The sequence below is a fragment of the Hemicordylus capensis genome, chromosome 5 (genome assembly GCF_027244095.1).
Source record: "Hemicordylus capensis ecotype Gifberg chromosome 5, rHemCap1.1.pri, whole genome shotgun sequence".
Lineage (NCBI taxonomy): Eukaryota > Metazoa > Chordata > Lepidosauria > Squamata > Cordylidae > Hemicordylus > Hemicordylus capensis.
This window is the reverse complement of record NC_069661.1, coordinates 98565447-99032696: the sequence shown is the minus strand read 5'-3', so window position 1 is coordinate 99032696 and position 467250 is coordinate 98565447. Positions and strand designations below refer to the sequence as shown.

The following is a 467250-nucleotide window of genomic DNA, read 5'->3' as shown; positions in this document are numbered from 1 at the left end:
TTGCAGGAGGGGGGACAGGTGCTACACTTGGATGTTCGGCCCCTTCATCTGATGGCCTGGAAGGTCCTGCCAACTCCCCACTGAGACTCAAGGGAGTTTTGGTCGCAGCCAGGAAGCAGTCCACGCGGAAGTCCTATGATCATAAGTGGACCCATTTCTGTTAATTTGCTTCTCATGAGTTTGATGCATTTCCTCCTGTACAAAATATATGTACGTATTTGTTGGCTCTTAAGGGGTCTGGTTTAAAGCTTTCATCCCTTAAAGTACATTTGGCTGCCATTGTGGCACATTCCTTGATGACCCAGCCTTCATGGTTTAAGGACCCAGTGGTCAAGCGTTTCCTGAAGTGGTTGTCCCATGTTTTTCTGGATGATCAGGTCATGTCACCAGCTTGGGATCTGTTAGTGGTTCTGGCAGATCTCCTTCAACCTCCCTTTGAGCCTTTGGCTTCAATTGAACTTCGTCTCCTGACCTGGAAGGTTGCTTTTCTGGTGGCCGTTATCTCCGCTAGGAGGGTGAGTGAGTTGAGGGCCCTGAGGGCTGACTAACCATACCTTGAGTTCCATAAGGACAAGGTTGTACTCAGGCCAGATGTCCAATTCCTACCCAAAGTGGTTTCTATGTTTCACCGGTTGTCTCCGCTCACTTTATCTGTGTTTTTCCAGAACCCATCCTCGGATGTGGAACGCAGGCTGCATCGTTTGGATGTTAGGAAGGCATTATCCTTCTATGTCCAGAGGTCTGCTGAGTGGAGGAAAACACCTTCCCTGTTCGTTCTTTATGATGGGTCACATAAAGGTCTCCAATTTTCAGCCCAATCCTTGTCTAGATGGGTGGTTTCCACTATTGAACTTTGTTATCAATTGGCACATAAGCAGTTGCCTGCGACCGTTAGGGTACACTCAGTTAGGTATGTAGTGGCCTCTGTCGCCTTTGATTGAGTGGTCCTGTTGGACGCGATCTGCCAGGCAGCTACCTGGGCTTCATCCCACTTGTTTATCTGTCGTTATGCTATTGATGCCAGGGCAAGGAATGATGCTGTATTTGGCAGGAGTGTCCTGCAGTCAATTTTCAGTTGATGTGCCTGTTTTTGAAATAAATACTTCTGGCCGATTATTCATTGGGTGTAGCTGTTATGTGCCCATTTGTGTAAAAGACAGAGACCACATCGAAGAACTGTAGGTTACTCACCTGTAATTTTGGTTCTTCTAGTGGTCATCTGTACTTCTACATGCCCTCCCATCCTCCCTGCGGATTCACTGAAGCTGGACTCCATGGCTAAGGGGATGAGGAGTTGTGTAGCCGCATATTTGGGGTTCCCGCCCAAAGCAGGAAAATTGAGCTTGTTAGTTTCTGACTAGGTCTCTGCGTAGGCACATAATCCATTTGTGTAAAAGGACAGATGACCACTAGAAGAACCAATGTTACAGGTGAGTAACCTGTAGACACCTCAATGGCATAGCTTGTGATGATGTCATCCACCCAGATTCAAGATGGCAGATGTGTAAACTTTTGAGGCACAAGTGGGCTAACTTATGAACCACTTAACCAATTTGAACCAAATTTGCTACAGCTGTAGGGACACATGGGGAAACCTCAATGCCGTTGTTTGTGATTATGTCAACCACCCTAATTCAAGACGGTGGATGTGTGAATTTTTGAGGTGCAAATGCACTAACTTGAGGACTAACTGAATTGGACCAAATTTGGTACAGTTGTAGTGAGTGACACACAGGGACACCTCAATGGTGTAGTTTGTAATGATGTCATCCACCCCGATCCAAGATAGCAGACACGTAAACATTTGAGGTGCAAGAGATCTAGCTTGTGGACTTCAGTTTGAACCAAATTTAATCCAGTTGTAGAAACAGAGAAAGGAAAGTAGGCTGATTAGTTCTTATTAGAACAACTTGTTTTATATGCTGTTCCTATTCTGTGTGTTCCTTTTCTTTGATAGAATACCCAGAGAAAGCTACACTATCCCCACTAAGAGCTGTACCACTATATCTTCCTTCCTACTATGAAGCGGGGCAGGGGGGAGAGACCCTGGACTGGGTCTACAGGCACCCAGATGGTTCCTACTGGAATGCCGGATATTTAATATAAAAGCTGCTAGAAACAAAGTCCATTATCATGTCATCATCCAGTTGTTTTTAGGTCACCATCCAAGCCCGCAGTAGAAGTTTGATTTGGGAACTTTAATGTAGGCTACTGGGGGTGGAGACATTTTTAAAATAAAAAAGTATTATTGCCTTTTTGAAGATGAGACCTGAGAAAGCTGCAACTGATACCAATAAATTACTAAATATTGAGATCCTGTTTAGTGTTCTGATTTTATATGCTTCCAAAATGCCAAGGGTAGAAGTTTGTTATTTTAAAAACATATATCTCTTTACAGGAGACAAAGAGTGTTTCTTCCTTTAACTATATTCCTGAAATACCCTGTCCACAGCAGTTTAAAGACTTCTAAAATAATTTAAACAAAGACTATGAGGTCTCTGGGGAAAACACTGAGCTGATACTGAAGGCCTTTTGGAGTTCATAGAGATGTTGGTCTTCACATATTAGTCCTTTCAGCCTATATCCAGCTACCCAATAAAAGTAATGGAACAACTAATTCAAATCCTCTTGCTTTTGGTGGGCCTTAGGTTCAACTAACTTAGCTGGCTTGGGCCTTTATACTTCAGTCTTAAAGCCTTGCTGTAGCCAAATAAAGAAAAGAATCGCACAACCAACAACCTCACGAGAGTTCCAGTTACTTCAGTAATACAAATGTTCCAATTACAGGGGTATTCCTGCTCACATGGTTTCTTGCTATGCAAAGGTTCACTCCATCAGTTGAACACTGCTGCAAGTATGTGATCCAAATTATCCTCATGATTGAGGGAGGCGGAAGCTGCAGGTACTCTCAATTATTTATTGGAGAATTAAGTGCACTGCACATTTCAGTTCTCCAGTTGCAGGATGGCTAGTACCAAAGAGAAGAAAGTAACTATTAACCCCAAATGGGTTTGCAATCACATTCCCATTGTCAATTCATTTTTATGTTCTGCAGATAACACAATGTTCACAAAATACTCCATTTATAACTTTAGTTTGTCATTTTGATACTGTTTTGAAATAGTGGTGATTAAATCTATGTTCCTAAATCAATTCTAAACAGAGTCTCAGATAGTTTTAAAGTTATAGTTGTTCTGATGTTTGGCTGCAATGTGGATGCTAAAAGGTGTTTGTTTTATGTGATTTCTCTGTCTGATGGAAATAAAGCAAAATGAGGGTGAGCACCATGGAAAGAAGGAAAACCACTATAGGAATTTCCCCAAAAAAATTCTAGTATAACTAGTATAAACTATCTGAGTTCCATGATCAGTTTTTTCAAAACCAATTAAAGTGGTAAACTTGATAATGCTATTAAATTGCAAGAGAGAGATCATATGTTAGCTCCCCTATATATGAAACAAAAGTTTAAGATTTTGTTTAATGCAATCAAAGATCTAAATCAGCTGACTGTTTTTAACACTTGTCCAGGCATCAATACACCAATCAGTACAAAGAAGAGGTGCATGAGATGAGGCACAACAGGCACAATCCAGTTAAGTGATAACTTTCACAGGGATTGCTGTGTTAGTCTCTTGTGGCAGGAGCAAGAAAGAGTCGTGGCACCTGAACGACTAACAAACATACAAAAGCTTGTGCTAAACTGCATGTTACTCTTTAAGGTACCATAAGTCTTTGTTGTTTTCAGTCACCAACATGATATGCAGTGGTATGGAGCCTCCGTGCACCACATGTGGGCTGCTGCGGACCTAGAAGCAGGGATGTGCACAGAACCAGGTGGCGGTGGTTCGAAGGCAGGTGTGTGTGTTGGACTTTAAGGGCGGGGAAGGGTGCTTTTACCCCTCCCTCTGTCTGTCCCCCGCCCACCACTGATGCTTGTTTTTTGTAAAGTCTTTTGGGGTGGCAGTGTACCTCTCTGCTGCCCCCTCCCCTCTTTGGCCAGAAGTGGTTGAAAGTACCTGACGCACGTGCACACGCTGGGCACATGTGCGTGCATGTTGCGCTCGCACACGAGCCTGCCCTTGAAGTCCAACACACACCCGCCTTTGAACCTCCTAGTGTTCGGAGGCCTGTAAAATGGCCTCCGAACAGGTTCGTGCACATACCTACCTAGAAGGCAGCCCTGATGCTGCTCTGGATGGGTGGTTGTGCAAGTAGCACTGCTGCAGTTTCTCCCATTCACAACAATGGAAGAAATTGCAGCTGCCTGTCTTGCATAACCACCTGTTCAGAACAGGGTCAGGGCTGCCTTATGGTCCACAGCAGCTGCAGGGCAGGTGTGACAGAGAATGTTATGCTGTGCACTATGTTGGCCACTACGTAACTGATACTTATAATTGACCCTTTGAAAACAATGGAACATGACTGAGTAGTGATGGAGGACTAAACTACAGTGCATATTATATTCCAATACTAGTTTGCACTTGCATTTTCCTTTTTTCCTTTTAAATTGCAATTGAGAGGCAATCAGGATTTGAACCATGGTATAGGGGATGGGCTTAACACCTTTCCCCCTGCACTACAGCCTTAACAGTCACCAACCCCCCCAGCACCTTTGCCACAATGGCAGTTTCCCTCCTGGGACAAATTAGCAGCTCTGTGATACGGGGGGGGGAGGGGCGTGCAGCGGCAGGGGGAAGAGATTTTTGTAGAGACTGCAGCATGCAAGGAAAGTTTAAAACAAAACAAAACACACAAACCAAACTCTCCCACACTGTGATTCCAACTCTGATCACCTTCTGGACTGCTCTTTAAAAAGAAGAAAAGGAAAAACTTGTTTAATGTTTCATGTAGTCTAGTCCTATTTATGTACCATTCATTTCAGGGAGGACTTGATCAATTCACATGGCTGGTGCCAGTTTGGAGTACGGTGCATATCTCCAGGATTAGTGTACACAGAACAATCTCTTGTGAATCAAACCACACACCACAACTTTTGGTAATGAGTGTAGCCTATTGTGGTAATAGCATTCCCCCTCCCCTGCCCCACCTCAAGAGTGTTTGTGATTATGAAAAATGGCTGCAGTCTCATGTGCAGTGATCACAGGTGTGTGGAGCTGATTCACTCCTAGACTGCCTCTGTATGCTGAACACGCAGCTAGGAAATGCAATACCCATTGTACACATAACTGCCAGCAAAACAGGCATTACTGGATTGTTCTCAAAGATCCTTAACTTATTCCCTTGCTAAAATGAAAATCTGATACTTTTACCACTTCACATTTTCCAAGAAATAGCAGTGTCAGAGGTTTTTGTCATGAAATATGAAGTGCGAAGGGACTTCAGCCTTTCCATTTTAATCATTTCACTGAGAATATTTTTCAACAGCAGACAAATAGTCCATCTGAAGCCATATTTCCAAGCAGCAGATCCCCTCAGAATCTGTTTTTCCTGTCTCTGGAACAATACATAAATTGTACAAACTACCCAACTTCCCCCTGCAAATTTATCACTTAAATAAATTGTGATATTACTAAGTAGCTGCTTAAAGGGGATCAGCAAAACATGATTTGATCATTGTGGTCGAGTTATTTCCATCTTTGATGTCACTGTTCAGCTGAACACTAAGTGCTGATTCCTACTTGCCCAGAGTCTAAAGAGCTGATCACATTTAAGCAGGCCCAGCCTGCAAGCTGGGCAGTCACTCAGGGCACCTACAGAAAGGAGTGGTAAGCAGTCTTTAGTGGCTTACAGTTTGTGGAGTGTATTATCTGCATGGAAGTTGCAGGAGACCTGTGAGACTTCAGTGGGATCCCAGAATTGGAGCAAGAGGACACCGGCAGCAGGTTACTGAGCAGTAGAGCTTGTAGTACTGCTAGGTTTTGCAATCCTGCACAAGCAACATAATTTGGCAAGACTGATAAATTGACCAGGGGGCGGGCGGGCAATGAAGGCACTGCATGCCCATGGCACTATTTATCCTAATGCACTGCTAGCCTTGCATTTAAGGCCACCGGTTCAAGCAAGCAATCTGAACATTGTCTGGGTATGAACATGCCTGGAGAAATGAATACGTAGTTAATAACAATTCCCATGATCACAATAGTGCTGGTCAAACAAATTATGTTTTGTGAATAATTCCTAGTTACACAGAGCATTAACTCAGATATTTTATTTAACTGTTGCCCTCAAGTTCATTCCCTCTTTTCCCATACACACTGCCCAATAGCCAATCAGTGCTCTCAAGGCCTCACTCAGAATCCTATCCAAGGTGACAGGCAATAGGGTGGGAGAGCTAAGACCGTTTTTGTTCACAGAATTTATTTTGAAAAAATAAATATGTGCATTTTCCCCCTCTTCATATGAGTTGAAATAAAAACAAACTAGCTTGTTAACACAACATGGATTACATATACTGCTTCGCTTGTGGCAGTCAAACAATGTTAAGAGTATGAATCCCGTCAAATGTGCTCTAATACAACTGTTGGATACATTTGATTGTCTGTCTACGACTTCACACAGGGAGATTATTACTGCATCAGAAGGGCGACATCTGGTTTTTTGAAACCCAAATACAGTACTTGAATGAGCAGACATGGCGGGGCGAGGGGGAAGCAGTATAAAACTACATGTACAAAATTATAGAAATGACTTTTTTCTACATGGAATGTTGTGGAGGAAATTACCGGGAAAAATATACTACTGTTTACTGAAGCAATGTGAGAGAAAACTCAATACACAGTTTCCTACAAAAAGAGGACGTGAAGCTAATCAAACAAGGGGCCCAGAAGATGGGGGGGGGAGGGGGAACCTCCCACAGGGTTGAGGGACCGGATGTGTGTACTGTTGTGGCAGGACTGGATTTCAACTGAACTAAACAGCAACTGCAGCTTTATTTTAATTAAAAAGATGAGTGCATGGCATAACCGATTAAAATGGTTTATATTATGAAAATCCTTTTGAATTTTTTAACCCAGTGGAGTGCACAATGACACCTTGTTAACCCCCCCACCCACCCCGGCAAAGAGCCATCTATGGGGAAAAGAGAAAAACCCGCAAAGGCTGTAATGACTGGGCAGAGATCTCTAAAATTTGGCACACAGGTAGTAGAGGATGGCAGCATTCTGTGCATTTAATTTCAAGCAAATCAGTCCATCCATTGATTTTTAATGGTTGTTTTTTTTTAAAGTGATTCTCAGATGTGAAGTTATTTTTGCTGCAGTTCTTGGATATTAGTGTGATTTCAGCTTATTTTTTTTAAAAAAATCATTACAAATTACCAAAATACTTTGGGGATTTACTTTTCAATTCATGCAACTGAGGTTTTCCCCTGTATAGAACTACTGTTATAGCAATAGTACTAGAGTCAATGTATTCATGACAGACTGATTTAGCCACTAGGAGCACAACTAGCCAGTATGCCCATGATAAGCTGTATTGAGTTTCTCATACTGGAAGCTTGCATGCTGGTATTATTTGCTCTTGATGGTTTGGTGCACATGACTGATGTACTATGCACATATTCAATCCATGCAATGAAGAAAAATGAGCTAACTCCCCTCTGCACAGTTTAAATAAGAGTACAATTAACCTGTTCACATTATCACAAACACAGGTACTTGACTATAGCCCTATTCACGTGTTATGTTCAACTCACATAAAATCTATGCGTAGTGGCTGACATCCAGACTAGCACTGCACTGACACACCAGTGTTTTCTGTCATACAATGGGAGTAGGGTGATTTTTGACAATCTCCCTTCTCTTTGAAGTGCTCTATGCCTCCCAAAAATATGTCCCTGAGGGTCAGTGAGCCTCAGAGGGAAGAGGAGTTGAAAAATCTCCTTCTCCCATTGCACAAGGGAAAATGCTGGCACTTTGATGCAGCATTAGTCTGAATGTCAGCCAGAGTACACATGTATAGATCTGTATGCATATACAGTTATGCACACATTACGTTCAGTGCGCATGCAGTACTCTGTAGCACGTAGGACTATCTGTGCCATGAGGGAGCTGTATCCCGGTCCTCTACAAGTGAACACATGTAGAGCCAGTCACACAAAAACATCCATGTGTACAGACACCTTTAGGCATGTACACCAAAATGTCTGAATAGGGCTTGTGTGAAGAAATGTTAGTAAGGAACAGGCTGTACATACAGGGCAGTCTTTTCAGGGATCACAGCTGCATTTTTTTTTAACAGCTGCTATCATGAAGATGAGAGCTATGCAGAGTCTGGTTTACATGATCTATCTCCATTGCACTAGTTGTACCCACACACAGAGTCTCATTGAAGAATTTGTCAGAGTGAATTGGGCCTTTGGTCTTAAGTGGTTTGTGGTTCAGACCATTATCTATTCAGGATAATGAAGAACGTAAACTACTGTGTTCTGTTGAAATCCAATACTCTGAATTCCTGGGGAGAAGTTTACTCTGGGGTGTTTGTTTTTTTGTCTCCCAGTCTCACAGGATGAACACAAAACATGTAAAGTCATAGGGGTTTCTTCGTCATTGAGAAAGTGAGATACAATGGCAAATGAAATATAACTTTTCAATCCACATAAATAGTAACATTTAGCAATACAGTGGTGGACCGTGTTTGTTACACACTACAAGTGCATCAAAAGAGAAGAACAGAGGTTACCAGTTCTAGTCTATCAACAGTCTGGACTATGTGTCAGTCCAGCAGGCCTGAGCTTGCTATAAAATTTGACACCACCCCCCGCTCCCATTGCCATGGTTTAAAAAACATCTTTCTGACTTCTTTATATAGTCTTAGAGCAGCATCTGCTGTGCACTGTTCCAGTGTACGGCCTCTGTGGTTCTTCAAGAGAGAATTGCAAACAGCCCAATTCTCTTGTTATTGTTTCAGGGGCCACTCCACAAGATGTGGCAAAATAAAGCCGTGCAGCCCTATGAGGGTGGGACAAACTGCATTGACAAAATCAGTGATGGTTCCACGATGGCCTCCCAAGTCAAGAACAGCTTATGCCAGAGTGCAGCCTCAGCTGAGGCAAGGGCTTCTGTTCAGTGATGCCTCACAAAGGAAGGATGCCCAAGTGGCTGCCCTCTATACCTCTTCCCAAGAAGCTGCTGCCCCTTGTAGAGTCGACTTTAACCTCTGGTGAAGGGAAAGCCCCAGAGACCTTATAGGCTTCCTTAATGAATGCCATTTTTCCCTACAGATGCTGTCAAAGCTTTTTTGCCTATATTTAGCCCATGACAGTTAACAATAAGTGTTTGTTCCAAAAGGACATAGCCTGAAGCTGAAAAACTGAAGTGCTCTCCTAATGTCTAATATAGGCCTGAACAACTTGGGCCCTCCAACTGCTTTTGGAGTACAACTCCCATCATTCCCAGCCACAGTGGCCAATAGTCAGGGATGATAGGAGTTGAAGTCCAACATCTGCAGGAGGGCAAAGCTCTCATCTGCAGCCCTGGTCTAGTGTGTGCTCTGCTTTCCCCTACCCCTTGTGGATGCTGTGGGTTAGGATAAAATGACGGCAAGACCATCTAGATCCTTAGAATGATGAAACAGAAATCACCTTGTGCTTAGAGCTGATGGTTTGGTTACAGCACAGTCTCATCATTAGGAACTATGCAAATCTGGGTTGGAGACATAAAGTGAAGTCCCCAGTTTGGATACCCATGGCAATGAGAAAAGCTACCTTAGTATAAAGGATATACAATGATACTAAGTAAAATGATTTAGCTGGAGCTTTTAGGACCAAATACAGATTCCACAAGGAAACCTATGAGCCATGGGATGGAAAGGGGAGCATTTGCCCTTAAGAAGCATGGCACACTGGGTATATGGAGATTCCCTGGGTTCAGTGACAGAAGGCACTTGCCAGTGTAGTCACCTGCCTCTAGAAAGTGTTTGGTTTAAGACGTCTCATGGCTATCTTGCAGCAAATTAATAAATAAATCCAGCATATGACAAATCTTCACTTTGACTGAACATAATTTAAGGTCCATGCACTACTATCCTATAAAAATTCTCCATGGTGTATTGAAAATCCTATTGGTGAATTATCTACAGAATGCCATAAGAATCTACTTGTAAGAACACTCTAAAGACTCATATGCCCTTTACTCAAGCGCCATGCAATCAACTTCAGCATACAAGGACTGAGAGGGGAAAGTGCCTCTGAACTAGAAATTGTAGGTATGTCTCAAGTTTTAAAAGTGATTTCATTTCATATCTTGGACGTTTGGAAACTAGGGTCTGTGATGCAGTGAAGCACCACCAATATTATCCGTGCTTCTGCCTGGGTCTTTTTGAATACCCTTCCAAGAACCGACAGAAGAAGGAAAACACAAAGGAGGCCACTTTTGAGGTAAGTAATCTACTGCAGTCCAGTACCCTGTGCCTGCTGAAAAAATTCTCCACTATTCTTACTGTGTGTGGAGACAAATAAATTTTAGTTCTAGTCCCCAAGGTCAAAGGAGTTCTTTGTTAGTTTAAGGCTTCACTCCCTGGAGGAATATTACAAATGGAAGGATCTGTGGGTTGTGTCTTACTAATCAGTCATCACTCACAAGATGGTCTTGGTATGCTGCACTGATTCTCTGGATCACGTCCAAGGCACAGTGGCAAGAACAGTGTGTGATACACAAGAAAGAAAAAGCATCTACAGGATGGCCTTGTGGTGCCTCCTCCCTGACAAAAGACCAAGCGGGCACTGGCTCAGGGCTTGCCCTTCAGAATGCTTCTTATGTGAACTACATACATCTTCTCTTTCTAGCTGGAAATTTGTTGCTAAGCCTTGAAACCTGCTGAGAGAAATAACAGTGTCTGCTAAGATAAAGGTCATTTGAAGGCAGCAGGAAGACGCAAGATGGCAGCCTCCAATCAATTTTTGTTGCTTGATCTGCCTCATGGCCAAAAAGGAATAAAATCCATTTGGGGAAGTGGCACCTGGGACAATTGGGAGAAAGTATATTTCACCATAGGTTACATGTGGGCCGTGCCAAGAAGGTAGAAGATCTTCTGCATTACCTCCTAGAATATTCCCTTTGAAACCCTTTTAGAGATAAACCCGTCATACATTTTAGGCAAGACTGTTTCCTAATGGAGAACAAGACTTATTATCCATTAGAGGTCAAAGATCTAATCATAGCTTATAGAGTGTCATTTGTCTTAACATTTTATATCTAAAATTACTTTATTCAAATATGTTATATTGGTGATTCATACTTTAAAAATCTGTTGTTCCTTTAAATGGTAATCCTTATTTTAAAATTGCTGGGCTACTGTTGCCATGGTAATCAGCCTGCTTTTTCTGTATTGTTTTGTTTTCTGTTATTGTTTTGTTTATAATTTGTTAGATGTGTTTGTGTGTGTGAGTGAAATGGCTTAAACAATAAATCTGTTCCCAATGATACTCATTGTTTGATAACAGCTAAAGCAGTTAAATCTGTTCTCAAACTTGTTGACACTGTGACCCCCTAAGATAATATCTAAAGTTACACAACCACATTATTTAAGCTATTGATTTCATTAGGTAAAGATAAATAAAGTGCATTTATCTCTTCAATGAAAAGGATGAGCTTGCTTGCTCCTGTTTAGTTTTTCAAACCCTGGCTTTATGTATGAGATTGCCAGTTTAATTTGATGTACCAACTTTATTTTAACTGGCATTTGCACTTTATAGCAACTGGGAGTCAGTATTTCCATAGCTTTCTCACTTAAATCTTTGTATACAGCTTCCACACAAATCCAAAATTCAGGGGCTGACATCCAGACTAATGAAGTGCCTGTGTGCAGCACACACACACTGTGTAGGAGAAGTGATTTGTGTGGATCTCCTCTTTCTTCTGCAGCCAATTGTCTCTCCAAAAAATATGTCCCTGAGAGTTGTCTCTCTCACAGGCATATATTTTCAGGAGCCACAGTCCGCTACAGAGGGAAGGGGAAATTGATTAAAATCACCCCTCCCCTGTGCATTTGTTGCACATGTGCTTTGTTTGTCAGGATGTCAGTCAGGAAGAGGCATCAATCATTGAGAACTTAAAGCAGTCCTGAAGCTCTCCTCTAATATCTCCAAGGTGAGGGGGTGGACAGGAAGACAGGAGGAGACACCACTCAGATCCTCCACTGCTCACAGTGTCAAGGGCTGGCATAGCTGGAGAACTGACAAGGGCTTGTCTCCTGAGAGGGAACCTTCTTCTGGCCTGGCAGCCAAAGAAGTGCCACTGTGGTGCCTGCCCTTAGCATTGTGAGCAGCAGAAGAGCCAGGTGGTTGTCTGCTCCTGTCTCCCTGTCCACCTCCCATGGCCGCTGACTGTCCCTGCATCTTGGAGATGTCAGATGGGATTCCTGCCTCTGGACAGCGGGGGGCCCAATCCACCATTTGAGAATCCCTGTCTCAAAACAATTATCATGAATGAAAATCTAGTCCAGCATATGAAAAGCAGGTTGCAGCTGGGGGGAGGTGGGGCTGAAGCTAGAAACTGATGTACTCATAACTTCTGCAAATATATAGACCCTTAGTTGCAAGAGATGGAGCCTGAAATTGTCTGCTTAGCAGTAGATACATTTCTTCTCTTGACATTTTAGAAAGCTAGTACCTCTACAGAACCCTTAATTTGAAGGGCCTGAAAGACACTGTATTACATTAGCAAAAGGTTGATTCTTCCTTAATACATTTTGGGGTGTGTGTGTGTGTGTGTGTGTGTGTGTGTGTGTGTGTGTGTGAAAGGTAATACAGCATTGCTAAAGAAAAAAGTCAGAAAGAGTTACAAAAATATTTGATCACTATTCAGAAGCACCTTTGGCGCCAGAAGACTTACAAATTCCTTTACGCTGTTCCATCACCTGTCATCAGCAACCCATAGAATTTATAATACACCAGATTTCTTTAGTTTGATATCTTCGTCATTCTGGTGCTCTTGGGCTTGCCTTTTGCCAGTCAGCACAGCATTTCTATTCAGAAGAATCAGTGGAGCAGAAATGTATGGATGTAGATTTGCCTTTCAATCCATTCAATAAAATGGGACACATTACTATACACTCCAGGTCCCAAAACTTTGGAAAAGCAGACAGAGCCCCAAGAGGTTAGGCCAAACAACGTCCAGCGTCCAGCAGGATGCTCACACACCAGAGGTCCACCACTGTCACCCTGCAATGACATCAAGATTATTCATTTTATGTAGCTACTCCTGCTAAAGCAGCAAGTCAGCTAAGGCTGATCCCAGAAGGTAATGAGATAATTATGGCTGTTAAATAATCCTGTGAGCAGGAATAACTGGGGATGTATGATAGAAATCAGGCCTGGCTTGATCACTCAGCTGGACAAGGTATATTTCATACAACCCCTGCAGTTAAAAGCAATGTGGCTGTGGAGATTTTTATCAACTCTGTCTGATGCCACAACTGCAATCTTTTCTTTCAGATGTGGACCCCAAAACTGTAATTGAAATCTAACTTCCAGTCCTGATTGTGGTTTACAAGTGGCTACTTCGTAAGAGACAGGATAGTGCAGCCTGTCTCTTTATGAGGAACAGTCCCTGGAAGCACATTACACACTGGTGCTCCAGCATACTCTGCAGTGGCTTTTTATTAACCTTCAGGAACAATTCAGTGTTCTAGTTTTAGCTTCTAGAATAGCTAAATGGCTTTTTCATACCTAAGAGGCTACTTCCTTACCTACATTCTTTCTCAACACCGAGGATCAGCCAAGAGTAGCCTCTTGATGGTGCCCTCTATTTATTAGACTAATATGCTGCATTTCTGCCCATGAAAGACCCACATGGAAGTTCACATAAAAAGTACAAGCTCTTCACATAAAGTACAAAGACCTTTACACAGTTAAAGAACTCTTCTCTTGGAGGAAGGGAACAGAGAGCATGTTACCCAGAGAAATGCCATTCCATATCGGCCAATGGAACCTCCCCACCATATCCAGCCTCTCACCCCACTCTGTATGCTTATAATGGAAGGGGAAGCCAAACACCTTCTGCCCATTTCCTGTTCCACTCTCTGTCCCTTCCCATTCCATTTGCATGCAAAGGAAAGGGGAAGGCAGTTGCACTGGGGGCTGGCTCTTTTGATGCACAGGGCCCTCGGTCTTGTACCCACCAGCAACAGAGCTACTAGGCTCAGTGGAGGAGATGGTGGGTGGCCCTTGTGCCCCGCAGCAACCCAGGTTCAAATTGGCTTGAAAACTGGAAGAGGGTGTTGGATTTCTTCAGAGATTATGAAAAGGTTTAATTATCCAATGCGGGGAGGCTGTGGGCCTGAGCCATGGCCTGTAGGAAGTTTTATGTACCTAACTATGCCCATGATTCAAGTTCATCAGAAGTTAGGGAAAGGGTGGTAATATGCCCCCCCCTGCAAAAGTTAGGTTAAACATTACTGTCTTTATATCAAAATTTCTCACAGAAACCAATGGTAATTGCTAATGATAAGTAATAATAGTAGTAGTTGTTGTTGTTTATCTGAAGTCTAAGGATTTTTGCTACGTCCCAGCCAAAGAACCCATTGCTGCTAGGAGCTTATCTCCCCTCCAGGAAGGATTGCATCAGTGAATGGTGAGACATATTCAGCCAGAGGACTGCCCACAGCTAGTGGGAGCCTATTCCCCAGGGCTTCCATTGGGCAAGTGCGGGGTGTGTGTGTGTGTGCTTAGACCTGGTCCCACAGGGTTTGAGAGGCCCCAAGCATGGGCGTAGGGTCCACTGGACAAGGGTGCCCTACAGCTGGGCGTGCACGCTCTTTCCAAGCGTGATCGGAAGAGATGAAGCGCACTGGAGCTGGACTTCCTTTCTCCTCCCTCCCTCGAGCTTCCTCCTCCCAGGCAGCGGATCACCCCTTACTGCCCTCAACACTCCTGGCTGCCACAGCCATGCTGCCCAGCCCCAATCCGTGGAGGACGGCGACCTCCCACAGCCCCGCGCCCAGCCCAGCTCCACGCCACCAAGACAGCACTACTGCTGGCCACCCTCTCACTCTGCACAGAAGGTGAGCCAGCAGAGGGGAAGGCTTGTCGGCGGGGGGGGGGAGTTAGGTTGCCCCGCTCCTTGCATCTCGCACAGGAGTGTAACTATAATTGAGCAGATGGGTTTAAAGAACCTGGGGCCCCCAGCTCCTGAGGGTCCCCAGCTCCACCCCTCCCTATTTTCTTCATTCTCTCCCTCACTCTGAGGGACCGCCCAGGAGAGGGGAGAACACAGGCCCCCTCTCCCCTAGCTAAGCCCCTGGTCTGATGTCAGATGCAGGGGGCGTGGCTTGGGCACTGGAGTGCGTGCATGCAAAGACAGAGGCCGCATGGCTCCGATTTGTCCCCTGGCCACCGGGAACCTCACTACACCCCTGCTATTCCCCCATGCTCCAGGAAGGAACTCTATCAGTAACAGTTGTGGTTGATCTGCAGCACAAGGTTTTTTTATAGAATAACTTGAGGGAAACACTTGTTCCTTTGTTTCTTTTTTTCTGTTCCTTTTCTAATTGCAAATACTTATGTAAGCCACCCAAAGTCTTAGGGAAAGGACAAAAAAGAAACCTAAGCCAACAAAACCCTGTGTTGGAGAGCAAGGGTCTCCATGAGGGACATTTGAAAGATTCAAGTACTGGACAGATGCAGCAGGTTGTATCTGTATCCTTTTTTCACTTTGGGAAACTAACAGTAGAAGATTAGCCTCGCAATCACCCTGTGATGCACATAGGTTGAGAAAGAGATGCTCCCTAGGTCACTTAATGATATTCAGAGTGAGCAAGGATTTGAACTGGGGTTGCCATGGCCACAGCCCAAGTCTAATTGCCCCCCACCGGTGTTCCCTCTAAGGTGTGTGCATGTGCAGGCGCACACACATTTTTTTATGCCCACTCAGTTAAATTTAGATCCCACTCAGGTTGAATCGGGAAGGCCCCATTCTGAATGCAGATGCTGCCTTGATATGGCTGCCTTCCGCCGTATCCTTCCTTCCGCTCACAGATGGAAAATTTTAGAGGGAGTGCTGCCCCTCACTAACTTCACTATAATCAATCTACACTCATCATCTGAACTTGCTGGTTATTTGCTCCATGAAACTGACCCCCATTGGACTAATTTGTGCAGAGCAGTGAAAAGCCAAGACTATAATATTCTTATATCTATTTTTCTTTTTTAAAAAATGTGCTCCAGAACTGACTTACCATACAAGAGTCCACAGTGCCAGACTCATAGCCTGCACATAACATCCTGGTGGTGATAGTCTTCATGTCAAAGTATGACTGGCATTGTTCTAAGGAAATAATACGAACTTCTCCTTCCTGAAGTTTGAAAGGCACTAAAGAGGTGGGGGGAGGACACAATTTCTGTCAAACTACATTCAGCTATGGAGAAATACTGTCACAGCCATTTTTGTTCTGTTATGTAAGGCTATGTATAACTTGATACCTAAAAATCTTTGCTTAATGAACATTGATAGTCAATTGATGTGCCTGTAACTTGGAATGCAGGCCATCCCCTCCTACAAAGGTGGAGTCTGAGACCAGAGTTCTGCTAGGGATTGAGAGTGCAAAGAGAGGAGGGATGGGGAAATGGCTTTTTGAACTTGCCCAGAGAAAGAGGGAGACAGTTTTTGGAGCAGGCTAGCAAGAAGCAATCGTGTGGGGCTGCAAGTTTGTGCTGTGGCTTGTGGTGGACTGGTGCTGCTTTGGCATTATTAATACTACTTACCTGCTCAAAGTGTGTGTGTGTGTGTGTGTGTGTGTGTGTGTGTGTGTGTGTGTGTGTGTGTGTATTTAAAAAGACATTACAAAAAACACGGGAAGTCTCCAGTCCCTGGAACTTCCTATTGTTTAGTAGCGGCAGATGAGTGCCGCTCCAGGGGAGGGGGTGGTGAGGGTGGAGGAATACACCTTTAAATGGCAGCGAACTTACCTGCCACCCATATCCATTTTGTAGCCATATCAGTTGACCCAGCATCCCACAGGGAGGCTCCTCCGCCCCCGCTGGTCAGCTGGGCTCTGCACACACATGGAGGCCATTTGAGAGGTTAGCATGGCAAGTTTGTTAACCCCTCAAGTGGCTTCTGTGCATGTGTACAGGCTAACTGAGCAGCGGGGGTAGGGCAGCCTCCCTGTGGGATGCTGGGTCATCTGACACAGCCATGAAGAGCATGCTGGGTACTGGCGGTGGGTAAGTTTGCCACCATTTAAAATTGTGTCCCATCACCCCTTCCGAGCGGCCCTCACTGGCTGCTACTACTATTGTTCAAGGGAGTCGAGAGCATGAAATATTGCTTTCTGCAAATCTGGAAACAGAGTTTTTTCTATCATAAAGCCCAAAACATTTCCTATAGTTATATTTTCCTGAAGTTATATTCAACAGGTGGATTTTGGAAAGAGGATGGAGAATTTGCCACATATTTTAGGTATAGTTTCTTTTTTCAAGGCAAAGATTATGAGCTAAATCAAGGATTCCCAATCTGTGATCCTCCAGATGTTGCTGAACTACAACTCCCATCATTCCCAACCACCATTTATTGTAGCTAGAGATGATGGGAGTTGTAGCTCAGCAACACTGCTGCCCATCTTGGGGGTGACCTGTTGGACTGTGGCTGTTCTGTGGGGAGTATGTGCAGGACCGGGGCCCAGGGTGAGTCATCAGTTCCTGAGTACCAACTACCCAGACTAGCCAACTCTGAGACTATATAGGAACACCGCCTGTAGCGGTGGGCTGGCCACTGCAGGGCGACACCAAAGGGGGTTCCCCTTCAGGGATAGTGAGGATCAGTCCCCCTGACCCTAGAATTTACATGAGTGTATGTTCTGGTTGTGTGGTAGTCGTGGGTGGGTATTTTATATTTTATTTTATGACATGAAGCTGAAGTTGCTGTTTAGAAAGCTTCTGCTTCAGTCTTGAGTGAGATTGGTTTATAATGTGTTTGGGCTTGTCAGGAGGTGGGGAAACAGGGAGCACATCCATTGATTATGGGGCAGCTATTTAGCTGGGGGTGGGGTGAGAATAGAAGAACTAATGTTGGCAAGTCAGCAGGCCATTACAGGGGAATGGAAATCAGAAATTTAATAGCTGTTTCCCCCTGCCAGTTCTTTGACCTTGGGGAGAAGTACCAACTATCCACAGAGCTTCATCTTGCTCCTTTTTAATGCCAGGTCAGTCCAGAATAAGTCAGAAATCATCCATGATCTGATTATGGATGAAAGGGCTGACCTGGTATGCATCACAGAAACTTGACTGGTGACCCAGTCTGGCCCCAGCTTCTCCCTCCAGGGTACTCTGCTGTGGAGCAGGTGAGGGACATGAGTGGGAGGATGGAGTGGCTGTGGTCTACAAGAATAACATCTCCCTTACCAGAATCCCCATCAAAGTAACCATATTGAATGTGTGTACTTAAGTCTGGAGACCAGGGATAGACTGGGACTTCTGTTGGTGTACTGATCACCCTGCTGCCCAATGGAGTACCTAACTGAGTTGACAGACTTGGTCCCAGGATTAGAGTCTGTGTTAGAGTCTCCTAGGCTTGTGGTGGTGGGGGTCATTAATGTTCACTTTGGGACCGATATATCCAGGATGGCTCAGAAGTTCATAGTGGCCATGACAGTTATGGACCCATCCCATGTGGTCCAAGGACTGACACATGTTGGTCACACGCTTGATCTGGTCTTTCACTCTGATCAGGGTGGTGTTCCATGGGTGGGGACTCCTGTGATTTCCCCATTGTCATGGACAGACCACCATGTGGTTAAGGTTGGACTCACAATCACGCCCCACCTCTACAGGGGTAAGGGGCCTATTAGGACAGTATGCCCAAAAATGTTTTTGGATCCAATAGGATCCCAAGAATCCTCAGAAGGATTTAGTGATGGCTGTACCAGTGATCCTGTTGATGCTCTGGTGGAGAACTGGAACAGGAAACTCACCAGAAGAGTAGACAGGATTGCTCCTAAGCATCCACTCCAACCCATTTAAATCCCCTTGTTATACAGAAGAACTAAAGGGGCTGAAGCGGCAAGATAGATGACTAGAGCACAAGTGAAGAAAGACTTGACTCATACCTGACAGATTACAACATAGAGCGCATTTGAAGAGCTATGCTCAGGCAATATGAGCAGCAAAGAAGCGATTCTTTTCTGAACTCACATCCAGCAGAGTTGTTCAGGGTTGTGAGAGGGCTAGTACATGCCCCTCCTCCCTTGAATCAGAGTCTGGAACCATCAATTACCCACTGTGATGTTTGTTTGTTTGTTTGTTTGTTTGTTTGTTTGTTTGTTTAATGCATTTTTATACCACCCTAACCCAAGGTCTCAGGGCAGTGTACAACAAATAAAAACAAAACATTAAAATCAATTAAATATTAAAAACAGCTTAAAACAAATCAATAAATAATCCAGAAGTTAAAAATTACAAAGTTAAAAAGCTAAAAGGCCTGGGTAAAAAGATAAGTCTTTAGAAACTTTTTAAAAGCTGCTAGAGATGGGGAGACTCTTATTCCCATGGGAAGCACATTCCAAAGTCTCGGAGCGACAACAGAGAAGGCCCGTCCTTGGGTGGCCACCAGACGACATGAAGGTAGCCACAGACAAGCCTCCCCTGATGTACGCAGTGGACGATGGGGATCATGCAGAAGAAGATGCTCTCTTAAGTACCGTGGGCCTAAGCTGTTTAGGGCTTTACAGGTTATAACCAGCACTTTGTATTTTGCCCAGAAACTTATTGGCAGCCAGTGCAACTACTGTAATATAGGAGTGATATGGTCTCTTCGAGATGACCTGGAGACCGACCTGGCTGCCGCATTTTGTACTAATTGCAGTTTCCGGACTACATACAAAGGCAGCCCCACATAGAGCGCATTGCAGTAATCAAGTCTGGAGGTTACCAACAAGGGTACTACTGTTTTGAGATCCTGAACCTCAAGAAACAGACGCAGCTGGTGTATCAACCAAAGCTGATAGAAAGCCCTTCTGGCCACTGCCTCAACCTGGGGAACCAGGGAGAGGTGTGGATCCAGAAGCACTCCCAAACTGCGTACCTGTTCCTTCTGAGGAAGTGTGACCCCATCTAGAACAGGTAGATCAATATCGCTTCCCGAGTGACGACCCCGCACAATAGGTGCCTCCATCTTGTCTGGATTCAGTCTCAGTTTGTTATCCCTCATACAGCCCATTACTGCTTCCAAGCAGGCATTCAGGGAGGATATGCCTTCTCCTGACGATGTTGACATGGAGAAATAGATTTGGGTGTCATCAGCATACTGATAACACCTAGCACCAAATCTCTGGATGATCTCTCTCAATGGTTTCATGTAGATATTAAAAAGCATTGGAGACAGTATGGAGCCCTGAGGGACCCCATATAAAAGCTCAGATTTTGAAGAGCAACAGTCTCCAAGCAACACCATCTGGGATCTGCCAGAAAGGTAGGAGCGGAACCACTGCAAAGCAGTGCCTCCCACCCCCAACTCCCTCAGACGTTCCAGAAGGATACTATAGTCAATAGTATCGAAAGCCGCCAAGAGATCCCAAAGGACCAACAGAGTCACACTTCCTCTGTCAAGTCCCAATTGGAGATCATCCATCAGGCCGACCAAGGCAGTCTCCACCCCATAGCCCATCCAAAAACCAGTTTGAAATTGGTCTAGATAATCAGTTTCCTCCAAGATCGCCTGGAGCTGGGAAGCCACCACCCTCTCAATCACCCTGCCCAACCATGGGAGTTTGGAGACTGGCCTGTAGCTACTAAACTCCGAGGGGTCCAAGGTAGGCTTCTTAAGAATAGGTGTAATAATTGCCTCCTTTAAACAAGGAGGCATCCTGCCCTCTATCAGAGAGGTATTTATAATTGCCACCAGGCTGTCCACAACAACCCCCTTGCCAGATAGTATAAGCCACGTTGGGCAAGGTTCAAGCAGAGTGGTAGGATGCACCGTTCATAGCAGCTTGTCCACATCCTCAGTTCTTTGTTCTTTGTGGATAAAATCTCTTGTATCTGGTTAAATTTTTATTTTTAAAATTTTATTTTTAAAAAAACATTATTTAAAATATTTCTATACCACCCAAAACTTGCGTCTCTGAGACTTAAGACTCAGATCCTACAATTACTGATGCGGAGGTGTCTGGCAACTCTTCTTATATGGTTAGGTTGGATCAGTTTCAGTTTGTGACTCTTGAGGATGTAGACAAGCTGCTTGGAACAGTGCAGCCGACCACCTGTTCTCTTGACCCTTGCCTGACATGGCTTATACTATCTAGCAGGACGGTTGTTGTAGAAGGCCTTGTAGATATTATAAATGCTACTCTGAGGGAGGACAGGATGCCTCCCTGTCTTAAGGATGCTTCCCTGTCCCTCTTCTGAAGAAACCTGCATTGGATCCCTAAGAGTTAAGCAAATATAGGCCTGAGTCCAACTTTCCATGGCTGGGCAAGGCAACCGAGAAAGTGGTAGCCTCCCGGATCCAGACAGTCTTGAAGGAAACTGATTATCTAGACCCATTACAAACTGGCTTTTGGGTGGGCTGTGGGGTGAAGACTGCCTTGGTCCGCCTGATGGATGATCTCCAAATAGGAATTGACAGAGGGTGTGTGACTGTTGGTCCTTTTGGATCTCTCAGCGGCTTTCAATACTATCAGCCATAGTATCCTTCTGGAGAGTCTGAGGGGGTTGGGGGTGGGAGGCACTGTTTTGCAGTGGTTCCACTCCTACCTTTTGGGCATATTCCAGATGGTGTCCCTTGGAAAATGTAGCTCTTCAAAATGTGAATTTCTACATGGAGTCCCTCAGGGCTTCATGCCGTCTCCAATGCTTTTTAACATCTACATGAAACCGCTGGGAGAAATTATCAGGAGATTTGGTGCAGAATGTTATCAGTATGCTGATGACACCCAAATCTATTTCTACATGTCAACATAATCAGGTGAAGGCATAACCTCCCTGAATGTGTGCCTGGAGGTGGTGATGAACTGGATAAGGGATAACAAACTGAGACCGAATCCCAATAAGAGAGAAATACTCGTGTGGGGTCAGAACTCGGGAGACAATTTTGAACTGCCGGTTCTGGATGGGAGTCACACTTCCCCAGAAGGCACAAGTACACAGTCTGGAAGTGCTTCTGGATCCAAACCTCTCCCTGGTGTCCCTGGCTGAGGCGGTGGCCAGAGGTGCTTTCTATCAGCTTTGGCTGATATGCCAGCTACATCCATTTCTTGAGATAAATGACCTCAGAACAGTAATACATGCTGGTCACCTCCAGACATGACTACAGCAACGTTCTCTGTTTGTTTTCAGGTTTTGAGGTTTGTATTTTTGTCTTAATTTATGTTGTTGCAAATTGCCCAGAGACTGAAGTTTTGGGGCAGTCTACAGATCTGACAGAAAGATAGATAGACAAACAAACATGCAAACATCTACAGGACCACAAATTGGAACCCCTGAGCTAAATGATTCCATTATCCTTCTCATCTGTTTGTTGAAAGAATCTGCAATAAGCCACAGAAAATCAGATATTTTTCTGAGATAGAGAGACAGAGATATATCTGTAAGGCCTGACTAGCAGCATAGTTTTGCTATTTTGAAGGGTGTAGCATTTGCACAGATCCATTGTATTTGAGAGTGCCAATACATTTGGCTTACCAGTTACACACATTACATCCAGAGCCCCTCCATGGAGTTGTAGTTTTCAGCTACACCACTGCAATCAGGTATGAAGCAAGCCATACATACAAAATTGTAGGAGTCATAATTTGACCTTAGAGTCCATGATTAAAAAGCTTGTCCATTCATGGTATAGGTAATTAAGATAGTCTCCCGAGAAACCCAGAGTATCTTTGCAGTGTGATTTGTAGTAAAAGCCATGGCTCAAGTGCCTTGCAGTTCCATGGAATTGTATGCAAGAATAACCATCCAAATATTAGAAATCACTTACTTCTGTAATAAGAGAACACTTCAGTAAATAAATACAATGACTGGGATCCAAAGCAGGGTCCTACACTGAGTGGGAGAAAATCATATGTGCACATGCCATTGTTGTTTGGGTCACAGAGGTTACCTCTACTGAAGAGTCAAATTACTGTTCTATTCACAAAGCAGATATAGCCTTCAGCAGTGGGGACCACTGTTGCTAAACAATAATGAAATCCAGCTCTGTATGCAGTTCTCTCTGAAGCATGTCCCTTCTTTGGATCCCAGTCCCTATGTCATATTTAAACATGAAATGAATTTGGTTGGGAATATTTTATACGTTCAGATATTTCATAAGGCTCTGGCAAAGGTTCTTTGCTCGTGCTTGAAACAGTAGGCTTCCACCAGCACAGATAAACTGTCAGAGGCTGACAAAAGGTTAAAAGATTTGTGTGAGAGTCAGAAATTTTTTTCTCTTACTTTTGTTGCCCATGTGTCCCCAGCCAGTGATGTAGCAATAGGTATCTGGCTCAACAAGTTGCTCCCTGCTGGGTAGACAGACTGGCCTTACATAGCTTGTCTCATTGATGTCTTCATTAAGTTCCACAATGCTGATATCATAGTCCACTACAGCTCGATTATAGCGAGGATGCAGAATGACAGTCTTCACCATGCGGGTCTGCATGAAGACTGAAGGGTGATCCAAGTTGTTGATACCAAACACTACTTTCCACACGGCAGGGTTTTCTCTCCTTGTTAAAAAGAAAGAAATAAAATATTCAGTTGGCTCTGGATTTCGTTGTTTACAAAGAGCAGCTTGTGCCTCTCTGCCACAAAAATACCAGACATATAGGTGGTAGGAGGGAAACAGGTTTTTCCCCAAAACAGAAATGAACCAACTTCAATTGTTCAGTTACATGAAGATGACAGCTACTCTTGTCATGTAAACATGATGAACATATCAAATAATATGTTCTAAAGATAATATGCTCATGTTCTGAACATATCAGATCACACTATATGCAACCTGATCACAGTAGTGTATATGTCAGATAATATACACTAATTTAGTTATGGCATTTTAATCCCATACTTTCTCAAGGGGTTTGGGGAAATGTCCTATTTTATTTTTCTAACCATCCTATTTTATTTTTATAATAAAGCTGCTTGTCTGTCAGCAAGGAGTACTGTTGTTTTAAATGTGTTTAGAGTGTTTCATCGCAACATAAAGATTATTCATCATTGTCGGAAGTACTGTGATATGCAAAGGCTGACATTTAAAACCGCAAATATATTTTTACTCTCATGACCAAAACATGACTTGAGAACCATCTTCTTGAGTCACTGCATCTGAACCCTGTTGTGTTTTCATTTTTCATAAGAACAAAACAAGGACAGATTTTTAAAAAAAATTTAAGACATGTCCTTGGGGCAATAAGAAGTCATAATGTGAATGTGTTAACTATTAATAGCAATTTAACCATGCGTAAAAAATCAGACATATGAGTCTTGCATTACAAACTGATCTGTAAAAACATTTCAGTTTTTAAATAATAGGATTAAGGCAGCATGTGATATTTTTACAGCAAGTTGATCCATAACCATGTCTAATCTAGAAATTCAGAGATGACTTTAGAACAACCAGCTTGGGGAATCAAAGGGATGGCAAGGAACATTATTAGTGGAGCATGGATTTTGCTGTCCTTAAATATTTATAGAAGTAGGTAATTAATGTTCATTTATTTACCTTATTAGTGAAGCTGACTACGGCTGTTGTGAAAAGAAGTAAATCTGTCTGCAATTGTCTCTAACTTCAGATCAAGAGAGACTTTGACAACTTTATTACAATACTCATGCAAAGTCCCTTAATTGCTCATTTGTCACATGAGAATGTTATTTCACACACAACACTTTATGCAGGAATACTCACACCAATCACTTAATTTGTGTAGTTACCCTGTTTAAAATCATGTGACAGAAAAGACCGGAGTAGGGAGAGAGGTCAGTACCAGACCAGCTGGAATCTGCAGACCCTTCACCCCACCCCACCCCTGTATAGCCTCACCCAGCCCAGTTAATAACCAGCAAGCTAAAAGACTGGCCTGGCTCCTGGGAGGTTGGTCTGCTACTTGCCTGGCTGCACTGGCTTCTGCCACTTGTTCTGGGGTAGAGGAGTGAGTGAATGAGGCTTCTTTAAACACAGGCCTTTTAAAATAATTCAGGCTATCCTATATAATAAAACCCTAAGGTACCTGCGTCCGTGTCTCTTGCGGGTGTTCTGCGCATGCGTGGCGCACGCATAAAGGCGTCCGGCGAGGAGGCGGCGGGGGAAGCTGGGCGAGGCGGCAGTGGGCCCGGCCAGAGCTGCAGGCGGCGGCGGCAGTGGGCCCAGCCGGAGCTGGGGGCGGCAGTGTGCGGCGAGCCTGGCCGGAGCCGCGGCGGGTGGTGGGCCCGGCCGGAGCCGGGGGCGGCGGCGGGTGGTGGGCCCGGCCGGAGCCGGGGGCGGCGGCGGGTGGTGGGCCCGGCCGGAGCCGGGGGCGGCGGCGGGTGGTGGGCCCGGCCGGAGCCGGGGGCGGCGGCGGGTGGTGGGCCCGGCCGGAGCCGCGGGCGGCGGCGGGTGGTGGGCCCGGCCGGAGCCGCAGGCGGCAGTGGGCCCGGCCGGAGCCGCGGGCAGCAGTGGGCCCGGCCGGAGCCGCGGGCAACTCTTCTAGCGCCCGTTAATGTAACGGGCCTAATGTCGACTAGTAGGACCATAATATACTATGACTGCATTGTCTGACAGTTTGCTGCTAAGTTCCAGTCTGGTGGTTGAAGAATTTGTGGGGAGCACCTGCTAACTTCCCTTGCTACCCTTTGGAGTCATCCCTGTAGGAAGATGACATCCCAGATGCAAACAGGCCATGCAACTGATTGATTGCAACAGGATGCAAAAATGGACGCCAACTCCACCCCGCCCCCCTCTGAATTCAGAGAGACAACAATACAGAACATTGTGTAGCCATTCTTCCATCTCCAGTGTTGATGGGCCTTTGCAGGCCACAGACATTACCACAAAGAGCTGGGAATGGGTTGCAGTCGGTAGCGCAGCAATTGGCCCATGGCCTTTATGCTGTGCAGGCCTGTGCTATAGGAAAGACCAAGTTTCCAAACATGTTCAGAAACCTCTTTCTTCTGCATGACCCTCCTCATCAGAGTCTGTTCTTGACAGACGTTCTTTTCTGAGTGTCTCCACTTTCTGAAGATATGTGGATGGCTATGGGAGAGACAGCCTTTCAGTAGTGATGCCCAACCATGGCATGGGACTCCCTCCCTCAATCAATAAATGAAATGGAACTTGATATCTTACTTGATAGTAAATATCTTATTCCTTGAAACCATTTACTATACACAATGCAAACATTATCAATTCATGTCCAAAGCACCATGCTGAGGATGGGACCATCTGAAGAAGTTTCATAAGTCTTCAGACCATGTCCCCTGATGACTTGGGAAATGGGAGATCCATGAGCTGTATGCTCCCAATTTCCAGTCATAAGAACTCAGAAATTTCTGCTTTCAGGTTAGCACCACATCAACCTGACATTTAATGGAGATCAGTAGTCTAGGATTTGATCTAGTGTTGCCAATCTCCATGAAGTGTTGGGTTGGCATGGTGCCAACCCAACACTGCCAAAGGTTTCCGAGTACTTATGTTCATAAATTGAGAAAGTGAACAGTTCACAAATATCCCATGCACTGCTCATGAATTACCTGGCATCACACAGGTTATGGGGAACACACCCACTGCCTGAGTTCCATGTGATTCTAAAGATTACTGGCTAGGTGGGGATCACCTAAAGGCAATTTGGTGGCATTCCCATAACAACTATAGTATGAGATTAATGCATGGACCAACTGAAGACCACTTAAGCAAACAGTTTAGAAACCATCTAGCTAACTGCGATTCCTATACCTCTAGTAATCTGTTTTCAGCACCACTCACCCTTCAAAGCAGTGTGCCACTGTCAATACCCATTTCTTTGCAATGAGGACACAGCCACATATGTGCCCACTTGGCTCACTTTGCAGAGAACATTGCCATGGCCATCGTCCTGGGCGACTGGTCCTGCCACCAAGGATCCTCTTGGTCATGCGAGCTGCAGGGCGACGCCCGCAATCTATTAAAAAACATATGAACTTCATGCTAATATGTACTACTATGTATATTTATGTATATGCATTATGTATCTATTATGTACATTATGTATATAATATGTACTAATATTCAGCATGCCTTAAATTTTATTGGAAGTCAGGTACCTGTTTCAAAAGGACCCGCCCACCCCCCGTCTCTGAACCAGCTCAAATGCCGACATTCCGAACCGGTTTGGCACTCCAGAAAAGGAGCGCCAAACCAGTTCATGCACATCCCTAGAAAGCAGTGCCTAAGAATGATCTACACTTTATCTATCTATCTATCTATCTATCTATCTATCTATCTATCTATCTATCTAATTTATATACCACCTTATAAACTATCCCTAAGTGGTATACATAATTGAAAATACAACATATAAAAATGGAATAAAAAAACAATTAGAACAATTTCACAGAATAAAAGATTAAACAGTTTAAAATTAATTTTAATTAAAAGCCTGAGGAAACAGATGAATCTTGAGGGGTGTTTTTTTAAAGTAATCAGAGATTGAGAAGCTCTTATTTTGACAGGGAGCATATTCCAAAGTTCTGGGGCAGCCAAAGAGAACGCCTGGTCCCAAATAACCACCAAATGTGATGGTGGCAACCATAACCAAACCACCCCAGATAACAAAGGAGGCGCTCTCTTAAGTACTCTATAATAGAGCTGTTAAGGGCTTTATAGGGAATATCATTTCCTATATTTCATTATATTATTTTACTATACTACTGTGATGCTTTTAACAACTTTTTTGTGGATAATATCTCTCACATTTGAGCCGACTTGGACTCCACGGTTATGGCAGGGTCAACTGCAGAGGTGTCCAGTAGCACCCTGGGATTGGGACCAGCAGCAGAGTTTTACAATAGGTAAAGCTTAGGCCTGTGTCTAAAACGGCTGGTTTGCAAGAAACTGAAGTGTGAACTTTGGTTCTGTGAGCCAAAGTAATTGAATGGAATTGTTTATTCTGTAGTCAAGACCTGAGGAGAAGGGGAATTAACCCCATCCTGCCTTGGAGTTTGTTTATGCATTGTGCTATGTTGATGTCAATCATGAGAACCAGCTTGAAACTTGCTATGTTAATCATATTTAGAAGGTCTTAGAAAACCACATTTTAGATATCAGTACATGAATGCATTTAGAGTACATACTTTAACACAGTAACTGCTGAATTGCTTTTACAGGATATTTCCTGATAATATTTCTTATATACTATTTTCTAATAACAATTCTTTGCATGCTATATCTGAATAACATTTCTTGGAATTGAAGGCGCCAATGAAACTTTGGGAACTGACCACAGACTGATCCAGCTAGGCATAAACAGGGAGATTGTCATCTGAATTCAGTAAACATGCTAGCCGGACCCCACTAGAGTGAATGATGGGAGACCGGGAGATTGTTTACATTGAGGATGGAGCCAGAGAAAGGATTGACGTGACTGTCTTTGACTGAAGATATGACAAACAGTTTGAGGGGAGGATATATAAATGGGCGTATATACCACTCCAAAAGAGAGGCAAGCACACTAGGAGAGGAGCCCTACTCAGACCCCAGAGAATTGGATGTCTGCCCTATTGTGGGGGGAACCCCACTCCTGCCTCTTGGATTATTATGTGGATCATAAGCTGTTGAAGCAACCTGTGCCTCATAGCCATTCTTGGACACTATATGTCAGCTGCCTGGGCAGCTTACAGCCTCCCGGTGTTCCTCCCCTCCCATGGCCTCCTAAAGATACAGACAGCTTGGGCCGGTAAATATTATATCCACAACACTGCCTAAAAGAATGTCTTCCTCCAAGACTAACATACCTTTCTCATCTTGTCTCCTCTCCTTTCAATTTCTGTCTTCTCTGTTTCCCAGGAAGGTTGCTCTCAGCCCTGTTAGCTGGCCTAACAGCATTCTGCCTCGGCCTGAATTCCGCGCTGCCATCTTTTCTTCCCCCTCAATCCCTCCGCCTCTCATTCCCTTTGCCTTTGGCTCATATTTCTCTACGTCAGTAATGAGCTCCTTTCTCCCCCTCCTTTCTCTGTCTTGGACTCTTGGTTCATAGACTATGCATGGCTTTCTGCTTTCTTTGCGCAACCTTGGGCTATTTGGGAGCAAAACTGGAGATAACTGACATTACTAAGCTTCGTTAGCTGTATTAAAGAGAAGAGGTGATTTTAAAAACTGCTTAAACTGCTTGCAAAAGTAGAAGAGATATGCCGCTTGTTCTTTAGATCCATGCCCAATGTGGCTTATAACATCTAGCAGGAAGGTTGTTAGAGATGGCCTAGATGACATCATAAATGCTTCTCTGAGGGAGGGCAGTATACCTCCATGTTTGAAGGAGGCAATTGTGAGACCTGTGCTTAAGAAGCCTACCCTAGAGCCCTCAGTGATGGATAATTATAGGCTAGTCTCCAACCTCCCTTGGGTGGGCAAGGTAACTGAACAACTCCAGACAGTTTTGGATGATACTGATTATCTAGATCCATTTTTAACTGGCTTTAGAGAAGACTATGGGGTGGAGACAGCCTTGGTTGGCCTGATGCATGATCTCTGCCAAGGAATGGACAGAGGGCGTGTGACTCTGTTTGTTCTTTTGGACCTTTCTGTGGCTTTCGATACTATCGACCATGGTATCCTTCTGAATTGCTTGGAGGATTTGGGAACAGGTGGCACTGCTTTGCAGTGATTGTGTTCCTATCTCTCTGGTAGATTTCAGATGGTGCCACTTGGAGATAGTTGCTCTCTGAAACAAGAGCTATTGTATGGTGTCCCTCAGGGCTCCATCCTGTCTCCGATGCTTTTTAACATCTACATCAAACCGCTTGGTGAGTTCATGAGGAGATTGGTGGCAGGGTGTTATCAATATGCTGATGACACTATTTTTCCATGACATCATCATCAGAAAATGGCATAGTCCCCCTAAATGCCTGTCTACAGGCAGTAATGGACTGGATGAGGATAATAAATTGAAGTTGAATCCAAGCAAGACAGAGGTAATCATGGCGAGGGGTCATACTTTGAGGGACATAATAGATCTTCTTGTTCTGGGTGGGGTTGCACTCCCCCGCAAAGGAACAGGTACGTAGCTTGGGAATGTTTTTGGACTCAGGCTTCACTCCGGTTTCCCAGGTTGTTGCTATAGCCTGGATATCAACCGGTTTCCTATCAACTTCAGTTGATACGATAGCTGCGCCCATTCCTTGAGGATAATGATCTCAGAACTGTGGTGCACTCTCTGGTAATATCTAGGCTTGACTACTGCAATGCACTCTACATGGGGATGCCTTTGTATGTAGTTCAGAAACTCCATTTGGTTCAAAATGCAGAAGCTAGACTGGTCTACGGGGTGTCTTGGAGAGACCATATTATGCCTGTTTAAAAGCAATTGCATCGGCTGTCAATAGATTTCCAGGAAAAATACAAAGAGCTGGTAATTACCTTTAAAGCCCTAAATGGCTTAGGACCAGGTTACCTAGGAGAGTGCCTCCATGATCTCCACCACACATTAAGACGATCAAGAGAGGTATATGCGGCCATATATCCATATACTGCCCACTCGTCTGGTGGTGACTCGAGAGTGGGCCTTCTCTGCAGTCGCTCCTAGACTGTGGAATGCACTCCCTATAGACATTTGTGGTTTAACATCTTTACCAGCTTTCAAAAGAGCCTTTAAGACACATTTTTTTAGCCAGGCTTTTAGTAAGTTTTAAATTTTTAATTGCTGTTTAGATTTTTTTTTTAATTGCTGTAATTTCTGAATATGTTATTGTGAACTGCCTGGAGCCTATGAAGTCAGGCGGTAGATGAATGAATAAATGAATGAAATAATCAGCACTTTGTATTTCTTGGAAACATATAAGCAGCCAGTGCTGTTCTTTTAAAATCAGTGTTACTGTATATGGTCTCTTTGGGTTCATCCAGAGACCAGTCTGGCTACCGTATTCTGCACCAGTTGTAGTTTCTGGACTACATACAAAGGCAGCCCTACATACAGTGCATTACAGTAGTCAAGAAGGAGATTACCAGCATATGTACCACTGTTTTAAGGTCATTTACCTCCATAAATGGCACAGCTGAAGTATCAGCAGAAGCTGATAAAAAGTGCTTCTGGCCACTGCCTCAGCCTGAGAAACCAGAGAGTTTTGGATACAGGACTACTCCCAAACTATATACGTGTTCTTTTTGAGGGAGCATAACCCCATCCAGAACAGGCAGATCTAAACCATCTCTCAAGTCTTGACCCCCACCGCCCACAGTCAGTACCTTTACATTTACAACATGGAGAGCATCTCAGAACAACATTTCCCTAGTGGAGTCTGTCTCCTCCATATTAGCATATGATTCTTCCAGATCATGTGGAGAGTTTCCATCTGCTAGGAATGTGCAATACTACTGTGGAAACTACTCAAGTGATCCACTTGATGACATGGGCGTAGCTAGGGGAGAGGGGGCCATGTTCAGCACTCTCTCTGGTGGCCCCCCAGTGTGAGGGCGATAATGCAGAAAATAGGGAGGGGTGGAGCTGGAGGGCCCTCAGGAGCTGGGGGCCCGTGTTCTTTGAACCCTTTCACTCAATTATAGCTACACCCCTGCTTGATGAGCCCCACTACATGTTACAGCAGAAGCATGAAGAAGAAACTATGGAGATGCTGTTTCAAGCAGCCTCCTCATAGTGCATGTAACATGTTGACCAAGCCATGTGATCAATTGGAGCAGTAATATATGCCTCATGTTTTATCTCTTCCCAGTTAAATGTTAATTCCTATCTTGGCCATTTTTCCACTTCTGAATTTTAGAAAAGTTAGTACTGCTAATACCACTATTTTTATTTAATATTCATTCATTTCCAGCATTTTGTGATTAAAATGCCTGATGTTTTATTTTTCAAACTTTATATCTAGGCATACCAAAGTTAATCACTATCTGATTTTAAAAGCTTGGTAATACAGAATGAATGTAATGTAAGAATAATACATAGAACAGTGAAGATAATTTTTTAACTAATAAGCAGACAGGAATAAAAATATGGCATTCTCTTCACCCTTCTATGTATTTTTCTGGCATTGCAATCAGTTTAAAATAAGAAGTACTTCACATGTGACATGCAGGAATCTATAAAGTCACTTGCCAACTCACCAATGGTGAGTGCCCCTAGCCCTTTGGTGAGCAGGACACCCGGTACCATACAAATCTCCTCTTCAGAGGTCTAATTTCAACTGCAATTTTTGAGAAGGCAAGAAACAGCAGCGATCATTTCTGAGCAGTAGGAAAGGGCTCTCACTGGTCGCCTTCACATATAATGCCAAACCGGAGGCGAATGAGCCAGAGGTTAAATTTTGTGGTTGTCCGAATGCATGAAATCAGTTTTGTCACAAAAGCGACCTGAGGTTTCCAAACCTAAACTGTAATCTGAACCTTCAGTTTGTACTGAGCTTTGCTGCCCAAACCTCTGGTTTGAAGGTGGCATCATGTCGTCCAAATTCTGTAGCAGCCGTAACCTGGATTTTGTGCTGTGCCTGCTCCCAAAACCATAAAGAGGGTGGCTCAGTCAAGCCCAGAAACATTCATTCATTCATTTAAACATTTTTATACCACCCAAACTTACGTCTCTGGGCGGTTCTATGCCTGTCAGTTCTATGCCTGCTACGCTTTTTGCTGGCCATCGCTCAGATTGGTTGCCTCGCCCCCAGCCCCCACAGTTCCTGCACTCCTCCTGAGGTTGCCCAGCAACAGGTATGCCACATCGACACATCCCAATCTTCAATGTATGTCAAGAGAGAGACCCAAAGGGAGGGGCGCACTTTCCACTGCATTGGCAGACCAGGAAGAGGGAGGAGCTCCTCTGCCCAGAAACCGGAGGCTGCCAGACTGTGGTTGGATGATTGTCCGTGGGACGATTCCTAGGTTCAGCTAACCAGTGGTTTGATGCTATGTCCAAAAGCAGACATTGTTTCCTACTATCTCCATATCCAGCAAATAACAGAAGGCACACTTCTCTCCTAACACCTCTGTCTGTGGGCCAGAAAAAGATCTGAGGGAAGAGAGGAGAGTGGTGGCAACCACAAAGAATGGCTGGCTACTGAGCCACAACTAAATTTGTCAATCCCTGGTGACATGATATTTCCAAGTCGGAGGACATCTTCTGGAGGAGTATCATGTGCTAAATATATATTTATCACAGCAAGTCACAGCCTTAAAGTATTGAGGTCAGAGACACCACACAAGCAATACTGTGGATGCAGGCACAGAATGGATAAGTCACAGTGGATAAGCTTGATCTCAGTGCCATTCCAGAGTAGGTTGATGAATAACAGGGGAGTAACAAAATGGGGTTACAGTATCTCAGGGAACCAGTCTATAGGCTAAGTCATTTTCTCTGTTTCATGAAAAATGAGGTCCAAAAATATTAGAGTAACAGAATGTGTCCACTATACATGATACAGAATATGTGGAACATTGTAGCCACTCCTCAATTAACTACAGATATTTTACAGCTATTATTAAGTATCATGACGAGGAAGCCAGAATCAGGAGAGGAATCAGGAGAGGAGAACTGGTTTTGTGGTAGCAAGCATGACTTGTCTCCTTAGTTAAGCAGGGTCTGCCCTGGTTGCATATGAATGGGTGACTTGATGTGTGAGCACTGTAAGATATTCCCCCCAGGGGATGGAGCTGCTCTGGGAAGAGCAGAAGCTTTCAAGTTCCCTTCCTGGCTTCTCCAAGATAGGGCTGAGAGAGATTCCTGCCTGCAACCTTGGAGATGCCCCTGCCAGTCTGTGAAGACAATACTGAGCTAGATAGACCAATGGTCTGACTCAGTATATGGCAGCTTCCTCTGTTCCTATGCCACAAAGAACAACTGGCAACTTTATTTAATACAAGAGAGTGTAGAAAAGAACTCTGCAGGAACTATCTGCAGGTAACACAGAACTGAACTGAAAGTACACTTCTCAATAGTTGGACTCAGGCACTTCCTGGTATGGCAAATCAGGAGGTCCAGTATACTACAAATATGGTGAATTTTAATGGATCTAAAAGTGCCAACAGAATAGAACCCAAAGTGTGGCATCCTTATCCTTTGCAGATATTGGCTGAACTGGTGCTTGGTCCATACTACAGATCAATTTCTGGAACATACTGGCCAGCCAATATCGGTTCTTCTAGCCGTGTGTAACCCTTGCCACAGGATATAGATGCAGCAATTTATAAATAGATGATAGCAGATTTTTAGAACTATGAGAATTATATAAAATTAAAGTTTGAAAGTCTCTTAGCTTATGAGATGCCTACTGCAAAACTAGTGGACTTGTGATAAAGTAACAAAACCAATGCTTTCAGAACCATTATACCCCACAATCGGAGAAGGCACATGAAGAGAGAGACAATCAGAAATATTTCATAGCTTTGACTTTAATTGCTCCCCTAAGAGAGGAAACCCATCCACAATAAGGTCTCAAAGTCTATAAAATTCCATAGTATGCCAATGGGCAAATTGCTGGCATTTGGCAAAAATAAAAGGTACATTTAAAAAGGTAACAAGAGAGAAATACTGTAGCTGAAGCCTGTTTTGGTGCTCATGGCTGCACAGTGCAAATGCAGCTTTAGTAAAAGTTCTGTTAATTATATTTTGATTGGTTGGTATGTGTTTTTATGCCAGCAGGTAAACTCAGAGGTGGCAGTGCCTAGGGCAGGCATAGGAAACCTTTGCTCTTCAGCTGTTGTTGAATTACAACTCCCATTGTCCCCAGCCATAATTATTGTGACTGTGGATGATGGGAATTGTAGTTTGACAACAATTGGAGAGCCAAGGTTGCCTACCCCTGTCTAGGTGATAGAAAGAGTTGTTTCTGAGAGACCTGTGTCTTCCATTGAAATGAACAGGATTCAGTTTTAGTTGGATCAGGCCTTCTCTGTTTCACTCTGTCCCCTATCTGCAAAATGGGGGTAAAAGTGATCAAATTTGCAGGATGGTTGGAAGCAAATATTCTAAAGCATTGAATCAAATAAATAATAAATAAATTGTGTACATTAAAAGTGATATATAAATTATCTGATAAATGAATGTAAATTGAGATGCATTCTTAGCAATGAATGGAGCTTATTGGTGTTTTAAATATATCTATTAAGGAAAATCTTCTTCTTCATAGGTAGAAAAATAATGCATCATACCTTCTTTGGTGCAGATAAGGGAAATAATGCTTCTGCTTCTGCATTGCAACCTAGATGTAGAGATAGCTTTTGTGAGGGACAATTTTATCAGCACACATCTTGCAACAATACAAGTACTGGCATCTCCTATTAGACATCAGTGGTCTTCCTCTTTTACACTTGAAAAACAGGATGACTTTATTTTTAGAGACAATATTTGAGTTTCATTGATGTCTCCAATGGGTTTGGACTGGCAAACACACCTTGCAGTATAAACCAGGGTTTTAATAACCTGTCGCATAACTGGGATGTAAGAAACTGTTTGTAGCTTTCAGCCCCTCTAGCAGGAATTGCTCCATTACTGAAATGAATATAAAGTGTCACATTTATGGCATGAACTAGTAAGTTATCTTTCGCTGTGAAATCACAGTGAAATCCAAATCATTCACTGTGAAATCTGTGATTTCATATAGAAATTCTGCATGTCAACCAGCAAACGTCTCAAAGTGTCTAATTTGAGGCATTTGCCAAATTTAAGTGTAAATGGATGCCTTGTGTCTGGTTGTGTATTACAATATGGATGCATTTCAACATCCAAACTGCAGTCACAATTCTGGATGCACGAAGTACTGTAAATCTGCATGCAAAGGCTACTTTCAGATATAGATTTCCTATGCTGGATATGGGTAGTTGAGCTATATAGGTTAGTCTCCATGCACAGTACAGCAGCAGAAGGCTAGTTATTCCTTACCCTGTCACTAAAAGGGCATGTAATGTGGACACATTTTTGCTTTCCCAGCCAGAGTGTAGTTTCAACCATTTTGCATGCTGTGGCTGTTCATATTCTGGTACCATTTCCATCACAGGTTGCCCCCTGAAACAAACACACATTTGCAGAAACTCAGTACATTTACTTTTATCAAAACCTGAAACGTATGGAAAATGATGCTCTAGCACCCCCAACTTTCAGGGAAAACTTACACCATGTGCTGACCATGGAGAACCCTTGCTCGTTTGCAGGTTGCATGAGAGAAACATAGCATTCAAAAGCTCCTTCTCACATGCACAGTCCCAACACATACTATATGTATACACCAGAATTGCCGCCAGCAGCAGCAAGCAGATGCTACATGTAAGATGCTTTCAAATGTTACAATTTATGCAGCATCAGCATAAGGTAAGTCTTTCCTTACAGTTTCCACATGGGGTAACAAACATCCCAAACAGCTCCTTAATAGACATTTGAATTATATCCTATGTATTATGCAAGGAGGAATTTGGAAAAAATTGCACCAGATTAGTGAGAAAATGTCTGACTTCCAGGAGAAGACGTGAGAGTAGGAAATGGAAATTGCAAGCATTTTCTCTAGTGGCCCAAAGCATAGCTCATTTTACTTTACATCTGTCCAATGCATTACTGGGTGTGTGTGTGGGTGTGGGTGTTTTATAATGTTAATGATCACATTCAGTGTTGGTCTCCCTGTGGATTTCTTCTTCCTAACCATTCTTTCCTTACCCATTATGCATCTGTCAGTCTAAATCCTCTTGCTTTTCTAATAAGATAGTATCAGGAGTATTCATGGAGAGGAGAGTTTTATTTTCCTTAAGCTGATCAAGAGAACTATTCAGGCAGAATAATATTTCAGATTATATTGAAATCAGGAATATCTTTTTTAAAAAAACTCAAAAAGAAATAATCAGATCTGGCAAGTCTGCAAGTCCAATTTCTGGCTCTCTTTGCCTTAAGTAACTAAAACCTTTCCTTCAAAGCTCTCTGCTACAGGGCTATTCATGCAAGTATTTAAACCCTAAGGCTATTAATTGGTGCTGTTGGTTCAACCAGGTACTAACATTTCATTAAATTAATTATTTCTATTCTGTACTCCCCCACTTAGTAAATTCACACCTGAAAGGAGCAAAGATCAATCAAACACAGGGAATTCTTGCATACACGGTCTGTAGTCGTTTCACCAGTCAACACATGTACAATAAAGTTCCCCTGACTTCAACTAGATATTAGGGCATCTATGTTTGTATGCTCAGTGCTCACAAATAAGGCATATACCTCTCAAACTTTAGTATGGCAAAGTGAAGGCCCTTCCAAATGATAACATACTAAGCAATGCACCAATAGAGCTTTAATCAGCTTTATTGATGAATGAATCAATAAAAAGTTTAGTTGATTAATTAGTGAGGGCCAGTTGTAGTGAGGGTGGAGTAGAGACTTAAGTTTATTGTGTGTGTTTAATGAAATAGTGTTTTAGTGAAATAGAGAATTAAAAAATAAAATGTTAAACATGGCCTGTGCTTCTAACAAAAGTAAAGATGTGCATGAATAAAATTTTGCAATTTGATTCGAGCTCAAATCTAACTGCAAAATCTTTGAATCAATCTGCATTTGCAGGAACATTACAACTTGCCACCTATTTGTGCATAATAGCTCAGGTAAGGTAGCACTGGCAGAAGGAACTCGGACAAAAACACCTCTGCAACTGCAATTTCTATTTTCATGCATTATCACCACCACACCTCTTCGTGATAAGAAAAACTTCCAGTGTCAAGTATAACTGTCTGGGTAGCTTTGGACATTCTGCTAAAGTCGTGAGAAAGAAAGTATGCACAACTGACATTCCCTTTGTCACTTATTCAAAGTATAACACAAAGGGTTGAGGATGCTTATATCTCCCACGGTAGTCACTTATGCTTCCTCTCTCACCACTAGGATAGAATAGACATCTATTGCATCAGCTGAACAGACAATTGAATATGGATTGGAATGACACTACAAAGGGCTGATTCCAGGGGTGTAGCTATAATTGAATGGATGGGTTCAAAGAATCCGGGCACCCCAGCCTTCCATATTTTCTTCATTGTCTCCCTCACTCTGAGGGGCTGCCAGGGAGAGGGGTGAACACAGCCCCCCTTTCCCCCAGCTATGCCCCTGGCTGAGTCACACAAGCATGCTCATTACCTGAAGGAGCAAATAACGACTTGCATGTATGAATAAGCCATCAAACCCCACAGGCAAAACATATCACCTAAAACACAGTGCTCTTCAAGGAATTATCTTGACACATTCAGGTATGAATCATCACCAAGCCCTGGTTCACACATGCATGCGCATCACTTGATTTCTCTACACGTTGACTGGCTATATGACATGATCCCACTGTGAAACACTGGATCAGTTCAGATGTAATGTGGAGTAAGACTTATACCCCAGCTTTCTATTACTTTTCTGAGCTGCAGGAGTGCCTTGCCCATCCACAAAAGTGTTGGAGATATGCTAGTTATGATTCTGGTTAGAAACAAGCCAAGATCACTATTATGTTCAAACTGAGCAATTCTAGCTTATTCTAACAAGAGATCCAAAATAAACCAAGATCTAAACCTGAGATTGATCCTGGTTTGTTCCTAAACAGCAGCAGCAGAAGCAAAAGAATAAGTAGTAGTAGTATTCGTCATCGTCATCATCCAGCTCTCACATAGGCAAGGGAACAGATGTGTGCACTCTCAAGACTCAGGAATATCATGCAAAGCCAGGATATAATCCTGGCTCTGAGATACGTCTGAACTGACCCACTGTGTTTGACTGTGGCTGTCTGTAGTGTTATATCTGAGATGGCACATTCAGACATACAGGTCAAAATTTGATACTACAGTCAGCAAGTGATGGACATGCATTTGTGAATCGGCCCCAAATGCATGTGTGAAGAAGCTGTAAGCTCTTCTGATGCAGGGGCGTAGCAAGGTTGTAGTGGGCCCAGAGACAAGATTTTAAAATGCACCCCCACTCACTGAAGCTAAGCTCCTGAAGTACATCATCCTAAATTATTGTGGGTGATGCAAGTCATTTAATGGTACTAGAGAAAGACATGCTGTTCTGGTAGCTCCAGGTCTTAACACTCACATCAATTTTGGAGGATGAATAAAACTGAAGGAAGCCCGGGTGGGTGCGTGGCTGGGGGAGTCAGTCATGTGACTTGCTTCTGGGGGAGGCCAAGGCAGTGGGCCCCCAGACAACTGTCTCCCCTTGCCCTATTATAGTTACACCCCTGTTTGTCAGAACTGTTGTAATTATTAACTGCATACCCTTGAATGGAACAGGCTTTTGTTTTAGATGCTTGAATGATTGTTTAATGAAAAATAAAGAAACACGTTTCAAGTGGCTAGACTTTCTTTTCCTCCCACAAAGACCAATGCTGAGCTCCAAAAATTAATGATGTGAGACTTGATCCATGTCAAAATCAAGTAACCTTTTCTAAGGAGTGCTCCTCCTCAGCTATTACAATAAATAAATTTCTGAAGAACAGTTTCAGGGAAAGGAACCAGAGAATCATGAGCAAAACTCTTAAATGCCTCCAAGTTTCTAAAGAGGCAACACTGAATTCTATAGGCCTTCAAAGTTGAAATCTCAACTTTAGTTAAATCCCTCTTACAATGATTTAAAGCCTTTGACTGTACAAATAGCACATTTATCAAAGCTTGTTGTCAGGCAACCAGAAGGAAATAATTTCAATAGGTCTGGTAAAATGAACTAGATTCAGGTCCTCCCTTTGAATGCTGTTGACTTCACGTCTTAGTCATCATGCATTTTTTTGCACATTAAATTATTGCCTCTGCATGAGCCATCAAGTATATTCTGCACATACATGATAAACTGTTCCTTGCCTGCAACTGACATAGTGCAGCTTATTTCCTGCTGATCTCTGCTGGTGATAATGATGACCCCAATGTTCAGAACTGGGGACTCCGTTCAAAACCCTGGGTTTTGCAGCACATGTAGAGGGGTGACTCAGATAATCACCCTCACACACAATTAAAGGACATGCAGAGAATGCGTCGGCACGTCCTAGAATTATGTTGAGGCAGGGGTGTTCACAATGGGGCTCGAGCCTTAATATGTGTAAAAGGGACGATGGGCTAGCATTCTTCTGAATGGACCCAGACATTATATCAGAAGCATGGAAAGAGGAAGCACAAGGCTCAGGCTCAGAGATCTGTGATTTCTTCCTCTGCAGTTTTTAAAAGCATAATGTACCCTGGAACAAACGGAGAAGGATGAGGCCCCCAGATTTCCCTTTATAGGTGAAGAGGCAGCTTCGGGAGGGCAGTTTTGGACTGGAAAAAGATAGGAGGAGAAAGAGCTACACAGGATCTTACTGGGCCCACTTTTTATACTTAAAAGAAGCACTTTTAATGCTGCGGAACATATGAGCCGGTGGTATCCCTTGTGCATTTACAACTGAGCAACATTCTCACATTATGTGTTGAAGGGCCAGAATATGATAACAATATGGGCTACATTATCTGTATGGCTGACTCAGTCTAGCACATCATTGCAGCAGCAGATTATGTAGAATACCATCTTTCCTCCATGTTTTTTTTAAACCCAAAACATTCCCCCCCCTCCACAAAGCTGCCATTTGCTCCATGGAAAAAACATCATCATCAACATCATCAAACATATTTTTATATCACCCAAAACACATCTCCCAAGACTTTGCTGATTAAAAGAATGTCACAGATTCAACCAACTGTACCCACACCCATTGTCAGAAAATTTATCAATGCTACAAACTACTGACCTTACCCTAAACCCATTTGTCTGCATGCCAAATGACTTAAATTTTCTTCCCATTCATCAGCACATACATGGTAATTGGTAGCCGACTTGTGAACAGTCAGTAACATCAAGGAGCTCCTGTTTTTAGACAGTGTCACTGAGAAGACAAAAGGAAAATGCAACTTTAACATGTCATTAGAGGACTAAGAGCTGGTTTACCCATGCATCTGTATAATTTGATTTCGCATCACTTGATTCACAGTCCAATGTGTCAGCTAATTTTATTTATTTTATTTTTATTTATTTATTTATTTATTACATTTATATCCCACTCTTCCTCTGAGGAGCTCAGAGCAGTGTACCTGCTTATCGTTATCCTCACAACAACCCTGTGAGGTAAGTTAGACTGAGAGAGAAGTGACAGGCCCAGAGTCACCCAGTGAGTTTCATGGATGAATGGGGATTCGAACTCAGGTCTTTCTGGTCCTAGTCCAACACTCTAACCACTATGCTATGCTGGCGCCATTGAAAATATTGTGGATTTATAAAGACCATCATTTCATCCTATCTTTGTACCTTATGATACAAGCTGTTGCACTGGCACATACAAATGACCAAACTGACCCAGCATGAACTCTTCACCTGAGGTAGCTTGGCCTGCTGTACATGAGAAGAAGCATCTAAATCTGCCAAACTCAAATTTCTGGGCAGGCAGGAAGGTGTCTCAGAAGGCGTCCACAAATCACTGGGCATAAAGATGCTGAATATTCTACTTAAGTCAATTACTCAGGCTGGGACCTCCTTATACAGTATATCCCCATGTGGACAAAGTGAATCTTAGGAGATGTGATGTCTCCATCCATGCCCATGCTGACTACTGCCTTAATTCTGAAGTGGTTAATTAGATCAGTAAAATATTTGTGAAGCAAAGCATATTTTAGTACCCTCTACTGGTCACAACACAATAGCTTACAAAATGCTATATTCTTATACAGCTCTACCCACAGCTTTACTCCAAGCTCCAGCTATGTATCTTGTAAACCTTACAGTATTGAACCATCAGGGAGCATTCTCACTGGTGTGTCACAGCGTGTTTCCCTCAGCTCTCCTTGAGGGAAGATCTCATAACATTCCATATAATAGAAGGCCACCTTGTGATGAGGGAAGAACCATCAGCAGCCCGCTGTGACCCGTTTGCATGTCACTTTGCAGATAATGTTGTTCACATCTGGGCCAGTTTGGACTCCAGGATTTTGGAAATTCCAGGATATGTGCCTCGGCAACTGTGCCTGGTCCAGTTGTGATGGATTCTTTTCAGTTAGTGCAGCCTGAAGAAGTGAACAAGATCCTAGGCATTGTGCAGGCAACAGCATGCGCTCTGGACCCCTGCCCTTCATGGCTAGTAAAATCTTCCCAGGAAGGAACAGGTAGGTGTTTGTAGCCAATTATTAATGCTTCACAAAGGGAAGGGAAGGGAAGGGAAGATGCCATCAAGCCTCAAGCAGGCAGTGGTAAGTTCACTATTTAAAAAGCCCTACCTTGATTCCTCCAACTTTGATAACTACTGGCCTGTTTCCCTTTTTAAGCAAGGTGATAGAGCATGTGGTATCTAGGAACATAGGAAGCTAACATATACGGAGTCAGACCATAGGCCCATCTCGCTCATTATTGTCTACACAGACTGGCAGCAGCTTCTTCAAGGTTGCTGATATTAATGATATCTCAAAATTATCAATAACCTCTGCTGATATTGGATCTATAAGACTATCAGATCATGCCCTGGTTTCACCATCTTTCAAGTTCATGAAGGCTGAGAAATTCTTGCCAATTTGGCAGCTAAACCCGGTAATTCTGGACAAACCCAATATTGTAACAATACTCGGTAATGCCATACTGCAATATTATAGACATAACGATAACTGGAATACACCCAAAGTGATTAATTGGGATGTAATGATAAAACCCCAGCTGGCATTAGTAAATATATTTTCTTGGGTCAATTCAGATGTGTCATCAAAAAAATTAGTAGTGATTATGATAACTGCTGCCAGGTTAGCTACAACCAAGCACTGGAAAAATCAAAACATGTTGATGGATATCTGGTACAAGAACTTATGGCATATCACGATTTCAGAAAAGTTAACCCATATTATTATTAACTCTTTTAATGTAATCTGGTTAGATTTCCTTCTTTAGACCAATTGGGAGAATTACGGTTGTTTTCTTGCCCCAGACATCAATAGAATGTGGATGGACTGATGAATTGGGGTTTGTTGTATGTTTTGCTGATTGTGTTTAGATCAATTTTGTTCTGCAGTGTAAATTTTGTTCTAATAAAGTTTTTATTTAAAAAAAAAAAATACCAAGAACAACAAGTGAGTATGTACCTCCTAGGTACAAATGTGTATCTTTCTTATTTGCTACAGTTATTGTTATGTTTTTACCTTTCTCTTGTTTCTCAAATTTGAGCTCATTCTTTGTCTGATACTATTTACATCCAAAAACGCTTTCCCCTCATTATGTAGTCATTATTTTTGTATATTTTCTGTTTAACAGTTCTGTTTTATCTTGATTTGGGGGGAAATGTCTTTAATAAAGTTCATGTTAAAGAAGAAGAAAAAAATTAAAAAATCTAGACCCTTTTCAATCTGGCTCTCTCCCTGAGTTTGGGACTGAAACTGCCTTGGTGGATGACCTACGAACTAGACAGGGGGAGTGTGTCCCAGTTGGCTCTGCTGGACCTCTCAGCAGCATTCTATAACATTGGCCATGGCATCCTTCTGGGCCGCCTCTCAAGTATAGGGATCGGGGGTGGTGCATTGGAGTGGTTCCAGTCCTTTCTTGGGAGGAGGTTCCAGAAGGATGCCGTGGTGATGGGGAACTTTTGCTCAACAACTTGGCCTCTGGCCAGGCTCACTATTGTCCACCAAGCTGTTTAACATCTAAATGAAACCACTGGGAGAGGTCATCAGGAGGTATGTGTCATCAATATGCAACTCTACCTTTCTCTGACATCAGATCCTAAGGAAGCAGTTGACGTACTGAACCAGAGGGTGAAGGCGGTGATGGGCTGGATGTAGGCCAGCAAACTAGGGTTAAATCTAGACAAGATGGAGGTGGTGCTGCAAGTTGGGATAGGGTGATTCAACCAGCTCTAGATGGGGTTGTACTCACCAGGATAGAGCAAGTGCACAGCTAGGGGGTGTTGTTGGACCCAGCTTTCCTTTTGGAAAATCAGGTGGAGGTGGTAGCCAGAGGTGCTTTTGAACAGTTTTGGCTAGTGCACCAGCCTTTCTCCAGAAGGCAGATCTGGCCACAGTTACCCATGCCTTAGTCACCCCACGGCTGGATTACTGCAATGTACTCTACATGGGATTGCCCTTGAAGAATATTCGGAAACTTCAGTTGGTACAGAAAGCAGCTGCCAGGGTTCTCTCTGGAACTGCTCTCTCAGAGTATATTGCACCTATTTTGAAAGGGGTGCACTGGCTGCCAATTTGTTTCCAGATCCAATTCAAGGTGCCGGTTATCTATATATTTAATTCTTCTATTTATTTATTTATTTAACACATTTTATACCGCCCAAAACTTGTGTCTCTGGGTGGTTTACAACAAGATAAAAATAACATTAAAACATTAGTTAAAAACAAAAACAATAAATTTAAAACACAACATTTAAAACAATCAAAACAGCATCAGTTAAAAGCCTGGGTGAACAGATGCATCTTTAAAGACTTTTTAAAAATTATCAGAGATGGGGAGGCTCTTATTTCACTAGGGAATGCATTCCAAAGCCTTGTGGCAGCAACGGAGAAGGCCTGTCCCTGAGTAGCCACCAGACGAGCCGGTGGCAGCTGCAGACGGACCTCTCCAGATGATCTCAATGGGCGGTGGGGTTTATAAGGAAGAAGACGTTCTCTTAAATACCCAGGACCCAAGCTGTTTAGGGCTTTATAGGTTATAACTAACACCTTGTATTTTGCTTGGAAACATATTGGCAGCCAGTGTAACTCCTTCAATACATTAGTAATATGGTCTCTCCTAGATGACCCAGAGACCAGCCTGGCTGCCTCATTCTGAACCAACTGTAGTTTCTGGACTACATACAAGGGCAGCCCCACATAGAGCACATTAAAGTAATCAAATCAGGAGGTTAACAGCAGATGTACCACTATTTTGAGGTCAAGAAATGAATGCAGCTGGCGTATCAGCTGAAGCTGATAGATGGCACCTCTGGCCACTGCCTCAATCTGGGACACCAGGAAGAGACTTGGATCCAAAAGCACCCCCAGACTGCGTAACTGTTCCTTCTGGGGAAGTGTGACCCCATCCAGAACAGGCAGATCAAAATCGTTTCCCGAATTTCGTCCCCGCACAATGAGTACCTCCGTCTTATCTGGATTCAGTCTCAGTTTGTTATCCCTCATCCAGCCCATTATCGACTCCAGACAGGCATTTAGGGAGGTTATGCCCTCTCCCGATGATGCTGACATGGAGAAATAGATTTGGGTGTCATCAGCATACTGATAACACCCCACACCAAATCTCCTGATGATCTCTCCAAGTGGTTTCATGTAGATGTTAAACAATATCGGAGACAATTTGGAGCCCTGAGGGACACCATACAAATTTGAGATTTTGAAGAACAACAGTATCCAAGCGACATGATCTGGAACCTGCCTGAGAGGTAGGAGCGGAACCACTGCAGAGCAGTGCCTCTCACTCCCAACCCCCTCAGACGCTCCAGAAGGATACTATGGTCGATAGTATCGAAAGCCACCGAGAGGTCCAAAAGGACCAACAGAGTCACACTTCCTCTGTAAATTCCCAGCTGGAGATTATCCATCAGGCCGACCAAGGCAGTCTCCATCCCATAGCCCATATTTAATTCTCTTAGGCGCACCCATCGCTAATCCCATACATGGCAGCTCTCATGAGAGAGCTGCCAATTAGCAATGAGGGACCAAGGGGGTAGGAGAAGCAGCAGCCCGGCGAATGGCTGGCCGCCAGGGGGGAGCAGGGAAAAGACAGGCAGCTGGTGGACAGGTGAGCAGCCCCGGCAGGTGGCCACCCAGAGCGGCAGCAACCAGCGAGCAGGCCCAGCCAATGGGCAGCTGCAAATGGTAGCCACGAATGGCAGGTGGGCCCGGCAGGTGGGCAGCTGCGACCGGCGGGTGGATGGCCAGAGCAGCTGCGACCAATGGGCAGGCAGCCAGAATGGCTGCTGCAGCCGCAACCAAGAGGTGGGCAGCTAGAATGGCAAACAGCGGGCGGCTGAAGCGGCCGTGAATGGCAAGTGGCTAAATTGTCATGCATGTGGAACAGGGCCTTCTCTATTGTCCCCACCCCCCAGCCCAACCTCTGGAATGCTCTTCCAGTGAATATCTACTTTTTGACATCTGCGGCTGTTTTTGAAAAACAATTAAAGACCTTTTTCATTGTTCAGGATTTTACCCCTTAGGGGCTGCCAGGTTTCTCAGCTTTCCTGCTTCTGTTTATCTCTTTTTATGGTGGTTGTTTTTTTGGTGTTTCATGATCTTTACTGTTTAACTGATTTTAAGGTTTTAAATGTGATTTTTATGAACTTTTATTGTATTTTAACTTTTGTAAACCACCTTGGGATGCCTTATGAAAGGTGGTGACATCACGGGCTTGCGACACTATATTCTAACTGTGCAGACACACTGGAGCACCTTACAGTTCTCAGAGGCCACTGAGCTGAACGGTCAGGCTCAGCGACCGTTCTCGCTCTGCCCACCAGTGCCATGGGCAGTAGGAGGCCTGCTCATCTCACCCCCCACCCCACCGGCTGCGCGCTCATAGCTACACTCATAGCTATCTGGGCAGATCTGATGAGTTTCATATTACTTTACTAGCATCAGATTGGGATTCCTCTATTACTGTCAAAGTTGAAAAATTTATGGCAGCAGCTATTAGTATGCACCTCAATACTAATAGGACTTCACACCTTTTAATCCCTTAATGGCTAGAAGGGAAAGTGAGAAATTCACCACAAAATCATAACCATTCAAAGTACTTTCACTTTTACTGACTGTGCAATGGGGAAGACAAAAATGTGCAATGGGGAAGACAATTGCAATGGTTTTACAATGGGGAAGACAAAAATTAATATAAAATCAAATGCATGTCCTTGTTCCTCCACATGAGGGGTGGAATGATGGTCCTTGGGAGGGCTTCAGATTCAGATGTTTTTGCTAGGTGCTGGCTTGAAACAAGCCAGATTTCACATTTTTTAGCCATTTTTAAAGGGGAAAAAATTCAAAAATGGATTGACCCAGCTTTGAAAAAAATTACAGAGCCTCGCCAATGTGGAAATAATGTGTGCCAGATTCCATAACTGTATGCCTATCCATTCCAGAAATATAAGAGTGGGAGCAAAGGGGGCATGCTGTTACCCCTTTTCATGAAGGCAGATTCCTCCACATGTTGGTGGAATGATGGACCAAGGAGGATCTTCAGTTTCAGAGGTTTTTGTAAAGTTCTGACTTGAAACAAGCCAAGAATTAAAAATCACCAAAAATCAAGGGATTGGCCAATTATGTTTTGATTCACTCCTGGGGTTCCTGACCTCCTTCCCCACATGTGTGGCAAGTTTCAAGGCTCCAGGACCAACTGGTGAGATTTAGTGATTTTTTTTTAATCCCCTTTCACCTCAATGGGGAAAAATCCTTTTCCATTTTGCTAATTCTGAAATTAATTTTGATATTTCAGAATTAATCCCAAATTTACTGATCTGGATTTTGCTGATTTTTAGCTATTTTGGGCAATTTCAGATAAAATCCGAATTTGCACAGGCCTAGAAAATATAGCTTGGAAAGAGGCTTTTCTGAGCAATTATCTCTTTAGTTCTGTTTCTGAATGATCAATAATACATTTAAAATGTGAAGAAGAAAACTGTAAGATTAAACACTCAATACCCTTATACCCTGGGTATAAAAGGACATTGTGGCGCGAACAAAATGTTATATCAACTCACTGACATAAAAATTGAAAAGCACTGGTAATAACAAGCACCCTTGTTTCATCCACTACAAAGTTAAAATCTCCTTGGACAATATACCTTTACTATCTATTTGAGATGTTAAACACTAGACATTTAAATTAAACATTTAACCATTAAGATGAGCCTTACTGGTTAGCAATTTCAGAAAATGTTTAAATGATCTGGATCAATTGCTTCATCAGGCATTCTGTCTTCCTATTTACTGCCTTCAAACATTTGTAGTTAGTTGCCCAAACCTGTGATAACCTATGTGATGTTGCTAATAATACCAAAATGTGACATATTTCCATAAAAATGGCAGTAAAATAGAACTTCATAGTGCAGTACGCACATTCAATGTGGTTATTAATGGGAAGGGTAGGTTTACAACTCGAGCTGTAAACTCTTTTTCCCTCTAAGGGGAGGGTGGTTGTTTTTTTAATTAGAGCTGACCAACAATAAGACTTCAATAGTGTGAACATTTAGTTTATTAGACCATATTTACATCCCTAATCAAAGTATCCTGAGACAATTACTGAATCATCAGGCCTGGTTTGACATTCAAGCTGTGTAATTTGCTGCACAAGTGGCCCTACTCATTGTATCAAATGTGGACAAAAGATCAATGAATGCTATATATACATGGCCTTGCGCATATTTATCAACCAAAAGATACATGAGGACTGTTCACACGACCATTTGGAAGTGAGCAGGAGCCCAGGTGAGGTGCTCCCTGTCAGCAGCATAAGAGCAGCACCTTGGCTGGGCTCTGCTAACCCAGCCACCACACAATGACTGCTGAGGGCTTCCGTGCTGTAATTGGCAGCTGCAAGCTCCGCCCCTCCATGGAAGGTCCTCCAAGGGACCATATGCCTTCTCAGCATGCTTTGCAGTGCCGGCAGTCTAGAAAAGCCTCATGATGTCAGCAGTTGCCCTCCCATTGGCCACAAAGGAGCAGGAGGCAGATGCAGCTCTGCATAGGCTGTTTCAGCTTCAGGAGCATAGATTATGCTAGTGCTTCCTTTGCTGATGACCACTGTGGGCCCAGGTCTCTATGACTGCCATGGGGGTGTGGGCAGGGTGTGTACTGGTAACCCAGGGAGGATCACCGGGCAGGCTCACGTTAAAATGATCAGGGTAGGAGGGCTTTCTTCTTCGCCACCCTCAATGAAAACATGGGTACAAAAGCTGGGCAGCCCTGCTGGGAGCAACCTGAGCTGTAAGAAAATGTGTGAGTTCTGACAATCATGCAAATCTAGGTAGCCCCTGGTCGTGTGAACCAGTCTATGGTGTAACAACAGTCAATAGCTGGATAGCTATTCCTAAAACCTGCTTGCTCTCAATTCAGATTTGATTTGTAGAAATCCAATCATTTAATTTTTATAGGAATAGATCAGCATAAAGTTTAGATCTGATATCCACTAATTGAATTGGATGCTACTTCAGTGGAGATAATTTATCCCTTTTGTAAATAGGATATCTCACAGCAAGTTTCCATCCTTGGAGTATGTGTCCCGTAGCATTTACGTACATAAATAACTTGGCTAGAACAGGGAACCACCAATTTATAAACTCTTTCAATATCTCCGAAGGGAGCATGTTCTTCCCTTGAGCTTTATTGGGTATTAACATATTTATCAGCATTTTTATCTGGTTAGGTTTAACTGGTTCCCATGCGGGTAACACAGTCTCTGATGTGTCATCTGGGAGGAATCCAAGAGACCGCCAAACACTTTATTGATGCGGTCAACCCATTTCTTATTTGTCATTTCGGTTTCAACAACAGCTGTAATCTCTGCCATATCATGGATAACCAATTCCTCAAACCTCCTTTCATTATTATTAGCAATTGCTTCTCTCAAAACATTCCATAAGCTAGTTTCTTCCTTCAAATGCTTCACCACCCCTTATTTAGTTCACTTGAAAGGTTTATTTATTCATAATATGTTTCCCAGTCTTCTGAATAAAGATTATTTGTTTTCAATGAACTGCTGGATGAATATATAACTTACATTCAAAATAACTGACACAGCATCTGACTAACTAATACAGCAGAGGCCTTATGCAGAGAAATATATAGGCTTCAATAGTACTCTGCATACAATGGATCTAATTATTTGCTGGTGAAGAAAGGAAGGATTGGCCATGATACCATCCTCTTGGCCTTCTCCAGTACTGCTGTGGCCCATGTGAAACTTCCATTTGGGTTTTGCTTTTTTAATCTGAGCACTCTGCTGTGAGAATTCATTTCAGTGGAACATAGAAAAATCTTTAACTAGGCTTATGCACTGAGAGCACGGAACATAGGAAGCTGCCTTCTACTGAGTCAGACCATTAGTCCATCTTCTCACTCCCTCTAAATGAATTTTAGACAATTGTGCAGATGCTAAAACTTACCACAGCTCCATTCATCTGATTTATCAGCACAGTCTATTTGCCCATCGCACCAACATTTACGGGGCACACAGTCATGGTTGGCACATGCCACCTCATCTTTGTTGCAAAATGCTGCCATCAAAATATAAATGAGAGAAAACAAAATTTATGAATAAAAAAACCAACACTTTTGACAAATATATATGTTAAGTTCTGATTTGAAGAGAAAATTGCATCTTTGCTGAACCATATCTGTTGAAGAGGATGGTGAATAGAGGTGATCACAGAGAATGATCGTTGGGTTCCCTTAATTAGGAGTGAACCTTGGAATTTGTTTTCATATAAGTAAGCCTTATTTAACAGAGTTGCTTCAATCTCTGGCTTGTTCACATGATCAAGGGGCTAGTCCAAGTGAGATCCAGTTATCTGACTACAGGGAACAGGGCCTCAGAATACTTACAACCATCTCTGTATCATCCTGTGATATTTATATAAAAGTACTGCCCATTAGCCACGCAACTCCTTGATTTTGCAGTTAGTTCCAAGCAAGCACCATGTTGAGCCCCTTGTGGACCACCACACATGACTCGGGGGCTGCATGCAAGTTGCATACATATTCTGAATTTCTGTCATCAATGTTTTGAACAACCCCAATTAATTAATCTATGATACAAAACAGAAAATACCTTCACTATCTTTACTATCTTGTTATCACTCAGTATTGCTGCTACAGTTTAACTACTACTCCTATTTAAAAAGCCCATAAAAATAAATCTACTGGATTGCAAATCCTCTCTGTAGCATTGTGATGTCAGTTTCCAGCTGCAGAAACCAGGGACCACCCATTTGTGCCACATTTCCTCCCCCCACTCCCACCAGACAAGAAGCCATTATGAAGGACAGAAATATGGGGAAAGAGCAAGAAAGGATGTAATAGAGACACAGGGGCGTAACCACCACTGGGTGACCAGGCTCAAAGAACCTGGGCCGTGCTCACAGCCCCAACACACACCCCGCATGTGATGTCAGACGTGGGTGCGGGGGTGCTGGTTTAGCTCCGAGTGGGATCATAGGGCCCCGTTCGGGAGTTAAATGGCTGGCGCTACATTTGCAGCACAGCTAGGAGCGGCTCTTCCCTGCCTTAAAGGCAGGGAGAACCGCTTCTGCCCATGCTGCGAACGCAGTGCTAGCCCCAATCTAGCTCACGAATGGCACTGGAGTTGGATGGCCTGCGCTGTGTTCGCAGCATGGCCAGAAACAGCGCTCCCTGCCTTTATCAGCCACTCCTGGCCACGCTGTGAATGCAGCGCTGGCCTGGATCGAACTCCCGAACAGGAGTTGTGTGGCCCTGTTTGGGAGCCAGACCATGACCCCTGATTGTCAGATGCGGGGACATGGCTAACCCCGGCATCTGACATCAGATGTAGGGGCGGGGCGAGCAGGGCCGCCACCGCAGCCGGACACGGGCTACCCCTGGTCTGGCTCCACTAGTTTAGAGACAAGTGCTGCTAGAAGGAAACCCTGATACAAATAAGCAATGACAGGAACAAAAGAGTGAAATCAAAACATGTAGCCAAGAACAGACATGTTCTACCATGTGTCCTTGTTTCTCTTAATGTTAATGCTAATACTGGTGTATAGACCATGTGCAATTCAGGCAACTTACAGCAATTTTTTTCATCCACCTTGTCAGGACAGTCTGGAAAACCATCACATATTATTGTATGCTTGATACACAGTTTGCTTGATGGACATTCCCAAAGACCTCTTTCTTTGCAACCTGGAGTTAAGAAATAAAAGACAGTGCTGACATCCTAACGAAGCAGTTGTGGAAGGATGTTGCACTATTGCAAAGCTGTTGCAAAGGTGGTGCTGCAGAATGCCTGCTCCACCCCTTGGTCATTGGCCTATGGGGTGCCACAGGGTTCTATTCTGTACCCTATGTTCTTTAATGTCTACATGAAACTACTGGGAGAGGTCTATGCGTATGGACTTCAGTGTCATCAATATGCCAATTAGGGATGTGAGAGCCGACTTGATTTGAACCATGGTTTGAATCGAACCAGCCTGGTTTGGACAGCTTGAGTTTGAACCAAACTGGCTCCTCTAAGTGGGGTGCCAGTCTGAGTTCAAACTGGGTCGCTATGGACTGGTTCAGAGGTCTACTGGTAAAGGGGAATCCGGTGAGGTGCAGCGGGGCTTCCCTAGGCCTAGAGGAGGTGGGAAGGGAGTCAGTAGTACTCACAAAAAAGGATCGGCAGCTCTGGGGGAGAGGGGAGGTGGTAGCTCCACCCCTCCCCCACCGGCCTCCCACAGAGTAGCTCAGGCATGCAAGGAGGCCATTTACATGACCACCAGATTACCCTTTACCAATAGACCCCTGAACCGACCTGCGAACCAGTTAAGGTTCAAACTGAACTGGCAAATTTTGTTCTGTTTACACCCTTAATGCTGATGATACCTAAATCTACCTATCAGTACAGTCAGCTAATACCAGGGAGGCAGTGGATGTCCTGAACCAGTGTCTGCAGGCTGTTCTGGACTGGATGGGGCAAGGAGATTGAAATTTAAACCAGATAAGACAGAAGTGCTCTGAAATGGTAAAACTGATTCTCCAAGTGGTAAGCTCAATCTGGCCTTTGTTGGGGTCACGCTCCCCCTCAAAAACCAAGTTCACAGCTTGGTAGCTTCTGGACCTGATGCTGTCCTTGGAGTCATAGGTGAAGGCGGTGTGCAGGAGTACCTTTTCCTAGCTACAGCTGGTGTTCAGCTGCAACCCTACTTGGAGAAGTCAGACCTGACTTCAGTCTGTCATGCACTAGAAATATCCAGATCGGATTGCTGCAATGCACTTTATGTGGGGCTGCCCTTGAAGATGGTTCAGAAGTTTCAGCTGGTCCAAAATGCTGCCGCAAGGATGCTTGTGGATGCTAGTCACTTTTCTAGCAGTAGCGGCCAGTGCAGACACCACTAGGGGGCGGCAGCAAGAGGCACCTTCAAGCATAAATGAGAGGTGCTTACCTCTACTACTGACACAGCTACTGCTACAGCTGAAAGCTGATCCGAGCAGAGGCACACCGCCCAGCACTTCCTGCAACAGGGGAGTGGCTCTGCCACTCACCTGGCCTCCGCACATGCATGGAGGCCATTTCCTGGGCAGGCAAATGGCCTCCACCAGGTGGGTGGCAGAGCCAATCCCCCATCACAGAAGGTGCTGGGTGGTGTGCCACTGATTGGAGCAGCTTTCAGCAGCAGCAGTAGCAGAGGTAAGCACCTACTAATTTATGCTTAAAAGGTGCCTCTCGCTGCCCACCCACCTCCTCGGCCCACCAGCCACTACTGTTCTCTAGTCCTCTGGTATTACACCCATCCTGCTTGAGATTCACTGGCTGCCAGTTTGCTTCTGGATGAGATTCAAAGTACTAGTTTTGACCTTTAAAGCCCTCCATGACTCAAGTAACTTGTGAGGGGTAAAAAAAAATTATTAAAACAACTCTTAGTTGGCTGGGGGCTGGAGTAGCTGTTGGATCGTATTTGCCCATATGAATATGTCAGGACTCTTCGCTCATCATCTCGTGCCCTGCTAACAGAACTGCCATTGACTGAGATTCGGCTGGCGGGAACAAGAGACAGAGCCTTCTCACTTATGGCCTCTCAGATCTGGAATGCCCTTCCAGAAGAGCTTCACCATGCTCCCTCCATTAGTTTTTTTAAAAAATATATCTTAAAAACTTACTTGTTTAGAGAGGCATTTTATTATAACCTGATGGGTTTTTAATTTTCAATTGGATTCATTTTTATTGTTTTTATTTTACATTGCATTTTATTGTTTTACATTTAATATTACCTCCATTCGAGACTAGTGCTGCACAACTATAAGCATGCTTGCTCTTACATAACAATTATGCAACCTGCAGCACACTTCATTTGCTTTAATGGGAACTTTTGCGCATGAGCGCGATAGTGCAACAACACAATTTCATTATATTTTCCCCCGAGAGCACTTGTTACACAAGTGGTTCATTAGTTAGGATGTTAGCCAGTATATTTTGCTGCAATAACAAATCAGTCAGTTTATCTTATTATTACAGATGGTTCAACAACACAGAGAGGAAAAGATTGTTAGAACACAAACAACTGATTGTTGGCATGATATATATCCCTACAGATCTTTGACTTTGAATGTATATATAACCTTCTTCTTTATATATGTGTATCATAAACATAACTTACAATAGCACTTATATTCAGAAAATGATTTTGAGATGTTCTTCAATTTAACAAACATATGCTCAAATGTTGGTTTGAATCTTGTAGTTAAACTAAGTTACAACCAAATGCAGACCTGAACAATAAAAACAGATTGACTTCTATGCATATTACTTACATAGGAAGCTGCCATAGGTCTATCTAGCTCAGTATTGTCTTCACAGACTGGCAGTGGATTCTCCAAGGTTGCAGGCAGGAATCTTTCTCAGCCCTATCTTGGAGAAGCCAGGGAGAGGACTTGAAACCTTCTCCTCTTCCCAGAATGGCTACACCCCCTAAGGGGAATATCTTACAGTGCTCACACATCAAGTCTCCCATTCATATGCAACCAGGGTGGACCCTACTTAGCTAAGAGGACAAGTCATGCTTGCTACCACAAGACCAGTTCTTCTCTCCAACTTACATCTCATTAAATTGCATCTTATCACAATTTAATGTTCTGTATGCAGATTAAAAAAATAATGGCTGACATCCAGATCAGCATTGCAATGGTATAACAGTGCTGACATCCAGATGAATGCAGTTCTGTTGCGTGAAAGGAAAGGGGCAATTTTCACTCATCTCCTGTTCCCTTTGAAGCCCGCTGTGCCTCCTGAAAAATGTTATTGAGGGTTGCACAGCCCTCAGAGATATATATTTTTGGAAGGTATACTGGGCTTCAGAGGGAAGGGGAGCCCAGCAAAATTTGCCCCTCCCCACCTTGTGCAACAGCACAGAATTAGCCTGGATGCCAGTGTGGTGTAGTGCTTAGAGTGCTGGACTAGGACTGGAGAGACCCAAGTTCAAATTCCCATTCAGCCATGATACTGGCTGGGTGACTCTGGGCCAGTCACTTCTCTCTCAACCTAACCTACTTCACAGGGTTGTTGTAAGGAGAAGGACTCCTTGGAGGAAGAGCTGGATATAAAATGTAAATAAAATTAATAAAATAATGTTGCACCCACATAATGCTAATCTGGACGTCAGCCAGCATATTCAAATTGCCTAAATAACAAGGACTGGTAATCAAGAGTGCCTTGAGGAGCAAAGCTAAAATGGCCATAATATAACTAGTAATTTCCATCCAGTTTCAGGCAGAGGCTCTATTCTGCATGGACATCTGTGCACAAGTCCGGTGCCCCACTGTCTCTGGGGCACCCAAATGAAGCACTCTCCATCTCCACCCACCCCTGCTGTGTTTCTCCCCTCATCGCCCTTGCTGATTCTTGTTCCCTCTAGCCCCAACAAGTGGGGAGGAATACCCCCATTTCAGCAGGTGTGAGCAGTGGGGTGGGTGAAAGAAACGTGGTGGCAGCAGGAAATATCCTCAGTGATTAGGGAGGAATGCCATCATGTCAACGAGTGGCAGAGAAAGGAAACTCTAAGGCTGGGACTGGAATGCTACATGCTGGCTGTGGGACAGGGATGGAAGGAGATTAACTTATTTCCACCACTGAGTATGAGGAGAGCTGGTCTTGTGGCAGCAAGCATGACTTGTCCCCATAGCTAAGCAGGGTCTGCCCTGGTTGCATCTGAATGGGAGACTTGATGTGTGAGCACTGCAAGATATTCCCCTCAGGGGATGAAGCCGCTCTGGGAAGAACAGAAGGTTTCAAGTTCCCTCCCTGGCTTCTCCAAGATAGGGCTCAGAGAGATTCCTGCCTGCAACCTTGGAGAAGCCGCTGCCAGTCTGTGAAGACAATACTGAGCTAGATAGACCAATGGTCTGACTCAGTATATGGCAGTTTCCTATGTTCCTATGTCCCCCTCCCCCCACCACAGTGGCAGCATTCCTCCCCAGTATGGGGCTGGTTCTCACTGCCACCATGTTTCTCCCCACCACCACACCTGCCCAAGTGTTTCTTCTGGTTTGTGCTGTGTTTCTTCCACACCCACCCAGCATCTTTGCTGGGGCTAGTTCCTTCCCACTCCTGCTGCCAGGTTCCAGACAGAGGAAAGAGTGGCTGGAACATCCATTCATAATTTGGTTGCCACAGGTCAGTGGCAAGTATCTTATTCAGAATTCTTTCTTTAAAATAAAAACACCCCTGTTTCAACCTTTCCCTGAGTATAATCTGGTGTAAAAAGTAGTGCATTCGGCTAATTTAATTGGAAGGATTGAATCTGTGTTTATCACTTCTATTTAAATATTGACAGAAATAATGATGTTGAATGCCTCTGCTTTCACTAAAACTTGGAGACTGAATATTCATGGGTTTTGTGATATGATATAATGGTATGTGGTATGATAATGGTATGATTTATGATATAATCATGGTATGATTTATGATATAATCATACATCATACTTTCCAAGATGCTGTTCTGCATAGGTGCAGAAAGAAGAATGTTGACTTTCTGACAATGATATTCACCTTTCCAGAAGCTCATCGTTATTCAGTAAACATAGCCACTGTCTCCTCCAAGTGTCTTTAATCAGTTGACTGATTTTATAATAAATTCAAGATGAACTCTTGCATAACTGTGTCAGTCTTTTGATATTAAATTCTTGGTTTGCCATATGGAGGATATTAAGGCATAGCACAGATCTATAAAATATTTATCTTTCTACATATTTTATACAGATTGCTCCTTAAAGCTCTAATTAAAGTAGCTCATTTCAGCATCAAGATGTAGGAATGGGCTGTTTTACTACTTAAGCAAGCGACTGATGGTTGAGCAAGAAAAGCATTTTTATAGCACACACAAAAGCCTTTTGGCTTCACAAACTTCCTGGTGCATCAAAAATGCTAATTAATTCCACAGACAGAAAGTTAAGAGTTGGTACACAGAGTCAAAAGAGATTCTGATTATTAGTAACTAAACATGCAAAGTGGAGGGGATTGTAATCTGATTTACTAATATATGTATATTATATAGTGTAATACAGACAAATAGGCAGATAAATATATATACAGGGACTCAGAAGGATGGAATCTCACATACTTTGTCTGCAGTATAGTAGGTAGTGGCAAATAACATCAAATGACAGCTTCACTTCTGTTTCAGTAGACAGAGGTTGTTGTGTGAGGTCCCTCAGCATCACAGCCTGCTACTGAGGGGGAAGAGAGAGAGCTCATCTAGTTTGAGCTCGAGGCAGATGGAGGTCCTGACACTACCAATCTGACTCTACTGTTAGATCTTCTGAAGAGGTCCTTCTCTGGGTACTGGAGAATGAGCCTCTTCTATAGTGGCACCCAAGTTGTGGGATGCCCTCCCTACTTTGGCGGGCATGCTGCAATGGTTATGACTATTTGGTTCTGTGGTTATGACTTGTTGATGCCAAGTAAATACATTTTTATTCACTGTGGCTTTTAACTCAGTATTTAAGGCCTTCTATTGCTGATGTTGAATTGGAATTTTATTCCTTTTTATGCTTTGCTTCCAGCTGCTGCAGTTTTTTTATTTATTGTTTTAAATGTGAAGTATTTCACTAAGTATCTTACATGTTTATAAATCTTGTAAGCTATCTCAGACATTTTACAGAGAAGAAGGATGCAAATATATTAAATAAATATATTTAATTTATTAATAAATAAATAAATAACCACTGGGAAGAAAAACATGGATGCATGAATCCCATGTACAATTGTGTATAGAGACCTGGAGGAAATGCAGATCATTCCTGGGCAGCCAACATTGGCTGCAGTGCTTGCACCTAAGATTTAACTGGATCATGAGAAACTGAATTGATATAGATGAACAATGTCAGCTGAGATGGCCGCAAACAACAAAAGCAAGAGCAGCTGCAGAAAAAGGTTTATTCCTTCTGATGTGTTTGGATAACTGTATCTTTTTCAAGGACTGCTTGAAAAACATTTTACTGGACTGCTTGGGAGAGAAGTTTCCTTTTCAAAACCTTAAGCTTCAGATTTTAGAAAGGAAACTTCTCTCCCAGTCTAGTAAAATATCCTTGAAAAAGATATTGTTGTCAAAATGTGACAGAAGGAATAAACTTTTTTCTGCAGCTGGTCTTTGCTTTTGTTGATCATGATAAACTACCAAGTGCAGTTCATGACAAAGCTGGCTGACATTAAATTTTAATTTCTAGTATATCCTATCCGAAGGGTATGATGACAATATAAGGCAAACATACATAATGAGGTAGCCATTAAAATCAGCATGTAAAGTGATATGGGCAAACACCCAAGATATTTTAATGGATTAATCCATCTCATTGGAATTTTGGAATGGACTATTCCATACGAATTTATGGTCCAGCAGGTTCTGATGGATTCTGGCAAAATACATTATTTCAGAAAGCTCATTTGGACATCTGTCGTGCAAGGAGGCACCATGCTTGTTTAGAGGTCAATGTGTGTCCCAAACATCTCCAAAATGTGGTACCCTAAATTAAGTTTGCTTGAGGCAGGGCCACATCATGATGGCCAGATTTACTAAGGAATATATACAAAACTTCATTTATATTAACTCATGAGTAATGAATGACCCAGGAAAAAGGACATCATTCATAACAGACTATTAAATGACCTAATATAATAATGTTGTATTTGCCAAATTACACTGAAGGAACAAAGTCAACAGAAAAAAAAGATGTCTACAGCTTGCAATTTAATGCTTAAGCCCTCTTGATTTCAAGAGGATGTTAATACTCTGAACTTTCTCTAGATAGAGCCCAGTATGCTATCACCTACACAAATAAGGTTCAAAGAACTTTGATGTTAGTCCCAGACAGCAAAACAAAACAAAGGGGTCATGCCCACAAGCTCCTGGCCAGCACTCTGGAGGTCTGCGGGGAAGGCAAGAGCTTGCCGGCCTTCTCGGCAAACGAGTGGTGGACGTTCATGCCATCGCCATGCTGCATACTCACATGAGAGGCAACATGGCAAATACAAGAGCTTGGGAAGGAAGGAGGACTTCCACCTCCCACATCCCAAGATGCCCCACACCATGAGTGTGGCCGCTGCTTGATCCCTCCGGCTCACTGCTGAGCTGCCTGAGTTACGCCAGGCAGCTCCTGTCATATGAACGGCCCTTTTGTCCAGGAGTCATAAAAGAGAGAAAGGGCAATTCACTACTAAAGGATCTCCCTTTCTATAGCCAAACAGTATCTAATTATCTCAAAGTCAAATAGCAGAAAGCACTAGAAAAAGTAGATTGCTTATTTGTGTTCCTGTGAATGTTTCAAAAACAATTTTGCAGAAATGGAACAACATATTAGTTTGAGGTTGTTGGTTTTTTTAAAAAAAAAGATAGCAACAGATAAAAATTAACAGTTTGTTCTAAGTGCTTTGTATTGCAAACAAGTTGGAACAGAAGCAACACTCATTGCTATACATTATTTTCTACACAATTTAATCCCAATCTGAATGTTCATATAGTGGGATATCTCATGAAAGACTTAGGGACTACTAGACAGTACAGTGGAAGATAATGGTATAAAATTTTTAATAATAAATAAATAAATAAATAAATAAATAAAGGACTAGATCTCCTTCAGTTTTTTTCATGCATACTGGGTTGAATAACACTTTAATCGGACATGAACTACCATGGCTGACATCCAGCCCAGCATAATGTGGGTGGTGCTGATCCACCTGTGCTACTGCAGCTCTAAGGCATGCACAGTTAATGTTAGATTCCGCTCAGATTGAATCAGGTAGGTCCCACCTTGAATGCATGTGCGCGCACACTTCCTTGATACTGCCTGTCCAGAACAAAACTCATTCCACAAAGAAATGAAAAAAATTAGAGGGACCACTGTACTTCAGCCTCATAGTGAAGCACTGGTGGAGGTGGTATTGTGGAAGAGCATACAAATACTCCAAATAGCACACCTGTACTCTAGAAGTGCTACTTAACTCAGAATCATGTCACTGATGTTCAAGTGATGTACTTGTAAACTAAATAGCACTTCTGGAGTACAGGTACACTATTCAAAGTATTTGCACTCTTGCAGGAAAGTGCAACACTGCTGGCGCTTCACTACAGGGCCACACTGTGTATGGGTATATTGGCAACACCCATATTATGCTGCGTTGGATGTCAGCCCATGTTCTTTATTTCTTCCTCAAATATAGTTCACAGCTATTCCTTGACTAATGCACTGCACTTGGAATCTCTTTTAACTTGCCACCCACCAGATTATGTTCTGCTTTGTCAATACCCTTAAAAATAATTTTGTGATTATAGGAAGGAAAGCTACCATACTGTGGACTAATAGTGATTGTCCATTACATCTCAACAACTTTGTAGCGAATAAATTTTCTTGTTAGAAAATCTAACAAGATTATTTACCACAGTTCTCTTCATCACTATCATCTTCACAATCTGCCTGCCCATCACATCTTCTGGAGGCCAAGACGCACCTTCCTGAACGGCATTTGAAGTGGCTGGGTGAGCACTCTGTCAGAAAAGTCACACGAACCAGTCAATTTAAAATACTTTTGCCATAACAGGGTGAAGACAGGCATAAGAGGGGGGAAAGAGTTCACAACAGGTCCTTCAACATGGCATAAGCCCAGCTTAATTACAGACTTGCATACCAGCAACTCGAATCCTGGCTCAGTCATCAGTCTTGCTCCCTCCCCCCTCCCCCGCACGCCCATGTTTCAGGTGTGCTTTCTGCACTTTTTGAAGTGTCCATGAACTTCATTCATTCATCTGTCCTTCATCACACAGTCAATTTTTTAAAAGGAATATTTTTAAAAGAGCAAAACTTCTCCAGAAATTGGTGAAGAGGCGGTTCTTTGGTGACATCACTGAAAAGGGTATTCAGTCAGAACCATTCACGTCTGCTGCAAAAGCAAAACTTGTAGAACTGGCTTCTTTTTTTCAGAGCTTAACTCTGAAGTAGGGATGTGAGAATTGATTTGTGGCCAAATCAGTTCAACTAGAATCTGGTCTATTTATGTGATTCAACTTCAAATCGAATCACCCTTGAGGGTATTGACCAGATTCGAGGTTGAATTGAATCACCCTAGATTTGGCTTGAATTGATTTGGAGGTTTGAGCCTCCATTTTCTCCCTGCAATACCAGCCCTCTGAGCTTCTCTGCCATCACTGGTTGGTCTCAGAGAAACACCCCATGGGTGGCTGCTAGGGGTGCCACAGTGGGTTGGGTGGCAAGGCACCATGGGTGCCACCCACCTCCAAACTCATGTAGAAATTGGCCACTTGGTTGATTTTTTGTATTTTTAAAAAAGTTTTACGAGGCAGACCCACAAATTTTACAAGGGAAATGGGGGTCTATCCATTGGGTTCTATGGGTAGACCAGCTCTTAAGAAAACCAAATCGGAAATTTCTGTGTTCGGCAATGTTAGTGTGTGTAGATTTAGATTCCTGGTTTTGTTTTGGTTTTCAATTGTTTCTGCCATAGAGAATAATGGGAATAATGGGGACTTGAACTGGTCCACAATTCTCCACAGGTAGTGCCTAGGGACACCAAAATGAGTTGGGGTGGTAGGGTCCCATGGGTGCAAACTACCACCCAACCCCCAAAGCAATTGGGCAAAGGGGTTATTTTTTAAAAGGGATTTTTATGTATTGTGGATTCTATGTATTGACTTCATGAAGAAGTCACTACAAACTGAGAATCCACACAGTATAGAGTCTTGGTTTGTAATGACTTCATATGGAACAGTACAGTTCCCTATGAAGAAGTTATTGCAAACCGAGAATCCACATTGTGTATATTCTCATATTCTAGTGACTTCTTCAGAGGAAACAGAGTGATTCCCTATGAAGAAGTCATTACAAACCAAGAATCCATGATACATAAAAATTCCTTAAAATTCCCCCCTTTGCCTGATTGCTTTGGGGGTTGGGTGATAGTTGGCACCCATGGGGCCCTATCACCCACCCATTTTGGTGAGCCTATGTGCTATCCATGTGGAATTATGGGCTACTTTGAATCCCAATTATTCCCTATGGCAGAAATAAACAAAAAAAACGGAATCTAAATCTACACATTCCCTTTTCTGAATGTTTTTAAGAAGGAACTAAAAACATACCTGTTTAGTCAGGCTTTTAGTTTATAGTTTAAAAGTTTCAGTTTTTAGAGTTTTTATTGTATTTTAAATTATTTTAATAATGTTAATGTTTTGGAGGAGGAGGAGGAGGAGGAGAAGGAGAAGGAGAAGGAGAAGGAGAAGGAGAAGGAGAAGGAGAAGGAGAAGGAGAAGGAGAAGGAGAAGGAGAAGGAGAAGGAGAAGGACTCGATGTCTGGATAAAAGAAATCAGTAAATAACACCAGTCTGACTGTGTAAACCAGAAATAATAATAATAACACTGCCAAACACAGGAAAATGGCAAACATTGCTTTTAAAAATCACCTGATTTCCCTACTGCCTTGCAGGTTTGGCAGTAGGCACCCAACTCACTTTGGTGCCTCTAGCCCTTAAAAATTAGGCTGAATACATTCAGATTCAAATCAAATCAAATCACCCCAGATTTGAGGCCAGCATATTTGAGCTCAAACCAATTCAGGCTGATTCAATTCAAACTTGAATCGAATAGCAAAATTTGATTCATGCAAATCCCTACTCTGTAGAGAAATAGGTACATTTGGAGTTATTTATCTGGATTTATTTTAGAATGTTTATCCATAGCTTAGCACAACAGTGCCCTCAGGGCAGCTAACAATAACATATTTTTTAAAAGCAGATATGCCCCAATATTCTATATTTGTTACAGCCAACAATATACTACTTAGCATTGGTGCCTTAAAGAGTAATGAACAGGATATATCAGAAATCACCCTGTCATGAGGCAATGTGAACCAGCTGCCTCAGGTAGGAAATTTTGGGCATCACTGAGAGTAAAAAAAACTGCAAGTGATATTAAAGGTGTCATTTGTTCTTCTGTTTTTGTTTTAATTAAAACAGCAGCAGCAGCATGTGGAGAGGAAGTATTTAACCTTTTCCCTTCATGCTACAGTCCCAATGAAAACCCACTCCCTGCTGCTAATGTTTCAGGAGGGTATCTGTCATGTACTTATTGTACATATACTTTGACAGGAAATATGTCATACCAGGGAATATATAAGTACTATATAAATATCATATATAAATATATAAAGATCAGGATATAAATATATAAATATCAGAGAATGAACTGCCAGCCTACAAAAACTAAGATGTAAATCTGCAAACACTTTTGAAAAATAAGTAACCTTCTACATCTTCATCAGGTGTTAGACAAGTTTGGTTGTCCGAGTTTCCTTCTGGGAACTGTGAGCAATCCGTGTCTTCTGGCCACTGTAAACCTACTATCCCAAGTACGGACTCACATCGTTCCTTCGACTGTTCACAAAGAGCCCTGAAGTAATTAATTTGGATAGGAAGAGAAATGGGTTAGACTTCCCCTCACCAAAATAATAATAATAATGCTAGCAAAACCCGCCAAAGCTATTTAAGGCACTGAATTTTTTTTCTTTTTAAAATCACATGGCTGAAAAATAGATCAGAATTTTTGATGGTATGTTGATTATAGCAGTATGGTAGTCAATAGTTCATTCCTATAATGTTTATAAAGAAACATGCAAATTCTTAGAATGGGACATATGCTAAGGGGAGCTTGTTATGCACATCATGTTATTACTTCCTATCACAAATCATCAGACAACCTTTTTCAGGGCTGGCCACAGACATTACAGTTTCCAACATCTTCCATGAACTGTAGAGTTACACAGTGATACACCTCCAGAGCATCATAGAAATAGCCCCACCAAAGTGTCAGGCTATAACATAGATCAGCTTAGGCCAGAATGCAGTTTTATTGATGCCCGAAAGTACCTTTCTATAGCTGAGAAAGAAAACATATGTTAGCCCAGTGTTGCTTTTCTATTACTTTCAAAAGAAAGGCGGCGGGGGGGGGTCGCTTCTTCTTTGCCTCATCTCTTCATAAAAACAGCCCTATTCTTTTGAATCTCTCCTCATATAGAAGCCTGTCCACAGTCCTAATTATTTTGATTGTTCTTTATTTGGTCTATTCTTTATTCACTATTTTCATTTAAGATGGAGTAACAAGAAACAGAACGCACTGTTAAATGAAACAATATCCTATCAGTGTCTATAATAGTTGTAAAAACACTTCAGTCATTATTTCCCTCAAATTTCAATTGCAAATCAGATGTGCACATGACAAGTATTAGGAACCAGACAAAACACACAGTTGCATTCTACAATGTCTCATGGCGTCCTGCAAATTCCTCTGGAGCCATATACCAATTCCAAATAAATGTAAATAATTATTTAGATTATACTTGTGACTGAACCTGAGTGATGCCAGTCTGTCCGTTAACAAAGCTGTAATTCACAGATGCAAAGAACACATGAACACCATGCTGTTTGCTGTAGAGGATGAAGCATTGGACTTGGATCAAAAAAATCTGGATACAAATCCCTGTTCACCCATGAAGCTCAGAGTGTCTTTAGGCAAGTCATTGTCTTTCTATCTAAATTGCTTCACAAGATTGTCATGAAAATAAAAGAGAATAGTCCATATCTGCTGCTCAGTGGAGGTTAGAGGAAGGATGGAACACAAATATGACAAATAAATCATGATTTAGGACATAATGATAGGACATTGTGTAGATATCAGCCCACATCCAGAAATAGGCATGGATACTATGCATTGTTTCTAGATTCACCGCTACAGTTCTATAGCCTATAGAAGCATTCTTGGCACTATTAGACATCTTCTGAGGAAAGAAGTAAGAAAGAAGACAATCAAATGCAGAGGATGGGTAAGTCGCCTAGCTTCTACCTCTTACCTGATATACCATCAAAAATGTATATTTACCTACACTGTGCAACAGTGTAATCTCCAGCAGTATAATCTCCAGGATTCTCAACAACTCTGATCTGCCTATTTTTAAATAAAGTAAGTGTGTGTGTGTGTGTGTGTGTGTGTGTGTGTGTGTGTGTGAGAGAGAGAGAGAGAGAGAGAGAGAGAGAGAGAGAGAGAGAGAGAGAGAACGAACTAAATACAAAAATATTTGGACTGTGTGGCTGAAGCAGCTAAACAATTTCTGAACTGCTTGTCTCAAAACACAATACAGATTGAATGGTTGTACTTCACTTTTCACTGTAGACAGAATTAAAATGACGCTGAAGGGAAGGTTTTAAAAATGTAACTAGCTATCAAATGTTACCTGCAAGGTGGGATACGTTGATTTGTTTGAAGATCACATTTTGGCACTAAGATGGTACAGGCAAAAAACATGAGGTATTTGTAACAGTTAGTCTGAACCAAGGCTGGGAAGAGAGAGGATTCCCAGCTGATAGAGGCTTCCTTCTGTGTGCGATGGCCCAAGTAGTTGGGGTAATTAGTAAAGTTATAAGGTAGGTTCATGCACAATTCCAGTGTAATTGGTTCACACTGACCTAGCAGAGTAAAAAAGAAATTAAGTTTTAAAATACAGAAATAGCCTGATAACTATCAGCACAGTGGACAATAATTTACACAAGGAATTGCCAAAAGGCAGGAGGATATGGGTGGGTTATTTTAACTGAAAATATTTTCAAGATTTAGACAAACCAAAAATCAAATCAAGACTATAGATATACTTTATTGTCAATTACAATCATGCTAAAGTGTCCAACATTCCTTCTAACAAACTTGGGCGGTCAAGAGCCTATCAGCTTGAAAACAAAATATGGCCACCCAAAAATAAGGCAGTAGTTTCTACTTATTCAAATAGTTCATAGATATGCAGAAGTAGTTACATTTGCAAATTAACAAGAAAAAGAAACTGTCATCAATGGAAGCTTCTCCCAGAACAAACAACAGTTCCTGGGGCAACTTTCATTGGACCATAGTGCAAGGGGAAATGATTAATATCCCCTCCACCACAGCCCGAATTCTGATTGGGGCCCCTCAATGAGGCTGCTATTTTATTTGAATAAAAATTAAAGTGTAGGGGCCAACAGACAAGATTAAAATTCTATTTGGCTCTTATCCTAGATTCTCTTAGTTTAGCAACAACAATTTCTTCTTCTTATAGCTATTTCCAAAACATTTCTAATGAAATGTTAAGCCAACATTTCATCACAGGAACTTCAGTGTCCTTTCCCCAACAAGATTGTTTGAAGATTTTTCTGGAGCTTATATCCAGTCATCTCATGGATCAGTCATGTTCTTTCCAAAAGGGTTTTATTTGGGGCAGTCCCATCAAAATGGGCACATATATTCCACTCAGTTCACAGCTCTTCCACAGTTCACAGCTCTTCGAACAATTACATTAACCTAAGTGTGTGTGTGTGCTTACAAAAATGTCTATCTACATTGTTAGTTTATAAAAAATATACTATCTAGAGATCATTATGATTCATTTAAGGAAACATCAGGTTAATTTTAAAAAGGCTAAATATTATTTGCCAAAATTTATCACCTGTGTATCCCAATTCTATTTCCCATTTTCCCATTGAAAAAAAAAATTCTATTGTTTTATGCAAGCAACTTGTTGGAGATGGAGTTCCAGTGCAGGAACCTTTTGCCCAACTATCCTAATGACCACTAGGGGCACTGGGAGCAGAGGTAGCCAGTGAGGGTCTCCTTTATCTGTCCCTGCTAGACATAGAGGGGTCTACTCTATGACCCCTGTTTTGACTCACTACTTCCTGTAGTGAGCCAGTCCTCTTTATTTCCTCCTAGAGAGAAGATGGCAACATCTCATTCTGTCCCTACCTATTCATTATGTAGCTGATAGACAGGATAGGTCTTTCCTATCTCAAATGTACTTCACCAATAAATCAATTTAGTTTAGACTCTACCGTGATCTCCATTGTGTGTTACTTAAATAAATCAATAACTAAGCACTGCACTCTGTAACTGGAGTGGTAGCTTCCTTGGTGCTTTGCTAAATAATCACAAACCCCAACACAACTTGCTGAGGATTGATTTCCAATAGAATTCTAAATTGTTCGTTCTTAAATAAAACTTCTTATCTAACTAAAGACATTCTTAATAATTTGCTAAAGTCTCCCATAGAAACATCTAGCTTAACACTTGTGATGAAGGACTTATTACTGTTCTAAATCTATTTAAGGTTTTCAACATAAAACAGATGGATATTTCAATGGGTAGATTCAACGTGCATGTTTTAATGTGCCATACAGTCTCCCTCCTCTTTCATACTCATTTGTAATTAATAAATATCAGATCTCAAAATGAAAAACATTCAATAGACACTTCACCTGTCATACATCCTTCCTCCTCTTTCAGACATGTATAATTAATCCCTATTTTAGAACGCAAAATGAAATACCACATTCAAAATGGCATATGAGAAAACACAGAGAGCTCTCTTCCCTGGAAATAATATAACAAACCAATTATTCATAACTATTGAATGCATGGTTAATAGACACTTTGAGTTATTTATGTTAATTTTAGAAAATGCATACAAAGGAATTCTTGTGTGGTTTTACTTATTACGTTTGTCATAATTACTCAGAAAAACAAAGGTAACCAGTCCAGATATAACTGTCCACACCAGTTGCACACAACTCTCATGGACCCCAGATGAGAATGCGCATTCCATTTCAATCAACACCAGAAGACTCACACAGGCCATTTGAGCCCAGATGAACATCATTATATGGAAGTGAAGTATATTGAGCTGCACAGCCATGTAGACTGAATGCAAGGAAGCTTGCTTCTGCACACAGCTGCCAGGTTCTACATTGGGTCAATCATATATAATTATTAAAATAGAGCAGACATGGAATCTAAAACATTCTTCACGCATGCACTAAAATGCATGTTTGTGTGCACACTGAATAATATTTCCAGGATCATGTGCTCCATACATTTTAGGAGCAGCTTGCCAAATGACATAAGAGCTTTCTTGAAAAAGGGGTTCCAGAAGCCCACTATGGAGACCTTTATAAAGAGCTCTTTATTATGGAGATCTTTATATAACCTGGCAGCCTGGGAAAAATTATGGAAAACTGATTTAAAATTTACAGCATGTTATGCTTTAAAAGAAAATTATTATAAAATGATGTATAGATGGTATTTGACACCAAAAAAATTGGCATTAATGTACAAAAATGTTTCAAACAAATGTTGGAAATGTGGACACTCTGAAGGTACTTTTTTCCATATGTGGTGGACCTGTAGGAAGGCTAAGGCCTATTGGGATATGATATATAATGAGTTAAAGAAAATATTTAAAATGACATTTCCTAAGAAGCCAGAATCCTTCCTGCTGGGAGTAACACAGGGAGTATTTTCTGCAACTGATTTAACATTTTTAATGTATGCTTCTACGGCTGCCAGGATAATATATGGACAGAAATGAAAGAGCAATGAACTCCCTTCAAAAGAAGATTGGCTGATAAAAATTTTGGAATACGCGGAGATGACAAAACTTACAGTATTGATAAGAGATCAAAATTTAGAATGTTTTAAAGAAGATTGGAAACCATTTTTGTTGTATCTAAAGAACTATTTTCCTACTATGGACTTTACAGCAGGGTTTGAAATTTAGTAATAACAGCAGGTGGGGTAGATTAAAATTGTGTTTGTAAGGTTTAAATCTATATTTTGAAGCATTATTATAGCAAAGGTAAATTTGATAGCTGATGATTCACGAAGAGGTCTGAGCGGGAAGTCCTTATTTGTTTATTTGTTGTGAATGTTAATAAGAATATTGTTAAAATCAATAAAAATTTAATTTGCAAAAAAAGAGAGATCTTTATATAACCTATTGGATCCTAGGCATGGGCTTGGAAAATTTTTGTTGTTGCTGTACATTTTGCCAAACAGCATAAATAAGAAACAATTTTGCATCCTAAAAGAAGAGTTGGTGAAAGTGCAAATATCCATTATGTCCAAAAAAGAGAACCATCTGAAATATATTATGTTTATTACCTGTATATCAAAAGCAACACATTCATGGTAAAACAAAACAAATGCTGGCTAAAGAAATCTGGCAAGCATTGAAAAAAGGTATCCTTCATCAACAGATAAGCTGTTGGAAATATGCATAATGAGGACAGTTACGAGAAAACAGAAGAAGAGAAAAGAGAAAAGAGAGAAGGCAGTGAAAAATCACACATATGGAAATAGGTTTGGTGGGGGTTTGGGGTTGGTTTTTTTAAAAACCAGATGTTTTTGATGAGGCAGTCAGATCATATTACCTACCTGAAATGCTATTATAAATATTTATAAGAATTCTTATATGAGAATATAGGGGAGAGTTCATCAGATTTAGCCATAAATTTATTGTTAGACTAGCCAATTGCAACTTTCTTTAGCATCGCCTTTCCTAATGTAAAGAAGCTCAAGGTACAACTGATTGATTAATTATTAAGTACCATCAAGTCAGTGTTGACTCTTAGCGACCACATAGGTAGATTCTCTCCAGGATTATCTATCTTCAACTTGGCCTTTAAGGTCTCTCAGCGGTGCATTTACTGCTGTCGTAATCGAGTCCATCCACCTTGCTGCTGGTTGTCCTCTTCTTCTCTTTCCTTCAACTTTTCCCAACATTATGGACTTCTCAAGAGAGCTGGAGCTTCGCATAATGTGATAGTTTGAGCCTGGTCATTTGTGCCTCGAGTGAAAATTCTGGATTGATTTGTTCTAGGATCCATTGGTTTGTTTTCCTGGGTGTCCATGGTATCCTAAAAGTCTTTTCCAGCACCGAAGTCCAAAAGCATCAATACTTTTTCTACCTTGCTTCTTCAAAGTCCAGCTTTCTCATCCACAGAGTATCATGGGGAAAACCACTGTCTGAACTATTCTAATCTTCGTAGGTATGGACACATCACGGCATCTAAATATCCTTGTCAAGGCCTTCATTGCAGCCCTACCAAGTGCTAGTATGGCGTATTTCTTGACTGCTGGATCCTTTACTATTGATGGTTGATCCTAAAAGGCAGAAGCTATCCACCACTTCAATGCCTTCATTATCAATTCTGAGGCTGGCTTCTGTACCTGTTGTCATTAGTTTAGTCTTCTTTACATTTAGTTGTAGTCCCATTTTTTTCACTGTGCTCCTTGACTTTCATTACTAGAGCTTGCAGATCATCTGCAATCTCAGCCATCAGAGTAGTATCATCAGCATAGCGCAGGTTATTGATGTTTCTTCCTCCAACTTTAAAACTTTATCTTCTTCCTATACAGTTTCCCTCAGTATATGTTCAGCATATAAGTTGAATAAATAAGGAGCAAGTATACAGCCTTGTCTTACTCTTTTGCCGATCTGGAACCAGTCTGTTTCACCATGTTCCGTCTGGACTGTGGCTTCCTGTCCTGTGTATAGGTTTCTCATGAGGACAATGAAATGTTCTAGGATGCCCATTTTCTTAAGGATATTCCACAACTTGACATAGTTGACGCTATCAAAGGCTTTTCTGTAGTCAATGAGGCACATATTATTGACTTCTTTTTGGTATTCTTTGGGTAGCTGAAATTTTAGAAATTCTAGCCTTGGTCTTATGTGGATTCTGAGCATGCAGCCTGCTTCAGAATGCTCTGTCTTTGGCAGTGACACACACTTTACTTGATAATTAAATGTATCACACCTACATACATACCATCTAAAAACCACAATATCAGGCAGTGACTTGCATGGGTAAATAAGCTGTCACTGATTTAGTTTAACAGACCACTAGTTGACTTCTGGTCTGTATGATCCTCAGCCCAGAGCTTTCATATTGTTACAAGGTCAGCCTTTTATCCCCTTGCGGGAACTTGTAAACGTGGTTTTTAAAAAGGCAGTTTCCCAAGAAAGGCACAACTACAAGTTATGTAGTGATACAGGTCAATCAATCAATCATTTTTATTGTTGTCCAAGACCAGCAAAAGAGAACAGTAGAGCATGATTCAAAATAATAAACACAAATTATGGAAGCATTAAATTATATTACTTTAAAATTACTACTCTAATACTATAAAGCTATATTATAATACTATAAGGCTGCTACCCTTATAAAAGAAGGTAGATGTGAGATGATTAAACAGCTGTATTTAAAAAATATTATAAGCATATAAAATGTGAAATATATAAAATGCAGAAGGAGGTGGCTAAAATGTAGTATATAAAATAAGACCACTAAATAGGAATACTAAAAAAGATAATATAGTCAGCAGTTTAAAATGATGCAGAGCTGATGCAAGGGAAAGGCCTGTCAGTCACAACCTGGCAGATCCTACATGCTACCACATAGAACTTGGCAGTGTTAGGCCGGGTCTTCATCCCAAAGCAGCAACCAGGTATAGACATGATTTGGGCAGCCAGGGTACTTGCAAAGTAGCAGGAATATAAATGTGGCCCGAATGTCTCTGTAAAGGGGGCAAAACAGGAGTACATGTTCTTCCTAGAGTCACAGGGACAAACTTTGAGCCTCGAGTACAGGCACGGGTACATGCCCTTCCTAGTGTCACAGGGACAAAGTCTCTCTGCAACTGGGAGCTTTCTATATTTGCCTTCCAATGCAGTGGAGGGAAGGGCATAACAATGGGCGAGGGTAAAAGCCCTTCTGTGGCTTGGCATTTCCAGCTGTGACAGTTACGTGGTGGGGGAGGCAGAGTATCTGTGCCTTTCTGAGGACACGAAGGTTGGAACCCTGCCTTGGTCAGCCTGGAGCTCAGTGTCCATTACCCTCTGATTTGTGAGATCTGGATGCAGCTTTGATTATCTTCTAACATCTCAGTGGGTTTTGGTTCGTCCATGTTGAAATCTGACATTAGCTTGTAACAGCAATGCCACCTCTTGACATGCTTGAGTGGCAGATACATATTCTGCCTCAGTAGATGAGAGAGCAACTATTGATTGGTTGCAGCTACACCAACTGACTGCTCCACCAACATAAAAGAATACATAACCAATTCCCAGCCCAGTCTGCATCCATATAACCTACTAATTTGGGTCCACTAGCAGGCAACTTTAATTTTAGATGGATTGTCCCTTTTAGGTACCTGAATAGTCTCTTTACCACAGTCCAGTCATCTTTGCTGGGTGTGCTTACTTTCCTATTCAAGATTCCCACAGATGCAGCTATATTTGGTCTTGTCATAGCTACATATAAAAGTTTTCAAATCGCTGTCCTGTACTCACTATTGTCTGGCAGAAGTTCACTCTCCTCCTTCTGTTTTAGGTAACCTGTTTCCATAGGTGTACTCATTTCTTTGGCCTCTGTAAGTCCCAAATACTCTAGTAAATCATTTATTTTCTAATTTTGGTTAAGCAAATAGCTTCCATCCTCCTTTCTCTCTATGTGTATCCCAAGACAGTGTTAAACAAGTCCCAATTTCTTTTACTTCTGTCTCACTATTCAGTTGCTTTATTATTTCAAGGCTATCCTCTCTATTTTCATAACAAATCCTCAGATCATCAGCCTAAGTAAGTATATAGGTCTATCTGTTGTCTTTGAGCCTCGAGTACAAGCAAGGGTCAGACTTTTCTTGGTTAAATGCCGGTTCCTGCCGCCACACTTGCGCGATGAAGTGGGGGGAAAGGTTGTACCCCCGTCTCTGAAGCAGGCATGATGGCCGCCATCTTGGGTCCCCCTCCACGTGGCCAGAGCCAGCCAAGTGGGGGACAGGAGGCTGGCCATTGCCTGGCCTCCTCTAGTCTGGTGCAGTCTCTCCTCAGCAGGGCACCCACCCACCTGCCCAGTACTCAGTGTGGGATAGCTGGTCGCCTGTGGCAGCCAAGTAGGAATTTTTTGGGTCGTGCAGGATTGGCTTTAGGCACGGTGTTTTTTTGCCAACTTCTCACTGAGGCCTTGGAGCTGGGTTATAGGCAGGCTGTAGGTAACTGGTCACTTGGCAGGAGAGTGCAAGTGTTGGGTAGGTAGATTGAGTAATGGTGTTCGGCTGGAGGGCCATTTGGGGTGAGGAGGGGCCAAGGAACAATCCTTCCAGGTTTTGGTGGCCCAGAGGGCTTGGGGGGTGGCTCAACTCACCAACTCAGAGTTTTGGCAGCTTGGGTGGAGGGTGGGTTAAGCTGCCGCCCCTCAACGGGGTAAAGCCTCACAGTGAGAGGAGGTCAGGACATGGCACCTGACCGAATCAATACCTGGCCCTTCACCCTGGTGTGGGACGGCCCTCACTAGGAGTGGCCCCACACGGGAGGAGTACCTGCACTCTGGTTAGTTAGGGACCTCATTGCAAGTCCTATTCACTGTACATTAATAAAGTGGCCCTAATTTACTCCAACAAAGTGTGTACTGTCTTCATTGGGACTGGGGGTGCAATCCCTCATTGACTACCAATTGGTTTAATTTGACATTCCAGGCTCTTGCTGCCTGCTTTAGTCCATAAATACCTTTCTGCAGCTTACATGCAAGTTGTTCTTTACCAGGTTCCACAAATCCTGGAGGCTGTGCCATATAAATATCTTCTTTGATGTCTCCATGAAGAAATGCAGTTTCCACATTTATGTGATCCACTTGCATTTTCATTGCTGCTGCAATGCTTAGGAGTGTCCTTACTAAGGTGTGTTTTACAATGGGATCAAATGTCTTGTCATAATCTTCCCCATATATTTGCAAGAATCCCTTTGCCACCAGTCTCGCTTTGTAACGCTGGACATCTTCTTCTGCATTTTGCTTAATTTTAAAAATCCGCTTGCATCCACAGTCTTCCCTCAGGTAGCTCTGTGAGTGTCCATGTGTTATTTTTGTGCAATGATTCCATTTCTTCTTTCTCAGCTTCCTTCCAGTTTTGTGCTTCAGTTGCAGTTCAATTTATTTCCATGTGCTTGGTTCTTGAAACCTTTCTCCCTTTGCAATGTAGGAAAGTTTCTTAGGCGGAACTCCTTTATTTTGTCATGTTGAACGCCACACCCTTAGTTTGTCATCAGCATCCTCTTCTGCTGAATCACTGCAAGTGTAAAATTTACAGTAGATCCTTCCTTTTGGTCATATTACCTTGATTCTTCCTCCAACTGAAAATTGGGCTCTAAGTATGGCAGTTCACTAGTGGTTGGTTTTTCATTTTCACTGAAGTATTCTACATCGCATATTTTAATTGTTTCTGTGGCAAGATCTAAAATCCTGTATCCTTACATCCTATCGAATAGCCGATAAGTATTTCTTCCTCAGATCTACAGTTGAGTTTGGACCTTTTGGCTCTTGGTATATAGGTGTATGCTTTAGATCTAAATACTCTTATATGACTCAAAGTGGGCTTGTTGCCACGCCATAACTCATGTGGCATCCTTCCTGTGGCCTTTGTTGGCAATCTGTTCTGCAGATAAGTAGCAGTCATCACTGCCCCTCCCCACAATTTAGCAGCCAAACCAGCATCTACAAGCATACATCTCATCATTTCTATAAGAGGATGAGTCTTTCTTTCCACCACTCCATTTTGCTCCAGAGTATAGGGAACAGTCTTGGAATCTTATGACATCATTTCCAGTGTATTCATCACCATTGTCAGTGGAGAGGATCTGTGGCTTTCTCCCGAGGTTGTTGCTCACTCTTGCAACATATGCTTTTAGTCTTTCAAGTACTTGTCCCTTTTTACTTAGCATGTATGTATGTGTTTCTAGAATAGTCATCAATGAAAGTAAGAACATATTTATTCCCTCCTGATGTATTACCTTGCATAAGTCCACAAACATCACTATGAATCAGATCCAAAGGATGTTGTGTTCCTCTTCCTTTGCGTGGAAGAAAAGCAGGTCATGTTGCCTTTGCTCTTATACAGCATACACCAATTTGATTCAGTGCTACAGGGGGGTATTTTTAGACCCTTTACCAAATCCAGCTTTTCAGCCTGACATATCATTTTGGCATTTCTATGGCATAACCTTCTGTGCCACAAATTCAGTCTCCCTTTGTGTGTTAATTCCTTCACAGGTTTGGCCTTTTCAGTAACACAGTCGACTTCAAACAATCCATTCTCATGAAAAACATCTTTCATAAGCAGTTCCTGTTTATGAGTAATAAAACAGTGCCTTCCTTTAAATTTTACTTCCTAGACCCTTTCTGTAGCATATTTTACAGACATCAGACTTCTTTCATAATAAAGAACTTTCAGACTTCTTTCATTCTTCTTTTCAGATGTCTTTCACCAGGCATATGCAAAAGGTTCTTCAATTGTTAATCCAGTGGTTTCTTCGTTATCCAGTTTGCAAAGCAACTGTGCAGATCCTTTCCCTTCTGCATATATCAGTTTTCCATCTGCCAAATATATAGGGATTTTACAACTTGTATCTAGGTTTATATGCCACTTAATGGCACAGCAGTGAAATGCTTGACTAACAAGCAGAAGGTTTCCGATTCGAATTCCTGCTGGTACTATATCGGACAGCAGCAAAACAGGAAGATGCTGAAAGGCATTATCTCATACTGCACGAGAGGAGGCAATGGTAAACCCCTCCTGTATTTGACCAAAAGAAAACCACAGGGCTCTGTGGGCACCAGGAGTCAAAATTGACTTGATGGCACACTTTACCTTTACCTTTATCTAGGTTTATAAATCTCCCCCTTTCTCTAATCAGACTGCTTGTATCGCCTGAGTCAATGCAAATGCCACTGCTGCATTTCTCAGATTAGCTTCCAGAACTTTATCTGCCCTTGCAAAGTATATCCTTTGCTTATTAGCTTTAGTCCTTGATTGCTTGTAAATTCTGTATTCTGTGTTCCCAGATGACTCAGTCTCTTTGCAACTTTGTTTTGCTTGCGTTTTGTCTGCAAACTCTTTATTCTTGGGACACTTATCCTGCAAGTGTTTGGGGCTTGCACTGGGGAAAAGACCGACAAAGAAAGCATTTCTTATTTCTTTGCAAGGTTCTAAATGCATTTTCTTCACTTTCCTTTAGTTGCCTTCTGTGCAAATCAAAGTCCTCTAGATTGTTAATTACAAATTGTAAGTCTGCATCCTCCTTGACTTCCAAGGCACTAGTCACACTTTTAAAGTAAGGTGGCAAACTATTCAACAGCAATCCAATCAAAACTGCATCTGGCATGATTTCTTCTTAAGCTTGCAGTTGCCTAGATATTTCTAACATTTCATTTATGTACTTGGACAGACTTTCTCCTTCTCTAAGTCTTTTATTGCTCAGTTTTCTTACTAGATGCACTTTGGAAACCACATACTTCTTTTTATATAATCTCTTCAGAGTTTTCCCCTTATTCTTTGCATTTTCTTTGTCTCTTAGATGCACTAAGATTGAGTCTCTCACTGCCAAGCAAATAATTCCTAATGCCTTTTAATCTGCTCTGTCACATTCTTTCTGCTCCTGCATCCTGAATCTGTGCAAGATGCTGGGTGTGCAGAACACTGCCGAGTCCATGACTCTTGAGGAGCATCTCCATCTTGAAAGACCAGAGGACCTTGCAACTTTTCAACTATCTGGAATCCTTGTGCTGTTTCCATTTTCAAAGTTTTTCTCTTTGCTTTGCTTTCTATTTAACTCTCTAGGTTTTTTTCTTTTATTTACTGGCTTCTAGGTCCATAACCCTTTGTAGGGGAAGAATGGCAGTTCAATTCCCAAATAGCAAAGCAAAACCAGTTGGGTGAGAAAGCAGCAAAGCAAGAGGACTTGAGACTGTTCTTTAGTATTGAAAAACTACAAGGATTTATTGAAATAAAAGGTTACAAACAAATGTGAAAAAGCCTGCAGCTTAATTTCAGCTGTAGCTCATGGCTCAAGAGAGAGAGACCAAAACAAACAGCCATCTCTGGGGAGACAAAATGGAGACTAACACAGGAAGAACAAAGTGGGGAAGAGTCCAGCACTTTTATCCATGACTCTAAAAAACCCCAGTGGTCACTATGAGATATTGCAGCTGAGAGCTGATGCTGTCAGGGTCCTAGCTCCAACAGCTTCCTGTACTGAATTTGTGGATATGGTAGGTGGAAACAAGAGCTTTCCTGGTGTCAACATAGTCCTTGTCAAACCATGATTTGGATGGAAGCACAGGAGGCTTTGAGGGATGGGAGGGTCAACCTTACAGATCAGATGCTTTTGTAGCTCATGCACTACAGTTTGGTAGGTCACCACGGGTGCATGAGTGGGATCTGTTGAAGTTAGGTCTAGCTGTAGCTCTGTAGAGTTTTCTTGGTAAGCAGCTCCTTTATTGTTAAATCTAACTGGGGGGACCATTTGGCATGACACCTGGCTTGTCCTGCAGGTAAGATGGGGGTGGGGAGTTGGCCTACAAGCAGATCTGTTGGGAAAGTGACAATAATTGAAGGCAGATCAGGTAAATTATTGCTATCAAGGTAAGGTACTATAAAGGTCTATCTATGGCTACTCATAGTCTAATGGCTGTGACCCACCTCCAGCCTCAGAGGCACAATGCCTCTCAATACCAGTTGCAGGGGAGTAACAGCTGGAGAGAAGGCATGACTTCACCTCTTGGCTGTGGGCTCCCCAGAAGTATCTGGTGGACCACTTCATGAAACAAGATGCTGGACTAGATGGGCCTTGGCCCTGATCCAGCAAGGCTGTTCTTGTGTTCTAAAGGTCCAAATAAAAGTATATTTTATTGAGAATCACAATAGAGGCTGGGCTATGATACTAACAAGAGGATTCCCATGTTATTCAGACATGCAAGATGTGCACATGTCTGGGCTAATTATTTTACCTCTTCTATAACTGTTAGGTGTGTTTTTATTAATGATGGTGAAGAACAATGGGTTTCAAGGCAGCGAGACAGAAAAATGGAATTTCCTTCTAGGCCAGGCCCAGTTTGGGCCCCAATAGCTGCTGTGGAAGCAGGTGGCTGCAGGCTGGCCACAGGCAGGCCCACCCGGCCCTCAGACCCCTCCCCCGGCCACACCCCAAAAGATATTGGTGGGCAGGGAGGCCACAAGTGGGCTGTGGGCTCGCCATAGCCACCCTCAGCATTGCATGCTCAGCCACTCAGCATGGACCAGTGGCATGGCCACCCCGGCCTCCGATGGGACATTCCCCACCACCACCGGTGTGGAGGACTGGACTTTCATCCAGAAGTCCAGTTCAAAGGGTGCCTCTGATACGTGGGGGGGGGGGGAATTACGGAGACAGTTCAACACATCTCATGGACAATTAGAAATCATTTTTGTGTTGCTGGCTTATTACTGCTGTACTGTAGTGTTCTGTTGCACCTAGAATGATTGAAACAGCAAGGAAGCAGGCCCCATCTTACAAATAAGACAGAATGATAGTGCTACTCTTCTATGAATCCCAAAATCTTCCAGTTTTGCAGTGCCCACCTGGACATTTTGTTCACCCCCTTCACTAAAAGTGCCTTAATTGATTTGATTACATGAACAGCATACCTACATGTTGTAATTTTTTTAGAGGCCACATTCTCATGACCCACATAATCAGGGTTAACTACTATTGATGAGCTTGGCGCATTCTCAGAGAGTATGATGTGAGAATGCATGCTTTAGCACTGATCATGGTCCCACCATTACAGTTAACTAGGATTAAACTATAATCATAATTACCAAAAGTAGTTTAATCCTAGTTAGTCACGTGTCAGGACTATGATTGGCACTGAAGCATGCAATCTAACATTATGCTCTGCAGGAACATGCCCAACCTGCTGATCATAGTTCTCTTTAATTATGACTGGGCAGGTCATGAGAATGTGACCAGAGTCAACTTGTGGGGGAGATCTATATGGAAGTAAGTTTAACTTACAAAATCAAGATTCCTGATCTATTATGATTTTTTTTTACTAATTATTTGGCCTCTAGGATTCTACCCAGAGTTAGATTATAAATAGACAGACTCACATGTTCTAACACCTCTCCTCCCTAACTCCCTATATCACAGAGAAAAGGAACAATGGAACCTGGAGATTCACTTCTTACTTAACTGAAGGACATAAGAAAGAAAAGCATATGAGCCCAGAGCCAACTCCCAGTCTCACTCCAGAGCCAAGTAATGAGTGAACATGGTCTTCGCATTGACTCTTGGTTCAAAAAATGTTTTGGAATCTTCCTACAATTCAGTTCCATACAGAGATCCACCACAAGATAGCTGCAAAAAAGTTACTATACAGTAACAAAAACAGGCATGGAAATTCATGCCTCATATATATTCACTTCACTTTATTGTTTTGGACCAAATTGAAAACAGTACAGATTCTTGAGTCAGCTCGAGCCCTCTTTCTCTCATATCTGATTGCACATGCCTTCAAGGCCTGCTTTGAAAACTCATTGCAACAATGAATGCTACTAAGAAGAAAAAGAAAATACAGAAAGCATGGGCAAAACAAAAATTGGTATCAGAAGTCACAAGAAATATTAGAATGTTGATTACATCTTTAATCATTATCACATATGACTACGTATCTTTGTTTTTTGTTTGAACAAATCAAATCCATTTCAGCACTGAGATATATAGCCATTATCATCAACAAGTAACTAAAACAAAAATATTATTTTCTTCTGATGCCTGGAGTGCATCAGTGCAAGGAAAGTGGAAGCTACTGGAAGCATGCACAAGAGATAATAATGGCATAAAACAATACCCTACTCACTACAATTTGTTCGACTATTATTCATGTCACAGAGAGAAGAGTGGCTACAGGAATCAGGACAGGAAGTAGAAGTACATTTCTGATCTCCCTCCTGACATGGCGACTGACCTAGAAGGACAAAATAAAATCTTACAATAACCGCCCAACAGTGGAACAGTTTTGACAATGCAACAGCCAATACTAATAGCCAGTTTCCTATATTCTATTTCTTTGTCACACTATAACACTGTGATGTTAGAAAATGAGAGAGACACCCAAGTCAAAGAACTGGCTTTTAAAAGCAGAAAGACCTGGGTTTCGATCAGGGTAGTCACCTGAGCCACACCGAGTGGGGAGAACGCTGTGCTCTTCCTGGCTGTGATTGCTTTGACTGGCAGTCTGATTAGTCACAGACTGGGGTGGAAGACCCTGACAGGGTGCTTAGAAATTGGGACAAGCTTGTCTTTGCTCCATCCTCAACAGTACTTGGGAGCACTGAGACGGGGGGGGGGGGAGGTGATGAGAAATGATGGTAGTGACAGTAATGACTCAGTAGAAACTTAAACAGTACTATAACAGGCAAGAGTTAAAAAAATATGCCCCAACATTCATAAATAACATATCTGAGTTGGCATTTGAAATCAATGAGAACTTGCCTATATATAAAAGTGCATGATAATGGTCATAATTACACTAGACAATATTGTTCAATCAATATATATTACACTCTTCCATAGAAGCACCAAGTTTCTTACCTCACACACAGTATTCTTGCCTCACATATTAAGACTTAACGTCACGAGAGCAGGGTTTTAGAGACATATCGTGACAACTAAAAAAATATTATCTGCTAGCATTACTGTATTTTAGTTGTGACACATTCCTTCAGGTTTCACCTATGGGCTTCTGAGTTCAAATCCTGGAGTGTCCTATACCAAAGCCTAGCAGAGCTTTCACCTCCAGGAGCTAGCGGAGTGTAATAAATAATGTGTTGGACTTGGACTGGAGAGAACCCTGGGCGCAAATCCCCATGAAGTTCACTTGGTGGCCTTCAAAAACTCACTGGTTGATATTCAGACTAGCACTGCACTAGTGCAGCAGTTCCTGACATGCAGACTAACACTGAGCCATCACTCGCGAGGGAGGGGGATTTCTCAGTCACCTCCGCTTCCTGCTGAAACCACTGAAAATATGTCCCTGGGGGCTATGAGGCACAGTGGGTTTCAGAGGAAAGGAAAGATTGTCAAAATCGCCCCTCACCCTTACAAGACAGCAGTCTTAGTCTGATCGTCAGGCACTGCTGTATCAGTGCAATGCTAGTCTGGATGTCAGCCACTAACTCATAGCCTAATTTATATCATAGACTTGTTATGAGGATAAAATGAGAGAAGCCTAATTTATTGGCTTCTTGGAATATGAGTGGGACATAGGTGTGATAAATAAAATTTAAAATAAACAACTTAGTGGTCTAGCTAGGTCTAGCATAAATGTATGCCTCAAAATGTAGCAATGCCATGCAAGAACAATATACCGTATATACTCAAGTATAAGCCGATCCGAATATAAGCCGAGGTACCTAATTTTACCTAAGAAACCAAAAAAACTGATTGACTCGAGTATAACCCTATGGTGGGAAATGCAGCAGCTACTGGTGAGTTTCAATAATCAAAATAAATGCCAATGAAATTACATTAATTGAGACATCAATGGGGTATATTATGACCAGTATGTACGGTACTTTATTACAGGGGGACATTTTAGCACAGGCAGATAGATGACTCGAGTATAAGCCGAGGCTGATTTTTTCAGCACATTTTGGGTGCTGAAAAATTCGGCTTATACTCGAGTATATATGGTAAGCCCTCTTCAGACACTATAAGCCTGAGTGGTGCTCACATTCACAATAGCAAGAGCGGGGAGGAAGTCTCACCCAGCTGCTGTCACTCACCCCCTCCTACTTACAGGGCCATTTGTCTGAAGTGGGAGGTGCCATAAGCATATCCTATATAATAAAAGGCTTGAGTGTGATCCCGTGCGCCCGTGACTTTTTCGGCAGTTCTGAGCATGCGCAGAGCACATGCTCAGAACTGCCGAAAAAGATACGGCCGCCCAGACACGGGCGGCCATATTGGCTAAGTTTAAGGGCCAAATCGGCCCATGTATTGGCCCCCGCGGCGCTGCCCGCCCGCCCTCCCAGCTGATTTTTGAACCAAGCCCCCCCCTCGATTAAGGGCCAAATCAGCCCAGGCACTTGCCCCCGCGGCTTCCGCCGCCGACCGGCTGACCGCCTTCCCAGCTGCCGATACCTCCTTACCCCCGGACCATGTCCTTCGCTTGATCAGAATATCTATTTACAGAAGGAGAGAGGAGCTCGCATGCAGAGCTCCACTCTCTTTAAAGTCTCTTCTTTAACTGGCACTATGGACGCGAAGGACGCAATAGGCGTCCTTGGCGCCCAAAGCGCCAGATCGGAAAGAGACTTTAAAGAGAGAGGAGCTCTACATGCGAGCGCCTCTCTCCTTCTGTAAATAGATATTCCGATCAAGCGAAGGACATGGTCCGGGGGTAAGGAGGTATTGGCAGCTGGGAGGGTGGGCGGGCGGTCGGCGGCGGAAGCCGCGGGGGCAAGTGCCTGGGCCGAATTGGCCCTTAATCGAGGGGGGGTTGGATCACAAAGCAGCTGGGAGGGCGGGCAGCCCGTCGGCGGAGGGAAGGGGAATGGCGGCGGGGGGCCAGGAGCACTGTTACTAGCGCCCGTTATTCAACGGGCCGAAATTCACTTGTAATGCCATAATAATATAGTGCCATAATTCACTGGAGATTCCGTAAGCTGCATCTTGGATTGATCCAGATTGCAGCTCACAGAATTGCCAGTGAATATACTTACAGAGCCTCCCCCTTCAGACAAACAGCACCATCACCATGTGCACGCAGTGGGAGAAGGTGAATGACAGTGGCGGAGCAGCAAGGGTGTAGCTAGAGGAGAGGGGCCCTGGGTTCATCCCCTCTCTCCAGCGGCCCCTTGGAGTGAGGGAGATAATGAAGAAGATAGGAGTGGTGGATCTGGGAGGCCCTCAGGAGCTCGGGAGCATGGGTTCTTTGAACCCATTCGCACAATTACAGCGACACCCCTGCGGAGCAGGACTTCATTTTTTGCTATTGTAAGCATGAGCGCCACTCAGGCTTATAATGTATGAGGAGAGCTTTAGTCATTCACTCTTCTCAAAATTCCCAGAACTACAGTTCTGTGCGGGTGTTACAATGCCCTTACAATGTCCAGAACATGTCGGTCAAATTGGTATAACAAAAACAATTATATTGCCTCAGGCTTTCTTTTCTTCTCGGCTGCCGCACAACTTGTAGTCGTCCACTAGAAATGCTCGTCACATTACTGAAACTTTCAGATATTCATCAGCTTTGCTATCACCAAACGCACACAGACAGATGTGAATATATTCTTGATTCATTTTGCTTGTTTAAAAGTATATCGCACTCTATAATGACTGAGAAGTTTGTCATAGATTTTAATATAGACAAGCTTTGGGAAGCCAGAAGAGTTCTGGAGATGCATTCATTTAATTCACATGTATATTTGTAAGGCAGTGAGTTTACAATCAAGATCCCAAGATACCAAAAGTCTGTGAACTGAAACATTTTACAAAGTCTTGACTCCTCACTCTCACACTCTTTCCTATGGGAGTTCCCTTCTCAAGTCATTATGCAGCTAGTGTCTGCAGGAAACAGCACACAGATCCTTGCTAATCATAGCACAGCCTAAATAGAATTCCTATAAACACTGTCTTTGGGCAACTTCATAGACATAGCCTTGGGACTTCTGTATTGAATTTCTGTTTCCACAGAATGAATGATGGCAGTAATGTCAACCTAACCTAACTGCATTTCCTTACTGAGTTGTATGGAAAGAAGACTGTTTTTCTCATTCAGCTATGTGGTGAGCTAATATTCATTGGTAAATTACAAAGATAATATATCATAATGGTACTGGGAGGACTTTCTTCCACCTCTACTCATGGTTTCTCACATGCATTTCCCCCCCTGCCAATTCTGAAGCCAAGCCAACACATTTATTTATTTGTATTTTTTTCCTATTTATTTGTAGCCCCCTCTCCCCCTTCTGTCATGAGTATGGGATGGACACAGTATTTTACATTTGAAAGAGGGTCATCTCCCAATGGACTGGAATATAAATCAGATAAAATCACCCACTTGCATGGAACTTATCAAGGGCTGGTTCATACAACCATGTTCATCACTTGATGATTACAGCATCAAGTTTGTGAATGAACCATCACAAATCAAATACCTTAGATGGAACTTTCATATCAACTAAACAGTATTTATTATGTTCAGCCATAGGCCAATGCATAGAACTTTCATGTTAGTTCAGACACAAAGCTGTTCAGTGCATACATTCAGCTGCTCATAATTAAATACTAAGAAACTGAGTGATAGCCAAACATGTGAGAATGAGCTCCTAGTGTAGTTCTCTCTCAGCTTATAGACCAATCATCTGCACCAACCCACCAATCCCCTTTAATCCTCTTGTCTCGTCTGAAGGATCATATGCGAATAAATGAAATGCAAAAAATATAGTGCACACCTGCCTCTCCTGCTTAGTTCTTCCACTAGCAATAAGGGCAGTTTCACAGATTACATGGTGACAAAATCAGGTTTATCACCTTGCATATATTTGATGAGAACTGCAGTCAATCTTGGCTCCCTCATGAATACACTTGTATGATACTCATGTTGGTTACATTTTTAGATGTGATTTTAAAACATTGGCTGACATATAGAACAAGGCAGCACCAGTGCACTGAGATAAGCAGACAAACAGTGCTTCCCAACTAAATGCTCCAGTGCACTGAAGAATGGGCAATTTGTTATGATCTCCCCTTTCCCAGGTAGCCTTCTCTGCCACCTAAAAAATGTCCCTGAGGGCTGTGAGGCCCTCAGGGATGTATTTTGGGATGGAATAGAGGGCTTCCTCGGGCGGGGGGGATCAAAAATTGCCCTTTACTTCATGTTAGTTGGGAAATGCAATCAGCTTGTTTCTGTCGCTGCACTGGTGCTTCCCCCTTCCCTTCCCCCCTCCCTCCCTCTCTCTCTCAACAAAAACTGCTTAAACAATGAGGGGTTTAAACTTCAATTCCCATCACTCAGACGCAGCTCTCAAGCCCCTGCACCACACTGGCTCTCAAATGTGTATGGCTAATTCTGGTTTCTTAGTAGTCAAGGAAAGACATATGCTGACACTTTTTTCCTTATTTTCGCTTCACATTTTGCATCTTAGCATTTATAACAGGTTGTGGGGCTAAACTCACATTAAGTCCTACAATGGTATCACTTGATTAAAATGTCTTTAGACTGTAGGCTTAAATCTAAATATGTCTCACATCAGAGAGACAAGTACCTGGGAAGAAAGCTTACTCCCTATTTTAAGAGTTGAAGGAATAAAATATCTCCGAGGAATAGCATTACAGCTTGAAACATATCCAATTAAAACATAAAAAATAACAGCAGATCTCTTTAGCATCTTTGAATAGAGCTCTTGGTTCTGGTACTGAATTGGCACAGCTCCCTTGTATCCGGCTATTTCACATTCATACGGCTGTAAGGCGAGATGTAATCCATTGAGCAAGTCAAAGAAAGGGGGACAAATACTGCCTCAAATACTGACTTTGGAAATTAGTTTGCATTAGCCTCACCAGCCCAAAGTGACAGATGATTTAGGTCTAGGCTTTGGCTATCATTTTTAAGAGGATTTGTGATGCACGTGAATCCCCATTTGACCCACATCTCCTACTTCCACCTTCAGAGGTAAGGCAGAATTCTAGGCTTTTTACAAAATATCTTCATTGTGTTCATATAGATAAGAAGGAAAAATCAAAACACAACAATAAATTGCAACAGAGGGTCTCTATACAATAAACCCACAGTAAAGTCTGCTGTCTGGAAAGCCTCCTGAGAAGTTCTCTATTATAATCCACATTTAAACAAGTAGGAGCTGTACAATGGGATCTCTGCAGGAAAACCCCCCATTAAGACACAAGAGAAGGACAGAAAGATAGAAGTCAAGAGGATAGAGTGTAAAGAATACTTTGTACTAAAAAGAATAGAATTTGGGAAGACGGTCTGAGTCGTCATCCTCAAAGAACTCTACTTTCCCTGAAAATATGCAGACATCACTACTTCCCCCGCCCCCCCACCCAAGAAGCTTCTGCATCTTTTCAACTGTGAAGTGTTAAGTGCTGAGTGACCTGTAGCATCCCCTTACTTTCACTGCAGTTCTCTTCATCACTTCCATCCTTACAGTCGCTGTCCCCATCACACCGGAAAGCACTGGGAACACATTGCCCATTTCTGCATTCTGCCAATCCTTGACTATGGCATGCTGGGGAAAACAAGAAGGTATTCTGATAATTTTTAAAGGCTCTCCATTATCTGAATATTTACAACACATTTCAGGGCATGTTTACTCTGAAGTACATTCTACTGTTTCCAGCATAAATGAAGAGTCTTGTGGCACTTTAAATATTTATAAATTTGTTGTAGCATAAGATTTCTTGGACTACAATCCACTTCATCAGATACATGAAGTGCTGTCTTTAGTTGACTGACAGGTATGGATAAAGAGAAAAAGAAACACATTGTAAACAGTGGGTCAAATGGCCATGAAATGCAATTCTAAGTAATGTTTCATAAAGAAGAGCCCCACTGGAGCAGACTAAAGGCCTTTCCAGTCCAGCTTTCTATTTCCCACAGGGCCCAAGCAGATATCTTTGGAAAGCAGGAGATGAAGTAATACCCCTCTCCCAACATTGTGCACTCTCCATTAGGCCTGTGTGTATAATCCTGAATCATATTCCCTTTAGTCACTTTTCTCCTAAGCTAAACAGCCTCAAGTATTAAAGCCTTTCTTTTTAAGAAAGGTGCTCCAGGCCCCTGATCATTTTGACTACCTTCTTCTGCACCTTGTCCAGCTCTGCAACCGATATAGTTCTCTACATCACTGACTTCCATCCTTAAAGTCATTGTCCCCATCACACCAGAAAGCACTGGTAACACATTGCCTAACTGATGCAGTTGTAGATGCAAATCTGAATGAATAAATGAATAGCTTTATTACGATCATTGATCAGATGTACATAAAAACAAATAATATTACATTCAGATAAGAATTCAGTCATAAAGAGTACACCAACACAGAAGCCTCTTGTAGCGACATCTAGGAAGTAGGGCTAGCTGTTGGTGGATCTCAACAGCAGCTGCACAAAGTTTGGCAACATTGGAGGTGACAGAAGGCTTCTTATCTACAAGAAGGAGTGTGGCATAAAATTCAGCAGTTCAGCCAGGAAAGTGTGATATCAGGGGAGAAATAAGATTAGGCTGACTATTATTATAAAAAGAGCAAAAACAGCAGCACATGGTGGACAGATTCGACCTCACCTGCGCCACAAGGGCAAATCTGACTGGCCAAAGGAATTTTCAGAAACCTTCCAGATAAAATTGCTGATGGTAGGGCATCCTATCTTGCTCTGAGAAACAACCTGTGATGGCTTGGTAGAGAAAGTGACAGTAGGTAGCTAGCAGTTTCCCACCTAAAGTCACCAAGGTGCCCTGTTATGGTCTCCAAATGGAGCTTAAATCATTCTGGTGTTCAGTGTCCAAGATCCTCTGTTTCAGGATCTCCTTGGCTTGATTGTAATCTAATAATGACAAATATCCAGTAGAAAAGCCGAGTGATGACAATTTGCCCAGTAGTGCTTTTGTCCAGGTGGATTGAAACCTATCGGCCAGCAAAAGGGCAATCAACCCTAGAGGGGAGAAATGGCTCTTGCGCCAATAATTGAGGATTAAAATCCATGCTTTTGTTACTTTCTACCCTTTGTAGGCCCATTTCCAACCTCAACTCTGCATTGGAAATACCTCGAGGGGCCCTAAATACTGCTCTATTAAACTTAGATTGAATGATCTCAAATGGCCTATAATTAAGGTAGGGGCCTTATAGGAGTTGGGCTGATGATGTAGCAGCAAATAGCTTTAACGCTGCAGGGATATCCTCTCCACCTTTAGAGTGGAAAAATCTTAATATTGCTGATGCACTCCTTTGTGCCTGTTGGGCAACGTAGTCCATGTGGGCCTTCCATGACCCAGTGGCTTGAACAACCACAACCAAATATTTCAAGCTATTGACCTGTTCTATACGACGAGCTTCTATATACCAATTAAGTCTTTTGGGCTTCTTGGCAAAGACCACCATTTTGGTTATCTGGGAATTAATTACCAGGTGATTGTCTTTGCAATAATTAGTCAGGAGCCTAAGTGCTCTCCTAAGGCCCACTGAAGTTCATAAGATGATGGCAGTGTCATCTACATACAGCAAGATTGGGACAGTGCTCCCACAATAGTCGGGGGATGTAGCACTGGATCAGAGAGATTATTGGCTAAAGTATTTATGTAAAGATTGAACAAGGAGAGTGCCAAAATGCACCCTTGTTTAACTCCTTTGCTGGTAGTTATTAGATGTGAACCTTGAGGGTTACATCTCACTCTTGCACTGGTGTTCTTGTAAAGTTTCTGAATGAGAAAAAGTAATCACCTATCAATATTAGTGTCCCTGAATTTTTCCCAGAGGCTTATCCTCAAGATTGAATCAAAGGCTCCTTTAAAATCTACAAAGGTTACACACAAGGAGGATTTGGGTTTGTTGCTATATTTCTCAATTAGATGGCATAATACCAGGGCATGGTCCATGGTGAACATGCCATTCTAAAACCAGCCTGTTCATCGTCCAAAATACCTTCATTCTCCATTCAATCTTGCAACTTCCATTCTAAATGCCTCAAGTAAAGCTTGCCCACAACACTCAACAGGCTAACTGAGCAATAACTGGCAGGATCACATCTGTCCCCTTTTAAAAAAATATGGGCGCTGTTATGGCTATGCCCCAGTCTTCAGGTATGAGCCCAGTTCGATCTATGCATGTAAAGAAAGCTGCCAACACGGGGGCCCACCAATCTGCGTTCAGCTTAATCATTTCAGGAAAGATGCAATCACAGCCCAAGGCCTTGCCTACTTTGAAGGGAGCAGATTTTGAGATGCAGAGACCAAACCAGAACTTTACACAGTATTCTAAAAGTGGCCATGGATTTGTACAAGGGCATCATAATATTAACAGTTTTATTTTTGACCCCTTTCCTAATGATTCCAGGCATGAATTTTCCTTTTTCATAGCTGCCACACATTAGGTCAATGTTTCGATTGAGCTATCCACCACAAACTCTCCTGGTTTGTCACTGACAGCTCAGACCTCACCATTGTGCATGTGAAGCTGGGGGATTTGTCTCAGTGTGCATTGAACCACATTTGCCATTTTGTTGCCCATTCACACTGTTTAGAGATATCCTTTGGAGCTCTTCACAATACAGTTTGGTTTTCACCAACCTGGAAAGTGCAAACTTGACAACCTCACTGATTGCTCTGTAATCTAGATCATTTACGAACAGGTTAAAAAGCACTAGCTTGCAGATCCTTGACGGATCCCACTTCTAACTTCCATTATCCATTTATTCTTTCCACTTCTTTAACCAGTTACCATTCCATTAAAGTATCTGTATTCTTATCTCATGACTGCTGAAGTTTCCGCAAGAGCCTTTGGTGAGAGACTGTCAAAAGCTTTTTGAAAGCCAAGTTTATAGTGTCAACTGGATCACCTCTATCCACATTCCTGTTGAAGCCTTCTATGAACTCTAAAAGGTCATTGAGATAGGACTTCTTTTTGCAGAAGCCATGCTGATTCTCCTTCAGCAAGCTTTGTTTTTTTATATGCTCAATTATTATATTTTAGTTATGCCTTCCACCAATGTACCCAGAACTGACATTAAGCTGACTGACCTGTAATTTTCTTAATCCGTCCGGATCCTTTTTTCTAAAAATGATGTTACGCTAGATACCTTTCAGTCCCTGGCACACAGTCCAATTTTAGGCTCATCAAACATTTTCAGTAGCAGATCAGCAATTTAAAGGAAGTCTTAATTGTTCACCTTGATGCTTTTAGCCATACACTCATCAAATTCTTTTTTCACATGCCTTATTGTTGGTTTATATTTCTTTTGCCAGAGCTTATGTTCTTTTTCTTTCTCCTTATAATATAAGAGAAATACAGTGAAATTTCACACCACCAGTAATTGGTGATATTAAAATCTTCCTAACTTTGCCAAGTTAATTAACCCTACAATTACTTCCATTTTCTCAATTCAAGTCTGAGTATAAATATAAGACAATGGTTTCTTCTCATATTATCAAGTTAATTAATTTAAACTATCTGGTGGGCCTCTGTGTGAAACAGAATGCTGGACTAGATGAGCCTTGGGCCTGATCCAGCTGGGCTGTTCTTATGTTCTTATAGTTTTGATATAATTAGTTACTGAATTGTCACTGTGTTCATCTTATATAGCTTTAAGCTTCATAATTGTCACAGACTATAGCCCCCTTCAGACATTTAAAGCGGGGGGGCATCTGTATTTGTATACAGCATCCCAAGACTGCACCTGCAAATTCCACCCTAATGTGCTCACCGCCCATCCGTCATGCTGAACACAATTTGTCTGCAGAGACAAATGCTGCAAGCATGAAGAGATTCTTTCCATAATTAAAGGAGCTGAGTTACAGGAGCTGAAACAGTGAAGTAGACGACTAGAGCGCAAATAGAGATAGACTCAACACGAATCTGAAAGACTAAACTCAAATCCAGCGCAAATAGAGAAAGACTCAACTTGAAGTAATTCTTTTCTGCCCACATTGCATCTGCAAGCTCACATCCAGCAGAGGTGTCTAGGGTTGTAAGGTACAAGCCTCTCCCCCTTGAATCCAAATTTAGAACCATCAGTTACCCACTGTGATGCTTTTAATGATTTTTTCACTGACAAAATCTCTCATATAAGGGCTGAACTGGATTCTACAATTAGGGCAGAGTCTGTTATGGAGGTATCCAGGAAACTCCTCTTATGTGGTCAGACTAGATCAATTTCAGCTTGTGACTCCTGAGGGTGTGGACAAGCTGCTTTTGAATGTGCGTCCTACCAACTATTCTCTTGACCCTTCCCCAAATTGGCTTATTTTATCTAACAATCATCAGACAGGGCCTGGCAAACATCATAAATGTTTCTCTGGGGGAAGGTAGGATGCCTTCTTGTCTTAAGGAGGCTATCATTAGACCATATTTGAAAAAACCTACATTGGACCCCTCAGAGTTAGGCAACTATAGGCTCGGCTCTAATCTCCCATGGTTGGGCAAGGTGATCAAGGGGTTGGTGGCCTCTCAGCTCCAGACAAAAGAAACTGATTTCTAGACCCATTTCAAACTGGCTTTTAAGCAGGCTATGGTGAGACTACCTTGACTGGCCTGATGGATGATCTCCAATTAGGTATGGCTCAACCCCAGACCGAACCCCACCCCCAGCCATTTGTGAGGGGCTGCAAGCCTTTTTACATTTAAAAAAACCAATTTCTTTAGTACTTAACTCATCCATGAGGTCACAGGAGGGGTCCACAGAGATTGCCCCACCCCCAACAGACTCCGTTTTGACAAAAAACCCGTCTTGTGCCTTTCCCCCATCGCGGTGGCCATTTTGGAGGCTGTCGCACATGAGCAATGGGCCCGTGTGGCTGGGTCATGACCCAGTGTTGGTCTCTGCAGACAAACACTGTAAGCATGTTTAGTGTAGGGATTGAGGCTTCCGAGTGTGTCATCACTAGGATGGGCCTCGCAGGTGCATTCTTGGGACCCTGTACACTGTACAGCATCCTTTTTGTAACATCTGTATATGGCTTATACCACTTGCATTTAATGCCATTTTGACCCCATTGTTTACTTTTTGTCCTTTTAAACCCATGTATACACATGCATGCCTGTTGCAGGCAAGACTTCGTGCATCTATGAAGCACTGGGTAGGAAAGTGAAGGAGTTGGGGGCACAAATGGTGCTCAATACTACCTGTGGAAGGTCAAGATGCATAAAGGGAACACAGGGTGTTGGAGGTAAACAGCTGGCTACAAAGATGGTGCCATCTCAAAAGGCTTGGATCCTTGCACCACGGCCTGTATGAAGGATTCCTGGAACTAGATGGGGGCACTTCATGAGGGCTGGGAAGAACGTGTTTGGCAGGAGCCTTGCAGGCTTCATCAGAAGGGCTATAAATTGAATCTGATGGGGGGCGGGGGGCGGGAGACAAAAGCCCAGTATCAAGTATATAACAAAGTAATCCACACTTTGTTGGATAGATTAACACTGGAATCCAAGGACGCTTCTATCATTCTATCTGATGAAATGGGCTGTAGTTCATAAAAGTTTATGCTTGGCTTTTAAGTTTCTATAAGAGTCTATTATTTTTGCTGCAACAGACTAACAGAGCTACTTCTCTGGAAATGTGTTCAATGCAGTTATATTGAATTAATGAATGGGTGGAAAACAGCACAGTAAATCCATACAATTATAGCATACTAATACAAATATATTTAATTGGGTACTAAATTGTCAATAAAGTTCAAAAAGGAAAAATACCATAAATTGACACACAAATCTTCAGTTCATTTATTTCTAGCAATACACTTCTCCATTGCATTTAAAAATACTTGTACGAAGGCTTAGAAAATCAAATAACTTACAACAGTTGACCTCATCTGATTTGTCTGTGCAGTCATGGTCACCATCACACACCCAGTCCATTATTATGCATCTCCCATCTCCACACCGGTGTTGTGTTATTGGATTACAGTCTTTATTAGGATAACATTAATAAAGGGAAGAAAAAGAATTAACACAACTCTTGCATTATTCAGTATGAATCTGGGTTGTCAATTATTGCCCCAACACGAATGTGTCACTTGTTAAGGTTAGGCCATAGCAACCCTGACCAAGATTCAAAAAGTTATTTAAGTACGTCTAGTAGTTTTTTGTTTGTTTGTTTGTTTTCATTTAGCCCTTTGAACAACAGAGACCATGGGATAGCAGAGTGCTTTTCCCAATGCAAAAGCAATCTACTTATGAAACTCTGGTGTGTTTTAAAAGCAAAAAATTTAAATTCTCTTAATTTGAAAAGACAGTTGTCATAGCTGCTGTTTCAGAAAAGTATTATAGTTGGCTGCCAAATTATCTGTAACACTGGGAGGTTGGTGAGGTGACCAACTGTTACTTCCAATAAAAGTAACATGGGCAGCAATTTAGATTGGGACAATGCACCTGAGGAGAGGGGTAAACCCTCTCCTCCCATGCCATGACCTCAATCCCAAGTCAACACACACATACCCTAAAACTGCTGCTTGTTGCAGAGGAGGGGAAAGTCAGGTACCTATATTATATATTTATTTCTTTTTTTATCTCTTTGCTAATAGCAAAATAATAATAGCTTGAAGACAGTATGATTTAAGTTGGAGAAACAGTGTAAGTGAAATATTTTGTTTAAATCCATCCATCAGCACAATGACTGATCTAAATCATGGCTTCTGACAGCTGCTTCTAATGAGAGAAAACATTCATACTGGGTTGGATCCTAAGGTTTCCTTCTTCCAGAGAAAGGAATTTCCTCTGGAGGAAGGACTCCTCACTCTGAGCAAATGCTTTCCTTAAAAAAAAAAAATCCTTCCTATAGAAGGAGGACTTCCTCCATAGGAAGGAAATTCTTAGGATCCAGCCTATAGTGTTACATGCTCCTTGAAACTGAAAAATACAAAGGCCTCCTTTGAATCCTGGTCCCTACATTATGTAAGAAGTTCTGAAAATGAGCATTAAGTAAAATAAGAAAAAGTTAATCTTCAAACATTCTGTTCCTGGACAGTTGATACGGTTGATCCTGATAGAGACCTTTAATAGCTATGTGATAGGCAGAATGTCAACAGATACAGCTTTCCTGTTCATTGTACCATTATTCCAGAAATGGTAGTTTCTGTTGAATTTCAGTCTGCCTTGCAGTTGGTTTTGGTGCACAGTCTCTGTCAGAAGAAAAGGTGCCACCTTTTCTAAACTTGTTCCTATGCTGCAGTCTATAAATGACAGAATTGCAGGCACACCATAATGTTTTGCCTTCAGCTCTTTTGAAGGGTAGATAATACAAAGCTATTAATGTGACATGTGTGATAATTATATTTTCCTCATCATTGCCAAATTTCCTGGTAGATCAGATGAGTTATATATTTCTTTGCTTCTATCAGATAAAGATTGGTTAATTACTGAAAAAGCAGCAAAATACATTTCTGCTGCTATTTGGGCTGTTTATATTTTGCTGAGCAATAGAGCATCATAAAATGTTGATTGGTTGGTTGATTGACAGAACTACACATTTTTCCTGATAGTACCAAAACTGGCAAGGAGCTATATGGCCACCAATACAAGACAGTACCACAACCTGCTGTGTAGAGAGTAGAGGCCCCACCTAGCAAACCAGTCTGTTTCAAATGCCAGTTACCTTTAGGGCAGGGGCTAGTTTTGGCAACATGTCAAAGAGAAATGTAGCATTAGCAGATACAGAATACTGAACACAAATAAAAATTCATGGATATCTAGTGGATTATATACTAGCCGATTATTATACTAGCCGACCCTGCACAGAGCATCTGTGCAGCACTTTGGGGCCAACTGTTTCCCCCTCCCTCTTCCTCCTGCCCCGGTCTCTCCTCTCTTCCCCTTCCCTCCAGACCCGTACTCTCCAGCCCTCCTCCCCTCCCATTCCAACCCCCACACAGAGCCTCGGCGGGCGGCCAAAAAGAGCCCCGCTGCCGCCATTTTCTTCTCCCTCCTGTCCGCCTGCTGCGGCTTTTCTCTCCACCCACTCTGCCCGCCGCAACTTTTCTCTCACCCGCCTGCCCCCTGCCTTTCTCTCCCCCGCCTGCCGCCGCTTCTCTCTCGCCCACCCACCCACCATCGCCGCATTTCTCTCCCCCCCACCCACAGCCCGCCGCCACTTTTCTCCCCCCCACACTCCACCCACCAGCTGGCCACCACCAGCACTTTCTTGCCCCTCTCCTCCTCACTCCGCCTGAACTCTCGCAGCGTGTCGCAAGAGTTCCGCTGCCAAATCCTGGACACACACCGGCTAAGAGAATTAATTATATAGATAGGGCCACTGAAAAAATAAAGTCAGAGAGACCCAAATAAGAAAGGTCATATCAACAACCTGAGAAAGAGAATCAGTTGCAATCTCCTGCAAGGATCTGGAAGACTCTTGTGGCCAATTACTGATCAAACTAGTGCTGATGGAGAAATTCTCTAGCCTGATAATTGCCAGCTAGAGTGAAGACTAAGATAAAATCATTTCAGACAGATACAGAGGATAATGAAATTACACATGGATGCAGTCATGTAAAGTAATTTCATCTGCCTTAGCTCACAGTAGGCCATCTTTTTCTATTTGTGAGAAAGCTATTGCTTACTGTTCTGTATCCACTAAAAAATGTTGTTAGCAGAGGAAGGAGCACATCAAAAGTTGGCTCTCAAAGCAAAATAGCTGGCCTGTTATGCAAAGCATTGTTCAGCAGTTAAAACTTGAGTAATCATACATTCTGCACAGATAATTTTTTTATTTAACTCAATTTTTCAGCTAAATGTGAGGGGGAGCAGAAGACACTGAGGTTATTCTCACAATGGCCCAAAAGCGGGCTAAGGGAGCCTAGCCCGCAGGAGCCGCACAGCTCCCGGCAGCAAACCTCGCTAAGTACCCCTCCCCTTAGAGGAGGTTAACGGAGCACTCGACCTCATCTTTTTGCTCCTGTGTTACCGTGGTGCGCGGTGGCACATGAGGAGACCCCTGCCGGGAGGATGCAAGCAGCCTCCAGGGCTTGGGGGTCTCTCCAGGATGCACCGTGCACTCACGCAGGGCATCCTGGAACTTCTGGGGGCCATGTGGCCCCCGATCCCCGCAGCCCCTGCCTGCTCTGTGACAGAGCCAGCAGTCGTGTAGGTGGCTGATCCGGCCACCCACAGCTGCCTCTTGATTGTCTGCGGGGAGAGAGGGCTAAGCCCACAAACCCCCTTACAGCTCTTCACACTAATCGTGTGAAGAGCCTCACTGTATGAAGAGCCTCACTGTATTCAATTCACTGTGTGAAGAGCCTCACTGTATTCAATTCCCCAGAGAAGCTGTTTGGAAAATCAGATTTGAGTTGCAATCATAATCATACCAGCAGTAACTATTTAGAGTGTTCAAATTTTTTTCATATGTATGTATGTGTCGGATTTATATCCCAATTTTTAAACTTTCAAAATGGCCTCCAAAGTGGCTTACAAAGTCAAAACAACATGATGCAATTTCAAAGAAATCAAAAACTTAAAACTTAAACAGGGTATCTAAAACAGCTGAGGAAAATTTCAACCAAACTCAAATGCCGAGTGAAACAGAAATTGCTTAATATAATGAATCAAAGCATTTGATTTGGAGAAACTGGCAGTGGTTATCCTTAGAGGGGCCTGCTCGGTGGTTGCACCCCATTTGTGGAATGCTCTCATCTGGACTTGTCTGGTGCTTACTCTGATGTTATTTCAGTGCCGGGCAAAAATATTTCTATTTTTCCAGACCTTTCAAACTCAGAATTGTTATGATGGTTCTAATGCTGCTCTGGTCTGCTGATCAGTTTTTTATTGCTGTTGTCATTATTTGCTTTCAATTAATTTATAAATAACTCTACAGAGGTATGTGTGATAGATATGTGATCGCTTTTATTATTAGCTTTTAATTAACTTGTAAATGGCCCTTCAGAGATGTGTGTGAAGCATATGTGATAGCGACACAATGCATCTTGGATGAACAAAGTGCTTTCTGGAGCTCTGCCCATATACCAGATTTTTTTTCCTCTTCAAGGGTTGCCAGTCTATGTGGGGAAAGCTACAACGTTAACTTAAAAGCATCAAATGATATTTTGGGTACATATTTTTCTTTTAGAATATATAATTTGTTTCCCCTTTCTTGGAATAATTATTCAAGAAGCCATTATTGTGAAATGAGAACTAGTTTTATAAGGAAATTAGTCCAAAGATCACAGAGTTGCCATAGTGATGCAGGATTTAACATGGGAAGAATGAGGAGTTCAAGTCTGCCTAATAATCACAGTCTAGCATGTAAGTCATTTCATTCACGACTGATTTAAACATGCTGTTTTTGCTGTGGTACCATCTTCTCATAGGGTCTGTACCACCTCAGAATGCATGTGAGGAATACCTTATTTCAAAATTCCTCTACATTAAAATATCTGTTGGATGTTTAAACATTAGCAAGAAAGTCTTCACTCTGACTCTTAATCCCAGATGTCTGGGATCTGGTGTGGTTTCTCAATCGTGAAAAAATAAGGCTGTTCTCACGTGCAGCCTAGCCCAGGCTAGGAAAGCCTAGCGTGTGAAGCATGGGTTAAGGGCAAGCGCATGTGTGCAAGCAGCCCAAGGAGAATCAGAGACAGGTGCCTAGAGCCCCGGTCTAATGGGGATATCCCCCAATGCACCATGTTTGTCCTATGGTGCATTGTGAGATACCCAGAGGCCGGGACATGTTGTCACGTCCTCTGGAGAACCATGCTGCATGCAGCAGCACAGCTCATGTGGGTGCGCAGTCCACACTCCTATCTCTGTTGTGTGATCATCTGGGGGGAAGGGAAGGTTTGCGCAGCTTCCCCCCACCTACCCACCCATCCACACTCCCCGCCTCTAGGTTGTGTAAATACCCTTAGTATTTGACTCTCATAACTACTGTGTGGGAGAGCTAAGGACTAGCAACTCTTCATGCTTTTGAAAGACTGGTCAGTAGTCTGTGGGTCCTGGAGTTCTTTTTCCTATTATCTAGATGGAAACAATTAATCTACCCTATTAAAGTTTATTTTCAATATAATATTTCTTAATTACCACAATTATGCTCATCACTTAGGTCTCCACAGTCATCATATCCATCACATAAGAAGGTGTAGTTGAGGCATTTTCCTGTGTTGCAGCGGAACACGCCTTCACTGCAGTCTGCAAAACAAACAAATTACTTTATTTTGCTTTAGCTATACAGCAACACAATATTCCAGAATTTAATCTCAGCCAGGGTTCAGCCTCAGATTTTGTTTTCAGTGCTAGGGTTCAGAACTGAATCCTGAAAAGCAAACTATCGATACAATTGCATCAATGATATTGTAAACTGCTTTGGGTGCTGTGGTCAAGGCAGAAAGGTGATATTAAAATACATCAAATAAACCAAAGGATAACAAACTCCTAGCTAACTTTTTAATAGGCATTAGCTGTGCCATCAACAGCTACAAAGGAGAGAGAAATCAGATGAAGCATTTTCCATCACAGAGATGCAATTACAGGAAACAAGATCCATTGATTTTTGCCTATTATATAGTTTTTAAAGGCACAGTGTCTCTGTTCATATTGTTGAAATATAGTCACCTTAATCCCATATCCCCCTCCCTGTCCTCTTTCACAAGCAATGCTTCATAATCTTCAGGAGAAGAGTGTCAGTGGTGAACTAAAGAAAATGGTTTCTGGGGCTCAAACCACAGCTGTGCCTACTCTGTGCTAAAACTGTATGCACATTTAGGCTGCAATTGTATGCACATTTGCTTGGGAATAAGTCCTTAGGACTTACTTCTGAGTGAATGGACATAGGATGTTTAATGTTGTGAGTAACACTGAACAGCAGTGTACTGGAGGGGTGGGGTATAAATATTTTAAACAAACAAACAAACTGCATGTGGATTACACTTTTTTTTTTTTTACTATTCTCCCCTCAAGGAGGTCAGAGCCATTTACATGAGGCTATCCCATTTTATCCTGTTAAACAGGTTGTTAAATAGGCTGGAATGACCTCACAGAGAATGAGGACATTCACATAATCAAAAACTGTGTTCTACCCATGTTTGGGAAGCAAGGTAGGAGGAAAACCTGGCTAGCTTGCCTCCTACCTTGCTTCCACACAATCACTTCTGTTCAGGTTTCCCCCTTACCTTGCTTGAGGGTGTGAATGACCTCAATAGGTTGCCTACAGCCACACAATGAGGGTCTAGCTAAATGTTACATACACATGCATGTACTAAAATCCATTTAGTCTCCTTAACTTCAGAGAGAAAGAATTTGGAAAGGATAAGTGGAGGCTGCCCAAGCTGCCCGCCCAAACCATTTTTGCCCCCAAAGGTTCCAAACATCTGCTTGCAAGAGTAAACATGCCCATTTAAATCTGGAAAGGAGAAGTGGCCAATAGAGGAAAGGTTGAGCACCACCATCCTCTCTCTCTCCTGAGCAGCCAATTCTCCACTCCAAATCACCATCTTCCAAAACGACTTTAGTCATGCCATGAGCTTCATGGCTGAGTTGGATTTAAACTCAGGTCTCCCCAGGCCAAGTCCAACATACTATCCAGTACACCATGCTATAGCTAACTTCCACTTCTGTTTAAAAGGAGGGAAATGTAATAGGTCACTCTGTCCTGGACTTTCCAGAGTAATCTATATTTAGCTTTAAAAGGACACAAAGAATGAACGAATAGTAAATATCAAGCACATGAAATCCTAAATATTCTAAACTGAGTGAAAATGTGTGTGCTCTGGAGATAGTTTCATATTGAGTAATGCAGCACCCAGCTGAGTTTAAAATTCAATGAATTGAATCTGCCCAGCATGAGGTATCCTGGCAGTCCTCTATGTTTACCCATCCTCCATATGTTGTAACTGAAAGAGTTCCACTTTTTAATGCTCAGTATTGGTTTGCTTGCTTGCTTTTTTAAAGGTCTTAATTTCCTCCAGATACCTTCTCTGAGTTAAATCACACCTTGATTTGCATCCATGCCTTGAATTTACATCTATACATATGGGGGAGTCATAGTCACAGCAAGCATGTTTCTGATAGGTCCCAGACCTTAGACATAATGTTTGTGAGTCTGCCAGCACTCCTCCCAGAAAAGGCTTCCTAAATAGAACTCACTGCCACTGAACAAATATAAAGGAACCAAATGTGTACAAAACAGGGTTCCACCACACAAGTAGTTACCAGCCAAGTTCATATGTAAGGCTGAACTGCGACTGAAGTATTAGCATAAACATCAGGCTTGTGGGGAAAGAAAACATGCAGCTTCCAATCATAGAGGGTCTCCACAAAAGCAGTGTGGAGAGCTAGATCGGGTTTGGCGAGGAGAGCAGGCTTGGCCCACTCTCCCCGCACACGAGCACTCCATTCTCCCTGGGCGGCCGGATCAGCCACCCACATGATGACCGGCTCTGTCACAGAGCTGGTTGGGATGGCGGGGATCGGGGGCACATGCGCGGGACATTTTTGCACCATGGCAACTCACAATCAGGGAAACGGGGTTGGAGCAGCCCTCACTCTGCTAATCTCATTTAACGGGGGGTGGATTTAGTGAGGTTTGCTGCCGGGAGCCGTGTGGCTCCCATTGCAGCACACGACTGCTGGAAACTCGGCTGGTTCCCTCAGCCCGGTTTCTACTGATCGTGGGAATAGCTTCATCATTTAAAACTAACCAGGATTTGTCACTGTATCCAAACTCAGCAAATTCTAGTTTATTTTAACCACAGTTTATGAACAAGTCAGGATATCAAACCAGGACCAGATATGGAAGCTGCATATTTTTCCCCCTCATGGATGAAGGGGGAAAACAGAATGTGTGAGCCTGAGGCATGTACTAGTAAATTTGCTAAACCAGGGTTTGACATTATATTATGCCACCATGTTGTTTCTTCATTAGAACAAATATATATATATATATATATATACTGCTTTTCAACAAATGTTTCAAAAGCAGTTTAACATAGAGAAACAATAAATAAATAAATAAATAAATAAGATGGATCTCTGTTCCCAAAGGGCTCACAATCTAAAAAGAAACATAAGATAGACACCAGCAACAGTCACCGGAGGTACTGTGCTGGGAATGGATAGGGCCAGTTAGTGTCCTCCTGCTAAATAAAAAGAATCACCATGTTAAAAAGGTGCCTCTTTGCCCAGTTAGAACCCATTACTACCACATTTGGGAACCCAGAAGATTATTGCTTTTGTTGTCTTATAGATCTGTTGCCTTATAATGTATTTGTTGCATCTGTGTTCCATCATTTTCTGAGGAGTTCAGTTTTGTAGACTGGCTGAAAGAAAGATCCATTCATATCATACATTGCCACACATTCTGCTAGTGACCTATGGGCAATCTTCATGTTACCTCAGCAGCAAACAGAAGGTCAGATCATTTTGGACTGCTGTAATCACATAAATATGCTGTCTCCTCTTATCCATTTCAGATTTAGTTTTTAATCTCTGGTTTGTTTTATATTGTTGATGTAAGTCACTTTGTTCGTTTTTGAAAAGGTGGGATAGAAATGTTTTAAACAAACACTTTACTTCATAGCGAGGGATGGTTCTATTTTGAAGAAAACTAAAGCAATTGCCTTAGGCAGCAAATTTTGGGCCCAGTCCATCAATTAATGGCACTTTGTCAGTTATTTAAAGAGGTTGTGCACATGACCTCCCTGGGGAGGGGAGGCAGGCTGCAGAGAAAGCAGGAGCTCACCTGCCGTCCTCCCCTCCGATACACCATGCGTCCACACGAGCTGCGGTGCAGCGGAGAGAGATGCTCAGAGTGGGAGAACTCCCCCCCTCACTTCCCAGGATGCCTCTGGGCATGAGCATGACAGCTGCTCTCATCAGAGCAGCTGCTGTACTCAGTGCAACCACTCCTCCCCCCACCGACTCACTGACAGAAATGGCAGTGAGCCGGGGAGAAGCCATTTAAAACCTTGCAGCGATCACCCAGATGATTGCTGACTGAGTTAAGTGAACCACAAATTCATTTAACCTTGGCTAAATACCAGGTTTAAAACCTGGGCTTGGTGCGGGGGCAATGCTGGGATTGGGCTCGATCCCAGTGCTTCACACACGCAGCCTAACCCAGGCTGGGCTGCCCTAGCCTGGGTTAGGCTATGTGTGTGAATACCTTAGTGAGGGGATTCTCACGATTGGGCAAAAGCAGGCTGAGAGAGACTAGCCCACTTTTACCCGATCATCTGCTGCCCTGGGAGTCACGTGGCTCCTGGCAGCAAACCCTCCTAATTCCCCCTCTCCTTAGACGAGGAAAGCGGAGTGAGCGCTCCGCTAACACCGTCTTTTTGATCATGTGTTGCCATGGCATGGCTCCACGCTGTGGCAACACATGAGGAGACCCCCACAGGGAGGCTGAAACAAGCCTCCCAGCCCTGGGGGTCTCTCCAGGATGCCCCACACACTCATGGAGGGTCTCTCCAGGATGCCCCGGGCCCCGCAGCCCCCACCGGCTCCGTGACGGAACCGGCAGTCGTGTGGGCAGCCCAGGGCTGCTTTCCGGCACGTCTGCGGTGAGTCTCACTGATCCTGGTGAGTCTCACTGATCATGAGACTCGCCTCAATATGTTGTTAAGTTTTTACTGCAGGAGATTCACTGTCTCAGGCAAAAAACTGTCTTGGGCAGGCTCTGTTCATAACATATATGATAACCCTTCCTGCTTTCATTACTGATCTTTTCTACTTTCCCATTTTCAACTGTTAAAGAAGATTGTCAGTGAAAGTACAGATCCAGCAATCACTTATTCTCTCCAGCAAGAAGTTGCTCGTGCTGAAGGTGGTTATGTGAGAGTAGTGGGGGCTTTTTCCTCACTTGGCAGTTTTTCACACCCAGCTTTTAGTTCACATCTCCTCTGGAATGAAGGTGTGCATTCACATATTGGCCAAATTTATCCCAAAGTCCCTGCAAGCTACCAGGGAGCACTTCAAACACAATTTGGGTTTTTCATTGTGCATTAGAGTGTAGCCTGATTTATATCCAGGTTTTTAAAAATCCACTTTTTGCAGCCTTGGGAGGGGGGGATGACACCAAACTCACAATAAATCCTCGCAGAAAACCCATAGTAAAGCCTGCTGTCTGGGAAACCTCTAGACGCAAGGGGCAAGGCGAGGGCAGACAAGTGTGCTCCAGTTTGACGGGAGAACACTTGTCTGCCCTCGCCTTCCCCCTTGCTTCTAGAGTATAAGTATAAGGGTAGCTGGTGAGAGGGAGAATGCTTCCTCCATCAAGATTTTAAAGAGGCAGAGGGAGATTAGCTTACATGAGCTCACTCATGGAACGTGTGATCCAGCCTTTAGCTCTTTCTCAGATAGACAGAGAAAGAGGATGTGGTTGAATGCACTGTGCACTGGAGAGACCACATGTTCTTTTCCACAACGCTTCTTTTATGAACAGATATTTTTGTGGCCACCTTCAGCAGTAGATCAGAAAGAATTTTTTAAGCAGGTTGTTTTCCAAGTTCAGTAAAATAGTGTCCAGCAAAATTACCAAAAGCATATAAGGACTTGTAACAGGGTTATCTCCTTACAAAGTTAGCCTTTGTGGGAGGATTGCTCATACAGTTAAAAATAAAAACCATCTAAGAACCTCTGTGTACTTCTGCAGCATATTAGCCGTTGAGCTACTAATGAAATCATGCTTTTTAAAACATAACATTTAAAAGCACACCCTGTGGTCAGGTTGGCGAAAGGTAAACAGGCCCTACTGATTTCTGAAAGAGAGGTCAGTAGTGGGCATACGTAAATCATACGCAAGGCTACTATCCTGTTAAGATAGGTGGCTTTTATTTCTAAGTCCATCTGGACAGTAGCTGTGTTGTTCTTTCCAGACAGACATTATATAACGCATTTAAGTGACGTACTGCAATGTGCCTCATCGCTCCAGTCATCGCAGTCGTTGTAGCCATTGCACTTGAGTATCCCTGCGATGCAAATTCCACTTGTGCACAAGAAGCTCTCGTTCCCTTCACAAAGCACTGAAAAATGAAGAACAGGGGAGAGGAAAACAGATGAAAAAAGCAAAATCTGCACTCCAGTTATAACTGTTAATTGGTCTTAACAGCCATGGTCCAGTCAGGAAGAATTCAGGTAGATATATTATTTACGTTAGTGCTGGGGTCTGCAGAATAAAGCTAGCTATAGTGTAGATGCTACCATCATGTCACATCAATTAGGGCATTTTCCAGATTACATGCTGCAACGTACTCGCAACGTATCCGCTAAGTGCCTCTCTGTATTGTCTGTGTTTCCACATCGGTGTCGCTGCATTGTCAGCAGGGTACTGTTCTTATTTACCATGCCTTGATTTGAATTTTAATGATACATTTTTGTCTTACAACATTGTAAATGCGCTGCAGGAAAGTAGCTGTATTTTCCGTAGTAGGGAGCCTTTCCCTTCATTTTATGCATTGTAGCGTTTTGCAGTAAGGACAATTCTTCCCCCCCACACACACACCCATGCTTGCTTCCTCCGCCCCCTCACTGCAGGAAAACAGGCAGAGAGAAATCTCTGCTTTCTCCTCCTCTGCTCCTCACAGATCCCAAACCACACACCTCCCTCCTCCTCCATTTGCTTCCAATATAACTTGAGCTTGTCAACACAGAAGGGGAGGGGAGAACAGGTGAGCAGATTTCTGAATCCAGCAGCCTCCTCTTCTCTTTTCATGCTTCTTGCAAGCTTTGCAAGGAGTTTGAGAAGTGCTTCTTGCAAAATTTGTGAGAGTCATATTGGTACAAAAGAGCTGCTCCAATGGTGATGGCAGGAGACATCTTAGGGCCAGAGGTGCTCTTACCCCCAGACCTTGGGGACCCAGCCCGTGGCCTCCGAGGCCCAGGGGTCCCCTAAAGACCTGGAGTGCCTCCTGCTGCTGTCATGAGCCTTTCCCTCCTGAGGCCGCGAGGCCGAACCACCGATATTCTAGCCACCATGTGCGTGGCCATGAAATCCCAAGCTTGTGACACTCTATTCTAACTGCTCAGTTGCACTGGATTGCCTCGCAGTTCTCAGAGGCCTCTGAGCTGGATGGTCAAGCCTGCTGCCACCACAGGGGGGGAGGCCTGTTTGCCTCACCTCTCAGGCGGGCACATGGCAGCTAGAATATCAGCGGTTCAGCCTCAGAGCGGCGGGGAGAAAGGCTCACATGCATCATGGTGGCAGTGGGGGGGCTTGCGGCAGGGGCAGTCCAGGCACCCAGATCTCCTAGATGCGCAACTGCTTAGGGCCCTGATGATGCCCCAATAATCTACCACCCAAGGCAGCTGTCTCACCTTGCCTCATGAAAGGACTGCCCCTGCCTGTCATTGATAGACAGACTTAACTATGAAGCAGACTGGAAGCAATATTTCTGTGTTAAAATATCAGCTGCAGGGAAGCAAATCCAGCCTGGGACTTGGCTGCAGGAGTGGGTGAACACTTTCCTCCTACACTGTTTTACACTGAAAATTCCCACTCCCAAAAGTGGCTATTTGCTCAACAGCCACTTCAGGAGGTGGTTTTTGGTATAACAAGAGCACAGAGGAAGTGCTTGACACCCGTTCTTGCCATTTACCACAGTCCTGAGCTAGATCACCACCGTGTGTGTGTGTGTGTGTGTGTGTGTGTGTGTGTGTGTGTAAAAAAGATTTCCTTTACTTTCTGGTTAAGCTCTATCAATTAATGAACATCACATATAGGTTGGCTCTAGGTCTCAGGAAACAACAAATCAAATTTATATATTACCACACATCCCTGGGATTTGTGACAGTAGTTACATCCTAATGGATGAAAGTATCTCTCAGCTGCATTTTAAATTAAACTCTAAACAAATTGCATCTGCTCTCCCTGCCACAACAGACAAAAAACACATATATTTTAACCAGTTTTAAAGTTTTAGCTACCCAAGAAACCTGTTTTATAGAGTTAAAATGTTATCATTTAAACAAATATTGAGCCTATCATCTGATAAATGCATACATTTGCACCAATAATTACATATATATTAACATAAGCCTAATCCCCATGTGTTGAACTCCAACTTCTGCTCACAGTAATGGAGATGATGTTCCCCAGGCATATACAAGATTATTTTCAAAACCGAGTTGCCAAAAAATGAGAACTTGGTTGATCCTGACCAGATGCCTTCATTTTTCTGCCTTATATGCAACTGAGACTATATTTTTGCTTCCAATACTTTCACCATAGTGCAAATTTGCCTCCTGAATTTTCTAGAACTCTAGAACTTCTGATCCACCTTTAATCTAGCTTGAGCTACCTGTACTGGTAGTCTGGTCTACCTTATAGTTCTCAAAAAGCCAAGTTTTCCTCTTCTCTCTCCACACCTTTTTCTTCTTGTGTCTGTTCATGTGCAAGTTGCAGGATCAAGTTTTCCATCTCCTTGGTAGTAACACAGAAGGTCATTGTTTCAGGCAAGATAATTCACTGCTCTAAAGTCCAGCTTCTTATTGAAAACAACACAATCAGCATTTGTTACATTCACTGTCATGGGACTCAACAGCCATTGTTAATGTTTCCAAAACACAGAGGCCTAGTTCACACATGACAAGCAACCATGGTTTCCCACTGCATAAATGAGCCTGGCAGACCCTAAAGTGTCCCCTCTTCCCTCTGCTGTTCACATGTGCATCACAGCTCCACATTATGTATGAACTTAGGGAACTATGGCATACTTTTAAACTGTCTCTATTTCTGGTACCCATCCTTTGTCAAATCACTGGCTGACATCCTGACTAAAGGCGTGCACATGCATCTAACAAAAGCATGGGTGTAGCACTAGCCTACCTGCTTCTGAAGCACAGCCCCTCTTGCACAAGACTGCAATAATTTGAACTGCTTTCCTGTTACACTGGAAGCACTCTCTGACAGCAAAAGACATCACTGAGGGTCATGCAGCTTCAGAGACATGTTTCTGCAGGTCAAAGAGCACTTGCAAAGCAAGGGAAGAGTGGCAAAAATCATCATGTTCTTTCACAACGACACCCACACTTGGGGAAATCTAGCACTGCGCCTGTGCTTTTGTTATGGTATGTTCTAATTCTGGTTTGTTAAATTGGTCACAGATAGGGAGGGGGAAAGAGCCAAACACACACAGCAGAGGAAATGAGGCTGTCCCTCAAATTCAAAATGTTCCCTGCTCAGAGGGCTCCGATAAGGGAGTATTTTCAATTTGAGGCTCAGCCTGATCAGCGGATGAAGAAAACAGCTATACAGGATAATGCTAGTACAAATAGTTGGCTTGGGTTTATGTCTGCTAATGTATATGGTATTGGAAGGGGCGTTCAGATTAGTAGGGTGGCCAGTATTAGGGCTAATGTAGGTTTAAGAATAGTGTTGGAGAGGACTGTGTGAGTCATACAGGTTCTTTAATAAGTAGTTTTACTCCATTTGCGACAGTGTCATGAGCTCACTCAACGGAAGACGCTGGCCAGAAATATATGACACAATAGCCAGTGGCTCAAGCGTCAGTTTTACTGCTAAATAGGTTAAACAGTCTCACCAGGAATACAGAAGTGAGGACTGAAAAGCCCAAATTCCAACGTCACAATCTCTCCGACAAAAGCTCCAAGCAAATTTGACATGTTGTTTCCAGCACTTCATTTAAGGCACAGGCTGCCCAATTTATAGTCAACAGCCACGTGCACTTAATCACCCCTCCACCCCCTCCAGCTGCCACAGATTCAATCCGGCTCCTGCTGTCTTCTTGCCAGTCGACTACTCCCCCGTAATTCCCTCACCTGCTGCTGACATTTTCCCCATCTGCATCCTTGAGGAGATAGTGGCCATTCAAACTCTAGCTCAGATCCTGACCCTTCTCTCCAAAGATCACCTGGCCTTGCTGGCCCCTCCTGCACTAAACACTCGCCCTGGCCTGTCTCAATTACCTCCCCATTCACATCACTGGCCTGCTCCTCTTCAGGCACCTCCCCACTTTCTAGGAAGTCACCTGCCCCGCCCCCTCCAATGTCCTCGAGTGGGGGCATGACAGACAGGCTGTAGCAGCAAGCAATATGGTCCTACAATATTAGGGCCTTTTCCTCAAGGAAAACAAAATCTGGATCTCCACACTCTGCCCTCTGCATTCGCAAGAGCAAGTTACTTAACAAAATTCTCACAAGGGTGTAACTGGATAGGAAACTCAGACAAATAGAAGTGAGAAATCAAAAGTGGGTGATGGAATCTAGATCACCATACTAACTATCCCTCTCCAGTTGCAGAAGCAGGCTACTTAACAGAGTTCTCCGAGGAGATCTGTACAAAGAAAAGCCAGGCAAATATAAATGCTTTTCTACCTTCTGTCCCTGCTTTTTTCTCCCCCTGCTTTTCTGCTTTCCCCCATGCTTTTCTGTCATTTACCCCTTCTTTTCCTCTTGCCCTCCTCTGCTTTCCTCCATGCTGGCAAGCTTGGCTAAAGCCCAAAGCTCTCCCCTGCACCTCTGCAACCCACCCCCCAGCCACGGCTGCACAGAACACTGAACTTTAGTGTCCAGATGGCATGAAAGACCTTTTGTTATTGTTTTAAGCCTCTTCAGTCATGGCTGAAAATAACTTTCTTATTAAAAACTCAATAGGCATTTCATGAGCCATTTGAATTCTTTCAAAGTAACATATTACATTATGAAGGTTAAGGAAATATTTCAAAAGTCAAGTTTCTTTGTTTATACCTGCTTTTCCAAACACTGTTCAAAGTAGTATACAAGAAGGTGCGAGTACAAATGCTTTAAAGATCAAACATTTAAAAATCCAGATCAATCATTTTATTTTTATTTGTTTTAGACCACCCAGAGCCTTTGTATGGGGCAGTATAGAAATGTAATAAATAAATCAATAAATAATAATAAATGATATCTGAATCAGTGGCGAAGCAAGACTGCCGGCAGCCCATGTGCGACCGTGGCAGCCGCCCCCTAACCCCGCCCCCTGCATCTGACATCAGATGCAGGGCTAGCCATGCCCCCATGTCTGACGTCATGTGCAGGGGCGGGGTCTGGCTCCCGAACGGAGCCTTGAGGCTCCGTTCCGGAGTTGGAGTTTACCAATCCAAAATTATTTGAAATCAAGGCCTGTGTCTGATTCTACTGTGCTGAGAAATCAATTGATGCCTGTACTCTGAGTGAAAAAGAGACAAGCCAAATTGTTTGGACTTCGCTCTCAGATAATGGATTTGGGGAAAGCTAGAAGATAATCTTGCATTTCCTATGGAAGGATATTGACAATATACAGTTTGCCTTAATCAGATGCATTGATTACTAGTCTCAAACATATGCTAACATGGCAAAGAGGCACTTTTTTAACATGGTGATTCTCTTTATTTAGCAGGGGGAGATTAACTGGCCCTATCCACCCCCAGCACAGTACCTCCAGTGACTGTTGTTGGTGTCTATCTTATGTTTCTTTTAGATTGTAAGCCCTTTGGGGACAGGGATCCATCTTATTTATTTATTATTTTTTCTGTCTAAACCCCCCTGAGCCATTTTTGGAAGGGTGGTATAGAAATTGAATAATAATAATAATAATAATAATAATAATAGACTATAATAAAAAAGCAGGCTGGGTGAAAGAGGTAAAAAAATGTAACCAACAAATGCAAGATCTAATAATAACACCAGAATTAATAAGTGAAAGAGCAAAGAAAATTAAAAATTGGACTGCACCAGCCGATGATGAACTGCATGGCTTTTGGCTTAAACACCTAACAAGCCTTCATAAACAACTATCAAAACAGTTCAATCACATTTTGCAAGGCGGTGATATTGAACAATGGCTAACAACTGGGAAAACTCATCTCAAAATGAAAGACCCAGCAAAAGGTCCAGTTCCAAGTAAGTATAGACCAATAACCTGCCTGCCAACCATGTTCAAATTATTAACTGGAATAATAGCAGATGAAGTAATGCAACACTTATTAACTAACAAATAGCTTCTAGCTGAACAGAAAGGAAATTGCCCGAACACCAGAGGCACAAAAGACCAGCTGCTGATTGACAAAATGATTTTAGAAAATTGCAAGAGAAGAAAAACAAATCTAAGTGTTGCATGGATTGACTACAAGAAAGCCTTCGATTCATTGCCTCACACATGGATACTAAAATGTTTAGAAACAACTGGTGTCAGCAAAAACATCCATATATATATTAAAAAGCAATGAGCATGTGGAGTACACAGTTAACAATCAATGGCGAGACACTTGGACAGGTTAGCATTAGAAGAGCATTTTCCAATGGGACTCACTATCCCCTCCGTTGTTTGTAATCACCATGACCCCACTTTCACAAATACTAAACCAAATAGGCCTTGGATACCAAACATCTAAAACATCAAGTAAAATCAACCATCTGCTGTACATGGACGATCTGAAGTTGTATGGAAAGTCCCAGTCAGAAATTGAATCACTGCTAAACACTGTCCGTATATTCAGTAGCGATACAGCAATGGAGTTTGGACTAGACAAGTGTGCTGCATTAATAATGAACAGAGGGAAAATAAGAAAAACAGAAGGAATAGAACTGCCCAATGGAAGCAACATCAAGAACCTGGAAGAGAAAGAACATTACAAATACTTGGGCATTCTCCAGGCTGATAACATCGCACACACTGAAGTTAAAAGAGAAATTGGAAGTGAATACATCAGGAGAGTTAGAAAAATCCTCAAGTCCAAACTCAATGGCAGGAACACCATACAAGCCATAAACACCTGGGCTATACCTGTTATCCGATACACTGCAGGAATAATAGACTGGACCCAGGCAGAGCTAGAGACGCTAGATCGTAAGACCAGGAAAATCATGACCATCAATCATGCTCTGCACCCCCGCAGTGATGTCGATAGGCTATACCTCCCTCGCAGCTCAGGTGGAAGAGGAATGCTGCAAGTCCATCAAACAGTAGAGGAGAAAAGAGGCCTTGAAGAATATATCAAGGACAGTGAAGAAGATGCACTTAAAATGGTCAATAACGCAAAACTATTCAACACCAATGAAAGAAAGCAGGCCTACAAGAAAGAACAAGTCAAGAAACGAGCAGAAAAATGGAAAAAGAAGCCTCTGCATGGTCAATATTTGCACAATATAAGTGGAAAATCAAACATCACCAAGACCTGGCAATGGCTTAAGAATGGCAACTTGAAGAAAGAAACAGAGGGTTTAATACTGGCTGCACTAGAACAGGCACTAAGAACAAATGCAATAAGAGCCAAAGTCGAAAAATCCACAACAAACAGCAAGTGCTGCCTTTGTAAAGAAGCAGATGAAACAGTGGACCACCTAATCAGCTGTTGTAAAAAGATCGCACAGACTGACTACAAAGGCATGACAAGGTATCCGGGATGATACACTGGAACATCTGCAAAAAATACAAGCTACCTGTAGCCAAACATTGGTGGGCCCATAAAATTGAAAAAGTTGAAGAAAATGAAGATGCAAAAATATTATGGGACTTCCGACTACAAACAGACAAACATCTGCCACACAATACACCAGATATAACTGTAGTCGAGAAGAAAGAAAAACAAGTCAAAATAATCGACATAGCAATACCAGGTGACAGCAGAATAAAAGAAAAAGAAATAGGAAAAATCACCAAATACAAAGATCTACAAATTGAAACTGAAAGGCTGTGGCAGAAAAAGACCAAAATAATCCCAGTGGTAATTGGCGCCCTAGGTACAATTCCAAAACAACTTGAAGAGCACCTCAATACCATAGGGGCCACAGAAATCACCATCAGCCAATTACAAAAAGCAACATTACTGGGAACAGCCTATATTCTGCGACGATATCTATAATAACAACAAGAACAATATTGATAACAAAATTCTGACATCCCAGGTCCTTGGAAAGGATTCGATGTCTGGATAAAACAAACCAGTCAATAACACCTGCCCGACTGTGTAAACAATAAATAATAATAATGATGATGATAATAATAATTAATAATTATTATAATATTATAATTATTAATTATAATTAATAATAAAAATAAGTTGTCTTGCTGATACTTTGGAATGTTTTTAGAATTACACACTAGGTACATGTACACAAGAAGTGATTTAATGCTGTCTCAAAGATATAGCTTAGCTTCTTCCTTCTTAACAACTTTGACTTTTAACACTCTTTGAGGCAAAGTCCCAGAAGTCTGTGGACAAGAGAAAATGCCCATTTGCAAACTCAGAAATACAGATTGTTTTAAGAACACAAGAATACAATGTTGCCTGATAACACTGACTGACACTACGCAGGAGATGGGCCTCATCTCCTCAGCCTTCCTCTGACAGACATATAGACACTGTCATGAGTAATTAACCCTTTGAGATTCAGGAAGGATGCTGATTTCTTGAGAAAACTCTACTACATCTAGATCAAACGATCGAACAACTATAAGAACCCAGCTCTCTGGGCATGGCCTCAGCAATCTTTGCCTAACAAGCAATACCTGCTATATGCACACCCCAAGTGCCTGCTGTCTAGCCAGCAGAGGCCTGGGACTTGCAGACAGGAGACTGCTCAGTGATTCTTGCCGAGGTGTGAAGAATCAAGGGCTAACTCTATCTGTGAACCCCAGCACCAGCAATCCACCGGAAGCCCCATTCAACACTCTCCAGCATAAGACCCAAGCTACATACACTTGCTGTCCGGACAGAGGCGTATCTAGGGAAAATAGCGACTGTGGAAAGCACTGAAATTGCGCCCCCTGTCCAAACATCTGACACCTATCTTTCAGATAACTTTACCATAATATCAGCTCAAAAATACAAATCAAGCTCGTTACTTTTTTAATCTTTCAAAAACTATTTAGCAGTGGATGTAACCAGACCAAAAAATGCTGGAAAACTACAAATTTCAGTATGCTGGGGCTCATAAAATACCCAAATACTATGTGGAGGTATACTTGGAAAACTAAACAGAAGTGCCTGTCTAATTCTCTGCTATGCATTGTAGCATCACTATTACATAAGTTTTAAAAATAAATTGAGAATTTGACTTTTCCCAGATACTAGGGCCTTGCAGAGGCCATTTGAGCATGCATGGCAGCCATTTTGTTTTCAGTGGCCATTTTTTAAAAATTCATTTTAAAAAATGGCGCCCCCCTTCAAGTGGTGCCCAGGGCATGTGGCCTGCCTGCCACACCCTAGATACATCCCTGGCTGTCCCACGACAAGATCTGGTAGTATGCCTCTCTCAAGAACCAGTCTGTGCCTCCAACCTCCCTCCCCCTCACTAAACCCTGGCGCTCCGCCATTCCCCCTTCTCCTTTCCAGTTTCTCTATCTCTTACAAGTTAGAAGTAATTATTGCGATGGCATGCAACTCTACACATATGATAGTTAGGAACACTGCTTTGATGCTGCTGATCTGACAATCTTTTATACTCAATAAAGCCCAGTGAATTATGTAGGAGTGTTTGGTTTCTTTCTACCTTTGAGCCCAGACTATACATGGTCACCATATAAAGAACTGGTCACTTTGTGACACTGGTGAAACAAGCCTAATTTCCAATGCTAGGTCCGGAGCATATTTAGTGTACAAATCAGGCTTCGCTCAGAATATCCAGCAGTTTCTCAATTCTAGACAGGCAAGTAACATCAAACTAATGGTATGTAAAGATTTTGGACTTTCCCACATTTTGCAGTGTACACTCTGGATATTTTCCCTCAAGATGGCACTTTTACTGTGATAATGTTGTAACATCAGGGGCAAATTAACACATAGGCAAGATAGTCACTTGCCTACGGTGGCAAATTCTTAAGAGGCAGAAAATTCAGGGGGTCAGGGCTAAGTTAAATATATTTTAAAACTTTTTTCAGCTGCCACTGTGCAGCAGGGATCATAGCAGAAATGGCGGCCAGTGGGGGATGGGCACTCACGGAAGTGAGGGGAGACTGAGGCGGGGGAGATCAAGGCGGTGGTGAGAGTTCCTTCCCTGAGCCCACCTGCCTCCCAAATGGCAGGCTGGGCCATTTTTGACCCATTTCGGGCCTCTGCATGGTGCATGTGCACAGAGAGCCCTGAAATGGGCCAAAAATGGCCCAGCCTGTCATTTGGGAGGCAGGTGGACTCAGGGAAAGTGCTCTTGCCATCACCTCTGCCTTCCCTGCCTCGGTCTCCTCTCACCTCCGTGAGTGCCCGCCCCTCTGGCCACCCATCTCTGCTACTATCCCTTCCGCACAGTGGTAGTTGAAAAAAGTTTAAAAATAGATTTAGCTTGCCACTGCCCACCCCCCACCCCCAATCTCTCAAGCCAGGGCAGCAAATTTTTTTTTGCCTACTGGAGGCAAAAAGCTTAATCCGCCCTTGTTTATTGGTGAGCACTCAGTGCAATATTTTGTAGCTGGACAAGTTAAATCATATCAAGGACACATATCAGATATTGTTTGTGACAAGCCACCTGTTCCCCAATCCATGCCTATGCCATTTTGTGAAACTTTTACATATCTTAAGTTTTACTGAAACTATTTTTCTTCTTTCAAAGCTGTACATTCTTTTGCTGTTTTAACTCAATAGTGATCGGTTTACTTCTAGCCAGTTATTTTTCAGAGACAAATAGAAACAAAGCAATACCTGAACTAGTTGGTGAATCTTCTATTTTAGTTTTAATATATTATGATGTGTTGGGGTTTTGTAAGAAAAAGAAAACTCTCCACAGGCTGTGCTTCTCCCCATGCCTTCAGCACTATACAGCTCCTACAGAGCAAACAACACTTGTGAACTGGAAGAAGGCTACTCCCATGGCAGCAAGTCTATACACCTATTTCTCCTGGGCACCAACCAGCCTGAGGCTGAACCTAAGGCAGAATTCCAGTTCCATATATCTAGAGCTGCTACTAGAAACAGTTTGCTGGAAGTAAAACACTGGAAATAGCAGACGCAATTAAATATGTAGAAAGAAGCTGAGTGTTTTATCTCCCCACCCCACCCCCATCTTCCTTACAGAAAACTGAAAGTCCAAGATTTCTGAAAGTCTAAGATTAAATCACTCTGGCTAATTTAATGTAAAAAGTTATTGTATATTGTTGCATCTCCTTAACAATTAAAAGCATTTACCCCTCAAACAGTAGTAGAGAGAAGCTCATTTCCTATACATGCAACAGATTGACAATGTCTTATTGTAAACTGGTGGGAATACATGTCAAAAGATAAAATTAATTCTCAGGCACAACCATCAGGTGACCACACAACTGGCTGTAACATGTTATAACAGAGAAGTCTAAACATTTTCCATGTTTACACATCATAGATGGAACATCTAGAATATCAAACAAGCTTTTCAAATAACAAATATGTATTTTATTGCAAAGATACAGACATACAACACACACACACACACACACACACTTTGCTTGGCAAATTATTCTACACATTCTTCAGATCTGGATATAAACTGAGAGCAACATTAAACAAATTGTAAAAGCCAAACAATTGTAAAACAAATTGCCTTGCCTCAGTGTCATGAGATTTAAAAAGTTACATGAACAAAACAGTATTATTTAGTATGTAATGGAATGAACTCAGCTGGACTCCAAAATGCCCCCTTTGAGGTAAATGATTTTTCCCCCTATACATTTTCTTTCCCTATATTCACAGACTATAAAAATTCAGCAGGAATTAATCTGCATCTATATTTTTAACAGGCTTGCCAATGTGCCAGACTCACAGTATGGTAGAGCATGTCAGGCAGCACAGAATAATAATCTTCAACAAATTGCCATACTTTCACATACAAACAACAAAAACATTAAAGCAAAACAGCAAAACATCTAACAGTACAACCCTACAAATGTTTTCTCAAAAGGAAGTCCCATTGTGTTCAGTAGGACTTATCCTCTAGTCCAGGGGCTGCTCAACTTCGGCCCTCCTGCAGATGTTAGCCTACAACTTGCATAATTCCTGGCTATTGCCTGGGGATTATGGATGCTGTAGTCCAAAAAACATCTGGGGGAGGGGAGTTGAGCAGGCCTGCTCTATTCAGTGGAACAAAGAAACATAGGAAGGTGCCTTATACTGAGTTAGACCACTGGCCCATCTAACTCAGTACTGTCTACTCTGATCGGCCATGGTTCTCTGTGATTTCAGACAGGAATCTTTCTCAGCCTTACCTGGAGATCCCCAAGACTGATTGAACCTGGGACCTTCTGCATACTAAGCAGATGCTCCACCACTGAGTACACCAGGCTCAGCCAGCAAGGACATTAACAAGTTGTTCTAGTAAGAACTAATCAGCCTACTTTCCTTTCACTGTCTCTACAACTGGACTAAATTTGGTTCAAATTGAGGTTCACAAGTTAGATCTCTTGTACCTCAAATGTTCATGAATCCACCATCTTGGATCAGGGTGGATGACATTATTACAAACTATACCATTGAGGTGTCCCTGTGTGTCACTCACTACAACTGTATCAAATTTGGTTCAAATGTGTTAGACAGTCCTCAAGTTAGTGCACTTGTACCTCAAAGGTTCACATGTCCACCATCTTGGATCAAGGTGAATGACATCATCACAAACTACACCATTGGGACATCTCCATACAGCTGAAGCAAATTTGGTTCAAATCAGTTGGACTGTCCACAAGTTAGTGCACCTTCGCCTCAAAAGTATACGTGTCCACCATCTTGAACTGGGTTGGATGACATTGTCACAATCTACGCCATTGAGGTATCCCTATGTGTCCCTACAGCTGTAGCAAATTTAGTTCAAATCGGTTAAGCGGTTCACAAGTCAGTCCACTTGCGCCTCAAAAGTTTAGGTGTCCGCCATCTTGGATCAGGGTGGATGACATCATCACAAACTATGCCGTTGAAGTGTCCCTACAACTGTATCTGATTTGGTTCATATCGGTCCAGGCATTGTGAAGTTGATGGGGGGACACACCAACATACACACAGAATGCTGGGTGAATTAACCATTTCTAACACACTATGTGTGGATCTTAATCACAGCCATATAGAATCTGGCTACCTGATGTGAAACATCGGTGTGATTATCAGAGAGAAATAAATTTATGTAAAACTCATCAAAATTATCTGGATTTCTAAAAATAAGGGGAGTAATATATCTAAAACAATCATTATAAAAGGTAGTTCCTAGGAACACTGAAGTGGGTTGGATGGTAGGGCATGATGTGTGCTACCTACCAGCAAACTCACAAAAGAAATAGGCAAGTGAGTGATTTTTAACAGATTTTAACCTTTCCCCCAAACCCCCATAGGATCCTGCAATCACCAAGAAATATTACACAGAGAGAGAGAGTTGCCACTGTCCATTTCTTGCCACAACACTATCTCACAAACAAAATAAACCACAATTCAAGGAAGGAAGGCAAACTTCCAAGTTCTTCCTCTGTCAATCTGAAAACCAGATAGTTGTAGCTAGAGAAGTGCACAAACCACGGTTCGATCTGCAGTTCGAGCACTCTGGGAAATGGGGGAGAGAATTTTAAGAAAAAGGAAAGCAGTTTCCTGCTGGGGCGGTGTACATTCCAATAATTCCTGCACAGCACCAGCGTGCACATGGCGTCCACGCATGTACAGGTGCCATGTGTCTGGTGGTGCCTCACAGGGGTTATTGGGATGTGCGCTGCCCCAGCAGGAAGAACATAAGAACAGCCCTGCTGGATCAGGCCCAAGGCCCATCTAGTCCAGCATCCTGTTTCGCACAGTGGCCCACCAGATGCCGCCGGAAGCCAGAGGTAGGAGTTGAGGGCATGCCCTCGCTCCTGCTGTTACTCCCCCGCAACTGGTACACAGAGGCATCGTGCCTCTGAGGCTGGAGGTGGCCTGTAGCCCTCCGACTAGTAGCCATTGATAGACCTCTCCTCCAGGAAGTTATCCAAGCCACTCTTAAAGCCATCCAGGTTGTTGGCTGTCACCACATCCTGTGACAGAGAGTTCCACAAGTGGATCACGTGTTGTGTGAAACAGTACTTCCGTTTGTTGGTCCTAGACCTCCTGGCAATCAGTTTCATGGAGTGACCCCTGGTTCTAGTGTTGTGTGAGTGGGAAAACAATTTCTTTCTCTCCACTTTCTCCACACCATGCATGATTTTATAGACCTCTATCATGTCTCCCCGCAGTCGACTTTTTTCTAAACTAAAAAGCCCCAGGTCTTGTAGTCTTGCCTCATAAGAAAGGTGCTCTAGGCCCCTGATCATCTTGGTTGCCCTCTTCTGTACCTTTTCCAGTTCTACAATGTCCTTTTTTAGATTTGATGACCAGAACTGTACGCAGTACTCCAAGTGTGGTTGCACCATAGTTTTGTATAAGGGCATTATAATATTAGCAGAATCCCCTTCCTAATGATCCCTAGCATGGAATTGGCCTTTTTCACAACTGCCGCACATTGAGTCGACACCTTCAACGAGCTGTCCACCACGACCCCAAGATCCCTCTCCTGGTCAGTCACCGACAGCTCAGATCCCATCAGCATATACTTGAAGTTGGGGTTTTTCGTCCCAGTGTGCATCATCTTACACTTGCTAACATTGAACCGTATTTGCCATTTTGTCACCCACTCCCCCAGTTTGGAGCGATCCTTTTGGAGCTCCTCACAATCCGTTTTGGATTTCACTACCCGGAAGAGTTTGGTGTCATCTGCAAATTTGGCCACCTCGCTGCTTACCCCTGCTTCTAGATCATTTATGAATAAATTAAAAAGCACTGGACCCAGTACAGATCCCTGGGGGACCTCACTTCTTACTTCCCTCCATTGTGAAAACTCTGCATTTATACCTAACCTCTGTTTCCTGTCTTTCAACCAATTAGCAATCCACACATGTACTTGTCCTCTTATCCCTGCATGGTGCAATGATGTTTCATCCCTGCATGTTTCATGCCTGCATGAAGCTCCATGGGGCAGCAGAGAATAGGTATGGACCTGCTCTTCTTTTTCTTAAATTTATCTGTCCCATTTCCCCAAAAGGGCTCGAATCGTGGTTCAAACCATGGCTCGTGCACATCCCTAGTTAAGGTAGCAATAAATGGGGAAAAGGAAAGGAAAGGTTGTGCCGTCGAGTCAGTGTCGATTCCTGGTGAGCACAGAGCCAAGTGGTTTTACTGGTAGAATACAGGGGTGGTTTACTATTGCCTTCTCCTGTGCAGTATGAGATGACGCCTGTGTCCCTAACCCCAAACAACACTTTCAGTAACTGAAAGCTCAGGTAATGCCCACAATACTTGGACCTCCATGCGCAAGTACTTAGCAGAAGGACATGAAAGTACCACAGTGCTAAGACTTGGGTGTTTAAAAGATACACTCAGTAGCTTGAGTGTTTAAAAGGTGATAACTGCCCAGATAGACATCAATATTTCCCTGGTTGCTGGACACTAAAAGGGAGTAAAGCCTCAGGCTGCTCAAGATCCACCACTCACTTCCTGCCAAGAATTGAATCCTCTGCCCCATTCATGGAGGACTGCTGGAAATGAAAAGATTATAGGGTGTAGATTCATTTTTGTTTGTTTTAATTTCTTAGCCCTTATAAGAAGCTCTGGGTGGGGATGGGGATGGAATCTGTCTTCCATAAACAATTCAGGGAAATGACAAGGATCTAGGGAGAGGTCACGCCTCCTTATTGGCTGTTTGTTAGCCCTGCTTACCCAGTGCCAGAGAACATAGGAACACAGGAAACTGCCTTGCCAAGTCAGACCATTGGTCCATCCATACTGAGCTAGATGGACCAAGGGTCTGTCTCAGTATATGGCAACTTTTTACGTGTATTTTTTTTTTTTTTTTAAGATAGAGAGCTGGTCTTGTGGTAGCAAGCATGACTTGTCCCCTTAGCTAAGCAGGGTCCACCCTGGTTACATATGAAAGGGAGACTAGAAGTGTGAGCACTGCAAACTATTGCCCTTAGGGGATGGGGCTGCTCTGGGAAGAGCATCTATGTTCCAAGTTCCTTCCCTGGCATCTCCAAAATAGAGCTGTGAGAGATTTCTGTCTGCAATTCTGGAGAAGCCGCTGCCAGTCTGTGCAGACAATACTGAGTGAGATGGACCTATGGACTGACTCAGTATATGGCAGCTTCCTATGTTCCTATCTCAGTATTGTCTACACGGACTGGCAGCAGCTCTCCAAAATTTCAGGCAGAAGTCTTCCCCAGCCCTACCTGGAGATTGCAGGGACTGGACCTGTGACTTTCTGCATGCAAAGCAGATGCTCTAGCACTGGGCTAGAGCCCCATTTCCATAGGTGGGACCTTTCCTACTAACTGTTGGATCTAAAATAGTTCTCAAACTACATAATAATCAGTAGGTTGACAGATACCCCTTTCTGCTTTGCATGTTCAAAAATCAAATCATTCCGCTTTTGTACTCCTTTCCTCATTAATCATCTCTATATTGTTTACTGAAGCTTTAAACATCATTCCCAGTTTTGGTTACTTTTTTTAAAAAAAGGAGAATACAAGGGAGGGAAGATTAGATGAAAAATGTAACTGAAGTATTTTCATTGCTAGGGAGATACACTTCTAACCCACAGGAATGCCACTTAAATATTGTTTTTCCAAGTCTGTGGGCAAGGTGGAGTGTAGGTTAGAAGGATAAAGCAGGGAGAAAAACTGATGAAACTTGACTTTCACTCCCTTGAATGCTAACAAGTCAATTGAGTAACTTAAGGAAATATTCATTCCAAACCATGGCAGCTGAATTATCAATTATTTCTGCTTTCATTTCAGTTGACAGCTTTCTCAGACATATAAAACAGTTAATTTACATATAAACTGCTCATTAGTGTAACTCTCTGAGCAATTTACAACAAATAACATATGCATTTTAAAAAATTAGAAAACTTCTATCAGATCCAAAAGCAAAACACAACCAGGCAAGAATTAGAACAACATTTATCCAGCCTTAAGTTCTCCAGTCAAATTTCCTCTGAAAGATAACAGTCTTTACCTGCCTAGCAGCAAAGAGGAAGCTGGACAAATCTTATTAGGCAGCAAGTTTCACACTTGGAGACCCATTACGTGTAGGGATGTGCAGAAAACTGGCTTGGCCTGTCTGGTTCAAATTCGAACTGGCTTTGAACTGGGGGGGGGTTGGTTTTGGTTTTGCTCAAACCCCCCTCAGTTCGGTTCAAATTCAAACCCAGTTCGAACTGGTTTTGGAAGGTTCACCATAGGCTATAATGGGGATTTGAACTGGCCCATTATAGCCTATGTAGAGCACCTAGGGGCACAAACGTGGGGTGGGTGGTAGGCACCCATGGGTGCCTACCATCCACCAAACCCCAAGGCAATCAGACACTTCTCTGATTATTGGTGAATTTTTGAAGATTTTTTTTAATTTCCCATAGGGAATAATGGGGATTTGTGGCAGCCCCGCCCCACCCCACCCCTCTGGGGGTGCCAGGTCACCCCAAAGTAGGTCTGGGGGCACATCAGCATCAGCATCAACTCCCCCAAGCCACCCCAAAGTCGATAGGATTTATTATTTATTTATGAATTTTTAAAGAATTAATTTCAGGCTCCATAGGAAACCATTGCTGAGCCTTTTTCATTCAGAAGAACACACTGTACTCTTCTTTCTTTTTTCATTCAGAAGAACGTCTTAAATTAACTAGGTCAGTAGGTGACAGGTCTAGCAATTGTTTCCTATGCAGCGCAAAATTAAATCTTTAAAAATTCATAAATAAATAACAATAATTCCTATCAACTTGGGGGTGCCTGGGGGCAGATGAAGCCAGCCCTGCCATGCCCCCAGACCCAATTTGTGTGGCTCTGGCACCCCACAAAGAGGTGGGGTGAGGCTGCCACAAATCCCCATTATTCCCTATGGGAAATAAAAAATACTTCAGAAATTCACCAATAATCAGAGAAGTGTCTGATTGCTTTGGGGTTTGGTGGGTGGTAGGCACCCCTGGGTGCCTACCACCCACCCCACTTTTGTGCCCCTAGCATGCCCCCCCCACAGATACACACACACACACACACACAGAGTGACACAACTAAGAAGCCAGCCAACTGGGAACCAAAAAACAACATGGAAAGAACTGCAAAGCCAAGAGGACCATACCAAACACCACAACAGCACAGACTAGCTACACAACAACAGCCACAAACCAACAAGACCTTACTAGATGGCGCAAGGCAGTAAAAACAACCAACCCGGCACGCAAACTGCAAAGAATTTAGGGGCAAAGCAAAAACAACACACCAACACACTGCTGGCAATCACAGAATCAATAGCTTAGCCAATGCAAAGTCAGCAAATTGAGCAAAACAAGTCTCACAAAATGGAGGACAGCCAATGAGCTGAATTGAGCAAAACAAAGTATCACAAAATGGAGGACAGACCTGAAATTGACCCTAGGAGCGTCAAACCAGTTTGAACTGGTTCAAACCAGTTCGGTTCAAACTTAGACCAGCAGGGCAAAACCAATGTCTGGTTTGGTCCGAGTCTGAACCGTCGAAATAAACCAGTTCAAACTCGAACCGGTTCAAACTTAAACCAGTTTGCACATCCCCAATTATGAGAAGGTTCTAGAGCTTATAGACACCCACTGTATGTGGACTGTTGGAGGCAGGGGACACATACAACAGCTTCACTGGAAGATCTTAACACACAATATTAGATATATGGGTCCAGAAACAAATTGGTAGCCATTTTCCAAGATGGTGTTAGAAGATCACTGCAGCCTGTACCAACTTAAATACTGGCTGCTGACAACTGTAGTTCCTGAACTATCTTCAAAAGTTGCCATATACTGCATCTTATAGAGTACAATCCAAAGGTTACCATTACCAAATTGAGGCCCTTGAAAATCTGGGAGCAAGACTAAGACCAGGAGCAACACAAGTAGCCTCATCAATTCACCAGCCTGTAATCCAAGGAACTGCCCACAGCCATAATCTCTTCCTTATATTGATTTATATGTCATATCTTAATATGGCTGAATTTGGATAAGATTTTGTGTCATCTGGAAACATTTTATCAGTGGATTACAAAACTGTGGAAAAATATTATTTTCTATGCAATAGGGATTTGCCCGAACCATGGTTCGTACCACAGTTCATGCACTTTTAGGGAAATTGCACCGGGAACTTTAAGAAAAAGGAGAGCAGGTCCTTACCTGCTCTCCACCACCCCATGCTGCTTCCTCCTGGGGTGGTACGCATCCCAATAACCTCCCACGCAGCACCATCATGAACATGGCATCCATGCATATGCAGGTACCTTGTGCGTGCTAGTGCCACATGGGGGGTTACTGGGATGTGCACCGCCCCAACAGGAAGCTGCATGGGGTGCCGAGGAGCAGGTAAGGACCTGCTCTACTTATTCTTAAAGTTCTCAGTACAATTTCCCTAAATGTGCTCGAACCGTGCTTCGAACTGCGCTTCAGGCACATCCCTACTATGCTTGACTCAAGAAATTGGTGACAGGGAAGGAAAGACAGAGAAAATGACTGCACTGCTACCAAGAACCTATCCTGCTAGACAGTTCCTGGGTGACTGTAGCACCCTCCTGGACTCTCTGTGAGTTACCTTCATGGAGGCACATGCCCTACTTCAATTCCAGCCCCCTGCTGCTTTGCAGTTACCTGATCAATAAAGCTGTTAGTACCAGTAACTGAACCCACTGGGTCTTTCTGCAAGCCATGTTCATGGAGGAAGCTTGCAGATAAGAGGGGAACGGAGGAGCAATGAAAGGATAGATTATCCCCTTCTTCTATACTGTTATGATCTGGTCCTTCAGGAACAGGCAGACACCATTTGATATTGAGAACAAACTTATTCAGGCTTCCATTTTGGATTCTGGTAAATGTGTGTGTGGATGGTGCACTCTGTTGCACCCTGTGGTAACCTGAAAGAATGCAATGCAATTTCTATCTATACATTACATATACCACCTTCAAACTCTACAAGCCCCTGCAAGTCCCAAATGTCTATTCTAAAACATGTTCACATGACAATATCATGATACTATTAAAAATATTACAATTTTAAAAGATACTGCTGACATGGCCCACATGTTCCACCCCTGTGGAACAAGAGCTCCGTCCTTGCAAGAAGCCAGAAAACTAACTGCACATAAGGGGAGAGAGAGAGAATGATTTTCATTTCTCTCCCGTTCCTACAAAAGTCCTTTTCTCATCCAGGAATATGTCCAAGAGGGCTGCACAGCTCTCGACTTATTCCTGGATATGAAAAGGTTATGTCAGTCTTGAAACAATTCAATAAGACATCAAATGCAATTCAATTTCCACTAAGTTTGGATTCTCCCAACTTATAATTTCCCAATTCAGAAACTCTACAATTTCTTTAGTAGATTTGAAAGTCAACTTTTACAATCTTGGGGCTAAGATACATTTTGTGTTTAGTTGCATGCTATCTTTTCTCTGACTTTTCTTTTCAACCAAAAGCAGCTTCATGGGGTTTGAGGTTTAATTGAAGAATTGCTTTTCCCCTTCCCTTTCCCTTATGGTCATGTTTCCACTCTTAATTCCTCCTCAGCTTTTGCCCCAAAGAGGGAAAGATGCAATTACACTGGAAACCACTTTTAGTTAAAGAAAGAAAACATTAGAGAGAAGACCCACTTGACAGCTTGTATCATGTAATTTGGACCTTATATGCAGGACCTATACATTCAGAACTGACTCTACCATGAAACAGTGTGAAGCAGAACATTTCTGGTGGCGGATTATGAGCCAGTTCTCAGGGCACAGCACAGTAGCCCACAGGAAAGGCTTGCAGAAGAAGGGAAGCAAAATGGCACCATGCAGCTTTCCCCTTTCCCTTCCCAATAGAAAAAGGAAGGGAGGGAGGGAGTAATTTTAGAAGAAAAAAGAGAGAGAGGCGAGGGAAGGAAAGGGCACAGTATGGTGCACCACTTCATTACATGGGCTGGCACAGTGCACATGCATCAGTTTTACTCCAGCTAACAAAATTATTTAAAATGAACTTACATTGCTTTCCTTTCTCTCGTTCTGGTGAGAAGCAGACTCTGGTGGTGTTGTCATTTTCAGTTTTATTTTGGAACTGGGAGCATGCTAGGAACTCTGGCCATGAAGAATTTACCATTCCAAGAACAGGTTCACATCCTTCTTTCGCAGCCTCACAAAATGATCTGCAAGGCAGGAGTCCATAACTGGAAAGAGGGGATGGGGGAGGAACCAAATACCATCAATTATTCTCCTGCCAGTGTGTAAAATTATTTCAACATTTTTCAAATAAAAGGCACAAATTTGAGTATTTTATTTTTAAATGAAGCAGATGTCTGACTTTTTCTATTAACGTATAACATACACTTTTCACAACCCAATGGAAGTCCTACAGCTGAAACATATTCTATATGGAAAATTCAGATTTGAACAGCAAATAGTGGATTTAAATCGTAAAACAATATTTATACATTGTTGCATGTGATGGATTTGTTTGTTTAAGAAATGTATATACCACCATTTGATAAACATTCCTCAAGGCAGCTTATAATAAAATTCATATAAAACACACATAAAAAGTTGAACTACACACAGACATATACCATTGCTATCCACTGAGGCAAATTAAAAACAATACCTGCCACAGTAATGAATTTAGTTGATGATTGATATTAGTAGAAAAAAACATGAAAAATATAATTCCAGAATTTAAATCCAAAATAAAAATAGAATTGAGTAGGCAAGGTTTGTGAAATGTGATGTTACAGCTTACAGTTTTATATTCAGGATATTTAAAAAGTCACTGCTTTCTACAAGGAAGCTCAAAGAGATCTCTCACTTAACGGGTAAATATATCTCGAATAAATGCTTAGGTGTAGAGTCCACTGTTCTTCTGAGGCAAGAGGACTGTCATGCTTCTAATGATTTCTTTTACCTGTGTGCCAGAACACACATCATGACCACAATGGGTAGCTTCTCACAACCACTGACAAGTCTATAAGTGGGGAATATACCAGGAATACTTTGGAAACCAAGAGCGCACATTCTTGTGACATCCAAACCGACCCAAGCCTGGTTCCCATGCTCTCCACCCAACCTTCTCTTGACATTGTCTGCCCAATTTCAAATCTTGGTTATAGATATCAGGTGGAAGTCAAGATAATGTCAGGCCGAGAATCCCGGGAACAGGACTTGAGTGGGTTTGATATGAACCACACTCTTGGTTCCCAACATATCCCTGGCATTTTCTCCACTGAAAGACTTGCCGGCAGCTGTGTGAAGCCAGCCCTTAAATCAAAAATACTAAGCAATCTTCATCGGGCCTATAATACTCATAATTACCTACTACATGACTCAACCCATCATGTTGAACTCATTGCTACCAGGAATATGAGAAACATACGAGGGTGAAGTGAGTTAGATTATGAAGAGACCTGGCCTTGTGTGAGATACTAAATGGCATGCTACAGATTTACATTTATTTTGGCCTGCTGCTTACAGTGAATGAAAATATGTGTCTCAAAGGTGGTCAGAGAGTAGACTGGCCAGAATGCCTCCAGAAATATCGATGCTAACAGATCTGAATTTGACACAACACAACGGAAAAACAGTTCTCTAGTATTAAAATGACCCTTTAGAAATAAAATTAAAAGGACTGAAGAGAAATTGCCAGTCATGTGTCTTGCCCAGTTCCCTTGAGAGGTTTCTTGATCATACCCTGGAGATACACACTGACAGATACCAAATTGTTCCAAGATCTGTCACTCTCCAAAAATAAAGTTCCATCATAAACCGGAAAAGGGTTCTTGAGTGACTTGCACTGAAGAGGTGTTACTGGCTCAGATAGCAGGGCTTTAATTGGCAGAAGAGTGTGCAGGCAGCACTGTGTGATAATACTAATAGCTGGCAGCCCTTGTTGGAGGTAGAAGCTACAAGACATTGTTGTTGCTTTTCCAACCAACTCCAGCCAGAGAACTTTTACATGGTGGTGACATGTTTTGCCTTTCATCACATCACAAAGTAGTGGTGAAAGGCACTATTTTAGAATACAAGAACTCTCTTTCAAAGTAACAAGTAAGCAAGAGAAATATACACTGTGTCATAACAGGCAAGGTTCAAAATAGAGTCATTATCTCTCTGATATGTGATAATTTCACCACTATTGTGTGCCAAAGACATTTAGCATTATTTTTTAAAAGTGTTTAAATCAATCATAGAAAATACTTATTTTAAAATATTTTAAATTGCTTTTCTGTTCAAAAGAAAACTCCAGAGTTGCTCACTGTAATGCCGCCTTTGTGATGGGAAGAAGTCAATCAGTGTCAGAGTTGATCAGTGGGAAGAGGGAGCCACCTTTATCCCCATCACCCTTCTGAGCTCAACAACTGGTTACAGAGACCCGAGGAATTTCAAGAGCTAGCTCTCTCCAACCATCCATTGTAGCTACTCAGTTTGTACACCCTCCATCATCATCATCGGCCTCTTGTCCCTAAAAAAGTGACTGACAGTTATGGCAGTCTTGCTAGAGAGAGGAACACTCATCTCATGAGAGTTCCTGTTTCTGTGAGACAACCCATTTCTGGGAACTCCCCACCAGCAGGATGGAGACACCAGCAGTTGTGTTCCATGGTGGCCCTTCTGCTGATGGCAAGGAAGCCTCTATCATCTGGGTGTGGTCTGCTATAGTGGAACTACCCAAAATGTTATGTGAACATAGCTGAGCACATCTTCCACGGGTAGTCATGTCACTCGATGACATGACACAAAACTCAAATACAAACATTTTTAAAATCCAATGCAAACAAAACAATAAAATATAACCAAACAGCAGAAAAAATAACTAAGCAAAAAACACATTTAATGCAGCAAACAGGAACTAGTCTCTCTGCCCCAAAAACCCTCTTAAACAAAAGAGATTTAATCTAATGATGGAAGGCCAATATTGAGGGGAGGAGAGGAGAGGAGGTTCCAAAGCCTGAGAATAATGTCAGAAAAGGCCCTGTTCTGTGTACCCACCTGCCTGACCTTTAAACTAATATATATCTCATACTGTAGCAGCATAACATTTTTAATAGACTGAGAAAAGGCTATAACAATCACTGAGGTCCTGAAAAGCATGCTCAAATATTAGAATAATAGATATGCTATTGTACAAAGCACAAGTATATCAGAAGTACTGCGCTGCTTTGGAAACTAACTGGTGCCATTACACCTTTTAGCAGTATATAGTGGCCAAATGCGATGATCACATCAAGGCCGAAAAGGCGCAGATGCAAACTGGACATTGAAAATAAACACACATTTAAAATTAAAATTAAAATTAAAATTAATTAATTAATTAAAATATAGTAACCACTTGGGGTGCAGTGGATGCATTTCATTTGTCTGGACACTCTTCTTTAACCTTGGAGTTTACAGAACAAATTAAAGGGACTATTACAATAAATTTACACAGCACACCCAACATATGTGGTTTCCCTTCTCTGTTTTATTAGGACTGAGCCAAAGCAGACCCATTCACTTTTCAACCTTGTTCACAGGCTCAGAGTTTCCTACATATACTCTTATGATGATGCTTAAAAGAGGCCTGCAAAAATTTGTTCATCATCTAGTTGGCGCTTCCTTATCTTCTAGGGCTGTGCTGCAACGCCATGTACTAAGATAGAGACATCCTATTGTCTAAGCAACTGAAGGCCCCTGTCTTCCATTGCTGAATTACAGCTCAGTGCTGAAAGAAGAAGCGCCGTGATTTTCCTCATCTTAACACACTGAGTCTGTATACACAACCAAGATTTGAATGGCAGGAGGCAGCATACCCACCTAGTAATGCCTGTGAAAACCCACAGGAAATCCTCCAACTCAGCCCGCACAAACGTGGGTACAGCCCAGATCCTGTACCTGAGTTTTTTACGAGATAGGACAAAAAGCAGAGCCTTCCTACCTTGGTATTTGATTGTGCTTCCCTTTCTCTGCATCTCCCAGCAGCCAGCCTTCATGTTTGTGAGAAAGCTGCAGCTACCCGGCCTGCTATCTGTGAATGTGCCACTCTACACCTCACACTCTATGGTCCCATGCTAGCAATGACTTGAATAAGACTGGGCCTACCTCCTGCCCCCTCATGGTCAATCATATCTCAGCTGCCAATAGAGTTTCCTGCCTGCTGGCCACGCAGTACATACAGGGAAGGTTCTACAGGGATCAGAAGTATATTCTATGTTTCACTCTCACCACTGCCATGATCATCTGCTGGGTATGTTCGCAGAGTCAGGCTACCTCCCTTAAACATTGTGTAAAAGACCTTACTGTGTGGCAGCACAGTATTGGAAGACAGTGAAGCATTCCAGTATATCCCAAGCAACTAGGTGATTCTCTCTATCTTCCTGCACTGCACAGTACAGGAAGAACAAAATGGCACCCTAATTGTGGCTGCCAATATCCACAAAATAAACTAATTTAAGGTACATTTGGGTTAGGTAAAATGCCATAGCCCACATAATTCACATTTCGATTCCAGACTGCAACCCCAGTGTTTCTCATAATTGATTACTTCCACTGCGACCTGGACAAACTAGACATTATGCAGAAGATCCATGAGTAGGATCTCTCAGTTTTAATAAAATTAATAGCTGTCATAGATTGGAAGCATGGGAGAGAGAGGGTTAACCTTTTCCCCTGCACCTTCCTAATTAAAATAACTCCCTTTAGCTTCTATTCATCCCAAAAGAGAAAACATACAGGTATTATGTGGAGTTCCAGCAGTGTCGAGGTCCATATACAGTATGTTAGTTGCAGCAAAACCAACAAAGAGTGAGTTTGACTAACAAATTATTGTACCATAAACTTTCAAGGACTAGAACCCACTTCAAAGTTAATTTTGTTAGTCTTTGATCTTTTATTTTACATTGTAGATATTTTAATTGCAAAAACAGTACAGAAGGAAATGTTTTTGTTTGTTTGTTTGTTTGTTTGTTTGTTTTTTAAAAAAAACCTTCTCCCAATGTCACAGCCACACAAAAAAGTTACTTTTTAAAAAATGTGGGAAATCTTCGTCATAGGTTTCCCACATCATATCTAGTTGCACCCTATAGCAGCACCTACTGGTGAAACAGATTTCTCATAAAAACAGGTGGTTCACTCATTCACTAAAGAAACGAGGACTTTACAACCCCATAGATCAATCTACAAAAGCTCCAAAGTGTGCCAAAAAGCTTCTACTGCCATGTGGCTTTCAATGCATACAATTAGAGACCCACTAACTGTACTCAATACTGAAAATGTAAACAAGCCCATGTGGATCTTTTATTGTACGCACTCCCTCTTGTAGTGGACTAGAATGTATCAATTTGATTGAGGTTTTTCAGGGCTTGAAGCGGGATTCTGGGTAGATGCTCCTTTCCTTTTGTAACTTTGTTTGTGAGTGTGTTTTGTTTGTATCTTCCCCCACCTCCACACATAAAACACTTTATCAATACAGTTATTGTTCCATCACTCACATATATAGTACATATTAATATGTTTCGCTCATCTAAATGAAAAGCCAAGCATATGGGGAAACCTTCAGTAAATTAGTTCAAGGACAACAATCAGAAATGGGACTTTCATACTGCAGTATGCTTGTCAGGGTGTAGCTATAATTGAGCAGATGGGTTCAAAGAACCCAGGCCCCCCAGTTCCTGAGGGCCCCCAAGCTCTACCTCTCCCTATTTCCTTCATTATCTCCTTCACTCCAAGGGGCCACTGGGTAGAGGGGTGAATACGGGCCCCCTTTCCCCGAGCTATGCCTCTGCTGCTTGTATTTTCTTACAAACAACTTTATAACCATTTAGAAATTACTGGGCTCATATAGGGAAGTTGCATGTTACTGTAATTAGTTATCTTGACACAATTAATGGCCTAGAGACAATCAAGAAAATACTATTTTACTATAGTCTTTAACACAACTACAATACTTGGCCATTTAAGCCCAGTAACCATATCTACATGATCTTAAATAGTGATTAAATTTAGTGCAGACATAATAGTTCAACCCCTCAGCAATGAAATTATCTATTAAACATTTACATCTTAATTAATCTTTCTATACCAAATGTTAAAAATAGATGGGCATAGTAATCAATAGACGAGTCACATTTTTAAAAAGAAAATTAAATGTACTTGAAGTCATCTAAGGACATGGGATAATGTTACACAGTCCATGTATTCCCTGACAAAATATCATTGGATAGTAAGATTAGTAAAGATAAAATCAACTGTCAGAGTTCTGTGTGGCTTATCGTTCACACATTCCAAAACAGAACCCATTAGCACATGGTATTTTTCATGTCAGGAGATCGTTCCCACAATGATTTCTGTGATAAAATTCCCATATGAATGTGTTGTGAGATGTTGCAGAATTTAAAAGTAGCTGCATGCCAGCTTTGCCAAGACTATTCTCTCAAACCAGTTTCCTTCTTGACACTGGTGTGAATTAATCTTCAGTGTTTGCTTTTGTTTTATTTAATGGGGGTTTTTTACATTTTGTATTTTACAACCTCAGTTTTACTGTTTATCATCAGCTAAGGTTACCAAATCTGCAAGCAACAAAATTTGGACAGAAATAAATGAAAAATAATTGTTTGTGCAATGAGGAAGGGCATAAAATGTGCCACCAGTATTCACATTTCACAGGTTGAATGCTCAAGATTATTGTAAATCCGCTCAAGATGCTACAGTTTTATATGCTGACATTGCTAGAAACCTTTTTGGTTCACACTGAACATGGTTAACACACAGTAATCCACTCCAAATATTCAGGGTTTAATTAACAGAGTGTCACCAGCTATCCCAGTCTGCTTTTCAGCAAAACTACCTCAAGCAGGCTCACTGAGTGTTTTGCAATCTCAGATTCCATCAAGAATCAAAACAGCAGAAAGCCAGATGTGAAGAGGTGGCAAGACCTGTTCAAGGGTTAAGGTAGACAAGAGGAATTATTATCAGGAAAGGTCTACCACAAAGTGATCATGAGCATGGGAAATGCATTGCAGAAGAAAACACTTTCCACATTTCCCCCCCATGAACTGCATTGTGGTAGACTGGGCTTGACGTTGCACTTAGATCAGGAGATTTGTGATGCGCACATACTATACTAGCAGGGCTCTTACCAGGATTAAGTAATGAGGCTGTTCACATGCGCAGCAAAGACTATGCTTAGGCAGCCAAGCCTGGTCTTTGCTGCATATGGGAACCCCCGGGAGCCACGCAGCTCCTGGTGGCGGCATAGCAGCAGACCCTGTAGGAATCCTCAGCTGTTAGCCAAGGTTAAAGGTGGAAGCGCGCTCTTACCCCTGACTAACTGATCGTGTGTCAGTGCCACGCGGCTCTGTGCAGCATCTACACATGAGTAGCCTCCCAGCCTGCATCTGGAGGCTCCCCATAATGCACTGTGCACTCGTGCGGTGCATTATGCTTCTGGAGGCCACCCAAGCCCCCAAACCTCTGTGCTGCCGGGAGCACCTGGCAGTCACCTGGACAGGTGATCTGCTACCCAGCAATGTCAGGGAGATCATCTGCGCGGCAGGTAAGCATTTCAAGGCTTCCTCGCCTCGCCCCTTTTGAGCCCTTTCTCCCAATTGTAAGAAAGGGCTCAGTGTCTTGTAATGCTTTGTTAAGTCTTGAATGTGTCTCAGGGAGTTTTCAAGAAGCATTTCATGCCTCAGCTTCAATGACTTTTCAGCTGATCAATGATATTAAAACCCTCTGCACATGTGACTTTAAAAATGGCTGGCATGATGTGCGGCGTTACCTCAACGGAAAGGATCCATCGGGGCTGCTGCACAACTTCAAAGGTAGCCCCAGCACTGTAACATGATGGGGCTGCTGGAGAAGGCCTAGAAACTGCTCCCAAGCAGCTGCACAGCTCTCTTTCTGTGGATTCCAGTGGAAGGAGCGCTGCGAGCCAGAAGCAGTTTTCAGGCATTCCGCAGCAACCCTGCCGTGCTACATTGTCAAGGCTGTCTTTGAAGTTGTGCAGCAGCCCCACTGGTCCTTTGCATCAAGGTAATACTGCACAACTTGCAAGTCAATAACTCCAAAACTCACTAAGCACACGTGCTCTATGCCTGAGAAGCCTTTCCCCCTAAAGAATGCCAGTTTTTCTTGTTTTTAGAGAGTCCAACCATCTATGAGGGGTTTAGGATGTTCAAGCTTTCCCGTTAGTGTCTGGAGAGTATCATGGCCTTCAAGAATACATCTCTGTTTTAAAATGTTTAGTCCTACTGTAATCAACCAGGAGCTTTTTTAAATGGTGACTGTACTTTGGGAGGGAGGCATTCAGATAATGGCCAGATTTACCCCGAAGTTCATGTGATATTTCAGAGAGTACTTCACACACGATTCGGGTGTTTCTCTCCGTATTGGAATCTAGCCTGGTTTATGTCCAGGGTTAAAAAAAAAATCCTCTTTTTGCATCAGAGTATCCATTATGTCCCAAACTCGCAGTCAAGCCTTGTGGTAAACCCACTATAAAGCCTGCTGTCTGAAAAGCCTCCAGGAGCCTTGACAGACAGGGCTTCCCTCTCTCAGACTATCCGGCCAGCAAAGCCACTACGAATTAGACTCGCAGCATTAGGGAAGCAGCCCCTCCCCCTCTCTGCTCCGAGTTCTCTTTTGTGTAGGTTCACGCACAGCTCACTTCCATGTGTTGCTTGTGGCCAATGGCCATGCTTCCCTTTTTTCCAAGGGTTTAGTACTGTAATTAAAACACCCTCTGTGACCTGGCTCTGTTGAAGTCAACACACACATACTCACTTCTGCTTAATTAGCCATCAGCCTTGGCTTTTTATTCCCTCCCCACCCCTGCCCCTGCACAACTCCAACACACACAGACACACAAGTCCCAAGCATGTGTCAGCCTTCTCGCAGAATCATCTCTGCTTTGGCAGCCCCCTTCTAGCTGGATGATCCTCAAACTTTTTAATCCCTTATTGTCCCCTTGCATTTCTTTTGGCAGAGTTTATGTTCCTTTCTGTTCTCTTCATTGGGGCAGGACTTCCATTTTCTGAAGGCAGTCTTCCTCCCTTTTATAGTTTGCAGTCTCACTGAGGAGGTCCTATGATAGCAAGGAAGTGCTCCTTTTCTGCAAGGAAAGCCCTCTACAGACTGCAAATTCTCTCTCCTTCCCAGATCTCCCCCCTCCAAAAACTTTCAAAGTGCAGAAAAGAGAAGCACTTTGTTTCTGGGCAGCTTTCTACAGTATTTGCATTTCATAGGTGTGGCTTGCTTTTATCATGTTAATGTGAAGACTTATGTCATCCTTCTTTGATTTATCTCCAAAAACTCCTGTGTAAAACAGGATTTTAACAACTTGCATATAAATCGTGATGAAGTGAAATCTGGAAGAAAAAGCCCAATTTGTGTGTGGGGTGCTTCAAAAGACATCAAACTGATGTCAGCAGGAATCCAGCTTTCAGTGAGAACAAACACCCTCCCTTTCGGAGGAGACTCAGGGTAAAGCCCCTGTGTGAGAAAGCGCCAGGTAATTATCAACCAGTTCTTTTAGGTATCGCCAAAAAATCACACACTATTTACTGTCTTCAAAAATGCCAAAATGGGGCATTTTGAAGTTGCCTTTTGCTGTGTTATGCAATTATGTCAAAGAACTTCATTCTGCTAGAAAGGCCATGTGGTTACATGATATTTTGTCCAAAGTACAACTCAAGCAGACAGCCTGTACTGAATCATGGAATAGGATAATTCAAGACGTCTTCACGAAACAATTGCCCAATTCAAAGTAACAGGGATCATTGGACAAATCAAACATTGCTGTACACAAAAGCTATGGTTCATTGAGCACAATTATCCACCCATTGGTCAGATGTATTTGCCACAGGTACCAGAACACTTCTTCAATCAAGCCACATGTGTATAGGGCCTCTTGCTCCCTCCCCCCACCCTTCCTTGAGAAGGAGGTAGCTTTGCCCCTACCCTTTGGAACTAGAGGATGGAAGGGGTAGGGATCAATATAGCTATGTGTGTCAGGTTGCTTTATGCATTAGAGACAGTTGCAGACAGAGGCAACTGCCTTGTGCAGTACAGCCAGCAGATGAAGGGCAGGGAAGGCCTTTTAAGGCAGCCTACCCTCCTCTTCTCACCAGTCTTTTTTAGCACAGTGGAACACTCTCACTCCTGGAACACTGTAGTGTGGGACTCACTGGCCACCTTAGGGTTAAGTATGAGTTGAAGTGTTGTTTTTGCTCTTTTACATTAATTGACTATTATTGTTGTTGTTGTGTATTTATTTTTGTCTGTGTGGAGGGTTGGAAGTACCCTCAGTGCATTGAGACACACAAGACACATGCCATGGTAAGAGGATGGACATGACTTAACCATGGAAAGAAGAGTAGCCCAGCCATAGAAGCAGCTACATCTTACAGTTCTTCTTCAGTATAGATATGGGCGAAGCTGTATCTTTAGCAGGGGCATGTGGGGCCCAAGAGACCATTTCAGTTTTTGTCCCAGGACCTATTCCAACCTTGCTATGTCCCTGGTTGCTTTTACTGCCGAAGTAGGAGTTTTTTTGGCGGGGGGGGGGGTGGAATCTCAGACTGTATTTTCTGTTGGGGTTTGTGATTATTTAGCAACACATGAAGGAAGCTACCACTCCAGTTACAGAGTGCAAAGTTTAGTTGTTGCAGCTATTTAAGTAACACACATGGAGATCTCTGTAGAGTCTAAACTAAATAGGTTTATTAGTGAAATACATTTGAGATAGGAAAGACCAATCCTATCTATGAGCTACATAATGAATGGGGGGGGGGGAGAGAGCTGTTTCCATCATCTCTATAGGAGGAAAGGAAGAGGACTGACTCTTCTAACTGGGCAAAGAGGCACCTTTTTAACGTGGTGATTCTCTTTATTTAGCAGGGGGAAAGTAACTGGCCCTATGCAACCCCAGCACAGTACCTCCAGTGACTGTTGCTGGTGTCTACCTTTCTTTTTAGATTGTGAGCCCTTTAGGGACAGGGATCCATCTTATTTATTTTTTCTCAATGTAGACCACTTTGGAAACTTTTGTTGAAAAGCAGTATATAAATATTTGTTGTTGTTGACTCACTTCAGGAACATGTTCCTTAAAAGTGAATGATTCGCCATTTTCTTGGGACATCCTTGTCCAGTTTCATATGTGTCGATGGGAGTTATAAAAAAATCAGTTTCATGGCTGGAGAACAACTCAAGTTTGATTTAGGGTGATGTCCTGAAAACAGTGGCCAACATGCAGTGCAATAAGTTGACTTCCACAGGTGGGAGGATGTTGCATTAGTGCAAAGCTATTATGCTACTTAGTTGCGCTAAGTCTGGACCTTACATTTCAGACTAGTGTTGCACAACTGCAAGCATGTTTCTGGCTATGCAACAGTTGCACAACTGCAGCATGCCTCATTTGTTTTAATAGGAACATTTGTGCCAGAGCACTATTTATTTAATTTCTATACCACCCTTCCAAAAATGGCTCAGGGTGGTTTACATTAAAACAAAACAAGTAAAATCAATTAAACAGAGACTATAAAACATGATAAAACAATTAACAATTAAAACATTCAACACAGTTTTAAAACCCTGGAAAACCAGGTTACAGCAGATCAAAAACATTTACAACAAATTGATAAGCTGGCAATGCAATACACATACAGTATTTAAGGTGACTCCCAAGTACTCCTTTAAGACCTTCAAATTTATTGCGTAAAAATGTTGTTAAAAATGTTGTTTAAAGCATGTTAAAAACAAACAAATGTTTTGGTGTCAAATGCCTGCCTTAGTGTTGCTCCTCCATCTTCTGGGGATCACCTGTTTCTATACTGGAGGAACAGGAAGAGAGTTAGATTTAAAGAACACTTGGCAGATAGAAAGTATGTGAAGAGAGAGAGACCATGGTCAGTACATATGACCAAATATCATGATGGAATAACAATGCCTATACAGGTGGATGTATTGGAGGTGAAGTGTTGCTAGAGAGAGAGAGAGAGACTCAAACCCAGTGTAAATAGCAGGGAATTGTTAAAAGAGATCGTGAAGTATATTGGCTATTAAGGAGGATGTAATGTAGGAATAAAGGCACACAGCTGTATGACCTTGGTTCTCTTTACCTCTTGTCTTCTCCCCCTGCCCCCCCCCCCACACACCTGTTTACCTCATTTATTTGGTTGAAATCACTGCCAGAATTTACAGCAATTTTAAAAGGCCAGGCCAGGCCAAACAGATGGGTTTTTAGCGTTCTCCTGAAGGACTGTAATGATCTCAAATTACGGATTTCTGCATGGAGCACATTCCATAGCCCAGGAGCAGCTACAGAGAAGGCCTACCTCTGAGTCGCCACCAAACGTACTGGTGGAAACTGGAGACTGAGTTTTTCAGATGACCTTAACGTGCGGTGGGGATAGTGCAGAAGAAGGCGCTCTCTAAGGCAGCCTGGGTCTAAGCAATTCAGGGCTTTAAAGGTAATAACCAGCACTTTGTATTTTGCCCGGAAACATATTGGCAGCCAGTGCAACTGTATCAAAACAGGCATAATATGGTCTCTCCAGGTTGCCCCAGAGACCAATCTGACTGCTGCATTTTGAACTAACGGAAGCTTCCAAACTATGTACATAGGTAGCCTCACATAGAGCACATTGCAATAGTCAAGCCTTGCAATAGTCAAGTGCATTACAATAGTCAAGCCAGTAGTTCACTATAGCACAATTATGTGAATGGCCATTTTTTAGTGAAAGTAAACATCCTCTTGCGCTAGTATAATTCTGCTTGTTCCACATGCAGTCTGTTCTGGATGTTGGCCAGTAAAAGTGAGAAACCAGATTTGGACAGATTTATAAACTACTGAACAACTCCCCTTTGGCTAGGTTACTACAGCAGTTGTTGCAGATTAGCAATTCAATAAAGTTGTGACCTTATTTAAACCCAAGCTGTATTTCATGTGCCTTTATTTGTGGATTTGGCACCAATCTCTCTTTGAGTTTTATCACAATGGAGGAGCACTTTATTGATTTCTGCTTTTTCTTTGTTACAACAAATGAAACACCTGAAAAGTGTTGGAACTTGGCAAACACTATCAGTACAAATATCACATTAAATTTCTCTAGCCAGTAGTTGCCTGCTACAATAACCCCCACAAAAAACAGAATCTTATTTTGAAGAAAACACACACACACAAAAATACTACTTTCCTGGTGTTAGGTTTAAAAGTTTTAATAACTAATGTATAACATTGTGACTGGGCTCAATGTGGAAGTTAGAAGATGCCATCTTAATCAGAAAGACATCATTTAGAATCTAAGGGCCAGGCAAGGCTAATGGGGAATCTTGGGTATAAATAATTCCTACAAAAGTGTGGCTGCTGTCCTCCCAGGTTCCTGACCTACACTGCCCAATATTCAATCCCACAGAGAGGACTGGAAGGCACAGCTTACTGTTAGTGTGCCTCCTTAGTGTCAGGATGCCACATTACCTGGATGCTTGTGTGGCCCTGTGGAGTCTAGGGATGTGCACAGAACCACAGCGGGGCAGTTCAAAGGCGGCAAGGGTCTCCCTTTAAGAGCCGGTGGAGGGTGCACTTACCCCTTCCGCTGCTTTCCCCCCGCCGGCATCAGTTTTTTAAAAAGCCCTTCAGAGAGGCAGGGAGGTACACATATCCGGAAGACAAGGGCAACGCGGCGGAAGGGAGGTATGCTGCTGCCCCAATGGGCTTTTTAAAAAACTGTCACCGGTGGGGGGAAGCGGCGGGATGGGGAAGCGGCAGGAGGGATAAGTGCATCTTCCCCCACTCTTAAAGGGAGACCCCCGCTGCCTTCAAACCGGTGGAACCACTGGTTCTGTGCACATCCCTAGTGAAGTCTGGAGAAGGGTGTGGCATCCCTCCTTTGGCGTGGCAGCAGGGATGAGAAGAGGCCTGGCTCGTTGGATCCCAGTGGGGTTGAGAGGGCAAGACAGGGAGACAGCTAGGTTGGGTGGAGCAGGAAACAGGAAGCAAGGTCAGGAAGGGGGCAGGGCTGGAAGTAGGCTTTAAGCCCTGTCAGCTCTGCACCAGGGCATTTAAAGACAAGGCAGTTGATGATGAGGGGCTGCTTCTGAGTATGGGAGCCAGGAGTTCTCCAGGAGAGGGAACTGGCTGCATGCAATAAGCTAGGAGGAGGACTCGGGTGGCAAACTAACCTTCTTGACAGCTGTTCTTGAGGCTGCCCTTTCTCCCCCCCCCTTTTTTTTTTTTTTTTTTTTTGCTTACCCAGTCATTCTGCAGTTCAAGAAGGGCCAGGAGCCCACCTTTTCCCCGGGAGTCTGACACTTTATAAGTCACTGGCAAGGGGACAAGCATCCACCTTACGGAACTCACTAAATTCCATAATTTATGTAATGTGTGAAGTAATTTCTTGAGTCCGTTCTGAATGTGCTGCCAATCAATTTCACTGGGTGTCCCCAAAATCTAGCTATGAGACAATGCCATGACCGTACTGGGTGTACCATATAATATACCATCTTACAAAATGGCAACCCAAAGGCCCTTTTCTCTTTTCCCATTGGAATAACCAATGACTAGGTTTGCCCAGTGCAGAACAATAACTCCAGAAGCAGGAGATAGCTGTGAGGTAGTCAATATTTTGTGGGGAGTCATACAGACACTTGACCCAAGAAAACTTATTTGTATTTAATTTTCTAGAGGCAGCTGTTTCCCTTGCAAACACAAAGCAATCTTTAACTGAGCTTTATTCAGAAATAACTCCATTTTTCTCCTTCTCCTTTACGGCAGGGATGTCAAACTGCCAGCCTGCAAGCCAGATCCAGCCCATAGAACTTATTTTAGGGGTGTGTTTAGTTTCAGATACAAAACATTTTGTGCCCCAAACAGGCCATTTCGGCTGTTTTGTAGCCGAAACAAAACACCCAGTGCTCAAAACAGAAAATTTTGTACCCGAAATAAAACATCCCTGTTTCGGATACAAAACGTTTTGTTGTTTCGGCTGTTTTGGAACTCCATTTTGCAATCGCAAAAAGTCTTTCTCCTTCAGTCTCCATTTCGAGTTTTGACATCTGTTTGAATTCCCAGCCCTTCCAGCCTGCAGATTGGCCAGCAAAAGTATGGGCTGATCTGCTGGCAATTACCTCCTTATTCCTTTTAAGGAAATTTAAGAATAAAATTTACCCTCATTGGCCAGTGGGGCAGTGTGCATGTCATGGTTGTTGTTTCACACTGTTGTGTGTAGATCAATTGCATTTCGGGGTGGGGGGCGGGATGTGGATGTGCATGACCTTTGGAAACCTGCCTGGTTCCTGGCAAAGTTCTACTGTTGTTGATGTGTGATGTTAATGTTATTTGGGGCAGATTTGGGGCAGAAAGGGGGCTTTGAGGGCAGAAGAGTGGGTCAGGTGGTAGTGCCCCAATGGGTGCCTGCTGCCACCCAGATTCCAAAGGAAATGGGCAAAGAGGTGATTTTTAAAGAATTTCTGAAGTTTGCGTGTCTTTGGGGCAGATTCAAGGCAGAAAGGGGGCTTCAGGGGTAGAAGAGTGGGTCGGGTGGTAGTGCCCCAATGGATGCCTGCCCACCACCCCGATTCCAAGGGAACTGGGCAAAGGGTTGATTTTTAAAGATTTAATAAAGTTTAATTTAAGGTTTTTTTCCCCCATAGGAAATAATGGATGTTTCAGCAGCCACGTATTCCCGATGGAGAAGAACCTTAAAGACAACATGTAAACTCCATTAAATCTTTAAAAATCAACCCTCTGCCCAATTCCTTTCAAATAATTCTGGCAACTTCCTTGCCCTCACTGGGCACTACCGCCCACTCTACTCTGCTCTAGGCCACCCCTTTCCCCCTGACATGAAACTATACTTTTTGCTGAAACCTCCATTATTCCCTATGGGAAAAATCTTAACTTCAAAAATTCACCAAAAATCAGCCCTTTGCCCAATTCCTCTGAAATTTTGGTGGTAGCTTCCACCCATTGGGCACTACCGCCCCCACCCACTAGTTTTGCCCTGGGGCTATTTTTTAAAATCAACATTTCAGATTCGGATTTTGCAATTTCGAACAAAGAACAAAATTGGGGTGTTTCAGATTGGCTGATTTCGAACATAGAACAAAATGGGAGTGTTTCAGATTTGGGCCAAAAACAAAACAGAAAAAAAACAAAACACACAACCTAGCTTCTTTTTCCAGCCCCTGAACAGCTGTGTATCCAACCTGGCCACTATGTTTCCTTCCCCTGCCCCACCACATGCTAAAGTGGTGGCATTGCTCTCACTGAAGCTGCCTAGCTGATTAGTTTGTCTGTTCATTTTTTACTTTCTGAAGCTAGCTGGTTTGTTTGTCTGTTCAGTTGGCCATTTCTTCCTTCCTGCTGCTACCACCAGTATTTCTCACTCCCCAAACCCTTGCTCAGAAGGTTTCCTCCTGAGCTGCCACAGCTCCTCCTGAGCTGCCACAGCTCCTCCCTCCTGCAACCTCCTGGCTTGGCTCTTCAGCATGCAGAGGATAAAGACAGAAGGAGCGAGTGGTGGACAAGGGAGGAAGATAGAGGAGAGGAGGAAGAAAGAAGGGAAGAGTAAAAGAAAGTGGGGAGGAAGACAAGGACAGAAGATATAATGTGGATGAGAAAGAAAGGCAGAAGGAAGACAGAATGAGTGAGTGGAGGACAAGTGAAAGGAAGAGAGGAGAGGGAGGAAGGAAGAAAAAGAGTGAGAGAGAAAGGGAGGAGGAAGACAAAGATAGAAGACAGTGAGAAGTGTCTTCCCCTGCATCAGTTAGTTAAGGGCAAGGGAGAGGGGAAAGAGGGGAGGAAGAAAGGGAAAGAGTGAGAAAAAGAGGGGAAGGAGGATGAAGACAGGTGAAAGGTGCCTTCTCCTGCACAAGTGAGTGGAGACCAGGCAGGCAGGAAGGATGAAAGAGAAAAAAAGGAGGGAAATTAAGACAGAAGGGAGTGAGAGGCACCTTTCCCTGCATTTGTGAGTGAAGGGCAAGGGAGGGGAGAAGAGGGGAAGGGGAGGAGGAAGGAAAAGAGTGAGAGAAATAGAGAGGAGGAGGAGGAGGAGGAGGAGGAGGACAGAAGGCACGAGCTGGGTGTGAGGAGGTGGTGCAAGGTGGGTGCGGACCCCTGGGGGTGCATTGTAATAAAATCTGGCTCACCACCCAATTGAGTTTGACACCCCTGTACTGTAAGATACCCACAAGAACAAACTTGCAATTAAAAAAACATAAAGCATTGCTAAATAGAATGCAACACCTCCCTCCCCTTTATAACAACCAGAATTGAATTCATTTAGAATTTGGTGACAAAGTCTTAAAGTCTCTTAGGTGGTCTCCTGTCACACTTCTCCTAATTCTTGGGGTCTCTGGCGCAGGAGCTCTGGTACAAAGAGTTGTTTTCTGGTATAGAGAATTGTCTATCACTTTCATCAGCCTCATCTGTAAGGTCAAAACTGGAGGCAAGATCAAAATCCTCTCCAGTTCCTCTCTGGAGATCAGACTCCCCTCTTTTCTCATAGCATGCATGCTTGAAAGTCTCAAACTATTCCCTTTCTTTCCATCATCCAATATGACAGAATCTCCTCAGAGTTTATTTGTTTTGGTCCAAAATATCAGAACATCCCTTTCTCACTTTATAAGGCAGCCGTACTTATTATATTTTATATTTACATTTACATCCCGCTTTTCCTCCAAGGAGCCCAGAGTGGTGTACTACATACTTGAGTTTCTCCTCACAACAACCCTGTGAAGTAGGTTAGGCTGAGAGAGACGTGACTGGCCCAGAGTCACCCAGCTAGTTTCATGGCTGAATGGGGATTTGAACTCGGGTCTCCCTGGTCCTAGTCCAGCACTCTAACCACTGCTGGCTCTCCATCCAAACATGTAACTCGGCTTGCTCATCCAGCATGATTAGCTTTTACTAAGCTGTTCCTATATCTATGCAAGCAACTCAAAGTAAATTTCCTTACAATTATGAATTGTAAGGAAGGATATAAAATGTAATAAATAAATGAAATAATAAACAGAGAGAGTGCAGTCAGTATGTGTGTGCTGGTATGCAGGAATTGATTAACCTATCAATCCCACCCACCACTCTAAAAAATCAATCCCACTCACCCCCTCTACTATTTGCTGAGTAACAATAACAACTGAATAACGAATTATATTTCCTACCAAACAAAAAAGTAAAAATGTCATTATTCATATATTTGAATCTACTCACACAGGCAGACGGAAGGTTAAACAGGTCAGCTCAACATTACCATCACATAGCAAAATGTTTTTGTGAAAGCAACATATTCAAGGGCATAATAACCCATATTACATAGTCAAGTTGTTTCATGAGGCACATTTATTGTGTTAATGATGGGTCAACTCCTGGAAACACCTGTGCTTCAAATGTGGTCAAATCAGTCCCCAGTTATTCAAAATATTAAGTCTATAACTGAAACAAAGAGTTAAAAAATACTGATGAACTACAGTTAAATCCAAATACTTAACGGTTTAACTCCATTATCTTCTCTCTCACACAGAGTGTGGTTTGGAGAAAATAAGAACACACCACAACTCCTTTTTCTTTTCTCTACAAACAGCAGCAAAACATGAGAGAAAAGATTCCACCTCTCCCCTAACTCAAACTAGCTAAACTTTCCATGTGTGGTATAAAATCTGATCCTTAATGAGACAACTGATGCCATGCAATCATCACATGTTTCATCTCCTTTGGGGGGGGGGCGCAATGTCAGTGCTTGCCCTAGGCGCCATTTTCCCTAGTTACGCCTCTGTCTAACTCTCTCTTTTTTCTTCTTGGTAAGAAAAATCTGGAATTAAATTCATGTTAAGCATAATCTCTCTGATGTGTTTCCAGCTAGTATTAGAAATTGAAGTGATATAACTGGAAATATATCATTTTTGACCATATGATAACAATTTAACAATAGTTATACACCGGAATCAAATTTTGATACCACTGATTGCTAGATTCATAGTTTACATCAGATTTATCAGGAGGAAAATTTTTGAGGGGTAAATACCTCTGCTTCTTGAGATATTTCTACTTAATTTGAGGCAGTTTTACAGAGATGTCACATTGTAAATTGCCTGCTGAAACAGGGCATAAAATCCTATCTTCAATGTTTATCATACTTTTAGACTAACCCTCCATACAACAAGTTTTTTAGTGCTGTAACAATGGTCTTCAAATATTAATAAATGATCTATTTGATCTGCTAATTTTTCTTCTTCTTTGGTCTCTGATGGGATCTGTGACTTTGCTGAGCAACTTTGGGAAATTCTAAAATTTTAGTGAGGGACTCAATGGTACTCACTCCTACATCTGAAAAGAGAGCTCCCCAACTAAAGAGAGGGAAAACCCACCTTTCTGCTCAGGTCTCTTCTAATTGTCATGCAAGTAGAAGCTTTCAGAAACCTTCTGCAATACTTTGTGCTGGAGCCATAGTCAGTCTTTTTCTCTCCTTCCCTCTTGATGGAGAGGGGAAAGTACTTCACAAATGCTTAGAGCCACTTTCTCACTTAACTGTTATTTCTTCTTAAGAATTCTGTACCATGGATTAGGGTGTGGGCAGAACCGTTTTCCATTGTTTGGTCCTAATTCAAACTGATTTTGCACCGGACCATACGTTCATGAACTAGTTTTCTCAAATCAACCAGCTGGTCCAGTTCATTTGACAAAACAACTCGAACCAGTTTGAATCAGTTTGGCCACAGGGAATAATGGGGAACTCAAACCACCGCATTATTCCCCATGGGTAGCTCCTGGGGACACCAAAGCAGATTGAATGGTAGGACATGATGGGTGCTACCTACCAACCCACAAAACAATTGGGCAATCAGGCAATTTTAAATGATTTGGAGCGGGGAGTTCTGGGTCAGTAGGTCAACCCTAACCCTACTAGGGGTCTCTAGTAGCTACTAGCACACACCCTTACCAACATAGTCATTAGGTCAACTAGAACATCCTCTTCAGCCACATTATGACTGAGTACACCTTGCAATGCAGAATGTAGATTACAGAACAGACCAGAGCACTTAGTGAAGCACATGTCAGTCTCAAGGACAGAAATGGAGCTCATTTCACACCAATCACCAAGAAAATGGTGATTGGTGTGAAATGAAGCTCTCTCTTCTTGAAAAGAAGAGAGAAAAGAAGCTCTCTCTTCTTGAGAGAGAGCTGATCTGCCACTGTCTGTTTCTCAGCACAACACCATCTCACAAACAGACCAAACCACAACAACTCAAGGCAGGCAGGCAGACACCCAAGTTCTGCCTTTGTCCATCTGAGATCCAGCAAAACCAGACAGTTAAAGCAACAAGCAATAGCACAGCAAGCATTTTATAATCAGTGCTGAGAAAAAAGAGTACTTCCTGGAGAAAAGCTCTCCCCCCCTCCCCTTTGTGTCTGGCTAATAAGCCATTGCCTCATATTGGCTGGGCCCTGGCTGACAGCCTGGCTGGCAGACACATCAGGACACCAGTCCACCTACTCATCACAGGCACAGCAGGCAATGGGTCCAGCAAATTGCTGTGTAGCTATCAAGGGATGATTGATTAGGAAAGGAAAATCCATTGAGCATGTATTATGTAATGAAGCTGAAGGAAAGGAACAGTTCTTTTTTTGTTCTTTCTTTTTTTAATGGAAGTTTTCCAGGAGATTCTTAGATTGCTTTCAACTGTGAGGAGAAATTGCTAAGTATGCATTCCAGTGGAAATACTATTACTGGTTATTTATGTTTAGTCTACACAAAGGTTGTATAGTTAGTACCGGTTCTTACCAAAAAAAAAAAAAAAAGGACATTTGGAAAATAATGTTGTTCAGAAAGTGAGTCTGCACAGGCTGAGGATGTCTGATCCCACCTCAAAACACAACGTACATCTGCATCGTTATTGCTTCACATTCATTCTGCATCTTTAAGGTAATGCAATAAATGTAGTTTGAGTTGCAAGTTAGATGCATTCTTGGGAGCTTGATGGGTTGGAAACAGCTTAGAAGTAAGACAGAGAAGCAGCGGTTGTAAAGTGTTGAGCATCACCACTACCATCCATCACTTCTGCACTCCAAACCATCCCAACCAAAAGTGGCTTCTCCTGGCGGGTGGCGTGGGGGGGGGGGCGAGCAGTGATGTTTCAGTTATGTTTTTGCATGCAAAAACATGTACTTAGGCCCTAAATCTCCTGTCCAAAGAGCTTGTTATGATTAATATTTGCTTGAAACATCTCCTGGTTAATCAGTACTAATGGAAATATCAAGAAACCAAATCAAGTATCCTATCCTGGAATGTGAACTTTGGCTGAGGGGAAAGGAACAGTGCAATTGTTTAAATCTCTAGACTTTTAGTGTGTTGGAGAGGGGATAATTCAAATACATCAAAATGAAATAGGATATCTTGTTTCCAATCCAAAGATGTTCTTAGCTACTTTCCTAGATTTTGCATAGCATGAATGAAAGGGGAGAAAATTATAGAGATTCAAAGTCTGCATGATTGGTCCCAAAGAGCTGGTTCAGACGTCACATGGAACCTTGGTTTATTTAAAATAAACTATGTTACTTTGATAGTCTGAACCCATGCCATGGCACTAACCACAGCTTATTTGTGGCCATCTAACAAAGATCTTAACCTTAGATTTGAAGTTGGCTTGTATACCTAGGTTGATCCTAGCCATGGTTCCGTGTTACTTCTGAACATATGAACACAGTTTGTTTCTTTGACTCCTCCCTCCAAGGGCTGCTGCTTACAGAGATATTAGCTCAAAGCAGCTGTGAAACATAGCTACTCTTGGCTGAAAGCATCACTCACTGATGCCTAGTCTGCCTAACAACCTTTTACATCATCTTTCCGATCTTTGCCCAGAAACAAAGTCACTGATAGTACTCACCTTTAAAAAGAATTAGGACATTTTAGCAGAGACAATCAAAGACAGCTCTTCTCTCCTGCCATTCTCATCCCCCTCCCCATCAGAGCTGAAGTACAGCATCAGCCTAATGTCACAACATCAGGCTGGACACTTCAGACTGTGCTGAAACCAATTCTCAACACGCTCACTCCCTACATTCTAGTTTTAATTCTGCTTTTTACCAACAAGAGTGGAGCTGAGAAGTTCAACTTTTTTGCCAGTTAGCCCAGGGAGTCTTACTGCCCCCCACCCAGAGTGGGGAACCTCTGTGAAGTGTCTGTAGGGGGGATTCTGCACCTTTGGACCCTGTCTGTGGTGCCGTGCCACTGCTGAAAAAGCCCAAAGAACAGATGGAACCAGAATTCTTGAATAAGGTTTCTGCACATTCACAGGCCACCATGAAGCTACTCTCCCAACTTTAGAGAGATTAAACTATTGAACAAGATTTCAAAATGAGACTGTATTTTGACATTTGACAATACATGTATATATTAATCTTGAACAATCAAAATTAGAACAAATGATCCATTTCCTTCTAGACGCCCTGTATATTTAGCCTTGGGTTGTTGTTTTTTCACTTCACCTGGCTTCTTGTCACCAGCCCTTTTATTGCTCAGCCCTCTTTTTTTCTTGCCATTCTTTTTCCAACTCATCCAAATTCCCAACCCACCAGGAGCTTTTAATAACTGCACCCTTTATGTAGTTTTTACCTGCCACTTCAGCATTACTTCTTGATGATACCTTTTAGTTGATGGGTCTGACACTTTACAATACTGAGTAGTAATTTTTTTTACTAGTTTTTAGTAATTTCCATTACTATTAAAATAACTGTACTTATTAAATGGCTGGCATCCAGACATATATTTTTTTAGATATGTGCATAGGTGTCCTTGACTTTGAACACGTGGCCTGCATGTCATAGCACAAGCTTCTTCTGAAACATCCCTCATTCCATAGGATGTTTGACATCTGGCATGGGAGAAAAATGGGCATGCAGAACATATGCTTTGGGTCTATGCAGTCTGCACATGCAGAACATACTATAATTCTTTGGATCTAATCAGTATGCCTGTTAGGAAAAAAGCAAGCTCTTGTGTCATTTTGCATAATTTCTCATAACTTTGCAAATGGTGTGTGTGTGTGTGTGTGTGTGTGTGTGTGTGTGTGTGTGTGTGCCCGCTAATAGAAAATAGCAAGGCATTAGATGGACTTTAATTAGCTGGTTAAGCATTTTCAGAATGAGAATTAGCAAGCATATAAAAAGTCTTTTAAAAACAGCAACAAATATTTGCAAATATTTGAATGTCTAATTTTACCTCAAAATTAGAAATTCATGTTGTTCATTTGTTGGTCTCTTTTGAATATTCTGGCAGGCATCAAATAGAAAATATAAATATTGTGGGCTGCCAGGTTTCCTGCTCCCCTGCTGCTTTGTCTTTGTCTTTTTGATGGCTGGTGCTTTTTGGTATTTTTATGGATCTTATGCTTTTAACTGGTTTTAATGCTTTAATGTGATTTATATGGAGTTTTGTTGTGTTTTAATTTTTGTAAACTGTCTTGGGATGAATTTTATGAATGACTGTATAGAAATTTAATGGTTAATTAATTCGCTGCATGTCTTCTATTGATTGAATACATTATAAATATTAAATACTATTACATGTCACTATCAAATACTAAATACTATTGCATATCAACTATCAAATAATTGCAAAACATCAAATACCAAACGTCTGGCAATATTCAGAGAATATTTACAAAATACTTGACATCAACATTTACAGAAGATTATTTCTGAGTAAAATTTATTTAAACTCGAACAATTTCATTTTCTAATTAACAACTGAAGAAAACATTAGGACTTGGCCAGATGGTCAGTGGCAGTGGGACCCAAACATGCCTTCACACAACTAAATGAAATAAGAACAACAAATGAAATTTGCGAGGCATTGTGTGGGGCAAGTGGGGAGGGGATAACCTTGCTGGTGTTGGCCACTTCATTTTCTGGTTCATATGAGCACTCCTGTGCTGGAGTGGGACAGCCAGGGATTTTCAGCCAGTAATGCATTAAAGAAAAACTTTTGAAAAGTCACAAAATGACTTGGACATGTGGTGGAGCTATTTGCTACCATTCCCATCATAGGCACGACACTTAAACAGCCACATTCCATGTGACAATAGCAACAGGTGCGCTATCAGTTGGAAGAACTGTACTTTCCCTAGTATATCTAATGATGTGAAAACAGAAAGCCTAGAGTCAGACATCTGGGTTGCATACAACTAATAGGCAGCAAGTGTGCATTTAATGTGCTAAACATCTATAATCTGAAATAATATAACTGATGCTTGAACCAGAGCCAGACTATATATTTTTCTGCCATATCCAAATGAACCAGTAAACTATCCCCTGTTTGGAGATAATCACAGCTGCTTGAGCTTGATCGCACTGTGGTGCATGGCAGCATGCAAGACTGCCAAAGGTTTGGATGGAAGCAGTGAATGAAGCACCTGTGAACTTGTGATTGCCACCTCTGTCCATCATGGTGATTGTATGGAAAGGCTTTGCATAAAGCAATCATATGATTTAATGTGTAGCCACATGAGAACAATATGTATGAATCAAAGCTAATCACTCTGCAAATTAATAGATTTATTCATCTTCCACTGAGAGGTAGTAACATATGTGTAGCAACTAAAACAACATGTAAAATTGTCACTATTAATACACATACTTATTTTAGTTTCTTTAAACAAATATTTTAAATACTACTGTCTCTAGATCAAGCCAGCATCATACATCCTGGAAGCAGATTTGGAGACTAGTGGAAATGGTGTGAAAAAGACCCTATAATCCAGTGTCATAAATTCATGCTTTGCATGTGTTCAAGCAGCTTAGAATCAAAACATGTTAAGTGTAGGATGGCCAGTGCCTGACCTAGAGTGCCACATAGCCCAGTAAAGATGACTATTCCATGGTGAATGAATGCATGAAGCAAAGAACAAAATTGTAGCAGCTGGCCACCCCAACTTTCACTCAGTATATATGTACAGAAACCTATGCATGAACAAGCTGCACAAGTGGTTTCAGGGAACTCCAAGGTCCCTTGAAAAAAATATCTGTATAGGCCCAGTGATGGGAGAAGCTAAGTACCTGCCGGGCATGCAGCAATAAAAACTACACGAACACCCTGTGAAACTAAGCAACAGTCACCCTAAAATATATTCAGTCTCTTCTCAACTATGTAGCTCACTGGATGACCTTGGGCTAGTCACACTGTCTCAGCCTGACCTACCTCACAAGGGTAGGATAAAAGGGGAAAATAAATGCTTACCTGCAACTGATGTTCTTTGAGTGATCATCGGTGCAATCGCATCTTTGGGTTCTATGCCTATGCAGTACCCTCATTCAGAATCTTTTTGCTTAAATCATTTTGGCAGGAACCTCAGCCCCACAGAGTCCATGTACAGCCTAGTCTCTGCCTATCCTTCCTCAGTTCCTATAGACCAGCACAGCAAAAGTACATGATTCACAGCTTGCTGCAGCAGAGTGAGGGAGGGTTGTGTGACTGCACAGATGACTACTTGAAGAACATCAATTAGAAGTAATCAACCTGTTTTTCATCTCCATGGTCTTTATACACCAGAAACACAAAGGTACCTGGGGATGACCTATAAAGGAATGAAGGCCGGCTGGGCCCCCCTTGACCCCACCCACTGTTAACCCCTCGCAGGTGAGCTGCTCAGAGCGTGGCCAGCAGTCGAGCACCCCTGTGTCCTAGTGGGCCTCTCCTTTTGGTCACTAGGTTACATCCCCTGCTGGAAAGCCTGAGATCAAAATAGGTGGTTGCTCCCTGGTCACACTGCCAGAATGAGAGAAAATATATTAAACAAAAGGAAAAATAAGAAAATGGCAATGAAGTTTTGTTTGATCAGACAAAAATTGAGGACCCCGAGAAGATTCTTCCCAACGCATCTACTCCAGAAGCCAAAGAACTGAAGGAGGATAGGTACAAACAAGGCTGCATATGGGCACCAAGGGGGCACAGTTCCCACCAAAATGATCTGAGGTACAGTTCTAGAAGATTCCAAATGAGGATACTAGACAAGGGCAGAACCCATAGGTGTGATTGCAAAGAGACCATAAAGAAGAACCCTGAGTTCCTTGGAGAAAGGATGGGATATAAATATAATAAATATTAATAAGTAAGAATACATTTATACTCGATGTGATGGGTAGTAATCACAAGGGAAGTTAAGAAATCATTTCACAGATCTTTTTAAAAAATGCTACACATTTAACTCTGCCATTAAGCTCAATGAGGAATAGAGCACCTTGCAGTAGGTGGGACATACCTATAATCCACAACAAAATCATTCACAGAAATTATGCTATTAACGGTATTTAAGCTGTTATAACACTAATTAGTTGTTCCTGAGCAATCATATTATAAATTGTTTATTGCAGTTGATTGTGTTTGACAGAAATCTGTCAGAGATAGATCGTTGTGGACGGTGGAGTTTTTTCAGTGAAAAGGTCATAGGGCTTAGCTGCAGACCAGCGTTGCCATGATTAGATATACAATATTCTGCTATAACTAGCTCTAATCACTGACCAACTGTTTCCCAAATACCTGTCATCACCATCTTTGATGCACTCGGGAAGAGCAAGGCTACAGCCGAACAGCATGATGTGTTGATAGCAGCTGAGGCGGTTGAGATAACCGAAGAACTTGAGAAATTTTTCCATTTCAATGCTTTTGACAATGGAAAGGACTGGTGTTAAAGTGGTGTGGTTATATGGCAGCATATGGCACTGGCTGTAGGTGATATCTATGCAGGAACCTGTGAAGTGAAAACACATTGGGGACATGAACCAACATTAATAGACACCTAGAACCGAAAAAACTGACCATCTAGTTTAGATACATATGTGACTGTTAGTCATATATCCATTTATGCTAGCCCTTTCTCACATCAGTATGTCCTCTGCTCTGTTCCTCAAGTCTCTTTCACCTGCCTTGCCTCTTGGTTCCTGTTTTTCATTTTGTTGCCTATCCCAAACCATCTCTTCATCCCCTTTGCCTCTTGGCTTTCTGTCCCTTAGCTCCCTTACCTCCAAGGATCTTTTCCCATTCCTTATCCTGCCCTACAAATTTATACCTGAACCTGAGCTGGTATGAGGTTTTAATCCAGGCCAAGCTGACACTTTCCCTTCCTTCACAGAAGCTGGTAACTTTGTTCCCTGGCTACTTAAATGTTTGTTTGTTAATATTCTGTGCCATCACTTCTGTTCAGCCTATCAGTGTCAGAAGCTTCACTGCCACAAGTGTAATTCAACACAGATAATATACAGTAGGTTTCCTACCAGTGGAAGGCTGACAAACCAGCATCTTGACTTGCAAGTAAACATAAACAACAGTATAATATATGCTGCAACAAAAGTGAAATTTTGCCTAAAATTTCAGAATCTGAAATTTACTTTTATCTGAATGTAAAACCTTTCTAATTTTTCTTTTGAAATTTACTGAGGGATATATTAACATTATAGCCTTAAGCATTTTCTACAAGAGTTAAGCAGCATCTTACTAAATGTAATTTAGTAAACTATGGTCCCATTTAAACAAATAAGAACTTTTCTCTTAGAACACCTGCATGTTCTATTTAGTTTAGAAAAATCAATATATAAGTCACCAATCCTGCAATAGGCATATTGTCTGGTTTGGCCTGACACACCTAAAGAGAGTTGTATCAATAACTGGATGTATCAACAATCATAAATCAATCATAAATGTTGGTTTAAAAACTCATAGGAGAATATAATACCAACTTATATCACTGGTAACAGTCAAACACCCATTTCATGCTGTGGACCTAATTCTGTCCACAACAACCAAAAAACTGTTGCCAAAGAAATTTTCTACATGAAAAACTGAATTTGGGATCTGTATATTTTGAGGTTCTTCACCTTCTGTGGGTAGATAGGAAGCACTGGGATTTGTGCAGATAGGTTAGGGGAAACTGAAGAACTCCGTCCCTGTTGCAAAGCCACAATCATGACTAAAAAGATAGGGGTGGATGAGCAAGGACTGTCACACCATTTTAATGGAACTTAATACTTTTAGGAGGTCGTCTGCTCTCCAAAAGTGCCTTTTTTTTTTTAACCGGAAACCCTTTGCTTGGCTGTCAACGAAATGTTTCCAGTTTAAAAGTGCACTTCTGGAGCATAGGCAAACTCCAAAAAGTATTTGCCAACTGCTCCTGTTTCACCACAAATGCACAGCATTGTGGGATGTCTAAAATGCCTGGGTTAGGCTGCTCTGGATGTCAGCCAATATTCTTATAATCTTGGGGTACCTATTCTCAGAATTTTTGACAACCCGTGAAAATTCTGGCTTCTTTTAGAAATCTCTCGTACTTGGAGGTGTGCACGTTTCTGATCTCTGTCCTACTTTTGCCATTCTGAGTCATGACATGATAGTCCGTTTAGTTTCAACAGTAACATCTAACATAGTGAAGTTTAAATGAATACTGGAGTTTAAATACTGGAATACTGGAGTTTAAATACTGGAGATTCTCAGCATTTGATTTCAAGAGTTCTTTCTTACTCTGTATGTAGTTATTATTATTTTTTAAGTGACATCTTAACTAATTTTTCCTCCTCCCCCCTTCTTTTCTTTTCTCTTTTCTCTATTTTATGCCCAAGTTTCCACAACATATTAAATAGACCTCTTGTGTGAGCATCATTTCATTTTTGTATTTCCTTGAGCAAGGAAATCCACTGCAAGGATTCCACAACAGTATTTCTAACTCATGGGTACAATATTTATTTCAGAATTGCACATCTCTATTATTATATTTGATACATTTTACATATTTCAGATATGTGTACCATATAATATGCAATTAAAATCTGAGACCACATTTCCCTTTATAACCCCACACCCTGAATTTGGATTATCAAGATCTTTGAATAAGGCCCTGCTCAAAAACACTTCTCTAGAGAAGTCAGCACAGTGGCTTAGAGAAGAATCCAATGTTATTCCTATTTTTCCAGTAGCAGGCATAGGAATAACCTCCCAGAGGCTGCTTATTGCCATGCTTTTGCAAAACATGTAAAGCCCATGTGTTGTCAGAGGCTCTTGGTAGTTGTACTGGAGAGTTTCAACTTCCCAAATTGAAACTGCTGTTTCAAACTGCTGTTAGCTGTCAATTTGTGTGGTGTGGTGGGGGGTATGTTTTGTTACTAGCATTGTACTGTTTGTCATGTTGGTTTAAATTGTTTTAATTGTTTTACACTGAATAGCAGGAAAAGTGAGATACGAATATTTTAAATACATAAATAAAAAGGCAAGATCATATTGTAACGTTCAATATTCCTACATCTGTAGATTGAATCAAAGCAAAGCAAATAAATTTAAACCTTACTTCATGGCTCACACTTTCATAGCCCCCAATCACAGTAGTGACTCTGAGTCAGATGCTAAGAATACAGGACTAGCTGCAGTCCCAGATCTTTATACTGAACCAGAATCGGATGGGCCAGCACCAGCCCTGGATCTTGACATCGGATCAGAACCTAAGAGAGCCCTGGTGCTGAAGCCCCCCAATGTAGCTCCCTCAAGGCCTGAAGTCCCTGAGTACACCACAGAGCCCGCATCTCCCACACCCACATTCCTCCCAATATCTGCATGCCAGCACCTGCAATGAGCTGGGTAAGAAAAGACAGAGCAGAGAAGTGCCAGGCTCTAGGTCAAAAGGCTTCCCCTTTAAGGCTTGTGCTCCCCAGGAAGTTTTTCACACCCAACTGTTAGCTCCCATCTCCTTCAGAATGGAGGGGGTGCAGGGGCGTAACTATAATAGGGCAAGGGGAGACAGTTGTCTGGGGGCCCCCCAGAGGCAAGTCACATGACTGACTCCCCCAGCCATGCACCCACCCGGGCTTCCTTCGGTTGTATTCATCCTCCAAAATTGATGTGAGTGTTAAGACCTGGAGCTACCAGAACAGCATGTCTTTCTCTAGTACCATTAAATGACTTGCATCATCCACAATTTACAAAACCTTAAAAAAAAAAAAATTTAGGATCACGTTCTATTGTGGCACATAGGTTTTATATATCTATATCTATATCACTATGCTTTTTGTTACCACTATTCAGCCTCATTTAAGATTTCTTTACTTCATGAGCTGAGCTTCAGTGAGGGGGGCCCATTTTAAAATCTTGTCTCTGGACCCACTCCAACCTTGCTACGCCCCTGAGGGGGTGCATTCACATATTGGCCAAATTTACCCCAAAGTCCCTGCAAGCTATGAGGGAGCACTTCACACACATTTCGGGTTTCTTATTGTGCGTTAGAGTGTAGCCTGATTTATCTCCGAGGTTTTTAAAAAATCCACTTTTTGTGGCGGTTTTGTGGGGCAACTTTGAACTCACGGTAAAGCTTCTCAGTAAAGCCACAATAAAGCCAGCTGTCTGGGAATGCTCTAGGCAGTGGTGCAAAACCCAAGAAGGGTAGTCTGGGCTCAGAGGAATTTAAGGGCGCAGTCTGCCTCTGATTGCAGCTGAATTAATTTGTTGCCTTGGATGTCTTTGAGTTTCTGTGAACCAGCTTTGCTTTGCCTTGCCTCGCCTTGCCTCCAGCCATAACAGGATAGGACACACATACATTACAGTAATAAGGAGATCCGGTACATGACCCTGCAATTTAATTTCACTAAGTAAGAATTGGAAAAACCCAGTGGACACCTTAGCTCAACCCCCAATTTCTAATGCTGATTATGGTCATACTAAAATAAGCAAAACAACCCACCAGAATCCTTCAGGTTCTCATCACTGACCAATTGTTATATTATGTGCTACCTTTGCTGTACCTTTGCTGGTGATAATGCATCAAAGGATCAAGGAGACTAAAGACCAGCTATTCACAATGAAATGCAAGACAATGCCATTTGAAAAAGACTTGCTTTCACAAATAAGCCAAGTACTAAACCAACTCTTACATCACTAGTGGCATACCAGACCCAAATGTCTGCGCCAGCAATATGTTCCTACTTCATATAATATTATGTTTGTGTAACAGGCTGGAACAGTGGTTGATACAAAGCATACATTTGCTGGTGCAGCAAGTCTTATGATCAAGCCATTAGAAATGATAATAAATATGGAACATCATGATGATCTTTCTCCATGATATTTTTTCTTGATAAAGTCAAAATGTGCAGCTAGTCTTTAAGGTGCGTGTTGCAAAAATACGAAATGTATTCATAAATGCTTACACATTTTAGTTGCTCTGTTGGAAACAAAAACTCTGTTTATTTTCCTTCATAAAATTTGCCTAATGAATTGAGACAGCTTCTTTCAGGGTTCACTTTTTCAGACCTTAGCATAATACACTGTACAATATATTGAGACTACACTAATTTCAGTACAATTAAACAGACCTTCATAATATAGTGTTTAGAATAGACATAATTTATTGTGCAAGTTTTACTTTCCCAGGGCAAAGATTTTCTTCATTATAAGAGAACATATAATTTTTTTTATCATCAGTCATTCGTATGGTTAAAACAGATTCTATATATAGGCCAATTAATCTTCATTACTTTTGAGAAGTTTAATTAACTAACATCTATTTAGTTTATGTACTGAAGCTGATTTTAGTAAGAAAAGAGAAATTATTATTGAAAATATGAGCTTAAGATTTAACATACAGCGGTATAATTGCAATGCTGTTGATATAAGAATGAAAAGAATATCGTTCTTTATATTAAACTAAGAGGTGAGGCTTGTTGTTGACCAGGCAAAGCCATTTTGCATAGATTACACTGCTAGGAAAGACTAAGAAAGTAAATATATGTCACAGTGTTTTTTATTAATGTGCCTGTAAAAAGGGAAGTAAAAGAACAGTTTATAATTTGTAGGAAGTTTTCAATTTCAAATATTATTCATTTTACTGAATAATTATTATATGGTACATTTGAATCATGGTGAATTTGAATCTGAGAAAGATCTTTTGCTTTTCTTGGGCATGTTATTTTGGAATTATTGATATGATTATTGAATGTTAATAATATAGTGACAAAAATAACAGTTCTCAGAGCAATAACAGATGAGAATAATAACAAAAACAAAAGGATGACTATATTCAAACTTTTCTGTAAACATTCCCCCCAAAATTAAACCTTTCCCCCAGCTTATTCTGGTACTGCACTCAGCTAATTTGAGCTAATTTAAATTAATTTAAATTTAAGCTAATTTAAAAAATAGTGCACTCAACTAATTTAAGTGGAAAGATTGTTCATGGAAAATTTGGCATCTGTAGGTAAAGGAAGTATTTTATTCAGAATTTCTTCTTTAAAAATAATAAATAAATAAATAATTTTCACCAAGCATTTTCACCAGATGTTGACTTCATCTACCCTGGCAGCATCTGATCTGGTAATGAGGTCTCTTATATATGGAAATCCTGGTGTACAGTGGTGGCTGGTGGGTCCTGGGACTGGGTGGGCACAACCTGAAGAGGTGTGGGTCACTTTCAGAGGCAGCAGCATCAACCTGCTTCCTCTCCCAGCAGGCCCTGCCGACTCCGAACTTTGGAGCACTCGGCCAGGCCCACTGGAAGAGGAAGCGGGGTGGCATATGTGCCCTGCCTGGAGAAGCATCCCCATTTTCTCCCCCGGCCAGCAAACACAAGGAACGTCAGAGCACTCGTCCCAGCCCAGTAGAGGTGGAAGCAGGGACAGCATGCATGCGCTGCCTGCAGAAGCATCTCCGCTTCCTCCCCCAGAACTCTGAACTTCGGAGTGCTCAAGTGGGGGAGCACATGTGTGCTCCCCACGTCTTCTCCCATTGGGCCAGGCCAAGCACTTCGAAGTTCAAAGCACTGTGGGAGGAAGTGGGGCGATGGCAGAGCTTCTGAAAGTGGACTGCACCCCTTCAGAGTGCTGGGATGTTCAACCATGGGAAAGAAGCACTGCTTGGACAAGCATCCCACTTCCTCCCCTGGTGGACCCAGCTGAGCACTCCAAAATTGGAAGCACTCAGCTGGGCCTCATGGGAGAGGAAGCAGGGCACCAGCACCGCCAGAGAAAATAGTGTATACCTATTTGGATGGTCAGCAGGGAGAAGAAGCAGGGGGCCAGCATTGCCAGGGAAAATGGCATGTGCCTTTTAGGAATGCTTGGTTAGCTGGCCAATGGGGGAAAGAAGTAGGGCACCTGCTGTGCCTGGGGACGTGGCACACATTTCTTCCAGCACTGGCCATGACTTCCCCCTTCCACAATTATTAAATAAATTAAGCTTTTCCTCTTACCTTTTAAAGTCAATGAAATATGCAAAGAGTTAGTTACACAGACACACACAGAGTGACAATTGCAGCAAGTCTCACTACACTTTTTCTAACTCAAACAGCATTTGCTTTCTTCTTCATATTCCATAAAAGAAGATGACTTCTCCCCCACCCATACCACCCTGATTGGCTGCCTGAACAGTCAATCAGCCTGTTCCCTATCTGATTGGTTTTCAAGGTGGTTCAAGTACCGACCACCTTCTTAATACAAAAGAGAGTACTCCATTTGGCTCCTGCCTCATTAATAATCAAATTTTAAAAGTTCTGTGTTTTTTAATTGGTGCTTTTAGGATGCTGGTACTGGCACCCACATTATATAACTACACGCTGCAGCCAGGGAACACAGAAGAAGGCAGTACTGAGTACAGAGAGACATAAAATGGTGGCGACAGCCAGCCAATATAAAATGGCTGACAGATTTTTCAGGTAAGATCCACCCCTGCTGGTATATGTATATTACTTGTACCTTCTCATACTGCACTACTACTTGCACTTCATATCTGCAATTCCTGTTCTTCAAATTGAGAATATTGATTATCTGGTGATGGATCATTCTCACTATATGACCTTATTATCCTTCTCTTATTACTAAAGAAAAATCTAAACTTTGCTGCTTTTCACTGTCTATCCCTGACTCTGTTCCTCACTATGTAGACCCTACATTTTAAAAAATACACAAAAATGTTTTTATAGTGTTTGAGACCAGTTTTCAAAAAGGCTTCTGAAAGACATGAAAGATAGCATATCAGATTACAAGATCAACTAGTGCACCTCTTTTTTAAAATGTTTCCCAGCACAAGGATGGGGGAGGGTGCACTTACCCCCACCCCCATTGCATTTCCCCCGCCGGCGCTCTCTTAAAAACTAGTCCAGTGGGGCCACTGCGTAACTCCCTGCTTCCCATTCTCTCCTCGATCGGGAAGTACCCTGTACATGTGCTCACATTGGATGCATGCGTGCACACATCACGCTTGCTCGCGTGCACATCAGGGGCGTTCACGACATGCAGGGTACTTCTGGTCACTTCCAGACCGAAGAGGGAACGGGGTGGCAGGGAAGTATGCTGCTGCCCTGCCAGACAGGTTTTTGAGAGAGCGCCAGTGGGGAAAATGCAGCGGGGGGTGCACCCTCCCCCACCCTTAAAGGTGTCCCCCCACCTTCGAACCGGCAGAATATAGGAGGGGTTTACCATTGGCATCTCCTGTGCAGTATGAGATGATAACTTTCAGCATCTTCCTATATACCTGCTGCCTGATATAGGTGTTTCCCATATTCTGGGAAACACCCCAGCAGGGATTCGAACCAACAGCCTCCTATTCTCTTTGCAGGTTGCTTCCCTGCTGAGCCATTCAGTGGCATACCTGAAAGGTACAGATCATCTAAAACTTAAATTGCCAACAAGTACTAATCCTAGACTAGCTGTTTATGTAGATGCAGATTGGACAGAAGACAGAACAGATCATAAATCCAGTGGATACCTGCTCTTTTATGGAGGAGGAGCAATTAGTTGATGCAATCAAAAGCAAAGCACTGTTGCTGTCTCCTCTACAGAAGTGGAATACACACATGGACAAATTTGTTGGTACCCTTACAACTCATTGAAAAAGTGTTTTATGCCTCCTGAAAAGTGATTAAATGAAAAGCAATTGCCCCATGTACACACGTGGACAAACGTATTGGTAGCCCTCCACGAAGAAAGAAGAACCCACAATTGTCTCTGAAATAACTTGAAACTGACAAAGGTAATTGGTACCCATCATTGTTTATTCCGCATTTAACAGACATTGCTTTAGAATTTTGATACAACAGAATATTTCAAATAATAACACAAATGAAAATGGCATGGACAAAAATGATGGGACCCTTAACCTAATATTTTGTTGCACAACCTTTAGAGGCAATCACTGTAAACAATGGATTCCTGTAGCTCTCAGTGAGACTTCTGCACCTGTCAACAGCTAGTATGGCCCACTCTTCCTGAGCAAACTGCTCCAGCTGTGTCAGGTTTGAAGGGAGCCTTCTCCAGACTGCATGTTTCAGTTCTTTCCATAGATGTTCGATAGGTTTTAAATCGGGGCTCATAGAAGGCCACTTCAGAATAGTCCAATGTTTTGTCCTTAGCCATTCTTGGGTGCTTTTAGCTGTGTGATTTGGGTCATTATCCTGTTGGAGGATCCATGACCTGCGACTCAGATAGAGCTTTCTGACACTGGGCAGTACGTTTCGCTCCAGAATGTCTTGATAGTCTTGAGATTTCATTGTTCCCTGCACAGACTCAAGGCACCCCGTGCCAGATGCAGCAAAGCAGCCCCAAAACATAACCAAGCTTCCTCCATGTTTCACAGTAGGTATGGTGTTCTTTTCTTTGAAAGCTTCATTTTTTCATCTGTGGACATAGAGCTGATGTTACTTGCCAAAAAGATCTAGTTTTGTCTCATCTGTCTAAAGGACATTCTCCCAGAAGCATTGTGGCTTGTCAATATGCATTTTAGCAAATTCCAGTCTGGCTTTTTTATGTTTTTCTTTCAACAGTGGAGTCCTCCTGGGTCTTCTTCCATTGAGCCCACTGTCACTCAAAAAGCGATGGATGGTGCGATCAGACACTGATGGACCTTGACCTTGGAGTTCAGCTTATATCTCTTTGGAAGTTGTCCTTGGCTTTTTGTCTACCATTCTCACTGGGGTCAATTTTCCACTTGCGGCCGCGTCCAGGGAGGTTGGCTACAGTCCCATGGACCTTGAACTTCTTAATAATATTTGCAACTGTTGTCACAGGAACATCAAACTGCTTGGAAATGGTCTTATAGCCTTTGCCTTTAACATGCTTGTCTATAATTTTCTTTCTGATCTCCTCAGACAACTCTCTCTTTTGCTTTCTCTGGTCTATGTTCGTTGTGTTGGAAGTGAAGGACTTTGCACTGTCTCTTGTCTCAGTGACATAGGAGGACAGACTAGTGAGTCAGAGGGCTAGAGGGTCAAGACATTGGTTATCCCTTCTCTACTGCTCTGACACTATATCTTTGGAATGTAGATTGCTAATCTTAGGGACTTCCTTCCTTCCAGCCACTTCCTTCCTCTCTCCCTTCTCTTCCTGTTTCTTCTGCCTTGCAACAAGCAAGCAACAAGCAATCCATCTGCATCCATCTAGCTAGATATTGTACTGGTCTGTGACTGTAACAATAAAGTAAGTGACTGACTGACTGACTGACAGCTAGCTAGCTAGATTAGGGATCCTAACTCCTCACTTTCCTGTCTAGAATGGAGTTCTCTAATAAATACCATATATATTGATTTGAAACTATGAACTGGCTCCAAGTTACTTTACTCTCAGCATACACACATGCCTAACTAAATTCCATTGTGTTGTGCCTCTGTGCCCTCTGCTATAATGAAAAAGGGTTTCTCCTACCAGAGAGAATTCCCAACACGTTGTGGGACATATGATGATACCAAACAGCAGAGTGACTACTGTTCTCCGTTTAAATAGACTGAATGACTGATTGCATGATTGGAGACATGTGTGATACTAATTAAAGAAAACAGCTAATCTGAAAAATCACTCTAATCCAATTATTTATTATCTTTTCTAGGGGTACCAACAAATGTGTCCAGACCACTTTAGAATATCTTTGTAGAATAAGCAATACTTTATCTCTTTTCACATTTGCTTTGCTTGACTCGACATATCAAAGGCATGCAGGTATACAGTATGTGTCAGCCAGAGGCGTAACTAGGGAAAACGGCGCCCGGGGCAAGCACTGAATTGGCGCCCCCCCCGCCCCCCCCCCAACATACTACATTATACTTAGGTTTTTCATCACAAGCGCCCGCCGCCGCCGCCAAGCCAGGCCACTGACTGGCTGCCAGGCGACAGCAAAGCAATGGGGGGGGGGGCGCGGGCGGCACGGAAGGGACCGCTCGTGGGGGAGGGGGTGCCGACGTGCTCCCTTGACTGCTGCAGCGCTGCTGCACTGAGCAGGAAATATTTGTATTAACAAAAAATTAAAAAAAATTAAAAAAAAAATTTAGTCATGGCGGCGCCCCCCACGTGACCAGAAAAGATGGCGCCCGGGGCACGTGCCCCCCCTGCCCCCCCTATAGTTACGCCTCTGGTGTCAGCCACTCAGGCTTGCCAGGACGGATGGCATGGATACACAAATTCTTGCAAGACTTTGGAGTTGATCCACTGAAACCAACTGAATTGTTTGAGGACAATCAAAGTTGCATTTTGCTTTTACAAATGGAAGACAAAATCCAGAACATATTGAGACAAAATACCATTACTTGTGAGGTTCAAGAAAAGAGTCTTGTAGAGTTAAAATTCTGTCCAATGGAGAAGATGATAGCTGATGGGCTCACAAAGTCATTGCCAAGAGATTGTTTTCTAGCATTGCAAGAGATGATGTGAGTTGTTGATCGGTGCTCAAACAATGAGGAGTGTTAGAAGTGAGAATTCTACAGCATTTACTCTTAGCACCACAGTAACCTATTTTAGCCACTCCATGAGGAGTTGTGTTAATAGGTCTCTGAAGGAAGTTAGAATCTGTTAGACTCTGTCAGTTGTTGAAGGCTAGTGCCTGTTCGTGTATGTTGTTCAATGGCTCTCTCTCTCAGTATGTTATGTTTTAATTTCGTAATAAATCTTTATTTGTTTTTTGAACTCAACCTACTGTCTTCAGATAAACTCTTGGGCTAAATTCTTTATCACCTGAGCATACTCTGCTCTTCACACCCCTCAACATATTTCTCCTCACACCCCTCAACACTTGCTGCCTCAACCTTCTTATACCATAGTAAAGACCCCATAAAGAAGGCCCAGCTCTCTCAGGGCTTGCTCGGTCAAAATCAGTGTCCTCCAGCATTCCCATCTACACAGGGCAAAATGTAGCCAACATCCCTTGGTATTTCAGGTTGCAGAGAAATTTGTGTGAGCTGAACAGACACATGGAAAGGTAAAATCCCTTCAGAGCATACAAACACTCTGCTAAACCCCAAAGTCAAAATTTTAAAAGGCGGTATTATTGCAAAAAAATTAAAACTTGCAAAGTAGCTGCTAGCCCTATAGGCCCAATTTGCAAAAACACTTACAGAGTCTTTCTAGGCCAGTTTAATTAGGTAGGAACAAATAAAATTGGTTGAAGCTCACCAGAATGAATGGGAACAATGTGGAGAGAAAGAGAGAGAGAGAGAGAGAGATGACTCCACCAAATCAGGTTGGAGTAGATGAGGCTAAAGTTACTTTTGCAATTAATAGGTGACAGCATCCCTCAGAGTATAGCACTCTCCCTCTTGTATTGCACCCCTGAAGTACTGCACATTTAAGATGTACCCAGCTCCCCAAAGGGCCTCCACATTCAGCACCTGAAAATACACAGTCCAGGGGTGTAGCAAGGCTGGAGTGGGCCCAGAGACAAGATTTTAAAATGGGCCCCCGCTCACTGAAGCTCAAAGAAATCTTTGAGCAAAGAATATGCTAAATCATTGTAAACCGCTTAGAGAGCTCCGGCTATAAAGCGGTATATAAATGTAAGTGCTATTGCTATTGCTATTAAATGAGGCTGAATAGTGGTAACAAAAAGCATAGCGCTCTCTCTCTCTCTCTCTCTCTCTCTCTCTCTCTATATATATATATATATATATATATATATCTCCTATGTGCCACAATAGAACATCATCCTAAATTATTTTTTAAAAGTTTTTGTAAATAGTGGACGATGCAAGTCATTTAATGGTACGAGAGAAAGACATGCTGTTCTGGTAGCTCCAGGTCTTAACACTCACATCAATTTCGGAGGATGAATACAACTGAAGGAAGACCAGGCGGGTGCGCGGCTGGGGGAGTCAGTCATGTGACTTGCCTCTGGGGGCCCCCCAAGGCAGTGGGCCCCCAGACAACGGTCCCCCCTTGCCCTATTATAGTTACGCCCCTGACACAGTCTTCTTTCCTCATTGCACCTCAGCCCTCAATAAGCAGGTAGTCTCATAAGCTGCACTCCCTCTCTTGAATATAAATTGTCTGCCTCTGCATTCATTTCCAAAAAGAAATTGTCTCAGTTTAGATTTCCAAATTAACAGAAGAATCTTTTCATCTGTGAAGTGTTAGAGTTTTGACCCGATCATAGTTTGGGAACTCTCCCATTCTATGCCCAAATCAGCATGGGCTAGTCATTCACTGGTAATCCATGTAAGCTGGTCATTTGACATTATTATTATTATTATTTATTTATTTATTTATTTATTTATTTAATGCATTTGTATACTACCCCATACAAAAAATAATATAATTTTTTATATTGCGGTTCACAATATAAACACCATTAGAATATTAACATAATTAAAACAATTCAAAATACAATATCACAAATGAGCAGCCTTCATGGCTCAAGTTAAAGCTGGAGGGAGGGCACAAAAATCAAACTTTGCCTAGGACACCAAAAACCTGGGTCTTCAACTCCTAGGTCTGTTCCTAAGGCTTACATCTGAATGTCCTAAGCAGCAGTTCAGTTTTATCTGTGCGAAAACTTTGTTTAATGACAATAATGGTGGCTAATGGACATTGTTTTCAGTGGGGCAGTCACAACTAATTCTAGCTTAATCAAGTTCATTAATTTATTATTATTATTATTATTATTATTATTATTATTATCTACATGTTACCTAACTACAGTTAGATATTTAGGGTTATATCTCTCTTTATTTTCATGCATGTTGTTTAGCTAGGTTTTTTACTGTCTTATTATGTCATCTGTTTTTCCTTAACCATGATGTATTAGCTATTATATTTTATGTTGTTTTATTTATTCTTTAATATGTGTTACTTACATGTAATGTTTGTAGGACACCAGAGGCGTAGCTATAATTGAACGAAAGGGTTCAAAGAACACGGGCCCCCAGCTCCTGAGGGCCCTCCAGCTCCATACCTCCCTATTTTCTTCATTGTCTCTCTCACTCTGGGGGGCCACCCGAGAGAGGGATGAACACAGGCCCCCTCTCCCCTAGCTATGCCCCTGTAGGACACCTTAGCAGCACAAATGTAGCCCTATGGTTCAACCTGGTATACTCATATCAGTAAAATTAGAAATTGGTGCATATATATACAGACAAAAAGTTAAGATAATAGTGAAGTTTTGCAGCTATGTTTTGTGAGGTCAGAAAGTAGCACCACCAGTTTTAACTTTGACCTCTTGAATACTTGAGTTAAGGTCCTGTACTTAAAGTTTTTCTCTCCTACTGTATTTCATCACACCTTTTTAATAAAATAACTGTTCCCTTTCTTATATCGTGCAACATCTTGCAGTAGTTTTGTATAGTGCACTACATCTTGCAGTAGGACTGTTCTCCTGTGCTTGGCTAAGAAGTGGCTCTATAAATATATATACTATGGTTAAAGCAATAGTTTTAATGCATTTCTCTCTCTCAGTTTGCTTAAACAAATTGTTTGAATTCATATTTGAACCACTGTGTTGAATATATTCCCACAAGAAGCATATCTTATTGAGTGAAAGACAAAGTCTGAAGAAGCAAAATGTACAATTGCACAGCGTGTGATTGTCAGGGTCATAACTCAGTTAAATCAAAACCAATATTCACCAGAACGTTCAAAAGGCACACACTGGGCAATCTTCCTCCCCGCATATGGAGCAAGCATGTCTTTGATCCCAGTTGGAGCAAAGGGAAAGAGTAAATGGTAGTGCTTCCAAAAAAAAAAAAATTACAGAGTCATGAAGTCTATTATTTTTCCCAATACTGTGCTAAAATAAGATCATTATTTTCCCCACAAGGCTAAGAAGCTGTGACAATTTCAACTTTCTTCCAAGAGTAGGGATCAGAGACTAATCAGTAGCTACAAGTGCAACATTGCAAATGAACCCAGCAGTGCTCAGGTCCAAATTTCCTTCATCCAAGTAACTATGGCAGCCATACTAAACACTTCTACTATCTTAATTGTGATATATAAGCAAATTCTGTTTCATCATATCCTTCAGTCACCTAGCCTCTCTATGATGAAACAGAATTTGCTTATATGTCACAATTAAGATAGTAGAAGTGTTTAGTATGGCTTGCCATAGTTACATAGTTAACCATTTTTGGGTTATGTATCAACACAAGGGCCCAGTTGATACATAACCCGAAAAAGGAGTTTGGCCAATCCGCAGCTTCCATTTGGAACTGTAAACTGCACCACAGACATTTGTCAAGTCGTAGCCAGCAAAACTCCACTTGCAGGAGAGAGTAGCCCCTCCCTGCTGCTCAGAGGCGTAACTAGGGAAAACGGTGCCCGGGGCAAGCACTGAAATGGCGCCCCCCCCACCATGCCCCCCCGTCGCCCCCCCAACATACTACATTATACTTAGGTTTTTCCTCACAAGCGCCCGCCGCCGCCGCCAAGCCAGGCCACTGACTAGCCGCCAGACGCCAGCAAAGCAATGGGGGGGGGGCGCAGGTGGCACAGAAGGGACCGCTCGTAGGGAAGGGGGCACTGACGCGCTCCCTTGACGGCTGCAGCGCTGCTGCACTGAGCAGGAAACATTTGTATTAACAAAAAATTTTAAATTTTTTTTAAAAAAATTGGGTCATGGCGGCGCCCCCCATGTGACCAGAAAAGATGGCGCCCGGGGCACGTGCCCCCCCTGCCCCCCCTATAGTTACGCCTCTGCTGCTGCTTGGCCACTAAGGCCGATCCTAGCAAGCTCCATGGCCAGAGCGTGGGCACGTCAGTGGAACGGCTGCAAATGGCCACGATCATGAAGGGGACATGCTGTGCACAATTGTGGGCCTTCGGCAGGGAAAGGGCACTTAAATCCTTTTAAATTCCATGCCATGCCTGTGCTTCTTCTGGCAGTGATGGCACCAGAGCCCCCAAAAGAGCTATGCACCCTGATAGGTTTGCAGAAGCATGAAATCACAGTGGGGAGATATTTTCCTGTTACTCCAGGAGGGGAGGGGGAAATTGAGACTTCCTAGGAGGGAATATGTAGATGAGGGAGGGCAAAGGATGCTGGGGGTTCTGTCCCACTGTAACCTGGGATAATATAACGAGAGGTGATCCCAGCAGAGCAGTGCATGTGTAGACCCAACTGAAATCCTGCTTACTGGCTGCTTGCTACTAAGTGGGCCCACATGGGAGGGCCAGTCTTCTGGTGAAGACTATGCAGCCATAAGGGCACCAGTCAGCCTATGGGCTTAGTTGAGCCAACAATCCCACCTGCCCAAGAGGGCCCTGCTTGTGTGGGGCCCACAGCTCTCTCTGGTAAAAGAGAGAACAGATTATCTGCAACCTCCCCACTCCCATTCCCTGTGAAGGGTTGCATGCACCCCAAGGAGATATAGATGCTCCCTGTGCCACAGCCTGACTGCATGCATGGAGGAGGGAGACACTGGGACAGACCTTTAAACCCATTCAGAATACAAGGGCCAGGTCTGGCATTGTGCCATATGCAGATTTGCTGGCACAGGGAATTGCATGAGAGGAGTGCCCTTGTTTCAAATGATCTTGGGGAAGTGGAGTCACTGGCAAGGGTGCCCCTGTCCACATGGGCAGAGGGGCAGGCAGGGGACACAGCTTGACAGTTATTAGGTGGCAGTCACCAAGACACGGAAAGCAGAACCTGCTCTAGAATCCCTGCTTGGGACTGCCTTCACATGTGGTCAAGAGCCCCCGCCCAAAGCATTTGTACATACAGGGGAGACACCGGGTTCTGTAATGGACCCTTAAACCCATTCAAAATTCCTGGGTCCAGTCCAGCGTTGTGCCGTATGCAGTCTGCCGGTTTGGGGATTCAAGGGAGAGGGGAGCCCTGGTTTCCTGCTGCCCCAGGACAGAAGAGTCACCCTTTGGGGGTGTGGACAAGGCTGCACATGTCCACATGGGTGGACAGGCTGGTGGAGGGCATGCTCTGACAGCCACTTGGCAGCAGTCACCGGGACCACATCTGCCAAGGTACCCATCCCCATGGCTTTCCTCCATAGAGCATCCTTGCTCACTCTCAGCGGCCTGGCACTCTTGTAAGAGAGCAGTCTGTGGGATAATGGGTGGGAAGCACTTGAATACCATCTAGTAAATTTTACATTAGTGTTCACAGATGAGAAGGGTTGCGAAATACAACAAGAGCACCTCAGAGTGCCCCCCCCCACACTCCTTAGAAATGGTTCTTCTTATGAGTAAGCCTAAGGACTGATAGAGGAAGATGTTGGGCTCCCCTTCCCCAACCTTTCTGGGGGGAAATTGAACTTGGCTGCTCCAGGATCCCTGCTTGGGACTGCCTTTTAAACCTGACCATGGGAACCCCCCCTGCATGCCAAATATTATCTTTCTCCCCTGCCCCCTGCCAATGCTGCGATGGGGTGCCTTGCTTATTTTGCCACCTGCAGTGTTTGTGCTTGTGAACATACATCACTGCCGCTTACTTCTTGGGGAACAAAGCATTTGCTGCCCATGCTGCCATCCCATCCCCTTTCCTTCCTGCTTGCCTGGTGGAGGCAGCAAGGGTCAGAATTGGGAATGCCTATTGAGAGGATAGCGAAGCTGCAATGGGACATGATAGCATCCCTGTAGCCATGCAACTCCATGGCTACATAGGTGACAGGAGATGTGGGGCTGGGTCTCCTAGAGGCAGCAAGCAAGAAGTGCCACTGGCATAGAGCAGCCATGTCCCTGGGCAGGTCTGCTCTGCTGCCTCTATGACTGTGGCTTGAAAATCAGAGCAAAATTGCAGTTATGACGGTGTCCAGAGTTGGCCGTAACACTTTGGCAGCCAAACCGGAGGTCTTGACAGCGAAACTCTGTGCAAACCAAAGGTTCAAATTGGAGTTTGCCAAGGCAAACCAGATGTTGCTTTTGCCGTGAAACTGTGGTTTCACATGTTTGGACATACTGGAATTCTAACCTCTGCCACGATCTTCAGTGGAATCTTGTCATCCTTGCACCTTTACAATCCTCACCTCCAATCCTGCTGCTCATGGCTGTTTCATTTTTCCTTGCTGGAAAGATTTAAAAGAACCTGCTCTGCAATAAGAGCAGAGAATCAAATGTCTTTCTCACACTGCGATACCATGCTGAAGTATTTTCTCTGCATTGATTTACCCCAGGGCCAGAACTGCCTGTACAGCAAAGTGGTTATAATCAAACCACATTGAATGGAGCCTCTGTAGTTATTTCCATCTTCATTATGCTGCACCTTTGTGAAATCTATGTTCTACCTTACCATTTGCTTGGTCTTTTAAATGGATTGGCCCATGCAGCTAGCATGAGTCCAGTGCACCTAGAAGTGACCACTCTAGCTTACCAGCCTTCAGCTCTGTATACATGTGACTGCTTTGCTTCTTTCATTTAGGATAATGTTCTTTCTCCCCCATTTTCACTTACAATTGCTGCAAGTCAGAAATTATAACACTGCAGATAGACTGCTTCTGGCTTCTGTTAAAATAAATGCTTGAGGCTGTTCTTATGAGCAGCCTGAGCTAGGATCCACACAGATCCTGTCAATCCTGCCCAGCCTAACCCCACTCTTAGCCAAGGTTAAGGGAGCAAGTACTCCCTTAACCCAGCTGCTGGAGTCATGTGTCTCTTCAAGCTGCATGCAGCTCAGGGAGACACAGAAATGGGTGCCTAGAGCGCCCATCTGATGGGGGATCCTGTCAATGCAGCGCACTTTATGGAGTGGTGCGTTGTGGGATATCGGAGGCGAGGACGCATCATCCCAGCCTCTGGAGCGCTGCATTGCATGGTGCAGCATGGATCGTCTGGGAGTGCAATCTGCACTCTCAGCAGCATTTTTATGCTCTTCTGGGGGAAGGTGTGTTTGAGCAACCTCACCCCCACCCGCCCAGTCATGTGAATGGCCCCTGTATCTTTTAAGCTTTTTAAAATCTTCAACAAGTGCTTATGTATAAAACTATTTTCTGCAGTTAGTGTAGACAAAATGTTGAACTGCCCATAATTTTCATGAATACTGCAATCCTATGCATGTTTACTCAGACGTAAGTCTCATTGTGTACAGTGGGACTTACTCTGATTAGTGTAAAACTACTTTGTCTTTTTTATGCTCTCTTATCATACTGCTTTACAAAGTTTCCCTTAAGTGGTGATATAGATAGCAGACATTAATTTCTTTCTGCCAGGGCTTAGGAACAGAAGAGGTAGTAATGAGTAAAGGGTAGCTTTGTACTGCTGTCAGTATTGGTTTTCAATATTTAATGACAGCTTTCAAGATGTAAAATGGAAGTGAAGCGAAGTGAAGCAATGGAAACAGTAGTTTGTTTCTTCGATTTTGCATAGTATTTAGGGCTCATGACTAATTGCTATCTACTGTTTAATGTGTGTGTATATGTGTAACACATTGGAGGCAAGGAGGAAATATCCAAGCTAGGAAAAATTAGCAAACCACATTTAAAAAGAACATGTTCTGTATAAATATGAGAATCAACTGAAGCTACAAAAGGTCAACTAGGTTGATTTGCAAGTTCTAAAGTTATTACCAAAACCAGAAATGAGTTCGCAGGCAGACTGCATGCCCTTTGGAGGTGAGTTTTAAAGCATCTTTTCAACACACTTTTGGGGGGATGGTCCCATGAGAACAACACTTAGAAATGCCATTGTTGACTAGAGGAAAATAGGAATCTCCATCGCTAGGACAGCGATATAATAAATGGTGGCACAAGGATACAGTTGCTATTTTGCAATTAAACCAACCTGTTGCTTGACAAATATACTTCTCATTAGCCCATCAGCTGCCTACCAAACATAATACACAAATAAATTATACATTATTGTTACTGGCTTTTTAATATATAATCCTATGAGGCTATTCTCACACACACCCTAACCCAGACTAGAGAAGCCCAGCTTGGGTTAGGCTGCACGTGAGAACCACCAGGATCAGGCCCGATCCCAGTGGAGCACTGCTGTCTTGCCCTGCTTTTAAGCCCGGCTCTTTGCCAGGGTTAAGGACTTAAGTGAGCTCTTAGCCCAGGCTACAGGCTCATGTGTTTGCTGAGGCTATGTTTAGCCCCAGTAAACACAGAGACGGATACCTAGAGCGCCTGTTTCCTGGGGGAATCCACCAATGCATTGTGCATGTCATGCAATGCATTGTGTGATACCCAGAGGCTGGGATGCATCGTCCCAGCCTCCAGAACTCTGCACTAATTGTCTGGGAGAGCAGTCCATACTCCCAGAAATGGCCACGCACTCATCTGGGGTGAAGATGAGTTTAACCAGCCTCCCCACCCCTGCCCACCTGCCACCCCACCCTCCCGGTCATGTGAACAACTTCATTATCAGTCAGGGAACTCCTCAGTCCAACAGAGCAGTACTGATATTTTGCCACGGTGCACTTCCTTTGCTTTGTGTAGACTAACAACAATGTAGCCTGTGTTGATTATATCTCTACTAGGATATCTCTCATATGCCTTAGGCAATAAGAAACATGGGTTTATAATGATTTCCATGAAACTGAAAGGCTGAGGATATAATCTAACCAAACTTATCAATTTTTAAAGGGCTTTTTGTTGATGTTTTATCTATGCTAGCCCCCTCTCTGAGCACTTGGCCCACCCTCTGCCATCTATGCACTCCTCCTGCCATTGCCTGGCAGCAGGGCTGCCATGTCCCTATCTTTAATACATTGACAGAGAGAGAACCACATTGGAGGAAGCCTGCTTTCCACTGCATCTTATGGTCCCCCAGTCAATCCTCACAGAAAGGACGGGATGGCAAGACGGGCAAAGCAAGAGAGATCTCCAGCAATTCAGGACTGCAGAAATATGTGCACAAACACCTGGAGCCCCACCAGTGACATGGTGTCAAGGTGTGTGGGTGGGGAGAGATGGAGCAAAAATCTTTCCGCAGATTTTTCCAAGGTGTGAAACCTTTTCTCTTGACTGGAGTATAAATTCCACTCTTCAGGATAGGCTTAGTGAATGTCAACTCGGTTGTTGACATTCAGGGACTCAGCTGTTTCCAAGCAAAGGGCATACATGCCAGGGGAGTGACACCTCATCACTCGGCAAAAATGCCAATGTGCTGGCCCTGGGAAGAAACCCACGGAAACCCCACCCATGCAAACCTTCAAGTTGTCCAGTAATGTAGAAACATAGAGTACATGTATCCCCACAAAGCTGTTGTCTGTATATGTCCATTTTATTTGATTCCTTTAGCAACCTGCAATGCACACCTTGGTATGTTGCCTGGGATGCAGGAACTTTCATCTCAACTACCATCCAAGAACTTTTGACAGCTTCCATCTGGGGAAGGGGAGGAGGCACAAGTACAAGGAACTCTGTCATTGAAAACACACCTGATGAAGTGCAGCTGACCAGCAAGGCATCCTTTTGAAGTTGTTCTGTGTGCTGTCTGGCTGGTCAGCAGGGCATTTATTTCCCTGGATGTCAGACAGTGTCTGTATTTTTAAGGTTCTTGTGGATGGTCCTGCCCCCCACAACTGTAAAGAGTGGTGCCCTCATCCCCATAAATATATATGTGTGTGTATCCAACTGTTCATCCCTGGCCACCCTCGCTTAAAAGTACCCCAGACTGGTGCAGCACCATGCACACCAGCAAAGTAAAGTCCACCATAAATGGCATATCCCCAATCTTAGGTTAAAAGGTAGCCCCTGGAATTCTTAAGTGTTTCCATTCTACTTTTTTGGACCAGTTTGAGGGGGAAGAGGGGCAAAGAGTGTATTCTTGGCCATTCCTCATAAGCGGAACTATCCAGAGTTAAACCTGGATGATATTTGAACAGGGACATGCTCAAAAGCCCTGTGTGACAACACAAGCAATAGATGTGCATTCCGTTCTCCCAAGATCTGCTCTCTAATGAGAGTGACTGGCCATGAAGAGATGCATGGGGGCCAGAGGGTTGCTAGATCAATGCAAGCCCCAGGGAAGGGTACCCCAGAAACACTTTTCCTGGTCGAGGCAACTGCCATGAAGCAGGAGTCCAAGTGCTCTCTCTGGCAGTCTGGTCCACCCACCCACTCAACACATACCCATGTGGTTGGTTGGTTGGTTTGGAGTTTTTTGCCCAGCAAGGCCACCTGGATTCCCAGGGATCACTGAAAACAGTGGGTCCCGTGCCCCAGGATTCCTGCAGCGGCCAATTTACATACACCACAATGCTGTTCGCAGCCTGGCACATTTGAATATGGGCCAGTATCCATCCTCGTTGTTTCCCAACTCTGCCCACCCAAAACTACCCGGACACATGGAGCAGAGCAGACTCCTTGGGAGTCTGAAAGGGTTGAGTGGAGAGAGGGGAAGGGGCAGAGTAAGAGTTCTATTATTAACCAGAGATTTCAGGGGCCCCAAAATCAGCGGGGGTCCTATAGTTGGATGGCCTAACCGATGAGAATGCAGTACCATGGAGACCCAAAGCTCATTGGGCCTCTGATCCTGGCGAGTGGACTGCCCCTCTCATGAGAGGACTAATCCCCAGCTGGCATACCAACAACGGGACAGGCGTGTGGGGGGGCTTCATGGACTGCTTGGCTCAAGCCCACCATTCAGACAACAGTGGATCAAACCCCAGGATCTTTTGCCTGACCTCATATACATATTCCCTCCTAGGAAGTCATCATGATCCTTTCCCAGAGTAACATAAAACTAGTGCTCCTCTTCATCCCCCAAGACCACTTGTGCAAGACTGTGTGGCTGCGGGGCTATTGCAATGGTGATAGTGCAAGTGGTGTGAGGAAAGGATTTAAATGCCCATTCACTGCCAAGGGTGGGTGATCAATGCCAAAAAGGCACAATTGCACTAGGCACGCCCCGAGGATCATTAATGATTATCACTCTATTAATGTAATAACGCCTTGCCTGCAGTTGGACGATGTGAGTGTTACGGACCTTGCTGGGATGCAGCCTCGGCAGACCAGGAAGAGGGAGGCGTCCCTCTGCCCAGAAACCACAGGTTGCAAGACTGAGGCTCGACAATCGCTTGTGCGATGATACCCTGGTTCACAGATTAACTGCAGGTTAGTCTACCTGAGGTTTCACGCTAGCCGCATTCGCACATAACACAGAACCAGAGTTGAAGGGGCCAGAGTTGAACGTTCAAATGCAGGAGAGCCCCTCAGAACTCCAGTTCCTCACAGAGAGCGACCAGAGGCTCCGCTCTCCTAACTCCAATTTGTATCCTCAGATTGTAGTGAGTTTTGCCACCTCAACCTGAGGTTTAATGCAGCCTGCATTACATCTGAATTTAGAAGCACAGGCTGCATTCCCTCATGCCAGAGTTGAGGGAGGAAGCTCCTCCCTCTCTCCGGCTGTCATTGGCTGTGTGGGCTGCCCTTCATGAAAGAAGGAAGCCCGCACAGCCATTTCCCCCTCCTCTCTGTAGTCTCACTGACCACAGGCTCCCTGCTTTCCATTACATCTTAACTCGGACAGGAGAGGGCAGTGGGTATGGAGCGGAACTGCGAGTCTATTGGTTACCTGCAAATGCAGCCACTATGGCTAAAGGCACTCTATGTGAGACTGCCTTTAGTTAGGTTTGAGTTACTAATTACAGCATGATCAATAATTTCAAATGAAGCAAGACATTTGGAAAACTTTAAGAAATGAAAAGGCTAATCACTTCAACATGGTATGCATAATATATCTTAATATGCTTAATGTATCTTGCTTGCTAAGGGATGGCATACAATTGCTTTTGGTTTTTCTAAAATCAAAAGCTCAGTCCGACACTCTGGCTGGAATCTATAAGAACACATCTACAATAGGATCAATATCTATCATGTTCACAGCAACCAACCAACCATCTAACTAAGAATGGGTCCACATAAAATGAGGTTCTTCTTGTAGAATATCCCATATGAGGAAATGTATTATGAAAACCACCTGAATGAACTGATATTCCTTTATACATAAAAGCATCAATTGTATATGTACTTCTTCTGTCATCATTAATAAAGGATCCATGTGAATATAAACTTACTTTTTTTCAAATTTGTTCCTTGCACAGCAGATGGACTAGTAGGTTTTAGCACAGGCACAGAAGATATCTTGTCTATGTCCTTTATGGGTGTGTCTGTAGACCATAGGGGCTCTTCTTCTATCTTGCCTGATGACCAGCTGTTGCCTCCAGGAGCTTTGGTCAGAATCCTTTCATCAGTAAGACTGGTTTTCATGGCTGGAGTCTGAGAGACAACCTGGGCAGTTCCCTTCCGTACACTAAAGTTTGTATGTATTGGGTCAACATGAAATGATGGGTTGGTAGTCCAGGATGGTAGTTGCATTTTGTTGCTGATGGAAGGAATTGCATTTGAACCACTTTCCGTTGTGTTAGTCATCTCATTGTCACCTTCAGTGCCAAATAAGCCACTTCCATTTGAAGAAAGGCATTCCCCCCCCAAAACACCTGCACAGAAGAAAAAAACCATAAAACATAATTAGACCATCTGCCAAAATTCATTATTATGATAAAAACATTCCACATAGTACCTGTTCTAAAGACAGGAATGTTAATTATGACAAATTATTAGGAAATGAAGCATTTCCCCCCTGAAAACTCTCAGAGAACTGCAAAATATAATCAACTAGTGCACCAACAACACCCTAGCAACTTATTGCTTGATAAGCATTCCTTAATATAGCATTAAGCAAGAAAGAATGTTGTTGCCAAAACTCACAAAATGTCACAGAGCTTTTTAAACTATAGAATATAAGACGGGAGGGCAAGGGTTTTTTAAATTTATTTTAGGCATCATTATTATGTCTCTAGAAATAGGTTTTCTTCCATCATATCATTTACTAGTTTTCACATTGCCAGCTGTATCTTTAAAAAGCCACCTTGGAGTTCCATAGATGAGCATATTTTCCTCTAATAACACTTAACATGCAAAGTAGACATTATTTGCTATGTATACTATTTTGCAATTTAAAGTTCAACCCTAAAAACAGATTCATTAGTTATTTGGGTTCCTATTTTGGTACTCTGAAATTTTTTATCAAAAATACTATTCACATTCTATTATTGTATATTATTTTCCAAATGTAGAAGTACATAGAGTTCAATCCAGCTGAGAACAGGCATAGCATGTGTGCATAGAGAATTCCACAGGGTCAGAACAGCCCTGCTTTCTACATACATACCTCAAGCACACAGAGGACGTTACTCTGAAGCATGAGTAACTTGCATGGCACATAGAAGGACTCTATGAGGATATAAGTGTGTGGACAAGCTCCTTGAAATGTGAGATTAACATGAAAACAAACAAACACCTATCTAGCTATAAACATTTTTTTGCCCAACCTCCTGCACAGAAAAATCACTTTCATCCCCATAAATCCTAAAGATAAAGATAAAGATAAAGTTGCGCTGTCTAGTCGGTGTCAACTCCTGGTGACTACAGAGCCCTGTAGTTTTCTTTGGTAGAATACAGAAGGTGTTTACCATTGCCATCTCCCATGCAGTATGAGATGATGCCTTTCAGCATCTTCCTATATCACTGCTGCCCGATATAGGTGTTTCCAGCAGGGATTCAAACCAGCAACCTCTTGCGTACTAGGCAGGTTATTTCCCCGCTGCACCATTAGGTGGCTCCAGAAATCCATGTAGGCCTAAAATATATGCTTTATTTTGAATGATATATGATAGATATAAAATCTCATCTGAAAGACCAACTACTAGCACAAGCTGGCTGGAAACCCCAGTTAGATATTTAGAGGTTGGATAACTGCAAGAGTTGAGGATTTAAATTGTCTTTGCTCACACACAAAATTGCTTCAGGAAGTAGCTAATAAATTTTTATTTAATCACATCAATTACATTTATCTTGGTTGGGTCGAATACACTTAAAATGAATGTACTTCCACCTATTTTATTTTTACTACTCAATGTACTTTATTTGGCTGTCCTGATGCCACTTATAAACCCATGGCAAATGGTGATAAATACAATATAACTATATATTGGTCAAAGAAAAAAGTGTTTCAGTAAATATTTTGTGTAGACCTCATGAAAAGGGAGGGTTAGGTGTTCCAAATATTACAAGATACTATCAAGGTATATTATTAGATCATTTTCAATTTTAGTTTTTTAAGCAATAAAGCAATTGCATTGGAGCAAGGAGCAGTGTCAGTCCCATTACATGGTATTTTATTTTGATATCTGGATACATCATAGTTTGTCTGCTTCTAACTTCTGGCCAAAAGTATAGGTAGGTTGTACAAATATAAAAACCCTATCTTGGGATGAGTGGCTTTTGAACATTGCAATTATAGTAGACACTGGGCAAAGAGGCACCTTTTACTGTGGTGATTCTCTTTATTTAGCAGGGGGAGAGTAACTGGCCCTATCCACCCCCAGCACAGTACCTCCAGTGACTGTTGCTGGTATCTCTCTTGTGTTTCTTTTTAGAATGTGAGCCCTTTGGGGACAGAGAGCCATCTTATTTATTTATTATTTCTCTGTGAAAACTGCCCTGAGCCATTTTTGGAAGGGCGGTATAGAAATTGAATTAATAATTAATAATAATGATGATGGTGGTGGTAAAATTAACAAATTATATAAGATATATAGAGAGGAGATTAGACAGTGAGTTTATGATAATATGAATTGTCATTATTTATTCAATTTTAGAATAATAAATTCTCAAGACAAATGTTCAACCACATGAGCTGGGTATGATTTAAGAATAATTAAATTTCTGTGACAGGGAGAAAAGCTCAAACTCTCTATTCATGTTTTATTTAAAAATTAAGCAAGAATTAAGAATTAAAATATCAATTTAGAGGATCATGTTACCCATGAAGTATCTGAATATTGATATAATTTCATAATAGTTTGATCAGATGTTAATGAATTTAATTTTCTTATATTACTTTTTATACTTGAATATTTGCAATGCTATGTGAAAAATATTTTAATAAAACTATTTTTGCTTATCTCCCTTACAGGAGGCACAGTGGGATCCCACTTTGGGACCCTCAGGGACATATACAGGTGAAACTCGGAAAATTAGAATATTGTGCAAAAGTCCATTAATTTCAGTAATGCAAATTAAAAGGTGAAACTAATATATGAGACAGACGCATTACATGCAAAGCGAGATAAGTCAAGCCTTAATTTGTTATAATTGTGATGATCATGGCGTACAGCTCATGAAAACCCCAAATCCACAATCTCAGAAAATTAGAATATTACATGGAACCAAGAAGACAAGGATTGTAGAATAGAACAATATCGGACCTCTGAAAAGTATAAGCATGCATATGTATTCAGTACTTGGTTTGGGCCCCTTTTGCAGCAATTACTGCCTCAATGCAGCGTGGCATGGATGCTATCAGCCTGTGGCACTGATGAGGTATTATGGAAGACCAGGATGCTTCATTAGCGGCCTTCAGCAATTCTGCATTGTTTGGTCTCATGTCTCTCATCCTTCTCTTGGCAATGCCCCATAGATTCTCTATGGGGTCAGGTCAGGCGAGTTTGCTGGCCAATCAAGCACAGTACACTGTATACTTTTCAGAGGTCCGATATTGTTCTATTCTTCAATCCTTGTCTTCTTGGTTCCATGTAATATTCTAATTTTCTGAGCTTGTGGATTTGGGGTTTTCATGAGCTGTACGCCATGATCATCACAATTATAACAAATTAAGGCTCGACTTATCTCGCTTTGCATGTAATGCGTCTGTCTCATATATCAGTTTCACCTTTTAATTTGCATTACTGAAATTAATGGACTTTTGCACAATATTCTAATTTTCCGAGTTTCACCTGTATTTCGACAGTGTGACCCCAGGGACATATGTTCAGAAGGCACAGTGGGCTTCAGACAGAAGGGAAGATTGGCAAAAATCTCCCCTCTCCCCTTCAATAGAAGGCTAAGGACCTACGGGGCAAGCTCCACCCACACAGTGCTTTACCAATCAGAGATAACAGAGCTAAAGCATTGTGATGATTGGACAGTCGAGATAATATATGCAGATAGGGAAGGGGAGCCTGTGATGGTTAAGGTCAGTTGGAATGCAACTGTTACTGGTCGGAAGATGTTCTTGATTCTAGAGGAGAGAAGAATCTATATACATAAAAAGATAGTGGGCAGGGGTCTGCAAAGAGAGGAATCGTGATGTAGGAAAGAGCCCCTTCAGGAGAAGGAGGCAGCCACCATGCAAATTAGATGAGGAAACAAGATAAACAAGATCTGTTAAAACAGGAATGGGGAGAGAGGGATGGGAAGAGAGAAAAAAGGAAGGGCAAGCGGTGGGCCCAGGCCTGTCAGCAGCCTAAGGGGAATGAGTGGCCATGGCAGCGGTAGTGAGGAAGGGCCCGGTCAACCACCGCAACTGCTGCTATCAAGGCCATTGGCGGAGGGAGGCAAGCAGGCGAGGGATGGGCCCAGGCCTGTCAGCGGCCTGAGGGGAACAAGCAGCCATGGCAGTCACGACGGCAGCGAGGAAGGGCCCAGTCAACTGCTGCTGCTGAAGGAAGGAGCAGGAACAGGGTTCAGGTGAGGGTGGGGAGGTCTCTGGGGTCAGCCCCAGCACTGGGGTTAGGGGGCTGCAGCTTGGCCAGTCAGCACATACGGCAATGCTGCTGCCATGACCAAGAGGGGTGAGGGGGATGGAGCAATGGCTTGGAGGAGGAGGAGCAGGAGTGTGGCTCGGGTAAAGGTGGAGAGATCTCTGAGGTGAGGGGGCTGTGGTGCTGGGTGAGGGGAGCAATCAAGTACTAGCATGCAGATGCTCTTCTTGGGTTAAGCTAGTTATTTATTTATTTTATTGTGTTTATATACTGCCTGATACGTATATCTCTAGGCCAGGGATCCTCAACGTTGGGCCCCCAGATGTTAGTGGACTTCAACTCCCATAATCCCAAGCCCTAGTGGCCTTTGGTTGGGGATTATGGGAGTTGAAGTCCAATAACATCTGGGGGCCCAACGTTGAGGATCCGTGCTCTAGGCAGTGTACACAATTTAAAACACAACAAATATAAAATGAAGTAAAAGCAATTTCACCAAACAATTAAACAGTTTAAAATTAATTTCAGTTAAAGGCCTGAGAAAACAGGTGGGTCTTGAGGGTCTTTTTAAAAGCAAACAGAGATGGAGAAGCTCTTATTTTGACACAGATCATATTCCAAAGCCCTAGGGCAGCTACAGAGAAGGCCTGATCCCCAGTCACCACCAAATGAGCCGATGGCAACCACAACCAGACCTCCCCAGTTCATCTTAATAGGCCAGTGCAGTTATTTTAAAATCAGTGTTATATGGTCTCTTCAGGTTGTCCCATAGACCAGCTGGCTGCTGCATTCTGTGCCAGTAGCAGTTTCCAGACTACGTTCAAGGGAAGTCCCACATAGAGTTCATTACAGTAGTCAAGCCTGTAGGTTACCAACATATATACAGCTGTTTTGAGGCCATTTACCTCCAGAAATGGGTGTAGCTGATGTATCAGCCAAATCTGATAAAAAGTGCTCCTGGCCACTGCCTCAACCTGAGAAACCAGAGAGAGTTTTGGATCCAGGAGCATTCCCAAGCTACATACTTGTTCTTCTGCAGGGAGTATAACCCTGCCCAGAACAGGCAGATCTAAACCATCTCTCGGGTCTTGACACACACACCTCCCCGCCCCCCACGGTCAGTACCTCCATCTTATTTGCATTCAACCTCAGTTTATCCCCCATCCAGCCCATTACTGCCTCCAGGCAGGCATTTAGGGAAATTATGTCATTTGCTGATTAAGTTGATATGGAGAAATAGATTTGGGTGTCATCAGCATATTGATAACATCCTGTACCAAACCTCCTGATGAACTCTCTCAGTGGTTTCATGTAGATGTTAAAGAGCATTGGAGACAGTATGGAGGCAGTCCAAGTGACACCATCTGGAATAGAGATGTGCATGAAGCATTTCGGCGGCTCTTTTTCAAGGTGCCAAAATGCTTCAAGCTGTCACCACCTAATCATTTCAGTGGGGCGAGTGGGCACTTTAAAAGGAGAAAGTGCCTCCTTACCTGCCCCTCCACGGCCCCCTACTACTCCAGTGTGGCGCTGTCAAGATTAAATGCCCCGCATGCAGCTGCGGAGCTCTTTTCCGACAGCCTGCAGGTGGCAGCAACATGAAAATTGTGTCTGAGCATGCGCAGATGCCATCCTGAGTGGTCAGCATGGTGTTACTGACCACTCAAGATGGCAATCGTACATGCTCAGATGCCATTTCCATGCCAATGCCACCATCTTGAGTAGTCAGCATGGTGTTGCTGACCACTCAAGATGGCAATCGTACATGCTCAGATGCCATTTCCATGCTAACGCCACCAGCAGGCTGATGGGAGAAGACCTGAAGTCCCACATGTAGCATTCAATCCCAACAGCACCATGCTGGAATGGTGGGGGGTGGAGGAGGGGCCATGGAAGGGCAGGTAAGACCTGCCTTCCTTCCTTTAAAGCTCCCATTCTCCCCCCCCCCCCCCGCAGTGTGCACAAAACAAAACATCCCTAATCTAGAATCTGCCAGATAGGTAGGTATGGAACCACGGTATAACAGTGCCACCCAGTCCCACCCAGAAGGATACCATGGTCGATGGTATAAAAAGCCAGTAAGAAATCCAAAAAGATCAGCAGAGTCACACTCACTGTCAATACCTAGTCGGAGATTGTCCATCAGGCCAACCAAGGCAGTCTCAACCCTATAGCCTGCTCAAAAGCCAGTTTGAAATGGGTCTAGATAATCTTTATAATTCAAAACTACCTGGAGCTGAGAGGCCACTACCCACTCAGTCATCTTGCCCAACCATGGAAGATTGGAAACAGGTGTGTAATTAGCTAACTCCGAGGGATGTGATGCAGGTTCCTCGAGTAAAATCTAATAATGGCCTCTTTAAGACAAGGAGGCATCCTTCCCTTCCTCAACGATGCATCCATTAGTCTGGATGTCAGCACTGTTTCAGTGTTAGTCTGTGCTACAGATAAATTATTCAGTAATTCCTCAAAACCATTCCGTAATTGAAGGGTTACATAAACCAATGACCATAACAGAACATATTAGAAATATAGAAACCTAATAAAGAACTTGAATAGATTGTTTCTAAACCCCTCCATTTCAGTATCGAACAATCTTTTTAATAAAGCCATTATCTTTTCCCTGCCATCCCATCCAAGCACTATGGCATTTTGTGAACTGAACCATTCTTTTCCAAATAGCTGCCTCCACAACAGATCAAATAAGGAGTCTTTTTATAAAGAGCTATGCTGCTCCACAGATATCTCAGTGTCATCTAAGGGACACTATATCAAATAGGACTTCCTTTAAAAGTAGCATGGAATAAAATTCCGAAGAAGAGATATGTGTACAGCTGAGAGAACCATGCACACAGATAGAATTGCTACAGGAAAAAGTGAAAGCCGTGTATATAGTTATCTCTGGGGCATCCCATTTTTATTCAGTCTAATACACATTTAATATTGTCAGTGTGCTTTAGCTTAGAACAGTGACCTTGAACATTTCGAAACCTGGGATCCATCTTCAAAACTAGTCTGTAACTCAGGAATCACTTTTAATTTTTTAAAAAAATCTGAGTGTGTGTGTGTCTTTCATCTTTTACTCTCTCAGTGCAATCCTGCTGTCTCCCTTCAGGCAGCAGATTGCGAGCGCTCCTCTTGCCATGTTGGGCAAGCAGCAACACACAGCTTGTGGCAAGACAACCCAAAGCCCTTCTCTTGACCTGCTGGGCTATCTGGTGACCCAGATCCCATGCACAGGAGGAACAGGACTTAACATGTCTCTGGATTACTTGCCTCTTCAGAAATGGAGGTTCAGACGCTTAGTTCCCAGGGAGCAGGACATGACTGGGGAAACGGAAGTAGACTGGGTTGGCTTACTTACTGCCTCCCAACCTCTCCGTTCATTTGTCACCTATGTTTGGGGCAGTCCTCAACATCTGTTTACCATTTTTCTTCACTTGCGGAGCCTCTGTGTCCTGCCCTCCACATAGAGAAAGCAGGATTGTGCTTCCTTTTTCCCTTCATCTCTCTCTTACTCCCCTTCTCTCCTTTCTCCCATATTTCTCCTGTGTGAAACATCTTTTAAAAAGAAATGGTGGTTGTACCACTAATATCAAAACACAATCTACCTGTGCATACAACCCACCAGATAAAGATGGCTTTGAGATGATATCATTATTGCATTGAGAATGAAAAACAATAAATATTTTCTTCCCAAACTACTGATTAATTTTCAAAAGCAGATTACACCTGCTAATCTAGTCTAGCCCTTTATTGATTTTGGCCAAGGCATACATATACCAGTTTTACAACAGAGTATTGCTAACTGGTTTTAATTTGAATATTTCTTAATTAAGGGATTTGGCTTCTTCTTTTTTGTAATTGTTTTAAATGAATAGTTTATTTAACATTTCTCCCTGAAAGTTACAATAATCTCTTGTACCTTTCCCTCATCCATGTATTCACTCCACAGATTAATAACATAGAGCAGAGGATATGCAGGCTTCAGATGGTATGTTAAATACAATACAAATAAATAAACTTTGAGTATTATGCTTCCTATTTGCATGCTTTTATTATCTTAATCCACTTCAGCCTGTTCACTGGTTAAAGATACTCGTAGATCTCAAGACTCAGTTATCACTCAGCACAGTCATTACTTTTTGCTTGCCTACCAAGAGTTCTCTCCTGAACCAAATATAAAACCCAAGCCTCTAAAATGCTCATGTTGCAAATCATCTCCTGCCGTTCAAATAGAATAAACATAAAGTTGTCCTCACTTTTGGCTGAGGTCATAGAGCTGGCTAAGTATGCATTTGGTTTGCTTCCCTACATGCTAAAGTGTGGATGCAACTCAAATCTATTAAAATCAATGGGAGTTTTTTCTCCAGCTTCAGAAGAATATAGCTGCCTAATGGTGCAGCAGTGAAATGACTTTACTAGCAAGCCAGAGGTTGCTGGTTTGAATCCCCGCTGTTATGTTTCCTATATCAGGCAGGAGTGATATAGGAAGATACTGAAAGGCATCATCTCATACTGCACGGGAGATGGCAATGGCAGAGGCGCATCTAGGGAAAATAGCGCCTAGGGCAAGCACTGAAATTGCGCCCCCTGTCCAAACATCTGACACCCATCTTTCAGATAACTTTACCATAATATCAGCTCAAAAATACAAGTCAAACTCATTAATCTTTTAATATTTCAAAAACTATTAGCAATGGACGTAGCCAGACCAAAAAATGCTGGAAAAAGACAAATTTCAGTATGCTGGGGCTCATGAAATACCCAAATACTATGTGGAGGTGTACTTGGAAAACTAAACAGAGTACCTGTCTAATTCTCTACTATGCATTGTAGCATCACTATTACGTACGTTTTAAAAATAAATGGAAAATTTGGCTTTTCCCAGCTACTCTGAAAATAAAGGATATGCAGAGTAAACTGTGTCACTGCTTAGAATATATTCTAGTATTTCAGAAAGACAGTTAAAATGAGAGAAAGAAAGCAAGAAACTCCCAGTGGGCCTTAATATTAAGTATTTCACACTGATTCAAAGACAAACTCACCATTAATAGCCATATTATTAAGACATCACATTTAACTCACTTATCACAAGAAATAAAGTAAAAGCAAATGAATACAATCCTAGCTCATAAGCTTCAGCTCAGTATTCACAAGCCCTGATTCTCTGTACATAGTTCCAGACTAAATATGTGTACAGTGACTTACATTATATTAAATTAATTTTTTTTAACCTGTAGCCCCTTCAGGGTGCTTCCTAAAGGCTGTGGGGGAGGGGGTCTGCAAAGGTTCCCTCTCCCTGCGCTGGCCTCTAGGGCCTCGCAGGGACCATTTGAGCATGTGTCGTGGCCATTGTTTAAAATTTTTTTAAATAAATGGCCACTAAAAACAGAGGCCATTTGAGTAGCGGCCATTTTGTTTTCTGCGACCATTTAATTTTTTTTTTAAAAAAAATAGAGAATGGCAGGGCCCCCTTCAGGTGGCGCCCGGGGCATGTGCCCTGCCTGCCCTACCCTAGATACGCCCCTGGGCAATGGTAAACCCCTCTGGTACTCTACAAAAGACAACCACAGGGCTCTGTGGTCACCAGGAGTTGACATCGACTTGATGGCACACTTTACTTTACTCAGAGAAATGTGCATAGCACCTTTTATTTTGTATGATAGTTTTTCCCAGTCAGTTATGATTACTATTAGTCAGTTATATTGCTTCTTACCAAGAGCAAGGAGATGAGAGCTGGTCTTGTGGTAGCAACATGACTTGTCCCCGTAGCTAAGCAGGGTCTGCCCTGGTTGCATATGAATGGGAGACTTGATGTGTGAGCACTGTAAAATATTCCCCTCAGGGGATGGAGCTGCCACTCTGGGAAGAGCAGAATGTTTCAAATTCCCTCCTTGGCTTCTCCAAGATAGGGCTGAGAGAGATTCCTGCCTGCAATCCTGAGGAAGCCACTGCCAGTCTGTGTAGACAATACTGAGCTAGATGGACCTATGGTCTGACTCAGTAGATGGCAGCTTCCTATATACCATGTTTCTATCATTCATTTGACTAGAACTGGTTATCATTAATCCTCCTAAGTAAACTTGCTCTTTCATCAGTAAAATTCATAACTCAAACACTATCCTCATATGTATATGTGTTTAGATAATAACAACATAGAAAACTGGCCCATCGGAGAGTAGGCTAGACTAGAATCCTTTTCACTAATGTGCTAGCTTTCCAGAGACAGAGAGTTTTTGACATGCAATTTGCCACTTCTATGGCCAGCATAGCATAGTGGTTAGAGTGGTGGACTAGGACCAGGAAGACCTGAGTTCAGATCCCCATTCAACCATGAAACTCGCTGTGTGACTCTGGGCCAGTCATGTATCTCTTAGCCTAACATACCTCACAGGGTTGTTGTGAGGATAAAAATAACCATGTACACCACTCTGAGCTCCTCAGAGGAAGAGTGGGATATAAATGTAAATAATAATAAATAATAGTAATTCCAAAATACTACCATTCCAATAGGGCTATAACTCATGATTCTCTTGAATATGTGGATTAGACCTGATTGATGGTAATATGACACATGAGTCAGATACATATGAAGTCCCAGAAAGTGGTTCTGCATAGGACTCCTCATGCAATTTACTATTCCTGCCCACCAAAGATACAGATTAATATCTAGACTTTATTTTTATTTTTTGCTTAAACTGTGAAAAATGCAGTTCCAGTAGCAGTCACCATCAACTTAAGTTCAGTTCTTGACATCCAGACTAATGTTGCACTAGTACAAACATGCTTATGCTTCAGATCACTGTTCCCTCTAACAGGGATTCCCAGACGTTATTCACTACAACCCCCACCATCTCTAGCTATAATCTGAGTATTTAAGAGAGCGTCTTCTTCGCTATGAGCCCCACCGCGCATTGAGGTCACTTGAGGAAGTCCGTCTCCAGTTGCCGCCAACTCGTTTGGTGGCTGCACAGAGACGGGCCTTCTCGGCTGCTGCCCCGAGATTGTGGAATGCGCTCCTTGCTGGGATACGAGCCTCCCCATCTCTGGCAATTTTCAAAAAACACCTGAAAACACATCTCTTCAACCAGGCTTTCTCAGCTTTTTAAAATTTGTTTTTAAATTCTTCTGATTATTTAATTGTTGTTTTACCATGTTCTAATTGTTAATTATTGTTTTTATGCTTTATTATTTTTGTTTTAATTATTAACTGATTTTAATGGTGTTTTAATGTAAACCGCCCTGAGCCTTTTGGAAGGGCGGTATAAAAGTTTTAATAATAAATAAATAATAAATGAATGAATAAATGGCCTTTGTTTGGTGATTATGGGAGCTGTAGTCAACAGCATCTAGGAATCCTTGTTAGAGGAAACACTGCTCCAGATTAATATTGCACCGATGCAACAGGATGTGATTGCACAATCTGTGGCATGCCTCCTACCATAAAACTTCTTCCTCCATCCATACAGTATATGCTGCAAGGGATGATGCAAAGCTATCTGCTGCCTTTGCTGTGCAAAGGCAGTGCCTGTGCAAGAGGACCAAGTCTGCAAGAGACTGTTGCTCAGGTGCAAGGAGGTCCCATAGCTGAGCAGATGCTCAGAGTTGCTCTCTGAGCATCTGCTCAGCTATGGGACCTCCTTGCACGTGTGCATCTTTCCCCATTGCACTAGTGTAGCTTCAGTCTGGATGTCAGCTAATGTCTTTCTCTTTTTGTCCTCACTCACATTATATAGTACTCACCTACAAATGTAAGAAGAATCACCAACAAAAGAATAAGGGCACAGATGCATGGAATCAGTATTAGTAGCAGTAGTCGAAAGTACTTGGCAGAGGCCAGTTTTTGAGAGCAACCATCCTCCATATTATCTTCATCTGTTACAGGATCCTGAAGCAAAGAAAAGCACAGTATTATAATTTCTGACATAAAATACCCAGGTATAGCTACGCCATACCATAATGGTACCACTAGAGCAATGAAATTAGTACTATGAAGTTAGTATGCAGAACTATATGGAATGACTGAAAAACATACTCTTAAAAGGAAATACATGTTAGAATTGCTTCAAAGTTTTGATTTAGTTTAATAAAAGAAACAACGAGCAGACTGATGCAGCCCTCAGATTAAAATGTCCATGCACAACAATTTTTCCCAGCCCCACCCACTGCCCTCTGCTGCCCTTAATGTATGTCCCCAGTCCTCACAGACATATTTTGGTGGGGCATCAGAGGGAAGAGAGGGTCAGGAAAAATTGTTGTGCATAGAAAGCATTCTAATTCAATGGCAGCATTAGTCTGGATGCTGCTCAATATTTTTAAGTAAGCACAAAACAAATACTATGCATTTGGTTTATCCAAAAGATTGGAGTAGCTGTCCTAATAAATTTGTTTTTTGAAGCATTACATAATACACACTACCATTTGGGGTTTTAAAAAACTTTGTAGGACACTAGGGCAAATACGAAACCTTTTATAAGGTAACTAGCTGATCCCGCACAGAGCATCTGTGCAGCAGAACACTCCCTCCCCACCTTCAGGCCCAGTTTGTTCTCCCTCCCCACCTTCTGCCCCAGTTAGTTTTCCCCCCACCCTTCAGGCCCATTAGTTCTCAACTTTCAGCCCCAGTCTCCCCTGCCCTCCCCCACCTTCTGCCCCAGTCTCCCCCTCCACACACACCTTCTCCCCACCGGCCTGCCCTCCTCCCATCCTGCTCCTCAGGGTGGCAGGGCTTCACTCACTACAATCTTCCTCTGTCCCAGCCCATCCTCCTCTGTCCCGGCACCCATTACAGGTGCGTGGAGCAGCATGCTGGAACTCTCGTGGGATCTCATGAGAGTTCCACCATGCATCCCCACGCATTCTGGCTTAGAGAATTAATTATATATAGAAGATTAGATTAGGAAGGTTATCAGTCTCAGTAGTATCCTGGATGCAATTCATCAGTTGAGTACTCCAAGCAATTGTACAGCTTATTTGCCAAGTAAATCATTCAAATTAAAACCAGTTTCCCTTGCACACATTCAGGCAAATATTGATGGGTTAGAAAGGGAGAAAAATTGCCTATTGCCAAAACATTAATATATTGAACATACACACACTTGCCCCATCCCAAATACATGGAAGTTGCCTTTGGCAGATCAAGTTCTACTTGACTAAAATATTCCTCTCTAGTAAAAGAATAGGAAGTCAAGCCACTTGGCTAATTCTAATATACCTTGCTTTTGCAGACCACTCATGTGCCAACAAAAGAAGGCACACCGCCCCAAAACCAATCAAACCATTCCCTCCTGGGCCACACTACCACTATCATTTTCCTTCCCTTTTCTCACCAATTAAGATTTTCTACATTCCGCTTGCAATCAGAAACTATGCAACAAGCAGGCAAAAAGACATTCAGAGTATAATTGCTAGAGCAAAACATCATCTTTTCCCCCCACACTTTCTACCACAGCACCAGCACTTGCATGGGGCAGGGGACAATTTTTACCAATCTCCCTTTTCCTCAGAAGTGCCCTGTGCCTTCTGAAAATATATTCCTGAGAGCTGCATGCCCTCAAGAACATATTTTCAGGTGATGTAGGAAAGGGGAGACATATATTGAAACCTATTTTCAGGTGATTCTATGAAAAGGGAATGTCAGCGGAGATCAGTGCAGTCATTGTAGCTGCATGAGCAGAAGTTTTTTGCTGCATGGGTGGGCGCATCTCATCTAAGCACATGCAGCCTTAGTCAAGATGTCATGCTATGTTTTTCAGGTGATTATCCCTAGGAAGAGTATGAGAGACAACATATTTTTTTATTATTTTAATGAGTATTCCAATAAAAAAATTTCTTTCCACATAAAACTTTTAATTTGTTTCAGTATAACATTTAAACCACATTAATAGGCTAGAAACATGAAACATGCTTTATTACAAATAATGTGATATTGTTGTAAGATGTGGTCTTTTAAAAATTTGCTTCCTCTTTTGATTTTTTATTATATGTGAAATTTTATTATATGTGAGATTTATAAATATACTTTTTAAAAGAAAAGCATCTCTTCATTTTCACATGCTACAGCTAGTGCCTTCCCCCCCCCCCTTTCCTTTACCACAGAAGGCACTTGTTGAATCATATCCTGTAAATATATAGAATCTAATGGGCAGGTATAAATGTTGTGGCCTAGAGCTGCAGTGGATGTTTGCAAATCAACAAATTGGCTTTATTGACCAACCCTAATGGGGAAAAATTTAAATTAACTGGCAATTGTGACTGAGACTAATACAGCTGTATCTGAGCTCCTGATGGTTACATTCTGGTAGTTCTTGACAGCATGTTGCACATTAAGAAATATTCTTGTGTCACATTCTTCATGGTCACAACTTCCTGGAAAAATTGGGATTATTTAGAAACCAAACACTGTTGTTTCACTGAAACTCCTAGTGTTTCAACCTTCGCAAAACTCTACGTTCTTCCCTACAACTTCAGACATTGTTGAATAATTGCAGTAGAAACCACAAAACTTCTCAAAAATGGAGTTGCACAGCTTTGTTTTTGTGAAGCTTCAGCCAGTGCTGGGCTCCCAACCTGGCCGGGAACATCTCTCCTTGCTTTTGCAAGCAGGAAGAAGCCATCCCAGCAGGGGTGTAGCTATAATTGAGCAAAAGGTTTCAAAGAACACGGGCACCCAGCTCCTGAGGGCCCTCCAGCTCCACCCCTCCCTATTTTTTTCATTATCTCCCTCACTCTGGGGTGCCGCCACAGAAAGGGATGAACACAGGCCCCCTCTCCGCTAGCTACGCCCCTGCATCCCAGCAACACTGCAAACGCAGCACTGGCCAAATTTTACTTCCAAATGGGGTGTGGGGTCCTATTTGCTAATGTGGTCATGCCCCCTGGATCTGAAGTCAGATGTAAGGGGTGTTCCTGGAGTGGCAGGTGCCGCTGGCATCCTCACTGCACCCCTGTGCTTGAGTATTGTTCCATAAACTGAAGTATCTGTTTCATCCTTGAAAATAGCATGCATTATTTAGTATGGAAACAAGAAAAGATGACATGCTCGGAAATAAATAAAATTAACTTTGGGTGAGTGGTGCACTTTTTTCCTGTTACATAATAAAATAATGCAAAACTAAAATAGTACATGTTGTCAAACTACTTTTGTCAAATTCTATTATAGCATGGCATTTATACTAGTGAAGTTAATGCATAATAAAGCTAAAGCTTTCACATCCATAGAGTGTCATGGAAAAAACCATTGTCCAAACAATTCTAATCTTTGTGGGTATAGACACGTCACAGCATCTAAATATCCTTTCCAAAGCCTTCATTGCTACCCTACCAAGTGCTAGTCCGGGGCGTATTTCTTGACTGCTGGATCCTTTACTGTTGACGGTCGATCCTAAAAGGCAGAAGCTATCCACCACTTCAATGTCTTCATTGTCAATTCTGAGGCTGGTTGCTGTACCTGTTGTCATTAGTTTAGTATTCTTAGTTGTAGTCCCATTTTTTCACTGTGCTGTAATATTGTAAATATTACAAAACCTTACATACTTGTAAAATATACTGAGCTGTTTTTATATATGATAAATGCAGCTAGGATTCTTTATGCTTCATATTGGAAAGTTAATACAATCCCATCATTAGATGAGTGGCAACCTGAGCTTTGGGAATATGCATTAATTGCTAAGATTACTTCATATATAAAGAACAAATCAGATGATAAATTTGTTTCTATGTGGAAACCATTTATACATTATAATTTGGTGCATGCTTTAACACCACATCCGAGATCTGGTTTTTTCTTTGTAAATAAGGCTAGGGATGTGCACAAACCTGTTTGGAGGCACTTCTACAGGCCTCCGAACAGGTTCAAACACGGGGCCAGTTCGAAGTTCATAGGCCCCAGGGATTGGTGCTTTAAGGGCGGGGGAGGGTGCACTCACCCCTCTCGCCGCTTTTCCCCCGCAGGTACTATTTGTTCCTAAAAACCTTTGGGGCAGCAGCGTACCTCCCTGCCACCCCGTTGCCCTCATCGGCCGGAAGTACCAGGCACGTGTGCGCCTGTTGCATGCGCGCCCAGTACTTCCGGCCGATGAGGGCAATGGGGCGGCAGGGAGGTACGCTGCCACCCCGAAGGTTTGTAGGAACAAACAGTGCCAGCGGGGGGAAAGCAGTGGGAGGGGTGAGTGCACCCTCCCCTGCCCTTAAAGAGGCACCCCCACCGCCTTTGAACCGTGGAGGTGTGGTTCTGTGCACATCACTAAATAAGGCCACAAGTTTTCAGTTCTGAGGTATATCCAAATACATAGATATATTATTTAATTGTTACTGAGTTAGAATGAAATGATAAGGGCAGGGGGAGTAGAATCCAAGTTGATGTATTAGTTAACTGTGAGATGTCATGTGTGTTTTCTTTTCTTTTTTCTGTGTGTTGTTATTTGTTGTTTTTGATTTGTCTGAAATAAAATAAAATATCAAAAAAGAAGAAGGTACTGCTTACCAAGGGAGGTCGCAATTGAACATTGTTGACTTCAACTGAAAGTACATATTCAAAGCAAAACTGTAAAGTACAGGGAGGTTTGCCTGCTTCTCTGAAACCCTTCTGCATGGAACAGGGGTGGCATCAAGCTCTAACAAGGAATCCAAGGAGTCCAGCTGCATGTATTCCATTTGGGAATTGAAAATGGGTCAGTTTGTGACTCCCAAAGATATAAACAGTTTGAATCATTACAGTATAGTGCTTGCTCTCTTGCCCAACATGACTTGTATCTTCCAGCAGGAAGGTTATTAGGGATAGCCTTTTTGACATCATTAATGTCTCACTGTGGGAGGGCAAGATGCCTCAATGTTTTAAGGAGGCAGTTACTGTATTAGACCCCTTCTATAGAAGCCTGCAATAGATCCCTCAGAGATGAGCAATTATATGCAAGGCTCTCTGATATTCCATGGTTGGGCAAGGTGATTGAAAGCTTCTCAACTCAACAGTTTTGGAGGAAACACATCTGAACCCATTTCAAACTAATTTTTGGGTGGGCTTTGGGGTTGAGAGACTGCCTTGGTCAGCCTGATGGAAGCTAGAAGAGTGTCCACTTTTTTAAACTGTTGATTTCTATAACACCTTTTGTAACTCTATCCCAAGGCGATTTACAAGGTTAAAATATGACAATATAATCCATAAAAATCACCTTAAAACAGCCAATAATACAATACAAAAGACAAACTGCAGGAAAAGCAGCAAGAAAACAAAGAAACCAGCACCTCCTGTTTGTTCAGGCAAGGGCCTGAATAAACAGCAAGGTCTTTATTTTCTTCTTACATGCAGCAAAAGAAGCCAGAGAATGGTCATCTACAGGGAGAGCATTCCAAACCAGGGGCGTAACTACCATTAGGCAAGGGGAAGCAGTCGTCTTGGGGCCCCACTGCCTTGAGGGGCCCCCCAGAGGCACATCACATGACTCCCCACCCACTCATGTTGCACCCCCTATGATTATGTTGGAGAACGGCAGGAGCAGAGAGTAAAAAAACTGGATTCAATGTGAACTAGATATTCACCGTATTCATAATGGGGATGTGAGTGTGAGTGCACGATATATTGTGAAGTGTGTTTGTGTGTGTATATCAGCGAGGGGCCCATTTTAAAATCTTGTCTCTGGGCCCCCTCCAACCTTGCTACGCCCCTGTTCCAAACCCTGGAGACAATAACTGAGAAAGGCCTGTCCTGTGTGCACAACTGAGCCTCTTTCAGTGTTGGTCCACAAAGCTCCCACACACACGTACAGCAGTGCCTTGCTGCTGCTGCCCCTTTCAATGTTTCAGTTTCATGTACATTCATTTGGTTTTTCATTGTTGGTGGGCCTGAAACAACATTAAAATATATTGGAGGAAAATGGTTAACTTCATTTACTATGATTATATTACCAAAGAGCCATTATTGTTAGGAAGGTATGGGTCTAACAGAGATGGAAAATCTGGAGCTGATTTTAAATAATTTAATAGTTAAATGTCTAGAAATAGCTCTAAACTGCAAGACTTCATGCAACTGAATGCAATTGAGGAGCTAAAACTGGAATGTTTCCAGTTTGACAAATTTAGTAAGGCTATGTAATGGAATTCAAATCAATAATTTCCAAATAGTGTATTCTATTTGGTATTGTTGTGCATTCTATTTGGCTAGCATTAGCCATTAGCATTAGCATTTGAATAAATGAAATTTTAAGAAGATTTAACTGCAGTTATAGTCAGTGGAAAGGGGAATCCTTGATATTTTATCCATACATGTTTTTTCTGCTTGTTACATGTTAATATTTATACACAGTGTGTGGAAAATCTCCATGATAACAAGAACAAAAAACAAAGACAAAATAATCCTCGGGTCCTTCACCTTTCCACAATGTACTCAGCTGAGCCTAGATTCCCTGAATTGCAGGGCATATTTTCTAAACATTTCAGCACGTCTATCTTTAGCACAACTCATCATTTCAATCTTGCTTACATGCACTGTAATTCTGATCTAAATGGATACCTTACATTAAGGCAACATGGAACAACAGAGCTAGCAGACCTGAACAAAAGCATTTACAATTATTTACTGCTATTTGGTAGGATTCCTAAACAGAGCAGTCATAAGTAACATGGAACAGGGAAGTCCCTTCTGTATAATTTTTCCCTTTTGAATAAAGTAAATATAGAAAATACGTAATTAGCAATCTCTGGACTTTTAACCAGTTTTTAAATGGGCTTGCTAAAATTGATTCACCTGCCAGTTAGTCCAAGAGAATATTCACAAAGTGATTAGATATAAGTTAATGAATAATTTGAATATACAGTCAAATGGGTTATGAGCCAGTTAGCTTTGGATCCATGTAGGGCTGTAATTGTGTAAGGAGGAGACAGGAAAGGCAAGAATGCAAGATCAGCAAGGGATGATTTTGTATTTTTGGTGGAGAATTCAATGGGTCTTTTCTAAAAAAAATACATCTACAGATGTGCCCAGTGAATGATCTGAAGTAGGGATCAAATCAAATCATTCCTTACAGTCATAGACCAGTACAATAGAGATAGTTACATACAGAAGCCCAGCCATAAGGTTGTACCATTGTAGTTAGAACCACTAAATTGAGTTCTTATGAAGCACCTGGTGAATTTTATTGGCTCAAGCAGAACCTAGCCACATTATAAGACACTGTATTGGCTAAGAGATAGTCAAGGGATGTGCACAAACCAGTTTGGCGCCTCCATAGGGAAGTGCCGAACTGGCTCAGGTGCCTGGAGCTGAACAGGTTCAGTGGAGCAGGGAGCAGTTCCCTTAAGAAGCAGATAAGTAGTTCCTTACCTGTTCCACTGGTGCCCTGCTGCTTTTCTAGGCACAGTGCTAGCTCTACCAAAGGCCACGCACAGCTCTGGTGCTGTTCCCTACAGTCGACACTGTATGGAGGCTACAGGGAATACACAGCACTGCAGCTGTGCATGGCTTTTGATTGAGCAAGGGCTGCACCCTGAAAAGTGGCAGAGTGGCAGTGGAGTAGGTAAGGACCTGCTTTCCTGTTTCTTAAGGGAATCGCTCCCTACTCTGCCCGTGGCTGCCCACGGCACATCCCTAATATGGGCCCACGGCACATCCCTAACATGAGCGTCTATGATGATGCAGTTTATCAGTGGGTCAGTGGAGGGAATACCATTGTGAAAAGTTGTATATACTGGTATATTAGAAAAACAATGTGTCTAAGAACACAATATGAACATTGAGCTATTTTTGCAGTAATGTGGTATCGCTCTGTTACCAGAATATTTTATATTTGGTGCTTGTTTGTTGAAAACAAGTAATTCTTGTCTGTTGACTATAATAAAAAGTTGATTGAAAACAAACAACCTTCCATTTTCTAAATGAAAATAACTAGATTGACTTAACAGTTTTGATCAAGTGGGTTCTTTGAATCATTCCAATCCACAGGCTCACTTCAGAATATGCCAATCCTTTAACCTCTTACAATCCCTGCTCCCTTTCTGCACTCAGATGCTTACTCTGGTGAACCAGAAGTTCATTTAACAGTGCACCTACAAAAATTTCTTGTAATATATTATCATGATTTGAATGAAGAATATGTTTCATAAGTGTTATTGGGTGACAATAGGCAAAAAATATGCTTTCCCCATGCCCCTCCACAAATGCACTTAAACTGAACATTCCCCAACAATTAATTGTGTTTTCAATTCTAGTTTCAAGAAGATAGAACCTTACTCAGTGCTCCTAGGATTGTCAGATTTTGCTGCCTGCACCCCTGGAAGTTTACAGTTACATATCAGGCAGAAGTGTAATATGTGAAGCTTTTCCAAATGTGAAGGTGTATGCCCTCCAACATTTCACAGATGAAAACACGCAATTCAGAAGAGTTGGCTGACCCATCCCTTCATTATACATTGCTGAAGGCTCTACTCTGCTGTTAGTTATATTGTGGAAAGTCTGCAGCTTTGAACGAGCACGGGAGAGAGAGAGAGCCCCAACACGAACGAAGAAGAAAGCCGAAACCCTGAAATGTCCTTGCTGTGCGGGAGACAGCCCGGCCAGCCTACGAACCTAGCCTGTCATTGGCGTTGGTGCTGGCCTGGTATGGACATTTTCCGCAAAAGTCAAAACTTCCTCTCCATCAGAGTCTCTCCGTTCATTTTTAAAATGGCACGCACACGGAGACAGGAAAAGTAACCCCTCTGGACTCGGCTTTCCTGAAGCGCCTGCATCACCTCGCTTCAGGCAGGAACCTATTTGGAGCCCTCAATCAGTCCTCAGAAGGCGCCCTGACCTGAGGGATGGCGATGCCACGTTGGAGAGCAAATGGATGTGAGCACTGGCAGCCCTGCGCTGCGCACCCCAATATCACGGGCAGGAATTTCGGAAACGACCTTCCTGGTCACAACGCCTGCGTTGCCAGGCGCAAAGCTCCTTCCCCCGCGGCGCCAGCCTCCCAGCTGCTCTATTTTTATGGAGGCATTTTTTTGCCTCAGACTTTCCATTGCACAGGAGATGCAATGAGCCCAGGGAATCTGACATCTCAGCCCGGCCACAACTATTAATAGCGGTGTGAGGTTGGGGGAAGGTGGCGGGGTTGCCCGTCCGGCTGCTACAGGCTTCCCTGAGCTCCAGCTGCGAAAGGGAAAAAGATAGCCATCAACACCACGAGGCAGGCAGCTCCTGAGATATTTCAAGGGGCATCTCTGAGGGAATCCCCTGCTCGCCTTTCAGCCCTCTGAACGGCAACCCCCACCCCCCACCCTCAGCGGCGCCGGCCCCTGTTCCCGCCAACTAACTCGCTCGCATTTGCTGAGGGGGAAACTAAACATGACCGTCAGCCCCTGAGGAAGGGGTCATCGTCTGGCTGGCTTGGTGTGCTGTGTAAGCCCAATTCCATGATACTTGATTTCTCAGGATATTAGGGATAAAGAAAAGTGTCCCTTAGTCAGTGGTGGCACTAGACAAAAAAGGGGAAGAGATATGAGGGGCAAAATGCATTTCTGGGTCTGTGAACTGTGTTAGATTTCTGAAACAGAAATGGAGAGGCAGGTGGGGAGACAAATTACTGGTCTGAGGGGCTCTCTCGTTGCCCGCCCCCCCCCACCTCTGGATGTGCTATCATCACCCTCTGGATCAAAGCGCTGAGAATGACCTGGAGTTGGAGAAGCAAATCAGAGAGGCGTCAAAGAGAGACAGGGCAGTAATAATGGGTGACTTCAACTACCCCACATAGACTAGGTAAATTCACATTCAGGTACTGAAAGAGGCGCCAAATTTCTAGACATGCTAAATGACTGTGCCTTAGAACACTTGATCATGGAGCCAACCAGAGAGATGGTGAACCTGGACTTAATCCTGAGTGGTGCCCAGGACCTGGTGCCAGATGTGTAGAACCACTGGGGAACAGTGACTTAGTGTGATCCAATTCAACTTATATTCAAGTAGAGTATTGCCAAGGATGTCCAACACGAATAGTTGGACTTCAGAAGAGGGAACTTCTCAAAAATGAGGGGAATGGTAAAAAAAGAAGCTGAAAGGAATATTCAGGAGAGTCAAATCACTCCAGAAAGCATGGAAGTTATTTAAAAGCACAATAATACAAGTTCAGTTGGAATGTACACCAAAAAGGAGGCAAGGTACCACCAAGTTCATGAGGATGCCAGCATGGCTAACAAGTAGAGTCAGGGGAGCTATAAAAGGGAAGAAGACTTCCTTCAGAAAATGGAAGTGCTGCCCAAATGAAGAGAACAGAAAGGAACATATACTCCGGCAAAAGAAATGCAAGGAGACAATAAGGGATGTAAAAAAGAGTTTGAGGAGCATATAGCTAGAAGTATGAAGGGGAATTACAACTTCCTTAAATATATCAGAAGCAGAAAATCTGCCAGGGAGGCGGGTAAATCCTTAGACGATGGGGGTATGAAAAGGAAGCTGAAATGTGTACTTTGCATCTGTCTTCACGGCAGAGAATATTGACCATATACCCTCCCTGGCACTGAGTTTCTCAGGCTTGGAGGTTGAAAAACTGGACCAATTTGAGGTGATTAGAGAAGATGTTCTAAACTGTCTTGAAAAACTAAAAATTAACAAGTCACCAAGGCTGGATGGCATCTACCAAGAGTTCTGAACGAACTCAAAGGTGAAATTGCTGCTCTCCTGGCAAACATATGTAACTTGTCCCTACAATCAGGCTCTACCAGAGATCTGGAGAGCAGATAATGTGCCTTCAATTTTCAAGAAGGGATCTGGGAGGATCTGGGAAATTACAGGCCAGTTAGTTTAACTTCTGTGCTGGGGAAATTGATGGACAGCTTACTTAAGGGCACAATTGTTAAACACATAGAAGAACAGCCTTGCTGAAGGCTTCTACAAAGGCAAGTCTTGCCTCACAAAACTTTTGGAGTTCTTTGATAGTGTCAACAGGCATATGGACCAAGGTGATCCAGTATACTTGCACTTTCAAAAAGCTTTTGACTAAGTTCCTCAACAAATGCTCTTGCATAAACTTATCAGTCATGGGATAAGGGGACAGGTTCATGTGTGGATTGGTAACTGGTTGAAGGACAGGAAACAGAGGATAGGAATAAATGGACAGTTTTCACAATGGAGGTAGGCAGAAAGTGGGGGCCCCCAGGGATCAGTACTGGGACCAGTGCTCTTTAACTTATTCATAAATGATCTAGAAGCTGAGGTAAGCAGTGAAGTGGCCATATTTGCAGATGACACTAAACTATTTAGGATAGTTGCTAACTCAGCAAACAGTCAATTACCTCAGCAAAGAGGTAATTCTCTTTATTGAGTAGGGGGAGAGCAACTGGCCCTATCCATCCCCAAGACAGCATCCCTCCAATGGCTGGAGTCAATCTTATGTTCTTTTTTAGATTATGAGCCCTTTGTAAACCGTTTTGGGAACGTTTGGTGAAAAGTGGTATATAAATATCCATAATAGTAATGAAAGCCAAAATAGATCATGAAGAGCTCCAAAAATATCTCTCCAAATTGGGGGAGTGGGCGACAAAATGGCAAATACAGTTCAATGTAAGGAAGTGTAAAGTGATGTAAATTGGTGCAAAAAAAACCCAACGTCACATATATATTGATGGGATCTGAGCTGTTGGTGACTGACCAGGAAAGAGATCTTGGGGTTGTGCTGGACAGCTCATTGAAAGTGTTGACTCGGTGCACAGCAGCTGTGAAAAAGGCAAATTCCATGCAAGGGATCATTAAGAAGGTGACTGAAAATAAAAATGCTAGTATTATTATGCCCTTATACAAAGCTATGGTGCAGCCATGTTTGGAGTACTGTGTTCAGTTCTGGTCATGATATCTTAAGGAGGACATTGTAGAACTGGAAAAGGTGCAGAACTGGGCAACTTCATAAGGAAGTTACCTGGAGCACCTTCTTTATGAGGCAAGGCTACAGCACATAGAGCTCTTTAGTTTGGAAAACATGCGAGGACACAATAGAGGAGTATAAAATCATGTGTGGAGTAGAAAGAGTGGACAGAGAGAAATGTTCCACCCTCTCTCACAACACTAGAACCAGAGGGTCATCCAATGAAACTGGATGGGAAATCCTGGACTGACAAAAGGAAGTACTTTTTCCACATAGTGCATAATTAACCTATGGAATTCTCTACCATGGGATGTAGTGATGGCCACTAGCTTGGATGGCTTTAAAGGGGGCTTAGACAGAATCATGGAGGACAGGTCTATTGATGGCTACTAGTCTGGTGGTGGGCCAGCCTCAGAGGCAAGATGCCATTAAACACCAGTTGCAGGGGAGCAACAGCAGGAGAGAGGGCAAGCCCTCACTCCCTGCCTGTGGGCTTCTCAGACACATCTGGTAGGCCACTGTGTGAAACAGGATACTGGACTAGCTAGGCCTTGGGCCTGATCCAGCAAAGCTGTTCTTATGTTCTAACCAGCTTTGCCCTTAGTAGAGAGCAGAACTGAAATTCTTAGCCCAAGTAGGATTTTTGCTGCCTTTTTTGTGGTGGGTTGCTATGTAATTCAGATTATGCAGTGAACATAGTTTCACCCCTGTTGTATGTAGCCTGTCATGTAGTTGTTACTGCAACTCATCCCCCCCCCCCCCACTCAGGGGTGTTGACAATTTTAGGATAAAGTCAATGGGTAAGCTTCTCCTACTCCCATGCTAGATATGTGGAGGCTACTTATTATTAATTCCACTGGGAAGAAATAGCAGTCATTTTATTATTTCATATGCTTCTGACAGCTTCCGAAGTTCAGTTGAGTTGCCTCTTTTACTTTTCGGCTTTTAACAGCTGCATGATGGGGGGGAAATCCCATGAGTGCCATCTTCCACAGCATGAAGATGCCATGATGGTAAAAGCTGGTTCAGCTGGATTTCTGCCATGTCATTCAGCTGTTAAAAGTCACAGTCCTATGAGGGAGAGAGAAATATGACAGTCCAGAATCAGGTTCAAATTAAGTTAGATGACATAGACCATTTAAAAACACATAGTATTAGACAGATATATAGATCATATTCCTAGTCTACTTGTAGAGAACAAGCCAAATCAATGAATCACTTTCACTGTGTGGACAGAAATATTTTTAAAAGTAGTATCTTAGAGAGTTTGATTTCCCTATCAGTCAGAAAACAAATTTTTGCATTTACTCTTTTTTGCATTATTGTTATACACACACATAAAGAACACATTATACTTTGCATATCAAGGGGAAAGCAGAAGAATGAAAACAAAGGTTGAGGGTAAGTTTTCACTTTCAGATCTTCAAGAGTGAGGAAAACCACATGGCCAATAACACACTACTAGAAATTTTCTGCCAGGAAGGATCCGAAGTTTGCATCAAGTTTTTAGGACTTCTAAAGTTTCCTTGACTTCATTGAACGGTTTCTGAGCCTGCTGCTAATCAGAACATTCTGATCCCAGAGCCAGTGAGGGATCAGCTTAATCCTCCCAACAATAGAGGAATGCTTATAGGTCGGGACGAGGGGTGGGGGCGGGGAGGGGCGGAAATCCGATAAAGGAGTCAGTCAGTCTCTCAGGAGTGGAAAAGGACCTATCCCTACGCTTGGATTCTGATTACTATCTTCATCAATTGGAATGGGGATGGGGGCGTGGAATCAAGTGGTCAATAGTCCAATGTCTATGTTTCATTCTGTTACTGTATTAAGGAAGAAGAGTCACCATTATTCATGTTTTAGTACAGTACATTTGATCTCTATTTCTCTCTCTCTTTCAGAATCTCTAAACACAATGCACACTAGTAAAGTTTCTCAGGAAGACAGACAGTATTATGCCAAACTAATTCACTACAGTTGGCAGGTAAAGAAAGACACATTACAAACCAGCAGCCTGTACACTGGTGCTATGTACAGAAAACCATACTTTTTATTAAACCAAATGCTGTTTTTATACGATTTTTAAAAAGAGAAAGAAAGAAAGAAAACCCGCCCCGGTTATTTAAGTCTCATCACTCAAGCAAACAAACAATTCTGAACTCTACTTCACCCAACAACCTGCACTGAACGGAGTTGCTAGGCTTCAGGAGGAAGGGTGGTCCCTTTCGAGGCTGGAAAGGGGGCCACCTCGAAAGCCCGCTTCTCCACGAAGCGCTTATATGAGCACAGGGAAATAATAAAAGCAAGGACCATTGAAACAGGGGCCTAGGAGGGAGAGATTATCATCCAAAAAGCGAATGACCAACACGCAGGCTGCTAGAAACTATGGCTACAAGCTTTCATTGATTAATCAACCGAAGATTTGGGCCTCCTTTCTCCAAAACGCGTTGCAACCATTTGGCCTCTTTCGCAATTTATCTTCACAAAGGAGCACTTACTCCTCTATGATACTTTCCGGCTCCCTTACTGAGATCCTGATAAAAGGACCGCCGATGTCAGAAGCCAGATGCGTGACTACAGATAGCAGTGCCTTAATATTTTATACTTGAATCGGTGTGGATTTGTGTGTCTTGCATACTGTGGAGAAAAATAATGTCTCTGTGTATACGCTGAATTTTATTTGGGATTCAGAGGTGCAGATCCCGCCCCTATGTATTTCAGGAGTTCCCGACCCTCTCCAATTTTACTGAACCCACCCCCAAACATAATAGCCCATCTCTCCTCTGCAAGGGTCTTTCGCCCCCAGCCCCCCTCACACACATTAAGTGAAGTTACTCCTCAACCTTTCCCTCTGACCACTTGGCACTCTCCTGTTTAGCGCTTTCACAGGTGACTAGGTACATTAAACACACACACCCCTCAAAAAATGTCATCTTGAAAATGCCATCTTGGTCTTTTAGCTTCAGACTAAGGAGTTTTTGAGTAATCCCACAACGTTAAGATAAAACCACTCCAGACTGAGAATAGCACCCTGCATGCTCTTTGCTGACGTTTCATTGGCGAGGAAAGTCGGGTTTCCAAGTAAACATGCCACCGTTGCAGTTGCGAGCAGAAGAGATAATATTCCCCTTTCCTGCTAAATGGCCTTTACATTTAAATCACTGTTTGAATTTCCAGGGAAAGTGAGGAGGGCTTTTCTCCGTAAGGACACTTCCTTTAAATATCTCCCCCCGCCCCGCCCCATGCTATAAGAATCGCTGAAGCCCAGAAATGTGAACGAGAAGTTTATTTGAATCTTCGAAAGGGACAGGATTGAAGTAAATTTCGGAAGACACGAACTCCAGTGTTCTTCTTTCACAAAATGCTTTTGGTTTGCTCAAATATAACATGTCATACTGACCTCTCAGCTCCAGTCTCACTTTCCTTAGCATAAAACCCGAAAAACACACCGGGGCCTGTCAAAAGCTCAGGCCTTAGTTGAGCACACTGGAGTGATCACGTACGTTGCAGTTCTGGAAAATTCAATTCGGTTTGGTGATATCATAAGATATGCCTGCGAGAAAGGCGGCTGTCTAAGCTTTCCCAATTGGAACGGCTCCATCACAGGAGTATAAATGGCACTTTGAGAACAAGGAAGAGCCATACAAGCTTCAGTCACAGGGAGGAAGACCCGTGGAAGAGGACTTCTTTGACTTCTTTGTTTCAAAGCAGCTCCGTGTGAGATTGGATCAGCCTATTCCTTTCTCTTCTGTTTCCTCCCCAGAACTATATTGTACCTTGATGGGGAAATCAGTTCTGTAAGTGGGGCTGCTACCGTAATAGTCTCTGGTTTTCTGCACATTATACAACAAACCGCAGCCAGCTCAAAACTCAAAAAAGATTTGAGGAAGATTCAAGTGCAACTCAAGTCAAGGGTGCCAGATCAGCTGAAGGTTTGTGGATCCAAACATTACATAAGAACATAAGAACAGCCCTGCTGGATCAGGCCCAAGGCCCATCTAGTCCAGCATCCTGTTTCGCACAGTGGCCCACCAGATGCCGCTGGAAGCCACAGACAGGAGTTGAGGGCGTGCCCTCTCTCCTGCCATTACTTCCCTGCAACTGGTACTCAGAGGCACCCTGCCCTTGATGCTGGAGGTGGCCCACAGCCCTCCGACTAGTAGCCATTGATAGACCTCTCCTCCATGAAGTCATCCAAACCCCTCTTAAAGCCATCCAGGTTGTTGGCTGTCACCACGTCCTGTGGCAGAGAGTTCCACAATTGGATCACGCGATCTGCAAACATTTAAGAATGTTTGCAGAAACCACTTGGCATTTCAGGATTTGGGATTTTTAGCGAGATGCAAAAAATGCGATCTTATTCACAATTACCTGATCGTAAGTCTCATTGCATTTCGTGAGGTTTACTTCTGCGTAAACCTGCAGAAGGATTGCACTGCCCTATACTTTGCTTTTACCGTGCAGGAATGTTTTCCAGGAGCGTACTCCACTCAGTAGTGTTTGCAAGCAGTTGGATGTAAAGCCAAGCAATGCTTTGCAGCTCCTTCCCAACCCATCACGTTTAAGCCATTAGTCAGGAACATTCCGGTGCCAGCTTAGCTGGGCACACAAAGCTGGGAGCCAGCAGATGGGCGAGCGCGCACGCACACAGACAACCCACGGCACTGCATCATTCGCCAGGTATATTTAATTATTCGTCGTCGATTTCGTTTGCCTTGCGTGGCATTCTACTTTTGGACTTCTTTCGTAGGTCCCTTTGGAGAGGGAGAGGAAAGAGGATAAGCGGACTGACATATAGGAAGAGAATTAGAACCACTTTGTATAAGCCCTATAAAGATGGGGAACGTGTGATAACGCTTCTCTTAATGCCGGATCCACACTCACTCCAGGCGCCGATCCTGGAGAGAAGGGACAACAGTGCAAAGAGTCAACCCAGCAGCAGCCCCGCGGCGGTTCTATCTAGCGAATGAAGCGAATCCTGGAGAGCGATCTGAAGCAAAGCGAACCCTGGCTAACCCACGTGACAGTGTGGGGCAATCAGTCTGGCTCTCTGAGCTCTCTCTGTCGGGATGAAACAACACCGAGCAGCCAACCCCACGACCGCTTCGGCAGCAGGCGAAAGGTGCGCGGCACTTTTTAGATTGGCTGGCTCATCTCTTGTATTAATCCTTGTCCCCCCAACTCTCTGACAGCCGCCCCAGCTCTGCAGTGTGCCCCCCACAACTAGGAACGAACGCATGTCGCAGCGCCGGCGCTGCTTTCCTCCCTAACTTTGCCCAGTGATTGAATCACGTCAACACAGGCATCAAAGACGATTACAATTTTTACGCGCGGCTTCTGGGGTCTGTAGTCACCTTCGGGTTAGATCTGGCTAGATGCCGCAGCTTTCCAACAGCGATCTCTTTCGGCAACTGGCTCCACTGCTTTGGCTAGCTGCGGACTAGTCAATTTCAGCGCCACCACAGGACCTGCGCCCTCACCCGCGGCCAACAGACTTGCAGAGGAAGGAGCAAAAGGCTCCGCTGCTGCAGAATTTAGCCGGTGATTCCGCCGCTGCATGTCTTTCCCTGATGTTGAAACGCATCCCAAGGGCTCCCTGGTAACACACTATAACTGTTATAAGTAATAAATAAATGCAGGGAAGCGCACAGTGAAATCTTTGCCTCAGGCTACTGACTATTTATGCTGTTTATCAATTTACTCTGGGGCAGACTTGGGAGTTACTTCGAGGAATTTCTTTAGCAACCGGCGCAGTGAGCTCTCACATCAGATTAGCGATCGGTTAGAACAGGGGAAGAGCGGTATGTGCACACAAATTAATTGAGCAGATCTATTGTGTAATGTGCAGGAAGCGACATCAGAAATTGCTGTTCCCCAGCGCTTCACAGGCCCGTTTCACACATTAGGGGGGCAATAAAATGGGTAAACATCTGACTAGGACTCGCGTCTAGCCTTGGCTCTCTGAGAGGCTTCATGAATAAGACACCTGTTGGTTGCATTACACTTTAATTTTTAGGTGCGCGTTTTTAAAAAAAAGCACGATATAACACAGCAGAAGATCACATCCCTTCCAGACTACGTTTATTACTCTGGAACAACTTCCACGTCCTGCTCTCAAACGCAAATCATACTTATTAACATTCTCACTCGAACCATACGCAGGCATAGAAGGAACAAGAAAAAAATCCAGTACTTTTCTGTGCTGCTTCTACGCCTATTTCTTTACAACAGAGAGACATTTGGGAAGAATATAGATCAGGTTCAAATAGAATAGCATTTTAAAGAGAAAGACAGATAGGAGGAGTAACAAATCCGCGTTAAGCGATGGTGCGGATGATCTCCAAGGGACATCGTTTAACCGCCGCCTGTCCTAAAACACAGTTCAGTTACCCTACACAGACAGGTAGGTTGAGGCTGCCGTCTTAGCTCACTTAGGAAACCCATGAGACTCTCTTCCAAGAAAACATCCCTTCGGGCTGCAAAAGTGGTCAAAGGGGGCGCCACGGGGCGAAGCTGAGCAGGTGTCGGGATTGCCTTACCCGCTGATTGGCAAGGACCTGCCGGTAGCGCTCTTCTTCCGGAGGAAGCGGGTGCATGGCTAACATGCTCCCGCAGCTTCTGCTCTTCCTTCGCCGCCTTCCCTGGGGTGCGTGCTCCGCCTGGCTGCAAACACGCCGTCACAGCTGTGTAGTGCCCCCACGGCTGGCTGGCAGGCGCCTTCCGAGTGGGGCTGGCTCGGCATTTTGTCCGCTCAGTCAGCAGTCCACACCCAACCCCTCCCCAGAATCACAATCCTCGAAACTCCCGGAGAAAGGCACACCTTGGCCCCGCCCCCTCCTTTTGCGGCCGAGCCCAGCGGACCTTGCCAAAGGCAACCGGGAGAGGAAGGATGGCAAGGAGCGCGCAGAGCAGGAGGAGCCCGGATCGCCACCTTCCCTCTTCTCCCCGCCCGCTCCCTCCATAAGAGACTTCGCTATGTCAAGGCGGCGGCAGCAGCAGCCGGCAGCCAAAGGAAAGCAGGGGGCTGCTGCCATGGGCCACGCGCCCATCCCCTGCCCTCCCTTTCCCGGGTACCTGTCCGTCCTGGGACTCCTCCACCGCCTTCCCCCTCAGCGCGCCCTCGCAGCCGCAAAGCGGAAACTCCAGCCAGGCGCCCTCCTTGCCTGCCAGGCACTGTCTCTCCGGCGGCCCCGTAGCGACCCTAAGGAAAGCGCAGATTCTTTCCCGATAACCTTCTTACTCAGTCTCCCCGCCCTCTCCTTATGAAACACGATTAAGCCCTACTTAGTACCAGTTCGATGTAGCAAGGCTTATATAAAACTCTTGTAAGAAAGTTTGCTTTCCCCCTCTCTCTTTCCCTAAAAGCCGGTCTCTAGGATGGAGTGCTCTTGCTCTTCCATTTTCCAGCCACGTCAGATCGAGGTAGCACGGGTTGAACTCGATTCAACATTAGAAGATAAGCACAGAGTAGAATACAACTATTTGCATCTAGTTATTAATTAAAAACAAAACAAAAAACAACAGATAGTTGCTCACTAGCTTCCTTCCGATATCACAGTTTACAAGCGCTTAAAAGCATTTTAGATCTAGGAAATCCAAGCCTTCCCACAAATAACTTTGTTGCTACTGTAATCGCTATATGGAACGTGGTTTTACAAGTGACTTGGGCACTCTCCTGCGACATGTTGGAATAATACTGGAACATCTGTAGCAGGTATGTCCTACATCAGGTCTAAAGCAGGAGTAGCACTACTCATCTGCACAGCCCCCTATGTATTCTGCAAGCGTTTTGCTATTGGCTACTGAGCTAGGGTGCTTCAAGGCTGGAGAGAAAGGCCTGAGTACAGACTCAACTCTTTCTCATTCCCAGGCCCCTCCTTTACCACACCAGACATACCCATGAACTGCTGCTGGCAGTACCATTTGTGGTTACTGACATATTGAAAGCAAAATTGACAAATAAGAGCATGTTTATCCAGATCCCTCTCATTGCACACATATATCCACATTGTTTGGAAACTGAACAGTTCCCACTCCCCTGGCACACTGCAAGTCAGGAGACTTGTGTTTTGGGTGGTATAAAAATGTTTTAAATAAATAACTAAATAACTAAATAAATAATAAAACATTTCTTTAAGGTGAAGGGAGAGAGATAAAAATAAAGTCAAGGAAATGAGCACCAGATTACAAATTCTAGAAGAGCGCTGCAGTGCTCCTTAGCTATGTCTACTCAGAAAAGTGTGATTATTCCTCAAAAGCACATATCTCAGGCCAAGTAACTGGTTCTGTACAAAGTAACAATTATGAACAATTATTAAATGGCCTATATAGATAGGTATGCATGCCAAAGGCAAATTCCTTTGCTTAACAATGGTTGTATGGATGACTGTTTAATCTGATGACATTTATAAAGTATTATAAAAATGACCAATCTCTGCCTTGCACTGCTTATGCCATGTAACCTTGAATATATCCAAGAATTGAAATGTGAACGTTGTGATTGAGCCACTAAAATATCTCCTTATCCCATTACTGAAGTGTCATGCCTGTTTTCTCCTGCTTTCAAAGGAACATACCCACTCATGGGGTAAGCCAGCTCCCACCCCCTACTAAAATTACAGGAGTAAAACTCATTCAGTAGGACAGATGGAATAAGGATTTGTCCTTTTTACAGCATACTTCCAGAGCACAAATTAACTAAATTCATCTTGAACAATTCCCGGTGTCCTCCAGAGACTCCTTAAAAGAAGGATAAATATTGACTTTGAAAATGCTTTCAAGAAAATGTCATTTATTAACCTAGATGCTGACCTTATTCTCTTCATCGTTTGTCTTCATTGACAGAACTGTAGACAAAATGTCAAGCAAAATTGCAACTGTAGAAGATACTTAACAAGAGGAAGTGCTTCAGAAATATTAAATGTTTTTGTGTCCCAGAAAATGAGAGAACAGCAGATGGGGAAACTGTAAAAACAAAACAAAACAGTGGCACAGTTGCAGTTATGACTGGTGGTCTTCCAACTTTATTCTTCCATACCAGGAATGGCAAACTGCCACAGGCTATGGGGCAGTGGCGTTATTCAACTCAAACAGCTCTAACAAATTTTAGTCAATATGTCGTAAATTTTTTGGCTATAAATTCATTCATATAGAATTTAAAAATACTATCTAGAAGTTCCCTCTAATGGAAGTTCATCTGAACAAAGAAGAACAATCTGAACAAAGAATCCAAGGGTGCTGTTCAACATTTCTTAGAGGCAGGGCTGTATGAGTTTCATAGTCCACCGGGTGTTCTTCAGGGAAATAAATTCAAAATGTGGCATGCAGTGCTGAAAAGCAACTTTATATTTTGAAGTTTTATTCCACGGTTTATCATTCTTTTTTGCCCCTAAAAGGGCTTGTAACAAAAATGGAGTACAGGATTCTTTATAGGATCTGAACTGAGCAGTTAAACTTCTATTAGACATAATACATTGAAAATCGAACCATGGCTTAGACCAAGGCCTAATCCGCAGTGGCCTTCTACAAGGCTTAACAGTAAGATATTTACGCAAATCTGCAACCAGGTCCTCATAGTAAGTTAAAAGCCTCTCAGAATCCGGCTCAGAAACAATAGCAGTGGCTATTTGAGTATATTCAGAATCCAACAGTGTTTTCAACTTGAGCGTGGGACCATTTAACACAGCAACCTTGTGCCGATTGTCGTATATCATGATGATACCATTCAATTGGACGTGAAAGATTGCCAAATAATCTAAATATATATACAAATAGGAAAGTGATCACTGTCCACACAAGGAATAACCTCACGTCGGGCTATTCAACTTAGCAGATTGTTAGATACTATCATATAATCAATAGTACTTGTTCCAGTATTGGCCCAGAAAGTGAACTCTGCTGGGCGGTCTCCTAGGATTGACCCATTAAAAGAACAAAAAGATTTAGCGCGTTTATCGTCTGGGCCAAACAAAAACCTGTGTAGTTGGATCTCTGATCTTTAAATACCCGATGGTGCAAAAATAGAGGGGATTCGGAAGATTCAAAAGAGGGAGGGCAAGTGTGGTGGCAACCATATATTTTATTTTAATTGTATTTTTCCCCCTTGTGCTGGTCATAGGCCATAATAAACTTTGAACTGAACTGATTCCACAGCTTAGAACTGTTTATATTGAAGTTTTACTCCTCGCTTTGGAACTGTTTATGATGAATATAATTATATTCATTGGCATATATGTTCTGCAGCATAATGTGGGTGGTTCTGAGCCACCTGTGCTGCTGCAGGTATCTAAGGATTCACCAATGGTCTTGCACTAGCACACTCGCATCTGGGAGCTCTGCCTAGATTGTTTCCTATCTAAGAAGCAATCCCAGGTGCAGGTGCACTAATTTAAGTATTTGAACTCTTCTGCTGCTTAAGACACCCATAGGGTGGTGCAGGTGGCTCAGAACTGCCTGTGGAACAAGTAGGCCATTCTATTCAGTTAAGCTGCTATTCAGCCCTCCTGCAGAAAAAGTGAACCATGCTTAAATCCTATTGTAAATAATAGGCATTAACCACAACTAACACTTTCTGCATTAGGCCGCATTCTTTTGTACTTGATTTACTGGGAAAATATGAATATATTTTTATATGAGCCCCAATTTTCAATTGTTTTCCAATGCTTTGCTGAAAGGCATTCTAGGGACATGCTGTGCCTTTTATAATGTGCATTTGCAAATGAGGCAAGAACTGCCACGATGATATATTATGCCAAGATGTTTTGATATTATTGATTTTATGGGACAGGCTGTTAGTGATGCATAGTTTTATATTGCATACATCTTGCATTGTATACATTCTGTGGTTAAGCTTCCTAAAGCCTATTTTGAAGAGAACACAACTATAAACTGATGATAGTCCCGGCACTTGACATAAACCCATTCCAGGCACTCACTACTACAAGGGATGCTAGGGTTGTGCATTGAATTGGCCCGATAATTAGATCGAATGCAATGCAAGTCATATCAGAGAATTCCAATTAAAAAGTGCCCCTGATATAGAAAATAGATTCAATGCAATACTACATCACATCAGAACTATCAGAAGATTGGGGAGGGGTACCTTTCCTGAAGATCCAACATTCTGATTTTTTTCTGACTTACTAGTCTCCTTGGTCTTAAGAGTCCAGGAATCTTAAAAGCACAAATAAATGCCAAAAGTACACAGAGTAGAAGTTAGGAATCACGTGGAAAGAGATCTGTTCTTCTCATACATTTAAAATGCCAATTAGATCACTGGCCATTTGAATTTTTTTATAAATCACTAACCACGCAAATTTTATGAAAGAAGCTCCATGACCACAAGAAATACTATTCTCATTACTGAGAAACATCCTGTACTTTTAAGATCCACACCAAGGACACACAACATATAATACCTACCCACGGCCTTATAAAATCACTGGGCGCTCTTTTCATATGCATATTCTCTCTACTAAAAATAAAAAATAGAATATATAGTTGTATATATGTTTGAATATATGTTTGTATATTCATCTAGAAAATATATACTTTGAGGTACTAGGAAAAATTAAATTCAGCACTTCCCTCTATGACAGGTCTTTAAACAAATTCAGAGCAAGAACATGAATGGATGATTGATAACTGATGATTGATTATTGTTTGTATTATTTCAATAGAAGAATATGAAGACTCAATATCAGCAGGAAAACGTGCAAGATCTAAAGGAGATGTGGGTTCTTCAACTTTTAAGTTCTTAACTAAAACTGTTTAACAATAACTATTGGTTGTAGCTAGGACTGCATGTATTAAAATTATAAAAAGAAAAGCTGGATTCAAAGGTCTGTAAAGTTATACAAATTAAAACACGCACACGCTTGCTGGTTTTTGCATAATTTATTCTGCTTGCCTTAAGGGCCACTGGAATTCCAATCTGCCATGACCCCCAACTTCTGAGATTCTACTATGCCCTGCTCACACACTTAATCTGGCTATTGCCACCATAAAGATGAAAAACTTGGTTTTCCATATAAAAGCTAAGATTTGTAGGATGTGAAATTGCATTGCATGGCCACTTCTAACTTCTGATCTTGCATGCTGTAGAATACACACAGCCTAGAGAGTAGTCATATATGTACACCAAAAGATGGCAAATTATTCTGAACCCTTTAACCCTGCCATTTCATTTTTCATTCAGTTAAATATCTAAAATATTAAAAGAACCAATCACTTCCAAATAAAGTTAATTACTCATATAAATCAAAGAAATACAAATGTTTTGGTACGAGTGCTGGTAGCTAAAAATCTCTATTTGTGTCAAGAAATCCTGTTAACATTCAAATCAAGAGAATACTGATCTACTGGAGCATAGCCCACAAGCATAAACTTCCATTCATTTTCATATGATGTGTATGTGTGTGTGTGTGTGTGTGTGTAGATTTATTTATTAACAGGTGCTTTCTTTTTGTCATGAGAGTACAAAATTTACAAAGGGTTTATACTAACATATCCAAGAGTGAAATGTGACAGACTATAGTAATGTTAATATCCATTATTCATAGGGGTAGTAAGGTAAATTATTGAAGTATTAAGGATTTAATAATGTATGCTTGCAGGATGGATCTTTTAAAAAGTTTATTTTTTCCTTTAAGCAACGAGAACCTGAAGTAAATGTTTAACTTTTGTAAATACAGCAAATAAAAAACTGCAAGATTTTCCAGCCTTCTCTTCCCAAAAAGATTTGAGTGTGCACAGTATATTTCTGATGCAAATAACTGTCAGCAATGGTGTATTTAGTATGTTAAGATATTTTTGCATTGTGTACTGTTAATAATTAGATCAGAACCATTGCTGGCAATGTAGGAAAACATTAACCTTGGACTAGCTGCAATCTTTATGTTGAGTTCCTTCCAACATTCCTACTGACTTCAACTGGGATGCTTGCGTAGGACACCAGACTGGATTTAGTGAATTCTTATGTGAGCATCATTTAAAGGTAATCAAATGTTAGCAATTTTTAAATTTACCCCCTTAAGTATAAGCAAGAGAGTCAGGTGAACTCATTTGATGTGATAGTATTCCCTCTATAATTAATTCCTAAAATAGTTCAGGTTTTGAGAAATTCTCTTTACCACTCACTTCTGAGAGATTTGAGGTATGACTGCCAATTAGTTAACAGAAATATTTACAAAGTTAGCTAGACATTTAAACTACTTGGCTTTACACTTCAACATTATTTTGAGTGTATCTGTGTAAGTCAACATTTCATATTTTTGTACACAACATGCTTGACTCAAGGACTAATTTATCACCTGTGCATATAACTTCCTATACTGTGAATGCCACCTTTCACAATGGGTATGTAATCTTGTTCTTTGTGTAAAGCAAATTTTCTTTAGGAAAACTACTTTTTGGAGGGTCAGCAATAGTCTTTAAATTCTGAGACTTGTAGAAGTAGTTTTCCTATGGAGTATAAAATAAGGGTTTTAAGTAGCAAAGTCAAACACAATGGATTTTGCATGAAATCAGTTTTGAAAAATGTCTATTAAAAAGCGAACATTTCTCTTTTGAAAGTTTTAGCAAAAATGTGTCTTGGGAGTATGGGATGCCAGAATTATATTAGGAAAACTATTTTTGACAAAACATAATTAGAATTTCTGTGCACTAGGAGTGATTTCATATTTTACTCAAATGAAACCCTAAAATAACGACTTCTGATCAAGGAAAATCTAAATGAAAACACTAAAATAATGACTTCTATTCAAGGAACAGTGTGATCCATAATTCAATTCAAAGTAAAGTACATGCATTAGATGTCAAGTATGCTGGACCAGCGAGGATGACCTTTGCAAGAGGGTTGCTGAGTATGTGTGTAAAAGCAACTGCACCTAGCACTGGGGCTGTGTGGCGGGTTATCCTTGTTGTACACATCCTCTGAGAGGTGGTGGATGCAGCCAGCTTTGACATTTTCAGTCTCCTGCTTCCTTCTTGCACCCAAGAGGCGATCAGCACTGTTATAGATGACTACACATACTAGGTGTTAACTGGTGAACACATAGAGATCCTCAAATACAGCATAAAACAAATGACAGAAACAATAATTTGTGGATCTCACTCAATGAGGCATTTGTAAAAATCTGGCATAATTGCTTATGATAGATGGCATGCCAAGACCACCTATATTACCATCACATTGGCTAACAATGTTTCTCATTAACAGTCCTATATAAATTAACAGGATATGTTAATCATAACTTACGTCTCAGTTTCAATAAGATGACTCATGAGTAATTTAGCCTGGATGTCAGCCACTGACTATTTTAAACAGATTTTTGGGAAAGTAAAGACTAGGCTTGGTCTGCTTTATTCCAGATGAACGGAGGAAAGTTGTTAAAACCACAACTGAACATTAAGTTGTGATTTATACCATATAACATTTTAGAAGCCAGCAGCTACCTATAATCATACTGAGGTGTGTTGAAATAAATAAAGATTTCAGTCATTGTAGGCTATGAACCATGCAACCATCACAACAGCAGCTCCACATACTGGCAGCACGATCAAGCTCTTATATTTTTGCCATACAGATTGTTCAACTTCGACCTCATCCTTTCTTCTCTTGTTCTTTCGACGTCCTTTTAACCTGTTCTCAAAAGCCTCCAGTTCAGCCTGGACAGAAAGAAAACACAAACAAAAAATTCAATATTTAATACACATTGCCATTCATGTACATGTGCTTTACCAAGGATGAGAGGATCGGTCCTGCCCCAAGGGGTTTTCAATCTAGATATTGACACAAGGAAAGCAGAGAGAGAAGGGAAATGGAGGCAGGATCAGCAACGAAAGAATGTGTGCATGTTTAATTACACGTACTTGAACTTAGTTACAGTAGGGAATGGGGACTAAGTGGTCTGCCAAAGGCTTCAGGGAAAATGGTGAGGTTTTAAGAAGGGATTTGCTTGAAGGAAGTAAGAGAGGCGGCTTTACACAGGTGTTCTAGGAGGCAGTTCCAAGCATAAGGGGCTGCAAGGGAGAAAGGATGGAGACATCTGAGGAAGCAGTAGACATTCAAACAGTTGAAGGTAATTAAGTTGGAGGAGTGAAGGCCATAGAAAGGAGTGTAACAGGATATGAGATCTGAGAGGTACAGAAAGGTAAGATAATGGAAGGCTTCGAAGACAAGGACAAAGCGCTTGTGCTGGATCTATGAGGAACCCAGTGAAGGAACCTGGGTGGGGGTGGGGATATAGTCGGAACGAAAAGAGAGCTAAATGATTTTAATGGCAGAATGCTGGATGTAGGTTAGGGGACCAAGATGATCAATGGAAGACCAGCGAGAAAGAGGTTTCAATCGTCCAGGCAGTGGTGTAGTGAGGACGCTGGCAGCTCATGTCCAGGCTGCTGCCAGTGGCCCCCGCCATGCCCCTGAATCTGATGTCAGACGCAGGGGGCGTGACAACACTAGCAAATGGGGCCACGCCTCCCGTTTGGATGTAAAATCTGGCCAGCTCCATGCTCCCAGCATGGCCGGGATAACTTCTCCCTGCTTGCAAAGACAGGGAGAGGCATTCCTGGACAGGCTAGGACTGCAGCGCTAGCTGAAACCTCTAAAAAATGGAGTCGTGCGGCTATTCTCTCCCTCCATCACTGCAAAAAGCATGCATGAAATAATTTTATGCATAAGATCTGGAGACCATCTTGTACTGAGGCTTTCATGAATAAACTGGAGAACCAAGTTAACTCATTCAGAACCACTTAAGGCAGGCCCCAACTTTGCTGTTCTTGACAAAATGGTGCTCTGCCTTTCTCCCTAACCAAGTACACCGTCTGGCAATCCCTTACTACCCATCACAAGGTCCCAAATGCCATCCTTCATCCTACACACCCTTTTGTGTGCACTACCACGAAGCAAGACTCTGCTGAGGATTCCAGCTCACCATCACCCCTTTCTTTCAATGGATCTCAGTCCCTGGGTCTCAATGAGCTAGCAGAGCTAACGCATTTACCCTCTTTTCCTAGTCCAAAGTCCACAGGGCTCCCTTTCCTGCTGCATTACCTCTTCATTATACTTTAGGAATCCCCTCCCTTTTCTTGGCCTCTGCTGATGAATCAGGCCCTCCATCCCCATGATGTTCCTGTGTCACAGACTGCATACAAAAAACAATGCCGAGAACAATGCTGTCTCTTATGTTCCCGGTTCAAACAGGCAGCTTGTCACAGAAAGCTGTCTATGGCGACTCACAAATGAAACCTGCCCTGAAAGGAGGACTGCGAGGCAGTGTATATTTTTCTGAAGAAGGTTCGGAAAGATGGTTTTTGGTGGCTGTAAATCTACCCAAGTATTTTATATTTTGCTTATCAGTGTAAAAGAGAGTCAAACACACAAGAGATCAAAGGAAAGCATTGGAAGTACATTCCTGAATACATTAAACCATTTCAGTGTTTACACTGAATTGGTTTAGTATGCTACAGTTCTCCCTCAGAATAATTTCAGTGCATGTTCATAGTTGAAGAGTCACCTTCATGTAATGTATATGCACAGTGATAGCTTTCCACCTCGACCCAGAGACATTTAATACCAATTTGCTGTGAGTAGCTTGAAGGAGAAACGAAAGAGCATTTAGAAACCACTATCTGGTATACCACAATCTTAATGCTAATTTGAATTAGGAACATAGGAAGCAGTCTTAAACTGAGTTAGGCCATTGGTCCATCAAGCTCAGTATTATCTACACAGACTGGCAGAGGCTTCTCTAAGGTTGCAGGCAGGAGTCTCCCTCAACCTTATCTTGGAGTTGCCAGAGAGGGAACTTGGAACCTTCTGCATGCAAGCATACAGATGCTCTTCCCAGAGTGACCCCAACCCCTAAGAGGAATACTGTATTACCCTCCCTGTGAGAAGTGGGTAAAATGTGCATGAGGTTGAAGGCTGCAAGGAGTTCTAGATGGCTGATGTAGAGATAGATTTGTTTGAGGACCAGGAGGCACCGAGATAGTGGAGACTTTAGAGGGCCCCTCATCCAGAAAAGGAGACATTGGTGGTGATCACTAGAGACTGAGTGCAATCTATGCAAGCAACTTGGAGTGGGACAGCCATCGGGGCAGCAGAGGGGAGAGAATGAACTTAAAGTGCAGTGTAAAGGTTTTGGATCAAGGAGGAATGGCTTGGTTGAATATGTCTAGGAACTAGTGCTGTCAAGGTAACCAAGTGGGATCACCACCATTGCAGCTGGTATGAAAGAAAGATGACATTGTATTGTCATGGAAGAGAAGTGAGTTCATTATGTGTACTGTGAGTGATCAGTGTGCGGACACAATTGTGTGGAAGAAAAGCCCTCGGTGTGATGGAGCTGAGTTCTGCTCCTATAAACTGGATGTGTGTGGAGGAAAGAATAGAAGACCTTTTCCAGTTTATGGAAAAGCTCAGTTGTGTGAGAAGATATACAAATTGTTTTGGGGTAGCTGGTGAGATAACAGCTACAGAGCTTTCTCTGTAGTTGCCCCAGAGCTTTGGGACTCACTTCCTGCTGAGATTAGAGCTGCTCCATCCCTGTTGACTATTAGGAAACAACAAAAAGCACATCTCTACCGCTAAGCTTTTTAGCTATCTAGCATTTTTATGGACAGTTATTTTAATTTGAACTTTTACATTTTTAAATTGTTTTAAATTTCTTGGTTTTATTGTTGTAAACCGCCTAGAGACTTTGGTAGTGGGCAGTATATAAATATATAAAACAAACTAACAAAAAAATAGTGAGACAGGCTTATGAGTAACCAGTTGTGTATATAGGGGAAATCATGATACAATGATGCTGGAGGTAGCTGTGCCTTTAGTAATGGTGTGGTAGAAAGGCCAAATGATAGCACCTTGGGGCCAAGTATTTCCCTTGCTGGGGGCCTTATGGCCTTATTTGTAAAGTTGATGGATGCAAACGGAGTTGGAATAGAGGAAGGAGAGGATAGTGGGGATTGAGATCATCTGAAAGAGGTGGTAGTAGATGAAGCAGTTTACAGTCTGGAGATCGAGCATGGGGTGGAAGCCTCTGTCCATTTTCAGGACTGTTCTCATGAGAAACCTATACACAGGACAGGAAGCCACAGTCCAGACGGAACATGGTGAAACAGACTGATTCCAGATTGGCAAAGGAGTAAGACAAGGCTGGATACTTTCTCCTTTATTCAACTTGTATGCTGAACATATACTTAGAGAAGCTGGATTGGAAGAAGATGAATGTGGTTTTAAAGTTGGAGGAAGAAACATCAATAACCTGTGCTATGCTGATGACACCACTCTGATAGCTGAGAATGCAGATGATCTGCAAGCTATAGTAATGAAAGTCAAGGAGCACAGTGAAAAAATGGGACTACGACTAGATGTAAAGAAGAGTAAAGTAATAACAACGGGTACAGCAACCAGCCTCAGAATATATAATGAAGACACTGAAGTGGTGGATAGCTTCTGCCTTTTAGGATTGACCATCAACAGTAAAGGATCCAGCAGTCAAGAAATACACTGCAGACCAGCACTTGGTAGGTTCACAATGAAGGCCTTGGAAAGGATATTTAGATGCTGTGATGTGTCTGTATCTACAAAGATTAGAATCATTCAGACAATGGTTTTTTCCATGACACTCTATGGATGTGAAAGCTGGACTTTGAAGAAGCAAGATAGAAAAAGTATGGTGCTGGAGAAGACTTTTGAGGATACCATGGACAGCCAGGAAAACCAACAAATGGATCATAGAACAAATCAATCCAGAATTTTAACTTGAGGCACAAATGACCAGGCTCAAACTATCATTCTTTGGACACATTATGCGAAGATCCAGCTCTCTTGAGAAGTCCATAATGCTGGGAAAAGTTGAAGGAAAGAGAAGAAGAGGACAACCAGCAGCAAGGTTGATGGACTCTATTATGACAGCAAAAAATGCACACACCACTGAGAGATCTAAAAGGCCAAGTTGAAGACAGATCATCCTGGTGAAAATCTATCGATGTGATCTCGAAGAGTCGACACCAACTTCATTGCACTCAATCAACCAATCGATCAATCAAAAAAGAGACAGGAATAGAATCCTTTTTTTTTTTTTAATGGTGAAATTAGTTTGATTGTCTCCTACAAGCGAGTACACCTCTTTTAGGAGTACCAGCAAAGGGGGTGTACAATGGATGGTGCTGTGAGTAGTATGGAGAGATATGAAATCATATGGCTGTTAATATGCAGTTGTCTGAAGTGATGCTTTACTAAGCTGGGATACAATGCAGGAGTCTGGAGTCAAACAATGGCAGTAGAAACAATAATCATGGTTGTTCATAGTGGGGAGCCTTATAATTTGAAGGACACTGTCAAAGCCATAAGCTTTTGGCTACAGCCAGAGAAGTGCAGAGCAAGCAGCATGGGAAAAAAATGCAAAATACAAACTCTAAAAGAGGTTAAACCAAGAAAAGAATAAGAAAGGAGAAAAATGATACAGAGATTTGAGGCCATCACAAACCAAGATAAAATTATTCTCTGCATTACTGCTATGGTGGCTGAAGTACGGAGGAATGAGTTCTTGGGCATGGGATATCGCTCCACAGCACTGTTGCCCAAGCCAACAGTCTGGAAGCTAAGCTGTAGGAAGTTCTGAACTCAGGTATAGACGCCACGAGTGAGAATGCACAGAGATCACAAAGCAGGAGCAGCTCACTTTCAATTTTTTTAAAGCAGCAGAATCTTAGTTTACCAGAGCTGCATTCCTGCACACATTTGATTTGAATGAGTTTTAATATACACCATTTAGCTGTGTATAGGATTTTGCTACTGGAGTAGAAGAAGAGACAAGTAGGTACCTGTTGCCTTCGTTTTTCTTCCTCAATGGCAGCTCTGGCCTCTGCCTCTTTTATCTGGAAGGGGATATAGAAAATAATACTTAACAAAAATACAACTTACAACTTGCAAAAAAACCTACAAGTTTAGGTTCAAGTTAGCTGTGATGCTTAACATCATCTGGGCGTATGCTTTTTTCCCTTTGTAACTGCAAGGGTTCTCAATTAGAATTAGGACCATGCTGTGAACAGAGAGGCATTTACTCCTATCAAGGCTGTGGAATAAAGGGCAAACGTTAAAGTCTTGCACACTATGGTCCCAATCACAGTCCCTGGCAGCTATTTCAGTTAAGAGAAAACAACAAACACAAAAGCCCAAATGACACATTAAGTATCACATCTGGTTTGATATTTATTATTACCTGGAGCAGGTAAGAATATTTAATTATCTAGTATCATCTAGATTTCATTTGAGCTTATGTACCTAACCACCTAACTCAGTACTGTCTACTCCAGCCACAGATCTGCTGGATGCAAACAGAGGTCTTTCCTAGCTACGCTACCTGAAATCCTAAAGATTCTGGTGGTTGAACCTAGGACCTTCTGTATGAAAAGTGTGCTTGCCACTGAGCTACAGCCCCTCTCTCCTTCAGAAGGAGCTCAGCATGGCACACCAGATCAAGTTTGGGTCTGGATTTCAAATTGCCATGAACCTCATTGGGACAGTTTTGCTTCATAATGGCTTGAAGCATTGTAAGAAATAACAGAGAGAACTTTGAAAAAGGTTACAAAAATAGATTTGGTTGTCATCAGCATACTGATAACACTCTGCACCAAATCTCCTGATGATCTCTCTCAGTGGTTTCATGTAGATGTTAAACAACATTAGAGACAATATGGAGCCCTGAGGCACACCATAAGAAAGTTCAGATTTTGAAGAACAACAGTCTCTAAGAGACACCATCTGGAATCTGCCCATGAAGTATGAGCAGAACCACTGCAAAGCAGTACCTTCCACCCCCAGTCCCCTCAGACATTCCAGAAGGATACTATGGTCAATAGTATCGAAAGCCGCCAAGAGATCCAAAAGGACCAACAGAAGCACACTCCCTCTGTCAATTCCCAATTGAAGATCATCCATCAGGCTGACCAATGCAGTCTCCATCCCATAGCCTGCCTGAGAGCCAGTTTGAAATAGGTCTAGATTATCAGTTTCCTGCAAGACTGGCTGGATCTGGGAGGCCACCACCTTCTCAATCATCCTGCCCAGCCATGGAAGATTGGAGACAGGCCTGTAATTGCTTAACTCTGAGGGATCCAGCACAGGCTTCTTCAGAAGCAGTCTAATGATTGCCTCCTTAAGACAAGGAGGCATCCTGCCCTCCCTCAGAGAAGCATTTATGATCTCTACCAGGCTCTCTACAAAAGCTTCCTTACTAGATTTTATAAACCATGTTGGGCAAGGATCAAGAGGGCAGGTGGTAGGCCGCACCATTCCAAGCAACTTGTCCACATCATCAAGGGCCATGAATTGAAACTGATCCAGGGTCACTACATAAGAAAAGCTGCTGGACACCTCGGCATCAGATTCCACAACAATTGTGGAGTTTGAATCTAAGTCGGCCCGGATATGAGAGATTTTGTCCACAAAAAAACTCATTTAAAAAGGTCACAGTGAGTAATTATTGGTTCCAAGTACTGATTCAAGGGGGAAGGGGCGCACATTAGCCCCTTCACAATCCTGAACAACTCCGCTGGACATGAACTTGCAGACACTATATGGGAGGAAAATAATCACTTCTTTGATGCACGTGTGGCCTGAGCATAGATCTTCAAATGCTCTCTATGTAATAATCTGTTGGATTTGAGTCAAGTCTTCCTCTACTTGTGCTCCAGTTGTCTACCTCGCTGCTTCAGCCCCCGTAGTTATTCCGTATACCAAGGGGCCAGTTTCGAAGCGGGTTGGAGAGGACGCTTAGGAGCGATCATATCCACTGCCCTGGTGAGCTGATTATTCCAATTCTCCACCAGAGTGTTGACAGGGTCACCAGCAGAGCCAACACTAAATCCCTCCAAGGCTTCCTGAAATCCTATAGGATCCAGTAACCTTCTCGGGCGGACCATCCTAATGGGCCCTCTGCCCCTGAAGAAGTGGGGTGTGGTCGTGAGTCCAACCTTAACCAGATGGTGGTCTGTCCATGACAATGGGACAGAGTCCGCAACCAGAGTCCCCAACCATGGAACACCACCGTGTTCAGAGTGAAAGACCAGATCAAGCATGGGACCGGCAATATGCATCGGTCCTGAGACCACTTGAGATAGGCCCCATAGTCATCATGGCTGCTATGAACTCCCGAGCCACCCCACACCATTGAGATGTCCCCATGTGCCACTCACTGCAACTGTACCTAATTTGTTTTTAATTGGTTAGATAGTCTACAAATAAGCTTACTTGCGTCTCAGATGTTCATGCAGCCACCATCTTGAAATGGAGTGGATGACATCATCACACACCACACCCTTTGGGCATCCCTATGTGTTCCTACATCTGTAGCAAATTTGGTTCAAATCGGTTAGGCGATTCAAAAGTCAGACTACTAGAGCCTCAGAAGTTTACATGCCCGCCATCTTGGATCGGGGTGGATGACATCATCACAAACTACCCCATTGAGGTGTCCCTACAACTGTACCCGATTTGGTCCAGACGTTGTGAAGTTGATAGCGGGGGGACACACGGACACACACACAGAATGCCAGGTGATCTCATAAGCCTACTGGACAGTAGGCTAAAAATTAACAAATCACCAGGGCCAGATGGCATCAACCCAAGAGTTCTGAAGGGATTCAAATGTGAAATTGCTGATCTTCTTGGAAAAATATGGAACTTCTCCCCATACCATGAGGGTCTGTACCAGAGGACTGGAAATTATATAATGTAACTCTCATTTTCAAAAAGGGATTCGGGGGCGGATTCGGGGAACTATGAGTCCATTAGCTTAACTTCAGTACTGGGTAAATTGATGGAAAGCATATTTAAAGGACAAAATTGTTAAACATACAGAAGAACAGACTTCGCTGAAGGAGAACCAGCATGACTTCTGCAAGGGCAAGTCTCACCTCATTAAATTTTGGAGTTCTTTGAGAGTGTCAAAAGGCATGTAGATAAATGTAATTTGGTCGACATAGTATACTTGGACTTCCAAAAAGGTTTTGACAAGTTCCCCACTAAAGGCTCTTGAGTAAAACTTAGCAGTCATGGGAGAGGGGACAGATTCATGTGTGGATTGGTAACTGGTTGAAGGACAGGAAATGGTGGGAATAAATGGACAATTTTAACAGTAGAAGGAAGAAAGAAGTGGGGTCCCCCAGGGATCAGTACTGGGACCAGTGTTTGTAAACTTGTTCATAAATGATCTAGAGGCTGGGGTAAACAGTGAAGTGGCCAAATTTGCAGATGACACTAAACTATTTAGGGTAGTGAAATCCATAACAGATTGTGAGGAGTTCTAAAAGGATCTCTCCAAACTGGATGAGTGGGTGACAAAATGGTAAATAAAGTTAAATATAATCAAGTGTAAAGTCATTACAAACAAACCCCAACTTCACATACTGTATTCACTGATGGGGTCTGAGTTGTCAGTGACTGACCAGGAGATAGAATAGATCTTGGGGTCGTGGTGTACAGCTCATTGAAGCTGTTGACTCAGTGCACGGCAACTGTGGAAAAGTCCAGTTCCATGCTAGGGATTGTGAGGAAGAGGACCGAAAATAAAAAATGCTAATATTATAAGCCCTTATACGAATCTATGACGTAGCCACACTTGAAGTACTGTGTACAGTTCTGGTCACCGTATGTTAAGGAGGACATTGTAGAACTGGAAATGGTACGGAAGAGGGCAACCAAGTTGATCAGGGGCCTGGAGCACCTTCCTTATGAGGCAAGGCTACAACATCTGGGGCTCTTTAGTTTGGAAAAGAGGCGACTAAGGGGAGACATGATTGAGGTGTATAAAATTATGCATGGAGTAGTGAGAGTGGACCGAGAGAAATCCCCCCCCCCTCACAACACTAGAACCAGGGGTCATCTCATGAAACTGAAGGCCAGGAAATTTAGCACTGACAAAAGGAAGTACATTTCATACAGTGCATAATTAATATATGGAATTCTTTGCCATGGGATGTGGTGATGGCCATTAGCTTGGATGGCTTTAAGAGGGGCTTAGAGAAATTCATGGAGGACATGTCTATCAATGGCTACTAGTCTGGTGGCTACAGGCCACCTGCAGCCTTAGAGGCATGGTGCCTCTAAATACCAGTTGCAGGGAAGCAACAGCAAGAGAGGGGCATGCCCTCAGCTCTTGCCTATGGCCTTCTCAGAGGCATCTGGTGGGCCACTATGTGAAACAGGATGCTAGTACTAGGTAGGTACTAGGTAGGCTTTGGGCCTGAACCAGCAGGGCTATTCTAATGTGTGTGAAAAGGACCTGAACACAGACATTAGTATTATTCCCTTCAAAGATTCTTCTCTTTTTCTATCTGAAAAACTAATAAGGTGCTGCACATATTCCAAAACCATTACTTCTTCACATTGTTCAGCTCTCCCAAATATTGATAATGCCTTTCAAGTCCTCTGTCACACAAGATTGTTAGAAGACTAATGGAAACTTTGTATATGCCTACTACAAATAAAGCAAAAGCAAAAGCAAAAATTTTAGCAACCTGAAGTTCCCTCTGTTATTACCATTTCTCAGAGTACAATTACAAAGCAAAACTGACTCAGTGGCCAAAAGCTGTGAGATTATGCAGAAGTTTTCTACACTTAAAACCAGCATGTGTATTTCACTTGGTAATTATGAAATAGGATTTTTGCATACAGAGGCACTTTTCAAAGGCATTAATATTCTTACATTGGTCAGCATTTTTATTCCGATAACCTAACTCCTCATAAACATGTAAAAATCATCAGCACTGAGGGGTGGTTCACGCATACATGTTAACAGACTGGAGAGGTTCGTCTCCAGTTACCACTGGTATGTCTGGTGACGACTTGAAACCAGGCCTTTTCTTGCCCCTAGGCTGTGGAATGCACTCCTGGCAGAAATTTGTAGCTTGGGTTCATTGTTGGCCTTCAAGAGAGCCCTTAAAACCTATTTGTTTGGTCTGGCCTTCCAAGCTTTTAAAATTGCTCTTAAATGTGTTTAACCGTTTTTAATATTTTAATATTTATTTTATTTTATTACATTATATTTTATATCCCGCTCTTCCTCCAAGAAGCTCAAAGCGGTGTACTACATACTTAGGTTTCTCCTCACAACAACCCTGTGAAGTAGGTTAGGCTGAGAGAGAAGTGACTGGCCCAGAGTCACTTCTATCACTTCTATTTATCATATTTTTATACCGCCTGATATGTACATCTCTAGGCGGTGTACAAAATTTAAAACATTTAAAAATCAGCACAGATTAAAATACATGAAACAATTAGAACAGTAGCATAAAACAATTATTTAAACAAATTATTAAAATTAATTCTAATTAAAAGCCTGTGAGAACAGGTGAGTCTTGAGGGTCTCCCTGAAAACAAAGAGAGAAGGAGATGCTCTTATTTCAGCAGGAAACTTATTCCAAAGGCCCAGGGCAGCCACAGAGAAAGCCTGGTTTCATTTGGCTGCCACCAAATGAGCCGGTGGCAACCATAACCGGACCTCTCCAGAAGATCGTAACAGGCGACAGGGTTCATGACAAAGGAGGTGCTCTCTTAAATACCCTGGACCCAAGCCGTTAAAGGCCTTATAGGTAATAACCAGCGCTTTGTATTTCACCCAGAAACATATCGGCAGCAGTGCAATTCCCTTAAAGTGTTATGTGGTCCCTTCGAGTTGTCCCAGAGAGCAGCTGCCACATTCTGTCCAAATTGTAATTTATGGACTAAGTACAAAGGCAGCCCCACATAGACTGCATTACAGTAGTCAAGCCTGGAGGCTACCAGCATATGTACCACTTTTTAAGGTCGATTACCTCCAGGAATGGACAGAGCCATTGCATCAGCCAAAGCTGATAAAAAGCACTCCGGGCCACTACATCAACTTATGAAACCAAGGAAAACTTTGGGTCCAGGAGCACTCCCAAGCTACATACTTAATCTTTCAGGGGGACTGTAACCCTATTCAGAACAGGCAGATCTAAACCATATCTCGGGTCCCAGACCCGCACAGTCAATACCTCCATCTTATTTGGATTCAGTCTCAGTTTGTTATCCCTCATCCAGCCCATTACCACCTCCAAGCAGGCATTTAGAGAAGATATTCCATTTCCTGATGAGGTTGACATGGAGAAATAGATCTGGATGTCATCAGCGTATTGATCTCCCAGGACCACCCCTCCTGATAATCTTTCCCAGTAGTTTCATGTAGATGTTAAAAAGCCTTGGGGACAGTATGGAGTCTTGTGGAACTCCACACTTTAGTTATCACTTTGCAGAACAGCACTCTCCAAGCAACACCATCTGGAATCTACCAGAGAGGTAGAAGCAGAACCACTGTAACACAGTGCCACCCAATCCCACCTCCCTCAGGCAGTCCAGAAGGATTCCATGGTCGATGGTATCAAAAACTGCAGAGAAACCCAAAGGATCAGCAGAGTCAGTTGGAAATGATCCATCAGGCCAACCATGGCAGCCTCAACCCCATAGCCCAGTGTGAAATGGGTCTAGATAATCTGCATAATCCAAAACCGCCTGGAGCTGAGAGGTCACCACCCGCTCAATCACCTTGCCCAACCATGGAAGACTGGAAACAGGTCTGTAGGTCGATCTATATCTTAAAAATAAAAGTTTCAAGTAGTAGAGACACCACAACTCATAACATAAAGCAGATAGTGAGACGCATGGATAGAGCATTCTAACAGTATACTCATAGTATCACATAGTATTAACAGTTTAAGCTAAGACAGTAAGATGCTGGCTGACATACAGAGCAGTGTAACATGGATGCGCCAGGAAGAAGTATCTATGTTGTAGAAAGTTTTCCTAGCTGGGCATGCAGCAAGGGGGAAGAAATTTTTTATTATCTGTGCTGCCTTCAGAAGTGGCCCATGTCACCTGAAACAATGTCCTTGAGGGTTATGCAACCCTTAGGGACATATTTTCAGGTGACACAGGGCACTTCTGAAGACAATGAAAAATTGCCGAAATTCTCTCCACCGGACACTGCACAACTAGGAAAGCTTTCCGCAGCATGGATGAATCTTCCTGGTATGCTGCTCTGGATGTCAGCTAATATGACAAATAAACAGAAAAAAATTTTTTTGCATACGGCAGCAGTTGAACATGAACATCTGATTTAAATTTGCATTCTATCTCTTGCCTGATAGTCTTGAAAAATAATTCTGTACTCATTTTTATCTCTTGAAGCAGCAAGAATATATCATGACCACAAGAGACACATTACCTCAGAAGCTTTGCGTTTCATTTCCTTGCACACTGCGTCACATTCTAACAAAACCTGGTCTTCCCGAGCCTTATTGCATAGCAGCTCCTATAAGTAAAGAAGAGTCTAAGTTGAAGAAAATATCCTTACACTATTTGCCCCTCCACCACCCAATACAAATTGGGCTGCTGAACAAATGGTTCTAAACATTGCCTCCTATGCAAGAAGCATTTTTTGGCTCGATTTAGTTTACAACCCACTGTATTCCTATTGTGATTGAATTATTAATAAAATTAGTAGTTGACATCCAGACTAACATTTTGCCTACCAACAATTTCTTATATGCAATGGAGGAACAATTTTCACTCATCTCTCCTTCTCTCTGCAGCCACTGTGCCTCCCAAAATTACGCCCCTAAGGTTTGTAGAATCCTCAAGGAATATTTTCAGGAAGCACAGACAGAAGGGAATCGAACTGGCAAAAATTACCTCTTCCCATTGCGTGCACAAAATATTTTTCAACATTCTCAGTGCAGTCTCCATCATATTCTGTTGTCTCATTAAAGAGACCTTTGCCATTGAACGGCAGATTTTCAATGCAATATCTCATGTCATTCTGCAGGGTCGAAGAAAGTAACCAGGAATGGCGCCTGAGAGAGACTGCAGTGGTCATTGTTCTAGATTCAGTTTCTGGCAAGTGTTTACGTACTTAGCTGCTGTCTGGTAAATTCATCTGATTTGTTAAGCATCTCCTCGTATTTAGACAAAGTCCTCTGGTTTCAGCAAGGAGAGCTCCTTCTGTCCCGCAGGCAATAATTGTAACGGGCCATACAGGCTGCATAACTCGCAATGCGAATAGACAGGTTCACAGTCGAGTAAACGCAGCATCCAAAAACATCCAGCTTTCTACCCTCTTTATTGGAAGCGGTCGAATGACATTGGCCCAATTTAGATGACGCTGTGCAGTCTATTACTAACAAGCAGAATAGTGTGCTTTAAAAAGGTAAGCATTCTCCTCCTCTTTGATGCAGTACAAACTCTCTAGATGCTTAGAAGTTGGGGTAGAAGTTTGCAAGACTTCCCACGCTGTCTTAGCCACTTTAGTGAAAACTGGTAACATGGGCAAGGCGACAGGTTGAGTTGATAGTACTGTGGCCATAATTTTGTACACAGGGTCCTCAAGGTTTGGAGAAGGACGGTTTCTCTCTAGACCTAGAAACTCAGCAATTTCCTGCATCATCTTAGTGTATAGTTTCAATCCTCAATAGGTGAGGTGTAGGTTTTGGGGGTTCATCCAAGGATGAATCTGAAGGGTGCTCTGGAATTTCCCCTTCACTATCAGTGTCCGGCTCTGACGAATAAGAGGAATCGTATGAGTCATCAAACCGTATAGGAAGTAACCACCTCCGAAACAGATACTGGGGAACCCACCAGGCGTGCAGGTAGAGGCAGATGCACACTATCTCCAGCAGGTGGTGATGTTATTGGACACAGATAAGGAGGGTGCGCAGGTGTGACAGTCACATCAACCGTAAGGAGTGTAGTCTGAACCCCATGGCTGCCGTAGGCATAGAATGAGGTGCCAGTGGGGGCAGCAGGCTGAAGAGGCAGCATACGTTGCTGTACAGATTTAGATTGTGAGCCCTTTGGGGACAGGGATCCATCTTATTTATTTATTATTTCTCTGTGTAAACCTCCCTGAGCCGTTTTGGAAGGGTGGTATAGACATCAAATTAATTATTATTATTATTATTATTATTATTCCCGCAGTGAGGCACTACCTTGGCATGGTTGTGGGGCTTGCGTGCTCTGAGAAAGGTGAGAGCTATGCCAGAGGTCCAACCATACTGGACAGGTCTCACCAGGAGCCAGGCAAAGAGTGCCTCTCCCATCAACAATATGGTGAGATGTAACTTTAATAAATCTATACCGGATCGGTCGTCGCCCAGGTCAACAAGGACCGCGCCAGGTTCTGGAGTCCCTGGACATCTGGTGGCAAGTGGGCAACAGGACTCAGGATCTTCAGTTGAGCAACCAGGGCTGAAGACAGCAAAGTTACTGGAAGAAACATCGCTTAACCGAAAAATGTATACGAAAAATGCCAACAAGGAAATAATGATCTGCTATTACAAGTCTAGTCCAACTAGAAGAGGTTATTTAAAAAGAATGTACCAAATTTGGAAAGAGAAGCATCCAGATACAGAAATAACAGAACAAAGGCTAGCAGACCAGAGAAGATTCATAATAAGAAACCAAGTATTCACAGGAGTTGAGCTGGAAGAACTGCAAAGAGCAACACAGGCTCAAGACATGGAAGAAGAATTACCACCAACTGAAGCAGTTGCTCAGGCGCAGGTGGAGGAGGTGTTGGAAATAGAGGATGCCACTGTTGCTGAACTGTTTCAAAATCAAAACCAGGCAACCTCCCCTTTGCCTTCACCTCAAACACCCAAATGCCGTTTAACAGAAAAGCAACAAGAACTAAAGCAAAAAATAACTGAGCACATGAACCAAACAACCACCAGGGTTCGACTTCCAGCTCTAAAAACAGTTGCCAAAAAACAACTTGCTCAGGCATTAAAAGATGTCAATGCTGCACTTGCAGAGATAACAACCAAGAATTTGCAAGAAACAAACCAACTAATGTACAGTGCAGCAACAATAACAACACAACAGCTCAGATATAAGATCAATGGACATGTCAAAAAAGAAAGTAGTACATCACCTAAATGGAAGATTAGATTAGAAAATAAAATCACCAGGCTTAGATCAGATGCTAGTAAATTGAAAGATATGAAAGACAAGAAGCTGAAGAATGAAAACACCAAACAGTATCTGATCCAAAAATACCACCTAGATTCAAGGAAAATTAGAGAAGTCCTGGAAATAATAAAGCAGCAAATAACAGCAGTGTCAAAGAAGATTAGCAGATATGAAGCCAGAACTACACAACACAGGCAGAATCTCCAATTCCAGTCGAATCAGAGACGTTTCTACCAAAGCATAGAAGGAGAAACTGCAAGAAACCTAGAAACACCAAATAAAGAAGAAACAGTGCATGTCTGGGGGGAATTATGGGACAATCCAATAGATTATAATAAAAAAGCAGGCTGGATGAAAGAGGTCAAAAAATGTAACCAACAAATGCAAGATCTAATAACACCACCAGAATTACTACCGTAAGTGAAAGAGCAAAGAAAATTAAAAAATTGGACTGCACCAGGCGATGATGAACTGCATGGCTTTTGGCTTAAACACCTAACAAGCCTTCATAAACAACTATCAAAACAGTTCAATCACATTTTGCAAGGAGGTGATATTGAACAAAGGCTAACAACTGGGAAAACTCATCTCACCATGAAAGACCCAGCAAAAGGTGCAGTTCCAAGTAATTATAGACCGATAACCTGTCTGCCAACCATGTTCAAATTATTAACTGGAATAATAGCAGATGAAGTGATGCAACACTTATTAACGAACAAACAGCTTCCAGTTGAACAGAAAGGAAATTGTCCGAACACCAGAGGCACAAAAGACCAGCTGCTGATTGACAATATGATTTTAGAAAATTGCAAGAGAAGAAAAACAAATCTAAGTGTTGCATGGATTGACTACAAGAAAGCCTTTGATTCATTGCCTCACACATAGATACTAAAATGTTTAGAAACAACTGGTGTCAGCAAAAACATTCAGATATTTATTTTAAAAAAAGCAATGAGCATGTGTAGTACACAGTTAACAATCAATGGCAAGACACTTGGACAGGTTAGCATTAGAAGAGGCATTTTCCAAGGGGACTCACTATCCCCTCTGTTGTTTGTAATCGCCATGACCCCACTTTCACAAATACTAAACAAAACAGGCCTCGGATACCAAACATCTAAAACATCAAGTCAAATCAATCATCTGCTGTACATGGACGATCTGAAGTTGTATGGAAAGTCCCAGTCAGAAATCGAATCACTGCTAAACACTGTCCATATATTCAGTAGCGATATAGCAATGGAGTTTGGACTAGACAAGTGTGCTGCATTAATAATGAACAGAGGGAAAATAAGAAAAACAGAAGGAATAGAACTGCCCAATGGAAGCAAGATCAAGAACCTGGAAGAGAAAGAACCTTACAAATACTTCGGCATTATCCAGGCTGATAACATCACACACACTGAAGTTAAAAGAAAAATTGGAAGTGAATACATCAGGAGAGTTAGAAAAATCCTCAAGTCCAAACTCAATGGCGGGAACACCATACAAGCCATAAACACCTGGGCTATACCTGTTATCAGATACACTGTAGGAATAATAGACTGGACCCAGGCAGAGCTAGAGACGCTAGATCGTAAGACCAGGAAAATCATGACCATCAATCATGCTCTGCACCCCGCAGTGATCTAGATAGGCTATACCTCCCTCGCAGCTCAGGTGGAAGAGGAATGCTGCAAGTCCATCAAACAGTAGAGGAGGAGAAAAGAGGCCTTGAAGAATATATAAAGGACAGTGAAGAAGATGCATTTCAAATGGTCAATAATGCGAAACTATTCAACACCAATGAAACAAAGCAGGCCTACAAGAAAGAACAAGTCAAGAACCGAGCAGAGAAATGGAAAAATAAGCCCCTGCATGGTCAATATTTGCACAATATAAGTGGAAAATCAGACATCACCAAGGCCTGGCAATGGCTTAAGAATGGCAACTTGAAGAAAGAAACAGAGGGTTTAATACTGGCTGCACAAGAACAGGCACTAAAAACAAATGCAATAAGAGCAAAAGTCGAAAAATGCACCACAAACAGCAAGTGCCGCCTTTGTAAAGAAGCAGATGAAACCGTGGACCACCTAATCAGCTGTTGTAAAAAGATCGCACAGACTGACTACAAACAAAGGCATGACAAAGTAGCAGGGATGATACACTGGAACATCTGCAAAAAATACAAGCTACCTGTAGCCAAGAATTGGTGGGTCCATAAAATTGAAAAAGTTGAAGAAAATGAAGATGTAAAAATATTATGGGACTTCCGACTACAAACAGACAAACATCTGCCACACAATACACCAGATATCACTGTAGTCGAGAAGAAAGAAAAACAAGTCAAAATAATCGACATAGCAATACCAGGGGATAGCAGAATAGAAGAAAAAGAATAGAAAAAATCACCAAATACAAAGATCTACAAATTGAAATTGAAAGGCTGTGGCAGAAAAAGACCAAAATAATCCCAGTGGTAATTGGCGCCCTGGGTGCAGTTCCAAAAGACCTTGAAGAGCACCTCAACACCATAGGGGCCACAGAAATCACCATCAGCCAATTACAAAAAGCAGCTTTACTGGGAACAGCCTATATTCTGCGACGATATCTGTAACAATTGACAATAAAATTCAGCCATCCCAGGTCCTTGGGAAGGACTCGATGTATGGATAAAACAAACCAGTCAATTACACCTGTCTGTGTAAACAAGAAATAATAATTATTATTATTATACACAGACAGGTTGTTGTTGCACAATATTATATTATCTTCTTGTTGTTGTTGACAATACTAATACTAATAATACATTTGTACACTGCCCCAAACTTTTATCTCTGGGTGGTTAACAATAGCATAAAACAAGTTAAAACATTTGTAAAAACTTAAAACAATTTAACAATTTAAAAATAGGGCATATGTTGTGCCCTCCATAACTGAAAATCTGCATAGTCCAGTTGTGTCGCGGGAGATATTGTGTGTCTAAAACCACATGTGTGCAGAGGGCCCTTTGTGGCATTAAAGGTTGAAAAGGGACAAAAGTAGAAGATGGCCTCCACAGAGTCGCAGTGGTGGTAGGTGGCAAAGTGGCCGTTGTTGTAGCAGGTCATACTGGCTGGAAAGAGGAGACACCCGTTCTGGTCATAGAACTTTTAAAAGAAGACATGGGATGGAGTTTTAGGAGTTGAGTCTCCATACACATCAACATCAATGCCCAAGCCGCCACTCAGGAACTCCTGAAACGTGGAGCCAGAAGCAGCGCTGGTGGCAGAGTCCAGCATACGCATTAGCGACTTCGCAGTGCTCTGATCTAAGAAGGTATCATCAGCATTGTTAAACAACAGCAGAGGAGACCTCACTGGTGTCTGCACTGGAGATCACGTCAGAGGCTTGTAGGAATGAGGAGACATTGTTGCCAATGGTTAACTCGAAACATTCTGTTGAGTCAATCCATGTTCGACATCAGCCATCAATACTGACACGCTCAGTATTGAGGTGGACATTGACATGGCTGTTGATGTCGAACTGACAAACTGAGGGCCAATGGAGAGTAAAAAAGTCCTTAATGTCAAAGGGTTCAGCAACAAAGAATCCATTTACGTTGACAATTCCTGACACTGAATCGACGTAGATAAAAGAGTTCTCAATCTCAATGGAGGTGGAGTCTTTGATTTATGTTTCTTCGGAGGTGGAGAATCGGTGTCAGAAGAGACTCTATGCCATTTATGTTTCTTATGTCCGGCATCAGAGCTTCTTGGCTTTTTGAAAACAATCTCTTCTGGGTCACTCGCCAGGGTTTTAGACTGTGCATGCACAGACCCTGGGTCTGACATCAAAACTGTTGATGTCGACTTCGGTGCCAAACCCATAGATGTTGATCTCAATGTCGACTCTGGTCTCAGCTTCAGTGGATGTAGCACGTTGCCATACAAAGCCGCTCTGAGGCACAACAATCGATTTTTCAGTTTGTTTTGAAAATGATTTGCAAATCCTACAAGTGGCAGGGACAAGCTGTTCGCCCAAACACAACAGGCACAGGTCATGTTCATCAATCAATCATCTTTATTACGGTCAAAGACCAGCACAAACATGTTCATCAGTAGAAGGCAATTTCACTCTACATTGACAGAAACGTTTGAAAGTAGTCTTTTTTCTCTCCGCTTCCTCCATTCTAATGGCAAAGCCTTAGAATTCCAAACAACCAAGTCCGATGTCCAGAAACCAAAGAATAGTAAACTCACAGTCCATAGTCAAAAAACACAGTCAAATCCGATTGAACAAAGCTTTCTTTTCTAATTAGTGAGGAGCAACAATACAAAGGTCTTGATGCATCAGCGGTCGAAAAAAAACTGAATCAAAATGGTGCCCGACTGCAGAGTAAAGGAAGGCATAGAGCACGTGCACGGCAGGGAGGGGTGGCAGAGAGGAGCTAATTAATCCATCCAGAAGGTCCCTGAGCAAGCACAGTAACCCATTTCTCATGATGACAATGGATCACTTCCAGATCTACTGTATAACCACTTTTCTACTTGTGTCATACTAATGGAAGTGGTCTAATTGGTTAATGCTCCACAGCTTTAAATGTTTATGGCAGAGTATCTATTTGATGTGGTTTTCCATGCATGTCAATAAACTCTGCATTAATGAGCAATACATATTTCTATTATTACATAGAGTAAATAGTTGTGCATTTATACCCAAAATAGGACTTAAAGGCGGCCAATTTTTTTAAAAAAACAAACAAACCCTACAACCAGTGCATCAAATAATCTTTTTTTCCTATGTCACAAGACTTTACAGCTTTAGGTTACAATTATATAAGGCAATTCTCTTAAAGAATAGCACAATCTTATGTTTCATTTGCGGATTGAATAGCTGCTATTCTTTGGTGCCATTAAATAACACATGAAACTATCTGACATCTAGTTCAACTGTTTTAGATAAGATATGGCTAAGCCTGTGAGCTTATTGGATAGAAAAGCAAGAGTATAAGTAAAAAAAATATACCTTTTCCAAAATGCATCTCTCAACAATGATAATTTCATTAAGCTTATTAACATTAAAAATATGTCCCTTTGCACAGTCGCCATCTGCATGTTGGTAACTGACATTCACATAATACAAAGCAATGTATAGTTCTGTTTATGAAGGAAGATGTGAGTAAACTACAAATTAACTTGAAGAAAGTGATTCTTGTATTAGAAATGCTATATGGTTAAATCCTTGCTGATAATTTTTCAGTTCTGTTTAAACAGTTTACCTATTTTTATTATGTCATTTGTGCAAAGCAGTGTAATCCTTTCAAATCACAGGATTAAAATAATTGTCTTTGGCCATTGTGGCTGGGGATGATGGGAGTTGCAGTCCAACAACATCAGAGGATCCAAGTTTGAGAACCCCTGGTCTAAGGGACTTCATGAATACTTGTGGGGGAAAGAGACAGTCAAGCACACAAGCAAGAGTAAGAATGAAAAAGCGACATACACAGTAAAAAAGAAAAAAATCAGAAGTGGGTCGCAGGTTGGAATTAAAAGGTGTATCTCAAGTCTGAAAAGAAGAAGACCTTATGAATTATTTAATTTTTATTCTAAAATTTTACTTGTTGCATGATGCTTTTTACTTTGCAAAAGAAGAAAGGAGTACTACAAGTGTTGAGTAATTTTTCCTCTTCACAATACTATAAATGCCATTGAAATAGAAAATACATGCTTTCTGGCAAAAAATTAATAAAGTTATGTAAGGGGAAGTCATTTATTCATTATATCGTCTACTTCAGGGGTGATGATGACACCACAGCTGCACTGAGACTTTGAAAACGTCTGCTGCAAAATGCATTAGGGATTTACAAGTTTAACAACTCTTCTTGGTCCAGTTTTTGACGTAATTAAATATGCCTTTTCCTGATCACTGATCAGGAAAACATATTTCCTCTTTTTACTCTGGACTAGTTATAACTTGAGCTAAACTACATCACGTATTTCCCAGCAGAGGGAAAAGGTGAACACATTTAACACAATTAATTGCATGATTACAAATATTTTTCTGGTTATACAGTGTCAAAGTTACTATATTTACCCTCAAAATCCTGGTTTTACAAGTCAGAATTCCCACTAGCAAACTGAATGTACACCACAGCAATTCATGAGAAATTTATGCACTGTATCAGTGCAGATACCGCTCTATGACATCAAAGAGTAAAACAAGCCTTTTAAATAAAGAAAATGGAGTGTTCAAAGTAGAAGATGAAGTTTACCTTCTTGATTCTCTTGCAAGGACATCGAACTTTGACTTTCTGATTGCAGTTCTGAGGACAGTCACCTGGATGGCAGATCTCTTTACATCGATGACCACAAGACAACTACAACATAAAAAAGTTGATCTGAAACAGAGCATGAATCATCCTCTAAATATAGCACAAAAGATCATTAATTTGGTTTGTTGCCTTATATTTGTTCCTTATATATTCAGTTCTTAATACTATTGAGATACTGGAGGTTATGGTGCCAAGAGTTCCTCTGTACTGGTGTTTCTCAACCACCAGTCCACAGACTGGCTGTCCATGAAGAGTTGAATGCCAGTCTGCTGGTCCATGAGGAATTAAACCCCTCTACCCAAAAACCCAATTTCGAGCTGGTTGGGGTCGCTGCTGCCACGAGCTCTCTGGAACTTATTTCTAGGCAGGCAGCGCTTGCTGCTGGGATAACGTTCATTTCACTTCCTTGAAATGAACGTAATCCCAGCTGCCCTAGAAATGAGCTCTGGGGAGCTCGCCCGGGCTCTGTGGACTCTGTGTTCAGCAGGCAGCCCTTGCTGCTGGGATTACATTCATTTCGAGGAAGCAAAATGAGAGTTATCCTAGCAGTAATGGCTGCCCACCTAGAAATTAGCTCCTGAGAGCTCCTGGCTGCTGCTTCAAAACCCCACTGGTACTATATCAGGCAGCAGCGATATAGGAAGATGCTGAAAGGCATCATCTCATACTGCGTGGGAGGAGGCAATGGTAAACCATTCTAACAAGGAAAACCACAGGGCTCTGTGGGTGACAGGAATCGAAATCAACTTGATGGCACACTGCCATCTCACTGCCTCCGTATCTGTTGTGACTGCGGTTTAGAACATTGCTGTCCAAATGTTGCAGGCATTTACTGGATACAACCATAATAATAAGCAACCTAGCTTCCAAAACATGCCTACACCATTTTGTGAACTGCTTTTGTAATGATTATTTTTTCTATTAGTTTCTTCAGAGATTCAGCCCATTTATATTTATATTTTTTGTCGATTGCAAGGAGCATCAAGGGTACATTCCTCCTCCTATCAATTTGTAAAGTTTTAGCTGTGATTTCAAAGAACATGAAGGGACTAAAAGCTGGTATGGCATTGTAAGAAACCTGCCGTGAAAAGATGCAAGATAAAAGCTTTTCTGCATGTTGCAGCTATAAATCAAAAGTCAACAGAATGACATGTAATGCAGAATTTTGCTTCTTTTTGTAAAAGTTGAAAAATGTTTTGATATCGCTTTCAGCCTACTGGTGTTCTTATTACTTTTCTGTTCACTGAGACCCTACTATGAAATGTGAGAGATGACCAATTCTCTGAAGATAAGGAACCATAAACCAAGCATTACACTGGCATTACAGTAGTTAGGAAAAACACAACTTCTTATTCATTTTAGAAAAATAGACTCTCAACAAGGCCTTGTTTTAAACTGTTGTTCAGATTGCCCAGAACATTCAATTAACTTTGGCTGCAAGATTCCAAACATAGATCTAATCTTCCTAGAGTATTTGATTCTTGTTTTAACTAAGGCCACAAGCTTGTCAGATCTCTCCAAAATACTCAGAAAATGTTTTTGTAAGCATTTTTGTATTCTGACACTTAAGTATTTTTAAAAATATAGAATCTAAATCTACATTTGCCTTCATGATTTATAGAGGTACTTTCATTTCCAGTATGTTTAAGCAAATGTATCAGGAGATGCTCATTTTTAATGTGAATTTTCATCTGTGGGTTGCCAGTAGAAACATGTCATAGGAGCTATAATTATTTTAATGTTTAGGATGCCTGTTTTTCTCATTTATTACCAAACGAAAATGTATTTTTATGCTAATAAATCCAGAAGAATGTGACATAACAGAATACATAGCATTTTATAAGATAACCAGATGAGAAGCACAAATACTGTATATATTCTCATTCATTCTCTCTCTCTCTCTCTCTCTCAAAAGAGACAACTCAGATTTCAAACTTCATGGCTTTTAATTACTTCTCATAGTTGCCTCCAGGACAGAAAGATGGTGGCCTGGATGTGGGAAGTTTTGATCACGCTTCCTTATTGTGGTCAAGTAATTTTCTAGTGAGATTTTAGGCTCCCTGTAGTTTTTTCCCCCTGCAGGGATAAGGATGAGTGAAGATGATCCACCCTAGAAGCTGATGGATCCTATTGGATTACTGACAGCTCTTGAGAATTGGTGTTTAGCATCATTAGTGTCCAGTCAATGCCCTGGTCACTCTTTGGAAATCTAAGGTAACTCAGGCAGTAGGCATCATTGCTCCTAAGCACCGTCTTCCTTGAAATACAGATTATTCATCTGTATGGTGCATTAAGGAGTTGATACAACAACTGGAAGGTGGAGAAGGTAAATTCAAAGTGAATTCCAACAAGCACATCTTAACTCATCTTCAAGTCTACTTGCCGGCAATGATGGCAGCAAAGCAGCAGACTCTCTTTGCCACCTTTGCATCCTCATATACCATTCAGCAGAGTTTTTCCAAGTGGATATGTGGCCTTCTCCAGCCTCGCCAACAAGATGATCCTATGGATTACTCCCTCCAAATTGCGGGGAGATTCCTGCCTCCCTCCAAATTGCGGGGAGGTAAGACAATTCTCCATTATTGGATTAAGATTATTCCAACTATTGGCTAGATGCAAATATACCTTTCAGGGCAAGGTGTTTGAACAGGTGTTTGTTGTGCAACTTTAGACAATTTTGAATAATTTTCTGGATCTATTTCAAGACAACTTCCAGCCTGAATTTGGTCCTAAAACAGATAATGTCTACTAGGAGGATAGAGAGAGTACAACCCTGCTAGTTCTCTTGCACCTGTCAACAGCTTTCATATAATCAACCATGGCATCCTCCTTGGAGCAGTTATCTGATGTAGAGATGGACAGGCACAGTGCTTCAGCAATTCCACTCTGTACTAGATGGCTACTTTCAGAAGATGGTGCTGGGGGACCGCTGCTCTATCTTATGACAGCCAGCTATGCTATTCCATAGAGTTCTCATCTCCCAGATTTAACTGCTACATGAAACTGCTGAGTGAGATCATTTGAGGATTTGGAGTGTGGTGTCATCATTGTGCTGACGACACCCAATTCTTACTTTTGTTTTCATCAAATTCAGGTGATGCTGTGCAAATGCAGAATCTGAAAATAGACTAGAATAGGGCCAATATCCTAAAGTTCAATCCTGTCAAGACAAATATGTTGTTGGTAGATGATCTGTCCAATCTGGGAGGTGGCACTTAGGCTCTTTGGGATGGGGTTGTACGCCTTATGAAGAAACCAAGATCCTAAGCCTGTGCAATTGGAAATGTCGGAATACCACAGAGCGTGATACCCTCTACACTGGCATCCATGTGGAGGCAACTGATTGCAGGGCAATTGTCTCAGGCAGTATGGTGGTGATGGGGGCGTAGGAGTTCTTTAATGCCCAACCAGCACTGGTGTGGGGGAGGCTGGGCGGGTGGAAAGAATGCTGGCAAGATCTGTGGGGAGGCTGGGATTGAGTGCAGGGAGGCTGGGAGATAGTGTGGAAAAGCTCTGGTAGAAATTACAGTACCCAGGCATCCCAGTGCTGTTTCCCAGCCTCCCTGCACTCCCCTGTGCGACTCCCCACCCCCCTCACAGACCCTCCCGGCATTCTCTCCACCCATCCAGCATCCCTCATGTCAGTTCTGGGTCAGGCATTAAAGAACCCCCACCGTCCATCACCCGGGGCTTACAAATAAAGATACAGCCACATTAAAACAATTAAAAACCAGCAATTTAAAAACTCAAAAATAAAATGGTCATCACAACCATAAACCCACAAACAGATCACAAAGGGATCTGAAGAAAAACTCTGGCACAGCAGGAAGGAAACGAAAAACACACCCACCCACCCCACACTAAACATCATTCTAAAAGAGAGAGAAAAGTGGCTCACATAGAGCACAGCGAAAGAAGGGCAGTTCAGCATTGCCTGTGCCGCTGTAAGGGTCTAAGCCACTGCTTGCTCCATTACAGAACAGGGCTATTCCACTGCAACTTAAACTTGTGCAAGTGCAGTTGCATGACACTACCTCCACTGGAAAGAATGCAAGGAGTGTTGCACAACATGCACTTAGGCAGTTTTAAGTTGCAGTGGAACATATTTGTCTGCAACAGCACAGACAGTGGTTTAGACACATGCAGCAGCGTAGCTGGTGCTGAACTGCCCAATTTTCATTGCGCTGTATGAGATGCCATGTTTTCAGGTAGCACCTAAACACACCAAATACAGGGCCCAGGTGTGCGTGTCTGGTGTGCTAGCTGTGGCTCCTCCTAGACAGAGATTGCCTGGCCACAGTTATTTATGTTTGAAGAATGTCCTCTTTGGATTAGTGCAGTGTCGCACATTGTATGTGTGACTGCCCATGAAGCCTATTTGGGAACTTCAGTTAGTGAACCAGCCATTATAGTTTGTACTGACTGGGGGAGCAGGCTTATACATCTTGTTTGCCTTAAAAGAACTGTATCCCCTCCCAGTCTGTTTCCAGGCTCAATTCAAAATGTTGCTTTTAATGCATGGCTTGGGGCCAGGGTAACTTCAGGACTGCCTTCTCTGTCCCATTATGAAGATCTTCATCAGAGGCCCTTCTTGGGGCCTTCTCACCATCTGAGATGAGGCAAGGGATGACCAGAGATGCAGCTTCTCCTGAATGCTACTCAGTACTTTCGGTGAATGTACTAACCTCAGTGCTGATAATGACACAATTTGGGCTTCAAGACTTTCTAATGGAAGTACTGAGTAGCATTCTCAAATATTTTATACATATTATATCATTCCAAATTAAAAGTATTAAATTATAGCTGTAGTCCTCAGACTTTTAAGTTCACAGCTTTAAAAAAAGTGTTTCCAATAGTTTCTTGTAACAGGATTAATTGTTCCACCACATATGGCAGTTCAGAGTATTATAAAATGACTAAAATCTCTGCCACATGCTGCCTATCAAGATAGTACTTTTCATTGCTCAAGTAAAACACATTTCCTCCACACAGTACACTTTATGCATTTCTCTCTCTCTCTAAAGCAAAATGATGTATTTGTAAAGGAAGTCAAAATCACATGAAACATGAAATCTCAGATAATTTAAGGGGATTTATGACACTACATCTTCTAGGTTCTTCCTAACATTTATGATGCATTCTACATATGGATTGAAACAGTTATACTGGATATTTAGTTCCTGTAATAAAATATATCTTGTAAAATGTTTTAAACTTTTGAGTAGTGTCTATGGAAGTATCAAAGTATGCTTGCTCTCTGAAGCAAAAAGAAATGTGAGACAAAAAAAGTAACACTTGTACCAGACAACAAAAGCTCTTCTGCTGTTAAATACTACTGTAGCCAAAATAAAGTTGTTGAACTTGCCAAGATGTTATGGTAACAACTATACCTTTAAATCTTTCATAATTCTCTACAGTGATATCAGATTTACACTCCAAGCTTGCAACAGACCACAAATAGCACCAGTTTTGATAGAGATTTCCCTATAGAGTCTGGGGGTTATGTGTTTTTACATACACACGGAGTCGTCAACGGTGCCAAGTCTGGAATAGACCAAAAGCACGATATGAAATGAATAGTTTGCTAAGTTCATTACAAAAGACAGAGGCAATTCCTCGAGCAGCACTGTTTGCAGTGGCAACGTATCTTCTTCAGTTGGTAAATCATGATCTACAATTGGCTCACAACCACACCTAAGGTGCATTGGACCAGAAAATCTATAATTTTCATTTTTTTAAAATTAGCTGCAACACGTAACCCAAGATTTCACTGTAGTAAATCTAAAAGTACACTAATATTGTCAGAACTTTCAACATGGTTAGGATACATGAGGCAAAAAGGAGAAAAAATGGGGTAAGGGGTGGAGCAAAAAGACAGAGAAACAAAAGGGAAAAAGCAAAGGGAACTGGCTCGGAAGTGGTTTAAACATTCCTAGGTTCTCCTCCTTAGAGGAGGAAAGAGCACAAGAAAAGTCATTTCTTTCTTGACTCTTTCGCATTAGCTTATAGCACTAAGCTCCCCTGTACTGAAGCACACATGTAGAGCAGGACTGTGGGGACGCAACTGGAGCTTGTGAGCCACTCTTCCAGTCCTTCTACAGACACACTATTGTACAAGTCGTAGAAACATCTCCACTCTGCGTGTACCCTGGAGGAATGGAAACAGGTCACTGAGAGTCAGCTCTTCCCAAGCGCTTCGGGAGGGTGGGCAAAGTGAGGATGTTTCTAGACTTGCACACAGCACGTGTGTAAAGGGACCAGGAGTGCTGCTTACCAACTCCCATCATGTCCTCACAGTCCTCCTTACACGTGCACTTCACTAGCCAGGATGTCAACCTATAAATGCACCTGCCAACAAGAACAGACTTTGTAGCTCGTCATGTTATTTTGGCATCTACCACCAGTGTTCAGCAAGTTAAGACAGTGGTGAGCTAAATTTTTAAACAGGAGAAATTAGATTGCTTTGATACTTCTTAAATATGTCCAATATATAAGTTCAACTACACACATAACCAACCTCTTTTGGGCACTGATTTTTGCAGGAACTGAGCATAACCTTGTCCTTTAAGTCAGCACAAGTAATTTTTCTGAAATACAAAAAATAAAAACAGGATGATATGTTTGAGAGGAGATAAACACAAACAGTTTATTGATGAACACACCTTTTACTAGTGCTTTTACCATAACAATGTCAGTTCCAAAGGGGTAACCATGCTAGTCTATTGTAATGTAGCAATAACTTTGCTTCATGGGGGAATCGTGCTGTAGCTCAGTGGCAGACCCATGCTTTGCAAGCAGACGGTCCAAAATTCGATTTTTGGCATCTCCAGGTAGGTCTGGGAAGATCTCTGTTTCAAACTCTGGAAAGCCACTGCCAGTCTGTGTTGACAACAGTAAACTAGATGCACCAATAGTCCAACTCATTTTAAGCAAGTTTTATGTGACCTTTAGTCCCACTGTGTAAAACAGCTCACAAATAGTACAGTGGTTCAGATCTTTTTGCGCACTGCGGGTGCTGCTGCATCTTCCAATTGCAAGTTGCACTAGAGAACTTTTGTGCAAATGTTGAAATTGCACAAGGGAGTTGCGTGAAATCACAGTCATTCTCTCCAATGGTCATGTGATCATGCAACTCCCTTATGCCATTTTGGCATTTGCGCAAATGCGCTCTAGCAAAACGTGCATTTAGAAGACACAGCAGCACAGCACCCACAGTGTGCAAGAACCCACGGAATGCTGCATGGTATGTGTATCTATCTATCTATCTATCTATCTATCTATCTATCTATCTATCTATCCACACACACACACACGCACGCACATGGGCGCCAAATGAGGAAAACACTTTACAGATCTGTCAAAGTAGACTCTAGTTAACAAGAGTTTATGCCACCAATGCATGTCACCATAACGTCTCCTGGTTTTTAATATTAGCTAAGTTTCCCATTATTACTAGTACCCTGTATTGTAAGGGAGGCATTTTAGCACTATACTTCTTACTATAACTTCTTACTATGCTCTTGCTTCTCTGCTGGCAACTGAACAGTGCTTATTAGCAGCAAAATATTTATTACATTACTTTTATAGAGAAAAGACAGGCATGCAAACTACACAAACATCACTGAAGGTCAACGCTAGATATTACTGCAGCATAACTCATGTTACAGTGTGGCTCATGCAGATTTCCTACATAGCAGAGAGTCTGGGGGTGAGCGATGTTTAAAGTGCAAAACTGGCAGGTGGGAGGCTAAACTTCTCCCCTATTCATGATTTGCCCCCTTAGATCACTTCTACTCAGCTCTTTCCCCCTCAGTGGGGTTCCAAGGCCAGAGTAATCCTCCTCCACACTTGGAAAACAATAGCTGGAATAGTCTGGGGTGGGGTTGAAAGCACAGGCAGAGGAAGAATTCAGCACACGCCCCGCTAAGATGCACTCTCCCACCCCACTTCACTGGGGGTGGGGGGAATCGGCAACACCCACACTGTGCCATCACACTGTATAGTTTGGCTCTGAGATATATCAACACACACATCTATGTTGAAATTAGAGAACAGAGACAAACAAGTGGGGGTGGGGGCCTGAAAGGATAAAGGACAAAAACAACTAAACAAGTCTGTTCAAGCAATACAGCTTATTGTACAGTTTATCCCGTGCAATTCTGTGGCACAGGAAGAGTAAGCAGCACCATGACAAACTAACTCCAGACATGCCTAGAGCACAAAATATTTGTGGTAAATATGGTCCTATGATTCAGACTAGTGAGCCTTACTATTTGCACACAGAGAAAATAGTAATTAGCCCAGAATGTGTAGCACACATGGTGCTGGGGTCAACCTTTGTGCCCATTCTTAAAGTTCTGTCTGTGCAACAAATTGCCTCATGAAGAATGGGAGCAGCATGTCAACAGAAGTCAGCAAGGTAAGTTTAAAACAAATTCATGCAAGATGTCAGTCCAGTAGGTGGACATTCCCCATGACTTTGTTAGCTAGTAGTATCTGGAGGAAACATCTTTCCTACCTTCTAACCTGTCAATCAGTAGACTCAAGAACAGACAGCTCAAGCAAGACCCAAGTCAAGCCTAGATAATCTGGTGCCTCAGTCCACCATTCTGATATATGCCCCCAGAACACACTTCAAATATGGCTCTCACTGCAAAGAGCCTCATATGGGACAGGTAGATGAATTAATTCTGATCTGAACAGTACTCTTGCTTTGTCCATTTTTAACACCCAAGTAGAAGGCACAGGGAGAAAGAGAAAATCCATCTAATGCAGCAACATACACACAGCACAGTGACATTTAAAATCTCAAAGTTGAAAGCAAGTCTCCCTTGAACTACATACAAGCATTCAATGTACAGGCTTGTGAGTTTGCAGTGACACTTCATCCGGATCATTTGAGCACATGGTGAGCATTCCCCAGGGTGGCAAGGCAGAATACATGAGTGAGGGCAGCCAGGCGGTCGTGGCTTAGAACATTCTTCTTCACACTGAGAACATTCTGGTCCTGCCTAATAACAATACAGTAAAAAGACAAATGATGGAATGATTTGCTCTTTAAACAATTTACTGCTTTAACAAAAAAACCCCAATATTTAAATGACATTTTGTTATTTTAAAGTAATATACTTCTAACAGAGCTGAAAACTTTTTTTTTAAAGGGTATTGCGAGAGACCGCTTGTCCTTTCCTAACTAAAATTCAACTAAAATGCAGGGAACTGTTGGACTAAGACTGGGAAAACCCAAGTTCGAATCCCCATTCAACCGTGAAACTTACTGAGTGACTCTGGGCCAGTCATGTTTCTTTCAGCCTAACCTACCTCACAGGGTCGTTGTGAGGATAAAAATAAGCATGTACACTGCTCTGAGCTTCTCGGAGGAAGAGCGGAATACAAATGTAAAAACAAACCATACCATGAGCAAAATGACACATATATGGTGGACATGTGTTAATCCCTAAGCATTCTAGAAGAGGACAGCAGAGGTGAGAAAAACAATGACCAGTTGCCATTTGCACCATTTCACTTTTTGTTAGGCTGCACAGAAAATTTGGTACATTCTGATAATCAAGAAATTGTTAACAACAATTGGTGAAAAGGACTGAAATCTCACATACACACACACACACACACACACACACACATACACACACACACGACCTGTGTAGGCCCTCTCTTTGAAGATTGGTTTAAAGGCTCTTGGATATCCTATATATGGTCACTCTTGCCCACTTAGATTTCAAGAAAAAGAAGATTGAATTTAAAAAAATCAGCGTTGGAATCAACTTTTATTCTATTGGAATAGATACACCCATCAAAATGCACCCATAGTGCTCCATGAAATGCCACTTCTCATGGTGGGGGACCCTCCACCATGAAGTGGGATGTGGCATGAGAAGGCTGCAGGGAAGGGAAGAATCCGCTGAAACGAAACAAAGACTATGCACGTCTCATACTAGGCACTTCTGCCAAGTTACCAACGTTTCTAACCATGTCACAACACAAGTCACAACAGCATTACATCCCACTTAATTTCCAAATGTCCCTGACCCTCAGGAGTAACTTGGGGGGTGGGGTGGCGGCACTGGGGCCTGAAATGGAAAGGAGTAGAGGAAAAGTCTGCTTCTGTAAGATTCCTTGTACTCAGGGTACTTTGAATGAGACTTAGGCGTTTGCCACTTTACTCTTCTAGTGCATAATTGTCACCTTTTGTATAATTTGTGAATAAAGACTATATTTGAAAAATTATAGAACCCCTCCCAATAATACTTAGACACACAATCAGTTATCCTCCACTTATATCTATTTGATGAAAGAAATAATTGCAGTTTAGATATTCAAATAACATCTCATCTTGTTCCTTACATGTAAATCTTGAAATATTTCTACTTGGATACATAGTCTGATAGATTAAAAACAACAAAACATCAGGAATTTGTTATCAGTCTAATAAAACATTCAAGGATCAAGCTGGCCTATAAATGGAAAATCTATAAAAACAGCTCCTCAAAGGGAGAACTGGTTAAAAAGGGCTTATAATATTTTGCATAGAGCTAAGCTAAATCATCTAGTTAAAATATGGAAGGGGGCGGGAACTGATTTCAGCTTGATAACTTTGTGAACTGGATTCCATTTGTTAGATAGTACAATGTATGGTTTAAGCAATATTTCAGCTGAAATCTCATTTTGATACAAGCTATCATTTATACCCTTATTTTGTGTTTTTAAAAAACCCCAGCACAGGACACATAAAAAAAAAAAAATCTCAGGATACACATAGAGCAGCAAACACAGCCAGCCAGCTGCAGTCTCTCTTCCACAGTCATATGGCAGTACTTGTTAGTAACATCTAAAAAGAATATTGCATATGAAGGTTTTGCAAGCTGGAATACTACTTGTGCTACTTCCTAAGCAAGATTCTTTGAAGATATTACTAAATAAGCACTACCAGGCAACTGCAGAAGTGACTGCACAGACAATGCATCTTTGTAACTAGGGATGTTCACCGAATTGGCTGGCTTGGTTCGGCTCAAATCTGGACCGGATTCGAGCTGCCCTGGCCAGTATGGACTCTGTTGAGCCTGGCCCAGTCTGGTCCCACTGTCGAGTCAGCTCGAGGGGCTCTATGACTATACTTGTAAAAATCTGGCAAGGCAGCGGTGGAGGGGCCAGGGGAAAGTTCTCTCTTTTTACCTTGAAAAATCGCCACTGCTCAGCAAGATGGTGGCAGCAGTGGCCATAGAGGCAGCGGGATGTCTTTCACCCTCCTGTCCGCCTCCTGAATGACAGCCCTGGCTGTCTAGGGGCCGTTTCGGTCCTCTCTGTGCATGCCCTTCCCCGCCTGGCAACCCTTTACTTGAAAAAGGGAATCCTTGCTAGATCACCCTTTGTAAGTATACTGTCAAGCCAGCTCGTGAGGCGGTGGCTTGGTTCGACTTGCTGGACAAGGGCCACCCCCCATGCAGCTCTAGGGTGAGCCTTTGAGCAGCAGAACTGGTTCACACATCCTTATTTGTAACATCCAAAGCTATGCACTATAATATCAACAGATCCCTGTTAAATTGTTATTTATACAGCACCATTATATAGCACATGGCACTCTACAAAAAATGAGAGGGCAGATACCTGCCCCAGGGGCCTACAATCTAGCAAATCTAGGAGATGATAGAGGAAGGGAGGAGGGGGTACTATATGTGAGCTGTGCCAAAGGCTTCACAGAAAAGGTGGGTTTTAAGGAGATATATGAAGGAAGTAAGAGGGATGGCATAAGGTAGGAATACACAGGTGCCCAAATCCCTGCTATTATGGCCGAAAGACCAGGTAGCACAACAATCAAATTAAGCAATGTGTGTAAGAATAAAAGTGTAGGTTAGCAGTGCATGAAGACAATCTGCACTACATATTTCATGTCCAAGGTGCTTGGAATACAAGGAAATTCCTTGAATTAACCTATGGATCCAGGGTGGTACACCAGATAGATATTATGACTTAGTCTAAGGAGACCTGGGTTTAACAAACAATTCTATAATGCTCACTCGATCTTGGACTACTCACTCTCTTTCTCTGACCAAATCTACCTCATAGTGGGGGAAGCGGGGTGCAGTTGTGAGAAGCGATTGAGATAACCCCATGTACACTATCCCAAGCTCTTTAGGTAAGGGGTGGGATGCAAATGTAATAAATAAATATTTTTCAACCAAAAAGGAGCTGAACTTGTCTACAACAACTTCCAAAAGGAGAATTAGAAAAAGAACTGACGTTAGGTGGAGACTAAGCAAGGGAGATATAATGCCACCAAATGCCAATCTCAGAAAGGTTAACGCCAACAAAATTGTTATCCAACCCTGACTATGACATTTCAGCACAAAACAGGCATTTCTTTAATTGCTTTTCACCTGCAAAGTACCGAGCAAACACTAATTTGAATCATGAAGCTGACTGGATGTGAGAAGCCTAAAAACCAATCACTATTTTAGAATGTCTTCTGCTTTTAGCTTTTGCCAAGAAGTACATCGTATTAAGGGCCATGAACGATAGCAGACTTTTTAAATGAGCTTTTAATTTTTGTCCAAGTAATGTCTCTTGAAAAATTATTAATAGTTCAGGATAGGAATCTGTTCTACAAATGGCTAAAAAGCACATACCACAACACATACACTCTTAATTCAGTGTGAATAATCTTTAAAAGGTTAAATATCTCTATTTGTACTTACTGTAACTAGGTTTAAAACTGTACTTTACTTAGCAGATTCTAACCTACTTTAGCACATTGTCCAGGAAACAAAGTGCCATGTCCACCAGTGGTTCAAATAACAAACAAACAAAAAAATCTCATTAAGGAATGACAGTTATTTAGAGACACGCACACATAAAGGAAGTGAAGCTGCTGTTGGCTTTCATTTCTAAGCCAGGTTTGCCAAAAATCTGTTCAGTCTCCCCACCCCACAAACATAATTCTTAAAGAGGTTTCACACAATGTTGTTAATTGTTAAATGTGTTTACAGCTATGTGTTTTAATTACATACCAGATAACCATGAAGTAAATAACTATCAAAACCATAACCAAATAGTTATTACAGCACTGCACTATCCCTATCAAACAGTTCAATACTGAAGTATACTTAACAAGCGACAGGTGGGGCTGGGAAAAATCTCAAATACAAAGTTTGCACTAAATAGGTGATTAAGTCCGTATGTTTTAGACCAAGAAGGGGGAGGACAGGAGAAAAGACAGACATGTCATCATTACATATTGCAGCAAAAGGTGAAGATAGGAAACAAAACACAATTTAGCATGTTGCATTGGTAACAGACTTACAACTGGCCAATAGTCAGGATTTCAAAAAAATGTGAGTTATGACAGTTCCGAAATAGTCAAAAGGGAAAAGTAGTGTCACATCCCTAACCATTATGAGCTGGTAACATCATGAAGATGAGATGAAGTGAGACAGAGAAATGTGGAGAAGTTAAGTTAGAATACAGGCAGTGAGGTAAAGCAATGCAAGGAACACAGGAGCTGAGTGGCAGACAAATAAGCAGCATAAGGGATGTAGTAACTAGGAAGATACTCCAAACTATTTCATTTGCTATGTACGGAAGATCTACTAAGTAGTCATGATTGAAAAACAAAGACTGCAATTCTACATAGACCTTACTTAGGAGTAAACCCCATTTGACTAGCACCTCCATCAACCACTACTGACTGCCCTCTCTAGCCTACTGGTATGGCTGGCTTCCCTGCATTTCCCTCCTTTGACCAAAGCTGGATAGTGACCTGAGTCTCCAGTTCAAGACCAACTGTAGGGATGAACCCAACAGTTATTTTTAAAATTAAGGTCTTGTATATAAAAAGGGGTGAGGCAGTAATAGTACAATAGGTAACTCCCAAGGAGGACATTAACCTTTGATTGCTTTTATGTCCCCGTCACCCCACACATTACATCTCTTCTGTATGAAATTAATGAAGATACAGAAAGTTGTTCTCACATTATTAAAACCCCAGCTAAGAAGAGGGACTTTTAAATATTATTATTATTATTACTACATTTATATCCTGCTCTTCCTCCAAGGAGCCCAGAACGGTGTACTACTACATACTTAAGTTTCTCTTTTACAACAACCTTGTGAAGTAGGCAAGGCTGAGAGAGAAGTGACTAGCCCAAAGTCACCCAGCTAGTATCATGGCTGAATGGGAATTTGAACTCGGGTCTCCCCGGTCCTAGTCCAGCACTCTAAACACTACACCCTGAACACTGTTGTATCCTCCTGCATTTCTACGGAGTCTTTTCATGTAAGTGTTTTTCCTGAGACAGTGCAATATACAAAACCTCCTTACTACAATTTCATATGCTGCTACTCTTCAGGATTAGTACAACATAACTTTGGATGAGGTCACACAATCCACCAGCAGGTAAGAAAGAGGGAACTTGAGGTTCTTGCAGAGAGCATGCTCCTGGCAAGCATGCTGCATGCACCCGCCACCGTCTAGTTCCCGAGGCGTCTTCTCTGCCCAACTTCAAATCGTGTTTATGGAAGTTGGGCAACGGTTGGGCAGAGAACTCATGACCTGGACTTGAGTGGGTTTGCATGCCAAGAGCATGTGCTCCCGAGAACTTACAGTTGCCTCCTACTTACTTGCTAGAGGATTGTGTGAACTAGCCCTTTGGTCGTTCAACTTATTATCTTACCTCACTGATAATTTGCACAATATTATGAAAGCATAAAACCACGCAATATTGTATGTATCATTTCTGGGTATAATTTAACATGATATGGAACTCAACCCACCAGTGTAGATAGAAATAAATTAAGGGGTGTGTGTGTCTTTTTGTTTTTAAGTAAAGTTTCAGTTATATCGTATGAAGTCTAAACTTAATGCAAAAAGATAACCTCTAAAAATGGGACTTATGACCCACTTATTAAGGGCTGGTTTTAGTTGTAAAGAAAGAACGGTGAAAACTTATTCATTAGTCACCATAGAGCACAATAGTTCATATACTTACATTATGGCTTGATATTGGGGGACCTGGGACTAGCTATAGCAGTTATAATCTACTGCTCCATAGGGGTGGCTATTTACTCCTACTAACTGCCTGATCACTGCAACTGGCTTAGTCAGTACTTTGATTATACACATTTATGGAAATGCCTACCATTAAAATAAAGATACATTTACTTTCCACCTCATAGAGAACACTTAGCTGCCTAGTAACCAGTACCAGCCCTGGTTGAAATTATATGCTTTTTTGTAGGGCGGGGCAGAGCAATTATATGAGAAAGAAGGGTCTGGACAGTGTTCCAAGAAAGAAAACACTGGAAAGAAGAAGCAACTTTGATTCCAGCCAGTTGGTCTCTACAAAACCTGTAGCGGCTGCAAGTCATAAAGGGAACCCATCTGTGAACATTTTTAAAAGAAATATCACCGGTTAATATGCACTTTTATTTAGTAAGTATCTAAATAAGTGGGTTGTGGGGTTTTGGATTTTTTAGTGGTTTTATGTTGGCCTTTCTTCTTAGCAAATTCAGTCTAAAGATTAAATCACTCTACCCTGCAACATACCACTGAAGAATTGCATATACTATTCAACACTGCACTCACACAGCTCTGCTGCTTTCTATTTAATGTGGACAATCAAACCTAATTAGACAAATGAGAAAAGTAGAAATTAAACACATTAAAGGTTGCCTGACAGTTATATTCTCAAGTTCTAGAGAACAAAGTGGTTTGGTTCCACTGCAAGAAAGCTTGACTTTACCTTTCGAACATCCTTGTCATCATTCGTTTCAGTAACTTTATGACATTCTTTCATGCAAGTATGGTTCTGACAACTGAGCAGTCTTCCACAAAATCTTTTACAGGAGTAAGGCCTTGCAGCATGACATGGCAATGGACTCACCTGAAAGATTGAAAGAAAGCTGAATGAGACCAGGGCAGATGGCTTTTCCAACATTTTATAAAGTAAGTTTTAAAATCTCAGGATTGACCACATGTGTATAGGCATATCATAATTATGAAATTGTCATAACCATTTTTCTACCTCTGGTACTATGAGGTAAACTATAAATGCATTGAATGGAAATATACACAAACTGTAATTGGAGCAAACACATTATGTTTAAGTAACTCTTGATGTTGAGTATAACTGGATTTCCAAAATATTTTCTAAAACGGGTAGATAACACAGCTGGAAATGTAATGCACCAGAGACTATGAATATATTGTATTTACCTGTATATAAGATAAGACTATATTTAAGATGAACCCTTTTAAAAAGAGGGTTTAAATACAGGTTATATCTGTATTTACCCAAAAGGAAGAGGACTCTGAATCCAAGATGACCACCTGATTTCTTACATCAAAATACTTGGAAAAAACCTAGTCAAGTTCAGGTAAACACAGTAAATATTATTTGGAGGCGGGGGAGAACAGGACACATGACAGCCTGCTCAGCTGTAGATCCCAGATTGTGGAATAATCTCTGCCACCTTGTTCGTAAAGCTTTATTCATGTAATTAAGATATTTTATTGTCCCCTTAAATTTTATTCTGCTTCTAAGTCTTTTATTACTCTAGTATTTTGTGGCACATTTTGTTTTTAATCGATTTATTTTTTTGTTTGTACTATGTATTTTTATTAATGTATTTTTGATTTGTTAGCCAGCTTAGGGGCTGAGAGGTTAAAAAAGAAACCAGATCTCTAGATAACTTAAAATAATCAACCAACCACAATTTTAGGTTAAAAGAAATGATGAGTCTATCTGATGTAGGGAAGGGATTAATGGGGATATTTATTTTTTTTAAAATAGAAAAAGACAAGGTGGCATTCAAATTAGCCCCCTGCTAACTGAATAAAAATGCAACTTTTCAAGGTGGAGATTCTCTTTTATTTAGTTAGGGAAGAGCAAGTGGCTATATTCAACCCCCACACAGCATACTTCCAGAGACTGTTGCTGGTGCCTACTCCCCCCCACCTTCAAAATATAAGACCTTTGGGGACAGGGAACCATCTTTTTATTATTTTCTATATAAGCTGCTTTGGGAACTTTTTTTTAAAGCTGTAAATAAATAATAGTAATATCTCTCCAGCAGAAAAATCTTCTTTCAGACTCCAGAGTTGGAGTTTTAGTCTGGATGCCACCACTAGCTCATTATCTCTTGCTCTCCAAAATAAGAAACATCCAATAAAACAACTAATAAAATCAGAATAACCATTTGAAATGCTATTCCACTCAGAAACCAAATTGTAAGAGACCAGGTTTCACAATCCAGCTATCACCATTTTGGCAAAAATCAAAACTTAGGAAACACTAATTCAGTTACCTGAACCCCTTAATCAGTCATTAGGACCATAGTCCCACAAAATTATTTTAGCATCATGAAATCATTCAATACAATGGCTGACATCTAGACTAGCACTGCATGGATGCAGACTAATGTTGTGGTATCATTGTGGTGGTGGGCAATGTTTACTGATCTCTCTATCTCTCTGAACCCCACTGTACATCTCTAAAATATGACCCTGGGGGCTGTGGGACAGTGGGACCCTCAGGGTCCTATGCCTGGGAGGCACAATGGGCTTCAGGGGGTTGGACAGTTTGGTGGAAAATATCCCCCTCCTTGTGCAGTGTTGGACTAGATGTCAGCACTGTTATACCAGTGCAGTACTACTGGGGATGTCAGCCAATACAACAAGAAGTTCTGGTAAGTATCTGCCTACTTTCCTTTAACTATAATCTTAATGGATTATTACCAACTTCTGTCTCAAACATTCATACACTCACCATCTTGAATTGGGATGGATGAAATCATCACAAACTATGCCACTGAGGTGTCCCTACAACCATACCAAGTTGTGTTCAAATCCTTTCCACTTGAGCCTCAAATGTTCATGATGATGTCATCGACCCTGATTCAGCCTGAATCAACGCAGATGACGTCATCACAAACTACACCACTGAGGTGCCCCAATGTGTCCCTACAGCTGTAGCAAATTTGGTTCAAATCGGTTAGGCAGTTCACAACATAGCCCAATTGTGCATCAAATGTTTACAAGTGCACCATCTTGAACCGGGGTGGATGACATCATTGCAAAGCATGCCGTCGAGGTGCCCTGTGAATCACTCACTACAACTGTATCAAATTTGGTTCAAATTGGTTAGGCAGTCTACAAGTTAGCCCTCTTGGGCCTCACATGAGTCCGCCATTTTGAATCACGGTAGATTAAATCATCACAAACTATGCAGTTGAAATGTCCCTATCTGTTCTAGAACAGGAGCAAATTGGGTTCAAATCAGTCCAGGTATTGTGAAGCTAATAGGGACAGACATGCAGAAAACTGGATGATCTCAATCTTATTTTCCTTAAGGAAAGTAGGCTAAAAACGTGATAAACAGAGCAGCACACATCATCAGTTGACCTTGACCAAATAAGAGAGACTACAGCTCAGAAGACAAGCACATGCTTTACATGCAGAAGGTTCAGCTCCTAGCTTCTCTAGGTAAGGCTGGAAAACACTTGACTGAAACCCAGGAGAGCCGCTGCCAGTCAGTGCCAGGAACAGTGATTGGTCCTACATGGACCAATAGTCTGGCTCAGTTTAAAGCAGACTCTTATATCCAATTTTCAACTTACAGCTTATTTTCATACCCAACAGGACTTTTGGGTGGGACACTAGAAGTTGTTAATGTGCACTAATTTTATTTACAGGACAGTTCAGACTTTTGTCATCAGATTTAAGAGGCTGCATTTCTTTTTTTTCTTTTTCCTTTTTGAGATAGATAGAGAGAGAGAATGACAATGACTGAATGAATGAGAATACACACACACACATAGTACCTTCTATAACATATATATTGTATTTTTTCTACAAATCCGAACAGACTTTCATGTTTCCACAAACATGAACAGACCTTCTCATACTTCACCAATTAGGACCCATTTCAGCAGATAATAGGCACGTAAGATTTTCCTCTCTAAACAGCTGTGTCCTGGCAGATTCACATGGCAAGAATTATGAAAGTGTACCACGGCTGACACATTCTTTTATGCAGAACTTATATGGAATCTTTGCTTTGCTGAGCGTGACCTGGCCTCTAAAATGCCTGTTCAGAGATCAGCCCAAGCGTACATTAAAAGCTTCAGTTTACTGCTATCCTAGAAGTAGAACAAGGGCTAAGACCCCCTGTACACATTCTGGAGCAATGCAGTAGGCACTGCCTTCTGGTTTGCTCTCATATTGCTCCATGAACTTTTAAAACTTTTACCCACGTGATTTTGCTTTAGAGTACAGAATGTAAAATATGTTACATAATGCTTGCACACATGACTTGTGTGTTTGTAAACACATTGTAAAGCAAAAGACACATAAATGGAAATTTAACCATTCCTGGTTAAATTTCTTTTGTGTTGAAAGCCACAAAAGAAATACCAATTCTGTTGCTCCGGTTGTGTGTAAAGCAGAGTCTAAGGATTAGGTAAAATAAGGGATGATCAAGTCAAGCAAGGAGCTATACCTACTCTGCAGTTTAAAAAATAAGTTGTAATTAGAGGGAAAGCTTACTACATACAGCCTTACACCATACTGATTCCACCCACTATTCTGGCCACAATCTGTCTCTTACATAGAGAAATGGGCACAGCCACTTTCAGCAGGAGCTGCACAAGCAACCAGGATGTATGAGACTTTCTGCTGTGAGCTACTATGCCAGACTGAAGGACTGAAAGAACAGCACGAAAGGAATGCTTTGAAGTTCCAGTATCTTTTGCTTAACTGCAGTTTTGTAATATAATTACTTCTGCTAAAAATAAACATCTTCACAAATCCAAAACATCAAGGCAACTTATAGAAAGAAAAGAGGGAAAATAGATTAACAAGCCAACAATCACTTCCAGAAAATTACCAAAGCAGAGAAGATTAGCTCTGTTTTCCACAGGAAAGGATAGGAGAGAGAAAAAAGCAGTTCAGTTAAATAGCACATCTTGCAATATATAACTGCATGTTTCTTTCAGCAAAAAGCATGAAACTGCCACTGAAAGTTGAAAACAACTTGTAGTAGGAATGCCTCAGGATTTCAGTCAAACTTAAAAAAAAAATCAGAAGCGGGCAATAACGTAGAAAAATTAAGAATTACAGAAATGTTAGGAAAAATCAAAAGACTACCCTGTTTCCCCGAAAGTAAGACCTAGCAATAATTTCTGATGTACCGCTAATTGCCCTAGTGCATTTTGGGGGGCTAAAATTAATATAAGACACTGTCTTATTTTTGGGGAAACACGGGGTATAAGCTTTATACTCAAAAATTTGAGTTTACCAAGGAAAGTAAATTGTCAAGTATAGTTTCACACTTGAAATAGCAATTCACTGCCTACATTCCCAAACACTGAGATGTGACTATTTGTCCAAAGTTGAGTTCAACAGTTTGAATGTGGAAGATATGAATTTGAACTAATGCAGTACTAAACATGGGATAGCCACAAAAACAGCTTAAAGTCTGTCAGATTAGCATTACTGTCAAATACTAGAGCAAAAACTGTTTTTTATGGCTGATATGAAGCTATCATCAAAAGAAGCATCCCCACATCTCTTCTTCTGACCCCTATGATCTTTAACAGTGCAAAACTACAAACTTAAGGTCATGTTTCCCCACTCCATTCACTGCCACTTGTGAGAGCAGGAAATATCAAAGCAAATGCACATTTAACTTTACTAAAAGTTACCAGGAAAAGGAAGAGGAGATACAAGGCTGCTGCTTTCAACATCAGTCATTGCTGACTGTAACAAATTAATATGAAAATAAAAGGGAACCAAAACACTGGAACATGAAGTCAGGCATTTAGAATTAAAACATCACTTGTAATAGCTTTGCAGCTAGAACAACAGAAGTTTGACTATGTAACCAGCATGCAGCAAGAATAATCCCATTATAATGAGAAAACAGTATCTAAAATTTCTACTGAATGACTGACATTTGCTCTGTCAACAAATCTGTTATGGCTTGAGTTAATGATATTTCAGGCTGATATTCCAGCGCAAGGGTTAAGGAATGGGAAATAAATCAAAGCAAACCGGACAGAATGGACTGGTTCAGACATCACACAGAAAAACAGTTGCTCACCTGTAACTTATGATGCAATAGTGATCCGTTGACATCCATAAGAATGGGTACTGCACCTGCGCAGAATCCTCACAGTGGAATGCCGCAGCCCCTCAAGGCAACTGAGCCCTGTCTCCACACCTACAGTGTACTATTTAAAGACAGGCTGGGCAACATGTTCTTCAGTTCTTGGACGACCGCCAAGAGGACGATCATCCTTTGCTGGTGATTTCACTATTGGAATCCAATTGCATGCACACTCTTTACGCTCATAGCAAAAAACACTACTGCAGCAGGGTGGTTTGGGAGGGTCTTATGGCTGGGCTCTTTGGAGGAAAAGCAGGATATAAAATGTAAGTAAGTAAGTAAATAAATAAATAAAGGTGAGCAACCTGTTTAGCTGAATCATGATCCGTTGAGATCCATAAGAATGAGTATTTAACTAGCTCCCCTTGGAGGAGCGTGCAGTAGTAGCTATTGTAACACCTGTTTTAAAATACTCCTACCAAAATTAGCCTCTGCTGCTGAGTGCAAGTCTATGGCATAACATTTGATGAATGGTAACTCTGTGGACCATGTTGTAGCTTTGCAAATGTCCGTAAAAGTCACACCGGATAAGTGTGCAGCAGACGAGGCATAGGCACCAGTGGAGTGGGCCTTGATAGCCTCGGGTGGTGGATCGACGTTCTGTGCTTTATAAGCCAGTAAAATGAGTTCCACTAGACAGGACATTCTTGGTCTCGAGATGCGAGTGAATTGCACACTCTAAAGGCATTGAAGGGTTCCTGAAGAATGTAGGAAGGATGATATCTTGGTTATGGTGGAAGTATGACATCACCTTGGGCAAGAAGTCTGGATCCATACACATCAGCACCTTGTCAGAATAAATCCTGGTGTATGGCGAGTCTATCCGCAAAGCTGCCAATTCACCAACGCATTTTGCAGTCGTTATGGCAATTAGGAAGGCCGTTTTTCATGTCACTAATTTGATGGAAGAAGAATTTAGTGGCTTGAATGGGCTTTGTTCCATTGTTCCACCAGAGTTCAAATAGGTGGATACAAGTTCATGAGGCCTTTTAGGAAAGCCTTGCTATAAGGGTGCAAGAATAGTGTCTTGCCATCACAGCCCAGATGTTTAGATGAGAGCGCTGCTAGACAAACTTTTAGTGAAACATTAGCTAAACCCTGAGATTTCAAGGTAGTTAAATAGAGAACATCTTTGATTGTAGCCTGCCATGGCTGGAAACCTTTGGTACACGCAGTGGCGTACCGGGGGGAAACGGTGCCCATGGCAAGCTATGGCCCTGAGATGGCGCGCCCCCCCCCCCCCCCACATACCTGGCCCGGCACAGCGGCCGGCGATTCAGCAGTGGCGGGGTGGCGGCGATTCGGTGGCGGCGTGTTGCAAGTGGCGGCGGCGGCGGGTCGCCCGCCGAGTGCGACGCTGGCTGGTGTAGTGGCTGGTGGCATCCCATGTCCTGTGTAGCGGCAGTGCGGAGTGCAGGCAGCAACGCCGAGCTGAGCGGCCCGGCGTCGGCGTCCCAACTGCGCAGGCGCGCCTGGTGGGGGGGGCGCCTGCGCAGTTGGAAAGTGACGCCAGGTCGCTTGGCTCGGGGTCGCTGCCTGCAATCCGCGCCGCTGCTACACAGGACATGGGATGCCGCCAGCCACCACACCAGCCATCGCCGCACTCGGCGGACGACCTGCCGCCACTCGGCAGGCGACCCGCTGCCGAATTGCCGCCACACGCACGCCGCCACACTTGGCGGGCGATCTGGGGGGCAGCGGGGGGAAAGCCACTTTTTGGCACCCCCCACATGACCCACCGGGTGGCGCCCGGGGCACGTGCCCCCCCAGCCCCCCCTATAGTTACGCTACTGGGTACGCGCATAGGTCTTGAAACACAGCCATTACCCCAAGTATTTTAATTACCCTGGGGAGGAGACCCCCCCAAGGGAGAAGAAGCTATGGTAGCACCAGCAGCATCCCAGTGGTTGTGGAGTAGTAGACAACCACAGCAAGGGCAGGCCCGCTGGGTGCTTCTGTACTTTCCAACAGCCTGTCTGCACTGTGCAAAGGAAAACCTTTAAACCTTCTGTACACTGCCGATAATTCAATATTGGGTGGTATATAGATTCAAAAAACAAACAAACAAACAAATAGAAGTTATCATGGACAGCATGCTGGAATTGAAGCCCCAAATGGTCAGTAGAGAACGGGCTATAGTGGGGTCCAGTCCAATACTTCTATCCTCACTCTCAACTTCGACATTGTTGGTTGGTGCCAGCAGCTGGCATCAAGGGATTACATGCCACAATATCAACAACACTGGTGTATTTAAGGTGGATGGTGGAGCTTGACCGGCATCAGGAAATGTCGGAATCCGAGTCTTCTAGGTCAAGGGCACATCATGTTGATCTGTCTGCATCGATGGGGCAGAAGACTGAGTTCAAGTTGGAGCCGGTGATAGTGATCTTGTCCTCAATGTCAAAACCCTTGGCATCAACCGGTCAGTTGGTCTAGAGAGCCTTCCTTGATCTTGGAGTCTTCAAGTGCTCCGCATCAACACCCTGTGCCCTCAATGTTGAGGTTCTTGGTGTTAACAGCTGTTCGATGTTGAGCGTTGGCCTTGACCTTAGGATCTTTTGAGCATTCAACATCAATGTCTTGTAGACCAGGTGGCGAGGGAGTCCGAACCCCCATCAGATCAATTGCCTTAGCTTTCTTACGTTTCAGAGCCGAAGTGGAATTCTCCATCAACGACCATTTTGCTTTGGACTTTGAATGTCCAGTAGAAACACTCCCATGTGAAGTATCAGGAGGCTTAGGGCTCTTGAAGGTTTTCAATGTCAAAGACGATGCTGAGGATTGTTTAGATGGATCAGCCTTCTGTGTTGATGTCAAGCCTGATCTCAATGTCAAAGGACTCAATACCTCATCATATATCACAGCATGCAGCCCAAGAGCCCAATTTTTCTGCATCTGCTTCAGAAAAGACAAACAAATCTTACACGAAGACACATTAGGCCCTTCACCTAGGCAAATATGGAACCAATCATGGAGGCCTTTCGAGGGAGATTTGGTGTTACAGCCCACACACCTCTTGAAGGTCTTTTTCCCCATCAACCATAATCCTTAGCCACTGTCTTATTCTGTTCTGAAGTCAGTAGCACTGCCATGGTATTCAAGCCAATCCAAGGTGAATAACCGAAAAAATACAGTCTAAAAAAAAAATTGATTGTGAACTCAGAAGAAGAACTTCACTGATGAGGAGCGACAGCATGAGGTCTGTTTGCTGCAGAGGTTGGAAAACAAATGAAAAACATGGTGTCCGGCCCACCTTTAAATCACACTGTAGGCATGGAGGCGGGGCTCGGTCGCCTCAAGGAGCTGCAGTACTCCACCATGAGGATCCTGCGCAGGTGCAGTACCCATCCTTATGGATCTCAACAGATCACGATCCAGATTCTTAGTTAAAGCCACGCTCTGTCCAACATCTTTGCTCCTCAGGAGCACGAATTCCCCAGCCCGCACCCACTCCTATTAAAATTAACTAAGATTGGTCTTTACATCCGAACCCACCAATCTCGCTTTATTCTAGCCTACTTATTTCAAATAAACTGAAATCTGTACCAATGTTTGGAGTTAATTACATATCTCGGTTTATTTGAATAAATTGGTGGGTTCAGACATTACAATCGGTCTTCGTTTATTTTCACATAGATGGAAAGTGAATGCTTCCATGGGGATGGAAGGGAGAATGCACATTCTCGCGGCTCAGAGATGTAGTGCAGTCTGGCTTTAACCAAGGTTCCACATGATGTCTGAACCAGCCCAATGTTATGAGAACATATTAAAAGCAAGCATCTTTTTGTCAAATCCAGTTAAAGAGAAGTTTGCTATAATAAAAATACAGCACCTACATGTGTACCAAGAAGGAAGTAAGGGGGAAAGACAAGAGAGAAAGGGGAGAGAAAAACAAGTGTAGGCAAAGAGACAGGGTGTTTAACAATATTTATATACTACTTTTCAACAAAAAAACCTTCTCAAATCAGTTACATAGCACAAGGAATGAGAAAGTGGTTTAACGGAAATGTTTAAAATATGGAAGTGTTTAAAAAGGGGCTCACAGTCCAACACAAGGAGAAGAACACTATGCTGGGATGAAGAGGAACAGTTGCCCCACCCCCCCAAATACATGAGAGCCATCACATTTAAAAGTGTGTTCAAAAAACTGTGCTTATTTGCACAGTTAACAAGGATACACACTTTTTTTTTTACACAATGCTTAAAAACAGATGGAGAAAAGAATATGGATACTGGGTGGAAAGTGTTCTATAAAGAGGAAACTTAAGAAAAAGGGTGAAGGCAAATGACAGAGACTCCCTATTTAGTTGATAGGAATGTGTCAGAACAACCAAAGTATAGATGAGGTCAGAGAGAAGGGGTAGGGGAAACATGCAAATGAATATAATTACTTGTGGGGATGGGGGAGCAGAGGTTTAAAAATGAAAGCACAAGAAAGCAAGTGGGGAGAGCGCAACAAAGAAAATATTTATCAAAGCAAGGAGCAGAACAGAACAAGAAAAGCAACAGAAAGGAGAATAGATACAAAGCGATGGAGATAAGGAGTTAGAAACTAGAAAGAAGCAGATTACTATTAACACTTTTAATGTTCTTTTCTGGTCTTGATAACGGCAGAGACAGGGAAGAAGTTTAGAACTACTTGAGATCAACAAGAAAGTGAAAAAACTATAATATAAAGATTTGTGGATCTGTGGAAAAGCACAGATTGTAACTGAATTGAGACTGAAGACCACATGTTTTCTTAGATTTAAATTTTCTTGGCTGTAGTGATAATTTAACTACAATCCACAAAGTTCAGAACCAGAATTACATACTTTCAGGATTGTGCAAAAGCAGCTCTATACAAATAATTTCTTATGTAAATCTAATACATTTCTATTAGAATAACTGACATAAAGATGAGGCAACTACAGCTACGTAAGCCATATTAAAGTTTTTCAAAAACATCATAAGAAGTTTCTTGCTGAAGTTTGGACTGAGATATGAAAGGCCACACTGTGCCAACTAACGTAATCTGTATTGAATAACCAAGCAGTTAATACTATTTTGAGACCATCTGGCTAAGAATTTTTTCTGCTCATTTCTTCCTTGCAACATGAAGGGATTTTTAAAAAAATACAGGATAAACTTAGAAATAAACATTCTTTAATAAAGTATAAACTTAGAAATAAGTTTTCAATCATCAAACCACCATAAACTGACATATGCATGCTACTGCTATGAGAAATTAGGGTTTCCCTCCTACTAAATCCAAGCTAAAAGCAATCAGAATACCAGCAGAGCACTCTTTCAGGTAGCAGCTGTGAATTTGGTCGTTTCATTACTAGCCTATAATCTTATTATTAAAATTAGGATGCTTTTGTTGAGTTCCTAGAAAACTGAAAATTACTTTTAAAAACTTTATAAACTCCTAGGCAATATGATTTATTTCATGAAAAGTATAATTGTTAGTGTGGTGCATTTACAGATCATAAGAATTTGATAGTAACTTTAATCATGTATTAATACATTCTAAAGTAATCAAATCCTACAGATTAGCAGCATTTATACCACACCACTGTTGGTTCAGTTCAGATGGTTTGCCCTAATAAAACATAATTGAAGTTTGACCATTAGTCTCAATCACAGTTTATGCTATGAAAGAATTGCATTACACAACTAAGGTGGATAGAAGAGCAATCATCTCAAACTGGAACAATTCCTTATGTTTTGTTCAAGAGTCTAGTGAAATAAAGGGGAGTGATCTCTTTATGAACATATGAAACTGCTTAATACAGTCAGATCATTGGTCCATCCAACTCAGTATTCTGTCTGCATGTTCTCCATGTTCTCATAGCTCTATTTCAGTTCCAATACCCAACAACAGTCAAGATAAAAGTATACACCTCCACTTGAAATATCAAGGATTGATCACAAGACCTTCATCCCCAGCATAGTACCTCCAGTGACTGTTGCTAGTGTCTACCTTATGTTTCTTTTAGATTGTGAGCCCTTTGGGGACAGGAATCCATCTTATTTATTAGTTATTTCTCTGTGTAAACCGCCCTGAGCCATTTTTGGAAGGGCGGTATAGAAATCAAATTAACAACAACAACAACAACATGATGTAAAGCAGGTGCTCTTTCACAAAGGTACAAAATAATCTGACAAAGCGAGTAGGTGCCCATCACTTTGGTACTGTATTTTTAAAAATCCTCACTGCAACTTTTTGTGCTTCAATACCAAAACACCATGGAGGGAAGATCCATCTTTATGTTCTTTGCAAACTATGTAGAAAACTTCCCAGTACAATATGTTCTGAGAAAGTGATGCTTCAGAATACAAGCCTGATTTATACATGCACAGAATGAAGTGGTAGAAAGAACAACATCAATTATAACTGTTATAACAGATATAGTATTTTTTAATATTCCCTTACATTAAGAACGCCATGCAAACTAGTACAACGAACAAATGGTCTCCTGATATTGTCACTTTCAAGTATCCCCTCTGTCTGAAGTGTACAGTCCATTCTACCACCTCCGTATTCTACTACTTCATTCCACTGCATGTGTAGACCCAGTCACAGTTAGGGTGAACTTGCTCTTTCTTCCTAGGTTGAGAACAGAACAGTTTCTTTTAGATTGTGAGCCCTTTGGGGGGGACAGGAGACCATTTTATTTATGTGTTTTTCTTTGAAAACCACTTTGTGAACTTTGATTGAAGAGTAGTATATAAATATTCATTGTAGTAGTAGTCGTAGTAGTAGTTCTACAAACAGAGGAACACAACTCTGACCAGAGAATCTCAACCTGTCCAACACACTACACTTTAATGGAAGATAATGCTGCAGAATCAGTTTGGGAACATAAGTAAGACTTTTTTTTTTGTCTTGAAGCTCATACAATTCCTTCACTGTGATGGACCAACACAATTTAAGCCTCTTACAAAATTCACATTAGTATGTTATAAGGACTTGCCTACTGAAACACTCCCAGTCAATTACTTTGTCAGATTTTCTCTAAGAAATCCTTTCAAAGTATATCGCAGGGTTGTATATTACAGCTGCAGCCCTCCAGCTATAGTTGGAGGGCTGCAATTCCCATCATCTCTGTTGCCCACTATGGCTAAGGATGATGGGAGTTCTAGTCCAATTTCAGCTGGAGGGCTGAAATTGCACACCCCTGGTGTATTACATGACTTGTAGAAAGCACAGAGGATGAATGTTTTGCTTGTGGTCTACCCAGTAAGAGAGGGGAAAAAAAGTTTTTTTAAAAGATGTGGACCAGACAACTAAAGTTGCCAAGGCCACGCTGCATTCCTGGGATCATTTCCCTTCAGATTTGAATGAAAACCATGGTTTGAACTGCTACTGGATCAAAAAATTAGATTTTTAAGCAGACTTTTCATTTTCAAGGCAAATCCTCATGGTATGTCCTTATCTGAAATAACATGGTACCTATTTCAATATACTGTCTAATAGTATATAACTGTTACAGATCACTTAAATTCCTAAATTCCTCACACTTTCCTTTGTTCTGCCAGGGTACCTGGACTCAGGGTTAAATGACATAATATTCAATGTATAGATTGGCCTTGTGTGTGTATTGTTACCAGATAAAAGAGGTGTATTTCCTGAGCTCATCTTTGAATTAGCAATTTAGCTGCCAAGGACTCAGGGAGATTAGCACATGGGCGGGGGGGAATCAGGTTGCTCACCTGTAACAGGTGATCTGGTAGTGATCCAGTAACATTCATAAAAGTGGGTTCTGCGCCTGCGCGGAACACTGTGGGTAGAAATCATTAGCTCCTTGCAGCACTGATCAACTGCCCCTGTGCATGTTTCATGCCTGCTCATATTGGTGGTTTGGCGCCCTACAGCTCAGTTTCTTGTTGGCCGCTCCAGTGCAATCGTTCGCTGTACCTTGTGTTGATAGACTATATATTTGCAGTAGCTGTTGCGGGTACAGATGGGGGGGTTTTATGAATGCTACCGGATCACTACCAGATCACCTGTTACATACAGGTAAGCAACTTGTTTATCTGGGTCATGATCCAGTAACACCCATAAAAGTGGGTGACTCACGAGCTTCGTTACTCCTGGAGATGAGAGCAGCCAATTACTGCAAAACGTGCTTGAGTACACGCCTCCCAAAATTTGCTGCCACTGTAGAGCAGAGGTCCACCACATAGGGTTTCACAAACGTCTCTTCCGACGCCCACATTGCACCCATGCATATGTCCTTGAATTTTATTCCTGATAAATGCACTGCAGAAGATGCATACACCCTCGTAGAGTGAACCTTTACAGCTTTAGGATGATTTACCTTTTGCACATCGTATGTGAGGTAGATCGTCTCCACTTTGTCTAGGGACAGGACGTCCCCTATCTTTTTGCTTATAAGTGACCAATAGTCATCTTGTGTTCCTTATTGTGGACGTTTGTTGCAAATAAAAGTACACCATGCATCCAGGCCTGTTCCAGAGATGTTTCTGGGTTTGGGGAAAAGGTGGGTAACACAATATCCTGGTCCATGTGTAAGTCTGAGACAACCTTAGGTCTGAACTTAGGTCTGTTGTAAACCGCCCAGAGACGTAAGTTTTGGGCGGTATAAAAATGTTTTAATAAATAATCAAAATAAATAAAACTATTGAGTCTTGAGTTGTGGTCCAGAGACTTTGTGCCTCCAGTTCAGACATATGAGCTCCCCAACCTGTGAGAGAAGCATCTGTCGTTACTGATACTTCTGGTACTAGAATTTTGAATGGAGTGCCTGCCGGAAGATTTTCCTATTTCGTCCACCATACTAGCAATCTCAGCCCCATATCTGGTAGGTATAAAGTGTGCCAGCGAGTTGGTGTCAACTCCTGACGACCACAAAGCCTTGTGGTTGTCTTTGGTTGAATACAGGATGGTTTACCATTGCCATCTCCTGCTCAGTATGAGATAATGTCCTTTAGCATCTTCCTATATTGCTGCTGCCCGATATAGGTGTTTCCCATAGTCATACCAGCAGAGATTCGAACCGGCAACTTCATGCTTGATAGGCAAGTCATTTCCCCGCTGCGCCCTGGTAGGTGTAGAAGGTGGTTTTGGTTGCCCACATTCGGCTGGAAAGCCGACAAATACCATTGCTGCAGTTTCCGCATCCTCAGTCTCGCATAACAGACTGTGGTGGTACTTGAGGTCATTAGGCCCATCAACACCTGGACTGTGTTTTCTCCTTGTACTGGATGCAACTGAGGAATGTGACTGGGGGAGCAGAAAAGTGGAGATGTTGTGGAGGCAGCAATATCACAAGTAGCGGGCAGAGGTAGATATGGTGGGAGTTGGGCAGGCCGTTACAGAGGGAAACGGTTCAGGTAGTTGAAGCCTGTTCCCTTTTCTGGCTCTTCTCCCAGCCCTGTGGCCCCAGGGAGCTCTGAGAAAACTTCCTCGAGGATTAGGGTGCTGCTGTTGAATGCCAGGACGGTCAACGCAAAAACATCTCTCATCCACTATTTGATTCTGGATGAGCATGCTGACCTGGTATGTGTGATGGAGACCTGGTTGGATGAACTGGGTGGGGTTAGTCTCTCTCAGCAATATCCTCCAGGTTTCCTGATCATGCAGCAGCCCTGCCTTGAGGGTTGGGGAGGGGGCATTGCAGTCATCTATCGAGAGACCTTTCCCATTTCCAGGTGCCCGGTCAGGCAATCTCACAATTTTGAGTGTCTGTCCTTGAGGGTGGGCCTTCGAGATAGGCTGGGGATTCTGCTGGTGTACTGACCACCACACTGCACTTCAGTCTCCCTACCTGAGCTGGCGGGGGTGGTCTTGGAGGTGGCTTTGGGCTCCCCCAAACTTATCGTCTTGGGGGATTTCAATGTCCATGCTGAGGACCCCCTAGTAGGTGCAGCTCAGGATTTCATGGCCTCCATGACAACCATGGGCCTGTCTCAGCTGGTATCGGCCCTACACACATGACAGGACATGCTCTGGATCTGTTTTTTGCCGACCAGGGAATAAATGATCTGGAGGTGGACAAGTTTGAGATAACTCCCTTGTCATGGACAGGTCATGATCTGGTGGGGTTTAGTCTGACTTCTCCGTCTGCGCTCTGCAGATGTGGTGGACTGATTAGAATGGTCTGCCCCTGGAGGCTTTTGGATCCACTTGGTTTCCAGACAGCCCTTGGGGAGCTTCCAATGTCTAGAACTAGTGACCCTGTCGTGGCATTGGTGAATCTCTGGAATGGAGAGATAGCCCGGGCTGTTGACATGGTTGCTCCTAAACGCCCTCTCCGGCTTGGTGGTGTCCGATCTGTTCCTTGGTTTTCCTCAGAGCTTAGGGCAATGAAACAACTCGGGCGACGGCTGGAACGACACTGGAGGAAGAGTCGTGACAAATCCGACCGAACACGGGCTAGAGCCCATTTTAGGGACTACTCTGTGGCAGTGAGGGTGGTGAAGAAAAGTTTTTTCTCTGCCTCCATTGCATCTGCTCAGTGCAGACCAGTGGAGCTGTTTCGTGTAGCAAAGACATTATTGCACACATCCCCCCAGGTAATGGGGGAGGAACCATCTACAGCCCGTTGTGATCACTTTGCATGTCAGATAAAGTCGCTCACATCTGTGCTGACCTAGACTCCATTGTTTTGACAGTTCTGGCAGATGTGCCTTTGGTACCATCTGGTCCTATTGTGTTAGATTCTTTTCAGTTGGTGCAGACTGAGGATGTGGACAAGATTCTGGGCAGTGTGCGGGCAACATGGTGTGCTCTTGACCCTTGCCCTTCATGGCTAATAAAAGCTGCCAGGGAGGTAACAGGCAGATGGTTGGAGGTGATTATTAATGCCTCATTAAGGGAGGACAGGATGCCATCATGCCTCAAGGAGGCGATGGTAAGACCATTATTAAAAAAGCCCTCTTGATCCCTCCAACCCGGACAACTATAGACCTGTCTCCAACCTGCCCTTTTTTGGGCAAAGTGATAGAGTGTGTGGTGGCGTCCCAGCTGCAGAAGGTCTTGGATAATATGGATTATCTGGACCCTTTTCAATCTGGCTTCTGACCCAGATATGGGACTGAGACTGCCTTTGTCACTCTAGTGGATGACCTATGCTGTGAACTAGACAGGGGGAGTGCATCCCTGTTGGTTCTGCTGGACCTCTCAGCAGCGTTCAATATCATCAACCATGGTATCATTTTGGACCGCCTCTCGAGTATGGGAATCGGAAGTATGGTGTGGGAGTGGCTCTGGTCCTTTCTTGTGGGGAGGGTCCAGAAGGTGGTGCTTGGGAACTACTGCTCGGCCCCATAGCTATTGGCCTGTGGGGTCAGTTCGGTTTTGTCCCCCATGCTGTTTAACATCTACATGAAACCGCTGGGAGAGGTCATCAGGGGGTTTGGATTGAGCTGTCAGCAATATGCAGATGACACTCAGAAATATCTCTCGTCACCTGATCCTAGGAAGGCAGTGGATGTCCTGAATTGGGGGCTGGAGGCCGTGATGGGTTGGATGTGGGCTAATAAACTGAGATTGAATCCGGACAAGACGGAGGTAATGTTAGTCAGTAGGAGAGCCAATCAGGATGAGGAGATTTTACCGGTTCTGGATGGGGTTGCACTCCCCTTGAAGGAGCAAGTACGCAGCTTGGGGGTACTACTGGACCCAGCTCTGCTTTTGGAGGCTCAGGTGGAGGCAGTGGCCAGGGGTGCCTTTGCACGGCTTCGGCTAGTGCGCCAGCTGCGTCCCTTTCTTGAGAAGTCAGATCTGGCCACAGTTACCTATGCCTTTGTCACCTCATGGCTGGATTACTGTAATGTGCTCTATGTGGGGGCCCCTTGAAGAATATCCAGAAACTGCAGCTAGTGCAAAATGTGGCAGCCAAGGTTTTGTCTGGAGCTGCCAGGTGGGAGCATATCACTCCCCTTTTGAAAGAGCTGCACTGGTTACTAGTTTGTTTCCGGGTCCAATTCAAGGTGCTGGTTTTGACCTTTAAAGCCCTTAACGGTTTGGACCCGGGATACCTGAGGGACTGCCTGCTCCCAAGGGTTGCTGAACTAAGGTACTTGACACGGTCATCTGAAGGGGATCTGCTCCAGGTGCTGACAATGAAGGAAGCTCGGTTGTCGTGCACACAGGACAGGGACTTCTCTGTTGCTGCCCCCAGACTTTGGAATGCCCTCCCGGTGGCTATTCTCTCCTCAGTTTCCATCATGGCTTTTAGAAAGCATGTGAAGACTTGGCTTTTTACTCGGGCTTTTATGTGATTGTGTCCATTGGTGCTTCTTTATATATTGTATGGTTATTTTTTATGTATGTATTTTTAAAAAATTTAAATTAGATCTGTTTTTATATTTTAGCATAATATTTTAATTGTGTAATTTTTATAGTCCTGTTTTAATTTTTTCTATGTGAACCACCTTGTGATTGTTTTTAATGAAAGGTGGTATATAAATTTAACAATAAAAACAAACAAACAAACAAACTGCAATGCCAACTGGCACCTATGTACTGTATGGTAGTCTATTGGAGGGTGTCAAATGTGACTTTTTCCAATTGATTTGGATGCCCAACGTTCCCAGAAACGTCATCACGCATGTCATTGCCCCCTGCGTGCGTAAATATTGCCACCACCACAGCCATACATTTGGTAAAAACTCTTGGTGCTGTCACCAGACTGAAAGGTAGCACATTGTACTGATACATGTTCTGGCCCACAGTGAATTAGATATTTCCTGTGACTGTCCTGTATGCCGATGTGAAAATATGCATCCTTGAGGTGCAATGATGCAACCCATTCCTCCCCGTGTAGAAGAGACAAAATAGTTTGCAATGTAATCATTCGGAACTTTCTCACTTCGACATACAGGTTCAGCCACTGCTGGTCCATTATTGGGTGAATGCCCCCACCCGTTTGGATATTTGAAAGTACTAGGAGTAGAATCCCCCGTGTCTGGTTGCCCATAGTACAGGACAGATCTCCTATCTATCTATCTATCTATCTATCTATTTATACACTTATAGCCTGCTCTTCCTCTGAGGAGCTCAGAGCAATGGACATGGTTATTTTTATCATCACAACAACCCTGTTAGGTTGGTTATGCTGAGAGATACATGACTGGCTCAGAGTCACCCAGTGACTCCATTTCATGGTTGAATGGGGATTCAAACTCCCGTCTTCCCAGTCCTTGTCCAACACTCTAACTACTAAGCTATGTTTTTCCAAGCAGCACTTCCACATCTTCCATCAAAGCCATCGTCGGTGGTGTGTATTTTACTCCCATGTACTCTGGCAACGTCTTGGACTCAACAGCATAACTGGTTTGGACTAAACCGAAGAACCCACCGGTCTGATGTTATCTGGTGCTATGCTCCTGCATGATTTGCCAAGTCTGATGTTGTGACCACCATTGATATTTCTTGTTGGTGGTAGAAATGTCACAGATGATAGGGACAACATTGCTGTTGGAAAAGAGGGTCTTCTCTCCTCCAATGGTGGTTGTACAGGTGGGCTTGCAATGCAATCAAAGACGACGTTTTTCTTGCTGTGGAGCCTTATTGCGTGCTCCCTGGTTACCTTTTCCCTTCTGGTTGTATGGCTTTTTATTATATCTTTCGAAGGGTCTACGGAATTCCTTCCAGTCGCTTTGGCAGAATGTGTTTTGCCTATGGCCATAAGGTTGGTACCTAGAAACGGTAAAGGTAGCTGCCGTGGACGTAAAGGTCTTTGCCATGTACTTGGTTTTTTCCCCATGTTTCCATGGTGGAATCGGTGTGGACACAGAACAGGCCCTTGTCATCAAATGGCAGGGCCTCAATCTTTTCTTCCATATCTGGTTGTAATGTGGTTGTATGCAGCCATGGATGTCTATATGTAGCAAAATCGCCGATGCTAACGAGCGGGACTGTCTCGGCTAAATGCTTAGCATTACTTAACTGTTGTCGTCGTCTTTGCAACACTTCTGAAAAATTCTTTTGGAACTCCTCTCATGTCACATTATCTTTCTCCTGATAGTGTCCCACAAAGATTGTGTGTACTTAGACAAACGCGCCATATAGTTTGCTTCCTTAATTGTCTGGCATGCAGTAGCATATGTCTTACGTCCCAGGACATCCAATTTCCAGTCCTCCTTGTCAGCTGGCGCGGTATGACACCGCAAACTCTTTGATGAGGATGCACAGTCAATAACTAAGGAATTCGGAGTAGGATGTTTTATTAAGTCACCATTCTCTTTTTCCTGTATCCTGTACAGGATCTCAAGCCTCTTAGAAGCTGGAGTGGATGTGTGTAGCACCTTAGCCGCCTTTGTTATCACAGGAAGAATCGGTAAGTACACCGGTTGAGTCACATTTGACTTCTTCGTAAAATTGCAGACAGGATCATCCAGCTCACTAACCTTTTGTTTCCAGTCGAGACCAAGCACATCCGCCATTTCAGCAATCTGGAGATAAGATTTCATTTCCTCAGTTGTGGATATAGAAGCCCCTGCCAGAACATCACCTTTTGTGTCTGAGTTAAGACCTGTTGATTCCGTATCCAAGGAGTCAGATTTGTAGTCATCCTCTGAGGATGCCAGATCTGCACAACATTCACTAGGCTTCCCCAAAGAGGATGAGAAGGAGTCGGAACTAACACCTTTACTGGCTTGTGATCCCACAGCAGCCTTGGGCGTCTTCTGAGACTGGTTGTGTACCTACCATGCATGCTGATCTGTTTGCATCACATTCTGCACACATCTGTGTCAACATTGAAGTCTTTCATGGTGGCTTTGGAGCCATGCACACGTGCGTTCTGATTTAGATGGGACACTCTTATAGTCTGCTGTTCAACTGATGCTGGAACAGAGGTTTGCACAGCAGCATCCTGATTCACCACCCTCAGGGATGACATCTGGGTTGCAGTCTGTACTGTATCCTGACTCATAATCCTTGGAGGCGTCATTTGCGTTTCAGTAACAACCCTCTAAACCTGAGTTTCAGTAACTACCCTCCAGGGTGTCATCTGCATTGCCACCTGTAATAGTTCCATTTGCATCCTATGTGCCTTCCACTTTTTAAATTCTACATAATCATTGGGACAAACTGGGGTGGAATTTGTAGACACGTCACCCCATCTTCCCACAGGTAACAGGCCTGCCATCGATGCCCTAGACTGGAACCGGGGTCATGGAAGGAATCTTTGGTATTTCAGATAAGTCCTCTTCCTTCGAGACACTGCCTCCAGAAACCTCGAAACATTGATGCTGAAGGAGTGCTTTCCCCCAATACCAACATCAAAAGGATACTCTGGGATGTTTCGGGATCGAAGATAGCCTCAGTGTTGTCATCGGCGTCAGCATTGATGTAGAACACTACAAGCACTTGGCTCTTCTGTCTCAACATCGACACAGACATTGTAGTTCTCGTAGGTGCCACGGTATAGGTGCTGTGACTAAGACACCGCTCAACGTCAAGGTGTAGAGTCCAACAAAATGGGAATCCTTCCCCGTTAGGGCATCAATTTCTATGGCGAGAGGTTTGTCAGGCATTGTAATGGTGACAGATTTGCCGGACATTGTAACCCAGACGGAAAAGGGGTTGTAGTGCTGAGTGGCGACAAACACCCCTCTTTCCAATGGCACTTCTTCCTATGTTTCTTAGGGGGTGGAGAGCCCGACTTATCCTCTCACCTCCGTTTCTTTTCCTCCCAGTGGAGAGATGAGCAACTCTCAGGCACTTGCCTGAGGCACTTTAAACGGTGAGCCTGTTGATGTTGATGATCCAGGCATCGGGGATTTAGAATGCATTTGTACTGCAGTCCCCGATGCCAATATCAATATTGCAGCCATTGATACCAGAGATTTCAAATTCTCCCTGCAGTCAGCTTCCTCTAGCAAAGCCACCTTCAAACGCACAGCCCTGTTTTTCAAAGTTTGGCTAGAGAACGAGCTGTAAACCAAGCTTGCAGGGGCATTATGCCCATCTCCCAGACACAGGAGACAATGGTTGTAGCCCTCCATTGAGGGGAGCTTCCCTCCGCAGCGCACACACCTCTTAAAGATGGCTTTCTCTCTAGGTTTGGGGCTCTTAAAAGAGCCCCAAGTATCATCAAGTCAAACAATCTGTGGTCATACACTTTCCTAACACTTTGCTGAGGTACCATCGTCCGTAAAACCAAGAATAATCCAACCAGTCCAAGTCAAACATACTTTCCTAGGGTAGTCTGTAAAGAACATCCAATCCAATCCAAGTCAAGTCCAAATATCCAACAATAAAACACTTTCTGAGGAGCCGAGATCACTGAAGAACAGAGCGCATTGGCAGTCAGAAAGAAACTGAGCTGTGAGGCACCAAACTGCCGATATGAGCAGGCACAAAGCACGTGCAGAGCTGGTTGATTGGTGCCGCAAGAAACTAATGATTTCTACTCGAAATGTTCCACGCAGGTGCAGAACCCACTTTTATGGATGTTACTGGATCACAACCTAGATTTCGAAGTATCTAATCTATCTACCTCAAGGCATCCTGCTCTTTAGATAGTCAGCCCAGCAAGTCTTTATTCACACACTTCCAGCGCATTTAAATAGCTTCTTCCTGCCATTGTTGAGTAAGATCCACTCCGCAAGATTAAGTTCAAATAGCAATACACTCCTTTGTCTTTCATGGAATCTGCCACCTTCAGGGTGTACAGAATGGCTGCATCAGGGTATGTTAGAAGGTATATTTGCTCCCAGTCAAAGCACATGGGCAGTAAGAGTCCTGAACTCACCATCTCAGAACCTCCTTGGTTTTACCAGCCACAGACTCTCAAAACACTTTTGTGTTTTTGCTCCTCGCCCTTATCTCCCCACCCTGCACACACACCTCTCTACTCGTTTCCCGCGAGGAGATCTGCAAGTTCAGAAAATGCACCACCAGATCAAGGATAGGTAAACTAACCTCTGGCCTCTCTCTCCAAAGTCTCTTCACCCCTCTTTCTTGTTTCAGCCTCCCCTCTTCCAAGTACTTTCCATGGCAAGCCTTAAGCTAGGCTCTAGTCTAAGCACTTTAGCCAAACCAACCAATCTCTAATTAGGATTTCAAGCTAAATTATCGCCAGCTATATTCTTGCTTAGAATATATTAGTTAAGATGTATTGCCCTGCCTAACTAAACTCTTGCATTCTGTACCCCCATTTACCCTAAATAAAGCTGTTGTACTGCATCCCTGCTGATCTTTTCCAATCATCAAACTTGCCCAAATTTGATACTGGTACCTAACTGCTCCCTCCAGCCAAGCTAATTCTCCACGCTAAGCCAAAAGCATAACTGGAGTGTCTATCCAGCACTCCAGAGCAGTTCTGGTAAAAGTATTTGTTTGTTTTTAAAACATAATAGCAGTTTGGGGAGCAGGGATGCAGAATCAGGAACATGGGGAAGGGATATTTAACTCTTTCCTCTCACATAATGGTCCCACCAAGACTCTGACCCCCACCCTGACACTGCTGTTTGCCTCAGGAGCAAGCACCACGAGCACCACTGGCACCAATGGCAGCCTTCCTCCACATGACAAATACTTGTTGGGACCACAGTACAAGGCGAAAGGGTTGAATACTCACCGCATGCCACAGGTTTCAATCCTGAGTGCTCACCTAGCTGTAACACCCACATACACACAGGGCCAACTACACATAGTCTGGCCTTCAATCTTACATTCATGAATAATGGCTTGATTAATTTGACCAGGTTATATTATGTAGCAGCCAATAATCAAATGTAATAAAAGTGATATAAAATTGATATATAATAGAACATCTCCAGAACAAAGGCTGGTTATGTTTGCCATCAGCTGTTAAATATAAGGACTCCAAGTCCAATTTAAAAGGATGATTTTTTACTGTTAGCTTCCAAAGCAAATAAAAGTATACAACAGCAGAAGCTATTATATTCAGTGAATGCAATTGCTTGAGACAGTTTTTATAGAGGTTTGAGATACTACAGAACAAGTAATGGCTCTAGTCAAACACAACCTCTTTAAAGAAATATATTTCCCCTCCAAAGTATTTTTGAAATGCATTTATTGTGCTTAGATCCTCACATTATTTTTCCTGTATAAAACATCATAAATACATCCAGATCCCCAGGGTTTTGTACTTTCCCACACAACTACATTATGATTGCTTAATTTAAGACAGGGGCCATACTTGTTTCCATGTACATTACAGAAAATTAAAAGAAACTTCAGACAAAAACGCGTATATCCTCATTGTGTACTGTTCAGCTGCAAGTCATAAGATCTACTGCATTACAGTTTGAGAGCTCTCATATTCTTAGGATTCTACTTCAGGCATTGCACTTGCCTAAGCGACAGTTAATATGAATTTACAAAACATAATCTGCAGATGTTCTTAGAACAGCCACAAAATTTATCAAGCCAGCAATATAAACTGCACCAGAAAAAATCATTCAAACATTTCTAAACAATTTGGAAAAGACATAAAATAGTAAGCTCTATAAAATCAAAGCTCAACCTAAATCATCCTAGTAAACACTAACAGGAGAGCATTTTACCAGCATTCCACATTGCTTGAAATGCAATGTCAAAAGTTTAAAGTTTCATAAGATTAATTAGAAGGTTATTCTTATAAATGTCCTAAAACAATTCTGTAATATTCTCCTAATGGAAATGCCAGCAAATCTCAAGTGAAAAACAATGTGTAGGTTTCAGCCAAAAGGCAAAATACTCACAGTTGCAAGTAAACCTCACGCCAGATCAATTAAATGCTAAGGTTTCATTTTTAGACCTCTTATTAAAATCAAATTATACATGCTTCAGATTTACTCCAAAGGATGACAGCTATTACGACTCACCTCATGTTTTCCAAGGCATTGCCTGCAAATACACAAGAGGAGGAAAGGTCAATTTGAATATTATTCCCTAAAGTTCAGCAGTCAACACAAGCTGACAAGATCATGATAGTCACAGTGTGCTCCAACTAAAACTATAAGATTCACAGTGCAACTGTATGCATATCTATTCAAACGTCAGTCCTACTGAGTTCAATGGGACTTGCTCCCAGGTAAGTATGAATAGCATTGTAGCTTTATTTTATTTATTTATTTTTACATTTATATCCCGCTCTTCCTCCAAGGAGCCCAGAACGGTGTACTACATACTTGAGTTTCTCCTCACAACAACCCTGTGAAGTAGGTTAGGCTGAGAGAGAAGTGACCGGCCCAGAGTCACCCAACTAGTATCATGGCTGAATGGGGATTTGAACTCAGGTCTCCCCGGTCCTAGTCCAGCACTCTAACCACTATACCATGCTGGCTTTAGGAAAGTAGGAAGCTGCCGTCTACTAAGTCTTGACCATTGGTCTATCTAGTTCAGTATTGTCTACACAGACTGGCAGTGACTTCTCCAAGACTGCAGGCAGGAATCTCTCTCAGCCCTATCTTGGAGATGCCAGGGAGAGAACTTGAAACCTTCTGTTCTTCCCAGAGTGGCTCCATCCCCTGCAGGGAATATCTTATAGTGCTCACACTTCTAGTCTTCCATTCATATGCAACCAGGGCAGATCCTGCTTAGCTAGGGGGACAAGTCATGCTTGCTACCACAAGACCAGCTCTCTTCTCACATTCTTTAATTTACTTAAAATTGGCAGGTTAATAAACTAAAGCTTGGCTAACTAAAAATGGCACATTGGGGAGAGATCAGTCCTTATCTTACTGTGTCCTGATGACATAACTGGGATCACAAAGGTATCCAATTCAACTTGTCACTGGAACCAGTGAAGATATTCTACAGATTTGCAGGCAAATAGTGCAGTTTTCCAGGTTCCATTATAAGCATAACCACTGGCTAGGTAGATGGGTTTTGCTCTATCACTGCTTGTGATTCGCTGAACAAGTGCTTCTATATTAGACTCAAGCCACTATGCTAGACTATGGATCTCTGCCTTTGTCCCCAAAACTGCTTTAGCCATTTTAATTTATCTGATTTTTATCTAAGCAACAGGACTGTGCAAGTTGGAAGAATATGAATCCCACATTGTACTTCCTGCCCTCCACTGTGAGGAGGCAGCTGATCGCAGGGCAATTGCCCAAGATAGTACAGTGCCGGGGCGGGGGGGGGATCTTTTAATGCCAATCCAGTACTGGCATGGGGTGGCTGGGGAGAATCTCGAGAGAGTCCAGTGTGGCAGGGAGTGACACGGGGTGGCTGGGAAAAACGCCTAGACCTTTTCCTATAGGAGGGGAGGGACTTTCTTGGGAAGAACTACAGCCCCCAGGCACCCTTGCTCTCATTTTCAGGCTCCCCTGCATCACTCTTACCCTGACCCCCCGCCCCCGGTCATCCCTGAGATTCTTCGCAGCCACTCAGCTTTGCCCGTGCAAGGGCTGGGTCAGCATTTAAACAACTCCCATCAGCATATTACTGGGGCAACATCTCCGTGATTGGCTGCCTCCTCACAGTGGGGGCCAGGAATTCCAGTGTGAGCTTCTGATTCTTCTGACTTGCACAGTCCTACGAAGCAAAATCTTACTTGCACAATCCTTCTAATAGGTTCTCTTTCAATCAAAATGTAATCAAATTTCAGCAATACATGTTCCAGTGTACTGGAAATAGCAAAACTGAAGAGCCACACCACTCACACACATTGAAATATTACATAGTAAAGTATAATTACTCTAGAGATTGCTGGAAGTGTAAGAGCAATATGGGGACATTTTATCATATGTGGTGGATGTGTAGTAAAGTGCAACAATTCTGGAAAAAAGTTCACCGTATGATGCAAGAAATTTTAAACATAAAATTTCCCTTATTCACCAGAGGGTGTTTTTTGTTTTGTTTTGTTTTGTTTGTTAAATAGACTAAATCTTATACTCCTACTAAATATATGGAGTTGTCTTTATATGTGATTACTGCAGCTAGGATTCTATATGCTGCCAATTGGAGACTATAGATAATCCTGGTTTTAGATGAGTGGCTATTAAAGCTATGGGAATATGCCTCTATGGCCAAGATGACTGCTTATTTACGGAACACTTGAATGTTTCTATTGAAACATCTGCTTTAATCTGGGAACCTTTTATAATTTAGCACAGGGTCAATACCCACATCCAAGATTTGGTTTTTATTTTAGAACAGATGGTTAATTAAAGCATTATTACTGGGGGGTTTTATATAATACTTGGTATAAGGGTGGTCTTATGGAGGGTTGTTGAATTCCCAATTTATGTATATAATTATGAGATGTTCAAGAGATGTTAATGAACGAAAACTATGAAATTACTTTTATCTTTTTTCTTTTTATGTTCTTTTTCTATTTTTGTAATCTTTTGGGAAAAACAGTATGATTTTTTTAAAAAAAGAAATATTACATTTCAAAGAGTACTTTCATACTCACGTTGGAATAGGAACTTGACATGGAGGGCAAGGCAATGCTGTTTGAATAAAAGCAGGCTCAGCCGACTGTTCCCAGGGACCTGCAGGCTGATGCTAGGTGGAAAGAAATGTTTTTGCATAAGCTGTTATACAGCACATATTATGCATATTGCTCAACAAATCATGCCTAAGAAGACCAGATGTATTTTCCCTACTCTCGGCAGGTATACTGACTTATTGGAACCCAAGTAACATGCAATGCTTCATACAATAATTGAGTTTGAAGATATATCACCAGTTCTTAAATAATAACCTAGTAGCATGAATGTATCCGATGCTGCCCCAATAGTATACATAGTAAGAAGAGCTGGTAAGAGCCAGTGTAGTCCACTGGGGAACATCTTGCACTTGAGCAGAGGCACATGGACTTAATTCAGTGGCCTTAAATAAAGCTCTTCACATAGTTCCTTGTTTGTAAAATAGTAAACTACTCCACAGTAGTGGAGTACCCAGATGAGCGGATTGAGGAGATAATGAACTACTAACCCACTTTCAATTATAGGAACGGACTATAAATCTAAACAAAAGTAACTACTTTCTCTGCAGGTAGCAATTTTCCATTTTCTCAAAATGTTGAATGAAGGTGGCACTGTAGATTGCATAAGCAACTTTAGATCAGGAAGTTCCTGAGCAGAGCCTTTTATAGCTTAGCTTTAATGTGGCAGCCTAAAACTTCTAGCAGGTCAATGCCATAAGTGACTGAGTAGATATGACATTCCTTCTGAAGTCTGAAAGCTATTGTTGAGCAACATGTTGATAAATGGGAACAGAATATTTTTTGTGGGGTAAAACAGAGGAAGGAGATACGGAAAGAGAATGGAATTTCCAGATCTGTCTGTGGAGAGAGAAGGAATTAAATACAGTTTGAAACATCAGCCTACAGTTAGTGGACTCTGACCCACAATGAAGTAATTCCCCAGTTTTAAGTGGGTCACATTAGTGGCAACACATTCATTCATTCTCTTCTTCTGTCCCGCTGCCCCCTCCTCCACCACCTTTTTTTTTTTTTTAAGAAGCCAACAAGAGGAAAGACATACCGTATTTTATGGACTATAAGACTCACTTTTTTCCTCGAAAAATATCCGCCAAAATTCAGGAGCGTCTTATATGTTTTAACAGTTTAATATGTTAAAACTCTGAAAAACTGGATTAAAATTAAGGTGCGTCTTATAGTCCGTAGCGTCTTATAGTCCGTAAAATACGGTAAATAAAAAGAGGGAAGTGGACATATATAGAAAAGACAGATCTCATCCATGTTGCAGACTGGGATTAAAGGCAAATTCCATTTCTGGAAAAGTTGGACTCCACCAAATTTAAGGAACTAAATTTAAAAATGACTGGGCAACAAAAAGCCTCTTTTTAACAGCAACCTCTCTCTTGCTTCTAAGCTGTCTATAATGAGACCAAAAGACAAACGAGTTTATCCATCTCTTCTACATAAGCAGCACTTAAGTATTGTAAAACACTGCTGATTCTTATCTCACCAAGCCAGTTTGCTTCACAAGCGCTTCATCGTGGCAAGAAGCAGGGCACGAATGACCACACTCCTCTAAGATTTTTTTGCAGGGCTGACGGCAAGGAGGACAAGGACCAAAGTGGCAATTGTGTTTCTCTCGACTGGGATGATGGCAGGTAGGCGCCTGCCTGAAACAAGAACAGGAGCAACAAAGAATTACAATTATTGATTTCAATACAATCGTTTAAAGAAATCGGCTAAAAGTAGAAGTAGTAGAAACAACAAGCTAGCCACTACTCAATTATTTTTTAAAAAGGAATGTTATATTTAGCAAGGTTTAAACTTAGAACCTTATGTTTCAAACAAAAGTAGGATATGCTGTCCAAATGTATACCTGAGACTGTCGGCTCTGTTACATCCCAAAAAAATCTCCAAGATCAGGCAAGAGAGTATTCTTGGCTACATCATCCATGTACCAGGTTCATGAGTTGACAATGTAGAGCAGCTATTATAGCGTGACTCAGTGATGAAGATTCCTTTCCCTGTACCCATAACACCCAAATCTCCCTCAGAAGCATTGTAATGCCATTTTTGGTCTTGCTGTTGGCAGCCTGGATTACGTCAATATGAAGTGATTTTAAATGGATGCATTTTATATTGTCGTAGGCACTCTCACACAAAGCAGTTTTCTCAATTGTCTTGCCATGGCTTGAGTATTCACAATATAGTCATATATATAGTCGCTTCCTAAGGGAACGGTGCAAATATGGCCAGAGAGGGGTTTTTGCAACTGACTGGAACAGAGTGCCTTGCAACTTCAAAGCTGCTATGGGCCTCATTCTTTGGGACTAATGCTGCCTGGGGCTGATTCTTTGGGACTAATATTGCCTTGCCATGCAACTGCTTGATTGCTACCCTTCTCAACCTGTAGGAGTGTAAATATTACAAATATTTAGAAATATTACAAATATTTAGAAATATTACAAATATTTAGAAATATTACAAATAGCACCTCCAGTGCTCACTCACTTTCTCCTCCAAAAGGAAATCAACTTTGCAGGCCATCCTGGAATGTTACATCACTCAGAGAAAGAAGGAAGCATGAACCCATATTACAGCAGGATTTTCTTATATTTTATTCTTCATTTTAAAAGTGTGTTAGGCAAAATTGTTTATACATTGCCAGAAATAAACTAATCCTTACCACCACCACCTCTATGAGGACAGAAACCATACAGTTACCTAGTGTAATTGAATACTACTCTCTTCCACTGCTTCAGCAAATAAATAAATCCATGCTTTGGGCTTCCTCCAAGTTGCATCTATTTGTCTGATTAAGCTAGTTGGGACTCCAAGCATGACCTTTTTTGTGGTGGCATCCAAACTTCAAGATGCCCTTCCAAAAGTGCAAGGGTCAAATGAGAAATTACTTAAATCACATACTTTATGCGCTTTTAAAAAATGGTGTTTTTTAAAGAGGCATAAGTTTTGGACCGTATACAAATATGTTAAATAAATAAATGAACTGCAGGCAGAATGGGTCCTCCACAGATCAGGGCAGCAGTGTATGCACATGTATGTATGTGTATGACAGGGGTTCTCAAACTCAGGTCTCCAGATGTTGTTGGACTACCTCCCATAATCCCCAAACCACAATGGCCTTTGGCCATTTGAGAACTCCTGTTGTATGAGGAGAAAAGGGGACTCTGACTGTCTGTTTCTGCCGTAATTCTGATCTGCACTGAGTCCCCAAATGCAGCTTTTATTTGCACAAGAAGCAAAGCTCCCATTGGGAGCTTAAAATTTTTTTTTAATCAAAAAACACATGCTTTAAGTACATTCTAAGTAACATCTAGCTTGATCCTAGATTTTTTTAAAATCAAAAGACACATGCTTTTTAAGTACATTCTAAGTAACATCTAGCTTGATCCTTAGTACCTCATTGTTTAGCTCAAAAAACTTTTTTAAAAATATTTTAGTTGGTGATCAGTTTATTATGGTTGTTCTGTTTAAGCGTTTGACATACCATTTTAATATTTTTTTTACTCATTTTATTGCAGGCATTTCAAGTGGTAGTTTACTACCAGTTACTAATATCCTAGTATATTAGTATAATATATACTGTACCATATAATTATCTCAAAGCAATATAAACTGTCAAGGGCATGCTGTGTTAATGTGGCTCCACCTACTGGGAAGCAAAGAGGCAAAAGTATCTGTTAGACCACTATGGAGTTAAATGCCCAACACTATACTCCAGATTATGTTTTTACAACTGAGATAATCCTGTACCTTGCTAGTTCTGATGATGTATTGTTTACGTGAAAATAAAATAACGTGTAGATCTGTATGGGTTTATAGTTCATTTTTTAGAAATTGACTTTTACAATTTCCCCCACGACAACTGAGTGGATGTCACTATTATTCATTCATTCATTCGTTCGTTTTCTATACCGCCCTTCCAAAAATGGCTCAGGGCGGTTTATACAGAGAAGTAAATAAGATGGATCCCTGTCCCCAAAGGGCTCACAATCTAAAAAGAAACATAAGATAGACACCAGTAACAGTCACTGGAGGTACTGTGCTGGGGGTGGATAGGGCCAGTTACTCTCCCCCTTCTAAATAAAGAGAATCATCACATTAAAAGGTGCCTCTTTGCCAAGTTAGCAGGGGTATTGAATGTATGTGGTGCTTCAGGCTTCTTAAAGTGCATGACAGACTTAATCTGGATACTGTTCATAAGTGTTTTGCACTAAAATCTTAATAGGACTAATAGTATACAACTAGCCAGCATCGATTTAAAAAATTGCCATAATAATTTCAAACTTAAATGTACTTATACAGAAACTATGTATTTTGTTAGAGGCCTTACTTCAAAACAACCAACCCTTTTCTCTTTTTAAATAAGCTTGCTCAACTTGAAAAAATGCTTCAGACAATTTGAACCATTGCAAGAAGTATGTTTTATACATCTATAGTTTGTATAGTATGATTTATACTTCTATACTTTGCCCGGTTAGCACCCCTGCTAACTGGGCAAAGAGGGACCCCTTTTAACTGGCCCTATCCACCCCCAGCACTATCCACCCCCAGCACAGCATCCCTCCAGTGACTGTTGCTGGTGTCTATCTTATGTTTCTTTTTAGATTGTGAGCCCTTTGGGGACAGGGAACCATCTTATTTATTTATTATTTCTCTATGTAAACTGCTTTGGAAACTTTTGTTGAAAAGCAGTACGGTATATAAATATTTGTTGTTATACTTTTCCTGTCTCTTGAAAATAGGCTGGTGGATCAGGCTAATATATGAATGAAGCATGTGATAAATTGGATACGCTGGCCAGACTGAATCCTCCAGAGTCTTCTATGAACCATAGGTTACAAGTATGTCATCTCTTTACCACACATTTCAAGCATGGTATATTGTTTAAAAAGCTTCTTAGTCCTCCACTTTGTAAACAGTAATCAAAAGTACTGAAAAGAAAGTGGAGAGAAACTGATAAATGTGCCTAACATAAATCCACATCAAGCTTGTCCAATCTTCTAAACCTTGAAAGAGCAGGATATGAGATTTATGACATATCTACCAACTTTTCCAGTAGGACAGAGAGGCTGACCGACTCCTGCCATATCTCAATTCATGGGAATCAAACTTCTAGTCACTCTCACGCCATATCTTCTAGTTTGCAGTACAGTGGCGATATTATTTTTATGCCCCCTACATTTCCCTCCTGAACAAAGGCTGATTTCGTTTGTTTTCCTCCATTTCAGACTAACCGAAAGACAGAGAGAAACTCCAAGTTTAGAAGTACAAAGGATCAGATTTGGCCATTAGCTCACCAACTGAATCAACAGTCAGAGATGTAACAGGTATGAGGATGTTCCACATGAAAGGAACAGAACCCATGATCTGTGTCTAGTGCAAAGTTTAGCATTCTAGGTATTTTACAGTCAAATTCTATGCATGTTGACTTAGAAACATGTCCAATCGAGTTCAGTGGCATTTGCTTCCAAGTAAGCGTTCACAAAATTCCAGCTTTCACTTGGAGGCAGAAGGGACAACAGACTAAGTTACCGACCGACAATGTCACACATAATATTTTAACAACAGTGTAATTATTTTCTGCAACCACAGAGGATCTGGGCAAATCATTCAGATGCCAAAGGGAACCTTTACACAATTCATAATTCTTCCACATCTGTGTATCCCCTATTATTTTGGTCCATGCTGTGCCAATACCCAGTCTCCACATTCTTCTTTCCTTGTCCTCTTCCATGACTGTTTTCACTAGTAATAAAAATTCACAGTACACGAATCTGAATTCTAGAGTCTTTATTCCTATTTATATATTAATAAGGTCAAATTCATGCATGTGCACACACTGCACATTTTATTACAAGGATAGATGCAGACTTCTTATAGATTTTTGGTGCAGAACAAGCCCTGCTTAAAAGTTCTTTGATATTATTTAAATATATCCTTTATGTTCCTAGCATTATAGAAGCATACTTAAAAGTTTACATCAAAATCAGCAAAAAGAAAAAGAAGAAGAAGAAACTTAGCCGAGATCCAAGGGACTGCACAACCAGATGTGCATACCCAAAGGGCTTTTGTACTTGTGTTTTCTAACATTAATCCCTATGCTTCAAAGTGAGACACTCATGAAACCAAAGAGACTTCAGAAAAAGTTTGTGATATTGGCAGGTGGGTCTGATGTTGAAAGTGAAAAATCCACTCAGCACTGCCCAAGTTCCTGGCATACTTAACACAGATTTTTTGATCCCAGGCATTATATGTACCGACAGACATCTCAAATATATTATTATTTTTACTTACCTGCATAGTTCTTTGCACCTAGGGGCTTTGGTGGTACGTTCTCGACCACAAGGTACTTTGAGTACTGTTTTGCCACAGTTGCACTTCACATCTACAGTCTCAGGACATGGATAGCAGCTACCTAAAATCAACAACACGCTACAAATAATCATTTCTGGTGAAAATTGGACTTCTGCAATTAACAGATTAAAAAATGCTGTAATCACATTTGAGAAACACAATCAGCATTTCAAGTATAATTTGCAGAACTGGTGCAGAATTCTGAACTGAACACTCAACTTCACTGTTCAAATTATATTAGGAATCCAAGTGAGTTATCCAGAATTAAAACTCACAATAGTATTATGAAATCAGAAGACATCAAGCTGATGAAATAGTACCTAGATCATACTAGTTATATTTCATGAATTCATTGGACTATCAAACAATTCTTTTAAAGGTCAAAAGAGAACTCCAGTTTCCTGACATGAATAAGGATTCTTTTTAAAAAGACAGATGCAAGAAAAGCAAAATTCCCTATACCTTACCTACACAAAGGCTCAGAATTTGCACTCCCGTATCTTGAAACCAATGTAACACATAATATATGACTATAAATTACCAGTATTGTAATATTAAAATATGGTGGTAATTAATTTTTAACCTTTTAATATAGCAAAAAAAGAGGATTGGGGGAGATGGAGAGAACACATTCATCTAAAGAAAATAGTGCAATCTTCAGCCAAAAGATGAGCAACATATTCCTCTCCAAACAGTCAAAGTATGTCACAAGCTAAGAGGCAGAAAGTAATTATTTACAGACAGTTATCATTTACATATTTTCAACAACATGACGGGTGCCAATTTTACCACCCAGCCTCTCCGCTCCATACTCTTCGGAAAACTCTGGCTTCCTACAGAAGCGAAGGAAGCAGAGCATAGACAGGAACTTGGTGCCAAGAGGAAATTGGCCTTTGCTTGGATCAAGCAGCCGTCATGCAGAAACTGAATTTAAAAAATCAAGAAGTGGTACATACAATGCTCCACCTCTGTTCTGGACATAGCAAAATGATTATCATCATTAAAGAGTATTTGAGACTAAGCAGCCTCTGAACTGCCAAAAGCACCGCCAAATGTAATCGGGTTCAAGTCCCACATTGGTTATGCAGATTTAGCACAATAACACTCGTTGTTCTGCTTTTCTTCTGAATAGTCACCACCAGTGTTCCCTCTAAGCCGTGCGCATGCTCACACATTTTTTTTTATGTCCACTCAGTTAATTTTAGATCCCGCTCAGGTTGAATCAGGAAGGCCCCATTCTGAATGCATGTGTGCATACACTGCCTTGATACTGCTGCCCAGAACAAAACTCATTTTGCACACAGATGAAAAAAATTAGAGAGAACACTGGTCACCACCACGCCCACACCAAGTCCAGTCCTTTTGTCCACTTTGAAACCTACAATTTTCCTGCTATTGGGACTTTGCAGAGACCAAAAACATATAAAAGCCTCTGCTCTCAAAAATCTTACCTGCTTGATCTCTGGTTTGTAACTTGCTGAAGCTCATGGGAGCTTGGTGGTCAATGCTGCCTTCTACTACCCCAGAGCCTACCCAGCCGAGTACCCACTGTGTACAACAAACCTTCCCCCCACCACCCTCCCTGGATTATTGTGCTGCTGAACCCCAAGTTGGAACCCTGAACCATGGGGTCCAGAATTGCTGAGCTAGACAGAAATCACTAGCATTGAGCATTCCTTGTGCTGGAGCATTGTTGGGAGATCTGCACTGGACTGCCCTGCATAATCTTGGAACCCAAAGTCTTTGGGTGACTCTTTGAGCAGATTTGCCACAGGAACATCCTTGTGCCTGACTGTCTGAAAGCCTCTAGGTTCCCAAGTGAAACCCTAGAGCAGGCATCCCCCAACTGCGGCCCTTCAGATGTTGCTGAACTACAACTTCCAGCATACCCAGCCACAAAAAAATTGTGTCTAGGGATGCTGGGAGTTGTAGTTCAGCAACATCTGGAGGGCCGCAGTTTGGGGATGCCTGCCCTAGAGCCTTTGAGGCAGGGCCATACCCTACGTGGGCTTGCTGCAGCATAATCTCTGCGCATGACTGTCCGGAAACTCATGCTCCCCTTTCCTAGCTGTGAGCACGCAGGGTGTCACATATCTTTGTGAACCTTCCTTGTGGGAAAACATTCATTTTGGCATCGTGCATGAACCAGCAGATAGCAACACTCATCAGCTGATAGCCTATTAGAGAGTCTTCAATCCCTCCCCCCTCATCTTGTCCTGGGAGCTGACTTCACTCCTTGCGCAACCACAAGTATATCAAGGTTGACAAAACACCACCATTTACATTGTGCCTCTGCTTAACCAATGCGCTTTATTTCTGTGTTTCAAACTCCTTGTCTCTGTTACTCCACTGGGGTACCCTAACTTTGGCATTTGCCTGCGTCCAGACTGCGGTCCATTTGTTCTGCAGTTTTGAGTTAAGTTCCTCAAGTCAGTCCAAAGGCATAGATATACACATGCATAGCATGCACGTTTGTGAGGAGGTGTGCTAACACAATATGTTGTGTTTCCTCTATAACGTTCTTATTGTAGAACCATCAATAACCTGGAATCCATCAAAACAGCAGGCTATGGAATCAGAAATAATGAAATCTGAAAAACATTGGGACTAGTGGATCTTCAAACTCTGCTTACGGTTTAGTGTACATTGCTGTAATGTTTCCATCTTGGACAGACCTACCAAAAAAGGCTAGAAAGCTTAGCTTTAAATAAAAACAAGAAATCCAAATTGTAATAAGAGCTTATAAGCCAGATGTTTTCCATAACAACTGCAGACAAAGACCAAAGTGAATAAAAACAAGAAGCTACATGAGAAATTTCCTGCTCGTTCTTACCTCTGTGGCACACCGAAGGACACTTGTGATTCCGACATCCTAAAGTTCGTCCACAGACTTGATCACATGGGGGGCAATTTCCAGAACAACACTGTATCAAACACAAAAGTTTTGAAGTACAGAAATTGCTGTTCAGTTAACTGCTATCTAAAAATCAATCTACAAAGAAACAAGGACATCTTTTAAAATGTTAATGTTTGAAACAAATCAACATATAAATTAGCGTGTCCCTTTCTCTCTGTCCCATCAGAACATCCTTTTCCATTTTAAACATTTTAGCTGTTTGAAGGTCATTAACATGCATGCATGCACGCACACCCACCCACGATGGAGCATTTATTATTTTTAAAGCAGAGATAATCTCTTGGCAAGATGTTGGTAGACAAGTCACAAATGGAGAGCTTGTGTTACATAGTGGCTAAGAGTGTAAAACTGGGAAGTCCACAGTCCAAACTAGGGATCTTCAGAATGTGTTGATTCAAAACAGGCTGTTTCAAGTGTTTCAAGCTCTAGACAGAACACTCTTTAAATAAAGGGCCTGTTTCAAGCTTGGAGCACAACCATGTTTGGATTGAAACGTTTCAAACACTATTTTGGAGGTCTGTTTTTCTCTTGCTGATTGGCTTTCTAGCACTGGCTTGTGAATGACTTGTGATCTCCTTGTTTCTTGGTTGGTTTATTATCATGCAAATCAAATGTTGTCATGGGCAACTGTGCCACCATTGGCTGTGGGGAGGGAGGAGGGGGGGAACACAAAAGGAGGGAATTTCAAATTAAAGATGTATTCATGGGGATACATTTGGCACTGGGAGGAAGAGAGGGCCCTTATACTGTGCCTGAAGGAGTATAACATCAAGAGAGAAGGAAGAAAGGTTTGATAATGTAGTTTTCTTTCTCAGCACTGAGTATCATAGGCTGTGCTATTGCTACTATCTGGTTTTGTTGGCTCTCAGATTGATCGAGGCAGAACTTGGGTGCCTTCCTTGAGTTGTGGCTTGTTTGATTTGTGAGACAGTGTTGTGGTGAGAAATGGTCAGTGGCAGCTCTCTCTGTGTTATTTCTTGGTAATTCTATGATTAACTCCATATCTGGCCTTGACTAACTTGTGCTTCACAATCTGCAATACAAGGTGTATGTGTACACAGTCAAAATGTGGCTGAAGTTGCTTTAGTTGGGCTTATGGCTATGCTTGCTACTAAGTAAGGGTGCTGCTGTGGCAGCTGATTCAATGCTAGCAAGTAACATAAGGAGTCATAATTGTGTATGAGAGCAACTTGTGCCAATGTTGTTACTGCAAAATAGGTACTGTGGCTGGCAGTGGATTCAAGTTGAGTGATTCTTTTTATGGGGATCCTAGGGGGTTTGGTGAGAAGATTAAACATTTGTTAAAAACCACCAGTTTGCCCATTTCTTTTGTGGGATGGGTGATAGGTAACACCCATCATGCCCTACCACACAACCAACTTTGTCCCTAGGAGCTACCTATGGGAAGAATGGAGTGTTTCGAGTTCCATTGTTCCATACGGCTGAAACACTCAATACGTTTTGAGTTTTGTTCGAAGGAAAAGCAGCTACACTGCTGTTTCGACAAAGTTTTGGCTGTTTTACATTTCGTTTTGAGTTTGAAACAGAATGCAAAATCCATTTAATCAACAGCCCTAGACAAGCCTAGCCTCTTCAACTAACATGAAGAATCTCAAGTGCCAAGAATAAAAAAGAGTTGAATGAATACTTGTAATAAGTATTATTTAATTTTTTATTTATTTTTTACAAGATACATTGTACTCCAGAAAAAGTTCACAGCTTTTTCATGTAAATCTGTGATTCTGTTGAAAAGATTATATATTTTCTTGGACCAGCTTGTTGGTGAAAACTATTTAGAAGGAAAAGAGGAGACAACACACAACACCTGCAGCAAGATAAGTTTCCACCAAGGCTTCTCTTGTATGACTATGGTATTAACATATTTAATACCAAGCAAGTCCATTCCATTTCATCCCGTTCACCCTCCCACTTTGGTGGCTTTTGTATTCTATTCCATATTAGCCTGAGGAAAATGCATACATTTCAGAGAACTGCCACTTTTAATTGGACTAACAAGCTGGTTCAATAACTACTATTGTCTCCACCTTCCATACGCCTTTCATTGTGTAGGATACCAGAACAGAATTAACTCCCTGACCCAGACTATTACTAACACAATTATTTTTCAACAGCAAATTGACACAGCACAAGAAAGCAAGAAAATCATATATATTACGTTTCAGAAAAGAACAGTAAAACAGCTCACACTGTATGTTGAAAATTGCAGTGATTTTCTCAAATTCACTCACACACTTAAAGGTTTAAGATGCTTCTTAAAAGCAAAAGAATGTTTAAAAATTGAACCAGAACTTCTAGGTTACTCTAGTTAAAACTGAATTTTGATGCATCTTTAATACTTACCTTTCTCTTGCACTGGTGCTTTTGACAGTCACGAGTTTTTGCACACTTTGTTTCACAAAGGTATGGTTTATGGCAGGGCATGTGCTTTGTATGCTTTCCACAGCGGCACTGCTTTTCAACTTCCTGTTAAAAACACAGATGCAAGGAAAGGAAAGCTAAAAATAAAGCACAGCAATAACATACCTTAATTTTGACAAGACTATTGGAACTAGATGCTACACCAGGGAACTAGCAGACCCCAGGGAGGCAGTGGACTCTCTGAACCGGGGCTGGAATGGATGGGAGCAAACAAGCTGAAGCTTAATCCAGATAAGATAGAAGTGATCTGGATTGGTAAAACTGATCATCCGAGTAGAGAGATAAATCTGGTCTTGAATAGGGATGTGCACAGAACCATGGAGGCGTGGTCCGGCACTGGGGGAAGTGTGTCTTTAAGGGTGGGGGGGAGTAGTACTTACCCCCCCTATGCTCTTCCCCCGCCCCTGGACTCTTCTAAAGTGTTCTTGGGGCGGCAGAGTTCCTCCCTGCCGCCTCTGCCCCCGTCATTGTCTTCCATTCCCAAAAGCTGAAAAAGCTGGCACCACGCATGCACCTGTTGCGCGCCGCATACATCATTGTGACGTATGCGGCGCACGCACCGCAACGGGTGCATGCGTGGCACCAGCTTTTTCGGCTTTGGGGAACGGAAGACAATGACGGGGGCAGGGGCGGCAGGGTAGAACTCCGCCACCCCAAGAACATTTAGAAGAGTTCAGCGGTGGGGGGGCGCAGGGGGGAAGCGCGCGGGGGGGAAGCGCGCGGGGGGGAAGCATTACTCCCCCCACCCTTAAAGACACAATCCCCCCGCCCGCAGGACAAATTCGGGACCGGTCCAGAGTCCTTTCGCATGGCCCCGGACCGGTCCGTGCACACCCCTAGTCTTGAACAGGGTCATACTCCCTCTGAAAGACAAAGTCCGCAGCTTGGGGGTGTTTCTGGACCTGACGCTATCCTAGGAGGCACAAGTGGTGGCATTGTGCAGAAGTCCTTTTTGCCAGCCACAGTTGGAATGCCAGCTGCAACCCCATTTGGAGAGGTCTGACCTAATCTCAGTCATTCGTGCTTTGGTAACATCCAGATTGGACTACTGCAGTACGCTCTACGTGGGGCTGCCTTTGAAGATGGTTCAGAAGCTTTAGCTGGTTGAGAATGCTGCCTCAAGGATGCTCATGGACACAAGTTGCTTCATGAGTGTCACACCCATCCTGTGGCAGCTTTATTGGTTACCGGTCCACTTCCAGGCTAGATTCAAGATGCTGGTCTTGACCTTTAAAGCTCTACACAGCTTGGAGCTGAGCTACCTGTCAGACCGCATTCACCCATACAAACCTACCAGAGCCCTCCACCCATCAACTCGGGCCCCACCACTGAGAGATCAGGTTGGCACAGACTAGAGAAAGGGTCTTTTTAGGTGTGGCCCCTCAGTTTTGGAATGCCCTCCCAGAAGAACTTGGCCATGCTCCTTCCCTCAGTGTTTTTTTTTTAAACAATAGAAAACACATCTTTTTAAAGAGGCTTTTTAATGTTTCATCTCTGTTTATATCTGGTAGGTTCTTTAGTTTTTATAGTTCTTAGTTTTTAGCTTTTAAAGCAACTTAATTTGGAACTTTTAAAAAATTGTAATTTTAGATATGGTTTTAGCCTGTTTTTAACTTGTTTAACTTAAATTTGGTTAGCTTTTTTAGTCTTATTTAACATTGTAAATTTTTTATTAATGTTGTGAGCTGCCTCAAGCAGTAGTGTACTGGAGGATTGGGGTATAAATGTTTTAAATAAATAAATAAAATACACAAGTCTTAAGGAGTGAAACAAGCAGCACCCAAAAGGATCCACAATTAAGCTGCATAAAATGTATCTTAACATGTGATGAGAGGCCTGAAAGAAAAAGGACTCACATCAATTTGTCAAGGAAGCCACACACATAAAAGGGAGAGCAAACTTTTCAAGAAAGCAGACATGGAGTGGGATAAGGAGTTTGTTTCATCTGGCTCCCCTCCCCCACCAACCTCCCTTCTGGACGGGGTAGAGGGACATTGGCTGCAGCTCTGTGCACTTCTCCTTTTTGCAGGCTGTTATCTGCTGTTTTTGCTCACTTTAATTGTGTTGTAATATCTTGCACCTGGGCTGGGTTGCCTGATTGGGTAGATAAGGACCACATCAGTTGGGATTTTGAACTCCTGGCCCTTATCAGGGAGAGCAGCACTGGGAGGCACAGCCCATCTACAGGTGGCCACCAGCGCAGGCCAGCAAAGGGTGGAAGCCTTTGGTGGAGGGACTGAAGGCTGGGACCAATTTATTATTTGACTCCTAAAATGAAGACTCCTGCTCACTACACTGTTGTTGTCTAATAATTGGTTGGGCCTAGTACAGGTATGTGTCTTGGATTGTCCAGAGATGGGGAGATGGGGGACAACTCTGGGGCAACTAGTCCAGTGGTGGTGGTGAATCAACGAAAATACAGCATTGGTAGGTCAGCAGGCCGTTACAGAAGGGAATTCAGAAATGCAATTCCTGTTTCCCCTTCAAGCAGGCCTACCACCTTCTTGATCTTGGAAAGCAGTGGCAACAACCCACAGAACCTCACCTTATTACTCTGTAATGCCAGGTCAGTCCAAAGTAAGTCTGAGTTCATCCATGACTTGATTATGGATGAAGGAGCTGATCCAGTGTGCATCACGGAGACCTGGTCGGGAGAGGCTAGTAGTCCGGTTTGGTCCCAGCTTTTCAGGTGGGTTACTCAGTGGTGGAACAGGTGAGAGGATGGGAACGGGGAGGTGGGGTGGCTGTGGTCTACAAGAACACTGTCTCCCTCACCAGGATTCCCGTCAGCGAATTGGTTTATATCAAATGTGTGCACCTAAATCTAGGGACCAAAGCTAAACTGGGACCTCTGTCAGTGTACCGATCACCCCACTGTCCAACGGAGTCCCTAACTGAGCTGACGGACCTGGTTGTGGAGCTGGCATTGGAGTTGCCCAGGTTGTTGTTGGTGGGGACTTCAATGTTCACTTCAAGACCAAGTTGTCAGGAGCAGCTCAGGAGTTCATAGCATCCATTACGACTATGGGCTATCCCAACTTGTTTCTGGACCAATGCATGATGTTGGTTACACTCTGGATTTGGTCTTTTGCTTCGATCAGGATGGTGTTCCATGGGTGGGGACTCCTGTCATCTCCCCAATGTCACTGATGGATCACCATCAGGTTAAGCTAGAACTTACAACCACAACCTACCTGTGCAGGTGCAAAGGATGTCTTAGACTGGTCCACCCAAGGAGGTTATTGGATCCAATAGGATTCCAAGAAGCCTTGCAAGGCTTTAGAGTTGGTTCTGCTAGTGATTCTGTCGATGCTCTGGTACGAATATGGAATAATGAACTCACTAGAGCAGTAGACACAATAGCTCCTGAGCATCCTCTCCAACCTGTTTCAAAGTCAGCCCTGTGGTATTCAGAATAACTACAGGAGCTGAAGCAGTGAGTTTGATTACTAGAGTGCAAGTGGAGGAAGACTCGGCGCAAGTCTGATCGGTAACAACACAGAGCACATTTGAAGATCTATGCTCTGGCAATGTGGGTGGCTAAGCAGTTCTTTTCTGCCTGCATTGATTCTGCAAATTCATGTCCAGCAGAGTTGTCTAGGGTCATGAGGGGGCTAGTATGTACCCTTTCCTCCTCCTTGAATTTGAACTTGGAACCATCAGTCCCTCACTGCAACATTTTAAATGACTTTTTTGAGGATAAAATCTCATATTCAGGCCGAACTGGATTCCACAGTTACTGCAGAGTCTATTGTGGAAGTGTCCACCAACTTCTCTTATAGGATTTGATTGGGTCACTTTCAGTTTTTCACTCATAAGGAAGTGGGCAAACTGCTTTGGACTGTGTGTCCTACAACCTCTTGACCCTTCCCCAACTTGGCTTATCTCATCTAGTAATAATATTATCAGAGAGGGTCTGGTTAATATTATAAACTAGCTTAACCCATGCAGAGCATCTGCGTGCTAGTACCCAAGTGCTACCCTCACCCCCGCCACAGCCCCCCTCACCTCAGACATCTCTCCACCCTCACCTGAGCCGCATTCTTGCTCCTCCTGCTCCATCCCCCTCATCCCTCTTGGTCGCAGTTGCATGCAGCCCCCTATCACCGGAGACCTCCTCACCTGAGCCCACTCCTGCTCCTCCCCGCAGGAGCAGCAGCAGCGGGTGACCAGGCCTTTCCTCGCTGGAGCCACCGCCATGGCCACTCGTTTCCCTCAGGCCGCTGACAAGCCCAGGCCTGTTCCTTGCTTGCCTGCTTCCATCCACCAATGGCCTCGGTAGCACCAAACATCAGCAGTGCTTGACTGGGCCCTTGCTGCCACTGCCATGACTGCTCGTTCCCCTCAAGCCGCTGAGACTTGGGCCCGTCCCTTGCCCTTCCTTCTGTCTCTCTTCCCCTCCCTTCTCTCTCTACTCGCTCTTCCCCCCTGACTTCCCCCCACCCTTTTTCCCCTTCTTTCTCTCTCTCTCCCTTCCTGAGTTAAGAGATCTTGTTTCCTCATGTAATTCACACAACAGCAGCCTCCTTCTCCTGAAGGGGCTCTTTCTTCCCTCATGATCCCTCTCTTCACAGACCCCTGCCCACTATCCTTTTAGATAGATAGATTCTTCTCCTCTACAATCAAGAACATCTTCTGACCAGTAACAGTTGCATTCCAACTAACATTAACCATCACAGGCTTCTCCTCCCTATCTGTATATGGAATCCCCCCTGCCCAATCACCATGCTGCTTCTGCGATCACAGGCTCCTCCTCCCTCTCTGCATATGGAATCCCCACTGCCCAATCAGGTGCTTCTGCTCGCGAACTGTCACGAGAGCAGCCATACATGGGATTAGCCATAGGTACGCATTAGAGAACGATAGATAGATAGACAGATAGATGCTTATCTGAGGGAGGGCAGGATGCTTCCTTGTCTTAAAGGAGGCTATTATTAGACCTTATTTGAAGAAACTTGCATTGGATCCCTTGGAGTTAGCGAATTACAGACCGTTTCTAATCTTCCATGGTTGGGCAAGATGACTGAATGAGTGGTGGCCTCTCAGCTCTAGGCAGTTTTGGATGATACAGGTTATCTACACTAGTTTCAAACTGTCTTTTGAGTGGGCTACGGGGTTGATACTGCCTTGGTCAGTCTGATGGATGATCTCCAATTGGCTATCGACAGAGGGAGTGTGATTCTTTTGATACTTTAGGATCTCTTGGCAGCTTTCGAGATCATTGACTATAGTTTTCTCTCCCAACCTGCGACGGCCATTTTGAAGGCTGTCATGCACACGCAAGGGCTATTTGAGTGCCTGGGCAGAAAAACAGCTGGTGCACATGCATGGTGGCCTTCAAAATGGCCACCACAAGCCGGGAGAGGGCTGAAAAGGCCCCAAAACAGGCCTAAATGGCCCAAATAAGACTGGAGGGAGCACGGCACAGGGAGAAGAAACCTGCGGAGACCCCACCATGGCAGCAACCCCCAGAGGCCACCAGTGAGATTTTTTGTTTGTTTTAAATTAAACTATGCAAACCCCAAAACGGCTCCAAGCCGGCCTGAGGGTTGGGCTAGAGGTCGAGTCAAACCGAGCCAAGTTCAAGGGCAAGCTCTTGAGCCGGCCCAGTTCAATGGTGAACCGGCTCGATCTCAAGCTGGTTTGCACATTCCTAGTTGAGGCAGTGGCCAGGAGCGCTTACTATCAGCTTCAGTTGATATGTCAGCTATGCCCATTTCTGGAAGTAAATGACCTTAAAACAGTGCTGCATATGCTGGTAACCTCAAGGCATGACTACTGTAATTCACTCTACATGGTGTTGCTTTTGTACGTGGTCCAGAAGCTACAATTGGTACAGAATGCGACAGCCAGACTGGTCTCTGGGACAACCCGAAGGGACTACAAAACACCAATTTTAAAAGAACTGCACTGGCTGCCAATATATTTCCAGGTGAAATACAAAGTACTGGTTATTACCTATAGAGCCCTTAACGGCTTGGGCCCTGGGTATTTAAGAGAGTGCCTTTTTTGTCATGAACCCTGCTGCCTATTATGATCTTCTGGAGATGTCCAGTTATGGTTACCACTAACTCATTTGGTGGCAACTTGGGACCAAGCTTTCTCTGTGGCTGCCCCAGAGCTTTGGAATATGCTCCCTGTTGAAATAAGAGTACCTCCTCCTCTGTTTGTTTTGAGGAAGACCCTCAAGATGCACTTGTTTTTGCAGGCTTTTAACTGAAATTAATTTTAATAACCTGTTTTATGAGATTGTGTTTTGTGGAATTTTAATCTGTTTTTACTATTTTATATTGTGTTTTAAACTTTGTACACCACCTAGAGATGTACATATCAGGTGGTATACAAATATGAGAAATAGATAGATAGACAGACAGACAGAAGTACTCCAATATATGACTGCCAGTTCTTCTGGAGTCTATTTCTCACAAACAGCGGTTGAGAAGGTAAATGCATGTCTTGTCTTTACCACTTCAGACTATACATGGGGGTTTACATGCTTGATTGCTTCTCCATACAAAAATTTCCTGCAAATAGAAAACTAGCATGTCAGGGGAAAGGTCAGGGTAGAACACTGTTATGTATGTTACATTTCCATATATAGGGAATGGGTTTTTTTGTATGGAGGAGTGTTCAGTGAAACCTGGAGCCTGAAGTGATATGCACGAGAAGCCAAAGTAGAGAGAGTAGAGCTGTAAAATATAGGCACTAACAACCAAAGCTGAGATGGCAATTGTTGTCAGGAGAACTAAAATTGTAATTTAGAATATAGCCTTTCATGCAACTAGCAGCCAAACAGTGAGGAAACAAACTCACACAATCTGGTAAATAACTTAGGTGAGGTTACAAGTCAGGAGCAGCAACAGCTCCCACGGGCCACAGATCCTAGACCTCAAATGTATAACTCTGGGTCCTTTTGGAACCATTTAGGTGGACAGCAGACTATCAGGGAGGTCTGCCTTTCCTCCCACCAAAAGATGCCTCCCAAATATAAACTTTCTATGCTGATTCAAAGGACACTGTTCAGTGGGATTGTCTAGGAATAGGACATTCTGAATCTATACAACACAGAGCAGATAATCTAAAACAGCATGCCCTCACACAGCGATCCAAGACACTGAACTCAGTATAGCAGAACCAATTATGCATGCATTCCCCTCTGTGTCTGAAGGATAGAAACCAGGGACAATGTTAATTTTGCCTCCTCAAGAATACACAGGAAGCAGTGGAGATGAGAAGCTTCTGGATGGGAGAAGCTTCAGAGTGGGAGAGGACAGCCAAGAGAGAAAGTAGGTCTTCAATTCGTCCAATGCCTCAGGGATACTCACTGAGCTAAATCTTCAGAGGCTCGGAATAGTTTCCATTATTTAAGAAGCACACAAAACAGACTGGAAAAGTAATACTAACCTGTCTACAAATTTCACAGGGACCTCGATGGCAGCGCTGCGAACATTTATGGATCCCACATTCAAGATCTTTGTCACAACTGTCTCCACAAGTAGGCACATCCTCCGTACATGGCAAAGAAAACTCTAAGTGGAAAAGCAAACCAAAATGAATTGAGTACATATGCAGTCAAAAAGGGGAAGTTACATTTTCACATATCATCCTATCTCATTGTTGGAAATGAAGTTTAATCAGGACAGAATTAAATTGGGATATTTAGCAACAGCAATAGCACTTACATTTATATACCGCTCTATAGCCGAAGCTCTCTAAGCGGTTTACAATGATTTAGCATATTGCCCCCAACATTCTGGGTACTCATTTTACCGACCTCGGAAGGATGGAAGGCTGATTCAACCTTGAGCCCCTGGTCAGGATCGAACTTGTAACCTTCTGGTTACAGGGCGGCAGTTTTACCACTGCGCCACTAGGGGCTCTTCTTTTACAGCTTCTTCTACCTGTGTTCTAATTTGATTAAGTTTTATTGGACTAGTATTTACCATAGTTGATTGCAAACAAACAGGTTGCTCACCTGTAACTTTTGATCTGGTAGAGAGCTGTTGACATCCATAAGAATGGGCACTGTGCCTGCACAGGACCCTCGCAGTAGAATGCTGCAGCCCGTTAAGGTGATCAAGCCCCACCTCTACACCCACAGCGTGCTATTTAAAGGCAGGCCAGGAGCCATGTTCTTCAGTTCTTGGATCACCACCGTGGAGGGCAATCATTCAGAATCAGGCAAGCTCATCATCAAAAGGAGAACAGCATGCACACTCAGTACGCACATAGTATAACACTACAGCAGGGGTAGTTTAGGAGGGTCTTATGGATGTCGACGGATCTCTACCAAATCAAAAGTTACAGGTGAGCAACCTGTTTATCTGGATTGAGACCCATAAGAATGAGTGTTTAGCTAGCTCCCAATGGAGGAGAGTGCAGTAGTAGCTATTGTAACACCCGCTTCAAAACGCTTATCCCGAAGCTCACTTCAGCAGCAAAGCACACATCTAAGGTGTAATGCTTGATAAAAGGTAACTCAGTGGACCAAGTTGCTGCTTTTCAGATGTCCGTGAAGGTTACTCCCTGTCAAGGTATGGCCAAATGCCAGGGAAGTTCACGGCTTGGCTGAATGCTGTCGACTGAATGACGTACTTTTTCAGCAAAGAGTAGACTGCTGGTGACAAGATTTATAGTGGAAGCCGATAGCTCCCAGCTGGCAATAATTCACAGCTTATCAGCCTTCAGCAAGAGGCGTTTGCTTCTTCTAACAGATTCTAATTGTGTTCTGCGTTTAGTGCGCCTGCATTGTTGTGGTGTCAGTGTTTCATCGCATAGTTCCAATTGGTGCCCCATGCCTTCTGCTGACTCAGGTTGCCGTGCCTGCTCTAAATCATTAGTTGGATCCACCACAGCCGTTTCATGAATGCTGACAGCCGGGCTCTGCCCCTCAGACACTCCTGAATCGGCAGGAAAGTTGACAGCTTCCCTGTCGGAGCTCGAGGGCGTGACACTCCTGATAAGTGTGCAGCTGATGAAGCATAGGCATGGGTAGAGTGGGCCTTGATTGCTTCAGGCAGTTGCACGTTTTATGACTTATAGGTCATCACAATGAGTTCAACTAGCCATCTTAACACTTTTTGTCTGGAAATGCAGAAGCCTCTCACAGAGCCCTTGTAAGCTACAAACAAATGCTTGGTGGACCAGAAGCCCTTAGTGAGATCCCATTAATTAAGAAGTTCCCTTCATACATCTAAGGAGTGCATTGCATGTTCTAAAGGCGTGGACGGGTCTCTGAAGTAGGGAGAACAAAAGCTTGGTTAAGGTGGAAGTCGGATACCACTCTGGGTAAAAAGTCTGGGTCCATACACATTAGCACTTTATCAGGATAGATCCTGGTGTACGATGAATCAATCTGCAATACTGTCAATTCACTAACACATTTAGCCGTAGTTACAGCAAGCAGGAAGGCAGTTTTCAAAGTCACTAGTTTGATGGATGCAGTCCTCATTGGTTCAAATGGGGCCTCAATTAAAGCTGAAAGGACCAAGAAAATGCTCCATGGTCCTACCGGAGTGCAGACAGGTGGATATAAATTCTTGAGCCCTTTCAGGAAAGCCTTACTATCTGGGTGTGAAAAGAGAGTCTTCCCATCACAGCATGGATGTTTTGAAGAGAGTGCTGGTAGGTGTACCCTCCAAGATACATTAGCGAATCCATGTGATTTTAGATCAGTCAAGTAGATGAGTACATCCCTGATTGTAGCCTGTTTAGGCACAAAACCATGCGTCCTTGCATAAGATTTGAAATGGAGCCATGTGCCAAGGTAATTATGTCTGGTGGAAGACTTCCTTTGGTTAAGCGAGATCTTACCCAAAAGCCGATTAGCCATGCTGTTAGACAAAGAGTGAGGACATCTGGATACAGGATGCTGCCACTGTCTAGAATCAGGAGATCTATCTCTTGTGGTAGTCTTTGGTTGTGGATTCCTGACAGTTTCAGTACCTGTGGAAACCATGGTTGCCTTGGCCACCATGGGGTCACTAGGATACCCAACATTGAAGCAGCCAGAAGTCAAGCAACCACTCAATTGATCAATGGCTGTGGAGGAAACATATACGGCATCTCTTGTTGGATCTTCCAGTCCAACTGGAAGGCGTCCCCCAGTGATTGCGGGCCGTGACCAGCCCAGAACAAGAACGAGTGCACTTCGTGTTCTCTGTGGTGGCAAACAGATCTATATTTGGCTTTATCTAACTCATGAAAAGTGGTGTAATATAATCTGTCTTGAGCTCGTGCTGCTATTGATGTTAACGACTTAGGTCATCCACTAGGACACTGTCCAAGCCCTTTATGTGGATGGCTATTGGGTAGACTTGATGCTTGATGCACCAATGCCATAGTTGCAAGCTGAGTGCACAAAGAGTGCGGGACACAGTCCCCCGCTGACAGTTGATGTAGTGGTATTGTCTAAGTGCACTTGTATTACTGAATCCGATGTTCCCTGCAATGGGCTCCCCAGTCCAGCAGAGAAGTGTCTGTTGTTAACCAGACAGAAGGAGTCAGCATCTGAAAAGGAACCCTTTCCAATAGATTCCTGTTATTCGACCACCAGGTAAGTGAGCGTAGAATCTGACCTGGGATCTCTGGACACAGACGCTGGCAGTCTATATCTGGTTGAAAGACTGACAGAAACCAAAGTTGTAACTTGCACATCTTTAAGCAGGCATATCTCACCACTGTGTTGCAGAACGCCATGAGTCTCAGGAGTCTTTGAATAAGTTTTGCTGGCTGAGATGGATGCCGTTGGAAATGGAGAACCAGGTCCTTGACACTCTAGAGGTAAGTACACCCTTCTGGTTTCTGTATCTAAGACTGCTCCAATGTAGTTGATGATACAAATGGGTTCCAGATGGGACTTCTTCCAACCAACTTGGATCTGCAAGTTTTGGAGGAGACAAAAAACATACACTGTCTGAGAACGCAACTCTTCTCTGTCTTTGGAGGTCAAGAGCCAGCCAGCCAGATACAGGTAGACCGATATATCCTGAGTCCTTAGGTAGGCTACCACCGCAGCCATACATTTAGTAAATACCCTGAGGGCAGTAGAAAGCCTGAAGCATAAGACTGTGTATTGGTACACTTTATTTCCTATGGCTAATCTCAGATACTTCCTGTGTTGTATTCTGATGCCAATGTGGAAATATGCGTCTTTGAGATCCAGCGCCACAAGCCAGTTCTGCTGACACAGAAGAGGCAAAATCTCTTGTAACACTATCATGCGGAATTTTCTCACATGGACAGGTGGCATAGATCCATGTTGGGCTGAATCCCACCATCTCTCTTCAGGATCAGAAAATAGCTTGAGTAAAAACCCTCCCACCTGCGTACCCACTGCACCAGGGTAATAGCCCCTTTTGATAACAGCTCCTTCACCTCTTCCAGTAATGACTGGGAGGGTTGAGTGAAACGCATCCCTGTAAATCTTGGGAGTCATCCTGAACTCTATGGCATATCCCAAAGTTATGATATTCAGGACCCAGCAGTCTGATGTTATGTGGTGCCAAACGGGGGCATAGCATGCCAACTTGATGTTGGATGCTGGTAAAAGTATAGGTAGGGTTCCTGAATCTGGTGTTGTCCTTCACTTGCCAAGATGTTAATGCCCCCTGGTGGTAGGAAGGGAGAGGAGTGTAGTGGTGACAGTGGGTGGGCTTGAACCTCAAAGATGTTTCTGAGGTTCTATCTGTTTCGTACACTGAGACTGATTAGTCTTCCCTTTAGCCCGATATGTGCGCTTATGGTAAGGATAGTACTGTTTCTTAAAGTCACGGTGTTCCTGCTGTCTGAATGCAGGCTTCTGTTTTGAAAAAGAATGATACTCCAACCTGTAGGAAGAGGCCTATGCCGAGGTGGTGAAAGCTTTAGGAGATTTTTTTCATTCTCTCCATAGTGGAGTCTGTGTCCTCACTAAAGAGGCCCTTACCATCGAAAGGTAAGCCCTCAATAATTATTTTTTCATAACACCCTGTAGATTAGTAGAGCAAAGCCAAGCATGCCTCCTCAGGGAGACCGCAACAGTTGGGGATCGTGATTCTGACTCAGCCAAGTGATTGGCAGTATTTAATTATTGGAAAGTAAGCACCACTGATTTATTCAATGTCTGATGGAATTTCTTCTTAAATTCTTCTAGAGACAGGATGTCCAAATCATTTTGTAGATCCTCCCATATGTCATGGTTATCTTTAACTGTGCAAAATGAATAATTTGCTATTTTAATGGATAGGCATGAGGTGAAATAGAACTTTATCCCCAAAATATCCAATTTCCTCCCCTATTTATCTGTAGTCGTAGTATGGCGGCGACCTGTCTTAGAAGAGGGGGCACAATCTATAAGCAGGGAATTGAGTGCAGGATGCTTCAGAAGGTACTCATTGTCCTTCTCTTGAAGTCAATGTAAGCTCTCCAAGAGTTTAGAAGTGGGAGTTGAGGCATGGATCACCTCCCACACACATTTAGCAGCTTTGGAAAGAACTGGGAAAACTCGAAGAGCCACTGGCTGAGATATGTCTGGATATCAATGGTAGTCTTCTCTTGTGGTATGGGAATAGGCAGACTTTGTGTCCCAATATCCACACCTTTAAACATAACCTTTGTGGCTGTATCCACTCAGTTTTTTTCCAGGTGGCCAGGCAATCATCTGTAGCAATAGAAGCACTTTGTGCAGCAGGTTTTATTGGCAGAGCTGGACCATTATCACCAGCAAGGGTTTGCACAGTCCGAACTGGAGTCACAGCAGACACTAGTGATAAGTATAACCTAGACTGCGAGGACCTCCAGGGTTGGTCCTCCTAAAAAATGTAAGGGAAGCCCAGAGATCTGGTCCCCATAGCCACAGAAGCAAGAGTTGTATCAGCAGCCGATGAATGTGAGAAGCCACATTAATGCCACAGAGAAGGACCAAATGAGCAACAGTCAGGGCACACAGTGCAGGAGTACCATGGTTGATTGAATGAGCCGCAACCAAATCCCTAGGAGTTCCCACCTCAGTAGCCAGAGGAGAGCAACCTTTGAATGTGGATGTCAAAGGAGTGCTCGAATTAGAATCCAGTAAGGAAAGCAAGGTGTGGGCAGTAGCTGGGTCCAGTACAGCCTCTCTGTCCTCCCCTTCGACATTGAATGTCGGTATCAGGACTTGGCATCGAGGAGTCACTATTCTCTAAACCAACAATACAGGCATATTCAAGCTTGAAACCAGAACTTGGACTCCTGGTGTTGACGGAAGACGCGTAGGTATCAACAGAGACTCGATGTCAATCTGGTGATGCCAATGGGGCCGGGGTTTGAGCTGGAGAGAGAGATCAAGCCCTCGATGTCGACAATCTCGATGCTGAAGATCAGTCATCATTGAGAGGTAGCTCCTGTCCAGGTATCTCTGAAGCCTGTCGTGTCTCTTTCCTTGATGTCGAGGTCCTTGATGTTGAGCAGTGGCCATTAACCTTGATGGTTGTCGAAGGTTTCAAAGGCAGGCTTTGCAGATCAGATGGGGATAGTATCTTCTCCTTCGTCAAGTCCACAATCTTGGCCTTCTTTGGTCATGGAGACGACGAATTAATTTCCAATCTTAACCGCTTTTCTCTAGACTTTGAATGTCAAAGCTACATTTGACCTCGAAGGAACTTTCGGATTTTTAGAAGTGGTTGGTGTCAATATTGATGTTGAATGTTGAAATAACTTCAAGGAAGTAGGCTTAGTTGTTGGCACTGAGTCTTTAGAAGTCGATGTCACAGTCGCAGGGTGGGGTTTGCCTGGTATTAAAGGGCTTAATACTTGGTCATAAATTTTAATGTGTTAATCTTTTTATTGTTTTGTAAACCACCCAGAGAACTCGCATTTTGGGCAGTATTAAAATGTGATAAATAAATGGTGGCACAAAGCTACGGAGCCTGATTCTTGCATGTCTACTTAGAAAAAGATATTTACAAGAGGACACATTGTGTTCCTTCCCTAAGCAGATCAGACACAGATCATGAAGGACCTTCAAGGATAGCTTGGCACTACAGCCCTCACATCTCTTAAAGCTCCTTTTCTCTTCAGCCATATCCAAAAAATGTAGTCAACGTCCATTTCCAGGTCAAATTTACGCCAACGAAGTCCGGAAGCCGTTCCTAAGTCAATAGTCCAAAATTAACAGTCCAGGTTTAAAAAATAAATAAATACAGATGAACTCACAATAAAGAACTTTACTGACAAGGAGCAACAGCCCAAGGTCTGAACGCAGTGGCGGTCAGAAAAGAACTGAAAACATAGTGCCCGGCCCGCCTTTAAATAGCACACTGTGGGCATGGAGGCGAGGCTTGGTCGCCTCGACGAGCTGCGGCATTCTACCGTTATGGTCCTGCGCAGGCGCAGTACCCATTCTTATAGATCTTGATCCATATCTATAAATAAGCAAATATTAGCATAAGCTTTTAAATAAAATCTTCTGCAGTATTACTATAATATACCTATATGCACGTTGGATCATTTTTTAAAATCAAGATTAACTATATTGTCCAAATGATACATGTCAAACACACAGACAGAAGTGACACACTTACTTGATTTTCCACATGGACAAAATCTTTTCCCAGATCGAGGACATTCCCCACAGGGGCCAGCATGACAAACCTGCTCACAGGCATGGTAACCACAAGGCAATGTTTTGCCACATACCTGGTGGGAAAAGCACACACAGCAGTTCCAGGTGAGGAATAGGTTGTTTAGCTAAAGTACACAACTCTAGTAGACTGCAGCAAGAAAGTTATAGATGAAAAGGTAGGAAAGCCATTAATTAAAAACACAAGCCCCTTTCCACCAATTGTGGCCAAACCACAGCCCCCTTTAGCCTTCTAAAACTGATACAAAGGGGGCCGGGTTCCCTATTTGAACCACTGTAATTTCAAATACTGGAATGCAGGAAGGAAAAAGATGAACACTCTCTGAACACTGGAAAGGTTTATAGACCTCATATTATTAGGGATTAAAGCAAAACTTTATGGAATAAAGCTTACTAGCTTAACCCACGCAGAGCCTCTGCGCGATAGTACTTGATTTCTCCCCTCCCCACCACCACAGCCCCCCTCACCTCAGAGATCTCTCCACCCCCACCTAAACCACAATCCTCCTCCTCCATCCATTCCCCTCACACCTCTTGGTCACTCCTCCATTCCTTTACTCCATCCCCTTCACCCCTCTTGGACGTAGCTGCAGCATTGCTGGTGCCTATTGGCCAAGCTGTAGCCCCCTATCCTCAGAGACCTCTCCACCCTCACCTGAGCCCTGCTCCTACTCCTCCCCACAGGAGCAGCAGCAGTGGTTGACTGGGCCCTTCCTCACTGCCACCACCACCACCACGGCCGCTTGTTCCCCTTAGGCCGCTGACAGGTTCAGGCCCGTCCCTTTTCCATCCTTCTTTCTTTCCCTCCTTTCTTTTCTCTCTCTCTCCCCTCCACTCACTCTTCCCCTCTGTTTTTCTTCTTCACCCTTTTCTCTCGCTCTCTCCATTCCTGAGTTAACAAATTGACTCATTTAATTCACACAATGGCAGCCTCCTCCAGAAGGGGCTCTTTCCTCCCCCACAACACCTCTCTTTGAAGACCCCTGCCCACTATCCTTTTTAGATAGATATACTCCTCTCCTCTACAATCAAGAACATCTTCTGACCAATAACAGTTGCATTCCAACTGACCTTAACCATTACAGGCTCCTCCTTCCTCTCTGCATGTGGAATCTCCACTGCCCAATCATCACGGTGCTTCTGCTTGCGAACTCTTATGAGAGCTGCCACACACACAGGATTAGCCACGGGTATACCTTAGAGAATTACGTATATAGATAGTGGCCAACGTGTTGTGCAATGCAATACTGTTAGCTATTGGCTGCCACTGCTTCACAGGTAAAAGTCAGCCCTGGTGCTGTTGCACAAGAGCACAGGTGCACAATTACTTAGAGGAGGGAGAGAGAGTGTGTGTGTGCGCACGCATGCAGACACGTACGTGCGCACGCACACACTCCAACAATGTAAATCCCATAGTGCAAGTGCACACATTCTTTTCTAAGTAGCTGTACAACTGCACTCTTGCACACAACTGCCAAGGTTGACTTTTACCTGCACAGCACTGCTAGCCGATTGCCTACTCTGCTGTTGTGTTTCACATCAGGCTGACAAGTATTAATCACAAGATACTCTTGTGATAAGAATAAGACAAAGCCCAGCTGCATCAAGCCAAAGGACCATCTAGTCCAGCATCCTGCTTCCTGCACTGGCCAACTCAGAGCATCTGGGATGGAATCCCACAAGTGGGGGAAAGAGGGGCAATCGTTTCCTACTGGTGTTCGCTAGCACCTGGTGTTCAGGAGCTCAACCCCTCTGATTCTGATGAAAATACACAATTATCAAGGCTAATAGCCACTAACAGGTGCATTGCACAAACAAAAAAACTTATTTGAAGAGGACTGTGAACAAAGTTCAGGCTGCTCAGTGCCACAGGTTAAGGGGTAGAATGACTAAGTTCAGCGTAAAAGACAGCTTCTGTACTAGTCGAGTAGGAAAGAAAATTTCAGCAGATGTTAGGCAAAGGTGAGAAAAACCGAACATGCTGAAAAATGCCTCATTCCACACAACTGTTAAAAAGGGTACAAGAGTCCTCTTCTACTTCATATTCAGTCAACCTTACTAGAGCAAGTTCTGCCCCTAATACATGGTATTCCCAAATTATTTTGATTTTTACCACAAAATGAATAGAAAATGTATGCTATTCATTTCTATAGTTATGCCATGCCTTCATTTCTTCCACAGGAGTATATAGTTGCATTCATTAATATGGATGCCAAACCTTGCTCAACACTGGTGACTCCCTGTGCCAAGAAGAATGAATACGTTCTGATCCAACCCAATAGAGACCTGAAGAATAGCACTTTAGTTTCTCCCAGGGAACTCAATAGAGGCATTCTCCTTCATGTGGCACAGCCACAGACAGGGTGGCTGTGCCACATGAAGAGAAGGAAAAAAGGGTGAACTTATTTTAACATTTTTATTTCAGTTGAAGGCATAAAATGTGGACGCACAAAGCCCTCAAAAGTGGTTTACAGACTTAAAAATCCAACCAAATGCAGTGATGATTGTGTCACATGCATGCCACATAACTTATTCTTCAGATTACCTTATAAAACCTATTATTATTATTTTATTTATTTAAAATATTTCTATACCGCCCAAAACTTGAGTCTTTGGGCGGTTTACAATTAAAATCATGTAAAACATTAAATCAATTAATATTTAAAATCATTTAAAAGATTAAGAACATTTAAAACCCAGTATTAAAATTTAAAACTATGAATCTAATTAAAAGCCTGGGTGAATGAATGTGTCTTAAGTGCCTTTTTAAAATTTGTCAGAGATAGAAGGGCTCTTATTTCAACAGGCAGCGCATTTTAAAGTCCAGGGACTGCAACGGAGAAGGCCCGTTCCTGAGTAGCCACCAGACAAGTTGGTGGCAGTCACAGGCAAACCTCTCCAGATGATCCTGACAGGCGGTGGGGCTCCTGGCAAAGAAGACGTTCTCTTAAACACCCAGCACCTAAGCTGTTTAGGGCTTTATAGGTAATCACCAGCACCTTGTATTTTGCCCAGAAACGTATTGGCAGCCAGTGAAATTCCTTCAACACAGGAGTAATACGGTCCCTCCTAGATGACCTAGAGACCAACCTGGCTGCCGCATTCTGAACCAACTGCAGTTTCTGGACTACGTACAAAGGCAGCACCACATAAAGCGCATTGCAGTAATCCAGCCTAGAGGTTACCAGCAGATGTACCACTGTTTTGAGGTCATTCATCTCAAGAAATGGACGCAGCTGAGGTATCAGCCAAAGCTGATAAAAAGCACCTCTGGCCACCGCCTCAACCTGGGACACCAGGGAGAGGTTCGGATCCAGAAGCACACCCAGACTGCATACCTGTTCCTTCTGGGGGGAACGTGACCCCATCCAGAACTGGCAGATCAAAATCGTCTCCCAAGTTTTGACCCCACACAATAAGTACCTCCATCTTATCTAGATTCAGCCTAAGCTTGTTATCCCTCATCCAGCCCATTACTGCCTCCAGGCAGGCATTTATGCCTTCTCCTGATAATGTTGACATGGAGAAGTAGATTTGGGTGTCATCAGCACCAAATCCCGATGATCCCTCCCAGTGATTTCATGCAGATGTTAAACAACATCGGAGACAATACGGAGCCCTGAGGGACAACAGAGGAAATTTCAGGTTTTGAAGAACAGCAGTCTCCAAGAGACACAATTTGCCCATGAAGTAGGAGTGGAACCACTGCAAAGCAGTGCCTCCCACCTCCAATCCCCTCAGACGTTCCAGAAGGATACTATGGTCAATAATATCAAAAGCCGCAGAGAGATCCAAAAGGACCAACAGAGTCACACTTCCTCTGTCAATTCCCAACTGGAGATCATCCATCAGGCCAACTAAAGCAGTCTCCACCCCATAGCCAGCCCGAAAGCCAGTTTGAAATCGGTCTAGATAATCTGTTTCCTCCAAGACTGTCTGGAGCTGGGAGGCCACCACCTTCTTAATCACCTTGCCCAACCATGGAAGGTTGGAGACAGGCCTTAACTCTGAGGGATCCAAGGCAGGCTTCTCCAGAAGTGGTCTAATGATTGCCTTCTTAAGACAAGGAGGCATCCTGCCCTTCCTCAGAGAAGCATTAATAATCTCTACCAAGCCCAATACAACAGCCTCCCTGCCAGATAGTATAAGCCATGTCGGGCAAGGATCAAGAGAACAAGTGGTAGGCAGCACCATTCCAAGCAACTAGTCCACATCCGCAGAATTACAAACTGAAACTGATCCAGGGTCATCACATAAGAGGAGCTGCTGGACACCTCGGTATCAGACTCTGTAATAATTGTGGAGTCTGAATCCAAGTCCACCCGAATACAAGAGATTTTGTCCACAAAGAACTCATTATAAAGTCACAGTGAGTAATTGTTGGTTGTAAGTACAGACTCAAGGGGGAAGGGGCGCACATTAGCCCCTTTATGACCCTGAACCACTTCGCCAGATGTGAACTTGTGGACATGATATGGGAGAAAAAGAATCGCTTCTCTGTCGCACATATCACCTGAGCATAGATCTTCAAATGCTCTCTATGTAATAATCTGTTGGATTCAAATCGAGTCTTCCTCCACTTGTGCTCTACTCATCTACCTCACCACTTCAGCCTCTGAAGTTCTTCCGTATAGCAAGGAGCCAGTTTCAAAGCGGGTCAGAGAGGACGCTTAGGAGCGATCGTGTCCACTGCCCTGATGAGTTGATTATTCCAATTTTCCACCAGAGTATTGGCAGGGTCACCAGCAGAGCCAACACTAAATCTCTCCAAGGCTTCTTGGAATCCTATTGGATCCAATAACCTTCCACCCCTGCAGAAGTGAAACGTGGTCGTGAGTCCAACCTTAACCAGATGGTGGTCCGCCCATGACAATGGGGAAATCACTGGAGTCCCCACCCACGGAACACCACCGTGTTCAGAGTGAAAGACCAGATCAAGCATGTGACCAGCAATATGCATCGGTCCTGAGACCACCTGGGATAGGCCCACAGTTGTCATGGCCGCTATGAACTCCTGAGCCGCTACAGACATATTGGTCCCAAAGTGAACCTTGAAGTCCCCCAGCACCACAAGCCTGGGAGACTCCAACACCAAGCCCAAGACCAAGTCTATCAGCTTAGTTAGGGACTCTGTCAGGCAGTGGGGCAATCGGTACACCAACAGAAATCCCAGTCTATCCCTGGTCCCCAAACCTAGGTACACACATTCAACATGGTCACACACATCAACAGGGATCTTGGCCAGGGAGATATTGTTCTTGTAGAACATAGCCACTGCACCTCCCCACTCACGTCCCCTCCCCTGCTCCTCAACATGGTACCCTGGAGGAAGAAGCCAGGACCAAACTGGGCCACCAGCCTCCCCCAACCAAGTCTCCATAATACATAGCAGGTCGGCCTCTTCATCCAGAATCAAATCATGGATTATTTCAGGTTTATTCAGGACTGACCTCGCATTACAAAGGAGCAAGACGAGGCTCTGTGGGTGGTTAGCATTGCTCGCCAAGGTCAAAGAGCTGACTGGAAAGCCAGAAGGGTAGACAGCAGTTAAGTTTCCAATTTCCCTTCCCCTGCAACAGCCTGCTGACCTATCAACATTACTTCTTCTATTTCCCACCACCACTCACTTGCATATGGATGGTCATGAATACTAGAGGCACTGGCTGACATCCAAATTGTTACTCAACAGAACTACTCAGGAGTAATTATAGAGGACTAATTAATTTCAATAAGTCTTCCATCAAGTCATGTAGTCAGGATGTCAGCCACTGCCTTTCACTAACCCCTGCTAACTGAACAAAGAGGCACCTTTTAAAAGTGGTGGTTCTCTTTATTTAGCAGGGGGAGAGTGACTGGCCCTATCCAATATGTGTCCAGTGGCTCCAGTGGCTGTTGCTGGTGTCTTTCTTTTTTAAACTGTGAGCCCTTTGGGGACAGGCAGCCATTTAATTAATTAATTCATTCATTTGGGAACTTTGGGCTGAAAAGTAGTATATAATTATTTGTCGTATGCATAGCTTTCACATTGGAATTGCAGCATGACCAAGCAATTAAAATACAAAATAGTCTGCCCACAGGCAGGAGATGAAGACATGCTCTCTCTCCTGCTGTTCCTCCACTGCAACCAGTACTCAGCCATCCTGCCTCTGAGCCTGGAGGTGGCCTATAACCATCAAGACTAGTAGTCATTGACAGACCTGTCCTCCATGCATTTGTCTAAGCCCCTTTTAATATCATCCAAGCTAGTGGCCATTGCCACATCCCATGGCAGAGAATTTCATAGATTAATTATGTGCTGTGTAAAAAAAGTACTTCTTTTTGCTGGTCCTAAATTTCCTGGCAATCAGTTTCATGGGGTGACCCCTGGTTCTCATTATGAGGGGGGGGGGATTTTCTTTATCCACTCTCTCTACACCATGCATTATTTTATAGACCTCCACCACGTCTCCCGTTAGTCACCTTTTTTCTAAACTAAAAAGCCTCAGATAACCTTGCCTCATAAACAAGGTGCTCCTGGCCTCTGATCATCTTGGTTGCCCTGCACCTTTTCCAGTTCTACAATGTCCTTTTTGAGATATGGTGAACAAATATTCACCCAGTACTCCAAATGCAGCCACACCATGGATTTGTGTCGGGGCATTACAATATTAGCAATTTTATTTTCAATCCCCTTCCTAATTATTCCTAGCATAGAATTTGCCTTTTTCACAACTTCTGAACACTTCCAATGAGTGGTCCATCACAGCCCAAGATCTCTCTCCTGATCAGTCACCAACTTCTCAGACCTCCATCAGCATGTGTGTGAAGCTTTACACTTACTCTTGAATTAGCACAAACATTTGAATTAGCATTTGTTCTCTGCATAGCAAACAATGCTACCTTTCCCTTTCTTTGTGCCAAGTTAAACACAAGAGCCTACATGCTTTACCATCAAGAAACACAATGTTTCAAAGAAACAGCATTGTGCTGTCTTTTTGTGCAGTCAATATGATCTAAGGCCTGATTTAAATGCTCAGTTTCTCCCAGTTTCTCCCATTTTCCGCAAGAGTTGGTGGATCCTCCAACTTGCCATCCAGTCTGCTTGGCGCTGACACTAGTATGAGTGTGTATCAGCATCTCCACATGTGGGCAACTTGCTATTGTAGCAATGTGAAAAAAGACCACACAGGTGGTCCCCACATGGAAGCAAAGATTCAGGCAATCAGGACCTCCACACAATCCTACATAGGTTGCAAGACTGCCCATCGTATGAAATAGGAATAGAATTACTGATTTTTGAAACAATGAGGGCTGGGTTTTTTTACTCCAGTTATTAAAACAACTTGCTCTTCATGTTAACAAACAAAGTGTTTGTGGAGCGGGCAAGAGAAGGAAATCAAATTGCTGACATATAAGACCTTTCCTATAAAGCAATGTTCCATATATTTGATGACAATGGCAATAACTCAAGGAAAACTTACCTGATCACACTGCCACATGGGACTTGCACAAAGTCTTTCTGCTACTTGCCTACCACAGACACAACTTTGCTTACTGACTCTTGGGCAGGGTTGACAGTCTCCTAAAAGTAATGTGGAGTTAAATGGTTAGACAGTTTGAAGAGAGAACATTTTAAACATTTCTCCCTGTTTCATCAGTGGGGGTGGGGGAGAAGAGAAGAAAAAGTCAATCCTGCAGACAAATGCAAACTGATCAAGAAAGTCTACTAAAAATCTCAAACATCACCACATCTACCTGGATGACAAAGTTTCTCACAGTTGTGTTGTCCACATGGCAGTTTTCGTCCACAAGGCAACTGACATGACCATTCTTTTGTACTGCATCTCCGTGGCACAGGCTTAGCCTTCTTACAATAACAAGTTATCGTTACCATCTTGGGACAAGGTGGACAAGGACCTAAAAAGATCAAAAGGAAACAACACGAAGAAATTGAAATAAACACAGGCTGTCAATGTTGCCTAGCCATTTAGTGTAGTGGTGGGGGAGAGGACCAGGTACACTTAGGTTCAAATCCCCATTCAGACATAAAGCTTGCTGGGTGACCTGAGCCAATCACTGCCTCTCAGCCTAACCTCTCACAGGTCTGTTGCATGGATAGAATGGGAAATTTCTATGGATGCCACTCTGAGCTATATATTAAATGCTTACAGGCAAGAGTATGTAACTGCACGCGTGTGTGTGTGTGTATGCATTACAGAGTATATGGTTCTCAGGTGGCTAGTTCTCCCCAAATTTCACTTAGGAATAACTCTGCATAACCTTACCTGCAGCAATAGTTAGTTTTCATGACAACTTACAAGCAAACAGTTGTAGAAATATTACATACCTGGGTGACAAAGTAGTAGGCACTTGTGACCACAGGAAGGTCTGAACTCTCTCTCACACACTTGGCCACAGGAATGTGGAACTAGCCAGGGATCCAAAGGTGGATCCTCCACCTTTCCACAGTAGCAGTAGTATCTAGTGGGAGTCTCAGATCGCTGGTACTCAAACCTGCATTTTGGACTGAAAGGGGGGGGATTCATGGAGTATTCAGCAAAGTTAAAATCAAGTACAAGATTTTATTGCAATTACAATTTGGCCAAGAGTGATGCAATTAAAATATGCCAGGATGGATGCTACATAGAAGCTTTTAAAGCAGAAGGCATATCGGGTACTCCAAAGTGCAGAGATTACCATCAGTATGCAAAACTGAAAAATAAAGATTTGACACTCCAAAGTCTATCACTATCAACTGAAAACAGTCAAGGCTTGTCTACACTGCAGCATAAACTTGTGCAGTGTTGATTCCTGGGGACTCCAGTATCTCAGAACTAGTATTCTACTGAAAATTAACTCTAGCATCTACAATTTGAAGTCATATGACTAGGAGGATAGCAATTCTCCATTGCAAGAGTTGATGTTCTAAACTGTCTTAAAAAACTGAAAACTAACAAATTGCCAGGGCCAGCATCTATCCAAGAGTCCTTAAAGAACTCAAATATGAAATTGCCAAACTCCTTGCAAAAATATATAACTTATCCTTACAATGAGGCTCTGAACCGGAGAACTAGGAAGTAGCGAAGGTAACACCGATTTTCAAAAAGGGATCCAGGGGCGATCCGGGAAATTACAGGCTGGTTAGCTTAACGTCTGTTCCAAGAAAATTGGTGGAAAGCATCCTCAAGAATAAAATTGTAAGGCACATAGAGGAACAGGCTCTGCTGGGGGAGAATCAGCAAGGCTTCTGCAAAGGAAAATCTTGCCTCATGAACCTTTTGGAGTTCAGTGAGAGTGTAAACAAGTGTGTGGATAAAGATGGCCTGGTTGACCGAGTATACTTAGACTTCCAAAAAGCTTTTGACAAAGTTTCCTCATCAAAGACTCTTGAGAAAAAACTTAGCAATAATGAGATAAGGGGACAAGTACGTGTGTGGATTGCTAACTGGTTGAAAGACAGGAAACAGAGGGTAGGTATAAATTGAGATTTTTCACAAAGGAGGGAAGAAGGAAGTGGGGTCCCCCAGGGATCTGTACTCAGACCAGTGCTTTTTAATTTATTCATAAATGATCTAGAAGTCGGGGTAAGCACCGAGGTGGCCAGATTTGCAGATGATACCAAACTCTTTCAGGTAGTGAAATCCAAAATGGATTGTGAGGAGCTCCAAAAGGAACTCTTCAAACTGGGTGAGTGGGAGACAAAATGGCAAATGTGGTTCAGTGTTGGCAAGTGTAATGTGATGCACATTGCGACAAAACCCCCATCTTCAAGTATACGTTGATGGGATCTGAGCTGTCGGTGACTGATCAGAAGAGGGTTCTTGTGGTCATGGTGGACAGCTCATTGAAAGTATCGAATCAATGTATGGCAGCTGTGAAAAAGGCCAATTCAATGCTAGGGATCATTAAGAAGGGGATTGAAAATAAAACTGCTAATATTATAATGCCCTTGTACCAGGCTTGCTCAACTTCGGCCCTCCAGCAGATGTTGGCCTACAACTCCCATAATCCCTGGCTACTGCCCACTGCAGCTTGGGATTATGGGAGTTGTAGTCCAAAAACAGCTAGAGGGGGCCAAAGTTGAGCAGGCCTGCCTTATACAAAATTATGGTGTAGCCACACTTGGAACACTGCATACAATTCTGGTAACCACATCTAAAGAAGGGGATTGTAGAACTGGAAAAGGTGCAGAAGAGGGCAAACTAGATGCTCAGAGGCCTAGAGCACCTTCCTTATTAAGCAAGGCTACAACACCTGCAGCTTTTTAGTTTAGAAAAGAGACAACTGCAGGGAGACATGACAGAGGTTTATAAAATCATGCATGGTGTAGAGAATGGACAGAGAGAAATTTGTCTAGCTCTCACATAACACTAGGACCAGGGGTCATCCCTAGGAGTGTGCAGGGACCGGTCCAGGGCCATACAAAAGGCCTCTGGACCAGTCCGGAATTCGGCCGGTCCGGCGGGGGCAGGGAGTGTGTCTTTAAAGGGGGGTAGTACTCCCCCCCACCGCGCTGGACTTTCCAAAAATGTTCTTGGGGCGGCAGAGTTCCTCCCTGCTGCCCCTGTCCCCATCGTTGTCTTCAAAGAGTTAACAAGTAGAAAAAGCTGGCGCCACGGATGCGCCCTTCGTGGCGCGCGCGCTCGTCTCTGCCGCTGGCGCGCACCGCATATACAACACACACCAGCGGTGGAGACGAGCGCACGCACTACGAAGGGCGCATGCATGGCGCCAGCTTTTTCTACTTGTTAACTCTTTGAAGACAATGACGGGGGCAGGGGCGGCAGGGAGGAACTCTGCCACCCCAAGAACGTTTTTGGAAAGTCCAGCACCGGAGGAGGAAGAGCGGCGGGTCGGGGGGAGTACTACCCCCCCTTAAAGACACACTCCCCCCCAGTGCCAGACCACGCCTCCGTGGTTCCGTGCACATCCCTAGTCATCCCATGAAATTGATTGCCAAGAAATTTAGGACCAACAAACGGAGGTACTTTTTCACACAATGCATAATCACTTTGTGGAATTCTCTGCCACAAGATGTGGTGACAGACAACAACTTGGATGGCTTTAAGAGGGGTTTGGATAACTCATGGAGGAGAGGTCTATCAACGGCTACTAGTAGGAGGGCTATAGGCCATCTCCAGGCTCAGAGGCACTATGCCTCTGAATACCAGTTACAGGGGAGTAACACCAGGAGAGAGGGCATGCCCTCAACTCCTGCCTGTAGACTTCCAACGGCATCTGGTGAGCCACTGTGTGAAACAGGATACTGGACTAGATGGGCCTTGGGCATGATCCAGCAGGGCTGTTCTTAATGTTATATTTCTTTGCGCCATCATTTGGGTGGTTATTATATGTGAAGTGTTTGAGTTTCGCACCCTGACAAGGTACGTAGCTGAGCCAAAGTCCTGGGGTAAAGAGGGGAGAGGACACTAATCAGCACTCTGACCTTCCAATACTGATTCCTGTTCAGTGACTATGGAGTAAAATAAACCAAAAAAACCCATCAACCAAGTGCAGTTCTGTTAAAATTGAAAACTCTCTCAGTGAGCAAAGATCTGTTGCTCTACTTCTAAAAAAATAAGAGGTGATTGCTGATCTGCTTCCCTGGGGAGCTGAGAACAATAATCAAGCAGATGGTGCCTTCTAGAGTGTCAAGACAGAGGAAAAGCAAACCCCTTGCTGCCTTGGGGCAGGCAAAATCCAGCTTCGTCATCTGTAGCTGCTCAACCTATGGGCAGACTCCTGAGGAATTCTGCCAATACACTCAAGTGATTGAGCTCAGCTACATAGTCAGGGACTAACCAAGGTCGCCTCTTTAAAAGACTTGGTTGAATTGGGTTACATTTGGTTAGTATTATATTTCAAAATATCTTATTTTAATTGACCAACCTTATCCAAGCATGTGAGCTACACCTCATGGGGGGCTAGCTGAACCTGTTGTAGGCAGTAAGGTCCAGGTTACATATCAATAGTGGCTAACACAATGTGCAGTGTTATGAGACTTCAACACTGCACCCTGGGGCTGCTGCCAACTCCTAAGACAGTGTACTACCCCAATTTTCCTTTTTGCGGCAATGAGGAAAACTGCAGTAACGCTGTTTGCACTACCAGCCATTCTTAGTAGTGTTGGGACAACCTAAGGAGTCTGCAGCAGCCCCAGGGCACATCATTATGTCTCCATAATACTGTGCATCATGCCAGCCAATGAACACAACTTGGTGTTCTTATGGATATGTATATATATAGTCCTTCTATATTATTCCAGGGTGACACACAGGTTGTCATCTCTGAATGCTTTTCATACTGTGTTACTGCACAACCTATACAATAACCCAATTCACTTTTTATCAAATTACTTTTTCAATTATTTCCATCAATCACTGATTTATGTTACCTGCATATAAATAAGATTATATCTCCACAAGTTAAGATTACAGTGGAGTGGTGAAGGATACTTCAGACAAGAAGCATAATGTGCAGCTTTTTGTTAAAGACAATATAAAATCACACATTTTGTAGCATTCTAGATACACATTCTCTTCTTTTTAAAGCAATTGCTCATTTTTTTCCACCACAGATAAAGCAGCTTTCAAAATAAATCCTGAAAAGCCTACCATGGCCATGGATAATCCCTCTTTCCGAAATCATCATCTGTCAAGGGAGAAGATATTAGGAAAAGGCTATCCTTAGCCCACTTCTGAATGCATGGCATGTGAAATATGCAGAAACATCCAGAACAGCTCCAGACCTAAAAGGAAGACAAAAATGCATCAGAAGCCTTCTGAGTAAGCTGCTTCTTATATCAGTGTATGAAACAGAAGACTATAGACAGTGTATGAAACAGAAGACTTATAGACAACCAAGGAACTACTAAGGGGAAAGATACTGTCTTGTTTACTATTTATGTGCCTGATGTAGGAATATCCAGCTGCCCAGCTACCTTGGGCAACCATTTTATTTATTTAGAACTATCCAGTTGTTCAACACATATCATCTCAGGTAGTTAACAATACATTTAAAATACAATCAAATTCAGTAAGCCACACAAGTACTACAGCAATCAAAACATCAAATTCTACATTTTAACAATCACATCATATACTAGCTCTTAAGAAGTATATTGAAAGCTTTCCCAAGAAAATGAATGTTTTACAGTTTTCTAAAAACATATGCAGGTGGCCTCTGGCAGGCCTCCTTCGCCCTTAAAGAAATCACTCACCCCTTGGTGTGACCCTTTCAGAGAATACCTTGTCTCAGCAGGGAACTCTCCCAACCTCCCTCCACTTGTGTATGTGCGAATGTGTGTCGCATCAAAACATATATGGCCATTTTACTATTAGAATTCATACATTCCGTTGTAATGTTAGTTTTTATGTTGAGAAATGAAAAATTTAGAAATCTGAATTGAATAAAAGTTCTATTATGAATTCAAATTTGGGTAGATCAAGTCACAACCATTGTATGTAAAATGGCCATGCAGGACTAATAGTTCAAATCCAGCCACAAAATGAACACCTGAATAAAAGGAAGGCTTACATCCATTTCTAAAGATACCATGGATGCATCCTTACCTGGGAGTAAGCCCCACAAAACACTGGTGTTTACTTCTGAGTAGACAAGCACAGAATTGTGCTAACCATGTTAGCTTTAGAAGGGTGTTCAAAACTGGAGGTGAGGGTGCAGCTACCAAGTATGCATCTTTATATATAGCTACCCTCTCTTATACATTTGGACTTTGTGCAATCAAGAGGGCATTCTCAAATAAATGCCTTCAACATACCAATGGACTGAAGAGCTGACTTCACTATTTCTATATGAACTGACAGCCTACCATTAAAATTGCCTGGTTGCCAATGCTGCTTGGACCTTCACTGGTACATATTACCTGTTAAAATACCAATTTTTGCCATCCAGCACTCTGATAGCACCCAAAACCTCAAAGATTTATCCTCCTCTCCTCTTTTGGTTCTGTTATTGTACAGTATTGTCAACAGTAATTACTGTCAATAGTAATACAAGACATTATCGGGGGCGGGGGAGGGAGAAGGGGAATACATTGAAAAGGCCATTCAACAGGAATGTAGCTATCGTGAAGATGGTAGTATAATTATCATAATATAAAGTACTTACAGCTTGGTTTCTCTTAACTGAAGCAATACAAATCAAGCATGTCATTGCCCCAGACTGAAACGCTTCATTCATGTACTGCCTTGTACGTTCCAATTCACTTGCATCCCCATCTTTGAATACAAAGTTAACGACATTATGTTCAACAGTAGTCAAGAGTGTTTTATCCCAACTTTAAAATATGTTAGAGAAGCAATATCAAAGGATAATCAAGAGTTCACTCTGAAGCTTAACTCCATATAAAATAAGTTGCCATGATAACATTTGCTGACTATGAATATGAATAAAGGCAATCTGTTCTCTATCCCAGTCTATGATGCCATCACCTCCATTCTACGTTCTAAAAGTGCTGACGGGTTAAAATTGGGACAACTACTACCTTATCTTCTGTCTATAACAGAACACCTTCTCTTCAGCTTTGGGGCCTGTTGCAGATGGGAGATGACAAAATAATTGTATCCTGTCTTTAATGCTTTCCACAATAAACTCAAAGAAACTTCTACTTCATAGCCAGACCATGTGCTATGTTTACCATACAAAAAATGTCTCAAAAAGCAGACATTACAGCAGAAACTCTAACCCTGAAACCCCACAGTACATTTCTTATTTATTTATTTATCGAATTTTTACCCCACCCCAAACTTTCCTCTCTGGGCAGTTAACAACAGAATAAAACATGTTAAAAACATATACAAAAAAATTAAAACAATTTTACAATTTCTTGGCACTCCCATCTGTTAGTGCTCCCCTTTTCTCTGTTTTCCACCCACAGATTTCTCTGTACCTCCACGTTAACCGTTTTTCTCTCTGTACCCAATAGCACTTTCTTCCTTCTGCATCCCCAGTGCTTAATTTCCCCCTTCCTTCACTCTCCCCTAACTCTGCAAAAATCATGTTTCTATTCCTCCTTGCAGCATTCAGCAGCAAAAGCACACAAGACTTTCACTCTCAGAAATTTACACAGCAATTGTAGCATGGCCAGCTAGCAAAGTGCACGGAACCAGGCGGATGTGGCTGGGGGGGGTTGCCACTTTAAGGGCGGGGGAGGGTGCACTTACTCCTCCCCCTGCTTTTCCCCTACCAGCGCTCGTTTTCCGTAAAAGCCTTCAGGGCGGCAGTGTACCTCCCAGCCACCAATTTCCCCTCTTCGGCCAGAAGTATCGTGTGCGCACTTCGCGGGTGTGCACGCACACATGACATGTGCACACACATCCAGTACTTCCAGACGAAGAAGGGGAAGAGACGATAGGGAGGTACACTGCCGCCCTGAAGGCTTTTACGGAAAATGAGCACTGGCGGGGGGGGGGGAAGCAGGGGGAAGGCTAAGTGCACCCTCCCCTGCCCTTAAAGTGGCACCCCGCACTGGCTTCAAACTTCGAATACCTCCCCCCCACACACCATGTTTGAACCTGTTCAGAGGCCTGTAAGAGGGCCTGTGAACAAGTTCGTGCACATCCCTATGGCCAGCAAGCTGCAATAAACTGGGGTGGGGTGGGGACAAACAGTGGCAACACTACCACATGCTTTTGAATTCAGGGAGAGGAATAAAAATGCAGGAATTCCCCCCGTCACAATTGTTATTTAAAATTCGGGGGGGGGGGAACGCAAATAGATGGGAAGTGGTTGCAAGTTATGCAGTCTACAAGCTGTGTGTTGTTCAGGACTGACAGAAAGGAATGGAGGTCAAAACACTAAATTATAATAAGCTTAATTATTTCAGTGAAACAGAATAAAATAAACTCCTGCTTGGAGGCTTGCAGAAGATATCTAGCCCACGCCGGTTCGAATCCCCGCTGCTACTATATCGGGCAGCAGCAATATAGGAAGATTCTGAAAGGCATCATCTCATACTGCATGGGGGGAGGCAATGGTAAACTCCTCCTTTATTCTATCAAAGAAAACCACAGGGCTCTGTGGGCACCAGGAGTTGAAATCAACTTGACAGTACTTTACTTTTACTGTTGGAAACAGGATACTGCATTAGATAGACACTTTGTTTGATCACACAAGTCTCTTTATATACTGAACTTCAATTTTTATATACGGTTACATCTCCCCAAGCCCTTTGCAATGGACTGAGCAATACATGTGAACAAACATACGTGCAGTATTATAACTGGAATAAAATTATTAACGTAAAAAATGTTGTTACTATATTAGCTATTGAAATAATCATCATCTGAAAAATGTTTGCAGAATTTAACTATTAATGCAATAGCAGCTACTTAGGTCTTCATAGTGAAAGGCCAAAGAGACATTAACACATAAAGGCTTTACCAGTTTGACTTGTATAAGGAGTAAATGTTTTGGCCAATATTTTTCCATGCTTTCCTTCAACTTCTTCATTGTCTTCATCTTCAGATGAGGAACTAAATTGGTCTTCAACAAGCTTTTTAGCTGCAGCTTGATTAGCCTTCTTGATTGCATCAAATTTTTTCTGAGACGCTAGCTCTGTTTAAGGCAAGAAAATAAAACACACATGGAAATATATAAATCAGTAGTGTCTAAAATGTGGCAGTATATATTTTTACAAAAGAAATGCAACAAACAAAATCCCTGCTCAAATGACTAACCAACCATTTAAAGATCTGAAACTTTTCTATAGGCCAGACCCCACATTTTTCTATTGACAGTCTTCACATGCACCTCTAGAATATTTATTTATTTTATTTTATTTATTGTTGGTTTTCTATACCGCCTTTCATTAGAAACAACCCCAAGGCGGTTTACAAAAGTTAAACATACAGGTGAAACTCGGAAAATTAGAATATCGTGCAAATGTCCATTAATTTCAGTAATGCAAATTAAAAGGTGAAACTGATATACGAGACAGATGCATTACATGCAAAGCGAGATAAGTCAAGCCTTAATTTGTTATAATTGTGATGATCATGGTGGCGTACAGCTCATGAAAACCCCAAATCCACAATCCCAGAAAATTAGAATATTACATGGAACCAAGAAGACAAGGATTGTATAATAGAACAATATCGGACCTCTGAAAAGTATAAGCATGCATATGTATTCAGTACTTGGTTTGGGCCCCTTTTGCAGCAATTACTGCCTCAATGCGGCGTGGCATGGATGCTATCAGCCTGTGGCACTGATGAGGTGTTATGGAAGACAAGGATGCTTCATTAGCGGCCTTCAGCAATTCTGCATTGTTTGGTCTCATGTCTCTCATCCTTCTCTTGGCAATGCCCCATAGATTCTCTATGGGGTCAGGTCAGGCGAGTTTGCTGGCCAATCAAGCACAGTACACTGTATACTTTTCAGATGTCCGATATTGTTCTATTCTACAATCCTTGTCTTCTTGGTTCCATGTAATATTCTAATTTTCTGGGATTGTGGATTTGGGGTTTTCATGAGCTGTACGCCATGATCATCACAATTATAACAAATTAAGGCTTGACTTATCTCGCTTTGCATGTAATGCGTCTGTCTCATATATCAGTTTCACCTTTTAATTTGCATTACTGAAATTAATGGACTTTTGCACGACATTCTAATTTTCCGAGTTTCACCTGTACAATAAAAATGACAATAAATAAATAAATAAATAAATAAAAGAATACACCCACATCCTTCAGCCTGCAGTAGAAATCTGATAAACAGATCTTTCATGGCCTTCAAAACACAAGTGTCAGATCATCTGAATCCCCAAAGCTATTCACATTAGCAGCTCTCCACTAACATTTATGTTAGAGCAGGGCTGCCCAAATTCATCTCCTCCAGCAGTTTTCGGACCACAATTCCCTTCACCCCCAGCCACAGTGGTCAATAGCCAGGGTTGATGAGAGCTAGAATCCAACATCTGCAGGAGGGCCAAAGTTGTACAGCCCTGAGTCAGAGGGAGTCTCAGTCCTAGGCAAGGAACCTAGCAGCCAACTGTATCAGTCTTTGCAGAGGGAGCAGAGTCATTCATTAAACACACCCTAAAGCTGCACAGTATTTAACAGAGTGCCACCATATAGAGGCCTCATACATGGCTCTACCCTCATTGCCACTCCTAAGGCAGAACGTAAATCTGAACAAACATCCTTTAAATAATGTTTGCAAGACTGCACTAAACTACTTTATTTAAAAGAGCGGTCCTTTACTTCATCAGAACATCATAGCATTCAACTTATTGCCTTCTCAGTTTCACCATTTCACTAGATTTCAATTTTTGATCTACAAAAACCAGAAGAAAGGGCTGCCACCCAATCAATTTTTAAACAGTGAGTTTTGACATTTTCAAACAACAACAACACCGGGACATAAGCACAGTCTGAAGAACACAAAGAAATGCTCTTTAAGAAAACTGAACACTCTTTAAAAGAAAAAAGCAAGCAAGCAAAGGTCAAGATTATTTCATTCTACAGAACAGCACTCTAATGTAAAGATCAAGAGCGTGGGAAACACCCCAGGAAAAAATTCACTAAGATCATCCAGACGCAATCTATGGCAAGCCAACCATCAACAGTCTACATTAGGTACTCTACTTATTCATAAAGTTGGCATGATCTGAGAGTCTGAACCACTAGGATTAAAGCATCGAAGAATGCCATTACCCCATACCCTGAAATAAGAGCCATCTGGACAAGCAATGAAGCTTGAATGCATTTAATGCTTTCAAAACTACACCATGCAAATGAAGAACTGGGTGGGTGCAGCTGTCAGAACATTTCTAAAAACTAAGATTTAGCAATGTCCCCTGTCCCTCGTCCCCCATTCAGCTAGGTGCAATTCAGAATAGTGCTAATCTGAGTGCTCTGGTACAAACTTGATTAATTTAGTGAATTTGAAGAATTTTGCTTTGCTTTATTAAGAATTTCAGTTTCACTGCAGAGTATACTAAGGCCTGTCAAAATCCAAAGACTGACTGGACCTGTCCAGTATCAGGGCGGTTCTGTGAAGTCAACCTAGAAGCCCTATTCATGTTATCTGCAACACACATGCAGTCTATGTTCAATGTATGCACATCCAGTTTTGTACACACATATAGTTATTTAGACATTATGTTCAAAGCATGTACAGTAGTACATTTCTTATATGTAGCCTGCATCTGAGGGGGTCTGTACCCATATTCACTTTTACAATAAAGGACCAGTTTGGACAAGCATCAGTTGTAGCATGCGTGCAGGACAAGGGTCATGCCAATAGCACAACCACTCTGACTTCTCAAGAGCACATCATCCTGATCCACTTCTAAGGTGTCCTTTGGTTTTTTTGCGGGGGAGCATTCATCTGAAACACCCCCTCTACAAGTGCTCAAAAACCTTGTTTCAACAGGGTTTCAGAACTCATGTAAAGGGGTGATTCAGTTAAACGTTTCCCCTCACACAATTAAAGGATACTCACATCAGGACATAAGAACAGACCTGCTGGATCGGGCCCAAGGTCCATCTAGTCCGGCATCTGATTCACACAGTGGCGTACCAGATGCCTCTGGGGAACACACAGACAAGAGGGATGTGCATGCCCTCTATCCTGCTGTTGCTCCCCCGCAACTAGTATTGAGACATCATGCCTCTGAGGCTGGAGATGGCCCACAGCCACCAGACTAGTAGCCACTGATAGACCTGTCCACCATTAATCTGCCTAAGCCCCTTTTAAAGCCATCCAAACTGGTGGCCATCACCACATCCCATGGCAAAGAATTCTATAGATTAATTATGTGTTGTGTGAAAAAGTACTTCCTCTCATCAGTCCTAAATTTCCCAACCTTCAGTTGGGAAGGTTGCTCAGGATGTCCTCCAGCAACATCAGGACGAGCACACTTCCAGCATGACCCCATTTTGTTTATGTGTTAGTCTGAATTGGCCTGAACACATGAACAATCATGGGTACAGACAAATACAATGTAATGTTTGAACAGGACTATGAAAACATGTATATGTATACAGACATCTGTATGCACAAACAATGCAATATTTAAATAGGATTATAAAGACAAGTAAACATATAACCAAAATAGATTCAAATTTCTGTACAGTCATCATAACCTCAAGAAAATATCCTTGAACAGCGAGGGTGAAAAGAGACATTACTTCTTTCGCTCAGTTCACCATTTCACCTGCAAAATAGGAATAAATGGACTTACCTCACAGGGCTGCTGTGGTGACGGGCTGAAAGAGAATGGGATTATAGAGCATTTTGCACATTAAAAGCTGCAAACATGACAGATCACCACACCCGCTTGTCTTGTTACAGGCGGCTCCAGGGAAGCTTCTTTGCTCAGTTCCCGTTTATCAACCCTCCGCGACTCTTCTCTGTTTTCCTGGACTCAATACAGCACATGGCGGGGCAGGGGAAGAGACTCACCAATGGCTCCCAAGGCATTGCAAGTGGCGACCGATGAAGGACTTCCCTCTGATCTTCCCCTTCCCCGGCCGCCAGGTCCGTTCCCCGCAGGAATCCCGACGACTCCGGTTCTGCCTCTTCCCCTACCGCGGCCACCCTGGCGCCAAGCCGCCTCCATTCCTCCTTCTCTTCCTCCTCCACTGCCACACGGTCCAGGTCGTTTTCTGGGTTCAGTAACTCGCTCACTCGTCCCTTCTTCCTCGCAATCTGCTTATACGCCCCTCAGAGACCGGGCGCACGAGACGACGCTGCAAGGAACCAGGTGTAGGGCACGTAGCGTTCCGTCTTCCCTTCCCTGCAGTCGCCTACGTGCCAGCGCCAAGACTACAACTCCCAGCGTTCCATGCACCACCGAGAACTCTTAGGGGAAAGCCATGTCAAGTTACCGGAAACGGGAAATGATAATAACGGAAGCGGGTTTTTAAAATTTGAAGTCCATAGACTAAACCATAGAGTCGGACTAGAGTAACGCTCGTAGGCTGAACTACCAGTGAAAACGGAAAGCATTTCCCACCTCACCCGCTAAAGTCCTGAATTAGAAAGAGCGGACTCCTGTTCCTGCTGCAAAAATAACTGAGAGTCTCTTTGAAAAAATCCTCCGTTTGCTGGCACTTTTTGTTTCGTATAGTATAGAGGACGCTGGTGCTCAGTCATAACTAAGTCAAAATGCTGGTCTCTCTATTGATTTCTGTGGGAACGTGACCCACGGGTGTCCTTTCCGCCCCTCGGGACATTTGAAAGTGCCTTCAGTTTTCCCGTTTCACGCAAGGAATGGCCTGTATGTTTAAGGGGATTCTTCTCTCTGGTGTTTGTCTATCTTGGGACTAAATGAAAGCTTCTTATTTCTGGAGTTGAGCCCATGGAGAGCAACAAGTCTCGGTAGACAGCCACCGAAAAGCCACCTGTTTGGGACCACACTGTAATTCTGAGGGCAGATGTGTGCTTGTTTTACAGGAGTCACTTGCAAAACAAAAGAGAAACCCCTGAGGTATTTGAAGCTCCAGTCTTGCTTAAATATTCAGGAATTCCAGAACAATTTGGTTTAAGAGGAGTTAAGATTCTTTCCATTTTCACTCATGTTCTAAAAAGAATGGAAATTGTAAGTTAAAATGCCCATGTTAACTTCTGCGCCATATAAGCTGTAAAGACTTGTACAGTCTGGAATATGATAGCTTTAGCAATGAGTCTCCATGCACCCACACTTTGCCTTGATCACAGATGCATCAGGCAGAAATTCACCAGGTGCATCTCTAGGAACTTATTAGGGAAACTGCACCTATTAAATGTCTGCCTGGATGCATCCTTCCCCAGCCCAATGGCCAACTGAAACACCAAAAACTTTGTAAAACCTTCAACAAAGATAAAGCCACACTCCCTCCACCAGGAAAAAAAAATTAGATGAAATTAGTGCATCCAGTAACAGTGTCAGTGTCACTATATAAACCTCATGATTATTCAGCTGTGAATAAGGACACAAGAAGCAGATAATCTTTCACTTTAAATCTGTCCTTCATTTTTCTAAAACACACATACAAACTATGATAATTAAAAATAACAAATGCTTTAACTGTGTCCAAAACTACATATTATCTTCCCAGAGATTTCCTATACAAGCAGTTCTCCTGCTTGGTTTAATTTCCTTCAGGATGGTATTATCAGCAAAATGTACACAAGTGTAAATGTACACAAGTGACATAGCCATTCACACACACACACACACACACACACTGCAGCCATCCTCCACCCCAGCCTCACACACACTGCAGCCCAGAGGAGGCCTTTGCAGCAGAGCTAAACCGAGTGCATCTCCTACCCCCTCCGCCCCCCGCCTCCCACTTACATCTGGCTGCACAGAGCAGTGCACTGGTTTGGGCTGGAGGTCAGGACAAAACACACATGGTTTTGAAGAAACATGGAGTAACCAATGACCAGAGTTGAACAGCATTTTTTCTAAGACAAAGGAGCAGTATTAAAAGGTATAGCTGCAATAGGAGAAGGAAAGAAGAGGGCAGGGAAGGAAACTGAAGGGCTGTGCTCACAAGGCTCAGACAGGGAAGATGCTGACTACCATACTGGTTGTGGGCAATGCTGTGGGCACCACAACTTCAAAAGTCCTACTGCACAGATTATTTTAACAGTAAAGATGCATTTTTCAGCCTCTTAAAACTCAACTTTGAGGATCAATTGTGAAATAACCATCAATTGGGTCGCAGAGGGATATACAAAAGGCACTTTTTGGCATGCAGTCTAAAAGCTGAAACTATGCCAATAGACTACAAAATCATTTAAATACCACTTCCTCAGTCCAAAAGAACATCACAAACCCTTTAAATCCCTGTTCAAAAGAGGAAAACTTTAAACTGTTCTATTTTTTCAACAGATCTTCCCCAAATTTGCAGGGGAGGTGTCTCTTCTCACCTAGTGAATGTGTGCTGATGGCCACTCAGATTGGACAAATTTGATTTTATAAGCACAAGAATGTTCAGGGCTTATAATGGTGGAATGTTGAAACTACTCTGTCTTAACTATACTGGCATGATTGTGCCAGTAGAATATTAAAAGCATGCACAGTCCATTTCTAGCTGAGTCTTTTGTCACATGCTAGCAAGGATCAAACATTTGATATTAAATGTGTCTTTGAATCTCTTCAAAGACACATTTCTTCATCTCTTCAAAGACACATCACTTCTTGAGATTTGCTTCTTTTTTAAAAAAACCCTAACAGCAGCTGCAAGAGCCCCTGATCCAGATCAGCACCTCAGCATGCCGTTTCCCTTTGACCATCCATCTTTCAACTTGCTATTTAAATAGCACCTTGAGGGTATTAATTTTCAGTGGGGAAAACAGCACAAGCAAGGCTTAGGCAGTTAGGTTTGGGTAAAAAAAAAAAAATAGGGTGTTCCGAAGCTCAGGATTAAAGGACTTGTTTAATGTCTATCTAAGTTGACCTGTACTGTAATTGATAGTTAAATTATTTGTATTACAAAGGCATCAAGCTTTTTAAACAGGTGCCTCTGCCTTATTTGTGACTGGAGACCCGTTTCTGCTGCATAAATTAATACAGCCACTTGCGGACTGAGATAAACAAAGCCAGTCTGTGCAGACAATACTGAGCTAGATAGACCAATGGTCTGACTCAGTATATGGCAGTTTCCTATGTTCCTAAAAGTTAGATTCTTTGGTTGTTTTACAATACTGCTAAAGTTAAACTTGAAAATTTGCCAACAGTCATCCCTGTCTCATTCCTCTTTCAGTTCAAACTTTATTGGATATGTGACCACATACATCAAGCCTGACCCTCAGATGAATGCTAGTATAGACAATTTTAACTAGAAGCAGAAGACTTATCAGTGTTAGTAACATAAGTAAATGGTAGCATCCTCCTTATTCCAGGCTTGATTATCCAAATACAGTGTTCAAGATAATTGTAGGAAGATCAATCATAGCACTCTTATTTACTCAGATGTCTGATTATCCTAAAAAAAAAATTATGACCAGCACTTCATTTGGATAGATGAGATTGTCTAATATTTAGAGTTGTGTCATTAAATTATGAAACCAAATTTCCCAAAAGAAATATGCATATAAAGGTATACAGTGTAACTGAGAAATAAAAATCAATTTAGGAAATAAACAAATGTATTGTTTGTAGATTTATATTGTGATGTTGTCACCAAAATAAAATCACAAACAATCTAAGTGTATCCACACTCCACAAATCTTAAATACAATCTGTACATTATATCATAGTTGCATTAAAATTACTTTCTCTTCTTTCATTTTGCCTATAATTTTAGCCTATATTTATTGCACAACAGCAAATGAGAGGTTGCATTATTAAAAGTTGTTTTTAACAAAAATATTCAAATTTGGAATGGTGGTTGAGCCATCTGTTTATATAGTATTTGTTACCTGGTTAATTATTTGGAAGATATACTCATCACCTTGTTGAATCACTTTAATTGCTGACCTATTATTTCTAGTATTCTCACTCTTTACTGACCACAGACTCTTTCAGTTTCTTCTAAATCTGATAAATCAAACTCCAGAGGTGATTTTAGGATGTTCTCAACTTGAGTTAGCCTTGTCTTCAGTTTCTGCTGTGCAGCACCATATTCAGCCAAGAGCCTGGCAAACCTTGTTTGCAAATTGTCTAGTATTATTTCTATGTGGTTGATCTTTTCCTCGATATCTTTAGGATCTTTTCCTGCATTTGCAACATCTAAATCCAATAATCCATCTTTCATAAGGATTTGCCTTCCTTTCTCTTCCAGCAAGGTCTTTGCATCTGGATATTCTGTTAAAGCCTCCATTAGGTCATCTTTAAACAAACAAAACAAATCAGAATAGCCAATGCTTCTAATGTTGGCTGTCCTCCGATTTCCAGCTTTGCTACCTTTAATGTTAAGAATGCTAATCTCCCCAAAGTAGCTGCCATCACTTAGAACCACATATTGAGTGACTCCATCATCAGCTACGACTGCAAGTTTGCCTTCTTTGATAATGTACATTTCTCGCCCAATATCACCTTTCCGGCACACATAATCTCCAGGACTGTACACCTGAGGCTGTAGTTTCAAGACCAGTTCAATCAATAGGCCAGCTTCACAATCTGCAAAAATGCGGACTTTCTTTAATGTTTCCAAATGAACATTGATGGCAATCTCTGCTCGTAATTTATCTGGAAGATACTTCAAGACTTCTCTTTCATCCACTGCTTTCTTATTTGTCCACAAATAATCAAACCATTTAATAACTCTTTTTTCTAAATCTTTGCTCACATTCCGAAACTGCATGTACTGCTTGATAGCATCAATCCGTGCTTGAAATTCTGCCCTGGCAGCATTCATGTTAGAAATCATAGAACCAATATTACCAACAATGGTAGCAAAAATTAGTACACCAACTAAGAAGTCAACAACGACAAAGAAGTACTCAGCATCTCTCACAGGAGGAGGGGTTTCACCAATTGTTGTCAAGGTCAGTGTTGACCAGTAAAGACTGTATACATATTTTCTAGTAAGCTGGCCAAATTCAGGATGGGCAATGTTGGGATAAACCCATGTATCTGTACCAAAACCAATGGCTTTGGAGATTGAAAAGTACATACATGCATTCCAATGAATAATAATTATAATATACATCACAAGATTAGAGATTCTGAAGATATTTGGGTAGCTTGTTCTTGTTTCTGTTTGCTGGCAGAATTCAAACATACGTGATACTCTAAGTAATCTATTTATTCTTATTTCTGGGTAGTTCAGCCCTAACTTAAAGTAAAGTAGATCAGTTGGTATGATGGACAGTACATCTAATTTAAATTGTACAGTTCCTTTATATTTTTTCTTAAGTTTAAGTTCTTCTTTCACCAACAAACCTTGTTCCAGGTAACCTAAAAGAAAATGTAAAAAGTATTTGTGATTATTATTGATATAACGAAGGGTGAATACAGTATACAACTATAGCTACTTAATAAACCTGTATCATCCGGCCAAGAGATGAGAGAAATTTTTGTCATACCTCCACACTTAATTAGAAATCTGGAGAAGCAGAGGAATTGCAAGTTAACTGTCATCTGTTTTCACCCAAAATGTTTTCAGAATATAGTAAACACCAATTAAACCATACAAATTTTAAACTATTTTCCTCCCCTTGTTGCCCAAAACATTGAGGTAAGCTTGCAAAACTGGAGGGTACACTCAATAGAAAATTGTATTTGCGGACATTTTCTATTAGAGTTTCATATTTGTTTTCTGGGATTCATAGATACCCAAAAGATTCATTCTTTTACTGATTTTGATAATTTTAGAAAATATGCTATAGTGGAGACTATTTGATATAAGCTAGTTAGGAGAAGAGCAGGTCTCATAGTACTGAGCATGAATTGTCCTCTTTGCCAAACAAGATCTGCCTTGGTTTGCATTTGGAGGGATTACATGTGAGTGCTGAAGATATTCCTCTTAGGGGATGGGACCGTAGCTCAGTGGAAGACCAACTACTACATGCTTGCATGCAGACAATCTCAGGTTTACTCTTGGCATGATCTTCATGTAGGGCTGAGAAAGACTCCTGCCTGAAACCTTGGAGAACCTCTGCCAGTCAGTGTAGATGATACTGAGTTAGATTACCAGTGGTCTGACTCAGTATAAGGCAGCTTCCTATGTTCCTAGATCTTTATAACATTATATTTATGGTTATTTTGTTGGAGATGAACTTCCAGTGCATCAACCTTTTGCACCAATTATCCTAATGACCACGAGGAGCATTGGGTGTAGAGACAGTGAGTAAGGGTCTCCCTATCTGTCCCTACTCTATGACCCCTGAACGGACTCTGCAGCACTTCCTGAGCTGAGTCACAAGCCTTCCTTTCCTCCTAAAGAGCAGATGGAAACATATCTCTCTCTCTCCCCTTACCTATCCATTATGTAGTCCTTTAGATTAGATATAGATCTTTCCTATCTAAGTGTATTTAACCAATAAATATTTAGTGTTTAGTTATACAAGGATCTCCATGTGTTTTCTCTAAATAGCTGCAATATCTTAACCATCCTCTGCTACCTACTCTGTAACTGGAGTGCGTGCTCATTCCTTAGTTCTCTGCTGTTTTGCCTATTGTGGGTTAAAATCAACAACCTCTAACATATTTTAAGTATGTAATTTTTAAGGTATATATTAGTATATGTATATCTACTTTATTTTGAGTTGGAATTTTTGTCTTTGGTCATTATAACCATGAACCAATACATTAACTGCCTAATTAGCCAAAAGGGCTGTCTATTTTCACCTTTGGTTAGTGTACCTTAAGCCACCTAATGGTGCAGTGGGGAAGCAACCTGCCTAGAGAGCAAGAGTCTGTTAGTTCTAATCCCTGCTGGTGTGTTTACCAAAATATGGGTAACACCTATATCAGGCAGCAGCAATATAGGAAGGTGCTGAAAGGCATCATCTCATAATGCGTGGGAGATGGCAATGGTAAACCATTCCTGTATTCTACCAAGAAAGCCACATGTCTCTGTGGACGCCAGGAGTCAACACTGACTTGACAGCACAATCTTTCCTTTCCTTTCCTAGTGTATCCTTAGATATGGCTGCAAGCTTGCTTTGGACAAAATGAATTTGCACAGATTGCTCTACTATTAATAAGCTAAATCTCATCAACAGAGATAACTTTAACATTATGATTTAGCTGGAAGAAAATTCAAAGTAGTATGTAGAGAAAACAAAGAACAGATGATGCTTTTATTCCAAGGGACTAGGAGCAGTCACACTTGAATAAATAAATAAATAAACAAACCTAATATTCATTCATTCATTCATTTGATTTCTATACTGCCCTTCCAAAAATGGCTCAGGGCGGTTTACACAGAGAAATAATAAAATAAGATAGATCCCTGTCCCCAAAGGGCTCACAATCTAAAAAGAAACATAAGATAGACACCAGCAACAGTCACTGGAGGTAATGTGCTGGGTGTGGATAGGGCCAGTTAGGTATATTAAAATACCTACTTAGCTATCCTACTGACTCCAGGGGAACAGTCCCTTTGTGGACAGTCCTGTTGCAAGATATTTCCGTAAGATTATGAAATACAACTATCATAACTTCTCTCCTCTTTGGCCAGTACATAAAAGCATACTAATTCTAGAAAGAGATATAAATTCAAGGCAAAATTAATTCTTTATTATTCTTTCTGAATTATATTTTAAAATGCATTTCAGAGTGCCCAGCATAATAATGTATTAACAAGGTAATTCGCCAGAATACTGTAAACACTTACCTGTTCTTGTTCGTACTAACATGTCAGCAACATAGAGAATATCTGATATATAATCAAAAATGAACCATATTTTTAAATAGTTACTCTGAAGTTCATCAAAACAGGCTCTGAGTAGGAGAGGAAAAGCAAACAAAATTTAAATAAAACATCCCAGTTATACAAGTGATTAACAAAGTAAGGGCACAAGCTTTAATAACTTTTTAATACTTATATCCTATTCTGTGGAAAGGCTTTTGTTTTAACCCCATTTAAAACTCCATTTTACTGAAGTCTGGCAACCACATAAGTGCTTCCTATACTTTTCACACCTGATCATTTAGGTAATGATTGTCATTCTGTGAGACATCAGCATTCTTTGGCACAAATGAGAGAGTTTTCTCTACTCTTTGTCTTCCTGCTGCTTTAATGACAGATAGTGGCTGAAGTCGTTTCCCAGTGATCAGGGAAATTCACAGAACTCATGAGATAACAGAATCCTATTAGCTAAGAATATCTCCCTACATCATATCAGGGAGATATGAGGCAGCAAGTAAGCCAAACTTCCAGTGTTACGTTCCCCCCCCCCCCCCCCCCGTTTTCACTTTAAGTAGGGAAAATGGGATATTCGTTATTTCTTTCTAGGTGGTTTTTTTGGAGAGAGAGTCCCCTTCCTCAGGAGAGAGCTCTTTCCTCTCAAAGGCTTCTTGTGCTTTTTTAAAGTCAGATTAATAGTACAGTAAGCTGGTATGTTTCCCAGACTATGGGAAACACCTATATCGGGCAGCAGCGATATAGGAAGATGCTGAAAGGCATCGTCTCATAGTGCACAGGAGATGGCAATGGTAAACCCCTCTTGTATTCTACCAAAAACAACCACAAGGCTCTGTGTTCCCCAGGAGTCAACACCAACTCGATGGTACACTTTACCTTTTACAGAAAAGGCACAGCTGTTCCATGGATTGTCAGCAGATGGTGCTAAGAAATTGTGTGACATGTTTAAACATCATTTCAACATCATGTAAAATCTCCTTTCAGGATTTGTGTTCATTTTGAAATATATTGAAAGCCCCATAGTGCAATGGCTTCTGGAGAGAGGTTAGTTACTATGTGAATTAACTTAGTGATGGATTCATCTCTTGCACTGAAGGATCTGCATGTAGTTTGGGGTATATCCCATACGACTGGGGACTACAATCCAGTTCTAAACAATGGCTACGGAGGAGCTTACTGGGAGCCAAGAGGTTAATACTGAGGCAGTGGAAATCTCCCAGTCTCCCTAGGAGTGAGGATTGGGTGCAGAACCTGCTTGAGTTAGTGGCACATGAAAAATGGGTCCTCATAAAAGTAAATAAATCGGATAAATGGTCAGAAATCTGGGACAACTCTATCTATCTATCCTGAAAGTGCTTTGAAAATCCAGAAAGCACTATATAAATGTTTATTATTATTAATAATAATTATTATCTGCTATTATTATTGTTGTTATTATTCCCCCCACATTGCATTATAATTATGTAACAGTAAAATACCCAATATGGATTAGTAGTATGCTCTAACCTATTTTGTTATTTTACAATACCTAGCAATGATCATTATCCAGTTGTACATGACAGGCAGTGTGATGCAAAACAGCCAGTTGTAATACAAATTTCCTGATGGATCAATAACCAATATTTCTTTTTTCTCCCTAAAGAATAAGAAAGAAACAGAATGTTCATGAGACAGTGGTACAAAATGGCTGTCAGAAATGAAATTCAGCAGCACTTTCAAGTTTCGTTGGTTTTATGGGAGAGATGTAAGCATTGATTTATCATATTTTTATACCGCCTGATATGTACATCTCTAGGTGATGTACAAGATTTAACATACAATATAAAACAGAATAAAAACAGTTAAAATTCCACAAAATACAGTAAAAAACAATATAATATAAAATAAAAACAAATTAAACTGTTTAAAATTAAATTGGAAGCATTTGCACAGAAATAAAAGGAACTGAAGAGTGCTTACTTTGGATGGATAATGCCCAAGCAAATTCCTCCCCAAAAGGTGATAGCTGTTTGCTCTAGACAGCAATATATATGGCTACTACTATTTTCTTCACTCTGTGTGTTGACAAAATTGTCTCACATTAATGTCACCAGCATAAGACCTTCCAGAAGAGTAGCCATGATTTTGTTACAACAGACTAACATGGCTAATCTTCTGGAACACTGAGTTGTGTGTCACCATTTAGTATGGTGTAGCCTTTTATGGAGCCACCTAATGGGACAGTGGGGAAATGGCTTGATTATCAAGCCAGAGGTTGCCGGTTCAAATCCTCTCTGGCATGTTACCCAGACTATGGGAAACACCTATATCAGGCAGCAGCGATATAGGAAGATGCTCATATTGTGCAGGAGGTGGCAATGGTAAACCCCTCCTGTATTCTACCAAAGACAACCACAGGGCTCTGTGGGCACCAGGGGTCAACACCGACTTGGCAGCACACTTTATTTTATGCTTTTAATGCACTAGGAATCATGTTGTTAGATGCACAATGGAAGAAAGCAACTAGCTTTACTGAAGGGCCACTTTAAGAGGGGGTGGTGAATGCCAGCCAGAGTAAATCCCTGCTAACTTGGCAAAGAGGCACCTTTTAATGTGATTATTCTCTTTATTTAGCAGGGGGAGAGTAACAGGCCCTATTCACCCCCAGCACAGTAACTCCAGTGACTGTTGCTAGTGTCTATCTTATGTTTCTTTTAGATTGTGAGCCCTTTGGAGACAGGGATCCATCCTATTTATTTATTATTTCTCTGTGTAAACCACCCTGAGCCATTTTTGGAATGGCGGCATAGAAATTGAATAAAATAAAATAAAATAATATTCCTCCACACATTGAAAAGAACTTATGGCCAGTCTGAGAGACACCGCCCCCCACTCCCCACTCCTGCCCCTTTACACACACACACACACACACACACACACACACACACACACACACAGAGTTTGGGCTGGTAACTAGAGGGCTAGATAGTATCCTTGCCAAGGAATCCCTCTAGGATTCCTTTGGGGACAGATTTGGCCTACAGCCTATACTTGCTGACCCCTAATATACAGGAACCATGTAGTCTGGACGATTACAAGGTTTCTTCCTATGCCAGGACTATCCCTGACATAAGCCCATGTGTTTTCTTATATATGAGACCCAACCATGTGAAAGTTGCAGTAATGCCACAGTGATAATATATGGCTCTTATGATGAAATATTGAGGTGTAGATCTCTGAAAGAACACTTACTCATCTTTATTTTTCTTCTTATCTTTATATCTGTTCTCATGGTCCTTGTTTTCTTTGTTCAGCATGTCCTTTTCCTTTTCCCTTTCACAGTTCAATTTGCTGACAGATTGAAAATATACAGAGCCATCACTTTAAAAAGTACTGCCCTGTTACGTACTGTGATTTTTATTTCGTTATCTTACATTGCCTCATCTTCCATTTGTGAGTTTGTGTTTTCTCATGTGTACTGAAGAACCAGGGGTGGGGGCTGAAGCTCAGTTGCAGAGCACCTGTTTTGCATGCAGAAGGTCCCTAATTCAGCCTCCAACATGTCCAAGTGAAACTGCGGAAAAGACCTGTCTGAAACCAAGGAAGCTGCTGCCAGTGTAAACAATACAGGGAGCTGCTGCCAGTGCAAACAATACTGAGCTAGATAAATAAAGGACCTGTTTCAATATAAGGCAGCTTTATATAAGGCAGCTAGGTCAGAGAGCCCCCTGTTGATTCAAGCCCCATTCAATGGTGTAGGGAGGGCGCCCGTGGCAGCATCTCTGACAGCAGCCTGGGGTAGACTGCCCTGCCTCTGCTGCTCAGCTGCCCGCCACACATGCACAGTGGCCATCTGAGTGGTCAACATGGCAGCCAGGTGTGGTGCTGACCACTCAGCTGGCTGCTGTACCTGCACGGTGGCCAGCTGAGCGAAGGGGGCAGAACAGCTTAACCCGGGCTGCTCTGTAGCAGAGAAAAACATACACCTGCGCTGACCCACCAGTCTTCCCAGCCAAATTAAATTTACATTTACTGTAAACTTCTTGAGTTAACTCCTGACTTCCCTGGATTGAGTTTGATGCCAGAGTGACTGAGCCTTAATGACAATATGGATTCCTGCCATTGCACCATACAGAAGTCACTGTTGTGAACTAAGGCATGTGATACTTTTGGGGTAGTATGAACATAAAATACCTGGTTCCTAACAATGGTGTGAATATATCATATTCCGGGGGGGGGGGGAATACTCTCCTTGCCTTTTAGCTTATGTCCTGGTGTACTACAAGTGGAGAATTGCTTTCCAAAGCACCCAATTTACACTATCTAAATCCCCAGGGGTAGGGCTGATCATGCCAAAACCCAGCTGTTACTGCTGCCACAAAAGGGTTACAACTGGAAAGATGAAATCCATTTCATAGACAACCAAAGAAGATAAACTATTAACTAAAGCAGCTTGAAATGCTATAAAGATATTCTCAAAAGCCAACATTGCTTCAGAAAATTGTGGGATGTCATTCTTAGGAAAAGCCTGGAGAAAAATATGTGGTCAGAAAGGACTAGGCAATTCTTGGGAGAGTCACAGCAGTTTAACCACAACAACCAAGTAGCATTTCTCAATTTCTGACTGCAAAGTTGGATGCCTGAGTTCATCTTGTATTTTCAGTGGCTCATATTTCATAGTAAAACAAAAGGAAGGGCAAGTAATTTGTACTTCCTCATCTCATGTTTCTAGGTCTCAAAGAAGAAGATGCACAAGATTTCTTGAATGGAGATGCCCCAGTGCAAGGTGCACCTTCCCACACAAGATGTGTGCATCTATCTTGTCTATTTTGATGATCCTGGAGATGTGAGAAGAGTAAGCACCAGTCACACTTGCTGCTTATTTGAAATGTCTGGGTGGCTCCAAGTGACTTGTTCAAAATTTTGGCTGGGATTATTTATTTATTTATTGTATTGCAAACTAAAAAACCACATACCTAAAATGTTGTTAGAAATACAGGGTTTTTTTTAAAGTTAGAACATATTTTAGCCTCCTGTTCACAAAAGGCAGCATATAACAGCAATTATAACAAGTTAAAATACTGTAAAATAATGACATGCTCATTGGAACTTCAAAATTTGCCAGCAAAAGTATCATGATATTCTTATTGCAACTCAACAACAATAATCAGCACATTCAGTACTTTAGAACAAAAATAATACTGTACTTTTTCAGTATTTACTGAACTGGAGAATATTAAAGGAAGCTAATAGGACTAATACTGTATGTTTTACTCCTCCTGGAAATGAATTATTCTAGATAATGTATTTCATATAATCTTCTATCTACTTAATTATTCTCTTAGCCAGCATGTGTGAGGATGCATGGGGATGTGGGGATGCGTAGCAAGCCCCGCCCCCGCTGCAGCCGCAACCAGTGAAAAGGCGGAGGCATAGCTGCGGCTCAGCAAAGGGGCAGGCAACGAACGAAGAAGAAAATGGCAGCGGGGGCCCTGGCCTGGCCTGGCAGAGAAATAATTGTGGCGTGAGCAGAGCTCCGGGAAGGAGTTAAGGGGTGTGGGCAGCAAGAAAGAAGCTTTTGCCGCTTTTGGATAAAGCTTCGGAAAGGAGTGAGGGGGTGTGGGCATCAAAAAAGAACCTTTTGCCGCTTTTGGCCAGAGCTCCTGGAAGGAGCGTAGGGGGTATGGGTGGCAAGAGAGGAGGTTTAGCATCTTGGCACAAGAGCTCTGGAAAGGAGCGAGGGCGTGCAGCCGGTGAACTGCGTGCCAGGCAGGTGGTGCTTGCCCGGCGGCAGCAAGGAGCCATTTGAGCACGTTGCTGCACCAAGGAGGTTTTGCCACTTCCCGCCACAGCACTGAAAAGGAGTGAGGGGGTGTGGGCGCCCAACAGTTGAGGAGCGAGGCTGAGCAGTGTGGACAGCGAAAGAGAAGGAAAGAAGGAAAGTGGTGTGGGCAGCGGTTCGGGAAGGAGTGAGGGTGTGAGGGCGGCAAGAAATAAGCTTGCGCTGCTTTCGGCAAGAGCTCCGGAAAGGAGTGACGGGTGTTGCCCTGTGGTGGGGGCAACTGTCATGGCGGCCGGAAGGAGGCGGCGGGAGAAGACAAGAGATATGGGACCAGGGGGAGAGAGCGAGCGAGAGAGTGGTGGTGGTGGGGAGAGTGCAAGCGAGAGATCTGGGGGGGGGGGAGCACGAGCGAGAGAGTGGTGGTGGGGTGGGAGAATGCGAGGGAGAGAGTGGTGGGGGGAGAGGGGAGATGCCACAGGCTCGGTGCACTACCGCACAGATGCTCTCTGTGAGGACAGCTAGTATTTTATTATTTTATTTCTAAGTCACTATGAAAACATCTTAAGACAGGCAAAGCAATTGCACTTTATAGCCCACTTTGAATTGTTTATTAAATATATCTTACTTTGTTATATTCAGTTTGTCATATACAATTCAAAGTGGCTCATAGCATTACTATTACACAAAGCATCATGCAATAAATCCAATGAAGCAAAACCTCCAGATGTTACAGAATTAATATGATGCAGAATTAAACTGTACTACAAATATTTATATACTGCTTTTCAGTAGAAATTCTTAAACTGGTTTACACACACAAAAAGATTTAAAAGCCTACATTTCAGGCCCACCTACAAACAAGATGAGTCACAGAACTGAAGACTATGTTCAACTATCATTCACCCATCAGATTTAATATATAAGGTTCAAGTATGATCCACCAAATTACAGGCCCAAATACCACCAAAGTTAGGCAATTTTAAGTTCTATTCTTTCAGTGACAGCATTAAACACTAACACTTCACTTTGTCTGGAGTGTACTTATTGTAAGTAAATACATTTCACATGGAATTGAGTTGTGATAGAAGTGAAATGTGATCTCAATACAGTGAAGAATGCAAGAAGCTGGGTCCGAATCAGTGTTCACTCTAAGGCGTGCACACATGCGCATGTTCACAAGTTTTATGTCCGCTCAGTTAATTTTAGATCCCACTCAGATTGAATCGGCAAGGCCACACTCTGAATGCATGTGTGCACACATTGCCTTGATAATACTGCTCAGAACAAAACTCATTACACACACAGATGAAATAAATTAGAGAGAACACTGGCCCAAATGCAGCTTAATTCATTCAATTGAAGATTGAATTAAATTAAAACCGATGAAACAATTCATATTTCTTACCTGCTTTCACCATCTTCTACTCTATCTATACTTTCATCTCTGTCCTTGGAAGCCAAACTAGGAAGGAACATTTGTATATGAATGATGGGCTTTGACAACTGTAACTTTTGTGGTCATACCTGGATGATATTGCTTGAGAGAAAAGGAGAAAAATAACTTCCAAGTGGGTCAAGGACTGATTTTAAAACAAACCTCAGTATGCCTTTAGTCTGCAGGGGCATGATCCAACAAAAGGAAAGCATTTGTGTTATAATATAGCCTTCAATGGGAGGAATTCAAGCACTCTCTCACTGAAAGCAATGAGATCTAAAAGTGCATCACTGAGGGACAAGCAACATGTTATGTTAAAAACATATAGTGTGTCCTTGCATTGTTGTTGTTTTTTCCTTTTGTAAGTAGAGAGGGGAAGATTTGAACCATGGTATAGCGGAGGGCGTGAAACACTTTCCCCTGTGTTATACTCCTGATGAAATGTCTGCTGCTCCCCAAAGCTGTGCTTTGCCCTGGGAGGGATATTGCTATTGCCACCAGCAACAGCTTCCTAGCCAGGACAAATAGCAGCTTAGAGGAGGGCATTTTCATTACACCGCAGTGCAGAGGGAAAATCCCACCCCCCAACTTCCATTTATAAAATAAATAAAAACAGAAGGGCTAAGCAAGCCAGAGGTTGCCGGTTCAAATCCCCGCTGGTATGTTTCCCAGACTATGGGAAACACCTATATCAGGCAGCAGCAGTCATATAGGAAGATGCTGAAAGGCATCATCCCAAACAGCGCAGGAGGAGGAAAATCTCTCCTGTATTCTACCAAAGACAAACACAGAGCTCTGTGGTCACCAGGAGTTGACACTGACTGGATGGCACACTTTACCTTTAAGTATACATTTAACATAACATGTAATTTGGCCCTTGTGCCTGGGCATTTGACTGGTCAAAAATGATTCAACCCATTTGATCAATTTACTATTGATCAAATACTGGTCAAGTATTTTTAAATTTTTAACTTTATTAGAACAAAAAGGTAACCAACAGGTTTAAAACTTATGATAATTACAAAAACAAATTAACTATAGCTACACATTAAGTGCAACAACTGAATTACCTTTTTTGGTCTGGTGAATTATTATAACTTGCAATAACATTGGGTAAAGTTCCAATAAATGTAAATGTTTCACTGAACAGTTATTTTCTCTGGCCTTCATTATGGAACTACAATTACTTTTTTAAAAAGTTCAACACACTATTAAAGTAACAATAACTATTAAAAACAAAAGTACATTTAAAGGTAGTTGTACTAAGCAGGTAGCAGGTCAATTCTTCAAGCATAACCATTATTGTGATTTCAGGGAATATTGGGTAATATTTGACCATGTTCAAAATAGGTGATCACTTGATTGATCAGTTGTCAATATTTGACTGGTCAATTGATCAGTGTGCCAATTCTAGCTTAACTGAGCCTGAATCCTATATTTCTTAGTAAGAGTGAAGAGTAGAAAAATTATCCAAAAAATTAGAAACAAGAGTACCATGGGCATGATCTAGCCAAAGTTAAGCACACTTAAGTCACATTGATTTCAATAAAAACATTAAGCACATGCTAAACTCTGGCCCATTTAAATCAATGGAACTTAAATGTGCTTCAGTTTGGCTGAATTGTGCCAAATGTGTTATAGATCTTTTCCCTCTTACATTAATCATTACATATGTAGAAAGCAGCTACAGCAGGTATTTCTTGCAGCTCTAACATGGACAGGACTTTTTACTCATAAACTATAACCAACCTAACAGATAGATTGTTGTTAGTTTTTTGTGTGGGTTTTTTTCCCCACAGTTCATTGCAAAATAAATGCACACAATTGTTTCTCAATTGTTACACATAGTTGGTGCAACTCCCTTTAAATAAATAACTAGTAAATTCAGTTAAACCACATTTTAACATTGTTCATTCCTTAAATTAGATTTAGCACACTCTGTCCAGCTTACACATACTATATTTATAAACCACCATTCTATTTTGTGCATTTTAAACAATTTGAATGACAGAAGCAACAAATACGAACCTCATTCTGTTCATTCCATATACTACAGTAAATCCTGCATAACGAAGTATTTCACCTCCTTGGAAATTGGGCACTTTTAATACAAAACAAACTGGAAAAGAAAAAAATGAACTCCAAAGTGAAAAGGATTCCAGTGTTTTAATAAGATGGTATTATAGTGCCTGTCTACATGGTCTTACCTTGGAAATGTAATCTGCTGTTCCTTGCAATTACAGAAATCCCTTAAATCTCCACGCTGTAGCAAACACAGGCACAATTAAAATCCAGACATGAGTAACCAACACACAACTCTCCCTTTTGAAGTACTGTACTTCAGAAACCTCTAATATGATCAGTGTTCAATATTCTTCTAAGGGCAGGATATGGGCATACTCTGACAAATGCAACAATTATTAATGATCCCCTACTGGGATTTTGTTTGAGCTAGAGGAAAGTGATAATCACCGCTGTCCTTTACCTGAACATTAGTTGGGGCTGTCACTCTCTTTTCCCTAGAGAGGCTCTATCCTTTTAGCAGCTGTGCATCAGACAGAAATGTCTATTAGAGGTGGTCCCCCAGTAGTGATGGGGAGAGTTCTACTTGTTACATTTCTGCATACTATGCTGCTTTAAAGCAGAGGATCCGTCAGGAAAAAGAGGACTATCTAACATCAGTTTATGAATGTTATGTACATGACTGAGCTTTGTCAAGGGCTAGAATGCTTTGACCATTCTGAAGTGACAAATTCTCTCACACTCACTCTCTCGCCCACTACCTGCACAGAGAACTTTGGTCAACCCTCTTCATGTTTGGTTTTCAGCAGCTAAAAACGTCTGTTATTTATCGGGTTAGTACTAAATTGATTATGCTTTTAACATAATTGCCAATGCCTCTCTGCTGGATTCCCACCCCACCATTTTACACATTGTTTTTAATCATTATTTGGATTTTTAAAAATGTACCGTTGCTATGAGTGCTCTTGGGACAGAGCTGGAAAGGTGGCTTAGACATTTTACAAACAAACAAACAATATAACCAGTTTCGTTCCTCGCCTACTACCATGAGAAATGAAACTGTGAGGAATGAGGCATTATTCCTATGGGAAATGGCGGGGGGAGGTTCTAGAATGGAGAAGAAAAAGCTTTAAAGGAGGAGGAAAAACAGCAAAAAGAAGTGAATTTTTTTACTGTATCCATGGAGTCTGTATGTGCCCAGGAATGCCCCCCAAACTGTGAAATGTTCTCCAAAACTGCAAAAAATAGTGGGGGAAATTATTATTATTATTATTATTTTTAAGAAATGAGCTCCAAAATGGCTCCTGTGGATAAAATGGCAGCCAGAAATGTCCTCTGTAGTCACTTCCAGACCTCTCAAAACTATGGATACGTGGGTTTTAACCCTTTCATATCTATAGATAATGAAAACAGGTGTCAATTAGACACTCATGGATATGCAAAACTGCAGATGGTGAGTCTGTGAATAGTGAGTTTTCCCTGTAAGCAAGTCACCACTTTAAAAGGTGCTTCTTTGCTTGATTAGCAATAGAAAAACTGCTACCTTAAGTGTAGTTGTTACACTTAAGGCAAGCAGTGCTGTGACATATTGATTGATAGATTTACCAGGTAGTTGTGATCAAGAATTATAAAACTTGCAATGTTTGACAGTTGCATTCAATGTAGGGTAGAAATGATCATCTAAGGCTTGAAGAGCAGCACAAAGGCCATGTCTGGGGATTCTAGGAGTGGTAGTCCAACAACATTTGGGGGCCCAAGGTTAAGAGACTCTGCTCTACAGGATCCCCAGTGGGACAAAGGTTAAAACAAAACACAAAAGATTAGATTGAATACAACAAGCAGATAGTAGCTTAGAGAAGAACATTTACATTGGGAAAGTGACACAGGGAAAGTTAAATCCTTCCTCTTCCAGTGCCACAGACTCCATCCAGTTGCTCCTCCTCCCCCTGGCCCATGGCTTCTTTTAAAACATATTCAAAAGATGGGGATTCTAACCTGTCATTTGTTTGCCCTTATTGTTCTTCTCTTGTGAACAGTAACCACATTTCAGATCCGATCAGAAAAATACTAGATGCCTGCTTCTTCTGGAACCTCAGGCCACATGCAAGACTGCATTTGCCAGTGTTGAGTAGGAATCATGGGCCAAGGCACTGAGTCACAGATGCAGCAGTGTAAATATATTCCTGTGCCTATAAACCAGGGCAGCTGTGTTGGCAAACAAAAAAAAAAATAAAAATGAAATGCTTGCTTTTAATGGACTGCAACAAAGGGAGAATTGTTTCCTTCACTTGCAGTTAGTCATTGCTCCATCTGTTAAGTAGCTAATCTACTTAAAACCATAGACTCTTTTGTCTGTGTTGCCAATTAATTGTTCCAGATGCTGTCAGAGAGTGAGGGAGGGACCATCAAACCAAAACCCCACCTGCTTCAGCAGTGCCAATGGGAACCTCACAAGAAGGGGGAAACAATAGCTCTTCCCCTCAGCAACTGGCATTAAGTTGTATTCTTCCTCTGAACATGAAGGTTCCATTTAACCATGATGTCTAGCAGTCACTGGCAGACCTATCTTCTACTAATTTATCTCATCTCCCTTTACAATCATCCCAGTTAATGGGCTTCACCACATCTTGTGGCAATTCCACAAATTCCACAAAAACAAACCCCACAGATTCCATAAATAAAGGGAGATAATGATGACGACAACAATGACCATGACCCAATGGTTAAAGATGAACTGTTCAAATCCAAGTAGGCTGTGTTCCTTATACAGTTCTGAACATTCTACTGAGGATTTGGGATGTGTTCTGTAGTTGTGTCTAGAATAACTGAGTGGGGGGAATCACAAATAAGAAACAGGTAAAGTAAGTCAAATCCTGATTAAAAGCTGTGCTGAAGTAAGTAATTAGGTTAATTATGTTTAGAAGGGGTGCCTTATATACATACAGCTGGCAAGGGCAAGTAGAGTCATATGATCTGGGACTAGAAAGTACCAGGGTGCATGGGCGCACGGATGTCATGATTGCACACAAGCCCATCTGATGAGCGCGTGCACAATGTGCATTCTCACACGCCTGGCGTGAATCCGCACACCTGCTACTTCTGGCCACTTCTGGCCGAAGAGGGGAAGAGGTGGCAGGGAGGTACGCTACCGTCCCAAAAGATTTATAGGAACCGAGCACCAGCAGGGGGAAAGTGGGGCAAAGAGTAAGTGCACCCTCCCCCACCCTTAAAGTCTGACACACACACACCCACTGCCGAACATTCAAACCGGCCAGTGTTTGAACCTGTTTGGAGGCCCATAAAAGGGCCTCCGAACAGGTTCATGCACACCCCTACTCCATAACAGGGAAGTCAATGTGGTAGGTGATACCAACTTTATTATAGAGTTTGAACAATTGATCTATAATGGGAAGTTCTGGTCCCTGTCAGTAGAATATAATGGTCCCCAAATATGCAGAATTTAGCTATTCCTGTTCTTAAAGCAAGTGAAGTCGCTTGGGAACATTCACAACCCAGACGTTTTGGTCTTATACCAGTACAGTAACTACCGTATAGCTTTTCATCCTCACTTGTGGTATGTAGGATGCCTTGTGGGGCCTACATGTGATCTACAGCATCAGGCTTTAGGAGTGTGTGGAACAGAGGTATTTCTTAAAATGACACTCCTTCAAAACTAGTAGGAACTGTCTTGGTCAACTAACAAAACCTATAGGAACTTCATTTTTGAGAACAAATATGGTCTTCTGCCTTTATAACATGTTCGGAAGCTTTCAAATGGGGAAAGCCTTAATGAGATTGAAAGGAATTATAAAAGAACTGACTAAGCAAGATAAGAGAGGAGATTAAAGAGATGGCCTATTAAAAATAATCCAGTGCTGCTGTCATTCCAGTCTATTCAATATTACAAAATTCAGATACTCCCGTTTACATGCTTTCAGTACAAATAGGGCTGTCTCTTCTGTTACTGTCAGCAGCAAAAAAAAATTAAATCAAGACTAGATCAAAATCTAGATCTAGACTAGACCTGTATTAGTGTGAGTTAACTGATATCTGTTCTGGGGCTGTATTGGGGAGGGGGGTTGTGGATACGGTACATGTACTAATGAAATTTGATGACTAGCTGAATGGGAATCATAGGGGGAAAGTATTTTTGCAGTTAGGTTGATTGGTCCTGGAAGTGTGATTTCCTCTTCAAATTAACATATTTGCCAGGGTCTTAAGCCACCTAATGGCTCAGCAGGGAAGTAACTTGCCTAGGCAGCAAGAGCTTGCTGGTTCAAATCCCAGTGCAGATCACGTAGAGGGGGCAGGGCGGAATCAGAAAGAAAAAGGAGGGGAAGGAGAAAAAATTGAGTTACTTCTAAATAAAGCCCTAGTTAATCCAGCATAATATTTCTTCGTGTTTACAAGAGAAGCAGTTATAAAACTCTCTATTAGGGGGGAAACATGTGAGTACCATTGTTTTCCCTAGGTTTGTGCCTGTGAGTTTAAATGTCACAGTTGTTCTTGTTGAAAGGGCAGCTGTGGGTCTATCCTTTATGCTAAATGCATTGGAGTTAGGTTTGAGGGGGAAATATGGCTGTGTTTTTCATTGCCTTATCTTTCAGAACTGAAACTTTGAATCTTTAAAAAAAAAATGTTTACAGTTTCCTCTGCCAAATAGGGATGGGCCCGGACCGGTCCGGAGGCCATTAAAATAGTCTCCGGACCAGACCAGTCCGGACCTGGGCGGTCCGGTTCGTGTGGGGGAGTCTCTTTAAGAGCGGTGGGAGGGTTTACTTACCCCTCCCGCTGCTTTCCCTCTCTGGCGCCTGTAATCCGTAGAATAATTGGGGCGGCAGGACACCTCCCTGCCTCCCTTTCCCCGATGTTGCTTGAAATCCCAGGAGTCCTTGGCGCGCGCGCACATGTCACAGAGACGAGCGCGCGCACGTCTCTGTGACATGCAGAGATTGGAGCATATGTTCCCAATGGCAGCGTAATTCAGAATAAACACCAGTTCTAACATGATGCCTTTGTCTTTTGTCATGAACCCCCAAAGCTCACCCAACAACATGCAAAATATATGGGAAGAGAGCTGGTCTTGTGGTAGCAAGTATGAATTGTCCCCTTTGCTAAGCATGGTCTGCACTGGTTTGCATTTAAATGGGAGACTACATGTGAGCAATGTAAAAAATTTCCCTTAGGATATGGGGCCATTCTGAGAAGAGCATCTGCATGCTTGCATGCAGAAGGTTCCGAGTTCCCTTCCTGGCGTCTCCAAGATACTGCCTGCAACCTTGGAGAAGCCACTGCCAGTCTGTGTAGACAGTACTGAGCTAGATGGACCAATGGTCTGACTCAGTATATGGCAGCTTCTTACAGTATGTTCCTATGAGATATACTTCTAAGTGCTTCAGACTATGGTGTATCCTGGTGTAATAATTTACTGTGGTTGTCAACTGTTTGCTGCCCCTGTTTTTGTGTCTAACAGTAGCTTCGTCTGCAAACAGTGCTAATGCTTATCTCCATGTTTTGAGATGCTAGACCAGTGTTTCTCAACCTTTTTGGAGTCAAGGACCTCTAAAGTTTCAAGGACTGCTACATTCTTCATATGCAGTTTCCTGGACCAGCAGTTAGTAAAGGGGTTTCAAGTTTAAGTTTATCTATCTATCTATCTATCTATCTATCTATCTATCTATCTATCTATTTGACAGACTTCTATACTGCCCAAAACTTTCATCTCTGGGCAGTTCACAATTAAAATAATATAAGCATTAAAACAATTAAATTTGGAATCTTTTGCAAACATGGAATATTAGGGGTTCTCAACTTGGGGTCCCCAGATGTTGGTAGACTTAAACTTGCATAACCCCCAACCACAATGGCATTTTGCCATTATGACTGGGGATTATGGGAGTTGAAGTCCACCAACATCTGGGGACCCAAGGTTGAGAACCCCTGAATCTAAAAGCCTGGGTGAATAAATATGTCTCCAGTATGTCTTCAGTATGTGCAGGGTGGGGGTGGGGGATTACTCAATGGAGAGGGGATGTTGGGGCCATTAGAAAAATTCAAAGCTACATGGGGCCAACAAAAACAACACACAAGCAAGCTTTTGAATTCCCCAACACTCTTCATCAGGCTGGATGTAAAGCAAAGCAAAAAGGAGGTGAAGAGAGGAGAGCTGGGCAAGTTGTCAGTAGAGCCCGAAGTCTACAGTTTAACCCTCTCATGATGGAGGTGGAGTTTTAGCAGGAGTTGTGTAGTTGCAGGGCTGGATCCAGAGATGTTAGTCAGGACCACCCACTGAAATTAATTTAGTCATCTCTCATTTGTGTCAATGCTGCTTGGTCATGATCAACTGGCTTGATCTGGATCCTGCTCTTAGATGTGCACTTTGTGAGGTGAACCTAATGAAACCCGCGCAGCTCCTCCAAAAGTCCTTAAAAACGGTTACGTGGCAGGCACTGGGAATGGGTTTTTTTTTTAATAGTGAAAGAAAATGTGAAGAAGAGCGGTGGAGACCTGGAGTTAAAGGGAAGGGGGCGATTCTGAGATGGCGTGGTCATGGGGCGTTGTAGTGGTGGATGCCTCGTCTTCCTCGCTGGGGAGACGAGGCACTGTTCAGGGTGGGCGAGGCAATGGTGCACCAGACCACGCTCGGAAGGTCGCCTGGGTCCAAGAGCTGCCGCCGCTGTGCTTGCGCACCAGAGTGTATCAAGTGTTCCCCCGTCCTCTCTCGCAGCATGTGCCTCTGTGCCCTCCTCCCAACTCCCCTGCGTGTGCCAATCATACCAGCCTGCATTTGGGGCCACGCAGCTCACGTGGTCCCACATGCTCTCCAAGCGCTCTCCACGCGTCGCTGTGAGGTGAGCCAAGGCAGCCCTCCTCCCTCCTTCCACCACTTAGCCCTCACCGTGGCATGATCCCGGCCAGAGGTTGTCCGTCCCCCCGGCCTGGCGAGGTTGTAAAGGGGACCACTGTCTTCCACCGGCCGTGCAGATCAGGTGGTTATAGGGGGCCGAGGGACTACAACGCCCCACCAATGCAAGATGGAAAGGGTGTTCCCTCTCAAGGTACCTTGGCCGCAACAGGCAGTTGGTTTTAAATCGTTTGGGATCGGACACGAACCGTGCTGGGCATCAAATCCCCAGGATCACTTCATTCCAGTGCCATTCATCCAATGACCCTTTTGCATGAATGCACAAAATGGTATCTTGCCTCTCCCCTGCACCACACCGCTTCCCTCCGCCACTTAGCTCTCCTTGGTACGCATGCTTGCTCCCCCTCCCCCGAGGAAGGTCCACCTGCACTCCCTTTCTGCAAAGCCCGAGCCAAGGCGGCCCTCCTCCCTCCCTCCACCGCATAGCCCTCACCACGGCATGATCCTGGCCAGAGGTTCCACCCCCCTGGCGAGGTCACAAAGGGGACAGCTGTCTTCCACCAGCAGTGCAGACCAGGAGGTTACAGGGGACCAAGGGACCACAACGCCCCACCAATGCAAGAGGGAAGCAGCATTCCCTCTCAAGGCGCCTCGGCCGCAACAGGCAGCTGGGTTTCAATCAATCAACCTTTGGCTGCAAACAATGAGCATGCAAGAACCAGCAGCCCTTCAAGTGGCACCCACTGCCATACCTTTTCCTCAATGCCCCCGTGCCGCATACAGTTTGAAGCTGTAAAGATAGGGAATAAGATAGCTGTAGGAAGATCTCAGCAGCACGTGGAGGCAAGGCGGAAGCAGGGTCCCGTGCCTCTGTGATACTACTACTCTTCCTCTTCCGTGCCATGTGCAAAATTGAGGAAGCGAGTGAGTGCCTTGATTGCAGTTGTTTGGGGGAGTGCGGTTGACTCCCAGTCATGGACTGGCACTCAACCCTTCGCGGACTAGCAGCGGTCCAGGGACCAGTGGTTGAGAAACTGTGTGCTAGACCATTTTTGGCAATTCTACTTACTCCCTAATACAGAGCCAGTATGGACCCAGACTTGGATTGGGGAAACCAGAACTCCCCCTCCCCTTAGCCATGAAGCTCACTGGGTAACCTTGGGCCAGCCACTATTTCCCAGCAGGGGACTCCACAGGACATTTTCGGGCAAGGGGGGGAATCAGCAGTCCAATAACCCCCCCCCACACACACACACACGCTGGGAGGATGCCCTATTGAGTTAAATGGGAATTGGCTCGATGGGGGGGTGCCCCCTTTTGCCCCCACAAGCACATGTCTCCCACCCTAACCTACCTCACAGGGTTGTTGTGAGGATAACATAAGTGGAGGATAACTTTGTACGCTGCTCTGCACTCCTTGGAGAAAGAGTAGGATAAACATAAAATAAAATAATACTAGTTAACCACCCTTTTGTACTCAGAACAAGGATGCTAAGAGAATGGAGCATTTCCTCCCCTTTTTAGCCTTCTTTCCTGTAGGCTTATGAGATCACCCATCATCATCATCATCATTATGATTACATTTATATCCCGCTCTTCCTCCAAGGAGCCCAGAGAGGTGTACTACATACTTGAGTTTCTTCTCCTCACAACAACCCTGTGAAGTAGGTTAGGCTGAGAGAGAAGTGACTGGCCCAGAGTCACCCAGCTAGTATCATGGCTGAATGGGGATTTGAACTCGGGTCTCCCCGGTCCTAGTCCAGCACTCTAACCACTACACCACTCTGGCATTGTGTGTGTGTGTGTGTGTGTGTGTGTGTGTGTGAGAGAGAGAGAGAGAGAGAGAGAGAGAGAGAGAGTCCATTCCTATCAATTTCACAATGCCTGGACCAATTTGAAACAAATCAGGTACAGTTGTAGGAACACATAGGAACAACTCAACAGCGTCGTTTGTGATGATGTCATCCACCCCAATTCAAGATGGTGTACATGTAAACGTTTGAGGCACAATTGGGCTAACTTGAGAACCGCCTAACTGATTTGAACCAAATTTGCTACAACTATAGGGACACCAATAGAGAGGGCCAACTTATGGGCTGGCACCTAGCCGATTTGAACCACATTTGGCACAGTTGTAGTGAGTGACACACAGGGACACCTCAATGGTTTGCGATGTCATCCACCCCACTTTAAGATGGCGGACACATGAACATTTGAGATGCAATTGGGCTAACTTGCAAACTGCCTAACCAATTTGGACCAAATTTAGTCCAGTTGTAGGGATAGTGAAAGGAAAGTAGGCATATTTGATTGAATCTGACTACCCAAGTGTAATGCCTACGTTTTGTCACGGAATGTACTATGAACCATTTCTATGTATATATTGTTATTTTGTGTTCCATCCTACATTAACAACATTCATAACTTGGCACAACTTACTCTTTTGTTTGTGTGGGGGTGGGGGAGGGGTGGAAATCAGAGTACAGATTTTTGTGTAGTAGCTATCCCATTGAATTAAAGGCCAAAAAGCTGGCCGTAATCTACAAGAATATGTCAAATAAATGTTGGAAATGTAAGAAAGAAGAGGGTTCCTATATACATTTATGGTGGACATGCAATAAATCAAGAGGTTATTGGGACTTAATATATAACGAGATTTAAAAAGTATTCAAAATGACTTTTCCCAAGAGTCCAGAATCAATACTATTAGGTATTGATAACAATGCTCTCCCGAGGAAATATTGGATCCTCTTCATGTACTTGACAGCAGCAGCAAGACTGACATTTGCGCGCAAATGGAAAGACAGTCAATGCCCGTCTAAAGAGGATTGGATTCTTAAAGTACTAGAATTGGCAGAAATGGCGAAATTAACATCACTGCTAAGAAATAAATTTGAAGATTTTAAAAAAGAATGGGATCCTCTTCTTGTCTATTTAAAAATATATCACAAAATGGATTTTTGTCAGGCTTTTGAGGGCTAACAACAAATGTTTCAAAAACACCCCAAATCTGTTTTCTATATGAACTATTGGGGAGAGAATGTTTAATCTATAGGCAAGATCCGGTTATTGTTAACAACACTTGTTCCAATGATGAGATGGAAGTCTTTATTATTGTGTGTGTTTGTGAGTGCTTGTATCATTTGTGTTTGTCCTATTGTGTTGTGAAAATTGAATAAAAAGTATAAGGCAAAAAAAAAAAAGAATTAAAGGAAAGTACAAGTGTATGCTTATTTATTTATTTGATTTCTATATGGCCCTTATAAAAATGACTCAGGGCGGTTTATGCAGAGAAATAATAATAATAATAATAATCCAATTACAAAAAGCAGCTTTACTGGGAACAGCCTATATTCTGCGACGATATCTATAATAATAACAGAAACAACACTGATAATAAAATTCAGCCATCCCAGGTCCTTGGGAAGGACTTGATGTATGGATAAAACAAACCAGTCAATAACACCTGTCTGACTGTGTAAACAATAATAATATTTTAATTTATTATTATTATTACATATTATTATTATTATTATTATTATTATTATTATTATTATTATTATTATTTGTGTGTATGTATCTTCAGAGTTGTTCTCAAGCTGGGAGAAAAAGACCCTTCCAAAGCAGATATTTCAGGAAAATCTGAATTTGGATTGGGCAAGTAAACGGGATATTCTCAAACATTTCAGGGAAATTAATTTGTGACAGAGAGCCTGTCAGCGGCGGTGCCTCAGCAGACTCTTCCTCCAGTTGCTACAAACGGATGAGGAAATGTGGCTAGATTTTCCCTCCAAATACACCCAGAGTCTCATGAAATTCGTGAGAGTTGCGCTTCTTCTTCTTGGCGTCATAATGGTTACGTCACAGTAGCCCGAGGCAAGAGGAACAGGGGCTTGGCTAGTCTATGGTTGTTCTCCTACACACTCGCCCTTCGGCTGAGATTGGCCGGAGCTCACGGGCGAGAGAGGCAGGAAAATTTGATCCGGCGAAAGGGGGCGTGATCATGTGTGAAGCAGCAACAACGCTTAGCAACTTCCACGGTTTGATGTGGGTGCTGCTGTTGTGAGAACGCCGCGTGGATCACTGGCTGGCAGCTTAGCGCGAAGGCTGTTTTGTTGATTTGAAACCCGCCAACTCCGTGATGGCGGAGAGCGTGGCATCATGCCGCGAAGGTCAGTCGCTGTCTCTTTTCGCTTGCTAGTGCTCCACTCTGTTTCTACAAAGAGAGATGTAGGCAGAATATCTAAAATAAAACTTGCTGGGGCTCAGCTCAGATGAGAGGGCCATATTTTTTGGTTTAGAAACCTTCCTAATTCGAAGTGAGTGGGGCGTTATGATTACGCAGTTAAAGGGAGAGTGCTCTCTGTACGTGCTCAGAGGCACTTGCTTCCTCATATTTTGTTATTAAGCATTAAATAAGGAACCTAGCTTTTCAGACTCTTGTGTCTTTAACTGGTGAAGCTTTTTTCCTGGGATAAAGATCGAGTGATGAGGGAAGTTACACATGTTGAATTTCTGCTTTTTGTTGAAATCATGAGAGCACCTCTGTAAAGAAAAATAACAACAACCCTATTTACGTTTGAAGGTTGCACCCTTGCAAATCCAGAGGGGCACAAGGATTCAGTAATTTCTGGAAGCCCTGCCCTGAAACACCCTTCACTATGATATCACTTTATATTGAGGAAAACTTGCTCAGCATATGCTTAGAGGTGCTCTTGTTATATCACATTATGCTTCAGGACATACTAGTTTCGTTGCTGGAAACAGCTTCCAGAGTCGAATCCTGGCATCATTTTAGATCTCGTGTGAAGATGTGATAAAGAGTGCAGAGCAGAGAGCTGGAATGAGAGTCGCTTGTGAAGGGGGGAGAGAGGATAAGGCCCTTGGAAGAGAAAAAGGAGAGTGGGAGAGCAAATGCAGGTGGAAAAGTAGGACTTAAATGGACCATGCTTTACCTCTTCCTGGAATAGCTGAAAGTGAGAGTGCCTTTGAGCATGTGTTGAATGACTTTCTCTCCACACGCCTGAAACTAGAGAGAAGGACTGACAGATTGTGGGTGGTGACATTTAAGGCAAAGCTTATGCACTGCAATGTATTTTGCCCGCACTCATTCCTGGAGCTTGTGAAATAGCTGTAAAGAGTCGTTCTGAGCATCTACAGAGTACTTTTCTCATGTTACAATCGTGTTACAGATTGTTACCTGTCACAAGCAGCTCCCCACACTGCTGGAATTAGAAGGTTAAAATGTAGGCACTGTTGAGTTCCAGTATATTTCATTTTAGAAATTAAACAGATGGAAAGTGTTTATTAATACATTTGATGTATTGTAATATATCATTGATTCATGAGTAAGTCCTCTTGTTGCCTCTAGTGGAGACTGGGTAAAATGTGGCACAGGTTAAGGGGAACTGAAGTACAGACAGGCAGAGACCACCCAACACTATTTGGTGCTTCAGACAGAACATCTCCAAACACACACTCAGTACTGCTCTGATGGCCATAATAATAGTTGACAAATTTTGGTCTTTTAATTTGCTACCTGAGGCAGGCTGCCTTACCATGTGGTAAGCTGGCCCTGAATCTAGATGTGGGATCAAGAAATGAACACAAAGCAGTTCCAGGAATGTGAGGTCTTGTTCATCAAAGAAAGGTTGAACCCAGCTGCCCTGGAGGCTGTTGGTGAGACTGAGCAAAGAGAGGAGTGAACCAGGTTGAGGCACTGTTTATTGTCCTGGGAAATTGTCCTGGTTGTTATCTGTTGCCCGAAGGAAGGATAGTGTTCTTTCAGATTTATAGTAGCAATAGAAGGGCTTGAATGAATTAATTTATTATGTTACTCCTGCATTAACTTGATCACTTGGACTTTTGAAACTTTTTCCTGTATTAAGTGTTGTTTGCTTCTTGTTGGGGAGTTTCCTAGTAATGAAAAAAAAAAAGGCAGCAAATCATAGTGTTCACTCAATAAAAACTGAACCTGGGAACACATTCTTGTGGCCACTAGCAGAACCAAATTAAATTTATTGGATAATAAGCTTGCGTCTACCATTGCTGGGCGCGCACACCATCTGTGTGATATGAAAAATCTCCATGATCTCTGAATGGGAAGAATTTCAGTTGTCATGCTAAAATAAAATTTAAAAAACCTCATGGGAACTGGGTAATCGGTTCAAAGCTTCACATACATGGTTTGGAGTGCTGTTGCTGGATGGATTCTAGCAAAATGAGAGATGGAGATTTATAGGAAGCTACGTATTATACATGTGTCACAGGAAACGAGGTAGTTGTATCATGAACAGAGCCTTGTTGCTAGTGCTACCTTGCCCAGCTCGTTCTCATTCTTTCTCTCTCTTTCGCTCTCTCATATTTATTTATACAAGCTTTTGTGTGTATGTTCTGTTGAAACCAAGGCTAGTCATCAGAGCAGGTGGAGAAATGCTGTTCTCTTTATCAGGTGAAACTCCTTGGCAGATGATGTAAACACTCTTGTTCTAGTTCTTGCTTCCTACTCCTCCCTTGCTTCTTCCTTGTATGCATATTGAAAGCAAGCTACCAATCAGAAAGGAGAAAACCATCATGTAGTGTGTTTGTTGATTATTTCGGCTTGAATGTCTGTTTGCCCACCATCTTCTCATTCTCTTTCTATCCACGCAGCCTACAAAGGTTCCTGCTGCAGCGTGCCCGTTTAACCCCTGAGGTCCCAGGTGTAGTGGCGCACTGTTCTCTTGGCAGGCCCCGGCAGGTGATCTTTTGGTATGTCCAGCCATCATTCCCTCCTTCCCCTCTTCTGTATATTACATGACGTGGCTGAAACAGAGAGGAAGAGGAGCAGGCAAATGAACATGAGAAAGAGGGAGTCTGTTATTGTATGCCCATTCCTCTGGCTCATTGCCTGCCCAGAGGGAATGGGTGCTTGAGGAAAATAATTATTTCCCTCAGAAGCCCTTATGCTTCTGAGGGACGCAATACACACACTTCAAATTTATTTATTTATTTATTTATTTATTTATTTATTTTTATTAACTTTTGTTGTGGCTTACATAGTAAATAAAATGGAAGATCATTCCCTGCCTCAAAGGGGCCCACAGTCTTAAAAAGACACTTAAGGGAGACACCCGCAAACAGCCACTGAAGAGGCTGAGTTGAATAAGGAGAGTGTCCCTCTGCTTGCTAAATAGACGAGAAACACTACTTTGAATGGTTCCTCTCTGCCATGGCTGGTTTGGACGATACACCTGCTGGCACACAGGCTAAGGTCAGGGACACACCAAGTGTCCTTTCATCATGTGAGGGTGTCTGTTCATCCAAATTGCCCCTCTACAGTCGCTCCCAATACCTGTTTAAACACCCTGAAAGCATGTCAGGTTATCCTCTGGAGACATCAGGGTGGGTGTACTCTCAGTGTGACCCCAATCTTCTTGCATGTGTTGGTGGGCATATCATCTGAATGGGTTCCCAGTCAGCAGGGATCAACATGTAAGCGTAACTATGATTGACTGATGCCTTTTTAAAATGCCCAAGTTGCTTCTAGAGGGGGTGAATTTAGATGGGAAAGTATTGGAAGCAGTGCTAAATAGTAGTGCTTAATAGGGGTGCTTAATAGTCGTAGAGGGTGTACAGTTCTGTCACTATATTTTATTTATTTATATCTATGCAAACCGCTTTGGGATCTTCAGTTGAAAAGTGGTATATAAACACTCGCCATATTCGTATATCAGGAGGAAGCTGTTTAACCCGGCAGTGATTGACCAGACGATCACCATCCGAGCTTACGCGAACCACAGGTTAGGGTGAACCACTCAGCTAAATGCCAGGTTTGAAAGTGCAGCTTGGCGTGGGAGCAGCACCGGGAGCAGCCGCGCTCCCAGCACTTCACATGTGCAGCCTAACCCCGGCTGGGCTGCCCTAGCCTAGGTTATGCTGTGCATGTGAAAACCCTTAGTGTCTGCTTACCGTCTAACAGGAATGGACTTCTACTGGAAAATGATGATTAAGTAGAATCTTCCTGACTAGTGATTTAAATTGTGACTTAAATCATTAAAGTTGAGTCCTCCTTTGAAACAATTTAAATCATCATTTAAATCTATTTGATTTAAATCAAATCAACCCTGTCATAAGTGTATTTGCTAAACTGTCCTTAGTGCTCCTTTAATTATGCTGTACTCTTCACAATTAAGAGAGGACTTAAGATAGGGAATTCCTTATTAGCAGGAATGTTCCTTATTTCAGCCCCAAACTGCCTGTCCCTTATGGGATGGCATTTGTCCCTTATTTCCAGCTAATGGGAAGAACCTATGGCTCAGATCAAACCAGTTATTTTCACTAGTAATGAAATAAAGGTCATGGCCATGACCTCCAACTCCTTTCCTTCTCCCTCCCTAACCAGAGTACTCTGTGGTTCTGGTCTCCTTCAGGCTTAGGGTTGCCAACAGTCCTCTGCTGGGAACATTAGCAAAAGCGTTAACAGCCATCAGTGATTGGCTGAGGTACCATTCTCCAGGTATCAGGATCATGAAAATCATTTAAGCAATGACTACTAGATAGTGCTTGTGTGTGAAACCTATCTTTACTGTCTAACAAGGCTTTTCTCTCCAGAAAACAAACAATTGAATCTCGTTCAGTTTGGCTAACCATGGTTATATCAATAAGCAGAAGAGAAGCAATCCAATTTGTTTAAGAGAAGCAATCCAACTTATAGTTTAAGTTGAAAGTGGTAAAAACACACACACACCACTCAGGCTCCCAATTACTCCCACATACCCGCCCCCTCCTCATGTCCCTTATCTGGGCAAGAGAATGTTGTCAACTCTACCTTAATATGATAAAGAGGATTGTAGACTGAAGAGTAATTATCTTCCTTGTGGGACTCTTGAGGTAGGGCCAGCTTTTTTGCTTTCTAGGATACCTCTGTCCACCACAAATAATGTATTCTTTGTGTGGCTACTTGCACTGTAAACATTTGTGGTATTTTCCCAGTCTGTTCCCCCCCACAATTCCAAGCATTGCGTCATTGGAAGTAGGTGTACCAGTTGCATGCTTCATCAGTTGCTTGAACAAAAAAAAAGAGTGGATTCAGCCCTCTTTCTCCAGCTATGAAACAGCCACTTTGAAATGCTGCTGCCCATCTGTATCCATATGCTGCTAAAGTTGCATCACTTCTCGTTATGCTAAAACCATGCCTGGGCTAAAGTGCCTGTTCCCCCTCCCGCCGCACTGCATGGTTGACATGCCTTCATTCCAGCTTCCTTTTATTTCTGCTCTGAAAGCTTGACTTTATGAATGAAAGACTTCCTTCAGTAACAACCACGTGTGGAATGTATATCCCTATGGGGCCTGCCTACCCAATACCAAGGAACTTATTTTCCTCCGAAAGGTATTTAAAATCTGTGCTAAGTGGCATGAAATCTCCTGTGACTGAGACTAGTCAACAAAACAAAACGTTTATGCTACACTATTTGACGATTTGATAGATCTCTATTAATTATATGCTCCCTATTCATATTGCCTATCTGCATGGGATGTGGGTTAGTTGTGCTTATGCAATGCGTTGAAGCATTTGAGGAAAATCCTAGATTAAATTTCTAGCTTCTGCAGTTAAAGGACCACAGCAGGACTAGGAAAGGCACCTGCCTGAGGCCCTGAAGAAGTGCTTCCAGTTAAAATAAGCAGTTCTGTATGAGCTAGGCCTGTGGTCTGACTCCATGTAAGGCACTTTTACATGAATTCCTAATGAGAATCTTTAGAAATATATTTCTACTGGGAAAAGATCTGTTCAGCAGACAAAGGATCTGTTAAGCAGAGAAATGTAGTTTCCTAAGTGGTCGTTCTGGGAGTAGCTTTGCAGGGTCTGTTTTCTTGGGAAGAGAGAGAGTACTGGAGACTGACTCTGTTTTCAGATATATATGTTGAGCTGGTGGAAATAAAGCACACATGCCAGCAGTCCTAGTCTCAAGCAATATCAGTCCAGTATTCTAGAAGCTCCTCTTAGTATCCCGAAGCCTCTTGGCAAATTCCTCCAGGCAGCTGGTTTGGAACTGCTTTCTTTTGCTGTCTAGTGAAATGGAGGACTGTGAGAATGGGGGATGGGTTTCTTCAGCCCATCCCCGTCTCCCAAGGCTGTTGGGTATAACCCCAGTTTCAGAGGCTTTGGACAAGTTCATACGTAACAGCAAACCAGAGTGAAATGTGGCTGAGGTTTCAGCTTGCAACTCCAAATCGTGCCTCAGACATTCGCCAAACTGTGGCCCATCAAGTTCCAGGAGAGGGGAGCCCCTCCCTGCTGCTCGGCCTCCGAGGCAGATCCCAGCAAGCTACTTGGCCAGACTCTGGGCAAAGTGTCAGCATGCCAGCGGGGCGGATGCCTTTGGCCATGATCTGGAAGGGTGTGTGCGGAGTGTGATCATGTATTTTCGGAGTGCTCTGCCTGCCCTTGGCAGGGGGCATGATTTTGCATAAACCTGGCTGCAGATCCGAAGGCAAGAAAAGGAGTATCGGGTGTACCCTTCCCCATGGTTCCCCCCACACACACACACAAACACAACAACCATCTGGCTCTATTTGAAGCCCCTATGGGCTGTCACTCTTGTGAGGGACCTGTCCGTGGGAGATGAGGGTGGTTTTTTTTGTCACACATGAATAGAGATTATGCTGGTCATTTCTTTCCCATGACTTGTGTGCGGGTGTCCCCATGGCCTGGCATTCTCTTGAGTGAGCGCTGTCTGCCCTGGGTTGGGTGGTTTGTTCTTCACAGTAGTAGTGTTCTCCCCTAAGACTGGTGTACTGCTGACCCTGGCAGCCAGCCCTGCTCATGAGTAAGCCTAAAGAGTGAATATAGCAATAGCAATAGCACTTACATTTATATACCGCTCTATAGCCGGAGCTCTCTAAGCGGTTTACAATGATTTAGCATATTGCCCCCAACATTCTGGGTACTCATTTTACCGACCTCGGAAGGATGGAAGGCTGAGTCAACCTTGAGCCCCTGGTCGGGATCGAACTTGTAACCTTCTGGTTACAGGGCGGCAGTTTTTACCACTGCGCCACCAGGGGCTCGGTATCCCCTTTCCCCAACCTTTCTGTAACAAAAACTGAACTTGGTGGCTAAACAATACATGCTTGTGGCAGCCTCTTAAACCCAGCAGGAGTGCCCCCAACCAATGCTTTGCTCCCTACACTGAGAGGGGCTGCCCTGCTCATGCTGGCTATCCTTGCCAGGAGGGGGCCATTTGTCAGAGCATACCTACTTGCATGGATGGGGGAGACCCTGGGTTCGGGCATGGACCTTTAAACCGGCTCAAACTTCCGGTTTGAGCCAGTTTAAAGGAGAGGAGAGGTGGTCTTGTGGTAGCAAGCATGGATAGTCCCCATAGCTAAGCAGGGTCTGCCCTGGTTGCATATGAATGGGAGACTTGATGTGTGAGCACTGTAAGATATTCCCCTTAGGAGATGGAGCCGCTCTGGGAAGAGCAGAAGGTTTCAAGTTCCCTCCCTGGCTTCTCCAAGATAGGGCTGAGAGAGATTCCTGCCTGCAACCTTGGGGAAGCCACTGCCAGTCTGTGAAGACAATACTGAGCTAGATAGACCAATGGTCTGACTCAGTATATGGCAGTTTCCTATGTTCCTATGTTCCCAGATCTGGCCCGGTGTGGCTCCATATGCAGATCTCCTGGTGCAGGAATTCCTGGAAGAAGGGAGCACTGGTTTCCAGCAGCCCTAGGACAATGTGGTTCCCTTCGGGGCTGCGGGCAAGGGTGCACATCTCCACAAGGGTGGGCTGACAGGGCACAGGGTTTGACAGGGACAGCACTTGTCCAGTTACCAGTACCCACGATTTTCCTGCATGGAGAATCCTGGCTCGGTATTGGGTCCCCTTAGTCTGCCACTCTCATGAGAGCACGGTCCATGGAATAATGTTGCAGCATACACTGAGAGTATCACCTAGTACGACTAGAGTAGAGGTGTGCACGGAACCACGGAGTTGCAGTCCGGCACTGGGGTGGGGGATTCCAAACAAGTTCAGGGGGGGGGGCTTTACTTACCCCCTCAAGAATGCGGCTGTATTTCTTGAAGTAAGCGGGCGGCATACCTCCCTGCCGCCCGCTTCATTCCCCCTCCTCCGTGGCTGCTACTGCTGCTACCTTTGAATCAATACGCAATCGGGCGGCAGGGTATCTCCCAGCCCCTGCCACCCGGCTCTTCAATGCCCCCGGACTTGGCTTAAATGGCCCTGCCGCCCCAGGACCCCTGCCCCCCCTTCCCTTCCCTTCCCATGCTCCCATGCTCAAGGGGTCGGCAGGAGAACTCCCCCGCCGACCCCGTCCCCTTCCCCGGGCGGCTGCGCTCTAAAGTTAGAGCGGGCGGCGGGAGAGCTCTCAGCCGCCCGCTCGCTTCCCCGGCTGCGGCGCTGCAAATGGCTTCTAGGAAGCCTTTTGCGCAGGCGTGCTAAAGGCTTCCTAGAAGCCATTTGCAGCGCCGCGGGCGGCTGAGAGCTCTCCCGCCGCCCGCTCTAACTTTAGAGCGCAGCCGCCCGGGGAAGGGGACGGGGTCGGCGGGGGAGTTCTCCTGCCGACCCCTTGAGCATGGGAGCATGGGAAGGGAAGGGAAGGGGCGGCAGGGGTCCTGGGGCGGCAGGGCCATTTAAGCCAAGTCCGGGGGCATTGAAGAGCCGGGTGGCAGGGGCTGGGAGATACCCTGCCGCCCGATTGCGTATTGATTCAAAGGTAGCAGCAGTAGCAGCCACGGAGGAGGGGGAATGAAGCGGGCGGCAGGGAGGTATGCCACCCGCTTACTTCAAGAAATACAGCCGCATTCTTGAGGGGGTAAGTAAAGCCCCCCCCCCGAACTTGTTTGGAATCCCCCACCCGAACCAAAACCACGCGTGCCCGGACCGGTCTGGAGGCCTTTAGAATGGCCTCCGAACCGGTCCGTGCACATGACTAGACTAGAGTACCACCTTGTGCATTTTCAGTTAGTTCTTACAGACGGTTCTTCTCATGAGCAAGGCTAGGGACTGATAACCCCCATGGGGAATGGGCTGAGCCCCTTTCCCCAACCTTCCTGTGGAGGAAAAATAGATCCTGGCTGCTCAAGACTCCCTGCTTGTGTCTGCCTTTTGTACCCAACCCTGAGGGCCCACCGCCACCACCATTTGCTCCCCTCCCAGTGCTGAGATGGGGTCCGCTGCTTACTTTGCCACCTGGAATGTTTTGCTTGTGAACATACATCATTGTCGTTTCCTTCTCGGGAGGCAAAGTACTTTCTACCCATCCTGTCATCCCGTGCCCTTTCCCTACTTCTTGCCAGGTGGGTGGAGCAAGGGACAGAGTGGGGAGAGGGAATGCCCCTGAGTGACTGTGCAGCTCGACAGGCTGATGAGTCCAGGGTGGAGTGGAGTGGCATCCCTGTTGCCTAGCAACTCCATAGCGCATAGCTGACAGGAGGGGTGGGTTGCCAGCGAGGAATGCCGAAGGTATGGAGTAGCTATGTCCTTAGGTGGGTTTGCGTCACCTCTATGAAGTCAGCGTGAAGCCGTGGTTATGGCTGCGTCCGGAGTTGAACGTAACCCATCAGTGGGAAAACCTCTGGTCTAGGCGGCGAACCTTAGAGATAACCAAAGATTCAATTTGGAGTTTGATGAGGCAAACCGGAGGTCGCTTTCAGCCCATTTATTTATAAATAACCACCCATAACCACAGTTTCACACATTCGGATGTACTGGAGTTCCAGCCTCAGCCTTGTTTAACTCCGGTTTGGTGTTACATGGGAACCTGGGCTTTGAGAAGCTACTGACCATTAATTGGGGCCCTATTGTCCCAATTATGCCAAGGCATTATTTCCTTTGTTGTGGTGTTGATGTTTTGGGATTGTGTGTACTGATGTTAAATGTCCTTCCTTGCCTTGGGAAATGCTGTATTGAAAGGTGAGTTTTTTTACATTTTCTAAATAAATATAAGCTATAAACAAACTGAGTGGGGTGGTAGGAGATGCAAATGTCATACATGTGTAAATTAAATATATGCAAATACTTCCTTCAGGATATCCTGTATAGGTGGATTTGATGTCCCTTTCCCCCCCTTTCTTTCCAGGTGATGTATTTCCTTTGATTTGCTCTGGCTCTCATCATGCGTGGTGTCAAATCCTCAATGTGTCAGACCTACACACTTCTTTCTTTGCCTTTTCTGGCAGATACCCCAATGGAACAAAGCTGAGTGTTTCCCCACCTGCTGGAAGCAAATACAGTTTGTATATAGGTGTGGCCTTAGCCATAGGCTCCAGTATCTTTGTTGGATCCAGCTTTATATTGAAAAAGAAGGGGCTCTTGCAATTAGCCGAAAAGGGGGTTACTCGAGCTGGTAAGAAATATTTATAACCTTCTGTTTTTATTCAGAAAATCAAAGCCCAAAATAATGGATTCTGTGTCTGAAATGTTTACTTTGTAGCTTAGCGACTGGAGGCATCTGTGTTATTAAAAGCATCACTTCCTTTTCTTTACACTGAGAATTGCAAACCATGAGGCATGTTGTTTGCATTAGGGTCCTTGCCCCCGTGATTGCTGTGGTTTGGATAGTAAGAAGTGCATAACTGCTTTATCTGCTGCAGTATTATTAATTATTATTATTATTATTATTAATTTTACATTTATATCCCGCTCTTCCTCCAAGGAGCCCAGAGCGGTGTACTACATACTTGAGTTTCTCTTTCACAACAACCCTGTGAAGTAGGTTGGGCTGAGAGAGAAGTGACTGGCCCAGAGTCACCCAGCTAATATCATGGCTGAATGGGGATTTGAACTCGGGTCTCCCCGGTCCTAGTCCAGCACTCTAACCACTACACCATGTTGGCTTATTTTCTATTTAAATACTTTATTCAGCTAAATAAGCTTTTGACTGACAAATTACAATCCAATATACTTATTACGTTAATTAGTCAATCTTTTTCTCTTTCAGCAGCCTTGAATGGAATGGCTGACTGGCTGAACACTTTAGCTAGACTCTGATTCATCCTGTCTTTCTCTCTGACATTAACACACTGCCGATGTGCAGAGAATGCCTCTGCTTTTTTAATGTGTAGCCCGACACAAAATGTGCAGTTCGGAAATGCAAGCCATGCAAAGTTGTGTTGCCTTAGATGAAGTAACAAGTGACTGATAACGATGAGAAAAGTGACGTGAGCAGGCCAGGCTTCTCTAGAACCCAGACTCTGATCAAGCATACCCACGTTTCCTTCCAAAGACACCCCTTGCAGATTCCTCTGCTCCTCCCTGGAGCCTTCACCAATTAATAGAACACTCTCCTGCAATAGTGCTGTCCAATTCCCAATTCTGAGCATTTCCTCCCACTCTGTCTTGGCTTCTAAATGTCATGGAGTATGACTCTAGGCAACAAAGTCTGTGTGTGCAGGCAAGGAAAATGCACAGCTGCGTGTTGTAGCGGCACATGCTGCATGTACAAATTCTCCTTTTTCGAGGGGGGGGGGAAGCCCTGCAGTGCCCCCGACATGTTCACTATTCCTTGATGGTGGCCGCGGCAGCAGAGCCCCAGCATCAGTATGCCCTTTGGCCATGCCCCCCAGCGTCTCTGTTCATGGATGTCAGGGGCATAGCTAATGGGCCAGCCTCTCCCTTCAGGTGTGAGGTGTACTCCTTTGGAGGGGAGAAGTATAGGGCACTGATGACTGGCATTCCAAGTCAGGAAGAACTCTGGGGAGATGGGATTTTATTTTATTTTTTCTGGCCGCCTCATTCTCTAAGCACCATTAGATGAGGCTTTATCTATTGACCTTGTGAGATGTGCAAGGAAAATCACAAACTATCCTACTAAAGAACATAAGAATATATGTTATGTTCTTGGGCACTGAACATAACTATTACAACTCTTCCTGTCTTTGCCAAAGCTGTCTTTCAATGTGCTAATCTCAGCTGCTAGATGTCCCCTTCTTTTCGAGAGCGCCGCATAAGAACATCTTTCAATTTTTAAAAGATCAAGGAACAGATCCGTCAGCTGGGTTTTAGATGTTCTCTTTTATTTGTGCAGTAGGGATGGAAATGACTTCCATCAGGGAGCTCTGAGTCATGGGGATGTGCGTGAACCTGTTCGGAGGCCCTTTTACGGGCCTTCAAACAGGTTTGAACACCAGGCGGCTCAAAAGTTTAAATGGTGTGTGTGTGTGGGGGGGATAACTTTAAGGGCAGAGGAGGACGCGCACCCCCCCCGCACTTACTAAAAAAACCGGTCCAGTGGAGCGTAAGTAGCCCATGCACGTGCGCACGTTGGGCTCGCTCACACGTCAGCCGTGCGTGCGAAGTGTACGCACGTGGGCTACTTCCGGTCTGAGGAGAGGTGAACTACTGTTATGCCAGACCGGTTTTTTAGCAATCGCCGGTGGGAGAAACACAGTAGCGGGGTGGGTAAGTGCACCCTCCCCCACCCTTAAAGTTACCCACCCCACCCCACCCCCCTTCCGCCTATGAACCAGCCCCTGCCGGTTCCATGCACATCCCTACTGAGTGAATTACGGACATACATGCTGGCATAGCTGAAAATTTTGTGATCAAGAGGTCAAAAGCAGGTAGCCTTATTGGTTCATTAAGAAAACAAATGTAAGCAATATGTGAGGAAACAGTTAACTGAGGGTCTGTTAACTGTTAACTGAGGGTCTACATTTATGCAACATTAATCATGTCATTTGGCAGTGTGTATGTATATGTGTATATATATTATTCCTAAGTAGAAGCTAATGTTATAAATGGTCAATTTTTATTAAGCACTGTAATGAGAAGTAAAGGGATACTTCTGTGTCATACTCATTTTATCTTGTATTATTTTTGTGAACTGCCTAGAGCCTTTGGAGTAGGGTGTTTATAAATTTAATAATAATAATAATAATAATAATAATAAATACCATGTATTATTGTACTAGGTTTATTTTATATGATGTTGATTGATGGTAATGCATTTAAAAATCCAAGAAGGAACAACAACAAAAATGAAATTCAAAAAACACCTTTATTAGAACCAACCAAGTATCACAATGTGTTTTTTGAGCTTTTGAGTTTCTTCCTTCCTTGGGCAAGATACTAAACAGAGCCAAAAAACAAAAAAAAACTCGAACAAGAAATAAAATGCTTGGAGAGGGTATGGTGTTAACTGCAGTCAGAGGTACACCTAAGTAATATTGGAGCCTGGACCTAGACATTCCCCTGCCCCCCGCGCAACTAATTTGGGAGCCTGGATCTAGTGGGCTAACGGGGGTCCCCTTTGCAACATAAGCATCCTCTATACCAGTCCTGCTCAACTTAGGGCCCCCCAGCTGTTTTTGGACTACAACTCCCATAATCCCCAGCCACAGTGGCCAATAGCCAGGGATTATGGGAGCTGTAGGTCAATATCTGCAGTAGGGCCGAAGTTGAGCAGGCCTGCTCTATACATACACAAACACTTGTGTATGCTTGTGCATGCAAGATCTTGTATGCTTGTGCATGCAAGATCTGGCTAAATCCCTCTTTGAAGCCCTGCATGGCTATGTACATTTAGACATTATGAAAGCACCTGTAGAATAAACAAAGAGTAGCAAGCAAAGTCTCAGAAGACATTTGTTTCCTGCTTTTCTACCAGCAACATAGTCTTTAGGACACTTTACAATAGTTCCTTAAATAAGCAGATAAGAATAAAAATAAATGATGTATGTAGGCATGCTAGCTGGGGATAAGCAAGAACATTTTATTTATTTCTGTCTGTAGCTCCTTGTTATACTGTTATCCAAACTTCATTGTGGCCTTGAAACTTATATCATATACAATTATATCATTGTAAGATACCATTACAGCATATCAGACCACAGGCACCATCAATATTGCAATCCACAAGTTTTTGTGAAAACAGTGGTGTTGACCATCATTGTTTCTGCCAATATTTAAATGGCTGTGACAAACACAGATTAAATCCTGCCACTTAAATTATCTCACATCACAATATGCTTAGAGAAAGGTTAGATTTTTTTTTTTGTATTTTTAGAGGAAACTCTGAATAAGTTACTTCCCACTTACTTGTAGATTCCACATTTTAGTAGATGATCTTGCCACTTAAGTTAGCTGAATGTACTGCTTTTTACACCAGAATATGCTTAGGAAAAGGTTGAACTTTTTTTAAAAAAAGAGGAAATTCTGAATCAAACACTTCCCACTGGTCTGCAGATGCCACTCTCCCCTCTGTTTGGAGCCCAGAAACAAGTGGCGGGGTGGGGGAGAAACACAACACTGAGGCAGGAAGCAACTCTTCAGTAGGCAGAGCAGGTGGGGGGAAGGATACCAGCTCCAGCATGGGTTTCCCTGGGGCGGAATCAAGAAAGCATGCATTCAAAAACCACTAGTATCTTTTAAAGAAACACCCCAAACCACTACCATTGAAGCTTTGCATGAGAACATGGAAGGAAACATAAATTAAATTAAAGGCAATACCTAGAAGATTGTGAGTTATGGATCTGCCTCACGCCTGCTGGGCGGCATAGAAGGAGAACTCAGTGCAGCTCAGATGAGTCCCAGTCGGCCTCCCACTGAACTGTTACTGGATCCCTGCAGGCCTGTGGCTGCTCCCTCTTGCGCCGCGCATGATGGCTCATGCAGTGCACATGTCATGTGACATGGGCCACCATCAGATGTTCTCAGTCTCTTCCCCCATCCCCAAATTTTTTGCTTTTATTAGTAATAGAAATAGAACCGGTTACATCTCTGAGACTGACATAATCATACATGAATAAGAGCAATTGTTCAGCCACAGAAAAGAAAGTAAGAAAAAGGAAAAAAGACTTGTACAGAGTAATAATATTTAAGTTTACTTGAATGAATTAAGATAATCTATTAAAAAAGAGGATACGTCTAAAAACTAAATCTAATCGTTAGAGGGGAAAATGAACCTTGAACCTCATACAGAACTATCATCTTGGCCTCAAAAGAACGATTTAAAACATAAAAATTCAATGGAGAAGAAAATGTATGCGTTAAAAGACAGGTTCTACCAAAAGGAAAAGGTATACATATTGTGTATACGAAGCCACATATCCACCCAATATTTTGTAATCAAAATTCCCACCTTGTCCCATACAGGTATGCAAAACGTCACAGTAAAGTAAGTGACAGAAATCAGTTAAACCTTCAGCAGTCCTCCTCTTCATTTAACAAACAAAAAACCAGAGAGATAAATGGGAAGATATTCTTTCATGAAGAGATAGACTAACTTCAGCCAAAACTGGTCTCTATAACCCCCCACAGGGAGAATAGGCTATCAAGCCATGTCACCCAGATCTCTCCCCATACATATATATAATCCTTCTCAGTTTCCTTCTGATTGTTTACATCACAACAAGCAGTTAATTCAACAATTACCATTATACAGTTTCCATAACAACTGGTGAAAGCCCATAGGAGGAAATGAAAGTAAAGAAAGATGCTGAGGGGGGAAAATAGGAATGATAAAGGTATATATATTTTAAAAAGTTAAAATTTGATTTCAGTTAGGAGCTAAGGCTAACTAGTTAATTGTTCAAACCAAGACTTAAGAGTACCAAAAAGTCAGACACTGAGCATTCAAAATAAAATATTTCGGTATGTAGTCTTTTTAAAGCTATTACTATCATATAATAAAATAGTGCTAATAATCTTATGCCTTAAATTTAAAATTCCCTCATTCTTAATATATCTCATCTCCTTTTTGAAAAGGAAAAGAGGAAACACAAAGAAACAAAGGACAAAAATCTGTGGCAATTCCTTAAGTCATTAAAACTATCGGGTTTATCATACAACATCCCAATTCCTAATTAGGTTGTTATCAGTTTTAAACCATTATATAGAGCCCCCTAATTGAAAGGCCAATTAATGAGGTATAATATTTAATTATACTCAAAGTTAAAACCTATATATTAAATCCTAAATTAGTTACATTAATTATTGTTTCTTCCATAAAGGTATATAGCAGTTCCTTAAGTCATTGGACCATTCGGGTATATCTTTAAAAATTTCAGTTCCTGAGTAGGTTATTTCAATGCTAAACCCCTATATAGAATTCCCTAAATCTTAATGGTTAAAAGAAAGAAAAAAGGAACAATTAACACATTAAAATACAATAATAAGGTATATTATTTAATTATACTCTAAGTTGAAACCTGTATATGAAACCCTAAATAAATCAAATGTCTCAAGAAAAGGAGCCACCGGGGGGCGGGGGGGAGAGACCTGGAAAGGAAAGGAAAGGAAAGGGGGGGGGGAACAAGCTCAGGGGGAAAGAAAAGTAAGAGAGGGAAGATAATTCCATTATATTAAATATATATCAGCAAAGAGAAATAAAATACTGATAGATACCCCACTAAAAATATTGGCTTTTCATTTATCCCAGCACAAAGACAAAAAGGAAGAAAGACTGGTAAACATTTCAACTGACTCACATAACATAGGGTTAATATCAAATCTTAAAGCCAGTGTCCAGTGTCTCATTGAGGGGGAGGCTGAACAGCATCGGAACGTTTACATGCCTGGGAAAAAAGGGTTATCAAGTTTCTATACCGTAAAATTCCTTCAGTTAGAATCCTTCTGTGCAAATCTCACCATAGCTACCTATCCAAGGACTAGGTAGTTCTAATAAAACACACTCAAAAGACATATAGCTAAAGCAAATAAACTTTTAAATAAGATTTAAATACTTAAAAGACCCCTTTTTGTAAAATCTTCTTAAATTAGCTTAAAGTAAAACACCACTTAGCAGTCTCCCCCCATGCCAATTTCCCCTCCCTGTATTTGGCAAAAAGTATCACGATAGCAACACCAGAATAGAAAATCATCATCACTCCATCTCAGCTGATTAACAAGTTCAGAAATTCTTCAAAGTAAAGTCAAGATCCGGATGGCAGTTCCATCAGTGGTATTGAACTACAAAAGATCGAGAAGTCCTGATTCCACTAAGAAAGATAGAACATAGGAAAACAGTCCTCCTCTTCTTGTGCCAAACAGCCAGTTCTCAGCAGTCATTTTCATTTCATTTCCCCAGTCAGAACTTCAGATGGTTAGTAATAGGAAGAGAACTGTCCAGCCATAAAACACTTTGTCAGCCGTTCAAACAGAAGGAACTATAAATCCAGGGAAGATCTTTCGAGATTCTGGCAGGCAGATCCTCTCTAACGCATATAAACTGAGTCTTTCCAGTTGGGCCTTTGTAAATAAAGCTTAAGTTGATTAAATGTGTAAATATGTGGCATTGCAGAACAATTTTTAGAAGACCCATAAAAAGCTGCTTTTCTCTCCAAGCCAATCTTCTTCGCCATTACTCTTCTCCATTGCAGATGTCGTAACAAAATTCACAATCATCTCCGACAGATTATGTGTAGGTTAAAGAGCAAGATAAAATAAGTAATTGCTGTAGCCTCCAACATCTTAAAAGGATTCTTCAAAACTAAAAGCTGATAGCATTTGAATGCTGAGCTCTCTGGCGAAGTCCATAGAAAGATTCAAAAACAGAAAATAGCAGAAAATAAGCAAAAGTGGGCAGAAAAGAAAACTGTAAATCTGACAAACTCACAGCCGTGCTGGGAAGTTCAAGGTGAGGTGGGGGAGGTTCACGAAAAGAGGGTGGGGGAAACCCATACTAATCTCCAACAAATGCTGTGGGTAGTTTAAAGTTTAAGATTAAAATAAAAAATAAGTAATTGCTGGGATATCAGACATTTTAAAAAAAACTCTTCAGGGCAAAACTGAAAGCTGTTAGCATTGGAATGCTGAGATCTCCAGCAAAGTAGAGATAGCAAAAAAATAAGCAAGAGCTTTCAATGAAGAAGAAAAAGAAAACCATAGATATGCCAATCTCACGGCCGTGAACATCTCAGAGATTTATTCGGAATGACAAAATAAGAGGAATAGAGGAGGTCGTCTGTAATTAGGCGATGAAAAGCCTCTCGTCATTCAGTCCAATGATCACGGAAAGGTCTCTCCAGATGTTCATCCAGGGTTTTCCAGACGTTTTAGGGTCTGAAGACCCCCTAGACTCCCACCTCTAGGAGGAGGACCAGGCCCCGAACACATACCGACCTCCATCTGACCGACGGAAGGTGATAAGACCAAATGATTGATGAAAGCCTTGACAGCTGGTTTAGTCAGGAGTTTTCGTTCCAGATGCCATTTTGCGAATCGGATGCTCTCAGTCTCAGTGCAGGTGTCAGGGCCTGACTTGTGCCTGGTCCCCACACCCTTGCACCCAGACGTCTGGTCCAAAGGGTGCCTCTGACTGCAGTTTGTCTTAAAACAATAGTGATATTCTCTTTAGAAATATAAACACCAGCAAGAGAGTGTGCCTCAAAGATTGACTGGAAATCTTCTCACATTATTTTTCAGGGCAAGGTGGACATTCTTACCTGAAGGAATGGCTGTGGTGGGCAGGGCTGCTTTCAAGTATGTAATTCACTATTTGTGTTGATATCTTTTTGATAAGGGCAATTCCTCACGTGATGAATTTGAGGGAATACTATTATTCTCCCGCAGCAGTTATAATGTGTGGACATAATAAATGAATGTGTGGGCAACATTCAGCACCAGTCTACGCCCATGTTTGAAACCTAGTCTTATCAGGTTTCCTAGATAGTTGTGCGTGGGTGTTCGAAGTGGCATGTACTCATCCACACATTAAAAGTTTGCTGCTAGAAATATTGGTTGTCCTGCAGAAATTTCACTCTTTTGCAGGGCTGTTAAACACTAAATGACAATAAAATGGTCTCATTGGAAGAAATCTGTATTCCAGAATTCAGGATTCTCAGTTGTTATGCCCTCCTCCTCCTCCCTGGAGTGGTGAGACATTTTGGGGGCATTGCTACCTTAGTTCGGTTTCCTTTGGAGAAGAGCTCATTGGTGTTTCTGGAGTATTTAGTTTATTTGCAAGTTGAGCATCAGGGAGGCAAACATCATGTGCTCCTGTCAGGCAGCTGTTAAGCTAAGGTAAAAGGTAAAGTGTGCCATCAAGTCAATTTCAGCTCATGGCGCCCACAGAGCCCTGTGGTTTTCTTTGTTAGAATACATGAGGGGTTTACCATTTCCTCCTCCCGTGCAGTATGAGATGATGCCTTTCAGCATCTTCCTATATCGTTGCTGCCCAATATAGTCTGGGAAACATACCAGTGGGCATTCAAACCGGCAGCCTTCTGCTTGTTAGTCAAGCATTTCCCCACTGCACCCCTTAAGGTGACAGCTGTTAAGCTACCTGTCATCAGATCCTCAGAGGAGCACCCCAAGGTGCCTTCAGTCACTTCTCAGCTCAGTCTCTTTCTGTCCTAGAAGTTACAGATGGCAGCTTCTAGTCACTCACGGTTTACATCAATCCCTCACTTTCAGTAGCTGGCAGGCAGTAGCTGGCAGGAGCAGGGCCTCTCTTCTTCAAGCTGTGGTGATGCTTCACATTTCCACAGCCATCTCTGTATATCTCCCAGCCATTAACTTCTATTAAGAACCATCTACTGACCATTAAGAGACATTCGCTAAGCATCCCTGGACCTATTACCCAGTAATAGGGATGTGCACGAACCGGTCCAGAGGCCATTGTAGAGGCCTCCGAATCGGTTCAAATGTGGTGCAGTTTGAAGGTTCAGCACCGGGAGGGTGTTCCTTTAAGGGTGGGGGGTGCACTTACCCCACCTGCAGCTTTCCCCCCACCAGCGCTCCTTTTTTAAACTTCTTGGGGCGGCAGCGTACCTCCCTGCCTCCCCTGCCCCCGGTTTTGGCCGGAAGTACCACGTGTGGTTGCAAGTGCGATGTACGCACACACGCATGGTACTTCCAGCCAAAAACGGGGGCAGGGGGGGCAGGGAGGTACGCTGCCACCCCAAGAAGGTTTTTTTAAAAGGAGATGGCCAAGTAGTGACTACAGCTGCACTTTAGAGAGGGTCAGCTGCTGCTGCAGCTGCTGCTGGCTAAGGTAAAGAGGAGGAACCTGCTTGAGAGACGGAGCCCAGGAGCCGCACACGTGTGTCGTGAAGGGGAAAGTGATGTGCTCTGAGCACTGCAGGAGAGAAAGGATCTTACCCTGTGAACCAGGGTAAGGTGAGGGGCTGGGGGTGGGAAGAACTGAATGCTTTGCATACCACAGTGCCTCAGATGCCTGGGGTGGGGCGAGTTGGGCTTGGGCCGGTCCTGATTGCATTCTGTGGGTGGGTGGGTGTGGAATCTGATGCAATCTGTGTAGACTTCAAGATATACCGTATATTGGCATGTGATCAAAACAGTGTGCTTCTAGCTGTTAGCAAATCTCCATTTCTGTACTAACACTCATTTCTTTTGCAGTGGGAATTGGAGAGGCAGCAAACTTTGCGGCATATGCCTTTGCACCAGCAACTCTGGTAACCCCGTTGGGTGCCCTGAGTGTTCTTATAAGGTTAGTATGTATTTGAAGTTAATCTTGCTCCATTGGGGTATCCACTATATTTATATTATGTTCTCTGTGGCTCATTTCAGTAGTGGCCAGTGCAGGCGGCAAGAGGCACCTTTAAGCATAAATTAGAAGGCGCTTCTCTCTGGCAGCACCTGCAAGAATACAGGAGGGGTTACCATTGCCATCTCCCACACATTATGAGATGATGCCTTTCAGCATCTTCCTATATCATTGCTGCTGCGCGATATAGGTGTTTCCCATAGTCTGGGAACAGGGGCATATCTAGGGTGAGGCAGGCAGGGCACGTGCTCCAGGTGCCACTTGCAGGGGGGCGCCATTTTTTATTTATTTTTTAAATTTAAATGGCCACCACGCATGCTCAAATGGCCTCTGCGAGGCTCTAGGCCATGCCAGGTCTCGCAGAGGCCATTTGAACATGCACGGTGGCCATTTTATTTTTGGCAGCCTTTAAAAAAAATATTTTAAAAAATGGCCACCACGCATGCTGAAATGGTCCCTGCGAGGCCATTTGAGCATGAGTAGCGACCTACAAAATGGCCACAATGCAGATCTTTTTATGCCCAAACAGGCCTGAAAATCAGCCCAGGATGGGCTGCAGCGGTGAATTAAGAGGCTGGTGGGGGGAGGGGGAACCTTTGCAGACACCCCCCATGGCCTTTAGGAAGTCCCCTGAAGGGGCTACAGGTTAAACAATTTTTTTTTTAAATTAATATACTATAAGTCACTGTACACATATTCAGTTTGGCACTATGTACAGAGAATCAGGGCTTGTGAATACTGAGCTGAAGCTTATGATTTGGATTGTATTCATTTGCTCTTACTTTGCTTCTTGTGAGTTAATTGTGATGTCTTAATAATATGGCTATTAATGGTAAGTTTGTCTTTGAATCAGTGTGAAATCCTTAATATTAAGGCCCACTGGAAGTTTCTTGCTCTCTTTCTCTCATTTTAACTGTCTTTCTGAAATACTATAATATATTCCAAGCAGTGACACAGTTTACTCTGCATATCCTTTAATGATTTTCAGAGTATCTGGGAAAAGTCAAATTCTCCATTTATTTTTAAAACTTATGTAATAGCAATGCTACAATGCATAGTAGAGAATTAGACAGGCACTTCTGTTTAGTTTCCCAAGTACACCTCCACATAGTATTTGGGTATTTCATGAGCCCCAGCATACTGAAATTTGTAGTTTTCTAGCATTTTTTGGTCTGGCTACGTCCACTGCTAAATAGTTTTCAAAAAATTAAAAGATTAACGAGCTTGACTTGTATTTTTGAGCTGATATTATGGTAAAGTTATCTGAAAGATGGGTGTCAGATGTTTGGACAGGGGGCACAATTTCAGTGCTTCCCCTAGGCGCTATTTTCCCTAGATACACCTCTGTCTGGGAAATATACCACGTAGGGATTCGAACCAGCAACCTCTGGCTTACTGATCAATTCATTTCCCTGCTGCGCCATTAGGTGGCTTTAGAGCGGAACTAAGCATCTTCTAAATTATGCTTAAAGGTGCCTCTTACTGCCACCCACACCGGCCGCTACTGGCTTAATTCAGATTATAAATTGTGAACAAGTTGTAAAGTGCACACTTCATGGTTTTCAGGATAATCTGAATTGATCCTATAAGTCATATATCTCCTGCCTTGCTCTTGTCTAAACAAGGCTGCTCATAACATGTTAAAAAATATGACAGCATTGCCATTGCTTGTCCTTTAAATTGATGTTTAATGAAAGCTCTTGGGCTTCTCCAAAGCATCTCGCTGGCTCCTCTTATGGGACGGGGGAGATGCAGTGGAACAGTTGGGATTATAAGTTGCCCGCCTGTCCTGCCCTTTTTGATAACGATGTGAATGCAATGCTTGTATCTTCCCCCCACCAGCACCATTCTTTAATCATGTGGGCTGTGGCTTGGTTCCTCCAAACTACCCCTCTACATGCAGACCAGATACTCCTTTAAAGTTGTATTTGGACTGGGTGTAGGGGAGTGGCAATGTGGTATTATGGCATTAAATGCAATTAAAATTTAGATAATGTAGGCTTCATCTTTGAAAGTAATATCTATTCTATTTTGAAAAATGTGTGTTTGGATTTATTTATGCAAAATAAAGTCATACCTTACAATTATCTACAGATACCATATTTTGTATACACAATCATGCCACTTAAATTAATGGAATGCACTTTTTCACCAGATCATGCTAGGTGAAAGGTTTAAATAATTATTTCTGTTTTTCATCGGGAAAAAGTCATGACTATTATGATTAGCACTCATAAAAAACATTGCTAACAAAACTAAAATTGAGTTGCTGTTCAACTCATTTTAGTGCAAAGAAATTTTTTACTGTTTACAAATCACAAATTAATTCAAATTAGTTACAGAAAGAGTAAGAGGATAGGGGTGTTCACAGACTGGTTCGCAGTTGAACTGGTCTTTTGTGAACCGGGCAGTTTGAGTGGTTCGATAGCGAACTGGTTCAAGCTGGTTCATTGGTTCGACCAGCCCAGCCATCAGTCTGACACAACCGGTACATGGAGTGGCGGTTCAGTCCAAATTCAGACCGAACCACGGCACGCAGCCCGTGAACACCCCTATAATGGAAGCTTTACTTGATAGGAGTTACCCTTTTCAGCATTCATGTTTGTCCTTATTTTCTGTAAGTGCAATCTACGCAAAGTGACTTTGCCTGGTCAGCGATAAGCATCACACACTGAAATATTCTGTGTGTTAAGGAGACACTTGTGGGCTAGTTCGCAGGCTTGCCCAGCTGAGGATATAACTTGCATGCTAGCAGAGCAGGTGTCCATGGACACCTGCTCCACCTCATATGTACTGAGGGTAATGTGATACAGGTGCTCGGGTGCACAAAATCCTTTGTGCACAGGCCCAACTTAAGTAGTCCTCTTCTTTTTTTGAATGGGAAGGATTTTATATGTGTCCACTTCCCTTCCATGCATACTGGATATCACACCTGGTGTGTGCAATAACCAGCTAGTAATTTCTGTGTGTGGACAAATGAGAACCTCCCATTTCACTCAAAACAATGAAAGCCAGTCACCACTTCCGCAATTGTATTGCCTCATTTTGTACTAAATTTTGTCTAAATTTCCCTTTCTTATGGACAGTATCACACCAAGCCCATATAAATATTTTATCCTGATTACAGTGTCTTAGATGCTAGAGTAACCCAAAGATGTATGGTATTTTCCTTATTATTCCTGATTCTGTCCCTGTAAGCATCACTTCTTAAAATTGTTATATTTACAGCGTTCTAGTTTTTGTTTAATACTCTTTCTTTCTTTAAACATCCAAACAGTGCAATATTATCTTCCTCTTTTTTGAATGAAAAGCTCAATATTCATGGGAAGATGGGATGCATATTAAGCATTTTGGGGTCTACGGTGATGGTTATTCATGCTCCGGAAGAGGAGGAAGTTGCATCACTGGGTGAAATGGAAATGAAGCTAAAGGATCCAGGTATGTCTCTCAGGCAGTCGCTTTGAGTAAATACTGTGAAAGAATTTCTTACAGAAATTGCTGATTAGGTCCAAAATAAGCTCATTAATAAGGCTGATAGATTAGGGCCTATGTATGTTGTCTTCTGCATGTATAAAGGCTATTTCAATGTTGCATCCGACACATGAAGGTTTGATGGGTCTGGAAACTGAACAGACATGCTCAGTATGTGGAGATATTCTTTTTCCCTGCAACACCTAGGGCTTGTGCAGTGGGTGTGAACCAGAATATATTCAGGGAGGGTATTAGTCCACATGTGCCTTGCTTTTTTTTTTTTTTAAATTACTTGAGCACCAAACTAAAAGCTGGGGAGAAATCCTATGGGAAAAGTAAACGTGACGTGGTATGGGAGGGCCTGCTCTCTGCCATCAGAACTTGGTAGGCTCAGCTGGTCCTCTTTTTGCCATGCAGCCAGGGGCAGGGAAGTAAGGCTTTTCAAGGACTAGGAAGTGAATAGATTAGCGAGGCAGCGAACCTGGTCGTGGTGTGCTCTCCCTGCTTAATGACACCCTTGCCCTTTGTTCAGAGGAGTGTAATTGAACAAGAGCTTCTCTTGTTCTAGGGTGACTCTGAATATATAAAGCTGCTTTATACTGCGGGAGACCTTTGGTCCCTTCAATCTGGTATTCTTTAGGGTAGGGCTGTGTCTCCGGCAGAGGTCTTTCTCAGCCCTTCTACTTGCGACCCTTTTAAATATAATTGACAGGGTTGGGACCTGGGACTTTCTGCATGTGTTCGACCACTGAGCCTTCTTTGCGATCTTTTTTGGTTATGAGGTAGATGGGGTTCTATCTTGTGAAAAGGTCCATTGTGAATTTGCTATTTGCATGCAATACTAAAGTCTAACTGTACAATGGAAAGTGGGAGCAAGTTATCATTGTCCAGCTAGGTAGAATATGGCATGCACATTTTTGCTCATCTCCCTATGTTAAGACTAGAGTGGTGTTTGTTTAATGCAAACTGAAAATTCAGGCAAGGGACCTGAATCTCCCCAAGAAGGGTGATTTTTATCCACAGCCCCTTCCCTGCAGTCCTGCTCAGGTAACTGAATGTAGGTCAGCTTTTTAATAACGCAGACTTCAAAACAGACTTGGCAAACTGTAGTATGTTGAATTGAACAAACCGTGGTTGACATTTTGGTCAATATTTAATTCTCATTATGCAACTCTAACACTCTCTCTCTCTCTCTCTCTTCCGCACAGTGTTCATTGCATTTGCTGCTGTTATAATTGTGATCTTGCTGGTGCTCATTTTTGTTGTTGCTCCAAGGCTTGGCCAGACTAATGTACTGGTTTACATCTCCATTTGTTCAGTGATTGGTGCATTTTCAGTCTCTTCTGTCAAGGGGCTTGGCATTGCTATTAAAGACCTCCTGTATCAGAAGCCAGTCTATCGACATCCACTGGTTTATATTTTGGTGGGGATTCTGGTGCTGTCTGTCAGTACTCAGATTAACTACCTCAACAAGTCGTTGGATGTGTTTAATACATCCCTAGTGACACCCATTTATTACGTGTGCTTTACAACCACAGTAGTGATCTGCTCCATCATCCTCTTCAAGGAATGGAACAGCATGGGACTTGGCGATATCATTGGGACCTTGAGTGGATTTTTCACCATAATTATAGGCATTATCTTTCTGCATGCTTTTAAAAATGTTAATATCACTTGGAGCCAGCTGAAATCTGTTAAAAAAGAGGCAGTGTTGTCTCTCCATGGTTATGAGGCTCATCATACTTTATTGGAGAACATGGAGGATCCCGCCTTGGTGTGTGATGAAGATAATACTCTGTTCAGTCGAGGAAATGAGCAAGAAGGTGGCTTCCTTTAATAATTACATCCCTGTTGAACAACTGACTTGAGTGAGTCCTCAGGAAATCTACAACATCTCTATGGTAGTACTTTTGTGCTTGGAACAAGAGAAGGCAGTTGCTGAGGTATTTGCTCTGGAAATGGAAAAGAAAATTTGTTTCCAAATACTCTCCTCCCCGCCCCATCTTTGGCAGCATATGAACTCACTGACAATTGTGGAGCTGTTAGAAGACTACTTATTTTGCTAAAGAACTGAATTATATATGCAACATATTTTCATAAATAGCACTTTATGGTTTACAGTGTTTGGATGAAAATAGTGCTTTTACAGCTATCTCAGTGAAGATATGTGAGGGTTGAGGGGTAGGTGTGGGGAGAAATCCATGACTTTCCTAAATACTTGGCATGTTGAATGTCACATCAAAGTTTTTTAGGTGGCAAGTGTCCTGAAGAGAAATATTCTTTTAGATCCTAAGATTGTAGGAAAGAGCTGTACATTCCACAAAAAGGGGGTCTTTTAAAATATCGGCTAGTGCTGAATATTCTGCAAGTATTCTACTCCTTGCAACTTATTCTTGCAGCTTCTTGAAAGCTTCTCTTTCCAGGTTTGATATGTTTCTCATAGAATTCTTTCTCGGATAACAATTTCCTGAGAAACGGACCTTCTAACTTGCCCAACAGTTTTAGGAATATAGTCCCAGGTTTTTCCTATATGAGTATGTATTCTACCTATCCTTTTCTAAGGGTTCCAAAAGCAAAGTTTAGATGTATTTCCCCCCTTGTCCATCCAAAGTGGAGGGAGGGAAGAGAAGCTTAAACTCTCATAAATCTTCCAGTTTTGTTAAATAATTGAGATCTGTTGGGGCAGAATTTCCCACCATGTAGTAGTTCGCGATTTTTGAAATGTTTAAATAAAAGCCGAGTAGTCATAAATGAACTTCAAGCTAATTTTGTCGTAATCTAACTTCAAAAATACTTAAATTTGAATTTTAGAATTTTTTCCATGCATGTATAGCTAATGGTTAAAAGGATGTATAAATTTTAATCTCACTAAGATTATTCCTTCTGACTATTTCAGCCCTGCTGTGATGATTTCTTACAAAGTCAATCACGTATTTAAGGACTATGGGTCAACCTGCTATTTATGTCTTCTGGGAAGGAGTCATTTGTGCTTACTCAGGCTAGATGAATTAATTAGGAAAAAAAGTTTCTGACATGAATCCTTTCCCCAGGCAATATGCAAGGTTTACATGGAATTATACGTTGATTCTTTATGTTGGCAGTTTCTATATTTTTCTTGATTTTTCTAAACACCTCCTTTAATGTTGTGGAAACTGAAAGTGACTTCAGCTGTCAAATGTTAGCATCTCAAATGAAAATGATCTGGTCCTAAAGCCTGCTTTGGACTGGTATTGCATCAGTAAGCATTATATTAATTGCACTTAGTAAATTCTGGAGCACATTTTATTATCCAGCACTAGCTGTTCAATTCCAGGACTGTTTAGAGGATTATAAAAGATGGTGAAGGCATATGGGCTGGATAAAAGGCATGCTAGTATGATAGGGATGAAATTGAAGTTTCTGTGATGTATTATCTGCCTTAAAGGAAAATCTGACCACATAGTTTAGTACATTTGTTTTGGTGCTTATTCTACCTGGAACAGTTTGTACCAGCCTCATTGATTGAGGCTGGTACAAAATTTCATTCATTTCAGTAGAGTATCCACACATGAAACGTTTCTGATTGATTGTTGACTATTTATCTTGCTATTCACCCTATGTCTCTGACTGCAGTCCAGCATGTACTACAAACCTTATGACCCATTACAAAAGAATGGGTCTTGTGGTAGAATTGTTAGGAAGCTCCAGTTCAGCTGTATTTTCCCCATTTTTTAATGTCTGGTTGTCTTAAATGGGTACAAAAGGATTTGAGCCTTTCATGGCCTCTAGGCACTAGTACCTACCCAGTATCATTTGGGGCTTAGATGCTGCTTTGACTTGCTGTGCTCCTCCTGGCATGGATTGGACTCTTACCCCAGTTAATTATGTGTGTGGGAAGCAGGGAGGATTTATTTCATGCTGGGTGCATTGGCAAAAGACTCAAGCTATTAGTACATACATTTTTGCTCTTTAAGAACTTGGATATATGCTAGCTATCATTTCATCCTTAAGATGTACTGTTGGATTCAAAACATCTCTTATCAATTCAAGTTGCAGAATATTTCAAAAGCTGATGTGTATTATTTACATTTCTAAAAGAGAGAGAGAGAACGCCTTTCCAGTTCATGTGACTGTATTTACCTCCCCCATATTTATTTACTTCTTTTGTAACTTGACCAAATACCCACATAGGACTATGGTTATAGGAACAGTCACTAAAATGTTTGTCAGAGAAGCATAATAGTTGTGTGTTCGGGGCAATCTTTCATAATTTGAGAAAGAATTTTGTATGGTTCAGAGTATAAACAATTTGATTCTTATACTGCGTTTGAATAAAGGTAAGACTAACTTTGTTTAAAAGGTTTAGTATCTTTCTGATTGAAAGATTTTTCATGTTTGATTTTATGCTTGTCAAAAAAGGGAATAAAGTATCTATGGTTTTGATAATGTGTGTGTGTGTGTGTTTCCCCTCCTCTAAAAATAACTCGAATGTTTTGGGGAGTTGGGTCAGTTCCCAGTGATCCAGTAGGTAGACCAGCCTGGAAGCTAATAATATGGATTGCATGGAGAAATCTATTTCCATAGGACTGACTTAGCTCAGTCCTCAGTTTAGCTCAGTATACTACTTCTATTTAAAAAAAAAATAAAAAAAAATCTAGGTATGTTTCATAAAGCACTGTAGGAACATCTTCCATATGAGTCCTCTGATATATTGTGGGAAAGCTTTGCTTTGGGTGCACTCAGTGTTCTCTCATTTTTTCCATATGTGTGCGGAATGAGTTTTGTTCTGGGCGGGAGTATCAAGGCAGTGTATGCACACATGCATTCAGAATGGGGCCTTCCTGATTCAACCTGAGCAGGATCTAAAATTAACTGAGCGGACATCAAAAGACTTGTGAGCACAAGCATGTGTGCACACCTTAGAGGGAACACTGGGTACATTCTTTCTGAGAGGCAATAACTAGTACTACCTGCAGCATGACCTCTGCAGTGGCACCACTTTTATGGGGAGGGTTCTGCAGTTTTGCACGATGACACAATATGGCAGTGAGTGTAGGATTTTAATTTTTGAAAATCTTGATTTTTAAAAACCCACAGCATTCTAGGCCTTGTGGTCGGTGATGGTTTATATGGTTGAAAATGTGTAGGGAATGTCTACTCAAATCTCAACAGCTTGAGAAGTAGTTGAATAAGATTTTTTTGTTTTTTTGTTTTGCTAGGGGCAGGCTCCTCGTCTTTCCCATGCCTGGCAAAATTAAAACCTGCAGAATAAATAATGCAGTAAAAGGGGAAACTATTCAAATGTGCTTGACTTGACCATCCTTATTTTAGACTTTGGATTGGTTGGGTGCAGAATCCTACTTTTTTTTTTTTTTAGTGCAGGCAAGCACTGTCCTAATATATGGAATTGCTTCCTTAAAGAAAACTGTCAGATGACCTCATTGCTTAGACTTAGTGTTCCATTGGCACTTTTTAATTTACCCAAGCATTTTCATTTAGTGTTTTGGGCAGTAATGCTATTTTCTTTACATTTTTGCTGATGTGTTTTGGTTAGATTTGTTTTATTCTGGACTGTTGTAATGTGTATATCATATTAAATTTTTTAATTAAACTTTTTGGTCTTGTGTTCTAGTGTCTTTGAATCAATTTCTAGACATTAGATGTAAGTACCAAAAATATACTGCCGGGTCAAACTTGAGTGTCTCTAATCAGGCTTGGAGCAAACCTGAATGTATAACTATCCCAAGTGATTATTTGCACAGTGGCATCTTGGGCTGAAAGCTGGCATGTCAGCAACAGGTGTGTGTGTCTTTTTTTAGATACATGCCTGTCTGAATCACAAAGTAGAGAGGTCTTATTCTAAGAGCAAATGAGTAAAGGGCACAAAGTGGTCTTTCTATCCACTATAAACTGCCTATAGTCCCCACCCCTAGGAATCTTTCTTCCAGATAGGCTTGCTATTTTTTTAAGCTGTTGGCCCAGCTTAAAAAAAAAAAGACTGGGTGAATAGAATGCTGAAAGGTAAATTGTCGGAGGAGAAGTTAGCACACACACCCTGCCCCCAGGTATCCATTTTCTTAAATTGGATCCTCTGCTTTCTATATGATTATAACAGGCCTCTACTTACAAGAGGTAAGCTCCTGCAGAAAGTTACATGACACTGCAAGAGATCATTTGCTTGTACAGTGTAGTTGGCTGGAGCAGCAACATGTCTTGGGGCAACCCTAATGAGAGTGTGGCTAAGGTTTGTCTGCTACAGATACTCAGCTGAAAACAAGTCTACAGTACACCCTTAATCAGGATTTCAAGTCACTTATTTTTATTACAACACATTTTGTTCGATTTTTCATTAAAGCCGTCATGCGCATTTATCATGTGAAGAGTAGGAACAACAAAATGAAACATTTAAATGTATAGTAAAGTTTGGAGTATGTTTCCTTTCCCCTACAGGTGCCATACATCAAACTAATATACAATATGGATCCAACCATTTGTGCTTTCAAAAATTTCTGAAAAGTAAATTCCCATTTCATATAAATATGTGTGCAGTGCATATAGTCTATATACTGCAAGTATATAAATTATTTTATAAACACTCTATTAAAGTCCAGCCTAAGCTTCCTTACTTTACTTAATAGGCTGTGGGCTCTGGGTGAGTTACAGCAGTTTCCAATCCATTAGAAGATCTATTTATTACATTTTTATTCACCTTTCATCTAAGGAGCTTGGAGTGGTGTAGATGGTTTTCTCACCCTCTTGAGCTGCACAACAATCATGTGAGGTAGGTTAGGCTGACAGATGATAACTGGCTTACAGTTTCCCCATGAGCAGGAATTTGAACCCAGCTCCCCCTGCTCTGATACTCTGTTAAAAGTTGTACTATGTACACCTTTTACTGCATTCATTAGCTGCTCTACCAGCTCTGTGCACCAAGTAGAAGGGTTAAGATTGACTTTAAGGCGAAATGATGGAGCAGCTCTGAACCAATAGTAGCTGAGTGCTGCATCATACTTGTTGCTAAATGAAGCCAAAAAGACAGGACAGAACATTCTAGGTTCATGAGCTAGCAGCAATATTCATAGTTTTGGCCAACCAGCAAGAGACACTGGATTTTCAAGAAGACTGCAAGAGCAGTAGCTGGCCTTTACCCAAGAGCATCACTTTTCAACATACAGTACTCCAACAACTACATAGGAAGCTGCCTTCTACCAAGTCAGGCCATTGGTCCATCGGGCTGGTCTATCTACACAGGCCGGCAGCGGCTTCTCCAAGGTTGCAGGCAAGAGTCTCTCGCAGCCCCTATCTTGGAGATGTTAGGGAGGGAACTTGGAACCTTCTGCATGAAAGCATCCAAATGCTGTTCCTAGATGGCCCCTTCCCCTAAGGGGAATATATTACATTCCTCAGATGTAGTCTCCCATTCAAATGCAAACGAGCCCTGGCTTAGCAAATGGGGCAATTCATGCTTGCTACCACAAGACCAGCTCTCCCTCCCAAAGTATGATTGAGAGACGTGCATATCAATCATGGTTACTGCTTTGCAATTTAGGGCTCAAAGGGTAGTTTCAACTTGTCTCTTCCACTTTAGCAGCCCTCAATGAAGTCCAGGTTAGAGAGAAGGTTGCTTAAATAGCTGAGCAGACTGTGGATGTCTCGATAAAACTCCTCCTCTAGCAGATACTAATAAAATAGTATATACTATTGCCTTGACCCTGTGTGGTTCTTTTAAGCAGCATCCAAGATTAAGCTCTTAAGAGCATGGCAGCATCTCTGGAATGATGTCTCTTTGCTGTGAACTTCTATGCCTGTTGTCATCCCTTCTCAGGAAGTATCCTCTGCTATAGCATCAATCATCTGCAGCAGATCATGAAATGTAGGACGTCCTTCTGGTTTCTAGAAATGAAAAGAGAGTATTGTTACCACTGCTGGCTCTTATTTCCCATTAAAAGGATCTTTTATGCTGAAGCAATAATAATGATAAAGCAGGCAATAATAGGTAGAGGAGAAAAAGATGATTGTTGTTAACCTAATATTTCTCAGACAAATCATGGAGGAGGAAAAACCATTGATCATATGATGAGATCAGTGATTTCTCATATTTATAAAATTAGAATTTTATTTTTTAGAATTCAGACAACTTGAGTCCTAAAGGAAAAATGAGTGGGTAAATGGTTAAAAAAAATGCTTTAAGAAAACAAAAATAATTCTTCATATCCATCAGTACTGCTGTTATCAAAACACTTAGTTCATTCTCTCCACCTGTTGAAAAGAAACGAAGTATTGGGATGGATCCATTCACTGTAATAGAGGACGTTTATCTTTGTTCGTGGGTGATTTCCCCCCCCCCCGCCCCTTGTATCCAGATCACCATCTTGGTGTGCTCTCTCACTCACTCGCTCAGATCTAGATCTCTCTATCTATGCGGTCCAAAAACTGCTTCTTCCTTTGCTTTTCCTGATGGTATCTGCCTTGCCTATTCTTACAAAGTAATTCATCAAGTAGGCCTGTTTATTCTTACAATTCAGAAAGCATCCAAATTCCACTCCGAATTGGATTTTTCACTTCACATTGTGTGCTTTGTTCTTTCCTGTTGATCTCCTCCGCCCCCTTGATTGTTTTCCCTCCTTGCATTTATGCCTCAAATGTTCTCGCCATCCTGATATCCTAAATTGTTCCCGCTCATTAGCCAATATTCAATATTCTATAGAAATATTATATTGAAGAAATGCTATTGATTGGCAAACAAACATTCATTAGTTTACAGTGGGAATTACAGCTGCCATGGCTAAACTGAACTGCAGGAACCACGTGGAGATATGTAATGTAAGTGATGTATAGAATAGCATACCTCTTGCCAGCACTTCATCATCACATCATAAACATTCTTAGAAGCTAGCTTGGGACGAAATAGACGGTGTCCTTGGCTAATCATAGTCACTACTTCATAGTTTGAGTTTGACTCAAATGGCATTTTACCCTCTGTAAACACTTCCCAGATGAGAACCCCTGAAAAAATTGACACAAACAGACTGTCAAGCTAATTCTTGTAGAGAAGGTTCTGAAGATTTATATTCTGCAACAGCAGACATGTGTATAGAAAGTCCTAACAAGTGGGAACCTGCAACAAAATGTTGCAGTATATTCCCAACAGGAGGCAAGGGAAAATATTTCTTTTCTCACTTTCTAGGAAAAGGGGTCATTTTTCTTTTCCTTCTCCTGTATAGGTAGTGCAGAGCCATAGATGTTTTTAACTTCTTGGCATGCATCGCCCTGACCATAATGCCCACTCCCAACAAAATGAAAGATGTTAGGGGCTCCAGCTGCCTAACTCTCCCCCCAACCCCCACAACTGCTCCAACTGCCACTAATGCCCTCAACATTCTGCAGGCTCTAGAAATCACTAAGAATAGGCCATCAGGCCATTTTAGATTTTTAAAAAAACTTTGTGAATTAAAGTAATAAATATACTTCCAAGGACCTCACAAGTCCCACAAATATGCAGACATCACTATGTTGGTGGCCCCACTTTTGAGCACCAGACTGCTGTATTCCAGGGAATGATAAAGTACTCAGTGGTTGATTTACTGCACAAGAGTACACTTTGAGCTTAGTAATGTTGCGTTTGTGCAGTTTGCATAAATTGTGCAGGTTCCACAAATGCAAAACTTGTGCAAATTGTGTTACACAAAATTAAGCCCATTATTTCCAAACTCCCTAAAAGGGCAAGGCTGGTTATCAGCCCATAACAATATTTTACAAAAATTAGAATATTTTGAAAATTAGAAAAAAAATTCTGTTAAATAGAAAGTTCAAGTTTTGAAATGCTTGAACTTGGAGTTTCCAGTTCTGCTTTCATGAAGTGGGGGAGGGGAAACACCCTGACATTTGAAATTTGGATTTTGCATTTTGTACTCAGTACAGGTGAAACTCGGAAAATTAGAATATCGTGCAAAAGTCCATTAATTTCAGTAATGCAAATTAAAAGCTGAAACTGATATATGAGACAGACGCATTACATGCAAAGCGATATAAGTCAAGCCTTAATTTGTTATAATTGTGATTATCATGGCGTACAGCTCATGAAAACCCGAAATCGACAATCTCAGAAAATTAGAATATTACATGGAACCAAGAAGACAAGGATTGAAGAATAGAACAATATCGGACCTCTGAAAAGTATACAGTGTACTGTGCTTGATTGGCCAGCAAACTCGCCTGACCTGACCCCATAGAGAATCTATGGGGCATTGCCAAGAGAAGGATGAGAGACATGAGACCAAACAATGCAGAATTGCTGAAGGCCGCTAATGAAGCATCCTGGTCTTCCATAATACCTCATCAGTGCCACAGGCTGATAGCATCCATGCCATGCCGCATTGAGGCAGTAATTGCTGCAAAAGGGGCCCAAACCAAGTATTGAATACATATGCATGCTTATACTTTTCAGAGGTCCGATATTGTTCTATTCGTCAATCCTTGTCTTCTTGGTTCCATGTAATATTCTAATTTTCTGAGATTGTGGATTTGGGGTTTTCATGAGCTGTACGCCATGATCATCACAATTATAGAGCCCCTGGTGGCGCAGTGGTAAAACTGCTGCCCTGTAACCAGAAGGTTACAAGTTTGATCCTGACCAGGGGCTCAAGGTTGACTCAGCCTTCCATCCTTCCGAGGTCGGTAAAATGAGTACCCAGAATGTTGGGGGCAATATGCTAAAATCATTGTAAACCGCTTAGAGAGCTTCGGCTATACAGCGGTATATAAATGTAAGTGCTATTGCTATTGCTATAACAAATTAAGGCTTGACTTATCTCGCTTTGCATGTAATGCGTCTGTCTCATATATCAGTTTCACCTTTTAATTTGCATTACTGAAATTAATGGACTTTTGCACGATATTCTAATTTTCCGAGTTTCACCTGTATATTGTGGTTGTGTTGCTTTTAAGTTCTGCTAGTTGTAGACTGGTGTTTTAGCTGGTTTGTTTTATTTGCTGCTACTTGGTTTAAGTCTAGTTAACTTATTCTTACAGTTTATGGCAGGTTTATATGTTCATCTTTATCTGCAAATCACCTCAAAAACAACTTTTGAAGAGGCAGGATATAAATATGAAAATAAAAATAAACACACACAATTCAGGGACATTTGTTACATTCAAACTCACATTTGAACTTAAAAGCCTTACTGCCTTAGATGATCATTGGAAGAGGCCAAATCCGATGTCAGCGGCTGACAGCCAGACTAAACTACTTATATGTAGTCCCATTAACTTCCATTAATTTCAGTGGGACTACTCATGAGTAATTCAGTCTGGCTGTCAACCAGTGAACTTGAGAAAAATACATTTTTTATATTCCACATTTAAAACAGACAAAAACCAAAACCTTACCAAAAGACCAGACATCTGACTTGCTACTGAATCGGCTATAATTAAAGACCTCTGGGGGGCACCACTTCACAGGAAACTTAGCACCCGAAGAGCTTGTGTACTGGTCATCAAGTACATACCTAAAAAGAAAAACTGTGATTATTCCAGGCTGACACCACTCCAAAAACCCATAACATAGATGTTCATACCACCACCCAGTGGCTACTTGCTGTAAGTTTATCACAAGCTTCTCCCAAAGGTAAAACAGGAAAATAAGATCTGGATAAGGGCTGCTCAGCTTCGGGCCTCTTGTAAGAAGCTGGCCTACAGCTCTCATAATCCCTGACTATTGGCCACTGTGGTTGGGGATTATGGAAGTTGAAGTCCAAAACCAGTTGGAGGGCCAAAGTTCAGCAACCTTGCTCTAGATAAAAGTTTAGCTCCTAGGTAACTTATCGTGATACATTTCAAATATAAATGCCCATACAATACAATCAATTCCATCCCTAATATCTGATTTTTAAAAGCTGTGAAATACCTTGTCATTCCAAAGTCAGACACTTTCACCACACCCGACTCATTCACTAAGCAGTTTCTAGCAGCCTGAAAAAAAGGAATAATTATTGAATTGTTAACAATGAGACTCATCCAGATAAGAATGTGTTCAAGTTCAATCCTGACAACGGCATATGTGGAGAGGCACCCTTAGCATGATGCAAGCTGAAGTGTCTACCTCAGGAAGCATATTTTGGGTGTCATTAAGAACAGCAGGATAAGAGAGACAGAGTGGAGAACTATGTGATTTTGTTGCGGCAAAGATTTCCAAAACATCTTCTGGGAACTTAAAATGAACACCTTTATTGTGGTGAAGCTTTAGCAGCTCACAGCCACTTCAGGTGTACAGAGTGCTCACCTAAGTGGGAAAGTGTATAGTTTGAATATGCCCAGTGGACAGAGGATGAGGAATTTAAAAACAAAACCAAAGTACAACAAATAATGGTCAAGAAATTTGACCATGTTCTTGCTCTGCACCTATTAACTTCACGAAGACTCACAAAGTAGAATACCAAAGTACCTTTGGCCAGCCCTAAATGTGTGTTTCAATTTTGGAAATGTTTATGTGGACAAAGTTTTTATTGGCTGCCATAATATGCAGCCATGTTAACAGAGCCAAAAAGCACAGTGCAAGGCTGCAGCAAAACCCACAAGATAAGCCCTGATGCTTTTAAAACCCTGTGGCTGCTGATGCAGCATTACAGTATGTGTCCCCATCGATGCAAATGGGGATTAGTGTGGTAACTGCTTACATAACCACTGGGTTTGGTCATCTTGCAGCTTCACTGCACCCCTGCAAGAAGCCTTATGTCTCCATTCGACTGTGTATCATAGCAGCCACTGAGTTTTCTTAAACTCACCAAGAGTTTTCTTAAAGGGAAAGATTTCAGGGTTTGGTCTATTGTTAAGCCAATCCACAAACCAGTTCAGCCAGTACTGAAGGAGTCTAGTGAATTCCATACATTGATATATGAGGTGGCTAAAAGCTTGCACATGAAACTGTCCCCACTGAAAACCTCCACAGGTCCATCATAGGATGGGAAATGGAAAAGATTGTCTCTTCCCTAAGTTTCCCCCCCGAATTACTGGAGAGTAATTTATGCATTAAAATTGTACTCTATCCTCCAGTTTCACAGTTTCATGTGCAAGCTTTTAGCCACCTCATATATCAATGTATGAAATTCACTAGACTCCTTGTTTTAGTCTTAACTATAACTTCAAGAGGCTACTCTTCCAATATAGGGCACAATTTTATGGAAGGATATATGACACAATCTTAGATCCATCAGAAACTCTCAAACTATTGGATAGGTTTCCTGTTGCCTATGCAAAACAAGGTAGTTTGATGGGCTGGGTAGAAGGTGATTAGATGTAGAGGTGACTGGGGTTTTTGTATAGTTGTGTGCAGAAGTGAGAAATCTGGTGAGCACAGCTTGTTATACAAGGGTTTTTTAAAAATCCACAATTGCTTAAATTCCTCCGTACACACACATCTTAAAAGTATAAGAATCCTGACTTTCTCTATCTATGGTCACACTACTTAGATTATAACAGAAAATTATAGACAACTGCAAAAGGGGGGGGCTTGAACTGTTCTTAAACCTTGTGTTTATATATGAATAAAAAGATAGCTTTTCAGTATATTTACCAGATCTCTGTGAATAAAACTATTACTTTCCAGGTACTCCATTCCTTCACATACATCCTGGCACATTGTCAGCAGGCTGTCTTTGGTAAAATGTCCACGTCTTTGTCGAAGGTAATTCAAAAGGCAGCCATGCTCCATGAACTCTGTTACTATGTAAATAGGTCGCTGCTGAGTACAGACTCCATACAGCTGGACTAATTTAGGATGGGTTAGCTTCCTGAAAAGAGTTAAAATATATACACACTACTATACACACACAACTATAATTTTTAAAAATGCTATACTCATCCATGCATTGGCTACACTGGCTTTATTTAGAAAACATTCCATATTGTACATGAGGAACTTAGAAAATTCTGCACATAATTTGACATATTCAGTTTTCATCATACATTTTACACACATGCACATACATGTGTACCCTTAAGCAATAAAAGCCAAATTAGAATAAAAAAACTAAATCCAAATAATGCTGTAGTGATTAAAAGTGCTTGGGACAAAATGCCTGCCATACTGTGCAAGAGTATGTCAGCCTAGTAATGTTGCATTTGCAAAAACTGTGTGACCCAAGAGTAAGACCACTGGAAAGAATGGATTTAATCTTAAGTAACACAATTTGAGCAAATACAGCTTTATTAGGCTGATGTACTCTTGTGCAGTGTGTCAGCCAATGGCATTACTTAGTGGCAGAGAGAGCTAACAAAAGGAGGCCTGCATGCTGCAGTTGATCTAGCTTTCATAAAGGAAGAGTGACAAAGCAAGATTGCATCTGAAATTCCTAAGGAGAAGGAACATAATTTTTAAAAGTGCTCTCTTAGGGCCCCAAGCAGTTTAGGATTTTAAAGGTAATGAGGACTAGCACCTTGACTGGTTACTTACATCATCACTTTAGCCTCTTCTATGAAGTCCTCCTCATACATTGCACCTTCTCGGATTGCTTTGATGGCCACTTTATACTGTGCTCTCCATTTGCCAAGGCGCACCACTCCAAAGAGACCACTGCCCAATTCTCTCATAAAAGTTAGTTCTGCAGGATTAATTTCCCATTTATCTATAAGAAGGTAAAGCAACATAGGGCTGGTTCATGTAACATAGGGTGCTAAATCCAGAAGACCAAATGGAAAGGAAGACAGTGCAGGTGGTGCCTGCTCTTTCCCAAAAGCATCCCAATGCCACTTTGCATCCCTTTCCACAGTATGCCTCCCTCCCACCTGCATGAGGATTCCCACTTCTCATTCTCACAGCTTTCCTACAAAATGGGTTACTGGCAAAACCTTTCCTTCCCCTGAACCGTTTCACAGACACACATCTGTCTCTAGGAGAGATGGTTCTGTACAGACTGAATCCTCAGGCATCCTCCCCTCCCACAGGCTCTCATTTGCTTTTTATTCCTTTGTCTGTGGTTTGGGGTTTAAAGGGGGTTTTTTTTGGTCATTTTTAAATCTCTTAGCTTCAAACCTTCTAATGTACAAATGTTTTATATAAGTATAAGCTATCAGTTATGTAGATTTGGAATCAAATTTACTGTCCTAAAGCAACATGCACAGTGACACCCCCCCCCAACAGATGCTCATCCCACATTTGCTTCAAAAATGACAAGCAGTGCATTCTGGTGCCTCACACTGAACAGTTTGCTCCACAGCTCTAAGAAGTTTCTTCTCTAACATTTAAATTTAATTGATCATCCTATAATTTAAAACATGTAGCTTCTAACTCCATCCATCATGGATATGATGAACAATTCTTGTTCTGACATTTGTTTTAATATTTTAAAAATGCCTTTCCTTAGTCTTTTTACACTCTACTGTATTTTATATTAATTATTGTTAGGACATCCTAATAATCAAAAGGTAGATCATTAGAAAAGACTAAATAAGGCACTACAGGTGCTCTGGGAGGCAGAACCTATAGTGCATTCCAGTAAAAGGCCTAAAAAAACTTGTACTGGAGGTTTCTAGCAATGCAAATATTTATTCATTAGCACAGGAAGAGGAATATACATTTCAAACATTTTAGTTTTCTTCTGATTTACAAAATCTCATTTTCCTAGGAAGAAAATTGTGTATTTTTAAATATAGATGTGTAAATCTAAACATCCTAAACATAATTCATCCCAGCCACTGCATAACCATTTCTCCCCAACTTTCCAAATGCTTTTCTCCTCTTTCTTCCCCCGATTGTATCCTCCCCACTCCACACACACCCCTTCAGTTCCCAAGGACACTATCCACCATGAACTGTAAGTCGCTTTGGGAACTGGTATCAGTGTTGGCGTTTAATATTAGTCTTAGTGTTTAGCTTTATATTGACAACTTTTAATTTCAAATTTTTAGAATTTGTCTTAACTTTTTAACTGTTATTTTTTTTATGGTTCTATATTAATGTTGTAAGCCACCCCGTGCAGTAGTGCACTGGAGGAGCGGGGTATAAATATTTTTAATAATAAATAATATAATAATAGTTTAAGTGTTTTTAAAAATCATATCCACATACAACTTGTTACTCCATTCTCTAGAAAAAACATTGTTCATAATACAATTACAATGTATGGAACAAGTATAATACCTTGTGATGAATGTGCCTTATTCCACCATTTAAAAAACTTGTGCTGTTAGCATGAATTTTGCTTCCACTTGGCACAGTTATATTAATTTTATTATTTGTGTAATGTTTAGATGCCAACATGGTAGATTCTTTTTATAATTTTCAGTTTTAATTTGAACCCAATAATGATTGTTGTTTTTAATCTGACTTTAAAAAAAATTTAGTTAATTTTATTACTTTTATTGTATCTGTGTCTATCTTATTGTTGTGAGCCACCCCAAGCAGTTGTGCACTGGAGAGGCAGGGTATACATATTTTAAATAAATAAATAAATAAAATAAAGTACCATAACTGAATCCCGCAGTAGTTGGTGAGGGTTTAACCTTTGGAGTCACAGGGTATCGTAGTCTTGTCACAAGACCTAAAATTCAGAGAAAATGAATATGAAGAAACGTCTACATCAAAAATCAAGACTTTCTGCTGTTATTGCCACTAACTAAATGTTGCATTACCATACTAAGCATTTTCTCAAATAAATAATATAATAAACAGTTGAAATCTTTTATTGCATATTCTGCAGCTTCTTGATATAATTGTCCAAGAATTCGAAATATAAGGAATTTTATATTAAGTTTTTGTTGTCTCCCTAAGTTATGAATCTAGTAGTTCAGCAACACTCATTAAAGTGATAAGAAACTCAGACTCATTTACCTGCAGCATTGTGCTTATGATATTCAATTAATTCTGGAATAGCGTCAAAGAGGTGTTTTTCTGCAAGGTAATATTGCTTGTGCGACGTCATTGTTTCTTTTATATGGTAGTGTCTTATTCCGGATGACCCTTCTCTTTAAAAACAAATGAAAATGAATAAGTAATGTACAATAGGATTGTTTTATTCATCCATCCAAATGCAAACCAGGGCAGATCCTGCTTACCAAAGGGGAGAATTAATGTTCACCACTGCAATACCAGCTCTCCTCCCCATTATCTCAAAATAAGAAGATGGAGAGAATAATTTTTGATTAAAGGATCTCAGGCAGCAGTGCTTGGAAAAATCTCTGCCTCAGACTTTGAAACAGAGCCACCTAATGGCAGAGTGGGGAAATGACTTCATTAGCAAGCCGGAGGTTGCCGGTTCGAATCCCCACTGGTATATTTTCCAGATTTTGGGAAACACCTATGTTGGACAGCAGCGATATAGGGAGATGCTGAAAGGCATCATATCATACTGTACAGGCGAAGGCAATGGTAAACCCCTCCTGTATTCTACCAAGGACAACCACAGGGCTCTGTGGTCTCCAGGAGTTGACATCGACTCAAAGGCACACTTTCCTTTCCAGACTTTGAACAGAGGAGATAACTGAGAACTAGATATACTCCTGAGGATAAAGCAATGCCTTATGTTCAGAAGGAAAACAGTCCTCTGATGAAAAGATGCACGATATTAATTGGGAGAGACCAGTGAAAGAGACTACAAAAGTACTAATTATTAAAGCAGTTGTGATCCTTGTCTTGTTCACAAAGGGCTGTCACACAAAACCATGGTTAAAATTTAGTTATGCACAATGTCTTGAGCATGTGCTAGTTTCAGGAGCACGTGCTGCCCCCTCCCCCTGCCCACATGAGCCTCCCAAGAAGTCTCCTTCCAATTTCAGTTTATATCAAACCAAGATCAGTCTTAACAAACCTACCAACTGATCTTGGTTTCTTCTAACCATTTTCACTAAAATAAATCTAGATTTGAAACCTACTTCAAATCTTGGTTTCACCTAAGTTATTTTAAGGATTTTGGTTAGATTAAACCACTTTCTGTAGGTTTGGATGTCATGACTGATCTTGGTTTGTTACTAACAAATTAGAAATAGAACTAGCTGGGCGCAGAGCATCTGCACCTCTAGTTTGTTGCCTGTTGTTGCCCCCCCCCCCACTGTTGCCGTTTTGTCGCCCACCCATAGCCACCTCCTTTCCCTGACCACTCGTTGTTGCTGCCTCCTTCTTCCCCCGCCCGCCCGCCCGTTTCCACCTCGTTCTTCCGCACCACCCGCCCATTGCCACCTCCTTCCCCAGCCCGCCTGTTGCCACCTCCTTCTGCCCATCAACGCCGCTGTTTTCTCTGCGCTGTCCGACTCCCCCAGCTGGCCAGCCACTGCCACCGCCGCCATTCCCCCCCCCCCCACCTGTCCCATGGCTAGCCTATCCGGCAGCTCTCTGAACTCTTGCAAGAGCTGCCATACATGGGATTAGCCAACAGTATGCCTTAGAGAATAAAATATATAGATTCCCGGGATGCTCAGGCAGGCAGGGAAGGGGAGAGTGCATGCTCCCAAAGTTCAGGGATGTCATACAGAAGCTAGCTTTAATTGATGTTCTGTGTGACTTCTGAACCAGTCAAAGGATTGTGAAAAAAACTAGCAAGCACAGCTGCTAACAGACAAGGAAGGTCAGGGGTGTAACTGCAGACCCCAGAGTTGGCTCTACCATGAAGAAGGTTGAAGCAAGCTGCTCAGGCAACAGATTGTGGGCCAGGAAGTTCCTCATACTGGGGACTATTGCGGGAGGAAGTTGCTTAAGTTAGGAAGAGCACATACATGCATAAATAAGAATACATTGGGGCCATTCACATTGTTGCTTTTTATTACAATTTATTACATTTAATTATGGTTTTCAAACATTGGTTTGTTCACATAGTCAGCTCCCTGCAATCCATCCTGCCCATTTCTGGCCAATAGAGTTGTAGAGGAGGCCCCTGCTTCTTGTTTCTGATAGGCACATTCACTTGTGCCCAGGTAGTGAAGAGAATGAGGGGAGTACATGTGTGTCCACACATGTGTGGTGCCTGCAGATCCCCTCAATGTAATTTTAGTTAGTTAGTTAAGTTTAATACATTTATATATCGCCCAGAATGCAAGTTTTCTGGGCTGTTTACAGGACGATAAAAACAGCCAATAAAAGATTAAAACATTTCAACAATTAAAATTAAAAAGTTAAAACTATTAAAACACAATTAGAACAGTATCTAATTAAAAGCCTGGGTGAATAAATGCATCTTGACTGCCTTTTTGAAAGTTGTAAGAGATGGGGAGGCTCTTATTTCAGCAGGAAGTGTGTTCCAAAGCCTCAGGGCAGCAATGGAGAAGGCCCGCCCCCGAGTAGCCACCAGATGAGCTGGTGGCACCTGCAGATGAACCTCTCCAGATGATCTCAATGGGTGGAGTGGTTCATAGCAAAGAAGACATTCTCTTAAATAGCCAGGGCCCAAGTTGTTTAGGGGTTTCTAGGTTATAACCAAAACCTTGTACTCTACCCGGAAACTTAACGGCAGCCAGTGTAGATGTTTTAAGATAGGAGTGATATGGTCTCTCCGAGATGACCCAGAGACCAACCTGGCTGCCGCATTCTGGACTAAAAGCAGTTTCCGGACTACGTACAAAGGCAGCCCCACATAGAGAGCATTGCAGTAGTCAAGTCTGGAGGTGACCAGATGTACTACTGTTCTGAGGTAATTTATCTCAAGAAATGGACGCAGCTGGCGTAACAGACAAAGCTGATAAAATGCACCTCTGGCCACTGCCTCAACCTGACACCAGGGAGGGTTTTGTGTCCAGAAGCACCCCCAGACTACGTACCTGTTCCTTCTGGGGAAGTGTAACCCCATCCAGAACAGACAGATCAAAATCATCTCCTGAGTTCCGACCTCGTTCTTGCACAAAATAACTGCACACTAGCTCAATAGAGAAGCTCCAGTAGCTCCAGCTACAGTAATGGAACACTAACTCCAAACCATGTTTCATGGTCTCACTGGGGGTGGGGTCAGGGGTTGAGAAGCTTCCCTCTGGAATGGAAGCACTTTCCATTCTTACTGTTGCCTGGCTGTTGTTTTTTCCTAATTTCCTGAAGGTGTTCTTTGTGCAAGAATATTTGGTACACTAGAGCAACTGGAAGATCTACCACATCACTATCCCATTGAAAAGGATATATTGTGGGTCAAGCAGGGCACCACGCAGGCACCCTCCCAAGATACCACGGAACTATGATTATGTCTTTCTCTATTTATGAAAGAAAATGAGACACAAGTTTTGGGTGGTATGAAAATGTTAAATAAATAAAATAAAATGTTCCTGGGCTCGCTGATGTATTGGTGTTCTTGCAGAAGAACACCAGAACACAGGCTTTCTGCCCCCCCCCTGCTTTTTCTATGTATCTGGCATATAATCCCCCTATCCCCTACATCTTTCCCAGTACAAAGCTTGAAACCTGCTATGGATTTTGCAGTAGCTGGACCTTCCCAGTGGCATAACAAGGTCTGAATGGGACTCTGTGCAATAATTTATTATCTTTTGGTGCTGCAATATTTTTTGGAGGCCCCCTCAAAGCGGGGAACCAACCCTGTGAGAGCACATATGCAGATCCTCAGATATAAGGAGCCCTAATTACTGCATGTGCAATCTTTGTGCTGTGTATGCCAGTAGAAATGTTCACAGATTTGGTTCTCACATTAGTACCCATGGGCACTTTAAAAATAAATACATGTACAGCCATTTAAACAGAAACACATCCAATACTTCCAGGAAACCTTAATACAGTTGCACACATATGAAACACACAACAACATTCTCCAAATACCACTTATTTACTTCCCAACCCACTGAATCCATTATCTTCTCCATCACATTCGGAAGGTATCATGCAATATAATCCAAGCCATGATTTGAAAAACATATCCTTTAAAAAGGCAACATCACAATTAAGACTGGAACTAGTTAAAAGAACATGGATTGTTTGCTTTGCATGCAGAAGGTCCTAGGTGCAGTCCTTGGCAGCCTCTCGAGGTAGGGCAGGGAAAGACTCCTGATTGAAACCTTGCAGAGCTGCTGCAAGTTGGAGTAGACTGAGTATTGTCTACACTGACTGGCAGCAGCACTCCAAGAGCCAGATGGTGTAAGGGTTTGACTCAGCAGAAGGCAGGAGTGGGCCTGGGGACAAGATTTGAAAATGCACCCCTCACTTTCATCTCCTTCCCCATCCCCCATGTCCTTGCCACAAAATAGCTTTAAGGACATGTGTAATATTTTGTAGGAAGTTAGCAAGGGAAACAAGTAAAATAAAAAATATTTTGAAAGTGTAGTAATGATAAACACATACATGCAAGCCTTACAAAGGTTACAGTGAACTAGGATTGGGGAGACCCAAGTTCAAAACCCCGTTCAGCCATGAAACTCACTGGGTGATTCTGGGCCACTAACAACTCTCCCAGGCCAACCTACCTGAGGTGTTTTGAGGATAAACATAACCATGTACACCAGTCTGGACTAAGCGGAAGAGTGGAATATACATGTAAAATAAATGAATGAACACTTCACTAACACTATAATGTTGCATGAAGAAACTCATGGAACTACATTCTGCAGCAATGAGTAACTGCTAGGGATGTGCATGAAACGGATTTTGCAATTTGTTTCAAGCTTGAAACGAATCTCAAAATCCTCAAATCAATTCATCGAAACAGTAGCCAAAGCTGGCTATTTCAACGAATCAACCTCGAAACACTCAAAATATTTTGAGTGTTTTGAGTGTCGTTCTGAGGCTTGTTTTTCCAGAGAGACCTGGTCTACCAACTGATGTCGGTGGGTAGGCCAGTCCTCAGAGGTGGGCAGAGGGTTAGTCTACTGCAGGCCTGCTCAACTTTGGCCCTCCTTCAGATGTTAGCCTACAACTACCATAAACCCTGGCTGTTGGCTACTGTGACTGGGGATTATGGGAGTTGTAGTCCAAAACCAGCTAGGCAGCCTAAGTTGAGCAGGCCTGGTCTACTGGCTGACCCCAACTGGTAGACTAGCTCTCTCTGGAAAAACAGCCCTTTTTTTCAGGGGAGAGCTAGTCTACCGATTGGGGTCGGCGGGTAGACCAACTCTCTGCTCCAGACTCAGTGAGTCAACTTGCCTAGGAGGACTGGTCTAACCAGTGATTGCAATGGGTAGACCAGCTCTCCCTGGAAAAACAGGCCTCAAGATGGTGCCCAAAACACTTGGAACATTTTGAGTCGAAACGGCTGTTTTGTTTTGAGCTCAAAACAGGCCCTTTATTTTAAAGGCTTTTTTGTTTCAAGCTCAAAATAATGCTCAAATTAATTCAAGCTTGAATCAATTTGCACATAATTAGGAACTGCAGGTTTGTAAAGCAAAACAGTACAAAACAGAATTGGAAAGTAATTGGTATACAATTTTGTTTTTAAAACAAAAAGCGAGGCTACACTTGGGAGATCAAAAAGCAAACGAAAAATGGAACAAAGAAGCCTCAAGAGCAGTTCATTGTAAAATATCTATATCTTTAAAATATCTATATCTATACTCTAAGGCATACCCGTGGGTAATCCCGTGTGTGGCAGTTCTCGCAAGAGTTCGCGAGCAGAAGCACTGTGGTGATTGGGCAGTAAAAATTCCATATGTAGATAGGGAGGAGGAGCCTGTGAGAACAGAAGCACCATGGTGATTGGGCAGTGGGGATTCCACATGCAGATAGGGATGAGGAGCCTGTGATGGTTAAGGTCAGTTGGAATGCAACTGTTACGGGTTAGAAAATGTTCTTGATAGGAGAGGAGAGGAATATATATATATATATATATAGAGAGAGAGAGAGAGAGTGGCCAGGGGTCTGCAAAGAGAGGGGTTGTGAGGGAGGAAAGAGCCCCTTCAGGAGAAGGAGGCTGCTGTTGTGTGAGTTAGATGAGGAAACAAGATGAACAAGATCTGTTAACTCAGGAAGAGCGAGAGAGAGAGAGAGAGAAAAAGGGAGGGGAAGAAAGATGGGGAAGAGTGAGTGGAGGAGAGAGAGAGAGAGAGAGAAGGTAGGGGAAGAGAGAAAGAAGGAAGGGCAAGGGACAGGCCCGAGCCTGGAATGGGTGGCCATGACGGCACCTATTGGCAGCAAGGAAGGGCCTAGTCAACCACTGCTGCTGTTTGGGGCTACTGAGGCCATTGGTGGAGAGAGACATGCAGGCAAAGGATGGGCCTGGGCCTGTCAGCGGCCTAAGGAGAATGAGCTGCCATGGCAGTAGTGGCAAGGAAGAGGCCGGTCAACCACTGCTGCTGCTGCTCCTGTTGGGAGGAGCAGAAGTGGCGCTCAGGTGAAGGTGGGGTGATCTCTGGGAATAGGGGGCTGAAGCTTGGACCAGTCGGTGCTAGTTATGCTGCAGCTACAACCTAGAAGGGTGAGGGGTATGGAGTAAAGGGATGGAGGAGTGACCAAGAGGAGTGAGGAGGGTGGAAGCAACCGGATGGAGGAGGAGGAGTGGGAAAGCTGCTCAGGTGAATGTGGAGAGATCTCTGAGGTGAGGGGGGCTGTGGCAGCGGGTGAGGGGAGCAATCAAGTAATAGTGCAAAGATGCTCTGCGCAGGTTAAGCTAGTTATTTATAAAGACAGAGAAGCAAGCAATATTTTCTGACACTAGTTGAGCTATTTAAAGATTTTTAAGGAAGTTGGTTGATAAAACCTTTGTTACAGATAGGAATATAGGAAGCTGCCATATACTGAGTCAGACCATTGGTCCATCTAGTTCAGTATTGTCTACTACACAGGCTGGCAGTGGCTTCTCCAAGGTTGCAGGCAGGAATCTCTCCCAGCGCTATCTTGGAGATGCCAGGGAGGGAAATTGTAACCTTCTGGATGCAAGCATGCAGATGCTCTTCCCAGAGTGGCCTCATCCCCTAAGAAGAATGTCTTCCAGTGCTCACAGGTAGTCTCCCATTCAAGTGTAACCAGGGCAGACCCTGCTTAGCAAAGGGGACAAGTCATGCTTGCTACTACAAGATGGTAGTTTAGAGAGAACATATCAAGATCAGAGGACACAAGAAAAACAATATAAAGTAAAACCTCATAAGCAAAAATGGTACCACAAAATGGGAGGTTAATGCTTCCTTCTAGCGATCGAAAACCTTCAGGAGGCAGTGGACATTAATTGGAACACAAATACATAAAAACCCTTATATCTTAGCACAAATAAATAAAAGTTCTTTACCAGAATGAAGAAGCAAAAAGAGATCAGAGACAACACAGAGGAAAGTGTTTTTCCTTCCACTGTTTCATATTTTCCTTCTTCCCCATCACATTTCCCACTCATATTTACCCCATTAGTGTTGCCTCTCCTTTTAATTTCCTTTGGCTGGAAGCCCTGCCCCAAATTAACATCACCTGGAGATTTTACAGACAGAGCTTTATGCTGTGGGGTATCGGAGGAGCGAATCTACTTCGCAGCAGATTCGAGACAGTTTCATCCGGGAGATTAGGTGGAGCATTCAAATAGCGCTCGGCTGCTCCCCTATGCACATCAAAGACAAGCGTTGGAGCTTAGCAGAAACATCAAGGGTTTTTTCAAAAGCCTCTGGAAATAGAGGATTATTTTAAGTCAGACATACCTCGGGCTAAGACAGAATTCACAGTCTCCCTTCAGGGGTGGGTGGGAAAGCCCTCTCTGTCCTGTTCCCTGATAGCCCACAGGAAGGTCAGGTTAAACACAGCAAATATGTGGACTGGCACACTCCAATCAGGAGTGGATTTGGAGGCGGGGGGAGCCTTGTCTGTAAAACCTCCAGAAAAAGAAGAAGATTACCAAGAAAAATGCCAGGTTATTGCTGGGTATCTGAGAGACTGAGTCTTCGTAAATTAGTTTACTTTGACACAAAAAACAAAACCAATTCCTGGACATCACTTCATTTAACTAGTAGAGTCAGCTACTTTACCTAATTGAACAGAAGCTCCCACACCCATCTTACCTTACTCTGCCAGAAAGGTTTTGATAACAAAATAGAATTCCCCCTCTCCAAAGCAAGGTGCTTGTATGAAGGAAGTTGTAATCAGTAGTTTGAGCAACTTACCCTCCAAATTTTGCATAAAGGGATACTGTATATAAACCTGGTTGACTGGAGTCCCTCACCATAAAGCCACCTTCTTTATCCTAAAATGAAAGCGAAAACTTTATGCACCAAACAAGGGCTACTTTTACTATTTGTATGATCAATCACTGTTATTGGAAATATAAAAGTAATTTGCCTAAGGTAATTTTGTTACAATTTTATACTTTACTGTACTTAGAAAGACCATAATAATGCTAATGCTCACCTCATTTCTGAGGAGTTGTTCTGCCTTACTTCTGTTCATATTTTTACAGTACCACCTAAAAAGAGAGAGAGAGAAATCCAGAATGGTGATATGCTAGGCTATTGCTGCTGGATGTTACACCTGGAGTGTGCTCATATTTACACTTGAAAAGAACAACACAACACAGAACTCATGCAGAAGCAATACTGCTGCTGTCTTTACTTTGGCTGAGTGGGAATGAACTGTGGGATCCTTCCCTCTCTATCCTCCACCCTGTCATTTTGCTTTTCAGCTTTAAACGTGATTTAGCATGTGCAGATCTTGCCCAAGTAACCCATGCTGGAGAAGGAAGGTGGTGGTGACTGAGACTTCCCCAGCAGCCCTGGACACTGCGAAAACCTAGACCTAGTGTGCTGCTTGGAGCAGAGGAAAGCCGTTGTCGCCCATGCCTCCTCTCCCAGAAGGAAGAGGCTGCAACCAAAGAAACTGGAGAGGGTCTGCTCGCTGCAGTCCCCAGGGCTCTCCGTCTCCTCCTCCCTGACTTGCTTGACAGATTCCCTAACAGTCTCCTCATTAGCTGCTTTCCTCCAGCTTATGAAGCTGGTGTGGCAAGCAGCATATTCACTCAGTGGCAGTGCTGTAGTTGCAAATTCAGGAGTGCAGGCTCTCTCCAAGATAACCCCCATGGCTATGCCCACACTGACAGTCAGAGAAGCCGAGAAGTACTGGCGCTCCATTCCTCTGCGTTCCTCCTCCACTACACCCCTGCTCACAGTGGCTCTTCCAGCTCCCACTGGACTTCCAGATCTCATGGAGTGGCTAGGCACAGCCCCACTGCCATGGCAAGAGAGAGGCACAATCAGCCTTTGTTTGCAGGCAAGTGGCAGAACCAAACAGTACTTCCTGGGCTTTCTTTGCCTCTCCAGTTATTTGGGGACCTCTCCCGCCTCCAAAGAACCAGCAAGCAGAACAACAGGGATCAGGTAACTCATGGGCAGGGCAGAACCAGAACACGGTTAAATATCCATACCACTAAGCATGGTTACTAACCAGGCTCTGACCCGGTTCACACATACACTTTAACTGCAGTTAAAGCTGCCAAAGGTTGTAACTGTAGTACACCTGAATGTGCAAAACCGCCGTTAAGAGTCTAAAGTTAACTCCAGTTTCCCCTGCCGGACTCCAACTGGAACCTGTCGTTTTCTTTAAGCTTTGCCATCGACGACTGCAGTTTTGCCGCAGAAGATGTATACCTGAATGCAGACTCAGCCATAGCTACAGTTACATGTCCATTTCCAAACCCCAGTCATAGAGAAGGTGGTACAGACCCACCTGAGGACGTGGCTGCTCCATCCTTTTGGCACTTCTCACTGGCAGCTAGGAAAATCAGCCACGCCCCTCCTGTCAGCTGTGCAGCTATGGAGGGTTACAGGCTACAGGGATGCTAACATATCCCATCCCAGACTGGCTAGCCTGTCAAGCTGCACAGCCACACGGGGGCAACAGTCATGGGTGTCCACAAGCACAAACACCCCAAGTGGCAGCACAAGCAGCACCCCATCACGACACCGGGAGGGGGAAGCCAAAAGGCAAACTTAAGCAGGGAAGCTGGAGCAGCCAAGTTCTATTTTTCACATAGAAAAGGTGGGGAAGGGGCCCTTCCCCGGGTGGGAATATTTGCTCCCTAAGTCTTACTCATGAGCAGGGCAGTTCACCAGTGTTGCCACTGTGGCAGCAGTGCTTCGGAGCACGACAGTACTGCCCATTTGCCCATGGACCACACTCTCACGAGAGTCGCAGACTAGGGAGAGCGAGGGAGGAGGCCCCATGCAGGAAAGCTGCGGGGATGGGCACTTGGGCAAGTGCCGTCCTGGTCTTGGTGGCTGCTGCCAAGCCACTATCAAACCTTTCACCCTGCCAACCCAACTGCCAATGTGGAGATGTGCACCCCTACCCACAGCCCCCAATGGGCGACACCGCCATCCCAAGGTGGCTAGAAAATGGGGCTCTCTACTCCCAGGAATCACTGTGCCTCGAGATCTACATATGCCACAACGCCGGCCCTGGTCCAGGAATTTTGAATGGCTGGAAGGGTCCACTTCGCAGCCCACTACCTGCACCATCCATGTGTGGGGGTGCTATTGGCAGAGTCTAAAAGGCAGAACCAAGCAAGGAAGCTGGAGCAGCCAAGTTCTATTTTTCACGCAGAAAGGGTGAGGAAGGTGGGCCCAAACCATTCCCCTTTGGGGGTTCATGCCCCCAGGTGCTTGCTCATGATCAGGGCCCATCACTAAGGACAGTCTTGAGTCAATTGAGATCCCTTTTCAAGGATCCTGCCACCCGACCCAGGGCTCAGTGGCCATGCATGAGAGTGACAGGCCACAGGGTCACCCCTGGACAACTCATGAGAGGGATCATCAGAGTGGAGAAGAAAAAAGCAATTTGCCTTTAAAAAGCAAAGCTGATTCAAGAGGGCAATACACCCCCTTTCCCACCTAACACCGCCTTCACAAGAATGTCAGGCCATGGGTGCTCTGAATAGAGTAAGGATGCTTTCTGGCTCACAGCTGCAGGGCGTGCTATCCCGGGGAACACATTCCTAGCCTTGGGGACCGTGGACAAGCTGTCGCGATACTGTGCCCCCTGCTGCCCGCACATCCATGTACACAGGTGTACTTTTCCAGTGCCTTGGAATGGCCACCCCCGCCCTCTGGCAGTGTCCAGATAATGGTGGCTCCGATCCATCCCACTTATCTGCATATGGCACATAGACAGACTGGGAACCTGGAGTTTTTAATAGGTGGAAAGGTCCGTGCCTGTGTGCAGCCCTCCACCAACACTGCACACGTGCCAGGGCTTGGAAAAAGGGGGGTGTCTAAATGCCCTCTGCTTACAGGTCCACCACAGGGGATGAGTCTGGGGATGTTTCAGGGGATCCGTTCTATTTTTTATTTATTTTTAACAGAGAAAGGTTGGGGAAGTGGGGACCAGCCACTTCCCAGGGGGGCTGGGCGGGTTACAGCCCTGCTTACACATGAGCAGGGTCCTGGTCACTCATCATCAAAAGATGATGATTTGCATGGCCACTAAATGGCCATGCAGACTATACCCACTCACAAGACTGTCAGGCCATGGGTGCTCTAAGTAGAGCTGTATTGGGAAGCGGTGGGCAGGGGTGTCCCACAGACTGATGTCCTGCTCCCGGGAATGGTGGCCAAGGTGCCTAGGAAACCAACCCCCTGCCTGGCCAGTCACACCTGTGCACAGGTGTGCTGTCACCAGCTGCCCCTGCAGTCAACCCATCTGCCCTGGTGTCAGGGGAGCAGTGCCATCTCCCATGTTTCCCTGTGCCTGCTTATCTGCATAGGGTGCGCAGATGGACCAGACTCAGGATTTTAACAACTTGAATGAATAAACTGTCCCATTGGTCCACCCCATGGCCATGCGCATGACCGGGCTATGGCACATGGGGTGTGAGGATGTCATCTGGGGTACATGCAAAGCTGCAGAAGGATTTGGGAGAGGGGAGTTGGGTGTTTTTTCTCTATTTTTCCAACAAAGATAGTTGGAGGGCCCACCAGAGTGGGGGCCCCTTGGATTCCCTGGTGGTTAAGTGGGCAGCCCAGGTCATGAGCTTGCAGTTCACGGGTGGGGATAACACCTAGATAAACCTGCCAGGACATTTTCCCTGGTCATGGTGGGGCAGAACCCCCAGCATCCTTTGTCCTCCCCTATCTGCATATCGCATTCTAGAAAGTGTGGGTTTCCTTCTCCCTTCTCAAACTGAAAGAAGGATTCCATCCCTCCTGGGCCCACAACCCCCACCCCCCGGAATCAGCGTTTGTGTGGTGCTTTCGGGGTATGGGGCCACCTGGGGGCGGCGGTGCCATGGCTGGCAGAAGCAGCGCTGGTATTGCAGAACATTTAGAGGGCTTTCAAAGCACTTCCCCTTCCGAGGGCAGGCAGGGCACTCCAAAAACACATGATCACATTCGGCACACCCCTCTGGAGACTGTAGCCAATCACAGCCAAGCGGCTGACGTGGTGACACTTTGTCCCCAGTCTGGCAATGGAGCTGGCTGGGATCGAGTTGGGAGGCCGGGTGGCAGGAAGGGGCTCCCCTCTCCCTCAATTCCAGTTAGGCTAATGGCTGTGATGCTAATTGGAGTTAGGATTTTTAACTCTGGTCATTTTAACAGCAGTTATAGTGTACATCTGAATGCGGCCCCTCTATTTAAAAAGGTTTGCAGATCTATTTCAACCCTAGTTAAGAGAGGAACTCTTATTAATATTCACCATAGTTAGTTTTGCCCCATGGCTAGGGCAGTCAAGAGAAGGGTATGGTTATATTTGTACTGTAGTGGGGCAGGGAAAGGGAAAGACCACAAACTGCTCCTGATCTCTTAATCATGGTTTAAAGACAGGTGGCATTATGTCTGTATCAAGCCACAGGGAATTAAAGATTGGCTGTGGTGTCTCTCCAAATTTGGTGAATGTGGTATCTCTTGTGGTATATAGGTGTGCAATCACTTGTTTTCTTGATGTAATATGTGAAGCAGTCTTTAACCATTCTAATACACTGCTTCTCTTTGAACAAATATGGTAGGCATCATTTAGTATGTATGGCACATCAACTTCTGGGGGTTCTAATAAAAGGGAACAATTATTCATGGCAAATGTTTGGCCATTTGTTAATAATTATTGGAAAGGTCCAGGCAGATAAGTGAATAATTATGGAATTTGGATGCCTTTCATCTACAGGAAAAATCAATGAAATTCCGGAATTGGTCAGGAGTAGTTCTTAGTTACTCTCATTGTTGGATTTAGGACTCACTTGATTCATAAAATTATTTTGGCAGTTGTCAAAATATATCAGAATAACTTATTCACATACAATAAATTGGAGCATTTACTTACTCATGCTGATCTAGACTGTTAGACTTCTTTCCGGTTACATAGTTGCTTGGAATATATCCTTTGCTTCTACAGATAACCAAAAGAGAACACATTTTTAGAAAACATACACCCCCCCCAAAATTTTGACAATAAGAATTTATGTATATATGTACATATGTATGTATAAAACTTCTGTGTCACTTTTCCAGCCCATATAAGATGCTCAAAAAGCTATAAAAGTTATATAAAATCAGGGGCGTAGCAAGGTTGGAGTGGGCCCAGAGATGACATTTTAAAATGCCCCCCCCCAAAGTCCAGGGCCTCTGCACACCCCAGGCCCCCAAGGATTTAAGTCTGATATTTCAAAATAAGTATGCTGCCTGGAAATACATTTCACTGAATACACACATGCACACTTCACAATATATAGTGATATACACTGAGTACTATATATTTGTGCTACTTTTAATGCCTAGAACACACTAGAAACACTAATTATTAAAATGGGACCCTCGCTGCAGATTAGCAAAGGACACTTTCAACCATGCAGGGTGAGCCTATGTATGTTTTCTCAGAATTCTGAACAAATTCAGTCAAGTTTGATTGCAGGAGATTTTTCACAGGAGGCTTTTAAAGCCCTTTAACACACATCTCCTCTGGAATGGAGGTACTGCATTCACATGTAGGCCAGATTTACCCTGAAGTCCCTGCGAGTTATTGGGGAGCAGTTCACACACAAGAAAAATAAAATGAAAGCACAGCACATGCTTCACAGTTCTCACGCAGACCTTCTGGGTTGCAAAACAACTTGAACATAAGTGCATTTATAAATGAATGAAAGAATAAATAAATAAAATATAATATTGTTTGTTCCAGAAGTTTTTGCAATTTTCTGCCATGAAACAAGCCACTTATAGGACTTTTTAGATAGTTTTTTAAGCCAGCAAATTTTCTAAGCTGTTTTAAATTAAATATTCAGAGACTTCTCAGTCTCTCCCCCTCCGCCCCCCATATCAAAGCCCTATGGCAAGCAGATCCCTATATATCCGGGGGCGGGGGTGGGTTTGACCACAAAAAGTTCATATTCTACCTGGCAAATGCTGGGCTGGGCAGAGGGTCTCCTGCAGAGAGCTGTGGGGGCCACTCTGCCTGCCTGCCTGCCTGCTTCCTTCCTTGCTTGGGGCCTCCCTGCAAGCCTACTCCAGTTCAGGCTTCACTGAGGCCTACACAGAGGCCTCCCTGGAAGCCCCGCCCACCCGCCGATCAACTGAGAGGCGGGGAGAAAAGGAGCTCTTTGCAGGAAGCTTGCCTGCTGCTTAGATTGCCAGCCAGGAGGACAAGCAGGAGAGAGGGCGAACAGGGCAAGTGGCTGAGGGAACTTGGGGCTGGGCAGGGGGCAATGGGGAGTCATGAGGGGTGTCTCTGGGGGGGCCCCAAGGCAGTGGGGCCCCCAGACAACTGCCTCCCCTTGCCTAATGATAGTTCCGCCCATGTATAAAATGTCTTGCTTTCAGTAGAATTGTCCCTATAACTGAATAACATGAATACTGTGCCTTGTTGTTAAGCTGTTCTCATTCTTATCATATATAAAGAAACTAATGCTGACTCATATTCCCAGAAACTAATAAAATATACTAGCCGACCCTGCACAGAGCATCTGTGCGCTCTTTGGGGCCGGCGGTTACCTCTCCCCCCTCCCCCCTTCTGCCCCAGTCTCCGCTTCCTAACCACAGCCGGCCCGTACCGGGCCCAGCTGCCTCTCCTCCCCACCGCCACTTCTGTCCCCCCCTTCTTTCCCCCCTCCTGGGCCTTGCCTACGTGGCTGACCCGCCAACGCCATGGCAACCAATCCTCCTAGGTGTGCCTCAGCCAATCAGGCACCTCTGCCACCCAGCCAATCAGCTGGGCGCTGGTACGCACATTCCAAGGCACACCCAGGAGAATTAAATCTATAGATAGATGCTTTACTGTATGTTGGAGAACCATCAAACAAATTCTGGACACATCTACTTGATCTCCATCATGATTCATTCCACAATGTTCTGTGCTTTTTACAATGTCCCATTAAGGCTATGCGCATGAGCAGCCCAACCAGGTGAGGAAAGCCATAGGCTGCTCATGTGCAGTGCCAGGATAGAGGCTGATCCCAGCACTGCCTCCCCCACAAGCCCAGGTTTTGTCCCCGGGCACAAGTGCACCTTTTACTCCAAGTATGGGGGTCATGTTTGTGCTCGGGCTGCAGGCAGCCCAAGTATACACAAAGTCGGGCACCTAGAGTGTCCAACTCCCGGGGAATCCCCCAATGTACTGCACTCATTGTACGGTGCATTGTGGGATTTCTGCTCCATGCAGTACAGCTTGTGTGGGAGCATGGCGGTACATTGAAGAGGACGTTGAAATTTGTCTGGAGGGAAGGTAGGCTCCACCCTGCCTTCCTCCTTGTTGCCTTTCCAGTTGTGAGAATAGACTCATTCTATGCCATTATTAAATATTCGTATAGGTACACATGCAACCCTACCGTGTTTTATGAAGTCAGATTTTGTTTTTCAAACCTTTGAATCCTATCCTTCCCCTCCCAATAATTTATAACAGTTCTGAAAAACAGGTTAAGCGGAGACAGGATTATTTGTCCCCAGACATCCAATTAGTGTCATAGCTCGGCAGAGATCTGAACCTGATTCAAGACAGCCTTCGATTGGTCCCCATGAACTTTACCTGACACGTTTTTCTCAGAGAACTGCTTGCTTCAGATGCATGAAAACAACTCACCATGAAAGTGTTAACAAAGACTAACAGAGTAGTTACACCTTTCAGATTCATTGTATAATAGGAACAATTTCTCCCAGTATTAAAAAAGATGAAATTGTGTTAATATTGCTTACCCATATTTATCTCTTGCTTTCCACCAATGAATGTCATTTTTTTCAATTACTGTATATTCTTGACCTCTTTCTAGTCTCAGATCATGAGGTTCCGTGGGCTGAAAGTCATACATAGCTACTACTATTTCTTCTTCTTCCTCCTCCTCTTCCTCTGGGGGAATAGGAGGTGGGGGCCTTCTGGAAAACTGAAACAAATTATGACTATTAACTCTTGAAAGCTTCTAATAATTGAATATGATTATTAGAAATTCTGAGTCTGCTGTTTCTAAACTGGATAGATTCTGGATAAAACTCAATAATATTGTATTTTCCATCATGAATAGTCAGATGGAACAAATGGCTTTGGAAGCTAATATCATTTATTCATTCATATCCTGTTATATCCTGTTATATAGCTTGTTATATCCTGCCTTTTAGACAGATTACAAGACAGTTTATAGTCAGATAAAAGTGAAAATACATTAATAAAACAGCAGGAGAGTGGTCCCAGGCCATGAGAGGTAGAATTGTGGTGTCACCAATATGATGGGGTTGCATAGTGGTGACACTTCAGCCCAAACCACCAGATATCTTATCTAATTATGATTAGAGCCCTTCATTATAAGATATAATGAATTGTTCATGACTACTCAGGTCTAGTCTCAAGGCTAAACTAGTCATATTGGTGACACCACTATTCTACCTCTCATGGCCTGGGACCGCTCTCCCACTGTATCCTCAAGCCAGTGTGGGCTAGTCATGGTGAAGACTGGTGATTAGAATCTCCTGCAGCTTTTGTTTTACTAAGTAGCAGCCACCCATGTCTAACTGTATCACATCAGATTGCAGTTCTGAAGACATGTCATATAATGATCTCCCCTGAAAAAGGATCCCCATGCATTGGACAAACATATCAAGGAAAACAATAAGATCCTTTGCCCTTGACATTTAGTCTTCTGTATGGAGGGATTTTTTGTATAGAAGAGACAAAGATTTACCATCTTACTGAGAACTAGGCCCCAGTGAGCTTCTCAACTAAGTGTGGAATTGAATGTGACTTTCTCATTCTCAAGGCTCGAGACACTGCACCACGTCAGTTCTTTAATATCTTAAATATCGCATTTATATACCACCTTCCTTTCATCATGGAACTCAAGGCGATGTACATGTAATTCTGAGGTGGTCACTCATCCAGGCACTGACCAGACCTAGACCTGCTTAGCTTTACCTGCATCATGTGACTTCAGACCAAGCTTGGGTAAATTCTATCAATTATAGATGTTCAGTGCTCTGAACATCCCTTACCTTATTTTTATCTGGCATTGCTCCAGGCAATGTCTCCATGCCTAAAACAAACAGTAGAAAGTAGCAGTGTTAAATTTAAAAGGTATCTAGTGAAAGCTTAATAAACATAAAGATATTAAGCCAGTTTGAACAAAGGGTCCAACCAGACTTGACCACCACACAACTAAAAGCAGGGGGGTGCATGTCCTGTCCTGCCCTGCATTCCCAACATGCCATTCTGTCCCTCATTTTCACACAGGGGACAAAACATTCAAACCTTCCTAAGCAGATGGTTCAAATACTACTAAATATATGTCAAAATAAATAAACATGCCAATATACATATAAATGAATAAAAACTGGGTGTTTTGCATCACTAAACAGCTTTCAGCCATCCCAAATCATACATCTAGACCACCGAAAGACTATCCACTGCAAGGCACTCTACCATCATGTCTGCCCAATGTGCAAGAGATTATCAAGTGTGCTGCCTTGATGTCTGCCAGGGTAATATTTCCCAATATACTGTACATATAAATGAATGAGGAACTGGATATGTGCATGCTAAAGTAAGTTTTGGAGCAGTCTTTTTCAGAGCAGTTCACATATCTTTTCAGAGGAGTTTACATCTCTCCCACCCCTTTTATTTCTCAAAACAATCTTGAGGTAGGATTTTGACATGAGCACTTTCAGATGGTGACTTGTACAAGGTCATCCAGTGAGCTTCATGACTCAGTGGAGATTTGACCATGCCCTCCTGCTCCTAGTCTAACTACATTACACTGATGGATATTGCAGATAGCAACCGTTCTTCTGCTCTTTTGACTCAAATAACTATTTTGTATTGTTGTTGTCCCCAACATGGCTTTCTACACGCATTATTTTATGAGCTATCTCATAACTACTTTCAAATATTTGCCACCTTAGGGAAAAAGTGGCTACAAAATCAATACCACAGATTAAGCTTGTCTACCTAAGTTAATTTTGTACTTATATGGTCCAGAAACACACACACACACACACACAAATCTTTTGCACATTTTTAAAAATGGGGGCGGGTCTACTGCAAATCCAGGACTATTAACGGAATCAGGCCAGTGTGAGAGCAGCCACAGAGCTGGCAGCAAATGACTCCTTGTGAATGAAGTCTAAGTCAAAATAAATCCATACATGAAAATAAATCTGGACAGGAAGCATGAGTACATACCATTTTCAAAGAGGCTGTATTTTTCACACCCAGGTGCCAATTTTTCTGTTTGCCTGCAACACTGATAAATTCCATCTGTCCAGAATTTAGGGTGGTATTTTACCATTATGTTACTATTGTTCTTTATCTCTATATATTAAAAAAAGGCAAATGTCTGTAAAACACCAACTTTTAAACATGTAATGAATAATTTATTATAAAACTTGAACACTGTTAAAATTTCACCTTAAGGGAACCATCATTATATTAATAATAGTTCTGGCACATTTTCACTTTTCAGAGATTAATTATACCTCAACATTAAAAACAACATGGAGACAGGAAACAACACCTATGCTGACAGATTTGCATAGATCTGTTCGCATATTATTAACAGTCAAGTGGTCTACTGCACAGTAGAGATGTGCACAAACGGCCCATGTGGGCACAGGCAGGGAGCAGTTCCCTTAAAAAGCAGGTAAGCAGGACTTTACCAGCTCTGCTGCCGCCCAACTGCTTTCCCAGGTGCAGCGCTCATTCTACCAAAGACCGTGTGTGGCTGCAGCGCTGTTCCCTGCAGCCTGCATGTGGTGCCGGCATGCACATGGCCACAGAGCCTTTGGTAGTGTGAGCACCACGACTGGAAAAAGCAGTGGGGCGGCAGCAGAGCAGGTAAGGGCCTGCTTTTGAAGGGAACCACTCCTCACCCCCTGAACTGGTCAGCTGCGCTTTGGCGTTTCCCAAAGGAGGCGCCAAACCGGTTTGTGCATATCCCTACTGCAGAGTATGTGTACTTTGACATTTCTAAGAAGAGAGAATTGCTGTGGGACCATTTAAATATGTGGTGTGGATAGGACTTCTTATGAAGTAATGATTTTTATAACTACTTGTTACCTCTTTCTTAGCTCTTCTACCCACTTATTAAAGGACCTCCAATCTACCTTTTCCCCCAAAGCAGTATACCACTAGAAATATGCAACTGATGATATTTGGCTTTTTTTTTAAATGCAGGCTGAGAACTCTTTAGTATACATGTACTGGAAAGCTCTGAATCAGAGGCACTCTTACCCCTGGACTTCCAGGCCGAAGTCCAAGGCTTCCACACCCCCTGGGGCCCCCCAATCCTCTTTAGCCCATCCTGGATGGTGTGGTTGCTGTGCCAGTCCATGCTGCGCCAGGCAGCTGAGCGTGACTGTGACCTGCGCCAGATAGTCGAGCATGACCTCTGCTTTAGAGACAGAGGGGGAGCAGGGAAAGAAACATGTGGGGTGGAAATATGTTAAGTTGCGTGTTGAAATGTTTCTGCTAATGCGTATTTGCATAAATATACCTTTAAAATACTGCATGTGTCAAGGTGTGTGTGTGGGGGGGGTGATGCAGTGGGGGTGGGGCTCCAAAGGCCTTTAGGTCCAGGCTCCAAAATTACCTAGGTGCACCTCAGCTCCTAATCTTTAGATTGGAGTCCCTTCCCGCTTTTCATTCAAATAAAATATAAACTTTATAAATAGCTGCCATTACCTTCTTTCAGATTCCGTACCCACTGATCCCTGCTATATACAGTGGGAGCAAAAACATAAAGTGTGCTATTATCGTACACAACCTAGAAATAAGCAAGGGAAAGATAAAAAATAAATGAGACAATGGAAATACTAGGCTGGGCTGCTACAGCATATTCAGTATAGATTTTTTAAAAACCATAAGTAATAATTCCTTCATTAACATTGATAATCAAGGTAACATCTGTTTTCAAAATCCAGATTGAGTGAAATATAAAAAGCATATGTAACTAAATATTAAACTGATGTAACACCTTTTGATCATTTATAATGCAGTTGGTAGCAGGCGAAGCATTTAAGCACTAGATGGGGCTATAGCTCAGTGGAAGAGCTTATGTTCTGCATGCAGAAGGTCCCTGGTTCAATCTGGAAATATTGTTCTTTGAAGCCCGGGAGAGCTGCTGCTAGTCGATGTAGACAATCCAAGCCTAAATGGACCAATGTTCTGACTCAGGAAAAGGCAACTTCCTAAGTAATGTTTTGTTTTGTTTTTTAAATATCAAATATGACTTCGTAACCTTTCTGAGCCCGGAACTCTGAGCATTACAGCTAGAAACCTCTCCTATGTAACAGGAGATGCACCAAGTCAAAGTTGCATGTCTGCATTAGATAATTCCCAGTTTGAAAAATAGGTTCGTGTGCTCTTCTTCAAAGTCAACCAGCAGTATAGAGCTACACTAGTGGTAAGTAGGGATGTGTGAACTGGCTTGACCTCATACCGACTTGACCCCGGCCGGTTTGAGGGTTCTAACACGATTTTTTAAAAAATAACTCATCACCTCGGTGGGAGTGGGGGGTGCTGCCGTTGCCGCGGGGGGATCTCTGCTGGTTCCCCCTCCCCTGCCAGTTTCCTCCTGGTCTCAAAATGGTCTGTTCTGGGCCTCTGCATGCTGGTGGCAGCCATTTGGGAGGCTGTCGCTCATGTGCAAAAAGGCCTAGCACTGGCTGAAAACTGCCCAAACTGGGCTGTTTTGACACTGGGAGCAGGCTGGTGGAGGGAAAAGGAAATGCCGGAGACACACCCAGACACCCACAGCCACGGCAGCACCCTCCAGAAGCGGTGAAATCTTTTTTTAAAAAATCCATTAGAACTCCCAGACTGGCTTGAATTTGAGCAAATCGGACACACCAATTTTGTGTACACCCCTAGTGGAAAGGTAAAGTAAATGGTAAGGAACTACACAAAAATCCACAAAGAGGGACTGATGGATGTTTTATGTCAGACCTTAACATATTTTCTTTGCCTTTAGGAGGCAGTCCAAAAATGTAGGAACCAGATTGTCCTCTGCTCCATTGGTGGGGGGCAGGCTGACCACACACCCCTGGCAGCACCCTCTGTTCCATGTGGGGAGGTGGGCGAGTCCCCACCTTGCTTGCTCACTCCTGCTGGTCATGTCCATCTGGCTGAGGCAGGCTATGGATGGATGCAATGAGGAGGAGCAGTGAACAAGCAAGGGGGGGTGCATTGTTCCATCCATTTGGCTCAGGGAGGTGATGGGCTGATGTGAACAGGAGGGAATTGCTTACTTCTTGCTTGCCTACTTACTTACTTCTCTCCTTGCTTGCTTACACCTCTCCTGGTCGTGTCCATCCATTGCCTGCCTAAGCCAGTCAGGGCCAGGAGGAGGAAGAGTGAGCAAGCAAGTAAGGGACCATTTGCTCCCTCCTCCTCCTGGTTGTGTCTATCTGGCTCAAGCAGGCAACAAACCAACGTGACCTGGAGGAGAAGGGAGCAAACCCTGCTTTGCTTGTTCATTCCTCCACCCGGTCACATCCATCCATTGCCTGGCTAAGGCACCACACTTAAACTTCCAGGCACCCTGGAAGTAAGCTGGCACCTGGAAATTGCTGAGCTCTGTTTTAAGTGTAAACAAGGAAAGTCAGGTGCTTGATAAAATCCTGTGCATCAGACTTTATAGCTATGACCTATGTACGGTGGTGACTGTGTTCTTAAACCAGACAAACTCACCTGAAATGGATATTTATTTTGACAGGGAATAGCAATACCATCGTTCTTCACAACTTCCACACACTTGATTTTGGATATATCAACCGATCCCTTTCTGTACTTTTTCTGCAAAGTGACAAATACACTTTATATGAGGATACGTGAAAAGAAAGAATGCCAAAAATTCACTAACTTTCAGTACAAATTACAGAGTAGAGATACAGCAAAACTCAGACAGACAGAGCGTGCCAGGAGAGGGCATAATTGGTCCAGTAAAACCTACAGTGCCATGTGGAAATCTGACATTGTTTAAATGGTTGTAGTTGTGACCAGTGTTCCTTCTAAGGCATGCACATGTGCACACACTCAGACGTTTTTTATCTCCTCTCAGTTAATTTTAGATCCCACTCAATTGTAATCAGGAAGGTCTCACTCTGAATGCATGTGCCCACATACTGCCTTGATACTGCCACTCAGAACAAAACTCATTCTGCACACCGGTGAAAAAAATTAGAGAGAACACTGTATGTGACTCTCCTAAAGGTGGTGCTTCAGTGCTTGAATTACTGGCAGCTGCCAAGAAGGGAGGGGGGGAACGAATGCAAAAATAGGAGCCCACAACACAAAAAGTTGTCACGGGGCACGGGGGGGGGCAGCAGTAGGTTCCACTCCTCTTTTAGTGTGTCAGGATCATTTACCTTGTCATTTTCACTTGCAGCAGTGTTCTTGCAAGCTACTCCCATAAATGAAATTGTAATGCCATCTTTGGATACAGGCACAAGTATGCCAAGAAAATCTCTGCATATCTGTGTCTGACTCATGAGTAGCCATGTGCATAAATCTTTCCTATGTCACAATTTCACTCACAAGAGTGGCCTGCCAAAGGATAAATCTGAAGGTGGAAAGCAGCCTCAGAAATTCATATTGATGCTTCCTAGCAGCTCTAACCAATATTACTCCAAGGAAGAAGGCAACCAACCCTGAGAATGAGAGCAAGAGGGCAATAAAACCTGTTGGTACACATATTCACATACAGCTCAGGTGGAACCAGTTTATACAATGCATTCCACAGAAACGGTGAAATAAATGTGCCCTTGTTTTCTATTCACCATAGACAGTCCAGATGTTTCCCCTGCTCTAGCACTTCCCTTGTGTGGATGTTTCATGTTCTGAGTATTCAAAGCAATAATACCCAGGAAATGTGACTTTCCCCCACCCTCGATGTAGAGATTGCTGTGAGGAATGCAGTTGCCCAAGTGTCACAGACATCCACGGCTGGAGTTATTTTGTGAAATTTAATTTTCCATGAAGGCTGTTCAAGAATCCACTCAAAGAATCCCATGCGTGCACACAGTCACACACAGAGAGATTTTCAAAAAAGAGATGAACAGATATAAAAATTATCTTCCTGTAGTAATGCTGTGTCATTCGGTGAACTTTCACACTTTGTGCTAATGGTGCACTACTTTGCTATACAATTCCTGTGTGGAAGTGTACATCTTGCTTTAAATTTTTTTTTCTTAAGTGACACAGCAATCTCCCTGCAGCTAGGCTTTTCCTCCCTCCCCACCACCCACCATTTGCTATATGCAGGACCTGTACTGTAGTACTGTACCCAAAACAACTTACTGGAATATTACCCAAGAGCTAAAATGCATGTGTGGCATGCCTGAAGAAGAAAAGCTAACAGACTCTGGCTGCTTAGCAACAACACAGACTGAGAAGCGAAAACTGTTCTAAATGTTCATGCTTTACTGGCCAACGTCAGGAAGAATGTCAGGATGTCTGGATCTAGATAAAGCTAAAAATATGCATGAAAAGCCATCTACACTTCTGAAAATTAAAGGAAGACCAAACCTGCAGTTGTGCACATAGTAACATCCTCAGGCTTTACTGGAGAATGTTAAGGAGCAACTCTGCATTTTAGCATTATTTTAAATTGCCTTTATGCTGGATTTTAATTACTTTTCAATGGGCCTGTGATATTCAAATTTCCTACCCTTAGGTAACTTTTCCCATATTGATTTGTCAGCTGAAGAATCTCTGAATGTTGTAGGGGATTCTGGAATATATTCTACAGTGCACTCTCAATTCACAAAGGGACCAAACTGGCTTGTTGAACCTGATGGGCACGAGCATTGCCCCAGATGAATTGCACGTGCATTCTAGAAAGAACCCAACACTTCCCTCCAGCTCTCGAATATCTTATCTATAATGGTGGGCAAACTAACACCAGGTGGTTAGCTACTGGGAGAGGACCTTTTCTGTGATGTTGCCTGCACTGCCTTTCTGCAGGCTCCCAGAAGCCCCTTTGCTCATGTCTGGAACTACAGGCTTGAAGCTCCCACTCTTAACACGCTCAGAGCCTCATTGGATCATGCGCTCATCACTTCTGGGAACACGTCACATAGCAGGCATCGCCCCCAGGTTCACCAACTATCAAGCAAATTGGAAGGGGATTAGCCTTGTGCCTTTCCCTCTATTGGGAATGTCTAAGCAGACCCAAGTTAGCTTCTGAGTTAACATCAAGGTCTCTCTGTCCAGAGACTGATGTTACCTCCCCTCCTTGGTTGCCCCAAACAAGCTAAATTAACAATCTCAGCAAGAAAGCAGATAAGGCACTGTGAATGCTGCTCCCCTCCCCAACAAAAGAGGTTGATGGGCCATAGAAACTCAGGAGATGTGCTCATTAAAAATACTGATTGGTTTACTGGGTCCTTCTGACCTGACAGATAAGTCCTTGCACATCCACTCAGTCCATTTACATACAGGTTGTTCTTGACCTTTTCACAACATTATGCTTATGCTAGTACACCCAACAAAGACAATGAATTCTTTGGGAGATCCATAGGAATTCCCCTCCTCAGGAAGGAGGACGAATCAGCATTTTGCCCCAGGGTATGTTTTGGGCTATAACTGGCCCCAGTTTTTTGAACCAGTATACTTCCTTTGGTCTCTACACCTTGGATCCACCCGCTGTTTGGGCGATTGACTTGACACCTGCCATAACATCTGACCGTGTCCTGCTGTTTGTGCCATTCCTGCTCTCAGCCGCCAGATTGGCTTTCCTCACTGGCTCAAACTACCCAGCATGCCTCACTGCTACGAGAAGCTGGCTACATAAGACCAGACCCGTTTTTTGGATTTACCCCTGCTGCTTAACCCCCAAACGGCGTTCAGTTCTCTGCTGCTGCCTCCTCCCTGTCCACTCCAGAGGAAAGAGATCCTTCGGCTGCAACAGAGCCATAAGGAATGAGGTAGTATAATAACCACTGTGCCCCTCTGAGCCTCTCCCTCTCCCTGCTCTTTCCTAAATCCAAAAACCTGTTTCTCTGAAACCTTCTCTCTCTAGCCAGCCTCGAGTTCATTTAATTCGGACACCAAGCTCAAATTGCCTCTTTGTAAGTTACATGGTTAATCTCTGTGACATATTTTAGTAATAATATTGCCTTAATCAACTCTTTTCCCACTGTACTCCAAAACCCTTCAATAAACCAATTGTATTTGTGAATCTCAACTTACTCTCTGTCAGTTCATTTCCCCAGGACCAGAACTTTTCACAAATTTATTCTGACGTGGGACTGCTCCACTCTAGCTCACTAATTCCCTACACAAGCCCAAACACATTTAAGGGTGTTTCACCAGTCACCCTGGAGCAGTTCCATTAACAGTGATGACACCCAAATTATAGAACTCTCTCCTCAGACATGTTTGCCTGGGGTCAGCTAAGCTCTGCTATCCTTTGGGCATCAGGCAAAGTTCTGTTCTCAGACTTTTAGTAATATACAAGATCTTTTAATGGTCTTTTATCTGCCGGTTTGCGGTTTCATCATAACAGTTGAATTATATTTACTATATTCTTGAGTTGTTTGTGTTTTATAATTGCAAGCTGCCTTGAAACAATTTATTGGAGAAGGCAGGATTTATTTATTTATTTATTTATTATTTAACTTGTATACCACCCAAAGTTTCGTCTCTGGGTGGTTAACAATGACATAAAAACAATTAAAACAAATATAAAAGGTTAAAACAGTTTAACAATTTTAAAACAGTAAAAATTTAAAACCTACAAATTTAAAAAGCTGAAAAAGCTTGGGTGAAGAGATGGGTCTTCAGATGTTTTTTAAAAAATAGTCAGAGATGGGGAGGATCGTATCTCAGCAGGGAGCGCATTCCACAATCTTGGGGCACCAATCAAGAAGGCCCGTCTCCGTGTGGCCACCAGATGAGCTGGCAGTAACTGGAGATGGACCTCCTCAAGTGACCTCAATGGGCGGTGGGGCACATAACAAAGGAGATGTTCTCTTAAAGGATATAAATTTTATAAACAAAAATTAGATTTCATTTGTCAGTAAATAGACTGATAAAAGTATTTTTAAAGCATCTTCTTTTTAATTTATTTTTCTATGTAAACCACTTTGAGAACTTTTGTTGATAAGCGGTATATAAATATTTGTAGTTTTCCCCTTGAAAAAGCAGTTTAGTTGTTAAAAAGTGTTGGGCGCTTTCCAGACTAGACCCTACAAAGGGGTCAGGACGTATCTCAGAAGTATCCCACACTTCCTGCATCGTGACACCACAGTCCCTACAGCAGGGTCCCGTTCACATTTTCAATGCTTTGTTTCAAATTTAATTGCTGCTATATAGAGCTAGGACATCGTATATCCGGTGTGAGAAAGTTGCTGTTTTTTCGGGTTGTTAGTTGCTGCAAGACTGCTCCCCCTACTGTTTGCATTTCGAATGCAACTTGCCCAAACAGAGGCATTTTGCTGATAGGAACATAGGACTGAGTCAGACCATTGGTCTATCTAGCTCAGTATTGTCTACTCTACACAGACTGGCAGCAGCTCCTCCAGTGTTTCAGGCAGGAATCTCTCTCAGCCATATTTTGGAGATGCCAGAGAGGGAACTTGAAACCTTCTGCTCTTCCCATAGCGGCTCCATCCCCTCAGGGGAATATCTTCCAGTGTTCACATGTGGTCTCCCATTCAAATGCAACCAGAGTGGACCCTGCTTAGCTAGGAGGACAAGTCGTGCTTGCTACCACAAGACCAGCTCTCCTCTCCAACGAGCTGATGATGATGAGCAGCTAGTCTGGAAAGCACCCTGGTGATGGAGTTCTTTTTCCAATTGAGAGATAATCCGACAGAAAGAGTGGTGAATTGGCTGAAGGTAAATTATTTTGGGGTACAGTTGCTCTCTTTGGCATCCTGATGCAAGATTTCCAATCATATGCTTTAGGAGTCTGTTGACTCTCAAAATGCTCTGTTTATGTATTTGCAAACAGAAACTGCAAAGACACCATGATACTCCAGCACTTTGTCACTCGGAGAAAACTAAACTTTGTAGTGCTGCTTTAAGAGTTCTCTGTTGAAGGAAGAGGTATGTTTAACATACGAAGCTGCCTTATACCAAGTCGGAACATGATCCTTCTAGCTCATTGGGTTTATTGCCTGACAGTGGCTCTGCAGGGTTTCAAATGTGTGCCCTTCCCCACCATACTTGGATAAGGCAGGAATTCAATCTAGGGCATTCTGCATGCAACACATGTACCACTGAGCTGTAGCCCTTCCCCAATAGTGTTAGAATCTCACAGATCTACAAAAGAGTTGCTAAAATTGGAGGAAGTGATAAGACACTACTCACAGGCGGTATTGTTACTTCGATGTTTGAACATTGTTTTGAAAATACTGGGAGATGCCAGTGAGTACATAGCAGCTGCTTTGTGCCAACATTGGAGATACAAAGCCATTCTAAATCTAGTTTAATTGTGTTACCATTTGTACAATAGTTTTGTGTCATCACAACAATGAAAACATCAGCTTGACTAAACCACTGAATCAAGTCCTTGACATTTACCGATGCCATTTCTGTCAGTTCGGCCAAAGTGTACTAAGGCAGGTAACCCTCCTTTAGTGCAAAATTCCCATTCCAACACATATACTTCTACTGCTACTTTTAAAATAGAAATGTTCACAGATCTCTCGAATCATGTCTAGTTTGTCCCCCAAAACTAACATTTCCCAAAGTGTAGCAGTCAAGTAGCACAATGTTAGTGGCAGATAGTACTCAGATCCTGTCAAGTCATTAGAGAGTGTATGCTTATTATACAGAACTTTTATCAAGCCAAACTTGTTCCCAGCTTGTGGCAAACTACTTCTCAAAGCAGACACCTACAGCTTGAGTGCAGGGGATATGGCCAATGACTTAAAATTCATGACACCATTCCTGCAGGTTACCATTCCTGCAACTTGTCTCTAGGAAAAATGTTCATCCCCAGTCAATCTGGATACCAGTTACTTAAGCCTTGGCCGGGGGGCCGGGGGAGAGTCCATAAATGTTATTAATTCACCAAAATAAGAAAAAGCTACTAGCCATACTACATACTCATACATTGATTTAAAAATTACTTTTCAAAAATCCAGAAAATCTATTAAAACATACTCTTAAAAAACAGGGATTGTTTAAAAACACAACTATTCGGAATTACAGAGTTTCTAAAGCAAAAATGGAGAGAGGGAATTGGGAACTTTAAAGGAGCAATTAGCCTTCCCCATCCCAAAGAGGTGGTCAGGAATTAAAAACATAGGAAAGCTCTGGTCATATTTGCACTGGAGGCTTTCATTGCTCACACTCCTCCAGATATACTAATCAGCCAACAAAAATACCCCCAACCCCGCAATTCTTTTTGCCCAAACTTAACTGATTTGGCACTTTTCAGAGCAGGGTTTTACAGCTGGAGATGATCATCACTGGTTTTTCATCTTTTCATACCCATACTCCATTGCTATATTTGAGCCAGAGTTTTTCAGGGCTCATCTAATGCTACCAACCTTCCAGAATAGTCTGGAAGTCACCAAGAATCAGCATCAATCTCCAGGTGACTACTGAAAGCAATCTGAGTATTTTAATGATTTGATATTGTACAAAATATAAACATCTCCAGGAATAGCTTCATCAGAGCTGGCAACCCCAGCACAGCCTCTGTACTTGTTTTCACTACCAGAGCTCAACTCCAAAATATGATGAACAGAAAATGATCCCTGAACATGGGCAGAGTGCCTTCCCTACTAGCTAGGCATAATCAGATCATGCATGGGAGGTAAGCTACATTTCTAAAAACCATCTATTTTCAAACACCTCACATACCAAAGGAAACCATAACCACACCCTAAGATATGGCCCAACACAAAGATAACGTCCTTCCTTCCTAAAAACAGTGCAGCAGCACTTTGCAACTGTAAAGATACTGCTCCTCCCCAACCCAGTATCCAGGGCTTTATCTGAACTGGAGCTTCCTAGAACTGCATCAGCATTTGTTCCCAATAGCAAAACTATTAAGCGAAGAAACATGAAGCAACAGAGGGTGCAAAGTATTTCTCCTCATGACTGAGAAACCATAATCAAACTGTACACCTTGAGACTAGGGAAGTCTGTCAAACAATAAATACTTTATACAAGAATAGATAGTTACAGTCTTTTCTCTTTCTCAATTTCCCCCCTCCTTTGCTCACAGTTCCCTTCACAGGCCAAGCAGAACACGGTGAACAGAAGGAGAAAAGAGCAGATTGTATGAAAGATAAACAAATGTGCAGATCACGGTTTGAAAATGAGCAGGTTTTCTGGTAATAAAGCATTGTGAAGCTAACTCACACTGTTCCAAGCGGATGCTTCCCCTCCACCCTTTTTTAAATATCATGACGCACTGTGGGTTCTAGAGGTTCTACATACATCAGCTGTGATGGTTAAAGTATCTACTGGAAAATGCAAGTGGTACATTTCATACCTGAATTAAGATTATAGCCCTCACTGGTCCTTTGCTAGCTATTTTGAGAATCTTTGGTAAAGCAGGAAGCAAATGTTTTGAAACAAACAAACAAAAGCAGGCTTCAAAACCAACTTTTTAAGCTACATTGAATTTTCTGGTAATCAAAGAGATGTCTTGACTCCCCACATCAACATTTCCTTTACAAAATCTGTTAAAAAAATAAAATCAAAATATCCAGTTTTAAAGACTTCCACATTATAATGCAGTGGCCATTTAGCAGCAGTCTGCTTAAAGGCTAGTTTTTGTTTGTTGATTTATACTTTAAAATTGAGTCCTTTATTTTAATTCTTGAGATTATGTGTTCCCCTCTGCTCCCAGCCCCCAGTCTGCTAGCAGTATGCTGGATAAGATACTCATCGCATATTGCCTAGGACACTCTTTTTCTTAAGAAGTCTCATAGCTTGTGACATTTTTTTCCGGTTTCCTGGTTCTTTAGTAGCATATATCTAAAAATAGCAGTCACCTCAAAGTCCAAGCTCTCGCAACAGTGCTCGTCTGATGTTTCAATAGTACTAAGTTGTTATTTTCAGTTCTGAAACACATTGCACATAAGGTAATGTATAACTACATGAACAAACCGGGAATCCTGCTCAGGTATTCCAGTTCTCTGTTCCTCCTCAGTACTCCACTGATTCCATAAATTCCCTGGGAATTTAGTGGCTCTTCTTGGCAAACCACAGGAAAAGAAGCTGCTTTCTGTGTGAAGCAGAAAATACTGACATAGATCATTAAGAGCGATTTCTAACGTTCAGTAAAAGCATAAAGTACGGTTCTCCCAGAATGATGCAAGTTCAGACTACAAGGCCAGGACTGCAAGGTTGAGTTCTTTCACTCATCAAACACTCTTTGCATGTGGGAAGCTTTGTAAGAATGTTCTACACCAGTGTTTCTCAAACTTTTTGGAGTCAAGGACCGCTAAATTCTTCGTGCAGAGTTTCAAGGACCGCTACATTCTTTATGCGCAGTTTCCCGGACCAGCAGTTAGTAAAGGGGTTTCAAGTCTGTCTATCTGTCTGTCTGTCTGTCTATCTATCAGACTTCTATACTGCCCAAAACTTGCATCTCTGGGCAGTTTAGAATGAAAATAATATAAGCATTAAAATAATTAAATTTGGAATCTTTTGCAAACATTGAATATTAGGGGTTCTTAACCTTGGGTCCCTCAGTTAAACTCCCATAACCTCCAACAACAATGGCATTTGGCCATTATGGCTCGGGATTATGGGAGTAGAAGTCCACCAACGTCTGGGTACCCAAGGTTGAGAACCCCTGAATCTAAAAGCCTGGGTGAACAAATTTGTCTCCAGTATGTCTGGAGTGGAGGTGCTTGTGATTACTCAATGGAGAGGGGATGCTGGGCCATTGGAAAAATTCAAAAGCTACATGGGGCCAATGAAAACAACATACAAGCAAGCCCCACTGATGCAAGAGGGAAACAGTGTTCCCTCTCAAGGCGCCTCGACCACAACAGGCAGCTGGGTTTCAATCAACCAACCTTTGGCTGCAAACAATGAGCATGCAAGAACCAGCAGCCCTTCAAGTGGCGCCCACTGCCATACTTTTTCCTCCATGCCCCCGCATCGCATACAGTTTGAAGCTGTAAAGATAGGGAATAAGATAGCTATAGGAAGATCTCAGCAGCACGTGGAGGCAAGGCACAAGAAGGGTCCCATGCCTCCGTGATACTCTTCCTCTTCTGTGCCATGTGCAAAATTGAGGAAGTGAGTGCCTTGATTTCAGTGGGGGGGGGTTTGACTCCCAGTCAGGGACCGGCACTCAACCCTTCGGGGACCGGCAGCGGTCCAGGGACCGGTGGTTGAGAAACACTGTTCTACACTACACTATCTTCCCTAACATCTGATATAGTCCCATATTCAAAGAACTTTTTGACCTGGGAAAGGCAGTACTATGGGTGTTTCCTGAATGTTTGAATAATTGCTCAGGTTTTCAGCTGCTGCCAGTGGTTCTGGGGGGGTTGGGGTCCTGGGATGCTTCGCCCCACATCGCCCCACCCCCCGGAAATACCACAATGCTCCGCATGAGTCCATGGTGCATTATGGGGATCCCTCTCCCCGAGCTCCCAGTAGCACGGCTGCTGACAGACAATTTTTAAAAATGGGGTTAGGAGAGCACTCGCTCTCCTAACCCCGTTTTGAGGGAAGCTTCACACGCGGGTTTGCTGCCATGGTGCCAACTGAATTGGCCTGATCCCAGCAGTTCACACATGCATGCAAAACTGGGCTGGGCTCCCTTAGCCTAGTTTTGCACATGCATGTGAATAGCCTCATTGGGTGCATCTGGCCAGTTCAATGGGATCTGGATCAGTACTTCAGAGATACTGATAAGCAGTGGTCCTTCTAATTTTTTCCATCTCTGTGCGGAACGAGTTTTGTTCTGGGTGGCAGGATCAAGGCAGTGTGTGTGCACCTGCATTCAGAATGGGGCCTTTCTGATTCAATCTGAGCAAGTTCTAAAATGAACTAAATCAGGGATTCTCAAACTTGGGTCTTCAGGTGTTATTGGACTTCAACTCCCATAATCCCCAGCCTCAGTGGCCTTTGGTTAGGGATTATGGGAGTTGAAGTCCAATAACACCTGAGGACCCAAGTTTGAGAATCACTGAACTAAATGGACATCCAAAAACCTGTGAGCACGTGGACATGTGTACGCTTTAGAGGGAACAGTGATGACGAGATGTACAGATAAATGTGTATCTACATCTACAATGATTCTTGAACTGAACTGGGTCACTCAAAGTGTCCCAGTATCCCTGAACCCTGTTTCTCCACTGTCACACCAGGTTACCTGTGGCAATCCTTCAGCCTCACAACCAGTTCTGTAAATTATTTATTTATTTGTCATATGTATATACCACCTGATACACATCTCTAGGTGATGTACACAATTCAAATTACATTATAAAAATAAAAAACAAACAATTAAAACACTTTCCCAGAATAAAAACAATTAAAAACAATTCACAGAGTGAAACAATTAAGACAATTTCACAGTATAATTATTTATAAATTATAAATAAAATATCATGAAAACAATAATCAGCAACTCAGAAATTAAACCATAAATAATCTGTACTGGGAGCCGGTTCTTGCAACTGAGTTTCTGATCTTCTTTATGGGTATAATTCAAAGTGCTGCTTTTAACCTTTAAACCCCTAAATGGCTTGGGACTGAGTTACCTGGCAGAGCGCCTTGCCCCGTATGTCCTGACTCAGACCCTAAGATCTTCTTCAGAGGCCCCGCTCCAAGTGCCCTTGCCAAATGAGGGAAGGCAGGTGGCTACTAGGGAGAGAACCTTTTTGGTGGTTGCACCCCGTTTATGGAACAGCCTCCCCAGTGAAGTTTGCCTGGAATCATTACTTTGTTCTTTTAGTACAGTCTTTTAGAAGACCTTTGTGTTCACTCAGGCTTTTAAAAATTGATTTTAAAGAACAAGTTTTTATTTTTATTTTTATTTTGGTTTGTTGTGATTTGATGTGTTTTTATTGGACGTTTTAATGTTGTGTGCCGCCCAAATATAAATTTTCCACATTCAGTTCCAAATAGCTTAGATGTAAATAAGGTTTTGTGAGGTGCTACACATCTTGAACCAGTATTCCTGGTAACCCAACCAGGGGCGTAGCAAGGTTGGAGTGGGCCCAGAGACAAGATTTTAAAATGCCCCCTCCCCCCAAAGTCCAGGGCCTCCGCACACCCCAGGCCCCCAAGGATTTAAGTCTGATATTCCAAAATAAGTATGCTGCCTGCAAATACATTTCACTGAATACACACACACACGTCACAATATATAGTGATATACATTGAATACTATACATTTGTATTACTTTTAATGCCTAGAACACACTAGAAAGATGAATTATTAAAATGGGCCCCTCGCTGCAGATTAGCAAAGGAGACTTTCAACCATGCAGGGTGAACCTATGTTTGTTTTCTCAGAATTCTGAACAAATTCAGTCAAGTTTGATTGCAGGAGATTTTTCACAGGAGGCTTTTAAAGCCCTTTAAGACACATCTCCTCTGGAATGGAGGTGCTGCATTCACATGTTGGCCAGATTTACCCTGAAGTCCCTGCAAGTTATTGGGGAGCAGTTCACACACAAGAAAAATAAAATAAAAGCACCACACATGCTTCACAGTTCTCACTCAGACCTTCTGGGTTGCAAAACAACTTGAACATAAGTGCATTTATAAATGAATGAATGAATAAATAAAATTAATAAAATACTGTTCCAGAAGTTTTTGCAATTTTCTGCCATGAAACAAGCCACTTATAGGACTTTTTAGATAGTTTTTTTTAAGTCAGCAAATTTTCCAAGCTGTTTCAAAATAAATATTCAGAGACTTCTCGGTCCCTCCCCCCCCCATATCCAAGCCCTATGGCAAGCAGATCCCTATATATGGGGGCGGGGGGGCGGGAAAGGTAACCACAAAAAGGAGTTCACACTCTACCTGGCAAATGCTGGTCTGGGTTAAGCAGGGCAGCAAGAGGTCTTCTGCTGCAGAGAACACTCTGGCTGCCTCCTCCTTCCTGGCTGGCTTGGGCCCTACTCGAGTTCAGGCTTCACTGCGGCCTACACGGAGGCCTCCGTGGAAGCCCCGCCCACCCGCCGATCAGCTGAGAGGCGGGAGAAAAGGAGCTCTTTGCAGCTTGCCTGCTGCTTCGATTGTGGCCAGGAGAACAAGCTGGACAGACGGCGAACAGGGCAAGTGGCTGAGGGGCCTTGGGGCTGGGCAGGGGGCAATGGGGAGTCACATGAGGTGCCTCTGGGGTGCCCCTCCAGGCAGTGGGGCCCCCAGACAACTGTCTCCCCTTGCCCTATCATTGTTACGCGCCTGAACCCAACTAAAGAACCTTACCTCCTAAGCAACCAAATTTGCTGAAGGAGTTGTAGGCCAAACAATGCTACTCAGAGATGCCATAGGCACTGTACAAGCCTTCCCAAGGGATTCAGCCCCTGGTCAGATGACTCAAGGAGCCAATGCAGTTCCACCTGGCCCTATAACATTTGAGTCTGAGTCCTGGGCCTATTCTAACTTGTCTCCTCATGATAAAATCCTGTCAGACTGGCCTCCTGCTTGCCAACCTCCCCCACAGTCTGCTTCTTTAATGTGTCTGTTTTCCTGCTTTAGTCTATGCTTTGCCTCAGACCCCATGCCAGGCTGATAAATTGCTCTCTCTTGACCTTTGACCTCCAAAGCTGATTTCACTTGGGGGTGCCCTTTCCCAGTCAACTCTGACAGAATTTTAATCCATTACTAATTGACCCATATTATTTTAGCACAATCCTGCAATGCAGTCATGCAAGATAAATTGCAACTCACAGAGACAGCAATTTCACAATAAACACCGCAGCCAAAAATAAAAAGGCTTCTTTCTACCCATATAAGCAAGATGACCTTTATCTCCCCCTAGTTCTCATTTTTATACCATAATAACATTGAATCAAGCATTTCACTTCCTCTGCCCCTCCATACCTTTGTTCAGGCTGACGCTTTTAAGGAACTATCAGATTTTGCAGCAGGCAAAACCTAGTTACTGGCTCATGAAACAGGTCCTCCTTTCCTTTGAAGGTTTCTCTCAGTCTTCGTACTCTTGGACTGAGGCAGGAGCCAACCGGTTTCCTCAGCTCCTCTCTCTAATTCCCAGCAATTGCTCTCCTAAGTCAACATTTGCTGCTGTAGCTCTCAGACAAGGGGTTCTATAGACCCTTCTCACAGTCCCTTTGTGGAATGGAAGCTGCTGGGCTGCTTAGATAATGTCAGAAGCCTTGGGCCACATGGCAAATACCTGTACTGCTGCTCCTTCCAATGCTAGCACTGCCACTCCCAGAAACTGTGGCAACATTGATGGCGTAACAGCTACAATACAGGCATATCCCAGAGGGTTTCTGACATTACCTGGGCAGTACAAATGTGCTGCAGTAGCTCCCACACTGCTAATATAGCATGAAAAAGGTCTCTTACTACTCCAGCTCAGAGGCAGGTAAGAACGGACACCCTGAAGAACAGTGAGTGATATCCATTGCAAGCAGGCATTTGCTAACAGCATGCCACAGAAATTTCTGTGTGGCACAGTTCCCAAGCCTTGGTTGCAGCAGACATCCATTCCCCCCACTACAAACATGTCTGTCTCACCCACAAATGTCACCCCCAACATGGCTGCTTTTCTTCAGGCAGTGGAATATTGAGGAAACTAGAAGTCATGCCAAGGCCCCAGTGTGCTGCTGGCCAAGTGCAAGTGGATGCCCAGCTGAAAGGCTGCAGCACAGGTGTGAGGAAATGGAGGAGGGTGATTGCGGGAGCATGGGTAAGACAAGTACTTGCAAGATCACAAGTAGTTGGGAAGGGATATTATGGGGAGGCACAGAGGAGGCCAAGGAGGAAGAAGGCAGCAAGCTGGAGACTTCAAAAGGGAGCCCAGCCATGGCCTGTGGAGACATCCCCACCAGGTGGGACGAGGAACAGGGTGTTAAGTGAACCTCCTCCCCTCCCATACAGAGACGAAAAGGTGGGTGAGCAAAGAAAACCCAATACCATAGCATTCCAGTTTGGAAAAAGACTCAGGTTGTGAGTGAACCCACTTATGCAGCAATTTAAGAAAAATATCCAAATTTGTCATATTGTGGCATCATAACACTACAAGCAAATCTGCATCATAACAGTAACAATATGCTACTTCTCAATACATATTAGTAGCAGCACAGTCACCCAATCAGTACAAATTATTATGAGTGTGGCATTTCATGGAAAAGTTTAGCCTGGTTTTGTTTTCACGCTGATAAATACATTTTCAATACAACCTAGCTCATCCTAGAAAAGAGGTGAACTACTAATATAAACTTCTAGGATTCTCCCATCCAGAACCCCCTCCTACTTATTACTGCTAGCAAAGTTCAGTGCCATAAAGATTAAATTAGCAGAGCAAACTCTGTCTTCCTTCCTCAGATCCAGCAAAAAGGCATAATTTAACTCCTACCTCTGCTCGACCTTCATAATACGTCAGCATGGATTTTGTTAGCACAAAAAGCCTCTCTTTATAATTTAAAGGAGATGTCCTCTTCTTTTGCTGTGATCTTTTTATCATAATCTCTTCTAGGATCGTGTTCATATTCATTTCATCCACTTGGTCAATCTTTTTCCAGCCATTGAAGACCCAATTCTGTAAAAGCAAATTAGTGATATGATGTTATATTTTGTAGTTACATGGGTAAGGAAAAGTGTGCCGTCAAGTCGGTGTCAACTGCTAGTGACGACAAAGCCCTGTGGTTGTCTTTCGTAGAATACAGGAGGTACATGGTGGTAAATATAAGGCAAAACTGTCAGTTAGCAAAATGCAACAAAGTTACACTTCTAACACAGTATCTCAGAAATTTTCAAAAGTTAAACATTAGACAGAAAGATCTATAGTTTGCTTTGCTGAGGTCTTCAAGGGCATTTTACTTGCAGCTTGAGGTTGTAGTTGGCTGGTATGAAGAACAGCACTTGTCGGCAGCTTCAGTGTTGAAATGAAGTTTATGTCATACAGAATAGAACATATGAATTTCTATTTAAGTAACAGAGTTTATTCTAGTTAAGTAACATAGAATTTAAATAAGTTTAATATTAAAACTGTATTCAGCCAGAACAAAACAGTGCTTCCCCAAATGAAAGCACTCTATATGGTTGTGAAAATCTGCATATTTGCTGTTGGAGATTATAACAGGAAAAGGACTAGGCTATAATCTCCACCACCACCCTGCTGATGTGCTAATTTTCTATTTGCTTTTTTAATGGCGGCGGGGGGGAGCATTTAGACCACTCCACCTCTGGTCTAAACTGATACTGTCCATTCTATTACCACAGCATTACACAGCCACCTGAATGTGAAATTTCCTTTTAAAAGCCAACTGACGAAGGGTCAAACCACACAAGCCAATCATAAACACTGATGACCTTAACTCCCCACCCCCACAATATTAGTTGCAGGGGGCCCAATCCTAATTCCAGTCAGAATAATGATAGGGCAAAGAGTTAAGATCTCTCTCCTCACCCACTGTGGTCCCAATCTCTCAGCTGCTATTTTTGAAAACAAGTCTAAACCTATCAGCACTAATGATGGGCTTAATGTAATGTGAAGTCTTGCTGAAAGAAAGCAGCATTTATCTGAGTGAGCATCCTAGTAGTAGTAGTAGTAGTAATAATAATAATAATAATAATAATAATAATAATAATAATTAATAATATAATACTGCAGAATAGAAGAAAAAGAAATAGAAAAAAATCACCAAATACAAAGATCTACAAATTGAAATTGAAAGGCTGTGGCAGAAAAAGACCAAAATAATCCCAGTGGTAACTGACGCCCTGGGTGCAGTTCCAAAAGACCTTGAAGAGCACCTCAACACCATAGGGGCCACAGAAATCACCATCAGCCAATTACAAAAAGCAGCTTTACTGGGAACAGCCTATATTCTGCGACAATATCTATAACAATTGACAATAAAATTCTGGCATCCCAGGTCCTTGGGAAGAACTCGATGTCTGGATAAAACAAACCAGTCAACAACACCTGTCTGACTGTGTAAACAAGAAATATTATAGTGCTCGTCAACAAAATTCTCAAAGCGGGTTACATAGAAAAATAAATAATACATAAATAAGATGGTTCCCTTCCTGTCCCCAAAGGGCTCACAATCTAAAAAGAAACATATGGTAGACACCAGCAACAGCCACTGGAGAGATGCTGTGCTGAGGTTGGATAGGGCCAGTTGCTTCCTCCTGCTCAATATAAGAGAATCACCACTTTGAAAGCTGTCTCTTTGCTCGGTTCACACACACACACACACACACACACACACACACTTACACTTCAATACTTAAAACGACTCGGAACAGATTTCTTTAGAAAAAGAAAGAACTAGATTAGTATTAATCTGATCTCTTCTATTTCCTTGTATAAATCAGTTTGACACTCCCAAAGAATGAAGGCCTAAACGGAAAATTGACAGACACATTGGAGGAGTTAATTCATTTCATTTTTAATCAGGCAGCATCAGGAGCATCAGGAGTGGTTCCTAAAGTCAAGTTTCTCCTACAGGCTAGCAGCTGTAATGCCTCCTCAGCCATTCCTCTAACAGCAGTTGTGTGGAGACTGTCCGTGAGGACCAGGTTCTACTGCCAATGACAGTTTGTGGGTTCTACTGACAGCAACACTTTGTGGCAGCTGTGTAACTGCTGCCATAATAAATCATCATGCAATCTTGGCACACCTGTTCAAAGAGAGACTGTGGCTGCTTGTAAGAAACTCTGAGATAGTCTTCAGAGTTGTATTAATATATGATCAAGGCATATAATTATTAAAACCCTAAATACACTTGCTTACACTTGATCTTCAAGATCAGATCTACGTATAGGATTGCCACCTCAAACTGTCTCCACCTAGGTGAATAACATGTAAGAGAATGGTAGAGGAACTTCACTGTTATAGGTATTGCATATTGGAATAATAATCCTAACAAATACATTGACGAATTCTCACTCAGCAGTATCTACACACCAAAGAGATGTTGAGCTCATAGCACAAGCTCATAGAAGCAGCAATGATAAGAGAAGAATGCATTATGTCTATGATGTATCTACATTACTTTGCTAAGTGATAGGGTTTGCAATTGTGTCTACTCTGGAGAGGAGAGAGGAGTAGAAAAAACAGAAAAGGTAAATTAAAGGAGCAGAAGGAATTTATCATAATGTCTTAAATAAAAGATTTTTCACAAGGAAAAAATGACTGCGCTGGGGTATATAAAATCATGAGTGGTGTGGAAGCATTTAATATAGAATCCAGGATCATCTGTTAACATGTACTGCCTAGAAAGGTCTATATCAGGTGGTATAGAAGTATGATAAACAAACAAACAAGCACACTTAAAACAAATACAAGAACTAATTATTTATTCCAGATGAAAATAGTTTATGGAACATCTCCTCGTGATATTATGTGATATATAACAGCATAAATAGCTTAGAATAATGTTTGAGTCACTGAGGGTATAATGGTATAAGGAACTACAGGCAGCAGTACTGAGCCAGCATCTCCAAACAGCAAACTTATCAATGAGGCGCATCACATGAGTGGTGTGAAGCGCCCCGTGGTTGTTTGCTCTCCCCACAGATGATCAAACATGTAGCCCTGGGAGGCCGGATCGGCCACCTACACGACTACCGGCTCCATCACGGAGCCAGCGGGCCCCCAAAAGTCCCAGGATGCATTTGGGGGGATCCACAAAACCAGGAGGCTGCTTGTAGCCTCCTGGTTGGGCATCTACTCATGTGTCGCCGCATGCCATGGTGGCACACGAGCAAATAAATTAGGTTAATGGAGCGCTCACTCCGTTAACTTTGTTTAAAGGGAGGGGGATTTAGGTGGGTTAGCCACTTTGGAACCACCGGCCTCGCATGCAAGCCCGGTGGTTCCAATGATCACCAGAAAGCGGGCTAAGCTCCCTTAGTCCACTTTCTGGTGATCGTCCGAATATCCTCAATGAATGGGAAGCCAGGGAAGATGCCACACCTGGGTCTGATGGGCAGAGCCCAGCTCCAGCCCCTCCCTCTTCTCCATCTTTTAAAGGAGGCAGTTGAAGAGAATGAGGTGTGAGCAAGAGGAAGAGCACTTGGGCTATGTTCCTTCAGTAGGAGATGGACTACTGGTGGTGTGGATGCTGGTAAAGGTCCTCCAGGACTAGGGAAGACAGGTGCCTCTCACTGTAGTCCTGAAGCCCCAGAAGGATGAGATGAGGGAGGTTGTGAAGAAACAAACCTGAGGACCGGGGAAGGGGACAGCCAGTGTAAAACTGAACCACCATCTGTAACCCTAAGAGCTTTTAAACATGTCAATGGATGCTGGGCTAAGATATATGGATGTGCACCCCTCTGGGGGCCTTCGATGTGGAACTACTCTTCGGAGGACCAGAGAAGTCAACACCTGGATTATAGGTTACTGCCATGACAACCAAAAGCATAACATTTTCATAAGAACATAAGAACAGCCCTGCTGGATCAGGCCCAAGGCCCATCCAGTCCAGCACCCCGCCTCGCACAGTGGCCCACCAGATGCCGCTAGAAGCCACAGGCAGGAGTTGAGGGCATGCCCTCTCTCCTGCCGTTACTCCCCCGCAACTGGTACCCAGAGGCACCCCGCCCCTGAGGCTGGAGGTGGCCTACAGCCCTCCGACTAGTAGACGTCAATAGACCTCTCCTCCATGAAGTTACCCAAACCCCTCTTAAAGCCATCCAGGCTGTATAAACAGTATACTTCTAACTATCCAGTTCTAAGGATTAGCAGTAGGAAACGAATATCACCATCATTATTTCCTTAAAGTACCTATTTGGCCATTGCTAATATGCAGCTAATGAGCCACTAATTTAGCCCAACACTACAATTCTTATGTAAGTCAGTACTACATAAGTACTACATAAGTACTACATACATACATACACTTTGACACAACTTCCATTCCAACTTCTGTTGGGTGTTAAAAGAGCTGAAACTTTACAAAATGTTTAGTTCTCAGAAAATAATCCAGCATAACCAAGTTTACCTGTGAAGACTGAGTTCAGTCCTAACAGCTGTGTTTCAGTGTACCTTCCTGCTGAAAAATATCTTGCATCGCAACAGTACACAGTAAAAATGTCCCATAGAAACGATGAGACATAAAGTTCATTCTGTTTGCAATAGCTGTGCGAGTTTCAATTTGCGATCCCTCCCATATTTCCATAATACCAATTGGCAGAAAGCTGTTGCTTGGCTGCACCAGCCCTTGCTTAGCCAGTCTGACTGGCTGAGATACTGAAGACTCACAACCAGCATTGGAGTCAGAGAGTTTCAGATGATATTTGTGCCTCTCAGCTTTTATTTCAGCTGTCCAAACAACATCATTTTAGCCTACTTTCCAGTAGGCTTATGAGATCACCCGGCATTCTCTGTGTGTGTCCATGTGTTCCCTCCATCAACTTTGCAACGCCTGGACCAATATGAATCAAATTGGGTAAAGTTGTAGGGACACACAGGGACACCTCAATGGTGGAGTTTGTGATGAGGTCATCCAGCCTGATTCAAGATGGTGGATGCATAAACCTTTGAGGTGCAAGTGAGCTAACTTGTGAACTGCTTAACTGGCTTGAACCAAATTTGCTACAGCTGTAGGGACACATAGGGACACCTCAATGGCATAGTTTGTGATGATGTTATCTACCCCAATCCAAGATGGTGGGCATGTGAATGTTTGAAGTGCAAGTGGGCTAACTTGTGGACTGATTTGAACCAAATTAGGTACACTTGTAGTGAGTGACACACAGGGACACCTGTGTCGTTTGTGATGATGTCATCCAGCCTGGTTCAAGATGGCGGAACCATAAATTTCTGAGGTGCAAGTGAGCTAATTTGTGGACAATGTAACTGATTTGAACCAAATTTGCTACAGCTGTATGGACACATAGGGATGCCCCAATGGTGTAGTTTGTGATGATGTCATCCACCCCGATCCAAAATGGTGGACGTGTGATCTTTTGTGAGGTGTAAACTTGAGGACCGTCTAACCGATTTGAACCAAATTTGGTACAGTTGTAGTGAGTGACAACAGAGCTGTCCTTAGGGCATGGCAAACAGGGCAACCCACTCCTTTAACTCCCATTAGAATTAATTGGAACGGGGCCCTGCACTGGCTGATTTGCCCCGGGCCCCACACCCCGCAAGGGCACTCTAAGGAAGCCCTGAGTGATAAACAGGGACACCTCAATGGTGTAGTTTGTAATGATGTCATCCACCACAATTCAAGATGGTGGATGCATGAACATTTGTGGTGCAAGAGATCTAACTTGTGGACCTTGATTTGAACCAAATTTAGTCCAGTTGTAGTGACAGTGAAAGGAAAATAGTTGATTAGTTCTTACTAGAAGAACTACTTGTGTTTTATTCTGATGTTCAGGGATTACTCTAAGGCATAGTAAAGGGTAGTTAGTCCTCCTTAAAATATTTCCTGCTCCCCATCCACCAGACTGGAACTTTATAGCAAAGTGTCAGGCAATACAGTCATTCTATATTGTGGTCCTCCTATAGCTTTAATTAAGTATTTTTAAAGGCCTCTGTTGTTTAAAGATGCCTCATTCACTCACTCCTCTAACCCAGAACAAACAACAGAAGGCACTACAGCCAGGACGCTTTCCAGATTGCGAGCCTTACACCGCAAAAAGCGGTGTAAACTGCACTGTTTTGTGGTGCCAAATTGAAACTGCATTAGAGATCCGTTGTAAGGGGGCAAGCCTCCTACAATGGGGAAATACAGGTTTTTGGGTTTGTTTGTTTTTTGCAATGCAGCTGCAACATTATTGGGCTGTAATACAGCAATAAAATCTGGAAGAAGGCATCAGAAATATGAACGGCACCTTCCTTACAACGCAGGGGCTAGCCTGCAATGTCAAAACACAGGCAATATGGAAGCACACTTAAGGGACTCATTGAGACACTGTGATAGCATACAATCTGGAAAGCACCCAGGTAGGTAGGAGACAGACTCCTCCAGTCTCCCAGGAGTCAGACTAACCCCTTAGTTTCTTTCCTGTCCAGAAACTGGGCTGGGTGAAACTATATGTGCAGGAGGTGGGGTGCAGAGTAATCTCCCCTATATATTTTAGCTGGCCTGGTATTGACCTCTCTCCAGTGGCTGCCTGTGAGAACAGCTTTGGGGGGGGGGGGCTTTTGGGGAGGTGAAGGAAGCAGGAGATACCTTTTTTAAAAACCTCAGTATTACCTAGTATCTGACATCCTTCATGAACTGGTGGCTCCTGACTCAGGTTTCCATGGGAAGGCCGCCCAGCCCCCCCCCCCACCATTTTACACATTTAAAATTAACAATATGACATTTACACAATAGCAGCCAGGATTCTAGTAGACAGCAAGCCAAGGTGCAACTCAGTCAGAATGCAGAGTTGTGGCACTATACATTTTTAAACCAGATTGGAGATTTGTAGTAGCAACCAGGAACATACTACACATGTGACAAAATGGAGCAATGTGGGAGTCCTGAGATAGGAGAAAGCAACAGCCCAGACAGAGTTGCTACATTAATTGGACAGAATTCCTAGACACAACTGTCAAAACAGGGGAGAGAACATACATTTTTAATGGAATTGGAAAGAGTGTTTGACAGTAGAGGTTGACAGCTTTTTCGCATATTGTCGTCTTAGGCATTCTTGCACAGGTGCAAGAGAGAGGAGCTGTAGTGATCAGCCACCCCTACCCCTAAAGAGTTAGCCAGAAGTGAACCCTGTCCTGACTAACAGGCTGGTGAACTCCAGGGTTCAGCTAATCAGCACAACAGGTGGTGGGACCTAGAGAACTTTTATTTATTTATTTAAGTCCCACAGTGTTCTATAAAACTGATTTCCTAGTAAGTATACATAGGACTTCAGTCTAAAAGGTTAGTCAGCCTTTCAACTAGCCTTAATGTATCTATCTAATAAGGGGATAAGAAGATCTTAGTTCATTAGTTTTCCTTTTCATTCCTTCATTATTAATGTTTGAACCATAAGCAGGACTATATGGGAGATCATAAGGGTTTGGGGCTATAGTTCAGTAACAGAGCACCTGCTTTGCATGCAGAAAATGCCATTTTCAATCCCTGGAGTCCGCAGGCAGGGCTGGGAAGATCCTTGTCTGAAACCCTAGAGAAGGGGTTCCCAACCTGTGGTATTCCAAATGTTGCTGAACTACAACTCCCATCATACCCAGCCACAATAAATTGGGAACCACAGGTTGGGAACCCCTGCCCTAGAGAACAGCTGCCAATCAGAGTAGAAAGTACTGACTTGGAGGGATCCATTATCTGACTCAGTATAAGGCAGCTTCATATGTTCGTAAGTTAATGTCTAATTGTTCAGCCTCGGATGGTGGCAAAATAAACTCCGGGTCCCAGTTACAGAGATCAGTGGGTGCTCTGGTTTCTGATATCAGCTCAGGCCTGAGTTACAGGGCGCAGTGTGTACTCTGGTTTCTGATATCAGCTTCTACTAAGCTTGAGGGGTGAGGAAGAAAGCAAAGCTGAAGGCAATTCATAACCAGCAAGGAGTAGCAAAAATACAATTTCTTGGTTATTCAGGCTATGTCTGCTTCCAGAAGCCTTTATAGGAGTCAGAGAGTGTCACCTGACATGTTCTACCTGTTAGTGTTATGAGACTTCCTTGCTCTCCTCCCTTTGACTAGAGCTGGGTTCTGTAGCATGGCTGGAATCCCAGCTTGACATCCCTCAGCTATCAGGTTCAAAATTCAATGTGTGCTTCAGTCAACACCCTGCAGCAAGTGCATTCATCTCTTTGTATGTGTGGAATTGCCATTCTCTTTTAAACGGATAGGGGAAGCTTTATTGATCAGGTGGGCTCAGTGTACACAGCTAAATTTTCAGTTTTTCAAATAAATGCTGGTTTAAAGCATAAGAAAAGTCTTGCTGGATCAGTTTAAGGGTCCACCAAATTCAGCATCCTGTCAGAAGCCTCTGGAAAGCTGTCATAATCCACCCTTACCCAGACTTGGAGCCTGATGAGGAGCTTTCAAGCACTGATGAGTAAGCAATGGCACCCAAAGCTCTGAGGATCAGTAGAAGCTTGCCCCTCCTGTGGGCATTCCTTTGGAGAACCCAAGCTCTTGATCTAGTGCCCCCTACCTGGTCACCAGCCTGTAGCTTTAGTATATCTTTCCAACTGGCTTTGGCTCCTGCCCCAACCCTTAAACAAGGCTCAGTGTCTCCTGAGCCTCATCTAAGTAGTTACAGACAAAAGCCCACAAGCAGGGCAATAGTACCTCTCCACCCGCAGCAACTGGTATTCAAAGATATACTACCACCTCTAAATCTGGAAGCTCCACATAGCTGTAATGACTAATAGCCAGAAACAGACTTTCCTCCTATTAATTTGCCTAACGTGGCCCTTTCTTCTGGGCTCTGCACCCTTCCCCTTCTCACAGCGCATGGAGGGGGAAAGTCCAGAGCCCATCCACATGCGTGCTCAGAGCCCTGTCACCGAGAGGGAGGCAGGCACAGCCAAGAGAAAATTGAGAGCCAGTGTGGTGTAGTGGGTAGAGAGTTGGACTAGGACTGGGGAGACCTGAGTTTAAATCCCCACTCAGCCATGAAACTCATTGGGTGACTCTGGGCCAGTCATGCATCTCTCAGCCTAACCTACCTCACAGGGTTGTTGTGAGGATAAACATAACCATGTACACCGCTCTGGGTTCCTTGGAGGCAGTGTGGGATATAAATGTAATTAATTAATTAATTAATTAATTGAGTCTCCCGGCTGCATCTCTCTCCATCTCAGCTGACTGGGCTCTGCACACGCTCATGGCCCTTTCTCCTGGGCTCTGACCCCTTCCCCTTCTTGCACAGCATGGAGGGGAAGAGTCCAGAGCCCAGCTATATGCATGCTCAGAGCTCTGCTCAGCCAAGAGGGAGGCAGGCACAGACAGGAGATAATTCTCTCCCAGCTGTGCCTGCTTTCCTCTTGGCAGACTGGGCTCCACATGCACATGGCCCTTTCTCCTGGGCTCTGCACCTTTCCCCTCCTCACAGAGCATGGAAGGGAAGAGTTCAGAGCCCAAAGGGCCCTGTACACCACGAAGAGTGCTGGGGAAACCCAGTAAAATGAGGGCAGAGGCGGGAGAGAAAGAGAGGGAGAGAGGAGGAAGCAGGAAGGGACCTGAGCCAGCAGCCCACAGTACTGGCAATGGTGCTGCCGGGGGGTGGGGAGGAGGCAAGAGCCAGGGCACAGCCAGACACGCTTTGAGAAGCAGGCAGGGGCCCTACTGATTTCAAGACAGGCAGTGACAGGGCCCTCTCTCAAGGGAAAGATAGCCCACGGGCTGTGGGGAAGCTTGGGGTTTGATGAACCTACTTACTTGCTTTCTTGCTCACTCTCTCAGTCAGCTGGCCAGAATACACATCAATCATCCTGTTGCTTTTTCTACATGGTATAAAGCATTTGGAGGACCTGCCCAACTTCCAAGAACAATGGCAGTGTTTCTCATTGGATTTCAAGGTGTTTAATATTAATTTTGATATGCAAATTAGGTTGCTGCCAGAGGTGGAGCTCCCGGGGCATCTAAGATCAGAGCACATCTTGAAATGCTTGAAATGGCAAGGGGGCGGTGCCACCTCAGCACTTAGAGAGGTATCACCACTGGGTTTTGTGTATATCAACCTAAACTCATTTATATGCATATCTCAAAGTCTCAGGATTCATTTTCCATATGGGGAAATTATAGCATTGGGAAGCTGAGTAACTTTATCTCTGTGTCATAGGATGAGTCAGTGGCAAATTAATTCTGGTCCTCAAAACCTGGTCCTTAGTCTCCTACTCACAAGAAGTTATGAACTGCAGTGGAAAAATTACTGAAACTTCTGACAAATTTGCTTGTGAATATAGAAAAAACACACAACTTTAACAAATCATGTATCAAGACATAACAGGGAAATTATGCACCTGACTGTCCAGTTCAGTATCAAATTCAATACTGTATTTACCTGGATCAAAGACTATGTTTGCCCCCCAAGTTTTTTGATATCAGAAATTAGGAGGTGGTCTTAAATTCAGAGAAAATCCTTTCGAGTAAATGCAGGTATAACCTGTATTTAACTTCTACTATTTAAGGGGGTCCTTTTAAATTCAGGTCACGTTAAGTGGCGCAGCAGTGAAATGTTTGACTAGCAAGCAGAAGGTTGCCGGATCAAATCCCCACTGGTACTATATCAAGCAGCAGCGATATAGGAAGATGCTGAAAGACATCATCTCATACTGTGTGGGAGGAGACAATGGTAAACCCCTCCTGTAATCTACCAAAGAAAACAACAGGGCTCTCGGCTCTGTGGGCACCAAGAGTCGAAATCGACTTGATGGCACATTTCACTTTAAATTCAGAGTCTTATTTATTCCTTTAAAAAAATGTTTCCAAGAAGTACAGATGCCAACTACGGCTGCAAGCACTCTCTAGCTGGAGGATATGCAGCAGCCATTGTAGCCCAGAAATAACTGTGATACTGCATGGCAAGGTGATGAAGATACTTGATAGCATAGTGAGGAATATATTCAATTCTGAAAATAACTATCGTTCTGTAAGAATAAGAATACAAATACAGATATATCTTTGCACTGTTCTAAGATTAGTCATACAAAAAACAATGTTTCTTTCTTCTAGAGAGCATATTAAATATAGACTGATTTTTACAATGTCCAAAACAAAAGTGTCTACATTCAAAACATCTTATCCCTGGAGACACACATGTGGTATGTTTATACTGCAAATATGAATGGTTTAACTGTCATTGTTGAACTGCAGGAAATGTATTTTTGTGAGGGGCCTATATCTGATTCACTAATGGAATATCCTTAGCACCTCACAATTTTCTGCAATATCTGGGATTTCTTGAAGGAAACCAGGATAAATTTACTAATTTAAAACTATTTTAGTAGATTTGACCATGTTAGGGCTGTGTTGTAGTCTGTGTAGAAACAAAATTCTATGTGTGCCAATAATCTTTCTTTTGTCAGTTCTGAATTTCCCAGCCTTCATTTTCATGGGATGACCCCTGGTTCTAGTATTGTGAAAGAGGGAGAAAAGGTTCTCTCTATCCACTCTCTACTCCATGCATAATTTTATACACCTCTATCATGTCCTCCTGTAGTAGCCTCTTTTCCAAACGAAAAAGCCCCAGATGCTGTAGCCTTGCCTCATAAGGAAGGTGCTCCAGGCTCCTGATCATCTTGGTTGCCCTCTTCTGCACCTTTTCCAGTTCTACAATGTCCTTGTAGAATATGGTGGCCAGGACTAATATGGTGACCAGGACTGCACGCAGAACTCCAAATGTGGCCGCACCATAGATTTGTATAAGGGCCTTATAATATTAGCATTTTTATTTCCAATCCCCTTACTATTGATCCCTACCATAGAATTTGCCTTTTTCACAGCAGCCACACACTGAGTCTACACTCAACAAACTGACCACCACAACCACAAGATCTCTCCTGGTCAGTCACTGACAGTTCAGACCCCATCAGTGTATGTCAAAAGGGTTTTTTTTTGCCCCAATATGCATCACTTTACCATTGTTTTCATTGAACCTGTAACATATTATTGTAGGCTGGAAGGAATGTTTTCTTTCCTTCCTGCCTCATGCCACATTAATGCTTAACTCTCTGACCAGTCTGAGTCAGCTCTGCAGCACGAGGGATGGCTCTAGCGCTGAGTCACCCCTTTCCTCTGCTTGAGAAGCAGACTAGCTGGCTTAAAATTATTTAGCTTTCCAGACCCAGAAAGCTAAGAAAAAGAGACTGGTAAACCCAGAAGCCCTGGTAGTCCAAAATGCTGCCACCAGATCTCTGCAAGAAGGCTACTTTCAACGGGAACTGGACAAAGTCCAGGCTTCCCCTTTCCTTGACTCACCAAACTCCTGGTGAGAATCAAGCCTCCTACAGATCTCTCACCCTGAGAGATTATCCTGCAGCTCCACCATGAGGCATCCGACCTCATGCTAGTCCACACTCTCTGCTCAGACTTCCTTTCTTTATCCCAGAAATCCCAGCAACAGCTCTCTAAGTCCCACCTACTTGGTTGACTGATTGGTTGAGCCCTGGAGTTCAACAGCTAGTCAGTCAAGACAAGGGTTCACTTCCTGTTAGCTCTTTCGAGGGAGGGTAGACTATTCACTACAGAACCACATTGCCATTTTGTCACCCACTCACCCAGTTTGGAGAGTTACTTTTGGAGCTCCTCACAATCTGGTTTGGATTTCACTACCCTAAACAGTTTAGTATCATCTGCAAATATGACCACTTTTCTGCTTACCCCAACTTCTAAATCATTTATGAACAAGCTTAAGAGCACTAGTCCCAGTACTGATTCCTGGGGGACCCCACTTCTTACTTCCCTCCATTGTGAAAACTGTCAATTTATTCCTACCCTCTGTTTCCTGTCCTTCCATCAGTTACAAATCCACACATGAATCTGTCCCCTTATTCCATGACTGCTAAGTTTACTCAAGAACCTTTAGTGGGGAACTCTGTCAAACGCTTTTTGGAAGTCCAAGTATACTATGTCAACTAGTTCACCTTTATCAACATGCCTGTTGATATGCTCAAAGAACTCCAAAAGGTTAGTGAAGTAAGACTTGCCCTTGAAGAAGCCATGCTGGTTCTCCTTCAGCAAGGCCTGTTCTTCTACATATTTAACTATTTTGTCCTTAAGTAAGGTTTCCATAAATTTACCCAGCACAGAAGTTAAGCTAAACAGCCTGTAATTTCCTGGATCCCCTGGATCCCTTCTTGAAAATCAGAGTTACATTAGCTACTCTCCAGTCTTCGGGTACAGAGTCTGATTGAAGGGACAAGTTACATATTTTTGCGAGGAGAGCAGTAATTTTACATTTGAGTTCCATCAGAACTCTTGGGTGAATGCCATTTGGCCCTGGTGATTTGTTAATTTTTAGTTTTTCAAGACAGTTTAGAGCATTCTCTCTCATCACCTCAAACTGGCCCAGTTCTTCGGCCTCCAAGCCTGAAAAACTCAGCCTCGAAATGAGTATATAGCAGGCGTGGCTTGTGAACTCTCCTCCGGAGGGGCAGCGGGCAGCTTCTTTAAGGTAAATGGAGCTGGTGCTCCATGCTGCCCAGCAGCCCCCGCGGCGGGGAATCACCTCCGCCACTCACCTGGCCACTGGCGGGGGCTCGCCTCCGCGGGAGCCAGGTGAGTTGCGGAGGCGATTCCCCGCCGCAGAGGCTGCTGGGCGGCACGGAGCACCGGCTCCATTTACGTTAAAGAAGCCGCCCGCCGCCCCCCCCCCCCCCCGGAGGCGCGTTCACGAGCCACGCCTGGTATATAGTCAGTATCCTCTGCCATGAAGACAGATGCAAGGAACTCATTCTACTTCTCCTCAATGTCCTTAACCTCCTTAATAATCCCTTTCATACCTACATCATCTAGGGGTCCAACCACCTCCCTGGCAGGTTTTCTGCTCCTAGTACATTCAAAAAGATTTTTGTTATTCCCTTTGACACTTCTAGCCATATGCTTCTCAAACTCTCTTTTTGCATCCCTTATGAAACTTCCCTAAGGATTCATGGCAACTTTGTTCACTCTTTAGCACCTTAACAGGAAGAATTCCAAGAAAAGGCAGGTAGATTGGTCTCTGGGGTAGCCCAGAGAGATCAGAATCACCATGACTGTGAGCACACATCAATACTGAGAGTTTCAGTTTTGGAGGACATTATGGAGAGACTCGGGGCTTGCAAAGGCTATATATAGAAATAAGTAAAGCAGACTTTATGATGCACAACAAATTCATAATACAATAATGTGATAATCGGTGGGTGAAACATCACATAATGCCTTCTGACATAATTAGATTTTAGGTGATTATGGGACTTTGTGCTTCTATAGAAAGAATATGCCAGAATACATTAGCCCTTCTGAGCAAGGCAGCATTCGATTTCTCCTGTTGTTTCCTTTCATTTTGTTTACTTCCATTCCACTTTTATTTCCTAATAATGGACATTTAGGGCTGGTTCTCATGATCATTCCCATGTTAGTTAAATGAAAGCTTGAGATCTCCACTGCGTATGCACTCATAAGGAAAACAGGAGACCAACAGGGAGAAGTTGCTTGATGTTTATCTATCCTGGTTAAATAAAGTTTAACCACAGCAGTTTGACCAGGATTGCCTGGGAAATCTGAGTTCTCTCAACCAGCTCTCAAGGCTCAGCAATCCTGGTTAACTCTTTAACCAGAATCGCTGTGATTGTGAGAAAACTTGCCTAGGGCGCAAGACATTGCCAGTTGGAATCCCTGTTTGTACGTTTCCCAGACTATGGGAAACACCTATATCGGGGCAGCAGCAATATAGGAAGATGTTATAAGGCATCATCTCAGACTGCGTGGAAGGAGGCAATGGTAAACCCCTCCTGTAGTCTACCAAAGAAAACCACAGAGCTCAATGGTCACCAGGAGTCAACACCGCCTCGACAGCACAACTTTACTTTACTTTACCTCACCAGTGAATGAATAGGTCTTTATGCTGTGCCTTCCAAAACCTTCTAACATTAGCTGAAAGAGGTAATATTTACTATGTATCAGGAAGAATCAGAAAACTAGGTTATCCAGCAGGCAAGAAGGAAAACAGCCCCTTTTGCAAAGGCCTATGGTGGAAATGGCATCATCAGCTCCTTTGCCCCACATGCTGTCCACAACTGTAGCAGTGACAGATAAGATTAAGGGCAGTCATCTTACAAGGTTTATTTTACTTGTTTCCATAATGCTCTCAGCACACAGCCTGCTGTAGAATGCTTCATTACTCTGAGATGGCTGAAACTGTATTATTCTTGCTTCTTAGAAATAGCTGTAATGAGCACGTGCATTGCCCTAACAAAAACTATATAGGCTATACACCCACGTAAAAAGTCTTGTCACGCTTTATGGGACATTAAATTTATCTGCAATAGAGGAAGTGTTCCAGAGCAAAGACTGTATAAAGTATATTAATATGCAGTTTCAAGAGACATTGGGTATTTCTAGACTAAGGAAAAATGCAAACCAGATACATAGAAATAGGCAAGGTTTTAAAAATAATGTTGCCATCAGCAAAGTTCACCAGTGCTAATGGAAGCTGAAGCAAATTGCAAAATTCAGAAACTAGACAAGACTAAGCTGGCACCATGTTCATATCTTAGCCTCAGGTGTAAATTCCTGCCCCTGGAATTTACAAAATCCAAATGAAGAGCCTCCACCATCAATAGAAACCAAAGCCAAGCTTCAGTTCTGATTTCAAGGACGTTAACTGGAATATATAGCAGTTCATCTCAATGTACATTATATTATTATTATTATTATTATTATTATTTACATTTATATCCCGCTGTTCCTCCAAGGAGCCCAGAGCAGTGTAGTACATACTTGAGTTTCTCTTTCACAACAACCCTGTGAAGTAGGTTGAGAGATAAGTGACTGGCCCAGAGTCACTCAGCTAGTTTTATGGCTGAATGGGGATTTGAACTCAGGTCTCCCCGGTCCTAGTCCAGCACTCTAACCACTACACCATGCTGGCTCTCCTTACATCAGATACAAGAGTCATAGACCCAAACCAGATATATCTTTTCATGACAGATATATCTTTCTTTTCATGTGTGCACCCTTTCACACATAAATCAGGGGGCACATGGGAAAGAGATGCTAAGCCTTCCCTTCTTCTGGGTCTTACCTCTGCTCAAGTCATTGTTCTAACCTCTAGCCACATTCCTGTATTCCCAGCTCACATATCAGAGAATGACTATAGGAAGACAAGTGCCCCACATAATATATGAATGGGGTGAGCATGTGAAGGATGGCAGCCTCAGATCTATTTTCACCATACTGATTAGGCTACATTTTTTATTGAAAGACAGAAAGAAAACAGAAGGAAATACAACTGGAATTAACAATAATTGCAGCGGGCATATTCTTCTTTTCTTCAAAGCACCATTGTAACATCCACCACCCTCTCTCACCCACCTTTTTGCCCAGAGGTGTAACTATAGGGGGGGCAGGGGGGGCACGTGCCCTGGGCGCCATCTTTTCTGGTCACATGGGGGGCGCCGCCATGACCAAATTTTTTTTAAATTTTTTTAAAAAAATTGTTAATACAAATGTTTCCTGCTCAGTGCAGCAGTGCTGCAGCAGTCAAGGGAGCGCGTCGGTGCCCCCTTCCCCATGAGCGGTCCCTTCCGCGCTGCCTGCGGCCCCCCCACATTGCTTTGCTGGCGCCTGGCGGCCAGTCAGTGGCCTGGCTTGGCAGCGGCGGTGGGCGCTTGTGAGGAAAAACCTAAGTATAATGTAGTATGTTGGGGGGGCGGCGGGGGGGCACGGGGGGGCATTTCAGTGCTTGCCCCGGGTGCTGTTTTCCCTAGTTACGCCTCTGTTTTTGCCTGCCCTTTTTCGCCTGCATTGGTCTCTGATCCAGCACGTCAGGAGAGCTGCACACATGGAGGAGCAATTCTGTGCCCACTTCAAAAAACTACATGAAACAGGATCACTTTCAAGGAAACGAGTCTCATGTGATGGTTCTTCCTCTGTTCCTTAAACCCATCAGCAAGCAATGTGCATTGACACTAAAAGCAAGCCTTGAGTGGCCTAAGACAAAAGACTCACTAGACAGTAAAGGAAAAGCAAGGGGGAGGGGAAAACCACAGAGATGGGGGGAAACCACTAACAGACCCTGTGACTATGAGGAGGAAGTAGCACGTGGTAGGGGCAGAATGGAGGCAGCATAATTCAAGACGGACCATCAGTGGTTTAGTTATCTGAGAGCCCACAGGAAAATTATGTGTGATGGCTCAGCATTGAAATATGCTCTTATCTCTTAAAATGAAAATATTTCATATAGACTATAGCGAGTTGCCACCGGCTCAATGGCATAACTTTATAATTAGTAGCAGCATATTGTCCTCTGTATGCTGAGGGCCCTGGCTTGAGGTGAAATATAGGAAATATAAAACCACAATACGCAAAATTATGCCTGAAAATGCAGGTACACATTAAGTTTAACTACTTTTAAAATTCCATTACCTGCACACACACTCTCATGAAAAGATGAATGATAAAAACAGAAATATTTATAATACGCCATCTATACTATGAGGGTGGGTTGGTGTGTGTGTTGTGTGAAGGGTGGGGTGAGTGGCTGGATGTTTTTGAAACGTTCTGGAAGAGATTTGCTGAAGTGCTCTGACATCATAGACAGGGCAGGCATGCAGATCTCTAGCAGCCCAAGGCTGACTTGCTCTAATACCACACAGCAGGCTAAAGGGCTTAGAGAAAGATGGCTAGAAGAATCAGGGGCCTAGAAAAGAAGTGCCAGGTTAATGGAAGTTTGGGAGTCGTCAAGAAAAGAAAAGGCAACATAAAGCTAGAGGGGGAAATTTGAGAAGATTAAAAAAACTGAGAAAGAAAAAATGCAGAATAGAGAAGTATACTATGTTAAAAGTTATAGGGGATGTCTAAAGTTCATAGATCAGTTGGAAATAAATAACCAGCCAAATCTTTGGGTATAGGCCTCTAGTTTAGCACAGTATATTCTTTATAGTTTATTCAAAATTTAAAAGTGCACTTGTTAGCAGCATATTTAAACATGGATATGCTTATTGTCTAAAGCAGATAACTGAAGACACTTATCCATCTAAACTGCTATTTTGAAGGTTCAAACTATGAAAAACACATCTCTATAACATGAACCAGTAAGGGGCAGGGGAAGACAGTAGCACTGGATTAAATGTAAATACATGTATTGTTGCAAACAAGCATTAGCTTTCGTGGGTACTGATTGACTTCATTAGATGCTGATGGAATAATGGGAGAAAGGTCACTTGAAGGCAAATAAAATATACTAAGGTTCTTAAAGGGACAGGGATAAAGAACACAAGAATGAGGAAAGAACGTAGGTGTTTAGGCAACATCTGAACTTTGTCCATTACTGTGTGTGTTTCCAGCCATTACTGAACTGTTTTAAGAATATCCACAGAACCAACACCACAGTTATGTTTTTTCTAGATGTTTAAAAAACTGCCAAAACATCTGTGTGACTTTTGAGATAACTGATCTGCACCAATAGCTCAATTTCTTAACCTCAAACTGTTCGTGGTGGTGTGGAGAAAATCACTGAATTTGCACTGAAAGCTACTAGATGCAAATGCAGCAATGGAAGGGTGAATGCATAAAGCTAAAGATAAAGGAGCAGGAGAAAGGTTAGGAGAGGGCAGGGCAATCCTGCTGGGAAAGGAGGTTATCTTGGTGGCATATTGTTAATATGTGGAGTTTTTAAAGGCTTGATGAGCACTCTCCCACTGAAGAAATGCAGTCTGTTGGGGTGATAAGCCTTTTACATTTTGTTTACATATTCAGAATAAAAATTGTGGTCACTAATGGTGACATGGGAAGAGGTGACATGCCAATAGCTATCTGTGATGTATTTACAAAGCCACGTTCCATACAGCATTGAATCACAGTGGGTGTGAATTGTCTGGAAATAGGCACGGTTTCCCAACAACTCCGTTTAGCATTTTTACTGTTGGGAAACAGCTATCATTCCAGAAGGATATTACTTTTTCTGTGTCCTGTGCAGGAAGCCATTAACCACTGCACAATCTTAGCATGCAAACTACATTGTCTTGGAAAGCACTATATTGTTTAAGGCTCATGCAGTTATTACAGCCACAACTTGAAGAACACATTAAGTAGTCCAGGCTCTTACCACCATAAGGCAGCTCAGCTGTTTGCACACAAGCAGCTCACCACATGGATCAGGTGATTTTCTCTCAGCAGCAACATGGTGTGAAGAAAAATTACTTGATCTGCAAGGGAAACCATGGAATGCATGGAATGCAAATGGCTCACAACACTGTGATAGCACTGTAAGTGCTATTTGTATAGCCCCTCTGTGAGGTAATTTAATTGCCTTTATGTGGCTGCAATATTTATTTCACTTTAAAAGGTTATATGCTGCTTTTCTCCACAAAGCAGCTACAACAATTTGAAAATAATCAAGCAATTAGTCAGCACTAGAAAATACAGAGCCACAAAGTTTAGAAAGCGTTTGGGAAGGGCTGCCAAAAGGACAAAATATTCAGCCTATGCTGGAAGACTGGCATAGGGTGCCAAGTTTGCCTTGCAATGATAGCATGTATATTGGCCCTCAGGCATGAAGTACATAAACTTTAAGGTTACTGAAAGCTATTCATGCTTAGGGGAAGGTATGGGAAACAGTGAGATTTCAAGCATTTTCTCTTCGGAGTTACAGACAAGGGTCCATAAAGCCACCTGCACCATGGGTGGCACCTGTACATGGGGGCTGCCACTGGAGGGGTGAGTACTTTCTCCCTCCGCCTTCAGGGAGCAGCCTCATTCACCCTTCCCTCAAGGATCAAGAGATCCCTGCAGAGGAGCATTTCAACAGGTGTAGGAGGTTGCCACTGTTAAGGAAAATCGTCAAACTTCCGGGACACACATGGAAGCACTTTGCACACGGTCATAGGTCAGACCTATCCCTGTCACACAAAGTATATGAAAGACATGTAAAGGATGTGCATGTTTTGCCATGCCAGTGCAGTACCTTTGAACTGGAAGATGGAACCACCCTTTAAAGTAAGGGACATCTGGTAATGTGACCCAAATAACTATGCAAAAAGGCATTTTTAAAAGTGGTGATTCTCTCACATTTAGCACGGAGAGAGCAACTGGCCCTATGGAGCCTCAGCACAGCATCTTTCCAGTAGTTGTTGCTTGTGTCTGCCTTACATTTCTTTTAGACTGTGAGCCCTTTGGGGATGGGGAACCATCTTGTTTATTTTTCTGTGTAAAGCACTTTGAGAACTTTTGTTGAAAAGTGGTATATAAATATGTTGTTGTAACTGAACATGTAGCAGCTAAATAAAATAGTGACGCCTTTAAGATATATTACAACTCATTTATCTGAATGCAGCATTAGCATTAGCCATGAGCCTCTAAATTGAAATTTATTATACACTCCCAATTTTTACCATTAGTTTTGTTATTAAATAGACTAATTCCTCAAATGCACCAATGCTGCACTTTTATTAATTCATACAAACCACCTAAACACTTGGTAGGCAGAATATTGAATTTCTTGATTACTTTGTACTATGGGCAAAATTCAGACTAAGTTGATCATGACCAAGCACCACAGAAATAAATGAGACCAATTAGTCACAACTAACTTAAGTCCCATTAGTCTCAATAGTTTCAACTGGACTTAGCTATAACTAATTTAGAGCAGGATCCAGACCATGTCTTGAATTCTGAAAATGTTTATCTATGGAAGTTAGATTTGTATGACTTTCATTTGAGAGAGTCTTAAATCAGCATTTCTTTAAGTAGATTGGTAATGCAAACATCAAATCTATACGAAGTCCAGAAGCAGAACTTTCTTGGCCAAAGTTCATCCTAGAAAAGTACTGCTGGCCCTTCAATTGCCAGTCGAAAAATCAAAGAGATATGGCATTAGCAATTTCTGGCACTTTTGAAGAGAAGAGACTGAACACTGGCAGTGGCTCACAACTCCTCATGCAATACTACTACTTGCTGACCGGCAACCCTAGATTTTCAGGAATATAAATTAAATTTCTTTTTCACATTCTATCCCACATTGGCAACATTACAAATAGTGCAAGAGAGCCTCAAAGGGGTTTCTTGTTCACTCCGTTCAGGCTTACAGGGGTGTGTGAGCCGGCTCTGCTTGACAGGTTCGGAATCAAACCGGATTGGTCACAGCCGGTCCGAGTTCAAACTGAACTGGGTTCGGTTCAAAATGAGCCAGCTTGGAACTCTACTGGTAAAGAGGAATCTGGTGAGGATTCCCCTTTACCACTAATGAACGGACTGGGGGCTTCCCTAAAGACAGAATAGGCAGGAGGGGAGTAAGAAAGTACTTATGAGTGCCACCAGCTGCAGCAGCAGGGGGGCGGTGGCAGGGGTGGGTCCACCACCACTGGCCGCCCCCAGGGTAGGCACTGGCAAGGCAAGTTTGGGCCATTTTAGAGACCTCCACACCTGTACAGAGGCCTGAACCGGGCCCTACCTACTCTGGAGGAGGCCAGCAGGGGTGGGGGGAGCCACCCCTGCCACCACCACCCTGCTGCTGCAGCCAGTGGCACTCATACGTACTTACTCTCCTCCCACCCTCTCTATCTTTAGGGAACCCTCCTCAGGGGCATAGCTAGCCTGCTGGTGGCCCGTGTGCAGCCGCAGCGGGCACCCTGATAGCCCCGCCCCCTGTGTCTGACGTCAGACACAGGGGATAGCCACGCCCCCGCATCTGACATCAGACGCGGGGTGTGTGGCCTGGCTCCTGAATGGAGCCTTGAGGCTACGTTTGGGACTCGGGAGTCAGCTCAGGTGTAACTGCTGAAGGGGCCACGCGGCCCCTTCGGCAGTTAGAAGAAGGCTGGTGCTGTGTTCGCAGCACAGCCCAGGAGCGGCTCTTCCCTGCAGAGAAGAGCCGCTCCTGGGCTGTGTTGCGAACACAGCACCAGTCTTAGCACCACAGTCTTAGCACCACAGCACCAGTTAGGCTGATGCTGCGTTTGCAGTGTGCAGCCAGGAGCACCTCTTCCCTGCCTTTGCAGGGAAGAGCCACTCCTGGCTGGCGCTGCAAACGCAGCACCAGCCTTAGTTTAGTTCCTGAAGGGGCCGCATGCAGTGCAGCCCCCCGCATCTGACGTGATGTCAGACGCAGGGGGCGTGTCGGGGCTGCTCTCGCGGCTCCTGATTGGTCACCGGCCTGAGTTCTTTGAACCGGTTGGCCCAATGGTGGCTCCGCCCCTGACCCTCCTCCACCCATGAATCCTATGACTCACTATGATTCAATCATAGCTTGCAAATCATAGCCTCACTGGATTCCCCTTTACCAGTAGAGCTCCAAGCCCTTTTGAGCCTGCTCAGTTTGAACTTGAACCGGGTCTGGCTCAACAGTGCACAAACCCGGACTGGCCAGGATCAGCTCGAACCCAGTTCAAATTTTAGCCGAACTGGCAAAACTGTTCTGTGCACAACCCTATACACTCCCTTCTTCCCCTTCATGTTCAATCCCTTTTTCGTTTCTGGGTTGCTCTAATGATAGTTTGTTGTGACATCTAAATCAGGCATCTATGGTTAGTACTAGCCTCTTCACATGGTTTGGAACCATGGTTTGAAGTGGGCTTATAAACCATAGTTTGGGGGTTAATGCTAAGTATAGTTGCCTGATTTGGGCATCATAGCAAGCTATGATTACAACAACCAGAAATAAAGAAGGGAGTCAGCACAAGGAGTAGGAGGCAGCTTACAGCATGCTCCTCTTTGGTTTGGAGGATCATCCAAATTCAGAGAATGAGCCCGTTCTCACAATTGCATGAGAGGGCTCAAGTGTCGGCACTGGAGAAGGCAGCAGAAGCTTGCCTTCCCTGCAGACGAACAAATGGGAGTTGCTGGATGTGCGGATCATGCACCCAGATGGTCCATGGCTGTCATGGGCAGTGCAGAGATGCAGGGGGTCAGGACACGTTGTTCCAGCCCACAATCCATGGCGCAAGTGTACAGTGCATTGTGGGGATGCCCCCATTGATGGGTGGGTGCCCATTTTTCAGTTTTTCAGCACAACAAACTTATAGGAGCACTCGCTCCCTTCAATTTGTTTAAGAGGCAGGGTTCCTAGGCAGGTTTGCCAGCAAGGCAGGCACCACCAGGAGCCGCTTGGCTCCCGGTGGTTCTCACGGGGAGCCAAGCCCAGGCTTAGCTGCCCTAGCCCAGTCTTGGCTGCTCATGAGAACAGCCTCAATATTTCATGTGAAATGGGTTAAAGAGTGCTGTAGCAACTCAAAGACTAACTGGCTTACTAGTGGAATATTCCCCACACATATATGTTGTGTGAAATTGCACTTGTACTAGCAATTGCACTTGCAATTTTCCTACACATCTATATTACTTTGTTGGAATCAAAGTCTTTGAAGCTATTCTCACAATCAGTAGAAAGTGGGCTAAGGGAACCTAGCCCGCTTTCTACTGATCGGCAGAACCACTGGGCTCGCAGGTGAGCCCAATGGTTCCAAAGTGGCTAGCCCACCTAATTCCCCCTCTCTTTAAATGAGTGTCCACTCGTGTGCATTTTTGTTGCTTGAGCATTTTTTTGCCATGGTGCACGGCGACACATGAGTAGACCACTGACCAGGAGGCTGCAGCCAGCCTCCTGGACTCAGGGGTCTCTCCAGAATGCTCTGCACACTCACAAGGGGCATCCTGGAACTTCCGTGGGCCAGGCGGCCCCCAATCACTGCAGCCTCCACCGGCTCCATGACAGAGCCGGCAGTCATGTGGGCAGCCAATACAGCCATCCAGGTCTTGGAGGGATAAGCCTGCTCTCCCTGCAGACCCACCAGAAGCTCTTCTCACTGATGATGGGAAGAGCTTCTTTGTCTTTTTGTTGTTGTTGCACCATACCACCTAGGCTATTTTTCTAGAAAAACAGATTTATAGCATGTAGTGATTAGCCACCCCTCCTAGAGAACCAGAAGTGAACCCTGTCCTGATTGACAATCTGGTGAACTCCAGAGCTCAGCCAATCAGCATACCAGGTGGGTGGGACCTAGAGATCCACTGGAAGGAAGAGAAGAGTTCTTTGTTAGAAAAAGCAGGCTGGGAGTGCAGAGAGGAGGACACGTGGTCATGAGAACTGGCTGCAGGAGAATGTCACTTCTGCAGGTCCTGGAAAGCCAGGAGGGCAGGCAGCTTGCATCTAGGATTTGGTGAGTTCAAGACAAAGGAATCCAGGATTTTGGCTTCAGGAAATTTAGTCTAGGGAAAGTTTATTTAGTCACATTTTGCGTTCGACTTTCTGTTTCTTTTGTATGTGCTTTATATATCCCTGATACTGGTCTGTTATTGTTTATCTGCAACATAACTAAGCTAAGAAACACTAACCTATGCCTATCCAGCCAGGGTGTTGCAAAAGACTCTGTAAGTTGTAAATGTGCCTTTGTATTTTCCTACATATCTATTCCTTGCAACTGGGTAACCATGATTTTCAAAGCGTACTGCCCCAACATCATTTGGGGTGCTTTTTGAAGCATTATTGTAACCAACTGAGTATTTTTACCTGTAACTAAAAGCTGAGAAAGCCTCAGACAGAAGCAGTCTGTAGCATTTGAATAAAATTGTTTTTCATTTTGTTATTTTCTTTTACAAGCCTCTCCAAATGGGTGTTTTAACTGAGGAGAACGGGGGGGCTGGAAGGGGGTCTTACTCTGGTGCAAACATGTCTCCCCAGATGTTGAGCAAACTACCAGTTTTCTCACCATGTGTAGGCTTGCACATGGAGGATTTTTGTGTACTTTCCCAATAGCAAGAGAAAGAGCTTCCCTGGGATTCCACCCCATGCGCAGGGAGGGTCAAGCTCTGTTGAACAGAGAGGTGGCGGCGGCAGCCATTTTTTAACCTACCAGAAATACCAGAAGCGTTTTAAGAGTAGCCTTTGCCAGAAAGCTCAGCTGGGATGATTCAGCATTTCTTTCCTTCACATGAGCTTGCTCTTAAGGCTATAATCCACTACAAAGCATGAAAAGGCATTTTCTCTGGCAGTGGCTGTTGCTACTTTGACATGGCATGAAGTGGAAAAAGGGGCTTTGAGATGCTTGATGGTGAAGAACCCAAATCGGATGGGAAGACAACATTTTTGAACAGTGCAGTATCTCATCTTAGGTTTTCATACGCTGCTGCAGCAGCAACAGCTCAGTTAGGTGCAGCAAGATATGGATTCACTAATAAAGGTTGTAAAGACAGTAAGAAACCACATCAAAAAGGAAGTGCTTCTTGAAGTGCCCAAAACATGTTTTCAATGGGCTTGTAAATAGCTACTTGTCTGGTGACCTACAGCTATTTAGAATTTCCATCAGGTGATTAGGCAAAAAAGCATTACAGATGTTTCTTCCCACCCCACCCCACTTTAAATCACAAATGACTGACTTAACTGTGTTGGTTGGTATTGCTAGCAAAAAAAAAAAAAAGTTTTAAAAACGTACAAACTTTTTTTTTTACTATCCTGTCCTTCCAGTCAAATGGGTGACAATTAGATCACAATGCAACAGTGTGAGAATTTGCAAGTGTGCACTTGCACTTCACCCATTATGAGATGTTACTCAGTCAGTATGGTTTATGGACGTGAACTTGGACCCAGAAGCTGAGTCACCAGATTCAGTACTGGGTACACTAGTCCTGAGCCTTTAAAATGGCACTGAACTCTGTTCTGTACAGCTCTCTGGTCATCTGATGGAAATTCGTAATATGGAACAGATGCCACTTCTTCCAGCACACTATTATGACAGAACATTAAAGTCCTATTCAGATATTTAATTTTTTTAAAGAACACCCCTGCTTACAGTTACAGCACCAAAAGTGAGAGGCAAATCCCTTTATAAATATGTATACGCCATCTATCACAAACCTTCAGCTAAGGTACTCCATAGTTAGTGTGTATGTATTTGTGTGTGCGCGCACACAAACACACACACTTAAATGTTACAGTTATGGGACAGGCTACTCCAGTCACTGGCTTACATCCAGACGCAGTTATTCATGAGTAAAGGTAAAGTGTACTGTTGAGTCGGTGTCGGCTCCTGGTGACCACAGAGCCCTGTGTTTTTCTTTGGTAGAATACAGGAGTGGTTTACCATTGCCTCCTTCCACGCAATCTGAGATGAAGCCTTTCAGCATCTTCCTTTATTGCTGCTGCCCGATATAGGTGTTTCCCATAGTCTGGAAACATACCAGTGGGGATTCGAACCAGCAACCTCTGGCTTGCTAGTCAAGTCATTTCTCCTGCTGCACCGTTAGGTGGCTTATTCATGAGTACTCCCTTTGAAACTGATGGGACATGTTTAAAGGTAAAGTGTGCTGTCAACTTGATTTCGACTCCTGGCGCCCACAGAGCCTTGTGGTTGTCTTTGGTAAAATATAGGAGGGGTTTACCGTTGCCATCTTTTGCACAGTATGAGATGATGCCTTTCAGCATCTTCCTATATCTCTGCTGCCTGATATAGTACCAGCGGGGATTTGAACCGGCAACCTTCTGCTTGTTAGTCAAGCAGCTCCCCACTGCGCCACTTAAAGTGGAATGGGACAAGTTTACAGTCCTATTAATTTCATGGGAGCTCTCAGTGCTAATTTTCTGAAGCCTGTCAGGCTGAGGGGAGGGATACACTGAGTTTCAATATGTAGTCAGCCAATCAGGAGCAGTGGAGGAAAGTCCCCACCCTCCTCCCTCACTTCTACAGTAGGCATATAGCTGAAGACACATTGGCTTCAAGCTAACAATCCTCAGATGGAGAACAAATACTGTGTCTGCAGCATAGGGAGGCAGGAGGGCTTTGAGAACCTCTGGGAGCCTTTCAAGTACCCCTAGGGGTACTAGTAACCCCTGTTGGGAACCCCTCCCCAGTGGATAGAGGGAACAGAAGACATGCAAAGAAAGTTTACCAGAGACGGACAGTTCTTCTTTTCTGGTATCTACAGTATGTTGGTAAATCACTGTACCTGTTTTGCCTTTGGGGAATGCCTTTCAAAAACTGTGTTAGTGTGTACACATGTGTTCTAAAATTCTTCAAGTTGCAGCTGCCGTTCCTAAGTTTCTAAGTCAGTGGTTCTTAACCTGGGGTCCATGGACATCTTTTGCTACAGAGAATTTAATTTGCTTCCTGGCAAGCCACAATTAACTTTCTGAAAATAACTATCCTGACCTCCAACCCAACCCCACTAATTTTTACTGGAATCTTATGAAAATATATTATGTTGGGAGGGGTGGGAGTTCATGAGTGATAATTGAGATGGTGGGGTGCATATGTAAAAAAGGTTAAGAATGCCTCCTCCAAGTTAAATCTCTGAAAGAGGGTAGTGGCAGTAGTGAAGCTTTTTGACCCTAGTGTGCTTGCACGTAAATGTATGAACATAGTTCCAAAATGCAACTGCTTCACTTCCACTCAGCCCCCTTATAAATCCCAAATGTTGATTTTTGTGCAGCAGTAATTCAATATAAAATACAATCAGAACTATTATGATATTAAATATTCTACTAAACATTACCAAGGAAAACTCTATGATCAGTTTAGTAGCACACCCGACTTCAGAAGCCAGTGCAGGGTAGGTATATTGTTTGAAGATTCAGTGTACTGCAGGTGAACAACTACACTCAGCAGCGTGGTGTGAAAGCAGCCCACACTTCCTTGGTGTGAAAATAGGCAGAATGAGTATAGAAGAGCATGTCCTTTCTTTTTTCTTTTCTTTTCTTTTTTTTTGTTTCCTTTGTGTGGCAGGAGAAACTTCCACGAGGCAGGTGGTACATGTCAGCTACTACTACACCTCTCTTAAGTTTGTTATACCCCTTTTAGAGAAAGGCAACAATTTATTTATTTATCTGTTAAATTTTTATACTGCCTTTCATTAAGAAATCCCAAGGCAGTTTACCAACATTAAAAACAATATGAGACTATAAACATTACACAATAAAAATATTAAAATAGAATGTTCTAAAAATAGAAATCTAATTAAAAGTTTTAAAAACTTACAGTATAGCCATATAGCGGTTATATATGGTAAAGTGGTACCAGTTTAGTGGTAGAGCACATATTTTGCCTGCACAAGATCCAGGTTTTGACCCTGGCACTTAATCAACCAATCTCCAATTTTAAACATGCGAAATAGCAGGTGCTAGGAAATATCTCCATCTCAGACTTCCGAGAGCGGGTGCCCCTCAGAGCAGATGTTGGGCCAGATAAACCAATAGTCTGATTTAAAAGGAGGCAGCTTTATGTGCAACACAAATCTCTTCTTTTCAGATCACAACACCAGGAGGAGGCTGCAAAAGGGAAGATGCCAAGAGCAGCTGCTGCTTTCTCCTTACCTGCGGTTAGCTCTGGAGAGCTGAAGGGCGCTGGAGCGGGAGCTGGAATTGCTTTAACTATTCTTTCCTGACACAGGCAAACCGCTCCGTGCGTGGGATTAGCGAGTTCTGTGCTGCTGAGTCCACAGGGGCGACAGCACCAGCCTTCTTCGCCGCCGTCTCCGTCCTTCTGTGTGAGGTCGGCAAGAGGCGGCCTTTCTCGCCCTCTCTGGGCGCCCGCCTTCCGCAAAGTTGTTTTCCGTGTAAGGAGGAGGTTGGTTCAAAGGCTTATTGCAGTAAAGGAAAAAGGAACTGCAGCGCGGCGGCAGCCAGTTCTTTGCTTGCTGTTCAGGGAGATGGGGGTGGGGGTGGGGGGTGCGGGACCACAGCGGCGCAGACACGGAGCGGGAGGCCCCCGGCCACTTCGCGCGCACAGATCCCTTCCTGGAGTTTTCTCCCTACCACCGCGCATACGTCCCAACATGCCCCTATTTTCCCATTCAGGTGAATGGGAAAACAGGGACATGTTGGCAAGTATGCCACCACCGTCGCTGGCCGGCTTGCGGCTCCGCCCTCCAACTCAGGCGGCCCCACACACGGCACGTTCTGGCTTGTCAAGAAGAACCTGCCGTGGGGCTTGGCTGTGTTGGATGGCAACAGCTTGGACAAGCGGGAGTTCATGGCCCGCGTGGGACATCTGCACGCCACCCGCCCCCAGCAGCTGCCCTCGGATTCAGCCAGCCCCGTGATGTGATCTCGCACGCCCCAGAGGTTCAACCAAGTTGGAGGGAGCTGCTGTGGCCGGCAAAAGCCACAGTTCTCCCGACTGATAGTGGCGGTAAATATCTGAGCCGCCGCCACCACAGCCGCTTCTGCCCGCTGCAACAGCCGCCCTCTCCAAGCAAGACCCGCAGCACAGTCAGTGTATTCTCTGCTTTGCTGCTGAGAAGAGCTCGCCGGGAGACTCGGGCAAGGTGGTGGTGGACAGCAGCAGGCGGAAGTCGCTCCAGGAAATAGCTCAAGACACCGAAGAGAGCAAAGCAGCACGCTGCGGAGGGCCGCGGCTGCGACAGGAGGACAGGAGCCGGCCGCGCTCCAGGCAGGCGGTGGTGGGGAGAGACTCTCAATGCCATCACACACACCGCTAGTGGAGCACAGCTCCACACACAGCCGCCCTCCAACTGGTATGCCGAGCAGAGTCCCCCCCCCCCCCCCAGCCACGGGGACGGCTGAGCTGGAGGGCGACCGCTGCTACAGGGGGAAGTCGCTCACACAGTCAGTCGGCCTGCGGAGGGGGAGATTTCCATTATGCTGGCGGAGTACAGCTCCTGCCTGCTGCCGCCCCCCAACTCAGCCAGCCCTGTGGTACGCTCTGGTTGGTTTGGTGAGAAGAGTACGCCATGGGACTTGGCCAAGTTGGAGGGCAGCTGCTGCAACAAGCAGGAGGCCACACTCCAGGCGGTAGCCGTGGAGATATCCTTGCTCCTGCCACCTACAGCGGCCCAGCCAAGTTGGAGGGCAGCCACTGTGACAGGTGGGAGCCCCACTCCAGGCCAGTGGTAGAAACGATTCATGCCACCACTGCTGCAGAGCGCTGCAGCCACCTTTAATTTAGCCAGCCCCATGGTCACTAACACATAGGAACATAGGAGGAAGCTGCCATGTACTGAGTCAGACCATTGGTCTATCTAGCTCAGTATTGTCTTCACAGACTGGCAGTGGCTTCTCCAAGGTTGCAGGCAGGAATCTCTCTCAGCCCTATCTCGGAGATGCTGCCAGGGAGGGAACTTGGAATCTTCTGATGCTGTTCCCAGAGCAGCTCCATCGCCTAAGGAGAATATGTTACAGTGCTCACACATCAAGACTCCCCTTCATATGCAACCAGGGTGGACCATGCTTAGCTAAGGGGACAAGTCAACCTTGTGGTAACAAGACCAGCAATCCTCTCTTAGGCCAGCACAGCCACTGGCACAGGGCTTGGGTTGGGGGGTGTCTCATGGTGATGTCCCTATTTGTCCACCCCAAGGAAAGCACTGCTTGATGCTCCCACCCATGCACAATCTTCCTAGGCAGCAGCGCTTGTGTGTTTTCACCATCATCCACAAGAAAATGCCTTTCTGAGGATGACCCGCAAGAGAGGTATTTTCTTTGTTTATTTAGCAAATTTCACACACATGCTGCATGACACTAAAAGCACTTTAGCTCCCATGTGAATGATGTGGATGCAGGATAGAATGCAGAGGAGAGACCTCTCTTTTGCGTGTGTTGAATTCTCATTTATTTGCATTGCGGACATTTGAGAAATGCATGAACCATGTTCAGTGTCATACATATAAAAGCAGCTTTAAATCTAAATTTTGCACTTTCTGTGTAAGTGTGCAAATGTGATTCCTACAGTGATTAAACTGTATTATGGCTTTTAAAAATGAATGCACCCAAAGCAAACAAGCAGAAATCCAACATGTGCAGGAGACAAATGTATACGTCCAGGCTATACAAATCCCAATGTGCTTTGAGCAATTCACTCTTCATCCAGGGATTTCCAGAAAAGGAGACTAGCTCACATCTATGGATTTTTAAAGGCATCTCACTCCAAAGAGAACCGCACTGACCTATTGACTTCTACAGCAGTAGCCAACATCTCGTCAAAATGCTCCCCTCACCTGCCATTGCACTTTGTTGTGTCTGACCCTCTATCTTTGCTAAAGATAGTTAAAAAGCTACTACCAATTTCACCACTCATAAAATAGAAAGCTATGACACCAATGCCAAAGCTTTCCATCCTGGGGCAAATAGCAACTGGGCTGATCTGGATCAGGACCATGGTTAGGGCAAAGGGTTCAAGTTCCCCACCCACACCATGGTCCTGATCTGGATCAGAACCACACAGCTGCTATTTCTGTGGGGTTTTGTAAGCAAAAAAACAAGCATAAAAGCACTAAACCTCACACTTCTTGTGATATGTACTTTGACCCTAGAGTAATTACTTCCAGAGGTGTAGCCGAGTTTGTTGCAGTAAAAATAAGTCTTGTAGCATCTTAAAGACTAACAGATTAATTGTATCTCAGGTAATATATTATTTGTAGACTACAGTCCATTTCCAGGGGGTGGTGGTATGTAGACCAATCAGAGTCATTGCTTACAGTTTGACCCACTGGAAGCACAGCATAATATTTTTATTTTCTAGCCTTTAAAAAAAACCACCCAGCTTTTTAGCTTAAGGTTTATCGCTAGGTTCAGAATGTTCATGTGGTACAAATATTATAGTCCTCCCTCTTTTGTTGGATTTGCCAGGCAAACCAAATTGGTTCCCAAAATACTTACCCTTTAAAAGCTTAGTTGGGAACAATGAAGCTTCGACTCCATATCAGTGTCTCTGCCCAGCTTTCAGGTCTCTGCTTCCCTCAGAAGAGGGGAAATATTTTTTTTAAATTTTTGTTTTTGCTGATAACTACCCTCCATGCTTCAAAAATTTTAGGATAAAATTCAGCTGCCAGATTGCTTGATTATCTTAGGAGATAAAAGATTATTTTAAGGGTTAAGCAGGAGTGGAGCCTTTAGGTTGTTATTATCATTGACTATATCACTTCTCTCACTTTTTAAAAGCACTGAATGTATACATATCTGTCTATAGATCAACACCCTATCTATATATACTGGCTGACATCCTAACTAAATTTATTCAAGGACGTTGCATTGAAATCAAAAGGACAAGTTAGACATGTCTGCATATTCCTCTCTGGTCTTAAACTAGTGATCTTGCACTAAAGTGAAATGTTCAGTTGAGTTGGTGTCGACTCCTGGCGACCACAGAGCCCTGTGGTTGTTGCTGATAGAATACAAAAGGGGTTTACCATTGCCTCCTCCTATGCAGTAAGAGATGATGCCTTTCAGCATCTTCTTATATCGCTGCTGCCTGATATAGGTGTTTCCCATAGTCTGGGAAACATACCAGTGGGGATCTGAACCGGCAACCTCTGGCTTGCTAATCAAGTCATTTCCCTATTGTGCCATTAGGTCTTGCACTAGTTGCAACTTAAACTAAGAAGAATTACACCACTGCTAGAGTGAATGATACTTCTGATGAAGCACAAAATGTGGGACATACGTGTAAACATCCAACTTCCTCTCCCTCATAATTACATGGGGAGAAGTGTTCAAACACTTGATTTAAATACTACATCAAAGTAATATCTAAATGATATCTGATGCACAGTTGACCATCATCATCAGTTTTATTACGGCCATTGGCCAGCAAAAGATGCACAGTTGACATGAACTGCTTCCCTCAATGCTGCAGAATAACCCCCCCATGCAGAATAACCCCACCACCACCAGGAAGGGGGATGGGATATGTAGCATCACATCCTCCATCATGTGGTGGGCAGGGCTGTTAACGATACTGTTCCGGGGTGCTAGCTAAACACTCAAATTTGACTTTGGGGCTAATGTGAGGAATCAGCGTGACTATATCAAACAGTTCATTACAGGGTCAATTTGTGCAAAGTTTTGGTCTGGAAATGATGAGAAGACATAAATATTATACACTCAGATTTATTTAGGGAGAATGGGGTACAAGAAGAGAAAAAGATTGATTAGGCAAGGTGAGGAAGCAATAAACAGTATTAACAAGAGTCTCATATGGAGGTATTTTAGCTTAAGGTCCGAATTGCCAATTAAATCAGATGAAGGCTTTGCTTGAGAAAGGACCCAGATGTAAACTTAAAGAGGAGAGAGAGGGAGCGAGAAGATTTAGAAGGGACAGACAGTTAGTATTACTGGTCCCGATCCATTCGTGCATTGGATGCACTTGCAGGTTGGAGTGTGCAGGGGCAAAGCAGAAAGATAGGAAAAGGGAAAGGTAAGTGGCACAGAGTTGCCACCTGCAAATTAAGGAATTAGGATAGGTCCAGGGTCCTTCTCTGAGTTCTCTGTTGTGTTTTCCTTCCTTCCTTCCTTCTTTTGTTTTCCTTCCTGACCATGTGCTTGGGTCAGGAGTACAAATAGGCAAAATCATGCCTTGGGACAATGCAGAGGAGAGGAGAGCTGGTCTTGTGGTAGCAAGCATGATTTGTCCCCTTAGCTAAGCAGGGTCTGCCCTGGTTGCATATGAAAGAGAGACTAGAAGTGTGAACACTGTAAGATATTCCCCTCAGGGGATGGAGCCACTCTGGGAAGAGCAGAAAGTTTCAAGTTCCCTCCCTGGCTTCTCCAAGATAGGGCTGACAGAGACTCCTGCCTGCAACCTTGGAGAAGCCACTGCCAGTCTGTGAAGACAATACTGAGCTAGATAGACCAATAGTCTGACTCAGTATGTGTCAGCGTCCTATGTTCCTATAGGTCAGGCGCCCTGACTGCAGGCGCTGAAACTTACATATAACAAAGAAGTTTATGTTTGCATGAACCAATCAAGTGGGTGTGATTTTAAAGAAACAAAAGATGGAACGGCTGGTCAAGAGGTGTGTGTGTAGAGTACTGAATGGGTGAACTGAAAAGCTTTATCTGAGATTGGGTTGTCTCTTCCTGGGAAAGAGATAGGTTTTATTTTCCTGTTAACAATCCTAACTCTCTGGGTCCTTGCCAGCTCATTAACATTGTGATGGGAGACAGTGTGTGTGTGTGTGTCATGCTTATATGGGTAGTTGAAGGAGCAATTAGCAAGGCTAATACCATTGTGAAGGGAGTTCGCTCTTGCTCTTCTGAATGTCTCTTTGACCTGGGTCTGCTTGCTAGCTTCCTCCTTTTTCCAAGAGAGGCCATGGGGGGTCTCCCTACAGTTGTTTGTTCTTCTGATTTTGGGCAGTGTTTGCTTGTGCCACGTTCCATGTTTGCTTGTGCCAAGTGACCAAACTGCATCATTTGCCAAATATGGGCATGCTCAGAGTTCACAATCCTGTGAGCTCAGGTATCGAAGATGGAGGTTGTAAGCCTGCAACTCCAAATCACATGAGGGGTACCATTTGCAGCCCCACAACAAGCTGTTTCAGTAACAGGGCTGGTTGCAAGACCAGCTTGTCCACTAAGCAGACCTAGGCGGCAGGGGTGTAACTACTATTAGGCAAGGGGAGGCAGCTGTCTGGGGGCCCCCACACCTCGAGGGCCCCCCCAGAGAGGCAAGTCACATGACTATATATTGTGAAGTGTGTGTGTATCAGCGAGGGGCCCATTTTAAAATTTTGTCTCTGGGCCCACTTCAGCCTTGTTACACCCCTGCTAGGCGGTTGCCTAGGGCACCAGTTGTTGGGGTGCACTGCAGCTCCCTGGGCAGAAGTCGAGTGGGCAGGGCCCACCTTCTAGCTGGTGTCTGGCTTGCTTTCCTCCATGTGCCCTGTCTCCACCCCTCTCTGCCTCATTATGCTCTGTTATTGCTGCTGTAAATTATCTTAAAACCATCGCTAAGCAGAGTCTGCCCTGGTTGCATATGAATGGGAGAGTAGAAGTGTGAGCACTGTAAGGTATTCCCCTCAGGGGATGGAGCCCCTCTGGGAAGAGCAGAAGATATCAAGTTCCCTCCCTGGCTTCTCCAAGACAGGGCTGACAGAGACTCCTGCCTGCAACCTTGGAGAAGCCGCTGCCAGTCTGTGAAGACAATACTGAGCTAGATAGACCAATAGTCTGACTTAGAATATGGCAGCTTCCTATGTTCCTAGTAGTACATATGCTGGTAACTTCCAGACTTGACTGCTGTAATGTACTCTATGTGGGGCTGCTTTTGTGTGTAGTCCAGAAACTACAACAGGTCCAGAATACAGCAGCCAGGTTGATCTCTGGGACAACCCAAAGGGACAATATAACACTGATTCTCAAAGAATTGTACCTGCTGCCAATATGTTTCCTTTCCAAGTGAAATACAAAGTGCTGGTTATTACCTATAAAGCCCTGAACAGCTTGGGTCCAGGGTACTTAAGAAATTTCCTGCTTTGTCATGAACCCTGCCACCTATTGATCATCTGGGGAGGTCCGGTGGTGACTCATGGCTGGGCCTTCTCTGTGGCTGCTCCAGAGCTTTGGAATGTGCTCCCTATCAAATAAGAGCTTCTTTGTCTTTGATTGCTTTTAGAAAGACCCTTAACATACACTTGTTTTCTCAGGCTTTTAATTACAACTAATTTAAAACTGTTTCATTGTTTTACTCTGTGAAATTTTGTTTTACTCTGTGAATTGTTTTTAATAGTTTTTATTCTGTGAAACTGCTTTGTTTATTTGTTTTATTTTTATATTTTAACTTGGATTATATATATTGCCTAGAAATATATACAAATATGATAGATAGATAGATAGATAGATAGATAGATAGATAGATAGATAGATAGTGCTAGACAAATCACTCCCTGTAGCTGTAAAGTGAATGTGATGCCAGCAGACTGGGAAAGTGCTCCACCATCACCATTAGCAGTGCTCTTCCTTGGACCCCTTAAGCTACAAGGAAGACTCCATTGTTTTCATGCTATTTTCCATCTTTATGCAGATAAATTAATAAAAAAATAACCACTATATTTATTATTATTTCTTGTTTACACAGTCAGACAGGTGTTATTGACTGTTTTATCCAGACATTGAGTCCTTCTCAAGGACCTGGGATGGCTGAATTTTATTATCAATATTATTGCTGTTATTATTATAGATATTGTCACAAAATATAGGCTGTTCCCAGTAAAGTTGCTTTTTGTAGTGTCTGATGGTGGTTTCTGTGGCCTCTGTGGTGTTGAAGTGCTCTTCAAGGTGTTTTGGAATTGCACCTAGGGAGTCAATTACTACTGGGATTATTTTGGTCTGATTCTGCCACAGCCTTTCAATTTCAATTTGTAGATCTTTGTATTTGGTTGTTTTTTCTATTTCCTTTTCTTCTATTCTGCTATCAGCTGGTATTGCTATGTTGATTATTTTGACTTGTTTTTCTTTCTTCTCGACTACAGTTATATCTGGTGTATTGTGTGGCAGATGTTTGTCTGTTTGTAGTCAGAAGTTCCATAATATTTTTGCATCTTCATTTTCTACAACCTTTTCAATGTTATGGTCCCATCAATTTTTGGCTACAGGCAGCTTGTATTTTTTGCAGATGTTCCAGTGTATCATCATCCCTGATACCTTGTCATGCCTTTGTTTGTAGTCAGTCTGTGCAATCTTTTTACAACAGCTGATTAGGTGGTCCACTGTTTCATCTGATGATGATGATAATGATGATGATGATAATACCACTTTTCAGCATGAGTTTTCAAAGTGGTTTACATAGCAAAAAGAAAAAAAAACATAATTAGTTCCATCTCTCCAAGCATCTCACAATCTAAAACACAAGGTAGGCACCAGCAATAGCCTCTGGAGGGACCCTGGGGCTGCATAGGGTCAGCTGCTCTACATCTGTTCAGTATAAGAGAGTCAGCACTGTAAAAGCTGCCTCATAACTATCTTCTTCATGTAAATTCTCATATGGATTTAATTTAAGGTCACAGCCATGGGAAGGAGGGTCTGCAGGGAACTTGTCTCCTGAGGGTTAGTTTCAGCTCTTTCCCTAAATGTTCTGCTTTATGTCTAAATTTGTTAGATAGATAGATAGATAGATAGATAGATAGATAGATAGATAGATAGATAGATGTAGTCTTTACCTCTTTACTTACAAAGACATAAGGAAATACCA

The 467250-nt window shown here is 42.8% G+C and overlaps 5 protein-coding genes and 1 long non-coding RNA gene across 28 annotated transcripts; 2 read left to right on the top strand and 4 right to left on the bottom strand.

Annotated features, from left to right (window-relative positions):
• Nucleotides 1-6154: 6154 nt before the first annotated feature.
• CORIN (corin, serine peptidase) lies at nucleotides 6155-206055 on the bottom strand. Of its 8 annotated transcripts, none has more exons than XR_008308281.1 (24): nucleotides 205535-206055; nucleotides 186919-187063; nucleotides 174646-175068; nucleotides 150994-151204; nucleotides 124487-124668; nucleotides 103468-103581; nucleotides 97646-97753; nucleotides 92431-92541; nucleotides 86724-86861; nucleotides 86039-86155; nucleotides 79762-79869; nucleotides 65469-65700; nucleotides 63486-63631; nucleotides 60610-60717; nucleotides 51771-51884; nucleotides 50126-50236; nucleotides 40753-40882; nucleotides 35911-36033; nucleotides 35181-35230; nucleotides 26823-26997; nucleotides 23321-23592; nucleotides 16135-16268; nucleotides 12792-13120; nucleotides 6155-10917 (listed from the first exon to the last, which is right to left on the bottom strand). XR_008308281.1 is itself a non-coding variant. In XM_053254366.1 (23 exons), the coding sequence occupies exons 1-23, from the start codon at nucleotides 205598-205600 to the stop codon at nucleotides 12938-12940; spliced, it is 3501 nt and encodes a 1166-aa protein (XP_053110341.1). In that variant the 5' UTR covers nucleotides 205601-206055; the 3' UTR covers nucleotides 6155-12937. The 8 variants fall into 8 exon arrangements, 5 of the variants coding, with proteins under 5 accessions (XP_053110341.1, XP_053110342.1, XP_053110343.1 ...); XR_008308282.1 differs by having other exon boundaries at nucleotides 6155-10775; XR_008308283.1 differs by having other exon boundaries at nucleotides 6155-10772.
• LOC128326806 (uncharacterized) lies at nucleotides 157897-161428 on the top strand. 2 transcript variants are annotated; one of them, XR_008308284.1, is made up of 3 exons: nucleotides 157897-158134; nucleotides 159037-159450; nucleotides 161299-161428. It is a non-coding gene; the product is annotated as an uncharacterized LOC128326806 (long non-coding RNA). The 2 variants fall into 2 exon arrangements; XR_008308285.1 differs by having other exon boundaries at nucleotides 160241-161400.
• A 4820-nt stretch (nucleotides 206056-210875) lies between the features above and the next one.
• NFXL1 (nuclear transcription factor, X-box binding like 1) lies at nucleotides 210876-325063 on the bottom strand. 2 transcript variants are annotated; one of them, XM_053254371.1, is made up of 22 exons: nucleotides 324551-325055; nucleotides 320522-320695; nucleotides 318248-318357; nucleotides 316732-316865; nucleotides 312465-312643; nucleotides 311873-312034; nucleotides 311599-311699; nucleotides 304080-304194; nucleotides 296944-297068; nucleotides 289462-289584; nucleotides 287017-287107; nucleotides 284124-284244; nucleotides 279316-279475; nucleotides 277794-277885; nucleotides 275254-275275; nucleotides 251035-251175; nucleotides 244124-244290; nucleotides 241797-241866; nucleotides 235220-235324; nucleotides 226247-226333; nucleotides 218826-218879; nucleotides 210876-213662 (listed from the first exon to the last, which is right to left on the bottom strand). In XM_053254371.1, the coding sequence occupies exons 1-22, from the start codon at nucleotides 324705-324707 to the stop codon at nucleotides 213489-213491; spliced, it is 2664 nt and encodes an 887-aa protein (XP_053110346.1). In that variant the 5' UTR covers nucleotides 324708-325055; the 3' UTR covers nucleotides 210876-213488. The 2 variants fall into 2 exon arrangements, with proteins under 2 accessions (XP_053110346.1, XP_053110348.1); XM_053254373.1 differs by lacking the exons at nucleotides 210876-213662; nucleotides 218826-218879; nucleotides 226247-226333; nucleotides 235220-235324 and adding an exon at nucleotides 240696-240823 and having other exon boundaries at nucleotides 324551-325063.
• NIPAL1 (NIPA like domain containing 1) lies at nucleotides 325016-380822 on the top strand. Of its 7 annotated transcripts, none has more exons than XM_053254385.1 (7): nucleotides 325016-325367; nucleotides 334037-334138; nucleotides 362559-362825; nucleotides 370844-370900; nucleotides 372779-372869; nucleotides 376204-376364; nucleotides 377606-380822. In XM_053254385.1, the coding sequence occupies exons 2-7, from the start codon at nucleotides 334054-334056 to the stop codon at nucleotides 378232-378234; spliced, it is 1290 nt and encodes a 429-aa protein (XP_053110360.1). In that variant the 5' UTR covers nucleotides 325016-325367; nucleotides 334037-334053; the 3' UTR covers nucleotides 378235-380822. The 7 variants fall into 7 exon arrangements, with proteins under 7 accessions (XP_053110360.1, XP_053110359.1, XP_053110361.1 ...); XM_053254384.1 differs by having other exon boundaries at nucleotides 325016-325577; XM_053254386.1 differs by lacking the exon at nucleotides 325016-325367 and adding an exon at nucleotides 328975-329569.
• CNGA1 (cyclic nucleotide gated channel subunit alpha 1) lies at nucleotides 326080-352421 on the bottom strand. 7 transcript variants are annotated; one of them, XM_053254379.1, is made up of 9 exons: nucleotides 350917-352421; nucleotides 349230-349267; nucleotides 343608-343817; nucleotides 341619-341709; nucleotides 339561-339617; nucleotides 335626-335724; nucleotides 333923-334030; nucleotides 332365-332471; nucleotides 326080-329981 (listed from the first exon to the last, which is right to left on the bottom strand). In XM_053254379.1, the coding sequence occupies exons 3-9, from the start codon at nucleotides 343612-343614 to the stop codon at nucleotides 328585-328587; spliced, it is 1866 nt and encodes a 621-aa protein (XP_053110354.1). In that variant the 5' UTR covers nucleotides 343615-343817; nucleotides 349230-349267; nucleotides 350917-352421; the 3' UTR covers nucleotides 326080-328584. The 7 variants fall into 7 exon arrangements, with proteins under 7 accessions (XP_053110354.1, XP_053110355.1, XP_053110358.1 ...); XM_053254380.1 differs by adding an exon at nucleotides 341798-341853 and having other exon boundaries at nucleotides 343608-352421; XM_053254383.1 differs by lacking the exon at nucleotides 341619-341709 and adding exons at nucleotides 334354-334448; nucleotides 341798-341853 and having other exon boundaries at nucleotides 343608-352421.
• A 1850-nt stretch (nucleotides 380823-382672) lies between the features above and the next one.
• Nucleotides 382673-459293, bottom strand: TEC (tec protein tyrosine kinase). Of its 2 annotated transcripts, XM_053254374.1 has the most exons (18): nucleotides 458637-459293; nucleotides 430136-430318; nucleotides 415336-415440; nucleotides 413329-413410; nucleotides 411832-411960; nucleotides 410646-410686; nucleotides 409362-409546; nucleotides 406501-406566; nucleotides 401605-401659; nucleotides 401361-401440; nucleotides 393202-393335; nucleotides 392837-392911; nucleotides 390826-390997; nucleotides 389947-390163; nucleotides 388282-388346; nucleotides 387765-387883; nucleotides 385225-385382; nucleotides 382673-384269 (listed from the first exon to the last, which is right to left on the bottom strand). In XM_053254374.1, exons 2-18 carry the CDS (start codon nucleotides 430271-430273, stop codon nucleotides 384198-384200), a joined length of 1893 nt encoding a protein of 630 aa, XP_053110349.1. In that variant the 5' UTR covers nucleotides 430274-430318; nucleotides 458637-459293; the 3' UTR covers nucleotides 382673-384197. The 2 variants fall into 2 exon arrangements, with proteins under 2 accessions (XP_053110349.1, XP_053110350.1); XM_053254375.1 differs by lacking the exons at nucleotides 430136-430318; nucleotides 458637-459293 and adding an exon at nucleotides 427609-427757.
• Nucleotides 459294-467250: the final 7957 nt, after the last annotated feature.

Bases quoted from the DNA above. Each gene is read 5' to 3' on its own strand.
- NFXL1 (XM_053254371.1), bottom strand. From the start codon at position 324,707: ATGGAGGCGGCTTGGCGCCAGGGTGGCCGCGGTAGGGGAAGAGGCAGA. The intron at 287,108-289,461 runs GTAAGTATTAAA...TGTTTGATACAG, and splicing joins AGCACCAGTGCAAGAGAAAG to TGTTGTTCTGGAAATTGCCC. The intron at 241,867-244,123 runs GTATGTAGTTCA...TTTGTATTTCAG, and splicing joins AGCCTGTACATTGAATGCTT to AAAAATTACTTGTGCTGACT.
- CORIN (XM_053254366.1), bottom strand. From the start codon at position 205,600: ATGTTAGCCATGCACCCGCTTCCTCCGGAAGAAGAGCGCTACCGGCAG. The intron at 175,069-186,918 runs GTGAGTACTATA...TCTTCTGTGCAG, and splicing joins GATTCTTCTTACATTTGTAG to GTGTTTTGGGGGGGGAATGC. The intron at 60,718-63,485 runs GTTACTTATTTT...CTTTTCTGACAG, and splicing joins ACCTGATGAAGATGTAGAAG to AGTGCTCACCCAGCCACTTC.
- TEC (XM_053254374.1), bottom strand. From the start codon at position 430,273: ATGAATATGAACACGATCCTAGAAGAGATTATGATAAAAAGATCACAG. The intron at 413,411-415,335 runs GTGAGTTTGTCT...GCTTATTTCTAG, and splicing joins AAAATAAATATCCATTTCAG to GTTGTGTACGATAATAGCAC. The intron at 387,884-388,281 runs GTATTTCACAGC...TTTTCTTTTTAG, and splicing joins TCTGACTTTGGAATGACAAG to GTATGTACTTGATGACCAGT.
- NIPAL1 (XM_053254385.1), top strand. From the start codon at position 334,054: ATGTTCATGAGACAGTGGTACAAAATGGCTGTCAGAAATGAAATTCAG. The intron at 334,139-362,558 runs GTAAGCATTGAT...CTTTCTTTCCAG, and splicing joins GTTGGTTTTATGGGAGAGAT to GTGATGTATTTCCTTTGATT. The intron at 370,901-372,778 runs GTATGTAATTCA...TTTCTTTTGCAG, and splicing joins GTGGGCAGGGCTGCTTTCAA to TGGGAATTGGAGAGGCAGCA.
- CNGA1 (XM_053254376.1), bottom strand. The intron at 339,618-341,618 runs GTTCGTATTTGT...GTTCCTTCCTAG, and splicing joins TATGGAATGAACAGAATGAG to TTTGGCTTCCAAGGACAGAG. The intron at 334,031-335,625 runs GTAAGTGTTCTT...CTTATTCTTTAG, and splicing joins AAGAAGAAAAATAAAGATGA to GGAGAAAAAAGAAATATTGG.